The sequence below is a fragment of the Schistocerca serialis genome, chromosome 1 (assembly GCF_023864345.2).
Source record: "Schistocerca serialis cubense isolate TAMUIC-IGC-003099 chromosome 1, iqSchSeri2.2, whole genome shotgun sequence".
In the NCBI taxonomy this organism is placed as follows: domain Eukaryota; kingdom Metazoa; phylum Arthropoda; class Insecta; order Orthoptera; family Acrididae; genus Schistocerca; species Schistocerca serialis.
The window spans coordinates 555049556-555523210 of NC_064638.1; the positions used below are offsets into that span (position 1 = coordinate 555049556).

The window sequence follows — 473655 nt, forward strand, 5'->3', positions numbered from 1 at the left end:
CATCAGATGAAATAGCAACATTACAATGTCCATGTAGCTGCACTGTTAGATACATCATGTTACCAAGCTGAATTGTGTAGTATCCTGGTTCATGTCTTGCTGACAAGTTCCTTAACTCCCAGTCATGTACAGAACTGCCTTGAAGACTCACAATAATGATGTTATTCAAATGCTGTATGACAAAAAGAGAGACCTCCTTTACATGTAGAATGTTGTAGGACTTTAGTGAGGCTGGATTATGATATGTGAGCTTATCTGCTGGTAACAGGCATACACTTGAGTGCAGTTGCTTCACATGCAGATTTATAAAATTTGTAATGCACAGAACCAGAAATTGCTTTTCTGCTTCTCTGCTGAGTTAGTATGTTTGTTACCCATTTACACTGAAGCAGCTGGACGGATTCAGATGAACTTTCGACTGCAGATAGCCTAATCCCTGAACTGACACACAGGCTGCCATTGTTTTATTCTGAAACAGATAAATGTTCCCGTGGATAGTTAACATGACTTCTGTTCCCATGGGATGGGTAACACAACTAAAAAGTCAGACATAAAATTTAACTATCAACTGAATGCATTAAGTTTAGCTAGCGATTAAATGTTCACTGTTTTAACAAATGAAGGAAGTAGGTACATTAATCCTTGAAAGAAATATTAGTGCAGGATACAACCTTGGAAAGAAACACATACATAATAAAAAAGAACAAAATATTTGTGAGATGTAATGTTGTAAATAATTAAACTGCAGCAATTTAAATTGTATTACTCTCTGGTTCCTGTCTAACCAGAAATCCACAGACTCACAATAAAAAAGAAAATATTTGCAAGGAGCAACATAGTAACTATTTCAATTTCAAATAAGAAAAACCCAGGATCTATAAAAAATGTGAAGGGAAAAAAAATGTCTGCAGTAGAATGTAATATTCATATATAACTCACCTTCATAGCATATGTTTCTCATGGCATGGCTGCACACATTGTTTTCCCTTTGGATTTCAATAAAACGTATTGAACTGTAATTTTTGACTGCAGATGATAAAATATTGTGATATTATCAGGTTGGTCATAGGTAATGGCTGTTAGTGACACTAAAGTTAGTGTCCCATCCCTAGTGAATGATACAGGAACTGAAATTGAGGGTAGCAAAGCAAAAGCTGAAATGCTTAACTCCATTTTCAAATGTCCCTTTACAAAAGAAAACCCAGGAAAACTGCCTCAACCTCATCCTTGTACCACTGAAAATATGAATGAAATAAGTATTAGTGTCAGTGCTGTTGAGAAACAGTTGAAATTGTTCAAACTGAACAAACCTCCAGGTCCCGATGGAATCCCTGTCAGATTCTATACTGAAGTTGCGGCTGAGTTAGTCCTCTTCTAACCACAATCTATGATAGATCCCTCAAATAAAAAACCTTGCCCAGTTCATGGAAAAAGCACATCACATCTGTCCATACGGAGGATTGCAGAAGTCATCCACAAAACTACTGCCCAATATCCTTGCAACCAATTTATTGTATAATCTTTGAACATAACTTGAACACAATGACCTTCTCAATGCCAACCAGCATGGATTTTGACAACATCGATCATGTGAAACCCAACTTGCACTTTTCTCACATGACATACTGGAAACCTCGGATCAAGGCAACCAGGTAGATGCAGTGTTTTTTGATTTCTGAAAAGCATTTGACTCAGTACCACTCCTACACTTATTGCCAAAAGTACAATCATATGGGCTATCAAGTGAAGTTTGTAACTGTAACAATATTATGAGAAGGAAAGTTGCTACTCAGCATATAGCGGAGATAATGAGTCGCAGATAGGCACAACAAAAAGACTCGAAAGCTTTAATTGTGAGAGTATTTTTGTTGTGCCTATCTGTGACTCAGCATCTCTGCTACATGGTGAGTAGAAACTTTCCTTCTCACAAAACTGTTACCTTCCATCCTGGATCTTAAATTGTTTGAAATTTGTGACTGGATTGAGGACTTTTTGATAGGGTGGACAACACAGCCTGTTATCTTGTATCTAGAGTCATCATCAGATACAGAAGTAACATGAGGTGTGCCCCAGGGAAGTGTGTTGGGACGCTTGCTGTTCATATTGTATATTAATGACCTTTCACACAGTATTAATAGTACAATCAAACTTTTTGCACATTATGCAGTTATCAGTAACAAAGTACTATCCGAAAGAAGCTGCATAATTATTCAGTCAGATGTTTATAAGATTTCAACATAGTGCAGAGATTGGAAACTTCCTCTAAATGTTCAGAAATGTAAAATTTTGCACTTCACAAAACAAAAAATTGTGGTACCCTATGACAATAATACCAATGAGTCACTGTTGGAATTGGCCGACTCATACAAATACCTTGATGTAACACTTTGTAGGGATAGAAAATGGAATGTTCGCATAGGTTCAGTCGTGGGTAAAGCAGGTGGTAGACTTTGGTTTAGTGGTAGAATACTGGGGAAGTGCCATCAGTCCACAAAGGAGATTGTTTACAAATCACTCATGCAACCGGTTCTAAAATATTGCTCAAATATGTGGGACCCATACTAAATAGGACCAACGAGAGATATTGAACATATACAGGGAAGGGTAGTATAAGTGGTCACAGGTTTGTTTAATTCATGGGAGAATATCAGAGAGATACTGAAGGAACTGAACTGGAAGACTCTTGAAGATAGACATAAACTATTCAGAGAAAGTCTGTTAGCAAAATTTCAATAACTGGCTTTAAATGATTACTCTAGGAATGTGGTACAACCTCCTGCATATTGCTCACACAGGGGTCATGAGGATAAGATTAGAATAATCATGGCAAGCACAGAGGCATTCAATCAATCATTTTTCCCATGCTCCATATATGAATGGAACAGGAAGAAACCCCAATAACCAGTACAATCGGACATACCCTCTGCCATGCACCTCATGGTGGCTTGCAGAGTATAGATGTAGATTTTTAAACTTTGCATTCTCTCAGGATTTCAGTAATCATAGTTTCTTTGGTGATTTTGTTTGTGTCTAGCATTTGAAGGTTTGCTTTTACGACATTGATGTAGCTTTGCTGCTTAGATTTGAGTGATTCACAGTTTCTTTGGTGATTTTGTTGGTTGCTGGAATCTGGATAGTTTGTTACATTGGTTATTTATTTTGTTTGTGTACTTGGTATTTGTAGGATCTCAGTAATTTGTGTATCTGTTAGATTTGTTGTTTCTTTTGTTTGTTTGCCTGACATTAGTAGGATCTCATCAGTTTGTTTCCCTGTTAAGTTTGTAGTTTATTTTGTTTGTTAACTTGGCATTTGTTTTGGATTACTGTATTGTTGTTACTGTAGTTAGTTATCAGATCAGGTTGTTTATGTCAGATATCTTACAACATCAGTTCCTCAGTTTAGGTGTTACTGTTTAAATTTCTAATGCCTGGGAAAAGCAAGGCAAATCTGTTACAGAGCTCAAAAAGAGCTCAAGCTATGAAGATAGCTAGACAGCAACAATCATTTGCACATGCTGAAGAGCGGAGAATTGAGCAGGTGTAGCACAGGAAAATGCTCAAGCAGCTGAAACCGCTGTGCAGATATGCTCGACATCAGCAGAATGCTGCATGCATTGCATCTCTGCATGTTTCTGAGACAGTTGAAGATGCGGCTTCTCAGCATCAAGTGAACGCAGCACACACAACATATGTACATCCCTCTGAAACAAAGTAGCAGACACATGCCAACAGGCTGCTGTTTAATGACAAGTTAAATATACATTGGCAAATATTTGCAATGAACATGTAAAAAAAAAATGTGCTTTTGACTATGATACAATTTTGGATTACAGTAACCACACGCTCATCAAAATTGACTGTATTAACGAGACATACAGATTTTGTGGAGCACCGAAATGGAAGGACGAAAGGCAGGAATGTGTTGTTCTGGGGGCTAGGTACTCATTCCTAGAGCAGAAGAGCCATTGGTTCCTTTGAAGGAACTATTTTCTGGAGAGACTGATGAGCCACAGCAGTTCCTAAACTATATAAGAAAAATATAATTCATGCTTTCACATGACCTCCTCTGGGGCACATAGAGTTCTCAACATGCTTGGGTTTCCACTCAGCTTTATGGTGCACTGGCAGGTGCACCATAAAATTGGGTCCCTTTTTCGACTGTCCAGTGATGAAGCACAATTTTTGCAAGTTTACTTTATGAGAGACAATGAGGGGGAGACTGACAGTCGGTGTCAAATTATTCAGGGAGATGAATGGATGACAGTACTGAAAATTCAGAAAGTTCTGCACGATTACAACCTATCGGTGCATGAGTTTAAAACAGCTCTGGACAACATGCATGGTGAGAGCTGCAAGGTAGTGATCCATGCAGATCACATGTTGAGCGGGCAGTGCACATGGAGCTACAATGCATTGGCTGTGGCTGAGGGCACAGCTGTGGTCTTGGGCACTGATCCCACCACCCTTAGGGACATTGTCGTGCACAAACACGACGACTCTGTCACCAGGGCCATGGACATGCGCCGCTACTGTGGTGCTCTGTAGTATGCCATTATGTTTTGCAAAAAACAAAAAGGATATTATCTCAGTATTCCTCAAATGAATCCAGTGACTGGGCAACAGAACCCAAATAAAAAAGTGTCATGCATGGATTTCTACACATTTCACCTAATGGTCCACGAACACGACTTCAACTTGCGTTGTGATCTAGGTTATTTCTGTCAAAATTTCTGGTAGACATCTATGTGAAGATGGAGAGTGAGCATCTAAGGTTCATAGTGCTAAACCAAAGCAAACTGCGAGCAAGCAATTACATCCACCTACAAGACACAACTGCAAACAATGACTGTAAATCCAGATCACTTAGGTCATCCTCCTGTCATCATTCATTAACAGTCAAGATACCTCCATGAATATATCCATGGTACATGTTTCTATGGCCCTCATTATGAAAGGACAAGTTTTTGGTGAAGTGCAGTGCTTCACATATTCCATTGGTTGGCAAAAGCATGGCTTGCCCCCGTATGCGCTTGTTGCTATGGTTAAAACAGAAATTGCAGCAAAACCAAATTGATGAAGTGATATCAGCAGAGCTGCCTGACCCAAACATAGGAAAACAGTTACTTGACACTCACTGAGAGCCTACTCAATAGTGCTCTTCTTTTCTTTTTTCTTTTTGAGTTATCAGTCTTCTGCTGGTTTGATACGGCCTGCCATGAATTCCTCTCCTGTGCCAACCTCGTCATCTCAGAGTAGCACTTGCAACCTATGTTCTCAATTATCTGCTGGATGTATTCCAATTTCTGTCTTCCGCTACAGCTTTTGCCCTCTACAGCTCCCTCTAGTACCATGAAAGTCATTCTCTTATGTCTTAATAGATGTCCTATCATCCTGTCCCTTCTCCTTGTCTGTGTTTTCCACATATTCTGTTCCTCTCTGATTCTGTGCAGAACCTCCTCATTCCTTATCTTATCAGTCCATCTAATTTTCAACATTCGTCTGTAGCACCACATCTCAAATGCTCTGATTCTCTTATGTTCCAGTTTTCCCACAGTTGAATGTTTCACTACTATACAATGCTGTGCTCCAAACACCATCAATCCTGATGTTAAATTTCTCACTGTTCTCATTTTTGCTACTTCTCATTACTTTTTTCCTCCTTCGATTTACTCTCAATCCATATTCAGTACTCATTTAGACTGTTCATTCCATTGAGCAGATCATGTAATTCTTCTTCACTTTCACTCTGGATAGCAATGTCATCAGCGAATCGTATCATTGATATCCTTTCACCTTGAATTTTAATCCCACTCTTGAAACTTTCTTTTATTTCCATCATTGCTTCTTCGATGTAGAGATTGAACAATAGGGGTGAAATACTACATCTATGTCTTACTTTCTTTCTAATCTGAGCATTTCATTCTTGGTCATCCACTCTTACTATTCCCTCTTGGCCCTTGTACATATTGTGTATTACCCATCTCTCCCTACAGTTTACCCCTATTTTTCTCAGTTCAAACATCTTGAACCATTTTACATTGTGGAACACATTTTCCAGGTTGACAAATCCTATAAACGTCTATTGATTTTTCTTTACTCTTGCTTCAATTATTAACCATGTCATTAGAATTGCCTCTCTCTACATCTACATCTACATTTACATCTACATTTATACTCTGCAAGCCACCCAACAGTGTGTGGCGGAGGGCACTTTACGTGCCACTGTCATTACCTTCCTTTCCTGTTCCACTCTCGTATGGTTCGCGGGAAGAACGACTGCCGAAAAGCCTACGTGCACGCTCAAATCTCTAATTTTAGATTCGTGATCTCCTCAGGAGGTATAAGTAGGGGGAAGCAATATATTCGATAGCTCATCCATAAATGCACCCTCTCAAAACCTGGACAGCAAGCTACACCGCAATGCAGAGCGCCTCTCTTGAAGAGTCTGCCACTTGAGTTTGCTAAACATCTCCATAATGCTATTATGCTTACCAAATAACCCTGTGATGAAATGCACCACTCTTCTTTGGATCTTCTCTATCTCCTCTGTCAACCCGACCTGGTATGGATCCCACACTAATGAGCAATACTCAAGTATAGGCCAAGCGAGTGTTTTGTAAGCCACCTCCTTTGTTGATGGACTACATTTTCTAAGGTCTCTCCCAATGAATCTCAACCTGGCACCCACCTTACCAACAATTAATTTATATGATCATTCCACTTCAAATCATTCCATACGCATACTCCCAGATATTTTACAGAAGTAACTGCTACCAGTGTTTGTTCTGCTATCTTATAATCATACTATTGTATGTATTCGCAATACATTACATTTGTCTATGTTAAGGGTCAGTTGCCACTCCCTGCACCAAGTGCCTATCCGCTGCAGATCTTCCTGTATTTCACTGCAATTTTCTTACACTGCAACTTCTCTGTATACTACAGCATCATCCACGAAAAGCCGCATGGAACTTCTGACACTATCTACTAGGTCGTTTACATATATTGTGAAAAGCAATGGTCCCATACCACTCCCCTGTGGTATGCCAGAGGTTACTTTAATGTCTGTAGACGTCTCTCCATTGAGAACAACATGCTGTGTTCTGTTTGCTAAAAACTCTTCAATCCAGCCACACAGCTAGTCTGATATTCTGTAGGCTCTTACTTTGTTTATCAGGCGACAGTGCGGAACTGTATCAAATGCCTTCCGGAAGTCAAAGAAAATGGCATCTACCTGGGAGCCTGTATCTAATATTTTCTGGGTCTCGTGAACAAATAAAGCGAGTTGGGTCTCACACGATCACTGTTTCTGGAATCCATGTTGATTCCTACAGAGTAGGTTCTGAGTTTCCAGAAATGACATGATACACAAGCAAAAAACATGTTCTAAAATTCTACAACAGGTTGATGTCAGAGATATAGGCCTATAGTTTTGTGCATCTGCTCAACGACCCTTCCTGAAAACTGGGACTACCTGTGCTATTTTCCAATCATTTGGAAACTTCCGTTCCTCTAGAGACTTGCAGTACATGGCTGTTAGAAAGAGGGCAAGTTCTTTCGTGTACTCCGTGTAGAATCGAAATGGTATCCTGTCAGGTCCAGTGGACTTTCCTCTGTTGAGTGATTTCAGTTGCTTTTCTATTCCTTGGACACTTATTTCGATGTCAGCCATTTTTTCGTTCATGTGAGGATTTAGAGAAGGAACTGCAGTGCGGTCTTCTTCTGTGAAACAGCTTTGGAAAAAGGTGTTTAGTATTTCAGCTTTACGCATGTCATCCTCTGTTTCAATGCCATCATCATCCCAGAGTGTCTGGATATGCTGTTTCGATCCACTTACTGATTTAACGTAAGACCAGAACTTCCTAGGATTTTCTATCAAGACGGTACATAGAATTTTACTTTCGAATTCACTGAACGCTTCACGCATAGCCCTCCTTATGCTAACTTTGGCATCTAAACGATGCTTCTGTTTGTCTGAGAGGTTCTGGCTGCATTGAAACTTGCAGTGAAGCTCTCTTTGCTTTCACAGTAGTTTCCTAACTTTGTTGTTGAACCATGGTGGGTTTTTCCCGTCCCTCACAGTTTTACTCAGCACGTACCTGTCTAAAATGCATTTTACGATTGCCTTGAACTTTTTCCATAAACACTCAAGATTGTCAATGTCGAAACAGAAATTTTCATTTTGATCTGTTAGGTAGTCTGAAATCTGCCTTCTATTACTCTTGCTAAATGGATAAACCTTCCTCCCTTTTTTTGTATTCCTATTTACTTCCATATTCAGGGATGCTGCAACGGCCTTATGATCACTGATTCCCTGTTCTGCACTTACAGAGTTGAAAAGTTCGGGTCTGTTTGTTATCAATAGGTCCAAGATGTTATCTCCACGAGTTGGTTCTCTGTTTAATTGCTTGAGGTAATTTTCGGTTAGTGCACTCTATGCTTTGTCCCTACCACCTGTCCTAAACATCTGAGTGTCCCAGTCTATATCTGATAAATTGAAATCTCCACCTAAGACTATATCATGCTGAGAAAATTTATGTGAAATGTATTCCAAATTTTCTCTCAGTTGTTCTGCCACTAATGCTGCTGAGTTGGACGTCAGTAAAAGGAGCCAATTATTAACCTAGCTCGGTTGTTGAGTACAACCTCCACCCACAATAATTCACAGGAAGCATCCACTTTTATTTCACTACAGGATAAACTACTGCTAACAGTGACAAACACGCCACCACCGGTTGCATGCAATCTATCCTTTCTAAACACCGTCTGTGCCTTTGTAAAAATTTTGGCAGAATTTATCTCTGGCTTCAGCCAGCTTTCCATACCTATAACGATTTCAGCTTTGGTGCATTCTACCAGTGCTTGAAGTTCCAGTACTTTACCAATGCAGCTTCGACAGTTCACAATTACAATACCGATTGCTGCTTGGTCCCTGCATGTCCTGACTTTGCCCCACATCCTTTGAGGCTGTTGCCCTTTCTGTACTAGCCCAAGGCCATCTAACCTAAAAAACCACCCAGTCCACGCCACACAGCCCCTGCTACTCGTGTAGCCGACTGCTGGGTGTAGTGGACTCCTGACCTATCCAGCAGAACCTGAAACCCCACCACCCTATGGCGCAAGTCGAGGAATCTGCAGCCCACATGGTCGCAGAACTGTCTCAGCCTCTGATTCAGACCCTCCACTCGGCTCTGTACCAAAGGTCCGCAGTCAGTCCTGTCAACGATGCTGTAGATGGTGAGCTCTGCTTTCATCATGCTAGCGAGACTGGCAGTCTTCACCAAATCAGATAGCTGCTGGAAGCCAGAGAGAATTTCCTCTGATCCATAGCAACACACATCATTGGTGCCAACATGAGCGACCACCTGCAGATGGGTGCACCCTGTACCCTTCATGGCATCTGGAAGGACCCTTTCCACATCTGGAATCACTCCCCCCGGTATGCACATGGAGTGGACATTAGTTTTCTTCCCCTGCCTTGCAGCCATATCCCTAAGGGGCCCCATTACACGCCTGACGTTGGAGCTTCCAACTACCAGTAAGCCCACCCTCTGCGACTGTCTGGATCTTGCAGACTGAAGAGCAACCTCTTGAACAGGACAGGTAGCCATATCCTGCTGAAGATCAGTATCAGCCGGAGAGAGAGCCTGAAACCGGTTTGTCAGACAAACTGGAGAGGCCTTCCGTTCAGCCCTCCGGAAAGACTTTTGCCCCCTGCCACACCTCGAGACGACCTCTTACTCTACCACGGGTGAGGGGTCAGCTTCAATTTGGGCAGTATCCCGGGCAGCCACAGCTGTAGTCCAATCGGGGGATGCATGGGACGAGCTGGCCGTCCCCGACAAACCCCGTTCGGACCCCCACAGTGATGCCCATTGGCAACAGCCTCAAGCTGTGTGACCAAAGCCAACACTGCCTGAAGCTTGGAGCGAAGGGATGCCAACTCAGCCTGCATCCAAACACAGCAGTTGCATTCCCTATCCATGCTAAATACTGTTGTGCAAAGAACGTCTGAACTGATCTACAGAGAGCACAAACAATTTGACACAAAATTTAAACGGTTATTAAAATACAAGACTGTCTAGTAAATGCAGTAATGCTGCTACTTGCATATTGCTGACACACTGCTCAGCGGCAGAAAGAGACTACGCGATTTTACACTATTCAGGTACTAAAACATGATGCTACAACTCTCAAATACTATACTACGAAATTTATGAATTAAACAGTGCAAGTACCCAAAAACACGCAAAGAAATTAAGAATTAAACTATGTAACCTCACCTCTCCTACAGCCAAACTGATCATCATCTAACACATCCTCAAATTTCTTTTCCATTCTCCTGTATATTATTCTTGTCAGCAACTTGGATGCATGAGCTGTTAAGCTGATGGTGTGATAATTTTTGCACTTGTCAGCTCCTGCGGTCTTCAGAATTGTGTGGATGATATTCTTCCAAAAGTGAGATGGTATGTCACCAGACTCATATATTCTACACACCAATGTGAATAGTCATTTTGTTGCCATTTCCCCCAATGATTTTAGAAATTCTGATGGAATGTTATCTATCCCTTTTGCCTTATTTGATCTTCAATCCTCCAAAGCTTCTTGTGGAGTGCTAAACCCTATGTCCCCATATATGAAGGACAGGAAATGCTCAAAGAAGTATCCTTGGCCAATGTTAAAAGAGACCCATATGAATGAGAGTGGTTACCAGTCATACAGATGTAGAGCAAGGATGGGGGTGTATGGTCACAATGAAAGTGAGAGGTATGGTGAAAGAAGTCATACTGAACAACAGCTGGGTTGTTCCATACTCACCACTCTTTTCCAAAATATTTAACGCCCACTTTAACATGGAGTTTTCTAATTCAGTTAAGGTAATTAAATACATTTGCAACCACATAAACAAAGACAATGACCAGGCAGTATCTACTGTGCAACAGCAGGGCTGTACCAATATTGATCCAAGAGATGAAATGCAGATGTTTAGAGGGGGTTGATATGTGAGCAGTAACAAAGCTGTGTGGCAGATATTAGGCTTGCTACTTCACAAGAGGCACCCTACAACGACACACCTAACAGCGCACCTTCCCAACAGTGAGCGCATGTATTTCATAGAGACCAATTTGTGCAGTCGAATAGCGAAGCTGCCCACTCCCACCCTCACTGTGTTTTTCCATCTGCACCAAATGGACGACTTTGCCAGAACTTTCTGAACACCAATGTGCCAAAATATTACACATGGAATGTATCATGGAAAGATTGGAAGCATCACATGCAGGTACCCTGGTTGAAGGCTGGCGAAGTGTGATGGCGTCAGATGCCCTGGGCAGAATTTACACCGAGCATGTAGCACACTTTGAGTGTTATTGTATATGGTTGCTTATGACATGCATACAGCCTCCATCAGTTTTTAGGCCCTGAAAACAGTTGATGGAAAAGAAAACGCCATGTTTCAGAAAGTAATGGAACTTTTGGAAGATCATGGCCACGGGGCTGTTACAATGGGGGGTACCGTATTGTGCTGGTCATAAGCCAAGTTGAGAGAGCTCTTTGCTATCATGTTGAGCAGCTACAGACTTTCAAACCCTATGACACTTTGGAATAAATAAAAAACAGCACTACCTGAAGAAATAACACATCAGCACCAAGGGACAGCACAGGCCAATGAAGACATATTTTAATGATGTACTGAAGCTTATTGAGGACAAAGTTTTCTCTAAGGTGGGAAAATGGCTATGTGATTTTCTTGCCCACCATGCAATGAGCAGGAAAGCTGTCTATTGATTTGCTCAGGGAACTCAGTTATGACATGACAGCCTTGGAGGCCCAAGTTCCCAAAATTGAGCCCCTGCTATAACCATTTCAGTAAAATTTTGAGTCACATGGAGACTAGAGAAAGGGATCATTTCTGGGGTGCACCAGGAGCCACTGGCAAGACATTCCTGTGAATTTGTTCCTGGTCCAGTTGCACAAGGACAGGAATGTCATGCTAGCTGTTGTGTCCTCTGGAACAGCCATGACCTTGCTCAGCAAAGGAAGCACTACTCACCTGGTGTTCAAGCTTCCTCTGAACCCTGTAAGGGAGGGAACACCCACTTGCAATATAAGCAAGAGCAGTGGTCATGTTGTTGTTGCAGCAGTAAAAATGCTTAATGTCACACAAGCATGCAATCAAGGCACTCAACTGAAGCTTGTAAGACATCTGCGGTAACTGAATGTAGATTGGTGGAATCATCGTCTTGCTTGCAGGTGGCTTCCAACAGACACTGCCGGTCATCGAGCAAGTCAATGTGTCAGGTGCGATGAATGCATACCTCAAATCCTCCCCACTGTGGTCACACATAGAAAGTTTACAGCTGACAACTAATATGAGAGTCCAATTCTGCCATGCCAAAGAGTTGGGACTTTTTGCTCAATGCCTCCTTGAGATCAGAGAGGGTTGTGTGGCAATGGATGCAGAAAGCCAAATAAAATTTGAAAGCAATGTTATAAACTTGGTAGGTAGTCTAATTAATGAGGTTTTCTTTGAGGTTACCTGAAAACTTGAGCAATGAGGAATGGTTATGTAAAACAGTTATCTTGCCACCTAATAATGAATCAGTGGGAAAACAACAATAAGAAAATTAATTCTCAAGTGCCTGGTCAGGTGACCACCTACACGACAATCAATACAGTGATGACATGAGATGATGCAACGTCATATCCTGTAGTGTTTCTAAACCCATTAGAGCTGTTGGGGCTGCCATCCCATAAGATGCAGCTGAAGTTGGGTGTGCCAGTCTTATTTATGTGTAACCTGGAGGCACCACAATTGTGTAATGTCACCAGGTTACGCATCACAGACCTGAGAAGGCATATCGTGCAGGCCTCCATCATCACCAAAGGAACCAAGGGACAGACAGTATTAATACCATGAATTCCCATCATCCCAACAAATTTTATAATGCTGTGCGATGATAAGAAGTGGTGTGACTTTGGATTGCAAGCAAAATCCACATCCCTCTGACATCAGTTGACTTACTTGATATGCACAGCCGATCTTCTTTTCTGGACAGCTGGCTATGTAAATCTCCAAAACATCCTTCTCCAAAGAATAATGCTGGTTATTGGAATTTATCAGACTCTCTCTCTCTCTCTCTCTCTCTCTCTCTCTCTCTCTCTCTACTCTAGAAATAAGTGGATACTTGCAGAATACTTTTAGTTTAGCCTTGGTATATTTCAACTTCCACAAAGAACAAATTCACCACTTCTCACATAAATATTTGAATGTTTGCAAGTCAACCGATTCATCTAGCATTGGATTTGATTAAATACATTTTTAGCGTAGTTTTTGCAACCACATAATTATGAACATGTCTTACTTCTAGCAAGTCCAACACATGGATTACAATTAAATGCCTATAACCAATTGTTCATTTTTCTTTAACGTAATCACAGACACTAAAACAGCAAGGAATACTACATGATTACTTCTTGCTCTTCCAATACGGATTCCGTGGCGTGAGTGGCAAACACTTGTCGATGCCGTTCAACTGTCGCGTCTATCTTGTGCTCATGACTCCTTTCCAGCCTGCACTCACAAACATGTGTCATGCAGTATGTACATTCTCTCACACTTATTTTTAAAATATCGTGTGTTTGAGATGGTAGAAGGACAAGTGGTTCTGGAATTTACATGGGAAATTCCCAAAGCACTACATATCCCTCCCCTCAGCTCGAACACGCGATATTTTATAGATACTCATTATGTACATTAGTATTACATAGAATAACAATTCATAATGCCACATTTTTTTATTTACCATGCATAACCCTTTTATTTATTTAGCTTTTCTTTTTTCATTTTACTTTGATTAAAAATGGGAGTATTTCACTCAATGTTGGAGTCAATTCTTTTATATCTAGGAGTCATAGGGCCTAAACCTTCGGGTTTCCAATCATAAGCTTCAGGTGTTGATGACACTTGAATATTTTACTCTTTATTCTAATTCTTTGTACTGCTTCTTTAGTACGTAATAGCCTCATTAATTATGGACTGTTTGTAGTCTGGAGGAACTCTGGCCAAATGAAAGTGTTCTTCTCAACACTTGTAAACTCACATAAAACATAATAATGCTAGTGGAATATAGAATTCAAACTTACCAAATAATTCCTATTAAATGTGTGACTTCTGTCTTGATACTGTCCTTTTCCCCTAGGAGCAGCATCTATACCTTACATGTGGCTTTACCCTATGAGTGCACTTCCTCCTTCCATTTTGGTAGGTACATCCCCTTAATTCCTATTCTCCTAAGGTACAAGTCAATCCCTTTCTTTGTGCCCCTGTCTGCACAGTATAGGTCAGCCTTTCTTAGGTCTATCTATCTGCCTTTTATATTCAGTAAATGCTGGGTGCGCTCCCCTTATCCTTCCCAAGTAGGCCTCATGGTTCATTGCCCTAGCATACATCTTTATGTACCCTATAATTAAATATTTCCTGGAAAAAATAAAAATCTATTTCACTCTTCACTCTCACTTCTTAGTACTTCATTTAATACCCTGGAGTCCTCCTCTACTTTTCAACTTCTGTAATCTTAAGTAGATACTATGTCTACCCACATTATTCAACTCATAGTAGATACTATGTCTACATCTAATGATCACATCCCACTACTCTATGACTCATCATTCCAACAGAGTATTTGTTACACTGGATTTACTTAACTAAGCATCATAATTAACTCCAATCTGGCTTGCGTTCTCCTTCATTACTCATGCCTCCTTCTTATGTGTGCCTGTTTCTAAAATCATCATAGTTCTCATATGTGTGTATATATTTTCCTATATATATGTGCAATGTAGAACTGTCACAATAAACAACAAGGTGTGCATATTTCGCGATGTACACATACCTTCCCCCTACAACACTTTAAGGTTCATACCTCTTGACAGGTTTCTAGTTAGCAGCTTCATTGTTTCTGTACTCGTGTATCTTTGTGCATGTGATGATGTGTGTTTGTATGGCCTGATTCTTTGGCCTACTTATATAAAATAAATTATAGGTTATTGGAAACCACAGAAAATGAGAAGGACTTCTGCAATAGAAGTAGATGAATATGGAAAGAGGAAAAAAATAGGCAGGTACTCAAAAGAGAAGTAAGAAAGGAAAAAATAGAAATGATTGCCAAGATTGAAGAAGAGAAAGAAGATAGCCCCAAAGACAGGAAACCCTTCCCACCCCTCTTCCCCAGGATCCCTACTTCACCAGTACTTGAGTGAAAAGCCAGAGGAGGTATGATGTTAAATGTCTCTTACAGAACGGACATTCTCACCTTCGCCTTTGAAGTCCCCAAAGAAAATCTTAGCAACCCCTATGGAACAGCAAATGGAGAAGAATCAGTCACACTTTTCTGCGAGGGTTGTCTGTAAGGTGTGGCATGTGTTCTCTGTTATCCATGATTTATTAGTTAGTGTACATCATGCTTTAATCTATAATACCCACTCCTTCCAAAACCAATACAAACCCTCCCCTTTACATCACATCTCATAAACTGTATAAAATGTTCTATAAAAAATAGAAAATTATACACTACGATAACATAGTTTTTTAGTCATTCAGTTTATACTATACTTTTATACCCACATAAAATCCTTTATTCAGTTTATGTCGTCTCGACATTACTCGGTAAAATAGTACCATCATTTTACACCTTTCCCTCAAATAATATTTTATTCATTTCATTTCATGTCTAGATATCACTGTTCATTTATGATTCTCTTAAATTGGCCCTAATCTGGTAGTCATATCCGGTTTCCTAATTACTAACAATTTGGATAGTTTAAGAATTCAAGAATAGTTTAAGAATTGAAGGGAATTCGGTGTGGAAAAACTAAGTTTCAAGAAACATCGAAAACAACTAGGGATCCGACGGTTGTCACTCCGCCCATTAACACAGAACGTTAACGTCACTGGGGGATATATGACATCGCCCATGTCCCATGGATCTGATATTAACTTCACTTGAGCAAGTGCAGACCAGTACTTCTCATTAAATTTTGTTTGAAAGTCTCCCCACTGCAGAACAATCACCACTTCCCTAGGTAACACAACATCAGGTGATGATACATTTTTTTTCTATTTTGTTTTGGATAAGCTTGAATTTTTCCACATGTCATCTATAACCTTGCTAGTATCATTAAGTTTGGAAGAAGCAATAGTCAAAATGTTTCTGGAGGTTATACTCTTGGTAACTTTCAATTTATAATTTGTTCAAATGGTTCTTCCAAACTACATACATTTATAATATCAAAGTTAGATATATTCTCTTTGAAGTATTTATTGAGATCATCCACTCAAGTACTGACACCTGTAATTTGCAATTGAATAATCGGTATTAATTCCTTAGGCTGATCTACAATCTGTTTCAAAGTATTCATTCCCTGGATTACATTATTGTATTCACTATTGTACACATCTTCCAAAGATTCTAAGTTTTCGATAGGTTCTGATTCTTCATTATTACATTTGGTGTCAAATTCAGTTTTTAAAGCACCCATACCTAAGGATAGATTACTAGATTCTTTGCTTTGAGCGTCTACTTTGACATTTAACGAACCTATATTTGTTGTTCGAATATGTAGAGTTTCATTCTGACCTTTAATTGAGAATTTATTAAATCTAGTCCTTTATTTAGATTTTTTTAAATTTGCATCTAAAGCTGCACTCTGAGCATTGAAATGAGCATGTAAAGCTTCACTCCAGGTTTTGAAGTGAGTGTCTAATTTAGCATTTAAAATTTTGATCAGATTTACTAACTCAACCCAGTCAGGCCCTTCTTTGGTAATTCTCATAGCCATGGCTGGTTCTGACTTCTCTCCAACTTGTTGTATACTGTCCATGCTTATATACGCTTCAGCTCTTGTGAGCATTTAATACTAATTATAATTATACCAATTACACAGTAAAAGTTCACCTCACAGTATTTTGTAACACTTCTTACAAGAGTAATAAAGTTTTTATTTCATACTCACCCATCTACATCTACATCTACATCTACATTTATACTCCGCAAGCCACCCAACGGTGTGTGGCGGAGGGCACTTTACGTGCCACTGTCATTACCTCCCTTTCTTGTTCCAGTCGCGTATGGTTCGCGGGAAGAACGACTGTCTGAAAGCCTCCGTGCGCGCTCTAATCTCTCTAATTTTACATTCGTGATCTCCTCGGGAGGTATAAGTAGGGGGAAGCAATATATTTGATACCTCATCCAGAAACGCACCCTCTCGAAACCTGGCGAGCAAGCTACACCGCGATGCAGAGCGCCTCTCTTGCAGAGTCTGCCACTTGAGTTTATTAAACATCTCCGTAACGCTATCACGGTTACCAAATAACCCTGTGACGAAACGCGCCGCTCTTCTTTGGATCTTCTCTATCTCCTCCGTCAGACCGATCTGGTACGTTAAGTATCAGTTCATCACGCTAAGTCTCATGAGTCTTATGTGGACACTATGGTCAGAGACACACTTGTTTGTTTGGCTCCACCTGCCCAAAGAGATTGCTGGAAACATTGGACATCTACATCTACATCTACATTTATACTCCGCAAGCCACCCAACGGTGTGTGGTGGAGAGCACTTTACGTGCCACTGTCATTACCTCCCTTTCCTGTTCCAGTCGCGTATGGTTCGCGGGAAGGACGACTGTCTGAAAGCCTCCGTGCGTGCTCTAATCTCTCTAATTTTACATTCGTGATCTCCTCGGGAGGTATAAGTAGGGGGAACCAATATATTCAATACCTCATCCAGAAACGCACCCTCTCGAAACCTGGCGAGCAAGCTACACCGCGATGCAGAGCGCCTCTCTTGCAGAGTCTGCCACTTGAGTTTGTTAAACATCTCCGTAACGCTATCACGGTTACCAAATAACCCTGTGACGAAACGCGCCGATCTTCTTTGGATCTTCTCTATCTCCTCCGTCACATTCTTTCGTCGTCATCCACAGGCGAGAATAAACTTTTCATTGACATGCGGGTGATGGATAAGCCAATGACATACAGGTCAACACGAGAGATATTGTGTCCCTCCTCAACTCATAGAAGTACACCTGGCTAGTGTCCCCACCATTGGCAAGTGTCGAGTGGCGGTTGGAAAGCTGTAACAAACAGCAAATTCCTATTCTCAGTCAATTCACAGTAGGCACAGTCCACAAGTCAGCTGTTCATTCTCTTACCTACTCCGTAGTAACTGATGCAAGCAGTGAAATTTTGTTTTGGTTAGAAGCTTTTGCCACATTCTATTTTTCTGTTCCTCCCCCCTATGAACCATGGACCTTGCTGTTGGTGGGGAGGCTTGCGTGCCTCAATGATACAGATAGCCGTACCTTAGGTGCAACCACAACGGAGGGGTATCTGTTGAGAGGCCAGACAGCATAGAATTCTAGCTGCATTGTTGATCGGATGCATAATCAGCACCGGTGAACAGCACTGGCACCGGTGTTTCAGTGTCGGTGTCAGTGAGCGTATGTGGAATCAGCACCGGTGATCAGCAACTGGTGCCGGTGTCATTGGACTTAGGCTGGTTTCCACGTCTGCGTCCCCATTTTGTGGGTGAGAGCCAATTAGTCCCCACACTGGATCTTCTTTAATGAATTATTCCCATTGTATTTCTTCTTAGTCTAATAAGTCAGAATCTTCTATCTTTTCTTGTAGGATATCATCTTTCTTAGGTCTTCTCTTTTATTGCATTTATTACTTTTCACCATTTGAAGTTTTAGGCCAAATCCAATTCCATGAAACAGTTTTTTGTTATACCTGGTTGCTACAGCAACACATCATATCTTCTGTTTCAATTTCCTCTCAAAATTCCTGTTCTTTTGAGTCCTGTCATGGTCACCATGTTCTGACACTGTGTGATGATAAGAAGTGGTGTGACTTTGGATTGCAAGCATAATCCACACCTCTCTCACATCAGTTGACTTACTTGATATGCACAGCCCATCTTCTTCTCTGGATAGACGGCTACGTCATTCTCCAAAACCTTCTTCTCTGAAGAATAATGCTGGTTACGGGAATTAATCAGACTCTCTCTCTCTCTCTCTCTCTCTCTCTCTCTCTCTCTCTCTCTCTCGCTCTATTCTTGAAATAAGTGGATGCTCACAAAATACTTTTAGTTTAGCCTTGTGTATCTTTCAACTTCCACAAAGAACAAATCCAACACTTCTCACATAAATACAAGGCGTGTTTTTTAAGTAAGTACCGATGCTAAGATATCTCAATAATTTTATTTTTACATGAAAGCCAGTACCTTAATCTACTTTTCTACACAATTTCCATCAATACTGAGGCACTTGTCATAACATAATACCACTTTTTGAATACCCTCCTCATAGAAGTCTGCTGCCTGACTTGTTAACCACTGCATCACCACTGTTTTGACTTCGTCAGTCTTGAAGATGCTGACTGCCCTTGTGTTTCTTCAAGTGCAGGAACAGATGGTAGTCACTGGGCGCAAGATCAGGGCTGTACGGAGGATGATCTAGAGTTTCCCATCAAAAAGATGCGGTGAGATCTTTGGTCTGATTCACCACATGCGAACGAGCATTGTCTTGCAGCAAAACAATGCCCTTGCTCAACTTCCATGAACTATTGCTTTGATTCTGGTGTGTTGTAGGCCACCCATTTTTCATCGCCCATAACAATTTGGCCTAAGAAATCACCACCGTTGTTGTGGTACCACTCAAGAAAAGTCAATGCACTGTGTAAATGTTTGGTTTTGTGCGCATCCGTCAACATTTTTGGTACCCAACATGCACTCAATTTTCAGTAATTCAAGTGCTCAGTCACAATTCCACACAAAACACTACAAGAAACATTAGGAAAGTCATCCTGCAAGGAGGAAATCATAAAGCATCTCTTTTCTCTCACCTTATTGTCCACTTCCTGTACCAAACTTGCATTAATGACCAAAGGATGCCCTCTCCGTTGTTCATCATGCACGTTTGTGCGGCCATCTTTAAATGCTCTCACCCACTTTCTTACCATTCCATCACTCATAATGTTCTCTCCATAAACTGCACAGATCTCATGATGATTATCAATCGCTTTTAGGCCTTCAGCACTGATCATCTTATAACAGCCTGAACTTCACAGTTGGCGGGACTCACGATTATCTTAAACACTCAGTACACAATGTAAACCAGGATGAATCAGACTGTAATGGCGTCAGTGCATAGATTAAGGTACAGGCTTTCATATAAAAATAAAATTATTGAGATATCTTAGAACATCTTTTTTTAATTTAGAAATGGTACTTACTTAAAAAACATGCCTCGTATTCAAATGTTTGCAAGTCAACTGATTCATCTAGTATTACATTCAATTAAATACATTTTTTAGTGTAGTTTTTGCAACCACATAATTATGAACATGTCTTACTCTAGCAACCCCAACACATGAAGTCCAATTAAATGTGTATAATCAATTGTTCAATTTTCTTTAACAATAATCAGAGACACTAAAACAGCAATCTTCCAATACGGCTTCCGTGGCATGAGCAGCAAACACTTGTCGATACTGTTCAAACATCGCGTCTACCTTGTGCTCGTGACTCCTCTCCAGCCTGAACTCACAAACATGTGTCACGCAGTATGTGTATACTCTCACACTTATTTTTAAAATATCGTGTATTTGAGACGGTAGAAGGGTGAGTGGTTTTGGAATGTATGCGGAAATTCTCAAAGCACTACAACTTGCCATTCCAGTTCAACTGCCTGAAGTTCTCATTTAAAGCTGCCATCTTCATCACTATAAATAAGTGTCAAGGACAAACATTAAAAGCAGCAGGCATTCATGTACACACCCCATGTTTCTCACACTGAGAGCTCTACTTTGGTTGCTCACATGTCTCGAGAGCCAGAGATCTCTACATATACATGGAAAACATGAAGTCTATCTTGTTTACATAGACACATTGAAGTAGACGTCTGGCTCTCCACACATACCAAGATAAGTATGATATTTTTGCTGCTAGCCATGTTGCAAACAGTCATGCAGCTATTTCCTCCCTTTCTTGACACATTCTGTACTTTGCTACTCAATCACGTACAAGTTCTTTCCTTAAGCAAAAGAGTGAGTTATGAGGGCTGGTGGTTTGCTGGGCTGCACGTGGCTCATGCTACAATATTTCCAAGAGAACTTTTGTGATGGTGTTTATGCATGGGTAGTAAGTTTTGACATTAATGTTTCCTTATAACTGACTGTTTAGCTGCAGGTAACACTGGGGTGCACAGCTAGTTATATTATATAAATTGATGTTTATGGTTGTGTATGTATATTCAGCATCATCTCCTAAACTAATGGATAGATTTCAATCACACTTGATAAACATACTTCTCATTGCCTGGATGGAAGCACTGTGGGGGTAAGAACCACCTCTCATTAGGGTGGGGAGAGGTGTTATATGAAAACAAGGTAACACAGGAGATAGGGAGGTGGAGATAGACAAAGACAGAAGGACGAGGGGACAGAGAGAGGGAAGGAAGAGGAGGAGATGGACAGAGGGGGAGAGGAGGAGATATTTACAATATGTGTGTAAAAGGCTAATACATGTAAAGAATTGGATGAATGTGTATCTGTACAAGATGTACGCAAGTTTTTTCTCAGAAACTAATCACACAAAAATTGTGAAACTAGTGTCACTTCTCAGTGTAATCTCTCTATAGCTGTACACATTTTTCGCAATGCCTACACCGTGCCTTCTGTAGGAGTCCAGTTTGAAGTGACCATGGCACAACTAGTGAATGTGTTGGAAAACAGCCAAAAGTCACTAGGAGCCAGGTCAGATGGGTAGGAAGCATGAGATGTCACTTCAAAGTTGTTGTCACAAAGAAACTGCAGCACTGTGTTCACTTGATGCACTGGTGCATTGTCTCGTTGAAAGAGTGCGAAAGCAGCCTTTTCTGGTCATTTTTCATGGAATTCCAGAAGGAGCTTGTCCTTCAAGACATCTTGGAGGATGCGCCCGTCACTGTAGTGGCCTTTGGAGTTCAGTGAGTAAAGCTGTTCTTTTTCATTGCCTGTGACAATGGATTCAATTCTGAGACAAAGTGCCAATCAGGTCAGTGGAAGCACACATGCTCACCACCAACAAAAACGTTTTTGATTAAGCATCAAAATCTGTAACAGTGATGGGATACATTGTCACAGTCCATGAAAAAGAAACCCCTTTCGTGCCACCATCATGTGTGAGCATTGATTGGCACCATCTCACACATGCAGCCTTGTGATTGTCCATCAGCATTTGTGGCACCCAAATGGTGGACACTCTTTGAATTTTCAGGTCTTTATGTGTGCAAAGATCCCACAGAAATAACAGCTCTGGAGGCAATGTGTTTCACACACATTTGGTGATTCTCCAAAACAATTTTCTTCACTCACTCAATTGCATCATCAAACTGGCTACTGCAAGGCCAAGATTGTATTGTATTCAACAATACAAGTTTTTGTCTTCTTTGAACTGTCAGACCCATGAACACACATTACACATATCCATGACACATTCACGTGTCATCTCACTCAACTGGCGATTGATATCAGTTGGTCTCACACCATGAAAATTAAGAAAACGAATTATTACATTCTTTTCTTGTAATGAAAACATCACCATTTTTAGCAGAAAAAACAGTCCTTACTCTCACTGATGCCACTAAGAGTTCTGTGTGCCATACCATTTCTGCCACACTTTCAAAAAGAGTGCACGCATATTTTGATACAAACTCAATGTTTCTGTTTCCAGTTCTGAGAAAAATTAAAAAAAAAAAGAATTGGAAATTTTATAATTTAAATGTACATCAAATTTTCCTCATCTCCTTCTAAACAACTAAATTGATTTCAATCAAATTTGGTACACATTCTAATTATTGTCTGGAAAGAAGCACTGTGAGGGTAAGAACCACTTTCCATTAGTGTGGGTATGGCGTAGGAGGTGGACAGAGAGGGAAGAAAAGGGGCTGGACAGGGAGAAGAGTAGGACGAGACAGATGGTGATAGGAGGAAAGGAGACAGCTAGAGATTATGAGGAAAGGAGACAGATAGAGATAGGGGAAGCAGGAGATGGACAGAGAGAGATGGGGGAGGAGGACAGAGAGAGAGGGGGGATGGACACAAAGAGAGAGGAGGACGATGAGATGGACAAAGAGAGGTTGGAGCAAAAGATGGACAGAGAGAGGTTATAGGAAGAGATGGACAGAGAGAGATTGTAGGAGGAAATGACCAGATAGTGGGTGGGGTAGGCAAGAGGATATGGGTAACAAGATGGGAAGGAGGAGATGGACAGATTGTGTGCAATCATGGATACCAGATTACTTAAACAAAATTTCTAGTTGGTGTGATGACTGCCAGTTGCTCTAAATGTATATAAATGTAAGTTAAAGCAGATCAGTAGGAAAAACAGTGCTGTAATGTAAGAAAACAGCATGAGTAGTGTTTTTGGTGACACAGCAATGTCAATTAAATACCTAGGTGTACTGTAAAGCAATATTAAGTGGAACAAGCCTGTAAGGATGGTATGAGGTAAGGTGAATGGTCAACTTCAGTTTACTGGGAGAATTTTAGGAAAATGTAGCTCAGCTATAAAGGAGACCCATTCTTGAGTGTTGCTCAAGTGTTTGGGATCCTCACCAGGTCGGATTAAAGGAAGACAACAAAGTAATTCAGACGCATCCTGCTAGATTTGCTGCTACTATGTTTGATCAAGACTGAGTATTATGGAGATGCTGACTGAACTCAAATGGGAATCCCTAGAGGGAAGACAACTTTTCTGTCACATAGAACTGTTGGAAAAATTTATAAAAGCAGCATTTGAAGCGGACTGTAGAACGATCCTACTGCCACCAATGCTTATTTTGCTTAAGGGCCACAAGATAAGAGAAAAAAAAGAGAGTTAGGGCTTGTTTGGAGGCATACAGATGTGCATTTTCCTCTCACTATTTGCAAGTGGGACAAGAACGGAAACTACTAGTAGCAGTACAAGGTACCCTCCACCATACAGTGGTTTACAGAGTATGTATGTAGAGAGAGGATGGAGGGGGAGGTGGACAAAGAGAAGGGGTAGTGGCCAGGCAGAAAAGGAGGAGGGTATGAGGAGGCAGGTGGAAGAACAGGTTGTGAGGAGGTAAATGGAAGAAGAATAGGTTGTAAGGAGACTGGAAAAGTAGAGAGGTTGTGAAGAGGTAGGGGTAAGATGTACAGAGTGTGAGAAATAAGGTGGAAGAGGAATAGGGGCATGAGGAGAAAAGTGGAAGTGGGGCAAAGTGTGATGAAGCACGTGGAAGAGGGAAGGGAGAGGTAATGAGGGAAAAGTAGATTGGGAGTGACATTATATAAATACCAGGCAATGCCACATATTTTGCTAGTCTGTGTCATATCATATCTTAATTGCATTATAAGAATGGATGTGTGTATGTGTACGAATATTCAACATCTCCTTCTAAACCAATGGAGTGATTTGACCAAACATGGTAAATACACTGCATATTGTCATGCAAGAAGCATTGTAGGGGTAAGAACCAGCTCCCATGACGGTGCAGGTGTGTATGAAAATGGGGTGACACAGGAGATAGAGAAGGAGGTGGAGATGGACTGAGAGAGGAATAAGAAGAGCTGGAGAGAAAGAAGGGGAAGGAGGTGGACACAGAGAGGTTGAAGGAGGAGATCGAAAGAGAGAAGGGTAGGAGGAGAAGGACAGAGAGAGAGAGAGAGAAGAAGGAGATAGACAGAGATGGAAGAAAGAGATAGACATAGATAAGGGGGAGGACAAGATGGACAGAGTATGGGGGAGGAGGAGATGTGTGCAATATATGTGGCACATGCGTGTGTAGATACAAGACTTTGACATATGTAAAAATGGATGTATCTGTGTATACGTGTCCCACTTCTCCTAAACAAGTGCACTGATTTCAATCAAACTATGTACACATACTACGTAATGTATGAAAAGAGCACTGTGGGGTAATCACCACAGCCTATTAGGATGGGGTTGGCATGGGTGGTGGATAGAATGAGGGGAGAAGTGGAGATGGACTGAGAGAGGGAAGGGATGGGCAGAAAGGGAGAATGAGGAGGAGATGTACAGACAGAGGTGAAGGAGGAGAAGGACAGAGAGAGGGGGAAGGAGGATGGATAAAGAGATTGGTGCACTACATGAGCCACACTTGAATGAGGGCAAAGCTGTGGATAAAAAGCTAGTATGTTAACTAATATGTGGGGAACCATTGGGGAATGGATAGAGAATTTAAAAAGAAGAAAATAAGTTCAGATATACATATGGTCCATTTTTAAAATTTTCTTGTGGGCAGTCACTTTTATCTTGTTACATTTTTGCTCCACTTCTGTCTTTTTGTTTTCCAAGTTCCAGGTTGGTGTTACAGGTATTTTATCTTTTCAAATGCTGTTTTCAGATGGCTAAATGAAATGCTCGAAAGTCTTATCATTAGTTAACACAAGCTTCTACATGCTGCATCTTATATCAATTATATTATAAAAATACTTTCCAAAATTTCAGAAGGATTCTCATCTATCCATACATCAGTGTTGTGAAAACTCTTCTCTCCATTTCTGGTAAACTTCATTTCATCAGTAAGTAGTATGGTAGACAGAAAGTGTTGTGTTCTTGCTTTAATATTCCAGGTCTCTGGTGAATTTCTCCTTGAACTCAACTTTCGCAATAGCTCTTGAAGGCATTGTGTCCTTTAAATGCTCCAAAAAATAAAAATCCAATGGACTGAGATCAGGAGATCAAGAAGTCAAATGTTGCTGCCCCATGATCTGTTCATTTATTGGGAAAAATGTTCTTCCTTGCAGAGCAAGTGATAGTGTCCCTCAAGCATGAGCCACAAGCTCTGAATAAGCATGGTGGAACATTTTCCATTGAAACATTTACAGAGTCCATTAAAAATTCACTTAATGGTGCTCCAGTCAATGTTCCATGGAAAATGAAAAGTCCAATTACTTGTTCTCTGATTATGCTAGCCTATACGTTATTAAACTATAGTTAAAGCCTTGTTTTCAAAAATGCAAAAGGATTATTGGGTGCCCATATATAAGTTCATATATGAGTGTTGTGAAAATTCTGCACTCTATTTCTGGTATCCTTTCTTTATCAGTGAATAGTGTAGTAGGCAGAAAGTGTTGGTCCTGAGCAACACATCACCAGTAACTAAGTACAAAAAGCTTTTCTGGATTGAAAAACTGTTGCACTCTCTGTGAACAGTATGGATAAAGATGTTGCTCTTGTAACACTTTCCACACTGTCACATTATCTACATTCTTAGTTTCAGCTATTTTTCTGGTACTGCTGCCATTATTGTCCCCAACATGATGAAGCACTCAGTTTTCTAAATCAGATATTCTAATTCTATTTGGTCTTCCAAAATGAAGTGACCTTTTCTTGAAAGAGCCTATCTCTACAAAATGTTTATGTATTCTTTGAAAGGCCTCATTGTTCGGTAAATGTCTATTATGAAATCTTTCAGCATACAAATATCAGGCTTCAGTCACAAAGCAATTTCCAAGTCCACACATCAGGTGCTTCTTCACTATGTGCTGATTAGAATAGATTATAGCCAGAAATGTACAGTACACACTAGTACAATAAGAAAACAACTGAGCAAGCTCGTCTTGGGAAATCAGACACAACACATCACTCTCTCCAGCTGAGGTCACTAGCACATGCTTGTTCAGTTTGTTCCGTGATGCTTCTCTTGGACGTGACTCAATTCCTGATGGGGGGAAGAATGTGCACATTAAACACCAGTTCAATAATAACTGTTGTGTAAGCTTCCATTAGTGATTGTCTTGTCAGTACTACAGGATTTGTTTACTTACTGCTATCATGGCAATAAGATAATCATAAGGAGACTTTGACTTAACACTTCCCAAAACAAACAACATAGGAAAAGAAAAAAAATATGTGGAGAAACAAGCTGGAAATTAGACAGCAAAAAGACAGAAATGAAGCAAATATCTAACAACAAAAATTGTATACAAATAAAAAAAATTTAAAAAATGACCATATGTATATATGATTTTTTTTTGCTTCTTTTTAAGTTTCAGCATGTCCTCATTATATATCAGAGCAAAAATTCATGACAAGGGGACTGACGCACCCTCACTCACTGGTGCTATAATACTGTGATCGACTAATATAAAAATGTGTGTGTCTGTGTTTCCCCCTAAACCAACGGATCAATTTCAACCAAACGTGGTACCCATTACACTTATTCTCTTGGAGAGAAACACTGTGGGGGAAAAAGAGCACCCTGTTACCATTGTGGTGGGGGTAACATAGAAGCTGGGCATAGAGAGGCAAAGGAGTAAATAGAGATAGGAGGGAAGAGGAGAGGTGGACAGAGAGAGGGGGAGTGAAGGATGGTTCAAATGGCTCTGAGCACTATGAGACTTAACATCTGAGGTCATCAGTCCCTTAGAACTTAGAACTACTTAAACCTAACTAACCTAAGGACATCACACACACCCATGTCCGAGGCAGGATTAGAACCTGTGACCATAGCTGTCGCATGGTTCCATACTGAAGTGCCTAGAACTGCTCAGCCACACCGGCCGGCGGAGTGTAGGAAGCAAGTGGAAATGGAGAGAGGTTGTAGAATATTGGGAAAGGAAGGGGGTGTGAGTAGACATGTGGAAGTACTGTGGGTGTAAGACACCATTACTGTTCCAAGCAATGGACATAGAGATCAAAAAGGGGTGGGTGGCATGTAAAAGTTTTCTAAAAAAACCTGTTGGTTTTCCTCTTCTGCATTGAATTGACTTGGACTATGTTAAAGATATGAAGTGTAATTCATCTGTTATTTGTATTTGTGCTGTTCAGTGTGTCAACAAGATGGACAGAGTGAATCTATACTTCTGTCAACTTGCTTAGGGACCAAAGGCCATGTGACAGGGCTGACTACAACAGATAAATTTATCATATGTTTGAAGTCATATGGTGTAAAACAGCAGAGACTCAGATATACATGTGTAATATCCAGGATGGAATAATGACAATATTATGAAAAGGACAGGCTGCTACTCACAGTATAGCAGTTGCTCACAGTCTGGTCTTGGTGCCGAGAGACAGTGGTCATGTGTATGTGTGCTGAGCTTGCATGAATGTGTGTGCTCTCTACTACAGAAGAAGGCCTTTATGCTGAAAACTCACTTGTTTAGCAGCCTTTTTCTTGTGCTTGTCTGCAACTCAACATCACTACTATATGATGAGTGGCAGTCTATCCTTTTCATAATGTTATCAGATACATATGTGTGTAATATCTGTGACACACCTAGGCTAAGCCACAGGGAAAAAGCTAGTTTTGAATAAAAATCTTCAGCAATGGCAGCTGAATAGCCAAAGACACCAGTATAACAAGTGACCTTCATTTCACCAATGATCTTGTCAGAGGACGGAGGACTGGACAGAATTTCAGAACAATATCTTTCCCTGGAGATGGGAAACTGCCCTTAAAAAGCAGAAGAATCAGCAATGATCAATGGCATGAGAATATGAAGAATTCAATGGAAACCACTGATTAAAGGCACATAACGTGTATCCAAAGGACATTAGGCCTATAATTAAAAAAGTGTCATGATGATCTCTCCATTGCTGAAAGATTGTAAATTAGTCCCCTATTTGGATCTTTGAGAGGAGACTGTCAAGGAAGAGATAACGTTGAGAGAAGTATTGAATAGTGTAGCAACACTTTGACAGCCTTTTGCTGTAATTTTCATAAAAAAATAAAATTTAATTAGTTTAATTGAAATATTTAAGTATTTGTTATAAAAAAGAAATACAAATTAATTCTAAGAGAGTCAAGGAGTAAGAATACTCTGCATTAGAATTTGTTTGTTTGTACTAATCTGTAAGTAATAGACACAGTATTGTTTCACTCTCACTTAATGTTCAGATCTGTTCTGTAAGACCATTGTCTGTTAGCATAGTTATTTCGATTGTGATATGTGATTGTGAATTGGAAGTTGAAACAATATATCAATGTTATTAAAATTGTGTTTTACCTGACTTATTCAAAAAATGAATATGCCATATGGTCAGCATTGATTCTAAAGATCACAAGTTTTTCTCAAGTTTGATAAAACAGTTAAAGAAATAGAAAGCCTTATTTTTGGAAATAGTTAAAAGAGACTGAATTTGTTAACAAATAAAGAATATGGACAGTGAACACTATTCAATTGATAATACTTGATATTCATTTTCTGGAATTTTAACCTATGGTTCAATAATCGGCCAATATTAACTATCAATCTAGTATCTCTGGTTGCTGTAGAGAGCAAGCATAGAAATCATATTTTCTATGAAAAAGTAGTTTTAGAATATAAACAATGGACATTTCAGTCCACTAGGCCCAAGACTATAAAACCATATAATGAAAGACAATTTTTATCTGTGATTAATTTCTATCGGAGAAGTAAATCAATGACACTCAGTTCATGATAAAAGTAAACTGTATTTAACCTGGATCCTGGATAGTTTTGTCTTCTTCCATGCCCCTGTGATGCATTGATGTGTGCTTCATAGTACAATATACTACTAGAACTTAATAAGAAAGAAGCCACATAAACACATCTAATTTTTAATACAACCATCAATAAAAAAATAGCCAGGAGAACACCAGATTAAATACAATAGGCAAAGGGTAACATTCTACATGTCAGTATGTGGAATGTCAGGAGTTTGAATGTGGAGGGGAACTAAAAAATCTGAGAAGGGAAATGCAAAAGGTCAGTGTAGGTATACTAGAGATCAGTGAAGTAAAATGGAACGAAGATTAGGATTTCTGGTCAGAAGAATATAGGATTGCATCAATAGCAGCTAAAATTATGTAACAGGAGTAGGATTCAATATGAATGAGAGGGTAGGGTGGAGAGTGAGCTACTGTGAACAGTTAGAGTTGTTCTCATTGGAATTCACAGCAAATAAGAGTTCAGATAAACATGCCAGTGTCACATGCAACAGGAGATGAAGAGGTAGAGAAAATACAGAGGATATTGAATGGGTAATTCAGTTTGTAAAGAGAACTTACAATCTAATTATCATGAGAATCAGAAGGCAGTAGTATGGGAAGCAACAGAAGAAGAAGTTGTGGGAGAATATGGACTTGGTAGTAGGAAAGAGAGAGAAGGAAGACTAATGAAGTTCTGCAATAAATTTCAGCGAGTAATGGTGAGTACATTGTTCAAAAATCATGAGAGGGGGAGGTATACAAGGAAAAGGCCTTGAGACATGAGAAGAGTCCAGGTGGATTACCTCGTGGTCAGACAGAGATTCCAAAACAAATACTGGATAGTAAGGTGTACATTTATTGAAGACTCTGTCTTTTATGCACCCCACAGAAAAAAATTGCAAGGTGTGAGGTGGACTTTTTCAGAGGGATCTGTGAGAATGCATAGTGGATATGCCCAAAATTTTCATTAGATGTGCATAGCCAACTAGTGCTGTTCCTTTTGCACAGGCACAAAACTTTCAAGAATTTTGTATGCCAATAACAAACCCGTGTGTGCAGAAGCAGCTTCTTGACTCAGCCAACAGTGGAATGCACATTGCACTTGAACAATGGCCTGACTTTGTCCAAATTCCAACATACAAAATTATTTCTCTTGTGAAGCACAGCTATGTCAAAACTTCGAACCTTCTTCTATTCAGTGACACACACAATATATTTCTATCTTTTATAGTTTGTCTGTAATAAAGAATTGAAATCTGTTTTTTTAATACTACTACCAGTCACAAAATTTTGTTGCATAACTTACTTAAATTATCTGATGACGCAACATGTTTTGAGGTATTTCCATTGTAGCCTGAAGATGAGGTTTGTACTTCAAAACATGTTACTTCATTAAATAAATTTTGTGGCTGGTAGCAGTCTCTGAAAAACATTTTCATATTTTCAAATAGCCACGGTTGTTTAATAGTCAGTATGGCTTTAAAAAAGAAAGGAAGACTAAGCACAAAGTGCTCGGATTAAAAATATGGTAATACAGCGATACAGTCTTTGGCTCCTACTGTTAAATATATACACAAGAAGCAATAAGGTTCAACAGTGCCATTAAAATTTAAGATTAAAGAGCATCAATGACAAGATTTCAAATGACACTGCTCTCCTCAGTGAAAGTTAAGAAGTGTTACAGTATCTATTGAATGGAGTGAACAGTCATAAGTATGGAATATGGATTGAGAGTGAACCAAAGAAAGTTGGATGTAATGAGGAGTAGCAGAAGTGAGGTCAGAAATAAACATAACATCAAAATTGATGACCACAAAGTAGATGAAGCGAAGGAATTCTGCTACCTTGGAGGCAAAATAATATACAATGGACAAAAAAAGGAGGACATAAAATGCAGGCTAGCAAAGGCAAAGAGGACATTCCTGGCAAACAGAAGCCTACTGGTAACGAACATCGGTCTTAATCTGAGGAATAAACTTCTAAGAATGTATGTTGGTGTACAGCATTGCGTGGCATAGAATCATGGACTGTAGAAAAACCAAAAAAGAAGACAATATGAGTGTTGAGACGAAGTGCTATAGAAAAATGTTTAAATTTACGTTGACTGATAAGATAAGGTATGAGGAGATTCTACACGGAATTGGCAAAGACAGGAACATATGGAAAACACTGGAAAGAAGAAGGGAGAGGATAACATAACATTTTTTTCTGATTTAAGGGAATAACTTTCTTGCTACTAGAGGGAGCAGTAAAGGGCAAAACCTGCAGGAAAGACAGAGATTGGAATACATCCAAAACATAAGTGAGGGCATAGGATGCAAGTGCTAAACTGATATGAAAAGTTTGGCACAAGGGAGGAATAAGTGACAGGCCATACCAAATCAGTCGGAAGACCAGTAACTCAAAAAGATAAATAAATTGAAATATTGTATTACTGTACATGAATCGGAAGACAAATAACTCAAAAAGATAAATAAATTGAAATATTGTATTACTGTACATGCTAAATCTCTCTGCCTTCATAGCTGAGTGGTCAGTGTAGATGGTGTGATAAAGCAGGATGGGACCTCTTTACTTCCTCTCTTGTTTTGCCATCTGCCTCCTTCAATTAATTTTGTTTCCATTTTTGCCTAATTACCATTAACATGCGTGAAAGAGAAAGGTTGGCCCTCAGTCTTAAGGAATATAACACCAGGTCTAATTTTGTGCTTAGTTTTGTGTATGCAATTAATTTCCTAATTTATTTTGACCATTCCCAATTAATATCTTTTGTTATAGAGTGAAATCAGAAATTGTTTCATGACTTAGATTGTATTGTTGACTTATAACAAATATAAATGCTGTAATAATCATAAAAATATGGAAGAAGAACTACTAGGATTCTTGCAGTATTTATTTGGCTCTATTGGAAAACATATTAGCAAAGCCAGCCCTTAATTAATTCCACAATAATTACCAGGTTTATCAAAAGTATTGTTTGTATAACTATACATGTTAATTTCATTACTTAAACAAATAATTCACCTGTTATAACCTTTAATCACTAATAAATTGTGTGGATATACAAACGTAGAAACAATAGCTGGTTACATGCTACCAATTCCGTATCGGTCATTCGACTGCCGTGCTGTGACATGCGGCCGGCGCCGTTTGTAGCTAGGTGGCGCTCCCGCGCTCAGCCAAGTTGCAGAGCGCCTCTATCGCCGTTTGCGCGTACTGACGTGGCGGCACTCTTAAATATTGTGGCACTGTCACAACACTTTCCCCCCCTTGAAAAAAAAAACACTCACTTCCTGGGAGACACGGACAGCGCGGAGACATCCATGGCCTCTTGGGAGGCCCCGAGAAGATCCCGCGGAGAAACGCGAGAGTACGGTCGAAAATGTCCAGGACGGAAGCCTGTGCGTGGAACGTGCCTCCTGGATGAGATGATGGGTGAAAACTCTGGAGCAGCATCCATAGGTGTCGTGGACCTGGGGGTGTGCTCCAGCGAGATGGGTCCCGGAGAAGGCAGCGTCGCGACTGGGGCCGGGTCCGGTGTACTCGGAAGCAGTAGCGATGTCGGCTGCAGCAACACACACGGGAGATTGGCAGCAGCGACAGGACTGGCTTCTCGGGCTGGTGGAGGCGAAGGAAGGGGCGGTGGCACCGACGTGGCCACCACTCGTGGGCGCATCTGGTCGTAATGGCGAACAACCATGCCGTTGTCCATACGTATTTCACAAAGCCGGCAGCCGCGAAGAGCCTTGACCACCCCTGGAATCCATTTAGGGCGAGATCCATACCCTCGTGCCCACACGTCGGCGCCAACCGAGTATTTTCCCGCACGAGGGGACACAGTACAAGGCCTGACAGGGTGAAGCAGGTGCAGTAGAGTGCATGGTTGGCGGCCATGCAAGAGTTCAGCAGGGCTGGGATCACCCAGAGGCATGAAGTGATAAGAACTCAGAAAATGCAACAGAGCGTCATCTGTGGAAAAACCACTAAGGAATTTTTTCATCTGGCTTTTGAAAGTGCAGACAAGACGCTCGACCTCCCCATTCGATTGTGGATGGAAGGGTGGTGCTGTAACATGATGAATCCCATGTCCAGTACAAAAATCACGGAAGGCCTGCGAAGAGAACTGAGGGCCATTGTCTGTGACGATCGTGGATGGAAGACCTTCTAGTGCAAAGATTTTGGACAAAGCCAGCGTCTTCGCCGCAGTGGTGGGCGACGGACATCGAACAACAAACGGAAACTTCAAGAAGGCGTCAACCAACAGCAGCCAATAAGTGCCGAGGAAGGGGCCGGCAAAGTCAGCGTGCACCCGTTCCCATGGCTGTGCCGGGTCAGGCCACGGAGAGGGCATTGTACGGGGTGCAGCCAGTTGTTGAGCACACTGCCCACACACAGCGACCATGTGGGCAATGTCCGAATCAATACCGGGCCAATAAACGTGCCTGCGGGCCAGGGACTTAGAACGAGAAATCCCCCAATGGCCTTCATGCAACAGTTTGAGAACATCTTTGCGAAGAGAGGCTGGCACCACGACCCGTGGAGATGCGCCATCCGTAGCCAGAAGAACAACACCATCACAAAGAGACAGACGAAGGCGCAAGGCATGGTAGTTGCGAGGGGATCCGATGCCTGGCCCTTGGTCCTGTCCGGCCAACCCCGTTGAATAAAACCGATCACCTGACACAGGACCGGGTCCCACGCAGTAGCCAATGTGACCTGCGAACCTGTAAGTGGAAAACCCTCGACCGCACGACGTTCTGCCTCATCAATGTGGAAACAGAGTAGTTCATCTTGATCGAAAACCGGGTCAGGGCCCATTGGCAAACGTGACAACGCGTCAGCGTTGGCGTGCTGGGCCATGGGGCAATAGTGAATCTCATAGTGAAAACGAGACAAGTATAAGGCCCAACATTGCAGGTGGTGAGCTGCCTTATCCGGAAGCGACGCCGATGGGCTGAACAGAGAGCCCAGCGGCTTGTGGTCGGTGATGAGGTGAAACTTAAAACCATACAAAAAAACGCTGAACTTTTTTAAAGCATAAATGATAGCGAGCGCCTCCTTTTCGATTTGAGAATAACACCGTTGCGCATCGTTGAGGGTCTTGGAAGCATAGGCGATGGGTTGTTCCAACCCATCCTCATACCGATGGGCGAGAACAGACCCTAGGCCATACTGGGACGCATCAGTCGCCAGAACCAAGTGCTGACCCGGACGGAATGTGGCAAGACAAGGCGCTGACTTCAAATGAGCCTTCAGGCGGACAAAAGCCTGCTCAAACTCGTCGGACCAACAGAAAGGAACGTTTTTGCATAACAGCTGATGCAGAGGATGAGCTACCGCCGCCGCGGATGGAATGAATTTGTGATAATAAGCAATCTTGCCTAGAAACACCTGAAGTTCTTTTACTGTAGACGGCCGGGGTAGAACGGTAATGGCTGCAACATGCTGACGTAGAGGACGTATACCCTCACGGGACAAGTGGAAACCAAGATACACGATGGAGGGTTGGAAGAACTGTGACTTGTCCAGATTGCACTTCAACCCAGCCGAATGCAGAACCCGAAACAGTGAACGTAAATTGCAAAGGTGCTCCTCAGTGGAGGCCCCCGTGACAACAATGTCATCCAGATAGTTTATGCAGCAGGGAACGGAAGCCGTGAGCTGTTCCAAAAACTGCTGAAAAATGGCCGGCGCGCTTGGGACGCTAAATGGTAACTGCTGGTACTGATACAACCCAGAAGGAGTGTTGATGACGAGAAATTCCTTGGAAGACGCATCCAACGGCAACTGATGGTACGTCTCTGATAAGTCAAGTTTGGAAAAGAACTGGCCCCCAGCAAGCTTCATAAATAACTCCTCAGGACGGGGAAGAGGATAAGTGTCAATGAGGCTCTGAGCGTTGACAGTGGCTTTAAAATCACCACACAATCGCAGACTCCCATTTGGTTTAGAAACCACCACGATTGGTGATGCCCATTCGCTGGAGGCAACAGGAAGGAGAATCCCTGAAGCTGTTAACCTGTCTATCTCAGCCTTGACAGTGCACGCAACGCCACCGGAATAGGGCGTGCCCGGAAAAACTTTGGGCGAGCTGTAGGTTTAAGAGTAATGTGGGTACAAAATCCTTGGCACGACCCAGACCAGCAGAGAACATGGACGAGAATTCAGAACACAATCCATCCAGCTGTTGATACGGAATAACCTCGGATATGAGGTGCACATCATCATCAATGGAGAACCCGAACAACTGGAAAGCATCATAACCGAACAGGATTTCAGTGCCCGCATGAACCACCACATAAAACGTGAGGGGCCTAACAACAGACTTGTAGGCAGTGAAAGCATCAAACTGGCCAACGATAGGAATTTTCTGTTTATTATAAGTTCTCAGATTTCGCGTAACTGGAGACAAGGGAGGGGAGCCCAACTCCATATATGTGCGAGAATTAATGAGAGTTACTGCAGAGCCAGTGTCCACTTGCATGCGAATGTCTTTATCCAGAACATGAACAGTAACAAACAACTTATTTGTTTGAGAAAGCACACAGTTGACATCCATGTCCGATGCCTTGTCCTCGTCGACAGGAACTTTAGGGGACTGACACACAGAAGCAATGTGGCCTTTTTTACTACATGAATTACACGTGGCCCAACGTTTTGGACACGCGGCCCTGTCATGCTGTACGAAACAACGTGGACAAGAAGGAAGTGCGGAACGAACCTGCTTCTGTGGTTGCTGTTTTCGCTGCGAGCGTGGTGGCCCAACGTGACGTTGTTGACGCGAGTGAACCACCGCCACATCGTCGGTCCCCTGGGAAACAGGGAAATTGTCCGTGTCGAAAGTGGTCTGTATAGCGCCTACATCACATCACGTGTCTATTTGCGCACCAGCAGCGTGAGACACTTCAAAAGATTGAGCAATGCTTAGAACTTCCGACGACGACGGGTTTGGCAGTTGTAAGGCACGTTGCCAAACTTCTTTATCAGGAGCAAGCCGTAGAATAGCATCCCTAACCATTGAATCAGCATAAGACTCATGATGAGTGTCCGTGACAAACTGACATTTCCTACTCAGACCGTGTAGTTCCGCCGCCCAAGCCCGGTAAGATTGATGGGGCTGTTTATGACACCGGTAGAATGCCACGCGGGCAGCAATGACGTGGGTGTTTTTTTGGTAATAGTTAGACAATAAGTCACACATTTCTTGGAAGGACAGAGAGGCAGGTTCCTGCAGCGGGGCTAACTGAGATAGCAGCTGATAGATCCGTGGGGAAATCCAAGATAGAAATAACGACTTACACATAGGAGCGTCGACAACGCCGAAAGCCAAGAAGTGTTGCCACAAACGCTTCTCATAATCCTCCCAGTCTTCAGCGGCCTCGTCATACGGAGGGAACGGAGGTGGAGAAGAGGAAGACAGACAATGCGTAAGCAACGTCAACAATGCCTGAATAGCAGCTGTCAGCTGTGTTTGTTGTTCAATGAGCGCTTGCATAAGCTGTTCCATGTCTGCCCCGACACGAACACACAAATCCACAACGCAGGAACAAAAATATCCGACCTCGTCACCAAAAAGTGTTATAACCTTTAATCACTAATAAATTGCGTGGATATACAAATATAGAAACAATAGCTTACATGCTACCAATTCCGTATCGGTCATTCGACTGCCGTGCCGTGACATGCGGCCGGCGCCGTTCGTAGCTAGGTGGCGCTCCCGCGCTCAGCCGAGTTGCGGAGCACCTCTATTGCCGTTTGCGCATACTGATGTGGCGGCACTCTTAAATGTCGTGGCACTGTCACAGCATCACCCATAACCTTCGTGATAGAAGGAACAGTTAAAATGAAGGAATTTTTCAATGTATTCAGTTGATTGTATGAGTTATGTTTTAATCGTGATTTCTGTAACTTAAACATCAAACAATGTATAGTCTCAGTGCCTATTATTGTGAGGATATATAAAGAACTCATTTTTGGTCCCAAGACAGTCAGTCCACAGCCAGTTTTCACATATGAAACATGTACTGGTTAGATTAACAACAATGCATCAACTTAACATTGGAATAAGTGTAACACAAATAGGCCATATGTTAGAACAATTAATTACAATTTATTTGAAAAATGGTGTCACACATACCGTACTATTCTGCAAGAACTGTGGACTGTGTGGTTAGTTTTTACTGCTCATAGATGTTCAACAGCAAACTATTGTAGCAGTATGCTGATGTTGACTGCAACCTACTAATGAGGCTTGTCAACATTTACCAATAGTGAACTGGTCATATAATTCTGTAATAGTGGGGAGTTGTGAACAGTGAAAGTAAAGAATTGTGAAACACAATTGTGCAGTTGTTAGTTACATCATTTACAGTAGACAGTGTTGTACTTCCACCCCCCATTTTTCAGCCAGTATAAAAATGCAGCATGTCGACACCAAGGACTATCAACAAAGAAATACAGCAGGCGAATGTCACATATGGTGCCCTTTCAGGTGAGGACTATTGTATTTGGACACAATAAACAAGGACTCACCAACTTTGAACAGTGAACAGTGCCGTTTGAATGGAGTGAACGAATTTAAAGTATGTGTGGCACCAGTATTATTGAGAACAGTGTTGGCTGCAGCAGCCAATCAGGAATCAAGCTCATTGGAGCAGCCATTATAAAGAGAAGCAGCAGCAGCCAATCAGCACACCAGCTGGACTCAACCCACCTGATGTAAACAAACAGGTTTTTGGACAAGTGGGAGTAACTGCAGCAGTAGCAGGAGATGAGCGAATAAAAATGAGGTGATTCATAGCAAAAGCTGTTTTATATTAAGTGATACATAATGAGTGGCCTTAACAAACAAGACAGTGTGAGGGTGGAGAATGGACAACAGGGGAGTGATGTGACTGATAATAAAGCTGTGGAGGTTAAGTTGTGAAATGAACAGAAAGACTTAATGGGGACTGATTCGGTAGATGATAGTGGATATAAATCAGACATGAATGAGCGAAATGGATGAAAACAGTACTGAAGTGAGTAAAATCATTAAGGCAAAGGAGGAAGAATCTAGTAGTGAAAGTCAGCAATGGCAAAAATTTATGGCAGATGGAAAATTGGAATCAATGTTAAGGCAAATTATGAGTAGTCTGAGTAGTATGAGTACAAAAGAAGACATTATTATGGTGGAAAATAAAACTGATAGCATTAAAAATGATATGGCTAGCTTAAAGGATGAACTGAAGAAAGAAATTAAAAAGGAAATTAAGGTAGTCAGCTCTAATCTTTCAGAATTAAATAAGAAGGTTGAGGTGGTAGTGAAAGATTGTAATGAAAAAATAAAGAAAATAGTGCAGAATACTAATCAGAAAGTAACATTAATGAGTAGTAAAAGTGTAGAAAGAGAAAGAAACTCTGTGATGACTTTAGTAGGAAGGTGGAGGCTTCTGAGAAACTTTGAACACTGTGTAGTTTCGACACCTATTATTAGGAGGATATATAAGAGCCCGATTTTTGGTCCTGACACAGTCAATCCACGGCCAAGTTTCAGATGGGAAACCTGTCTTGGATAGAACAACAACAATGCTTCAACTTAACTGTGAAATAAGTGTTAAACAATTAGGCCATGTGTTGAAACACTGACAGTGTCTGCTCCATATGTGCCTTTCTACTCTTCAAGAAATACATAAATGACCTTGTGGATGACATCGGAAGTTCACTGAGGCTTTTTGCGGATGATGCTGTGGTATATCGAGAGGTTGTAACAATGGAAAATTGTACTGAAATGCAGGAGGATCTGCAGTGAATTGTAATGGCAATTGAATCTCAATGTAGACAAGTGTAATGTGCTGTGAATACATAGAAAGATAGATTCCTTATCATTTAGCTACAAAATAGCAGGTCAGCAACTGGAAGCAGTTAATTCCATAAATTATCTGGGAGTACACATTAGGAGTGATTTAAAGTGGAATGGTCATATAAAGTTGATCGTTGGTAAAGCAGATGCCAGACTGAGATTCATTGGAAGAATCCCAAGGAAATGCAATCCGAAAACAAAGGAAGTAGGTTACAGTACGCTTGTTCGCCCACTGCTTGAGTACTGCTCAGCAATGTGGGATACGTACCAGAGAGGGTTGATAGAAGAGATAGAGAAGATCCAATGGAGAGCAGCGCGCTTCATTACAGGATCATTTAGTAATCACGAAAGCGTTACAGAGATGATAGATAAACTCCAGTGGAAGGCTCTGCAGGAGAGACGCTCAGTAGCGCACGGGCTTTTGTTGAAGTTTTGAGAACATACCTTCATCGAAGAGTCAAGCAGTATATTGCTCCCTCCTACGTATATCTCGCAAAGAGACCATGAGGATAAAATCAGAGAGATTAGAGCCCACACAGAAGCATACCGACAATCCTTCTTTCCACGAACAATACGAGACTGGAATAGAAGGGAGAACCGATAGAGGTACTCAAGGTACCCTCCACCACACACCGTCAGGTGGCTTGCAGAGTATGGATGTAGATGTAGAAATGTGAACTTTGTGGTTAGGTTTTTACTGCCCGTAGATGTGACAGTTGCTCTTTGTTTTCTGTTGTGTAAGTATGATGTTAGCCAATTTAGAGCATTGTCCTTAATCCCGTATTTTTCTGATTTGTAGATAAGCAAGTCATGGTTCACGGAGTCAAATGCTTTTTTGAAATCACAGAAGACACCTGCAACTTTACTCCTCTGATCCACTGATTTGCTTATCTTTTCAATATAGTTATTCACTGCATCCAGAGTGCTTTTTAATGGTTGAAATCCAAATTGGTTACTTATAATAAAATTTTTTACAATAAAGTTTTTGATCTGATTTGCAGCTACTTTCTCTAACACTTTTGACAGTACTGGAAGAATAGAAATAGGCCAATAGTTTCCTATGTCTTCCCTTGAACCTTTCTTGAACAGAGATCTGACTTCCGCACACCTCAAAACATTAGGAAAGCATCCCTGTTCAAACGACAGGTCAAATATTTTAGTTAGGAGAGGTGCTATTATGTAACAGACTATTCTAATCACTTTAGTGGGTATCCCAAACCACCCAGCAGAGTTTTTATTTTTTAATGATAACATTTTCCACATCCTTTAATGTGACTTTTTTTTTTTAATCCATGAGATACTCAGCTTCTTGGTGGATTCCAATGGTATTTACTTTACTCTGATACTCTGCTAAATCAACATCTGACTTTGCCACATTTATGAAGAATTCATTTAAACACACTGATATTTGAGTCAGGTTTACAATAAAACTATCATCTACTTTAACCTTAGATATTTCATTACTACTAACTCTAACATATAACTCAGATTTCACAACAGATCACACTGCTTTCGTTTTACTTTGATGTTGTACAATGAAGTTGTGTGCCATTTGTTTGGCTACCTTCACAACCTTTTCAAATATAGCTTTATAATGATGAACATACTCAGTAGAACATCTGTTTTTATTATATTTCAATTCATTGTGGAGTTCCCTCTTCCTGGTACTAGAAATTTTTATAGCCTGGGTAATCCATTTAAGTTTATTAGTCATTTTGTTGCATGTGGTTCTAAGTGGAAAAGTTTCATTAAATATTTCAAGAAAGCTACATAAAACATTGTTAAAGTTAGTATTACTCAAAATACAGCTGCTGTAAGGCCACTCAACCTCTCTTAACTTATTTCTAAATGTAACTGAATCTTTATCATCGAATCTCCTTTTTATATGGCTCTTGTTATATGAAATTACTTTCTTAATTTTCAGTAGTTCAGTGAATAATGCAGAGTGGTCAAAGATTCCTAAACCTATGCAAAATTTATAAACATCTTCAAATAGATAATAGAAACTATCAATAGAGGTAGCTGACTGTGCATTTACTCTAGTGCGTTGCATAAAGTTTATTTTGAAGCCAAAGATTTTTTTTATTAAGTCAGTGAATTTGGATGCATCATTGCTTTCAACTATGATATTAATATTGAAGTCAGCAACTGTTACTTCCTTTTTCCTTTACTGAGCTTTTCAAGCTGGCCATGAAATTTCACCAGAAAAGCTTCAATTGTAGCTTTCTCTGGTACTCTATAAATAGAAACTGCTGCAACATTTAGGTCCCTCAGCTTGATACAGCAGCTTTCAAATATACTCTCTTTATGCAAATGATCAAATTAATTTCTTATTTCATATTTTTTATCAGAATGAGTAAGTATGAAAGAGTGTTCTTGTGATTTCTCGAGTCTAAAAAAGCTGTTGGCTAATTTAAAATTTTCAATTTTATTAAGAATTTTAATATTGTTAGATGTAAGCTTATGTCCATTGAGCAAATAACTTTGATATTTCTACATTCAGATAGAATAATTTGTAATTTGTCCACTTTATGTCTTTTGCTTCAAAAGTCATCACTTAGATCGTTAATAATCAAGTGCATTATGTAGGGACATTCTTTTCTATTTATGGTCTAAAGCATACTCTTTCTTGGATACTATTTGGGGTTGCCATTTTGTGCGACCAAACACTGTTTTTCATCCCCATAATTTCTTATAAGTTTCCCCTATTTTGCAGAATTTTACATGTATCACTGAACATATTACTAAAAATTTTGGAGCCTAACCTATTTAAATGAAGACTGTCTTTACCCAAACATGGTTGCTTAAGAATTTAATCATATTTAAGAACACAGCTCCTAGATCATTACAGTTTTCGTTTAAATCACAGTTTATTCTCTCAATATGTTGATCAGTGACTGATCTTCTGTAGATAATACCACTCTCTGTGAGGCTAGACGTTTTGTAGAGGTTCCTGGCAGACCAAATTAAATTTCTTGTTTCACTTACAACTTCCTCTTCAGTGCTGCTTCTATGAGAATTTGTACCTTCATGGATGAACACTCCTTTGTAATTCATCCGAGATGCATCTGCTGAACCATCCTGCAAGCTATGTTGTTTAAGTGTTTCTTCGACTAGTGAGTCTTGATTCCTGGACGTATGTCTAATGTGGAATTTGGCATGGCACTACCACAGTTTTCTGCGGAGAATAGGCTACAACAAGGAATTCAGTTTTTCCACTCTGTTTTCATTATTGAGACATTTCGAATTCTTTTTATTATAAGTTGCACTTGTCAATTTGTATTTATTTTTAGTTCTTGAGATTAAGGGATGATGGCATCCTACACACAAGACAAAAACAGAAAAATCTCATGCAGAACAGGAAAGTCAAGTAAAAGAGGATACACGACAGGATTTTTCCAAACAAAATGTATACAGCGATTGAAAGACTTGATTACCAGTTCATGAGAAGTGGCCACAAGAGCTGTATATATGGAACAACTTCAAATCACTGACATGTACCAAAATAAATGAGGTCAATGCAAGATGTAAATACTTGACAGACTCTTTCACTGTTTTGTGCGGTACTGTTGTGGTAACAACCACCTCAGTTTTTGTACTTAAACAGTTTTTCTTGATTTCCCAACAAATTGCTGTAATTGTGGTTTTTATGAAAATTAATGTATCTTCATCTATCCCATTGCTGCTGTCATGAAAATGAAACCAAAGTATGTCACCACTTTTTCTGTTTTATATTGATCTGCATTATTACATCATGGCCCTGAAGCTCAGTCCCAGATTATGGATCCAAAGGTCTCGATTTTGTTATCGAGTAAGTCCTAGGATTCCTATTTGTCACTTACCACTTCTTTTGTCTCTGGAAATGTTGATTAATGCTGAGTAACACATTGTTTGCGAATCCACTTTAAAATGTAGGTCCACTATATACTTATAAGGATATGGTGTCTGTTCTTTCGGCCATGTCTGAAAGAACAGACACCAGTGATGACCTACAGCCATCTAGAATGAAATTAGAATTAATTTAATACTTTCAGATGCTGACGGGCATTGATATATATCAATAAATTAATTCTAATTTTGTAGGTCCACTATAATTCATTGGGTAAGTGAAATACCTCAATGACAATCTCTTTGGTGTGGAGAGTATCATTATTGTGACTGAGAAAATAAGAATAGCTCCTTGTAGAACAAGCAAATGAAATCCTCAAGAAAGCTTACAGTTGGTCAATAAATAAGAAAATTACATTAAACATAAAAAAACAACAGCCTTGAATATTAGTTTGTAGAGGGAAAATGACATTGAGGATTTAAATGTAGATGGTAGTTCTAAAGACCTCAAAACAAATGCAGTACTTTTAGGAATGAATACTGATTCCCAGCTGAGGTGGTGTGAAAAAGGAAGATACTTGCAAACAGAATATCATCAATATGTTATGCCCTTACAGTCTTTTCATCACGGAGTAACAATCAGTACCTTTCAGTTAAATACTTTCATACTTGCACCGAGTTCTTAGCTATAAAATCTTTTTCTGGGAAACAAATTCACAAAATATGAACACAATTTTCAAACTATAGAAAAAGGCCAAAAGAATAAAACTAAAATAGTAAAAAGGCACACTGTAAAGTTCTATTCAAAACTATGTGGATTTTAATTACACTACATGAGTACATTTGCCAATCAGTTATGCATACTAAAAATAACCTTGATAATTACTGCACAAATGGATCTGTCCGTGATGATGGAATAAGATGTAGACTGAAGTTACATTTGCCAAGCAGAGAGAATGATGATGGTGATTGTGGTGATAATGATATGGTTGTGGACCACACGACAACAAGCTCTTTACGTTCGTTTTGTCAAGAGACCATAACATGAAATTCAAAGCAGAATTCTCTATCAAGGAATAAAGTTGCACAATAAATTGCCTGTGGAGAGTAATGAGGTTACTGAAATCAACACTTTCTGAATGACTCCATACTGCCTGTAACTATTCATTTTTAGTTTATTATTTTGTACTTTTGTATAGTTTTGGTCATTTCCAAGTACCCTGTTAAAATGTCTTTTTATAGAACTGTGGCGGCAGCACCGTCCAACGCACGAAGGGCTGAACTACGGCACTGCCGACACAAGTAGGGGCAGCTGTACCGTTATGCGGAATTTCGGCAACGGTGCGTCGCACACCGGACCGCACGGGAACAAAGCTGCCACGAGTGCGAGCTAGTCGACGCGACGCGACACACGTCTCCCCAGTTCTTCCGCCGCGGACCACGTGCGTCGAGTCAACGTGACTCCGCCGTAAATGCGTACGCGCGGTCGTGAACGCAGTCGCCGTTAAATTGTCTTTCGCTTCTTCGCGGACGTTACGGCGCCTCCGGTTGCGCCAAGAGCAGAACATTCTGTGACGTGGCCTTTTGTCTCGCTCGGTCCACGCGGTCGCGCCACGGCTCGTCACTGGAGTGTACACCCTCCGGGATCGGTGACCGAGCCGTGCCGCCGGTGCAACGCGCCTATATAGGCGGACATTAGCGAAGTATATTATTTGTCATTTATTGTAACGGCAGGAAAAATAAATGTGTCCTGTCCAGAAACCGCTTTAGTCATTTATTGCCACAAAGCCTCTCCCATGAGCATAGTGCGTGGGCGCGGCGATAAATGCCGGTTCACTGCACATGAGCGACTGTAAGCGGGGATACAACACGTTCCCGCTTCACTGGTGACCCCGACGTGATCTGAGGCTAAAAAAACACGTGGTGACAAACGTTCGTCGGTACGAGAGATGTGGAACCGCGAGTAGGCTTGCGCGCATACGCCCGCGCCGAACAGTGCTCCGTAGTAATTTTTTTTTAACTAACTTTTTTTGTATTGTTTTTGTGTGCGTATATTTTGATCGCGGACTGCTTAGTGTTATTTTTTTCTTTTCGTGTTTTTCCCTTGTGTTATTTTCACTGTGTGCTTTCCTCTTGTACGAGGATTCGACTCTGAACTAAGATGGCGACACTAGAGGAGTTGCGAAAGACCGTCGAAGAACTGCTCTCACGCAACACGAGGCTAGAGAATGAGCTACAGGCACGGACTACACGCGCGGACGCCGTGCAGCCGCAGACAGCTCAGGACAATGTTGGCGCGCAAATCCCCGCCACACCGACGCCTCCTACGACCGCCGGAACGCCGACAAGCGCTGGACGGGCATTGATCAGGTTGCCTCCCTTTTGGCCGCGCGACCCCGTGATGTGGTTCAGCCAGGTTGAGGCGGTATTTATGAGCAACCACGTGACCTGCGACCTGGCGAAATTTGGGCACGTGGTGAGCCAGCTGGACCAGAACTATGCGGCCGAAGTGCGGGATATCATCACCGCCCCACCGACGCAGTCGAGTTACAAACGGCTCAAGGAAGAGCTGATCCGGCGGATTTCGTCGTCAGAGGAACAGCGTGTGCACCAACTGCTGCGGCAGGAGGAATGCGGCGATCGGAGGCCCTCGCAATTCCTGCGCCACTTGCGGAGCCTCGCGCAGTCCGATATGGTGCCAGATTCGCTGTTGCGCACTATCTGGGTGCGCAGCCTCCCAGCTCAGGTGCAGGCAGTGATAGCCGCACAGACGGAGATGCAGCTGGACGCCGTCGCTAACTTGGCCGACAGGGTGCACGACGCGCTGACAACGGCGCCTAGCACCGCGGCTGCGGCAGCTTACGACTCCGTCCCCCCACCTCCGTGGCGGCCAGCGCCTCCCGCACCCGCATCGGATGCCGACCTGCACCAGCTAGTGCAAAACTTGACCACACAGGTGGCAGCTCTCTCGACGCAAGTCGACCGGTTGGCGCGCTCGCAGCAAGAGGGCAGCACGCGCCGCAGCGGCAGCAGACCGGGCGACAGGCGGCGTGGCTCGCGCAGCCGGCAACGCAGCAACAGCCGCTCCAACGGTACCCCGCCGACGTCACACCACGCACAAAGCGGCTACTGCTGGTACCACGCCCGCTTCGGCAACGAAGCAACCAGGTGCCGCGCCCCTTGCTCGCACCCAAACGCCAGCTGCGACCGGACCTAGGCGCACCCGGCTGCAATATGATATCGAAGCGTCTGTTTGTTGCGGAACGGGGGGCAGGCGTGAGGTACCTCGCGACACGGGTTCGGACCTCTCGATCTTCCCCCGTTCTATGTTACGAGACCGCAGGCGGGCCGAGGCACTCTGCCTTACAGCGGCGAACAATTCCACTATTAAAACTTACGGCACACACAGCCGCAATATAGATCTGGGCCTACGGCGCACGTTCTCGTGGACTTTTACCGTGGCCGACGTCAATGAGCCGATCCTGGGCGCAGACTTTCTCGGCCACTACGGGCTACTAGCCGACATCGCAAACGGCCAGCTCATCAACGCCACGACTAAGTTAAAGATAGCGGGACAGCGCCGGCAGGCTGCATACTACAGCGTTAAACCCGTGAAGTGCCCCGGACCGTACGCTGACATTCTGGAACAATTCCCCGACCTCACCCGCCCAGCCGGTGCACCGAGAGACATCAAACATTCGACGGTGCACCACATAATAACCACACCCGGACCCCCCACATCGTGTCGCCCACGTCGACTCGCACCGGACAGACTCGCAGCAGCAAAGGCAGAGTTCGAGGCCATGCTGCAGCAAGGCATCGTGCGACCATCGAGCAGCCCATGGTCATCGGCGTTGCATTTAGTGCCCAAGAAAGACAATTCGTGGCGCCCGTGTGGGGACTATCGCGCCCTTAATTCGCGAACGGTGCCGGACCGATACCCAGTCCCACACCTTCAAGACTTCAGCTACGCCTTGGCGGGCTGCGCGGTGTTCAGCAAGATTGACTGCGCAAAGGCGTACACCCAAATTCCGGTGGCGCCCGAAGACATCGAAAAAACAGCCATCGTAACGCCCTTTGGGCTTTTCGAAAGCCTGTTTATGACTTTCGGTCTTCGGAATGCTGCCCAGACTTGGCAGCGGTTCCTGGACGGCGTCTTGCGAGGCTTGCCATTTTGCTTCGCCTACCTCGACGACATCTTGGTGTATTCCAAGTCGCCCGAACTCCACCGCCGCCACTTAACGACCATCTTTCAGCGCCTGAGTGAAGCCGACATCGTCATTAACCCCGCTAAATGCGAGTTCGGCGTGACGGAAATTGAGTTCCTCGGCCATTTAATTACGCCCACCGGATCGACACCGCTACCGGAGAAAGTTAAGGCAATACAGAACATGCCGCGTCCGCAGACGCACAAAGAATTACGACGCTACCTCGGCATGTTGAACTTTTATCGTCGACACCTGCCCAACGCCGCAGCGGTGCAAGAGCCGCTGACTAAGGCGTTACAAGGTCCTATCTCTAAAGGGAAGACCCTCGTGAATTGGACAGACGCAATGGAGCAGAGCTTCACGGACTCAAAAAGGAATCTCGTGGAAGCGACGCTGCTCGCGCACCCGGTACATGACGCGGACTTAGCTGTAGTCGTGGACGCCAGCCAGGCCGCCATCGGCGCGGCGTTACAACAGCGCGTCGGCGGGAGTTGGCAGCCTCTCGGTTTTTTCTCCAAAAAGCTTTCCGATTCGCAACGTGCTTGGAGCGCTTATGACCGAGAGTTGCTTGCGGTGTACGCGGCGGTGAAATACTTTCGACCGTCCATAGAAGCCCGACAGTTCATCATTTTCACCGATCACAAACCCATCACCCACGCGTTCGAGAACAACCACACCAAGTGTTCACCGCGCCAACTCCAGCAGTTAGAGTACGTGTCACAATTCACGACTGACATTCGACACATTTTGGGGATAGACAATATCGTCGCCGATTGTTTGCCCCGGCGTGTGCCGTTATTTCACCCCCTGTGAACTTTGAGGACGTGGCCCAAGTACAGGAGAGTGACGAAGAACTGCACCGCTTCCGTCACGACACTTCCAGCGGCCTGCAACTGGAGCTGGTGCCTGTCCCCGGCTCCGCACGGAAGATTTGGTGTGACACCTCAACCGGCACGCACCGACCGTTCCTCCCGGGGAAATTCCGGCGCAGTGCCTTCGACCGTGTCCACGGACTGTCACACCCCGGCATCAACACCACTGCGACGCTCGTGGCTGCGCGTTTCGTCTGGCCCGGGCTTCGGAAGGACTGCCGCGAATGGGCGCGCACTTGCACGTCATGTCAGCGCGCCAAAGTCGGGAGGCACACCCACGCACCCGTGGGCACCTTCCCGGACGCGACACGCCGATTTGCACACGTCCACGTGGACCTCGTCGGCCCGCTTCCTCTCTCACAAGGCAAGCGGTACCTCCTAACTATGGTGGACCGCTTCACTCGCTGGCCGGAAGCAACGCCCGTCGCGGACGTCACAGCCGAGACCGTCGCCACCGCATTCGTCGACACCTGGGTGGCACGCTTCGGATGTCCCAGTCACGTGACAACTGATCGCGGCCGCCAGTTTGACTGCGCGTTGTTCACGCACGTCGCCAGACTGTGTGGCACCCGGTTACACAGGACAACCAGCTACCATCCGGCGTCGAATGGCATGGTCGAACGGTTCCACAGGACTCTCAAAGCCGCTCTAACCTGCCATGACACCTCATGGCCAGAGGCGCTTCCACTGGTGCTGCTCGGCCTGCGAGTCACGCCGAAGGAGGAGATCGGCGCGTCACCTGCCGACCTCGTTTACGGGCAATCCCTGACAATCCCGGGCGATTTTGTTGAAGATGTAAGACTCCCACACGACGCCGTGGCACCCACTCTGGCGGAACGTCTGCGCAGTCACATGGCCGGCCTCCGAGCGCACGCACCGACGCGGCACGGCACCGGGAGGATATTCGTCCACGCCGACCTGCAGCGCTGCACGCACGTCATGTTGCGTACCGACGCAGTACGGCCACCTCTCCGACCGCCCTACAGTGGACCGCACCGCGTGATCGCCCGAGGAGACAAAACGCTGGTCCTCGAGTGCAACGGAAAGCCGTCGACAGTGTCAGTCGACCGCGTGAAACCAGCCTACGTCTTGCCCGCTCCATCAGCCACGCATTTCTTCGACCCGGCAGAAGATCTGTTCACGGACGACACGCCCTCCGCCAGTGGTCAGACGGAACCCGCACCCGGAGCCGCCGGTGACGCACAGCTGCAGCCTGCTGTCATCGCGCCGCCACGTGCGCCTCCCTCCACCACGCCCAGGCAGCTGGTACGGCCGCCCGGACCACGCCCACCACAGGCGCACCGGTCGCCCCCACCACAGCCGCCAGCGGACTACGTCACGCGCGCCGGCCGCCGCGTCCGATTCAAACGGCCGTGCTGCGTCGCCAGCGCGCCACGACACCCAAACCGGCAATCACGCGCCCGAGCCACTGAACGCCGTCAGAATTCGGCGCCCACGAGCCGCCGTCCGCTGTAGAGACCCGACCTCCAGCTGCAAGTGCCTTCGGCCCGTAACTCCAGTCGAGCGTTCGTCACAGCTCCTGGACCCGCGTTCGCGTCTTTTGCCTCCGCCGCGTCGGGCGTTGAGGCCGAATCGGCACCCGCGCCAGCTACCTCATTCGCTTCTCCGTCGAGCTCCGGACATCGCGCACCACACCGCCCGGCTTGTCCGTAGTAGCTCCCGGACCCGCGTTCGAGTTCCGACGGTACCGCACTCGCGCAAGCGCCTTCGAGACGTCACCACCAATGACCTGCAACGCGCGCCTTCACGCACATCGCTACGGACAGTCGCAGCCAGTGCATGCTGCCGCTGTCACTAGCCGCCAGCGCGAGGACACGCCCACCGCACGCTCGCCGGTCCGGCGCGCTGACGTCACGGGCCGCCGCCCTTCCGACGCCGACCGACAACCGCCAAAGCTGCCGCACTGCCATTTCGCAGTGCGCGAACTTTAAACACACGCGCACCACCGAACGATCGCCGCGTTTTCGCAGCTACGGAGCTCCGCTCTCCAAGGGGGGATCTGTGTGGCGGCAGCACCGTCCAACGCACGAAGGGCTGAACTACGGCACTGCCGACACAAGTAGGGGCAGCTGTACCGTTATGCGGAATTTCGGCAACGGTGCGTCGCACACCGGACCACACGGGAACAAAGCTGCCACGAGTGCGAGCTAGTCGACGCGACGCGACACACGTCTCCCCAGTTCTTCCGCCGCGGACCACGTGCGTCGAGTCAACGTGACTCCGCCGTAAATGCGTACGCGCGGTCGTGAACGCAGTCGCCGTTAAATTGTCTTTCGCTTCTTCGCGGACGTTACGGCGCCTCCGGTTGCGCCAAGAGCAGAACATTCTGTGACGCGGCCTTTTGTCTCGCTCGGTCCACGTGGTCGCGCCACGGCTCGTCACTGGAGTGTACACCCTCCGGGATCGGTGACCGAGCCGTGCCGCCGGTGCAACGCGCCTATATAGGCGGACATTAGCGAAGTATATTATTTGTCATTTATTGTAACGGCAGGAAAAATAAATGTGTCCTGTCCAGAAACCGCTTTAGTCATTTATTGCCACAAAGCCTCTCCCATGAGCATAGTGCGTGGGCGCGGCGATAAATGCCGGTTCACTGCACATGAGCGACTGTAAGCGGGGATACAACACGTTCCCGCTTCAGAACAATGTTAGATTTTCAGTACATAATTTTTAGTTAAAGTTAAAATGGTGACTAAAGAGAATACACTATGCTAGACATCATAATTTAGTTAGCTGTTTGATCTTCAAAGTAAATATTGGCAATACAGTAGTAGGTGTTGCTACAAACTTACATCAATGGTGTACTGCTTATTTACAAATGTTTTACATTTACATATACATGAAATTATGTTTATGATACATGCTACAGAAATTGTTGAAGATACTTTTCTGTAACGGTATTTTTGTAAATAAACATATACTTTAAAGGATAGAAATACACGTATTTCTACAACAGTTTTTAAATTTAGGTGTGCTGTCAAGGACAGAGGATAAATATGAACACAAGAAAAGTTAAAGTTACGTTTGACTTAAATTGGACTTAGCATTTTTCCTGAATAAGTTATTATTATTTTTGACTGACCAAGGTAATTTATTATAAATTATGCTGCCTACATGTCTCACACTGTCAAGGAATTTACTCAATCTCTGGCTTGTCAGATGAATTTTACCATTAGTATGGGTGAGGAGATCATGCACTTTATTTGTTTCGAATAGATGGAGATTCTTATTTACAATGAAGCTGTATCTAATGTGTATGTGCATTGAACAGGTAAAATTCAAAGTTCTTCACAGATTGGCTTGGTGGGTGCATGCAGTGGCAACCATATAATGATGTTCACAGTTTGCACTGACCCACAGAAATGAATACCATAGAAACATCAGAGCAAAGTACAGAGTTATAATGGTAGTCAAGTCAACTAGAGCAAAGTGAGCAACAATAATAACAGTAGCATTAGCACATCATCAACAGTACTAGCAGCTACATCAAGAAGAGTATCAACAACATCAACAGCATCAGCATCAACTACAGCAGCACCAAAAATTCCAATGACAGTGATGATGGCTGCAATAACAGAAGCAGAGGTAGCAACAGCAATTGCAGAAGTAGCATCAAAAGTAGTTGCAGAAGCAGAAACATGCAACAAAAGTAGTTGTAGATGCAGCAACAAGCAGTTGCAAAAGTGGCAACAACTACAGCATCACCAACAATAGCAACAACATCAACAACAGTTTCTTTAGCAGCAGCATTAACAACAAAAGCATTAGAAGCCCCATCAAAAGGTTGTCTACACAGGAAGAGAAAGACAGCAAATACATCCCCTTAAATGATTTATTACTCATGGACTTCAGTAAAATTACAGTAAGATAGGCACTATGGGAATAAAAGGCTCACCAGATGTGCTTGTAATGACACATCAAAATGTGCAGTCTACAAAAAATAAATTATAGAAATTATGAGCAGCCATAAAAACCAATTAAGACTGATTGTTTTTGGTATAACAGAGTAATGGGTCAGCAAGAATTGTAGTATGGCAGGGCTGGGCCCCAGCATATTTAGCTACCACACTCACAAATGTGCTTATCGGGCTAGGTATAGCCCCTGCTTTACATCAGCAGGTTGTTTGTTAACAGAAGATTTGCTGGGCTGTTTACTGTAAAGCCAAGCTCAGCTGCCACAGTGTCTGGGGATGCAAGCTGCACCAATATGTTCTGCAGAGGTTATGGTAACCATTGCTGCAGCCACAGGCACCTATGAGGTCTGTCTAGAAAGTATCTGACCTCTGATGTTACTGAGATGATAGCACAGTGCCACTGTACACAGTAAAGGAAGAGACCTTTATGTGCATGTGTGAATTTTGTCTCTGCCTTCCAGCATGTCATTCGCTGTTAGTCTCGCTGAGTGAGGTGCTACACAATGTGTTCATCAGATTACCAATTCTCTCAAGATGACTGAATGTGTTGAGCAAAGATACTTCATCAAATTTTGTCAAAAGCTTGGTGATTCTCAAAGCGAAACAATTCCTAAGATTCAGCAGGTGTTTGGAGAAGATGCGATGGGTGTAACACAAAGTAAGGAGTGGTTCAATCAGTTCAAAAATGGCTGCACATCAGCGGAGAGTGACCAGCATTCTGGCAGGCCTCAAACTGCTCGGAGTGCAGTTGTTGTTGAGAGGGTGCAAAATTTGGTGATGTCAGATCATTGTTTGACTGTGCAAGAGATTGCCCAAGATGTTGGAGTGAGTAAAGATTCTGCACATGCAATTTTGTGTGATGATTTGAACATGCACCGAGTGGCTGCAGACTTCATGCCCAAGTCGTTGTCATTGGAACAAAAAGACCTCCGTTTTGACATTGCACAGGACCTGGACACCACCAACAGTGATCCTGAGTTTCTGGACACTGTGATAGCTGTAAATGAGTCATGATGTATGGGTATGACCCAGAAACAAAAAGACAGTTGTTGCAATGGAAGCATCTTGAGTCTCCAAGACCGAAGAAAGTGCAGCAGGTGCGAAGCAAAATCAAGGTGATGCTGACTGTCTTCTTTGATGTCCGTGGAATTTTGCATCACAAATACGCACCGGAAGGACAACAGTGACAAAGGAGTACTATCAAGATGTTCTCTGGAGACTCCGTGATGCAGTTCAGCGCAAAAGACCAGACGTGTGGACGGTGAAAAACTGGCAACTGCATCACAACGATGCCCCTGCACAAACATCCCACTTGATGCAAAAATTCTTGGCCAAACATGGAATTACAGCAGTTTGCCAACCTCTCTACTCTCCAGACATGGCTCCTTGCGATTTCTGGTTGTTTCCAAAATTGAAGATGCCGCTGAAAGGATCCTGTTTTGAGAGTAGAGAAGAGATAATGCGGAACACAGCTGAACACCATTCCGAAAGAAGACTTCCAGAGGTGTCTCCAGCAGTGGAAGGATCAGTGGGCTAAGTGTGTGCAAGCCTACTTTGAAGGGGATTAGGGTCCCAACCCCATCAGGTATTCGAAATATTTTTTCTGGCCAAAGGTCAAATACTTTTTAGACAGGCCTCATATTTACATCCAAGTGGCCACACATCCACATGATGCTGCTCCTCATACACAGCCACCTGAAGTCCATATTTTTACCATATGAATAAACTGTAAGTTACACTATCAACATCAAATAGGACAAATCAGCTTCCCAAACAGCTGGTGGTAAATATTCAGCTGCTTATCTATGGAATGGTGTTTAAAAAATGTTTTGGTCCATTGTAAGATTTATCAATCAAATGCAAAAATTTTCATGCTTATAGCATCAAAAAAAAAAAAAAAAATTCCAGTGTGCAGTGGGTGATTCAGGGGGGTGTCAGCTGAAATAACTCAAAAGTATAAGTGTGTAAATGTGGTATGCAGGGATATGTTCTTGGACTGACCTTCATTGTAAGAGATGTTTAACTGCTTCGCAGGACTGACCTGCCAATAGTTTTGTTATCATCCTTCCATTGTCCTCAAAGTTAAGTTCACTGTTTGTCATCTCCCTCTCTCCACTCTGTCACAAGCCTTTACTCAAACACATCACAACTAAAGCCACTTGTAAGAGTTAGACAAAATAAATAAATAAATAAATTAGATACACAGAGAAAAATGTAACACTAATTTCACTAAATTATGTTATAATTAGCAAAGGCAGCTTGACATAGTAGTAACGAAAAAGAAATCATGAATAAACCTTTTTCTGAGTTAGCTGCCTAGAATGGATTGAACCTGCTATGGAGAAAACGTTAGAGGGAGAGAAAGATTACTGCTCTGCTTGAGCAATTCACAGATTCTGAGAAAGTTTCTGACTCACTTTCCACAAAATCTGTACTTTTAGCAAAAACTGATGTTAAAGAACCTACACATGAATGCTACCCCTTCAATTCGTCTTCATTAAACTTTATCAAGATACTGGGAAATTCAGAATTTAAAGAGATATCTAATAAAGAGGTTCCATGTCAAAAAATTGTTCTTAGCAGCCCTACAAGAAGTGTCAGACCCTTAAACTAGGAGGACAAAGAAGGAATATGTGTTACTGGACCATACCTGAACAGCTTCCATTTTGCTGGTTAGTCATACTGTTTGCCTCAAGTGCAGACAAATGCCAACAATAAAGAAAAGAGTATAAGTGATCGTATTTGAAAGTAGGTCTGAAAAACAATTACAATAAGACTAAAATAATTTATAATCAATCCACTGAAAATGAAATTGTGTAAATTAACAACAGAATCACAAAACCAAGTGAGTTTCTGTTTCACAAGAGTTGAAGACAATGAATGGATGTACAGAAAAAAAGGCCAGGAGAGTAAAAATGTCATTGATTGCTTCAGGTAAACTTAAAACACAAAATTAAGTTTTTTACATGTGTTAAACAAAAAGTTTACAGTTACATTGTATTCCAGTTGTACTTTATGGCAGTGAAATAGACTTTTAATGTGAAAATCATTCAACACTGAAAGATTGTTCAGTGAGAAGTGAAGAGGCACATGTATGAACTATCTCATAGAGACAGGAAAACAAACAAATGAAGTGAATGACATAATTGTGACTGTCATGAAAATGGAATGGAGATGGCAGCATATCTAGCAAGGTGAATAGGTTGTAGGTGGGCCACAAAAAATTCATTGTTAGATTCCAAGAGATAAGGAAAAGACTGGGACAGTGACATAATGGAAGGTGAAAATAAAAAATATATACGAGTAAATTGATGTAAAAAACATTAAAGACTGTGATACAAAGAGAAGTCTGCAGGATAACTTTACCTAGCAGTGAAGATGATAATATGATTTTGAGTGTTCCGTGGTTTTCCAAATTCATTCATGAAGAATGCAAGGGTGGTCCCTACTGACAGGCCATGATCAACACTTTCCTCTTTCCCTGTTGATTTATTAACAATTTGTAAATGAAAGTAATTCTTATGCTGCTTTATTACCTATTATTATTATTATTATTATTATTATTATTATTATTATTATTATTATTATAACAACTGTTGTTACATAGTTATTATTTATTTTCAACTGTTCTCATAATATCAATGTTATTTCACACAGATGACTTTTTTGTACTTAATACCCATAACTTCTTCATTAAGCACTTTCATTTAATCTGTAGTTTCCATTTTCACTTATAATGATGAGTCACACCTGAAGTTTTGTTGTTCTGTTGATCTTCACTATAATTTATGCCCCTTTTGAATTAAATGCAGAGAAGGAAAATGCCACCTGAAAGAAATTAGAGAGATGCATTTAAGTCTGGTCTTACTCAGTATATCTCTTTTGGTTCTAAGTACACAGATTGATAGATCTATAAAAGCAAAATAATGGATTACTTCAATTAATAATACTAAAATAATCCACATTTCGCAAATGATAAGATTTTTCAAACTCTTAGTATGATTGATTAAAAATTACTCAGTCACTGTTACTGTATTAAGATGACTAATTTTTAATCAGGTCAGTCATCACTGTCCTCCCCTAACACAAGTGAGTCAAAATCATACCATGCTTCAATGATTTAATAAAGTCACTTACATATGGCTCTGAACACAAAGAAATGAATATTGATAAAATCAGTTCTTACATTACACAAGAAAATATGTATAAAATTTGTCAGCCAGTAATATAACTACACAAAACAGGATATTTCAGACTGTGAAATTGCAGCAACGTGACTAAACCAATGGCACAACTTTATGTCATTATGTGTCATTTTTCACAGGTTAGATAAGCACTTTGCAGTGTGGTACTTCAACTCCAATACTACAGGTTCTCTCCAACATGAGAGGGCACACTGTTGCAGTGGCTTGCATTTACAGTGTCAAATCACATTACTATGATCGCCAGGTAACATCCAGACTAATGGTATACAGTGTACAGATAAAATGTAAGAAACTAAGTGAGTTGCTGATTGATCTCCAAGCTGAATAGAGTGAATGATACTTATTATGGTGAAGGAGACATATCTTCTCCATTTTATAAATTCACCAGGAATCACAATGTTATCACTGCTTCAAACAACTGTAAAGTACAGGGTTATTACAAATGATTGAAGCGATTTCACAGCTCTACAATAACTTTATTATTTGAGATATTTTCACAATGCTTTGCACACACATACAAAAACTCAAAAAGTTTTTTTAGGCATTCACAAATGTTCGATATGTGCCCCTTTAGTGATTCGGCAGACATCAAGCCGATAATCAAGTTCCTCCCACACTCGGCGCAGCATGTCCCCATCAATGAGTTCGAAAGCATCATTGATGCGAGCTCGCAGTTCTGGCACATTTCTTGGTAGAGGAGGTTTAGACACTGAATCTTTCACATAACCCCACAGAAAGAAATCGCATGGGGTTAAGTCGGGAGAGCGTGGAGGCCATGACATGAATTGCTGATCATGATCTCCACCACGACCGATCCATTGGTTTTCCAATGTCCTGTTTAAGAAATGCCTAACATCATGATGGAAGTGCGGTGGAGCACCATCCTGTTGAAAGATGAAGTCGGCGCTGTCCGTCTCCAGTTGTGGCATGAGCCAATTTTCCGCGGGATACGCGTGAAACTTGCCCGCACGCGTTCAACCGTTTCTTCGCTCACTGCAGGCCAACCCGTTGATTTCCCCTTACAGTGGCATCCAGAAGCTTTAAACTGCGCATACCATCACCGAATGGAGTTAGCAGTTGGTGGATCTCTGTTGAACTTCGTCCTGAAGTGTCATTGCACTGTTATGACTGACTGTTTCAAGCACGACATACGCTGTCTCGGCTCCTGTCGCCATTTTGTCTCACTGCACTCTCGAGCACTCTGACGGCAGAAACCTGAAGTGCGGCTTCAGCCAAACAAAACTTTATGAGTTTTTCTACGTATCTGTAGTGTGTCGTGACCATATGTCAATGAATGGAGCTACAGTGAATTTATGAAATCGCTTCAATCATTTGTAATAGCCCTGTATGTGTGGTGCAGGTTTCAACCGTGAACGTGATGACTGAGGTGGTTCCACCAATAAGGTGTGATCAAACAGTAATGAGATCTTTTTTTTTTAATTTCACAGGCTATTTACATTTTCAAAAAAATAATTTGTCTTGTTGGTACACAGGTTCCTGGCATATATTTGCATATTCAGCTGTTTTGAATAGTTAGTTTATTGTTGACAGCTGAAAAGTCTACATGTATTTTTGAGCACTCAGCAAATTTATACTTTTAAAAAAGATGGATCAAAAAATTTGCATTAAATTTTATTTGAAAAATGGAATAAATTGCAGAACTTAATTCAAAATGTTGACTGTTGCTTTCAGTGAATCTACCATGAGTAAGACAAGAGTTTATGAGTGTTACAAACATTTCAAAGAGAGTTGAGTAGATGTTCAAGGTAACAATCGACATGGATGCTGTAGCAAATCCATTACTGACAATAGTGTGGAAGAAATAATGAAAACGGTTCTGGAAAATCGCCATCAGAGAGGTTGCTGATAATGTCAGCATATTCTTTGGCTCATGCCAATCGATTTTTTTTATGTTTTGGGAAGGAAATATGTAGCAGCAAAGTTTGTTCCAAAATGGTAGAATTTCAACCAAAAACAATATCACACAGACATTGCTCAGGAATTGCTGAATGAAGTCAACAATGATCCAGAACTTCTAAAGAAGGTTGTAACATGGGTACTCAGGTATAACATCAAAACCAAGGCCTAGTCCTCTGAAAGGAAACTGCCTGAATAGGGGGGAAAAAAAATCGACAAGTTTGGTCACATGTGAAAGATCTTCTCACTGTTTTCTTCAATTGCAGTGGAGTAGTTCGTCATGATTTCCTGCGTTATGGTCATATGGTCAGTAAGGAATACTACCTGGAAGTTATGCACACTTTGTGGAAAGCAGTCCAAGCCAAATGACAGGAACAGTGGCAAAATCACACATGGAAATTGCATCACAATAATGTACCTGCTCACAGTTCAACGCTTGTTTGTGATTTTTTGGCAAAAATCAAAACTGTTATGCTGCCTCAGCCACTGTATTCAGTGGACATGGTCCCCTGTGACTTCTTTCTATTCCCGAAGCTACAGAGAACCATGACAGGACGTCATTGTGTCACCACTGATGAGATAAAAATAGAATCACTGAAGGAGTCGAATACCACAACAAAAAGGGAGTTACAGAAGTGTTTCAAAAACTGTAAAAAGTACTCAAATGTTGGGTAATGTTCCGGAATATTGTGGACCATTCGATGCCTTTTTGGTATGCTCTGTAATTTGCCACAGGTATGGTTATCAGTTTGTAGGGCTATATAAAGCATGACCCATCAAGGGTTTGAATGTCAGTTTCTTATCAGTGATGAAGCAATGAACCGAAAAAGTAGTGCAATGAGTGAATAAAAACAAACAGTGAAGTGTGAGTAGTCAAAGTGATACAGTGACAATATAAATCGAAAATAAAAAGTGAAATGGGTTTAAAGTGTACTTAGTGTGTTTGTTAATAAAAACTAGATTTGATTTATATTTTAGACAATGCTCAAATATAAAAGAGGGGGAGATGTTGCCAGTTCTGAAACAAAATGGCGAAAACAGAAAGAACAGCAAAAAACAAAACAGACAAAGAGTGCAAAGCATATTTAAGTTCCCAACGAATGACAGTGAGCACCGTGAGAAGCAGAGAAACCAAGGAACAGTGAAATCAACAGATTGAAGAATCAAGAATTGCATCACAATCTTTTATTAAAAGACTGCAAACTCAAGCTAGCCATGAAAATATCAACCTACGAGAAGCACAGGCCAGGAGAAGTAAACAGACCAATCTAAAGTATGAAGCACTGCACTATGACCCAGTAAGAGACTATAAAAAACACAGATATGCCGTTATCAGATAAATGGATAACATCTGTCAATTTTGCTATGCGAAAAAATTCATTAGAGAAACACCAGGATTCTGTTGCATGAATGGAAAAATTCGATCGCCACTACTGGAAGCACCTCCGCATGAATTTTTACATTACATAACCAGGGAAACTCCAGATTCAAAACGCTTTCTTCAAAATATAAAAGCATACAGCACCTGCTTCAAATGACTTCTTTCAGTTTCAATTTGATCAACACTAAAAGACATGAAAGTGATTATGTTTTTTCCATCTAAGGACAAGACAATCACAACACTGAATCATTACTACCACTACCCAATGAAGACCACACATTTCTGCAATTATATTTCATTGGAAATGAAGAAACAGAAATTGATCAATGATGCACAAATATCAGCAGATTGACACGAGAAGTAGTCCAAGATGTAGAGAGGATCTTTCACAAATACAATCAACTGATTCATATATTCAAAATAGCACTAGACCAAATGATTTCTCCACCATACACTGTACGGTGGTTTGCTGAGTTTAGATGTAGATGTAGACTATGAAGTTATAATTTGAGTTGATAAAAGACCACCTGGAGAACACAAATCTAGATTTAATGCACCTCAGATAGATGAAGTGACCACCATAGTTGTGGACAATGAAAACACAAGCAGTGACATAACTGTACAATGAAAAACAGAACAACTACAATGTGCTGCAGAGACACACCATTCATATGATGCCCTCCAATATCCATTAATATTTCTGCAAGAAAAGGATGGATATCATTTTAATGTGAAACAAACCCAACCTGAAACAGGCATAGAAACTAACAAAAAAGTCACTTCCAAGGAATTCTATGCTTATCGCTTAATGATCAGAGATAATGAAACACACAATCACATTCTCAACATTCCCTGTTTATCCCAACAATTCCTGGAAGATGTTGTTGTCGTAGTTTGCTGCAGCTCTCCATGCTCCATCTGCTCTCCTGGCAGATATGTATGCAGAAATAGAAGTGGAACAGATGCTTTACATAAGACAGAATCAGAAAAACAATGCATGGAAGAATACATCCACCTTCAAGTTGCAAGCATAAATGGCATTGGAACAATAGTAATCTTACCCTCATCATACACAGGAAGTCGGAGACACATGCATGAGTACACTCAAAGTGCCACAATTGACATAAGAAAATATGGACAACTTGACCTCTTCGTAACATTCATATGCAACTCATGGCCAGAAATCAAAGAACAACTATGATACAGACAAGCCTGTGTTTTACACAACAAAAAATGAGATTTATTGAATTCACCAAAAAATACCACTTCTCTGAGACCATTAGATGCTGGATGTACACAATCGTATGAAAAAACAAGGACTGCCTCACTCACACACTCTCGTACAGCTACATGACAGAACCCATCTCAGGGATATCAACAAAAGCATCCAAGCTGAATTTCCCAAATGACAAGAAGATCCAAAACTGTACAACATAGTAGTGAAAAATGTGGTTCATGGACCATGTGGGCCATTAAACCCCAATTTGTCTTGTATGAGTGATGGAAAATGTGCAAAAGAAATACCCAAAATCATTTTTGCATGATACACAAACTGGAGTTGATGACTATTCCAAATACAGAAGATGATTCATCCAAAAACGATGACTTAACAACAAAAGTACAAATACAAGGCAGTGACAAACTGGAAATAGATAACCAATGTGTAGTGCAGAGAATTAAAAGACAAATGGCCACAATACACAAGAGGCACGATAAAGCAATTTTGCAGCACGACAACGCTCGACCCCACTTTGCACAAGAGGTCAAAATGTACTTGGAAACATTAAAATGGGAAGTCCTATCCCACCCACCATATTCTCCAGATGATGCTCCCTCTGACTATCACCTGTTTAGATCAATGGCGCATGCCCTGGCTGACCAACACTTCCAATCTCATGAAGAAGTCACAAATCGGATCAATTTGTGAATCGCTTCAAAAGATGAACAATTTTTTTGAAGCGGGATTCATACACTGCCTGCAAGATGGGAGAAAGTAGTGGTCAGTGATGGAAAATACTTTGAATGATACATGTGTAAACAATTTGTTTAATTAAAGCCTCAAATTTTGGGGAGAAAATGGTGGAAGCAAAGTTGTACACCTTGTATGTGAACAAAGGCAGTGATATGGCAATACTTCAAATAGCCAAAGACAGCGCACAACAAAACAGAAACAACGAGATCCTCGCACACCAAATGGGAAGACACATCAACAGTAATGAAGCAGTGTGGTAGATTTTCAGTTTTCCCATATACGAATGCGAACCAACTGTGCAACATCTAGCAGTACATTTGGAAAATGCAGAGTTTTTTTCACAAAAGACACTACCAGAAAAATTGCAAGTGAATCACATCAGAACATAACATTAACAGCTTTTTACTGACTGTACAAATGGATCCATGAAAACATTACTATATGTTGACGTCCCTACCTATTGTGCATGGAACACAACAAGAAACATCTTTTAATGATGAAAACAAGGAACTCCAGTACAAGATCATCCAGGAATCATGAAAACTGGTGCACTAGCCCGAATATACACCATACATCCTAATAACATTGAATGTTTCTCTGTCTGGATGTTGCTACATGAAATATGGGGACCAACAAGTTTCACAGACTGGAAAACGATAATCCCTGGGAATTAACACTACAAGAAGCCTCGATCACAGCCTCAGCTGAACAAATGAGCCACTTACTCACCTTCATTCTAACAACATGTAAGCCATTGTATCCAAAACAGCTGTGAGACTCCTTCAAAGAGAGTATGAGTGATGACATACTGTACCAAATTTGACAAGCTCATCTGAACTGATCACCAATTCAATGATGACATCTTCAATGGAACACTCATTCAATTAGGTGATAAATTTTTAGCAATAAACAACAAGACGTTAGTACAAACTGGGATGCAAACACTGCAAAAATATGTTATTGGTGTGCTAAACTTCAAAATTACAAAGGAAAAAAGCTACAACATAAACAAACTATGTAATGCATTGCTCACAATATACCACTCCTCAATGACAATCAAACGGAAATTTACAACATTGTCATGGCTCAGATCGACAACAACACTGGTGGAATTACTTACTTGGATGCACCAGGCAGCAGTGGGATACCATTTCTAATAAATCCATTGCTGGCAGAAATACATGCTGAACAGTATAATGCCCTTGCACTGGCATCATCCGGCATTGCCGCCACACTTACAGAATGGGACAAACTGGCCATTCCGCCCCAAAATACCATTGAATATAGCCGAAGAACAATTTCTGTTGTGTAAAATCGCAAGAGCAGCTGGACAGGGTGAACTTCAAAAGCAAGCTAAAATTATCTCCTAGGACAAATGCACAATGGCACATAAAAAATCACTCAAAGCCGTGGACAGAACATTACACGAGTTGCGAGGAAACTGAAGTGATGGGAGGAGCTCTACTCATACTCTCAGGAGATTTTTGACAAACACTTCCAGTTATCCCCTAGTCAACACCAGTAAATGAGATCAATGCATGCTTACAAAAACCACATCTTTGGCCATACGTACAAATACTGTGCTGAACAAAAAATGTGAGAGTTGAACTATCGAAAGACAAAACAATAGTACATTTTCCTCAACAACTTTTACAAACAGGTCAAGGCACATATCCCACTGACCAGACAGCTGGCCTCATGAAACTCAACAGTGATTTCTGCTGAAAACAGCTCACCAATCAAATTTATCAAGACATTGTTCACAACTATAGCAGTCCAGACTGGTATTTGAACAAGCAATTTTTGCAACTAAAAACAATATTGTCGACAATATCAACTTTAATATTCAAAAGAAAATTCCCAGTGAAGAGAGAATACACACATCAATCAACATGATGAGTAAATGATGAAGAAATTGTGAACTTACGTACAGAATTTTTACACTCTTTGCGAGTTCCCAGAATGCCGTTACTCTGCCTTTGACTTAAAATTGGATCACCAATCATACTACTCATCAAAACTATGCAATTGAACAAGGATAATCATCAAACAGCTATGGAATAACATCACTGAAGCCGAACTTAAGACTGGAAAATACGAAGGACACACACTATTTATACCCATAATACTACTGATCTCTACTGAACTGCCATTCCAATTTAAAAGACCACAATTTCCAATCAAATTAGTCTACAGTTTTACAATTAACAAAGTGCAAGAACAAATTTAAAATATTGCAACATCAACCTCAAAGACTCCTGCTTGTCTTATGGTCAACTATACGTAGCTTGCTCTTGAGTGGGAAATTAAAAAAATTTGTGCATATATATCCCAGATAACAAAATAGAAAATGTTGTTTATAAACAAGTATTTTATGCATTTAGAATATGTTTTCAATATAAAATTTTACCTCTTATACTTGAATAAGTATTGTAAATAGTTACAATACATTTTCAATAAAACTTTTTTACCTCTGACACTCTAGATTTTATCCTTTTATTCTGTCAACCACACACTCTCATACCAACTTCCTGAGTGAAGCCTGGTACCTCAGCTAGTATTACATAAAACATGATTATGATATGTAGGCACTTATTATCAAGGAAAAAGTTGACATTCTTAACTGCGGAGATAGGCACTGTGAAAACACATATAGGCATCTGCACAATACCAGGATATTGGTAACTTATTATTGATTGAAATAATGCAGTTTATGTGTAAACAGCAAAGCTTTTTTAACCATATTACATCTCTAGCTGCTTATGGAGAATTGTATAAAACTCTAGAAACCCAGGTATGTCCCATTACCATATTTAACTTGAAACTGTATTACTATGAAAGCTAAAACAGAGCAAATTCATGCACACTTAAGTCCTGTTAAGGATAGGGAATTATCACTTTCTATTCACTGAGCAAAGTGGCACAGTGGTTAGCAGACTGGACTCACATTCAGGAGGACGGCTGTTAAAATCCACGTCTGGCCATCCTGATTTAGGTTTTCCATGATTTCCCTAAATCACTTCAGGCAAATGCCACAATGGTTCCTTTGAAAGGACATGGCTGATTTTGTTCCCCACCCTTCCCACATCAGATGGAACCTATGACCGTGCTGTTTGGTCCCCTCTCCCCAAGTGAACCAACCAACTAAACAACCAACTTTCTATTACTATAAAACCACGAATAATTAGTTCATGGTATAAATAAAGTTAACTTGCAATGAAAAGTTATAGTCTCATGAATCATAAGGTAAATTGAGTAACATAGACTGTATTGTTTAGGTACAGCACCAATAAACTGAATCTTATAAACACAATAAGCAGATGTTATCTTAAAAGGGCATAATATCAGGTTTAAATTTGTGATTATGAGGTAACTGTAATAAGCATGGATTCCCTTCAGAATGTGCTTGATTATAGTTGGTTACAAATGCTTTCTAACAATTTGCCATAGGCAGGTAATAGAAAGGGGCACAAAAAGCAACATAAAATAGTTTCATTGTTGGCTGAGTCTTCAACACAAGAAGGGCCAGACCACAAGATAAACACAATACAAAACAATAAGCCTAACTGCTTACTGGTTATGCACAAAATGAAAAAGACTCCCTTCCTAATAGCAGAGCATCAGGGAGGGCACCAGTCAAATACGGTAAAAAGGGAAGCACAGTGCCTCAGTGATAAATTGATGGGAAGAGGAGAGAGTGAACCAGTACTGCCAGAAGTGTTCAGTGTGAACTACCTTAACTTTGACAGGACGCGATACACAGAACAGCATCAGTGTGTGGCGTGTCATGGTAGATTGGTGATGTACAATTTTGGGCAGGACTACAACAGAACCAGTTCTTATCATTAGCGTAACATGAGGATCTATTTAATCACTGCTTCTCCCAGCTAATAACTGTTATTTTGCTAAAGAAATCTCCACCTGGGATTGTGTAGCAATGTTGTCTGTCAAGCAGTGTAAATTGCGCTAAATTTATGCACAACAATGATCTTATACAACCAGAAAACCAGCTAAATGCATGTTAAGTAATCTCAACTACACAAGAGTAAGGATTTTTAGCAATCTTCAGTGCTATTGCATAATAGTTTCATTACTAGTTGCAGATAGTCTATCCAATTTACCACTGCTCTTATTCGAGGTGGTAACACTTTTCTTTAAGTAAAACGAACAGTTTTGACACACAATACCACATGTGCACAACACTAATGTATTGTTTCCTGTTCAAAATATTTCATAAAAAGAGTTACAAAATAACCAGGCTTCATACATCAGCAGAGAACAATTTTTATTGCATAAGATGTTGTTTGCACTATAGTTAAAGATTAGTCACACTTTAAATGGAATTTATAACCTTGGAGTGGGTTCTGGGCCACCAATACACAACTATTATCACAATAATGACCATCAAGATTTATGTCTGTCTAAAAATTCAATTTAAAGCTGTCACTGCAATATTTCACTAATATGGCAGCTAACAGAATACAATCACTTATCGAATCTCCTTCAGGCCCTGTCTTACTACAAACAAATAATATATTTTAAATCTTTTCACCTTTACTATGTTCATTAACATTTAAAAGTAATTCTCAATGTTAATCACTTATTATTCAGCATTTAACAATAAACCACACCGTAGATCAATAGTGCTAATGTCTACGCTCCACTGTAGCTGATAAGAAAACTCAACATTCATTTAGGATGAGAATCATATTGAAATAAAAGTTCAGACAAAAGGGTTGATTTCAATGACACAGAAACTCTGTTTTTAAATATTACTTAACAACATAATACAATTTTTACAGACCTCTGTGATATGAGACATCAATCACATCCGATCAGTACAACAGTTCAAACAAAAAGAACAATCATAGATAACAAAAGATGGAGATTTTCATTATCTTTTTCCATAGGTTTTATCTAAGATACGGGTTTTTACCGAACACTTAATTATGTCATTGACAATAATTATTTATTATTTTAGTAATGATGAAGTCCTTTTTGTTAATATCATGAGAATGTTCATTCAGATTCCACACACAATGATGCCGTAAATATTTTTCTGAATAAAATATATGCCTGGATATTACAAGTGGCTCATAAACAGGGGAAGGTAAAGATATAGCTCGGTAGTGTCAAGGTTATGGTCTATCAATATCAGTAGAATAGATGACTGTGACCTAACTTTTTATCAGCATAAGAAACAGTGCCACCAAAAAAGTGTCCAAACTAGTCCAGACCTGCCATGGATGCAAGTCAGTCCCCTCACATACCTTAACTAATAAGGGAACGACACTGAAAATGAGAGTGAATGCATGTTGAATCAAATACACAATTAAATCTTACATTTGAATCAAGGTGATTAACACCAGAATCTCAACTGGAAAAATGACAATATAAACTAGCCAGACCATCTGATAAAATGTCACTGCTTCAACTTAGGTACATTCACATGGGATGTCAAAAGAACCACATGTGAAAAATGACAGGCTGGTAACCTTTCAAGTTAACTTAAAAACTACAGGCATCTCCTTAAAAATACAAAAATTCAGATTGTAAACAAAGATTGGTGCACCATCAAGATAGATACAATAATAATCACACATACAAAATACTATTTTTATCATGTTAGAACACATTTGCTATCTTTAGTTGCCCTAGGTTAGAGAAACAATGCTACAACAGCTAAGTAGTATTGTGTTATCCCTCAAACTCACGTAAGTGATGACAAAACAAATGTATATTAAGGTATGACGCAGCGAGCCACACAGCTGGCACAATCATCCCAATGTCATTTAAATACGATAGTAGTGAACCACATTTAAAGGCAAATATCACTAGAGGATGCACACGATAAGAGGCAGATGGCTGTGATTGGTCAGCAATCCATGATGGCTGCCAGGAAGGTGAGAGGAGGGGTTTTTCCTTATGGCTGTAAGACACAGGTTACGTGATACATGTTATGTGATTTATTCATCTCATTAGGTACAATTTTCAGAGTATTTGATTTGATGTACAGGAGTCATGTCAAGGTTTACAAAAGAAACTTTTTTCTCTTTTTTAAGAGAAATACAAAAGTTTACATTATATTTTACATTTCTAAGTATCATCTACACATGTACATAAAATAATACATGTAATACAATCCCTGTGTTCAGACTGTGAAACTGTCCTCAATTAATTCATCGACAGAATTATAACACTTTTCCACCAGAAAAGTAAAGAGCAATCTTTTCAGTGAACTAAGCTCCATCTTAAATATATTACTGCCTTTTATTTTACTGAAAATTTTTAACCCCATATACTCTGGCGTTTGGGCATAAAGTTTTAAACGATATGTTGGAAGTTTGAAGTTATCTTTGTGATGAGTGCTGTAGCTGTGGTCAAAATGGAAAGTGTCTAGTGTATGTTGACTTTTATATAGGAACACCACCACCTCATATATGTAAAGTGAGGGGGATAGATAGTATTTTTAAATTTTTTAACAGTGGTCAACAAGATTCCCAATTTTTTTGCAACACACATGTTTCTAATTACTTTCTTTTGTAATACTAGGAGCCTAGTGACATTTGCTGAATTTCGCCAGAAGATTATACCATAATGAATAGCTGACTCAAAGTAGCAGTGATAAACTATCTTTCTGGTATCCATGTTTGTGGTACCTGAAAAAATACACATTGCAAATGCTAAGTTGTTCAGTTTATTTGCTAAGTAATCTATATGTACCTTCCAATTTAAATTTTTGTCAAGATTTAGGCCTAAGAACTTCATATGGTTTGCTTCTGTGATATCCTGATCATTGCAAGTTATCTTTATTTCAGTCCTTTCTACTGATTTAGCTTCAAATTGCATTATTTTGATTTTAGTTACATTTAGTTTTCGTCCATTTTGATAGAAACAAGATTCGAGTTTTTCTAAAGTATTTTTGGCTTTTTCTGGAACACTTTCAGATACCTCATTTTCAATTAGAACTGATGTATCATCATCAAATAAGACTGAATGAACATCAATAGCAAGTGGTAGGTCATTTTACATAAAAAAGAAACTGATAGGGACCCAATATCAAACCTTGTGGGACTCCTTGGGGAACTGTTTTCCAGTCTGAGGAATAATTGGTTCCGTTTGAAGTTAAAATTACTCTTTGTTTCCTACCTGACAGGTAAGAGCTAAACCATTTTAAAGCAGTGTCCCCAATTCGATACATCTGTAATTTGTGGAGGAGTAATGCATGGTTCACTGAATCAAAAGCTTTAGTTAGATCACAGAATATTCCTCTGACCTTTCTACCCTTATCTAATGTGGAGCATATTTTTTGGATAAACTCATTTATAGCTATCACAGTGCTTTTACCCTGGTGGAATCCGAACTGTTTTTTAAAAATTATATCATTTTTTATAGTAAGAAATTTATTAATTTGTTTTGCTGCAATCTTTTTCAAACACTTTAGAGAAGACTGGCAAAAGAGAGATACAGCAGTAATTACCCATATCTTGTGTCAATCCTGTTTTGAATAGAGGTTTGATCTCAGCATATTTCAATACATTTGGAAAGCATCCCTGTTCAAAAGATTGATTTATAATAATTGACAGTGGTTGAGAAATAATATTGTACACACACTTGATTACAGATGATGTTATTTCATCCCACTGGAGGGGAAGGGTAGGGGTAGGTACTGCAAAGCACTCAAGACAGGGAGCTAGGGGAGTGAGACGTAACACTGCAAGAAGTGAGAGAAGAGGGGGATAATGGTACATCGTCGTGTGGTCGGCTTTTTGCAAAAAATGGCTCTGAGCACTGTGCGACTTAACTTCTGAGGTCATCAGTCACCTAGAACTTAGAACTAATTAAACCTAAGGACATCACACACATCCATACCCGAGGCAGGATTCGAACCTGCGACCATAGTAGTCGCTCGGTTCCAGACTGTAGCGCCTAGAACCGCACGGCCACTCCGGCCGGCGGCTTTTTGCAAATGCAACAACTGTGAGCCAGGCTAGGCATCAGTATCAGCTCCATATTGCTTCATCTTCAGCTTTCATTTTCAACTTAATATTTTTACATCATTAATCAGTACATTTCAAACAGATCTTCATATCAGCTTCACCCAACACCTTCCACTTACATTGCTGCTATACAAAAGATGGTAACAAAATATAAGTAACAGTATATCATGACTTTAATCATAATGCTTCATTAACTTTTTATTTCATAGTACATTGTGTAGTAAACAAATAATAGGCAAGACTGGTTCAAGTAACACAAATATGGATTTATTAATGAAGCACTGAACAACAACGGAAAAAAGACTCTCATAGATCCCCACATAACAAGACACAATACTCTGGTGTGAACGGGATACGTGAAGGACATGCAGGATACTCAGTTAGTGCTCCTCCACCCATATATATGTGCGAGTCAATGGCAGACAACGAGGCGGAGACCTCGCCGCACGCATGCCTCCCACAAGTGGACTCCAGTGGCTGGCCTGCATTGATACAGTTGGCAGCTGATTCAAAAATGCACACGTGGTGACAATACACTCAGCACACTCTCATTCACATGCACTAGTCGCAGGATACAACACATTATAATCCTCAATATGCAACATGGTTTCATGTGTTGTGTCACAGTATCATCCTGTCAAACTTGACTATTTTTTATGCTCTCCAGGGGTTACTAGCAGAAAGTAACATGACGTAAAATGTTGTGTTAGTCATCTTGCTTAAGACAGTGTACTCTAATGCAACCTGCACACTTAATCTCTCAATTTCCATCATGTATCAACACATTAACCACACCATCTTTAATGGCCTTTCATAATCTGTCATTGACACATTATAATTACCAGCACTGACTTAACCACTTACAAAACAAGATATTCCCCATTCTCCATAGAAGGAAAGAAAGATTCAGAGAAAGCCATAGAAAAGGTGGGAGAGCAAAAAAGTGAATCCTTATGTTCTACATTCCAGTACATCACATAGCATCCTAGAGATTTAAGTGACAACAGGTGCTAATCGTATTACTATGACTCTATAGTACTCCTGCAGGCCTGTAGCTCCTTACTCCCACTAGTAGTCTGACAGATTCTATCTGGACTGTCAGAATCTCACGGTTTGCAGATTTTCTTGCAAGGCCAGGATGAGGGTGTCATGTCTGTGTCTGGTTTCCCAATAAAAACTCTCTCCCAATGGCGCCCATACACGTGGGCAAGGAAGAGTCATGGCCCTCCCCATAGCTTTCAAGGAAAAGAAAAAATACAGTGTAGTCAGGTGCTTTTCTTTCAGATAAACTATTTAAATCTGTATCATGCAGTTTTCAATAAGGTTGGAACTGAAACTTTTTTGTGGCTATTTACGAGTCACCTTTCATCATTCAAAATATTAAAAATACTTCGTACCCTCCCGATTTGCCCCCTCCTCCACCCCATGAAAACTATTGTATGGACACTCTTGTCACTCACACTGCAGCTCACGATTTGGCTCATTCCCTCACACGTAAGTGGTTTTAATTTCTTGTTAGATGTTAGATGTGTTTCTTGTTAGATGTTTGTTGGATTCCTAAGGCTCTTATGTCTATCCACAGCAAGCTGCCTTTAGAGCAGAAACTTACTCTCACTGGTGGCATGACATTTTATTGATAGAAAAGATGAAAAAAAATAGTGTTGAGCACAACATAAAAAAAGGAATGTCAAGACTGGCTTGGATATTCTGTGAGTACTAGTTCACATCTTGCCAGCTGTAAGGTCCTACAGGTAGCATGATGGAACTCTACGAGTTCTGAAACCCTGCCTTGTCTCGCCTTGATCTACCTTGCAGCCAGTGACAATCAACACCGGGTGACTGATTTCTTTAGCCAGCCGGAGTGGCTGAGCGGTTCTAGGCGCTACGGTCTGGAACCGCGCGACCGGTACGGTCGCAGGTTCGAATCCTGCCTCGGGCATGGACGTGTGTGATGTCCTTAGGTTAGTTAGGTTTAAGTAGTTCTAAGTTCTAGGGGACTGATGACCTTAGAAGTTAAGTCCCATAGCGCTCAGAGCCATTTGAACCTTTTTTTTTATTTCTTTACAATGGATTAAACATGCAGCACAGCACATGTCAACTGTGTGTCAGCTGCTTGCACCTCTTGCAGTGTAACTCATTTGTAAACATAGGCCAAGGGTCATTAATTTATGATGTGGTTGAAACAAATCACCTACTGTCTTGTGTAATAGAACAAGTGGAGCTGCATCATGCAAAGCCAAAAGTGACACCACTTTTGTCTTGCTTCTGATAAAAATATATTGCTCTTTCCTCTGCTTCCTTTCTTAATGCATCAGTTCTCTTGTAGCATGATCCAAAAATATATGTACAGCATGAAATTGTACAATCCTATTCATGAACATTTCGAGATCCTCCCCTTGCCTCTATCTCAGGGTAGATAATTTATTTCTGTAGTAACTTATGTCTGCTTTGTCTAAATATCTCTTTGACAATCCCCTGCTGGAAAATCAATCTTTGGGCATTTTTCAATGTACTCACAGATTCTACATAGGTAGATCTATCCCCTGGTAATTTTAACCACACCATATTTAACTAAAAGTCATCTGATCATGAAAAGCACATTCGACCAACACCACAAACTTGTTGTAAAATGATGTCCACATTTTTGGTGGAATTCCCCACAAAAACAGGAATCACTATGCTACGCTGTGAGATGGCAGGACTGATCTCAGATTACCTGAACCTTCAAATCTTTCTTTGGCATAGAAAATTGTTAATTCTAATTTCTCTTCTAAGTACATATTTTTAAGGGTGAGTTTATGCATCTGCTCTTGCATGGGTACAAGGCTGCTCTTTAATTGTGAGCATGTAGTGACCATTTATTAAAAAGATGAGGAGAAGTAGCTTTCAATTTCTTAATCTTACTGTATACACATTACAATCACACTTTAACTATCTCTAGAAATTATAATTAAAATAGTGGTCAAAGATTGCCTTGAATATTGTGAATTCACAATAATGATATTAACGTGACATTATGTTTTAAATGAAGACACTAAATAGCAATACTCAACAAGAAAATGTAACAGTAAACTCTATGATTGGCAGGACACTTCCCAATAAATGTCTCTCAGTTCAGAATGTTGCTTCTCATAAAAAATATGACATTATGTTGTTGTCAAATTCAATCACTGCAGCATGATGGCAACATCAATGCACATGGGTGACGTGGGCTATTGGCAGGTGGCACCTGCATGGAGGTGACTTGCACCCACCGGTGACTGATGGCTGCAATGGTGATGAGGCAAAGTGTGGACCACCCGCTGTTGAACTCTTTTGATGCTTGGGCTGTGCAACTGCACATTAGTACTGAGATGGCACGTGTCTGGTAAGGGTGGCAGGTCAGGCACACAGCCACAGGTAGTGCTGAGATGGTGCTCCCCACGTGAGGGTGGCATGACGTTATATGTTGTGAGCCAGAAGGGCAGCAGCAAACAGTGTAGCCCAAAGCACAGTCAGCTCAGCTGGCAGGCCACACTGTGGCTTAGTGTGGCCCTGATGATGCTCTTGCCAGGGCCAGCAGCTGCTGGGCAATGGTGATGGGTAGCAGGCTACTAACAGGTGATGCCTGTGGGTGGCAGTGTGCCACGACGACTGTAGGTGCTTGGTACAGCTACAAGAACAGCATGGATCTGGCATATGATTTGCAACCCCATGCATGTGGATAGGGTGACAACGGCACAGCACTCAGCAATGATGTGTGGCAATAGGAAAACTCCACTGGCACCAGCTGGCCAGCTATGACAGTCAGATGAGCCTTATACAGCACAGACTTGCACACAGTGCCCATGTGTACAGCACATAGATACATGGCATAGTATGGTGAACTTGTGGCTTCAATGGGTGGCAGGTAGTGAGGTGCTGGCTGAACCTTTCTCTAGGAGCAGTGAAAGGCACTGATGCAGTTTGTTCTGGACTACATGGCAGGTACAGCTGCAACTCCCGGTCTGTGTGAAGTAACAGTATCATCACAGTGCTAAGCTTTCTACTGACAACGCAAACAAATGTAAACCAAAATTTTTGCAGCTTAATTTCTGATTAAATAGTGGGGGTCCAGACTTTTGACATCAAATGTACAGACATGAAAGAGGAGGAGGCTGATCAGGGCAACAGAGAGAGTCAGAAGGGAGGTTTTTGAATTAAAGAATGGATTCATTGACCAATAGTATGTTTTCAGTTCTCAAGTTACAGAAGGGCTCATCTGGGACACAATTAAAGGTTGATTGACACTCTAAGTGGTTGAACAAAAGAACGGAAAAGGGAGTGGGAGAGTAAGTGGTTCATGTTTGTGTGTTTGGTGGCCAGCCCTGAAGCACAGAGCCAAAGGCGGATGGCAGATGCCATCTGCTCTGTTTGAAAGCAGAATCACAGGAGTGTGTCTATGCTGTGCACTGCCCTCCAAGAATCTCCAGCAACCACACACAACTTATTACTCATGTTCCCTACTGGGTATGTTTGGTGGCATGGGTATGCTACTGCATTCAGCAGAGGGCTGAAAGCATAGCTTGCCAGCAACTTTTATAGGAATGAACTACTTCTGCCCTGAAGGACAGCTTGGGTTGGTACATCAGCACTGTCGGAACTAATGCTGGACTTTTTGAAACATGCAGCTGATCTTTGGTGTAAAAACTTTTTAACCAAATTCCTAAAATATTCCCAAGTGGCTAGCCATCCTTCACAGCTTTTTACAAAACAACAGAAACAAGCCTGGAGACATTATTACAGAAATGGGAGAAGAAGTGCACGAATATGAGATTGCAGATATAATACTGCAGGAAGAATTTGACACAGCAATGAAAAACCAAAGCCATAAAGAGATACATTCTTTTAGAATTATTGAAATCCCTGGGAGAACTAGCTATAAGAAAACTGTTCTACCTGGTATACAAAATACACTGAAGAGCCAAAGAAATGGCAACACCTTCTTAATTTCATGTAGGGCCGCCGCGACCATGCAGAGGGCCACAACATGATGTGGCGTGGACTCGACTAATGTCTGAAGTAGTGCTGGAGGGAACTGACACCATGAATTCTGCAGGACTGTCCATAAATCCGTAAGAGTAAGAGGGGGTGGTGATCTCTTCTGAACAGCATGTTGCATGCCATATATGCTCAATAATGCTCATATCTGGGAAGTTTGGTGGCCAGTGGAAGTGTTTAAGCACAGAAGAGTGTTCCTGGAGCCACTCAATAGCAATTCTGGACATGTGGGGTGTTGTATTGTCCTGCTGAAATTGCTCAAGTATGTTGATATGCACAATGGACACGAATGCTTATATACATGTCACCTGTCAGAGTTATTTCTAGACTTATCTGGGGTCCCATATCACTACAACTGCACACACCCCTCACTGTTACAGAGCCTCCACCAACTTGAACTGTCCCCTGCTGACTTGCAGGGTCAATGGATTCATGAGGTTGTCTCCATACCTGTACATCCATTCACTTGATACAATTTGAAATAAGACTCGTCTGACCAGACAAAATGTTTCCAGTCATCAACATTCCAATGTTGGTTTCATGGGCCCAGGCAAGGTGTATCATGCAGTCATCAAGGGTACACGAGTGGGTCTTCAGCTCTGAAAGCCCATATCAATGTTTTGTTGAATGGTTTGCACACAGACAATTGTTGATGGCCCAGCACCAATTTGCGGAATGATTCTCTTCAGTTGTTGTTGGTCCCATTCTTGCAGGGTCTTTATGGAGCCGCAATGATATTGGAGATTTAATGTTTTAGCGGATTCCTGATATTCATGGTATTACTCGTGAAATGGTCGTACGGGAAAATCCCCACTTCATCGCTACCTTGGAGTGAGTCCCATCACTTGTGCACTGACTATGACACCATATTCAAACTCACTTAAATGTTGATAACCTGCCATTGTGGCAGCAGTAATCAATCTAACAACTGCACCAGACACTTGTTGTCTTATATAGGAGTTGCCGACCACAGCACCGTATTCTGCCTGTTTACATATCTCCGTATTTTGATATGCATGCCTATACCAGTTTGTCTGGTGCTTCAGTGTATGTGAGACAGACAAAATACCCTCAGACTTCAAGAAGAACGTAAGAATGCCTATTACAAAGAAGGCAAGTGCTGACAGGTGTGATTACCACTGAACCATCAGTTTAGTAAGCCATGGTTACAAAATACTGACTCAAATTATTTAAAGTGAGTGGAAAAATTAGCAGAAGCTGACCTCAGTTAAAATGGGATTGGATTCTGGTGAAATGTAGGAAAATGCGTGGCAATACTGACACTACATCTTATCTTCGATGAGGCAAAGCTATATTTATGGCATTTGTAGATTCAGAGAAAGTGATATTGTTGACTAGAATACACTGTTTGAAAGTCTGAAGGTAGCAAGGATAAAATAAAGGGAGCAGAAGATTATCTGCAACTTGTAAAGAACTCATATCATATTTCGAGGAGTTGAAGAACATGAAAGATAAGCAGTAGGGAGTTAAATGGGGCTGTAGCTTGCCATCAGTGTTACACAGTCTGTACAATGAGCATGCAGAGAAGAAAACTAAGGAGAAATTTGAAAATGGAATTAAAGGTCAGAGACAAGAAAGAAAAAAAGTGACATTTTCTGATGACATTGTAATTCTGTCATAGGAGGCAAAAGACTTGGAAGATAAGTTGAGTGGCATGGTTAGTGTCTTGAAAAGAAGCTGTAGGATGAATATGAAAAAACAGGGGTACTGTGTGGAGATTTTGATATTGATTTTCTGAGCCATAGCCCTCACAGGGAGAAGTTCCTAGGTATTATAAATGCTTACAATCTATGTCTGACTGTTAGCTCTCCAACACATATAACAAAAATTAGTGTCATTCTCTTGGGCCAGGTATGTGTAAACATGGACATCAGAAAACTTTGATACCAGCTCTAGCGACTATCTTTCACAGTTACTAACCATACCTGTAAACCACATTTCGACCAGTGTACAAAATATTATCCATAAAATGCACTATTGTCAGAAAAATATTGAACACTTCCTGTATCTAATCAGCAAACAATCTTGGAAAGAAGTATACAATACCTCTATTACCAATGAAAAGATGGAAAATTTTTTGAACATTTTCAAGCACAATGTTGCCATAACTTCTCCACAAAGGAAAATGATTTCAAGGAGCACAAACAGATTCAAAAGCTGGATTACATAAGGCATTAGAGATCTTGTAAAAGGAAGTGGGAACTTTTTCTGCACTCAAAGCTGACAGAAATCCAGAATTTCTTAGTTATTTCAAAAAATACAAGTTAGTTTTGAAATGTGTCATAAAAAGAGGCACAAATTAAGGAAAATGACAAGTATATTATGAAGTCATCCAATAAAACTAAGTCCATATGCAAAGCTGTGCACGATCTTGCGAGGAAGGAGACAACTTACAAGAATATTGTGATATTGCACGATGCCAAGAATGTCACTAATCTTAGGGCAGTTGCAAACAACTTCAGTTCTTATTATGGAACCTTTGCAGGAAAATTAGTGAAGGGAAAATTTGGCAATCTACCTAATACAACACTGAAAGAACTTCCATCTATTGAAATAAATAATACAGGGTGATTATAATTAATTAAAGTTAAACTTTCAAAATGCTGTAGAAATAACACCACTTGTCCGAATGATGTCAAATTGCAACAGAATATTATTGCAGAAAGGGAAAAAGTATGGCAGAAGAAAAAAAAAATAGTGCGATAATTGTTCAAAAGAATGTTTCAGAACATGTAAATGAAAACACCTGTCATGTGCATGACCTACTGAAGTTGGTATAAATATACCTGGTACACAGCTTTTCCTCTTTTCACATCTGCGACGTTCACCATGATTGTCTCAATGCAAGATTGTGCTCTGCTTGTAAAGCTGTATTACAAGAATGATGACTGTGTACACATTGCTCTGCAGAAGTTCCACACGCTGAAGGGTTTGAAAATGGTGTTGGTCCAATGACTGCCGTCGGTCTGGAGGAAATGATCTTGAAATTAGAAAAGATGGTTTCTTTTGATGTGCAACCTGGTAGAGGGAGGAAACGAATTGATTTGACATCAACAGAAGCAGTGGCCACAGCAATGCAGGAGGAGATGAGTGGTGGTGTGCAAACATGTAGTGCACGGAGAATTGCACGAACATTACACATACCCATGAGCACAGTGCATAAAATCCTACAAAACATCCTTCTTTGCTATTCATTCAAAATTAACCATGTGCTTGAGTTGCTTCCTGTTGACCTGCCAGCAAGAGAGACCTTTTCTTTAGAATTTCTTGCTCGCATGGAAGTGGACAATGATGGGCTGTGGAAAATTTTGTGGACAGACAAAGCCCCCTTCCATCTGACAGGATATGTCAATACACAAAATTGTTGAATGTGGGCAATGGAAAATCCACACACAAATCAACCAGTACCACTTAATCCAGAAAAGAACCATTGTGTGACACAGATTTACAGCCCCATTTATCATCGGGCCATATTTTTTTTGAAGAGACAGGTGCTACCAGTCCTGTTACCTGTACCATCACTGGTAAGCACTATGAGAGTCTTTTGCACAACCACGTCATTCCGGCTCTCCAAAGGGGGATGGGATCATTTTTATGCAAGATGGTACACCTCTTCACATTGCAAATCCAGTTAAGCAGCTGCTGAAGTGCCATATCGGAAATGCTTGAATTATCAGGTGCCATATCCCTACAGCCCGGCCATTCCGATCACCTGACCTTAAGCCGTGTGACTTCTGGCTGTGGGGCTATCTGAAAGATGTTGTGTGCAGTGTTCTGATTGCAAACTTAGCTGCACTGAAGGCACACACTGCACAACACATTCTAAACCTGACATCGTAAACACTGTGATCAGTTGTGGAACATTGTTTCTCGATTTCAACTTGTTGTAGAAAATGGTGGACAGCATATTGGCCATGTTTTGTGCCAGTCACACAGATATTAATAATCTGATTTGATTTCGATTGATACTTTTTATGTGGTTTTTGGCCTCAGGACAATTTAAAACTGATGTGAATGATGATTTTTATGTGTTTTTCTGCCTCAGGACAATTGAAAACTGATTTTTCCCATCCAATGTGATATGACCTTGCCATGGTGGATGCACTCATGTAAGTAACAGTATCATATCTGTACACCCACACACACAGAATAGTACAGTTTGTTTAACATCTAACGTACACCTTAGGTATTGTATGATTCATTTGTCATTGTAGTCAACCACCATTAAATTATGATGCTCACAGCACCATCTATTCCTACATTTTGTAACTATTTATTTTTCTTCTGCCGTACATTTTCCCCCTTCTCCGATAATATTCCATTGCAATTCGACATCATTCTGACCAGTGGTGTTATTTCTACAGTGATTTGAAAGTTGAACTTTAATTACAATCACCCTGTATATCCATGTTCCTTAGGCCAATAGGACCAACAGAACTCCTAAATACCATTAATTTCAACAAAGAGTAATTATTCAACTGGCACTGATGATTCCAGAGTGAGATTTTGACTCTGCAGTGGAGTGTGCACTGATTGAAACTTCCTGGCAGATTAAAAGTGTGTGCCGGACAGAGACTCAAACTTGGGACCTTTGCCTTTTGTGGGCAAGTGCTCTTCCATCTGAGCTACCCAAGCAAGACTCACATCTCATCCTCACAGATTTACATCTGCCAGTAGAGCACTTTCCTGCGAAAGGCAAAGGTCCCAAGTTTGAGTCTCGGTCCAGCACACAGTTTTAATCTGCCTTGGTACTGATGGCAAGACACATTTCTCTCCTTTAGAACAAGGACCCGACCCATACAATTATAGTTTTTGCTGACTTTAACTTACTCTCGATATGGTGACCAAAATACATGTTTAATTCTGGAGGTGCACATAAAATATCATCCAAAATTGTGCTGAACTCATTCTCTGAAAATTATTTTGAACATTTACTTCATGAGCCCATGCAAACAGTAAATGGTTGTGAAAATACATTTGACCTCTTAGTAACAAATAATCTTGAGTTAATAACAAGCATTAAAATGGATACAGTGATTAGTGAACACAGGGTGATTGTTGCAAGACTGAATATTGTAACTCCCAAATTCTCCAAAAACAAACAAAAAATGTACGTATTCAAAAAAGCAGATAAAAATTCACTTGACACTTTGCTGTGAGACAATCTCCACTCCTTTCAAATTAACAAAGTTAGTGTAGACCAGGTGTGGCTTGAATTCAAAGAAATAGTATCGGCAGCAATTGAGTGATTTCTACCAAATAAATTAACGAACGACAGAGCAGATCCTCCACAAAATGGGTTAGAACACCATTGCAGAAACAACGAAAAAAATATGCCAAATTTAAACAGATGCAAAATCTCCCAAGATTTGTGATCTTTTACAGAAGCTCAAAATTTCACACAGACTTCAATATGAGGTGCTTATAATAGTTTCCACAAAGAATCTTTGTCTCGAAACCTGGCAGAAAATCCAAAGAGACTCTGGTCATATGTGAAACATGCTAGAGACAAGACACAATGAATGCTTTCTCTGTGCGATAGCAATGGAGATACTATTGAAGACAGCACTACCAAAGCAGAGTTACTAAACACAGCCTTCCAAAATGCCATTACAAAAGAAGACGAAGTAAATATTCCAGAATTCAAATAAAGAACAGCTGCCAACATGAGTAATGTAGAAGTAAATATCCTCGGAGTAGTGAAGCAACTTAAATCACTTAATGAAAGCACATCTTCTGGTCCAGACTGTTTACCAATTAGGTTCCTTTCAGAGTATGCCGATGCATTAGCTCCATACTTAACAATCATACACAACAATTTGCTCGATGAAGGATCCATACCCAAAGACTGGAAAGTTGCACAGCTCACACCAATATTCAAAAAAGGTAGTAGGAGTAATCCACTAAATTACAGACCCCCATCACTAACATTGATATGCAGCAGGATATTGGAACATATATTATGTTCGAAAATTGTGAATTACCTTGAAGAAAACGGTCTATTGACACAAAGTCAACAGGGATTTAGAAGACACTGTTCTTGTGAAACACAACTAGCTCTTTACTCACACGAAGTGTTGAATGCTACCGACAAGGGATTTCAAGTTGATTCTGTTTTTCTGAATTTCCCGAAGGCTTTTGAAAATGTACCACAAAAGCGACTTGTAGTGAAATTGCATGCCTATGGAATATCATCTCAGTTAGGGGACTGGATTCTTGATTTCCTGTCAGAGGGGCACAGTTCGTAGTAACTGACAGAAAGTCATCAAGTAAAAGAGAGGCAATTGCTGGCGTTCCCCAAGGTAGTGTTATAGGCCCTTTACTGTTCCTTATCTATATAAATGATTTGTGAGACAATCCGAGCAGCCATCTTAGGTTGTTTGGAGATGACGCTTTTGTTTATTGACTAATAAAGTCATCAGAAGATCAAAACAAATTGCAAAATGATTTAGAAAAGATACATCTATGGTGCTAAAATTGGCAATTGACACTAAATAACGAAAAGTGTGAAATCATCCACATGAATTCTAAAAGGAATCCTGTAAACTTTGTTTACCCGGTAAATCAGCCAAATCTAAAGGCCACAAATTTAACTAAATATCTAGCAATTACAATTACGAACAACTTAAATTGGAAGGAACACACTGAAAATATTGTGTGGAAGGCTAACCAAAGATTGTGTTTTATTGTCGGGACACATAGGAAATGTAACAGACCTACTAAGGAGACTACCTACACTACGCTTGTCTGCCCTCTTTCAGAATACTGCTGTGTGGTGTGGGATCCTTACTAGACAGGATAGACGGAGTATATCAAAAAAGTTCAAAGAATGGCAACACATTTTGTATTATCATGAAATAGGGGAGAGAGTGTCACTAAAATGATACAGGATTTGGGATTGACATTATTAAAACAAAGGCGTTTTTCGTTGTGGAGGAATCTTCTCACGAAATTCAATCACCAACTTTCTCCTCTGAATGTGAAAATATTTTATTAACACCGACCAACATAAGAAGAAACGATCACCATGATAAAATAAAGGACATCAAGAGTTCTCACGGAAAGATATATGTGTTCGTCTTTCTGTGCGCTATGCGAGACTGAAATAATAGAGAATTGTGAAGGTGGTTGATGAACCCTCTGCCAGGCACCTAAATGGGATTTGCAGAGTATCCATGTAGATGTAGATGTAGTTTAGATGAATGTGATTCATTCTTATCATGTGGTGTTTTCCCACAGAAACTGAAAGTGGCAAAAGTAATACCCCTACATAAAAAAGATGATCAGCACTGTAAGGGTAACTATCAGCCTGTGTCACTACAGTCAGTGTTTTTGAAAATTATTGAACAAGTGTTTCTTTTACAACTAACTACATTCTTCAACAAGAATAATATTATTTCTGGATGTTAATATGGCTTCAGAGCACAGTGATCAACTGAAACAGCCACTTACAACTTGATAAACCATGTCTTAAATGCATTGGATAACAACAGAAAAATCTCATATTTATTCTTGGACCTAATAAAAGCTTATGATGTGATTGATCATTCTGTGCTCATGAGAAAGTTTGAATGGTATGGTGTAAGAGGTGTGCCAAATCAGTGGCTTAAGTCATATTTGGCATATTGCTCTCAGGTGACTGAAATTAAATACATAGAAGGAAACGAACTCCAGGTACACCATTCAGAACCATGTGGACTAAGGCATGGTGTTCCACAGGGCTCTATTTTAGGACCGTTTTTTTACGTTAATGATTTCTTGTTACACGTTAGGGGTTCTGAACAAGCACTGTTGCAGATGACACCAATCTACTGATTGAAGGAAACAAAGAAGAAAATCTTACTGCACCTCCAAAAGATATTATGAAAGAAGTGCCTCAATGGTTTACCAGAAACAGGCTAATAGTTAATCCCACAAAAACAGTACTCATGAATTTCCACACACATAAAAATAAAAAGGCAGCACAATCAATAATATAAATAGATAACCAAAACAAGCAGGAAAATCTTAACTGGAGCTCTCACATCACATCACTAAATTCAAAACTATCAAAAATGAGCTATATAGTAAGAATTCTTTGCAACAATACTAGTGTAGAAACAATTAGGGATGTATACTTTACTTGTGGAGTCCAATACTGAAGTACGGTATCATTTTCTGAGGAAATGTACACTGGGCCATAAAACTTTTCAGGAAACGAAAGGTAATTATAAGAATAATGAAACAAGCGAGCAGTAGAAAACCATGCAAACCTTACTCTAAAGATCTAAAGATCTTTTACCTTCCTGCATTTATATACTGGAAGTAGTCATGCATCAAAAAAAGTATGCTGAGAAAAGAAAACCTTTTTTCCCCAAAACAAAAGTGTCCATGATTACAGTACCAGGTCACACAGTAACATACATGTTAGTCATTGTAACACCACACATTATGCCACAAAGGTGTATATCATGCAGGAACAAAACTATACAACAGATTACCTAAACTACAGAACTTTAAAAAGTCTGTGACAGCTTATCTCCTGAAAAACTGCTACTATTCAATTTCACAGTACCTTACACAGGAAAAAATGTAATTCATATTTTTAATTAGAGAAATAAGTTATAAATATATAGTATTTAATAAAATTTGTAATTGTTAACTGTATAGATACAATTTGTTAAAGTGAGGTATGTTTGTTGTTTGTAAAACCAAAAGCTAAAATGTGCTCTGTCCAATATCCTGTGTATGATATACCTATGTACTGAATAAGAGATTTATATGGATAAATAAATAAATCAGATTAAATCCAGTAACACTGAAGAAACAGGATTAGGAAATGAGAGAATAAAAGTAGTAGACTAGTTTTGTTACTTGGTCAGCAAAGTAACTGATGATGGTTGAAGTAGAGGACATAAATGCAGACTAGAAATAGCAATAAAAATATTTATAAGGAAGAAAAAGTTGTTAACACTGTTTAGAGATTTTAAATGTTAGGAAGTCTTTTCTGAAGGTATTTGCCCAGAGTGTAGCCTTGTAATAAAGTGATATGTGGATGACAAATAGTTCAAAAGAAATGATTCTTCAGTTTCTTCTGGCGTATTTGTTAATTGAAGAGTTCACAGGTGTACTGCCGGTTCATAGTGTCCAACGAGCACAATATTTTGGAGACCAGACATGTTGCCATCATCAGGTACGCTGACAAACTGAGCTCCAGAGGGCAGGTGGCCACCTTATACAGCGCCCACGGGCTGTTCCCTCCACGGTCTGCATCTGTGGGCGCCTGTCGACAGTCGCTGAGGTCATCGTTGGTGTTGTTGCTACATCTGCCCGGCTCACCTGATCATTTTCGTTGCTGAGTGTCTTCTTAATTGTACTCAGTGCTGGTTCTCATGCCTTGCTAAGATTATAGCCACAGTCTCAGTTGATGAGTTCATCAATGGTGCGAATTTCGATGGCCTCTCTGACAACACTGTCCCAGTATTAAGAAGTCTGGGCCAAAATCTCGGTATGCCCATAATCTATCTCACGTTTTTCAGACAAACAGCACTCTGTGACCACCAACTTGCTAGGATACTTCAGTCGTGTGTGCCTTTGATGTTCTCGGCAACAATCTTCCATGGCGTGAACTGTCTCTCCAACATAAGTCTTACCACATTGACAGGAAATCTGGTATATGCCTACCTTCAGCAAGCCGAGATCATCTTTCACACTTCCCAATAATGTTCATGTGTTATTAATATGCGTCTGATTTTCCCTGATAGTGTGCCAGTGCCTGTTGGACACTATGAACCAGCAGTACACCTGTGGACTCTTCGATCAACAAATATGCAGGGAGAAACTGAAGAATCTCATCATACATCTTTACGGGGAGGAGATGTATCGCAGCATGAAGAAATTGGACAATTTGAACTATCGAAGATGCTGTTTGCTGAGCACTCTTGCAATTCTGAAGAGATATCATGCTGAGCAAATTCTGCCGAACTTTGCTAAGGTCAGGCATCACATCAATTCTGCAGCAGCCAAGAGAATTAAGAAGCTGGCCATCCTTGCCTTGGTATGTGAGAGGGTGCAATTTACCCACCGCACCTTGAGTACAACTCCCAGGAACTATTTAAACTACATCTACAACTGGCCAATCATTTTAATTCCTGGACCTGGGACTGGATTGATGGTGTTACCTGGTTGACAGCTGATGCTTCACACAGGAAGGCCACAGGACATCAGATATCAAAATTCTCACGTCTCTCTGATAAGCCATCACTGGAGGCCCTATGCAAAATGGTCATCAATCTCACTGACATGGAGCTGACTCGCGACGTGGTTTCCGTTCTGGAGAAGGACTTTAATTTTGTTCCCTCCCCCATGTTCACACAGGTTGCAAACATCATCAGCACAGTTTAACAGGTTGCAGTGTGACCACCACCTGAAGCAGCTGAAGAAGTATGCCAGAAAACCTGCGATGCTCTGACTAGAACTAAACCTACGAAGTCGAACGTTATCAGCAGAGAGAGGACGGCCATTCGGGAACTGAGACAGTGCCCTGAGATTCTCGTCTTACAAGCTGATAAAGGCAATGCTACTGTTGTTCTTTCCCATAAGGACTACATTGAGAAGATGCAGCACCTGCTAGATGAAGACACCTACAGGAAGATCAACACTGACCTCACAAAGAAGGTGGAGAACATGACAAGGGCTTTTCTCAAGGATGCGGATTTACCAGAGGGGGTCACCAAGAAAATGTCACCTCAAGGACCTATACCACCAAGACTTTATGGACTCCCTTAAGTCCACAAAGAGGGGGTGCTGTTACACCTGATTGTCAGCAATATTAGGGCACCTACATACTGGCAAAATACCTGGTGGAAATACTAAGCCCTTATGTAGGTAAATGCCCTCATCACATCCGTAATTCTGTGGATTTTGTAAAATGTCTCAACAATTTCAGGATGCAAGACTCAGATGTCCTGGTGAGCTTTGACGTTGTTTCGTTATTCACCAGAGTGCCTCTATGACAGTCTGTCAAGCTTATTGGGCAGAAATTTAATGAGAAGACTACAGACCTTTTCAAGCATGTCCAGACCTCACAAACGGAAAGAGTCACAATGGACAGCCCACTCTCACCTGTGGTCACGAATTTGTACATGGAATACTTCAAGGAGGAAGCCTTGGCGTCATCCAAGTGGAAACCTACTTGTTTTTTCTGTTATGTGGATGACATGTTTGTCATCTGGCCCCATGGTAGCTGAACTCCATACATCCCAACTTCCAATTCACAATGGATACTGAAGCAGAAGGAAGATTATCTTTCTCGGACATCATGGTGAAGAGAAGAGCCGATGGCACATTGGGTCACAGTGTGTACAGGAAGAAAATGCACACTGATCTGTATTTGCATGCAGACAGCTGTCACCCTCCTTCTCAGAGGAATGGGGTTCTAAAAACTCTGGTACACAGGGTGCGCAGCATCTCAGACACAGAGAGTCTGCCCCAGGAACTGAAACACCTCAGAACTGTATTCCGAAAGAACAGGTATACGGAATGGCAGATTAGATGCGCTCTCCGCCCCACCTCTACAGTGCAACCTTTGGAGACGGAAGAAGTAATGGAGGCAGAAGAAGCCACTGCATTTATTCCATACACTGGCACACTATCGGGGAAAATCAGGTGCATATTAAAGAAACAACAAGTCAAAACTGTCTTCTTCCACAATAAAACAAGAGCGTTATTGGTAAGTGTGAAAGATGATCTCGGCTTGTGGAAGACTGGCATATACCAGATTCCCTGTTATATTGGACAGACAGTGCACACTATTATGATTGTTGCTGAAAACATCAAAGCCACACATGACTGAAGTATCCTTAAACAAGTCAGCAGTCACAGAGCACTGTTTGTCTGAAAAATGAGATGGATTATGAGTGTACCTACATCTTGATCCATACTTCTAAATATTAGGACAGCATTGTCAGACAGGCCATCAAAATTCGCACCAGGGATGAACTCATCAACCAAGACTGCGGTTATAATCTTAGCAAGGCACAGGAACTAGCACTGAGTATAATTAAGAAGACACTCAGCAATGAAAACGACCTGGTGAGCTGGGAGGACTTAGCAACTACACCGACACTACCACAGTTGCCGACCCGTGAGTCTCCATGACTGCTGACCCCCACCCGTGGGTGCGGAGGAAATGGCCTGTGGGGGGAGGGGATATATGCCGACCACCTGCAATCAGGAGCTCAGTTCGTCAAAGCACCTTATGACGGTGACATGTCTGATCACCGAAATATTGTGCTCGTTGGACACTATGAACTAGCGGTACACCCGTGGACTTTTTGATCAGTTCAAAAGAAGAACAGAATGGAAGTTTTTGAAATATTGTGCTACAGAAGAATGCTGAAGGTAATATGGGTAGATTGGATGTCCAATGATTCTCATTGGCATAATAACCAAAGATATGAGGATCATTAATTTCCAATGAATTACAACATTATTCATGAAATTTTAATTATACCTAACAACAATAGATACCACCGAGAAAAAGGAGACTTCTAAAAATATGTCTGAAATAAAATCTAGCCACTTGCTTGGTTCCTACAAGTGGCAGTGATGTAAAATTGTTCCCAGCTGGTACTTGAAACTGTGTTGGACAGGGATTAATGTATCATAATTTTTGCTTATTCCCTCATTTCATATTTTTCACATGTGCTAATGGTGCCACAGCAATTTACACATTGGATTCATAATAAAGACAGCTAGAGTTCATATCCTTGCTTAGTCATCATGATTAAGGTTTCCTACAACTACCATAAACCTTTCAGTTGAATAGTACTTAAAACAAGTTCATCCCTAATTATTGTCCAACTGACCTAGTGTCTGCCTTATGATGACCTATATTTTGACAGAACTTTAACTTCAACCCTCCTCGTGTTCTAATTATGCAGTGGAAAACTACTGTTCGAGTCATGAGTTGCCTGAGTGCAACTTTAATTTATATTTCATTTGTTTACTTTTGTTTTTAGTGGGAGAAGAGGGAGATACGTGAAAAATTCTACAACATATAACCTAATGATCACTGAAAGCTGCAGAATATGACAATGATGGCATTTCTGAAACACTTTGTAAGGAACATAACATTCCTCTCAGTGCATCTACTGCTTACATTTTTTTCATTTTCCTTCACTTCTTCCACATCTTTTATTTGGCTCACTTTTTATGTTATATACAATGGGAACAGAATTCATGGCATATACAAAGACTATTATGACTTACTTTTGTTACCCATTCTAAGAACTTAAGTGTGGCTTTTGCAATATGGCTAACTTTTCTGTCCATGTTCCAGGAACAGAAATCAGCAGATCAGTATTAAAAATGGGATCTGAGAAGCAACTGTGTATTAGGCAATGGTATGAAGGGAATTCTTCTGTGCGAACCAAATTTCATGCATTTATATTCATCAATGCTTGCTAAAATTTTTGAGTCCATACAGTCTACATCGCACAGAAAAGTAATGATTGGAAGGTTTCAACAGAGGGAAAAGCAGTGTGGAAGATAAACCACAATTAATTGTTAATAAAGGAAATAAGTCCTTGTAATGAGTTCACAATCACACTGAAATTTTGTGAGTAATACTGTCTAGATTTCTTTGTGGCTTTTTATTGTTTGGCTACTGCCTTCATCTGATCCAAACTTAGAATTCTGGTTTAGCAATTCTAAGTTCAATGCCAGTGTGCAATATAACCTATGATGAAGACAGACGTGAAGGTGACTCCCCTGTTTTGGTATAAGTTTTATTGCACTTTGACACTGAATTTTTTGTCAGAAGTTATAAGTTTGGATCTGATGAAGTCAGTAGCCCAAATATGTCAGAAAACATTAATAAAGAAAGTAAATCATTAAGAATCAAGACGGCATTGCTAGCAAAGGCCACATTCAGGCCAGATTTACCCTCTGTTACCCCAATAAATAATATATGGATCAGCTCATTCATGGTTGATATAACAATTATTAATATATGGGTTTAGATAGTACCACAACTGGATTATATATATACTATGCTCCGCTGGAGAAACTCATTGTCATTTCTGAACAGAAAATACACTGTATGAAAGTCGGTGGCCATTTCTTCTACTGACTGGGTTTGAAGATGAAGATGATGATAATGATGATAACTTGTGACACAAAAAGTTCAAGACACCGTCCTTAAAACAGAACAGAACTATTTTATATAATAAAATATAATGTATTTACCTTTGAAAATGTTTACATGCAATTGGTGTTGTCATGCAAAATTTATACACACTTATAATTACAACATTACAGTGATTTTAGATGGATCCTTACCTAATTATATTACAAGAAGGCTTTTACTTACACCAACCAATCACTTTTTGCTAACGTAATACAGTACGCCAAAATGAATCAGAAAATCACATTCATGTCTTTCTAACTATATAATCTGAATTAATAGAGGGAAACATTCCACATGGGAAAAATATATCTAAAAACAAAGATGATGTGACTTACCAAACGAAAGCGCTGGCACGTCGATAGACACACAAACAAACACAAACATACACACAAAATTCAAGCTTTCGCAACAAACTGTTGCCTCATCAGGAAAGAGGGAAGGAGAGGGAAAGACGAAAGGAAGTGGGTTTTAAGGGAGAGGGTAAGGAGTCATTCCAATCCCGGGAGCGGAAAGACTTACCTTAGGGGGAAAAAAGGACGGGTATACACTCGCACACACACACATATCCATCCACACATATACAGACACAAGCAGACTATATAATCTGTAAGAAATTACAATAATCATAATTTTGTCTCTGTAATGCCTTATACAATATGGTACAGTGAATCAACATAGCACAATGTTAGCGTCATAATATATTACAATTTATAATTTTGTATTCTCTCATCTCAAACCTCCAAGTCATCTATTGTACAATTTTTCAAATTCCTTCACAATATACAAGGCTTTACTTTTTACATACTTCGTTATTATGCTTTTAAATTTATTCAGAGGCAATGAGTGGGCATTTTTAGGTAGTTTGTTAAAATATGTGGCACCAAGATATTTATAGGCAACAGCCTTGCCGCAGTGGATACACTGGTTCCCGTCAGATCACCGAAGTTAAGCGCTGTCGGGTGTAGCCAGCACTTGGATGGGTGACCATCCAAGCTGCCATGCGCTGTTGCCATTTTTCGGGGAGCATTCAGCCTCTTCATGCCAATTGAGGAGCTACTCGACCGAATAGTAGCGGCTCCGGACAAAGGACACCATCATAACAACCGGGAGAGCGGTGTGCTGACCACATGCCCTCCTATCCGCATCCTCAGCTGAGGATGGCACGGCGGTCGGATGGTCCCTATGGCCAGTTGTGGCCTGAAGACGGAGCGCTTTAAGATATTTATAGCTGCTGTGGACCTCTGCTAATCTAGCATGTGACTTGTCAGTTACATGTCTATGTCTAAGGTTTTGGTGATATACTGACATTTTGAGGTCAAAATTATTCAGGTTTTACTTAGTATATACTAGTAAACTATAAATATATAAACTAGCTGTTGTTGTTGTTGTGGTCTTCAGCCCTGAGACTAGTTTGATGCAGCTCTCCATGCTACTCTATCCTGTGCAAGCTTCTTCATCTCCCAGTACCTACTGCAGCCTACATCCTTCTGAATCTGCTTAGTATATTCATCTCTTGGTCTCCCTCTACGATTTTTACCCTCCAAGCTGCCCTCCAATACTAAATTGGTAATCCCTTGATGTCTCAAAACATGTCCTACCAAACGTTCCCTTCTTCTAGTCAACTTGTGCCACGAACTCCTCCACAATTCTATTCAATACCTCCTCATTAGTTGTGTGATCTACCCATCTAATCTTCAGCATTCTTCTGTAGCACCACATTTCGAAAGCTTCTATTCTCTTCTTGTCTAAGCTATTTATCTTCCACATTTCACTTCCATACATGGCTACACTCCATACAAATACTTTCAGAAACGACTTCCTGACATTTAAATCTATACTCAATGTTAACAAATTTCTCTTCTTCAGAAACGCTTTCCTTGCCATTGCCAGTCTACATTTTATATCCTCTCTACTTTGACCATCATCAGTTATTTTGCTCCCCAAATAGCAAAACTCCCTTACTACTTTAAGTGTCTCACTTCCTAATCTAATTCCCTCAGCATCACCCGACTTAATTCAACTACATTCCATTATCCTCGTTTTGCTTTTGTTGGTGTTCATCTTATACCCTCCTTTCAAGACACGTCCATTCCGTTCAACTGCTCTTCCAAGTCTTTGCTGTCTTTGACAGAATTACAATGTCATCGGTGATTGTCAAAGTTTTTATTTCTTCTCCATGGATTTTAATACATACTCCGAACTTTTCTTTTGTTTCCTTTATTGCTTGCTCAATATACAGATTGAATAACATCAGTGATAGGCTACAAACCTGTCTCACTCCCTTCCCAACCACTGCTTCCCTTTCATACCCCTCGACTCTTATAATTGCCATCTGCTTTCTGTACAAATTGTAAATAGCCTTTCACTCTCTGTATTTTACCCGTGCCACCTTCAGAATTTGAAAGAGAGTATTCCAATCAACATTGTCAAAAGCTTTCTCTAAGTCTACAAATGCTAGAAACATAGGTTAGATAAGTCAAAGGGTCAGTACTGCCTCACGTGTTCCAACATTTCTACGGAATCCAAACTGACCTTCCCCGAGGTCGGCTTCTATCAGTTTTTCCATTTGTCTGTAAAGAATTGCGTTAGTATTTTGCAGCTGTGACTTATTAAACTGATAGTTTGATAATTTTCACATCTGTCAACACCTGCTTTCTTTGGGATTGGGATTATTATATTCTTCTTGAAGTCTGAGGGTATTTCGCCTGTTTCATACATCTTACTCACCAGATGATAGAGTTTTGTCAGCACTGGCTCTACCAAGGCTGTCAGTAGTTCTAATGAAATGTTGTCTACTCCGGGGTCCTTGTTTCGACTCAGGTCTTTCGGTGCTCTGTCAAACTCTTCAAGCAATATCATATATCCCATTTCATCTTCATCTATATCCTCTTCCATTTCCATAATATTGTCCTCAAGTGCATTGCCCTTGTATAGACCCTCTTTATACTCCTTCCACCTTTCTGCTTTCCCTTCTTTGCTTAGAACTGGGTTTCCATCTGAGCTCTTGATATTCACACAAGTGGTTCTGTTTTCTCCAAAAGTCTCTTTAATTTTCCTGTAGGCAGTATCTTTCTTACCCCTAGTGAGATAAGCCTCTACATCCTTATATTTGTCCTCTAGCCATCTCTGCTTAGCCATTTTTCACTTCCTGTCGATATCATTTTTGAGACATTTGTATTCCTTTTTGCCTGCTTCATTTACTGCATTTTTATATTTTCTCCTTTCATCAATTAAATTCTGTATTTCTTCTGTTACCCAAGGGTTTCTACTAGCCCTCGTCTTTTTACCTACTTGATCCTCACTGCCTTCACTATTTCATCTCTCAAAGCTACCCATTCTTCTTCTACTGTATTTCTTTCCCCCATTCCTGTCAATTGTTCTCTTATGCTCTCCCTGAAACTCTGTACAACCTCTGGTTTAGTCAGTTTATCCAGGTCCCATCTCCTTAAATTCCCACCTTTTTGCACTTTCTTCAGTTTTAATCTACAGATTATAACCAATAGATTGTGGTCAGAGTCCACATTTGCCCCCGGAAATGTCTTACAATTTAAAACCTGGTTCCTAAATCTCTGTCTTACCATTATATAATCTATCTGATACCTTTTAGTATCTCCAGGGTTCTTCCAAGTATACAACCTTCTTTCATGATTCTTAAACCAAGTGTTAGCTATGATTAAGTTATGCTCTGCGCAATATTCTACCAGGTGGCTTCCTCTTTCATTTCTTAGCCCCAATCCATATTCACCTACTATGTTTCCTTCTCTCCCTTTTCCTACTCTTGAATTCCAGTCACCCGTGACTATTAAATTTTTGTCTCCCTTCACTACCTGAATAATTCCTTTTATGTCATCATACATTTCATTAATTTCTTCGTCATCTGCAGAGCTAGTTGGCATATAAACTTGTACTACTGTAGTAGGCGTGGGCTTCGTGTCTATCTTGGCCACAATAATGCGTTCTCTATGCTGTTTGTAGTAGCTTACCTGTACTCCTATTTTTTTATTCATAATTAAACCTACTCCTGCATTACCCCTATTTGATTTTGTATTTATAACCCTGTATTCACCTGACCAAAAGTCTTATAGCTCCTGCCACCGAACTTCACTAATTCCCACTATATATAACTTTAACCTATCCATTTCCCTTTTTAAATTTTCTAACCTACCTGCCCGATTAAGGGATCTGACATTCCACGCTCCGATCCGTATACGCCAGTTTTCTTTCTCCTGATAACAACGTCCTCTTGAGTAGTCCGCTCCCGGAGATCCAAATGGGGGACTATTTTACCTCCGGAATATTTTACCCAAGAGTATGCCATCATCATTTAATCATACAATAAAGCAGCATGCCCTCAGAAAAAAATTACAGCTGTAATTTCCCCTTGCTTTCAGCCGTTTGCAGTAGCAGAACAGCAAGGCCATTTTGGTTAGTGTTACAAGACCAGATCAGTCAATCATCCAGACTGTTGCCCCTGCAACTACTGAAAAGGCTGCTGCCCCTCTTCAGGAACCACACGTTTGTCTGGCCTCTCAACAGATACCCCTCCGCTGTGGTTGCATTAATGGTACGGTTATCTGTATCGTTGAGGTATGTAAGCCTCCCCACCAACGGCAAGGTCCATGGTTCATGGGGGGGGATAAACTAGCTACTGTCATAATAGTCATTTCCTTGGAGTACTGTCTACATGATTCTTGTGGTGTGAGACCTGCAAATCATATGATCGCCTTTTTTGTCATTTTAATACAGTTTTAGATACAGATGAGTTTACTCAGAGCAAAATACCACATGTCAGATGGGAAATGAAAAAAGCAAAGTATGCATACAGCAGCAGAGTTTCACCTACACAGCCTTTCAGCTTATGCAGCAGATAAATCACATGGGTGAATCTGGAGCATAATTTATTCCTATGTGTATCCCAGCTTAGACTTTATAATATAAATGGATCGATAAAAAGTCTACTCATGAAATGGTGGCAGGACAACAAACACACAAAAATGTTTAACTTTTACAAGCACTTGGAGCCAGTGGCTCCTTCTTCTGGTCAGAAGAGTTGAAGGGGAAGGAAGAGGGGTGATGGAAAAGGACTGAAGAGGTTTAGGGAAAGGGGCACAGTTCAGAAAAGTCACCCAGAACCCCGGGTTGAGGAAGACTTACAGAACAGGATGAGAAGGAAAGACTGATTGTAGGAGATGGCACTGGATGAGATTTGAAAACCTGAGAGCTTAAAGGTGTGACAGGATAATATGCAAGACAGAGATTACTACTAAAACATCATCCACGAGTTAATAAGAGTGAAAAGCTAAGTGCATTGTATGTAACTGCTTCACTATATTAAACTGACACCTGATATGGAATCGAAGAAGTTTCGCTGAGTTACTTTTCTTCTTGGGGCATTCACAATAAATACAATGTTTTCTGTTTCACTACTATTTGTATATAATGCATTAGACTGAAACAAGGAAGTACCCCTATCTACTGCTATTGCTACATTCAGTTGTAACTCATTCATGTTGGTATTCTGAGCAATTAATGCGGTGACATTTGCATATAGTACAGTGTCACAGAACAATACAGACGGCAGATCATTTATATATACACAATGAACACAAAGGATGCAAGAACGGATCCCTGTGGTACTCATTTTCTAACAGGTAAAGGACCTGCTTTTTGGTTATTCACACACCCTAACGGTTTTCTATTGCTTAGGTTTGACTGCAGTTGGAGGACAGTTTTCTCCCCTATTCCATAGAACTGTAGCCTTCTTATTAGGGTATTGTGGTACACTATATCAAAGGCTTTCCTTAAATCCAATAACATGGCACAGATTATTGACTTATTCTCAAAGCAGACATATATTTTTTTTATGATCCCGTCAACTACCTTCACACTAGGGAGGGTAGATCTAAAGCCATATTTGTGTATGACAGATTATATTATTATAATAAAATACTGGTACATCTGCTGGTACATACAGTTCTCTGTTATTTTAGAAATAAATGGGACTAGTGGAATGGATTGGTAATTTTGAGGTGGTGATGTGCTACCATTCTTAAAGACTGACTCAATCAAGGATATTTTTAGGCATTCTGGGTACACTCCCTCTGATAATATTTTGTGTATTATTTTGTTAAGGACATTATTAACTCTTTTGTTATTTGCTTAGTTTGAAAATTAGAAAACCCACAGTGATGTTCTATTCAGCAATTATTGAGTTTAGCTATTGATTCATTAATATGTCAGTAAGTTACATGACTCCATTCAAAACATTCAATTGCTTTATTGGGTAATGGTTGCAGTAGTACTTCTGCCTTGCTCACATCACACTTTATGTTGATCAGGGGATAATGGAATAATGTAGTATTTCTTTTGGCAATTTATTTACATTTTGATGACTTCCCATGCTGCTGTACATTTATTTAAAGACTTAAGAATGTGTCCCTCATTGGCCTTACATTTTGCTGTCTTGATTGCAGATCTGTAGTGCCTTTTATGATCTTTTATTTATTTGAATCTGCTTCACTGTCTTGTGACCCAGCATAGTAAAGTAACATAAATATTTTTAAGTTATCTAGTTGTGGTGTGTACCAGTATTTTCAACTTTCTGGTCTACAAAGAGGGTTATGTGTGTAATGCTTCTTATAATATCCAGGGCATATTTCTTCAAAGATTTCAGTTACTACTTCTAAAAATCTTTTGGTTGACTCATTAGCATCCATATCACATGTAAGTAGTTTATTCAGTCTATGAATGTTGATCTAGATTTTAGTTTAACTTCTGTTCATTTATGGGCCTAATGATTCTTTCCTGACTAGTACCTGTTTCACAATCCAGAGGAATTTAAAGCCACAGTCCTTCATGCTCAGAAATATGTGATTTGATTGTATTAAACTGACACCTGCTCAAGCAAAACTTACAGATAATGTTATCCATGAATGCATTCAATCTGGTGGGCTTGTCATTTATACAGTAAAAATGTAGTGACCTTAATGTGATGAGTAAATTACTTAAGCTTCTAATTCTACATCTATTGCAGTGGTTCTCAAACGTTTTGAGCTTTGGGTGCATTTTAAAAGCCACAAATAATTGTGGGTGCACTATATACACATTTCTGAGGAATATTTCACAACAGTCAATACAGGAAATAAATAGCTCGATAATATAACAATTAAGTCATTTTATTCTGAATATCATGTCCAGATCACAGAAAATACAACTTATATTAATAAGAAACATACATTACCACAGTATGAACAAATAATTTTTGTATAGAAAATGTGAGAGATTCATGAAGCACGATTATGACTCAAATGCGACGGCTGAGTGCTGTGTTGCCTCCTACCCTACCAAGACGAAAGGCAAGAGAAACTATTAAGTGAAACATATTCAAATGAAATAATGCTATAAAAATAACAATTAATTCAAATTATAGAGAAAAGAAGTAATGCAATACAAACAAAACGTACCTTACGTCTACTCTTTTTAGCGTTTATCAGAAACATGGGCCTGATGTGTCCTTGCGATTTCTTCAATGTTTGGAGATATATCTGAAAACCAAACTCTCACTTCCTTGTCAATACACTGAAGAGTTCCTCTCTTTTTACATTTAATTGTGGTGAGGTCAGAAAATCATAATTTGCATAAATAAGAGGTCAAAAATTGAAGTAAAATGTTCAAAGCCTTTTTAGATATCGACACATATTCATCTTTCATAGAATTCCAAAAGGATTCAAGAGACAATTCCTTATGCTTAATCATCAGTCAATGATTACCAGATATAGCTGCCAATCCTTCTTCTTCTGTTAATGTTACGCCAAATTCGCCTGCACTTTCGATGAATGGGTTTGGAATCCAATCGTACTGTTCAGTGTTGAGGGATGGAAAATATGAACTCTGTTTCTCTTTGAAACTTATTAAATGATTTACTACTGTTGGAAGTATTTCATATATGTACATGCTGCTTACCAATGGGAACACTTCCAAGTTACCTTGAACAGCTTTTCTTTTCCATGTTTGTAGTTTTCTGTGAAACACTTCAATTTTGTCAGTGGATGTGAGGATATTTTCTACTTTCCCTTGCATGCTAGTATTCGAAATACTGAACTGCTGAAATGTGTCGGCCAAATGTTGCAATCTGGCAATCCAAAATTCACTCAAAAGGAGGTTGCAAAAATGTAAATATTTCATTTCTTTGAAAAATGCGATAAGTTATTGTCATAGCTCATGCACATGGGTAAGTACTTTCCCCCTCGACAACCACCTGACTTATGTGTGTAAAAGCAACTGTCTGTGTTCTGACTCCAAGTCAACACAGAGTTTTTCGAATAAACTGGTTTTGATAGGGGAGCAGGAAAGGCATCACAGGACATTTTAATCTCCACTGTCTACACTTTTACAAATAAATTCATCGAACTTTGTCAGTATGATCAGGAAGGACTCAGGATTCACACACATAGCAGTGGAAGTTCCAAAACATAACAAAGTAATTTTTTCACTTACTACTGGCTGCATTTGTTGCCGCAGATACATTTTCTTCATAAGTAAGAGAGATTCTTTGATGAATTTTGCACAGCATACAAACCATACTTACAGGTGTACGGAACTCTAGAATTTTCCAAATCTATTAAAAACTGTGGTAAAAATTGAGATAATTAACTAGAAAATTGGAGTTTTTTCTAAACAGGAAGTGTAAAGTGTAATAGCTCATTCATTTTTTCATAAATTAAATAAATTCTAGAGTTTGATACACCTGTAAGTATGGTTTGTATGCTGTGAAAGACCAATTGACATGTCACCTGAAAGTTCTGTGATAACATCAAGCATACAACAATGGGAACATGTTTTCCTTCTGGGCCTGGATTCTTGTGCCTCCATGGCTTAACAGTGCTGCCAAAGATAACTTTCAAGTTAAGTTAACCTTCCTGGAAGCTTCTGTCGTGAATCTACTAGATCATTAACCTGCAGTGGAAATGACGCTCAGAAGTAGCACGGCTTCATGAACAATGACGATCATGTTCACATGTGATACTCATCTGCAGCAAAGAACATGAAATGAAATTCTTTGGGTCATGGTTAGCTCGAGGTCAAACAATAAGCAGCTCTCATAGATAATTTCCTCTCCCAGTTTCTCTTTTCAATATTTTATTGAAAACAGAACGGTCCTACGCATTTTCAATAAAATATTATTAAAAAATGACTGGTTGTGGATGTTATTTATAATTTTTTGATACACTGTCATGGTACCTAAATTGGTCATAATGGCCAATAATAATGCACAGTTCACTCCCTATGTGCTGTTGCAGCGACTCGGAGTTAGGTGGAATACATTCAAAATCATTGGGAATGACGCAAAACCTTCTGCATTCTATAGACAAGTTGTGATCACATGCACAGCACACAAGGCTCAGTTTCAGCATGGCTACCATCATATAAGATAAATTTCCATAGGTAAATCAACTGTGAAACAGAAGCACGACACAATCAGATAATATCCATAGGAGTTTCTGTCATAAAAATCCGTCAGCCGTCAAATATTTTTTTAAACTGTTTTCTTCTGATTCTGAACATTTGGATATGACCAGAAATTCATTAATGCTTGACAACACTGTGTATTAACTCAATGTTTATTTACAAACTTTAAGAACATAAGTGTTGTACCACTTGGTTACGGAAAGAAGGCATGGGATGAGGCATGCAAACATAATTTGCACGACACTACAGGGCGAAGGTAGTGAGAGGGGGGATGATTAGGAAAACTTCATGACCAGTGCTATCATCCATGGATGCCTGTGTGCCTGGTACTGACCAGCAACTAAGACAGTTGTATTTTCCACACAAAAGTAAGAAGGCTTCGCTAAAAGCGCATTATTTCTATCAGAAATTGTAAATTAAGGTAAGGCTGTTGTAATGCAGTTCTAATGCAAGGAGTTGAAGAAAATGGCATTTGAGGCATTTGTTAATTATGAATAATCATGAAGCATTATGTCGTAAGAAACATGCAGTCCATGGTTGCAGTCTTGAACTGCAAGTTTTTTACAACATGTCAAATAAGTTACTGTGTTGGCCACACCAAACTCTACCATGGGTAAAGTGTTACATTTATAAATACAGTTACATTCATTATGAAATGAATTAATCACTCCCACCACTGCATATTGTTATGATTGTAGCAATGTGGCAATTATCTGACCATTCTGTTTCTCCAGATGGCAGCATCCTGCTATCCGAATAACTATTTTTTTGTCCCATGAGTTACACTTTCCCTAGAATTCCTTACACTTCTTGGTGGTGTAAGGGATGACCACAATGGGCCAGCAATGGTTTTATCATCAATCATTATTTTGAAATACCTTTCACATTTCCCAAACAGACACTACTGTTAGATAGCTAAGATTAGCAGCAATGGAAGAGAGAAGACAGTTGGCATGAAATGTTCTGAATACTGTCAACACCACAAGGAGAATAAGTCACCTTATTTCCTTAACCAAACTAAACTATTTGACAAAATTTAAGGACTTGTTCTGTATTATACATGTCGTGAATTGGATAACATTGAGTAGCTATAGGTTCTTTTATATTTGGTCATACGTTTTCCTTAAATATTACAGGGCATACCCATAAATGAACAAAAGAAAAATTCGGAGTAGGAATTAAAATCCATGGAGAAGAAATAAAAACTTTGAGGTTCACCGATGACATTGTAATTCTGTCAGAGACAGCAAAGGACCTGGACGAGCAGCTGAACGGAACGGTCAGTGTCTTGAAAGAAGGATATAAGATGAACATCAACAAAAGCAAAATGAAGATAATGGAATGTAGCCAAATTAAATCGGGTGATGCTGCGGGAATTAGATTAGGAAATGAGATGCTTAAAGTAGTAAATGAGTTTTGCTATTTGGGAAGAAAAATAACTGATGATGGTCAAAGTAGAGTGGATATAAAACGTAGACTGGCAATGGCAAGGAAAGCGTTTCTGAAGAAGAAAAATTTGTTAACATCGAGTATAGATTTCAGTGTCAGGAAGTTGTTTCTGAAAGTATTTGTATGGAGTGTAGCCTTGTATGGAAGTGAAATGTGAACGATAAATAGTTTAGACAAGAAGAGAATAGAAGCTTTTGAAATGTGCTACAGAGGAATGCTGAAGATTAGATGGGTAGATCACATAACTAATGAGGAGGTATTGAATAGAATTGGAGAGAAGAGGAGTTTGTGGCACAACATGACTAGAAGAAGGGACCGATTGGTAGGGCATATTCTGAGACATCAAGGGATCACCAATTTAGTATTGGAGGGTAAAAATCATAGAGGGAGACCAAGAGATGAATACACTAAAAAGATTCAGAAGGATGTAGGTTGCAGTAGGTACTGGGAGATGAAGAAGCTTACATAGGATAGAGTAGCATGGAGAGCTGCATCAAACCAGTCTCTGGACTGAAGACCACAACAGCAACACCTGTAAATGTTCTAGGGCGCACCCGTGCGCCCTCGTGTACACTTTGAGAAACACTGGTCTAATGTCTAATGAGGTCTGTTCAAAAAAATTCTGGAACTTTGTCCACAAAATGTTTCTATGTTTATTTTTTATCAGGTGTACCAGTATGAAATGAGTATTAAGATACAAATGTGTCGATAGGGAACATTTGTTGTGAAGGGGCCTTAATTTTGTTTGTTTGGTTGGTATGACATCTGTCAAAGATATTTAGTATACATCAAGTCATGGAAAAAACAACATCATATGTTTTCATCATGTTAACAATGTCGAATTTTGTACCAGAAAATGATGATTTGCGGAAAGCATTAATTTTTTGTTTTCATTTGAAAAAATGTGCTGCAGAGTCACATTGAATGCTTGCCGAGGCATATGGTGATCATGCTCTATCAGAAGCAACATGCAAAAGATGTTTTCAACAGTTCAGAAATAATGATTTTGATGTAAGAAATGAAGAACGTGGAAGACCACCAAAAAGGTTCGAAGACGCCGAATTGCAAGCAATATTGGATGAAGATGATACTTTGAGTCAGAAGCAAATGGGAGCAATGCTAAATGTTGCACATCAAACAATTTCTGACAGTTTGAAAGCTATGGGAAAGATCCAAGAGTGTGGAAAATGGGTGCCACATGAATTGAATGAAAGACAGATGGAAAACCGAAAAACCATTTGTCAAATTTTGCTTCAAAGACATGAAAGAAAATCAATTTTGCATTGAATTGTTACTGGCAATGAAAAATGGATTTATTTTAAGAATCCTAAATGGGAAAAATCATGGGTTAATCCGGGACAACCATCAACATCGACTGCAAAACCAGATTGATTCAACAAGAAGACAATGCTCTGTGTTTGGGGGGATCAGAAAGGTGTGGTGTATCTTGAGCTTCTAAAACCCGGTGAAACTGTGAATACTAATCGCTACAGACAACAAATGATCAATTTGAACTATACATTGATCGAAAAAAGATCAGAATGGGCCAGAAGACATGGCAAAGTAAATTTTTACACGACAGTGTACCTGCACACAAAGCAAAATGGTTTAGGATACAACCAAAACAATTGGCAGGGAGCTGCTACCCCACCCGCCATATTCACCAGACTTGGCCCCTTCCGACTACCATTTGTTTTCATCAATGGGACATGCATTGGCTGAGGAACACTTCGATTCCTACTCCTACGAAGAAGTCAAAAATTGGGTGTCTGACTGGTTTGCTTCAAAAGACGAACATTTTATTGGCGTAGTGTCCACAAACTGCCAGAAAAGTGGTCAAAATGTATAGAAAGCAATGGTCAGTACTTTGAATAAAATGTTTTTACTTTTCAATTCAAAATTAGTGTTTCATTTTCACCAAAAAACGCTCATTTCATACCGGTACACCTGGTATTTGCTGGACATGGTCCCTTCCACGACTGATACACTACTCCCAAGACCGTTTCCACTTCTGGAAGCAGTCTTGGTACACCTCTTGCTGGATCACCAAAAGCGTTGTCTGTGAATTTTCTATTATCTCATATTTTGTTGCAAATCTTCGTCCTTTCAACAGGGTTTTCAACTTTGGAAATTAAAAAGTTTCAACAGGAGTTAGGTCTAGAGAGTAAAGTGATTTGAGGCAGCAGTGATTTGGTTTTTTGCGCAACAGTCATGCACCAACAGGGGGTGAACATGTGGTGTGTTAGTGTGATGCAAGACCCATGAACTGTCTTGCCAGATTTCAGGCCGTTTCCTTTTCACATTTTCTCGCAGGCATTGCAACACCTTCTGATAGTACCATCGATTAACAATGTGTCCCTGTGGCATGAATTCATGATGAACTAATCCTTCAAAGTCAAAGAAAACTACCAGCATGGCTCTGACATTTGACCTGATCTGACGAGATTTTTTTGGTCTTGGAGATTGTGAAGACTGTACCTTGATCTCAACATCATAACCATAGACCCACATCTCATCATCAGTTATGAATCTCTTAAGGGACATCTCATTCTCATTTGCTTTATCCAAAAGCTCTTCACAGATTGTAAGCTGAAGGTCTTTCTGGTCTTGACTCATGAGCAATGGGACAAACTTGGCAGCAACATGATGCATTCCAAGATGATGTGTCAGGATTTCAAGACATGATCCAACTGAAATGATACATTCTTCTGGAATCTCTCTGACAGTCAGTCTTCAATTTTGTTGACATCCCTGACACGAGTGTCGTCGGAAGACATCGAAGGGCATCCTGAACGAGGGCCATCTTTAACTTCCATCTTGCTATTTTGAGACTGTGTGAACCATTCCTAACACTGAGTGTAGCTTAAGCACTCATCACTGTACGCTTTGTGCATCATTTGGTGCATCTCTGTAAAGATTTTCTTGAGTTTCATGCAAAATTTACTGCAGATGCACTGCTTCTTTAACTCTGCCATCTCGAAATTCACAAACTGTGTGACACTACATTCTATTCAATACAGCACTAAACAATAACTAACAGACATACAACAATGAAACTTCTGGCAGTTACTAATTAAACATAGGTGTGTACAGGGATGCCAACAGCATTTCACTCCAACACATCATTGGTGCGAAATTATGATTGTTCTGGTTCTGCATTTTTTATACTTGAGAAGCAAGACTTTAAGTTTCTGGAGAGTTTCTATAAACAAATCTTCATTGTGATTGGGAGGATGATATACTGAATCTGCTATAATTTCCAGTCTTGGCAACAGTACTGCTGCAACTTCAAAGTTAGATTGAATACAAAGTACCCAATTTCATAATTTAGTTCGAGCATTTTATTAACATAGGTAGGTATGCCACAATGTTTCATATTTGTCCTGCAATAACCCATAACTAATTCATAGCCATTTGGTACACTTAACTCTAATTCTCTACATGATAACCAGTGTCCATTTATTACAAGCATACTACAGTTTAACCTCTCCCGTCAGTGTTGGAGTTTGACAAATTTATTGTTTAAGGATTGTACATTTACATGAAGCAACATAAGGCTTTTTCACTGTGAGCTGTTATTAATAAGACTACTTCAGAATTATAGGGATCACTTACTCTAATTGTCAGTTCCAGTTGTTCTACATTATTTTCTTTTAACACAGAGGAATATATATTCGCAGATGTCATCTTATCATTTATTGTAGTGGTTGTTGATGAAACACTGCTGTAATATTTCTTTTCTCTAAAAAAAAAGAGAGCCAGTATAATGCAGGGTGATTGGTTCTTCCTCTAGCTGAATAGAGCACAGACACCTTTCATTTCATTCAATAACCTTAATTTGCCCTTCGTGCTCATGTGAGGTCCATGCTGTATGTGTTCATGGTGGTTCAGCTTGCTGACATTTACTGAATACACATAGCCGAATTTTTTAAATTGTTTCTGTAACACCGTAATTGTGAGCTTCTATTTCCCTATCAACAGTCGACCACTTTGGGAAGCCATACCATACAAGTATGTTAGTTATGGCAACATTGGTGTGGTACAGTTGTAGAAATAATTTCCTGTAACTTCGCACTGCTGATTTGCTTTCATTTTTGTATACATCATTTGTGCCACCCATGATCACAATACAGTCATATTCATTCAATTTTCCGATTTTTTTAACCACAGAATTACATTGAACTTAGCAAAAACAAAATAATGAGAGTACATATTTTCATGAAGTCAAACAGCAAGTCTTTTTCCGTTGTTGTCAGCATAAATTACATTTTTTGTTTTCCCTGCCATTCGAACATTTTGGTTTAGAGCTTTAATAACATCCCACTGTGTATTGATTTGTTTGTGCTGGAGGATTTTTTGCCTCCTAAATCTTGGGGTGAATAGTTAGATAACACAAGTGAAGGAATGTGACTTTGTTGTTCTGCTTGCTTGTGCATTTTCTTCAGTAAAGTGCCTTTCTACTGCAATGAGTGAACACTTCCAGTTTCATTGTCTTGGGAATAACTGGTGAAAAAAAATCTTTTACATCTGCTGTTGTCCTTCATGCAAACTGAAAGTGACACTATTCTCTCTGAAGGCAATCTGTGGCACTCATACGCTGTTTCTTTGCTGCTACTTGTCTAAGTTGGTGAAAATGTAGATTTGCAGTTGACTCATTTCTAGTCTAGTGTGCTTTTTGTCCTTCCTCATTGAAGGATTCACCAGATTGAACATGACACTTCTTACTGCATTGGTTACAAGAAATACTATTTTGATGCATTTCTTACACAATCTGTCTTCTACAGTACAGGTAGTACTTTTGAAAAATGCAGCGGCCACGGTACTGCTCTGTTTTATACTCTTATTTTGCAAGTTAAGCTCACATTATGTTTTTTGCTATAGCAGTGTTTCAGATTGGCATTTCAGCCCTGTGATCCTATTTAGTAGCACACTGATGATTTCATTCACATGGCCTCCATTCTTAAATTTTAAGCCTATTTCACAGTTGTCACATTTATTGCTCACAAGATTTTCTGCTTGGCATTTTCATTAACATAGTTATCTTACATTTTATGTACATGATACCTGTTGTTGAATATTTTTTGCATGATCAGATATATCAGTTCATTTTTTGTGAGCAGTCATGAACTACATGGTCACTTCTTTTGAGAATTCACTTATATGTTTTTCCCTTTGCTATTTCCACCAATTTTGTTATTATATTACACAAAATGCACTCTGTTTCACTGCGTTAATATAACCCTTTGCTTTTCAGACACTTCTGTCTGGAATTATAAACAGTATTTGTGGACCAACTAAACTCACAACTTAAATTTGGCACCATTTTAAAAGGTTAAGTGATATTAACTGTCTTGAAATTCACTGTCTTACATTATTCTTGGAATCTCTGAAGAAAACACAGTCAGTAATGATGACTAAGTTGAAAAATGATAAGTTTTTAGTTAATATTTTCTGCTACAAAGCAATTTTAACTCTGTGCTCCTTTGGTGTCCACTAGTAAGATTACTTCCGTGAATCTGTGTACACTATAAGCTTTGTGAGGAGCTCACATAAATATTTAGTTATCAACTCAAAAAGATAAAGCTACATAATCAATTTTTGGTTTGTTTTCAGGTACATGTCTGCAGTCCTGGTGCACATTCAAATCTCCACGTCACAGTATCGCAGTATCTGGCCTGGCAGTGTAGTGGTAAAGCATGTCACTAGAAAACTGAGAGGTTGTGGGATTGACTCCTGGTCAGCCCATGGAAATTTTATGTCTTCCTTTAATCTACCCTTTACCTTTCAATGATGTGAGGAGTCACCAGAATAGACACATCATTTGGATTCCACATTTAACTATAAGTCCCTTTTCGTTGTTTGGGTAACTGGGGTAGGTAAGGAACAAGCAAGTTACCAAAGTAGCATCCAACTTGGACCTGGCCATTGAGCCACACAGAATCAATTAATCATGGTATCTTGGCACATCATTTTTGGTAACAGCAGGAAGTGTCTGTGCTATTTTAGTTTGGCTCCTCTAGCTGCAAACTATTGTAGTAGTAGCAGAGATTTCAATATGTACCAGAACTACATACACATACATGGAAGCAAATGAAAAAATTTGCTTAACTTTATTTTTTGTGGTGATAATTAAAAACTTTTGACTTAATAACACCTAGCATTATAAGAACATTAAAAAGCATCAGTTACTTAGCTGTTTTCTTCATCCTTGATTTAAGTTCAGAATGAGACAATATATAGTATATGAAGAGAAATCCTAGGATTAGCACTGGGTGGCTTCAGAGCATGTTGTAAAGTTCATATTTCAAACTACTTACATTACAGGTCACAGACTACAGTAAAACATCTGTTGTATGTTTTGTTTTGTATTTAACTGTATATACAAGTGGTAGAGAGCTAATGTATAACTAAAGCTTTCAGCACCCAATAATGATACAGTATATTTCGCCAGTCCACATAATCTCAGTAAACAATTATATGTGCTATTACAGATGCAACAAGAATGATTAACACATATGAATTTCTTTGACAACCATTAAACAGATCACACTAACAATATTTCTGGGCATGTTACATATAATAAATTACCTGCAAATCTTAATGTTCTGTTTATGAAATTCCTTTGGTTGTTTATGAATTTTTCCTGTACCAATATGAGAATCAGAAACAGGTGCAACTGCTGTTTGTACTTTAACAGCAGAGGGAGCAATTTTTCTTCGTTTCCGAGCTTCTTTTCTAGAATCTGGAGGTAGCTTTCCAGGTTCATCATTCTGTAACTGTGACAAAAAACCTTTACCAGCATTATTCAGCAATTGCTGTGAAATTAATTTTAGATGATAATTTTTTGATCCCATTTAAAAACTACAAAATAGTCTTCTCAGAAAATACTAATTTCCTACCTCTTTAGATGCAGTTTGGGTGATCTATTATATGTTCTATTCAATGACAAACTACATGTTCACTTCATTATTTTTTTTATAATTAAGAACGAGTGAAATAGTGACCATAAAAATATATCTATTTGAAATGACAAGTGAAAATGTTTGGTATATCCAGGACTTTGACTTCCTGCATGTTGCAAGCAAGCAACTTTCCAGTAGATGATTATTCAGCACATATGGTGGAAAATGCATAGATAGACATTGAGAATTTGGGTGAAGTCAGGAGTCATGACGACATATGGAGGTTAAGGTCAGCCCGGGCAGGGGGGAGGGGGGGGGGGGGGAGTGCCGAAATAGGTTAAGGTGACTGCTAATGATAAATGGCTGGAAATCTGGGTTGGAGTCCAAGTTTGGCACAAATTGTCATCCATAACTAATAAACTGTATAGTTGACATTAAAATGTTTTTTTCAATTTGTGAATCCATTTTGTAATAATTACAACAGCTATAATGATCAAACGGTCTCTGTTCCTTCTGGTATGCATGCACATTGGAAAATGAGGAGCATCCAGCTAGGGAGTTTATAGGCAGAGATATGCTAAGTGAAGTGCTGGACAGCTACATTATTGTCGTTGAATGCGGAACTGTAAGTGGAAGATCTACTGAGAATTATTGAGAAGTGAAAAATCTGCTTGATGAGAAAACATACAAAGTAATAAAGAAATAATTGCACTCTTATGCATGCAATGGAACATGGACTCATACACAACTTCCATCACACAAAAGAGCAGCTGACAGCAAAATTTGTTCATAGTAAAATGAGATCCATTCAGTAAGGATAGCTTATAGGCAGAGAGATGCTAAATTAAATGAATTTGGCTATCAAAAGAGCAATGCCTGAAATTTTCAATGACAACTGTAGCAGAATGTCATGGAAAGGCCTCTAACAAAACTCAAAGAAATTCTGGTCTTATGCAAAGGCTGTCTGCCAGAATTAGTGTACAGGCATTCGTGAATGCCACAAGAACTGAAATTAAGGGTAGCAAAGCAAAAGCATAAACAATGAACTCAATTTTCAAATGTTCCCTTGGAAAGGAAAACCCAAGAGTACTGTCCAAGTTTAATTCTCTTACCTCTGCGAACATGATCTACACAAATATCAGTGTCAATTGAGTTGGGAAACAGCTGAAGTCACTAAAACTAAACAAGGCACCAGAGACCAATGGAATATCTATCAGTTTCTTTACGAATTGGTGGCTGAGTTAGCTCCACTTTTAACCATATACCATAGCTCCTTTAAACAAAACACCATGCTCAGTAGCTGGAAGAAAGAAGGGGTCATACCTGAATAAAAGACACTAGCAAAAAAGGTTTAGATCAGTTTCTAGTCAAGAGGTATTTACACTGCACTTCAGTAAAATTTTTCTGCTGTATCCTGCGACTAGTGTGTGTGATTGTGAGTGTGATGTCATGGCAATTGCATATCTGAATCGTCCTCTAAAAGCATCAGTGCAGGCAGGCTGCTGGAGGCCGTATGTGGGAGGCATGTAGGAGACGTGCACACGGTGAGGTCTCTGCTGTGCTGTCTGCCTGTGACTCATGCATATATATGCACGGAGCAACACTAGCTGATTCTCTTGTATGGCCTTCCAGTGTATCGTTCACATAACTGTACTGTGTCTTGTTATGTGGGGATATCTGTTTTCCATTATTGTACAGTGCTTCATGGATAAAGCCATATTTGTGTTACATGTACCAGTCTCATGTATTACATGGTAACTACACAAGTGTAAATGAGTTTGGAATGGGTTCTGGTTGTGGAATTTTTAATTACAGTTTCATCAAGTTTATTCATTATGAACATTGTGCTAGTGGCTTTGATAGAACAGCTTACTTCAACTGTGACCACTTTGTCAGCTTCCATTAAGACACAGGGTGCTGTTTTGTCGGTCCATCCACCCATATTCCTTCCATACAATGGTTCAGATGAGGGCTGGGATGCTTACAAAAAAGTCTATGATGGCATTTTTTTAACTTTTGGTGTGACAGACTCGACTTTGTGCAAAGCCTTCTTCCTCTCACAGATTCCACCTAAGGTGTATCAATTACAGTGTCAACTTGCCACTTTACAAGAACCTGTATCTCTTACTTTTGATCACATACACAGCTTATTGTCCAACTATTATTGCAAATGAACACATGTCATAGCAAAACGAGTCGAACTCCACCGAATCTGTGAGAAACCAAACATGTCATACAGGGCCTGGGCAGCCAAACTTCACGACCTTAGCAATACATGTCGGTTCATTATTGTCACACATAATGACTCTTATGCAGACTCTGTGCTGTGTGACACAACTATCTGTTTAACTCCAGAAAAAGACTTGCACCAGAGAGCTTTATTCTGTGAAAAAATCCCTGTTCACAGTAGTATTACAAATAGGGCACTCTTTTAAAGTTTCTCGCACATTGGGTGACCAAATTGAAGTGCAGGGAAAATTGGGAGTAGTGTCACAAGATGAGTCCAATAGGATGATAGATAGCTTGCACGACAAGGTGGCAGTGGTGGTGGTGGTGGTAAACATGCAGCCCCAGCACCAAGCTGATCAAGGCCGGGCCAAGCAGCCACAACCACTACAGTGCCAGCATCAGAGTTCTCTGTTTCCGACTTGCCCTTTCTGTTTTTTTTTTTTTTTTTCAACATGAACATTTGGCATGTCCTAAGTGCTGGGCTACATGTAATGCTTGCCAGAAGAAAGGCCGCCTCACCTCAGTCTGTCATTTCCCAAAGGTTGCTCAGGATACGGACATGTACTTAACTGTGTGACTCTGATGCTTTTGACTTCTCCAAAGCTGTTAACCGACTTAAATGTTTTTCAAAAAGTGATCCAGCTACAGGTCTACATCGTTGCTGCAGTGAAGTTATTGAATTCTCAAACCTATGTGAGTTCAGTCCCACTGTAGTTGAGATGTCATACGGAAGCTGGTCAGTTAAAACAAACAGAACATTGTGCTGCTGGGACAATTTATGATTGGGACAATTTATGATATCTGCCTCTTACAAGTCAGTGGTTTGTTCCATTACATATTGATTGATTGCTGATGCAGGTTTTGAGAACCTGTTCGGAGTGGACAAATCTCAGGTCTTTGGATTTTCTATTACCAATGCAATTCACTTTGTGGCTGATCAGGTATCATATTCTCATCTGGAAACACTGTGTGAGGAGTTTTTGGACTTGTTTTCGGAAGGTATAGGGAATACAATGAATTTTTATGCTCATATTTCTTTGAAATCCATGGCTTGGCCTCATTTTTGCTGTGCAGGTCATTTTCCTGTTGCCCTGGAAGATCAAGTGAAAGGAGAATTGTACAGAATTCAATCTCTATGGGTGGTGTAACCTGTTATGGTTGGTGTATCGTCTCTGCTGGTTAAAGTTTGGAAACCATTGGAGAAACTATGCTTTTGTGGTGACCTCAGTACTACTGTCAATGCACAGTCAATCATGGATATGTATCCTCTCTCATACCAGCAGGAACTGTTGGCAAAAATACTGTGGGGCCAGTGCTTTTCTAAAACTGATTTATCTGAAGCATATCTGCAGGTTCCTGTGGACAAAGTGTCTTGGTGAGTTCTGATTTTGAAACTGCTTTTGGTCACTATCAATATTTGCGCCTTTCTTTTGGTGTGGCTAGTGCCCCTGCTATTTTCAATGATTTTTAGAGCAATAATCTATCCTTGTCTTGGGATGAATTAATGATCTGGATGGTATTGTTGTCACAGGCTCCTCTACGGCTGATCACTTTAAAAGTTTGTGCATTTTGTTTTCTGTCTTACAGTCCACAGGCTTATGGCATAACCTCATGAAATCTCAGTTTTTTCAACCTTTTATTGTTTTTAATGTATATAAACTGAAGTAGAAAATGAAAATGTGTAGTGAGACTGCGAATCAAAACCAGGTCTCCTGCTTACTAGACAGTTGTGTTAGGCACTAAGCCACCTTGGCACTGCAGTTCACACAACTGCACATATTAACCTGGCATGCCTCCCTCCTCGATCAATATTTTCACTGCTCCCCCAGTCTACTTTGAATCTCCCTTACAAACAAACAGATTTGCTGAGGCTCTCCATGTTCTGGAACAGCACCTCAGCATTGTGTGAACCGCTGTGCTAAGTTGGCTTAGTGGCTAATAACCCTTGGTTTCCTTGTTTATTCTTCACACTTCAATGCCTGGCAAGGCAGCACACTGCCTACAATGCTGGGTTCTGTTCTTGTCTTGCTTCACTTATGAAATCCATTTTCAATCCAAGTTTAAATATGCCAATGTGGACACCTTGTCCCGCCCTCCTGTGGGTCCTGATCCCAACTTTGATAATGAAGAATGCTTTTCTTCCATCTTGATACAGAAACGTAGGCCATGGTTGTGGATTTCCCAGTTAAAAGATCGCACATAGCAGCTGCTGTTGCTGTTGACCTGGTTCTATGCCAGGTGGTTCATTTTGCTCAACAGGGCTGGTTGGACATACTGTTGGGTCGGGCTTCAAACCCCTGCACAACTATTTTTCTTTGTAGTATTGACACTCTGTTTCTGACAGTGTTTTGCTGTTGTCCATGGAAGACCTCACTCCCAGGGTAGTCATTCCCACCACCTTATGGCACGAGTTTCTAAGCCATTTTCCACCAGGGCAATTGGAGAGTTTTTTGCACTAAACTGTTAGTTAGGAAACATGTTTATTGGCCAGGGATTGATGGCAAAACACCAGGCAGCTCCAAGAACATCTCAGTACCTCTGGCCTCCTCTACACCAGCCATGGTATGCATTCATGTACACTTCATGGATCCCTTCTTGAATCCCTATTGGCTCTTGATAGTGCATGCATTTTCCCGGTTTCCTTACATTCTCCAGTGTGCATGATGTTGGCTGCGGTCACATTTTGTATGCTCTTGAGACTTTGTCTACAGAGAGGTTGCCTTATACCTTAGTTTCCAATAATGGGCCCCAGTTCATTTCTCACACCTTTGAATTCTTTTGTTCCCGGCATTAGTCATGTTGTGGCTCTGCCATTCCACCCTCAATCAAATGGCGAGGCTGAAAACTAGCGTACACATTCAAATCCCAAATGAAAAAGTTTGTTGTGCATTCTTTGCCAGATGACACCCTTCTCCATTTTCTGAGCACCTATCACTTCCTGCCTATGGGGCAGTGGGGTCCGCTGAGTTGCTTCTCAGCCAGTAGCCGTGCATGCTCCTCCAGTTTCTTCAGCCTACGTTGCAGCTGCCGTGGTCAGTTTTGTCCAGCCACTTCGTGCCATGATTGCTGGTGTGGGGGCAAGTATTTAGTTGCACGGGCACTTTGTCTGCCACCAGGGATGCCATCTGTTTGATATGGCCAATGGGCTAGTGGCATACCACTTTGATCAGTTGCACCTCCGTTCGCTGCCAGAAGTTACTGGTTTGCATGTGCTACCCCCATCACTGCTGCCCACCCTGTCATTGCCTAGTGTTGAGTTGCTCCCATCCCACTGGCTCTCTCTTCCCTGTGCCATGCCCTGGAATTCCTACTTCCCAGCACTGGGCACCAGGTTGTCCTCAACCTCGGGTCTGTTGCTGCAGCCTGCAATTCTGGTCAGGAAGTGTCCACCTGTCCCCTCACCATCATTGCATCAGCCATCATCACCAGTGGGTCCAGGCCCATTGCCTCCGCACTGGGACTTGCCTGCTGATGACGACGTGGAAATGGTGATGGTACCTTCTGTGGTGTCACCGCCAGACACCACACTTGCTAGGTGGTAGCCTTTAAATTGGCCGCGGTCCGTTAGTATACGTCGGACCCACGTGTCGCCACTATCAGTGATTGCAGACCGAGCGCCGCCACACGGCAGGTCTAGAGAGACTTCCTAGCACTCGCCCCAGTTGTACAACCGACTTTGCTAGCGATGGTTCACTGACAAAATACGCTCTCATTTGCTGAGAGTTAGCATAGCCTTCAGCTACGTCATTTGCTACGACCTAGCAAGGCGCCATTACCAGTTACTATTGATACTGTAAAACATGTACCATCAAGAGCGACGTTCACCATTAATGGATTAAAGTTAAGTATTCCACCAGCTACGTCCGTTTTTCCTAAAGTCTAATTTCCTTGTCCTGTTCCAGACCTCACGCCAGCCTGCATGAGCTAAAACGCATGCCTTTCGGCTTCCTCTAGTATCCCAGTGTTGGCTCTCCTGCCAACCCACAACACCCTCCACCCAGTTGCTGTCATCAGGCACCGTGTGGGCCCATCGACCACTGGCACACCCCCATTTCTGTGTGTTCCGACTCTATTCTCTGATGACTGCCTCGACATCGTCCTGCCCCCTCCGTCAGCACTGACTGCCACCACTCTGGATCTGATGGATGCGTCTCTTGATGAGTCACCAGGGTCTCCTCCGACCTTGGGTACCCATTCCGCATGAGGAAGAGGTGCGCTGTATCCTGCAACTAGTGCATGTGAGTGTGTGTGTGCTGAGCATGGTGTCACCATGCTTGTGTGTTTGAATTGGCTGCCATCTATATCAGTGATGGCCGGCTGCTGGAGGCCGCCTGCGGGAGGTATGCACGTGGTGAAGTTTCTGCTGCGCCTTCTGCCACCGACTCACTCATATTCAAATATGTGCAGAGCACCGCTAACTGATTCTCTTTTATGTCCTTCCAGCATACCATTCACATCAGTGTACTGAGTCTTGTTATGTGGGGATCCACGAGAGTCTGTCTTCCATTCAGAGCTTCATGAATACAGCCATATCTGTGTTACTTGGATCAGTCTCGTGTATTACTTGGTTACTACATTTTCAATGCAGGCTTTAGTCACCAACTAGCTCATATAATAAACCTGAAAGTAAAACAGTATTGGGAACAAGATGTCTTTAAGAAGCTCTTGTGGATTCTACAGTCAGGACTACATAAAGTACATCAACAGTTTACTAAACAAAGAAAAACAGCTGCAACTTTATAAAATGACTTACATAAAAAATTTAACACTTTCATTGATACATTAACTCATTACTTTTGAACTGCATATCCACAGATAACCATAAGAGGCAATTCTAGAACAAACAGTTGGATCAATGGGAACAAGGGCTTCTTGCCAGAAGAATATACTACTACACAAAATGTGCAACTTGAATACTTGATCACCTGAACTGCACATACAGGAATGGACAAAAATAAGGAAATGCCAAAAACACAACTCATTATCATGCATAATAAAGTATAGGAAAACTGTTGCAGTCCAAACATATTACAGTCATCTCAGAATGGATAAATGTAAGTCCTGTATGGTTTTCAAGGGAATCTTATACCATGTTAACTGAATCTTTCATCAGTTCTTGGTAGGATAACATTATTATAAATGAAAAGTGCTAATTTGCTTTTGTTCCACAGTATTAATTTATTGTGTTAACCAGTTTTCAACTTACAAAGCCATCATCAGACATTTACTGATTACTTTTGCCTAATAAGTTACAAAGTTTGTAAACGACATTGGAAAAGAAGTTACACACCCAGATTAAAGCACAAATGCACAGTAAATGACATCTTTGACACTGTGGTCAATCTAGATGTGTAACTTCTTTTCCAAAGTTGTTTACAAACATTGTAACGTCTTTGGCCACAATAGTCAGTAAATGTCTGATGACGGCCTTGTTGAGTCGAAAACCAGTTAACACAATAAATTAATACTGTAGGGCAAAAGCAAACTAGTGCTTTTCATTTATTAGAATCTTACACCATTCTTCATGCAAAATAATAGCAAGCCTAGGTAACAATGGTGGAGGTGGATAGTGACCACTCACCCTTCTCTCAAAGGTAGAGCACAAGGGCTCAATAATAGCAAGATCTGATGATTGTGGTAGCCAGGAGACATGTGACACTTCATCCTCACACTCACAAAACCAGTGTTAGATGATATGAGCTGTATGAAATTGGCTTCTGTTTTCTTTGAACACAGCATTACTATTGAGGAACAAACAATGAAACATGGGATGGAACAAATAAGCCAAACTGGTCACATAACCCTTGGCCGTAATGTGATATTCCAGTGCAACCACGGGGCCCACGTAATACCATGATTATGGCCTGCTCAGAATGTCACTGAACCCCCACTGCGTTTCACTCTTGGGACATATGCTCAGCCAAAATACAGAAACAGGGTGAAACGAGATACATTTGACCAAATCACATTCTTCGATTGCTCCGTTCATCAGGTTGTATGGTTTTGGTACCAAGTTTTGGTGTTTCAGGAACTTTCAGCGCTGATGAGTGGTTTTGGAATTCCAGCTCACCCTGCAATTCACTGCTTATAGAGCTCCCATTGTGTTGTTTTGCTGTTGACAGGGTTTGTAAGTGTGATGTCCAATTCTGCAGTTACCTCTGCAGCTATCATTCTCTTATTTTTCATTACAGTCCTATTCAATGACTGTCCATCATGATCAATCAACAAACATTTTCACCCCCACTGTGACTTAGTCGATGATGTTTTTCTGTTCTCTCTGCATGTGCTGCAAAATCTTCAATTCTGTACCTCTTGAAACACCTAACACATTGCCCACCTTGGTTACGGAAGCGACCACCATGCAAGTACCAACAATTTGCACATGTTCAAATGTGCTCACAACTACACCGGACACTGTTCTGACCATGACTGAAACCTGCAATATATTGAGAACATTGCACAGGTGCCATTTGTGGTCAAACAAAACAATGAAACCCGCAGGATTGGCTAGTATCTATATTTATGTTCAAGCATGGTGTTACCATATTTTTGTCCTACCCCTGTATATTATAAAAAATATTCCAAAATACTAAGAAAAGTAAAAAGAGAAGCAGAATAACATGTAATGATAAATACATATATAATTCAACAAATACAGTTAAGGCTTTGCTGATATAAGGAACGGAAAGTTCTGGTAGAATTTAAGTAATTTGGGAGTAAAGGAGACTTTCACGGACTAGTAAAAGCCTTTAGTCATTGGTTGGCGCACAAAAAAGAATGAAAATGTGCTAACTTTTTGACAAATCCTTAGCTGAACACATTATGTCGCACATTCAGTGGGCACAATGTGGCTACACAGATGTGTGTGTGTGTGTGTGTGTGTGTGTGTGTGTGTGTGTGTGTGTGTGTGTGTGTGTGTGTGTGTGTGTGCAGGGGGGGGGGGCACACATGTATGCATTCTCTACCATGTTGAAGGAGTTGTCCAAAAGCTAGCAAGTTTTCACTCTTTTTTATGTGGCTATTGTCATCCCAAAAACACCTCTACTATTCAGTTCTTGGTCTCCTTTACTTCTAAATTATTTATGAGGGCCATGTGGAGTGATATAAAAAATAACAGTGAAAGAAAGCAGCAATTAAAACCACAACCCAATCTACATCTACATCCATACTCCAAAAGCCATCTGATGGTGTGTGGCGGAGGGTACCTTGAGTACCTCTTATCGGTTCTCCCTTCTATTCCAGTCTCATATTGTTTGTGGAAAGAAAGATTGTCGGTATGCCTCTGTGTGGGCTCTAATCTCTCTGATATTATCCTCATGGTCTCTTCGCGAGATATAGGTAGGAGGGAGTAATATACTGCTTGACTCCTCGGTGAAAGTATGTTCTCAAAACTTCAACAAAAGCCCATACCGAGCTACTGAGCATCTCTCTTGCAGGGTCTCTGTAATGCTTTCGTGATTACTAAATGATCCTGTAATGAAGCGTGCTGCTCTCTGCTGGATCTTCTCTATCTCCTCCATCAACCCCACCTGGTACGGATATCACACCGGTGAGCAGTATTCACCCAGTGGGTGAACAAGTGTATTGTAACCAACTTCCTTTGTTTTCGGACTGCATTTCCTTAGGATTCATCCAATGAATCTCAGTCTGGCATTTGCTTTACCGACGATTAATTTTATATGGTCATTCCATTTTAAATCACTCCTAATGCCTACTCCCAGATAATTTATGGAATTAACTGCTTCCAGTTGCTGACCTGCTACATTGTATCTAAATGATAAAGGATCTTTCAGGTCGAGCAGCCTTTCGTCTTTTGAACAATTTTAATTGTTTTTCTATCCCTCTGTCATCTATTTTGATATCTACCTTTTTGTCATCTGTGTGACAATCTAGGTAAGGAACTACAGTACAGTCTTCCTCTGTGAAACAGCTTTGGAAAAATACATTTAGTATTTCGGCCTTTAGTCTGTCATCCTCTGTTGCAGTACCATTTTGGTCACAGAGTGTCTGGACATTTTGTTTTGATCCACCTACTGGTTTGACACAAGACCAAAATTTCTTAGGATTTTCTGCCAAGTCAGTACATAGAACTTTACTTTCAAATTCGCTGAATGCCTCTCGCACAGCCCTCCTCACACTACATTTCGCTTCATGTAATTTTTGTTTGTCTGCAAGGCTTTGGCTATGTTTATATTTGCTATGAAGTTCCCTTTGCTTCCGTAGCAGTTTTCTAACTCGGTTGTTGTACCACAGTGGCTCTTTTCCATCTCTTACAATCATGCTGGGCATGTACTCATCTAATGCATATTGTACAATGGTTCTGAACTTTGTCCATTGATGTTCAACACTATCTGCACTTGAGATAAAACTTTTGTTTTGAGCTGTCAAGTACTCTAAAAACTGCTTTTTGTCACTTTTGCTAGACAGAAAAATCTTCTTACCTTTTTTAACATTTCTATTTACGGATGAAATCACCGATGATGTACCACTTCATGATCACTGATTCCCTGTTCTGTGTTAACTGTTTCAAATAGTTTGGGTCTGTTTGTCACCAGAATGTCTAATATGTTATTGCCATGAGTTGGCTCTCTGTTTAACTGCTCAAGGTAGTTTTCGATAATGCACTTAAAAAAATCTCACTGCATTCTTTGTCCCTGCCACCCATTATAAACATTTGAGTCTCCCAGTCTATATCTGATAAATTAAAATCTCCACCCAAAACAGTAACAAGGTCAGGAAATCTACTCAAAATATTTTCCAAATTTTCCTTCAGGTGTTCTGCCACAACAGCTGCTGAGCCAGGGGGCCTATAGAGACATCCAATTACCATGTTTGAGTCTGCTTTAACTGTGACCTTCACCCAAATTATTTCACATTTTGGATCTCCATCAATTTCCTACGATACTATTACACTTTTTATCATTATAAACAAACCTCCCCCTTAACTGCCCAGCTTCACTCAGAGGTATACATTCCAATCTGAGAATCTGAGTTTATAATTTCATTACTGTTTACATCTGGTTTCAGCCAACCTTCCCTTCCGTCCCTAGTACTATGTGGGCATTGTGACCGTTTATTAATGAGAGCAGTTCTGGCACCTTTCTATAGAAGCTCTTGCAGTTTACTATTACCACATTAATATTGTCATTCCCTGTTGCATTTTGCCTACACTGCTACCTTGCCACGTCTCAGGAGGCGTTTTGTCGGGCCTAGGGAGGGAATTCTCTAACCTAAAAAACCCACATGTGCACTCCAAATGTACTCCACTACCCTTATAACTGCTTCCTGCGTGTATTGCATGCCTGACCTATTCAGGGGGACCCTACATTTCTCCACCCGATAGTGGAGGTCAAGAAATTTGCACCCCAGATCTCCACAGAATCGTCTGAGCCTCTGGTTTAAGCCTTCCACTTGGCTCCAAACCAGAGGACCGCGATCGGTTCTGGGAATGACACTACAAATAGTTAGCTCAGATTCCACCCCATGAGCAAGGCTTTCCACCTTCACCAACTCCGACAACCGCCTGTATGAACTGAGGATGACCTCTTAACCCAGACAGCAGGAGTCATTGGTGCTGACATGAGCAACAATCTGCAGTTGGGTGCACCCAGTGCTCTCTGCCACTGCCGACAGGGCCTCCTCCACATCTCGGATTAGACCCCTCGGCAAGCAGACAGAGTGAAAACTGGCCTTCTTACCCAACCTTTCCGCTATTTCCCTAAGGGGCTCCATCACCTACCTAACATTGGAGCTCCCAATCACTAATAAACCTCTCCCCCCATGTGCCTACTTGGACCTTGCTGAAGGAGTGGCCACATGTCCACTCACAGACAGAGCGGGACATGCCACATACTAGCCTCCACATTGACCCTCCACCTCGTGCGACGCGGACGCCATTGAGCCCGTCACTTCCATTGAGGAGAGGGTGACCCAATCGCACCCATTACCCGTGAAGATGTCTCGACGGCAGGGACCGTGGGTAAAGCATGTAACACCTGGGGTTTACCATGCAATGCACCAGACTCCCCACTGCTGCTACACTCTGAGGCAGCAGCCTGAAGACGGCTGACCATGGCCATCAGCACATTCAGCTGTTCATGAACAGTGACCAGTTCCTCGCGAACAGTGGCCAGCTCCTCCTGTGTCCATACACAGCAGTCTATCCATCCTAAGAAATCAACAATTTACTGCAGAGAGTTAAGAGTAATCAACTTTTAACTAGACTGCTAATTCACTAAAGGCGGCTGATAGCTGACTAAACTGTGGTTACTAGACACTTCTTGTTGGAAACAATGAAAGTAAGCACTAACTGTCTCTGGACTGTATTCAAAACAAACATGAAATCTATGGAACACTATTACCAGTACTCGAAAATTGAAGCTTCCTAAAGCAAAAACACACGGAGAAAGAAGTGAAAGTAAGAAAAACATAGTTAATACTTTAATTTATGTAGCTTGCTGCACAGGAGATGTGAAGCAGATGACAGTTACGATGACACTGGCAGTACTGGCACCACAGCTGACTAAAGGGACTCTCTCAGACTGTATTCAAAACAAACATGAAATCTATGGAACACCATTACTAGTATTTGAAAATTATAGCTTCCTAAAAGCAAAAACACATGGAAAAAGAAGTGATAAGTAAGAAAAACACAGTCAACACTTAAATTTACGTAGCTTGCTGCACAGGAGATGTGAAGCAGACAGCAGTTATTATGACACTGGCAATCCAATCAATAAAAAAAAAAAATTAAAAAAATAAAAAAAAAATAAAAAAAAAACAAAAAAAAACCAACCAACCCCTTAGAAACAGCCAACAGTTTTAACAACTTTTCCAGATCTGTTGCAGACAATGTGACAAAATTAAAGATGAAGAGGAGGATTTCATAAAGACAAAATAAACTCTTTAGAAAATAATTACCACAAAACTAATTCCAAGAACATTACAAAATCTTTGGGAAACAACTGGAACAATATAAACCCCTAAATTAATACTGAAAGATGATGATGGAAGAATGACACATAGTAACACAGAAAATGCTGATATTATGGCAAAAGCATTTAATAAACTTTTGAATTGTGAAGAAACAGAACTCTTACAAATCTAGGTTGACACCGCAATAAAAACCAAGCCCAACAAATTATAAAGCATGTGGAAAAGACCAAATTTTTGTCAAAGTATGGAAATGTTCAAGAGACACAATCAAGGCCACCTTACACATGACTCTGACAAAAAGTTAGATAGCTGAATAATTCCCCAAACACTGAACCACGGCAGTCATCAACCCACTACGTAAGAAAGGGGATGAGAGCAACCTGAACTACTACAGTATTGACTCTTAGTCCTAGACTGCACATATAAGATTTTATCCAAGATCGTTATGTGAAAGAATAAAGAAACAACAAGTCATAGTGTGAAAACTTGTTCTGCATGCTGCCACCTGAAACTTTCTCATTTTTGAGAAGACTGAAAGATTACTGTGGTTTATCAGTCATTCCTCTTCACAACTTCAAAAAGCTGACAGCCTGTGTGGTTAGTCCCGATATCTTGAACCCACTGTGGGACCCAGCCAAAGATGTGAGCTCATACTTGGGAGCCAGCAGAATAGTAGTCAGTAGCAGGCATGTGAGTGTGGACTCGGTTCACTGTGTTGCATATAGATGGTCAAATAATATGTGATATTTGTACCCACTACACTCACTGGCATGGGTGGGTCAGTATTTAGTGAGGAAGCTAGTAAAAGGTTCCTCAGATAATGTTGATACCACGACTTCTGCATTTGCATTTTGAAGATCCTAACCATATGCTCCACCTTAGAATTGAATACTGTATAAAAGGGGGTGGTAGTTAAGTGTCCAATGCTGTTATAGAGACAGGACTGCTTAAGTGCAGTGGCTATGAACTGGAGACCATAAAGGAATGCAACAATTGTGAAAATAGGGCTGGTTCAAATGGCTCTGATCACTATGAGACTTTACATCTGTGGTCATCAGTCCCCTAGAACTTAGAACTACTTAAACCTAACTAACCTAAGGACATCGCACACATCCATGCCTGATGCAGGATTCGAACCTGCGACCGTAGCGGTCACGCGGTTCCAGACTGAAGTGCCTAGAACCAGTAATGACCGGGGAAAAACCCTTAGACATTTGCATGACAGGTACATAATCTCTGGTCATGGTCTTGGCCCCAGTCTGCAACCAGCAATGTCAGGTGAAACATTTTTGACAGTGCCATCCACTTGTGCTGACAAAATGTCAGAAATATCATTAATCATCAGTCATAGATCCTGAGACAAAGCCAACAGGCAATACACTAATAGTGTATAATTTGTCTACAGCCTGGTGCAGTAATGAATGAAAAACACCATCTTGATCACTATTTATTTTGTTAATAATGATCACTTTTGATCAGTCTACTAGATAATCTTCAGATCTGGTACTGCAAGATGCATTCATCAATAGTCACTACTGATGAACAACACCTTGCAGCACTAAATCTGAAGATTATCTGCTAGTCAGATCGAAACTAGTCATCATTAATAAGGGAAACAGTGATCCACATGGTGTTTTTCATTCATTACAACAACTAAGATTACAGTTTCCTGGGATATGGAATCAATTATGAGTATTGTGGAGGATTTTGTTGAGTGCAAGACCCATGGCCTCATGATCGTAAAATTCTTTATCTTGATCTGCTAGCAGATGGTACAAAGTATATGCATTTGTATGCCATATGGTAGGTCAGTAGTGAACGTCATAACTGTGGTCATTTAACTACAAGTCCACCTCTGCAGCATTGTTTGTTAGAAGGATCAGATAATTTGAGGAGGGGTTTGTGGTCCAACATAAAGTGAAATTTCTTACTTCATAAACACACATTAATTTTACTGACGTGGTAAACAATTGTCAGGGCCTCTTTTTTTTTTTAGATGTGAGTAATTACTTTGGGCAGGTGTGAGTGTCTCTGACATGAATATGATTGGCTATTTCCTACCATCTGCATGTTTATGAGGTAGTGCAGCCCCTACCCTGTGTGATGAGGCATCAGTCACTAAAATAAAATGGCTTTAGGTTGTGAACATTGATTGGTACACAATCAATCACATACATTTTTTTAGTTGTAGAAATACTCACTGGCATGCATCAGACCACATAAATTATTTTGACAAATGTAGCTCTGTTTTATTATGTAGTATATCACTTGAGTATAACTGTAATGCACATTCTAAGAAGACACTCTGTGAGGCGACTGAAGGGACTAGCATGGTCATTTCAGATTGAATGTTGGTCATCGGTATTGATTACTCTTAGATCACTACCAACTTTAGCAAGCTGCCAACACTGTCTTAATATGTCAATACATAAAATTATTCAAAAATCAGTTACACATAACTTTGCAGTGATCGTTAACTCTGCATATCACTTCCGCTGTCACTAAAAAGTATTGTTTGATAGTTCACAATAGCAGCAGTCAGAAATCAGTTAATATGTTTTGATGTCATTTGATTTCTATTGATTCAAGTAGACCCATCAGCCACTTCACCAAGTCTTCATAGAATGCACAAGTAATAAGTGCAAAGCAGACACTTACACTTCAAAAACGTATGCAGGATGTAGGGCCTACACTATGTTTCATAGAATTATTTACTGATGTAGAGTAGGGGAAATTTGATTATACCACCAGTTGGGTTAAACCACGTAGTCATTTTGACAGCAGTATGTTGAAGAAGGCAATAATAGAACTGACATAGCACTAAAGAGCAACTTTTTCCCCATCTTCCTTTGATGCACAGTGCAGAAGTGGGTTAAAAACATGGAGGGCAGAATGAATCAGAAAGACATGAAAGCTGCATTCCATAATCTGTTGCATTCTTTTACCCTCTCTCGCTTCTGTCAAACAGAGAAAGTGGTAGTCTTTGTGCCATGAACTAAAAGTCTTAAGTTAAACTCGTCTTTCTGATACTCATAACAACCTGAGTACCCAGTGTTGCCCAGGTATGTATTATTCCAATCTTCTGTTAGTCCATTCCCTCCTTTCCCCTTTCTCTGTCAATCTGCATCTCCTCTCTCTGCTCATCTCCTCCTTCCCCTTTTTTCTGTCCAACTCCTTCACCCTCCACTCTCTAACCATCTCCTCCTACCCCTCTCTCTGTCCATCTGCTCCCTTCCCCCCCTCTGTCCATCTCTTCCTCCTTCCTCTATCTTCTCCTCAACCTCTTCCCTTCCTCTGTCATTGTCTCCTCCCCCCCCCCCCCCCTGTACCTGTAGCCATATTCTGCCCTCCCCCCAATCTCTGTCTGTCCATCTCCCCCCCCCCCACTTTTCTCTATCCACATCATTACCCCTCCACAATAGGACAGTGCTGGTTCCTACACCCACAGTATTCTTCTCTGGAAGGTAAGCAATATGAGGTCCAAGTTCGGTTGAAATCGATCCAGGTATTTAGGACAAGCTTTCTACCTGCGGCTTTACCCACAAATGCACCTATAATTAACTCACATTTACACACATAGTTCAACTGTACCTCTAGGAAAGTTTGCTCTCCAGTTTAGTTTTCATACAGCTCAATGTTTTTGGTATATCTGCTGAACTATGTGTCATACAACAATATAAACTTGCAGGTAAATTCAGTGGTGTATGTTGATACTACCTGCAAAATGTACTGTGATTAGAGTTAGTAGTAAAGAAGTAACAAATTAAAATGTCATACCTGATGTAGCAGTGTTACAGTGTTAACAGTGAAAATGTAGTAAGTGATGAACTTTTTTTCTTTCCTCATTTTGTGTGGGCTGTCAGTGAGAAAAAGTCACATAAGGGTTTGAAATTATGTGTAAAGATTCTTGCAAGTCACTAAGTACTCTCATTCTGAAATACTGGATGAATATAGCCTGGAAATTTATGAATTGTGAGCTATGATACTTTGCCACACTCACCCCCACACCTTTGAGAGGGAGATGGTTTTACCCCCACAGAGGTTCTTTCCAGACAGTAAGTGATATGTGTGCCAAGTTTGGTTGAAATCATTCCAGTTGTGTAGGAGGAGATGTGGGACATACTTTCATGTGTGTGTGTGTGTGTGTGTGTGTGTGTGTGTGTGTGTGTATATATATATATATATAAAAAAAGCATGCTGTTAGTGCCCCTTGTAGTACTCTGAACCTTGAAGGTAGCTATCATTTTTTAGTACCGGTTCATTTTAAGTATTTTGTGTGTCCTATAAAATTTAGTTCTTGTGGAATGACACAATTCCATTACATAAAAATAACAGCATTTTTAGAGTTATCCCTCTTGGATAAATTCTGCAGATGCCCATGTTCTAAAGCACCTTCCTGTGTTCAGAAATATTCTTGTCCAATGGCTGACACTGTGCATGAAGGTATTACTTACCACTCAACCCTTGTATACCAGTCTGTATTTAAATAACCATTGCTGTTTTTGGAAACAAAGTTCTTTCACACAATCTAAATAATACCTTAGGTCCTCAGTTATTTGTTGGATATATTTCAATCTCTGTCTTCCCCTGCAGTTGTTATCCTTTACAGTTCCCTTTTCTACCATGGAAGGTGTGCCCTGATGTCTTTGCACATGCCCTATTATCCTTTCACTTCTTCTTTTCAGGGTTTTCCACAAGCTGTTTCTCCAGCAAACTTATTCATTTCTTATTTCATACATCCACACAATCTTCAGTATTGAATCTGAAGCGTTTGGGATGTGCTGCTATAGGAGCAGCACATCTCAAATGCTTCAGATCTCTTCTTTTCTAGTTTTCTGACAGTCCCTGATTCGCTAAACATACAATGCTGTGCTCCAAAAGTACTTTATCAGAAATATATTCCTTGATTTCAGGTCTATGTCTGATACCAGCAGATTTCTTGTGGTCAAGTATGCCCTCTTTGCCAGTGCATGTCTACTTTTTATATCCTTCTCACTTCAAGCATCATGTGTTACTTTGCTTTGAAGATAACAAAATTCCTAAACTTCATCTACTTTAGGGTCTCCAACTTTGATGTTAAGTTTTCAATAGCCTCAGTTCTGCTGCTCCTCATTATTGTCATCTTTCTTTTGTTTACTCTGTTGTCTTTCTTTTGTTTACTCTGCCGTCTTTCTTTTGTTTACTCTCAGTCTGTATTATGCACTCATTGGACTGTTAATTCCATTCAACAGGTTCTGAAATTCTTCTTTATTTTCATTTAGGATAGCAATGTCATCAGCAGAGCTTCTCACTGACATCCTTTCACCCCGAATTTTAATTTCACTCTTGAATCTTTCTTTTATTTCCATTACATATAGACTAAACAGTAGGGTCAAAGACTGTGCCCTTATCAGACACCTTTGTTCTTGATCTTCCACTTTTATTGTTCCCTCTTGGTTCTTGTAACATATATTATACATCTTTCCCTAATCTTTACTCCTACTTTTTTCAGGATTTCAAACAACTTGCACCATTTTACATTGATGAACACTTTTTCTTTATTAACAAATTCTATGAACACATTTTGATTTTTCTTAAGTCTTGCTCACATTATCAAGGATGATGTCAGAACTGATTCTCTGGTATCTTTACCTTACTGGAAGAAAAACTGAGTGTCACTAAAATATACTCAGTTTTTCCTTTCAATTCTTCTGCCAGCAAATTGCATGCATGGGCTGTTAAGATTACAGTGTGATAATTCTTGCACTTACCTGTCCTTGCTATTTTTGGGATGGAATGAATATTTTGCCAAAGGTTGGTGGCATGTGGAGACAGTCTCATAGAGTCCACAAATGAACTTGAACAGTCATCTGGTTGCAACTTCCTCTACTGATTTTAGAAATTCCATAGGCATGTTATATTCTTCTACTTTATTTTATTTCCCAAAATTCTGGTAAACTCTGATTCATACATTGAATCACATACATCTTGCTTATTGCTTCCTGTTTCTCCTCTGTCATGTCATCAGACAGTTCTTCCCACTTGTAGCATTCTTCTTCAGTGTACTCCTTCCATCTATCTACTCTCTCCTCTGTGTTTAACAGTGGAATTCCTCTCGAACTCTCAATGTTAACTTTCTTCACATTTTTCCTGCAGCAATTTTGGATTGGCTTCCCTAAGTGTCCTAGTTATTTCATTCCTAAGTGACTTACATTGCTGTATTTCTGACTTTCTCTGGACATATTTGTGCTTTCATCTTTGGTCATAGTAGTAGCGTAATTTTCATTTTTTCCATTTTCTAGTTATACCAGAGTGAGTTGCACATTTCTGGTAGGATAATGATGTGAGAAATGTGGCAAATCAACTATCCTCTGGTACAGAAATTGTACATGTTCTTCTTCTGCATTAATCTATCAGTTCCACCTAGTGAACAACATGAATAAATGAATGCAGGAAGTTTAGAACACTAAGGCCAGAAAACTGATGATTCCATGATTTTGTGCTGGAAAGTCCTGCAAATAATGGCAGAACATAAAGTACCTCATCTTTTAGTTGAGTTGCTGAGCAGTTAGCGAGCACAGGAACAAGATCAAGATTTTTGTTAAAAGTTTTGACAATGTTATTTGGAGTCAAAAGACTAAAACACACCCTTTAGCAATGACTGATCTAGTTTATATGCTTGTCAACTGGTCAACGTGTCACCTACGCCATGAGCATTTAATTCTCTTATCTCCTTCCATTATTTGTTTACAAGACTACATTTCATTAAGGTAAGAAATATCTTCAGTGCCTTGTTTTCATCATAAATATATTTGAGTTATGGTCCACATTTTCACAAAATTAGTCCATAGCAAAGCAGTGAACAGACCTGATCTGGCTTACAGGTGGAATCAGAGACATCAGAAGGAGATGTCTTCATAGATGGAGCACCAAGTGGATGATGAGCAGCAGTCCTCAGTCATGTAACTTGGCAGTGGCATAATACACCATACAACATCAGGTAACTGACATAAACCTATTGCAATGAGTGACTCTGTGTGATAATTTACAAGCAATTAAAGGCCAGAACTAAGTGTAACTTCACAACTAGCATATACAATTTCAAAATGTGCAACAATATTTTCTTTATTTTTTACAATCAGTGATCATTTAGGTACTGTTTAGAAATGGAATCTAAATTTGACAAAATTTGAGAAAAGTAAAAATAGACTTCTGTCTGCTTGTAAAAATTAAAGCACAATACAGAGAAAGGAAAAGACAAATCCTACAAATAGTTTGAATAGATACAGGAAATGAGATCAGTGGAACTTAGAGAAAGTTATGGTAATAATGGTGTATCATATGCAGGCTTGTAACTTGTCACAGTGGATGACACATATCTGTACATCAGCATCACCGGTCGTCATAGTCTTTAAAATATGGGGTGCTACTTTTCCTAATGTCCTCTTGCCATCAAATCCACTACTCCATGCCTGATAATTTCGTCCAGTCATATTCTGGCCCATAATTGTTTCTCCTTTTAAGCTCAAATTCTACTCAAAGCCACAAAACTGCCATGGGTACTTGCATGACAAGTCTACCTTAGTCCTCACTCAAGGCAACTCTTTCTCATTCTGTGATCTGTGAGACCTGCTGTTCCTTTTTAACCTTCCCCCAATCTCTCTCTCCTCCCTGACAAAGGAATTATTAGTTCCAAAAGCGAGAGAGTGCATCTCTTTTACTACTAAATAGATCTATTGGCAGTACTATTCTTTTTGCCTCCTAAAGATAATTACTGGCCAGCAATTTTGTCTTATAACTTATAAAATAATAAGTGGCAAATTATAAATTGTATTGAAAACAATCTTTTAGCACAAGTTGCAAATCTGGTAGTGATGAATGTTAAGTGGTACTGTAATTTGACTTACATTTTCAGTTGTAAGTCCCTTTCCAAAACCAGTTGATTATACAATTTTTTCAGGTTGAAGGATCACATGGGGATCCACCTCAAGTAAAATTTTACCTAGAGACACAACTGAGCCCATTAAAACATTGCAATGTTTAAAACAAACTTTTGGTTGATGATGGATATGTTTTATGGGGAAAAACTTACACAAAATATAAACACTATGCTACAGTGCCAATGTGATGATGAAATGATTCAATCACAAATTTTTCAGTTGTCCATACTTACGTTTGTAAGAGATAAAGGAGTAAGCTAAGCATTTGTATGTTTCACAAGAGACTATAAGTGCAAAGTAAAGACAGAATGATTACAGCTTATTTCAAATGTGACAAACTATTCAATTAAATGTAATTTTAACTGGCTATGTTTTGTAACTGTAACATATGAATAAAAGTGCTAGGATGTAAGACAAAACAATTTGCTTTGTTGAAGTAAATAACAGTAGAAAGGGGAACAAAACATAGGCTTGAAATACAATAATGGACACTACTATCACTGGACACATAAAAATGCTTTAGTTATGTTTTTCTTATAAACATAGCATTGGGCCAACAAGTGTTAAAGCCATGCGATTGAATGTAACTTTGTTTAGAGAAAGACATAGGTATTATGTCTCAAAGGTAACTGCTGAAAGGTTGTTCATAGACTACTTACACTATTTGAGGAAATTCATACTAGAAATACTAGAGAATTACTTCTCTCTTTGGTCTAAACATTGTCAAGATATGATATGCCATTTCAGCATAAAAAATTATTTGTCTTATTCATGCCATTCACTTCAGCCAAAAGTTATATGCAGCTCAATGGCCATGTACAGTGAATAAGATACTCTAAGGTAACTGGATAGATAAACAAACCTACTCACCTATTAGCAGCAGGAGAACGCACACATATAAAGTTTAAGGAAATTTGCAAGCCTTCAGAGCCTGTGACTCCTCCTTTGGCAGAAGTGTTTAAGGGGAAAGAAAAGGAATGAAGACAAAGAACTGGCATGATTTAGGAAATGCAGAGTGTTTGGAAAAGTCGCCCAGAACCCCGATTCACAGAAGAGTTACCACAAAGGATGAGAAGGAAAGATCTTTTCTTAAATCTCGCCAACCCTGGGTCATGGGAGACTTAACGGACGGGATGAAAGGAATGGGCTTTCCTTCTCATCCTGTCCGATATGTCTCCCCTGACCCTGGGTTCTGGTGACTTTTCAAAACACCCCAATTTTCTAAACCTTTCCAATCCCTTTTCTTCATTCCTCCTCCTTCCCCTTCCAACTCGATGCCAGAAGGAGAAGCCACTGGCTCTGAAAACCTACAGATTGCCTTGATCTTTATATGTGTATATTCTCCAGCAACCACTTGATGAGTAGATAGTTTATCTATTCAGTTATATTATAGTTCAAAAAATTAATTATAATCAAAGAAGACACCCTGATTGATATTATGTTTTTAGGTTTCCAGCAAAGTTAATAATTCAAAAGTTTTACATAATATTTTGATGGCAGCCTTGAGTGTCCTCTTCAATTGGTGTGAGAATGTTAAGATTAAAACTCAAAGCACCCAATAAATACAATTGTGTCAATCTTTGCCTGACGGAGATGGTGTAAATCAGCTTGACACTCGAAGTCTCAAAAACAAAGGCACCACAAATGCCAAACTCCAGCAGTTGCTGGCAGTAATAGGAAACATCTCTGGCAAAAATAAGAGAGCCAGCACAACCTAGACAATCCACTGTTATGTTTACTTTTAAATTCCACTCATCATCTAGTTTGCCACAATCACCTGCCTCTGCTTTCCGGGAGAAGATTTGTGTTGAATTGTTCTATTTGATATTCAGTTATGCACACAGACTTTTGAGTTGCTTTTATGTATACGTATTTGCTCTCTCAGATACTGAGCATGTTCACTGTAATAAGTAAAATTTGAGCAAACTCCAAAGTGACGAGAACTATCATGAATGAACAGAGATGTGTATGTTTTCATTTGCAGACAAGTCAGCACTGACCTGGGATTTCTAAAATTATGGCAGCAAAGTCTACTGCAAAAGCAACTTCAGTTTCAACAATTTTGATGGATGCAACAGTTGCACAATAAAACTGCAAATTAAGTAGCTACTCATAGCACTGCAGAGACAGAAAGCAACAAATCTACCCATTGTTGTGTTGTGGTCTTCAGTCCTGAGACTGGTTTGATGCAGCTCTCCATGCTACTCTATCCTGTGCAAGCTTCTTCATCTCCCAGTACCTACTGCAACCTACATCCTTCTGAATCTGCTTAGTGTATTCGTCTCTTGGTCTCCCTCTATGATTTTTACCCTCCACGCTGCCCTACAATGCTAAATTTGTGATCCCTTGATGCCGCAAAACATGTCCTACCAACCGATCCCTTCTTCTAGTCAAGTTGTGCCACAAAATTCTCTTCTCACCAATCCTATTCAGTACCTCCTCATTAGTTACGTGATCTACCCACCTTATCTTCAGCATTCTTCTGTAGCACCACATTTCGAAAGCTTCTATTCTCTTCTTGTCCAAACTAGTTATCGTCCATGTTTCACTTCCATACATGGCTACACTCCATACAAATGCTTTCAGAAACGACTTCCTGACACTTAAATCTATACTCGATGTTAACAAATTTCTCTTCTTCAGAAACGATTTCCTTGCCATTGCCAGTCTACATTTTATATCCTCTCTACTTCGACCATCATCAGTTATTTTACTCCCTAAATAGCAAAACTCCTTTACTACTTTAAGTGTCTCATTTCCTAATCTAATTCTCTCAGCATCACCCGATTTAATTTGACTACATTCCATTATCCTTGTTTTGCTTTTGTTGATGTTCATCTTATATCCTCCTTTCAAGACACTGTCCATTCCATTCAACTGCTCTTCCAAGTCCTTTGCTGTCTCTGACAGAATTACAATGTCATCGGCGAACCTCAAAGTTTTTATTTCTTCTCCATGAATTTTAATACCTACTCCGAATTTTTCTTTTGTTTCCTTTACTGCTTGCTCAATATACAGATTGAATAACATCGGGGAGAGGCTACAACCCTGTCTCACTCCTTTCCCAACCACTGCTTCCCTTTCATGCCCCTCGACTCTTATAACTGCCCTCTGGTTTCTGTACAAATTGTAAATAGCCTTTCGCTCCCTGTATTTTACCCCTGCCACCTTCAGAATTTGAAAGAGAGTATTCCAGTTAACATTGTCAGAAGCTTTCTCTAAGTCTACAAATGCCAGAAACGTAGGTTTGCCTTTTCTTAATCTTTCTTCTAAGATAAGTCGTAAGGTTAGTATTGCCTCACGTGTCCCAACATTTCTACGGAATCCAAATCTACCCATATCTGAACCAATTAAGTCTGCATTAAGCAAGTCACATCTTAGATTCTGAGCTCAAGCATGCTTGTTAGGTGGCTTCTAACCCATAAATTTATGAGTTGGTCCAGATACTTACCACCTCGTTGGTAGAACTCAATGATATTTCATCTGAAAACATATGTACCTTAGTAGTCTTCTCAGGTTTGCTGTCAGATCCTAAAATCAATATGACTCAATGCGTTGTTAATCCATCTGTCTATTACCTTCAGAAGAGACACTGCTGATGAACTTTGCTAAAAACTGATACGAAGAATGGATACCGAAGTCCTGTGTAGGCACGCCCCTGTCCTGCACTCAGTCACACAGTGAATGTACAGTCCACTATTGGTGCTGCTCCCCCCTCCCCCGCCCCCACCGAAAGACTGGCTTGTGGTAGTACTTATGGTAATCACCATGATCAGCAATGTATCTCAGTCAAAGACTGTTACTAAACACAAGGGCTTGGTAACTAGAGAAACTTGCACTTTGATGTGGGATAATACAGGATTTCATACCTTGCTAAGAGGACAGTCCTTGTCTCTGTTAATCAAACTGTCTGCCAACCTAATTTCAAGTGATTCCTTATAAAGACTGTCCCAAAAATCAGGCATACCAACAAATATCAGGGTCTTATCAAATTTCATCCTATATCCCTTGTTTAGACAGTGTTCTGCTACCACTGATTTTTCAGGCTGTTGTAGGCCCATGTGATGGTGACATTTCACGCACCTATTCTGAATTTTGGTAGTCTACGGGCACTAGCCAATGTAAGCCTTTCCACATTGACAGCTCAAATACTAGATGAGGAACAGATACCATTGTTCCCTGCATTTGTTAATTTGGGTGTGTCAACTAACAACCTGGGAGAGTATTTAAAAACTGTTCTTTGCCCAGTCGTTGGCAAGTGCAAACACTATACCTCTAACTCTTAAGGAATTTTTTAATGGCTGAAATCTTTGAGATTAGATCACTCAGATTTACTTGCAAGTTTTGATATGGTATCTCTATTCACCTGAATCCCTCTGGGAAAGTCCTTGAGTTTGATTAGTGAAGAATTTAATGAGGAGTTTCTGATGCTTTGTTATCTGCTTTTCATTTAATGACAATATTTGTGAACTGACTGAAGGAATAGCTATGGGTAGTCTTTATCACCCATAGTTGCCACTCTATTCGTGGAGGGCTTTGAGGATAGCACCTGAGGCCTTCAGCTTTGAAACCAATTGGTTCTGGAGATACGTTGATGACTTTTTTTGGGCCTGGTACCGTTGACATGATGCACTTCAACTGATTTTTGAACCACTTCAGCTGTCTTCGTATTAGCATTAAGTTTGCCATGGAGGCTACAATGTAATGAAGGGCTTCCATTTTTGGATGTAATGGTTTACAAAACACATGATAGTCTCTAGGGCACAGTGTTCACTGAAAGCTGTTACATACCAACTGGTGCACAGAGCATTTGCTATTTCTGAAGTGGATAATCTAACATGGGAACTTATACACTTGGTGTCTGGGTTTAAAGAAAATGGATATTTCTAGAAACAGATTCATTGGGGTATGGCATTTGTATCATCTCTGGAGGTGCCTGAAGAGGAGCATAGACATGTGGCCTTTATTCCTTATGCTGGGGCATATCCTTTAAGATTACCAGAATTTTAAGAATATTTGACATTAAGAGTGTGTTCTATTCACCTACCAAGATACAGGCACTATGTGGCTCCATCAAAGATGGTGTGAGATTTACAAAGCTTAGTATATAAAAAATTCCATTTCAATGTGGGAAGGCTTGCTTCCGCTGGTTGATGAGTACAGTACAGACAGGTGCTTGGAGCAGTGCTGTCACATGAGGCTAGAACAACCTGAAAAATCAGCAGTAGTGGAGTATTGTTTACACAACAGAACATGGGATGAAACTGGATGAGACATTGATAGTTGTCAGACAACTTGATTAATAGAGACAGGGTTTTTCTCCTTACGATGATGTGGAACCCTGTGCTATCCCACAGCAAACCAGCAATGTTCTTTGTTGCAGCTAGCTCAAATGTTTGAGGATAGTCATTGACTGTAATACATTGTTGGCACATGTGATTGCTATAGCAGAGAGACAAGCCTATTCTTGAGAGCACAGCCTGCAGCAAGGGATGTATGAGTACACATTGTACAGGGCTCTATACAGGATAATGGTTTCCACTCTTGGCATAAGTTTTCAGTGGGACTCAGCAGCAGTAGTATCTCTCCTGAAGATGCTGGTCATATGGACAGCTGTGATATTAAGTCACATTAATGTTGGGGTTCAACAGCAAACCCAAGAAGACTCCTGACAATTATCATGCCATGTAATTTACCCAAGTCCAAGACACATTGTGAATTCTACGATACCAGGAGGTACCAATATCTTCTTTTACAAAAAGAAAAGTTCATATAAAAACTGTGAAAACTAAAATTAATTACTGCATGCTCAAATATTCATATTCCATGTCTCTAGAATTATGTTGAAGTTTTTAACATGAAATTTTGTAACTTCAGTTCTATTAAGTTTTGATACATATGTACCAGAAATTTCTCTGACAAATATGTAAACTCTTTGTTCCGTATAGCATCTTTGTACTTCTTTATCCTGCACAGATATGAGAGGATGTTATGGCGAACGATTGCAGAGTAATTATTGTAGGGCTCCAGAATGCAGACATATTGTCTGAATTATTAGTTCAAAGTTAACATTACAATGAGTGAACAAGTTCAGAATACAAACATTCAAAAGTTTTGAAACTTTACCTTATTTCATAACTTGAAATTTACCAGATATTAATAATACTTACATCAGTTAATTTCCTGCATACTAGCCCAGCCTATGGACATTATATTGTCTCTAAAGAAGGCAATGAAGCCAACATTACATTTTCCTCCAAGTCCGGTGTCCGAATATTTTGGGTACATCCTTCATGATTTCCCGCTTTTTGGAACGATGCTGTCTCAGACAAACAGTGAAAAACTGTTGCAAACATTGAATGCTGCAGTTCTTGTCAGTGGGAATAGCTCTCCTGACACTACCTTTCTGCCTGCCGCCCATTGCCATTTGCCTTTCTGTAAGTAAACACCATGTTGGCGAGCTCTCAATTAGAAGATGGAAGCATTGTGTGCAATGCCGTATCACATCCACCTCAAGGTGAGTCAGCAAGAGAAGTGAATCGGACACATTACCAATTACTATGGCAGGAGAGAGTGCTAGGGCATGATGTATGAGGAACAGTACCACTCTCTACAAGGAGACCACACATACTGAACTGTTGCTGCATGGTACAGAGTGTATTAGAGCTCAGTCTCTCTAACAAAGTATGATTGAATGAATGGTCTCTAGCATGGAAACCATGCATTTCCACACATAAATTCATTAGAAGTTTTTTGTTCTGTATCCTCTCATCAATCAATCCCTAGAGTTTGTACATGGTGGAAAAAATCACCCTTAAGTGACTATACCCCTTAATGCATCTCACTTCATAATGTTGATAACACCCAGACTGATGAAAGGCACTGCATATGCAGTAGTGAAGAGGTATATTACAGCTGGGAAATCCTATGCAGTCACACATACGTAACTTGTTAACAAACCATTTCAGTAGTCAGTCCCAAGTTAGTGAAAGCTACATTAAAATTTCTAAAATGTATAAAAAAAAAGCATTTCATACTCTTACTAAGAATGGGTAACTAACTTCAGATGTTTAAGTAGACACTGTTCATTTAAAGGCAAGAGCTGTCATTATTCACAAGCCTGCACACTTATCTCCCAGATCGTTCAGGCTCAAAATTTAAAACTGTCTAACTCATCATTAAAAGAGTCATTAATGATTTTAATTGTCCATGATGTGTCTTCATCAACTCAAGAAACAAAATCTACCAAATGTGAAACAGCAAAAGTTAATGAATAGCACAGGTGTAGTCACATAGTCACAAGCAGCCTGTAATACCCAGCTAATGAGCTGCAAGAACCACCACTTACAAGTGATCAAAAAACATAGCCTCTGAATATTATTTTCATAAGTAGCAGCCATCTTCATCTTTCAATTCAGATTACAGTAGTAATAGGTGGAAACAAGCAGCTATACATCTTGAATAAATTGATTTACTCGAGACAAACATGTTAACTGTTCTCAGCAGCATGCAATTTGTTTTTGCTGTGGTAATCCAGTCACACTGCAACTGTAGCTCAAAGTTGGCCTAGTTTCTGGCAAGCCGACTGTCATAAGTAAACACTTCTTGGTGAATTATCAAGAGTTAGCTGTACCTACTAAATTAAATGTTGTTTCTGACAGTGCTAACTACAGAAGCACAGTTTATAAAGAATGGGTCAGTGGCACACTTTCATTTTCTAGTATAAAACGTGATACATACAATAAATTAAAAAAAAAAAAAAATTGGAGATCAGAAATCTGCTCACCAAGTAGTGGCAGGAGAACACACAGATAAAAAGATATTACAATTTATAAGCTTTCAGAGCCAGTGGCTCCTTCTTCTGGCAGAAGTGCTGACGGGGAAGGGAGAAATATGAAGGAAAAGGACTGGTGATGTTTAGAAAAAGGAACAGAGTTTGGAAAAGTCACCCACAACCCTGGGTCAGGGTAGACTTACTAGACGGGGTGAGAAGGAAAGACTGTAGAAGTTACAAACAAACAAACAAAATGCTCACCGTTGCTGTGGATGCTTCAGACTATCCATGTGCTGTTCTGACACATCAACATTATAGTTTTGAAAAACCAGCTGCTTTCACTTCAAAGACTCTGTCAGTGACACAGTGAAATTACAATAAGATTGAGAAGGAGGCTCTTGTCATTATATCCACAGTCAAGAAATTTCATGATACAGTAGAAATCAAATTACCCAGATGACTCAGGAGCAGGTCCTATCTAGATAACCAAATATTTGGATAATTGGATAAATCATGCAAACAGGTCATTTCTTAAAAAAGAAAGAAAGAAAGAAAGAATCTAAATTGGTGTATAGATACTACTGTAAAATTAATTTAATGATTACAAGACAATGCTGTTTCCATTTTGTACAGTACTGTACTTATAGAGAGCATCAGTATATGAACATAGTGGTCAGAGTCAGTTGTTTTGCGGTCTTTAATCATTTCTGTGAGGTCAAGTCCTGCACCTACTTGATGGCAAGCATCTGTATATGGTCACACCAAGACTGCTGTTACATCCATCTCAGCACAGTATCAAGACATGCAAAAGGATCACCAAGTCCTGCTTCTGGTTCAGTGACAGTTTCTTCTTTCACACTTTGAATGATTTGATCATCACTGAGAACTTGGAATCCAGAGTCCAAAGAATCACAAGCTAACCACTAACCTATATCCTCTGCACTGCAATCAGGATGCCCAGGAATTTTGAAAAGGCTCTTTCTTTTGTGCTCAAGTGAGATTTCATCCTCTGCTGCTTCTCTTTCTTCATCTTCCTCCTCATACTTCTCCTTATCACATTAGTCTTTCCGTACCTCATGTTCGATTGAAATGCTTTTCTGGTTATTCCAAGCACTTAAAGTGGTTGTCTTCACCAAATTCCAGGCTTCCACTACCATGTAAGAGTAGTCTTTTATATTCAATTTTTGGTGATGAGCCAGAATGCCATCTTCACTTCCTTCTTATATCAAAAGCCTCCTCAACAGTTGTCTTCTGAAATGTCGCTTCATAGTTTTGGTGACTAAGACACTTCATAGCTTTGATACCCGACTGAAACGTTTATTTTCTCTATCACAAAGGCTTTCTGTGTGGTGGGTGGGTGCACTGTCAGAATTACTTCAGGTATGAAAACTGAATTGTACCAGTTACAAAACAAAGTAGCTGCTGTGCCCCAGAAAAGTTTGTTGGGTGAGTTGTGAATTTTTAACATTTTATTTCCACTGAGTCCAGGCAGCAGAGACCAGCCTGGCCAATATGCTAATCAAGGAAGCCACTGGATGGTACTGTTAACATTACAACAAAACACCTTGGACATTATATTGATAGAGGATGGTCCTAAGTGAAGACATCTCAGGGGTATGCCAAAGTTAACATAGGCAGTATACATGTTCACTTAATTATGAATATACTGGAGTATTTTTTCTTTTCATCACATAAAACTGATTCATAAACTGTTGTGGATTGATTTGTTCCAGTTCCATTGATGTGTAACTAATTAACCTGACGTATCACTGGGGTAGGCCTGCCATCACTAAATTGCTGACCCCAGACAAAAACTTCCAAAATCGTGTACATGTGGGCAAATTGGATTATTTTCCCAGACACAAACAGTCAGTAGACAATAAGTTAGCCGATGGCCACGATGTTCTATGGGAAGTGGGGACATGAGAGGGGCAATGTTTCCTCGCTTGTGTTTCAGTGCTAACAGTGTCAGCAGGCGTGCACTCCTGCCAATCAGCAGATATAAATTACACATGAGAGTAACGAGAATTTGTGAAAGCACATTATAGAGATGTTCATATTCAGATGTAGTATTAATCTGTAGTAAGGATAATGAATGTAAATGAAATCAGTTTTATACAGCTCAACGAGCGGAATGCAAATTACATTTAAGATGTTCAGTTATCTGGCGAACGGGGCTGCATCATGCTGTATGCGATCGCCCATTGTTGGCAACATCTCATTGTCAGCAGCTTCTCATTGTCTCAATAAAGAAGTCTGGAAAATACAGTGTGTTCCAAAATTGTCTTTACAACTTTGATCACAGATATTTCAGAAATGGGGCTAGCTAGAAAAGTATGGTTTGGGGCGTAATCCATATTCACCTGAGGTTCTCATACTCATTTGGCAGAGTTCAGTGTGTAAAGGTGACCATATTTTCTAGAACCAAATTTGGGACACGTTAAAAAATGTGGATACTGCAAGAAAAGTCTGAACAGAAGGTGATAAATGCAAACTATCACTTTAATCTGTTACACAAGGCGTATTAATTTATATTTTATTAGTACCTTCTAAGGTGAAGGAGTGCAAGTAGGCATACAGTAATTATCAGTGCTGTAAATTTTCTTCAGCATGTTTGTATTCTTCAACAGCCTTATGAAAACATTCAACTCAAGTTTCATAATAATTCATTCTAGTCACTACCATTGCTTTTGTAGTTTCTACAACATACTGTGTTTATAACTGCTCTGCACATTACTCATTTGGGAGAATATCCTTTCAGCAGCAGCATACCGATACAGGTGAAATGAACATACAATTCAGGATAAATTGTTTCATAATTGTTAAATCTGGGACAAATAGGTGTCCCAAATAACTTTTGGAAAAAATTCTGGACAGAGCTACAAAAATCATGACTGTCACAAAAAAAGGGGGGGGGGGGGGGGGGGGTGGAGGGTGAATGGTCACCTCAAATGTGTGCATCATCTGAAGCACACAGGTTATCAAAGTGATATTCTAGTTCCATGTCCGGTCTAGGATGTCCTCATTAAAGTGTGCTATTGCTGTTGTGATGCGAGCTCATGCAAGTCCTGCCCGAATAAAAAAAAATAAAATGGGATTCCGCAGAACCTGGGTGTCAGATCTGCTGCAAACCATTCCACACACTGTGCCAACTGCTGGAGTGTAGTCGGTCAATAGTTAACATAGCAAAATTAGGAAATAAACACATCTTTCGGCGTGTGTGTGTGTGTGTGTGTGTGTGTGTGTGTGTGTGTGTGTGTGTGTGAACATTATACTGCAAACTGGACCTTTCTACCTATCCTCATTTCTAAAATATATGTGATCAAAGTTGTAATGACGATTTTGGGACATGCTGTATCTGCACAGAAAAGTGCCTAAGTGTGCTTGCTGCTGCGTTTTTAATAGACTAAAATGAAGAAACTATCTATAGTTAGGTCCTTTTTTAATGAATTTTAACTAAGACTTATTAGAATCTATTTCCAATCAATTGAATTTCCATAGGAATAAAAAAAGGTCCATGTTTACCCCAGACAGTTGTATAAAAAATCCCTCCAGTATGCCTCTGCACACCATCAAAACTAAGACCAACCAGGAGAAATCCAGTCATATTGCAGCCCTAGTTGGGGGTGCAAAGGTGAGCACAATGTTTCTCTTAAGAACATATGAAGAAAAAAGGAACATTGTCTTGCTTTAGCAACAGCTTGCATTCCATTTTATAGGCAATGTTTGATGATGTCCACAAATACAAAATCATTTGAATATTCAGCCATTTATTTATGTGGAAGGTAAATATTTAGTACAGAAAACTATGTAACCAGCTACATACATACAACCCATGATTTCAATTTTACAGGTTTTTGTGTGTGTGAAATTTTTCAGTTGACTTCAAACAATTTGATGAGATTACAGCAGGACGTGTGGTAAACTTCAGGTTTATTTCAGTTTCTCTTCAAATGAGTCAATCAATATATTGCTCCCTCATACGCATATTTTGCAAGAAGACCCCAAATGTAAAAACTGGAGAAAATTGAGCTCACAGCGAAGCTTAGCAGCAATCATTCTTAAGTGTGAAACATTCACAACTGGAAGAAGAAAACGGGCAAATAGCAGTTGTACACCAAATACCTACTCTCTGTCACACACTAGGAAAGAAAGCAAGTTAATACTGCATTATCAACCAATTATGAACTAAGTTGAAAGATTGAAGTCTATAGCTTATCAAGAAGTAAGTTTAAAATCATTTTCAAAATTTGTACCAGACAGACAGACTGACCGAAAGACTAAGTACCCTCCGCCACACACACCAGACTTGAAGATGAATTAATATTACAGTGTCATCCAGTTCTCACACCAAGAACCTACTCTCCGCCACACACCAGAAAAGAAAGTGAGTTAATATTGCATTGTCATGTAGTTCTGAATTAAGTCGAAAGTTTCAAGTCTCTGGCTTAGTGGGAAGTTGGTTGAAAATCAATTGAAAAATTTGTACCGAACAGACCGACCAAAAAACAAAGTACCCTCCATTGCACACCATACTCAAAAGAGAGGTAATGTTACAGTACCATCCAGTTCTGAACTGTGCTGAAAGTTACAAGCCTGTAGCTTATCAGGAAACAAGTTTCACATCAATTGCATAATTTGTACAAAAAACAGACAAGAAACCAACTTAATAAAAATGTGTTAAAAAGTAATTGGTTCATTTATATACACAAATTTACAGTGCAGCACCAGATATTAAACTTTTAACACCAACTAAAAATTGATATTTAATGCCACAAGTACGGAAATTTGTATTTCAGGAAGTAAATACACACATTTTGAATGTACCTTAATTTTAGAAATATACTTTATATTAATGTCTCCTTGGAATAAGATACTTTATTTGTATATAAAAAAGTTGTCAACCATAGTCATGTTTCATGTACAACTGAAAATGCTGAAAAAGTATATAAATAAAACCACTCAAACTCGGAGAGTGAGTGTAAACATCACATAACGGCCAAAACCGACAGAGACTTGTTTCAGTCAATTGTCTTGCATTGATGAAGCCACTCAAACCTGATGAGTGAGTGAAAACATTCATATCATGGCTGCAACTGATTGTGACTTGTTTCAGTCAGCTGTCTTACACTGAATGAAACTACTTAAACATGGTGAGTTAAAACATTCATATAGCAGACATTATTTGACTGAAAAAAATTAACAAAAAACAACTAATAGACGAGTCAATTGATAAAACAGCCAATTGTCCCATCACTATCGGCATCAGGACAGCTAGTGTTAGCTATTGTACCCAAGTGCCTGACATGGAGACAACCTACATGCACAGGGGCACTTAGTTGACACAACTATAGAGGGCTGGGCAGCCGTGTTTATCTTTGCCTGCCAATGGCCCACAGGCACCATGGCAGGTGCTGCTTTGACCTATGACAATGGACATCATTGGCATGATTGGGGCACCAGAAAATTCTGCAACTGGATGTGTTTGCATGCACACAGCGTAGCCCAGACAGAGTGCTGTATAAGACTGCTTTAATAAACATCTGTCTATACTACCACTGTTTCACTGAATGTCGCGGCGTAAATATGCCCTTTCCCTCCCCATTTCTCTTTTCCATCCTAATGTGTAGCACCCTAGAATAGGCTGGGTATTTACAGCTGGTTTAGCAGGCTGTGTCGGGAAGCATTCATCCTTGTTCCAAATGCTACGGTTTGATGAGAGAAGCGATTGTTGGGTAGCTCTTGATAACAAAACACTGTGGTTTGGTGTTGAGCAGTAAAACTGGATACTCTAGTAAATTATGTATGAGTAGTGGTAATTGGCATATCTCCAGCTCAACAGTATCAGCTCAGCACAATGGGGTGTTATGAGTCTCAGTTTTTTTATGTTTAATTCAATATTTGTTCTCAGTTATTAGAGATAACATAAGGAGCAATAGATAGACTATGTTTAAGGTTATGTTTGTGAAGCCACATGAACCTGTGGACTTATTAATAGGTAAGGATAATCGTAGATCCGATAATCTAATACCAGTAAGGTGTCAATTTTGCAATCTTGCAGGGCACGAATTGCTGTGCACTAAGGCTGTAGCAGTCACATGTTTTATGTGTTGACATGTTGGTCATTTGGCTCACAATTGTTCAGAGTATAGGTGGTAGTGATACGCAGGAAAAAGTAATTTATAAGGTTCATTTTAGCATATTATTTGTTATTCTGGTATTAATTACAGTAGAGGTAAAGTACGCAAAATTGTAGAAACAAATGCAACAGAGTCTGTTGCTGCTCTAACAGAGCAAATGTGGATGTTAACAGAGGAAAACTTTTGCCCAAAGAGGGAGCATGAGGACCTCCTTCATAGATTTGAGACTCTGGAAGCCAGTTAGTTTCAGTAACTGGCTGAGTCAGGGGAAAATAAGGCAGAGTTGGGGGTAGCTTCTTCTTCTTTTGATCCAGCAGTAGCTGCACTTATCAATCCCTTTTTGGGTAAAACAATGGAAGATGCGTCAGTTTTCATTAATGATGTTACAGCTACTGCTGCAATGAGCGGTTGGTGAGACACAGTACCCTTTGTGTGTCTAACTTGCATTTAACAGGGGAAGACACAACATATACGGTACATCACGAGACCCTCAATAAAGCACAGTCATCAGCAATTGGTCACTGGACTATGCCAGTGTTACCGTGAAGCTTAGTACTTTGACTTTGAAGTAGAATAAGTCATTGGAAGTATTTTCAGAATGGATTCATGAAGTCAATGCTCAGACTTATGTGCCTACCCAGAATGTGATGGCCAATAAGTTGTTAATGCTGGAGGCTGAAAACAGGACACTAGATTTTTTTTCTGTGGTATTATGAAGACTTTGCATTGAGAATCTGAGTGATTTAACAGTAGCGCTTAGAATCACAGCACAATTAGAGGAAACAGATAGGTCTCTGTTACTCACTTCTGAGGTCAAATGCTATAGGTGTGGACATAAGTGCCATATGCAGAAACAGTGTAATCAAATAGAGTGTCACTTGTGTCAGGAATTGGGCCACCAACCATCTGAATGTGGGGAGAGAAAGAGTGGGAATCACCACTGGGAGAAGCAGCTATTAAACTCAAATGGGAATGCTTCAATTGTCAGAAAGCAACCCCAGCAGACCGTAACCCAACACAAGTTAGTGCATAGATGGGATGCTGCTTAATGGGCTTAGTAAGTAGTGTGGAATAGAGGTTTCTTGTGAGTGAGGGAAGACTGGGGCCACCATGACATAAATTACGTGGGGTTGGCGATAGGAGTGTAAAGTTGTTGGGTACAACAGTACTTGAGTTTACCATTGGGGCAACAAAGTTTACATAGCAATGGAAGTTTTGCCATACATGAGTGAAGGATATGCAGTGATCCCCGGACTAGATTTTCTTGACATACATAGCATGAGGATTGATCTTTGGTGATGCAAGGTTGAGCTCATAGAAACTTTGTTTCACTTGGGTGATACAGTTGCAAACAAAGTCATGTCGTGAGACTCAGTTGTCATGAACGTGATGCTAATTATACTGCAGAAGACTTTATTAAAGATTTATCAGCAGGATAAAATACCGGGCAGGTATGAGTAAGATAGTGAGGGTTCCAGTGGATGCCAATTTGCCTATTGGTCCTTTGCACATGGTTGAATCACTCTCAAGTAATGAAGAGTTGGATGGTTCACACTGTATGGTGTGCAGAAGCATAGCACGCACTAGTAATGTTAATGGGGAATATATTGTTCTGGTTAGCATTGATAATTTTGGCAAAAGATATAGTTATAGTCACTCTGGAAGTACTATAAGAGGAAGATATTGATAGGTCAAGTCTGGACAGAAGCCACAAGCAAACCATCAACAAAGCAATGTTATGTGAGAAGCTGGGTTACCTGAATGGCTGTGATCACATAGCTGTGCAAAAAAGTATTGTTGAAGTTTAGCAACTTGTTTTGTACAAATGGGGTATTACCAACAACTCTGGTAACTTAGTATATACCAACAGGGGATAGTACACCAATTTACAGAAAACTGTATTGCACAGCGAGACATTTACAGCCATTAAAAAAGTAATTCGTGTAACAGAAACTACAAGATGAGATCACAGAACCTGAGGACAGTCCATGGAGTGCAAATATTATAATTTTCCTAGGAAATCATTGGCTGGAATGAAGAAATATAGATTTTGCTGCAATTATAGATTTCTGAATATGAAGACCATTACAGACACTTATCCAAACCCTAATATTACCTAAACCTAGGTTAATTTGAGTCCATGTTGTTACTTTACTACTACAGATCTGAAAAGTGGTTATCATCAGTCAGAAGTGGCAACTGAGAATATGCCTATGAGAGCATTTACCGCACCAAGTAGATATTATCAGTATAAGTGGATGCCATTTGGTTCAAAAAAGGCACCTGCTACTTTACAGCACTTATAAGATGGAGTTTTAGGAGGGTTAAATCCTACACAACCTATTTAGATGGCATAATAGTCTATTCATCATAACCAACATGGATTCCGCAAACAGAGATCATGTGAAACTCAGCTCGCCCTATTTGCCCAAGAAATTCACAGTGCCGTAGACACTGGCGAGCAGATTGATGCCGTATTCCTGGACTTCAGGAAGGCATTTGATACGGTTCCGCACTTACGTTTAGTGAAAAAAATACGAGCTTACGGAATATCGGACCAGGTTTGTGATTGGATTCAGGATTTCCTAGAAGAAAGAACACAACATGTCATTCTTAACGGTTCAAAATCTGCAGATGTAGAGGTAATTTCGGGAGTACCGCAGGGAAGCGTGATAGGACCTTTATTGTTTACAATATACATAAATGACTTAGTTGACAACATCGGTAGCTCCGTGAGGCTATTTGCAGATGACACGGTTGTCTACAAGAAAGTAGCAACATCAGAAGACTCGTACGTACTCCAGGAGGACCTGCAGAGGATTAATGCATGGTGCGACAGCTGGCAGCTTTCCCTAAACGTAGATAAATGTAATATAATGCGCATACATAGGGGCAGAAATCCATTCCAGTACGATTATGCCATAGGTGGTAAATCATTGGAAGCGGTAACGACCGTAAAATACTTAGGAGTTACTATCCGGAGCGATCTGAAGTGGAATGATCACATAAAACAAATAGTGGGAAAAGCAGGTGCCAGGTTGAGATTCATAGGAAGAATTCTAAGAAAATGTGACTCATCGACGAAAGAAGTAGCTTACAAAACGCTTGTTCGTCCGATTCTTGAGTATTGCTCATCAGTATGGGACCCTTACCAGGTTGGATTAATAGAAGAGATAGACATGATCCAGCGAAAAGCAGCACGATTCGTCATGGGGACATTTAGTCAGCGCGAGAGCGTTACGGAGATGCTGAACAAGCTCCAGTGGCGGACACTTCAAGAAAGGCGTTACGCAATACGGAGAGGTTTATTATCGAAATTACGAGAGAGCACATTCCGGGAAGAGATGGGCAACATATTACTACCGCCCACATATATCTCGCGTAATGATCACAACAAAAAGATCCGAGAAATTAGAGCAAATACGGAGACTTACAAGCAGTCGTTCTTCCCATGCACAATTCGTGAATGGAACAGGGAAGGGGGGATCAGATAGTGGTACAATAAGTACCCTCCGCCACACACCGTAAGGTGGCTCGCGGAGTGTAGATGTAGATGTACCAAGAACATGTGAGATGATTGAAGGTTGTTTTAGTAGGTTACAGTCAGCATGTTTTATACTGGGTGTGGAAACATGCCATTTTGTTCAAACTCAAATTCACTGTCTGGGACAAGTAATTATTGAGTGCAGTGTGCAGACCAATGGAAGCAATTCAAAATTTTCCAGCACAGCAGATGACCAAACAGGTACACTTGTTTGTCTGTTTGTGCAGTTACTACTGGAAATTCATAAAGGAATTCGTAAAAATAGCTGAACCTTTGAACAGATCACTCAAAAAGGGTGTAAAGTTTCAGTGGATACACAGTGTCAGCTATCATTCAAGAAACTTAAGGTGGTGTTGATTTCAGATCCCTAACCAATTTTTCCAGATTTTGAAAAATAGTTCATCCTCACTTGTGATGCTTCTGACAAGGCAGTCAGCTGTATTTTGTGTCAGATGACATGGGCAGCAATACCCAGTTGCATATGCTAGGAGGCAGTTAGATAAGACAAACTGTAACTACTTAATGGGGGAAATATTAGCGGCCATGTACAGTATTAAATATTTCCGGCATTACTTGTATGGTAGGAGATTTAAGTTTGTCACTGATCATGTCTCACTGAAATGGTTGCTTGGTCTAAAAGACCCATCTAGTTGTCTAATACATTGGGCTCTGAAGCTTAGTGAGTTTGATTATGAGGATAAAGATTGTCAGGCTTTTAATTCACAATCACTCTTTACCATACATGATGATTTGTTGTGCACAGTCACAAAATGTGGACCATGTGGTATGGTCCCGGCAGTTTTCCAAAACAGAGCTCATGGCCATGTGCTGTCAGGTCACGGTGGGTGATCAGCAAGTGTTGCAGGATAGTTTTGGTGGCGTAACATGAAGCATGACATGAAGCGGTATGTCAGAGATTGTGTAGCATGTGTGAAGAGAGTATTAATTCCCATCAAAGAATCCCTTTGCAGAGTTTACCTGTGGCGGCGAAGTCATTTCAAATACTTGGGCTTGACATTTGCAGACCATATAACAGTACCTGCAGGGAATAGGTATGTGCTTAGGAACATCGACCATTTTTTATGATGTTTAATAATTACAGCAATTCCAAAACAACAGGCCAGTACCATGACAGAGCCATTGGTTAACACTTGGTTACTGAAGTTTGGGGTGCCTGATACCTTAGTCACTTCATTTTGGATCTTGTGAAACATATATGCCATGTATTGCATATTCGGAAGTTATGAACAAGCCCATTCCATCCCTGAACCAATGGAAGGACAGAGAGAGTCCATTAAGCCCATTTTGGAAACGCTAAGTTTTTACATTAATGCTAGACACAGTGATTGGGATACCTATCTTCCATATGTGGTTTCAGCATACAACTCAAAAGCTTCAAATGGGAACAGGCATGTCACCATTTTAGGTAGCATATGGGGTGAAAACGACATCCCCCTTTGCTGTTTTCAGTCCTAAATCAGGACCAAATTGTGAATCAGCAAAGAAGTTTATGAGAAGAATACAGACAGTATGGATAAATGTGCAAAAGATCAACACGAAGGATCTGGAATGCTGGGAACAGTTGAAAAAGTGTGTGGGCAGTGGGTTTTGGCTCGTAATACCTGTACACCAAAGGGAAAGATGAAGAAGTTCTTGACCAAATATCATGGGTTGTATCAGGTCTTAGAGATGACCTCACCAGTTAATGTAAAGGTACAGTTTCCTACCAAAATATCTACCACGCATGCCACTTGCCTGGAACCATTTAAGAGTATGGCAAATGCGGTTCCACAATTAGCTGGGACCAGCCCCATAGGTGCAGTAAGTAGAAAGAAGGAACCTCCAGCAGTTAGTCAGCACAATGCACAAGATATGTTTTATGCTTGAGGACACGTAATTAGTTATGCTGTTAGTTCTTTGTAATGTTATTTTGGTGTTAAATATATTCTTAATATTTGTGTTATGGGTACGCTCTGCGCTGTGTTTTGTTCGAGTGGATTTAAGGTTTTCATGTCACTGCCACACGTATTTTTCTTTTGTTATTGTAGGGTTAAGGTCACATTTTTGTTACTGTTGTTTTTTTGTTTCTATTTGTCATTAGTTACTCATTTTGGAAGGAGGGAGGAGATGATGGAGAGTTCCTTTCCCTGGTTGTCAACTTCATGAGGACATAGTGAATAATGGGAATAGTCCTGGGTTAACCATACTTCATCAGAAGTGGAGCAGATTGGGTAACTGTTGTTCAACTGTTGGAACCAGGTGTGTTGTTCTCTAGGCAGTCTGACACCTTGCTTAAGAGCCATCAGTGAACACTGAAATCCAAAGCACATATCTGGGAAATTGGGAATGAAATTCAGAGAATGGAGGATATTTTTTGGAACTGTATAAAGGGGCACAGGAAAGTGACACTTTTAGGGAAGTGCAATGGGAGTAGCATGAGTTCCACTTTACCCATGGTAAATTAAGGTCACAGTTATCACAACTGGTGGAAATTGTACAACGGGGTAAAGTTTGGAGGAAAAGAGGTTGGTTAAATATGGGAGTTAAATGACTAAAATGGTGTTTGGGACAGCGGTTCAAGAGGATGTTCGGAAATTAAATTGTACACTTAGTCAGATCCAGCAAATGGCAAATTATATAAATGGTGTCAAAGAATGTCACGGAACTCAACTGTCCAGTTTAGAGCAGAGGGTATTAAACAATATGAGTTTAGTATAGAAGTTAGCTATGGAACTGACTCAGTATACCAGTGCTACAAAGAAGGTGTTGAATAATGATCTGGTGAAGATACAGGGCTAACAAGTTGGCCTTTGCATGGTTGCTCCATTCAGTGGCAGATAGGCTGGGTGATGCAAAGAGTGAGATGATCATAATGCAGGAAGCAATGTATCATGTCGTAAATGGATGGCTTGGGCCAGTGTTCATTCCAGCACAGAAGTTTGCATTGGAATTACACCTAGCAGAGAAGCAGTTCCCAGCAGAATTAAGACATAGTGGAAGTGACAGAAAGAAATTTAGCATTATTTTTTCATACAACTAGAATAAGGGTAAGAACCAATGGAGCAAAGGTACATATAGCAGTTCACTTACCTACAGCATGGGTTGGTTCAATGCTACAACATTCATCTGTATCTGGTGAAATGGAGGGTACGAGGGAAATGGATACAGATAAGGATGCAGGAAGTATTGTTGATTTCTGATAGTAGGGAAGCTCATGTGATTATGTCGTTAGTGAATTTGGAGAAGTGCACTCAAGGGAGTATAGTCCGGATAAACCAATACAAATTGATATGCAGACATTTGGGCGAATATGTTTTTTGGGAAAATGGTTGAGACAAGTTGTAAAAGACAAATGTTGCCCACAAGGTCTTACTTCCAGAAGGTAGGAGGAATTGGCTGTACTTGGTCTTCTCACCAGAAACTGTGTTGGCAAACTGCCTTGAAAATAGGAAACCTGAGGGGTTGAAAAAATTAGAGTTGCACAGAAGCTGTATTATCATTAATGGTAAAACCACTGTATTAAGTAGTATAAGCATTAGGGTAAGGATCGTATTCTAATAAGGTCCTGGAGACTGCACTTCAAGAGTAAATTCATGTCAGCAGTGGATAAGGGAGAAACCGATGATAGAGAGATCATTGTTGGAGATGAGTGTTGCCATCTGCATGGTACATAGTTTTTTGTGTTAAGAATAATTTCAATCAAAGACTCATCTTGGAAAATTCCAGACAAATCTTTCAACAGAGGGGAGGCTATTCTGCACCATGGGAAAGTTTGGTGCACGAATTGTGAATTTTTAAAGTTCTGTTCTCACCGTGGCCAGGCATTAGAGGCCAGCCTGGCCGATGTGCTAATCAAGTAAACCACTGGGCAGTATTGTTGACATTATGATAAAACACTACGGGAAAACAAGGGTTTGTGACATAAGTCAACAGCCAAGTGCATGGAACAGCTAACATAGTGTGACCAAGAGCGAAATAATAACCTGTAACACACCGAAGTCTGGCCAGCCTCCATACTCTGAGCGATTGTAGCTAACAGGCTGCAAACTATCTACAATCCAGCTGGAAGAAGTGAGCCTTCGTAGCCTCCTAGCCACCTAGACATCATTGGCCACTGTCCTGTTCTAACCCTTGTGGAGTGACTGGGGAGTTGCTGCTCAGCATAAAAACATCTAGCATCTGCTATTGCACCCAAGAACACGATATGGTGGTTACGAGGATGCAAGTGTTTCCTTAGCCGACATGACTCAGGAGGCCCTTGGCAGTGTGCTTATCTTTACCTGCTGACAGCAAACGGGGACCATAGCAGCTGCCACGACGACCCTGGAAAGTGGACGACTTCGGCATGATTGGGATGTCAAGCATTCCACAACTGGATGTGTCTGCATACACATACACTGATGAAAAAAAATCACAGCACCAAGAAGGAGTAGTGTGGCATAAACAGAAGTTGATAGATATGTTTCTACATCGGAAAGATTATATCTTTTCAGATTTCACGCCAGTTACGTAACAGTGGTTCTAATAGTGCGACTATGAAAATGTAAATCAGGTTTGCTTTAAATACATGCTGTAATAGTTATGAGCATTAGTTACCTTTGAGGTTTGATGTGGTGAGTTGATGTCAGTCAAGAAAACCTTGAAGGTGACAAAGACTCCATTACCAGTACCTCACAAAATTTGAATGAGGTCATACAATAGGGCTACGAGGAGCTGGATTTTCATTCTGCAATATTCCAGAAAGGCTTGGCAGACATTTAGCCACTGTATATGATTGCTGGTAACGGTAGTCATGAGAATGTATGATCGGAAGAAGACCAGGCTTCGGTCATCCACATGGCACTACCATCATGTTTGGCGTATGGCTCTGACATATCGTACTGCATCTGCAGCAGCAATTTGAGCAACAGTTGGCACCACAGTGACGCAACAAATGGATACAAATCATTTAATTCAAGCACAGCTCCAAAACAACATGTCCTGTAGTGAGCATTCCACTGACCCTAAACCACTGCCATTTGCGACTTCAGCAGTGTCATGTGAGAGCTCATTGGAGGGCACGGTGGAAGTCTGTTGTGTTTTCTGATAAAAGCTAGTTCTGCCTCGGTGCCAGTGATGGCCATGTGTTGGGTTAGGAGGAGGCCAGTTGAGGGCCTGCAACCAACCAGTCTGAGGGCCTGCAACCAACCAGTCTGTGTGCTAGACCTACACCTGGAGTTATGGTCAGGTGTGTGATTTCATGACAGCAGAAGCACTCTCATGGTTACCCCACACTGCAGATTTGTATGCCAGTCTGGTGATTTGATGTGTTATACTGCCATTCATGAACAGCATTCCAAGGGGGGTTTTCCAACAGGATGACTTTCACCCACATACCACTGTTGAAACCCACCATGCTCTACAGAATGGCAACATGTTGCCTTGGCCTGCTTGGTCAAAAGATCTGTCTTCAATCGAGCACATGTGGGACACCATCAGATGACAACTCCAGCATCATTCACAAACAGCATGAATCATCCCTGCATTTACTGACCAAGTGCAACAGACATGGAACTCCATCCCACAAACTGACATTCAGCAAATGTGTAAACACAATTGATGTATCTATCCTTTCTTGCTGTTTTGCATTTCCTTTTTTTTTCTGTCACTGCAATATGGCACTGTGTACTGCATAAGCTTGCTTGAATAAACACCTGTCAATGCTACCACTGTTTCAGAGCACACCTTAGTGTGATTCTGCCCATCCTGACACATAGTGGCCTGCAATAGGCTGGGTCATTACACAGCAGTCATCCAGGCCTTTGGATGATTCCTATATAAGATAAGAAGTGCTTTAACATTTTTGAAACCCTGTTTTTTTTATTTTTCTATCAACAGAAGGGGTATTTTGTCATTTCCCCTAAAGTGGATACATTTCAGCACAATAAAATGAGGTCTTTATTAACCTTATGGCCAGGAGCAATAGTTTTCCTTTTAAAAGCTGAAGTTGTTTCAGGCTAAGCCCTAGAAATAAGGTCTGTATCATCTGCATTGTACAAAAATTCAGGTTCATAAGGGTCCACTTCAATTTTGAATTTTTCAATACAATTTTCTGCTGCTTTTGTGTCTTCTGATAGTTTTTCACCACTTAAATCCAACTCCCAAATACTGTGCCTTGCCTTGAAATTCTATCGCCAGCCATTGCTCACTTTAAATGAAGACAAATTGTCCATTTTCTCACATAAATATTTTGCTTTTTTGTAAACAATCAGCCCTGAAAGAGGGTTTCCCAATGTTCCCTGCTGCATAACAACTTGAATATGGCCTCTTTGAGCTCTCTGTTTTATGCTGGTTTTATTGCTTTTCCCGACAAACTTCCACCTTCATTCTCAAGAACAGACATAAAGTTTAAAATTGAGGACTTGTTTTGTTGATGTTTATATGCTAAACACCTCAGCTATTTAGTTTGGCAACAAGAGGGCAAGCAATGAACACATTAATGTTACAAAACAGACTGGTGCAGGCCACACCAAATGATGTTGTTTGTTGTTGTGGTCTTCAGTCCTGAGACTGGTTTGATGCAGCTCTCCATGCTACTCTATCCTGTGCAAGCTTTTTCATCTCCCAGTAGCTACTGCAACCTACATCCTTCTGAATCTGCTTAGTGTATTCATCTCTTGGTCTCCCTCTACGATTTTTACCCTCCACGCTGCCCTCCAATACTAAATTGGTGATCCCTTGATGCCTCAGAACATGTCCTACCAACCGATCCCTTCTTCTGGTCAAGTTGTGCCACAAACTTCTCTTCTGTTGGGCACCACAAAAACACCAATGTACGTACTGCCCTTCAAACAAAGTACATAGTGTATTCATTATTCACTGGAAGATTCTGTCTTTCAACAGAATCACTCTGGATTGATTTTAGAATGATAAAGAAGTGTACATTGTATGTATACTGTCATAGCGATCAAACACTACCAACAATTTTAGTCATACAGTAAAAGTTTCTTTTTTCTCAAAGCACTAGATAACTGATGATCTGGATAGTTGGAGTTCAGATGATTGGAGTTCTATTGTACATTGACAGACATAAATATTCCTCCCCACATACCACCAACCTTTAGCGGCTACTGTTCTTACATGGACAGCTCAATGTTTGCAGTGCTGAGTGTTATTTCTGCAGAATTACAACTATGAAATTATATTCAGCCCACAGTACAACACATGAATGCAGATTTGCTTGTGTGTTTGCCTATAGGGAAAGACAAAAAGTTTGACTCATCAGCTGATGCTTGGTTTTCAAAAGATATCATTAGTCAAGGCACTATGGAAAATTTCCCAGTCAGCTCAAATTTAACTGGCAGGCTTGTACCTAAGACACTGTTTTGCCTAAGAGCAAACCGTATATTCAAATGGAGTGGCTAAATGATAAGAAATTACTAATTAGCTGAGTTTAAATCTTATAAGAACATGCAGTATGTGCTTATAGTGTACAAAGCTGGCTTTCTGATACATTCAGAACAGGCGAAACATGAGCAATTATTCCTACAGTGCTTAAATGCCAGAGAGCATTGTTACTGGAAAAAGACAATGAAATGATACTGGGTAAATGCCACTTAAATGTCAAAAATACGTCAGCTCCACCTTGACAATATTTTCTGTGGCCACAGGCATCAGTTCCCTGGTCACTCCTACTTATTAATTTTGCAGAACCACTTCTTGGAAGCTACTTGCTCATTCTCATCCATGTTTTCTACAAATTTCCATTTGCGATACAAAGGTCATCAATATCTTCAACTCAGACTATTCAGGCTTTGTTGTAGGTCTTTTTACTGAAATATTGCCAAAATTTATTGTCAGTGACAAGGGTGCAGAATGTTCTTCTTCATAATTTAGACTATTTTATGAAACAAAGGACTTTTCACAGTCCGGAACTGCACTGTTTCATCCTGAGGCCAATGCTCTCGCTGAAAGAATTGTATGAACTTTCAAGTCACACATGATGAAGCTTGTTCAATAGTGCAATAAAGACAATGCTTTACTGATCTCCCTCTCTCTATGTATCATGTGTTAACGTCAATTTTAAAGCCACTCGCCCATCCACAAGCTGAGCTTCAACACACTTGAAACAAGTTTTTTTTTTACTGAATGATCCGGTACTTATTTTAACATTCACATATGGGAAAAAGACTTAAGGTACCAGGCTCAGGCATAGAGCAGTCCAGCAATGTCATGTTTAAAATTCAATTTTTACAGGGAGTCACAACACACCATAAAAATCAAATCAGGTTGCACCTAGCTCACATGCATGCAAGCAGAAGTCCTAGGCTGTTTTCTTTTCAGAATCAAAAGACCTGTAACTAGCTAGCTATCTGAGGAGTATACATCTTAAGCTTCCAATCCAGCTGGCAGCTGCCCCCCCCCCTCCCCGCCAACCAGTGCAGTGCCTCCAGGGAGCCCCAGTTGCATCCAGCCGGAGACGAACCCATGGAAGTGGATATCGCACCTCACAACTCAGACCAGACTAAGGACATCGAAATGGTGAAACCTTGACCAGTTGTTACCTCACTGTTATTTTGAATGGGATTTCCATGATGCTGTGGGCAACTGCCAGGGGGAGCAACATACATGCACCCACCAAATACAGAAAGGAAGCAAGACACTAATGATGTTCATTTGCTTCACTCCCCTCCTCTGAGAGGAGGGATGCTATGCGCCAGGCTTAAGATGTATACAACAAATGCAAGGAGAGACTGTCACCACTGAGGCACAACTACTCACAACCACTCACATAGTAAACCTAATTTTCAGCAGCTTCCAAACAGCACTCAAAAATCTGGATCATGTTCAGCTTCCGAACCATATCCATCAGTGCAACATACTCATCTGTCAATAGTGTTGCCAGCCACTGAAGAGAGCACTACCAATTAGGAACTATTTGGCTTCTGTCTAGAACTTGTGGAGATGGAAAACATTCCATTGACAGACAGGATGCCACAGACGCTCATACAGTTCTGATCCTACAGTCAGATGATACAGTTCAGCACCTGCAGCCACCTCAGTATAGTTCACGCACCCTACACTAAAGAGCACAGTACAGCAATTTCTGTTCAGAAAACAACAGTTCTAACTCAGCAATTGATGTTTACAGAACAACAAACTACAGTCAAACAGATGTCTGCATAATTACTTTCAGTCACAGTGACAACACCACAGACTGCCAAGGAACAGCAAAGTTATTTAGATTTCAATAGATTAGGTATGGGACATCAAGTGTCATAAATAAAACTGTTACCAAGAGTTAAATAAATTTTGTATCTTAACTCTTAATAAATAATATTCATTATTTCTTACTATGTTGGCACATCCCTTTCAAGAAAATGCATAATTTGATAGTACTAGCATGCAATCTGCCACCACTTCTACAGGATCATACTAGAAAATAATTTTTCTGCTACTGTGGTTGTTTTGTCTGAACTGAGAGTAACATTCTGTTACAACATCCCACAAAAAACATTAATACATATTAACAAATAGGATCCTGGATTTTTCTTCTTAAAGCAGGAAATATACCTTGAGACATGCTGTGCCGCAAAGGTACATTGACTGATCTCTGAAGAAGAGAAAAAGTTGAATAGAAAAATTACTATTAAATTTTTTACGAGGAGGGGTCAAAAAGTTCCTAGCCTAAAAAATAAAGACTGACAGAAATTTCATAACACCAATTTATTTTTCAATATAATACCCATGTACACTAATACACTTGCAGACATGCTCAGATAACTTCTGCAAACAATTCAAATAAAAGGTCTTCGATTTTGAGTCCAACTTAGCGTTCACAGCATCAATCACTTCATCAATGTCAAATTGTCATCTTTTGAGGTCTTTTTTAGGTTTGATGAAGCCAAATCTGGAGAATATGGCAGGTAATGTAACAATTTGAACCAGCAGTCACACATAGTTTCCAGTGTTGTGAGGGCTTTGTGCACCGGTACATTGTCCTCATGCAAAGGAACTCTGCGTGCCAATTTTCCGTGCATTTTTTCCTTCATCTCTTCTCTCAAACAGTGCAGGAGGGTGCAATAGCACGATGCATTGATATCTACACCCCTTTGCAAGTAATCCACCATAATTATCCCTTCTGCATCTGAGGGGACCAATGCCATCACCTTACTGGCTGATTTTTGCACCCAGAATTTTTTTGGGGTAGGGGATGAAGGATTTTTCCATTGTTGTGACTGTTGTTTTGTCTCAGGATGGATCAAAGTCGTGAACCCACATTTTGTCCATTGTCACACACCTTGCAAGAAAGCTGTCTTCATCTGCTTCAAAGTGACAGACGATTTCTTCACAACACGGAACACGCTCTCGTCTCTGATCTGCTTTCAAGTCACACCCAGATGAAACTTTCTGCATTCCCAAAATATCTGCAACAATGTCTTGAGCACATCCATGGGAGAATCTAAATGTGGTTTCAATTGCTACATCATTGTTCAATGATCTTGCAAATTCGTATCATGAATTGCAGTCGCTGTTTCATCAGTGGCAATGGTGACAGGCCTTCCGCTCCTTGTCGCATCTTCCACACTCATTCTTCCATGTTTTAAGTTGGATGCCCAGTTTTTCACTGTTGCGGAAGACAGAGCACTATCTTTAAGTGTATTCTGCATGTGCTCCACACTTTACTTGGGTATAATTCCCTTCAAATGAAAATATTAAATCACAGCACATTTCTTGACATTCACAATTTTGCTTACACTACAGTAAACAATGCATCTTGGTGGCAAAACTAACAAAGCTGGAGCCACGAAATTTAACTTCCATACCTACAAAGAGTCACCATAAAAGTAGGAGGTGTCTGTTGTGCGAGTCATTACAGTAACTATTTTGGACTAGAAACTTTTCGATCGCCCCACATATTATGGTTATCAAGAAACATTGTGTCCTCAAGGTACTGAGAACCATATGAGTGAACCACCCCACTGTTCTAATAATGTTTGCTGAGCATTACTATTTTTATGCTAATGCAATAGAAAACATTAAGGTTCCAACTAGATATTGGAGCCTCCATATGTATATGAGGTATCGAATATATTGCTTCCCCCTACTTATACCTCCCGAGGAGATCACGAATGTAAAATTAGAGAGATTCGAGCGCGCACGGAGGCTTTCAGACAGTCGTTCTTCCCGCGAACCATACGCGACTGGAACAGGAAAGGGAGGTAATGACAGTGGCACGTAAAGTGCCCTCCGCCACACACCGTTGGGTGGCTTGCGGAGTATAAATGTAGATGTAGATGTAGATGTATCAGTAATGACAATACATACCTGTCCATTGGAGCTCTTCTACTACAGCTTACTAAACATAGAATTTTTCTTATTATAAACAGGCAATCTCACTAAATGCGTAAATCATATTCCCAGCTATTTACAAAAATACTGTTATAGCAGATCTTACAGCATTAAATATCTTTTAATTGGATGCATTTTTCACATTTGGACTCCATGATTCAGTCAACTTGATTTCAGAATGGATCCACTTTTCTGATTCAGAAGCAGCATGCCAAATATGAGTCACTTTTCGAACTAAGAGGGAGGATTGGAAAGTAAAGCACAATAATTTTTTTCTTCTTGAGTATTGCACCTGGAATGTTGAAATTTCACGATGATGTACACACATAAAAAAACATTTTGCATCACCACAGTTCCCAGAACTCCTGAAGATAGACGTTGACTGTGGATATTGTATCACAGACACAGTCCCTTTGATTGTTCAGAGATGTCACTAAAGCCACCAAAAGATGTAAACAGCCATGCATGAGCAGCGCCTATTAGATGGAGGGGGGTCCAACAGCCGATCAGTTCCAGTCATTTCACCAGGAAGGAGGTACATGACTTGCGTTGTCTGTAGTTCAACCATGCCTAGACAGTCAATACTGTGGTTTGATCATGTCCGCATTATTACTTTGTGCCAGGAAGGGCTCACAACAAGGGAAGTATTCAGGCGCTTCGGAGTGAACCAAAAGAGATGTTGTTCGGACATGGAGGAGATACAGAGAGACATGTCGATGACATGCCTCACTCAGGCTACCCAAGGGCTACTACTGCAGCGAATGACTGCTACCTATGGATTATGGCTTGGAGGAACCCTGACAGCAACATCATCATGTTGAATGATGCTTTACGTGCAGCCACAGGATGCCGTGTTACGACTCGCGTCAGTTTTGTGCTGCCATACAGATAAGTGATTTAGAGTGTAATAAAACTCTGTTCAGTTCAGGAAAGTAGTTTAATACATGTATTAGTTTGTTTTGCAAGCTTACTATTAAAGGTTTCACTTCTCTTTGCATATTATTCCAGAAAACGCGAAAGGAACATAAAGTAGGGTTACGATCCTATTCTTGCATACATCTTAGCACAGTAAAACTTATAGAATCTCATTTAATTGTTCTGTTCCGTTCCGGCAAGTTAAGAAAAGCATATCCATTTGTTGTTTACTCTTATTTTGCAAAACACAGCATAAATTTTAAATTCTGGTATCTGGAAACTTTGTACATACGGTAGTAGCTTTGTTTACATACAGTTGCGACTAAGACTAGTTTTTGTAAACATGTTTTTCTTCTTCTTTTCGGTAAACTAACTTATTGTCACTAAAGTAAGTTTGTTTACATATGATTAAGACTAGACCTAATCTTTCGTAAATGTGTTTTCTTGTTTTTCTGTAATTTAATTTGACTTATTCTCACTAAAGTAAGATTTTTACCATGAGTGAAATGTGCCTGACTTGCCGTAGAATTGTTAGCTCTGGGGTTTGGTGTGATGGGTGCAGTGGTTTTTTCCATTGGGGTGACTGTAGCAGCGTGGGAAATGGGGAACTGGATCAGACTCATCAGTGGTTCTGTAGGATATGCAGTAGAGATAGAAAAATAGTGGAACAGGAGGGGAAAATTGGTGCCCTTCAAGCACAGTTAGAGCATGTTAGGGAAGATCTGAACACATTAAGGAGGGAGAAGGGTAAAGTGAGGTGGGAAGTGGCAACAGGTAACAGGAGTAAGAGACCTAGAACTTTGTCAGACAACTTTGAGGTGAATATGAAGAATAAGTTTGACCTGTTGCTTCAGTTAGAAGCTGATGAGCCTCAGACAGAGGTAGGTGTAGAGAGGGCACAACAGACTTTCAGTAGAAAATTGAATAAGAATGTAGGGAAGTCAGCAAAGAGAAAGAAAGTTTTGTTGTTAGGTAGTCCACATGCCAGAGGTGTAGGCCAACTTTTGCAGGACCAGTTAGGATCAGAATACCAGGTCACAAATTTTTTTAAACCAAGTGCTGGTCTGGGTCAGGTGACAGAGGATTTAGGTTCACTCTGTAAAGATTTTACCAAGGAAGACACTGTGGTTATTCTGGGTGGGCCGGGCAATAGTATTGACAGAGATCCTGGGTACAATATAGAGTGTGACCTGGAAAAGTTTGCATCACCAACGAACCATACTAGTGTTGAGTTTGTGTCTGTTCTGAGAAGCCATGACCGACCTCATTTAAACTCTTCTGTCGGGAGAGTTAATTTGGAGTTGGAACCAATGCTTGGGTCGGGTGCGGGGTCACATATTGGTTTGGTTTCTGTTGATTCTCTCAGTAGGTGGGATTATACTACACATGGCCTACACCTCAACAGGAAAAGGAAGGGTATACTGGCTGGGCTAATAGCAGGAAATGTAGGGGGGGGGGGGGGGGGGGGAGGCACTGCCATGAATGGTAATATACCAGTGGTCACAGGTGTTGGAGCAGCACCTTTTTTAGGATAGGTAGGACAGAATGAAGGCAGGTTCTGAGAGAAGTAAAGATTGAAACAAACCTTCAGTTTGATAAAGGAATCAAACAGCATAATTCTGGCACATTGGGTCAGCGAACACAGCTGTTGGTTAAAAATTTACAGCAATCAGCAGAAATTTTATTTGCACCCGATTTCATCTCAGTAAATGTGAAATACCAACTATCTTTAGTACATCAAAATATTCAAGGGCTTAGTAGTAAAATTAATGAACTATTTATGTGCATTGATGAATTAGATTCATCGAACCCAGCTGATATAATCTGCCTCTCTGAACATCATGTGACCACTGGCATAGATATGTTAAAGCTTACAGAATTTAAATTAGCCTCCTACTTCTGTAGACAAAAGATGGAGAAAGGAGGAGTTGCCACATTTGTTAAAAACAGTTTTTAATTTAAAAATATTGACATTAATAAATACTGCTTAGAGCAGCACTTAGAGTATGTGCAACAGAGATAGAATTTCATAATAATTCCTTTATAATAGCAGCCATATACAGAGCACCCTCAGGAAATTTCAACCTGTTTATAAATGGTCTTGAAGATTTATTATCTCATCTAAAATTAAAAAACAAAGAACTAGTGGTTGCTGGTGATTTTAATATAGATGTCCTGAAAAACTGTCAGTGAACAGTTACTGAAATCAGTTACATTGTCATTCAATTTAATTTCTACTGTAAATTTCCCAAATAGGGTAAACAAATGTTCTAAGACTGCCATTGATAATATATTTATAGACAATTCTAGGCAACTAAGCCACATTACAAAACCAGTAGTAAATGGGCTATCTGACCATGAAATGCAACACCTAACATTAAATTTTGAAAATTGTCAGGGTAAAACATCTATCAGAACTGAGTACGGAAGGCCAATAAATCAGTCAAAAACTGAGAAATTTAGGAGATTGCTCAAAGAAATTAATTGGATGGATGTTTACAGCATCCAAGACACAAATGGAAAACACAAAACATTCATTTTAAAATTGTTTCCCCCTGAAGGTAACTCAAATTAAGCAGAAGTTTAATAAGAAACCATGGCACACACAAGGGATACAGATATCACGTGAGACAAAAAGGAAACTGTATCTGAGGGACACCTTTGATACTAGCATTATAGCTCATTACAAAAATTACTGCAAAATATTGAAGAAGGTTAACCAGAAATCTAAACACATGCATTATGAGAAGAAGATAAATACATCCAGCAATAAAATAAAAACAATATGGGATATAGTTAAGTCAGAGACAGGTAGGACCAAAAATGAGGAGGAACAAATAGCACTAAAAATAAATGAAACCCTGGTAACAAACACATGTTGTGTTGCAAACCATTTAAACAAGTATTTTCTCTCTGTTACTGATAGCATGGGGTTGTCCGGTTTCGTAAATAATGCAATTGAATATCTGAGACCAGTGCACACAAGCATCTGAGACCAGTGCACACAAGCAATCTCAATAAAATGGAACTGACACTTACTTCACCCAAAGAAATAGAATCCATCAAAGTCCCTGAAATCAAAGCATTCTAGTTAATAAAAGAGTGTTCATGTGAGCTTAGTCATATCTTAAGTTATTTGTGTAATCAATCACTTGTCACAGGAACATCCCCAGACTAGCTTAAATATGCTGAAGTTACCTCTCCACAAGAAAGGGGACAAAGAAATGCCGTCAAATTGCTGACCGATCTCACTTTTACCAGCTTTTTCAAAAATCTTTGAAAAGGTTATGTTCAAGCATCTACTTAAGCACCTTTGTGAAATAACATACTGTCAAAGTCACAGTTTGGGTTTCTTAAGGGTTCTGATATTGAGAAAGCTATTTACACTTACAGCGAAAATGTCCTTAATTCATTGGACTACAACTTAGAGGCAACTGGCATATTCTGTAACCGGTCAAATGCATTTGACTGTGTGAATCACAGCATTCTTTTAAGTAAATTAAAATATTATGGCGTCACTGGTAGTGCTGCAAAGTGGTTTCAGTCATACCTTACTAATAGAAAACAAAGGGTGTCATTATGTAACACTTCAGCAGTAGACAATAAGACATCATCTGACCGGGAAGAAATTACATGTGTTGTTCCCCAAGATTCCATACTAGGTCCACTACTGTTTCTTGTGTATATTAATGACCTGTCATCCGTTACATTACCAGATGCCAAGTTTGGCTTATTTGTAGATGATACAAACATTGCAATAAATAGTAAATCAAACATAAATTTAGAAAGGGCAGCTAATCAAATTTTTACTGACATTAATAAGTGGTTCATAGCCAACTCATTGTCATTAAACTTTGAAAAGACCCACTATATGCAGTTCAGAACTTCCAAGAGATTTCCTTCTGGTGTGTGTATAAAATATGATGACATGGGAATAGGAGAAGTTGAGAGTGTAAAATTCTTGGGATTACAAATTGATAATAAATTCAGTTGGCAGCAGCATACTAACGAACTGCTAAAGTGCCTAAACAAGTCTGTGTTTGCAGTGCGAATGATGTCAGATATAGGAGATATAAATATAAAAAAACTGGTATATTTTGCTTATTTTCACTCCATTATGTCATATAGTATCATATTTTGGGGTAACTCCACAAACAGAGAAAAAATTTTTAGATTACAGAGTAGTGTAAATCCAAGAACATCATGTCGAAACCTATTCAAAGAATTGGGCATATTAACCACAGCTTCTCAGTATATTTATTCCTTAATGAAGTTTGTTGTAAATAATACATCTCTTTTTCCAACTAACTGCTTAGTACACAGTATCAATACTAGGAATAAGAACAATAGACATGAAGATTTAAAATCACTTACTTTTGCCCAGAAAGGAGTCCAGTATTCAGCAATGCATATTTTCAATAGGTTACCAGCAACCATTAAGAGTTTAGTTTCAGACAAGGCACAATTTTAACATAATTTAAAAGAATTTTTGGTGGCTAACTCCTATTCCATCCATGAGTTTCTCAAAAAGTGCAGTAGACCATTTTTACGAAAATTTATTATACTTTAATTTTTGACAATACTTGGTTGTAACAGCCAAGTAACTACTTACTGTGTGAATGATGGAAGTATGGAAAGCAGGTGTAAGTCTTAAGTCTGTAAATAGTGGAAGTTTAATTTTAAATCTTGTACATGATGTGACTGTTCTTAACTGAGGATCACTGAAATGAATAGTTTACTTTAATTTTTGACAATACTTGGTTGTAATAGCCAAGAAACTAGCAAATGTCTGAATGATGGATTTAATGAAAGCAGATGTAAGTATTAAACCTGTAAATATTAGAAGTTTAAATTTAATTCATGTACATAATTTTACTGTTTATTGACTGAGGATCATTAAAATTAATGAAATTCAAGTTTTTCTAATTACATTTTTGTAATGTGCTTTTCTGACATGTTCCACACCCAGGAGGATTCCCTGAATAAGTAATCTAATCCAATCTAATCTCAAACCGTGCACAATAGGATGCATGATGCGCAACTTCACTCCCAATGTCCATGGCGAGGTCCATCTTTGCAACCACGACACCATGCAGCGTGATACAGATGGTCCCAACAACATGTTGAATGGATTGCTCAGGATTGGCATTACGCTCTCTTCACCGATGAGTGTCGCATATGCCTTCAACCATCGGAGACATGTTTGGAGGCAACGCGGTCAGGCTGAATGCCTTAGACACACTGTCCAACGAATGTGCAGCAAGTTGGAGGTTCCCTGTTGTTTTGGGGTGGCATTATGTGATACCGACGTACACTGCTGGTGGTCATGGAAGGTGCCGTGACAGCTATATGATATGTGAATGCCATCCTCCAACCGATAGTGCAACCATATCGGCAGCATACTGGCAATGCATTCATCTTCATGGATGACAATTTGCACCCCCATTGAGCACATCTTGTGAATGACTTCCTTCAGGGTAATGACATTGCTCGACTTGAGACATGAACCTTATTAAATATGTCTGGGATAGATTGAAATGGGCTGGTTATGGATGACGTGACCACCAACCAGTCTGAGGGATCTACGCTGAACTGCCATTGAGGAGTGGGACAATCTGGACCAATAGAGCCTTGATGAACTTGTGGATAGTATGCCATGATGAATACAGATATGCATCAATGTAAGAGGACGTGCTACTGGGTATTAGAGGTACCAGTGTATACATCAATATGGACCACCACCTCTGAAAGTGGTTTTCATGAGCAATAAAAAGGGCGGAAATGATGTTCATGTTGATCTCTATTCCAATTTTCTGTACAGGTTCCAGAACTCTCAGAACTGAGGTGATGTAAAACTTTTTTTGACGTGTGTAGTTTTAAGATTGTGCTACAAAGGATATTTTTTTCCATGTGCATCTTTAGCTGGAGAAGCCTGAACTATGAAACAAACACGGCACACATGTTACTGCCATCAACCTGAGAAGAGCAGTGAAACGTAGTTTGATATTAGTGGGCCAAAAGGCATAAATTGGGTGAAATTCACAGGGACATGCATAGAATGTATGAGGATGACTGTATGGACCATAGCAATGTATCCAGGTAATGTGTATTCTTCCAAGATGGCTGTGTGAATGTTAGTGATTCGCCATGCTCTGGGCAGCCAATAACACCTGCAACCCCACAGAACATCAGAGCCACTGAGCCAGCAATTTTGAACGACTGCTTTATGCAGTTGTGAATCTTGTTGCAACAGTTCAACATTTCCTATGGTGCAGTATACTATGCTGTTCATTACACATTGAAATTTCGTATAATTTGTGCTCTCTGGGTGCCAAAGAAAGTGACAGACAACCACAAGCGCCAGTGAATGACAATAAGCATGGACCCACTTAACACATTACACCACATAAGGGTACGATTGTCTGAAAAGAATCATAACTGGTGATGTACCAATACACACCAGACACCAAGCGGGCCTCAATTCAAAGTGACTCAAACTGCTAGGAAAGTGCTTGTGACAGTGTTCTGAGATATGCATGATGTGCTATTGGTGGACTTTGTTGAACGTAGGACCACTATGAATGCTGCAGCATACATGAAAACTTTAGTTACAGTGCATCGAGCCCTTTGTGACAAACACCACAACATTAATGCTGATGGTGACAGCTTCTTCATGACAATCCTTGTCTTCATGTTGCTGCTCCTGATCGTGAGAAAAATGCCAAATTTGGGTGGGAAGTGTTCCAGCATCCATCAAACACTCCAGACCTTTCACCATTGGACTTTCATCTGTTTAGTCTCATGAAGAATTTCCTGACTGACTGACCCTTTGTGACAGATGTGGAAGTGAAATCAGCAGTCTGCAGAGGGCTACATTCCAACCACATGGGCTTCTATGAATAGGGCACATTGAAACTGGTACCACGAAGGGAGAGATGCATTGAGAAGATTAGTGACTACGCAAAAAAGTAGGTACAAGATATAAGCTCATTTGTGATTTTTTTGTTTTATTACCTATTAAACTTTTGATAATAAAATTACTGTGCTTTATTTTCCAGTCTTCCCTCGTCGTTTTAGGCTGCACTCCCAGTTTTGAAGCAGATACAATTCCAAAGCCAGCATTACTAGGCCTATTCCATTTGTGCACATTTCAAGAAAGAATTACACCCTTTACAAAGCTAAAATGCCATTTCATCAGTTTCTCATTGGGCTTCTCCATTAGTTATTATTTATAAGCTTAGAGGGTCATTAGGCGTTTTGGTAATTCTGAAGCATTGATAAATGCAGAAGCAGAAGTTGACAAAACTATTTCAAGTCATAAATAAATTATGGTACCCCTCCAGGTGGTTATCACTGTCCTAAAATCAATTTACCTGATGCATATTTGCAAATTTCCTTTGATGTAGAATCCAGAACAATAATCATGATTAGTGTGCCTTTTGGACTGCACCAATATAACCACCTACCTTTGGAATTGACAGTGCTCCAGCAATATTTGGAACAATTAATACAGACGACTCCTCAATGTATAAATTAATCAGACAATATTATCATAACAGAAATGTCTCATGTAGATCACATGGTTAACCTACGGACATTATTCAGCATACTACAGCAGAACCGTCTTTAATGTAATCTAAAAAAAGGTTCAGCTTTCTCAACCAACAGTGGAATACTTACACCACACACTGAGCAAAGATGAGCGTAAGTCAACACACAAAGCATACTGAAGTAATAATTAAATCTCCTGCTAAAGAAAGATAAAAAAACCAAACATTGCCAGGCCAAGTGAACAATTAGAGTGAATTTATTCTGAAAATAAGCCAAATAGGCAAACCACTAAACCAGATTAAAAAAAGGTGTGTAGTTCATTTGTTCACAGGACTGTCGGAAAGAATTTTTAATCTTGCCTGTCTATAATCTACCATTCAACCCTAATAAACTTTTAGTGTTGGTTACTGATGCTTCCCACATGACATAGGAGCAGCGTTCTACCATAAAAATGATTGTTCAGAACAACCTATTGCATTTGCATCAGAGACATTAATATTGATATAAAAATGCTGTTAAAATTGAGAAGGAAACACTGGCTATTATTTATGCAGTTCAAAACTTTAGTCGTCTTATACTGAATGAAGTTCCATCTGATTACAGATCATAGGCCCCTTTTCTCACTCTATCGTCCTACCAGCTGTTACCAGACAAAATGGCACAGTGACTACACATATGGCTACTATAGCTATGCAATTTTCAATTCTCTATACATTATCACCCAATGGTACAATATTCAAATGCTAATGCTGTTTTTTTTTTCTTCCCATGGGCCCAGTTGTGGAGTTTGACTCATTTTGTTTTCAATTAGATCATAGTTTGCAGAACACATTGTACAATTTTCTGCTTATAGTGAAAGAATTGTCACCACTCTTACTACAGATCCCACCCTCAGTGGGGTTCTCCATCACTTACAGTGGGGATGGATAGATTGATTGGCTGTGGATGCCCCTTTGGCACTATACATTTTTCATTCATGATACTTGCATTCAGTAAGGCATCCTGTTGCTGGCAATTTAGTCACTGCACCACAAAGTTGTAATTTCAGAACAACTGTGTCTGCCAATCCTTAAACTGCTATGAGGCATGGTACATACAAAAAATTTAGCTCAGCAGCATATTTAATGACCAAGAATTAATGTGGAAAGAAAGGAAACCAGCTGGGCATGCAATGCTTGCTCGAAACAGTGGTCATAATCACTCCAGCAGTTCTCTCCATGATCAACACTGCAGAAGCTGCAGGAAAGAGTCACTACAGGTTATGCAGGGCCTTTGCTACACTTGATGTGGCTTCTAGTAGTAAACTTCTTATCAGACTTCCTTATGTGCCCAAAATAACATCTACTACTACAGCAGTCATTATCATAAGACTTATGACTATTTTCACAACAAAGGGGCTCCAGGAACAATCATTTCTAATAATGGGCCACAATTTCCTTCTTCCAAATTTAAATCATTCTGTGACAGGAATGACATCTGACACTGCACCACTGCTGCTTTTCATCCAAACACTGAAGCTAAGCACCTGCTGAGGGGCTTAAAGATAGTTGCAGAAGGCACTCACCACCATGCCATGAGACTATCCCCTAACAATTTTCCTAGCCTATACAGGTCAACAGCACTAAACGTTTGCAGCTCATGTGAGGCACTAAATGGCTGTTGCATCTTCTGCATCCACTGCCTCTGACAGTATCACAAGGGCAGCATCCGTACACACTATCACCAAAGTGTGGGTCCATATATTCAGGCATAATCCACTTGGCACTGGGCACAGTAATAGGTAATCAAGAACACCAGCTGTTCTCTGTTGTGGTTCATGGTGCACACCTGATGCACCACATGAATCAGGTGACACTGTGGCATCAGGAGGACTTGTCATCACCATTCCTGCCACCATAGGAAGATCATAGGTGGCGTGTAAAACAATATAGACTCCCACCATCATGCCCCCAGCAGAAATACAACCTCGACCTATGAGTCAACATACCATGATTATGGCCCATTCCATATCCTTAGCCAAGCCGCATGACTCAGCGACATAGGGCTGGACATAAATGGAAATGCAGCCAACCCCTCCATGCTAGCCTCTTCTGAAAACTTCATTAACCTCAATGCCTCAAGTGGTAGACTTGAAGCAGTGGGCGTCAGAACCAAGCTTGGAAATGCTGGCACCAAAGGGAAAGCCACAGTATTCTCTGACACCTGCAACATCTGTGGTGGAAACTCCAGAATAAGATGGCAAGAACCACTTATCCATGGTACTGCTGTGTTTACTTAGTTTAGTTTAAAATGCGTGTCAGCCTCTGTTTATCAGACCACAGTTTCTGTTTGGATTGCTCTATGTACTGGATGTGGTACTGCTGTGTTTGATCTTCAGCTAAGGGCATGGACTCCTGAGGTCATTTTTTGTATGTGCCATATGTATTCACTCCTCCAGAGCATGTGCCTGTTCACTGTTATAAAGTAGAGTCTGTGCAAAATCTAAATCAGTCATCAAAATACTGTGTGCAATAATGTTATCATTAACTTGGCTGGACACCTGACAACACATCAACAGTCTCATATGTTGAGGAAAATCCCAAAGATGACAATTACTCTGAATGCATTACGAGATAGTGAAAAATTTGGGTTACTCTTTTTATATATATATATATATATATATATATATATATATATAGTTAATTATTGCTAATGGATCACTGAAACAGTCCAATAAAAAAAAGTCTTTTGATTCACCTTTTTACTGTATCCTACTTCTCTGTGAAAATTAATCAAATTTAATTTGTCGACTGTTACATACAGCATAATTTTGCACTGTTAAAATTTCTACCCTACTTTTATATATTTATTTTTCCTATTTAATATCTTCTCAAATAGTTTATTTGTAGCAAGAGAAAATGTCAAAGCACAGGAATGTGTTCATTCACCAGTTCTGTAAACCCATAGTCTCCAGTGTATCTCCTTCTTTCACATGCTCTCTGCTTTTTTAATTCACATATTCTGTCTTGCCTTTCTTCGAGTGTCTTTATATGAGACACCAAAAGTTGAATTTCATTGCTAAGAACAAAATCAGACAATATCAGATGAAACAACAAGAAATAATTAAGTAACACATGTCAGTAAGCTTCATGCTCTAGACAGTTACACATTTAGGCAATTTATCTATGTTTAATTTACTTCTAGAATATGTTGCAGGTAGATTCTAATTCGAGTCACATGCAATAAAAAATAACTTATTAAAAAACTCACTTCTTGTCTGCTATTAGTTGTAACATAATCTTCCTCTGTTTCTTTAATTTTCTAACAGATTTAATTAATCTTTTTACATCACTGTCATCTAATGTTTCCTCAGGATCATTTGTAGAACAAAAATTATCAAAAATTTCAAAATCTGAGCAATCTGGATTCTCTGCACCTGTTGCTGTGCTGATGTGTACTGACTTCTTTTCAGTCATTTCTGATACTGGTATTGTTTCACATATACTCTGAATATCTGTAAAGGAAAGGAATATGAAACATTTTAAGAAAAATATACACATTCCTTTTTTATCCAAATTTTTGTACTAAAAGAACACTTCAGAGGTGGGAACTGAATCAGAGAACATAAACACTAGAAATGAGTTTGCACATACACTAACAAATAGTGGCTGATAACGCACTATAATAAGCTCACACATTATGTAGCACAGTGTTGTGACTCGCCGATGTTTCAAAGTGCTGCTGCGCAGTTATGCGCGTCCTCTACATGTGGCGCTGTCTGCCAGACATGCAGCAGCAGCGCCACCTAAGCGGCCAGCCAGCCAGCGGCCGCTAGGCTTGAACTCAGTTATGATTTGACTGTTAAAGTGTACACACGTCTTACTCTGTTTACTTGATCTGTGACTTTCATGTATTATGTCTTCCTTGAAATATATTTGTTCAACTTGAAGTTATTACAATTGGCGATGAGGATGGTATTTTTCTTTTCCATCATTGACCCACATGTTTCATGGCTACTTTAGAGCAACTATTGCTAGGTCAAAAAACGCTTCTCACAAATGTGATTCATGACTTCATCGCGGCATCAAATGCGGGGCATCTCTCGTCATTGTCTCTACCTACTTTTCCTCCTTACGACGAGACGGCGGAAGACTGGTCTGATTACAAAAAACGTCTTCGACAGCACTTCTTGGCATTTCATGTCGCGGACAAACAAACATGTAAGTCTCTGTTCCTTTCATGGATTTCACCTCAAATGTATCGGTTGTTGTCGCAATTGGCTTCTTTGAAAGATACTGCATCTTTGTCCTTTGCTGAAATGTGCTCACTTCTGTCTGTCTATTTTCAAAAGCAAACACATGTGGTAGCTTCTCGTGTTGCCTTTTATAATTGTCAAAAACAACTGAATCAATCCTATCACGCTTGGGCTGCTGAACTTCATGCCCTCAGTAGAAAGTGTAAATTTGTTACTGACGTTCACAAAGAGTCCTACGCCGATTCCGTGGTACGGGATGCTATTATCCGCTCGGCGCCTGACAAAGAAGTTAGGCAACGTGCCCTTCAGTTGGCAAATCCGACTCTAGATGAAGTCCTATCCATCGCTCAGTCTTTTGAAATTTGTTGCGCCACTGGAGCGCAAATAGAGGCATGGGGCGATGTCGGGGAAATACAACCTCTGTGTGATGTTGACGAAGCATGTAGCGTGTCCCCGCTGGCCGACGTAGCCACAGCACGCTCATAAGCGAATCCTCGGCCTAACCGTAAACAAACCTCTAAGCGACTGCAGCAAAACCCACAGCAACTTCCTTCATGTCAGCAGTGTTTTACAAAACATTCACGAGAAGATTGTCCACAATGTTAGGCCGTGTGTCACAAATGCAAAACAAAAGGGTCATGTGTCATCCGTTTGCAAATCCGACCGCATACGTGATGTTCCCCCCCCATGAACCACGGACCTTGCCGTTGGTGGGGAGGCTTGCGTGCCTCAGCGATACAGATAGCCGTACCGTAGGTGCAACCACAACGGAGGGGTATCTGTTGAGAGGCCAGACAAACGTGTGGTTCCTGAAGAGGGGCAGCAGCCTTTTCAGTAGTTGCAAGGGCAACAGTCTGGATGATTGACTGATCTGGCCTTGTAACAATAACCAAAACGGCCTTGCTGTGCTGGTACTGCGAACGGCTGAAAGCAAGGGGAAACTACGGCCGTAATTTTTCCCGAGGGCATGCAGCTTTACTGTATGATTACATGATGATGGCGTCCTCTTGGGTAAAATATTCCGGAGGTAAAATAGTCCCCCATTCGGATCTCCGGGCGGGGACTACTCAAGAGGATGTTGTTATCAGGAGAAAGAAAACTGGCGTTCTACGGATCGGAGCGTGGAATGTCAGATCCCTTAATCGGGCAGGTAGGTTAGAAAATTTAAAAAGGGAAATGGATAGGTTGAAGTTAGATATAGTGGGAATTAGTGAAGTTCGGTGGCAGGAGGAACAAGACTTCTGGTCAGGTGACTACAGAGTTATGAACACTAAATCAAATAGGGGTAATGCAGGAGTAGGTTTAATAATGAATAGGAAAATAGGAATGCGGGTAAGCTACTACAAACAGCATAGTGAACGCATTATTGTGGCCAAGATAGATACGAAGCCCACGCCTACTACAGTAGTACAAGTTTATATGCCAACTAGCTGTGCAGATGACGAAGAAATTGAAGAAATGTATGATGAAATAAAAGAAATTATTCAGATTGTGAAGGGAGACGAAAATTTAATAGTCATGGGTGACTGGAATTCGAGTGTAGGAAAAGGGAGAGAAGGAAACATAGTAGGTGAATATGGATTGGGGGACAGAAATGAAAGAGGAAGCCGCCTGGTAGAATTTTGCACAGAGCACAACATAATACATAACTAACACTTGGTTTAAGAATCATGAAAGAAGGTTGTATACATGGAAGAACCCTGGAGATACTAAAAGGTATCAGATAGATTATATAATGGTAAGACAGAGATTTAGGAACCAGGTTTTAAATTGTAAGACATTTCCAGGGGCAGATGTGGACTCTGACCACAATCTATTGGTTATGACCTGTAGATTAAAACTGAAGAAACTGCAAAAAGGTGGGAATTTAAGGAGATGGGACCTGGATAAACTAAAAGAACCAGAGGTTGTACAGAGATTCAGGGAGAGCATAAGGGAGCAATTGACAGGAATGGGGGAAATAAATACAGTAGAAGAAGAATGGGTAGCTTTGAGGGATGAAGTAGTGAAGGCAGCAGAGGATCAAGTAGGTAAAAAGACGAGGGCTAGTAGAAATCCTTGGGTAACAGAAGAAATATTGAATTTAATTGATGAAAGGAGAAAATATAAAAATGCAGTAAGTGAAACAGGCAAAAAAGAATACAAACGTCTCAAAAATGAGATCGACAGGAAGTGCAAAATGGCTAAGCAGGGATGGCTAGAGGACAAATGTAAGGATGTAGAGGCCTATCTCACTAGGGGTAAGATAGATACTGCCTACAGGAAAATTAAAGAGACCTTTGGAGATAAGAGAACGACTTGTATGAATATCAAGAGCTCAGATGGAAATCCAGTTCTAAGCAAAGAAGGGAAAGCAGAAAGGTGGAAGGAGTATATAGAGGGTCTATACAAGGGCGATGTACTTGAGGACAATATTATGGAAATGGAAGAGGATGTAGATGAAGATGAAATGGGAGATATGATACTGCGTGAAGAGTTTGACAGAGCACTGAAAGACCTGAGTCGAAACAAGGCCCCCGTAGTAGGCAATATTCCATTGGAACTACTGACGGCCGTGGGAGAGCCAGTCCTGACAAAACTCTACCATCTGGTGAGCAAGATGTATGAAACAGGCGAAATACCCTCAGACTTCAAGAAGAATATAATAATTCCAATCCCAAAGAAAGCAGGTGTTGACAGATGTGAAAATTACCGAACTATCAGCTTAATAAGTCACAGTTGCAAAATACTAACACGAATTCTTTACAGACGAATGGAAAAACTAGTAGAAGCCAACCTCGGTGAAGATCAGTTTGGATTCCGTAGAAACACTGGAACACATGAGGCAATACTGACCTTACGACTTATCTTAGAAGAAAGATTAAGGAAAGGCAAACCTACGTTTCTAGCATTTGTAGACTTAGAGAAAGCTTTTGACAATGTTGGCTGGAATACTCTCTTTCAAATTCTAAAGGTGGCAGGGGTAAAATACAGGGAGCGAAAGGCTATTTACCATTTGTACAGAAACCAGATGGCAGTTATAAGAGTCGAGGGACATGAAAGGGAAGCAGTGGTTGGGAAGGGAGTAAGACAGGGTTGTAGCCTCTCCCCGATGTTGTTCAATCTGTATATTGAGCAAGCAGTAAAGGAAACAAAAGAAAAATTCGGAGTAGGTATTAAAATTCATGGAGAAGAAATAAAAACTTTGAGGTTCGCCGATGACATTGTAATTCTGTCAGAGACAGCAAAGGACTTGGAAGAGCAGTTGAATGGAATGGACAGTGTCTTGAAAGGAGGATATAAGATGAACATCAACAAAAGCAAAACAAGGATAATGGAATGTAGTCTATTTAAGTCGGGTGATGCTGAGGGAATTAGATTAGGAAATGAGGCACTTAAAGTAGTAAAGGAGTTTTGCTATTTGGGGAGCAAAATAACTGATGATGGTCGAAGTAGAGAGGATATAAAATGTAGGCTGGCAATGGCAAGGAAAGCGTTTCTGAAGAAGAGAAATTTGTTAACATCCAGTATTGATTTAAGTGTCAGGAAGTCTTTTCTGAAAGTATTCGTATGGAGTGTAGCCATGTATGGAAGTGAAACATGGACGATAAATAGTTTGGACAAGAAGAGAATAGAAGCTTTCGAAATGTGGTGCTACAGAAGAATGCTGAAGATTAGATGGGTAGATCACATAACTAATGAGGAAGTATTGAATAGGATTGGGGAGAAGAGAAGTTTGTGGCACAACTTGACCAGAAGAAGGGATCGGTTGGTAGGACATGTTCTGAGGCATCAAGGGATCACCAATTTAGTATTGGAGGGCAGCGTGGAGGGTAAAAATCGTAGAGGGAGACCAAGAGATGAATACACTAAGCAGATTCAGAAGGATGTAGGTTGCAGTAGGTACTGGGAGATGAAAAAGCTTGCACAGGATAGAGTAGCATGGAGAGCTGCATCAAACCAGTCTCAGGACTGAAGACCACAACAACAACAAACACGTGATGTTCATGAACATGACGCTGATTCTGTTTCTGTGTTGTCTGTTAATTGTGCTTCTTCCCTTTCAGGGAAGTTATTCCTCACTGTCCAAATACTTGGTCGAGATGTTCACATGCAGGTGGATACTGGTTCTGCTGCCACTATCATCAAAATTCTCAGACGTATCTTCAGTTGGGTTCTCCAACACTGTCACCTGTCACTAGGCAATTACGGACTTACAATAAACAGAAGATTTCTCTCTTGGGACAATTTGATGCTGAGGTATCTTACAAATCTGTCATTTGCACTGTTCCCATATTTGTGGTCGACCATAGTAATGCGGAGAATCTTTTTGGTTTCGATGCCTTTCGCATTTTTGGGTTCTCCACAGATGACTCTGTCAATATCGGCTCTGATGCTATTCCTTATGCTCAATTGGATTCCTTGTTGACAACATTTTCATCCCTTTTTTCTCCTGGGTTAGGCCGTGCAACAACTTTGAAGCTCATATCCTGCTCAAACCCACTGTTCGGCCTAAGTTTTTTTGGGCTCGGCCCATTCCTGTGGCCCTCCGTGATCAGATCAAACAGGAGCTGGATCGTCTCACTGCTTCAGAGGTCTTGCTTCCTGTCACTTCCAGTGAGTGGTCCTCTCCTGTTGTTGTCGTTGCTAAGCCAAATGGTGATATTCATTTCTGTGGCGATTTCAAAGCCACTGTAAATGCTCAATGCCTTATCGACACTTACCCTATGCCTTGACCTAAAGAATTGTTCACTAAACTTGCTGGAGGCCAGTATCTTTCTAAACTTGACCTGTCAGAAGCCTATCATCAACTTCCTCTCGACGCTGCTTCCCGGCAGTTTCTGGTCCTTAACACACCTTTAGGCCTCTATCAATACCAACGATTGCCATTCTGGGTTGCCAGCGCCCCTGCTTTCTTTCAGTGATTCTTGGAACAATTATTGCTCATTGTCCCTGGGTGTATAAATTACCAGGACGACATTGTTGTCACTGGCTCCACCACTGACGAACATCTTCAAAATCACCGCACACTTTTTCATGTCTTACGGACTGCCGGTCTTGAGTGTAATCTTCAGAAATCACAATTTTTTCAGGCATCTATCACATACTTGGAGTTTCAACTCTCTCGGGATGGTATTCCACTGTGATTGATAGCCTTCCTTGCCCTACATCTGTTAAGGAACTGCAGGCCTTCTTGGGGAAAATAGCATACTATCACAAGTTTTTACCGTCTGCTGCTTCGGAGACTCAGCTTTTGCATTGCCTGTTGCATAAAAACGAGCCTTTTCACTGGTCCGCGTCATGCGATGCGGCTTTCCAGAAATTGAAGACTATGCTGAAACAGGCCCTGTGCCTGGCTACTTATCGACCTGACCAACATCTTGTTCATGCCACGGGCGCCTCTCAATACGGGGTCGGTGCAGTCCTTGCGCACCGTTTTTCTGACGGTTCTGAACAACCCATTGCTTATGCCTCCAAAACGCTCACAAATGCCCAACAAAAGTATTCTAAAATTGAAAAAGAAGTTTTTTCCATTATTTTTGCTCTTCATAAGTTTGGTGTTTTTCTCTATGGATCCAAATTTCATCTTGTTACGGATCACAAACCACTTGTTTCCTTGTTTCATCCATCAACGTCACTTCCCGACAAGGCTGCACAACGCCTCCAGCATTGGGCTCTTTACTTGTCTCGTTTCAGTTTCAATTATCAGATTCATTTCCGGCCGACGGCTCAACATGCAAATGCTGATGCACTGTCTCGTCTTCCCATGGGTCCTAATCTGGCATTTGATAGGGACGAACATTTGTGTTTCCACCTGGATGTTGCCAAGCAGTGGGTTGTGGACGGGTTCCCCATCACTGGGGACCAGCTGGCGGCTGCTACAGGTTCTGACCCTACCCTCTCCCGGGTTTTATGCACTATTCAGAAGTGTTGGCCAGATCGTCCGTCCGCTAAGATTTCTGACCCGTTGCAGAACTACTTGCTTTGCGTTACTGCCTCACGGCTAGGGATGGTGTTATTCTCATTTCCACCAAAAATGCTTAGCCGTGTGTTGTGGTACCTGCGTCTTTGCGTGCTTCGGTCTTGCACCTCTTTCACTAAGGGCTCTGGGGGTGTGTCTCGCACAAAATCTCTGGCGTGCTGTCATCTGTACTGGCCCGGCATCAACTCTGAGTTGCACACATGGTCGCTGCCTGCGTCCCTTGTGCGTCATAGGCCGCTGCCCCGAAGTCATCTTTGTCACCGTGGCCTTCGCCTGAGAAGCCCTGCGAGCGTATTCATGCTGACTTTGAGGGACCTTTTTTTAGGTACTTATTGGCTTCTCATTATTGATTCCTACTCTAACTTTCCTTTCATTGTCTGTTGCACATCACCTACCACCGCGGCAGCCACCAATGCTCTAGCTCGCATTTTCTCTTTGGAAGGCCTTCCCTCTACTCTTGTTACTGATAATGGTCCACAATTTGCCTCTTCTGATTTTGCAGATTTTTGTGCCCGTCACTGCGTCATGCATGTCACGGCCCCTCTGTTCCATCCACAGTCAAACGGTGAGGCTGAATGACTGGTCCGCACATTTAAGGCTCAGATGAGGAAACGCCTGACTTCTTCTGCTGATGATGCACTTCTCCAATTTCTGGCTTCTTACCATTTCACCCCCATGGGCGACCACAGCCCGGCTGAACTCTTACATGGCCAACAGCCCCACACGCTACTTCATCTTCTGCGGCCTTCCAACTCACGGCCGCGGATGCCTTCGCTTGGCCAGGTCACTGCTGACGACCTTGTATGGGTACGGGGTTATGGCAGGCGGCCAAAATGGAGTCCTGGCTGCATCTTACAGCACCATGGCCAACGCCTGTATGAAATACAGACCGACATGGGTGTTGCAGTGTGTTATTCGGGCCAGCTTTGGCCTCGTGTGCCGACACGCCTGTTCCGGATGCCGCTACACCACCTTTGGCTCTACCTGACGCTCGGGATACTGGAATCTCTCATTACTCACAATGCAGTCCTCTCACCATCATATCGATACCAGCACAAGAACTGATGCCACCAGGAGACATGCCCATGCAGGAACCAGATGACCATCATCTGTTGGAGCAACTCTACTCGCCTCCTTCTCCTGCGGACGCAGACACATCGCCCATGTCTCCTGTTATAACAACCGGACTTGCCGCAATGGGCAGATTGGTGCACGGGGCCCCAGTAGATTCGACCCCCACATCTCCTGTCATCTCGACCCGTTGTCATCGGGGACACTTCCGTCCATATGGGAAGCCTCCTCCTCGAGACTTTACGGCCAGTCAATCAACACCTATGGACGTTAGCAATCTACAGGCTACTTCCATCAAGACCTGTACAAAAAATTCAAAGGGGGGAAAAGTATTGTGGCTCGCCGATCTTTCAAAGTGCCGCTGTGCAGTTATGTGCATCCTCTACATGCGGCGCTGTCTGCCAGCCATGCAGCAGCAGCGCCACCTAAGCGGCCAGCCAGCCAGCGGCCGCTAGACTTGGACTCAGTTATGATTTGACTGTTAAAGTGTACACACATCTTACTCTGTTTACTTGATCTGTGACTTTCATGTATTGCGTCTTCCTTGAAATATATTTGTTCAACTTGAAGTTATTACACACAGTTATTAATGATGCTTAAATAATGTCAGAAGTACTGATGATTCAGAGACAATGAACGGAGTAGCAGTTACAAAGGTATTATAGATTTCTTTTTTCTTTTAAACCTTTGCAGTGGCTGATAGATGGATTTTAAATTAGGACAGCATTTTACTTCATCATTTCTGAAATGCAAATACATAATAAATATCATTTCAATGGTCACATTTATTCTCTTTATACATCATTATCTTTAACATAACAGCAATGACAGTATTTTGTTAAGAAACACACTATTTGACAAACATAACTGCTTTTTTCATTCAGTGAACTACTTGAGACATGACCATACAAAATGCATACTTCCTTTGATGTTGATATCACATCATATGATTGCAATACTCAATTTATTAATGCTTGTGACATGAGAAACACTGCTGGTAATGAAGAAAACCACAAACATGACAGCATGCAAAACTCAAATGATGCAAACAACTTCCATCAATGTTTTGTTCATATAGTTCCTACCTTTAAACGAAAATAACAAAAAGTAAATCACATTAGCACAGCAATAGCAAAAGTAAATCACTCAAAACCAAAGGAAATTAACAGTCTCTACAAACAAATTTTGTGATGAAAAACATTGTGGGTATAATGGTACAACCACTACATCCCTTGATTAATTACATATTTAGTAGTGGTTATTACCCTTCATCCTCGACAAAATGATAGTTTTTACATCTCCACTTAAAAAAGGATGACAAGTCACATTCTAATAATTAGCAGCCAATCTCTTTTGTGCTCAGCCCTTAGAAAGTTGTTGAGTACCATATGCAGCTCAAAATTTGTGATTATCTGTCAACAAATAGCATTCTAAGTAACTTCCGTCACAGTTACAAGTCGTTTGTCAACGGTGAAAACAGTTGAAGGCATTGTTTCATTTTACTTTCTCATTTGAATTGATATTATATGTTAATGGTATGTTAGTGAATCTCAGCACGACATTTGACTGTCAGCCACATAATTATGCTAAAACAACTCTACTGCTAAGAATTTAGAGGTAAAAAATTCTCTTTGATCAGATTACAGCTGAGTAATAGAAAACAAATAGAACTGTTCAACAACAGGAGAGAGAGAGGTTGTCAGTATCTCATGAAGTGAGCCTAAAACTTCTGTGTTGGGACCTTTACTATTAATAATCTATATAAATTATTTGCTAACATTATGCTACTGGTCAACACTATAGATATACGTAAATGATGCCACATTTGTTATGGATGGAAAAAACATGACAGAGTTATAGCCTCAAAGAAACAGTATATAGTTTTTGTGAATCAATACACCTTGTGATAAACATGAAAAAATTGTAAATATTCTCTTTAGTTTATACACCAAAGATAATGGTGATGAGTGTGTACTTCCTCAACTTCTTGGAATTCATCTCCACTCAAAACTAACATGAAAAAAATTGTACCAAATATTTGTGCATTAAGTTATCAAATATAACAAATGCTGATGAACCAAAACATTACCACCACCTGTTTAGCATTCTGTTGATGTGCCTTTGGAACACAACACAACATCAGTTTTGCCTAACATGTATTCGGCACATCAACATTAGTTTTCCAAAAGTTTGTGGCATAACGTATCTATGCATAGGCCACACAGTTCCCCTAAATTATATGCCTGTGTTTCATTGGTGTGGAGGTGGTACCCAGTAACATACCAGTTGTGTTCCACCAGGTTCAGCCCAAGAAAAATTTGGTGGCCCAGATATCAATGTGAGTTAACCATCATGCCCATCAAATCACTGTAGTATGATTCTGGCATAGGCCACACAGTTCCACTAAATTACATGCCTGTGTTTCATTGGTGTGGAGGTGGTACCCAGTAACATACCAGTTGTGTTCCACCAGGTTCAGCCCAAGAAAAATCTGGTGGCCCAGATATCAATGTGAGTTAACCATCAAGCCCATCAAATCACTGTAGTATGATTCTGGCCTAGTGACAAGCAGTTACCCTGCTGGGTGACATCATTAACTTCAGGGCAGATGCAGTAATGTTCATATAGTCCACAGTTGTCATAATGCCTTTGATTAGTACCACAGGTCTCATGTAAACCCATTTCAGTGTCCACTATTGCCCTGTTTCTGTAGGGCAGTTCATGTTTCAAGCAGCTGTTTGCCTGGATGATGGCATATTTGACCACTACTATCAACTTGGTGTAACTATAAATGTGTTCCATCTGACCAGGCAATGTGTTTCCAATGACCCATGCTTCAATCTATATGATACCATGTCCATTGCAATTGTAGTTGATGATGTCATTAAATAACTATGGGAAAATGTAGGGGATGCCTGCTGTAACACCCAGTGTTCAACAATATGCACTGCTTAATAGGCTCTGAACCACTTTATTTTCTTATTTTTAAAAATAAAGAAGAGAGAGAGAGAGAGAGAGAGAGAGAGAGGAGAGGGGGGGGGGGGCAGATGAGACTCATATGCACCTGTGGCATCAAAATTAATTAGTCTTTAGGTCATACTTCAAAAAATTATTCTATGTTGCTTGGTAAATAAAAGGAAAACTGACAGAATCACATAAAGTGTGAGTCGGTTCACCAGCAACAGACATATGACAGAAATAGCAGATTAACATCCTAGCTGCCACACCTATGAAAATTCAAGAAAGCCACACAGGCAAGGGTTTATAATTATTGAACATGTTACTAGCATAAGCATATGGTGTGCCTGCCAGTGCATTCAGAAACACTACACAAAAATGGCTTAGAGAAAGGGTATTTGTGTATTAGATGTATATTACTCACGCAAATAAAGTTGACACTCAGTGCGATGGCTGATTGGAGCGACAGTAAATGGGAAATGCCTTTACGGTTGCTCCCACCAGCCACGGCGCCGAGTGTCAACTTTGTTTGCATGTGTAATAGTTTTCACAGTGAAAATACTGGATGACATTTATTGAACTATATGAAATAAAATCATAACAACTTCTAAGTGGTTTGCGTTAGGATGTTCAAACTGCACGGTTGGCTGTGGAGCATGATGGTAATTAGTATAGTTTGTTTTTGTCTCAAAGCCCACTTTCATTGGGTTTGGTTTGTCAATAAGCAAAATTGGCATTTTGGGGGGACTGAGAATCTGCATTTCATGATTGAGAAGTTTCCTCACCCTCAATGAGTGACTGTGTAGTGTTCAACATTCAGTCACAGAATAATCAGTGCGATATTCCCTGATGGCATGGTGACTACCAGACAGTACATGAAGGTTTTGGAAGATGATTCCAACCCCATTATCCAAAGTTAACCTGATTTCAAAACATATGGTGCACACATGACTGAGCTTGACCCCATCGAATGAGGAGAGAACTCAATGTCCTGGAGGAGCATTTGGGGACAACATTCTGGCTCTTGGGTACCCAGAGGCCACTGGGGCCTCGATTGGCCACCATGTTCTCCGGATCCGAATACATGCAACTCCTTTTTGTGGGGATACATTGAAGACAAGGAGTATTTGCTGTGCTTAAGTGTGAAATTTCATGGCATTTGGTTTTGAGGTAGCTGATAAAGTATGAGTAGTGAAAGAATTTTCATTCACAGCATGTAGTTGATAAGGGAGAAGACTTGGGAACATGCAGGTAGTGCATGTAGATCAAGATCAGCGGACCATGTGTCAATCTCCTGAACAACATTATTCAGTGGTACTCATTATCTCATGGCGTGTGCACACAATATAATGTCGAATTTGCTATGTCTAGCATGAGAATGAGGAGAAGCCTAGTGGTCCCTCATGACTTTTCAAGGTGGCTGGAATCCATGTTTGCAATAGATTTTACTCTCTCACTTTTCTCATTCTCATAATAAAAAGAACAGAAACACAATGAAAGATTTTAAATGCTTTCATAACAGTCTTCTAAATTGAACAGCTATACTTATCAGTCATTGTTATCATCGACTTCGTTATCCAAATAAATACTCTTTTCACATATTCCTGTCCCAGCTAAACCACTACAAGCAAAAATTAAAGAAGATTCAGTACAAACAAAACAAAGATCAACAATCCTGACAAATTAAAATTTGTGCCCTGGACTAGAATAGGAATCACTGTCCACTGTCTTTTTAAACTTATGCTCTACTAATTGAGCAGTTAGCAAAGTCTTGTTGCCAAAGGGTAGAGATCAGGATTTAAACTGCAAGCAAACATACAATTTTAAAATCAGGAAGGACAAATATGGAACTAACTGTCCTAAAGGATGTAAGTATTATTCTGGAAGGTAGCATATTGATAATATATTCAAATTACTGAAAACTATACAGACAAAGGCTTCATACTTCTTTTGTAAACAACAGTGTAGTATCATTCACCAAACAATGAACTGACACCCAAATGTTCTGCTGAAAAATGACATGCACTCCTTTTTTTTTTTCAAAGAAATCTCAGTGGGAACATACACACAACACGGTGGCAGCTGGTTACCAAATAAGCTGTTTAGATCTGGAACTACATTTCACCTTCAGCAAATTCATAATAGGATATCAAGTCTTACTCAGTGTAAATGCACTATCTGCACTGGTGAGGTTGTTATTTTAAAGATTCTCTACTAAGTCCTATATGCCCTAAGTCTAAGGAGTAAGATATATATTTGCATGTTGAGGATATGTGAGGCATTCTGACCCACAATGCTCAAAAAGCCTGGGTAAGTCTAGACCTCAAAATCGTTATCTACTGTCAATAAAAATTTTCTGGGTTTTTGACTGCATTGTCAATATGTAAAACTACTGATGTTTTGGTCACTGCTGCAAATGAAATGTTGGTAGTTTTACATGCTGACAATGCAGTCACAAACTCAGAAAATGTTATTGACTGTGACAATGGCCATGGAAGTATGCACTTGTTGTTATCCATAGTCTATGGACAATGGGTACGATGCATCTTCAGGCATGGGGCACCAATACAAAAACAAGGAGAGCAAAAGATGCCAAAAATAAGTAAGTACAATATGAAAAAGATAGATTGCTACCCACCACATAGAAGAGGCACCGAGTCGCAGACAGGCACAAAGAAAAAAACGCTGTATATATATTCACCTTTTGGACAAATTTCTTCATCAGAAGTAGAAAATACATACACATTCACACAACCACAACTCACACACACATGGTTACTGTCATCTCCGGGCACTAAGGCTTGAATACGCCTGCATCGGATGTGAGCAACAATGTACCTGGGTGGAGAGTGGGGGGTTGGAGGAGCAGGGATCCTCCTCATCGCCACCAAATCCTGCCTTGCAGATATACTACATTAACCATCAAAACTCCCTCCCACCAACCTGCAAAACCCAAAGCCTAAACAGAACTCCACAAGCCCCAGTCCCACAAAACTATGTCTTTTCAAGGACATTACCTGTTGCCCTATCCCCAGATTCATGCTGGTCTTATTAAAGACCTTCTCTCCTTCTCCCAGTCCTTACAGTGGAAACACATTTCTGACTAACACTACCAATCAGACTCAATCCACAATCAATATTCAACGCTGCTTGGATCAATTTACTCCTCCATCTAACCGTGATCCAATGCACTGCCCCAAATCATCCCGTTAGCTAACCAGAATTTCCTAACCTCGAATTTTGCCTCACCACCATTCCCCAATCCTTCAATACTGGAACCATCCTTGCATTCACAGAAAGAATCATAATCTGCCACATAGAAACTGATCCTGACCTTATACTCCTACCTGCCAACAAAGGTTCCACTGCTGTGGTTATGAACCACAGTGTGTTATCAAGTGGAGAGACTCCACCAGTTGTCAGATACATCCACCTAAGAGGGCTGTCAGACACCCTTTCCAGAAATCCAGCAGTATCTCATTTCTTCTTTCTTCACCTTTAGTGTATCTGCCTTATGACAGGTTTCAAATGGAGGCTCTCCATCGTGTCCTGTACTGAGCACCTTCCTTCACCTATTTATACGGTTGTCCATTTTTGATGTCGTCCACCATTCCAATTATCTTCCTACCTCTTACTCTCATTCCTTCCACTTTTTCTCTATAATTCTACATAGTACATATCACAAACAAGATTTTTTTTACCTTTCTGTCCGCTCCCAATAACCTTCTTTGTTCCCCTATTTTCTTCATTATTTCATTATTCTTAAGACCCTCAGTCCACCTCACCTTCAGCATTCTGCTCCACAACCACATCGCAAAACTTTCTAAGTACTTCTTCATTTTTAAGTGTCTGTGATTCACTGCTGTATAACACTACATTCCGGACATGTTGTTGTTGTTGTTGTTGTTATTGTTGTGGTCTTCAGTCCAAGGACTGGTTTGAGGTAACTCTCCATGCTACTCTATCCTGTGCAAGCCTCTTCAACACCGAATAACAACTGCAACCTACATCCTTCTGAATCTGCTTAGCGTATTCATCTCTTGGTCTCCCTCTACGATTTTTATCCTCCACTCTTCCCTCCGGTACTAAATTGGTGATCTCTTGATGCCTCAGAACATGTCCTACCAAATTATCCCTTCTTCTAGTCAAGTTGTGCCATAAGCTCCTCTTCTCCCCAATTATATTCAGTACCTCCTCATTAGGTACATGATCTACCAATCTAATCTCCTGTAGCACCACATTTCGAAAGCTTCTATTTTTTTCTTGTCTAAACTGTTTATCGTCCATGTATCACTTCCATACATAGCTACAATCCGTACAAATACTTTCAGAAAGGACTTCACGACAAATCTATACTCAATGTTAACAAATTTTTCTTTCTCAGAAACACTTTCCTAACCATAGCCAGTCGACATTTTATATTTTCTCTACTCCGACCACCATCAGTTATTTTGCTCCCCAAATAACAAAATTAATTTACTACTTTAAATGTCCCATTTTCTAATCTAATATCCTCAGCATCACCTGATTTAATTAGACTACATTCCATTAGGCTCATTTTGCTTTTGTTGATGTTCATCTTATATCCTCCTTTCAAGACACTGTTCATTCCATTCAACTGCTCAACCATATCCTTTGCTGTCTCTGACAGAATTACAATGTTGTTGGCAAACCTCAAAGTTTTTATTTCTTCTTAATGGATTTTAATTCCTACTCCAAATTTTTCTTTTGTTTTCTTTACTGCTTGCTCAATGTACAGGTTGAATAACATTGGGGATAGGCTACCACCTGGTTTCTGTACAAATTGTAAATAGCCTTTTGCCCCCTATATTTTACCCCTGCCACCTTCAGAATCTGAAAGAGAGTATTCCAGTCAACATTGTCAAAAGCTTCTCTAAGTCTACAAATGCTAGAAACATAGGTTTACCTTTCCTTAACCTATCTTCTAAGACAAGTCATAGGGTCAATATTGCCTTGCGTGTTCCAACATTTCTAAAGAATTCAAAGTGATCTTCCCCGAGGTAGGCTTCTACCAGTTTTTCCATTTGTCTGTAAAGAATTTGTGTTAGTATTTTGCAACTGTGACTTATTAAACTGACAGTTCGGTAATTTTCATACCTGTCAACACCTGCTTTCTTTGCAACTGGAATTATTATATTCTTCTTGAAGTCTAAGGGTATTTCACCTGCCTCATAAATCTAGCTCACCAGATGGTAGAGCTTTGTCAAGCCTGGCTTTCCCAAGGCTATCACTAGTTCTAATGGAATTTTGTCTACTCCCAGGACCTCGTTTTGACTTAGGTCTTTCAGGGCCCTGTCAAATTCTTCACGCAGTATCATATCTCGCATTTAATCTTCATCTACATCCTCTTCTATTTCCGTAAGATCGTCAAGCACATCATCCTAGTATAGACCTTCTGTACACTCCTTCCATCGTTCTGCTTTCCCTTCTTTGTTTAGGACAGGTTTTCCATCTGTTGTTGTAGTGGTCTTCAGTCCTGAGACTGGTTTGATGCAGCTTTCCATGCTACTCTATCCTGTGCAAGCTTCTTCATCTCCAAGTACTTACTGCAACTTACATCCTTCTGAATCTGCTTAGTGTATTCATCTCTTGGTCTCCCTCTACGATTTTTACCCTTCACGCTGCCCTCCAATGCTAAATTTGTGATCCCTTGATGCCTCAGAACATGTCCTACGAACCGGTCCCTTCTTCTTGTCAAGTTGTGCCACAAACTCCTCTTCTCCCCAATTCTATTCAATACCTCCTCATTAGTTATGTGATCTAGCCATCTAATCTTCAGAATTTCTTCTGTAGCACCACATTTCGAAAGCTTCTATTCTCTTTTTGTCCAAACTATTTATCGTCCATGTTTCACTTCCATACATGGTTACACTCCATACAAATACTTTCAGAAACGACTTCCTGACACTTAAATCTATACTCGATGTTAACAAATTTCTCACCTTCAGAAACGCTTTCCTTGCCATTGCCAGTCTACATTTTATATCCTCTCTACTTCAACCATCATCAGTTATTTTGCTCCCCAAATAGCAAAACTCCTTTACTGCTTTACGTGTCTCATTTCCTAATCTAATTCCCTCAGCATCACCCAACTTAATTCGACTACATTCCATTATCCTTGTTTTGCTTTTGTTGATGTTGATCTTATATCCTCCTTTCAAGACACTGTCCATTTCGTTCAACTGCTCTTCCAAGTCCTTTGCTGTCTCTGACAGAATTACAATGTCATTGGTGAACCTCAACGTTTTTATTCCTTCTCCATGGACTTTAATTCCTACTCCAAATTTTTCTTTTGTTTCCTTTACTGCTTACTCAATATACAGATTGAATAACATCGGGGACAGGCTACAACCCTGTCTCACTCCCTTCCCAACCACTGCTTCCCTTTCATGCCCCTCGACTCTTATAACTGCCATCTGGTTTCTGTACAAATTGTAAATAGCCTTCAGCTCCCTGTATTTTACCCCTGCCACCTTCAGATTTTGAAAGAGAGTATTCCAGTCAACATTGTCAAAAGCTTTCTCTAAGTCTACAAATGCTAGAAATGTAGGTTTGCCTTTCCTTAATCTGTCTCCTAAGATAAGTCGTAAGGTCAGTATTGCCTCACATGTTCCAACAATTCTACGGAATCCAAACTGATCTGCCCCGAGGTCGGCTTCTACCAGTTTTTCCATTCATCTGTAAAGAATTCGTGTTAGTATTTTGCAGCTGTGACTTATTAAACTGATAGTTTGGTAATTTTCACATCTGTCAACACCTGCTTTCTTTGGGATTGGAATTATTATATTCTTCTTGAAGTCTGAAGGTATTTCACCAGTCTCATACATCTTGCTCACCAGATGGTTGAGTTTTGTCTGGACTGGCTCTCCCAAGGCCGTCAGTAGTTGTAATGGAATGTTGTCTACTCCTGGGGCCTTGTTTTGACTCAGGTCTTTCAGTGCTCTGTCAAACTCTTCATGCAGTATCGTATCTCCCATTTCATGTTCATCTACATCCCCTTCCATTTCCATAATATTGTCCTCAAGTACATCGCCTTTGTATAGTCCCTCTATATGCTCCTTCCACCTTTCTGCTTTCCCTTCTTTGCTTACAACTGGGTTTCCATCTGAGCCCTTGATATTCATACAAGTGGATCTCTTTCCTCTAAAACTTTCTTTAATTTTCCTGTAAGCAGTATCTATCTTACCCCTAGTGAGATAAGCCTCTACATTCTTACATTTGTCCTCTAGCCATCCCTGCTTAGCCATTTTGCAATTCCCGTCGATCTCATTTTTGAGACATTTGTATTCCTTTTTGCCTGCTTCATTTACTGCGTTTTTATATTTTCTCCTTTCATCAATTAAATTCAATGTTTCTTCTGTTACCCAAGGATTTCTACTAGCCCTCGTATTTTTACCTACTTGATCCTCTGCTGCCTTCACTATTTCATCCCTCAGAGCTACCCATTCTTCTTCTACTGTATTTCTTTCCCCCATTCCTGTCAATTGTTCCCTTATGCTCTCCCTGAAACTCTGTACAACCTCTGGTTAATCAGTTTATCCAGGTCCCATCTCCTTAAACTCCCACCTTTTTGCAGTTTCTTCAGTTTTAATCTACAGTTCATAACAAATAGATTGTGGTCAGAGTCCACATCTGCCCCTGGAAAAGTCTTACAATTTAACACCTGGTTCCTAAATCTCTGTTTTACCATTATATAATCTATCTGATACCTGTCAGTATCTCCAGGATTCTTCCATGTATACAACCTTCTTTTATGATTCTTGAACCAAGTGTTAGCTATGATTAAGTTATGCTCTGTAAAAAATTCTACCAGACGGCTTCCTCTTTCCTTTCTCTCCCCCAGTCCATATTCACCTACTATGTTTCCTTCTCTCCCTTTTCCTACTCTCGAATTCCAGTCACCCATGACTATTAAATTTTCATCTCCCTTCACTACCTGAATAATTTCTTTTATCTCATCATACATTTCATTAATTTCTTCATCATCTGCAGAGCTAGTTGGCATATAAACTTGTATTACTGTAGTAGGCATGGGCTTCATGTCTGTCTTGGCCAGAATAATGCATTCACTACGCTGTTTGTAGTAGCTTACCCATACTCCTATTTTTTTTATTCATTATTAAACCTACTCCTGCATTACCCCTATTTGATTTTGTATTTATAACCCTGTATTCACTTGACCAAAAGTCTTGTTCCTCCTGCCACCGAACTTCACAAATGCCCACTATATCTAACTTCAACTTATCCATTTCCCTTTTTAAATTTTCTAACCTACCTGCCCGATTAAGGGATCTGACATTCCACGCTCTGACCCGTAGAATGCCAGTTTTCTTTCTCCTGATAACGACGTCCTCCTGAGTATTCCCCGCCTGGAGATCCGAATGGGGGACTATTCTACCTCCGGAATATTTTACCCAAGAGGACAGCATCATCATTTAACCATACAGTAAAGCTGCATGCCCTCGGGAAAAATTACGGTTGTAGTTTCCCCTTGCTTTCAGCCGTTCGCAGTACCAACACAGCAAGGCCGTTTTGGTTATTGTTACAAGGCCAGATCAGTCAATCATCCAGACTGTTGCCCCTGCAACTACTGAAAAGGCTGCTGCCCCTCTTCAGGAACCACACATTTGTCAGGCCTCTCAACAGATACCCCTCCGTTGTGGTTGCACCTACAGTATGGCCATCTGTATCGCTGAGGCACGCAAGCCTCCCCACCAGCGGCATGGTGCATGGTTCATGGAGGGGTTTTCCATCTGAGCTCTTAATATTCATACAGGGGGTTTAATTTTCCTGTATGCAGTATCTATCTTACCCCTAGGGATATATGCTTCTACATCCATACATTTATCCTCTAGCCATCTCTGCTTAGCCATTTTGCACTCTCTTTCGATTTCATTTTTGAAACGTTTGCATTTCTTTTCACCTGCTTCATTTACTGCATTTTTATATTTTCTCCTTTCATCACTTAAATTCAATATCTCTTCTGTTACCCAAGGGTTACTATTAATCATCTTCTTTTTACCAACTTGATCAAAAATGTGTGTTGTGAAATCTTATGGGACTTAAGTGCATCAGGCCCTAAGCTTACACACTATTTAACCTTAATTATCCTAAGGACAAACACACACAACCATGCCCAAGGGAGGACTCAAACCTCTGCCAGGACCAGCCGCACAGTCCATGGCTGCAGCACCCCAGTACCACTCGGCTAATACCGCGTGGCTTAACAACTTGATCCTCTGCTGCCTTCACTATTTCTATTGCTGCATTTCTTTCCCCTTTCTTGTCAATCGTTCCCTAATACTTTCTCTGAAACACTCTATAACCTCTGGTTCTTTCAGTTTATCCAACTCCCATCTCCTTAAATTCCTACCTTTTTGCTGTTTCTTCAGTTTCAATCTACAGTTTATAACCAACGAATTGAGGTCAGAGTTCACACCTGCCCATGGAAAAGTCTTACAATTTAAAGCTTGGTTCCTAAATCACTGTCTTACTGTTATATAATATACCTGAAACCTTCTAATGTCTCCAATCCTCTTCCATGCGTACAATCTTCTTTCATGATTCTTAAACCAAGTTTTTGCTATGATTAAATTATGCTCTGTGCAAAATTCTACCAGGCGGCTTCCCCCTTCATTCCTTATCTCCAGTCCATATTCACCTAATACTTTTCCTTCTCTTCCTTTTCCTGCTATCGATTTCCAATCCCCTATGACTGCTAAATTTTCATCTCCCTTAACTATCTGAATAATTTCTTTTATCGCATCATACATTTCTTCAATCTCGTCATCATCTGCAGAGCTAGTTGGCATACAAACTTCCACTACAGTGATAAGCATGGGCTTCGTCTCTATTTTGGCTGCAATAATGCATTCACTATGCTGTTCATAATAACTTATCTGCATTCCTATTTTTTATTCATTATTAAACCCACTTCTGCATTACCATTATTTTATTTTGTATTTATAAATAACTCTATATTCACCTGACCACTTAACTTCACTAATTACCGCTATATCTAATTTTAACCTATCCATTTTCCTTTTTAAATTTTCTAACCTACCTGCCTGATTAAGGGATCTGACATTCCATGCTCCAATCCACAGAACGCCAGTTTTCTTTCAGCTGATGATGACGTCCCTGCCCAGAGATCCGAATGGTGGCCTATTTTACCTCTGGAATATTTTACCCAAGAGGACGCCACCATTGAACCATACAGTAAAGCTGCATGCCCTCGTGAAAAATTATGGCTGCAGTTCCCCCTTGTTCTCAGCTGTTCGCGGTACCAGCACAGCAAGCCCGTTTTGGCTGATGTTACAAGGTCAGATCAGTCACTCATCCAGATTGTTGCCCTTGCAACTACTGAAAAGGCTATTCCAGACATAATATTTAGCAAATCTTTCCCTCAGCTCCACAGGAATTCTTCTAACTGTTAGTAACTGCTTCACCTTTTCAAATGCTCTCTTTCTCATAGACATCATCCTCCTTATTTCTTCTGTACAGTTTCCCGTCCATGCCATTAAACTTCCCAGGTGGAGAAAGGATTTTACTTGTTTTATCTTCTTTCTGATTAAGAATATGTTTAAAAAGTTTTTGGAAGGTGACTGTCAGTAACCATCAAATAATGTGTAAAATGCGTGTTTGGCCATCAGCTGTTTTTATTTTAAACCAAAATATCAACTGGTTTCAGCCCTGGACTATCTTCACAGATACTATACAAACAATTATATATAGTATACAAGACATGAAACAGTTCTTTTTCAGAGAAGTGCAAAATAACATGAATACTTACATGGTTAAAATGGTTTACTTACTTAAATAATGTGTAAGGTATGTCGTGAATATCAGTACATGACACAGGACTCTTAGAAGCAAACATATGAATACTAAATTTACACTGAGCAATACTGAAGAAAAGATCAAGACTATTAGTACTACATTGTACAAAATATTGAGAAGTTGGTCAAAGATCTTTAAAAAGTATTTTTGCCATATGGTACAGAAATATCTCGATGACAAGTTACTTGCCAATAGATAACCCGAACGGTTAGGAGTGGGGTGTTGTTTAGTCGGAATGTTAGCCAATATCTTCATTGATGACACTGAGAACAAGATCCTAACAACAATTCAGATGCCACATAGAGGATTATTATGTATAAAAGATATGTGGATGACACATTCTACTAGTCAATGGTGGTGACAAAGGGATAGTCAATGAAATGTACAATCTGTTTAATAATGCCCATCCAAATTTAAAATTCACTATAGAAAGAGAAAAAGATAATAAAATTAACTTCCTGGATCTAGAGATTTCAAAAGCAGGTAACAAACAAGTCTTTAAAATATACACGAAGTAAACTACCACAGGTACTATCACTCATGAAACATCCTACCATTCCATAACATATGAGTGTTATAACCTTTAATCGCTAATAAATTGCGTGGATATACAAATGTAGAAACAATAGCTGGTTACATGCTACCAATTCCGTATCGGTCATTTGAATGCCGTGCCGTGACATGCGGCCGGCGCCGTTCGTAGCTAGGTGGCGCTCCCGCGCTCAGCCGAGTTGTTGCGGAGCGCGTACTGACGTGGCGGCACTCTTAAATGTCGTGGCACTGTCACAACACTTTTCCCCCCTTGAAAAAAAAACACTCACTTCCTGGGAGACACTGACAGTGCGGAGACATCCATGGCCTCTTGGGAGGCCCAGAAGATCCCGCAGAGAAACACAAGAGTAAGGTCGAAAATGTCAAGGGCAGAAGCCCGTGTGTGGAACGTGCCTCCTGGACGAGATGATGGGTGAAAACTCTGGAGCAGCATCCATAGGTGTTGTCGACCTGGGGGTGTGCTCCAGCGAGATGGGTCCCAGAGAAGGCGGCGTCGCGACTGGGGCCGGTTCCGGTGGACTCGGGAGCGGTAGCGACGTCGGCTGCAGCAACACGCAAGGGAGATCGGCAGAAGCGACAGGACTGGCTTCTCTGGCTGGTAGAGGCGAAGGAAGGGGCAGTGGCACCGGTGTGGCCACTACTCATGGGCGCATCTGGTCGTAATGGCGAACAACCATGCCGTCGTCCGTATGTATTTCACAAAGCCGGCAGCCGCAAAGAGCCTTGACCACCCCAGGAATCCATTTAGGGTGAGATCCATACCCTCGTGCCCACACGTCGGCGCCCACCGAGTATTTTCCCGCACGAGGGGACACAGTACAAGGCCTGACAGGGTGAAGCAGGTGCAGTAGAGTGCACGGTTGGCGGCCATGCAAGAGTTCAGCGGGGCTGTGATCACCCAGAGGCGTGAAGCGATAAGAACTCAGAAAATGCAACAGAGCGTCATCTGTGGAAAAATCACTAAGGAATTTTTTCATCTGGCTTTTGAAAGTGCGGACAAGGTGCTCGACCTCCCCATTCAATTGCGGATGGAAGGGCGGTGCTGTAACATGATGAATCCCGTGTCCAGTACAAAAATCACGGAAGGCCTGCGAAGAGAACTGAGGGCCATTGTCCGTGACGATCGTGGATGGAAGACCTACTAGCGCAAAAATTTTGGACAAAGCCAGCGTTGTCGCCGCAGTGGTGGACGACGGACATCTAACAACAAACGGAAACTTCGAGAAGGTGTCAATCAACAGCAGCCAATAAGTGCCAAGGAAGGGGCCGGCAAAGTCAGCATGCACCCGTTCCCATGGCTGCGCCGGGTCAGGTCACGGAGAGGGCATTGAACGGGGTGCAGCCAGTTGTTGAGCACACTGACCACACGCAGCGACCATGTGGGCGATGTCCGAATCAATACTGGGCCAATAAACGTGCCTGCGGGCCAGGGACTTAGTCCGAGAAATCCCCCAATGGCCTTCATGCAACATTTTGAGAACATCTTTGCGAAGAGAGGCTGGCACCACGACCCGTGGAGATGCGCCATCTGTGGCCAGAAGAACAACACCATCACGAACAGACAGACGAAGGCGCAAGGCATAGTAGTTGCGAAGGGGATCCGATGCCCAGCCCTTGGTCCTGTCCGGCCAACCCCGTTGAATAAAACCGATCACCTGACGCAGGACCGGGTCCCACGCAGTAGCCGATGCGACCTCCGAACCTGTAAGCGGAAAACCCTCGACCGCACGACGTTCTGCCTCATCAATGTGGAAACAGAGTAGTTCATCTCGATCAGCAAACGCGACAATGCGTCACTGTTGGCGTGCTGGGCCGTGGGGTGATAGTGAATCTCATAGTGAAAACGAGACAAGTATAAGGCCCAACGTTACAGGTGGTGAGCTGCCTTATCCGGAAGCGACGCCGATGGGCTGAACAGAGAGACCAGCGGCTTGTGGTCAGTGATGAGGTGAAACTTAGAACCATACAAAAAAAACGCTGAACTTTTTTAGAGCATAAATGATAGCGAGTGCCTCCTTTTCAATTTGAGAATAATGCCTTTGCGCATCGTTGAGGGTCTTGGAAGCATAGGCGATGGGTTGTTCCAACCCATCCTCATACCGATGGGTGAGAATAGCCCCTAGGCCATACTGGGACGCGTCAGTCACCAGAACCAAGTGCTGACCCGGACGGAATGTGGAAAGACAAGGCACCGACTGCAAATGAGCCTTCAGGCGGACAAAAGCCTGCTCACACTTGTCGGACCAACAGAAAGGAACGTTTTTGCATAACAGCTGATGCAGAGGATGAGCTACTGCCGCCGCGGATGGAATGAATTTGTGATAATAAGCAATCTTGCCTAGAAACACCTGAAGTTCTTTTACCGTAGACGGCCGGGGTAGAGCGGTAATGGCCGCAACATACTGACGTAGAGGATGTATACCCTCACGGGACAAGTGGAAACCAAGATACAAGATGGAGGGTTGGAAGAACTGTGACTTGTCCAGATTGCACTTCAACCCAGCTGAATGCAGAACCCGAAACAGTGAATGCAAATGGCGAAAGTGCTCCTCAGTGGAGGCCCCCGTGACAACAATGTCATCCAGATAGTTTATGCAGCCGAGAATGGAAGCCGTGAGCTGTTCCAAAAACCGCTGAAAAATGGCCAGCGCGCTAGCGATACTAAACGGTAACCGCTGGTACTGATACAACCCACAAGGAGTGCTGATGACGAGAAATTCCTTGGAAGATGCATCCAACGGCAACTGATGGTACGCCTCCGATAAGTCAAGTTTGGAAAAGAACTGGCCCCCAACGAGCTTGGTAAATAACTCCTCAGGACGGGGAAGAGGATAAGTGTCAATGAGGCACTGAGCGTTGACAGTGGCTTTAAAATCACCACACAATCGCAGACTCCCATTTGGTTTAGAAACCACCACGATTGGCGATGCCCATTCGCTGGAGGTAACAGGAAGGAGAATCCCTGAAGCTGTTAACCTGTCTATCTCAGCCTTGACAGGTGCACGCAACGCCACCGGAATAGGGCGTGCCTGGAAAAACTTTGGGTGAGCTGTAGGTTTAAGAGTAATGTGGGCTTCAAAATCCTTGGCACGACCCAGACCAGCAGAGAACACAGACGAGAATTCAGAACACAATCCATCCAGCTGTTGATACGGAATAACCTCGGATATGAGGTGCATATCATCATCAATGGAGAACCCGAACAACTGGAAAGCATCATAACCGAACAGGTTTTCAGTGCCCGCATGATCCACCACATAAAACGTGAGGGGCCTAACAACAGACTTGTAGGCAGTGGAAGCATCAAACTGGCCAACGATAGGAATTTTCTGTTTATTATAAGTTCTCAGATTTTGCGTAACTGGAGACAAGGGAGGGGAGCCCAACTCCAAATACGTGCGAGAATTAATGAGAGTTACTACAGAGCCAGTGTCCACTTGCATGCGAATTTCTTTATCCAGAACACGAACAGTAACAAACAACTTATTTGTTTGAGAAAGCACACAGTTAACATCCATGTCCGATGCCTCGTCCTCGTCGACAGGAACTTTAGGAGATTGACACACAGAAGCAATGTGGCCTTTTTTCCTACATGAATTACACGTGGCCCAACGTCTTGGACACGCGGCCCTGTCATGCTGTACGAAACAACGTGGACAAGAAGAAAGTGCGGAACGAACCTGCTTCTGTGGTTGCTGTTTTTGCTGCGAGCATGGCGGCCCAACGCGACGTCGTTGACGCGAGTGAACCGCTGCCACATCGTTGGTCCCCTGGGAAACAGGCAAATTGTCCGTGTCGAAAGTGGTCTGTATAGCGCCTACATTACACCACGCGTCTATTTGCGCACCAGCAGTGTGAGACACTTCAAAAGATTGAGCGATGCTTACAACTTCCGACAACGACAGGTTTGGCAGTTGTAAGGCACGTTGCCGAACTTCTTTATCAGGAGCAAGCCGTAGAATAGCATCCCTAACCATTGAATCAGCATAAGACTCATGATGAGTGTCCATGACAAACTGACATTTCCTACTCAGACCGTGTAGTTCTGCCGCCCAAGCCCGGTAAGATTGATGGGGCTGTTTACGACACCGGTAGAATGCCACGCGGGCGGCAACGACGTGGGTGTTTTTTCGGTAATAGTTAGACAATAAGTCACACATTTCTTGAAATGACAGAGAGGCAGGTTCCCGCAGCGGGGCTAACTGAGATAGCAGCTGATAGATCCGTGGGGAAATCCAAGATAGAAATAACGACTTACACATAGGAGCGTCGACAATGCCGGAAGCCAAGAAATGTTGCTGCAAACGCTTCTCATAATCCTCCCAGTCTACAACGGCCTCGTCATACGGAGGGAACAGAGGCGGAGAAGAGGAAGACAGACGATGAGTAAGCGATGTCGACAACGCCTGAATAGCAGCTGTCAGCCGTGTTTGCTGTTCAGTGAGCGCTTGCATAAGCTGTTCCATGTCTGCCCCGACACGAACACACAAATCCACAACGCAGGAACAAAAATATCCCATCCTCGTCGCCAAAAAGTGTTATAACCTTTAATCACTAATAAATTGTGTGGATATACAAATGTAGAAACAATAGCTGGTTACATGCTACCAATTCCGTATCGGTCATTCGACTGCCGTGCCGTGACATGCGGCCGGCGCCGTTCATAGCTAGGTGGCGCTCCCGCGCTCAGCCGAGTTGCGGAGTGCCTCTATCGCCATTTGCGCGTACTGAAGTGATGGCACTCATAAATGTCGTGGCACTGTCACAATGAGCATGCGTACGTCCATAGCATGACTGACAGGTTGTGAAGATCCCTCATGTCTGCTGTAAACTTTAACAATGAAATAAATACACTCAAATTGGTGGCTGCAATTAATGGACACCAAGAACTGTAAGTTGATATATCTTACAGAAAAAGAAAAAACCTAAAACATATATAGTGAATCAAAAAATTACCCTAACTAAAGACAAGAGTATTTCAAAAACCACATACATGTACATAGTATTTCAGACAAAATATGCAAAGTCTGTAGGGAAAGTAATGTGATGTTGGCTTTCTAAACTGATAATTGCATTTCAACAATACTACAAAAGAACTTAAGTGCAAAAAAGGCAATATATGATAGGCCAAGTGTTTACAAAATTAACTGTCAAAAATGTGAAAAGTTTTACAGAGGCCAGACTGGCAGGAAACTAAAGACAAGGTTTCTTGAAAACACACTACTATCAAACAATTCTGCTCTAGACTTCCATCTTAAAGCTTGTAACCACACAACAGGCACGACTGATGAAAATACTACATCAAGCAGAAAAGGGGTTATGTATGAACCTTCTAGAGGAAATTGAACTCTTCTAACTTGAAAAAACATCCAAATGATATTCTCAATGGGGGAAGAAAAAAAAAAAAAAAAAGATTTGAAAAGTAAGGCTTTCTTAGAGAATTTTTCTGATGTCTCTCACTTACCTGATTCTAATCCCTAATCTTTTAATTCCACACTACTCTTCTCCCCCCCCCAATCCCCTTAGGCTTGTCTTCAATACAAGCCTTATAGAGCTTACTTTTATAATATGAAGGGATTGCCTGACATACATGTGACAAGTTTTATCTAGCATTGTAATGTCAACACCTGATGCTAATGACACTTTCATTGCATGCAGTTTTCTTATACCCCCTCTTAGGTTTCTTCATTACACAATTGCAGATGGATGCAAGAGTTTTGTCTATATAAGTAATGAATCTGGTAAGAAGACATCAGTCTTCGTGCAGCCACGCGAGCAACAGCATTGGACCACTTACACAGAAGATGCCAAGATATTACAGAACAAGAAGGCGTACCTGCCTTACAGTATATAAAGCAACAGACAATATTGCTATCAATAAGGAGAACTATGTAGGTGCACAAGTCTTCCTGTGTGGTTTGTCATCCACATCCTGTGTATTACCATTGTTCATTATAAACATTTATAAAGTGTTTGTAACTTATCTGCTGTTGTTTTACATTGAGTATGTTAAACACCTAGTAATTCTATTTTTAACTTGAACTGTATTATATTTAATGTGAACTTATGGTCAATAACTTGCCTTTGCCTACAGTATGTTTTTACTCCCAAGATGTAGTTCTCATTTTAATGAGCAACACGTCATATATTTCTTTCTTATTTAAAACTATTTGCTGTCAAATGTTATTATGTATATAACCATCACGTATTGATATATTAGATGTCATCTGTAGCCCAAGGTCTACATTGCATTTAATGTTTTTAAGTCTGTACATATGCAAGTACGTATTTTGTTTAGCAGTCACTTGTCTTGATTATGTGAAGACTTTTTCCATACGCCTCTCAAAACATATACTTAATGACTGACTCATCACTACCACTACTATATACTTGTGTTGTTAATATTCCTTAAAGCCAAATTTGGCTAGACGGTTGGTTATGCTGTGGTTATTTATTCCCCTCCACTTCTTCATGATACTAGCATTACTGACATACTAAGCTTCTAATGAAGCAGCTGTAACAAAACTTCATTTACACATGAAGGTCACCTTAAATATAGTCAATACTGGACAGTAATTATTCACCACTATAACTTAGATGTATATGAATCCTGAGTGACATTTCAACCCATTTCTGAACATTGTATTTTTGCTTGTTTTAATGGTACTGACATGATTCACATTACGTTTATGATATAGCTGATGTTTGTTCACATACATTTCATCAGGTGTATGCAGTGACCATGGTACTATTTAACATTACTGTTTTATAGCATTTTCTACCTTGTATTATAATATCTATGTTTTGTTTGGAAATAACAACTTCATTTTCTGTTTATGTATGAAGCAGTACCAAAGATGTTCACCAAAGATAGTCCAGTCCTCTACATTAGCAAGTAACTTGTCATCAAGATATTTTTATACCGTATGACGAAACTACTTTTTAGAAGTCTTTGACCAACTTCTCAATATTTTGTACAATGTAATACCCATAGTCCTAGTCTTTTCTTCAGTACTGCTCTGTGTACATTTAGTATTCGTATGTTTGTTTCTAAGGTCCTGTGTCGTATACTGATATTCATAACATGCCTTACACATTATTTAAGTAATGGCAAATGTAATGTGGTGACTTAAACCATTTTAACCCTGTAAGTATTAATGTTACTTCGCACTTCTTTGAAAAAGAACTGTTAAAACATCCTGTATACTACATATAATCATTTGTATCCTTGGATAGTATCTGTGAAGATGGTCTAAGACTGAAACCAGTTGATATTTGGATTTAAAATAAAAACAGCTGATAGTCGAACATGCATTTTATACATAAGACTATGTTAATACATTTAGCACTATTCCATGCACCTCACCCTCTTCTTGCTATGTGCTGAACCTCCTCTTCTTAATCTGCCAGTACTGCTAAGTCATTCAAAATTTTAATGGTCTTCATCATTTCTCCTCCAATTACAATGCCTCTTGATCCTCTAACCTATCAGTTCGTCTACATATATGTTGAACATCTTCTGTGACAGTGAGCATCCCTGCCTTACACTCCTTTCAATGCTAACGTCTTTCATCTCGTCATTCCCTACTCTGTCACTTTCTGTTTGTGTATGTCCTCTTTTTTAATTTTCTATCTTTCCAGTCTATACCAACATCTTTTAAAATTATCAGCAGTATAGTTAAGTTTACACTATCAAGAGTTTTCCCTCAGTCAATAAAACAAATATACATCTCCTTGTTCACTTCTATCATTCTTTCTGCAATAATCTTCAGTCAACCTATAGCATCTCTCGTTCTTTTATCCTTTCAGAACCTGAACTGGTCTTCTCCTACATTTTCCTCATATTTCTTCTCAATTCTCCTTATTATGACTCTTGTACAACCTTCGTAACCTGGCCAATTAAACTAACAATCCTACAGCCTTTGTATTCCTTTGATTCGCACTACATCGGTAAAGTAATAGACTGGTCTTAAGTAGATCCTTATGACAAATCCCTGTCATAAATTCTGTTTATCAGCACAAACAACCTGGTTACTGAATTTGGACCTAAAACTTTCAGTGTCTCGTATGGTATTATGTCCCTGTCCATTGCTTTCCCTTCCTGGAGCTCCTGAAATGTTTTCCCCAATTCCCATTTCAATATCTTAGCACCTCTGACAAAATTTCTGTTTCCCTTGATCTTCTAATTCCAGTTTGGTGTTATCTGCCTGTCCAGTGAATAACTCATCCACACAATCCATCCAAACTTTCTTCTCCTCTTCTATACTTAATGCCTTCCTCCCTTGTTCATCTAACATACCTTGTTTATATATTTGACTTAGTTCTCTTTTCATTAAAGATTTTACTGGTCTCTACATTTCTTCCAGCCCCTCTTCAAATTCTTAGGTCCATTCCAATACCTCTCCCCTGAGTACATCTCTCTCCTCACCCCAACCATTCGACACATTTCTACATGCATGTTTCCTAGTGTACGAAAACCCAACTACCCAGGAAGCCCCATTAGGGCTGGTTACTGTGCCCCCACAGAGATGTTGTTGTTGTTGTTGTTGTTGTGGCCTTCAGTCCAGAGGCTGGTTTGATGCAGCTCTCCATGCTACTCTATCCTAAGCAAGCTTCTTCACCTCCCAGTACCTACTGCAACCTACATCCTTCTGAACCTGTTTAGTGTATTCATCTCTTGGTCTCTCTTTACAATTTTTACCCTACACACTGACCTCCAATACTAAATATGTCCTACCAATCAATCCCTTCTTCTAGTCAAGCTGCGCCACAAATTTCTCTTCTCCCCAATTCTATTCAATTCCTCCTCATTAGTTATGTGATCTACCCATCTAATCTTCAGCATTCTTCTGTAGCACCACATTTTGAAAGCTTCTATTCTGTTATTGTCTAAACCATTTATCATCCATGTTTCACTTCCATACATGGTTACACTCCATACAAATACTTTCAGAAATGACTTTCTTACACTTAAATCTATACTCAATGTTAACAAATTTCTCTTCTTCAGAAATGCTTTCCTTGCCATTGCCAGTCTACATTTTATATCCTCTCTACTTCAACCATCATCAGTTATTTTGCTCCCCAAATAGCAAAACTCATTTAATACCTTAAGCATCTCATTTCCTAATCTAATTCCCTCAGCATCACCCGATTTCAGTCGACTACATTCCATTATCCTCATTTTGCTTTTGTTGATATTCATCTTATATCCTCCTTTCAAGACACTGTCCATTCCGTTCAGCTGCTCTTCCAGGTCCTTTGCTGTCTTTGACCGAATTATAATGTCATCGGCGAACCTCAAAGTTTTGACTTCTTCTCCATGGATTTTAATCCTTACTCTGAATTTTTCTTTTGTTTCCTTTACTGCTTGCTCAATATAGAAATTGAATAATATTGGGGAGAGGCTAAAACTCTGTCTCACTCCCTTCCCAACCACTGCTTCCCTTTCATGCCCCTCGACTCTTGTAACTGGCATCTGGTTTCTGTACAAATTGTAAATAGCCTTTTGCTCTCTGTATTTTACCCTGCCACCTACAGAATTTGAAAGAGAGTATTCCAGTCAACATTGTCAAAAGCTTTCTTTATGTCTACAAATGCTAGAAATGCAGGTTTGCCTTTCCTTAATCTATTTCCTAAGATAAGTCGTAGGGTCAGTATTGCCTCACGTGTTCCAACATTACTACGGAATCCAAACTGATCTTCCCCAAGGTCACCTTCTACCAGTTTTTCCATTCATCTGTACAGAATTCCCACAGAGATAGCCTCTGCCATTGCAGAATGTCACTTTCAGCCTATCGCCCATAACCCCTGCTCCCACGTAAAAAAAATCAAATGTTTCCTCCACCAACTCTCCACAGGTCCAGTGCCCTGCTCGTCACTGTAGACGCCACCTGTGGTGGTTCCACCAGCTTTTATTTATTCGGCGATTGATTGTTGTCCTTGGTGTTGATGTAGTGCGATGCTACACTGGCTGAAAAAATGGGTTGTTGATTCAGACACTGACTACTGCAAATTATATGGCCGACAGGTGCACAGTTGTTTTTGATAGTACTATAATTTCGCTATCCACAACCCCCAATATTAAACAGTTATATGGCCAGTGCACTATTGTTTAACCTGTGATAAGCCTCATTAATGGTTTGCTGGTGAAACTCCACATACTGCTACAATAGTTTACTGTTGAACATCTACAAGCAGTAAAAACATAACCACAAAGTCCACAGTTCTTGAAGAATAATCAGGTACCTATGGAGCAGTCACTGCCATTGGTTTTTACACACAGCCTAATTGTTTAACACTTATTTCACAGTTAAATTGAAGCATTGTTGTTGTTCTAACCAGCACAGGTCACTCATCAGAAATTCAGCCGTGGACTGACTGTCTCGTGACCAAAAATTGGGTCCTCATATATCATCGCAATAATAGGTGCTGAAACTACACATTGTTCAAAGTTTAATTTACAATTAAAACTTAACTCATTAAATTAACTGAATACATCAAAAAATTGCATCTTTTTAACAGTTTCTTCTACTACGAGTATTAGTCTGAATTATTTCTTTAAATCATGAAATTAACAAATGTAATCACGCAAACAATATTTTTGACAAAACTGTTAATTACTTTGGAATTAATGAAGGGCTGGTTTTGCTAACATGTTTTTAAATAGAGCCAAATAAATCCCTTAAGATTACTAGCATTTCTTCTTCCAAATATTTACAATTATTACAGAACTTATATTTGTTTATATGTCAACAATAGCATTTAAGTTATGAAACAATTACTGATTTCTCCCTATAATGAAAGTTACTAACTAGGCACAGTCAAAATAAATTAGAAAATCAAATACACACATAAAACTAAGCACAAAATTAGATCTGGTGTTAAATCCTTTAGAACTGAGGGCCAAACTTTCTCTTCTATGAAAATGCAAATTATATTCACGTATGCTAATGATAATTAGTTAAAAGTAACAAAATGAATTTAAGGGTGGCAGATGGCAAAACAAGAGGGGAACTAAAATTATACCAGCTTGCTTCATCACACACCTTCCTCTATATTACTATCCCCAATGCGCGTGGCCTTGCTGCTACTGAACACTACCTTTCCCAGTGCCAGGCTGACTCCAAACCTACAACCCCCTTCCTGGTCACCATGACCAAGTATATCTTCATCCACTACTACTTCTTCTTTGAATGTAGCGCCAAGAAACAAATCCATGGTGCAGCAATAGCGCCCACATGGCACCATACAGTGCTAATCTATTCATGGGGCATCTAGAGGAATTCTTACTAATCACTCAGAATCCCATGCCCATCACTTGGTCCAGGCTCATAGATCACATTTCCATGATCTGGACCAAAGGTGAGGACACAATTCCACTTTCCTCCAGAACCGCAACACCTTCACCCCAATTTGCTTAACCCACTCCTTCTCAGCCCAAGAAGCTGCCTTCCTCAATGTCAACCTCCACCACAAGAATAGTTACATATTCCTTCCATCAACATAAAACCTACCAGCAATCAACAATAGCTCCTCTTTGACAACTGCCACCCATTCCATACCCATAAGCTCCTTCCATATGGCTTAGCCATCTATCAGAGGTTGAAAATACAGCTACAATTGTAAGGTTCTTTTATTTAGGATACAACCGGTTTCAGGCTCTTATATGCCCATCTTCAGGTGTTGTACTGAAAATAGCAAGAGACAGGAGATAATTTTTACACACACACACACACACACACACACACACACACACACACACACACACACACACACACAAATAAAGAAAAAAAGAAGAAAGATTCCATAAAATAATTTTAAAACCACTGGTCTGGCTAGGTGCTGTAAAACCTAAGTCAATGCCAAAGTGACACCAGACAGTACAACAGACAACTGACTGGGTAAAGAAATATGCCAATAATACCAGGACACTTACACTTGGTGCTGTGACTCCAAGCACTGTGGTGGACGAGTACAAGATGCGGTGTGCTACCAGCGAGCGCAGAGCATGGAGTAGTGTACACAAAGGAGGAAGCAAACTAGTAAACCAGAGTGGTAAAAGTACTGCCCGGCTGTTCACAGTCTGAATTAGTGATTTACTTTTAAAATGAAAAAAAGGAGACATTATATAAAAAGTTGCAGGAAAAATGTTAAAAGTTCATTATGCATGTTAAAGGGACATGTTGAACAGAGCAATACAGAACTGCAGTAAAACTGAGTGGGAGCCAGCAACATACAATTTATTTATAAGCCATAAAACACAATGAAACTTGTCCCGTTACATGAGTGGCATGTAAATTTTTAATGTAGTGGGGATATACATATGGCAATGTGAAACAACAAGCCACAGTCATCAGTTAAAACGACATACACATGTGCCACTCCTATTTACACGCATCTCACTACTGACCAAAAGGGAAAGTAGTGAAACCTTACAGTCCACACAGTCAGAAACTATATGCTAATTAACAGATAGTAGCAATAGCACTAAAAGGATACATTAAAAGTTGGGTCAGTTAAAATCCTGCTAACTGAAGGTTGACAACTAATAGAGGCTTACATAAGATAAGACATGTGATGAATTTTACATCATGAAAGACAGGTAAATTTTAAATTAGTGAGGACGCATAATGTCACAGAACAACAATGTGCCATAATCATAGCATAAAAAATGAAAAACATGCAAACTTCTATTAAAAGAGGACATTTTACAGCTATGTAAATTGAACTGAGTGGACCTTGCAGACCCCACTATAGGAAACAGGCATATGTCGTACATTTGTTAAGCCTAATTAAGGGCCACAAAGGTAATGGCACAAAACACTGACAGTTAAGAAATATATATGTATTGCGTACATGAACCATGGACTTTCCCATTGGTGGGGAGGCTTGCGTGCCTCAGCAATACAGATGGCCGTACTGTAGGTGCAACCACAATGGAGGGGTATCTGTTGACAGGTCAGACAAACGTGTGGTTCCTGAAGAGGGGCAGCAGCCTTTTCTGTAGTTGCAGGGGCAACAGTCTGGATGATTGACTGATCTGGCCTTGCAACAATAACCAAAATGGCCTTGCTGTGCTGGTAGTGCGAACGGCTGAAAGCAAGGGGAAACTACAACCGTAATTTTTCCCGAGGGCATGCAGCTTTACTGTATGGTTAAATGATGATGGCGTCCTCTTGAGTAAAATATTCCGGAGGTAGAATAGTCCCCCATTTGGATCTCCGGGTGGGGACTACTCAAGAGGATGTCATTATCAGGAGAAAGAAAACTGGTGTTCTACAGATTGGAGCGTGGAATGTCAGATCCCTTAATCGAGCAGGTAGGTTAGAAAATTTAAAAAGGGAAATAGATAGGTTGAAGTTAGATATAGAGGGAATTAGTGAAGTTCGGTGGCAGGAGCAACAAGACTTTTGGTCAGATGAATTCAGGGTTATAAATACAAAATCAAATAGGGGTAATGCAGGAGTAGGTTTAATAATGAATAAAAAAATAGGAGTGTGGGTAAGCTACTACCAACAGCATAGTGACCACATTATTGTGGCCAAGATAGACACAAAGCCCACACCTACTACAGTAGTACAAGTTTATATGCCAACTAGCTCTGCAGATGATGAAGAAATTGATGAAATGTATGATGAGATAAAAGAAATTATTCAGGTAGTGAAGGGAGACGAAAATTTAATAGTGACTGGAATTCGAGAGTAGGAAAAGGGAGAGAAGGAAACATAGTGGGTGACTATGGATTGGGGGAGAGAAATGAAAGAGGAAGCTGTCTGGTAGAATTTTGCACAGAGCATAACTTAATCATAGCTAACACTTGGTTCAAGAACCATAAAAGAAGGTTGTATATATGGAAGAATCCTGGAGATACTGACAGGTATCAGATTGATTATATAATGGTAAAACAGAGATTTAGGAACCAGGTGTTAAATTGTAAGACTTTTCCAGGGGCAGATGTGGACTCTGACCACAATCTATTGGTAATGAACTGTTGATTAAAACTGAAGAAACTGCAAAAAGGTGGGAATTTAAGGAGATGGGACCTGGATAAACTGACTAAACCAGAGGTTGTACAGAGTTTCAGGGAGAGCATAAGGGAACAACTGACAGGAATGGGGGAAAGAAATACAGTAGAAGAAGAATGGGTAGCTCTGAGGGATGAAGTAGTGAAGGCACCAGAGGATCAAGTAATTAAAAAGAAGAGGGCTAGTAGAAATCCTTGGGTAACAGAAGAAACATTGAATTTAATTGATGAAAGGAGAAAATATAAAAACGCAGTAAATGAAGCAGGCAAAAGGGAATACAAACGTCTCAAAAATGAGATCGACAGGAAGTGCAAAATGGCTAAGCAGGGATGGCTAGAGGACAAATGTAAGGATGTAGAGGCTTACCTCACTAGGGGTAAGAGAGATACTGCCTACAGGAAAATTAGAGAGACCTTTGGAGAAAAGAGAGCCACTTGTATGAATATCACGAGCTCAGATGGAAATCCAGTTGTAAGCAAAGAACAGAAAGCAGAAAGGTGGAAGGAGTATATAGAGGGTCTATACGTGGGCGAGGTACTTGAGTACAATATTATGGAAATGGACGAGGATGTAGATGAAGAAGAAACGGGAGATATGATACTGAGTGAAGAGTTTGACAGAGCACTGAAAGACCTGAGTCAAAACAAAGGCTCTGGGAGTAGACAACATTCCATTAGAACTACTGACGGCCTTGGGAGAGCCAGTCCAGACAAAACTCAACCATCTGGTGAGCAAGATGTATGAGACCGGTGAAATACCTTCAGACTTCAAGAAGAATATAATAATTCCAATCCCAAAGAAAGCAGGTGTTGACAGATGTGAAAATTACCGAACAATCAGTTTAATAAGTCACAGCTGCAAAATACTAACGCGAATTCTTTACACACGAATGGAAAACTGGTAGAAGCCGACCTCGGCGAAGATCAGTTTGGATTCCGCAGAAATGTTGGAACACGTGAGGCAATACTGACCCTACGACTTATCTTAGAAAATAGATTAAGGAAATGCAAACCTACATTTTTAGCATTTGTAGACTTAGAGAAAGCTTTTGACAATGTTGACTGGAATACTCTCTTTCAAATTCTAAAGGTGGCAGGGGTAAAATACAGGGATCGAAAGGCTATTTACAATTTGTACAGAAACCAGATGGCAGTTATAAGAGTCGAGGGGCATGAAAGGGAAGCAGCGGTTGGGAAGGGAGTGAGACAGGGTTGTAGCCCGTCCCCGATGTTATTCAATCTGTATATTGAGCAAGCAGGAAAGGAAACAAAAGAAAAATTTGGAGTAGGAATTAAAGTCCATGGAGAAGAAATAAAAACGTTGAGGTTCACCAATGACATTGTAATTCTGTCAGAGACAGCAAAGGACTTGGAAGAGCTGTTGAACGGAATGGACAATGTCTTGAAAGGAGGATATAAGATGAACATCAACAAAAGCAAAATGAGGATAATGGAATGTAGTCGAATTAAGTTGGGTGAAGCTGAGGGAATTAGATTAGGAAATGAGACACTTAAAGTAGTAAAGGAGTTTTGCTATTTGGGGAGCAAAATAACTGATGATGGTTGAAGTAGAGAGGATATAAAATGTAGACTGGCAATGGCAAGGAAAGCGTTTCTGAAGAAGAGAAATTTGATAACATCGAGTATAGATTTAAGTGTCAGGAAGTCGTTTCTGAAAGTATTTGTATGGAGTGTAACCATGTATGGAAGTGAAACATGGACGATAAATACTTTGGACAAAAAGAGAATAGAAGCTTCCGAAATGTGGTGCTACAGAAGAATGCTGAAGATTAGGTGGGTAGATCACATAACTAATGAGGAGGTATTGAATAGAATTGGGGAGAAGAGGAGTTTGTGGCACAACTTGACCAGAAGAAGGGACCAGTTGGTAGGACATGTTCCGAGGCATCAAGGGATCACAAATTTAGCATTGGAGGGCAGCGTGGAGGGTAAAAATCGTAGAGGGAGACCGAGAGATGAATACACTAAGCAGATGCAGAATGATGTAGGTTGCATTAAGTACTGGGAGATGAAGCTTGCACAGGATGGAGTAGCATGGAGAGCTGCATCAAACCAGTCTCAGGACTGAAGACAACAACAACAACATTGCGTACAATAATCAGAAACTAGAAAGAGAAGGAAATGAGGCTGGATGTTGCTTCAAAAAAGAAAAGTTATTCAGCAGACCTGCGTGCTTAACACTCCAGTGGTTGTGTGTGATATCTCAGATAAAAAGCTAAGTATGCTTGTACTAGGCGGCCTGCACATGTGCAGACCAAGCTCCCCCCGTCTCCTATTCCTTTACCTAGTCGTGGGACGAGTGCCAGTCATGTGGTGACCTTGTCCCTTCAGTTTTATAGGTGTGAGGCCGTTTTGTAAAGCAGATATACCACACAACTATATTTCATGTAAGCGCATAGTGTTTGCCTCCCGATTTTGATGCTTGATTGAAGTCATTTACATAGTGATGTCTCTCATTTGTAGTCATTTACTCGCCAATAAAATACCTCAGCCAAATAAGTACACATATTTCACACATACAATGTGACTATATACGATACATATGATATATGTACCGCTTTATGGCTATCTATGAATGTTTCTGGATGATGATATACTATCGTTGACTTGTTACAGGTCAATATGGACACTGGACCAAAATATGATCTCAGTAATCCTTCAGACATTGAAAACATACACAAACTCCTATTTGACAGATGTGACATGAGTCCTAATGACATTTCGAGTTTCTCGAGTTCTGCGCCAGGTCCTTCAGGCCTGGTACCAATCCTATGGCACACAGTGTGCAATGTACCAAAAGAAAGACTGTGACACAGATGCGGAGGAATAATCGACGAACATCAGGACAGTTCTGAAACAGAGCAAAGCAACATGAATGTTTCATCTGAGGGTGAAGAGAACGATGAATTCTATGTTTGCCATAAAAAGAAGGGCAAGAAAGTCATCGACTCCTTTCTTGGAAACAAACTCCTTACCGTTCATAAAAAAGGGGAAGTCATAACCTACTTAGGAAAATCCTGGGCCTGATCAGTAGAGCTCCAGACATACACACAATTTTAGATACATGGGCGTATTTATTTGATGGCAATATGTTGGACATCATTGTACGTTCCACATACCAATATCTCGCTCCTGTGACAGATCATTATTCACGTGAAAGAGACGTCAAACCCACTGAACAGATTTAAAAGCATTTATTGGGCTTTTATATGTTGCTGGACTCTACAAAGCTGGGAAAATAAACTTTGAGGATTTATGGGCTAACGACGGATTCAGGATTGAGGTTCCCCGACTCACCATGAGTCTCATGCAGTTCCATTTCTTACTTCGGGTTCTGAGGTTTGACAACAGAGAAACAAGAGAACAGTGAAAAGCTCTAGATTGTCTTGCCCCTATCCGGGACATCTTCCATAAGTTTGTACTGAACTGCCAACAGTGTTATTGTGTAGGAGAAGATGTTACAATAGACAAAAAGTTAGAGGCCTTCAGAGGCAGGTGTAATTTCATCCAGTATATACCGTCCAAGCCCGCAAAATACAGGTTGAAGATACTAGCTGCAGTAGACTCAGGTGTATCCTATACATGGAACATAGAAATTTATGCAGGAAGGCAACCCGACGGTCCTTTCCAGGTTAGTAACAAACCTGTAGATGTGGCTGAATGTCTGGTTACTTCTCTAGCTAACTCTGGCCAAAATATCACTGCTGACAACTGATTTAGTGACACCACTCTTCTTCATGACTTGGCCACGAAATACGAGGGGCATTTGAAAAGGCCGTGCAAAGCCAAAGAGATGGCACCACCGGCATGTATTGAGATCATGTTTTGTTAGTAGCACCTCTGGAAAGAACACGCACCAAGTTTCAGCCATATTGGTCTATTTCTTTGTGTTTAGCATTCATGTGAATCAAGGAAGTTGAGTGATTGTCTAAAAATGGACGAAAAAGAATTTCGTGTGGTGATTAAACATTACTTTATGAAAGGCAAAACGCCTCAGGAGACTAAAGAGAAGCTTGATAAACATTACAGTGACTCTGCACCTTCAATTAGAACAGTTTATAAGTGGTTTCAAAATTTTCGGAGTGGCCATATGAGCACAAGTGATACTGAATGTTCCGAACGCCCTATGGAGGTTACGACTCCAGAAATCATTGATAAAATCCATTGATAGATGACAGAAGAGATAAGGTTCGTCAGATTGCTAGTGCTCTGGGCATTTCGAATGAACGGGTACATAATATTTTGCATAAACATTTGGACATGAGAAAGCTATCCGCAAGATGAGTTCTGCGATTGCTCACACTTCACCAAAAATGGAATCGTGTGAAGTGTTGCAATGATGGTTTGCAGCTGTTCAGGAAGAATCCGCAGGACTTTAAGCATCATTTCGTCACTGTGGATGAAACATGGATACAGTACTATACTCCTGAGACCAAACAACAATCTAAACAATGGGTTACCAAGGGAGAATCTGCACCAAAAAAGGTGAAGACCATTCCTTCGGCTGGAAAGGTTATGGCAACTATCTTTTGGGATTCGCAAGGGATAATCATCATCAACTAACTGGAAAAGGGTAAAACTATTCCAGGTGCACATTAGTCATTGTTATTGGACCGTTTGAAAACTGAGCTGCAAGAAAAACTCCAGCAATTGGACCACAAAAAAGTCCTTTTCCATCACGACAATCCACCAGCACACACCTCAGCAGTTGTCGTCGCAAAATTATTGGAAATAGGATTCCAAGTCATTTCACATCCCCCCTATTCTACAGACTTGGCTCAATTTGAAGAAATGGCTGACAGGACAAAGATTTTATTCAAACGGAGAGGTGAATGCAGCAACTAATAGCTATTTTGCAGACTTGGACAAATCCTATTATTCAGTAGGGATCAACAAATTAGAACAATGTTAGACGAAATGTATAAGTCTAAAAGGAGACTATGTTGCAAAATAGAAAAGGTTAACCCCAAACACGTAAGTAGCTTTTATTTTTGCACGGACTTTTCAAACACCCTCGTACAAACTGTCCTACGTGGGAAAACTCAAAAAGAACAAATGGCAAATCCCCAACGAATTGAAAGAGATAAAAAGGAGAGAACCATTTTCTAGTATGTTTGCGTGCCACGAAGAGGGCACTACAGTGTCGTATGTGCTTCAAAATAAAAATAATAAGAAAAACGTCATTGTGATTTCCAGCATGCATATGAATGGAGTGATTGACAAAGAAACCAGAGACAAAAAGAAACCGGAAGTGATTACCTATCATAATCGCTATTAAATACATGTGGATGTGATCGATAAAATGTGTTCTTTGTACAATGTTCAAAGAGACACTAGACGTTGGCCAATGGTTATTTTTTTATGCGATGTTGAATGTTGCTGGCATAAACAGCCAGATCATATGTCTAGGAAACTGAATCGAAGTGCTGCCCCCCCCCCCCCCTCCCCCGAAATCTTCCTCCATAATCTGGGAAAAGAAAAGAACTAATAAGAGGCTAGATGCTAAAGTGTTCGCTGCTGCCCTGCATGCCTTGGACCATTTCATTCCAGCTTCAGGAAGTTCTTGCCCAAAATGAAACACCTGCGACACTCAGTAGCACAACTGCTGAGGGCACCAAAATGCGAAAGTGATGCCAAATATGTTGGGTGAACAAGACTACAAGACTCACTCAATATAAGTGTAAAGGGTGTGGTCAATATTTATGCCTGCAACATTGTGCAATATTTTGTCCCGATGGTTGTGACGTAGATGAAGACATGGAAAACAATGGCTGATGATACAACTTCCATTTTTATTTTACTTTCTATGAAAGGGACATTTTTTTGTATTAATTTCCTAACTGTTTCATTACTACAGGTTGCGTCAAAAAAATGTATACACGCTTTGAACTGTCATAGACAATTTATTTCCCGTTCTACAAGGTTAAATATCTGTGAGAAAGTAATGTTATGTTTCTTCAACAGGTGGCAGCAGTGCGAGGAAGTAACTGCAACAAGGTGGATGTGCATTTGAACTTTGAAGCGCGGAAGCAGATAATTAAGTGGTACTGGAAGTTTGAGAATGTAGCTGCGGTTCGAAGACAGTGGAGAAGTGAGTATGGTACAGAACCACCTTCAAGGTTAACAATTACACGTCTACGAGACAAATTCGAAATTCATGGAACAGTGTGTGATGTGCTTAAGGGTCGAACAGGGCGACCTCGTACAGCTACAAGTGATGATTCCACAACTGCGGTCTTGGAACTGTTTCAGCATTTGCCTCAAAAATCTTCAAGGCAAACGGCACATGAGAGTAATGTAAGTGCTACTAGTGTGCTACACATTCTGAAGAAAGGCAAGTTTCGTGTGTACATTACAAGGCTGGTGCAATAGCCAAGTGACGATGAACCAGACTGAAGGTTAGAATTTTGTGAATGGGTTCAGGAGATGGTGAGACGTGAACCGGGATTTATGGGTAGCATAATTTGGTCGGATAAAGCCCAATTCAAACTCAATGGAACTGTCAATAGGCACAATTGTGTGTACTGGGCCGAAGATAATCCTCACATTACAGTTGAAAAGGCTGTGAATTTGCCTGGTGTAAATGTGTGGTGTGATTTGTCTGCAAGGGGACTCATTGGGCCTTTCCGCTTTGAAGGTACTGATACTGAAGAAATGTACCTAACAATGCTTGCTGGCTCCATATTCCCTGCCATTCGTGCATTATACAGTAATGATGAGTTTTATTTCCAACAAGATGGCGCCCCACCGCACTATCATAGGGACCTATGCCAGGCCAGTGGATAGGACTCAGGGGACCAATCAAGTTTCCTACATGCTTTCCAGACCTCACGCCACTGGATTTCTTCTTATGGGGCACAGTAAAAGATGAGGTGTACAAACGTAAACCATGAAACCTGGACACACTTTGGAATGAGATTCAGGTGGTGTGCGCAGAAATCTCATTGGACACTTTGGTACCATGTACGGAATCAGTGGTGACTCATACTCAGAAACGTATTGATGCTGAAGGCCACAAGTTTGAACATTAATCACAGTTGCAAAGTACATTTATTTTCCCGATTGGACTTTAAGCTTTCCATTTCCAGAAATTTAACATTGTAGAACGGGAAATAAATTTTCTATGACGCTTCAAAGTGTGTATACATTTTTTTTACGCACCCTGTATATTCTAGATACAAATACTGTATACTGAGTCAAGTTTCTAAATGTTAATACATAAAAGTTCTATTTCTACTTTTCATAAATTAATGTTCTGTTGCTAATATTTAATACATACATGGTTTGTTCTGCATTTTGTTTATTTATTCTCTCCAACATCTGGGGTCAATTGAAGGTAATGATACAAAATTGGTCCTGTATCACGCAGACACAATGCGACCTCCAATGTTCCTCCTAGTGATGCGACAAGTGGAGTGTTAAGCACAGTTTGCTTGTTCAAAATGCTCACAGATCATGGCAAATACTGTAGATGATTTCTATTTCTCCTAAAACGTTTAAAATCGGGCCTTTACACTGAATATGGAGAATGATGCAATTTGTGTTTATATTTGAAATGGAATGATTATGATCCTTGAGTTGGTTAGCGAGAGCACATTTGGAATTGCTAAGATCCTGATGCTCTCCGAACTGAATGTTAAAGGAGCGGCCAGTTTGGCTTGTGTTTGTGGAAGGTCATTCACTACACTGGATACAATAGATGCCCAATTGTGCTTAGTGATTGTTTTCTCTGGTTTTGTGGTGCTTCAATCAGTGCCTGACCTTAAGTGGAGTGTAGAAGGCAGGTATAACTCCCTTTTTTCTAAGCCATTTGCTGATCCTGTCAGATATAACACCTACGTATGGGATCCTGCAAAGAATTTTTTAGAGTTATCATTACTAGTAGATGACAGGGTAGTCTGGTACCGATCATTAGAAGTGGCTTTCAATTGCATTTCCTGATGAAGAACGTCGACAACAATTGGGTGGTAGCCATTAGCATGTACTATGAATTTAATGGTATAGAACTCACACCGGTAGTTTTGTTTTGAGAGGGGAACTGTAGCCACACAGTAAAGCATTGCATGAACAACTGCCATTTTTTGTTGCTTTGGATGAAATGAAGAGCAATAAGTAATAGAACTAGTTGTAGTTGGTTTCCTAAATATATTAGAGTGAACTTTACTGACCTGTAATGAAATATTCCAGTTCTAAAAATGGGAGTGTAAAGCCAGAGTGGTATTCTATCATACACTGAACCTTGGGGTCCATTTTGTTAAAGTCGTGTTGAACAAGTTGCAGCTGGGTGTCTGTCCTGTTATACAAAAGTATAATGCCTCTGACATATCTTTTGTATCATACTACTCTTTGAAGGTGGTGTGAGTCGGTTGAAAAAAACTGATGTTCAATGTGATTAATGAAAATATTAGCTATTATATTGGGAATGAGGGATCCTATGGATAACCTGTCAGTTTGTCCATATATGGTATCCTTGCAGGCAAAGTAATTATGGTCCAGAACAATTCTGAGCAAATGAAGGAATTCATTAATTTTTTGTGAATCTAAATGAGAGAACAGCCATAAGTTGGAATCAATAACAGGAATCATCTCTTGAAAGGGGATATCTGTATACATGCTATTGATATCAAGAGTTGCTAGATTCATATCACTGGTTACAGTTAATTGTTTGAGGTATGTAATTAATTCCTCTCTGTTCTAATGTCATGACCATCATCGAAGAAAGTAATACTTACTGAGGAAACTTTGCAATTCCTTAACCATTAAGTAATCTGGGGAATTGATAGCATTGATGTTGTTGTTGTGGTCTTCAGTCCAGAGACTGGTTTGATGGAGCTCTCCATGCTACTCTGTCCTGTGCAAGTTTCTTCATCTCCCAGTACGTACTGCATCGTACATCCTCCTGAATCTGCTTAGTGTATTCATCTCTTGGTCTCCCCCTACGATTTTTACCCTCCACACTGCCCTCCAATACTAAACTGATGATCCCTTGATGCCTCTTAATATGACCTACCAACCGATCCCTTCTTCTGGTCAAGCTGTGCCACAAACTTCTCTTCTCCCCAATCCTATTCAATACTTCCTCATTAGTTATGTGATCTACCCATCTAATCTTCAGCATTTTTCTGTAGCACCACATTTCGAAAGCTTCTATTCTGTTCTTGTCTAAACTATTTATCATCCATGTTTCACTTCCATACATGGCTACACTCCATACAGATACTTTCAGAAACGACTTCCCGACACTTAAATCTATACTCGATGTTAACAAATTTCTCTTCTTCAGAAATGCTTTCCTTGCCACTGCCAGTCTACATTTTATATCCTATCTACTTTGACCATCATCAGTTATTTTGCTCCCCAAATAGCAAAACTCCTTTACTACTTTAAGTGTCTCATTTCCTAATCTAATTCCCTCAGCTTCACCCAACTTAATTCGACTACATTCCATTATCCTCGTTTTGCTTTTGATGATGTTCATCTTATATCCTCCTTTCTAGACCATGTCCATTCCGTTGAGCTGCTCTTCCAGGTCTTTTGCTATCTCAGACAGAATTACAATGTCATCGGCAAACCTCAAAGTTTTTATTTCTTCTCCGTGGATTTTAATTCCTACTCCAAATTTTTCTTTTGTTTCCTTTACTGCTTGCTCAATATACAGATTGAATAACATCGTGGATAGGCTAAAACCCTGTCTCACTCCCTTCCCAACCACTGCTTCCCTTTCATACCCCTTGACTCTTATAACTGCCATCTGGTTTCTGTACAAATTGTAAATAGCCTTTCACTCCCTATATTTTACCCCTGCCACCTTCAGAATTTGAAAGAGTATTCCAGTCAACATTGTCAAAAGCCTTCTCTAAGTCTGCAAATGCTAGAAAAGTAGGTTTGCCTTTCCTTAATCTATTTTCTAAGATAAGTTGTATTCCTTTTTGCCTGATTCATTTACTGCATTTTTATATTTCCTCCTTTCAGCAATTAAATTCAATATCTCTTCTGTTACCCAAGGATTTCTATTAGCCCTCATCTTTTTACCTACTTGATCCTCTGCTACCTTCATTATTTCGTCTCTCAAAGCTACCCATTCTTCTTCTACTGTATTTCTTTCCCCCATTCTTGTCAATCGTTCCCTAATGCTCTCCCTGAAGCTCTCTACAACCTCTGGTTCTTTCAGTTTATCCAGGTCCCATCTCCTCAAGTTCCCACCTTTTTGCAGTTTTTTCAGTTTTAATCTACAATTCATAACCAACAGATTGCGGTCAGAGTCCACATCTGCCCCTGGAAAAGTCTTACAATTGAACACCTGGTTCCTAAATCTCTGTTTTACCATTGTATAATCCATCTGATACCTGCCAGTATCTCCAGGATTCTAAAATGTATACAACCTTCTTTTATGATTCTTGAACGAAGTGTTAGCTATGATTAAGTTATGCTCTGTGCAAAATTCTACCAGACAGCTTCCTCTTTCATTTCTTCCCCCCAATCCATATTCACCTACTACGTTTCCTTCTCTCCCTTTTCCTACTCTCGAATTCCAGTCACCCATGACTATTAAATTTTTGTCTCCCTTCATTAGCTCAATAATTTCTTTTATCTCATCATACATTTCATCAATTTCTTCATCATCTGCAGAGCTAGTTGGCATATAAACTTGTATTACTGTAGTAGGCGTGGGCTTCATGTCTATCTTGGCCACAATAATGCATTCACTATGCTGTTTGTAGTAGCTTACTCGCATTCCTATTTTCCTATTCATTATTAAACCTACTCCTGCATTACCCCTATTTGATTTTGTATTTATAACCCTGTATTCACTTGACCAGAAGTCTTGTACCTCCTGCCACCGAACTTCACTACGTCCCACTGTATCTAACTTCAACCTATCCATTTCCCTTTTTAAATTTTCTAACCTACCTACCCGATTAAGGGATCTAACATTCCATGCTCTGATCTGTAGAACACCAGTTTTCTTTCTCCTGATAACGACATCCTCCTGGGTAGTCCCCGCCTGGAGAACCGAATGGGGGACTATTTTACCTCCGGAATATTTTACCCAAGAGGACGCCATCATCATTTAACCATACAGTAAAGCTGCATGCCCTCCGGAAAAATTACGGCTGTAGTTTCCCCTTGCTCTCAGCCGTTCGCAATACCAGCACAGCAAGGCCATTTTGGTTAGTGTTACAAGGCCAGATCAGTCAATCATCCAGACTGTTGCCCCTGCAACTACTGAAAAGGTTGCTGCCCCTCTTCAGGAACCACACATTTGTCAGGCCTCTCAACTGATACCCGTCCATTGTGGTTGCACCTACGGTATGGCTATCTGTATCACTGAGGCACGTAAGCCTCCCCACCAGCACCAGTGGCAAGGTCCATGGTTCATGGGGGGGTGGGGGGATAGTATTGATAATTGGCCTTCAAGGAGTCAATGGTTTGTGGAGCTTCAAGACACCCTTGAAAGTAGGAATTCTCGGATTCATCAATATTAAAGTTTTTAAAGAAATGGGGTGAATAATGCATGTGTTTCTTTGAGTGCCTTCTTAATTTCTGCAAAGAACCTAGCTGTGGGGTTAAATGAGTATGTTTTGAATATAGGGCTGGAGAGGAAGTCCTGTGCTTTCTTACATAATTGGCCTCGTATAAAACCATTGATGTACGGCCTTTGTCTGCCCACACAATTATGGCTTGGTCTCACATGTGGACATACCTCTTGTGGGAATTCCACGGTTTCTGATTTTGATGATTTTTTCCCCTTCATGTGTATTGCTGCATGTAAAAATTATCTCCTTTCTCTTGCTTGCTATTTTCATTGTGACAACTGAAGATGGGCGTTTGATATATTGCTCAATTGCAGATGTTCCACCAAAAGGACTGTTTCTAGCCATCTATGTCCAGCACACCTTTAGCAATGAGCAGTCCCTCTCCAAATATGCCATGTGTCTCACCAAGGTTTTCACAGACTGAAATTACCTTCCCAAACTTGTCCAGAAACAGATCTCCACACCCTCTCCCTCCTCCCCAATCCACTGTCACAGACACAAAGGAACACTCATCTTGTAACTTAGTATCACCCGGGATGGAGCAACTGAACTGCATCCTCTGCCAGGGTTTTGACTATCTCTCATTGTACCCTGAAATGAGAAATGTCCTTCCCATCCCTCACACTGATATTCTGCTGCCCTCTCTACCACTGCAATACCTATGTCTGTCCCTACCCCACCTTGCTCCTAACTGCTTGTTTCATGGCTCATATCCCAGCAACAGACCTATATACAAGACCTGTCCCATACAACCTCCCACTACCATGTATTACATGTACTCCAGTCCTGTCACAGGAGACACCTACTCCATCAATGGCAGGGCAACCTATGCAAGCAGCCATGTGATCTACCAACTTAGCTGCAATCACTGCACAGCACTCAACATGGGCATGAGAATTAACAAGCTGTCTGTCTGCATGAATGTCCACAGCCAAACTGTGGCCAAGAGACAGCTGGACGAACCACTTGCTTAGCATGCCATCCAACACAATGTGCTTCACTTTAATAACAGCTTCACAGTCTGTGCCATCTAGATTCTTGCTTTTCTGTACTGCACATGATGTCAGTTTGCAATAGTCCTTGTCTTCCATCTGCCTACCATCTTCCATGCTCCCACCCAATGCCTTCTATCCTATCAATGCATCTACATATTCTTTGCCATTCTCTACTTCCCTCCTCTCCTTCTCCCTTTCCCCCTTCCCATACCCCCCCCCCCCCCCCCCCTCTCGCCTTTCCTGTCCATACTATGTCTCTGCACCCCTTCCCTGCTACATCTCCCATTCCCCAATGCACACCTCTTCTGCACTCACACTACCAACCCCAACTAGATTACTGCTCAGCTCAGATGCAGTTGCAGCCACGTCTCAGCACACAAAGGTGGCAGTAGCCAGCTGGCCAGCTGTGTTTGAGTTGTTCTACTTACGATGGAGAACTGTGCTCGAAAGTCGGATAATTCTAACATTCTTATCATTGCACCAGTCTGTGACTCCAAGCCTCCTCTATGTGCCGAATAGAAGTATATTCTTTCCATATTGTTGTTATTCCATCACTGAAGTCCAAATATATGTTTATCTAGAGAAGGTAAGTGTCATATATGAAACAGAGGTTACCACTGCTCGTACATGAAATTAACATGTGGTCCTGATAATTTTAAGAGCTCTTTCCAGTTAATCTTGTTGTCTGGTAAGCTCATGATTGATTGTCTGCCTGTACAGCAACCTTCAAAATGCATTTGATACACACCTGCAGAAAAATATTAGCTAACTGCTGCCAAGGCATACATAAAGAGTTAATTCAATGTGACTCGTGACAATGTTAGATGTCAATGACTGACATTAAACAAAGTTAGTTCCAATGTAGTTCTGGGAGGTATTATGTGTTAGTTGGAACTTGCACTATTTCAGAACACTAATGAATAAACATTGAGTTACCTTGCTTTAGTATCTGAAGAGGCATGACAACACTGCTACACTACACTGTCAGTGCGGGTACTTCACGGACTGACAGTGGCTCTGTAGTAACCAGGGAGCAGAAGCCCATGAGATAGTATAAACTTGCTGTGCAAATCAATCTACAGGAAGCAGAGTGTCTGAAACCACGCAGAGACCTGCACGGGAATAAACTTAGCATGTGGCTGCTGTGGGCCGCTAATGACTGATCACTTCACAACAACACGCAGCATGAAGAGCTAGGTGAGGTCTGCAGCGGGTAAACGCAGTGTAAGCACTGGCCTGGTCAGCTTACTGCCACCTGCAGGCACATACTTCTGTCAGCAGGTCTGCCCACACCATGAGTCGCATGCGCCCTCTACGGCAGCTTTCTGCACTATTCTGCTGTGCTATGCATGCCAGCTCATCTGACTCCTTTGCGATGTCTGCTGGCGGGGATACTGAATGTGCAATGTAAGCTTACCTTTGCGTTGGTCACATTCCTTCCACTGCACAGTGCCACAGTTGACTGAAAATCTACTGCCATCTAGAAATTCCAAGTGCTGTCACTCAGTTGCATACTGTATAAATACTACAATAAAGCTACTCAGTAATGTTGAGAGAAAAGTGGTTTCTTCTAGAGTCTAGTTGGCAGTGCGGTCAAGTCACCAACACTGCGACCAACTTTTGTTGTTTGTCACATGTGAGGATTCAATACGCAGTTGTGAGTTTGAAGACATGAGTTTTCAGGAGCACGGTGTCTACAGTATGAAGTTAATATGTGTGATAATTCAGTGCAGAGAGTTGGCGAAATTAATTTCTCTTCCTGCTGTTTGGAGATAAGCTCTGTATGAAAGTCCTAGGAAGACAGAAACTGGATATCAAGTTAGTCAAGAAAACTAATAATAAAAGTATTAAAAGTGTAAGGATTTTCAGACCAGACATTTAAAGGAAAGCAGAATAGATATGTGGTTGTGGTATTAAGAACAAATTGTAGTGTTTTCCATGTTTGTTGTTTGTAGAAGAAAATGCTGGATGTGAGATTCCTCGGACATTTGGGACAATTGGGGACATTATCACAGACAAAAAACATGAGCAGTCTAAATCACTTATGACCACACAGCTAGAGCACAATTTTTTAGAGAAACACGACATTAGACAACAGCTGAACAGTCCTCATAAACAGTAAATTGAAACACACCCTCACCAGATTTGTAAAAATCATTACGTTCTCTCTAAAATTGTGGATTGTATTAGATTTTGTGGTGATTTTGAGCTCATGCAGTGTCGTCGTAACTGCTGTCTGCTTCATGTCTGCTGTGCAGCGAGCTACCTTAATTTGAGTATTAACTGTATTTTTCTTACTTGTCACTTCTTCTTCCGTGTGTTTTTGCTTTTAGGAACTGTAGAGTGCTAGCAATAGTGTTCCATAGATTTCGTGTTTGTTTTGAATACAGTCAGAGATAGTCCCTTTAGTCAACCATAGTGCCAGTAGTGCTAGTGTTTGTTTTCAATACAGTCCAGAAACAGATAGTGCTATTTTCATTGTTTTCTACAGGAAGTGGCTAGCAACCACAGTTTAGTCAACAATCAGCCGCCTTTAGTGAATTAGCAGTCTAGTTAAAAGTTGATTAACTCTCTACAGTAAATTGATTTCTTAGGATGGATAGGATGTGTGACTGCTGTGTATGGACGCAGGAGGAGCTGGCCACTGTTCACGAACAGCTGAGTGTGTTGATGGCCGCGGTCAGCCGTCTTCAGGCTGCTGCCTCGGAGTGTAGCGGCAGTGGGGAGTCTGGTGCGTCGCATGGTACACCCCAGGTGTTACATGCTTCACCCACTGTCCCTGCTGTCGAGACATCTTCACGGGTAACGGGCACGGTTGGGGCACCCTCTCCCCAAGGGGAGTGGCGGGTTCAGCGGTGTTTGCGGCGCACGAGGCGGAGGGTAAATGTGGAGGCTGGCTGTGTGGCATCGCCCGCTCTGCCTGTGAGTGGACATGTGGCCGCTCCTTCAGCAAGGTCTGAGCAGACACACGGGGGGAGGGGTTTATTAGTTATTGGGAGCTCCAACGTTAGGCAGGTGATGGAGCCCCCTAGGGAAGTAGCGGAAAGGTCGGGGAAGAAGGCCAGTGTTCACTCTGTCTGCTTGCCGGGGGATCTCATCCGAGATGTGGAGGAGGCCCTGCCGGCGGTGATAGAGAGCACTGGGTGCACTCGACTGCAAATTGTTGCTCATGTTGGCACCAATGACTCCTGCCGTCTGGGTTCAGAGGTCATCCTCAGTTCATACAGGCAGTTGGCGCAATTGGTGAAGGCGGAAAGCCTCGCTCGTGGGGTCGAATCAGAGCTAACTATTTGTAGTATCGTTCCCAGAACCGATTACGGTCCTCTGGTTTGGAGCCGAGTGGAAGGCTTAAACCAGAGGCTCAGACGATTCTGTGGAGATCTGGGGTGCAAATTTCTCGACCTCCGCTATCGGGTGGAGAAATGTAGGTTCCTCCTGAATAGGTCAGGCGTGCACTACACGCCGGAGGCGGCTACAAGGGTTGCGGAGTACGTGTGGAGTGCACATGGGGGTTTTTTAGGTTAGAGAACTCCCTCCCTAGGCCCGACAAGATGCCTCCTGAGACGCGGCAAGGTAGGAGTAGGCAAAATGTAACAGGGAATAACGATATTAATGTGCTAATAGTAAACTGCAGGAGCGTCTATAGAAAGGTCCCAGAACTGCTCTCATTAATAAACGGTCACAACGCCCATATAGTACTAGGGACAGAAAGTTGGCTGAAACCAGATGTAAACAGTAATGAAATCCTAAACTCAGATTGGAATGTATACCACAGAGACAGGCTGGACAGTGAAGAGGGAGGTGTGTTTATAGCGATTAGAGGTGCAATAGTATCGAAGGAAATTGACGGAAATCCGAAATGTAAAATAATTTGGGTGAAGGTCATGATTAAAGCAGGCTCAGACATGGTAATTGGATGTCTCTATAGGCCCCCTGGCTCAGCAGCTGTTGTGGCTGAGCACCTGAAGGATAATTTGGAAAATATTTCGAGTAGAAAGTGCTTTATCTGAAAACTATCTTGAGCAGTTAAACAGAGAACCTACTCGTGACGATAACATATTAGACCTTCTGGTGACAAACAGACCCGAACTATTTGAAACAGTTAACGCAGAACAGGGAATCAGTGATCATAAAGCGGTTACTGCATCGATGATTTCAGCCGTAAATAGAAATAGTAAAAAAGGTAGGAAGATTTTTCTGTTTAGCAAAAGTGACAAAAAGCAGATTACAGAGTACCTGACGGCTCAACACAAAAGTTTATCTCAAGTACAGATAGTGTTGAGGATCAGTGGACAAAGTTCAAAACCATCGTACAGTATGCGTTAGATGAGTATGTGCCAAGCAAGATCATAAGAGATGGAAAAGAGCCACCGTGGTACAACAACCGAGTTAGAAAACTGCTATGAAAGCAAAGGGAACTTCACAGCAAATATAAACATAGCCAAAGCCTTGCAGACAAACAAAAATTACGTGAAGCGAAATGTAGTGTGAGGAGGGCTATGCGAGAGGCGTTCAATGAATTCGAACATAAAGTTCTATGTACTGACTTGGCAGAAAATCCTAAGAAATTTTCGTCTTATGTAAAAGCGGTAGGTGGATCAAAACAAAATGTCCAGACACTCTGTGACCAAAATGGTACTGAAACAGAGGATGACAGACTAAAGGCCAAAATACTAAATGTCTTTTTCCAAAGCTGTTTCACAGAGGAAGACTGCACTGTAGTTCCTTCTCTAGATTGTTGCACAGATGAAAAAATGGTAGATATCGAAATAGACGACAGAGGGATAGAGAAAGAATTAAAATTGCTCAAAAGAGGAAAGGCCGCTGGACCTGATGGGATACCAGTTCGATTTTACACAGAGTACGCGAAGGAACTTGCCCCCCTTCTTGCAGCGGTGTACTGTAGGTCTCTAGAAGAGCGTAGCGTTCCAAAGGATTGGAAAAAGGCACAGGTCATCCCCGTTTTCAAGAAGGGACGTCGAACAGCTGTGCAGAACGATCAGTTGTAGAATTTTGGAACACATATTATGTTCGAGTATAATGACTTTTCTGGAGACTAGAAATCTACTCTGTAGGAAGCAGCATGCATTTCGAAAAAGACGCTCGCGCTATTCGTCCACGAGACTCAGAGAGTCATAGACACGGGTTCACAGGTAGATGCCGTGTTTCTTGACTTCCGCAAGACTTTCGATACAGTTCCCCACAGTTGTTTAGTGAACAAAGTAAGAGCATATGGACTATCAGACCAATTGTGTGATTGGACTGAAGAGTTCCTAGATAACAGAATACAGCATGTCATTCTCAATGGAGAGAAGTCTTCCAAAGTAAGAGTGATTTCAGGTGTGCCACAGGGGAGTGTCATAGGACCGTTGCTATTCACAATATACATAAATGACCTTGTGGATGACATCGGAAGTTCACTGAGGCTTTTTGCAGATGATGCTGTGGTGTATCGAGAGGTTGTAACAATGGAAAATTGTACTGAAATGCAGGAGGATCTGCAGCGAATTGATGCATGGTGCAGGGAATGGCAACTGAATCTCAATATAGACAAGTGTAATGTGCTGCGAATACATAGAAATATAGATCCCTTACCATTTAGCTACAAAATAGCCGGTCAGCAACTGGAAGCAGTTAATTTGATAAATTATCTGGGACTACGCATTAGGAGTGATTTAAAATGGAATGATCATATAAAGTTGATAGTCAGTAAAGCAGATGCCAGACTGTGATTCATTGGAAGAATCCTAAGGAAATGCAATCCGAAAAAAAAGGAAGTAGGTTATAGTACACTTGTTCGCCAACTGCTTGAATACTGCTCAGCAGTGTGGGATCCGTACCAGATAGGGTTGATAGAAGAGAGAGAGAAGATCCAACGGAGAGCAGCGCGCTTCGTTACAGGATCATTTAGTAATCACGAAAGCGTTACGGAGATGATAGATAAAACTCCAGTGGAAGACTCTGCAGGAGAGATGCTCAGTAGCTCGGTACGGGCTTTTGTTAAAGTTTCGGGAACATACCTCCACCGAAGAGTCAAGCTGTATATTGCTCCCTCCCACGTATATCTCACGAAGAGACCATGAGGATAAAATCAGAGAGATTAGAGCCCACACGGAAGCATACCGACAATCCTTCTTTCCACAAACAATACGAGACTGCAATAGAAGAGAGAACCGATAGAGGTACTCAGGGTACCCTCCACCACACACCGTCAGGTGGCTTGCGGAGTATGGATGTCGATGTAGATGGAGAAGACACTGCTGAACTTGATGTTGTGCTTAGCCTTTTGAAGGCTACTATTTTCAAAGGTGCTTGAAACATATTCAAAATGATTTATTTTCTTGTATTTATAATGACTGAGTACAAAAGGAAATCGCTGCTGCTGAATTTGTGTCAGTTATGGCAGATGAGGCAACAGATACCTCAATAATTTCACTGTGGTTATCAGATATGTTTTTCTGAGGGTAGGTCTGTAGAAAGCCTTTGGTCTTACCTCATTGCTCATGAACATGATGCTAAAAATTTATCCATATCACTTAAAGAAGCTTTACTGGATAATTCGATAATGTTATTTCTTAAAGCTATGATGGTGCAGCTATTACGAGTGGTCATCATTCAGGTGTACAGACTCTCCTGAAAGAGCATATTAAACAAGTCTATTTTGATCATTGCTGTGCCCATAAGCTGATCTGATTTTAGCCCAAGCAATGAGTCACAGTAAAGACATCAGAATTTTTTTACTGACTTTAGTGAGATTCCCAGTTTTTCTCATAATTCATCCCAGAACACAGCAATGTTAACTGACATTCTGAACAGGAAAGTCTGCCATGTTTTCAACACAAGATAAAACTGTAATCAAAAATGGTACAAGCTGTGTATGAAAATAGAGAGTCGCTTGTGTAATGCCTTCAGTAAATTGAACTTACATCTCGGCAAAACTACTACACTTACACAGATGAGAGGGCTCCGCCTGAAATTAGAGCACCCAGCATTTCAGTTTTGGTTGTTTTTATTCAACCATATTATGCCACATATTGACATAGTGTGCAGTCAATTACAAAAACAAGCAGTTGACCCACTGACTGTACAATAAGGAGTAGAACATGTCAAAAGAGCTATATAGCACATCTGAGGTAGCGTCACTGACACAATTCCCATGTTTAGAATGACACTTGTATCCTGTGTAAAGAGAAGAGAGAGAGAGAGAGAGAGAGAGAGAGAGAGAGAGAGAGAAAGAAAGGGAAATGCTGCAAAAGAAGTGTGGGATACAATTATCACTCAAGTTACTGGACCCTTTGATTTCACATGGCATCTTGTCATTGTAACTTTATTTAATTCCGAAAAGTTTTTGGTTTGTATACAAGTCAATAATCTGCAAACATTGTTGTATAAAGGTCTTGTGAAATATATCCTTTCCTTGAATACAATTAGCTGAAAATGGAGCTTCAGATACAATACATGAGCAATGAGTTTAGAATTCTCATGGATGCTGTTCCACTTCTGCAATTCCTGCTCGAAAATAATTTGCAAGAGTCGTTCAGTGAAACAATGAACTCCTGAAAGTGACTGTTACCATACCAATGACAACATCTGAGGTGGAGCAATCTCTTTCTACTCTGAAGAGAATAAAATCTTTTCTGTGAACTATTATGAGCCAAGAGAGGCTAATAACACTAGTGGCACTCTTCACTGAGAAGGACTTCATATGCAGCATCAGAGAGTTTGATGAACACATCACTGACAGATTCTCTGTGCAGAAGGAGAGGAGAATGGATTTTTCTTACAAACATTCTTCAGAAGGAAAGTATCTTTCCATACAGCAATTATTTTGTTATTCATTTTTAGCCTTTTATGTTAGTTAATTGGAACTTTCCTGTGTACGCCCTAGAATAGTATCATTGCTGGATCCATAATGTTTTCTAATACCAGTGAAGTAAACTGCCGCCCTTCAAAGTCACAAGCTCTTGTTCTTTGTTTTCTTTTTTAATTTTACTATTCACTCAGACAATGAATAATTTCTAAAAAATGTTCTTGAGACCACTCTACAAATTAAAAGAATCTTTCCTTTTCTCCTGCACTCATTTTTACATGTCTTCTGAGATTTTATTTTAAATTTACCAGTCTTCAGTCTCCCCCAGTGCACGTGTCAATTCCAAGTGCAAAATATGTTCAATGGAGCTTCTTGATTAGAATTTCTATTGATAACTACATCATAACAAGTTTATGCCATACAACACAATTTATGAAGATGATTCACAATTGTAGATTTATGAAATCTTCCCTCAACTGGAATTTATTTATGGATAGCGTACACTAGCAAGAAAATACATAAGCACACTAACTGTCTGAGCAATCTTTTACTAAACCGACATGTTCCATATCATAATGTTTATTTTATTATCTACAGAATATGGAACTAACTGCAAAACTATACAAACTTTACTACAGAACTACCAACCTTCTCCTGCAATCCCTGGCTGAGAATCACCATCATTTCTGAAAAGTGAAGTTTCTTTCATAATAGATGCATCACTGGCATGTGAAGTTGGTGAACATGTGGAAAATTTCACACAACTAACAGGACAACTGATTCCGCTACTATCCACATCAAGAAAAATATCAGATGGTGTAGGTAAATCACGTGATGTAGCTATCAAGTTGCTCAATGCACTTGTTGATCTTGTTTCCTGTAAATATACATTTCAGAGTAATTTTAAATTGAAAGACCTTTTTACAGACCTGTAAAGATACATTTCAGAGTAATTTTAAATTGAAAGACCTTTTTATAGAAGGACTGTTACTTCCATCAAAGAGCACTATTAAATTTTACTGAATACTGGCGTTTTCTATGGTAGACTTTCAGAGCAACAAACAGCATAAGTAAACCACAGTACATCAAATGCATCATCTACAGAACTGAAAAATTTCCACACTTACTTAGATCCATAATTACTAAACGAATTTCTTAAATACTAGCAACAAAATGTAAGTATGATGAATCTCACATCAAATATTTCAGGAGCAGTTTGTGGTATTGTGATTCTGTTTTCAACCAGATGATTTATAAGAATGTCGCCACTAAATGATGAATTGTGTTCTCTCATAGTTACACTAAGAGGCATACCGACAATCCTTCTTTCCACGAACAATACGAAACTGGAATAGAAGGGAGAACCGATAGAGGTACTCAAGGTACCCTCTGCCACACACCGTCAGGTGGCTTGCGGAGTATGGATGTAGATGTAGATGTAGATGAACTACAAGTATATCAGTATCAACTTCATATTTTCAAATGGAATAATACTAATTTCTGCTTCTATCGTCATAGATATCAAATGAATTCACCGGCATTTAACTATTTGAAATTCAATAAGTAGCTTCACAGGAACAACAACATTATGAGTAAGGATTTATCCATTTTGAGCATCAAAGAAATTTTTGTCTTACGTAGAAGTTCATGCTGTCTTACAGAACTGTCATATACAGTCGATGGATCACTCCTGCTTGACACTGATTAAAAAATCTAATTATAAATTCAGAACAGCTGAGAAAAGTTTAATTTAAAATGGATACTAATAACACATGGCTACATTTGACTGGTCCACACACCAGTGGAAGGTTAAGGATGTAGCATCTAAATTTGATTCATTAGTTGTCTACGGCAACAGTTCTGCCTTTGTTTCTGCCAAGCCTTGAAAGAAATGTACCACAAACTGAATAGATTTTTAAAAAAGAAAACTCAAGTATGAAGAAAATAGTTTAGTATAGATGAAGTTAACATGGGTTTAATTCTGAGAAATATGTTTAAATCATAAAATTAGAACATCAGCGAGGCAACATAAAGGAAATCACAAAAGAAAATTCCATTTACGCCATTGTGTCTTCAGAATGTCCACTGTCTACTGAAGTATACATCTGCAGTTGCTGGTGCAAGATGTTCTAATCAGACTGCAGTAATACGAAATTTAAAATCCTCTTGGGTTTTTGCAACTTGTGCACAGATTTTGAGATTGCTCCAGAGAAAAAAGTTCAGTGGCATCAGACGAGGTGTTCATGCAGGTCAGATGATAATACCTTCATGTCCTATCCAGTGAGCAGGAAATAACTGAGTAAGAACTTTACTAGCCACAGGTGGGTAGTTAAAAGAGCAACCATCATGCTGGCACCATATAGCTACACTAGGAGTGCCTCAAATGTAACGAGTGGTTTTTCACACACTGCATTCCAGAAGAGGCACACAACCATAAGCTCACTTCCCTTGTTTCGAAAATGGTCAAGCATGCTTGGCAAATACTTTAACATGGTGTATTTGATGACGAAGGGGCTGAATACGTTTAAGGAGGGTGGTCAAATGTACGACCCAACTGAAAGAATAACATGCTAAATGTCACAGGGTCACGTAGCACAATTTCAGCTTTATGCACAGCAGCTGAAATGGCTGCAAAACATTGGTTTAACAAGTGATCCTGCAGTCGAAGATTATCTAAAGCTGGCAAATTTTGTGACAGGGCATAAAAAAAGGAAGAAAAATGGATATTTAACAAATAAACATGACAAATGATTAAATCCTATTGGATAAATAATGGTACCTATACCACTGGTTTGAATTTTAATGAACTGATTATTTATTCGTCTAATAACACTGCAGTGGTAACACTGGTTCCCGTCAGATTACCGAAGTTATGCACTGTCGGGCTGGCCTAGCAATTGGATGGGCGACCATCCGGTCTGCTGAGTGCTGTTGGCTAGCGGATTGCACTCAGCCCTCGTGAGGCAAACTGAGGATGGGTGACCATCCAGTCTGCCAAGTAATGTTGGCAAGCAGGAAGCACTCAGCCCTTGTGAGCCAATCTGAGGAGCTACTTGATTGAGAAATAGTGGCTCCAGTCTCGTGACCTGACATATGGCCAGGAGAGCGGTGTGCTGACCACATGCCCCTCTGTATCTGCATCCAGTGACACCTGTGGGCTGAGGATGACATGGTGGCCGGTCGGTACCACTGGACCTTCTGAGTCCTGTTCGGATGGAGTTAGTTAGTTAGTAATAACACACAATAAATTGAAATGGTTGCTTTACAAGGAATATTTACATAAAGGATAAAATAATTAACAACACCAGAACAAGTGCAGTTAAGACTGTAAATGTGATACAAGAGCTAGCAGAATCCCACAAGTCAACTGATCATCTCAGTGCACATATTACGAAGTCCCACACCACTTACACTGTTTACGGATCATTGGCTAACTCACATATAGTTAGCATTCAATAACACAATAAAAATCTAAATTTTCACAATGATTCGTACCATCTATATGGCTACCCCATCACAAATCTTGAAAACAGGTGAAATAATTCTAAGCCCTGTTCCTCACAACCACAGAAACTTGCGAAAAGTGAGGGTCCCGAATGGCTGCCTGATTCCAAGTTTGGCTTAGCAGCAAATTCTTCTAAGTTGCTGCAACTGTTAAAGTACCACATGACCATCACGACTTCAAAGTTATTTCTCAATTATGGGGTAATTGTAAGAATCAGTTATTAGAACCCATGAGACGTACACAATGCAATTTGTTTAAGCTTTCTACGCCTTGTGCCAAGTCTGTGGCAGTCGTCTGTTTCACATATCATGAGGCAAAGTAGGAAGTCCAGGTGGCTCATGATTACATGTGTGATGTAAGTATTATTTGTTGCTAATTAAGGACTGTTCTTCTGTTGTTATTATTGAGTTTATAAAATATGAGTAAGGGCAGTGTAATAGTATACAGAAGGTGTCATTGATCCGGAAGCTGTGCAATCATTAGGTTTTTGAAGTAGTGTGATTATGAGCAGCAAATATGTTTGCAAATAATGAGCTGACAGGATTGAGGAGTTGGGATTATTAAGAACACAGAATCTATGATTAGATCTATCTGTTGTGAACCTTGTTACTCCTTTTTCTGGTAGGGCATTTGAGGATGTGTCATTGTTTGTAGAGGATCTCTTGTCATTTGTTGATATAGAGGGGGTATCAGACAAGAAATTATTGTTAAGTAGTGAGATAACACCTTTCAGGAAAAGCAAAGACCTTTGTATGATGCACAGAAAAGCTAAAAGAAGGCAAAAACTTTTGAGTAACTAAAACAGGGATTACTGAAAAGGTATCAGAAACAAAATATTGCACAGTTTTTGTGAGCAGCTAAGTGTTATTGCAAAGAGGTCTAATGAAGCCACAGAGGATGTTTCAGACAGAATTAGGAAAATCAAGGTGTGTACATACCAATCAACGCAGAGTGATGGGGAAAACAAGTTGTTGTTACAGGAAACTGAGCAAAGGGTATTCCTGAGGTGTTTGGCAATGGAAATGTCTAAGAGGGTGCACACTTGGGCACCCAAGGATCTCCATGCAAGAGTGAGGCTGGCACGGAATTTGAAGAAAGTGGTAGCCCCTGGGGGTCAGAATTGCAATCATACCCAAAAAATCTGCAAACAGCTCACGAAAGTATTGATTTTGCTATAAGTATCATCTTTCGGACAATAAGATGATTACAGACGGTTAACCCATTCCAAATACCATGGAAACAATTGATAATCCTGGGCAGTGCCAGTATTTCTCAACGATGGAGTTGAGAAGTGAGTATCATCAGTTGGAGGTGACTCCAGATGAAATACTGAATACTGTTTTTGTTATCATGAGGACATTACCAGTAAAGAAGAACATCATTTGGATTGAAGAACGCATCAGCAAGTTTCAGAATTTGTTAGAAGAAGTGTTGACGGGTTTAAAGTCTCATCAACATTTAGCGTACTTATATGATGTAATTGTTTTTTTGGGAGAAGTGCAAGATCATAAGCAACGACTGGGAGAAATATTCAGGAGAGTACAGGCTGCACATTTCACATTGAGTACCTGGAAGTGTCATTTTGCATTGGAAGAAGTGAATTACTTAGGACCTGTACATAGTAAGGATGGTATGAGGACCAATATGAGATTGATACAGGTTGTGCTAGATTTTCAAGCACCAGGGATAAGCAAAGAAACACAGTTTTTCCTGGTATTTTCCAGCACCAGAGATGAGCAAAGAATTACAGTTTTTCCTGGACCTCACAAGTAATTACAGGAAATTTGTGAGAGGGTTTGTCATTATAATGCAACTGCTTACACATTCCTTAGAAAGGGTATCAAATTTGTGTGCTTTGTGGTGTGTCAGAAAGCATTTGATGAGCTGAAGAAAGTGTTGATGTTGTGTCCAGTGTCATTGTTCCTGGATTTTCAGAAGGAATTAATATCATCATATGATGCATCGATCCATTCTCTTGGGTGTGTCTTCTGCTAGGAGGTCAATGTAGATGAACCCCCTATTGCTTTTGCTTCAAGACAACTGAATAGAGCCAAGAGAAATTATTCTAATACAGAGAGCAAGAAGCTTAGCCTGACATAAAGAGTAACATACTTTGGGTGTTACCTCTGCAGGAGAAAGTTTAAAGTAGTGACTGATCATGCTGCTTTGAAGCAGTTACTAGGTTTGAAAGACCGTCCAGAGATGAGCATTAAAACTCCGTGAATTTGAGTACAAAGTAATCCACAGACTGGAGAAGAAACATAGAAATGTGGAAGCATTAAACAGAAAGTATTATGTCATGGCGTTGCTAGGTGGTAAGCAGCACAGAGTGATGAAGGAGAATGTAATAAATGCAGTATGCAGCAGCAGTTCAGTTATATGATGGGTTGTTATGTAAGAAGACAAAACTGGGGCCATGAGTGGTAGTACCAGTGAAGCTAAAGAAAGAGGGGCTTCAAGAGATGCATGATCTCATTTCGTCTGGCCACAGTGGGTGCAGAGCAAAAAACCAAAATCTGAGAGTGGCGGAGAAGTACTTGTGGTATGGATGAAAAAGTGATGTCTCTCAGTAGGTCAAGAATTGTGTGCAGTGTGCATGTTGTTGTTGTTGTGGTCTTCAGTCCTGAGACTGGTTTGATGCAGCTCTCCATGCTACTCTATCCTGTGCAAGCTTTTTCATCTCTCAGTACCTACTGCAACCTACATCCTTCTGAATCTGCTTAGTGTATTCATCTCTTGGTCTCCCTCTACGATTTTTACCCTCCACACTGCCCTCCAATACTAAATTGGTGATCCCTTGATGCCTCAGAGCATGTCCTACCAACCGATCCCTTCTTCTGGTCAAGTTGTGCCACAAACTTCTCTTCTCCCCAATCCTATTCAATACTTCCTCATTAGTTATGTGATCTACCCATCTAATCTTCAGCATTCTTCTGTAGCACCACATTTCAAAAGCTTCTATTCTCTTCTTGTCCAAACTATTTATCGTCCATGTTTCACTTCCATACATGGCTACACTCCATACGAATACTTTCAGAAATGACTTCCTGATACTTAAATCAATACTGGATGTTAACAAATTTCTCTTCTTCAGAAATGCTTTCCTTGCCATTGCCAGCCTACATTTTATATCCTCTCTACTTTGACCATCATCAGTTATTTTGCTCCCCAAATAGCAAAACTCCTTTACTACTTTAAGTGCCTCATTTCCTAATCTAATTCCCTCAGCATCACCCGACTTAATTAGACTACATTCTATTATCCTTGTTTTGCTTTTGTTGATGTTCATCTTATATCCTCCTTTCAAGACACTGTCCATTCCATTCAACTGCTCTTCCAAGTCCTTTACTGTCTCTGACAGAATTACAATGTCATCGGCGAACCTCAAAGTTTTTATTTCTTCTCCATGAATTTTAATACCTACTCCAAATTTTTCTTTTGTTTCCTTTCCTGCTTGCTCAATATACAGATTGAACAACATCGGGGAGAGGCTACAACCCTGTCTCACTCCCTTCCCAACCACTGCTTCCCTTTCATGTCCCTCGACTCTTATAACTGCCATCTGGTTTCTGTACAAATTGTAAATAGCCTTTCGCTCCCTGTATTTTACCCCTGCCACCTTTAGAATTTGAAAGAGAGTATTCCAGTCAACATTGTCAAAAGCTTTCTCTAAGTCTACAAATGCTAGAAATGTAGGTTTGACTTTCCTTAATCTTTCTTCTAAGATAAGTCGTAAGGTCAGTATTGCTTCACGTGTTCCAGTGTTTCTACGGAATCCAAACTGATCTTCCCCGAGGTTGGCTTCTACTAGTTTTTCCATTCGTCTGTAAAGAATTCGTGTCAGTATTTTGCAGCTGTGACTTATTAAACTGATAGTTTGGTAATTTTCACATCTGTCAACACCTGCTTTCTTTGGGATTGGAATTATTATATTCTTCTTGAAGTCTGAGGGTATTTCGCCTGTTTCATACATCTTGCTCACCAGATGGTAGAGTTTTGTCAGGACTGGCTCTCCCAAGGCCGTCAGTTGTTCCAATGGAATGTTGTCTACTCCCGGGGCCTTGTTTCGACTCAGGTCTTTCAGAGCTCTGTCAAACTCTTCACGCAGTATCATATCTCCCATTTCATCTTCATCTATATCCTCTTCCATTTCCATAATATTGTCCTCAAGTACATCGCCCTTGTATAGACCCTCTATATACTCCTTCCACCTTTCTGCTTTCCCTTCTTTGCTTAGAACTGGGTTTCCATCTGAGCTCCTGATATTCATACAAGTCGTTCTCTTATCTCCAAAGGTCTCTTTAATTTTCCTGTAGGCAGTATCTATCTTACCCCTAGTGAGATAGGCCTCTACATCCTTACATTTGTCCTCTAGCCATCCCTGCTTAGCCATTTTGCACTTCCTGTCGATCTCATTTTTGAGACGTTTGTATTCCTTTTTGCCTGCTTCATTTACTGCATTTTTATATTTTCTCCTTTCATCAATTAAATTCAATATTTCTTCTGTTACCCAAGGATTTCTACTAGCCCTCATCTTTTTACCTACTTGATCCTCTGTTGCCTTCGCTACTTCATCCCTCAAAGCTACCCATTCTTCTTCTACTGTATTTCTTTCCCCCATTCCTGTCAATTGCTCCCTTATGCTCTCCCTGAAACTCTGTACAACCTCTGGTTCTTTCAGTTTATCTAGGTCCCATCTCCTTAAATTTCCACCTTTTTGCAGTTTCTTCAGTTTTAATCTACAGGTCATAACCAATAGATTGTGGTCAGGGTCCACATCTGCCCCTGGAAATGTCTTACAATTTAAAACCTGGTTCCTAAATCTCTGTCTTACCATTATATAATCTATCTGATAACTTTTAGTATCTCCAGGGTTCTTCCATGTATACAACCTTCTTTCATGATTCTTAAACCAAGTGTTAGTTATGATTATGTTGTGCTCTGTGCAAAATTCTACCAGGCGGCTTCCTCTTTCATTTCTTAGCCCCAATCCATATTCATCTACTATGTTTCCTTCTCTCCCTTTTCCTACACTCGAATTCCAGTCACCCATGACTATTAAATTTTCGTCTCCCTTCACAATCTGAATAATTTCTTTTATTTCATCATACATTTCTTCAATTTCTTCGTCATCTGCAGAGCCAGTTGGCATATAAACTTGTACTACTGTAGTAGGTGTGGGCTTCGTATCTATCTTGGCCACAATAATGCGTTCACTATGCTGTTTGTAGTAGCTTACCCGCATTCCTATTTTCCTATTCATTATTAAACCTACTCCTGCATTACCCCTATTTGATTTTGTGTTTATAACCCTGTAGTCACCTGACCAGAAGTCTTGTTCCTCCTGCCACCGAAATTCACTAATTCCCACTATATCTAACTTCAACCTATCCATTTCCCTTTTTAAATTTTCTAACCTACCTGCCCGATTAAGGGATCTGACATTCCACGCTCCGATCCGTAGAACGCCAGTTTTCTTTCTCCTGATAACGACACCCTCTTGAGTAGTCCCCGCCCGGAGATCAGAATGGGGGACTATTTTACCTCCGGAATATTTTACCCAAGAGGACGCCATCATCATTTAATCATACAGTAAAGCTGCATGCCCTCGGGAAAAATTACGGCTGTAGTTTCCCCTAGCTTTCAGCCGTTCGCAGTACCAGCACAGCAAGGCTGTTTTGGTTATTGTTACAAGGCCAGATCAGTCAATCATCCAGACTGTTGCCCTTGCAACTACTGAAAAGGCTGCTGCCCCTCTTCAGGAACCACATGTTTGTCTGGCCTGTCAACAGATACCCCTCCGTTGTGGTTGCACCTACGGTACGGCTATCTGTATGGCTGAGGCACGCAAGCCTCCCCACCAACGGCAAGGTCCATGGTTCATGGGGGGAGGGGGGGGGGGGGGAGTGCAGTGTGCATAGCATATGGATTTGAGTAAAAAACAGGTATTGTTGAATAGATTGCCAGAAGCTATGGAACCATTTCGGATGTTTGGGGTGGATGCGTAAGGACCATTTAACCAAACTCCAGCATAGAATCATTCTGTGCTGACTCTAATAGACCATTTCTCTAGTTATATTGAGATGGTGCCAATGCCAAACCAGCAGGCAGTCACATGCAGTCACAGTCACACAAGCACTGGTGAATAGTTGGGTGCAGTGGATCAGGGGATGAACTTATGAAGGAGTTTTGTCGATTGTTGAGAGTGAAGAAATTAAGAATTAGTGCACTTTACCCTCAGTCAAACGAAAGGACAGGCTGAGTTCATTGAATGATTGAGACGATGCTTAGTTATTACATCAACTCCCACTATACGGTCTGGGTTATGCATTTATCTTTTGCAGTGAGTGTGTATAATTCAAAAGCGCATGCCACATCGGGCTGTCACCATTCAAGGGGGCATAAAGATGCCATTGCCATTTGATATGATCAATCAGAAAGCAAGCAGGAATGGACACTCAGTCCAAGAGTTTGTGAGAACTTTGAGAAATGTTTGGAAGAGGATCCAGAACGTGAACACCAAGATGTTGGAGAGGCAAGAGGAGGCAGAAAAATGCATGGGAACCTTGTCTCAGTACAAGGTGGGCCAGTGGATGATGTTGTCAAGCCCATAAACTCTGAAAGCAAAAACAATTAAGTTTGTGATACAATACCAGGGCCCATACCAAGTAATTGAAACTACATCACCTGTGAATGAGAGGCTACAATTACCAACGAGGTCATTGATTATACATATTGGATGCTTATGACCATTCAAGGGTGTGTCAGTAGAACCAATGAAGAGAGCGAACAAGATGCAGCAGAAGAGCGTGCGACATAGGAAGGACCATGTACCTTGTGTATCATATTCTTTTAACGCCAAGAATGTAGTCAATTTATTTAGGGATACTTTGGGATATTTTGTATACGTTGGTAGTGTAGTGGATCATATTTTTTTTATTAGGGTAAGGATTATCTTTCGTTATTGAGTGAGAGATGCTGCCTGGAGGCAGCAAGCTTCTGGTGGGAGAGGAGATGATGATGATGGGTCCTGTCCTCAGGTTGCTGTTTGGAGAGGGCGAGGAAGGGAGAATGTTAGTCTTGGTGATGTTGTATCTTTTTGCCTGCAGTAGAGTAGGGGCACTACAAGATCATCACCTGCAAGGAGGAGATTTGTTTTCCAGGTAGAAGGGAGTGGTACCGTCTAGTTACAAGTGGATGTTAAGTTTGATATTTAATGTATTGGAACAACAAAATGAAATAAGGAGATTGGAAGAGTTATTTTCCAGTTTACAGCAGTTAGTGTGCAGGAATGCAGTGTTTAGGGAGGTGTCAGAGGAACACAATAAGTTAGATGTAGCATATGGGCGACTGATGGAACAAATTAAAGAAGTAATAGGAGTGGTGCCACAAGAATTGTGGAAGAGAAAGAGGGAACGGATATATTCTGGAGGAAGAATACTCATACAATATTTGGGACAGCAGATGAAAATGATGTGAGTGAGCTAAATAAAACAACAGAAGCTGTGAGAGAGCTGGCTGAAGCTAAAAGAGTGGTTGTAGAGTGGGATAATAACTAGGGGATATTGTCTAGGGTGCAAGAGTGGAGTCAACAATCTTGTGTGAGTATATTCATTAAGCACTCCATGGGCAATTAATCCCATTCTAGTGTCACCTAAGCAATACCTGAAGGGATTGAGAAAGGTGTGAAAAAATTACCACTAGAGCTACAGTTAGTAGCAGAGCTTACTGCTCAAAAATCTGCTTTTCTGCATCATGGAGCAACTGTGGAAGTAAAGATGAATAGTACATGGTTTTGCATGTCAGTGAAAGTAATAGTGACAGAGAAGCACGCATTGTTTAAGTGTTACACCATACAAACCTATATAGTAACATTAGAAACAGTGGGCAAGAAAAAACAGAGTGGTGTGTTACTAATGCAGAAGATCCATATCAGTATGTAGTAATGACTGAAGAAGAACTACAGCTATGTCAAAGTGATGTGGTCACCATCTGTCCTGTTTGTAAAATCCAGATGGGAGGAAACACATGCCATGCAGAGGTGATGGAACTGAACCCCATACTTTCAGCAGGCAAGTACGATGATGGAATAGTTGTGGTGAATTGTTATGAATGAAGGAAGCTCAAGGGAGTGATATGCAAGGAACTAAAAGGCAGCTGGATGTTAGTTAATGGAACCATGTGTAATATTATAGGACCAATGCTTCATTTACCAACTACACTGAGTTACTCACTTGAAAATAACACAACTGCAGCTGTACTAGCTGGATGAATCCTTGTAGATGTTTCCTAAACAAAACCTTCTCTTCCTAAATGACACCTTTGTATCAGATGACAGTCACACAAGAGGGTCAGATCACTGCAGAGCAACTAATGCAGCCCGATGAATAGTATTGGGATGGTATATGACAGGTAACAATGACTTTGAGTGCCACAATTCCTAGAACCATAGTGACTCTCATTTTGTTTTGAATAGCTTTTATTTATTTGAGATGGGGAGTTGTTCAGCAACTCAGTCAATGGATAATCTAGGTCCTAATGGAGTGGATCCCCCGAGCGTGAGACGGAAAGTACTTTGTGAAAGATGAATTCATTAAACTTAAGAAAGACTAGAAGTGCGGAGAAAGCTGTGTAATGAGCAAAGCTGTGTGATAGGTACAGAAAGCAATGGATGTGCTGAAGGAATTACAAGGAAGCAGCCATAAAGTATAATGAAGAATAAGAAATGTGGAGTATTTAAGATTGCTAGCCTAGTATAATCTCGTGAGTGTGTCACTTGTTTTGTAATTTGATGGTAGAAGTAGACCATGGTGGGGAACTAGTCCTGAACAAGAACTGAGGAGGTGGGAATTTTCCATGGAGGGGGGAGGGAGGGGGGGGGGGCAATGTACCACCACTAACTTGTCTTGGATGAAATTGGTAAGAAACTGCCTTGGAACATTGCATTAGCTACTGCTGGCAGTAAGCCTAGTGTGCCAACATGTAGGTTACAGCAACACATACACAAAGGGTCTGAGACATGGGTTAGTTGGACTTTGTGAAGCTTGCATCACACAGTAGTAATAGCTGGAGCAGGAAGGATGGTGTTACCACACCAGGGCTAGAACTATGTTATGAGCTATGTGGTGGGGAGCCGGGCAGTAGTGTAACAAATGTGTCCCAGAGCAGTATAAATAACTGTGAATTTTGAGACAGTGTCATTTGGAGTCCATCAGTACCACCACGTTAGGCGATAAGATGACTGGGTGCTGCCAGCTGCAGCCATGGGTTCACGACCAGGACAGGCCAGCCGCCCCTTGCATTAAGTCTATCTTAGGAGACTTGGTGCTGTAGTGCAATGGACCTGCCATCTATGCCAGCCACTGCCAGATCCTGCCAGGAGGGGGTGGAACATACCCAGTGCATGGCAGTTCACCACTGTGAAAGATGCGACCCATGGAAGGATAGCTTGGGCATGGGTGTTCAACATCAGACAGCCAACAATGCAAGGAAAAGGGACACACCACTTACATTAGAGCCTTGGCCTACTGACTGGCCACCGGTTTGCTTCCCATGTCAATGTCAGCATCGTTGAGTGCCAATGCAAGTAACGTCCATCCAGGATGGCGGCCAGCTCCCCACTTACCTCACCAACCTGCTGTGCCAGAGTGCGGCATGCCTGCCTCACATTGTCGATGGAGAAATATTGTAATTAAGGGCAATAAAGTGTTTTCCCAAATAACAGTCTGTCACCACTCAGCCCCACCCTCAGGTGCCTACAACATGTTGAAAAGAGTATCTCTCTTTACCAGTCCTCTCATACAACACACATTATTCTAAGCCTAATGCTTTAGTCACAATTAATTTAAATACAAATTATGTACACACATGCTCAACTTTTACAGCAAAGAAAACAGCAAAATATACAATTTAGAATAAATATGGCCTGCTCAACAGAAATGACATATGTTCATGTGCCTTTATCAATGGTCAAATAGCTATTTCATTAATTAACCAATAAATCTATCAACAAACTATACAAATAACATACTGATAAATAGTGAACAGTTCACAGAACAACATACTACATTCATTATAAGTGTATGTGCGGAAGAATCTTGTTCTAACACATTTGCATTATTTACAATATTTAAAACAAGGTATAATTTAGGCTGTGCAACAGTCAGAGATGTGTGACCTTCTGTGATGATAGATGGCATTCTCAGCTATCATCTGACACCAAGATTGTAAAGATCATTCCAAGTGAGTGTTCACAAGATATTAAAGTTTCATAGGTTTATGTACTATTCTTCACAAATTGTGCTGAAGTAACTTTCATAATTTTTACAATATAATTATTATTAAAAGGGCAGTGCATGCCCCTCAGTGGTATGATCACCATGAAGTACTTGGATTAGTGATACAATGTTTCTGTGATTTGTGGTGTAATTCCATAGCATTCTGCAGTAGCTGTCTCACCGTACTGTGAAGACAGCCAATTTTGACAAGCACCCCTTCGCCACCTAATTCAACCACCATCTCTCCACCTGTTGCATTCTGAGAAACCACAAGACTTACCCTTACTTGCTGGCTCACCGGTGCAGCCATTTGTCATGCCACTTCCCACTACCTTATGTGATCACAGACTCTGGCCACTGACAGCTCACCAAAGGGGACATTACCTTACCTTTTACACACACACACACACACACACACACACACACACACACACACACAAATCATAAATAAGTAATTAAATAGCGCAAATATTGTGTTGTATTGAGATCTTCAGTACACTGATGTAACATATACTACTAAATGAGAATTTCGGTTTGCTACATTACAGTTGGCATCAGGACCATCCAAAGATGGGTGCTGAGAGGTCAGCTGAAAGTAAATAGGGAGAGGAAATTTGTTGAGATAGAGAGACAGCTTTGGAATTACTGTGCAGGTGGGAGAGAGGGAAGGGGGTACATGTGTTGAAAACCATGAGTAGTGTTTATGTTGGGATATGAAGTAAGGTTTTGCATGATAAGAAAATGTCACTTCCACTCATCATAAATAATAGTGTGCATCTTTTTCTCCATTTGCAAATAGTTTACATGAATGGCAACAGGGTTACTGCTGCATAAGCTACTGGTTTATCTATACCTACATCCATACTCTACAAGCCACCATTCCAGAAGGTACTCTGTAGCACTACCAGTCATTTCCTTTTCTGTTCCACTCACAAATAGAGCAAGGAAAAAACAAAAACTATCTATATGCCTCTATTTAAGCCCTGCTTTCTCATATCTTATTTTTGTGGTCCTTACTCGAAATGTATGTTGGCAGCAGTAGAATCATTCTGAAGTCAGATCCAAATGAAGGTTGTCTACATTCTCTCAATAGTGTTCCTCAAAAAGAATGTTGCATAGTACCCAGAAATTCCCATCTGAGTTCCCAAAGCATCTCTATAATGTTTGCACATCATTCGAACTATAGTAACAAATCTAACAGCCCAACTTTGAACTGATTCAATGTCTTTCTATTATCTGACCAAGTGCAGATCCCAAACACTCAAGCAGTATTCAATACTAGAGTCCCATATGCGGTCTTATTTAAATATGAATCACACTTTCGCAAAATTCTCTCAGTAAACTGAAGTCGATCATTCGCCTTCACTACCACAACCCTTTCAGGCTAGTTCCACTTCATATCACTTTGCAATGTTATGTACAGATATTTAAATGACATGACTGTGTCAAGTATGACAATATATTAATACTGTAACTGAAAATCACAGGTTTTTTTTCTACTCATCCTCAGTAACTTATGTTTTTTACATTTGAAGCTAGCTGCCATTCATTACACCAACTAGAAATTTTGTCTAAATCATCTTGTATCCTCCTACAGTCACTCAACTTGGATATCTTCCCATACACCACAGCATCATCAGCGAACAACCGCAGATTGCTGCTGACCTTGTCTGCCAGATCATTCATGTATACAGAAAATAGTAGTGGTCCTACCACACTTCCCTGAACCTCTCCTGACAATATTCTTGTTTCTGATGAACACTCGCTGTTCAGGACAACATACTTACTGGCTGCTATTACTTTAAAAGTCTTTGCCAACTCTCACATCTGGGAACCTATTCCATATGCTTGTAACTTCGTTAACAATCTGCAGTGGGGCACCGTTTCAAATACTTTTCAGAAATCTGGAATTTGTCTGTTGCCCTTAAGGGATGATGATGATGATGAGGTCCCATACTCCTAGAAGCATAGGGTACAATGCAGGAGACCCGCACCGTTGACTAGGCAAGGTCCTAGTGGAGGTGGTTTGCCATTGCCTTCCTCTGACCATAATAGGGATGAATGATGATGATGATGAAGATGACACAACAACACCCAGTCATCTCGAGGCAGGGAAAAATCTCTGACCCCACCAGGAACCGAACCCGGGACCCCGTGCGTGTGAAGCAAGAACCCTACCACAAACCACGAGTATATCATATGAGAAAAGGGGAAGCTGACTTTCACACAAGTGATGCTTTCTAAAACCGTGTCGATGCATGGACATAAGCTTTTCAGTCTCTATGGAATTCATTATATTCGAACTCTGAATAAGTTCTGGAGTCATGAGCCAAACCAGTGTAATGGATATTGGTCTCTAATTTTGGCAGTCCATTCTTTTACCCTTCTTAGATAATGGAGTCACCTGCGCTTCTTTCCAGTTGCTTAGGACTTTGCACTGGGCAAGATATTCACAATCACGCAAACTAAATAAGAGGACAATGCCCTAGAATACTCTTTTTAAAACTGAATTAGGATTCCATCTGGACATGCTGACTTATCTGTTTTCAACTCTTTCAGTTGTTGATCTATGCCAAGGATGCTTCTAACTGCATTGTACGTACGGGGTTGTGTGTGATGGTCAAATGAGAGTATGATTCTCCTGTGTGAATAGTGTTTTAAACATGAAATTTAAAATTTCATTTTTCATTTTGCTATCTTCTACTGCCACACCAGACTGGTCAATGAGTTACTGACTATAACCCTTAGACCCGCTTAACGATTTTACATAGGACTAGATTTTCTCAGTACAACGGTGATAGTTGTTGTATGCTTCATGCATAGGTCTTTTCACAGATGAATGAATCTCTACTAACCTTTGCCTGTCATCATATGCGTGTTATCTTTCGTAACGAAAGTGTAACAGCCTTTGCTTCCTCCGCATTTAAAGAATTTTGTTGTTACAGCACAGTGGGTCTTTTCCATCATTAATCCAATTAATAGGCACATACTCATCCGGAGCACAATTTACAATCTGTTTAAAGTTTGCCCGTAATTCCTCCATTTCCATCATACATGAATTAAATGATGTTAGTTGATGGAGATGTTAATAACTGCTCATCTGCTCTTCCTAACAGAAACACTCTCCTAGCCCTCTTGACTCATTTATTAACTTTCATAACCATAGTTACAATGACAAAATCATGCTCACTAATCCCCATCTCTATACTGACACCATCAATAAATAAGGTCTGGCCTCTTTGTAGATACAAGGTCAAAGTTATTACACACTTCACAAGATTGACTGGCTGACTGACTGTACCCCTGCAATGAATCCAGTGACAAGTGATGCTTTCTAAAACCGTGTCGATGCATGGACATAAGCTTTTCAGTCTCTATGGAATTCATTATATTCGAACTCTGAATAAGTTCTGGAGTCATGAGCCAAACCAGTGTAATGGATATTGGTCTCTAATTTTGGCAGTCCATTCTTTTACCCTTCTTAGATAATGGAGTCACCTGCGCTTCTTTCCAGTTGCTTAGGACTTTGCACTGGGCAAGATATTCACAATCACGCAAACTAAATAAGAGGACAATGCCCTAGAATACTCTTTTTAAAACTGAATTAGGATTCCATCTGGACATGCTGACTTATCTGTTTTCAACTCTTTCAGTTGTTGATCTATGCCAAGGATGCTTCTAACTGCATTGTACGTACGGGGTTGTGTGTGATGGTCAAATGAGAGTATGATTCTCCTGTGTGAATAGTGTTTTAAACATGAAATTTAAAATTTCATTTTTCATTTTGCTATCTTCTACTGCCACACCAGACTGGTCAATGAGTTACTGACTATAACCCTTAGACCCGCTTAACGATTTTACATAGGACTAGATTTTCTCAGTACAACGGTGATAGTTGTTGTATGCTTCATGCATAGGTCTTTTCACAGATGAATGAATCTCTACTAACCTTTGCCTGTCATCATATGCGTGTTATCTTTCGTAACGAAAGTGTAACAGCCTTTGCTTCCTCCGCATTTAAAGAATTTTGTTGTTACAGCACAGTGGGTCTTTTCCATCATTAATCCAATTAATAGGCACATACTCATCCGGAGCACAATTTACAATCTGTTTAAAGTTTGCCCGTAATTCCTCCATTTCCATCATACATGAATTAAATGATGTTAGTTGATGGAGATGTTAATAACTGCTCATCTGCTCTTCCTAACAGAAACACTCTCCTAGCCCTCTTGACTCATTTATTAACTTTCATAACCATAGTTACAATGACAAAATCATGCTCACTAATCCCCATCTCTATACTGACACCATCAATAAATAAGGTCTGGCCTCTTTGTAGATACAAGGTCAAAGTTATTACACACTTCACAAGATTGACTGGCTGACTGACTGTACCCCTGCAATGAATCCAGTGACATCCTAGTCTATACTTGGTAGTTTAAAGTCACATCCAACCAGTGCTGCATGATCTGGGGTATTTACTACCATTGACCACAGACGTACTTTGAATGACTCTAGAACTGTCTCAACTGAATTGGGTGGCTACTGAAACATTCGATAATTAACTTGGTTTCAGCCAGACATATTATATGTGACCAGATAACTTCACTATCACACCCAGTTTCAACCTCAATAAAGGCAATATTTTTATTAACTGCAATAAATACTCCCCCTCCTATGGCATCTAGTCTTCTTTCCGATACACTTTCCATGACTCGCTAAATATGGCAGAGCTATCTTTTTCAAATTTCAGCCATCTCTTGGTGCCAAGAACAATTTTAGTCTGAGAAATGTCTTGGAAGCAGTAAATTTGTGAACTTTGTTACATATATGAGGTTCATTTCAAATGTCCTGCACACTGTGCAATTGTGATCACGACCAAGTTGAAACTCGTGTCAGTTGTGAGCAATACATTAGGTGTGACAATCATACTAGTGTTTACAAAGAGATAGAGGGGCTGGCCAGTACTTACCTCAGCTCAGTACAGCCGATAGATACACAAAAAATAGAACCGAAAATTTACATTCCTAGCTTGCGGAACAAATGTTCCTTCATCAGGAAGGAGAGAGGGGAAAGAAAGGGAAGAAGTATGCATCCTCTTTGGTTTGAAGCTGGCACAGTACTTACAGTAGAATATCTTTGGCTTCCCTCTGACAACCATGCCTCCATCCTTGCTACCCTCCCTGTTTTCCTTTCCCTGTTGCTTCATATCCTAGGTTGTGAGTAACTGAATCCACTTTCCCTTCTTCCCTTTCTTTCCCCTCTCTCCTCCCTGATGAAGGAACATTTGTTCCGAAAGCTAGGAACGTAAATTTTCGGTTCTGTTTTTTGTGATCTATCAGCTGTACTGAGCTGAGGTAAGTACTGGCCAGCCCCACTATCTCTTTGTTACTATTTGTTTCACATCTTTATATGAGATTTTCCATTAATCATTCATACTAGTGTTTGTTGGTTTGTGTGGCTGTGTCATGAGTAATTCAGTTTTAAAATGGAAGCTGAAACTGAGTCACGTCAGATTACACACAGTGACGAGGGTTCCTCCAACAAATTCGAATCCCTATTTGGAAAGAAACTAACGGAATTTACAACGCTTTTAGGTATGTGGGAATAGTGTAGGGGATCATAGCACAGTATTACAGTGGTCTGATCATTTCTGTGAAGGTTGGATATGCACTGCGGATAACCCAAGGACAGATGACCATTACTGAAACAGTCTACACCTCTCACTCTACTGATAATGATATTTTGAGAGAGGATCAATGAAAAACATGCAAGCAAATCATATATGAGGCCAGAAAGTCTGTCCCCTCAGTGTACAGAAAAGTGTGTGCTGAAGAGTTAAAGATGAGAAAAGTTGGTGCCAGATACACTCCTGGAAATTGAAATAAGAACACCGTGAATTCATTGTCCCAGGAAGGGGAAACTTTATTGACACATTCCTGGGGTCAGATACATCACATGATCACACTGACAGAACCACAGGCACATAGACACAGGCAACAGAGCATGCACAATGTCGGCACTAGTACAGTGTACATCCACCTTTCGCAGCAATGCAGGCTGCTATTCTCCCATGGAGACGATCGTAGAGATGCTGGATGTAGTCCTGTGGAACGGCTTGCCATGCCATTTCCACCTGGCGCCTCAGTTGGACCAGCGTTCGTGCTGGACGTGCAGATTGCGTGAGACGACGCTTCATCCAGTCCCAAACATGCTCAATGGGGGACAGGTCCGGAGATCTTGCTGGCCAGGGTAGTTGACTTACACCTTCTAGAGCACATTTGGTGGCACGGGATACATGCGGATGTGCATTGTCCTGTTGGAACAGCAAGTTCCCTTGCCGGTCTAGGAACGGTAGAACGATGGGTTCGATGACGGTTTGGATGTACCGTGCACTATTCAGTGTCCCCTCGACGATCACCAGTGGTGTACGGCCAGTGTAGGAGATCGCTCCCCACACCATGATGCCGGATGTTGGACCTGTGTGCCTCGGTCGTATGCAGTCCTGATTGTGGCGCTCACCTGCACGGCACCAAACACGCATACGACCATCATTGGCACCAAAGCAGAAGCGACTCTCATCGCTGAAGACGACACGTCTCCATTCGTCCCTCCATTCACGCCTGTCGCGACACCACTGGAGGCGGGCTGCACGATGTTGGGGCGTGAGCAGAAGACGGCCTAACGGTGTGCGGGACCGTAGCCCAGCTTCATGGAGACGGTTGCGAATGGTCCTCGCCGATACCCCAGGAGCAACTGTGTCCCTAATTTGCTGGGAAGTGGCGGTGCGGTCCCCTACAGCACTGCGTAGAATCCTACGGTCTTGGCGTGCATCCGTGCGTCGCTGCGGTCCGGTCCCAGGTCGACGGGCACGTGCACCTTCCGCCAACCACTGGCGACAACATCGATGTACTGTGGAGACCTCACGCCCCACGTGTTGAGCAATTCGGCGGTACGTCCACCCGGCCTCCCGCATGCCCACTATACGCCCTCGCTCAAACTCCGTCAACTGCACATACGGTTCACGTCCACGCTGTCGCGGCATGCTACCAGTGTTAAAGACTGCGATGGAGCTCCGTATGCCACGGCAAACTGGCTGGCACTGATGGTGGCGGTGCACAAATGCTGCGCAGCTAGCGCCATTCGACGGCCAACACCGCGGTTCCTGGTGTGTCCGCTGTGCCGTGCGTGTGATCATTGCTTGTACAGCCCTCTCGCAGTGTCCAGAGCAAGTATGGTGGGTCTGACACACCGGTGTCAATGTGTTCTTTTTTCCATTTCCAGGAGTGTAGTTTCTACATGATCTGATTGAAGAACAGAAAGTAGGTTACAAAAGAATCACAGAGGAAATGCTTCATCATTATTGAACAGAAGGAGAACAGTTTCTGAAAAGGATCATTGCACTTAATGAAACTTGGGATGTCTATAACAGGTACATATCACGAGCTGTGTCTGCATAATGTTATGCAGCCGAAAATTCATCGAAGAAAACCTGACGTGCTTGCAGCTGGCGTCCTCATTTTCCACAATAATGCAAGACCGCATATTGCCCTACCAGTAAGAGAAATGCTCGACAAATATGAATGGGAAGTACTTCCCCACCCTCCAGATAGTGCTAACAGTGAGTCCACTAGACCTTGATTTGTTTCCCAAATGGAAGGAACAATTACATAAGCCCACTAGACTTTGATTTGTTTCCCAAATGGAAGGAACAATTACATGAAAATCACTTTGATAAAGTTGATGATGCTTACAGTATGGTGATCCAAGTAATCAGACATGTCAACAATGAAGGTGCCCCATCTGGAATACAGAAGTTATAAAACGTTGGGAATCTATTGTTAACAAAAAGAGAGATTATGTAGAAGGCCTGTAAAGGCTTTTGTAAAATAAAGTACTTTCTTCGATTCTATCTTACAGTGTGTAGAACTTTGAAATGAATACCCTGGTAATAGACCTAGATGCAAGACCTTTCCCATACATCCTCCCACCACAACCTACTCCAGTCCAGTCCAGTCACTAACATTACCTATCCCGTCAAAGGCAGGACTACCTGTGAAACATGTCAAGTGATCTACAAGCTAAGTTGCAACCACTGTGCTGCATTCGATGTGGGCATGACAGCCAACAAGCTGTCTGTCCACATGAATGGCCACCGACAAACTGCAGCCACGAAACAAGTGGACATCCTGTTGCTGAACACGCTACCAAACATGACATCCTTCATTTCAATGACTGCTTCACAGTCTGTGCCGTATGCATCCTTACCACCAACACCAGCTTTTCTGAACTATGCGGGTGGGAACTTTCCCTGCAGTACATCCTGCGTTTCTGTAACCCTCCTGGCCTCAATCTTCGTTAGTCACTGTCCTCATCTACCCAGCCCCTTCCCTGTTACATTCCAGCACTACACAGCCATGATTCCACCATCACACCCAGTCTTTTTACTTCTCTCTTTTTCCGCTACTTTCCTCCCCCCTGCCCTCCGTCTCACCTGCAGCACTTCACTGTCTGCCACCTCACAATACTATCTGTCCCCCTTGCCCCCCCCCCCCCAGCCTTCTCCTTACCCCCACCCAGTCGCCACTCCCATCATGCACTGGTGCTGCTGCTCGCAGTGTTGTTTCAATTGCCTGGGACTGCAGAGACAGACAGAGAGAGAGAGACAGACAGAGAGAGAGAGAGAGAGAGAGAGAGAGAGAGAGAGAGAGAGAGAGAGAGAGAGAGAGAGAGAGAGAGAGAGTGGGGGGGGGGGGGGAGGGAGGGGGGAGGTCTACAGGTTGAAAGCTTTATTTGTGATAGTCTTTTTGTTGAAATTTGAAATGAGCCTCGTACCATGACAATTCACTGATAAAATTTTAACAATTGAAATTTATTTACTCCGAATGCAGTCTAATTTCGCTATCTACATAATGACTGGTGAGTGTTCATTAGAGTATGTTAAACTACTGCCTAGCCTAAAAAAAAACCATGTATAATCCACAAGCACTCTGCTATACGAGTAGCTACTGTCTTTGTGTAGCGAACCCCTGACCTCTTAAGGGGAGACCTACAATTCCCCACCGGATAATGTAGAGCCAGAAATCTGCAGCCAAGATCAAAAGGTTTGACGGATCCTTTGGTTGAAATCCTCCACTTGACTCTACACCAATAACCTGTATATACTGAGGATGGGCTCAGAACACAGGTGTAGTTGGTGCTGATGTCAGCCATGACCTGCAGACACCTGCACCCTGCATGCTCCATAGCCGCAGGGCTCTGATGAGACCCCTTGTGCCCAAGAACACATACCAAGTGGACATTGGTTTTATTTCCAGCCCTGGACGCTATCTTTCTAAGGGGCTCCATAATAGTCCTGATATTGGGCCTTCTGATAACTAGCAAACCCCTGCCTACGTGTGCCTCCTCGGATGCTGTTGAAGAAACTGCCACCTGTTCACTCACAGGACAAATAGGCAAGGCCAGGCAGGAGCCTCCACATTCGGGAAGGCATTTCCACTCTCCAGCCACCGAGCTGTGAGTAAGGATCCACTGTATCAGATATACTAGGAGGTGCCTCTGTAGCAGAGCTCATGGGCAAACTATTTTGGACCTTAAGAAAAACTACAACTACAATTCCACACTCTAATGTACACTGTAACACAAGGAAACAACGATGAACCATAGAGGAATTACCCAAATGGGTTGGAAATCAGTACAATATTGGGCATGTACAATAAACAAGTGATTACCACTTCAAAAAAATTGGATGTATATTCAAGACAAAGAGTTTCACAACCTGAGCAAGTCAGTAATGAATAGGTCCACCTCTGGTTCTTATGCAAGCAGTTATTCGGCTTTGCAGTGACTGATAAAGTTGTTCGGTGTCCTCTTGAGGGACACAGTGCCAAATTCTGTCCAATTCGAGCAAAATCAAAATACCAAGCTGGTTGGAGGGTGTCTGTTCATAATCATCCAAATGTTCTCAATTGGAGAGAGATTTACTGACCTTGCTGACCAAGGTAGAGTTTGGCAAGCAATAGAAACTCTCATCATGTCTGAGCAGGCATTGCCCTGCTGAAAAGTAAGCCCAGGATGGTTTGCCTTGAAGCGCAATAAAACAGGGCATAGAATATTGTCACTCCTGTTTGTCAGGCCTTATGGCAAGCGATAGTTAGGTTGGTATCGCACCGCTTCTGGGGTGTCTCCAGACACATCTTCGGCCTGGAATACCATTGACTGGGGTAGAGCTGTCTTCAGTGATATGTCCCACTTTGAGTGGTGCCTGATTACCAGCAAAGATGTTTCTAGAGGTGCCCAAACAGTAGGACTGTCGCCCTCTATACGGCCTGACAACCAGGAGTGATGGTCTGGAGTGCCTTTTCTTATCATAGCAGGACTCCTTCTGTTGACATCCGAGGCACCCTTACAGCACAGCAGTACATTGACAGTATTCTATGCCCCGTTTTGTTGCCCTTTGTGGCAAGTCATCCTGGACTTGCATTTCAGCAAGGTAATGCCTGCCTGCAAATAGTGAGAGTTGCTACTGCTTGTCTTTGTGTTTTCCAAACCGTATCTTGGCCAGCAAGGTAGCAAAGCCAAATAACTGCTGGTATAAGGGCCACAGGTGTTCAATTTGTGAAACTCTTTCTCTAGTATAAATTATCCAATTTTTCTGAAATTTTAGTCATTTGTTTGTCTCTACATGTACATCACATCTACCGTGTGGTGCATTGTTCCACCCCCCTCCCCCATTAAGAGCGTATTTCTTACCAGCATAAGAGGTTTGCTCATCTTAAAGGTGGAAGAGCATGGATGGAACAAAGACTGGTATTCACAGTCATAAATGATTTCTAGCCTGCACATGTTCATTAAAACTTAGCACCTTTGTTCCTTAGTTGGTTCAGAAGGGGAGATATCTAAAATACTTTTGGTAAACTTTCAATAATAATTAATCTTTTCCTAAAAGGGCTAATGTTCTTTGATATTAATGGAGCTGGTAGATGCCAGATCCCTTCAATGTGCCATTTAGTAAGTTTTAGGTCTTCTGTGCTTACAGTATATCCCGAATACCCAACACTTACACTGACAGAAATTAGATTTGAGACAATGTTGTTGAAGACTGTGGAATAGCATTTACAATTTTCTACTTTGTCTCCCTTGTGAATCTTGTGATAATACACATTACATTACCATTAATATATTCTAAAACCTATGCTTTGTAAAATATACTTTTTGTGACCCCATAAAATTAATCAAGGATATTTGTGCCTTCCAATTTCACTACTCCCAGTACCAAGCAAAGTCTCTGAAAGCATCCTGTATCAGTAAATGTACGAGTACCTAAAACAGGATATGAAGTCAAGCACCTCACAGTAAGCGTAGGAAGTAAGAGTCAATTGTTTCTACCACAAAACTCACAATAAGAGACATTTTATCAGCATTTGAAGTCCATGTTCACACATAGGTCACATTCTGTGATCTGTGTGAAACCTTCGAGTGTGTTGATCACTCTGATTACTCTCTACACAGGAGGACTATGTAATCTGTGACAACAGTTAGCTTGTCAAATCATATCTTTATAAAAGAAAGCAGATTGCGAGTTCTGGAGGTCGACTATCAAATCCACTCCAGTGCAACGCAGTGTGCCATGGGGATCAAAATTAGGACCTCTTATACTGTCATCATCATCATCATCATCATCATCATCATCATCATCATCATTATCATTTAAGACTGATTATGCCTGGAGCATAGCCCCCTTATAAAATTCCTCCACGATCCCCTATTCAGTGCTAACATTGGTGCCTCTTCTGATGTTAAACCTATTACTTCAAAATCATTCTTAACCAAATCCAGGTACCTTCTCCTTGGTCTGCCCCGACTCCTCCTACCCTCTACTGCTGAACCCATGAGTCTCTTGGGTAACCTTGCTTCTCCCATGCGTGTAACATGACCCCACCATCTAAGCCTGTTCGCCCTGACTGCTACATCTATAGAGTTCATTCCCAGTTTTTCTTTGATTTCCTCATTGTGGACACCCTCCTGCCATTGTTCCAATCTACTAGTACCTGCAATCGTCCTAGCTACTTTCATATCCGTAACCTCAACCTTGTTGATAAGGTAGCCTGAATCCACCCAGCTTTCGCTCCCATACAACAAAGTTGGTTGAAAAAAGATTGAACGGTGCACAGATAACTTAGTCTTGGTACTGACTTCCTTCTTGCAGAAGAGTAGATCGTAGCTGAGCGCTCACTACATTGGCTTTGCTACACCTCGCTTCCAGTTCTTTCACTATGTTGCCATCCTGTGAGAATACGCATCCTAAGTACTTGAAACCGTCCACCTGTTCTAACTTTGTTCCGCCTATTTGGCACTCAATACATTTATATTTCTTTCCCACTGACATTACTTTCGTTTTGGAGATGCTAATCTTCATACCATAGTCCTTACATTTCTGATCTAGCTCTGAAATATTACTTTGCAAACTTTCAATCGAATCTGCCATCACAACTAAGTCATCCGCATATGCAAGACTGCTTATTTTGTGTTCACATATCTTAATCTCACCCAGCCAGTCTATTGTTTTCAACATATGATCCATAAATAATATGAACAACAGTGGAGACAGGTTGCAGCCTTGTCTTACCCCAAAAACTACTCTGAACCATGAACTCAATTTACCGTCAACTCTAACTGCTGCCTGACTATCCATGTAAAGACCTTTAATTGCTTGCAAAAGTTTGCCTCCTATTCCATAATCTCATAGAACAGACAATAACTTCCTCCTAGGAACCCGGTCATATGCCTTTTCTAGATCTATAAAGCATAGATACAATTCCCTGTTCCACTCGTAGCACTTCTCCATTATTTGCCGTAAGCTAAGATCTGGTCCTGACAACCTCTTAAGAGGCCTAAACCCACACTGATTTTCATCCAATTGGTCCTCAACTAATACTCGCACTTTCCTTTCAACAATATCGGAGAAGATTTTACCCACAACGCTGATTAAAGAGATACCTCTGTAGTTGTTACAATCTTTTCTGTTTCCGTGTTTAAAGATTGGTGTGATTACTGCTTTTGTTCAGTCTGATGGAACCTGTCCCGACTCCCAGGCCATTTCAATTATCCTGTGTAGCCATTTAAGACCTGACATTCCACTGTATTTGATGAGTTCCGACTTGATTTCATCCACCCCAGCTGCTTTATTGCACTGCAATCTATTGACCATTTTCTCCACTTCCTCAAATGTGGTCCTATTTCCATCATCATTCCTATCCCTTTCTACCTCGAAATCTGAAACATTACTGATCGTATTTTCACCTACATTGAGCAACTCTTCAAAATATTCCCTCCATCTGCCCAAGGCATCCCCAGGATTCACCAGCAGTTTTCCTGACCTGTCCAAAATACTTGTCCTTTCCTTCTTACCTCCCTTTCGAAGACTGCTAATTACACTCCAGAATGGTTTTCCAGCAGCTTGACCCATAGTCTCCAGCCTGTTTCCAAAGTCTTCCCAAGATTTCTTCTTGGATGCTGCAATTATCTGTTTGGCTTTGTTTCTTTCTTCAACATAACTTTCTCTGTCTACCTGAGTTCTAGTATGTAGCCATTTTTGATACGCCTTCTTTTTCCTCTTACAGGCTGCCTTGACTGTGTCATTCCACCAAGCTGTTTGCTTCATCCTGCTTTTACACACTACTGTTCCAAGACATTCTTTAGCCACTTCTAGTACTGTGTCCCTGTACCTTATCCATTCCTTTTCCAATGACTGTAATTGACTACATTCAACTAACTGGTACCTTTTTGAGATCGCTGTTATGTACTTGTGCCTGATTTCCTTATCCTGAAGTTTCTCCACTCTTATCCTCCGACATATGGACCTGACCTCCTGCACTTTCGGCCTCACAATCCCAATTTCACTGCAGATTAAATAATGATCAGTGTCATCAAAGAATCCCCTGTATACTCGTGTGTCCCTAACAGCCTTCCCGAATTCCTGATTTGTTATTATATAGTCAATGACAGATCTGGTTCCCCTGCCTTCCCAAGTATACCGGTGAATGTTATTATATTTAAAAAAGGAGTTTGAGATTACTAAGCCCATACTGGCACAGAAATCCAAGAGTTGTTTCCCGTTCCTGTTGGCCTCCATATCTTCTCCAAATTTACCCATAACCTTTTCATACCCTTCCGTTCGATTTCCAATCCTGGTGTTAAAATCACCCATGAGCAGAACACTGTCCTTGTCCTTTACTCTAACAATTACATCACTGAGTGCCTCATAAAAACTATCCATCTTATCTTGATCTGTCCCTTCACAATGCGAATATACTGACACAATCCTAATTTCCTTGCTAGACACTGTCAAATCTATCCATATCAGTCGTTCGTTTACATACCTTATTGCAACTACACTGGGTTCCATTTCTTTCCTGATGTAAAGCCCTACATCCCATTGTGCTATTCCTGCTTTGACTCCTGACAGGTAGACCTAGTATTCTCCCACTTCCTCTTCTTTCTCACCCCTTACCCGAATGTCACTAACAGCTAAAATGTCCAGCCCCATCTTACTTGCAGCCTCTGCCAGCTCTACCTTCTTCCCAGAGTAGCCCCCATTGATATTAATAGCTCCCCATCTCATTACCATTTGTTTGCCAAGTCGTATCTTAGGAGTCCCTGGTTTGTCAGTTAGAGGTGGGACTCCGTCACCTCCAAAAGTCCGAGGCATTTTGCTCTGATTGTTGCCAGCATCATATTTAAAGTACCAGGGAAGCAGGTTGCTAGCTTTACTTGCCCCGAGTCCCATTGGGTATTACCCCTAATGGTTGAGGGACTCTCTGTAAAAATAAATGACTGATAAGGAAATACTGATGTAAAGGCATATATGCAGGCAGACAACACAATATTTATTTCCATAACTCAGTGGGAGAGACATAATAAACCAAACGATATGTGACAAGTGCAGTGTTTCTTTACCTTTTTATACCCTTTGATCTTCCTGTTCTTGTTAGCTTGCTAATGTGATCTCATCGTCATTTTTTACTGTGTGGTAAAAGTGAAAATTATTATTATGATTATTTGTTTATGTATTTTATATGTAGACAGTAGTGTTCCTACAAAATTTGTGAACCTGAAGAAGAAAGTGTGTTCTTGTGGATAGGTTATTTGCCGCAATTCGCACAGATGCATTTGAATTATGGCTAACGTGAAAAAGCTACTGCCCGCCCCTGACGGCACCATCAAGGACATTAAACATGAGACTGAGGTTCATCAACATCCATCTCCTGTACTTCAATACTGGATTCTGCACCACATGCCAAACTGACTCAGAAAAAAATGCAAATGTCCGCACTGCTCATGCAGTCCAAAATTACTGTGATACAACTACAGAACAATGTTTCACACAGCCATGCTACAGAGTTAAGTGACAAAAAACTGAATTTGAACACGCTATCAGTCCCGGTCCCTCCACCTGTGTTGGTGCTGCATGCAAGAGCAGCAGACATTGCAGCCATCAGCTATCACAGTCCTTCCACACTGCATTTATAATTACGGGCTCTGCCATTTTTGCCCAACCAACCACATACATTTGAATATGAAAATTGCTGATCTTGCAGCTCTCGAAGAATGAAACTACAATGAAATCCAGATCATTAGCTGCTTACAGACATTGACAAATATCAATGGGGACAGTTGAAAAATGTGTGCCCTGACCAGGACTCGAACCAGGAATCTCCTGCTTACCTGGCAAACTCTCTATCCGACTGGGCCATCAAGGACAGAGGATAGTGTGACTGCAGGGACTTACCTCTGACATGCTCCCCATGAGACCCACATTCCAACTTACTGTTCACACACCAAATTTGTAGTGCCACTGCCCACTATACTCATTACTCGTGGCAGTCAATCTACTGATTCCTGAAAGAGTTTGAGCAATGTGAATGCATCCACACCGAAGGAGGTCATTGGCCGGTTAGCCTTATTTATATGAAGATGGTATCTGATCTTGCAGCTCTTGAAGAATGAAATTACAATTAAATCCAGACCATTAGCTGTTTACATGTTTAAGCAGGAGATCCCGGGTTCGAGTCCTGATCGGGGCACACATTTTCAGCTGTCCCCGTTGATATTTATCAACACCTGTAAACAGCTAATGGTCTGGATTTCATTTTAATTTCAACCAAATATATGGTTTGCAAAAACTGAAAACACTTTTTCCCAACAACAAATCTGTGATGACCTTGAACAGTTCACTTTAGTGAAAAGTAACCTTGATAAATGAGTGGCTTCTTTTGTGTCAGATATTATCTTATACCCTCCTCTCCAGCATGCCTACAATGATCCCACAATGGTGCTGGTGTAATGCTGCACAAAACCAATGGATCAAATGCTCATGCATATCCTTCACCATGAGAGGTGTGGAAACAAGTTATTATCAGAATTCTGGAGACATTTGCATGGAAAGACTGATGCCAGTATCATTTGGGATATGCTGCTACTACATCTGGTAACAACAATTGGTACCACAAGTTTAACTAACCTTAACTGCTCATGAAGGGCAAACATCAAGCAATTTGCTCAAGTTGCTGATGGAGCGAACACTATGTTTGACTCACACACCGCCATGCCCACTGTGACAACCATCCTTCCTAATGAAGAAATCCAATTCATGATGTACCAGACCAATGAGTCAAAGCTTCACTGTGATGCTGCCCTCAGCTGAGGACCTCTAAACTCTCTGTGCCATTGTTTAGAAGTTGGCTAAGAAATTAGAGACATTGCAGCTAAAAACTGTGGTTACATATAACATGCACATACACCACTCCCTTGTGCCCTTGTCTCATTGTTATGAGCTACCTTGAGCAGACATTTCTTGGTTTGACAGATATTTGGTTATAAGCTTATGTCTTTAATGGCAGTCAACGATTCCGTAATACGCACACATGGTCACAAGATTGGTAAGGGACATTAGATTCTCCGATCAGTAACTGACAATGCTCAACCAATTTTGGGCGCAGATTTCATCGTGCAATCCATTTTGACTATGGATTTATAGAATGATTGCCTAATAAATTCTGTCAATGATAGCACTATTCTCAGTGCAAAGAGTCATTCAACAACACTCACTGCTCACTGGGTAGACAACTTAAATACCTCTGTATCAGATGACGAAAGGTGCCAGAGACGGTCCTACCAGGCTTAGTATCCAAGCTCCATAGTGCTAAACACTGAGTGTGCAACAGTCAACCATAAACCACCAAGTTATGTATGGAATATGTTGTGTTAGAAGATACTCTGAAAGCCACAAAATGAACTACTAGCAGTCTGCAAAAGACACCTTCAGTGTGTGTCCTTGTGTCTCATACAGTGGTGTCCTTGGAAACACGGCAAGTCATGAAGCTATGGGTCATGCCCCCCCCCCCCCCTCCCCCAACACACACACACACACACACACACACACACACACACACACACACACACACACACACACACACACAACTGTGCATGATATTCATACCACTCCCAGTCCCATTGTTTCATTACGCACCTGTGGGACAGCTGTAACATCATAGATTAAGGGTTGACCTGCATCAGCAATCACACAACTTGTGTACGGGCTGCTAGATGCCGCTGCGAGCGCTAAGAGTGCCTTGCGATCGCAGGCGCGCATGTTGCGTACGCAACTGTATATAAGTGCCGACAGAGTTCGGCCATCTCTCATTTTGTTGGCATCTCATTTTTGCCTATTCTCTTATTTGCTTAGTTGTTTAGCTCTTATTCGTTTATGGCTCATGTTATTGTGCTCTCTTTCAGCCATTCTGATTGTTTTGATTTACTTCCAATTGAGAAGTGCTCATTTTGGCATTTCACTTTTGCATATGTCTCATTTTGCTAATAATATGCTCCTTAGCTTTTTACAGTTGAATTGATTAACATAGTCTCATGTACTGTTTGTTCACTTCAGCCTGTTCATACTTTGATGTTCTTTAAATACTGTAATAACTATTGGAAGCATTTCTTCCCTTAAACTTGAGTAAAGTATTCTCGATGTAGAATTTGTTCTGTGACACAGGTGTAAGGTTTTGGATATAAATTATATACGAAACTGTGCTTTAAAAGGAATTTATTTTTTCAGTTTGTACTGCATCAGACAACAATTTTGTGATATGAGGGAGGAATTTGAGGGGCGACCCCATGGAAATAGTCTTAAGTGATCCCCTTTAAAAATAATAATTTGTGTGACACTGAAACACATGACACTGTAAGCACCGAAAATTTATACGTCACACAGCTCTGCAATGACAACATTAGGTCAAAATTATTTTTGAAGAAAGATGGTGTCACACACCGTACAGACAGTTCTTGGTCCCCGCCACTCCATCTAGTATGCAAGAGTGAGGGTTAATGATGTCCTTATGGCAATTATTGTGCAGTGAATGCCTGACCAATCCTGGGTAGATAATCAACAAGAAACATCTAGGATTTCACCACTATTCTAACATGTGTGACCATTTTGTGTGTGTTAGATTACCGAACCCCCCCCATGAACCACGGACCTTGCCGTTGGTGGGGAGGCTTGCGTGCCTCAGCGATACAGATAGCCGTACTGTAGGTGCAACCACAACGGAGGGGTATCTGTTGAGAGGCCAGACAAACGTGTGGTTCCTGAAGAGGGGCAGCAGCCTTTTCAGTAGTTGCAAGGGCAACAGTCTGGATGATTGACTGATCTGGCCTTGTAACAATAACCAAAACGGCCTTGCTGTGCTGGTACTGCGAACGGCTGAAAGCAAGGGGAAACTACAGCCGTAATTTTTCCCGAGGGCATGCAGCTTTACTGGATGATTACATGATGATGGCGTCCTCTTGGGTAAAATATTCCGGAGGTAAAATAGTCCCCCATTCGGATCTCCGGGCGGGGACTACTCAAGAGGATGTCGTTATCAGGAGAAAGAAAACTGGCGTTCTACGGATCGGAGCGTGGAATGTCAGATCCCTTAATCGGGCAGGTAGGTTAGAAAATTTAAAAAGGGAAATGGATAGGTTGAAGTTAGATATAGTGGGAATTAGTGAAGTTCGGTGGCAGGAGGAACAAGACTTCTGGTCAGGTGACTACAGGGTTATAAACACAAAATCAAATAGGGGTAATGCAGGAGTAGGTTTAATAATGAATAGGAAAATAGGAATGCGGGTAAGCTACTACAAACAGCATAGTGAGCGCATTATTGTGGCCACGATAGATACGAAGCCCACACCTACTACAGTAGTACAAGTTTATATGCCAACTAGCTCTGCAGATGACGAAGAAATTGAAGAAATGTATGATGAAATAAAAGAAATTATTCAGATTGTGAAGGGAGACGAAAATTTAATAGTCATGGGTGACTGGAATTCGAGTGTAGGAAAAGGGAGAGAAGGAAACATAGTAGGTGAATATGGATTGGGGGACAGAAATGAAAGAGGAAGCCGCCTGGTAGAATTTTGCACAGAGCACAACATAATCATAACTAACACTTGGTTTAAGAATCATGAAAGAAGGTTGTATACATGGAAGAACCCTGGAGATACTAAAAGGTATCAGATAGATTATATAATGGTAAGACAGAGATTTAGGAACCAGGTTTTAAATTGTAAGACATTTCCAGGGGCAGATGTGGACTCTGACCACAATCTATTGGTTATGACCTGTAGATTAAAACTGAAGAAACTGCAAAAAGGTGGGAATTTAAGGAGATGGGACCTGGATAAACTGAAAGAACCAGAGGCTGTACAGAGATTCAGGGAGAGCATAAGGGAGCAATTGACAGGAATGGGGGAAAGAAATACAGTAGAAGAAGAATGGGTAGCTTTGAGGGATGAAGTAGTGAAGGCAGCAGAGGATCAAGTAGGTAAAAAGACGAGGGCTAGTAGAAATCCTTGGGTAACAGAAGAAATATTGAATTTAATTGATGAAAGGAGAAAATATAAAAATGCAGTAAGTGAAACAGGCAAAAAGGAATACAAACGTCTCAAAAATGAGATCGACAGGAAGTGCAAAATGGCTAAACAGGGATGGCTAGAGGACAAATGTAAGGATGTAGAGGCCTATCTCACTAGGGGTAAGATAGATACCGCCTACAGGAAAATTAAAGAGACCTTTGGAGATAAGAGAACGACTTGTATGAATATCAAGAGCTCAGATGGAAACCCAGTTCTAAGCAAAGAAGGGAAAGCAGAAAGGTGGAAGGAGTATATAGAGGGTCTATACAAGGGCGATGTACTTGAGGACAATATTATGGAAATGGAAGAGGATGTAGATGAAGATGAAATGGGAGATACGATACTGCGGGAAGAGTTTGACAGAGCACTGAAGGACCTGAGTCGAAACAAGGCCCCCGGAGTAGACAATATTCCATTGGAACTACTGACGGCCGTGGGAGAGCCAGTCCTGACAAAACTCTACCATCTGGTGAGCAAGATGTATGAAACAGGCGAAATACCCTCAGACTTCAAGAAGAATATAATAATTCCAATCCCGAAGAAAGCAGGTGTTGACAGATGTGAAAATTACCGAACTATCAGCTTAATAAGTCACAGCTGCAAAATACTAACACGAATTCTTTACAGACGAATGGAAAAACTAGTAGAAGCCAACCTCGGGGAAGATCAGTTTGGATTCCGTAGAAACACTGGAACACGTGAGGCAATACTGACCTTACGACTTATCTTAGAAGAAAGATTAAGGAAAGGCAAACCTACGTTTCTAGCATTTGTAGACTTAGAGAAAGCTTTTGACAATGTTGACTGGAATACTCTCTTTCAAATTCTAAAGGTGGCAGGGGTAAAATACAGGGAGCGAAAGGCTATTTACAATTTGTACAGAAACCAGATGGCAGTTATAAGAGTCGAGGGACATGAAAGGGAAGCAGTGGTTGGGAAGGGAGTAAGACAGGGTTGTAGCCTCTCCCCGATGTTGTTCAATCTGTATATTGAGCAAGCAGTAAAGGAAACAAAAGAAAAATTCGGGGTAGGTATTAAAATTCATGGAGAAGAAATAAAAACTTTGAGGTTCGCCGATGACATTGTAATTCTGTCAGAGACAGCAAAGGACTTGGAAGAGCAGTTGAATGGAATGGACAGTGTCTTGAAAGGAGGATATAAGATGAACATCAACAAAAGCAAAACGAGAGTAATGGAATGTAGTCTAATTAAGTCGGGTGATGCTGAGGGAATTAGATTAGGAAATGAGGCACTTAAAGTAGTAAAGGAGTTTCGCTATTTGGGGAGCAAAATAACTGATGATGGTCGAAGTAGAGAGGATATAAAATGTAGACTGGCAATGGCAAGGAAAGCGTTTCTGAAGAAGAGGAATTTGTTAACATCCAGTATTGATTTAAGTGTCAGGAAGTCATTTCTGAAAGTATTTTTATGGAGTGTAGCCATGTATGGAAGTGAAACATGGACGATAAATAGTTTGGACAAGAAGAGAATAGAAGCTTTCGAAATGTGGTGCTACAGAAGAATGCTGAAGATTAGATGGGTAGATCACATAACTAATGAGGAAGTATTGAATAGGATTGGGGAGAAGAGAAGTTTGTGGCACAACTTGACCAGAAGAAGGGATCGGTTGGTAGGACATGTTCTGAGGCATCAAGGGATCACCAATTTAGTATTGGAGGGCAGCGTGGAGGGTAAAAATCGTAGAGGGAGACCAAGAGATGAATACACTAAGCAGATTCAGAAGGATGTAGGTTGCAGTAGGTACTGGGAGATGAAAAAGCTTGCACAGGATAGAGTAGCATGGAGAGCTGCATCAAACCAGTCTCAGGACTGAAGACCACAACAACAACAACAACAACAGATTACCGAAAAGTGTATGCCACAGTCCACTAAAAACTGCAATAATAATGCTGTTCGGAATGTTTGAGTTTTCAGTTATGCATTTCAGGCTTAAAACTGCTTTCCAGTCATGGCAACATTTTTTGGATGGGGTTCTAAGAGGCCTTCACGCCTTCCGTTTTGTGTCACTTACCTCTACAGATACTAGCACTCTCTAAAAATGCCCAGTTACAGGAACACCACTTAAGGGGGTGCAACAGAGGTTAACTCACTTCAGAATTACACTCAATGAGGACAAGTGTTTCGTCAGTGAACCTGTGGTAACAACCTCTGCTATAAAGTTTCAGCACATGGCACCTGGAAAATTAGATACTTTATATGCCCTTCCATGGTCACAAAATAATAAAAAACTGGGAGATTTCCTCAGCATGGTTAACTTTTACCAATGCATTCTCCCAGGAACTGCCACAACAGAAATGCCTCTCACAAATGCACTGACATGCCACAACACAACAGGCAAGTATCCCCTCCAGTGGACACCAGAGATGGAAACTGCTTTCAAGGACTTGCAAGAAAGCCTCGCAAATGCTGTGGCGCTCCCTCAATCTGCTCCGGGGTGCACTTAGCTTTGGTTGTTGATGCAGCCAATATGCTACTGGCACAGTACTTCATCAAAAAGTGAATTGACACTGACACCCTCTGAGTTTCTTTCCCCAAAAACCACAATTCAGCCAAACATTTTAGAGTACTTACAATGGGGAGCTTTTAGCATTCTATGAGAATGTCTGACATTTCTGCCCTTTTTTTGAGGCCTGGACCTTCTGTCATTTACACTGACCAAATGCTCATTATGTCAATGTTCCAAAAGAACGGCGACAAGTGCTCTCCACACTGATTCAGACACATCAAATACATCGGCAAATTACCATCGACATCTGGCAATAACATTGTAGCTGACTACTTTTCTTGTGTCAGCAGCTCAATGCTCATTTTGAACTACAATGACCTCACTACAGTTCAGTCTTCAGTTCAACAACTTCAACTGTTACTGAATGACTCCTCCAGCAGATTATGCCTCCAACTATTGGATACACCTGGTGGTACAGCACATACAAGGTGGAATCCAAAATTTTCGGCACTGGTGCTGGCATCTGGAAAGTAGTAGTAGTAGATCTTAGCACTGCTAGGTGGCAAGAGCTATATATATGATAAGTCAGTGTGGAATGGCATTCAGCTGGGAGGACAAGTTGCGTGTCCACAGTGATTACCATAATACTCTGTGTTTGGTGTGTCACAATTTTACGATGGATTCAAGAACAGAACAGCGTGTACGCATCAAATTTTGTGTGAATCTCAGGAAAAGAGCTACGGAGACCCTAGCAATGATTCAACAAGTGTTTGGGGGATAGAGCATGAGCTATATGCGAGTGTTCGAGTGGCATGCTCGGTTCAGGACCGGCTGTACAGATGTCAAAGATGATGGTCATACTGGAAGGCCCGTTAGCCACACAACGCCAGACATTGTTGGCAAACTTCAACAATTGGTTCATGCAGATTGACGTTGAACCATTCAAGACCTTGTGCATGAAATGGGTATTGATTATGGGACATGTCAATGAATGTTGACTGATGAATTGGACATGCATTGTGTTGCCGCAAAATTTGTGCCAAGGATCTTGACTGCTGATCAGAAGGCACAGCATGTTGAAGTGTGCACGGACCTTCGTCAGACCACATCTGATGATCCAACCTTCTTGTCACAGGTTATCACTGGCGACAAGAGCTGGATTTATGGTTATGACCCAGAGATAAAGCAACTATCGTCCCAGAGGAAGAGCCCGGGCTCTACAAGACCCAAAAAAGTGAGACAGGTGAAAAGCAAAGGGAAGAGCATGATCATTGTTTAATTTGATACCAAAGGAATTGTGCACAAAGAATTCATCCCCCCCAATCAAACCGTGAATTCTGCGTACTACTGTGACATTTTGCGACAGCTACATGAAAACGAGCGGTGACGATGGCTAGAACTTTGGCGTCAAGGGAACTGGCTGCTGCATCATGACAGCGTGCCCTGTTACATGTCCTTGCTCACCAGGACCTTTTTGGCAAAAAACAACATGGCAGTTGTACCCCACTCTCCGTACGCGCCAGATTTGGCACCTTGCGATTTCACATTATTCCCAAAACTGAAACTCAAGTTGAAAGGCCATCGGTTCGACACTCTAGAGAGGATTCAAGAAGCATCGCTGGTGGTGATAAACACTCTCAAAGAACAGGACTTCAAAAAATGTTTGAGCAGTGGCAGAAGTGTTGGAACCAGTGTGTAAATGCGAATGGGAACTACTTCGAGGGTGATGGTGACCATTAGTTCAAAGGTAAGGTTTTCAACAGATGGGAGCACCAGCCCCGAAAATTTTGGACAGCACCTCATATACGGTTTGATGTATCGAGAAACAAACTGAGGCCTTCATCTTCATGCCTTTGAGAGTTGGCTTTTGACAGTGTCCACAAACTGGTGCATGCTGGAGCCAACACTACAGTCAAACAGATGATTGATCAATTTGCGTGGTCTTCAGTCACAAAAGATGGGTGTGCCTCAGCCCCTGTGTACTTACTGTGCCAACAGAGCACTATCAGATGCCACGTGCATACAAACGTGGGACATTTTCTGCTGAAAACGACGAGGTCCAGGCACATCCTCTTCCCCATCTGAAGGCTACATGTTCTCAGTGGTGGGCAGATGTACACAGTGGGCACAGACTGCTGAGATAACCACTAGGACCTTCACAGAGACCTGTTTGGCACATTTCGGTTGCCCTATCTGCATCACTACAGACTAAGGGTGACAGTTTGAGTGCAACCTTTTCAATGAATTGTTTGTTGCTCTCCTGTGTTGGGCCACAGACACATCTGGTTTTCATGCATAATGTGTTACCAGACCGCTCTCACGCCATGCTTCACAGTTATATTGTCCACCCACCACTACAACCTATCTAATCTGGACTCTTTCTGTTTCTACAGTGAGGGAAACACATGAAGGATAAAGTCCAAAACTGGAAATGTGCCAAAGTCTCCACTAAGCAAGTTAAGCCTGCATGGATCTTTTAGCATATGAAAGAACAGCATATTTTACATTTGTTCAGTGTACTGTAACTTATGGATTAATATCATGGCAAAATTGCAAAAAAGTAAATGATCACATTGTAAACCTTTGTTAATTAAATATAAAATCATAACAGTAATTTATTTACATACATTTGATAGCATTAATTACATAGTTGTTGAATTACCTACCATAATTGTAACAAATGAAAGACATGAGTATTATACCAGAGCCTCTACATCTCTAGTCTTTCCACAAAACAGACTAGCAAAACCGACAAGTCATGTTTATAGGATAATCAAAGGTTGCAATAAATTTTGTAAGTATGCCTACAATATGCAATTATATTGTTTAAGATAAAGCTGCACTGCTCCTTTGTAGCAAACCAATTTTATTCATAAGAAGAATTCTTATAAATGCCCAATACAAGCAAAACTATGTTTAAAATGTACTTCTGTAAAATTTCATTTTATTAAGAATTAATAAATTAAGTATACTGATTAATTCTATTGCATGTATTTATTTAACAAAAGATATGAAATCTAAGTAGTGTTGGTTGATTGGTTGGATAATTTTTGTTGTTGTTGTTGTTGTTGTTGTTGTTTTCAGTCCAGAGACTGGTTTGATACAGCTCTCCATGCTACTCTATCCTGTGCAAGCTTCTTCATCTCTGAGTAACTATTGCACCCTACATCCTTCTGAATCTGTTTAGTGTATTCGTCTCTTGGTCTCCCTCTATGATTTTTACCCTCCATGCTGCCTTCCAGTACTAAGTTGGTGATTGCTTGATGCCTCAGAACATGTCCTACCAACGGATCCCTTCTGCTTCTCAAGTTGTGCCACAAATTCCTCTCCTGCCTAATTCTATTCAGTACCTCCCCATTAGTTACGTGATCTACTCATCTAATCTTCAGCATTCTTCTGTAGCACCACATTTCGAAAGCTTCTATGCTCTTCTTGTCTAAACTATTAATTGTCCATGTTTCACATCCATGTATGGCTACACTCCATACATATATTTTTAGAAAAGGCTTCCTGAAACTTAAATCTGTACTCAATGTTAACAAATTTTTCTTGTTCAGAAACGCTTTCCTTGCCATTGCCAGTCTACATTTTATATCCTCTCTACTTCGACCGTCATCAGTTATTTTTCTCCCCAAATAGCAAAACTCATCTACTACTTTAAGTGTCTCATTTCCTAATCTAATTCCATCAGCATCACCTGATGGCACAACACCAATTCTATTTACATTCTGGTGAGATTTAAAGGCAGCTTTAGATTTATTCCAAATCTAGCAAAAAATAGTACGTATTTCTTTCAGTGAATCAGACATACTTTTAGTAGTCATTCAAATACCATGCACATTCTAACATCCAAAATACACTCACATACTACTCTATATCCGGAGTAAATCCTTGTTTTGCTTTTGTTGATGTTCATCTTATATCCTCCTTTCAAGACACTGTCAATTCCATTCAACTATTCTTCCAGGTCCTTTGCTGTCTCTGACAAAATTACGATGTCATCGGCAAACCGCAAAGTTTTTATTTCTTCTCCATGGATTTTAATTCCTATTCCAAATTTTTCCTTTACTACTTGCTCAATATACAGATCGAATAACATCGGGGATAGGCTACAACGCTGTCTCACTCCCTTCCCAACCACAGCTTCCCTTTCATGCCCTTTGACTTTCATAACTGCCATCTGGTTTCTGTACAAATTGTAAATAGCCTGTCGTTCCCTGTATTTTACCCCTGCCACCTTCAGAATTTGAAAGAGAGTATTCCAGTTAACATTGTCAAAAGCTTTCTCTACGTCTACAAATGCTAGAAACATAGGTTTACCTTTCCTTAATCTATCTTCTAAGATAAGTCGTAGGGTCAGTATTGCCTCACGTGTGGTTGGCTGATAAAACGGACCAAATTAAAGTAATTTGGTTGATGAGTAAGCTTTGTATTAACTGTTCCAAGTATTGCTGAAAAATGATAGGGGCATTAACCACTTCAAATGGGAGGCAGCTGCACCAGAAAAGACCAAATGCTGTGTTTATCACTATAATTTGCTTACACTTTCCATCAAGAGTTGATTGTATATAAGCATCCATAAGATTAATTTCAAATATATACTGGCCCCTAGATAAGTTTTTTCTTTCATTTACTCCGGATATAGAGTAGTATGTGCGTGTATTTTGGATGTTAGAATGTGCATGGTTTTTGAATGACTACTTAAAGTATGTCTGATTCACTGAAAGAAATAAGTACTATTTTTTGCTAGATTTGGAATAAATCTAAAGCTGCCTTTAAATCTCACCAGAGTGTAAATAGAATTGGTGTTGTGCTAAAAGTTACAGCTGACACTTCATAGTGTAATTGTTCACACCCCAGAAAGCTTAAAAAAGAAATGTGTATTCTCCACGCAGTGTTTGTAAGCCTCAAAAGAGTGTGGTGTCAGATACAGATTGACAGAGTCACGAATCTGAAAGCCAAAGGCAGAAAAATCATCCAAACCAAATACATCCGAAGCTGTGAGAGATGTTACCACAAAGAAGGATCATTTGCAGGTGACATATTTATACACAGCTGATGCAGTATCTGGCTCGTAACAGAACAGACTAATTGAAACAATTCAAAACTCTTGGTGAACAACTACATACTGCCAGGTGAGCGGCCATCATAAAAGTCATTAGAAACATTGAAAAAGCAATAGTGCTTTAATTCATCACAGTTAGCTCTAGATGGTAGTGAGTGTGCAGGTCAGCATGCAACCTCAGGAGGTACCCAGTTCACAGAGTTGACAGACTGGGCATGTGGCAGTGGTGATGAGGTTGTCAAGGTGCTGTCAGCACCTTTCACAAATGTAGTACCATATCAGATGCCTCAGGTAGGTGGCAAGCATACAGTGACAGCAAGTTCCATCATAAGTTGGTCATGCCAATTGTGTAAACAAACAACTCAACGCAGGAAGACCTGAGTGCAGAGGTGAACAAAGACCCCAGAGCGGTATGCAGCGGCCCATGGACGCAAGCATGCAGTAGCAGAGTACAAGCACACAAGGCAGGTAGAAGATTAGCAGCAAGTAAGATGCAGGTGTGAACCCTGAACTCTTGGGTAGGTGCCCTGAAGTTGGTACAAGCCTGTCACTAGATGATCCCCAGCTGGAAAGATCACAGGGCTATGAACAGCCTGTGGTTGCACAGCCAATAGAGGTGGCATCTAGCAGCAGCAGACTGGATTACCCACATTAGGTCAATGACTGTCATGTAGTAGCTCTCCGAGCTGGTTGCAGACGATGACAGATTCTGCATAGCTGAGATGGGCAGTATTTAGGGTCACTCAGTCCACCCTGTGTTGACAAGACATCATTTCTGATCACATAGGCTCCCAAGTGGTACAATGCCAGGCTCTAGCATGGTGTAAACCAGATCGCTACTACAACTGTCTGGCCCCGTAATAAGCCTTGTTGACAATATTCCACATCTTGGATGCAGCTGGCAGTGGGGTTGATATGCCAATGAGACTGAAGTACCAGGGCAGGGACTTCCATCATTTCAGCATGACCTTTCTACAACTTCTTGCATCTGAACATGGTGATAGCTTTCTGTTCACTTGTACACAGGTTACTTCCACCAAGTTGAAAGGCAGCTACTCAACAGTATCTTCATTAATGATACTGAGGCGCTCTCATCCAAGGGAAATGTAATATCAGTATTTATGTTAATGGAAAGTTCTGGCAAAAACTAAATAATTTAGGGGGTAATGGTACCTACTCACTAAATAGTAGAAGCATTGAGTCATCAACAGGCAATAAACAAGCAAGAGGGAGGACTGCTGAAGGGTGGCTGATGGCTAGGAAGGAGGATTCAACACCCATGCGACCTAGATGCCTTCCCTTAACACAAATTCTTCTGAACTATGCAGATTGGAGCTGACCTTGCAACACATTGTTTGTTCCTGCAATCCTCCTCGTCTAACCTCCACTACACCCTGCCCAGTACCTCCACTTCGCTCAGCCTGCACCTATGCCCATTTCCACATAGTCTCCCCTACCTTTGTTCTGTCATATTTTTCCAGTCCATCCTCCATGTCATCCTCATCATGTGCTCCACGAACTCAGGGGCAACAATGCCCATGTGTCACATTCAGCCTGCACCAACGCCCATTTCCACAGTCTCCCATTCTTCTGTTCTGTCATCTTTTTCCAATCCACCCTCCATGTCATCCTCGTCGTGTGCTCCACGAACTCACTGGCAGCAGTGCCCGTGTGTCACATTCATATCCTGTGCACCTGCTCTCTCTCCCTCCACACTCTTATCCTGTACTCCTGATGTCTTCCTCCAGTCTGTGAACCAACCTTCCCCAATTCTCACTCCTAATCTTCTCTCTCATTTCTCCCCTCTCCACCCAACATATCCCCTCATATCAGTGAACCTGAAGAACTGCAGCCCCAGCATTGTGTATTCATCCTCAAATTTTATGTTGTTAGCATCAAATATGTTTGTTTGGGCTCAATACTTCCTGAATGTGAACAGGTACAATGTCATTGACATATGGACACTGAAGCAGCAGAGCTGTGGACAAGCTTGACAAGCAATGAACACATGGCCAGTTCCGTCAAGTGGAAACACACTGCATTCTGATGAGAGTTCTTGATACTGCAAACAATCTTGAAACTGCAAACAATGTGATGCATAAGATGTGCTAGCATTATCTTGAGACTCTAAAGATGATGGTAACAGGTAACAACCATTAGATTTGCAATGTGACAATGGTGTTACCAATGGTCTGACGACCAGGTGCAGTGAAGAGTATGTGAAGAGATTGATGACAGTGACAACATCAATACTCTATCATTTGATTTAAATCTTTCTTACTTCATGCAGTTTATGTAGATTTCCTGTTTATGTTTTCTTGAGATGCAGATGAGGTACTATTGCAAAAACCATTTTCAATGTAAGTTAGCTTTAGACCCTGTGCTCAAACATTAGCATTGGGATCCATATGTATGACTACACTTCTGATAAAGGAACACAGTTTGTTAGTTTCATGTTCCATGGATCATTCTACATGATAAATCGTGATGATGTGGACTGAGTAATTTTATATTCATACTGCAAATTAATTTGTAAAGATGGTAACATGATTAACATTTATAAGATTTTTTATGTACAAATGTCAGATAGTAATTCCAATCCACCACCTTTTATGTATTAATAGAAATCCTTCACAGAATACAAGGAGTTGTTGAGGAGAAATTTTTTCAGTTTGTTTTTACATTGTACTTTGGTGTCATTCAGAAATTTTATATCTCTGGGTCATTAATCAAAAACTTTAGTCATATCATTGTGCACAGGTGCAAGGAGCATCCCTATTGTGGAGTAATGAATGTAATTTTCCTTCTCGTATCATACTTATGTATATCATTGTTCCTCTTGAATTGCAGTGGATTGTTTACAACAAACTTCATGATCGAATAAATATATTTTGAAGCAGTAGTCAGCATGCCCAACTCCTTCAGCAGGTGATTGTGGGCAAGCACCAACTATTATTCTTAAAGCACATTTTTCTGCTATGAAGACTTTCCTTCTTAAAGGTGAGTTCTCCCAGAACATTATTCCGTATGGCACTGTTGAATAAAAACACGCAAAATATGCCAACTTACTGACTTGTCTCTCCCCAAGATTTGTAATGATCCTAAGTGAAAACATGGCTGAACTAAGTTGTTTTAGGAGTTCTGAATGTGCTTTTTTAGTTCAAATTCTCACCTAATAATTTTCAGGTTTACACCATATCTATTATTTCCTCACCATGTGTTTCACCCCTAGATGTGCAGAACTGAATATGTTGTGTCCTTTTAAAATTGAGTGTGAGACCATTCACATACAACCATTCAATGACACTTTTAAAAATGCTGTTTACCACTTCTTCTGTTTCTGTATGTATACTTGGACTGATTAAAATACTAGCGTCATATGCAAAAAGAACTTATCCTGTTTGTTTTATATTAGATGGAAGATCATTTACAGAGATGAGGAACAACTATGGACCTAAGATTAAGCCTTGGGGAAAACCCATACATGATTTCTCCCTAGTCAGAATAGTGCAGCTTTTGATCACACATTTTTCTAAGCTTGTGTTCACATAATGTTTCTTTGTGTGGAAATTTTAATAATCGTCATAGAAATATCCCCAAAGATAAAGCCATGAAAAGACAATCATAAGAGATAGAAAATGACCTTAGAAATGAATTGTAAAATCATTGAAAAACATGAATGTGGTGTGAGCATTGCTGATTTAACATGCACATACAATCAGTACATACTTGCACTATCCTCAAGAACGAGGACAAGATTAAGGGTATAGATGCTTCAAAGGGAGTGACAAGAGTATCTTAACAGTGGTTTCATATTCTGAATGACGTCAGAAAGTAGTTCCTTACAGGGATAAATAGAAAGTAATCGCAAGGTGACACTATTAATGAGCAAAAGGTTTTTAATTGTGACTAGATGGGCCTATTCTGGAAGAATATGCAGAAGTGTACTTTTATAACAGCAGAGGAGAATGAATTGTCTGGTCAAATGCCAATGAAAGACTGTCTCAAACTGCTGCTCTGTGCCAGTGCAAGCGGCAATTTGAAAATTAAGCTGCTGCTTGTTTATCAATCTAGAAGTGTACAGCCCAGAAGAGAACGCGAGAATAATTTTCACCAACCTTGTTAAGAAGACACCTTGGTCACCAGCGGCTGAAGAGGTGTGTAATGGAAGTCGTGGGTGGTTTTAGTAGTTTAAGAGAAGAACCAGTATCCACTGCATTGTGAGGCATGGCGAAGCAGCCAGCTCTGACACAAAGGCAGCAGAGAACGTCATCAGCAACTTCAAGACACTCATAGATTCTGAGGATTATCTGTGGTAACAGGTTTTTAATTGTAACAAAATGTGTCTATTCTGGAAAAAGATCCCGAAGTGTACCTTTATAACAGTGTAGGAGAATGAATCGTCCAGTCACAAGTCAATGAAAGATCATCTCACACTGCTATTCTTTTCTGTGATTGAATCAACGAAGTGTTTGGTCTTTCGGTGAAAAAATATTTGCTCGAGATGAATCTGCCACTCCATGTCTTGCTTGTTATGGACAATGTTCCCACCCATTCTCCAGGCCTACAAGATCAGCTCCTTGAAGAATTTCAGTTTATCAAGACCCAATTTCTGCCTCCCAACACCACTCCTTTACTCCAGCCTATGGGCCAGCAGATTATTTCTAACTTTAAGAAGCTCTACACTAAAGCACTCTTCAAGCATTGCTTTGAGTTGACTGAAGCTACCAATCTCACTCTCAGAGAGTTTTGGAAATATCACTTCAATATCATTGTCTGTGTCAAGATGATTGAAAAGACATGGGAAGGGGTACCAAGAGAACTCCCACTTCTGCTTGGAAGAGGCTTTTACCATAGTTTGTTGTCGAATGTGACTCTGAGACATTTGAGTCAGTACCCGTGGAGCCGGTAGTCAAAGAGATTGTGTTTTTGGCCAAGAGCATGGGACTGGAAGTGGATAAATGATATCAATGAGCCTGTGGAAGATCACAGCCAAGAAATGGCCACCGAAGAGCTTATGGAGTTGCAGTGTGTTTCACAGCAGGAAGTTGTGGAGAGGAGTCCAGAGGAGGAGGAAGACAAGGAGGAGAAGGTAACAGAAAGCAGCCATTTTCTGCTGCAATATGAGAAATGTTGAAAGCATGGGGATCGTTTGCAACATACATTGAAAATTATCACCCCAATAAAACAGTGGTTACATGAATTACAAATTTGTTTGATGATAGTGCTGTGTCCCATTTTCACCAAGTGTTGAACCATTGGCAGAAACAAATGACTATAGATAGCTTCCCACTAAAAAAGAATTGTTATGTATAATGAATGAAACGGTACATAATACTATATGTATAATCTTCTTTGAATAAATGGCATGAATAAGATAAAACTCTTAGTACTTTTTCTGCATGGAATATATCACCATATTTTACATTAATTTCTATGGGATAAATTGTTTTGCTTAATGAGTGTTTCACACTACAAGTAAGATTCTGGAACGAATTATGCTCACTATGTGAGGTTCCACTGTATATTGGTGTATTGCTAAGTACAACTTTCTGCATTATTTTCATTAGATATGATATCATACGAGGGCGGTTCAGAAAGTAACCTCCGATTGGTCACAGTGCGTGTTGTGGGGGGAGTAGCGACGCCATCTGTGCGTTCACGCACTCTACAGGTCAGTCGGCATCAAGCCGTGGTCGAGTGAACGTCGTACCTGCGCTAGTTTAGTTTTTGTGGCAGTTTGAAATGTGTGCTGCAATAGAAAACCCCGCCAAATGTGAAGTGCGTGCTGTCATAAGGTTTTTTTACAGCCAAAGGATATTCTGCAGCAGCTATTCATCATGAGCTTTGTGCCGTGTACGGACCAAGAGTTATGAGTGAAGGAGTTGTCCGTGAATGGGTACGTTTATTTAAAAGTGGACGAGAAAACGTTCATGATGAAGAGAGGAGTGGTAGACCATCATTGGTGACTGACGAACTCGTTCAGACAGTTGATGCAAAAGTTCGTGAAAATCGACGTTTCTCAATGTCAGAGTTGTCTACTGGTTTTCCACAGATTTCTAAGACTCTCTTGTACGAGATAGTGACAGCAAGATTGGGTTACCGTAAGTTCTGTGCATGATGGGTGCCCAAAATTCTTACCGACCACCACAAAACTCAAAGAATGGCCTCTGCATTAAACTTTCTGTCACGTTATGAGGACGAAGGAGAACCATTGTTAAACAGAATCGTGACCGGTGACGAAACCTGGATTAAGTACATGAACCCTGAGACAAAAGAACAATCAAAGATGTGGGCACATTCAAATTCGCCTACCAAACCAAGAAAAGCCTTGCAAGATTTTTCTGCCAGAAAACTGATGGCAACGGTGTTTTGGGATGCCAAAGGGGTGTTGTTGGTTGAATTCATGGAACGTGGTACGACCATTAATCAAGACGTGTACTGTGAAACAATAAAAAAGTTACGACGGGCTATACAGAACAAACGCCGTGGTATGCTGACTTCCGGTATCGTTTTTTTGCACGATAACGCCCGTCCTCACTCTGCTCGCAGAACAACGGCCCTTCTTGAGTCCTTCAAGTGGGACATTATCAACCATCCACCTTACAGCCCAGACCTGGCGCCAAGTGATTATCACCTCTTCATGCATTTGAAGAAATGGCTCGAGTCACAGCGGTTTGATGACGACGAAGAGCTCAAAGATGCGGTCACAGGCTGGCTCCAGGCACAAGCGGGTGATTTTTATGCAGAAGGAATTTCAAAGCTTGTGAAGAGATACGATAAGTGCCTCAATCACTATGGAGACTATGTAGAAAAATAGTGCAAAGATGTAGTTGTAAGATGTATATATTAAAATATTTTTATTTAACTTGGCGTATTTTTTTAAATCAACCGGAGGTTACTTTCTGAACGGCCCTCGTACATAGGTTTTCTATACCACCAATCTCACAAAAATTCAGTTTATTTAGAGTGTTTGATTAACACAGTCAAACACTTTAGCCAGCTTGCATAAAATACCAATCAGCACTATTTTAATTTAATGCTAGCAAAATTAGATGAGTGAACATGTAAATGACATTCTCAGAAAAGCAACTCTTCTGAATTCCAACCTGTGATTTTCTGAGGGTATTACTGTTAGGTGATATACTATTCTAGAATACACCACTTCCTCAAAAGCTTTGGAAAATGATGCCAGCAGTGAAACAGATTGGTAATAACTGACATTTCCCCTGTCACCTCTCTTAGAGGTGTCTGACAATGGCATTATTCAGTCTCTCTGGAAAAATACCTTGAGTAAGGGATGCATTCATATTTTAGTTAAGACTGGGATTATTGTATGGGAACAATTCTTTAGTACTCTGTTGGTAACACCATCAAAACCAGATGAGCTTTTATTCCTGAGAGAATATATAATTTTCTTAACTACAGAAGGGGAAGTTGGTGATATATTCATATGCTCGATTCTTATGATAGTCACTTTTTCAGTATACTCCTATGATTTTTCTTTTGAACTTTTACATCCCTATACTTTCTATTACATTTAAGTAATGATTATAAAATATATCTGCTACCTGTGACTCATCATTCATAGCCCTTCCATTCCATTCAATATTGATGTTATCTTGTTCTGTGGCTGGTTAGCCTGTCTCTTGTTTCACTACATTCTATACAGGGTGTTACAAAAAGGTATGGCCAAACTTTCAGGAAACATTCCTCACACACAAAGAAAGAAAATATGTTATGTGGACATGTGTCCGGAAATGCTTACCTTCCATGTTAGAGCTCATTTTATTACTTCTCTTCAAATCACATTAATCATAGAATGGAAACACACAGCAACAGAACGTACCAACGTGACTTCAAACACTTTGTTACAGGAAATGTACAAAATGTCCTCCATTAGCGAGGATACATGCATCCACTCTCTGTCGCATGGAATCCCTGATGCACTGATGCAGCCCTGGAGAATGGCGTATTGTATCACAGCCATCCACAACACGAGCAGGAAGAGTCTCTACATTTGGTACCGGGGTTGTGTAGACAAGAGCTTTCAAATGCCCCCATAAATGAAAGTCAAATGGGCATCTGCCAACTCCGCATTTGTAAACATTGCACTGACTGCAAAACCACGTTCGTGATGAACAGTAACCTGTTGATGCTACATACTGATGTGCTTGATGCTAGTACTGTAAAGCAATGAGTCACATGTCAACACAAGCACTGAAGTCAACATTACCTTCCTTCAATTGGGCCAACTGGCGGTGAATCGAGGAAGTACAGTACGTACTGACGAAACTAAAATGAGCTCTAACATGGAAATTAAGCGTTTCCGGACACTTGTCCACATAACATCTTTTCTTTATTTGTGTGTGAGGAATGTTTCCTGAAAGTTTGGCAGTACCTTTTTGTAACACCCTGTATATCCTTAAATCTGTTGTCAGAATTATTGATTTCTGACAATATGTGCATTTTCCTTGATTTTTAATAACCTTTCTTAGTAATTTTTAGTAGTTTTTGAAGTGTGAAACTACTGTAGGATCTCTACTTGTTCTTGCCAACAGGTACATTCCTCTCTTCCAGTCACTAGATACTTCAATCTCTCTAGTGATGTATGGTTTTTTGCATAGCACTTTAAAGAGCTTACTGAATAGCTTATCTGGAAAGCAATTTTCAAATAATGATATGAATTTATCACGGAACAGGGTAAATTTTATGTTAGCAATTGGTTAATTATACATTTCAGCCTATGTTATCTCTTGTAAGCTATTCTTAGAAACATTTACCCTGTAATCATCATTTATTCTAACTGATTTCCCCTGAGGAGTATCCACGCTGGAAGGCACTATGTTATTTATCATAACTAGCTATGCACCATGATCGCAGAGAGCATTTGTTACTGGGTAAACAGTTATTTTCTTGCTTTGATCTTCACTAAAAAAAACATTATCAATTAGGGTCCTATTATCTTTCATCTATCCGTGTTGGAAAAGTAATCGTCGAGATTAAATTGTACGGTCAAAATAAGGTTTCCACACCACTTTTTTCTACCAGAATTCTTTACAAAACATACACTGGAGTCACCACTGACCATTAACTGCTTGCTGCTGACAGACCGCATAGTAAGAAATCCAGGTTCCTCATATACAGTTCAAAATTTCCCATTGTGAATCAACAAGATTCACAAAGATATGGAAATATTTTAATATGTTATTCTGCACGGAAAACTAAAGAAAAAAGTTCATACAACCATAGGTCCACAAATGTTTAGTTATGGAGTTACAGCTAATAAAATATTTTGCCTGAAATTTAGCAACTTTGCTAATACGAAGCCATCGCAAAACTACGAGGTTAAAGTAAAGCAGACTTTGGTATTATTTTGTTGCTATAGGTCTGGTGAATCTAATAAAACATGTCCCAGGTGTGTATGTGCAGTAGTTCTTCAGAACATCCAGAGGGGTGTTATAACTTCAAGTGGAACAAATATATTTCAAGGAAGACGCAATACATGAAAGTCACAGATCAAGTAAACAGAGTAAGATGTGTGTACACTTTAACAGTCAAATCATAACTGAGTCCGAGTCTAACGGTCGCTTGCTGGCTGGCCGATTAGGTGGCGCTGCTGCTGCATGGCTGGCAGACAGCGCCGCATGTAGAGGACGCGCGTAACTGCGTGGCGGCACTTTGAAAGATCAGCGAGTCACAACAAGAGGCAAAGCCATAATTTTCTTTCATTTATTAACTACTTGGCCCAACCATAACACAGCTCACACCCTCTGAAGAAGGCAAATGGGTCAGTTGTCAAAAATTATGCAGAAAAATGAAATCAAAGACTTGGTTGAATACCTGAAAGGACATCATTAGTCTTTCATGCCAAGAAATCCTGAGAGACCAGTGTGCTAGTAGATTTGTTAAATGCAGCAAATGATAGCTCTATTTATGAAACTACTATAAACAGAAGGGACTATAGTGTAATAAGTTAAAGACAGGGTCAAGAAATGTTCATTGGTAGTGGAAAGTGCAAAGCACATAGCTTTCAGTGGCTGCCAAGGCAGACCCTTCATACAAGGCATGGATACAAATAAAAAAGGAAAATGTTGAATTGTGAGTCTGTTTCTGGGAAAATTGACAATCTCCTTACACACACTGAGGGCACAAAAACTGAAATCAGAAATGGCAAAATTAAAACTGAATTACAAATCTCAGTGTTCAGGTGTTTTTCATGAAAGAGTCTTGCGAGAAGTTGAAATCACTATATGTTAATAAAAGTCTGATCCACAATGGAATTGCTTTTATGTTTTCTACAAAATATGCAATTAAATTAGGAACAATAATTATTTGTCACTGATTGCTTGAATATAAAATTACAAGTGAACCAAGCAATGGTTCACATGTGCTAAATCTTTATGGGAATGGGATATACATCCTAAACTCCTTCCCCCCCCCCCCTTTTGCCTATCACATCCTCCCCCGTTTCTCTGTCAGTTTCCTCCTCCCCCTCTCTTTGTCTATCTCCTCCTCCTCCTCCTCCTCCTCCTCCTCCTCCCCCCCCCCCCTCCCACTCTCTGTGCAACACCTGCTCCCCCCTCTCTCTCTGTGCATATTACTTTTAATCTAGTACTACTTAATAGAATATCTTTCTTCTAGAGGATAATTTCATCATTGCATGTTATATTCTAAAATGTATAGCAATAACAAGTTTGGGGTGCTCCTCACCCCTTGCTGTGTCCACTTCCGCCCGATCTCTGTCCTCTTACCCCTGTCTCTGACTCTGAGTTATATTTATTTTTATTACAAATGAAACTTCATTGGGTATTTAAGTCACTTAAAAATGGATAGGTTAATTGGTTGGCATCATTGGTATACGAGGTATGAGACAGACCTCTCCATCTGATGGATTTGTTTATGTAGCAGGTTTAGTGACAGTGTTTATGTAGTTTCAGTCTGCAAATGGTTAGGATCACAATGTTTCAGACAATGCAGATTCCGTAGAATCATAACATGATGAGCCATAAATAGGCCTGTCCTGTTTTCTTTAAAAAAACAGCAAGGAAGAAAACAAAACAGCACAGTGCTGTGTATACAATTTTTGTCTGAAATTATATATGAGGTCATGCTGAATATATATATATATATATATATAGCATCAAAACTCTTAAAACTTTTTAAATAAGACAAACAGTATTAACAGTCAACATCTTTATTTTTCGTGTATATGTATTTGCAGTCATCTGCCACTAGAGGGCTTTGAAATGTAGATTTTAACGTGGCAGTCTGTAACATAATTATGTCGGTTCGTGAGAAACAGCATAATGTAATCTAATTTCGAATTCAGAGAGTTTGCCTGCACATGGAGTACCCTGTCCTTCAGCATGACAATGCCAAACCACGTACGAGTGCTGTGGCATCTGCATCAATTTGATACCCTTGGGTTCACTGTCATTGATCATCCACCACACAGTCCCAACTTAGCCCCATCCTATTTTTGTCTGTTTCCCAAACTTAAAGAACACCTTCAAGGACTTCAGTTTCAAAGTGATGAAGCTGTGCAAGAGTCGCTGAGGTTGCAGCTACATCAACAAAGTCAAACATTCTACAGTGATGGTATCAACAAACTGGTCTCTCGTTGAGAGAAATGTGTTTGTTGCCAGGATCACTAAATTGAGAAATAAACTCATAGATATAAAGATGTTGTATGGTAATAATGCTTGTTTTATTTAAAAAGCTATGAGAGTTCTCACATAAAAAAATTTGGAGGCATTACTTTTCAGACACCCTTATATATAAGGGGAAAGAATATACATATGGTTTACATGCCTTGCTACCATATTTGAAATTGATTGTAAAAATGAAAATGAAACCATACATTTCCACAACACAGTACAGCACTTACATCTTGCAGTTGGCTTTAACAGAAAACCTGTTTGTTGTGGTTTAAGAAGAGATGTAGCTTACGTCAGTCTAGATGTTAATTAGTGTATTGTGTAAAAAATTGAAATAAATCAGTCAAGAACTTTTGGAGATTTTTGCAAACAACATTTCCCCCTTTTGTATTAGATATATATTTACGTGCTAGGTCTATTCAGAAATTCTGAAACACTCATAATATGGCACCAATGGTGCAAACAACATTTCCCCCTTTTGTATTGGATATATATTTACGTGCTAGGTCTATTCAGAAATTCTGAAACACTCATAATTTGGCACCAATGGTGTGTTGGAGGGACACGTGGTTGGCATCCCTGCACACGCCTGTGTTTGACGTATAATTGCCAGAAGTTTCATTGTTTTATGTCTGTTAGTTATTGTTCAGTGCTGTATTTAGTAGAACACACAGTTTCGGAATTTCAAGATGGTGAAGTTAGAGGAGCAATGTGTCTGCAGTAAATATTGCGTGAAACTCAAGAAGACTGTTACAGAGACACACCAAATGACAAATGAAGCCTATGGTGATGAGTGGTTAACCGTACTCAGTGTTACGAATGGTCAAACAGTTTAAAAATGGCCACACAGAAGTTAAAGGTGAACCTCATTCAGGACACCCTTCGGCTTGTACTGATAATGCTCATATCAGATTGCAGGAGAATGTAATATTTCAATTTGATCATGTCGTGAAATCCTGACACAGCATCTTCGAATGCAAGATGTCGCAAAGTTTGTCCCGTGGCTCATGAGTCAAGATCATAAAGACCTCCACCTTGTAAGGTTGTTGTCGCAATTGGCTCCTTTGAAAGATCCTGCGTTTTTGTCCTTTGCTGAAATGTGCTCTCTTCTGTCCATCTATTTTCAAAAGCTAACGCATGAGGTAGCCTCTCGTGTTGCCTTTTACTGTTGTCAAAAACAACCAAATCAATCCTATCGTGCTTGGGCTGCTGAACTTCATGGCCTCAGTAGAAAGTGTCAATTTGTTAGTGAAGTTCACAAAGAATCCTACGTCGATTCCATGGTTTTTTTTTTGTTGTGGTCTTCAGTCCTGAGACTGGTTTGATGTAGCTCTCCATGCTACTCTATCCTGTGCAAGCTTCTTCATCTCCCAGTATCCACTGCAGCCTACATCCTTCTGAATCTGCTTAGTGTATTCATCTCTTGGTCTCCCTCTGCGATTTTTACCCTCCACGCTGCCCTCCAATACAAAAATGGGGGATCCCTCGGTGTCTCAGAACATGTCCTACCAACCGATCCCTCCTTCTAGTCAAGTTGTGCCATAAGCTCCTCTTCTCCCCAATTCTATTCAGTACCTCCTAATTAGTTATGTGATCTACCCATCTAATCTTCAGCATTCTTCTGTAGCACCACATTTCGAAAGCTTCTATTCTCTTCTTGTCTAAACTACTTATCGTCCATGTTTCACTTCCATACATGGCTACACTCCATACAAATACTTTCGGAAACGACTTCCTGACATTCAAATCTATACTCGATATTAACAAATTTCTCACCTTCAGAAATGCTTTCCTTGCCATTGCCAGTCTACATTTTATATCCTCTCTACTTCGACCATCATCAGTTATTTTGCTCCCCAAATAGCAAAACTCCTTTACTGCTTTACGTGCCTCATTTCCTAATCTAATTCCCTCAGCATCACCCAACTTAATTTGACTACATTCCATTATCCTCGTTTTGCTTTTGTTGATGTTCATCTTATATCCTCCTTTCAAGACACTGTCCATTTCGTTCAACTCCTCTTCCAAGTCCTTTGCTGTCTCTGACAGAATTACAATGTCATTGGTGAACTTCAACGTTTTTATTCCTTCTCCATGGACTTTAATTCCTACTCCAAATTTTTCTTTTGTTTCCTTTACTGCTTACTCAATATACAGATTGAATAACATCGGGGACAGGCTACAACCCTGTCTCACTCCTTTCCCAGCCACTGCTTCCCTTTCATGCCCCTCGACTCTTATAACTGCCATCTGGTTTCTGTACAAATTGTAAATAGCCTTCAGCTCCCTGTATTTTACCCCTGCCACCTTCAGAATTTGAAAGAGAGTATTCCAGTCAACATTGTCAAAAGCTTTCTCTAAGTCTACAAATGCTAGAAATGTAGGTTTGCCTTTCCTTAATCTTTCTTCTAAGATAAGTCGTAAGGTCAGTATTGCCTCACGTGTTCCAACAATTCTACGGAATCCAAACTGATCTGCCCCGAGGTCGGCTTCTACCAGTTTTTCCATTCATCTGTAAAGAATTCGTGTTAGTATTTTGCAGCTGTGACTTATTAAACTGATAGTTTGGTAATTTTCACATCTGTCAACACCTGCTTTCTTTGGGATTGGAATTATTATATTCTTCTTGAAGTATGAAGGTATTTCACCGGTCTCATACATCTTGCTCACCAGATGGTTGAGTTTTGTCTGGACTGGCTCTCCCAAGGCTGTCAGTAGTTCCAATGGAATGTTGTCTACTCTGGGGGCCTTGTTTCGACTCAGGTCTTTCAGTGCTCTGTCAAACTCTTCATGCAGTATCATATCTCCCATTTCATCTTCATCTACGTCCTCTTTCACTTCCATAATATTGTCTTCATTTACATCGCCCTTGTATAGACCCTCTATATACTCCTTCCACCTTTCTGCTTTCCCTTCTTTGCTTAGAACTGGGTTTCTATCTGAGCTCTTGATATTCATGCAAGTGGTTCTCCTTTCTCCAAAGGTCTCTTTAATTTTCCTATAGGCAGTATCTATCTTACCCCTAGTGAGATAAGCCTCTACATCCTTACATTTGTCCTCTAGCCATCCCTGCTTAGCCATTTTGCACTTCCTGTCGATCTCATTTTTGAGACGTTTGTATTCCTATTTGCCTGCTTCATTTATTACATTTTTATATTTTCTCCTTTCATCAATTAAATTCAATATTTCTTCTGTTACCCAAGGGTTTCTACTAGCCCTCGTCTTTTTACATATTTGATCCTCTGCTGCCTTCACTATTTCATCCCTCAAAGCTACCCATTCTTCTTCTACTGTATTTCTTTCCCCGATTCCTGTCAATTGTTCCCTTAAGCTCTCCCTGAAACCATGAACAACATCTGGTTCTTTCAGTTTATCCAGGTCCCATCTCCTTAAATTCCCACCTTTTTGCAGTTTCTTCTAGTATCTCCAGGGCTCTTCCATGTATACAAACTTCTTTCATGAATCTTGAACCAAGAGTTAGCTATGATTAAGTTATGCTCTGTGCAAAATTCTACCAGGCGGCGTCCTCTTTCATTTCTTAGCCCCAATCCATATTCACCTACTATGTTTCCTTCTCTCCCTTTTCCTACTCTCTAATTCCAGCCACCCATGACTATTAAATTTTCGTCTCCCTTCACTACCTGAATAATTTCTTTTATCTCATCATACATTTCATTAATTTCTTCATCATCTGCAGAGCTAGTTGGCATATAAACTTGTGCTACTGTAGTAGGCGTAGGCTTCGTTTCTATCTTGGCCACAATAATGCGTTCACTATGCTGTTGGTAGTAGCTAACCTGCACTCCTATTTTTTTATTCATTATTAAACCTACTCCTGCATTACCCCTATTTGATTTTGTATTTATAAGTCTTGTTCCTCCTGCCACAGAACTTCACTAATTCCCGCTATATCTAACTTTAACATATCCATTTCCCTTTTTAATTTTCTAACCTACCTGCCCGTTTAAGGGATCTGACATTCCTCGCTCCAATCCGTAGAATGCCAGTTTTCTTTCTCCTGATAATGATGTCCTCTTGAGTAGTCCCCATCCGGAGATCCAAATGGAGGACTATTTTACCTCTGGAATATTTTATCCAAGAGGATGCCATCATCATTTAATCATACACTACAGCTGCATGCCCTCGGGAAAACTTACGGCTGTTTTGCTTTCAGCCGTTTGCAGTACCAGAACAGCAAGGCCATTTTGGTTAGTGTTACAAGGCCAGATCAGTCAATCATCCAGACTGTTGCCCCTGCAACTACTGAAAACACTGCTGCCCCTCCTCAGGAACCACATATTTGTCTGGCCTCTCAACAGATACCCCTCCATTGTGGTTGCACCTACGGTATGGCTAACTGTATCATTGAGGCACGCAAGCCTCCCCACCAACGGCAAGGCTCACGGCCTGGATGCTGGAAGTTAGGCAACATGCCCTTCAGTTTGCAAATCCGACTCTAGATGAAGTCTTATCCATCGCTCAGTCTTTTGAAATTTCTCACACCGCTGGAGCGCAAATAGAGGCATGGGGCGAAGTCGGGGAAATACAACCTCTGTGCGATGTTGACGAAGCGTGTGGCGTGTCCCCACCAGCCGACGTGGCTGCAGTATGCTCCCAAGCACACCCTCGGCCTACCATAAACAAACCACTAAGAAACTGCAGCAAAACCCACAGCAACTTTCTTCATGTCCGCGGTGTTTTATGAAACATTCACGAGAAGATTGTCCACAACGTTGGGCCGTGTGTCACAACTGCAAAAAAAAAAGAGTCATGTGTAATCCATTTGCAAATCCGACCTCATACGTGATGTTCATGAACATGATGCTGATTCTGATTCTGTGTTGTCTGTCAATTGTACTTCTTCCCTTTCAGGGAAGTTATTCCTCAATGTCCAAATACTTGGTCGAGATGTTCGCATGCAGGTGGATACTGGTTCTGCTGCCACTATCATCAATTCTCAGACGTATCTTCAGTTGGGCTCTCCAATCCTGTCACCTGTCACTAGGCAATTACGGACTTACAATAAACAGAAGATTTCTCTCTTGGGACAATTTGATGCTGAGGTATCTTACAAATCTGTCGTTTGCACTGTTCCCATATTTGTGGTTGACCATAGTAATGTGGAGAATCTTTTTGGTTTCGATGCCTTTCGCGTTTTTGGGTTCTCCATAGATGACTCTGTCAATATTGGCTCTGATCCTATTCCTTATGCTCAATAGGATTCCTTGTCGACGACATTTTCGTCCCTTTTTTCTCCTGGGTTAGGCCGTGCAAACGACTTTGAAGCTCATATCATGCTCAAACCCACTGCTCAGTCTAAGTTTTTCAGGCTCGGCCCATTCCTGTGGCCCTTCATGATTCGGTCAAATGGGAGCTGGATCGTCTCACTGCTTCAGGGGTCTTGCTTCCTGTCACTTCCAGTGAGTGGTCCTCTCCTGTCGTTGTCGTTGCTAAGCCAAATGGTGATGTTCGTCTCTGTGGCAATTTCAAAGCCACTGTAAATGCTCAAGGCCTTATCGACACTTACCCTATGCCTCGACCTGATGAATTGTTCACTAAACTTGCTGGAGGCCAGTATTTTTCTAAACTTGACCTGTCAGAAGCTTATCATCAACTTCCTCTCGGTGCTGCTTCCCGGCAGTTTCTGGTCCTTAACACACCTTTCGGCCTCTATCAATACCAACGATTGCCACTCAGGGTTGCCAGTGCCCATGCGCTCTTTCAGCGATTCTTGGAACAATAATTGCTCACTGTCCCTGGGTGCATAAATTACCAGGACGACATTGTTGTCACTTGCTCCACCACTGACGAACATCTTCAAAATCTCTGCACACTTATTCATGTCTTACAGACTGCCGGTCTTAAGTGTAATCTTCAGAAATTAAAATTTTTTCAGGCATCTATCACATACTTGGGGTTTCAACTCTCTTGGGATGGTATTCGTCCACTTCAGCAAACTGTTGCTGCGATTGATGCCCTTACTTGCCCTACATCTGTTAAGGAACTGCAGGCCTTCTTGGGGAAAATAGCATACTATCACAAGTTTTTACCGTCTGCTGCTTCGGTGCCTCAGCTGTGCATCGCCTGTTGCATAAAAATGTGCCTTTTCACTGGTCCGCGTCATGCGATGCGGCTTTCCAGAAATTGAAGACTATGCTGAAACAGGCCCTGTGCCTGGCTACTTATCGACCTGGCCAACATCTTGTTCTTGCCACGGACGCCTCCCAATGCGGGGTCGGTGCAGTCCTTGCACACCATTTTTCTGACGGTGCTGAATAACCCATTGCTTATGCCTCCAAAACGTTCACGGGTGCCCAACAAAAGTATTCTCAAATTGAAAAAGAAGCTTTGGCCATTGTTTATGCTCTTCATAAGTTTGGTGTTTTTCTCTATGATCCAAATTTCATCTTGTTACGGATGATAAACCACTTGTTTCCTTGTTTCATCCATCAACGTCACACTACGCCTCCAGCGTTGGGCTCTTTACTTGTCTTGTTTCAATTATGGGATTCATTTCCGGCCGACGGCTCAACATGTGAATGCTGATGCACTGTCTCGCCTTCCCATGGGTCATGATCTGGCATTCGATAGGAACGAACTTTTGTGTTTCCACCTGGATGTTGCCGAGCAGTGGGTTGTGGACGGGTTCCCCATCACTGGGGACCGGCTGGCGGCTGCTACGGGTTCTGACCCTACCCTCTCCCGGGTTTTATGCTGTATTCAGAAGGGTTGGCCAGATCGTCCCTCCGCGAAGACTTCTGATCCATTGCAGAACTACTACGCTTTGCATTACCACCTCACTGCTAGGGATGGTGTTATCTTCCTTTCCACCGAAAATGCTTGGCCGCGTGTTGTGGTACCTGCGTCCTTGCGTGCTTCGGTCTTGTGCCTCCTTCACCAAGGGCACTGGGGTGTCTCTCGCACAAAATCTCTGGCACGCCATCATGTGTTCTGGTCCGGCATCGACTCTGAAATCGCACACATGGTCGCTGCCTGTGCCCCTTTTGCATCACAGGCCGCCACCCCGAAGTCATCTTTGTCACCGTGGCCTTCGCCTGAGAAGCCCTGCGAGTGTATTCATGCTGACTTCATGGGACCTTTTTTAGGTACTTACTGGCTTCTCATTATTGATGCTTACTCTAACTTTCCTTTCATTGTCCGTTGCACGTTGCCTACCACCGTGGTAACCACCAATGCTCTAGCTCGCATTTTCTCTTTGGAAGGCCTTCCCTCTACTCTTGTTACTGATAATGGTCTGCAATTTGCCTCTTCCGATTTTGCGGATTTTTGTGCCTGTCACAGCACGATGCATGTCACGGCCCCTCCGTTCCATCCACAGTCTAACAGCGCGGCTGAACGACTGGTCCGCACATTTAAGGCTCAGATGCGGAAACACCTGACTTCTTCTGCTGCTGATGATGTGCTTCTCCAATTTCTGGCTTCGAACCGTTTCACACCCATGGGCGACCACAGCCCGGCTGAGCTCTTACATGGCCGACAGCCCCGCATTCTACTTTATCTTCTCCCGCCTTCCAACTCACGGCCGCGGGTGCCTTCGCTTGGCTGGTTCACCGACGACGACCTTGTATGGGTACAGGGATATGGCAGGCAGCCAAAATGGAGACCTGGCCGCATCTTATGACACCGTGGCCAACGCCTGTATGAAATCCAGATGCACACGGGTGTTGCAGTGCGCCATTCGGACCAGCTTCAGCCTCGTGTGCCGGCAACGCCTGTTCCGGATGCCGCTACACCACTTTCGGCTCTACCTGATGCTCAGGATACTGGAATCTCTCATTACTTACAACACAGTCCTCTCACCATCATATTGGTGCCAACAAAAGAACTGACACCACCAGTAGACGTGTCCATGCAGGAACCAGACGACCATCAGCTGTCGGAGCAGCTCTACTCGCCTCCTTCTCCGACAGACACGGACACATCGCCAATGTCTCCTGTTATAGCAACCGGACTTGCCACAATGGGCAGATTGGTACACGGGGCCCCAGCAGATTCGACCCCCACGTCTCCTGTCATCTCGACCCGTTATCATCGGGGACACTTCCGTCCGTACGGGAAGCCTCCTCCTCAAGACTTTACGGCCAGTCAAACAACACGTATGGACGTTAGCAATCTACAGGCCTCCTCCTGTGCAAAAACTTCAAAGGCGGGGAAGGTGTTGTGACTTGCCGATCTTTCAAAGTGCCGCCGCGCAGTTACGCGCGTCCTCTACATGCGGCGCTGTTTGCCAGACATGCAGCAGCAGTGCCACCTAAGCGGCCAGCCAGCCAGCGGCCACTAGACTCGGACTCAGTTATGATTTGACTGTTAAATTGTACACACGTCTTACTCTGTTTACTTGATCTGTCACTTTCATGTATTGCGTCTTCCTTGAATTATATTTGTTCAACTTGAAGTTATAACAGTTATTATGCATAACTCCTGGCTGGAGTGCATGATAGCACAGCTCACAAAATCTGTAACCACAAGCACACTAATTACTAGAACATTTCCTACCAAAGAATGACCAACTGGAGCATCACAGTTGTGTTTATGTCACAGCTGCTACATACACTCTTATTCCAGAGTTGAGGATTTCTAAATCCTGTATGAGATACAACTAAGCACATTCTTACTTAGTGTGCTGAATATAGAAACTTCTTTATCATGTTTAATGTGATTTTGAAATCTGGCAATTATTTCTAATGCCATTAAGCTCACATCTATCAGTCTCAATGTGAAAATGTTGTTGGCTACCAGCAAAAATGTTTTTAAGGAACCATCATCATCTACAAAATTTTCAGTTACTTTAGCAAATGAATTTGCTAATCTTTACAAAGTAGATATTTGAAGAACTGCATTTTAGCCGTCAGCTATACGAATTACTTGTTATTCTTTAACAGTTTTGATTGAAGCAACCATCATCACAGAAAGAGAAAACAGTGCACCAGACTGATAAGCAAGTCATCTTTCCTTTAAATGAAGTGAAAGCCCTGAAAGTTACAAGATGTTTGTATAGACATACGTAATGACTTTAAATAGCATACAATTTGCCTCTCAGTAAATTACAACAGAAACAGAAGTTAAGCAGATAGGAAATGACTATCAAAAACTGATAATTAAACCATAATAAAATATACAAATGGTGTTCAAGGTGAATCCTTAGAACAATAGGACACGGAGAAAGTGGCCCAGGCAAACAGCTCATTTTCAAGGGGACAGCTCTTGCATCAAAACATGCAAGATGTTCGATGCTCATCACCTTCTGCAAACAACACCCTGACAAATGGAATGTCCAGTGGTTTCGATCAACAGTTTCCACAAACAACCCTCTCATCTGTGGCTACCATACTGCAGAGCATACCAGGTCACACCTTGTCCCAAAATAACCAAGTATGGTTGACATCCAACAAATGACTCAGCTCTACCAAGGTGCCATTGGGTCACAGAATTCACAATTGATGCCAGGCATGAGTATACTCAGGCTGTCCATAACTGAGTGAGAATGAGGTTTGCCATCGTGCTATGCATCCAATCTTACATGGCCTAACAAGCCAATCCAAGCAAAAAGGCTCAATGTTCTAAATAAAATTCAGAATTTTTGAAGGCATAAAATATTGCCAGAGCTTCTAACTTGTAGACTGAATAATTTGCCTCTACACTAGATTACGACCTGGATGTATACTTGACAGGGCATCACTAGTCACTGCACTCCGACACGACAACCGCCAGTCCAGAGATGGATATGTCTGTTTGAAGCATAAAGTTTTTCTCAAAATCAGGAATGGCTAACACGGGTGTTGTACTAACAGCCTGCTTCAAGGCATCGAAAGCAGCTTGCTGACTATTCACCCATTGAAATGGTATGTCCTTATGATACAATATGTTAAGGTGAGCTTCTAGCTGAGCAAATCCTTAAATGAACTTACAAAAAAAGTTAATCATACCAATACATCGAGTGACATCTCTCTTCCCTCTAGATGCATCATTCGTCAGAGTCCTTTTTTGGTGAAGGTGAACATTGAGCGTGTTAGATGCAAGAGCTGTCCCCTTGAAAATGAGCTGTTTGCCTGGGCCACTTTCTCTGTGCGTTATTGTCCTAATGATTCACCTTGAATATAATTTGTATAGTTTATTGTGGTTTTAATTGTCAGTTTCTGGTGGTCATTCACTCTCTATTTAATTTCAAAGTTGTTGAACACTAATCTTACCATTAACTGTAAGTTGTGGAACGCAAATATCTTGTTTACCTCATTGTAAACTGTTGTGCACTATCACAAGTGTTATAAATCATATGTCTGCTGTGGTGCAGCAACAGAATTATTGGATTTGCTCTAAAGTTTAGTTAAGTTAAATTCATGAAGTTGAAGTTTTAACTTCTGGTAGGATAGTGTTATTTAAATGTTCTTAAAGAGTTAATTACCTACAGTTAAGGTCATAAGTCTTAAATTTTACTTGCTGCTTATTTTTTTAATGTTTCTTGTTTTAAAGATTTGTTATAATCTAGAGCTAAACTTAAAGGTTTCATTATTTAAGGTCTTGTTGCTCAGCTATTATAAGGAATCCTTAGAATTTCACTGTCTACATTATTTGTGGCCGATTCTGGCTAGCCTTAAGATTTTATGTTTTGTGCCTTTTACAATGCACCTTCTTTTCATTTCAGTTGTGTCTTAACTGCCCAAGGAGCCAATCTGTGAATCTGTTCCCTGTGGGTCAGACATGCATCACTGTAATACAAAATTTGAAGTGTTCTTCCTCTTATGAACTGCTAAAATTGATAATGAGATGTTGCCCACATTGTTTATCAATTCAGTCATGCGGTGTGCGTTAAATATTCTCAAGGATCAATAAAGCCACTGTTTAGTTTCGTTAAATATTTTTGTGGCCTATATGCTTACCACTCAACCTAAATCGTCGCTTCATACCACATGGTAGCAGAGCGTCATTAATACTATTCCAGAGAAAAATGTTGTAATTGACCAGTTATTAGAGAAAATTGTTTCCCTTCAACAGAAAATGAATGTGCTTCAATGGGAAGGCAGTGAGGAACATCAAACGATGTCGCATATTGGTAACGGGGATGGCATGTCAGTTAACAGCAGACAGACAGAAGTTTCCTACTCATTTGGTAAATTGTTGAATTTGATATTGCCTATTCTACAGCAGTTCAGTCAGTTAGCATTGAACTATAAAAATTTTATGGTTATTTGCTAGGTTAATGATTCATATTGAGGTTTTTCAAATCTCTTATGCTGTCATTTTGCAAGTGATTTGTCCATTGGCTGAGGGGTGGCTATCCAGAATGATTTATAACAGTATTCAGAAAGGTCAATTGTTGCAGCACTTGCACAATAAAATTATTGAAGAAATTCTTTCTAAGAGAGTGAGAAATGGGCTTATAACGAATTTCATTTTCATGTTCAGTTGTCGACCGAAGCCTCTGCTAACTATGATGAAAGTACGAGGGTCATTCAATAAGTAATGCCCCACATTCTTTTTCTCAGAACATATTTATTACTAAGAGTCAGAATCTGGTGACAATATACATCAACATTTCTTGTCCATGACCTATTTTTCTACATAGTCTCCATCACGTTGTATGGCCATATGCCAACATTGTGGAAGAGCATGTATTCCCTGCTGGTAAAAACTCTTGTCCTGTAGGTGTAGCCATGTTTTCATTGCATGACTGTCACTGTTGTCATCTTCAAAGTGTGTTCCCTGTAGAGCATCTTTAAGCGGCCCAAAGAAATGGATGTTTGAGGGTGTCAGGTCTGGACTGTAGGGTGAATGAGGCAATGCTGTCCAACCAAACTTAGATATGTGTTCCTGGGTTCTCAGACTTGTGTGTGGGTGTGCATTATCATGTTGGAGCAAGGTTTCTGCTGGATTCTTGTCCAATCAAACAAGTCAGGAATGGTTCTTGAGTTTATTCAGAGTCTTCATGTATGTCTATGAACTGATGGTTGACCCTCTAGACATCACATCCACAAGAATGACACCATGTCACCATGACTTTTCCGGCAGAGGAGATTGTCTTGAATTTCTTCTTTTGGGGTGAATGAGGATGAGGCCACTCCAATGAACTACCTTTTGGTTTCTAGCACAAAGTGATGCACCCAGCTTTCGTTCCCCTCAGAGATTCATGACAGAAAGGCCTCTCTGTCAGTCTCAAAACACTCCAACAATTCAGATGAAACAGCCTTTCTTTGAATCCTGTGGTCTGCTGTGAATATTCATGGAACCCATCATTAGCATCTCTTTGAATATCCTTGATTATTATTGATAATGATTATTGCAGAGCACTTCCAATGCTGACTGACAACTGTAGAGCCAATTGTCAAGTTGTGATGTACCATTCAGCACAAATAATGGCATCCACACGATTCTGCATGTCTGGAGCAGTGCCTGTGACAGGATGTACTGAGTATGGCTGACCATGGAGCTCTGTTTCTGTATTTCCTGAGGCTGTAACTTTGTTTATCCATCGCCCAAATATACTCCTATCAACTGCATAATCACCATACACTGCACAGAAATGTTTATGGATGTTCACCACAATTTCTTTTTCTGCTGCTCACAAGAATTCAATAACAGCACACTGCTTGTAAAGTGAATCATATGTAGATACGAATTTTTTTTTTAAAAAAAGGAAAGAAGTGCATTATTTATTGATATTAGGATGGCTAAAGTTGCTTTAGACCTTAAATTCACTAAAGAACAAACTGTTGTTAGTATTTTGGACAGTACGCGGCAGGAAGGCTGCCTGAGAGTTACATTCCATGAGTAACAGGTAAGCTTTTGTAATCTTGATCACACTGCGAGCACTGTTGAAGGAATTCATTTTAGTGACAAGAAAAGTGATAGTTCAAAGGGTGTGCGGAAGCAAGTCAGCTCCTTCTCATGGGTTTATCGAGAAACAAATAACTGTCTGGCAAGAAAACTGTTTCATTGTGCACAATCAGGCCATTTTGCCAGAAATTGTGTGGTACATAAAAAGAATCATACAAGCTGACACCAGGAGTGGGCTGCTCACCATCTTGGTGCTTACTGGGTGCCACCAGACTGTTGTTGGTTGTTGCAGGTGTGTGCCTTAATTACTGAAGGGCCAGTGGGTGCACTTTGTGACTCTGGCGACAATTTGAGTTTAATGATTTTACAATGGTTCTTAAGGTACAGAAACAATTGTGAATTTCCTGAACTAACAACAGTGAAGCCGAGTCTGTTCCTATTGTGAGTCGAGTGAGGGCTCACATTAAGATTTATGATTACATTTGCTATCATGAATTGTCTGTCTGTTGATGTCATTTTGGGTTGTGGTTTTCTTGTTAAGGCAAACTGCTTGTTGTATTTTGCATATAGATCATTCTGGTTTCAGTTTAGTTCAGGTTAGAGGTTTCAGTCTTGCAATTATTCTATGGTTTGCATTAATTATGTACAAACAAGTGAAGTGGAGTTTGATTTTGCTCATTTGAAGAGGGAAGAGGCTGAGCACTTGATGAGGGTTTTGGAACAATTTCTGAATGTTCTTACTAAGCGTCTGTGAGTTATAAACTGCATTCATTACTGAACCCACAGCTGAATGAGAGTGAGGTTTACCCTTGCACCTAGCAGGCTGGGACATCAGCATTACCATGGCTGTGCCAATATTCCTTATGGAATCTGCATGCAGCTCCACAGATAAAATTGACTGATGTCGATAACAGGTCACATCCATGAGGCAGAACTCCACTGTTTCGCTTCCTGGACTGACTTGTCATGAGTGCCTCAGCTCACTGCTAGAAGAAGCCTTGCCAATACCCATGGCAGTGACACCAAAGCAGCCACTGCCAACTTTAGGCAAATGATAGCATATGTAAAATCAAATTGAGCTATCATACTTGAGATCGAGCCAGCACCAAACTGGCTCAACTGTAATCAAATCTTGTACAGAATAAAGAATTTGTACAGTTGATGGTTAATATTCAGTTCTTCAAGCTCCTAACAGCTGTAGCAAGTCACCCCAATAAAATATTACAAAGGATATAATTACAGTTTTCAGCTTACTCTTGACTGTTAGTTATAGCTAAAACATCCATAATATATGTGTACCCTCCCATTTCTTTGATTTTGAGTTTGTTCCGTATATTCAGATCATTTATCTCTTCAATGTGATATTCGAGAAAGAGAGGAAGAAAAGGATAATAGGTTTTAATATTCCATCAATGACAAAGTCATTACAAATGGAACATATGCTCAGAATGGACAAAGATGGAGACAGAAAAGTGTCCTTTTCAAAGGTACCATATCCCTGTATCCTGCACATGATAACCAACATTTTGATGGCAAGACAGAAATTTGAACAATTATGTTTACTCCGTGTATACCACAACTGTTTGTACTTATGCCTACTTTATGTCAATTTAAAATATCAATTAATTTATAGATATGTTTGATGGTTACATATAAGAAGCTGGAAGAAACCTCTGGATTCAGAACATCAGCTTCATTACATGTTTTTAACATTATACAATTAATGTAACTTTTTGAGTACTGCTTTTTTCCTTCTCTATTCCAACAACAGACTACAAACATAAGTTACATTAGCAATGAAATGCTACTCGTAGGTCACTGTACAAATACCTTAAGCTGCTGGTTACATATGAAGTTTAACAAGAGTAGTAGTTCTAGTAACATTTATATGTTGTAATCGGACACACTTAGCTAGTGTACATCTGCAGGGGAAAAATTGCAACTCTAGTGTAAAACAACGTTGTTCGCTTTTCACAACTATAGTGTATGAAAGAAACAAAATATCATTGAATTAATATATTATAAAAATGGATATAAATTTTTTTTATGTGTCATAGATTTTTCTTCTGTGAGATAAGATCTTTTCTGTACGGTCAGTAGCTCTCACAGTCAGTGAAAGCGATGAGTTCTATACTTGAATACAAATGGGAAATTACATCTCATCAGAGGGTAGCTGGGTGTATTTTGTCCCATAGACCTACATTGTTTCCAGATTACATGTAAATTGAAAGGGAATGACTTCATACAGCTGAAGGGGGGCATTAAGCGGAATCAGTGGTGATGAGCAAAAATGTGTGTCGGACCAGGATTCAAACCCAGGATCTCCTGCTTATTACGCAGGAGCAATACCCACTGTGCCATCTGGGACACAGCATTATTGCAACTGCACGGACTATCTCGGTATGCCTCATGGCAAACCCACACTCCCACCAAGTGCCACCTATCCGCAGTTGCTACCCATACCCCTGTTGGCTACTTTGAGATTCTCACAGGAGGACAGACATACTGGTGCATTCGCACTGAAGATTGCCCAGCCAGGCATATGAATTATTTGAATCCATGGTGTCTCTTCCTTTAAAAGAACAGACACCACACACATCCACAAAAAACAAAACAAAACAACATATATTGTACATACAGTGTTTCACAACTGCGGGATCTGCATGGTGTCTCTCCTTTCAAAGGAACAGACACCATGCATTCAAGTTATTTCCAGATTATTAATTCCAAAAGTAAATGTGCAACTTGTTATTGCTGTGCATTTTAGAATGTAACATACAATGAAGAAATCGTCCATCAATGAAAGGCATTCTACTCAGCAAATATGTACTTACATAGTAGCAGATTAAAATTAAGGTGTACACACACACTGAACAGGGATGGTGTGATACACTATCAATGATATAACTCTCTGCTAATGAAGAACCCATAATGATGGATAAAAGCAGAAAAATAAACTACAAATTGATATTTCGAATGTAACTAGTAACACATTTAATTGCTAAATAAGACAGGATGAAACCTATACCTCTTTGTGGTGCAATGATTTCTGTGCTCTTGACACCTGTACATTTTGAACTGCTGTGTTATTTATTTTCTGCAGTTTCTGTATAAAACTATCTCTCTCAACAATTTTTTTCTCCAAGTGTTTGTTCCGTTTCGTTAACTCCATTATCAGAGTGACTGCTTTATCTGAAATGATCTGCATGATTCGTGAATTCTGAAATGATAGCAACCACATAACTGATGCTCATAGAAAATCACAGGAATAGTAGCAGTAACAAATTAGTACACTGACATACATTTATTGGATTCATTAAGTGTTCAATTTGTTGATCTCTTGTGCGCACTGCTTCTTCCATCTTAAGCAACTGGATTTTTTGTTTTTGGTTTTCATCTTTTAGATTAGAAACATATGATTTCAAATGACTTATTTCATCCCAGAGGTCTTCCTGCAATTTGAAATTACTATCAATATTCAGACAATTTCTGGTGAAAATGATACAAAAAATAGATGAACAACTTGCGTTTATCAAAAACAAGTACACCAAACTGTTGGAAGTATAACAAAAAGACAGTAAAAGTCAGTTCATGAGGGAAGTCATGTGGAGGTATAAAAAGGAAACAGAAATTTGCTAGCAATTAACTTTTTTCCTTCTACTGCCAACTTATTTGAAGTAGTTCAGCAGCTTTATCAAATTAAATATAAACGGATGTCAGAATCATAAATTAGGGGGGAAAAAAACCACATCCCACTGCATACCCAGAAGTTATTCTGGTTCACATTACTACTAAGTTGATTAGATACCTCAATATCGTCCTCACAATGAATTATGCTATCATTTGGAGCCCAACATCTCATAGTACATGAAAGGTACATTGCTTTCGTACAGCAACATAACTTCGCTGAGACCAGTATTGGTAACACAACACAATACCTACAGGGGTTGGACAAAAATATGAAAAAACTGTGAGAAATGCATTCTTGAACATAAATTCAGATGATACCCAACATTGGAGGTTGCACTGTTGTATCTGACCACAAATGTCTCCTGTTCTAACGGCTTTGGATGACGATTTAAGTGCAAAGTAGATACCCAAACTTCCACTTCTTGTACGAGACGACTTACTTGAGATGCTCGGCCGATCTTCCTTCATGGCTAGCCTGCTGCTGCTGTAAACTCTCTTTCAGTTCTTCTCCAAAGTATGCTGCTAGGTACAGGAATCTCTTAAGACTCTTTCTACTTATAAAAATAAGTAGACATACAAAGTTTCATTTGCTTCAACTAATGACATATATTTGAACTTCAGACATTTTACATATCCCACTCTTCACATAAATATATACTGTTTAGTATCTCATGTCTCCAAATGTCAGAAACAAACTAATTTACATATAAGAGAAAGGTGGCTTAGATACCCTGTCCATTCTCAACATGAATCAGGATACATCCCTTCAACAAGGCTAAAACAAGAGTTTTTCTCAAGAGTACCTTCTCAACTGTTCTTGTTATTATAACAATGGTCACTGACACAATTAGCACAGAATAACATAGAAGCACCATGGTTCTTCCGTACACTTTCACTAAAACTTCCATGGATTGCCTGACAAGTATTTGTCATTGCCGTTTGACCACTGTGTCTACATTCTTCTTGCGACTGAATTTCAAACCTGCACACACAAACATGTGACATGCAGTACGTAGGATTCTATCATCCCAAACTCACATATACAATATCGTGTGTTCGAGATAGTAGAAGGCTGAGTGGTTCTAGAATTTATGCAGAACTTCTCTAAACACTACAATGTGCAATGTCCTGAACACATTGCAAGAGTCAGAAGTGGTTGGAATAGTGTTCCATGTAGTTTTGATTGCACTATGTTGGAGCTTAGTGAATCTGAACATGGGCAAATGGTTGGTGCTTGTTTGGTAGGTGTTTCCATAACCAAGAGAGCCAAAGTATTTGGTTTTTCAAGAGGCATTGCATCAAAGATGCATATAGGGAAAATGGAAAAACATCATCTGCTAAGACAAATGTAGAATAAAATGTGTGCTGAGTGATCATTATGGACAATAACTGAAGAGGATTGTGATGAAAAAGAAGGAAGTCAGCAGAAATAGTCATTGCAGAACTCAATGTCACACCTGTGAATCCTGTCAGCATCTACTCAACATGAAGCGAGCTCCAGAAGCAGGTCATTGCAAGGCAAACTGGAATTCCAAAACCACTTATCAGTGCTGCAAAAGTCCATAAATGGAAAATGTGGTGCTGAAGCCATAAAACTGGATTCAGGAGCAATGGGAGAAAGTCATTTGGACAGATCAAGATGGCGTCGAAGGTAAAAGTTCGAAATGTGTTTCTCCACAAAAACGTAAATTTTGCAACAAAAAAGAAATCGTGTGAAAACTGCAAGGGCGAAATTACAAAGCTAAATGAACGAATTAGTAGCCTACAGTTCGTAATCAATGCCCTGAAAATGGATATTACTAAAATTCAAGAAATAAAAACTTAAGTGAACATGCCACGTTTTCTGCATGATAGTTCGACAGTTTCCAAAAAGTGGACAAAGGTGAAGTGCAGCAGCCGCAAAAAAAAAGTACAAGATCAAGAGAATTGTGAAATAAATGTAAGCTTTGTGCTTGACAACTTATTTCAAGTACTTTCCACAACAGATTGTGAAGTGCAGTGTTTAGTGATAGTGCTCATGAACCATGCGAAAAGCAAAAGGATGTTGTAAATAAGCCAGAACAAAAAAATTCGTTGACGCAGAAAAATAAGAAATCCAACTTAAATTTAGTAAACAAACATCTGCTGACCTTATGTAGTTCCGATGGATTATCGGCTTGTGTGAAAAAGAAAGAGGAAATAAACAGCGCAGTTAGGCCTACATTTTGTAGCTCCAAAACAGTTACAAAAATTGAAATGTATTCAGACAGCCAAGGGCGAAACATAGCTACTGACTTTTGTAATAAAAGCAATGTGAACTTAACTTCCATGGTGAAACCAGGTGCAAAACTCTGCACAGCAACCGCAATAAGCCACGAAAAAATTCCCACATTAAGCAACAAAGACTTTGCCGTTTTCCTGGCGGGAACAAACAACGTTGCAAGAAATGAAAAACAAGATCTGTTGCTTTCACTTAAAAGGCAACTGTATGAACTAAGATGTAATAATGTCATTGTATTTTCAGAACCACATCGTCATGACCTAGTGGAATAGTCCTGCGTTAACAAAGAAGTGGAAAGTGCAAAAAGTGAGATGAAACAGATATGCAGACAATTTGAAAATGTGACTTTCATTGATATAAGCAAACTAGGAAGGAGATTCCATACTAGACATGGTTTCCACCTAAATAGATTAAGAAAAAATTTTGTAATTGGAAAAATAATAGAAATAGTAAATGCCAAAACGAAAGTAAGTTGTGACACTTCAAACGTAATTCCCCTCAAGGATAAGACCCACAAACTACTTGGTGAATCTGAAAATGAAGCATCACCACTACAAGACAAGTGTGATGTTCTGACATCGCAAGAAAACACCCCAAGTGCTAGCAGTTCACAAGGAAGCATATCAATAACAACAGAACCAACACCTGAAGTATCAGAAGCAGCTACACCATCATCATCATCATTATCATCATCATCATCATCATCATCATCAACAACAACAACAGAAATGACAGCATCAATGACACTGGGAGCTACACCACCACCACCACCACCAGCAAGCAACTCACCATATCCCAGTGAATGACCTACAAGGTGCAGAAAACCTGTCCTTCTGGAGGATTTTTGGTACCTCGCCAGGGCAAGGAATGGAGTATGACACCACAAAATGTAGTATGACACCACAAAATGTAAATACAAATGTAACCAATTCTCATCCTCATCACCTGCAGATTCTAAGCTAAAACATTCAGTGTCTTAGAAATAAATCATTAATACTTGAGGTAGCTATGAACAGCGCAAATATTGACTGCATGTGCATTGTGCAGCATTGGTGCAGAAGTTTTGAACTAACAAGGGAACCTCCCCATCGCACCCCCCTCAGATTTAGTTATAAGTTGGCACAGTGGATAGGCCTTGAAAAACTGAACACAGATCAATTGAGAAAACAGGAAGAAGTTGTGTAGAACTGTGAAAAAATAAGCAAAATATACAAACTGAGTAGTTCAAGGGAAGATAAGCAACAATAAGGACGATAAGAAGGCAGGAGTGCCGTGGTCTCGTGGTAATGTGAGCAGCTGCGGAACGAAAGGTCCTAGGTTCAAATCTTCCATCAAGTGTAAATTTTAATTTTTTATTTTCAGTTTATGTGACAAACTCTTATGTTTTCATCACTTTTTTGGGAGTGATTATCACATCCACAAGAAAACCTAAATCGGGCAAGGTAGAAGAATCTTTTTACCCATTCGCCAAGTGTACAAGTTAGGTGGGTCGACAACATATTCCTGTCATGTGACGCACATGCCGTCACCAGTGTCGTATAGAATATATCAGATGTGTTTTCCTGTGGAGGAATCGGTTGACCTATGACCTTACGATCAAATGTTTTCTGTTCCCATTGGAGAGGCACGTCCTTTCGTCTACTAATCGCACGGTTTTGCAGTGCGGTCGCAAAACACAGACACTAAACTTATTACAGTGAACAGAGATGTCAATGAACGAACGGACAGATAATAACTATGCAAAAATAAAGAAAGTAAAATTTTCAGTCGAGGGAAGACTTGAACCAAGGATCTCTCGTTCAGCAGCTGCTCACTCTACAACGGGACCACGGCGCTTCTAAGCACACTTCGTCCATGATGTTGCTTATGTGGCCCATGGACTACTCAGTTTGTATATTTTGCTTATTTTTTCACAGTTACACACAACTTCTTCCTGTTTTCTCAATTGATCTGTGTTCAGTTTATCAAGGCCTATCCAATGTGCCAACTTATAACTAAATCTGAGGGGGGTGCGATGGGGAGGTTCCCTTGTAAGTAGCATTAATATTCTTCCGTTTACGTTGGCAAGCCAATATTGTAGAAAAAATACAAAAAAATGGAGGTGTATGTATATTTACCAAACCAAGTATCAGCTATAAAAGAAGGTGTGAAGCTGAATGATTGAGTGTGGAAAATCATTTTGAAGCAGCAGCTGTGCAGTTGAATGAAATACAGGGAAAAGTCATAGTCATAGAAATATACAGACCACCTACTGGTGATGCAGACATATTCTTTAACCAATTAGAAATATTGGTTAACACTCTGTTCACCGATAGAGCCACTGTAGTTGTGTGTGGTGACTTCAATATTAATCTTATGAGTGAAAGTAGGCTAAAAGACCAGTTCCTAAATCTGTTATGTAGTTTCAACCTGCTTGCACACATACACACACACCCACAAGAATAACAAATAATACAGTCAGTCTTATTGATAACATATTTTCAAATGTAGGACGCAAAGAATTTGAAGTAACAAATACTGATTTGAGATTATCAGACTACAATACTCTTGTCCTCAAAATTCCTTCAAGGCCACTGAAAGAGAAAAAAACACACTTCATGTATAAAAGAAATTTTTCTACAGAAAACTGTGTAGAATTCATAAATATGCTAACTAGTGAGGCTTGGGCAGAAGTACTATCCCTAACAAATACAAATGATGCATATAACACATTTTCTTCCATTTTCATGTGATATTTTGAAATGTGTTTTCCAAAAAAGCTGTCAAAAATCAGGTCACATGGCAATACAAAGCCAAGTTCTTGGATCACAGCTGGCATCAAAACTCCCCATGGAACTCTAAAGAGACTAATTTCTAAAATGAAAACATCCACAGACCCACAATTCATAGAATATGCCAGGAATTACAAGAGGGTATACAGAAAAGTAATTGCTAAAGCAAAATTCATGAGTAATGATAGTTTTATAAGACAGTCTGAAAACAAATCAAAAGCCATATGGGGTATTGTGAAGACTGAAACGGGAAAGAGTTGTGAAAACCAGGACATTAGCCTTAAAAATTTAAAAATGTCAACATTAATAAACAAGATTTGTCAAATTATATTAACAATTATTTCATAAATGCAACAACTTCATTAAGCTTAAAATTTACAAACGAAGAAAAACCTGAATATCCAAAAACAGCTTGTAGGATGAGGGTAGAGTCAACAAATGAGGGTGAAGTGTTGAAAGTGATACATAGCCTGAAACCCAAAATGTCGGCTGGCATAGATGAGGTGCCTGTGTCAATCATAACAAGGACAGCACAACTCGCAAAGCCCTTTACACACATAGCCAATTTATCATTCAGTGAAGGAGCTTTTCCAGAAAGGCTGAAAATTTCAAAAGTGAAGCCATTATTTAAAAACGGCGACAAGTACAAGGTAAAAAACTATCGCCCAATATCTCTCCTCCCAGCATTTTCAAAAATATTAGAAAAACTGTTGAAGCACCGAATCAACAAATATCTAAATGACCATAATTTACTAAACAGAAATCAGTATGGCTTCCAAGCACGTAAAAATACCGAAACAGCGGTAATGTGCTACACTGAACAAATAACCAAAAATCTAGAAAAAGATTATAGTGTAGTAGGAGTAAATTTAGACCTCTCCAAAGCTTTTGACACTGTGAACCAGGACATTCTTTTAGAAAAATTGGAAGCGTCGGGTATACATGGGATAGGAAAAAAATGGTTTGAATCATACCTAAAAAACAGAACACAGGTTGTAGGACTGACATCAACTTACTCCAACCACAAAATAAATTCAGTATCAGAGGCAAAAAATGTAGAAATAGGAGTACCACAAGGCAGCATCCAAGGGTCCATATTGTTTCTTGTCTATATAAATGATTTTCACACCTCAGATGATGCAGCCAAAACAATAATATTTGCAGATGATACTAGTGTGATAATAAATGCACCAAAGCAATTGCTACCAACAACTGCTGATAAAGTACTAAATTACATCCACTCTTGGTTCAATGCAAACAGGTTTACATTGAATGTAAATAAAACAAATTATATGCAGTTTGGGAAGAAATGTCAAAATGTAAATCTCGATCTGGTGTGGGGTGACAAAGCCTTAAACAGAGTGACATCCACAAAATTGCTGGGGATTCATGTGGATGAAAACTTAAATGTTAATGACCACATAATAAAACTTGCACAGAAACTTAATTCAGCGTGTTTTGCTCTCAGAATTATTGCAAATGTTTGTACCTCAGAGGGTGCCAGAATGGCATATTTCAGCTATTTTCAATCTCTTGCTACTTACAGAATAATATTTTGGGGTTCCACAACAGGGCACCTAAAACAAATTTTTTTGTTGCAGAAGAGGGCCATCCGAATAATAACTCACAGTCATCCATAGACACACTGCAAACTCATATTCAAAAAGCTTAGAATATTTACTGTACCATCATTATACATATACAAATGTGTATTGTATGTCAGGACCCACATTGCAGATTTTCAGACAAATGTCGACTTTCATAACTACAATACCCATAATAGCGCAGCACTCCATACTCAGTGAACAAAAAGAGCGAATACACAAAGGCATGTAGGCCATATCGGTGCAAAACAGTACAGCGCACTGCCAGTCAACATCAGGCAGTTAGAAGATGATAACAAATTTAAAACAGAATTTAAAAAATTACTAGTAGAACAATGTTTTTATTCTGTAAATGACTATGTACGTCAATAAATTTTTTCTGATGGTATTTATAAAGGCAAAATGGAAAATACTCTATCTGTACCAAATCATTCATTACCTAATCATTCATTGCATTTACATACTTAAAGGACAGCTGTTGTGTGACGTAAATATATACTTAAGCAGTGTTGTGTATATAAGGACTTGGCGTTTAGGGAGGACAAAACTAAAGCCTTATGAAAAACAGACTATGCATTTAAAATAACAAGTAGGGATGTATATAGGTTATATTAATTTCATTGTATTATTATTAACTTCATTGTATTATTTTGTTTTGTACTTTTTTATGTATACATTGTTTGTGTCCCATTTCTTTGAAATGGCTTACATCTACCCTTGACAACATCCATACAATATTTATTGCCAACGGATGGATAAATAAAATAAATAAATAAATAAATAAATAAATGATGAGCTGTCTTTCACGCCATTTCCAGCTCCTTGCCAAGTTTATGTCCCAAGAATGAAACATGATGGGGATTTGGTGACGATTTTGGGCAGCCATACTGTGGTATTCCATGGGCCCCATGGTTACTCTGCTAGCCCTAATCACTGCCAATGGTTACATGGCCATTTTGCCTGATCGGGTCCATACCATGGGACAGTGTCTGTTCCCCAATGGTGATGCTGTGTGCTAAGGCAACAGGATTTCTGCCCATGCAACTGGCATCATCTAGGACTGGTTTTGTATGCATGAGGATGAACTGTCGTATCTCTGCTGGACACCAAAGTCACAAGATCTCAAACTTACTGAGAGTGTGTGCTCTACTTTGGAGAGAAGGGTGTGTGATTGCTACCCATCTCCATCATCTTTACCTGAACTTGCCACTATTTTGCAGGAAGAATAGTGTAAGATTCCCTTAAAAACAATACATGACATATATTTACCCATTCTCAGACAACTGGAAGCAGTTTTGAATGCCAACGGATTTCCAACACCATGTTAGTCACAGTAAAATGTTGTGTTTTTGGTGTTTCCATATTTCTGTCTAACACCTGTATTTAAGAACTTATAGTTCGTCAACACCTGCAGTGGAGTATCTTTCAATCACTAATCCACATTGCAGAAGTGTGAGACTGGTTGTCTGTTACAGTGATACACATTATTCATTTGTTTATTTTTATTAATCTATTGGATACTGTACAGTATAGCACACTTCATGATACCGAATATCTTAAACACTATATATATTTACATATAAATTGTGTTTTTTATAGATTATGATTTGAGACATTCATGTACACAATTTCAAAATGTTCATGAGCCATATTTGTAAATTGTGAACTAAAATATATATGTATAATATTATATTTTATTTATATTATATTTTATTTTCTTTTTGAATAGATCCTCATTTGTCTCTCAAACTTGTTTACACTGGTGAGTACAGTTTTATCCCCATGTGATGTTTTCTCTTCGACACCTGTACTGTTTGTAAGTATAAGATGCAGGTTATTTTGGTATCTTGTAATGTAATTGTAAATGTCTGAATTTTACAAAATATTTCATGTTTCTTGGTAAATGATGTTTTCCTAATACACATGTAGGCAATGACAAAGTTATTAATTTTTGAAACAAATATCCAAATAACACTCTAATTTTCTATTCAGTAATGATCCTGTTAGCTCTCATTTTTATTCTGATACAACTCAATGTGGCATAAGACTTATCCCTGAGTATTATTCTCTATCTCAGGTGTGAATGAAAGTATGCTTAAATCTTTTCATGAATGCTCATTTGTGCAGTTATTCAGGATACTTACAACAATACAATATTTACTAAGATTTGAGTTAACATGTGGCCCATACGTGCCTATTATCTCGAGATATGTAGGACCAAATCTAATATTTATTACAGATTGATTATTAATGGTGACATTTGTATGTTAGACATTTATAGACTTTGCACTATGAAAATTTTGTGCTGCTGTTTTATTATTATTATTATTATTCATAATTAGCTCGTTTAAGTGGGACCAGTCTCTGAGTGGTTGGTGGTAGTGTCTATGTATTCTTGAAGACTCTCATTTTTTCAGCTTTTATTATGACTACCATATTATCAGCAAATAATATGATTTTGTTGAACATTCAAGATCAGCTCATTAATATAGATAAGGAAAATAAATAGTCATAATATAGACCTTTATGGAAAATCAGAGGTGAATGGAGCCTTATTTCATAGGTACTCAGAGATTACTTTAATTTTGTTGTATGTATATCTTATGCTAACTTTCTGTTAATAGTTGCTTGAAAGTGACTGAATTCAGCCCCTTGACAAGCCCCGTGTGATGCATTTTTTAAGTTTCCTTAGGAGAATAGCATGAATGACAAAACCAAATACTTTGGTAAGTTTAGGAATATTACTGTCACTACTCACACTTAGCTTTAACACACGGTTTTAACAGCTGTATAAAGAAGTCTGTCAACTTCTGGCTATGAAAGCCAAGCTCTCAGTTAGTGTATCAGTTTTGTTGATGAATAATTTTGAATGTCTTCTAAAAATTGGACATCAGAGTAATTCAGTGGTAGTTACATATATTACCATACTATCTTGCTTTGTAAGTAGGTATGGTTTTAGAGGTTTTCAGGACTTCTGGAAAATAGTATGAAAGCTTTCACGACCGGATGACATATCTTCTGGTAAACCTTCCAGGATGTAAGGTTGTGGTCCATGAAACTGTTCAGCTCCTAACGTTTCGTCCAGAGCTGCACTGGACATCTTCAGAGGGGTGTTTCTCCTCCGGTGAGTCTTGCCAACTGACGGGTCGGACGTCTGAGAGCGACTTATATATCGTAGAAAGTGGGCATGACCAGAGTTACACGTGATATGCAGAGATAATCTTTGTCAGAGATAAAACATAACTATCGATCGTAATCTCGTCACGGATAAAACTGCCTAGCAATTCTGTAGTGCTACTGTCCAAATATCACTAAGTTTCATGGTCTCTTCTTTCCGATTAAAATTATCCCTATGTTTATATATTTCAATTGCTTCTCTACAAAGCCGTGGGTAATAGTTCGTCGTCGTAGATAAAATTTTTGTTTCGGAAAACTTCACTTGATGATTTCCTGGCTGAAAAGTGTGTTCTGCTACAGCCGATTTATCTGTTTTTCCTAATTGGCAAAGACTTCTGTGGTCTTTTAACTGTGTATTTACGCTTCTTTTTGTTGTTCCAACATAAATTTTTAAGAAGCGTAAATACACGGTTAAAAGAACACAGAAGTCTTTGCCGATTAGGAAAAACAGATAAATCGGCTGTAGCAGAACACACTTTTCAGCCAGGAAATCATCAAGTGAAGTTTTCCGAAACAAAAATTTTATCTACGATGACGAACTATTACCCACGGCTTCTGGAAAAATTCCTGAGTGGAGTGAGCTATGAGAGATGTATTAGAGAGGTCATTAAATTTTGTTAAAATTTCTTTGTGGTCAGATGAGTCTGCCATCAATGCTAGCTGCTTGTATATTTCATTTGTTCTTTCAGAGCTTTTACTGCTTTTTCTATCCTTACGTTGGTAATAAACATTGAGTTTTTGTAAGACTGAGTTTTGTTTTTGGTTGACAGCATGTTTCTGTTCAAAATTTTTAGTTCCTCTAGTAAAGGAGGCAATTAGTGAAGAAGTGTCCTGTTTCTGTCAGACAAGAGATTTTCTTTTGGTTATGTGTCAGTATAATGTTTTCTATTTTTTTCATAGTTGCCCATTTTCTTTCTGTTTGGGTCCTGCACAGTTTTTACTTTATGTACTGCATTATGGATATAGTGATCATTACGTTTTTTTTTTTTTTTTTAGGTTGTTTGTTAACATCTCTTGACATGCTTTTATACTTATGTACATTATTACACATGTTTATCTGTTGGGGGACTCATACATTTCAAGTATTATTATTTTTTTCTGATACAAAACTTTAACTTTTTAGGGGCCCAGCTATTTGCAATCTTCCTAGTGGTACCTAATGTGTATAAAGTGGAAGTTGCTTCAGAGAACAGTACTAAAGTGTCCAAAAATGAAGTGAAAATATCAGCTGTATTTACAGCTGAAAGGCACCAGACTACTACATTATTTGACAATTTATTAAACTCATTTATGTTATCCTTATTGCAGAATCTTCATTTGTTTTTAAGCTTTGTATTTTCAGAAACTGTTCCTTTAATATTGATTCTGGTGGTTAGAGACTTGTGATCACTAAATCCTGGATTACATACTCTTAATAATGCAGCATATTTATACTTGTGAAGAATTTGTGACCTAAGGCTTTCTAAATGGTTTGTGAGATGTAGTTGAGGCATTTACTACTGTTTCTAGATTAACACTCTTATTAGATATAACAGTTTGCAATTTTGTGCAAAAAGTTCTACATTCATATCACCATAAACCACTGGCTTGCAATTCACTGCCCTTACTTCATCTAAGATGGCTTGCAATGTTTCCAATGATATTTCAGTTTCCTAATGAAATATGGGACACAGTTCTGACCATTGTTTATGTTTGAGACTGTTACTGCTGTGGTTACAAAGTTCTTGTCAGTACTAAGTGAGATCATGTTAGTCACACTATTGAAATTAATATTACTTCAATAACTGAAAAGCACCAGTTTGCTTTTCATTTATTATAATGTTGTTCTACCAAGAACCGATGGAAGATTCAGTTAACATAATACTATTTCTATCATAGATGGTTACTACTACACATAAGCTGAAAGATCCCCATAGGAGAGATTAGTCTGAGTCTAGTAAGAGCCAGTGTTATGAAAGGCACAATACGGCAATATCTTGCAATTCAATCACTGCTAACACATTTAATTCATCTGTTTGGTTGTATTAAGACTTGACAACATGGTGGTAGATTTTTGGTACAGTGGTATAATTTTCTTAATTATTGTATGGAATGTTTAAAATACTACTCATCTTTAGTTTGAATGTTGTGAATTTAATACAGTTGTTGAAAACATATTTTTTAACTCTATACTGCCAAAAAGTATATCATTTCCCAAGACCACATGGCTTTATATAAGAAGCCCACTTTTCTATTATCACAAGAAGTTAAAGATGTCTACATGGGGCACAAGACACAGAAGATGTCTGCAAAGAGCACAAGAAACTGGAAATGTCTACAAGAAACTAGATCCGCACAGACCTAGTTCCACAATAAGCTAACCACAACAATGACAGTATTTCAATGTAACACTAGTAGCTTCACGTGGCAAATACAGCAATTTTCGCATAGTGTCCAGGTTACACCTGCAGCAGTATAGGACCTAGGTGGTGTAACTCAGATGCAACTACATATGATGAAGCCAAAAGCAGCCATAAGAACTTGAGTCTGAGTCTCACCACACCATATCTGCTTCAAGTGTTATTCAAGTGTGCCTCTCTTTGGATAGTTTCCCTCCACTACCAATGATGAAAGCTGTGCTTGGATATGGATGCAGTGATAATCATCTTTAGGTGCTTGAGAACTTTTCAGTAAATATGCTATTCACAGCTAGAAAACCTGCTGTGAAATACAATAAAAAATGTCATCAACTGCTCAAGTATATAATGTGACACAGGAAACAAACTTTTATCTTCCTGATTTGTAACACACCACAAATATGTTCTTCAAGAGGCACACTTGTTATCAGATTTTGAAATAAACATGCAATTATTTCTTCCCTATTTTCATTAAGTTCAAAACAAACACAAACTACTGCAATGGTCATATCACAATGTTAACTGTACTCACTGCACCACATCAAAGTACTATGTACGACAGCCAAAGGAGAGAGGAAGGCTACATATGATATTTTGTTGTGAAATGAATGTATCTCTATCAGGAAATGATCTCTATCACAAGTTTAGCAGTCTTGTTACCCATGACCACTATAGAGGGATTTAGGAGGCAGTCTTCTGGTCATCAGGTTGACATTCAGCTCTCTCACCTGGGTATTGTGGGTTCGATAAGTTGGCGAGGACTACAGGAAACCATAAGAGCTGAAGGTGGCTGCAGCAAGACAGATGTCATTCACAACAACTTTCTATTGTTCCAATGAAGTAGGACAAATATAGTGGCATGCAATCATCCAGAGGCACAGCATGGACTTTGACAGCGACGCCTCTGTAACTCCATTTATGCAGATGGTTCCAAGACCTCAGCTGTTCAGTATAAAATGTTGAATCAAACCATCTTAAGCTGAGAAATTTCCAGTGGTTATTTTATTTGAGCAACCAGTTTCAGTGCTACATTATGCAAAGTGTTGTCATGAAGACATCAGTAGCTGCTATGCTTAGTGCGACCCAAGAGTGATGTGACCTTATTTGGTAAACATTCTCCATGGCACAGTGTCTGGTGCTAGTGCAGTGGTCTTAAGTCATAATGTTGTTTGTGAGTCAGCTAGGATCTGTCCATCCAGGGTGAGTGACAGAGGTGTAGACATTTGAGGCATGAACCCTGGTCCATCATCTGACTGGCGGCATCTGAGGCAGGCAGGTAACCTGTGGCTCCATGGCTGGAGGGGCCTCAGTTCAACCCTCAGACAATCAATGCTGTGGCTTAACCTCATAAAGGGCAGTTTTGTCAGGATGACAGTGGAGTGATAGTAACCTCATAGCTGCAGTTGACACTGTGATGGATGCTGCTTCAGTATGGCCAGTATTTATATGCACTAAAGAAGATTTATTGTGGTGTCGTGTTGTGTGTCTCATAAGCCATATGCAGACGTGCCCCTGGTTTCAGTTACTAGCTGAGCACTGACCACCAGATTAGCAGTGATGCCCAGCAGGCACCACGATGTAATGTTGTTGCAGCATATTGTAGCAGGTGTCTTTTTAGAGCAACAGGTCCACCTATGTTTGTGACATTATAGGGGTCATCATATGAAAATATTCGAGAATTTTGCTGTGTTTGGAAGTAATGGTCATGTAGAATCGACTAAATGATAAAACTTTTGCTATTTCACTGTGTTTTACTACCTTTTGGACACTATTGCTACTTTGGCCCAACAGTTAAAATTGTAAAAGGTTTTAATATTTCATATGACGTATAAGGCAAGCAAAACGTGACTGGGTACCCAAAAATAACCGGAATCAAACTGTTGCACGCACATGCTTTGCAGTTACACATAGTACACATAGTGCCGCTAGCTGGTATTAGTTTGGGGTATCCCACCTCACTTAGTAAACTGGCATCAGTTGGAGTTCAGTGGTGTGCTTGTGGTGCTGTGTTGATTGTGTTATTATTTTAACCCTTTGGCAATTAATGGCATGGCCGACAAAAAGGATCAAAGAATCTGTGTGAAATTTTGTTTTCTGTTGCAAAAACTGCAGCTGAGACAGTTGGGGTGCTTTGGGAAATCTTTGATGATGATGCTTTGGAGAAATCACAGGTCTACAAGAGGTTTCTCATTTCAAATCTGGCAACATGTCAACTGAAGATGTGCTACGCCACGGTCGTCCTTCGACAGGAAGAAATGACGAAAACATTTCCAAAATCAAACATGCAATTGCTGAAGATTGTTGAAGGACCACTGATCAAGTTTCTGCGGAAATAAAAATGTCATGGAGCACTGTCCAGGGAATTTTACCAAAGTTTTGCATGTGGGACGGGTGTCTAAAAAATTTGTTCCTCGCTTGCTCATAGGCGCCAAAGAGAAAACAGCACGGATGTTTGCCATGAATCAAAGAGTAAAGTACAGAATGATTCAAATTTCCTTTAAAGAACTGTGGCTGGGAATGAGAGTTAGTGGTATGGGTATGATCCAGGGACAAAGCAAGTGTCGAGCCAACAGAGAACTGAAATGTCACCATGAGCCAATAGAGCATGTAAAGTGCAATCCAATGTGAAAACAATACTGCTTTGTTTTTTTTTTTTTTATGTCAATTGCATCATCCACAAGGAATTAGTTCCTCAAGGACAAACAGTGAACTAAAATTTTTATCTGCACGTGTTATGAAGATAAAGAGAGAGAATGCGACAAAAATGGCCAGAACTGTGGAGAAATAGAAACAGTTTGTGACAGTCTATGGCAAAAAAACAACATGGTGCTTGTGCCTGGCTCAGTCTACTTTTTTTTTTGTTTCCATGGATGAAGCAAACTCTGAAAGGAAAGCAATTCAGTGATGTGGATGATGCCAAAGAAAACACACTAATGGCTTTGAAAAGCATCCTGCCTCAAGAGTTACAGGCCTGTTTTCAACAATGGCAAAAGCATTGGGAAAAGTGCACTGATGCATATGGGCAATGCTTTGGACTAATGTATTGTAAGTATAGAGTCCAATAAAAATGCAAACTAACAAAAATTCTGGTTATTTTTGAGTCCCCCCTCATAAATATTTCTCACATAAGAACATTATACATTTGACTGTGAAAGTCTCTTTCATTTCTTGGAATTTCATTCATTCATTGTATTCCATGGATTGGATCTAGAACCTTCAGGGGTATGGAACAAATGAAAGTATATATTAATGACAGATTATAGAAACTTAATATGTACACTGTACAAATCAAATAATAATCAATGCTATTCATGCTTATGCCAGTTAAATTTGACCAGGTAATTAAATCAATAGCTACTCCTTTGGGGGGAGGGAGGGGGTGCTTCCTTAATCATTTTAAATAGCTGCTGTTTATCTCCCACTGGTAGTTTAACATTTACTTTGATTACATGGGATTTTTAAAAAAAGTCCTAGTCTTGATACATTACTACTTTTCATGCATTTTGACTGGAGTACTGGTACTTGGCATGTATCCAATAGGAATATTCAGTCCCTCAATCTAGATAATTTGAAGGAGGTGTGGCAAGTGAGGAAAGTGTTTAGTTTTATTTTGAACTGTTATGGATTCCCAAATTCTTAGATTACATTGGATGATAACCTGTTGAATACCTTTGCATCAGAGTAGAAAACTCCACTCTGAGTCCTAGACAAGGATGTAAGGTCTATTTCAAAACATTTTTGTCTCTTGGGTTGTGACAAGAATACTTTACAGTGCATATGAAACTGGTTTTTCCTGTCAGGAACAATAATCATTTAGGAGTAAATGTACTTTACAAGATCAGTGGTTATCTTTTTTCCACAATATTCTTACTGGTTCCTTTTGCTGAATAAATACTTTTTTTCACTTTAGGTGCATTGTCCCAGAAGGTAATTCTATATGACAAAATAGAAAGAAAATGTGCAAAATAAGTCAATATAGTTGCCATTAGGAAAACACACCGAAAGGTCTTTCTAAGGGCAAAACATACTGTAGGAGAAGAACAAATGCAGATTTACATTTTTGCTGTGAGAGTGGGCATGATAACCCTAAAGTGATTATGTGGTATGGATTTACAATTGATGGTGTGTGAAAATCATCTCACCTCCAGTGTGTAGATGTATAACAAATTAATTTTTGTCACAGAGAAACTAAAACCATGGTACCTATTTTCTGAGAAAGAACTCTACTATCTGAACTATACAACCACATCTTGCTGTCTGATCCAAAACTTTAAAGTCATTAACATCATCCTCTTAATATTTCTAATCGCACCACAAAGTTCTGATCAGCCACAAATGGAAAAATTGACAAAGAACAAAACATTTACTTCTGGAGTCAGAATTGAACTTAGAGTGCATTATACTGTAAGAGACCCTTTCATCCCAAAGGAACTAAACTAGAAATAACATGAAAAACCTCCGAGAGGTTCTCCCTAGTGAAGAGGAGCTCTAATTTTTGTCTGTGAGGGGATGAAAACAGTGGATTGGCATCAGGAGATGGTACCCAAGATATCTCCACGAAGAAAGCAAAGCTGCTAGCAAGACAGAACCACAACTCTTCAAGACTATAAAGATATCAGCTTGGGTTCCAAAACTTCAAAGTATGTCAATCCAAAGACTCTGTTTGAGAAAGTACGGGTGCAGATCCAGAGGGTCAAAATAGAGGACTAGAAGATAAGATGATGAATCCATGAAGGCAATGGAAGAGCAGCACCTGAAACTGCACTTGGGGGTTCTTGCAAGTTATAGTCTGGGTAATTTAATATATTGGAAGCAACCCATGGCAGCAAGTTGGCAGCTTGAGGTGTTGCAGATGAACCTGCAACACAGTAAGTAAGCATCTGTCATCTTGAGTTGCTTTCTGGGGAGAGGTGGATATGGCCCTGATCTAGGAATCCTATTTACACAAATGGAGCGTATTAGACCTCATTCATGAGGATGGCAGACTTATGTTTAAGGAATTTAGTGACCATCAAGATGAAACACTATGAGGAAGAAAGCGAAAGGGAATTTGCGTTAACCTCAGCTTATCTTTCTTACAAGGACAGTGTTCCCTCTTTCCAGGAAGTGAAGAGACTGTCAGACAGTTTGAATGAACTATTGGTGGTTGGATGTGATGCCAATGGCCACAACATGGTATGGAGAAGCAACAACACTAACAGCAAAGATGAGGCTCTATTGGAGAGTAATTTAGAGAGTCAACAGAAGTAATCTGTTACTGAATAAGGGCAAAACTGAGTACATAAATTTTTGCCCATCACATGTAGTTTCACCAAGGATAGATGACAGTTTTTAAAATGTACCTAATAAATCAAGAGGTAATCACTAAATTCCTAGGAGTTTGAATAGATGACACACTATTGTGAGACATACATAAAAAAAACTGTAAATAGACAAAGTAGTTTCAGCTATACATACAATGTCCTGAGTAAAGTCTGTGTTTTGAAAACAGTATAATGTCCACACTTTGCACTTGTACATTCAGAATTCACATACGTCTTCCATTTTGGTGACTCACTCAGGCAGAGATATATTTATTAATCAGAAGAGAGTAATTAAGATAATGAGCCAAGTGCCCCTCTCCTCAGTTACTAAACATTCATTTCTGTAGCGCAATATCCTACCAGTGCCTTGTATTTATATTCACAAAACAACATGTTTTATTCAGAAAAAAAAAAAAAAAAAAGAACTTCCACTGTCATCAGACCCATCATTCCAATGATGTATCTATAATTATTCCATGACTATGTAAAGAACATAGCAGTGTGAGGAACTTGGGAGTTATTCTATACGATGACTTACCCTAAAGTTTACGGTCAAATCAAGGAGAATACAAATAAAAAGTAAAAACGTTACTTCAGAAGGACTGCTTGTACACATTTGAAGAATTTATGAATGTGAATGTAGAATAACCAAACTGAATATTTTCTTATTTACTACAAATCTATAGCTGATTGGTTTATTTTACAGATTTTACTGTTTCTCTTTTCTTATTATAAGTCTCAAATAATGAAGTATAGCAATTGTTGTTTACAGGCACGTGCACGATTCTTAAATATAATTAGTTTTCATTCTAAAGATGTAACTGTCTTTTTTTTCTTATTACTACATTACTAGAATGTAGCTGTAACTTGTCTCACATCCATTTTTTTCTTATCATCAGGGTTAATTATAATGATGATAATTATTATTATATAACTGTAATTGTGATTTGTCCCAAATCCATTTTTTCTCTTACTACGAGTTAATCATAACACTTATACAAATTCTAATTGTAACTTGTCCTAAAACCATGTTGAACAGCTCATAACAGTATTTCTGGGATTATTAAAAATCAGACTTTCATTTCATACAGTGTAGCAGAAACTTGCCAAACGGCTCTAGATCAGTTTCTAGTCATGAAGAGTTTACACAACACACCACTAAAAATTTTCAATGCAAGTTTTAGTGAACATCTTGTTCAAATATTAAGAATAAAAGGCAGTATTATGAACAAAATGTCTTTCAGAAGCTCATGTAGAAAATATAATCAGGGCAATGTAAAGTACTTCAACAACTTATTACAGAAAGAAAAATGGTCAGAAGTGTACAAAATGAACAATATAAATGAAAAATTCAACACTTTCACTGGTACATTAACCCATTTCTTTGAAATTGCATTCACACTGAAAGCATTAACCATACGGATGAACTCTAGAACAAACAGCTGGATCACAAGGGGAATAAGGGTGTCATGCCAGAAGAAAAGATTACTTCATGAAAAATGTATCTCAAAAACTTCCTCACCTGTAGTATGTGCATACTATAAAAAATACTCCAAAATACTAAGAAAAGTAATAAAAGCAACTAAAATAATGCATAACGATGAATACATTTATAATTCACCTAATAAATCAAAGGCTGTGTGGAGTGTTATAAAAAAAGAATCTGGAGAATACAGACAATCTTGCAACAAATATAACACTTTCACAAAAAAATGAAAAAGTAACAAATGCCTTAGAAGTAGCCAACAAATTTAACAATTTTTTTCACAGGTGTTGCTGATAATACGTTACAATCAAACTTTAAGAGTACCCAGGCAAATGAATATAAAAGAAGTGCATGTAGAGGATCAATGTACATCAGTTCTGTTTCACAAGATGAATATAAAAAACATGAGAAAGACAATGTAAATAACTACAGACCCATCATAATTTCCTCCTGCATCTGTAAGTATTAGAAAAAGTTATGTATGACAAACTTATGAAATTTATAAATAAAAACAGCATATAAATTCAATTCAATTCAATTTTTATTATCACATAACATGCCTTATACAATCAAAGATTGTGACATAGGTGAACAACATGGATTCAGAAATAAGAGGTCAATAACAACTGCTATTTACAAGTGCATCAATTCTATCCTAAACCTGATGGACAAAACTGCAATCAACATTGTCAAAAGCTTTTGACATGGTGGATCATAAAACACTTCTATCAAAGCTTAAAAGATATGGTATTCGAGATCTGTCCAATAAATGGACCAGTTCCTGACTGTCTAATCGTACAGTTTACATCAAGCACACAAATATCAAACTAAAAACTGTATATGAACACTTATCTGACTATAAACAAATTAAATGTGGTGTACCCCAAGGATCAGTAATGGGACCCCTTCTGTTCCTTCTCAACATCAGTGATTTAAACATAAATGTTGATGCACATAAAACAATCATATTTGCAGATGACACCACAATTCTACTAGAAGAAGACAGCAATGAACAGTTACAGCAGACAGTAAATGCAGCCACGAAACAAATTAGCAGCTGGGCACAGAATAATCAGCTTGTAATAAACAGTAAGAAAACCATTGCACTAAAATTCCACAATGCTCCTAACAAGGACATGTTTATCCCATCAGTCTCTATCAATGATGAACTAGTTGGTAACAGTACTGAAACCAAATTCTTAGGACTTTGGCTGCAGAGCAATGGCAGATGGAATAAGAATACCTCAATGTGGAACTGAGCAAAATATGTTACCTTCTTTGTTGATTGAAATCATGCTGTAGTGAGAAAACATCAATGAATGCATATCATGCCTACTTTCATTCTCGTCTCAGATATGGGGTCGCCTTCTGGGGAAACTCTAAACCAGCTAATAACACTTTTAAACTACAAAAAAGGGCCATTAGAATCTTGTTTGGGTGTAAGCCTAGAGACTCTTATAAACCTCTGTTTAAGAAATCTGGTATTCCTCCATTAACATGTGTACACTATGGAAACCATTTTATTCTTTAAAGTAAATGTAATAGGTAAGGACTCAAAAAAAAAAAAAAAAAAAAAAAACTGTGATATACATGATCACTTTACCAGGCATAACATAAATTTACATATACCTAAAATCAGCACAGCACTGTGCCAAACAGGTACTTTCACATGGTAGTTAAGCTTTACAACAAACTTCCTGAAAACATAAAAGCTATTATTGATGCGAATACCTTTGGAAAATCTCTAAAGTCATATTTATAGCATCACTGCTTTTACTCCATTGAAGAACATTTAAATTTATGAAGTATGTTATATAAATACTTATGTATAAGTGTATTATTGTAACCTTAAATGCATATGCCTAGAAATGACTTTCAGCTGTGTACTAGAAATAAGAATAATCTCCACAAGGATTTAAAGTCACTTACTCTTGTACAAAAAGGTGTGCATTATTCAGGAACACACATCTTCAATAACTTGCCAGCAGCCATAGAAAGCTTAACAACCAATGACATTCAGTTTAAGAGAAGCGTAAAGGATTTATTGGTGGCTAACTCCTTCCACTCCGTTGATGAAATTCTCAGTAGAACCAACTGATTTTGGTAATGTGTTCATTGTAAATCAGTATTGTAGTAGTTCTATTACATGTTTATTACTTTATAAAGAAAAAAAGCATTTTTTTAAATTTTAAATTCAGTGCATTAATGTGATCTTAGTAAATGAGTGTTGTAAAATGATCCTTTCATATAGTGTTAACTTAAAAAAAAAAAAAAAAAAAAAAAAAAAAAAAAAAAAAAAAAAAAAAAAAAAAAAAAAAAAAAAAAAAAAAAGACACTCATTCAACTTGGGACCTGCAGAAGATACATTAGCTTATTTGTTTTAGTTGTAAATATTTGTCATGTATTATTGTATTTCTGACATGTTCTACATCCTGCAGGACCTACTCGCTAAGGATCAATTGGAATGACAGTAATTCTAATCTAATCTATTTACAACTTGACTTGTCCAATGTATTATGCATAAGCTGCTTTGTACACAACAGGACCAATAAATACAACAACAGAAATGAAATGTCTAAAAGGAAGATATGGTGTGCAGCAAAAATTGTACCATACTGTCAATCATAGTGGGTTTTATTCTCACTATAATCTGTAAGCAAATTACATATATGTTATCAAATATTAATACACTCCTGGAAATTGAAATAAGAACACCGTGAATTCATTGTCCCAGGAAGGGGAAACTTTATTGACACATTCCTGGGGTCAGATACATCACATGATCACACTGACAGAACCACAGGCACATAGACACAGGCAACAGAGCATGCACAATGTCGGCACTAGTAAGTGTATATCCACCTTTCGCAGCAATGCAGGCTGCTATTCTCCCATGGAGACGATCGTAGAGATGCTGGATGTAGTCCTGTGGAATGGCTTGCCATGCCATTTCCACCTGGCGCCTCAGTTGGACCAGCGTTCGTGCTGGACGTGCAGACCGCGTGAGACGACATTTCATCCAGTGCCAAACATGCTCAATGGGGGACAGATCCGGAGATCTTGCTGGCCAGGGTAGTTGACTTACACCTTCTAGAGCACGTTGGGTGGCACGGGATACATGCGGACGTGCATTGTCCTGTTGGAACAGCAAGTTCCCTTGCCGGTCTAGGAATGGTAGAACGATGGGTTCGATGACGGTTTGGATGTACCGTGCACTATTCAGTGTCCCCTCGACGATCACCAGTGGTGTACGGCCAGTGTAGGAGATCGCTCCCCACACCATGATGCCGGGTGTTGGCCCTGTGTGCCTCGGTCGTATGCAGTCCTGATTGTGGCGCTCACCTGCATGGCGCCAAACACGCATACGACCATCATTGGCACCAAGGCAGAAGCAACTCTCATCGCTGAAGACGACACGTCTCCATTCGTCCCTCCATTCATGCCTGTCGCGACACCACTGGAGGCGGGCTGCACGATGTTGGGGCGTGAGCGGAAGACGGCCTAACAGTGTGCGGGACCGTAGCCCAGCTTCATGGAGACGGTTGCGAATGGTCCTCGCCGATACCCCAGGAGCAACAGTGTCCCTAATTTGCTGGGAAGTGGCGGTGCGGTCCCATACGGCACTGCGTAGGATCCTACGGTCTTGGCGTGCATCCGTGCGTCGCTGCGGTCCGGTACCAGGTCGACGGGCACGTGCACCTTCCGCCGACCACTGGCGACAACATCGATGTACTGTGGAGACCTCACGCCCCACGTGTTGAGCAATTCGGCGGTACGTCCACCCGGCCTCCCGCTTGCCCACTATACGCCCTCGCTCAAAGTCCGTCAACTGCACATACGGTTCACGTCCACACTGTCGCGGCATGCTACCAGTGTTAAAGACTGCGATGGAGCTCCGTATGCCACGGCAAACTGGCTGACACTGATGGCGGCGGTGCACAAATGCTGCGCAGCTAGCGCCATTCGACGGCCAACACCGCGGTTCCTGGTGTGTCCGCTGTGCCGTGCGTGTGATCATTGCTTGTACAGCCCTCTCGCAGTGTCCGGAGCAAGTATGGTGGGTCTGACACACCGGTGTCAATGTGTTCTTTTTTTCCATTTCCAGGAGTGTATTATTTCTTCAGGATTTATTGATACATTATGTTAACTGTAAGTTGGCTGGTGCCAGAAATGGGGAGGGGAGGGGAGGGGAGGGGAGGGAGGGGACAGAGGAAGCAAGCCTGGTCTCCAGCTAGACTGCTATGGGATGAGGAGCCCTGTGGGGAGATCAAGACCTGCCTACCTCCCATAGTGATTGCAAATTAACTTGTGCTTCATGCTTCCAAGAAAGCAGAAGTCACATTCCAAGTAAAGAGTGCTTCACTGTTGTCATACTCAGAACTGAACTGTCTTATGTACTGAGAAGTTTAATAAAGATAATAACTGCAAAAACTGTATACACTTATCCCAAGGAAAGGAAACAGTATGAATTGCAACACAGTACAACAGCCGTGAACAGGTGTCTACCTCACACAGTACTGTCAGTTAGGTAATTTTGTTTGCAGCCAAAAACAAATAACTACCAGCCGAAGCATTCTGATGTCTACTGGCTTCTACCAGTTCAGAACTATGGAGCCAAAAACAAATAACTACCAGCCGAAGCATTCTGATGTCTACTGGCTTCTACCAGTTCAGAACTATGGAGCTGATCAGCCAGATTAAAGTGAACATACTGTATAAATGAAAGAAAGTAAGACGGTTTATATTTTTAAGTGTGATATGGGAAATTGAAAAATTAGTACTTTAGAACATGACATAAAAACATCATATCTGTATGGGACACAGCTGAAAGTAAGTAATGGTAATCATTTAGAACTCTGTCATGTGGGCAGCATAGAAACTGCATGCTGAGCACAAAAATGCTGAGCCTGTTTAATAGCTGAAAGTGTAGTTTATTGTATCAAAAGGAAAATTCAGTTTAGAAAGTTACAATTTATGGGACAGTATTTCTGGCCAGTACTTACCTTCAGGAGACACAAAAATTTAATACTGTTGATAGATCGATATGGGAGTACATGGCACTATCCTAGCTTCTGAAACTACATGTTCCTTCCTTGTGGAGGAGAGGGGGATAGGTTGGAGAAGGCTGATAAATAAAGACAGATCACTTACACTCCACAATGAGCATAGTAACTTGGTCATTGTACTCAGTATTTTTTAATCAAATTGAGGAGAGTAGAAATTTATGCCACAACTACACTAAGGGCCAATTGATTGCACACATCCTAAGGCTTCAAGGAATAAATCATTTTGTAATGACTGGATATGTGATGCTAAAAACTGTACAGGAATATCAAGTCATTTTATTTTACAACGAACAGGTTCATGTGGATGTAGGTTGCAATAATTATGGAGAGATTAAGAAACTTGCACATGACAGGCAAATACGGGAAGCCCTCATCATACCAGTTTTCATACAAAAGACCGCAACAACAGAGTTGATAAACATAGTACAGGGTGTACATACGGTTCGGGAACACTTTCAATTATTTATTGCACAAGAACCAAACATTGTACAGAATCATACAAAAGTCATTTTGAAGAGAAATCCTGACACAGTTTTTTTCGTGTATACCACCACAGCATAATTTGGTAATTTGCTGATCGACAGCGCAAACATGCCAAGTTTAGGTGCAGAGCGAGCTTTCTGTGTGTTAGAGTTCGACAAGAACAAGTGTGCAACAGCTGTTCAACGGATGTTTGGAACCAAGTACTGTAAGAAGCCACCAACAAAGAAGGCCAATGGCACAACAAATTCATTATAGCATGTTGCTTGTGCCTGGCAGAGAGAAGCAGACGCCCCAGTGTGAGTGAAGTGAATGTGGAATCCGTACGAAAGACATTCATAAGGAGTCCAAAGAAATCGGTGCATCGTGCATCCTGGGAACTCGAAATGGCTCCAATGACAGTGTGGAAAGTCCTGCGACAGAAGCTGTCTATGAAACCACTCAAATTTGAGCTAGTGCAGAAGCTCAATGACGATGACAAAGACAAGCATTTTGAGTTTTGTTCGCAGTTGTAACAACTGAATGAGGATGGGGATGGCATTGTTGATCACTTAATTTTTAGCGACAGAGCCACTTTTCACACTAACGGGAAAGTAAACAGGCATAATTGTTGAATCTAGGGTACAAAGCATTGACATCAATGAACTGAATTTGAGCATGATTCCTCAAAGGTAAATGTTTTTGTGCCTTGTCACGTCAAAAACTGTACGGGCCATTCTTCTTCACCAAGAACACTGTCACTGGATATTCCCACTTGGACATGTTGCAGCAATGGCTGATGCCACAAATGTAATTGGACTCTCCGTTCATATTTCAGCAGGATGGGGCTCCACCTCTTTTTCATTGTGAAGTCTGTGGGTACCTGAACACGGAGGTGCCACATCGATGGATTGCCTGTGCTACAGGAGGGGACAGCTGTTTTGTGAAATGGTCTCCCTGATCACCAGATTTTATTCCGTGTGACTATTTCTGTGGGGACACATTAAAGATCTGGTGTATATACTGCCTCTACCATGTGATGTAGCACAGCTCCAGGAGAGAATACGGGAAGTGACTACCACAGTCGACAATGCCATTCTGGGATGAGTATGGCAAGAATTCAATTACCATATTGACATCTGCCGGGTCACTCATGGTTCGCATATTGAATGTTTTTAATCCAGATTTTCTCTTCAAAATGGAATATGTATGACATCTGTACAAAAATGTTTAGTTCTTGTGCAATAAATAATTGAAAGTGTTCCTGGACTTTATGCGCACCCTGTACAAGGCTAGCATAGGTTCAGTGAGCACAATTCGTGCATGTAAATGAATTTCAACAAGACTGTATCATATGACCATGGGAGGCTGTACAGTAATTCAGAAAAAAGGCTGTACAGTAATTCAGAAAAATTGTCCACATATTGGACGATATGTGTCAGCTGTAAATGATTATTCATTGTTGTGGTCAAAGAAAGATATATTTGCTCATTCTTATAGTGCTTTGTACCTTCACGAACGTAGTTGCTACAACTACATCATGATGTCTGATACCAGAAAATTCTCAAAGAAAAGTAACATCCTCATGAAGAAGAGGTAATTACAGACAGAGCATAAACTTGCACTGGGGAAGGTGGGCATGATATTTGCCATGCAACCATCTCAGCATTAATCTTAACTGATTTGGGGAAATGATGGAAAATCTATACCTGGATGACCAACAGGAATCTGAACTTCCGTCTTCCAAAATACGAGTCCAGTGCCTTACCAATGAGCCACTTTGCCTGGTCACTTTCAAAGATGTTCATTTCTTTATTGTCAACAACTCTGATATATTTCCACCACGGATATGGTTCCAAACTATATGTTTAACAAAGTGTTAGAGAAAACTTTTAGAACATTTCTGCAGGAACTTTCAGCTCATCCACCACTAACAAAATTGTACTTTCCTCAATCTATTGTAGGGTGGATTAAAAAAAAGTTCTCCAGTATTTTGCTTTGATATTGAACTGAGTAATCCTTTGAAGTTTAAAGTTACTATTACAGATAAGTCTGCATGCCAGCAAGAGGATCCCATTCCAGCATTTATTATATTTCTAATAGTTAACCTTGCCAAAACAATTTCACACACACATTCAATTTACAGTTCAACTGATTTAAGACTACTGTCTGCTGTTATGAATACACTGTCCCCAATTCCACAGCCTATTTTTTAGTAAACAGTTACTTTTTCCTCAAAAATGTTACTACTATCAATTCTACATTTTGGTCATCTCCAAACATCCAATATTATGTGGGTCTAAAGTTCCCCAGTGAAAACTTCTACAGCTGATCACTGACATATTAATATTCTCACCCACTGGGAGCAATATTTGGAGTCCAGTATGAGTCTTTTTGAACCATCTGCATCAATGTTTATCCTTTAAAGAATATAAATATGCCTAATTTAAAAAGTAAGCATTTTACAGATACCTACATTAGTAGCAAAGCAACCATGAGACATTTAGAGGACTGCTGCATCTTTCAAACCTATGGTACAAGTAAAGGAAGTTATAAACTGAGTTGTCAAGGAGCATCCAAAGTCTCTGGTTTTGGCTTTCTACTTGGTTCAAAACCAGAAGTTCGCAAGTGGACCTGGGAAAAACATTGTATTACCAACAGATTGCAACTAATTGCATCCTATGCCTTCCATTGCTACAAGTACCAGTATGCACTTAGTCCTTCCCTCCCTAAGAGTACACACTAAGTGCACATGGTTCTCCTTGGTATAATTTTTCTTAAATATCTAATTTGCTGCATTTCAAGCACCAATGAGTCAGAGACATCCTCCCCTACTGCTCACACTTTAACCTTTTATGAGATGTTGAAGGCATTCTGAAAGGAAAAATGTGCGACACAGACTGAAATTCACAATCAGTTTCAAACAGCACATTGTATTTATTGGTACAAAGAATAACTGCACATTTCATTACCTCAGTAGCGGACATCTAGTCTTGCCACTGACAAGCCATTTACAATCAAGATGATGAGCAGTTTGCAGGCCTGCTTTTTCTGAAGACAGCTCTTCCGGAATTTGACAGTAGTCCTAACTGACAAATAGTCTTCATCGCAGGTCAGTGCAGTGGGGATATAAAAGTTTCAGCAAGATATGTTTCGCATGCCAAGTCAAGTGAAACAGAAAGACTTGCACATAACTGACAACCACATGACATATTTAGTATCCCTGCCAGTGGACATCAAGATGGAGTAGAGGAGCTAGCGCAATCATCACTGCGACCAGACTGACTGAAAAGTCTTAGAAAATTTACAAGCAACACCACTATGAAACTAGAAAGAAAATATGTGATTTTGTTATAATGGTTCCCACAAATAAGCAAGAACTGTAAAAACATTAATAAGTCAGAAATTCGTCGTACAAAGGACATGAAAGTTCGGCTAGTTGTTATGTTAAACTAAAACATGAAAACCAGCAACACAGAATTCTGCTTATACCACCTGTAAATAACAGGGTATTGCACATTAAAGAGTGGGATGATTTTTGGTACTGTGAGTCTGGTAGGACAACACATTCGTCTCATTTACCTGAAAAAATGTATGGAAGATCAATGACACACTAAGGTTAGATTAAATTCTGATACAGTGGCCAGATGGTTAAAATGTTCACCCTTTAACTGATGACAGGCACTGGTAACAGCTTCTGAATCTGAACCTGTATTTAGAGGTTTGAGACAAGGTTATAAATTGTAGAACTAACGCAGTCATCATAAAGGTGATTTCATCAATTACTCCACATACAAGTCTTCACGAAGGTAGTGTATATTTGAGGTAACATGCAATGTGTATATTGCTGACAGTTAATCACAAGAGACTGCACTTTCAAAATATGTATGAATGAGTCCATGTTTTGCTTGCAAAATAACAGCTGACAAGTTTTAATGTGTTTTGAAGCTAATAATCGTTAGCAACCATAGAAACATAAATGAAAGGAATACTGTTGTTGAAGAAGGAGCTGACACCACGGGGGGATGGGGTGGGGGGTACTATACCTTATGATAGGTATATTGCATTCTCTCTCTCTCTCTCTCTCTCTCTCTCTCTCTCTCTCTCTCTCTCTCTGTATCTCTGTATGAAACTGTGGTACTGCAGGTGACATTTGTGGTTTGGTTCTTCTGCATATACTTACGCATGTGCGAAATCTGATCTTTCCATGCTAGCAGGTCATAATTCACAATGAAATAGGACACATCTCTTGAATAAATAGTTCCAATGACAAACAACTGAGCACACAGGAGTTCAAGTTGGATGCCAGGAACTGAATGCCATCGAAAATGTGTGAAATGCCATTAGAAGGTATACCACTGATGAAATCTCCTTGGACTTCCGTCCTTGTAGCTGCGTTGATATTCTGCAATGTTTTGATGGGTGTCCCTCTCACCATCTTCTGGTGAAGTATTGGCAAGAAGATGATGGAAGTGACACTTATTGAAACTTGCAACTTAAGCAAACAGCGTAATCCTTATTCTTACAAAGCCTCATTATGTGCAGCTCCAAGCAAATAAAATGACTTGCAGGTTCCAGAAAGTCACAGCTGGAATGTAAATAATGGAATGTGTAGTGGTAACAATCCAATCTTTAGTAGAGGTGTTAATCAGTCAATAAGTACCTTAACAAGACTGAAAACATTGCTAAGCTTCCAGATAGTGAGCTTCTACAGCTTAACAACACTGTTACAAAACATCAATCAAATGTGAAAGGAGATTGCTACAGATTTATTCTTAAAATTTCTTGCCCAAGACATAATGTACAAAGAATCACCAGGTACAATGAAGGGGAAGTCGCAGGTTTGGCAAGACAGCATTCAACACTAACCTTTACAATAACAGCATAAATTATCTGAGAACATGAATTTTCTTTTTATTTTCCCATCTTCCTTATTCAAGGGATATGAAGATGTTATCCATCTCAGTATCAAAAACTGATTAGAACAATCCTGTACTCAGAGGAAACTAAAACAGAAAGTTGCAATTTCAAATACTGATTACAACCATATTTTTCATTTCCACCAGTGAATTCATCACGTGTGGACTCTGCTCCACTTTCTCCAAGTACTACATACAGTCATTCATTCTGCATATCATAGGTGACACACAATCATACAACGGTCAAATGCTTCCTAGAAGAAGGAAGATAAGGGGTTTAATGTTCTGTCAACATCAAGGTCACTAGAGACGGAGCACAAGCTCAGAATGTTTCAAGGATGGGAAAGGAAATCGGCCATGCTCTCTCAAAGGAACTGTCCTGGAATATGCCTGAAGAAATTTAGAGAAATCAAGGAAACCCTTCATCAATATGACTGGATGTTGATTTCAACTGTCATCCTCTCGAATCTAAGTCCAGTGCACTAACCACTTCACCATCTCATTCGAGAATAGTTCCCAGAGGTGGTGATGTGTGTCCACAGCAATGACCTCCATCGTGATAGTTAACCATTCATAAACACTATGAAGATTTATAGTAAAGATACAAGTAGTGTCCTTAACACATTTCAAAAGACAGAAGCTGCCACGTTTCAGATATAGTGTTCAATGAAAACACTGGTTCTCTCTATTTAGAATTTATTCAATGCAGCATTGGGAACAAGCAACTGAAAGATACACAAATTCTTCTGGAAATATACTGTAAGGAAAGGAAATGGGGGGAGAGGGGGGGGGGGGGGAGGAGGTGGCACTGTTTAGCTGCACAATGCAAATGGTGATTCACTATTTTATTTCCAGTAAAACTTATTAATAATAATATAAAAAAGATGCTCAAAAACAACTTGTTCTGAGACATGCATAAGAAACAGTGGTATTTATTACTGATGATGGCACACTTGCATTACACGAGAAATAATCAAAATAATTTTTTTATGCAAAATTTGAATACCTTCCTCACAATGATGATGTAAAGATCAATGCTGCAAATCTGACTGTATTATGAAAATGTTATCTTTATATATAAAAGCTCTCACTGCGCTTGTTCGTTCTCACAAAACTCGAAAAGTAGTCGGTCTATTGACCTGAAATGTTAACTATGTACATACAAAATATCTAAATTTATGTGTTATATACATGTTGAATCACATAAAACTTGCATCGCAAATATTGTGGAAATGGAAAGCACTGTTGAATGCAGTTTTCACAGAATGGATTGGCAGTCATGGGCTCAAATTAGCCTATAAACAGATTATTTAATACTTAGAATGTGCATTTTTTGCGCAAACACACAATTTTTTTAAAAATGGAACAAACTAAAAGTATGGTAAATTAAAGTCAATGGTGTTTGTTGCAGGATTCTAGTGTGAATCATTTACAAGACACTGTATTTTGAGAAGTTTCCACACTGACGCTTGTTTGTGCCATTCAATCTGTGTAGTTGCTAGGTATGACATTGTTATGTTTGCGTACAGTGTGCTTGTGTATTCCTTGAGAGTGTTGCAATTTGCCAGTAAGTCAGTTAGTGTGTGACAGTCCAAGCAATAGGTCTTGAGCGGACAAAGGAATTTACCAATGCAGAAAAAGCCAACACGCTCAAGGTGTATGGTGAGTGTAGAAAGAATGCAGTTCATTCTTGTATGGTGTATCTGGCACGATATCCCAGCAGCTGTGACCCATTTTGGTAATTATTTGTCAACCTCACCAATCAGTTATGTGAGAGTGGTAGTGTAACATGTAGACAAACTAACAGAGGAAAACAAGTGATGACAGAAGAGGGGGAAACTAATGTTCTGATGCAGTTCATCCGCATGTTAGCTCTCATGCAATTGCACGAAAAAGTGGTATGTGTCAGGCAAGTGTCATATGCATTCTCCATCAACATGTGTTCCATCCCTATCACATGTCTCTCCACCACAAGATGCGTGGAAATGATTATGATAATTGTGTTAACTTTTATACATGAGCATGAAGACAGGATACGACCATGTATATTATTTAGTGATGAACCACATTTACCAATCCTGGCCAGGTAAAGCACCGAAACATGCACTATTGGTCTGTTGACAATTCCCATTGGCTTTGTCAGGTAGAACATCAGTGTTCGTGGTGTGTAAACATGTGATGTGGGGTAGTGAACCATCAGCTCATAAGCCTGTTTTTCATAGATGGAACACTGAATGCACACACGTATCATAGCCTCCTAACAGGATGCTGGAAGATGCAAACTTGGAGGAACCTATGGTATCAACATGATCGCTGTCCGGCCATAGTGCATGAAGTACTACAACATGTCTTCATGAATTGTTTCCAAGTTGTTGGATTGGATACATAGGACCTGCACCTTGGCCAGCTCATTCCTCAGATATGACACCTGTAGACTTTTTACTGTGAAGAAACCTGAAAGACTGTCTATGACAACATACCAACCACGCCCAATGATATGCAATGACATATTACTGTAGCCTGCACAGACATCTCTGCTGCACGTGTGCAGCAGTCATTCCACAGACTGGAAGCATGTACAGCTGCTGCCAGCGGTCATTTTGAGCACAGCTTGTGATGATCAATTGTCTTGTTACTGGTCAGAATCCACGTAACTAATGTATGCACTTGTGTTGCTGAAGAGGAAGACAGTAGTGTTTAACATCCCATTGACAATGAGGTCATTAGAGACAGAGCATAAGCTTGGACTAGGGAAGGATGGGGAAGGAACCCAGTCATGCCCTTTCAAAGGAACCATTCCAGAATTTGCTTGAAGAAATTTAGGGAAATAACAGAAATCCTAAATCAGGATATCAGGATGTGGGTTTCGACCATTGTTCTCCTGAATGTGAGTCCAGTGTGCTAACCACTGCACCCCCTTGCTCAGTACTTGGGTCGTTCTTTAGTGTGTGTTGCCACAGGTCTTGTTCACTTGTCAGTGTGAGAACTTTTCAAATTACGATATCTCGTAAATTACTCACACTAGAATCTTACGACAAACACCACTGACGTTCTAATCTACTCTAGTTTTAGTTTGTTAATGTCAATAGGCAATGTTCCATTTAAAAAAGTATTTGTTTTAACAGTACGAACCTCTGACTACCAATCTGTTCTCTTAAAATCACACATCAATAGCACTTCCCATTCTTGCAAAATATCTGCGATGCAAGCCGTAGTACTTAGAAAGTACTTGACCGAATTATTTCAAATTTTTGCGTGTTATTCTAATAATCATTTGGATGAATCTCAAAACATTCTTGACCAATTTACTCCAACTTTTAAATGATATCCTATTAAACATTCAGATGGATGTAAACTATAATTAAATAAAAAAATACAGGTTTTCTGTTAAAATGACTGTGAGAAAGAAAATGCTCTGCTGTAAAAATGTGCAGTTTTTTTCCTTTGTCACGGCCAGTTTTAACTATGACAGGGTGGAATTTAAACCTTTCATAAATTGTTTCCCCCATATACATTCTTTCCCGTTACATCTAATTTTAAACATCATAAACTGTATACACAACAATGCGGAGTTTTGTTTTCTTCCTCGCTGACAGAGAATGTGAAAGTTGTATTTCTGGCATACGAGTAGAATACCAATGCAGAATCTGAATTTGCAGTAATAATAAACAAGGCTCACGGTCAGAGGGGGTGGAGGATGGGGGTGGAAGGGGAGACAAACGGAAATGGACACAGTGGAAAGGAGGAAATGGACAGAGTGTGTGAGCAAGGAGGAGAGAGGGTGAGGAAGAGGAGAAGATGGCAGAAGGAGGGAGAAGGAGGCAATGGCTAGTGAGAGTGACATAAGGAGATGGACAGAGATTTGGGGTGGAGGAGGAGGAGATTAGGATATACATCCAATTAACATACATATTAGAAACGTGTGCTTTCTCGTTTATTTCTTTTCCATTTAATCAGACGGAGCCACAGCAACTACCGACAGCGAACAGCAAGTGATTAAATAAGCGTGGTGTATGAATTCTATAATGTTGCCATTTATACGCCCATGTTTCCATGATATTAACAGAAATTTGAATTTCTCTATAATTTCTTGGTTTTATTTGCTCGTTACCCGTAACTTTAAAAATTGTGGTACATCATTGAAATGCAACAGCGGTAATCAATTTTACTTTGTGCAAAAACTCTAGCACTCGCGCATTGTGATTTCATAAAGGCTACCTGTAACTTAATTCCAGGATTCAGATAGTAACTTCTAAAAATTGCTCGAATTATTATTCTACGTCAACATTCCTCATTTCTTTCTTTCTTTATTTTTTCTTACTGCAGAATGTATTGTTATATTTGTGTTACGCTAATCACAAGACATCTACATTAATGTGACTAAAATACGTTTGATAATAAATTACCACAGAAACTTCATACAGCCGTTTTGGTTGCTTTACTACATGTTTATATTTAGGCTTCTTCATTTTTACACTAATACGGAATACACTTTATTAAACGAAGCAAACCGCTTCGTTTCTTCTGATAATCGATAAAGCGTTGTTACGGACTGCTGCCAATAGGAACCCATTGGTGACGGAAAAAAGATTAACATTTTTTAAAAATCATGAGCGAGATTATGATTGACACAAAGCTACTTCTTAAGTATACAATTGGTGCGATACTTGGCCAGTTTCACATATTCAAACAACAGTCATAAAAATGTCAGTGTGAGTATATCACATTTTAATTTTGTTAGGTTGTACATATTTGTTTTTAAGATCGGCAATGTTCAAGTTAAAGAGTTCCACTGAAAGTGAGTGTTGTGGATTAATATTGATGTAGCGGTATATGCATTATAATTGCAAGGTAAGTTTCATCTATTCGTTTGTTTTGATGCGTACCCTCTGTACAGAGACCAGACGTTCTACCCGTTAGAATTCTGCGATAATCAGCGGAAAACTTGATGTATTCATTATAAACTGTTTCATTGTGTTGCTTAATATATTGCAAAATATAAAACGGACAACTTTGTTTCCACTCATGATCACAAATGTTACCGTCTTGATAGCACTATGCTTGCAGCCAATGCCAAAATGAAAGGTTCCGAAAAGTTCTTCCTTGCCAACGCAGATTGTTTACCCCACTTGAAAAAGTTAATGTGTCTATAAAGCCCCCATCTTCCAACAGATATGCAAGAGAAATAACAGTTCGATGACATAAATGCGTAGAATTATGTTCAACTTTTTATTTTACTTGTACGTTAAGTAGTAATACGTAAACTATGTAAATGGTGATCAAATGGTAACAAAAGCATTCATGAATTCAATTCCTCAGACATTACTTTGCCTACAGAGTGATAGTATGTCTGCAACAGTCTCCCTTCCTGCTCCACCCACCCCGCAGATTTTTATTATGATAAAAGACTGCAACAGCTAGATGTTAATCGTGCAACTAATTGGCTAACCGTTTTTCAGGTGTGGAGTTAACCTTTCCTCCTTATCTTTCATCTAATGATATGTAATGACACCCTTTTAGATACAGATCATATAATTAACAGAATGGTTCTGTCATTCTACAAATATGTTTCTGTGTAAAAATCTTTACACCATAACTCCAGTATCCACACACACGAGACCTGACAACTCTTAAACAGGAAAAATGACAAGTCATTATATAAATTCATTCCTTCATAATGTTTGTAATTAACTAATTATAAAATGTAGGAAGTGCTCATAATATATAGTGCCACAACAAATCACTTCTGAAAAGGCTGCTCTTCAGAGAAAGCAATATATAATCTCACAAATGCTGTTCTGATATAACTGATCAACAAAAATTACCCTATTGGCACTTCTTGTGATCATGCCTTTGATTGTGTGGATATAAAATTCTACTAGGTTACCTAAAATGTTATGGCATTTAGGCATTCCAATTGCGTTTGTATTTTAACAATATACAACACAGGTTCACATTAACAAGTAATGTCACTGCAGTAATACTAAATTCGGAGTAGATTCTTCACTTGCTTTTGTTATTGATGTATATAGACAAGTGATTTACTGGCGATGCTGTGATTGCTAATAACATAGTTATTATTTGGTATCTGCCTTGACAGATATTGACTGGATGCTCTCAGGCTATCCTTTTCACTACTGTTGTTGGGTTATATTTGTTCAGCATGCATGAGAATCAGTTGTTCAGTATTATGGTCCACAACAAAACCTTGTTTGCCTGTGTCACCCACAATCTTACTATTTGTGCACCTGACATACACAGATAGGTTATGCTCCTGAGTTTCCAGCTAAAATAGTTTTTGGTCTCAATTTATAGGACTTAAAAAATCCTATGTTATGTATGGTAATGGGTATTCATTTTTCAGATAAATATAAACCTCCCTGAGGCTAGTTAAGATTAACCTCTTTTGAATTTGAAATTTAGAATCTTTGTCACGATTTGATACACATTCTTTCACCTGTGTCACCATTCTGCTGGTTTTATTGCACTTATGAAAGTCTGTCACTAACATAGCTGTTCTAGGGGCTAATGTTTTCCCATACTTAGCGTATGAAGTACTTAGAATATCCTTTTCCCTTACTAGATTCCTAATTCCTCGAGACATGTGGTTCAGAACATCAAACATTTGTTGCATTTTATTAAGAGCTAAATAGACAGTATCATTATTTTTTTCACTCTTAACTATCAGAATGAGAAAACTTCTCTTTGAGTTGATGTAACATTTGTGACCTACTACATGCCCCATCACCATCATTTGAAGTTTTTAACACTGTGAAGTGATTGTTTTGGATTGCAGGGTGGTTGTAATAATCAGTATCCTGATTCATGGCTGGAATATCCTGAGCTTCATCTGACTGATCGAGAAAAGGCTTCCATAATTTCTTTGATACCTGTAGTCAGCAGTTGTCACATTTCTTGATGTACCCTAGTATACCACAATGAAAAAAGCAGATCCAGTTGATAGCACTTTTCCAGTTCTTCATACCTGATTTTGGATCATTGTGGCCTTGATTGGGATGCAAACATTTAATAGAATACAGTTTCCAGTGTCTCCACTGTTTCTCACTTTTTGTACCCATTAGCTCTAAATAAAAGGTAAATAATAAAATACTGTAGGCCCTAATTCATTTTTAAGTAAACTAAGACTATGAAGTTGGGTTGAGTACAATGAGTTTGATTTGAATAAAATACGCCTGCAGACTTTCTTTATGTACTAATTTATTCAGTTAAAATGTTTTAAACATCATGTTCTAGTATGTTTTGTGTACATCCTACTGTATATATAGTTTTTAATATATCCAGAAAATTACTGTATATTACTTTGTATTATGAAGGTATTAAACAAAAAAAAGTAATGTCGTAGAACTATGTCATTGAGCTACAGTTGAAACCAGTCAACCCATACAGATATGTGGATGTAACAATTTATAGGGATATTTAAGGGAACAATTGCATAAGCTTAGTTGTAGGTGTAATAGGTAGTAGACTTCAGTTCATTGTTAATAATGCTGATAGGCTTATTGAATTATTCAAAGTAGGGCAGCATGAGTGATCATTGGTGTATTTGACCCATGAGAGTGCAACGCAGAAATGTTGAAAAAACTGAACTGAGAGTCACATGTAGGTAGTCGCAAACTATCCCATGAGGACTTAATTGCAAAGTTTCGAGAACCAGCTTTATGTAATGAATCTAGGAATGCACTACAACCCCTAATGCATTATTCCTGTTGAGATCATGAAGAAAAGATTAGACCATTTATAATGCTCACAGGGGTCTCGAAGCAATCATATTTCCTCAAGCTCAGTACATTCCCTCTTACGCCGGCTCAACTCCATCCACCATAGGGGGATACGTCTTGCGACCGGAGCCTTCTACACTAGTCCTGTCGAGAGTCTTTACGCTGAAGCTGCCGAGTTACCGTTGACCTACCGGCGCGACATACTGCTGTGTCGGTATGCCTGCCGGCTGTTGTCTATGCCCGACCACCCCTCTTACAAGTCCTTCTTCGCTGATTCTCTCGACCGTCAGTACGGGTTATATGTGTCTGCCCTGCTGCCCCCCGGAGTCCGCTTTCGTCGCCTGCTTCGACAATTGGATTTTGCCCTCCCTACCACCTTCAGAGAGGGTGAGAGCCCGACACCACCTTGGCTCCAGGCTCCGGTTCGTATTTATCTCGACCTCCGCTCACTCCCGAAGGAGGGTACTCCGGCTGCTGTGTATTGCTCACGGTTTGTCGAACTTCGTGCTCGACTTGCTGGTCACACCTTTATTTACACCGATGGCTCCAAAACTGACGATGGTGTCGGCTGTGCCTTTGTCGTCGGGACCGCCACCTTTAAATACCGGCTCCTTGACCAATGTTCCAGCTTTACGGCCGAGCTTTTTGCTCTCCATCAGGCCATTCAGTATGCCCGCCGCCACCGCCATTCATCGTATGTCCTCTGCACTGACTCACTCAGTGCTCTTCAGAGCCTTGGGGCTCCCTATCCGGTCCATCCTTTGATTCACCGAATACAGCAGTCCCTCCATTGTTTCGCTGATAATGGCGGTTCTGTCAGCCTTCTGTGGGTCCCCGGACATGTGGGAGTGCCTGGGAATGAGGCTGCGGATGCTGCAGCCAAGGCTGCAGTCCTCCAGCCTCGCCCAGCCTCCCATTGTGTCCCGTCATCTGACGTTTGTGGGGATGTCTGTAGGAGGCTTGTGTCCTTGTGGTGGGATGCTTGGTCATCCCTCCAAGGAAACAAGCTCCGGGCAGTAAAACCGCTCCCAACTGCTTGGACAACTTCCTCCCGACCATCTCGGCGCGAGGAGGTCCTTCTGACCAGGTTGCGGATTGGGCATTGCCGGTTTAGCCACCGCTACCTGCTCTCAGGTGACCCAGCCCCACAGTGCCCTTGTGGTCAGGCATTAACGGTGCGCCATGTTTTATTGTCGTGTCCCCGTTTTAGTCAATTTCGCGTTGTCCTGTCCCTGCCATCTACCTTACCGGATGTTTTAGCTGATGACGCTCGAGCAGCTGCTCGTCTTCTGCGTTTTATAACTTTAACTGGCTTGACCAAAGACATTTAACCTTTTACTTATTTCATCTGCATCTTTGTCCGGTCCTTTTGATGTCCCCCCATCCCCTTGAGTTTTTAGCAGGTTTCTTGTGCTCTAACACCAGGGACTGGGCGCTAATGACCTCAGCAGTTGAGCGCCCTTAAACCCTACCAAAAAAAAAAAAAAAAAAAAAAAGCTCAGTACATGAATGGAATGGGAAGAAGTTCCTAGAGAATGATGTAGATGTACACTAAACATGAAGTTACAACAGAAGCTGAGGTCAATTATTTTCAAAAGTAATGATAAAGAATTACAGTGCATACAATAACTAGCTGACAAATCTGCTATTGCATGAATATTTATTTTTCCAATTTCCTATTAGAAACAAAAACAAAAATTTAACTGTGCTAGTAGTGTTCAGTTCATGTATGCTGGGTGCAGCTGCTATGCATTTTTACATTGCAGTTTAGTAAACTTCTCTGTGGCAGTACCTCTTCATAGCTCTATAGAAAGCTATTGCTTTTGTCTACAGCTATTTGCACTTTGTAGTTGCAAGCTGTCAAAAGCACTACCAAGTTTTAGAGATTTTATGAAGTTGATCCAACTGTTAGGAGTATCTTAGTAATAAAGAACAATTGTATTAAAACTTCATGCATGATGTGACATTTTTTCATGCATCTCACTGTTTATGATGATGTCATATGTCCTGAACTACCTATGGTGGTATATGATTTTGTATCTGCATTTAGTGGCATATGTGAATACTGTCTGTGAAATTTATTGCGAATAGAGTTAATAGCACGAAAGTTAATAAATTTAAATATGCTTGATGCAACAGTTTTTCAAGCATCTCATCGTTTATGATGCCACATCCCCTGTACTATGATAGGTAGGTGGTTTGTACCCTCCACAGCAATTGTTGCCTGACAGTGATATGTGACTAAGTTTGGTTCAGTTGTTTGGGAGGAGATGTGGAAAACACACACACACACACACACACACACACACACACACACACACACACACACACACATATTTTTATAATATGCAGTGTGTCCCATTTATCTTGACCACCCTAAATAACTGCTTGTCCAGATGCAAATTACAAAATGTTTCAAGCAAATGTTCTTTAGCCATCAGGGGGACATCAATCAGCATGATTGCCTTCGTTGTAGGTTTGTTTTTTACAAAGATATGAAGGTAGGCGAAATGCTACACAGGCAGCGGAACTGTACAGAGAGCGACATCCTGACAAGAACCCACCTTCCCGGCAGATGTTTTCTCGTCTTGTTGCGACGCTTCAGGAAACGAGAAGTTTCAGTCCACAACAACACAACAGTCATAGCACTCGCACAGACGAAACTGACGAAGTTACTGTTCTCACTTCCATTTCTGAGAGTCCACATATGAGCACACGACAGCTTGAACACGAGATTGGCATTCCTAAAACCAGTGTACATTGTATTCTTACATGTTATCAGTTCCATCCTTACCATGTACACCTACATCAAGAATTGCATGGGAGTACTTTCCAGAATCATGTACAGTTCTGTTAGTGGGACTCGGGAGGACGACGGTTCAATCCCGCGTCCAGCCATCCTGATTTAGGTTTTCCGTGATTTCCCTAAATCGCTCCAGGCAAATGCCGGGATGGTTCCTTTGAAAGCGCATGGCTGACTTCCTTCCCCGTCCTTCCCTAATCCGATGAGACCGATGACCTCGCTGTCAGGTCTCCTTCCCCAAACAACCCAACCCTCTGTTAGTGGGCACAGCAGCAAATGCTCGCCAACCCGAACTACTTCTCCTATGTTCTATTTACCGGTGAATGCTCCGTCTCAAACAGAGGACAGGTAAATACAAGGAATGTGCATTATTGGTCCAGCGACAACCCACAGTGGCTTAGGCAGGTGGAACATCAGCATCAATGGAGGGTTAACGTCTGCTGTGGGATGCTTGGTACTAAAATTATTTTCCCTTATTTCATCAGTGGTAGTCTAAATGGCACAGTGTATGCCAACTTCCTCAGACAAATTCTTCCTCCTCTTCTAGATGAAGTGCCGTTAAGAATCAGAATGCGTATCTACATCTACATTTATACTCCGCAAGCCACCCAACGGTGTGTGGCGGAGGTATGTGGTATCAACACGATGGATGTCTAGCACGTAATGCCTTGCGTGCACGTCGTGTTCTGAACTGAAGGTATCCTGCCAGATGGATTGGTCAAGGAGGAACTTTTACTTGGCTTGCTTGGTCTCCTGATTTAAGTCCTCTGATCTTTTTTCTTTGGGGATTCATTAATGATGTTGTCTATCGCAATATTCCAACTACTCCAGAGGACATGCAGGAACGTATTGTGCTTGCTTGTAATTCTCTTCAGCAGACAACACTAGAAGCAGTAAATAATTCTTTCATTCGGTGAGTGCACCAGTGTATCGGTGTCCAAGGTCACCACTTTGAGCACCTTTGAATGTTCTACTTCTGGGAAATGGTAAAAGAGAGTCAAAGTCAATTTTGTGTTATGTTTTTACTTGGTTTTCATTTGTTTTCTGACAACTTCAGCAAGTCGATGAGTTTGTGACCCTAGGCTCAAAGTCAGTGTTGTGTAATGTAATTAATAACGTTGTGTTTCAGTGAATGGACACTGTGATACTTTTTTGAATAGGTCTTTAGGAGAGGAAATGAAGTACTGAATAAAAAATGCATGGTGCCATTTAAAAAAGTCATACCACTGTTCATATCTTTGTAAAAATGAAGGCAATCATGCTGATTGATGTCCCCCTGATGGTTAAAGAACATTTGCTTGAAACATTTTGTAATTTGCATCTGGACAAACAGCTATTTAGGGTGGTCAAGATAAATGGGACACCCTGAATATGGCTATCTGATGTAATATGTATGGATAATGGTGATGGATGACTGGAATTCGATAGTAGGAAAAGGAATAGAATGAAATATTGTAGTTGAATATGGACTTGCGGAAAGTAATGAGAGGCAGCTGCCTGGTATATTTTTGCGCAGAGCATAATTTAATCATAGCTGACACTTTAAGAATACGTGGAAGATACCTAGAGACACTGGAAGATTTCATATTAACTATATAATGGTAAGACAGAGAGTTTGGAACCAGGTTTTAACTTGTAATACATTTCCAGGGGCAGATGTGGACTCTGACCACAATTTATTGGTTATGAATTGTAGATTAAAACTAAAGAAATTGCAGTAAGCTATGAAATTAAGGAGATGGAACCTGGATTGACTGAAAGAACCAAAGATTGTTGAGAGTTTCACAGAGAGCATTGGGCAACCACTGACTAGAATTGGGGAAAAGAAGAGGGTCTGTATAAGGGAAATTAACTGGAAGGCAATGTTGTAGAAATGGTTCTAGGCGCGCAGTCCGGAACCGTGCGACTGCTACGGTCGCAGGTTCGAATCCTGCCTCGGGCATGGATGTGTGTGATGTCCTTAGGTTAGTTAGGTTTAAGTAGTTCTAAGTTCTAGGGGACTGATGACCACAGCAGTTGAGTCCCATGGTGCTCAGAGCCATTTGAACCATTTTGTTGTAGAAATGGAAGAGGACATACATGATGATGAGATTTGGGGGGGGGGGGGTGTATGATACTGTGAGAATAATTTGACAGAGCACTGGAAGACCTAAATTGAAACAAAGCTCTGGGAGTAGATGACATTCCATCAGAAGTACTTACAGCCTTGGGAGAGCCAGCCATGAGAAAACTCTTCCATTTGGCATGCAAGGTGTATGAGACAGTCGAAATACTGTCACACTTCATAATGCCAAAGAAAGCTGATACTGACAGCTGTGAATATTACCAAACTATCAGTTTAATAAGTCGTGGTTGCAAAACAGTAACACAAAGACTGGGAAAACTGGTAGAGGCTGATCTTGGGGTTGATAAGTTTTGACTCTGGAGAAATGTCGGAACACACGAGGCAATAGTGGCCCCACGACTTCTCTTAGAAGATAGTTTAAAGAAAGGCAAACCTATGTTTATAACATTTTTAGACTCGGAGAAGGCTTTTGACAATGTTGAATGCAATACACTCTTTGAAATTCTGAAGGTAGCAGGAGTAAAATACAGGGAGCAAAAGGCTGTTTACAACTTGTACATTAACTAGATGGCAATTATAAGAGGTGAGAGGCATGAAAGGGAAGCAATGGTGGAGTAGGTAGTGAGACATGGTTGTAGCCTATCAGCAATGTTATTCAATATGTACATTGAGCAACAGTAAAGGAAACAAAGTAAAAATTTGGACTAGCAATTAAAGTTCAGGGAGAAGAAATAAAAGCTTAGAGGTATTACCGATGACATTGTAATACTGTCAAAGACAGCAAAGGACATGGAAGAGTAGTTGAACAAAATGGACATTGCCTTGAAAGGAGGATATAAGATGAACATCAACAAAAGCAAAACAAGGATAATGGAACGTAGTTGAATTAAATCAGGCGATACTGAGGGAATTAGATTAGGAAACAAGACACTTACGGTAGTAGACGAGTTTTGTTATTTGGCAGCAGAATAACTGTTGATTGCCTAAGTAGAGGGGACATAAAACGCTGACTGGCAATGGCAAGAAAAGCAGTCTGAAGAAGAGAAATCTGTTGACATCAAATATACGCTGATCAGCCAGAACAATATGACCACCGTCCTATTATTGAGATAAACCCATCCAGGCAATAGCAGTGTCACTTGGCAAGGAATGACTGCTAAAACACACACACACACACACACACACACACACACACACACACACACACACACACACACACACTCTCTGTGCATATAGTATCAGTGAGCAAGCTATCTGTGTGTAGAATAGGGAAGGCAAGCGATCTACCTGGGTTTGCTGAGGGCAGGCTGTGATGGCCCGGAGGCTCGACACAAGCATTTTGGAAACTGCGTGGCTTGTCAGGTCTTTGAGGAGTGCCTTGGTGAGTGTCTGCAATATGTGCTGAAACCAAAGTGAAACCATGTCCAGACATTAGTGGATTTGGGCGACCACCCCTAAATACAGATGTCGGATGTCATAGGCTGGGCAGGCAGGCTGGATACCTTCTTGATCAAGTTGATGAGAGGGTGTGCATGTGTCATCTTCCAGACGAACAGTTCCTTGACACCTGTACTGCGGGATGGAGACAGGCTGACAGTGGCTCTATTGTGCTCTGGGGAAAGTTCATGTGAGCATCCGTAGCTCCATTAGAGCTTGTACAAGACACCGTGACAGCCAAGGAGTATTATACACTGGTTACAGACCTCATACACTCTTCCACGACAATCATGTTTTGTGACAGCAGTGGCATTTTTCAAAAAGACAGTGCGTCATGTCACAAGGCCAGGAGTATGATGGAGTGGCTCGAGGAACACAGTGGGGAGTTCCAATTGATGTGCTGTCCCCACAGATCTGAACTTGATCAAATACATCTGGGATGTGACTGAGAGCACATTCTTCCCCTCCCAAAATTATCAGGAATTAGGTGACTTGTAAGTGCAGGTGTGGTGCCAACTCTCTCCAGCGACCTACTAAGACCTGTTTGATTCCGTGCTACAATGCATTGCCACTGTTATCTGTGCCAAAGGTGGACATACCAGCTATTAGATAGGTGGTCCTAATGTTCTGGCTGATTGTGTATATGTAAGTGTTAGGGAGTCTTTTCTGAAATTATTAGTATGGAGTGTAGCCATGTATGAAAGTGAAACATGCATGATAAAAAGTTTAGACAAGAAGACACTAGAAGTTTTTGAAATGTGGTGCTACATAAGAATGCTGAAGATTAGGTGATTAGATGATTCAGAAGGATGTAAGTTGTAGTTCGTATTTGGGGCGAAGAGGCTTCCACAAGGTAGAGTAGTATGGATAGTTGCATAAAACCAGCCTTCGGATTGAAGACAACAGCAGCAACATGGATATCTGTGAGCACAACACTGAAAAAACTTCCATCCAGCAGTAGAATAAAAGATACAATGAAAATTCCATACTTTTTAATTGGTGAACATTCCTTACAATATGAGGTGCTAAGAAAAATCAGTGCCCTGTACTATACTTAAAAATTAATCTCTCTTTTAACCCCTCCTTTCTACTTATTTAAATTTTATCAAAGGCAAATAGAAATTTGTAGGAAAAATATTTTTCAAAAACATTGGGTGGTTCTTCAGATTATGAAAGATAAAAATTATTGAATTTCTTAAAGATGATGTTAATCTCACCTTATTGATGTGTTGCGTATCAAATTCAAACACTGTTTAAGAGCTTCAAAATGACAACTGGGTGAGCTGTTTAGCATCTATAAAGAGCACCCATACAATAGTTTGGGGGCGGGGGGGTAGGGTTGACCTGGATGTATGGAGTATTTTTCATATTTTCAAAGAAAAATTATGACTTGTAAATAGCCATAGTAAGTTTACAGTTATGACAAAGTTAAAAACCCATCCAATACTGAATCTTAAACCATTTTCTTGAAAGAAAAACACCTGATTACACTGTACACTGTATTTTTTCCTTTGCCTCTGGGGTATCGGGTCCCCTCTTGCCTCCGGGCATAAGTGCCCTTGTTTCTATAATTTCGGAGTTACAGTCAAATGTATCCTTTAGATGTTGGAAAATTGGCCAGTTTTTCATTTTTTGAAACCCAAAATAAAAAAAATGACGTGACCAAAAGTGTTAGACTTTACAATACTGCCCTATGCCATAACTTGGACAGTATGCTAATGTTAAAGTAGTATAGACCTTAGTTAGATAAGGGGTCAAAATGCATCCATTTCAGCTAAAGCCAGAATAATAATTGAACAGTCGTACAACTACTACGCAGTAAGCAGCTGGCATAATCCGTATCACTTCAGGCAGGGGCGTTAACCTTCATAGTCTCGGATGTAATTGAATGTAGCATATGTTAAAATTCATGGGTAAGTAAGAAACATGTATTTTTTGTTTTCTGCAAAAAAATTTCTGCCCTGAGATATAGGCCTTAAAGGTGGCACTGCAAACACCATTTTGAAGGTGCGAATTTCGGAATTTTTTTTTAAATGCTGTATCTCTGTAACAGTTCTAGATTTTTATTTGAGCTTTTTTTTATGTGAAAGATATTTGATTTATGATTACAATGTTATCCACCATTTGGACATATTTGTCATGGTTCTTTTATTGTTGCCTTTTGATTTTTTCTATAATTAATAGAAAAGAATTTTGTTTTCAAAAAGGCCAATCCAGAAAAGGGAGATTTTTTTTCCCTATTGAATAGTACCATGTAGTACCATATTCTCTGTAAAGGAGAGAGCTTCCACTTTCAAGTTGGACAGGTTTTATTTTAAAAAATCATGTTTTTTAACTTTCAAGGGTAATATATGTCTTCACTGAAGTTGTTTCTTATTAATTTCTTTGTTACAGTATTTATTTCTGTTGTCTTTGTTGCAGTTACTTCTTATCATGTTCTTTGTTGCTGTTATTTCTTTTCATTGTTCCAAATATTTCTTACACTTTGTTGTAGTTTCTTGTTAGTTTCTTTGTCGTGCTTGTTCATTGCAGGTTTCTGTATTGCAGTTGTACAGTGCTAATTTGTTTACTGAAGAGGCTTCTAAAAAAACTGAGACCATCCAGTGAGATCTGTATTTTCATGAGGAATTTGCCAATTGGCGTAGTTGTCGTGTGTTTTATGAAAAGAACTGTTTGAAATGTCTTCTGACTGGGGCCACAGGAGAGTAAAGTATGCTGACTATTTGCATCTCCATAAAAAGAGTGATATATGAGACAAACAAAAAGCAGGCGTTGTTCAGCTTGGGAATAAGTGTTCTCATTTGAAGACTCTGTTTCCAAGTGAAGATGTTTCCGGTGACAACTTTTTGTGTTCTAAATGTTTTGACAGAATAACAACAATGATAGTATCTGAACAAGATGAAACCTCCACTGGTGCAAATGATGCAGAGTTTGCATCAGTAGTACTACAGAGGTAGGTGGTAGATTAGATTTAGATTAGATTTACTTTCATTCCAATTGATCCGTAGTGAGGAGGTCCTCCAGGATGTGGAACATGTCAGAAAAACAACAATACATGACAAATATTTAAACTAAAACAAATAAGCTAATGTACCATTCCACAGGTCCCAAGTGGAATGATCGTCATTTTTTAATGAACACTAAGAGTCATTTTACAAATACTATTGCACTGAATTTAAAATAAAAAACTTTTATATTTATTTATAAGGTAAGAAACATGTAATACAACTACTGTAATACTTATTTACAATGAACACATTACTGCACTGAAATGGTGCAGAAGTTAGATTATACTTACACACGCACACACACACACACACACAAATTTTCAATAGTCGTGTTAAGAAACCGTGGTAAGTGGAGTTGAGTCATAAGCTCTGTGCGTCAACAAAGCGCAGAGAAATTACTAAAGCTACATATGAATACATTACAGTAAAACTGATCACACTCTTCAAAGTAGAAATTCCATGTTCAGACAAAAATGAACCAAAGCACTCTTGCACCTCTTGCCAGGAATTTTTCACAACTATCAGTTCAGCTGTTGAATATTGTGCATTCTACAGTGAAAAGGTGCAAGTTGTAACTATTATTCCAGAGACATTTTCAAAGAAAACAATTTTGAACCACTTTCCATCAGTATCAAGGTACATCGTAAACAAATGAAGAAATGTGAGGTCTGTAAGAGGAGTCTTTGGAAGACCAGATCCCTATTAAGGTCATCCTGTAGAAGCAGCTCAAGTTCAGATAGTACAGTCATTTTATCTGGAAGATAAATGGGACTGTTCTTGCCAGAGTACCAACAAAAAAGACACTGCAACTGTAGCAGTTGAAGGTCAAAAATGAAAGTGAAGAGATACATGACTTCCAATATTAAAGAAACTTTTGCAATTTATGAGAGCAACTCTATACAACTTCCCATATTGGAACACCAAAATTTTATGCACTATGACCTAAGTGGGTAGTTCCACTCCCACCTAGAGATGTCTGTTTATGTGTGTACTGTGCGAATTTTGAACTTTGTGTAGTAACTCTGAAGAACTTACTGGAGCATGTGACATATGACACCTTGGTTGGGCGTGTTATGTCATTAGTAGTCTGTGACATAAAGTGAGATACTTGTTTGTTTCAAGAATGTGGTGACTGATGGGGAAAGGGAAGACTGTCTTTACAGACACTTGGCCTGGAAGATATAGCAGATAACTCTGCAGAAATTTCAGATGCACCATGGGAGGAAAATAAACTAATTAAGAAAACTGTTGCCTTTGACAGTTTCATTGATGAACTTGGTAAATGGCCAGTGAAACCAGTAACACGTCAATATCTGAAGAAATTGCAACAACAGCAGCAACAACAACAACAGCACATTGCAGTCTAAGTGAGAGAGTGTGTACAAGCTGAAGAACTATGTTTAGTGCTTCACTGTGGTTTTGCTGAGAACTGGTCTGTAATTCTCCCACAAGAAGTACAAGAGTATCATTGGAGTAATGACCAGGTTTCAATTTTTATGGGAGTGACATATTTTCAAAATAAGAACACAAGTGTTGCAGTTATAAGTGATGACACAGGACATGACTCAGCACGTGGTTTGCTAGCAATGTGCAAAATTCTTCAACTGCAAACAGGGGCAGAGAAGATCATCATTATTTCTGATGGTGCTCCTAGTCATTTTAAAAATCGTTACCAGCTGTTTGAATTGAGTAAGTTGCTTGTGCCAACTGACTGGGTATACAGTGCTATTGGTCACAGGAAGAGGCCTTGTGATGTGGTGTAGGCAGCCTGCTGAAGCACCATGCTACAAAATATAATCTTTCTAGACCAAATGGAGCTGTGATTCAGAATGATGAGGATTTTACGAGAGTCGTGAAATCTTACACATCCACACCCCTCATTCTTTTGTCCAAAGAGGAAATTGAAGAATTCCGTGAGCATAAAAAAAGAATGGTCCAAACAAACTACTCCTGTGAAAGGAATTCAGAAGAAATTTTTTGGACTTGAAGTGATGATGGGTGAACTCATGTTGCATACACTTTAAAGAGCAAGAAAAAAGAAATTTTGTTCGTTTGGCCAACACCTCTGTTAAGATTGCAATTTTAATGATTCACCCGTTAAGTGCTGTACCATCAGAGAGTAAAACAGGCATTTTTGTTCAGTTGTTCTGTTACACCTTTCAGCTTAATAAAAACCGTCTAATAGTTTTTAACTTAATGTGTGTTATTTTATCATAAGAAACTGAAATATAGCAGGTTATGGGCCCAGGTTTGTTTTAAATAAACGGAACCTGCGATAAATACTTGCCCCAAGTAAAAGTTAAGCTGAGATGGCAATTGAAGTGGAAAAATGTCATATTCCTTTATTCGATGGAACGAATTTCAACAACTGGAAATTCAGAATGGAAATTCTCTTTGAGGAACTGGAACTATTACCATTTGTGCAAGCGAATTATCTCACAAAGGTGGAATTTGTCACTGGAGAGGAGAACATGCAGCATGCTGCAAAGGAAACATGATTGGCTAAAATGGCTAAACAAGCTCGTAAATGTAAGTCTCATCTTTTTCAACGTATTGCCGACAGTCACTTGGAATACGCGAAAGATAAGGTAACTTCTTTTGATTTATGGACCTCTCTGTGTAATACGTTGTAGAGAGAAGGAATTGCTGGTCAACTTCTGTTGAGAAAACAAATGTTAACTATGAAATTTAACGCAACAGATGATTTGCTAATTAACCACTTTCTGAAGTTTGATAAACTGATTCGTGATTTATGTTCGACTGGAGCTACTGTCGAAGAATCGGACATAGTGTGCCATTTGCTTTAAACGATGCCTGCGGAATACAATGTAGTGGTCACTGCAATCGAAACTCTCTCAATGAAAGACTTGACGCTGAGCTCTGTGAAAAATAGGCTACTGGATGAAGAATTGAAGTGGAAGGGAGTCATCGGCTAAAACAAAAATGATGAAACACCACCTCCTACAGCTTTTCAGACTCAATGCTATCTAAAAAAGGGTTCGTCAGACGCCAATAAAGCAAGAAGTCAACAAGGAACCTCTTTCAAGTTTACTTGTCACTGTTGTGGAAAGCCTGGACATAAAAGGGCTAATTGTAGAGTTAAGGTAACAAACAAGAACTCGGGAATTGGCAGCTCTGTGGTCATAGCTAACGTCATAGAGGAAGATGAGTTTTGTTTTGCAGCATCAAATGAAGATCAGTCAACGAACTACATAAATTGGTTCTTGGACTCTGGAGCAATGGAGCATCTGATTAACAGTAGATGGCCGCTGTGGCTGAGCAGTTCTAGGCACTTCAGTCCAGAACTGCGCTGCTGCTATGGTCACAGCTTCGAATCCTGCCTCTCGCATGGTTGTGTGTGATGTCCTTATGTTAGTTAGGTTTAAGTAGTTCTAAGTCTAGGGGACTGATGACCTCAGATGTTAAGTCCCATAGTGCTTAAAGCCATGTGAACCATTTGACTAACAGTAAGATACCTCTCACTAATTTAAGGAAACTGGAACAGCCAATTAAAATCGTACTAGCTAAGTCAGGCATTTTTCTTGAGGCTAAAGTGAAAGGAGAAATTAAAGTGACTAGTGTGGTAAAACGTTTAAAGATGTTTTATCTGTGCCTGATCTTAATTATAATTTGCTGTCAGTTAGAAAACTGCAAATGAATGGTTTTAGTATCACATTTGAAAAGTCTCAAGGTTTAATTAAAAAAGGAAAAGAAATTGTTGCCATTGCAAATAGGAATGAATCTCAGTTATATGTTCTATTGTTTTTGCAACGAAAAGACTTGGCAGCTGCTTCAACTGCTACTAATGCGAAACTGTGGCATAGCAGGCCATTTGAGTTATGATAACATTAAACGCCTCCAGTCACAAGTGATGGTATGGAACTGGACACTTCAACAATCTCCATGGATCAATGTTCAAATTGTGTCTAAGGAAAACAATCACAGCTGCCATACAGTCACAATAGGAAACGTGCCACCAGACCTCTTCAGTTGATCCACAGTAATCTGTGTGGGCCAATTGCACCGGAATCATTCAACGGAAAGAAGTATGTGCTCACGTTTGTCGACGACTTTACACATTTCACAGTGGCCTATGCACTGGAATCGAAGTCAGAGGTAACACGCTACCTGAAGATGTTTCACACCATGGCTACAGCTCACTTCAACTTGAAGATTAGCAGATTGCGCTGTGACAGTGGTCGTGAATACATCAAATGAATTGAAACAGTTTTTTGAAGAACAAGGAATACAGTTTGAGCTTACAATCTGATATACTCCTCAGCAAATGGTGTTTCAGAGCGAATGAACAGAACTGTTATTGAGAAAGCTCGTTGTATGGTACTTCAGTGTAAATTAGATAAAATGTTCTGGTCAGAAGCTGTTCGTACTGCCTTGCACCTACCGTGGCTTTGGAAGGAAAGGTGCCTGCAGCTACGTGGTATAACGAGAAGCCTAATTTGAGTAAGCTGAGAGTGTTTGCATGTATTGCTTAACTAGTGGTGCCAAAGGAATTGAGAACAGGGAAATTTGAAGGCAAGTTCTTAAAATGCTATTTCACTGGTTACTGTCCTAATGGCTATAGGCTTTGGTGTCCAGAGGCAAGAAAAAGAGTCACGGGAAGGAACATTGTTTTTTACAAAGGAAGATTTGACTTTGAAAGTAAACCAGCTGAGGACTGGGTCCCAGAATCTGTACAGGAATCATCCGAGAAGCATGATAATGAAGAAGACATCATCGAAGAATATACCAAACCAAGTGATAGGGGTCATGAAAGAATTCCCATACCAGAACTGACCAGTGACGAAGAGGAAACTGAAAATTTATCAGAAAAGAAAACTGTTAGATGTTCTTGTTTTGCGAATCGGACTGCCTTTTCGTGCTGCTAGTTATTTTAGTTATCTCAAACGTGTTTCGCCTTCTCCTCTTCTAAGGCATCATCAGTGGGATCTCTAATGATACAGTTTTGTTAGTTGTAGATGATCAAACAGTTCACTTTGTGATTTTTTGTAAAAATGTAATTACTTACGATTTGTTCATCAGCGTTTCCTCACATCTGGTCTGGAGGTCGCACTACCACTTTTATCACTGTTCTATATTCACATCTTTGTGTTTTCGCCATCCACACACTGTTCACCACGTTTCTCACTCTTTTTTGTGGTGGACTATTGTTCTTCTGTCACTCGATACAACTATTTCGTCGTACACTTCTTTTCACAGCGTAAATAATGCGACGCCATTACATGTTTCATCGTCTTTGGTATGTTTACCTATTTGTTGCCAACCTAACAAAGTATATATACGTTACTAACTTCTGTTTATGATGTTTATACTGTGTGTGTGTGTGTGTGTGTGTGTGTGTGTGTGTGTGAATGAGTGAGAGAGAGGGGGGGATAGAGCTGATTTTTTTTGTGGTGATGGGGGGGGGGGGGGGGGGCAGTTGTACTAGCTGTTTGCGAGTGGCTAAAAACTTTGGTGACAGTTGTTTCGACTATTTGTTTCAATGTTCTGGGGAGGGGTCATGGATGAGTGAGTGTAAAGATGTTGTTGGATTCTATTATTATTACATTGGGCAGTATTATTATATTTATCCTTTTTGCAAACATTATTCTATTATTTTATCTATTAGTGTAAATAATGAATTGCTTGGCATGTGTACTTGGTCATTCAACAGGATTTTCCCCTCTATTTTGGTTTTATGTATGTGGTAATTTTCTTGCATGGGCAGAAGGTGCTTTTTATTGTTGATTCTAATTATTTTCATGTCATCTTCTCTAGTGGTTGGTTTGTGGTCATTTTCTCTTAGGTGCTCTGCAGATGTGGAGTGGTTTGTCCCATATTTCTGTGCTCTCATGTGTTCCTTGTATCTGACATCAAACGTTCTCCCTGTTTGCTTTATGTATGTGCCTTCACAAGTGTTACACTGTAACTGCTATATACCTGCTTTCTGGTATGTCTCTGTTTGTTGTCAGTTTTGGGGTGTATTTTTGTACAGAATTGTCTGTTGTGTATGCTATGTTTATTCCCTGTCTTTTGAAAATGTTGGTGATTTTATGGGTGAGTTTGTGTTTGTATGTCATTGTGTACCATCTTGTGTTTTCTTTCATCTTTTTATGATTATCCTGTGTAGTTGTTATGGGACTGTGCATTTGTGTTTGGTTCTGTTGTGTTGTTATTTGTGGTTTGGAGCTTTCTGCCCCCACCCCCTTTTGTTTTTGGGGGGGGGGGGGGAGGCTGCTATCTGCTTTGGTGAGTGGTACTGTGTTGGTTCTATGGAGCATATGTCGAGGTACTGCTTGCTTTTGTGCGTGTGGGCGGTTCGAGGATTGGGGAATGATAATGTCCGTTGCTGTGGGTTTACGGTAAATTTCAAACATAAGCTTATTGTTTTCTTTTTTGATTGTTGTGTCCAGAAAATTAATTTGGTTGTCCTGTTCTCTTTCAATTGTGAATTTTATATTTTTATGTATCTTGTTGATGTCAGTATGCAGTTTTTCAATTTTTGTTTGTGGTTCATCTATTAAGCAAAGAGCTGCATCTTTTTTAGATTGAAGTCAGCTGATAGGTATACCTTCTTAAAGGAAGTCCCTCTAACTAAGGGCTCACCTTCAGAGAATGTAATGTTTCCAAGTAGACAAGGAAGTAACTTATTTCTCAAAATATAAGAGGTATTAGAGATAAAGTTAGCGAACTGCTTATAGATGTTGACTCTCAAATTATTGGTATATCAGAGCACCACTTAAATAATTTGACAATTCAGAGGCTTCCTTTACCAGGATACAGATTAGCTGGCTGTTTCTCAAGGAGTTCCTTGCGGGGTGGGGGGAGTGGCTAAGTACGTTAAAAAAAAAAAGTATTCCATTTGAGTTCAGAGATTTATCACGACACTGCACTGAACAGATATTTGAATGTTGTGCAGGGGCAATTGAATGTAGTGAAACTAAACTTCTAATTGTTGTTGTTGTTTATAGGTCCCCTAACTCTGACTTCAGAACATTTCTGCCCAAGCTAGAGAAGGTTCTTGATTCACTTTATGCGAAGTACCAGAAATTAGTTATATGTGGTGACTTCAGTATTAATTTAGTATATGATGGTGCAAGAAAAAGGATGTTGGTAGATCTCCTAAATTCATATGATCTGATGCAGACTGTGTTTTTTTCCAACTAGGGTGCAGTGGAACAGTAGCACAGCCACAGACAATATTTTTATTCATTCTTCATTACTAGATGGGTTTGTTAGTAAAAGCGTGAATGGCCTTTCAGACCATGATGCACAAATTTTAACACTAAAAGGATTTTGTACTCAAACAAATGTCATATTTGCTGTTCGAAAGTTGCTTTCCATTAGTACGTTCTAAACGGGGTACTAACAGTGATAGGCAGCCCGGGTGGCTGTCCGGTGAGATAAAGATATCTTGTAGAACAAAGCGGGAATTACATCAAAATATTAAAAGTAGTCACAATCAAGCTACAGTAGCCCATTACAAATAGTATTGTAAGGTGCTTAAAAATGTTATTAGGAAGGCAAAGAGTATGTGGTAAGCAAATAGAGTAGCTAATTCACAGGATAAAATTAAAACCATATGGTCAGTTGTGAAGGAAGTGTGGTCAGCAGCACAAGGTCTACAATATAAGGCACAAGGTAAAAATATTTCTGTTACTGATAAATCAGATGTATGTACAGTATTTAACAATCATTTTCTGAGCATTGCTGGCAAATGAAATAAAAATTTAGTTTCTACAGGAATCGCATAACTTTCTTGGCAAATGCCTTTCTGAGATTGATGTTTGAGATACTCCTCTGTGATACACACACAAGAGAGATTGAGTCAGTAATTAAATCACTGAAGACTAAGGACTCTCATGGTTATGATGGCTGTCTAGCAGAATATTAAAGTACTGTGCTGTACATTTTAGCCCAGTATTTAGCCATATTTGTAATTTTTCCTTTAGGAATGGTCAGTTTCCTGAGCGATTAAAGTGCTCAGTAGTAAAGCCGCAAAGAAAGGGGAAAGGGATAATGTAGATAATTTTAGACCTATTTCTATGCCATCAATGTTTGCAAAAGTTATTGAAATGGCTGTGTATGTAAGGATAATTGATCATTTCATATCACACGATGTGCTATCAAATGTACAGTTCGGCTTTAGAAGTCGTTTAACAACTGAAAATGCTATATCCTCTTTTCTCTGTGAGGTACTGGAGGGGCTAAACAAAAGGTTTCAAATGCTTGGCATATTGTTTGATTTAACTAAGGCATTTGATTGTGTTGATCACGAAAGATTGCTCCCCATGCTGGACCATTATGGAATACAGGGAGTAGCTCACAATTGGTTCACCTCGTACTTTAGCAACAGACAGCAAAATGTCATTATTCACAATGTTGATAACTGCTGTGATGTGGGGTCTGAATGGGGTACTGTCGAGTAGGGGGTGCCCCAGGGATCAATGTTGGGGCCACTCCTGTTCCTTATTTATATAAATGACATACCCTCTAGTATTACAGGTAACTCTAAAATATTTCTGTCCATTTGGTAGTAAAGGATTTTGTGTGCAACATTGGCTCGGTTTCAAATAGTGCAGTACACGACCTAAGTTCATGGCTTGTAGAAAATAAACTAACGCTAAATCACAGTAAGACTCAGTTCTTACAGTTTCTAACACACAATTTAACAAAACCTGACGTTTTAATTTCACAGAACGGTCATATGATTAGTGAAACTGAAGAGTTCAAATTCCTAGGTGTTCAGATAGATAGTAAGCTATCATGGAAATCCCACGTTCACGATCTTGTTCAAAGACTTAATTCTGTTAGGTTAGGTTAGGTTAGGTTAGGCCATTTTTACTATTTGAATGGTATCCGAAGTGAATGATCGTTCAACATGAAAATTAGTCTACTTTGCTTATTTTCATTCGCTTATGTTGTATGGTATTATATTTTGGGGTAACTCTTCCCATTCCAAAAGGATATTTTTGGCTAAGAAATCGGCAGTTTGGGCAGTAAGTGGTGTAAGTTCACGAACCTCTTGTCGACCCCTGTTCACAATTTTGAATTGGCCCCTCAATATATAAACCTTACTGTCATTTCTTGTTAACAATATTTGCTTATTCCCAAGAATAAGCAACTTCACTTGGTTAATACTCGATAGAAATCAACCCTGCATTTGGATCAGACTTCCTTAACTCTTGTGCAGAAAGGTGTGCAGTATACTGCTGCATCAATTTTCAATAAGCTACTACTCAAATTCAAAAATTTTAGTAGTAATCCGCGCACTTTCAAATTGAAACTGAAGAGTTTCCTCATGGGTCACTCCTTCTATTATGTTGTGGAGTTCCTTGAAAAATTAAGCTGATTCTTATTGTATTGTTGATTGCATTTACTTAAACTTATAGAATGACTTTTTTGGGTTTCATAAACTTTTTTTTATCTGTTATTACTTTTATGTTGTAATTTCGTGTACTGACACATTCCATGACCTCGGAGATTTGCTCCTCAATTTGGTCCTACAGAACTTGACGTGTAAATAAATAAATAAAAAATCGTATTTATCTGCCAATACCAGGCAAGCAACTTTCAATAAAAATTTCAATTAAAATACGTATAATGAATTTATGAGTCTGACCGTGAAGCATGCTCTGGTAGGTGAAGTGGTTAAGGCGACCACACTTGAGGAGCGGGAAATCCGAGTTCAAATCCTGGACCCGCACAAATTTTCATTGTCTTCATTAGAAATGAAGGTTGTCCGTTTTCACAATTGTGAATATGTTTCATGTATTTCATGACAGCTGTAGTTGCTGCAGTGCTTGTTCCTGCAGATGTGCATGCACTGCAGTATCGTAATGTCTACGTGTTTTCTATATGTTTTGTAAATTTGGCACAGTCATCTTGTGAAACTCCAGAGGCACTTTTTAATAAATCTGTACATTTTACATTCCCATTATCTGTTAATTAAGTTATTTCCACCCTTCCCAGTCAGTTCACACATTTTTTACTCCACTTCCCCAGTTGCTTCTCTTTATTCCTTTCACTAGTAACACCAATTCGCATCAGATCACTGAAGTTAAGAGTTTTTGGGGCTTGGCTAGCTCTTGGGTGGGTCACCGCCCGAATCTGCCAAGTGGTGTTGACAAGCAGGGTGCGTTCAGCCATTGTGAGGCCAATTGAGAAGCGGCTTGATTAAGAAGTAGCAACACCGATCATGAAAGCTAACAATGCCTGGAAGGGCGATGTGCTGACCACATCTGCATCCGTTGATGCCTAAGGGTTGAGGATGACATGACGGCCAGTCAATACCATTGGCCCTTCAAGGCCTGTTTGGACGATGTGTGTGGTTTTTAACTAGATCCCCACAACTCTTCCATCATTTCAGTCCCCTTTTTACCATCTTCCTTTTTCATTTTTCATGCCCTCTCCTCTGCCTCCATTCACCCTCCCATAGCTGCTGTGACAACAACAACAAAAGTTCCTGTAACGGCAACCAAGATTTGTTGCCAGTGAACAAGACTTAAAATGGATGCTTGTTTGGGGATTTTAATAATATGAAGCAGCATTTCCAGAATTTGTGCCTTTGCCAAATCTTCATTCAATTATGTTCATATGTAAGTGTAATGATATTGCTACCTATTGTGCAGGCCACTCATTGTCATTTGACAAAATTGTAGTGCACCAATATGGAAATATTTAACACCTCTGCCATTGTTTAAGTTATTTGATGATTTTCTGTTACAATATTGATCATGATGTTATACCTTGGTTGACATGGACACTTGGATTACTTCCTTCAATAGTCAAAGCACAACCCTCCTATGTCTATTGCACCACCAACATGTAATTTGTTTATAAGAACATTGTCACACTATTTCCATTATCGGCGTTTGGAAACGGTATAAAATATGTTTTAACATGTGAATTGAATTTTCACTCTGCAAAAGAGTGTGCCCTAATTTAACTTTCAGGCAGTTAAAACTGTGTGCCAGACTGAGACTCAAACCTGGGACATTTGCCTTTTGCAGGTAAATGCCCTGCAATATGAACTATCCAAGCAAAACTCGTAACCCAATGTCACAGCTTTACTTTTATCATTGCCTTTCTCTTACATCCCAAACTTCACAGCAGTTCTCCCATACACATTGTGGGACTAACATGTCTTTGTTTTGCTAGTCCCACAAGATGAGTGAGAGATCTTTAGGGAAGTTTGGAGCTTAGGAGACAGGTACTGGTGGAAGTAAAGTTGCTGGGGCGGGTTCTGAGTTGTGGTTGTTGGATAGCAGAGTCGGTGTAACACCTGCTGCAAAAGGCAAAGGTCCCAGATTCGATCGAGTTAGGTGGCGCAGTGGTTAGTACACTGAACTCTCATTTGGGAGGACAACGGTTCAATCCCACATCCGGCCATCCTGATTTAGGTTTTCCGTGATCTCCCTAAATCGCTCCAAGCAAATGCCGTGATGGTTCCTTTGAAAGGGCACAGCCAGCTTCCTTTCCTAATCCATGATGACCTTGCTGCTTGGTGTCCTCCCCCCAAACAACTCAACCAACCATCCTAGATTCGAATCCTTGTTCAGGACACATTTCAGTCTGCTAGCAAATTTAATACATAATGTTACAAGTATAAACCATTTATTGGTACTCAGCAGTATTTGTACACGGATTGATAAAAAAAAATAGTATTTGATGACTTATCACGACCCAGTGGTGAGGCTGTGGTTAGTAATAGAACATTCTTGCTTGGAACCTTTTCTACCTTGCTGTGGTGATGCATAGTGGGGAAACAGTAGAGAATGGAAAGAAGATTATGGTTGAAGGGGGTGGTTGCATATAATGTAAACACATGTGAACTCTTTGTCAGATTATTTATAACTTGGGCAGAGAAGGTGGTTAATTGAATCTAGGACATACGGCATACTCCTCTACTGTCAGATTCTGTAACACTAAGTACATGCAAGCCACTGTTGTATTGTTCACTACTGATGATGTGTAGGAAGAACTTCCAAAGCAGCTTCTGAAAAGTGTGTTATAATATACAGAATTGTGAAACTAGATTTTATTCTTATGAAAGTGATAGATTGATTTCAACAAGTGTCCCAGTGACACATTTTGCTAAAAATTTTTATGATGTAACAAAACGTGATTATATCAGCTGTCTGTTCTTGCTAGTATAGAAGGAAATAATTGAGTACATGAAGGCTTAAACAGAATAACTTCTGGTTAATTAAATATCAAAATTTTGAGTTTTCTAATATTTCCCATTTGTTGTTCATAATTGTCATTGCTTTTTTCAGAGATACTAAGGTGGCACCATGTCTTTGGCTGATGAACTTTTGGCTGATCTGGAAGATCAAGATGGAATGGATGACCAGTTCATGGAAAGCAGTGCCATGCATGAAGTTAAGCCCACATTACCGACAGAAGAAGGTATTATTGCAACTATGAGAAGAAACATTAGTTTGATTTTAAGCCTCGGGCATGCCATCCCTCTCTCCCCCAGATTATCCTCTTCAATATTTTACATGCCCTTTTATCCTTTCACATTTTATTTATTGCCTATTTCAGTGTTTAAATTGGCATATGGAAGTGACTGTCAAGAATATGTTACAGTGATTCTGTATGATTCTTGTGTTGACTGGTTAATAGTTTATGGTGAGGACTTAGTGGATGTCAGATTACCAATCCAAAGATTTGAAGTTCAATGCTCAGCCCTTCTTCACCTATAAATGATGTGTGTCTAAAAAATTCCAAGTTTTGCAGTGTTTAGGAGTCTACTGAGTCAACTATAGTATAACTTCCTCTAGTGCTGCAGTGTTGAAGACACTTTCTGGTCAATACTACAGTTCTTTTAGAACCTTGTGCTCTTTTGTCACGTGTTTCCATTCTTCTCTGTCCATTGCTTTCCTTCTCTGATTCCTGACTCCCATTGGTTTGAAGTGCTCTTTCATATCTTCAAACCATCCTTCCCTGGGCCTTCCTCTTCTCCTCCTGCCCTCTTGCTCCCCTATTAACACTCCCTTAACACTCAAGAGTTTCTAGCATTCTCTGAAAGTGACCAACCCATCTTATTGTTCCTGGCATGATTTTCACTACAATGATCATCTGACAAAAAATGTTTGTGGTTCAGCACTTGTCCTATTCTCCAGCTTTCTTCCTCTCTCACTGCCACATTTACCTTTCAGAATGTTCTTTTCCCAGCCCAATAACCAGTCTTCTTCTTTTACAATCATCACCCAGCCTTCTAATCTATACGTTACTATAGATCATAATATAGTCAAATATGTTTTGATTTTTGTGTTCCCACTAACATTTCTGGACTTGAATATATTCTGCAGGGAGCAATGGCATTGTTTTCCACTTGCTACCCTCTGTTGAATTCGTACAGATGTCCTGTTATCTTCTGTTATTATTGAACCTAGATATTTAAACTCCTCCACTCTTTGATAGTTTTCCTATTTATTTTTATTGAAGTCTCTCTTCTATTCCTTGCAGGATCTCTTATATACCTTGGTTACCTGTATTCACTTTCAGTGCTAACTTCCATGCTGCTCCTTCTAATGCAGCATAATATCCCTGAAAGCTCATGACATTCCTTGCAACTAATGCTACTTCATCAATGTACGCAACCACCTGGAACTAATGGTTAGATGTTGGTCCCCTGGGCATGTTGGCATTTGCTGAATTATATTCTCTTGTACTAAGTTAAGTCGCACAGAGATTACATCTCCCTGCCTCTGCCTCCTTCCTACATGGAACTCTCCTAACAGTTCTTGTTCTATTCTGACCTTGCAAACTGTTGCTTTTATCATAATTTCTGTCATCCTAGCAAATTTTTGTGGCATTCTGAAATCTTTCATACTTTGGATTTTTTTTTTTTTTTTTTTTTTTTTTTTTTTCTAGGCTGTTGTTTGCTTATTTTTTGGTCTAAGCTGTTGTATCCTTGTTTAAAATCAATTTACTTCTGATGCATTTGTTGGTCATATTCGTAAAGTTTCTCTAGCATTTGTTTCATTAAAAATGTCTGGCCCATTGTCAGTCTATTTCTCCTAAATCCAGCTGGATAATGTACCAGTACAGTTTCCATTCGCATTCTACCCATGAAGCTAAAATCTTACTGAACACCCGATATGTTGTATCTAAGATAGTAAGTCCACCGTAATGGCTGCAGTGTTTGACTTTTCATCTTCCTTACGTAATTGGTGGCATATTCCCAAACTCCAACCTGTATCCTTTATCCACATCTCCTTTATTAATTCATTAACAGTTATCTCCATCATTGTTTCCCCACAAATTTTAATAATTTGGCCTGTTGCAGCTTTGTTATTTTTTAATTTCTGATTGCATTCTTCACTCCCTTAAAGTCTGGTGCTTTGGCTTTCCATTTCCAAGTCTGGTTCCTGCTCTTCCTTATTCAATGTTTCAAGATTTCTTGTCTGTTATCTCCCCCTTTCCATCGAATATTTCAGTAAAATATTCTTACCATTTTCCCAAAGCTTAACTTTTATCTACAGCTAGATTTCCATCTTTATCCTTATAGAATACTTCTCATTGCAGTCTTCTCTTCAGTTGTCTAAATTTCTCATAGAACTTCTGTACCTCATTCTCTCTCATTTCATCCAGCAGCTCTATCTTCCTCCTTTCATACTTCCTTGTATTAACTCTAAACAACTGCTCTTTTCCGGTGGTCGAACACCAGCAGTCTCTAAGCGTTCACGGGCTCAATTCAACGCACAGAAGTACCGCCCCAAACCGTTCCCCTCCCTGGCCACACCATGGAAGGAACGTCCGTCTAAGGATGGCAGTGGCTCTTATTTGTCCCGGTACTGCGTATGTTCGAGACCTGATGGGGAATCTTTCATGACGATGAAGCCTCAGTTTTTTGTTGAGCATTTAGAGGAAAGTTTGGGGAGGTGGAGGGCTTGTCCAAAATGAGATCTGGGTCAGTCGTGATCAAAACAGCATCCTCTGCCCGGTCACGGGCGTTACCCGCTTGTGACAAGCTGGGGGATGTTTCTGTATTGTATTTAACAGGGACCTTCTTTTGCAGTCTGACGATGAGCTGCATGGCAATTTAGAGCGGCGAGGTGTAAATTTCGTTCGGCGTGTCCACCGGGATCCGAGTAATAATCAGGTTGCCACCGATGCCTTCATATTGGCCTCCGAGGGTGATACATTACCCGAGAAGGTCAAGGTGATGGTCTACTGCTGTGATGTAAAGCCCTATATCCCTCCCCCAATGCGGTGCTTTAAATACTGGAAGTTTGGCCATATGTCTTCCCACTGTACTTCCCAGCATCACATGTCGAGATTGCGGACACCCATCACATCTCAATACTCCATGTGCCCCGCGTCCCATCTCTGTCAACTGCAGAGAGCACCATTCGTCTTGCTCGCCTGACTGCAGGATTCTTCAGAAAGAAAGGAAAATCATGGAGTACAAGACCCTGGACCAACTGATCTATACTGAGGCTAAGAGGAAGTTTGAATGCCTACGTCCTGTACCTCCAGTCATCTCTCAGAGCCGGAAGACTACACCTGCCCCCTTGATGGTGGGGGGGCACTTGCCTCCCTGTTGCTCCTGCACCACCTAGTTTGGGAGCAACACCCTCCAACCATCGGGGATATCGGTCCTCACTTCTGCGCTAGAGAAGTGTAGGTGTTCTTTGGTTCCTCTCACTATGAAGGGGTCCCTTGGGTCACTCCCTTCCCAGGTTTCTGCTAGTGCAAAAGATGACACCCACCAGTGGCTGAATAGCCCAAAAGCAGCTGGTAGTAGGGCTTCACGCTCATCCTCAGTCCCAGAGACAGAATCAGTGAAGTCCTTCCAGCCAGGGAAACCCAAGGAGCAGCGAGATAAATCCAAAAAGAAGATCCCCAAGACCAAGGAAATTGCGGTGGCACCCGCACCACTGCTGCCTACAAGCTCTGCGTCTGCAGGTGAGATGGAGATTCTGGCATCCGCTGAGGACCTAGATCTTGCCAGACCCTCACACATAATGGATATAGACTGCTTAGACAATAAGTTGGTGGCAGCAGGTGACCCTGAGGTGTAAACTGCCTCTTTGAATGTTCCATGCCTTCCCAGTCTCACAATGACGTCATCCTCCAGTGGAATTGCAGCAGTTTTTTCCACCACCTGGCTGAGCTATGGCAAATGTTAAGCTTTACACCTGCTTTCTGCACTGCCCTCCAGGAAACCTGGTTCCAGCAATGCAGACCCCTGCTCTTCGTGGCTATAAGGGATATTATAGGAACCGTAGTGACTCTAATCGAGTGTCAGGTGTAGTTTGCGTTTATGTCCTAAACTCAGTCTAGTGAAACTGTGCCCCTTCAAACCCATCTTGAAGCTGTGGCTGTCAGAATAAGGACGACACAGGAAATAACTGTCTGCAATGTGCATCTTCCTCCAGATGGTGCAATACTCCTGAATGAATGTATTAGCTGCACTGATTGATCTACTCCCTAAACCTTTCCTACTTTTGGGTGATTTTAAAGCCCATAACCCCTTGTGGGGTGGCATCCTGCTTCTGGCTGAGGCAGAGATGTCAAAACTTCACCGTCTCAGTTCGACCTCTGCCTCTTAAATACTGGGGCTGCCACACATTTCAGTGTGGCTCAAGGTAATTACTCAGCCATTGATTTATCAATTTGCAGCCCAGGACTTCTCCCTTCTATCCACTGGAGAGCACATGACAACCTGTGTAGTAGTGACCACTTCCCCATCTTCCTGTCACAGCCCTGGCATCAGGCCCACAGACACCTGTCCAGATGGGCTTTAAACATGGCGGATTGGGAAACTTTCACCTCTGTTGTCACTGTTGAATCTCCCCCACACGGTAACATCGATGTGGTGGTTGAGTAGGTGGCTACAACAATCCTTTCTACGGCAGAAAACACGACCCCTAGTTCTTTGGGGTGCCCCCGGAGAAAGGCAGTCCCTTGGTAGTCGCCAGAAGTCGTTGAAGCAATTAAGGAGCGTCAGCGAGGTCCACAGTGGCATAAGTGGCACCCTTCCCTAGAGCACCTCATAGCCTTTAAATGGCTCTGCGCGTTCGCCAGCTTACCAAACGATGGAAGCAGAAGTTTTGGGAGAGATATATCTCGACCACTGGATGCCATACATCACATTCCCAAGTCTGGTTAAGGATCAACGTGTTTTCGGGTACCAGTCCCCCTACAGGTGTTACTGATATTAACATAAATGACGTGCTATCTACTGACATAGTCGGGCTTGCCAAGCACTATGCTCGAGCCTCTGCATCAGAGAATTACACCCCCCGCCCTCCCCCCCCAGCCTTGCACTCTCAAACGGTGGCTGGAAGGAAAGTCCTTTCATTCACTACACACCACAGTGAATCATATAACGACCCCTTTAGCCCCCTTTACAGAGTTGGAGCTCCTCAGTGCCCTTGCACATTGCCCCGACACAGCTCCTGGGCCAGAGCAGATCCACAATCAGATGATTAAACATCTCTCATCTGACTACAAGCGACATCTAGTCATCTTCAACCAGATCTGGAGCGGTGGCATCTTTCCATCGCAATGGTGGGAGAGCACCATCATTCCGGTGCTCAAACTCAGTAAAAACCTGCTTGATGTGGATAGCTTTCGGCCCATCAGCCTCACCAACATTCTTTGTAAGCTGCTGGAACGTAAGGTATGTTGGTGGTAGGGTTGGGTCCTGGAGTCAAGTTGCCTACTGGCTTAATGTCAGGGCGGCTTCCGCCAGTCTCTCTGCCACTGATAATCGTATGTCCCTCAAGTCTGTCATCCGAACAGCCTTTTCGAGATGCCAACACGTGGTTGCCATCTTCTTTTATTTACGAAAAGCATATTACATGACCTGGCGACATCATATCATTGTCACATTATATGAGTGGGGTCTCAGGGGCCTGCTCCTGATTTTTATCCAAAATTTGTACTTTCTGTGTCCAAGTTGGTGCCTCCCATAGCTACCCCCATATCCAGGAGAATGGGGTCCCGCAGGGCTCTGTATTGAGTGTCTCTATTTTTAGTGGCCATTAATGGTCTAGCAGCAGCTGTAGTGCTGTCCGTCTCACCTTCTTTGTATGCAGACAACTTCTGCATTTCGTACTGCTCCACCAGTACTGATGTTGCTGAGTGACGCCTACAGGGAGCCATCCACAAGGTGCAGTCATGGGCTCTAGCCCACCGTTTCCAGTTCTCATCCTCAAAGTCCTGTGTCATGCACTTCTGTCAGCGTCATACCGTTCATCCAGAACCAGAACTTTACCTTAATGACGATCCATTCACTGTGGTGGAGACATATTGAATCTGAGGACTGCTTTTCGATACCCGATTGGCTTGGCTTCCCCACCTTCATCAGCTTAAGTGGAAGTGCTGGCAGGACCTCAATGCACTCTGCTGCCTGCGCAACACCAACTCGGGTGCTGATCACTCTACTCTGCTGCAGCTCTACAGAGACATTGTTCAATCCCGCCTTGACTACGGTAGTCTTTGTTATGGTTCGGCGGCGCCCTCAGTTTTTTTGCATTCAGATCCCCAAGGGTCAACTTCAGATCATATCTTTGAATCTTCCTTATGTCCCCATCCAGTTTAGAGTATTATTATCATTGGTGGCATCTAGAAATTACTTTCGTTATCAGCTATTAATGCAGGCATGAAATTATAGAAGAAGTGACAATTTGGTTTGCTTATCAAAACCGATGTGATTGTATTCCTGAATGCTCATGTTATATTTGATCTCACGTTTACTTCTTTTGAAATATTTCTCATTTGTTGACATAACATTGAAGTGTGTAATTTAAATCTTTCTCTGTATTTGCAATAATTAATAGTATTAAAAAGATTTATTATTCTGTTGTATATTTATATTCTTTACTTTCATGTTGCAGACATCAAGGTGTCATCAGTGCGAGAATTGGCGAAACTTCGGGACTCGGAGCAATTGAAAAATATAATGGCATTGATTGACGAGTATAGCATTAAAATGAGAAAATCAGAGGAGATTACTGGGCCAGTGGAGGCTGATCCTGAATACCAACTTATTGTTGAAGCTAATAATTTAGCAGTTGATATTGACAATGAAATTGGTAAGAGGAAAACGTAGTTGGTACAAATTTAAATATTTAGGGACTAAGTCTTTAGAAATACTTGTCCAGTAGCCCACCCAAATGAATGACCACCATCAAAATGGCCAGGAACCGAACTGACCACCCAGTGCCAGAAAATGCAGCTGAGCACTATGTACTTGATTTCAATGGATGCTTCATAATCCACACCATCTGGATCCTTCCCTAATACCAGCTTTTCTGAACTACATGGATGAGATCCACCCTTGCGACACATTCCTATTTTTCATAATTCAGTTGGCCTCAGTCTCCTCTAAATGCTGCCCCCCCCCCCCCCCCCCCCTCCACTCTGCCCCAGGACCCACTTTTATTCACCCTGCACCCACACTCTCTTCCCTGCAGTCACCCTTTCCTCATTCTGTCACCACCTTCCAGTCCATTCCTCCATGTCGCCTCATGCCATTATTTTTATGTACTGAGCAGACTCCTGGCTGCTGGAGCCATATTGTATTCCTGTCCTGTCCAGCTGCTGCATTCCTATTTCATGCATGTGCTGTTTCCCTCCCAACTGTTGGCCATCTTCCCCAATCTTACTCCTATTCCCCATTTCCTTTCGCTCCCATCACAACACATCATCCCAATCAAGATGCAGTTGCAGAACTGCAGTCGTGGTACAGTGCATTACTGGTGTAACGTAGCTTCATAGGCGTGTATATCTAGTCTTATTGAGAGGAAAGTATAGAGTTAGCATGAATTTAAATATTTAGTGACACTGTATTTACAGATCGTAGTCCAGTAGTTCACCCTATGAGTGACCACCACCAAACTGGCCATGAACAGAGCTGACTTTCTCTCTCAATGCCTCTGCTATTCAGTGAGTTGTTACCTTTACTCCTAAATTAGTTACACAGAAGGTGGAATAATTTTTTCGTGGGTGGCTCACGCAAGGATCTCAATAATTCTTAGGGAATCTCATCCAGTCAGATGATTTGTCTTTAATTTTATTTTTTTATGGTTTAGTATTTTTAGTGCTCTTTCAAATTCTTCTCACAATCTCATCCCATCTTCATCTACTGCCTCTTTCCTTGTCTTCAAGTTAATTTTACTTGTCTAGCTGTTCTGTATATTCTTTCCTTTCTCTGCTTAGTACTGGCTTGCCATGAGAACTCTTTGTATTCATGAAAGCACTTCTTTTTTCTCTGAAGGTCTCTTTAATTTTCCTATGTACAGAGTCTATCTTTCCCTTAGTCATACTTGCTTTTACTGCCTTGTATTTGTCCTACAGCAATATCTGCGTAGCCATTTTGCACTTTCTGCCAATCTCATTTTTTAGACATCTGTGCTCCCTTTTCCTGCTTCATTTGTTTCATTTTTTTGTTTCCAATAAAATTCTGTATCTTGTGTATTATCTGAGGATTCCTGCTAAGCCTTGTATTTTTGCTTGTTTGATTTTCTGTTACCTCCACTGTTTCACCTCTTGGTGATATACGTAACACGTGATTGAAAATTGGCTTTTTAAACATCTGCAAATTTTGAATTAAGTTTGCTTCCTCTCTGACTTCAGCAAAACATTTTCACTAATTTGCATTCAGTTCAAGATCATTAGAATTCAGTTATTGCACAGTCTGAAGTTTGTACAGATGAAACTGAAGTTGCAGTATTCTTTGCGCTCTCAAGCATCCAAGCTGCATTGAGAAGACAATTTTTTATGCTAAAAAATGACTCCTTAAGATTGCAGCTCAGAGGACACCAGTGTTTACAGGATGGGTGCTGACTGCACATCTTTGTTAAACATTTTCTCAAAATTGAAAAAGTCCCTTCAAAATTCCATACATACATTTTTGTTTCATGTAATAAAGAAATGAAACTGTAGATGTGGTCTGAAATATATGCTTGACAACAGTGACATTGTACCGCTCCATGATTACTAAATATCGGTTACTGCTACACATCTTTAAAACTTTCCCCTCACATGCTGTACCACACATCGCCATGCAACAGAACTTTGACTGTCAAACAATGGAAAATCCAGGGTGAAATATGGTTTCAGTTGCCTGAGACTGTAGTCATGTGATTTGCGTTTCCGTGGGTGTGTGCGCGTGTGCATATGTGTGTGTATTGTTGACAAAAGCATTAATGGCTGAAAGCTATAATTGTGAGTCTTTTTGTTGTGCCTATCTGCGACTCAGCATCTCCGCTATATGGTGATCAGAACTTTGACTAATAGAAGCCATTTGGGATGATATTCCTTGGGGAATATTCAAAGCCTATTTGTGAAGAGGCTTGTATTACGTTGTGTTGACCTTGTGAATGTGCTTTTCAACACACAGTAATGTTTCATTGCTCAGGCCATTTATTTCATGTAAATGTTAATTGAAGTGTGGATTAAATCTGATTCATTTGTGACAGTTTCATAATGATACTGCAGATTCCTGTAACAGTTAATTGTTTTTAATTTAAGGATACATATTAAATGCTATGATGAGTTGTACTGCCAACCCGATTGTTTGCCAACTAAAAAGGTGTGGCTGTCTCGAAGCATTTTTATGTGCTTGTGCATGTAACTAGTGTGTCTTGTGTGGCAAAGCGATTTTTGTGCTTCCGTTAGTATTACAGGGTGTATATGACCCAGGACAACTGGGAGATCGGGGAAAAACCCAGGAATTTTTTAGAATTCCGGGAACTTTTCATGGTTTTAATTTTCAGTTAAATTCCTGTAATTTTGACTAGTAAGAACTGATACTGTAACAAAAGATATTACTGTATCCCACTTCTGCGGAATAATACTTAAACAATAAAACATAAATGAGAGAAAAAACGAAAATAACTTAAATTGCAAAGGAAATGCGCCATATACAATGACACAAAGTGCTCATGCAAGCGCCTGCTAACTACAAAATGTGTCAAAGGCTTTAGGAAGACTATGCAATGCTTCATAACAACAAATTGCCTCCGGTGAGCATGAAGTCACAACTGTTTACATTAGATTCGTTTTAGCAGTTACGAGCGGGCTCGCGCGCATGCCCAGTTGAGTCACGTTTGAGTAGTAGATTCTCCCGCTTCTGGCTACAGGAATGTGGCTGTTGGCTGTCCAAGCAGTTGCAGCAAGCAGCTTGATGCTACTGGGAAAGGGAGCACCATGCTGAGGAAAAAAAAACTTGTTTCACATAGTGCCTAGCATCCAGCACACGTTTGTCTATCGATTATTCATATGATTTTGAAACACTTCCCTGTTTGTTTTTGAACATTTTTGAACACATTTTAAGTTGATTTCTGAATGTATCATAAGTTGATTTCTGAATGCGTGCATAGTGTACGTGATGTCCCTGTCAGGAGAATCTTTGTCGCAACTAGAAATAAACTTTCCGCAGACAAAAGGAGACGAGGCTATATGAGCTGAGCGGAGTAAAGCCGAACAGATGAATGCCAGTTGCTGTCTGATTATGTGGTTGATTGGGTTTGCGAATGAACAACGTTGTTATAATTACTAGCAAAATCCGCAGATTCAGACTATCAGAATGGAAATAAATGACTGACAGGAATAACAGGTGAGAAAGATTACGTATTATCTTCTCAGTGTATCCAGGAAAATGAAATTTTGACAGAAAATTTTTGGCCAGATCGCTACACTAGTAAGGACCAATTGTACATTCCCCAGCTAGCAGCCGCTAAAGATCTATTCTGGAGGTAATGCGGAAAACGTGTTGTACGAACACGTAATAACGCCTAACTGGAAAATAATCGTGGGATAACTAAACCTGTGATTCTGGCACAGTTAGTGAAATAATCGGCGAACAAATTTTGACAATATATGAAGATGGTATATGTTCTTTCAGGCATGTCCAAAGGAACAGATACCATTGGTGGCTGTGCAGCTCTCTAGAATGAAATGATAACTAAATCAAGACCCTAAGCTGCCGTCGGGGGACAGTTGAAAATGTGTGCCCTGACTGGGACTCGAACCTGGGATCTCCTGCTTACATGGCAGACACACTATCCATCTGAGCCACCGAGGGCACAGAGGATAGTGAGACTGCTGGGATTTATCCCTTCCACGCTCTCCATGAGGCCCACATTCCCAACTTAATGTCCACACACCACGTTCGCAGTGCCCCTGCCCATTACACTCTTTACTCGTTGCAGACAATCTTACCGAGTCCCATATGAGTTTGGGCAATGCGTGTGCATCCGCACATGAGAAGGTCAATGGCTGGTTAGCCTGAACTATATGAAGATGGTAGCGGTTCTTTTGGACATGTCCCGGTCGGGGCACACATTTTCAACTGTCCCCGTTGATGTATATCAACACCTGTTGGAAGCTTACGGTCTTGATTTGATTATCATTTCAATTTTGACAATGGCAGGAATAGCTACAGAATTGGTGATGACAGGATTGTTTGTTAGAACTAGGAAGGAGAAGAAACGGGGACATCACACAAATTATGGAAGAATACAATGATTCCAAATTTATATAAAAATTTTGTAATACTAATTTTCAGTCTCATGCTTGAGAAACTGGTGCGTATGAATGAAATATGAAACTATTTCCTAACATTAAGCTTCTTGCTTGTAGTAGGCCTAACAGGCATTTGATATTGGTACTTTGTGAATTATATTCTGTCATGTTATAAAAATGGCCATTTGAGCCAAAACAGTCTCGTTTATTTGGTGTGTGTTACAAAATTGCTGCAATATTAGAAATGCCTATTTTGTTTTATCTAGCAGACAGTGACTAAATAGACTTAATCAGATTGAGAAACCACACCAGTCTTGGGTATTATTTTTGTTAACAGCTTTTTCTGTATTAGATAACGACATTTCGATTTTTCATGTAGCAAAATGTTTGACGAACTTTGATGAGGTAATAGATTCTTTCGCAGAAAGGAAAGCGTGCTATGTAAAGCTGTAGCAAGATTAGAGAGCAAAAATGCTAGGAGCTAAGTATTGAAGAAATGTGTACTTTCTTGCTTGTCTCTTGTCTTTATTGGTTTTATGTATCCTATATTTAATTTTAAGTCACACAAAACAGCAAGTTATTAGCTGATAGGCAATAAAGAGTGCAAATTTTCTGAAGAGTTATTGTTCTCCCGATTACAAATAATCCCATCTGCTATTAATTGCAAGATTTTTTTTTAAGAGGGTCAGGCTGCCAAACCGGCCAATTGGGAGCAGAAGAGGCACCACAGGACATTTCAGTTTCCACTGTCCTGAATATAGTTTGATGGCATCCATTACAAAATATACACATTTCAATTCCACAGAGTGAAATACAATGACGTGCGATAGAAGAATGCTTTATGAAGAGGCGTGGCACTGCACTTTGGCACACGTGAGACCAAATAATATGTCTTACATTTCCTCAAACACACATGTTTTATGTTTCAGACTTTTCAGAAATATGTGCACTACAAGATGAACATATTTTTGAAAATTTGATTTTTTTTTTTACCCTGTTCACAAATATCGTAGATCTGGGGCTGATGCGCCGAGCAGTCTGAGTTATAATGGGTAGTCTCCATGTAACCCATGTTTACGTTTAGTGATTTTTGCTGTTTACCATTCGTTTACTCTCATATCAAATGAAAACAAAACGGATATCTGTGGCCGGGAGCTGTCAAGTGAATTAAAATATATTCACATATTTAGGGAAGGCTAAAATATGTCATTAGTTTCAGGTTTTATTTTATTTCCACCTTCCTGACAGTCAAGCATTAATCGCCTTGCAGAACAATGAAGTTATTTTTGTCTTTTTGCTAAAGAAATATGACTCTTTAACTTTTTCCGCAGAGGCAGTCAATGTATTTGAAACTAAATGTTTAATTCCACAGTACTGGCTAGTATCAACTCTTTGCTGCATTTCAAGTGCATCTTTTAACACGTATGGCATTATGCCATAATAAAGAACCAAACATGATATAATGCAGTACTGGTGCTCCAAGAAAATTTACATCCCGAAAACCACACTGAAAAGCTTATTATCAAGTCGAGGTCTACTTCATTGGGAATGTGGATATACGAATGTGCATTTTAAATGTGCACATTTTAGTATGGTTCACGAAATTCCAATGTTCTTGGAGTATCCTTTGGTGTCTTGTTTCTTTTATGACAGAACGTATGATCTTTCAATGTTTTACACATACGTACATATGGGCATCCAGTGTCATGGTAGCTGCGCAAGCATGGCATCGCCTGTTATCTGCGCTCTCTGGCAACTGCTGAAACGAACCAATTTCTAACAGGTTGCGGGAAAATATTGCGAATGGTGGTTTGAAAAGTGTTACTTTCAAAATAAATATCCTTTTACATAAGTTGAACTATGTGCAAGAATGTACCATGAATTTCTTAAATTGCAGAGCATTTTACTCTCAATTAAAAATCAACTCTTTGATGATGAACCATTTAGAAGAATTTCGAGCCCTGAAGATCAGACCTTTATGTCATTATTAAAAATTTTCCTGGCACATTTGTGTGACATATCTTACAAGTGTATCAAGTACAAAAAAGATCAACATTATATGCATTATTAACCTTAGAGAGCTTTACTTTTCTTGTAGCAACGCTATGTATGTTAATTTAAACTATTAACTTTCCCTGTTCGTGTGTTCATGCTACTTAACAGTGATGTTGCTGTTGGCTGACTACATCACGTGTCCTATGCTCTGAATATCCACTGTCATCAGCTGGCGGGATCATGTGACATGAGCTATGACTGGCTTACAAAAGCGCGTCGCAATCTCGATTTCAGTGATTCGGAAAGTAACATGCGGTGTTTGGTGGAATTCCCATGTATACTTTGTTAATACAAAAATATGCAGCGTGCATGTTGCTGCACATCAAAGATATTTCCAAAATGTGTCTTTTTCCCTGAGTTTCGTTTTCTAAAGTGCCGGGAAATTCTACGCCCGTGTATAAAACCATAACCATTCAAAGGTTTGATAAGGGAAAATATACTGTCACTTAACATGGAAAAAGAATGTTTTTAACTGTGAAATCCAGGAAAAATCCAGGAATTGTTTTTCCTTGCCTGCGTATACACCCTGTATTATCAGTAATAATAAGATTCATTGGTTGTGTCTTGAAAAGTGACTATTTGTATGAGAATATTAAAGAAGCACACTGTGAGTTAACTCTTCGTAAGTCCTAACTAGCATCCATAACCTTTATCCTTCATTCTGCCATGAATTATACCTATAGAATCATAAATAACTATGTAAGCTCTCTCAACATTTTAATACATTGGTTTCCAGATCTAACATACACAAACATGGAAAGATCTTGTGCGTAATTCATGCTGCCCTCTACAACACCCCCTCACCTGCCCCCCTCCCAGTCCTGCCTTGCGTGATGACTAATGGGAGTAGTTTCTTTTTGGATGAAACGTACTACTGCTGACAGGAGACTGAATTCAAATTGATATTCAGCTTCTTGCATTGGGAGTACCTTCAAATCTGCAAGCTCTCTATGGTTCTCTGTATTTACAACTTTCCCACATAATTACATTTTTTATAAATACTACATCCTATTTTAATACACATTACTCATCATTGACATACTAGTCTTTTAAACTCTTCAGGCTTAGTAGTTTTCTCTGCCTCCCCATTTATTATTAAGAACAGTACTTCATACTATACAGCAGTTGTAAGTAAAGGTGTCATAAAACAAAATATGAGTAGTCAGATGGTAGTGATGCTCGTATTTTCACATAGTCACATGATAATGATTCTGTGCCATAAAATATGTACAGGTGAAACTGTCAAGTTTATAAATAAGCACCAAATACCTGAAGCATTGAGTTTAACAGGCACACACAGAAGAGAGAGAAAACTTGCTAACTTTCAGAATAAATTCTCTGTTGGGCTATAGTGTGTGTATGCTCCTGCACTTATGCTCGTCCTGTTTGCGAAGTGATCGGTGATTCATTATTCAGAAAGTGTACACATTTGCTATATGCAGCCAGTCACAGTTAGTGCCATGTGTGTTGACAGTTTCACTTGTAGGTATTTTATGGCACAGAATCACTCCCATGTGACTGTATGAAATTGAGCATCACTACCATCTAACAACTCATTTTTTTATGATGCCTAACTATTCTGAGTACTTCCCGCTTTCTATTCAATCAGTGGGGTTCATCACTCCTAAATTATTTACATTATATCAGAACTTCCTCTTGATCACTTTGTATGATGGGGGGACATGTCACAATACTTGTCAGTGACTCACATTACTACCTTGGTGGTGTTGAGGTCTTGGAACATTCCACATACCAATAAATTAAGAGCCCATGTAAACTTGGCCTCTTTGCACAGATGAAAGGATCTGTTTGAAGCATCAGGCTTTCATGTAACCACTTTGAAATAAGTCATAGCACAAACCATCGCTACCATAAATATAAACAATGTCAGCAGCTTGATACGTCTGCTACTATTGATTTGGGAAACAGTTTGGGACTGTATTACAGTGAAGAGTGTATTGCCTTTGTTACTCTAAATTCTCTCATGAAAACTATAGAATTATGCGACAGAATTACTGATCAGTATTTCGTTTCTGGAGATTAAATACGGTGCTGCCAGTAGGCAAATATAAAAATACATGACACTATCCTAGCTTTCAAAGTTATTAGTTCCTTCCTCAAGGAGAAGAAGGGATAATTTGGGGAAGGTTAAAAAGGAAGGGCAGATCAGTGAGAGTCCAGAATGAGAGGGGACCCAATTGTTGTGATGATTTGAGGACGTAAAGGTACATTTTTGCCCCCCCCCCCCCCCCCTTTCCTGTCGTCGCAACAGATGGGTCCCTTTTTTCACCATGAGGTCTAAGTGACCTGTTCTTTCTTTTTAACCTTCCCATCAACTAATCTCTCTCTCCTCACTGAGGAAGCAACTGATAGTTCAGAAAGCTAATATAGTATCATATATTTTTATACATGCCCATTTGCTATAGTGGCTGGCATGAAAATAGGGCTTCAAGACCATCTCGCCATCTTACAGCACTGCCATTATTTTTTTATTGTGATAATTTCAAATGTTCATAAAAATTCAAAAAAAAATTGGGTAACTCTGTTTTAGCATAGGATATGATGGAGTACTTTCCAAAAGAAAATTCTCACTAGCTGCTAGGGGAAAAAAATGAAAACTAACGTTGCAAGAAATTTTAGAGGAAAATAATTTTTTTATTTCCACCTGTGGTAGTAATAGAATCACCAATGTAATTGGACTGAAAAAAATATATGAAAATCCTCAAAGTTTACAGATGCATATGCTGAGTCTTTTATTTCGGAAACATAAAAGTATTCTGAGATAAAAAATAAAATATTATAAGAGGTGTGAAACTGTGCCGACTGCCTAGCAAAAATTATAGTCGCTGGTGAATTTTCGTTCTGTAGGACTGCGAAGAAACATTCCCACAAGAATGTTGTTAAGAAAACTACAAAATTATTTTTGGTAACATTTCAGACATCATTATTGTATCGTATCTCGTACAGAAGCAAGTTACTTCCACGATATCCCATGCACAGCAGTGCGCAAGTCGTTGTACGCCATCACCAAGAGTTTTGTTCGGGCGGCTGACTCTAATTTGACCTAGAATATTCCCTACTTCCCGAAAATATTTTACTGGCTGCTAATACATATCCTTCGTCATTGCATCCATCACTCAAAATGCCAATACACCCTGTGCAAAAGCAAATGTATTTATTTTGAAGCCAATATTTTCACTGAAGTTGAGCAAAATATTTGTCTGAAAGGTTTTGTGAAATCCAAGTTTTTCTAAATTTGCTGTAGGCCCATTATTCTCAGCACGCAATACATGTTTGGTACACAAAAACCTTGTTCTTACTACTGCAATGACCCTGTCTTGTAGTACAAATATTGTCCATTTCAGTTTCTGAATTAAAGACCAAGTGGGCGGAGAAGACAGTGCATTGAAGTGACTGGCGAGAATAATCAATTTTATCATGGACATTACCTTGTACTTCTCTAGCCATTGGATACTATCCTCTGTCATACTAAAGTAATACAATTCTACGTTCTAGCTTTTTGTAAAAATCATCAAATATCATAGATTTCTATGCACTTCTTGTAGAATCAGAATAGGTGCTGGGACTGCTCTGATGTTACTGCGCTATTTATATATACAGTCGATACAGAAGCACCACAATGTTTTGTCATTTTATGATCTGCATTACCCTTACTACACAATAGCCAGTAAATCCTTCTATGAAGAAAGGAGATAAATTTCGAATGTACAAGTAAACCGAATGCAGTAAGATTATATCCGAATGTAAAGACATTCGATACAGGTTTTTAGGAAAAACTGTTGTTATTTAATGCAGAATTAACAATCTTATTTTAATTGACAGTTACTGTCGAGTAAACTAATCACCACAACGTGCGATAAACTTATCAGATGCCTATTGTAAGGGAAAAACATTGGCAGTATGTCCTCTATAACTGAAATGAATTGACAAACATTTAAAACAAATCAGCTTTTTACATAGATGGCACTTACCTAAACTGAAGGTTCTTCTGCTCCGTGTCTTCAGATTCACTGTCACTTGTTTCAACCAGGTGAATCATCACAGATTCCACTATGGTGTCTCTTAAACCCTGGTTCAAGAAATCAGTTTCTTGCAATGCTTCTGCGTGTTTTACACACCTCTCGCAGTCCTGCTGAGTAACATTGTCAAGAGCTTTTTGTGTTAGCTTCTCGACATCACCTAGTTTGGAAGTAGTATTTCTTTTCGCATTTTCCGCTTTACTTGGGCCCATATCAATTAAGTGGGATTATACTGGCAGCCATACGGTGGTAGATGTACCACTTGGCGTCCCATTTTGTTTGCCAGTTGATCTAATTCGTAAGTCTTTTTGCCACCTACGATTTCTTCCTTAGACATGAGTTCAGCCTTCATTTCATTGATTGAAAATGAAACATTCTTTCTCTTTAGCCACTCCATAATATCTGCCTTGTGCCAATTTGAATGTGGCAGCTTTTCTATCTGAATGGACTGGTAGCTGGCGTTATCCATCACGATAATTGACCCTTCTTCCAGCACAGATAATGGTCAAATAAACAAATTCTGAAAAACTTCTCCATTCATTTCTGAATGGTAATCTGATTGGCAAGAATTTTTCCCACCATGAAAAACAAGTTTGGCCTCTGGTATGAAGCTTATGGTTAATGAACCAGTGTGGGCGATGATTAATCGACCATCTCTACCAGTAGACACTTTCAAACCGCCATTTCCCTTGGGTTGTGCCATACATACTTATTGGTGTGGTTCTGTGAAACACAAGTTTCATCCAAGTACGCTACAGGCCTGGTGTCTTAAGCACCCAAGAAGTGCATTGTACGTGAAAACTTCGCCCTTGCTGCTGCTGTGTCTCTGTGTTCCATTAAGAATTTCCATCCATCATTACACTTCTTGAATCAGAAACCAAGGGAGTGGAGAAGACGAAGAACGGAGGTCTCTGAGCCCAGATAATTAATTTTTTCACAGATGTCAGCCTGTATTTTTTTAGCCATTGGGTACTGTCCTCTGTCGTAATATCCAAGTACAGTTCTACACACGAGCTCTTTGTTAAAATCGTTAAGCCAGTTGCACTAAGTTTATGAATTTGTGCAAAATTTAAGTTATTCCTCACTTCTTCATTGTCGGCTAGTTCAGTAAAAAACTTGAGTACATTCGATATGATAGTTTTCGATTATTTACGAATGTCTTTCCGCCCTTTATGTACACAGACCAGAGCACTACTACAAGTAGGCCGTTGCTCATGCATTGTTGTTCACCACCGAACACATGTCAAAGCACCTTTCTAAAGACTGTAAGACACTGAGACCAGATGTGAACACTCGATATAGCATGGTAACACTGAGCTTTCAGCTTCTCTGACCTACCATGCCGCTAATGGTACCTACATGGCAACAAAGTCGAGAGGCGGGTGAATCACAGCCTGCAGCCCCTGCTGGCGGCAGGCAGCAGGCAGCGGCCGTGACCTTGAGACTCTACTTTCGTGCCGGCCACTCTAGTACTAATATTTCACCTAAAAGTAAGTACTGGCCAACAAATTTGTCTCATAATTTTATTGTAATTTCGGCACCAAATTTATGCTATATACACTGTTGTTGCTGTAAACACAACCTCATAATTGTTTTGTCCATCTTTATTTATGGTGAACAATGGAAAGTCCAGGATGAAATGACAATGATATTGTGAAAATGATAGATCGCTACTCGCCATGTAAAGGGAGGTGTTGAGTCACGGACAGGCACAATGAGAGGACTGCAAAACATTGCAGCTTTCAGCCAAAAGGCCTTCTTCCAAAATATAGAACAGAACACATTAACACAAGTAAAACTCCCACCCCCCTGGGTGACATCACTGTGCAACTGTAGGCTGTGCTGTGTGTGTGTGTGTGTGTGTGTGTGTGTGTGTGTGTGTGTGTCTTCTGTTTCGGAAGAAGGCCTTTTGGCCAAAAGCTTAAATGTTTAGCAATCTTTTCATTGTGAGTGTCTGCGACTTATGCCTCCTATATTTAATGAATAGCAATCTATCCTTCTTTTCATGTTGAGATACGTTAGAGAAGATAAAATATTTCCTCATGTATCTCCCAAATTAAAATACTATGTGTGATTGCGTAATTTTCTTGTGTTTAATCTTTGATACAAAAATTTATAATTTTACAGGTATCATCCATCGTTTTGTTAGAGATAAATATTCAAAGAGATTTCCTGAATTGGAGTCACTTGTTGTTGGCCCTCTTGAATACTGTATGACAGTAAAAGAACTAGGAAATGACTTGGATAGAGCAAAGAATAATGAAGCTCTTCAACAGATTCTGACACAGGCAACTATAATGGTCGTATCAGTTACTGCGTCAACCACTCAGGGGTAAGATAAAAGCTTGTGTGTGTGTGTGTGTGTGTGTGTGTGTGTGTGTGTGTGTGTCACACGCGCACACTCACACACATAGTATCCATAATCATTTGAGTTTTAATAACTGATTTTGGTATACAGAGATTTCTCAATAAATGCTTTTTCGATGTTCTCTTTGTATTTTTAAAAAATCTATTCATTTATTTATGTTGCTAATATCACAGCTATATATTTACTAACATAATTTATAAACAAAGAAAACAGCAAAAGTTATGGTTACCAGAAGACCAGCTGGTTTTTTTTTTTTTTTTTTTTTTTTTTTTAATAGGGAAGGTTCATGTGAGACTATTAATGAAAAATTACAGCAAGCCAGTGAAACAAAGAACAACATTAAAAAATGGGGGATTGTGTTTAAGGCAGTAAGAATTAGTTACTACCATATTCACTGGTATGTTTGCAAAAACCTTTACTTACGGCCATAAGCAGCTTTTCAGCTGATTTCTGTCTTCAGCTGGATCAGACCTCAGATTTAGGGATGTAAGAATGCATACTTAGGAAGATGGTTGCATATGCTGGCTGCATTGAAAGTACAACAAAATCCAGTGAAAAAAGAAACGGTTGGAGTGGCTTTTCATTAGACAAACCACTGCAATGTGCTACATTCTCATTATACCTAGGGGTTTTCAGTATACATGTTTTGTGTGTCTGCTTTTAATACAAGGTATTAAATGCCTTTGCAGAACACCAAATAGCTATCATACAACCACTCCGCTCTAAAATTGATTTTCCTCAAGACCTTATGATCAGCTCAAACGTTCCTCCATCCATTATCTTCAGGTACAATGGTGTTTCATTATTAATGCAGCACCTACCACCAGCCTGTGTGTAAGAGGAGACTTTCATAATAAAAACTGAAGATGGTTAGCATTTATATCCCATTGCTCTTTACAACTGAATTGCCTATTCAACGGGTTTGTGAGTAAGAGATAATAGTTGTTTATGATATGTTCATAGATGACCTCTCCCTGATATTCTTCAGATACCTCTTATGGTTCAAGAGTGTAGCCACATTCTTGGAATTCCCATGTTTGACATTCTGTGGGAATTACTACCTCATGCTATGTCTAACCAGTTTCTGTTCATCCAGTGGATTATTGTGCAACAGTTTTCCAGCTACATACTTCCTTGTAAATGAGAAAAGGATACCAAATCAGGCGAATGAGTTGAATATTCCAATTATTAGTTTTTACAGTCCAAGCTTCTACTTGCATTTCGTCCAGTTGGCCCTGACACTTGTTTAGTACTCACCATATATTATTTACCTTTTGCAGGATAATAAATAAAAAAAGAGCAAAACTTGTATTATTCGGTGATCACCTTATTTTTGAATCATAATCGTTAACACAGAAATCATAATAAAATGTAAGAAAATACTTAGTATTGTCAAAATGTCAGGGAAAAAATGGCCGTGTTGATAGATTTTCACAGAGACTTATTCACTTTCTGTGGAAAGTCAGCGTTCAGTGGAACACAGTTTGGGAAGTTGCCTGAACATACAGCGGTTTACCCACATCTCATCCACAGTAACCATTTGATGCACATATCCAGTTGAATTCCATTTAACAAATCTAAACATTGGTAAGAGATTTGCTTTCACCTTTGCTTTTTGTCAGCATTCAACAAATGAGACACGTGTCTTGCACAAAGCTTTCTCATAGTTAATTCCTAAAGTAAAACTATTCCATACTCTTTCTTCTAAGTGTGCCTCTCGTATCAGCAGTTTCATTTAACTTCAATCACAAGGTGTCCGACACCATAATGTGAACGTTCTCAGTCCTTTCATCTAAGGTTGCAGTTTTTTGATGTTCTTTGTTTCAGAAGATGGATCCTTCGAAATCCTCTTTTCTTCCTCCCAGCGGAAAGGATGGGCCGCTGGAAGGTTCTAACACTCAGTCTCTTAAGAGGGCTCGTGCATTCAGTCCCCCTGACTCCGGCACTTCTTTGACAAGTCGAGTCTTAAGTAACAGAATGCATTCTGGTAATCCGAGTGTGTTTCTCATTGTGAAACTGAAGGAGGGTAGTTTCGAGAAGGTTTCGCCCTTCTATATACAAAAGGGTTTGGAGGGAATCTGTGGCTCCTTAAAATCGGTGAAGCGCTTATGTAATGGGACCTTGCTCGTGGAAACTTCCACTTCCCAGCAAGCAACTAACCTTCAGTCTGCTAAATGCCTTGGAGAGTATGCCATAGACACTGAACTGCACAGCACCTTGAACTACAGCAAAGGTGTTGTGACGTGCCAGGATCTAGTTGACATTCCCAAGGAAGAACTGCAATGTGAGTGGGCTCCGGAAGGTATCGTTGATGTTCAACATATCATGAGGAGGGTTGATGGCAATCTTGTCAAATCCGACTCCTTTATTCTAACCTTCAGTAGCACGAAACTTCCTGAACATGTTAAAGCTGGCTTCCTTCGCCTTAGTGTGAGGCCTTATTTCCCGACCCCAAAGTGCTGTTTCAAATGCCAGCGTTTTGGGCATACCACCTTAGGATGCAAAGGCGAAGCGACTTGTGGCAACTGTGGTAAAGCTGCTCATGAAGGAGTTGGTTGCTCCTCTCCAGCCAAATGTATCAATTGCTCTGGGAACCACCCTGTTTGGAGTAGGGACTGCCGAATATTTTTAGAGGAACACAAAGTCCAGGAAATAAAAACAACCAAGCGTATCCCCTATGGTGAGGCCAAGAAGATCTATAAGTCGATGCAACCTCCCACATTTGCTACATCTTTTGCATCCCTGGTTCAGAAGCCTACTCCAAAAGTCGATGCCTCAACGCAGACAGAGGTGGTGAGTGTTGGCACTAATATATGCAGCTGTCAGTGCACTTGCAACACAGCCAGTGTTTCAGAGCCAGTAGCCCCTATTTGAACGGCAGACAAAGGTACAGTGTCGAACTTGGGCCAGCCCATGGCGCCTCCAACAGCTGAGGATGTTCCGAAGCCCAGTACAGCCATTACCACTCCCTGTGTCAGCTCCCTCAAAGCCCACCAATTCGCAGAAAGCTCCCGTACAGCATCAACAGCTGGTCAAATCCCATGGTAAACCGTCTGACCATGCAGATGTTGTTTTCCGTGAGGCTTCATCTGACTCTTCCTCAGAGTTGATGGAATCCGATGTATGTGTGGGGAAATCTTCTTGCCCCACACCTGCCCCTCCACCTGCTGCAGTCTCCCCGCCCCGTCGGAGAGACAGGATGAAGGTGCTACCCCCATCATAGATGGCTCCCATACTTCAGTGGAACTTGCAAGGGTTCAGGACGCATGTGGAGGAACTTCGTCTACTATCTCAGGGTAGACCACTGTGTCTCTGTCTCCAGGAGACTTATTTCCATCCATCATACTCCCCTGAGATACGAGGCTATACACTCCACAAAAAGGACGACCTGCGTGGAGAGAGAGCTAGAGGAGGCGTAGGTATTTTCGTCAGGACAGACTGCCCCTCCTCGCATCTCTCACTTAAGACGACTTTACAGGCCGTTGTTGTGTCCGTGCACGTCCGTGCACATGCGTCATCCATTGACTGTATGCTCGCTTTACTTGCCCCCACATGATGCACTTGATGAAGTGGCCCTCACCAACCTTCTTACACAGCTCCCCCAGCCATTTCTGCACAGCGACTGGGTCGTTCTCTGCCATTGATCTCTCGCTTTGCTCTCCAGCTCTTGCCCCCAGTGCTCACTGGGAAGTGGTCGCTGACTTGCACGGCAGTGATCATTTCCCAATCTGGATTCACCTGCCAGATGGCCTGGGCCCGGAAAGGAGACCACCACGATGGGTGCTCAGTGGAGCTGAGTGGACACTTTATAGCCAGTTGCCCAATTCGAACACTGTGCGAATGTTGAGGTGTGGATGGATCATATTACCAAAACGGTCCACCACGCCGCTGCAGCATCCAGTCCACAGGCCACCGGAAGAGGCCCCCTGTGCCTTGGTGGAGTGCTGAATGCCGCTCTGCAATCAGGACCAGGCGTGCAGCTCTGCGTCAGTTCAAGTGTCGGCCGACTGATGAGAATCTTGCAGCCTTTCAGGTGGCGAGGGCAAGATGTCGCTGCATTATTCGTGAGAGCAAGAAGAGGTCATGGCAACAGTTCCTGGACACCATTAATCATTCCACCAACCGTTCCATTGTGTGGGAGACCATCAGGAGAATTTCTGGGAGAGTAGCGAGGTGCCCCATAGCTGCTGTAATGAATAATGGCACTCTCCACACGGATCCGCGAGACATTGCCCAGACTATGGCAGCGTATTTTGCCACAGTTACATCCCCTGGTCATGACATGATCCATTACAGTATGCTATGGCACCTCACAATGCGCAACAGAGAAATCCTCCTCGCACTTTTTAATGCCATTTGGGCGTCGGGTCGCTTTCCTGGTGCGTGGCGTGAGGCAGTTTTAATCCCTTTTTTAAAACCTGGGAAAGACCGCACGAGCCCAAGTAGCTACCGTAGTGTTGCCCTCACTAGTTGCATAGGGAAGACCTTGGAGCGGATGGTCAACCGCCGCCTTGTCTGGATGTTAGAATCCCGGCAACTCCTTAGTCGCTTTCAGTGTGGGTTCAGGAGGTTTCATTCCACCTTCGATAACCTTGCCCTCCTGGAGGCGGCAATACAACAAGCTTTCCTACGCTGTCATCACCTTCTAGGTGTATTTTTCGACATCGAGAAGGCCTACAATACCACTTGGAGGTGTCTCATCCTGGAGCAGCTTCACGAATGGGGTTTTCGTGGTTGTCGTCCTCTTTTTATTCAGTCTTTCCTCTCGCCACGATATTTTAGATACCGAATTGGTGATGTCCTGTCTGATCGCTTTGCGCAGGAGAACGGTGTCCCTCAGGGTAGCGTTTTAAGTGTGACTCTCTTTGCCATCGCTATTAATAGCATTACGTCCATCGTGAAAAGTCCTGTCCAGTGTTCTTTGTTTGTGGATGATTTCTCTTTGTTTTGCTCTTCTTCAAGCCTTGCAACGACAACTCGTCAGTTGCAATTTACGATTAGGCGTTTGGATGACTGGGCGCAGAAGAGTAGTTTTAAGTTTTCCACCGAGAAGTCTGTGTGTGTTCTTTTTAACCGTTCTCGTTCGATTTTAACCTTTCCTGAGTAGAGGATGAGGGACACTATTCTTACTTTTAAAGACACGGTGAGATTTCTGGGGCTCATTTTTGACTCGAAGCTCACGTGGTTACCTCATCATAAAGACCTGAAACAGCGGTCACTTAAGGCTTTAAGTAGTTTAAAATGTCTTAGCCACAGTACATGGGGAGCTGACAGGACTTGTCTGCTCCAGTTTTACAGGGCGTTTGTGCGATCTCGGCTCGATTACGGGTGCACAGTATATGGGTCTGCGAGGCCTTCTTCCTTAAAGTTGTTGGACGTTGTGCACCATGAAGGGCTTCGGTTGGCCACTGAGGCATTCCGAACTAGCCCCATACCAAGCGTCTGTGCAGAGGCTGGTAAACCGCCACTTCATATGCGGCGACGGCTACTTACAGTGCGCCAGGCGTATAAAACTTTGTCCACACCATACACCCCTGCATACCGTACTGTTGCTCAGCCTCCTCTGGCACGCTTGTTTCATAACCGGCAACATGCGACGCAGCCCTATGGGATTCGCGCACAGGATTGCCTCAGTGCGATGTCTATGGCTGGTCTTCGTTTTTTACGTCGCGGTTGGAGCAGATCTCCACCTTGGCTCCTCCGGAGACCCAAACTTATTTTAGATTTGACTAATTTTAAGAAAGATGGCACACCAGATTTTACATTCCAATCTCTGTTTTTTAACATTTTAGATGTGCATCACGGTTTCACTGTCGTTTACACTGATGGCTCCAAACAGGAGACTTTCCTTGGCTGTTCTGTGGTGTTCCCTGATCATGTTACCCGGATTCGCTTCCCTGCTGAGTATACCGTTTTCGCAGCGGAGCTCCATGCGATCCTGAAGGCACTGGAGCAGATGCATCTTGTTCGGGGCGATCGATTTCTTCTCTGCTCCAATTCTCTTAGTGCCTTACAATCACTGCAGAACCTATACCCGACTGAGGAGATGGTCCAGCTGATACATGACCAACTGTACTTGCTCCAACGGCGGGGTAAAGAGGTATCCTTCTGCTGGGTGCCTGGTCATGTCGGCATATGGGGCAATGAACAGGCTGATCAGGCTGCCAAGGAGGCCTGCAGAAAGCAGGATGTGGTCCAGTGTCCTATCCCCTTGCAGTCGGTCATCACTGCACTCCACAGGAAGTGCATGGAGTTGTGGGAGGACGAATGGCTGGCGGTGACGGCCAATAAACTGCGGTCGGTAAAGTCAACCACTTGGCCGTGGCGTTCCTCCTGCCGGTTGCTCAGGTGGGAAGAGGTGGCCCTCACATGTCTTCGGATCGGGCACTGTCCTCTCACAGATAGCTATTTATTACCGCGGGAGGATCCTCCGTTTTGTGATGCTTGTGGTGTGCACATCTCTGTCCGGCACATTCTATCAGACTGCATTTTATACCGTGATGCAAGTGCAGAAGCACGAGTTGATGGGGATCTGCCTTGTGTTTTAGCTAACGATGAGACGTGTGTGTCTAGGGTTTTTAAGTTTTGTGATGTGTCTGGACTCTGGCCTAAACTTTTAGGCTGGAGGTTTTAGTGTATTGCAGAGTGGCTGACTCCTCCCTTTTTTCCTTGCGGTCAGCCAGCCACTTCCATCTGCTACATTGTTTTAGCTCCCTCTACCATTTTCTTCCTGTGTTTTCCATGTTTTACTGCTGATGCCCTGCTTCATCCCACGCTTCGGTGTGGGTGAGCACATATTTTTCAATGATTGTTCCCCGTGTTTTATGTTCCGTTTTATGTAAATGTTCTGAGTTTTTTTCTTAACACCCACCTCACTATGTTACTGAATGGGCGCTGAAGACCTTGCTGTCGTGCGCCCAAAAAAAACCTCTCTACTACGCAAGCTTATGTTTCTACTTTATGTAGTTAATAATATTCTGCTATTGCCAGTACATCTTTGTTTAAATGATTTGTTACTTTAATTTATAGAAAACTTCAGTAATAAACAGTCATTTAGTTCCCAGACTTGTAAAAAACAAAGTCCACACTGCTGTGTTGTGTTTTAATTTTGAATTTGTAGAAAGACACACAATGTTCTGTTAATGAATAAATGTATGGTCTTTTCTTTAGGCAGCTATTAAGTGAGCAGGAGAAGGAAGATATTGTAGAAGCATGTGACATGGCAATTGATCTTAATAATTTTAAGCAGCGTATATATGAATATGTTGAGAGCAGAATGGCATTTATAGCACCAAATTTATCAATCATTGTTGGAGCCTCCACTGCAGCAAAGATAATGGGTAACTATAAGAAGCAGTTAAAAAGCTGCATTGTTGTGCAGTAGTTTAATGTGAGCTAATTAATTAATTGATTCACTGTCATACCTCTGTTTTATTCCTTTCAGGTGTTGCCGGTGGACTAACAAAGTTGTCAAAAATGCCAGCATCTAGTATCTTGGTCCTCGGTTCTCAGAAAAAAACTCTTTCTGGTTTTTCTCAGGTTACAATGTTGCCACATACAGGATTCATCTACTATTCTGATATAGTTCAGGATACACCACCGGTAAATGAATAGTTAACTTGAATTAGATAGTGAATTTTATATTTGAGGCTTACAATCAATGCCATGAAGCCGTTTGAATTTTATTATGTTCTTTCTTCTTTCTTTTCCCAGTTTCCTTACTCTTCCTGCATTTATATGCTTTATCTGGCTCCAATCTCTGTCTGTGTGATTTGCACGTTTTCTACTATTGTCTCTGTATCTGAAACCTGATACAAATTAGTCAGTGATTCAGCGTATTCAGTTTTGAATTGGGCTTATGTGAAATCATCATATTGTTTTCACATCAGGAGTAGTTGTGGACATATTACTGCAGTTCCAGTAAAAAGTGTTGGGTTTCTCCAAATCTATCGTAACATATTTAACTTTGCCAAACCCTTGAATATACAAATAAGAGATTCAGGGTATATTCCATGTAGTACCAGTGCAAAACATAATTTCAAACGTAAATTACACTTCATATTTTACTGCACAAAAATGGTTTTAAATACCAGATAAGTTCCTTCTAAATGTGAATTGTTCCAGGCGTGATATTTTATTTTTATGTATTGCCATTTCTCATTATGAAAGCCCCTCAGGGGGCTCAGCATTTAGTTGCTGGGTACGGGCTTGGCGACCCTGGGGTTCCTGAGCTGGGGACTGGGAAGCGCCACCAGTCCTCAATACCATAAGCTCTGAGTGTGCTTCAACGACCACCGTAAGGCGCGACGGTGGAACTTTGTACGATACAGAGCCTGGGGATCTTGCCTTAACTGCCTGGGTCACGAGGATGGTATATAAAAAAAAAAAAAAAAAAAAAAAAAAACCACCACCTCAATCTCAAGGTGTGCTGCGCGCTGAGGAGACGCATGGCTGTTGAGGTAGAACAGTTGCTAGTGGGCGGCCTCTGGGGAACCTGCCGTCCCCCGGTTGTATTAGGCTTACCCAGGCAAGCGGGGCTCTGTCTGGGTGGACATTCCTTCCCTAGCTGCTCGTGGGACCACCATGAAATGAAATACGAATAGTGTGCAAGCATGAGCCTCTAAGAAAGGAAAGTTCAATGCTTTACAGTATGACCCCCAGTCGTTCTCTTTCCTGTCCATACCAGGGGAGGAACGGCGGTCTAAATTACCTGGTGAGACGTATTCTCCTCGATTTCTGGTTTGCAGCCGAACAGATGGGGACTCATTTCTGACCACAAAGCCTCAGTTTTTTGGGGAAAATTTAGAGGACAAGTTCGGAGAAGTTGAGGACCTGTCTAAAATGAGGTCTGGAGCAGTCCTCATACATACAGCATCCCCAGCACAGTCACGGGCATTGCTTGCTTGTGACAAGCTCGGTGATGTTGCAGTCTCCATTACGCCTCATAAGAGCCTCACTATGATTCAGGGACTTATTTTTCATCGTGACCTGTTCTTGCAGTCTGACGACGAGCTCCGTGCAAATCTGGAACACTGCGGTGTCCACTTTGTACTACGTGTCTTCAGGGGACCTAAAGATTGTAGGGTCGCCACCGGCGCCTTCATCTTGGCTTTAGAGGGAGACACCCTGCCCGAGAAGGTCAAGGTGATTATATATCGATATGATGTTAAGTCTTACGTCCCTCCTCCCATGCACTGCTTTAAGTGCTGGAGGTTTGGGCATATGTCATCAAGATGTGACGCCAACCCTACCTGTCGGGATAGTGAACATGCCTCCCACCCCCAACGTCCTGTGCTTGCTGCCCCCTGTTTGTGTCAACTGCGGACACACATTAACCTTGCTCGTCAGACTGCGCGGTTTATCAAAAAGAATGGAAGATTATGGAGTATAAGACCTTGGACAGGCTCACTTACACAGAGGCTAAATGCAAGTACGACCGACTTCACCCTATGCGCATTTCATCGACGTTTGCTGCAGCAGCTTCGATATCGCCGTCCCTGGCAACGAGCCCCCAAGCTGAGCCGCTTTTTGTGGGCCCTCCAGCTCGGCCATCTATTCCTGCCCACCAGGTAGTTGGGGGAACACTCTCTTCCGTTGCTCCCCTGTTATCAACATCGGGAGTAACAACCCCTCCTCCTTCGGGGACTTCAGTACCCACCTCTGCACAGGAGAAGGGCCTGCCTCCTCCGGCTCGCCTCGCGCGGAAGGGATCACTTGGTGCCCTCCCTTTCACGCTTACTGCCCCTCCAGATATCAGCCAGTGGCTGAAAGAGCCACCACCTGAGGGCCGTATGGCTTCCAGGTCCACCTCGGTCCATGAGACTGGGTCGGAAAAGCCCACCCAACCTGATAAACCGAGGGACAAAAAGAAGAAAAAGCAAAAGGAGAAGGACATAGAGACAGAAAAGGAGTTCACCACTCCACCTGAAGATGATGTGGAGCATCTAGTGTCCCCTCAGGAGCTAGATGTTGGTTGACCCGCAGCTCCTATGGAAGTTGATCAGGCTACTTCGCAATCGGTGGCGGTGAGCGCTTCTAAGGCATAACCTAGCCTCAGCCCCCCCCCCCCCCCCCCAAAGTTCTTTCATGTCTTCACAGTCGGATACCATTATCCTTCAATGGAATTGCCATGGTTTTTTTCCAACACCTTGCTGAGTTGAAACAGCTTTTGTGTCGCTTCCCTGCCTCTTGTCTGGCCATACAGGAAACATGGTTTCTTGTTTGGCAGACCCCCTCCCTCTGTGGCTACCGGAGTTACTATAAGAACCATGTAGAATACGACAGGGTGTCTGGCGGTGTCTGTGTTTATGGTCTTGCCATTGTTCCTAGTGCCCCAGTGCCACTTCACACTGCTCTCGAGGCTGTGGCTGTTAGAATCCAGGCAGGAATGGAGCTTGCCATCTGTTCCCTCTACCTTCCCCCGGATGAGGTTGTCCCTCTTGCCGACCTAGCTGCCTTGTTTGCCCAGCTCCCCCTGCCATTCCTCCTTTTGGGGGACTTTAATGCCCACCACCCTTTATGGGGTGGGGCCCAGATCTCGGGCCAGGGTAGGAACGTTGAGGCTCTCTTGGCACAGCAGAACTTTTGCCTCCTTAACACTGGTGCTCCCACATATTTTAGCTTGACTCATGGCACATACTCGGCCATTGACCTCTCTCTTAGTAGCCCAGGCCTTCTTACATACCTCAGTTGGAGGGTCCACGATGACCTCTGTTGTAGTGACCACTTTCCTATCCTGGTTTCTCTTCTTCAATCCCAACTCCCTGACCAGCTGCCACGATGGTCTCTTCGTGGAGCTGATTGGGCAGCCTACAACTCGGCTACTATGGCCATTGCTCCGCTTCCTGGTGACATTGATTTGGCCGTGGACGAGGTCACTATGGCCATTGCTGCTGCCGAGGTAACTGTCCCCTGTTCATCAAGTACCCTAAGGCATACGTCAGTCCCTTGGTGGACACCAGAGATTGCAGAAGCTATCCGGGACCACCGGCGAGCCTTGCAACGACACCGGCGTCATCCTTCCCTAGAGAATCTGGTTGCCCTTAAATGGCTGCGGGCCCGGGCTCGGCGTTAATCCGGCGGAGCAAACAGGACTGCTGGGAACAATATGTTGCCACCTTAGGTTCTCGCACCTCCCCATCTCAGGTGTGGTCGCAGGTTCGGCGCATTTTTGGCTTTCGCCCTCATGCGTCTGTCCCTTGCCTTTCTCTTCGGGGTATACTTTGCACTGACCCAATTGCCGTCGCCGAACAGCTGGCAGAGTACTACGCTCGTATTTCCGCGACAGCAGGCTACAGTGCAGAATTCCGCGCTATTAAAGAGCAGGCTGAGCGTACGCAGTTGTCATTTCGCACGCCCCGTTTAGTGAATGGGAGTTCCAAAGTGCCCTTACAGCTTGCCCCGATACCTCTCCAGGTCCAGACCGAATTCACAACCAGTTTCTTCGCCATCTCTCGGCGCACTGTCAGGGTGAATTACTCGCCCTGTTGTAACAGCATCTGGACGGAGGGCGTTTTCCCACCTCGTTGGCAGGATAGCGTTACCATCCCGGTGCTGAAACTTGGTGCAGATCCGCTGGTGGTTGATAGCTATCGCTCTATCTGCCTTACCAACGTTATGTGCAAACTCTGGAACAGATGGTGAGTCAGCGGTTCATGTGGATCCTCAAAGCTCGGGGCCTCCTAGCCCAGCAACAGGGAGGCTTCCGTCAGGGCCACTCAGCGATTGACAATTTAGTCTCGCTAGAGCAGGCTATTTGTACAGCTTTTACTCGGCGAGAACATCTAGTTGCTGTTTTCTTTGATCTTCGGAAGGCGTACGATAACACCTGGCGCCATCATATCCTTGCTACACTGCACGAATGAGGCTTATGGGGTCCACTTCCGATTTTTCTACAGAATTTCCTCTCCAATTGCTCCTTTCGGGTTCGAGTTGGCGCATATTTTAGCTCTGCTCATATTCAGGAGAACGGTGTCCCACAGGGCTTGGTTCTCAGTGTTCCCCTCTTTTTGGTGGCGATTAATGATCTTGCGGCTGCGGTGGGCTCATCAATCTGTTCCTCTGTATATGCCGGTGACTTTTGTCTTTATTACAGTTCCCCAAGCATCAGTGTCGCTGAATGGCGGCTGCAGGGAGCTATCCATAAGGCTCATTTTTGGGCATCCAACCATGGTTTTCAGTTCTCAGCCTCCAAGACCCGAGTGATGCATATCTGTCATCGTCGCACAGTCCACCTCCATCCAGAGCCTACCTTGCCAATGAACTCCTTTGTATTGAGGAGACGCATCGCTTCCTTGGCATGCTGTTTGATGCTCAGCTCACTTGGACACCTCATCTTTATGAGCTTAAACAATGGTGCTGGCGGCACCTCAACATCCTTCGCTGCCTCAGCCACACCGTTTGGAGGACTGCACGAACAACCCTCCTACAGCTCTATAAGGCCTTAGTCCAGTCCCGTCTCGACTACGGGAGCATGGTGTACGACTCAGCAGCACCTTGCAACATTGCAGATCCTCGATCCGGTTCTACATTGTGGCGTCAGACTGGCGACAGGTGCCTTCCACACTGGTCCAGTGACTAGCCTTCTCATAGAAGCTGGAATCCCCCTACGATTCCGCCAACAACAGTTGCTTGCGTCATACATCGCCCGCGTCCATACATCGCCCCCGACCACCCAAATTGCAGGCTCCTTTTTCCATCTTCTGCACTCCCCTCCACACGACGGTGGCCTCGATCGCATTCATTTCCTTCTCTCGTCACTCAAGTCCTTTCCTCTTCCTCCATCCTTCCGGCCCTCTTCTTCTACCCTTCCTTGGTCCCTCCCTCGCTTGCGGCTTTGCTTGGATTTGTCCTGCGACTCCAAGTCCTCCGTTCCACCTGCCAGTCTTCAACAGTTCCTGGCTCTTCTTGCCTCATTTCACGATGCAGATGTAGTCTACACTGATGGTTCTGTGGTCGATGGACGCACTGGGTTTGCTTTCATCTGCGGCGACTACGTTGAGCAGCATTCCCTGCCTTGTGGGAGCAGTGTTTTCGCTGCGGAGCTGGTTGCTCTTTATCGTGCACTCGCTCACCTTTCCTCCTGCCCTAGGGAGTCATTTGTCATATGCAGTGACTCCCTGAGTGGATTTCAAGCACTCGACCAGTGTTTTTCTCGGGACCCTTTGGTGCACGGTATTCAAGTTTCTATTTTTGCTCTCGCCGAGTGTGGTCGTTCAGCGACGTTTGTGTGGACCCCGGGCCACATCGGAATTCCAGGAAACAAACGTGTCGATCGGTTGGCCAAGCAGGCCACCACTTCGCCACCCCTGGAACTTGGTGTCATGGAAAAAGACCTCCAGTCAGTCCTACATAGCAAGGTCCGTGATGTCTGGAGCTCTGAATGGTCTGTCTTGAACACGCCAAATAAACTCTGCATGGCCAAGTCGTCCACAACCGTATGGAACTCATCCTTGAGGGGCACACACAGGGACTCAGTTGTTGTCTGCCGTCTCCAAATTGGACATACGCGGTTGACCCACAGCTATCTCCTTCGTCGTGAGAACCCGCCCAAGTGTCGCTGTGATGCAGGGCTGACAGTGGTGCATCTGCTGGTGGACTGCCCCCTTTTAGCCCCCTTGCGGCGGTCCTTTAATTTACCAGCTGCACTTCCTTTAATTCTAGGGGTTGATGCCTCTATAGCTGACTCAGTTTTACGTTTTATCCGTGCAGCTGGGTCTTATCACTCGCTCTAGTGCGAGAGCCCACATGATTTCTCAGGCTACACCCACTCCCGCGACTTTTAATTGTGATGTGGATTCCAAAATAGTGTCTTTTATGCTAACAAGTTGTGTTGGTACGTCTATCAACGCTTTCCAGCTGGAGGTTCTTCATTTGTAGTTGAGAGGTTGACCTTTTACCTGATTCATCAACTACTGTAGTCTGTTTTACCCTGGTCAACTATTTGCTCTGCTCCTTTTAAATGTCCTCTATTTTGTGTTACTGTGGTGTTCATTTTAGCTCTGTACCCCTTGGTGTTCCCTCCCTCTGGGTCCAGAGGTTACACTTTTACTGTATAGGCCTTTTACAAGTATGTCTGTTTGGAACTGGGGACTGATGACCCCGATGTTTAGTTCCCATCAAACCCCAAAACCAACCAACCATTATGAAAGGAAGGGATACACATCATGTATGTACTTACAGAAATTATGCATTTATATTTACTTACATCAAAGTGCTTCTCTCTTCTTATTCTTTATTAGCATTTTATTTAATTATGGCAACCTGAATGTCATACAGGGTTGGGAAGTGAAATGGGAAATTTTGAAATACGCTAGACTCCCACAAATCTGGCCATTTCAAACAATGGAAAATCCAGGAAGGAATGGAATGATGTTATGAAAAGGAAAGTTGCTACTTACCATATAGCGGAAATGCTGAGTCGCAGATAGGCACAACAAACACACACACACACACACACACACACACACACACACACACACACACACACACGCGCGCGCACGCACGCGACTGCAGTCTCAGACAACTAAAACGGAGACTGCAGTCATGTGTGTGAGTTGTGTTTGTGCCAGCGTGTGTGTGTGTGGGGGGGGGGGGGGGGGGGGATAGCGTATTAGTCTAAATGCCAGGTTATTGAGAGTGTATGAAATTTAGTTTAAGCACATAGGGACTATACTTTATTAAATCAAAAACTACGAGGTGCATTCAATAATTGACACAACATATTTTCTTTCTTGGCCAATTTTGCTCAAAATATCTGGAATTTGTTGTGTGTCATAGTGCAATATTTTGCTTCAGCCCCTATAGTTTCATGGGATTCTGATAGGTGGTGACAGTACACTTCACCTTCAAAATGGTGTCTGTAATGGAGGTATGTTGTAAGCAGAGAGCTGTCATCGAGTTCTTTCGGTAGAAATCCAGATCATCCTGGATATTGATCAGCACTTGCAGAATGTCTAAAGAGACCTGACCGTGAGCCAAAACATGAGTCATTGGGTGAAGCCTCTTTCATTGTCACAACACAGCCAGGAAAACCTGTCAGCTCTCCCACATGTCAGCAAGCCACACACAGCTATGGGTAATGCTAGTGTTGAAATTTACAGACACTGGTATTCAAGGTGATCGACGGATCCCAACCGAACACCTTGCTGCACAACTGGACACCTCTGTTGGTAGTAGTGACACACTTGTCCACCAGTCGGGGTACTCAAAGATGTAAAGCTGCAGAGTTTCTTGCCACCTAACGCAGGACTATAAAAAACAATGAAGGACCATCTTTGTGAAATAGGTTGCATGTTAGGAGGCTGACTGTGACTATTTTTTGTTGAATGTTGTTACGTGTGATGAAACATGGGTTCATCACTTGGAACTGGAAACAAAACTGCAATCCATGGAGTGGCGCCACACCACTTCTCCAGGGAAGAAAAAGTTCAAAGCCGCACCCTCAGCCAGTAGAACACGGTCTTCTGGGATGCTGAAGGGGTTAGTCTTTTTGATGTCCTCCCTTATAGTGCAACGATCAACATGGAAGTGGTTGTGCTACCTTCAGGAAATTGAAGAAACGACTTAAGCTTGTTCATCGTCTCAAAAATGCAAATGAACTTTTCACTCTCCATGACAACGCAAGGCCTCGCACATCTGTGCACCTGAGAGGAGCTCACAAAACTGTATTGGATTGTTCATCCTCTTCTACTCTGCAGGTTGGATCTCACACCCTCTGTCTTCCACCTTCTTGGCCCAATGAAGGATGCACTCTACATGTAGCAGTACAAGGATGATAGGGAGGTTATTGATGCAGCAGGATGTTGGTTCCAATAACAACCATTAGAGAAGTATCTTGTGGGCATACATACCCTCCCAGTATGATGGCATAAGGCCATCACATTGAACGGAGAGTAATTGAAAAATAGGGTTTGTAGCCAAAAGAGTGGTGTATAATACGGCGTATTGGAATCCTGAATATAACTAACCAGCTTTCTTAAAAAAAAAGTTGCATTACTTGTTGAACACATCTTGTGCATCCATGTCCATAGAAAACTTTGTGATGTGTGTGTGTGTGTGTGTGTGTGTGTGTGTGTGTGTGTACACATACAGTAGCATCACTCACTACAAAAAAATCCTGAATTTTTAGTTGTTGCAATGGTGGTACGTGATGGTGGCATGCTTTATCACTCACCCATTTTGCTGGCGTTACATCAGTACTGCATGTATCTGGTTGTAGCATAATGTGCTCTAGGAAGATTGTCTGCAGCTTCAGTACCAGTAGAGTGAGAAAGTTTCATGCTCCACCCTCGTATGTGCCCTTCTTCATCACTTTCATTACTACTATTGTGCACACTTTTCATTATTTCTTCATCAATTTATCCTACTCTTTGAAGCTTGTGGAACATGTCAATGTACAAAGTACCAGCAGTTTATGTTGCCAAATTGACGGACTCATCAGTGTCACTCAGTACTACCTTCAGCTCTGCAACAATGGATGGACACATTTTTTTTCCATCTCTTCACTATGGTAGCATTCTCTACTTTATCCCATGCCTCTGCTCTTTGGAACACATCACGTAAGTTGAGTGCATTCCACACCTTCAACATAACCTTGGTAGAGTTCTTTTCACATTAGTTCAACGAACTGCACATTGACAATTACATTTGTTTCCAAAATTACCTGGCTGAATCATGGCTATGACATTGTGTGCAAGAATGAATGCTTGCATAACATTGGTCTTTAGAGCCACATCAGAAGAATGGTGGGGGAGCATTTCTCCGCTCAGGGACTGGGTGTTGTGTTGTTGTCCTAATCATCATTATTTCATTCCCATCGATGTGCAAGTCGCCGAAGTGGTGTCAAATCGAAAGACTTGCACCAGGCGAGCGGTCTACCCGATGGGAGGCCCTCGTCACACGACATTTTTTTTTATTGTCGGTTATTAATGTAGCTTTCAGTAGAAGATTTTTATTTTTTGCCTCTTTTCTTACAGCTGGTAGAAATGTTATGTGGAACCACCAAGAGGCTATTTCTCTGTCCCTCCACTCTTTCTTCTGAGCACAGTGTTGCACTGGTAATACGAGGGCTGTTCAAAAAGTAAGGTGGCTTCTCAAATTGCAGGACAACATACATTTGACTATACATCTTTTCTTTTTTGTTTTGTTAGTGCACATGTCCCGAACATATGTTCACAGCTTCAAGTTTTCAGCGTGCTTCATTTGTTTTGACAGATAGAAAGGTTAGGCGTGTTTTAGTGTGCTCGGCAATTTTCAGTTATTATAAAAAATGGAGCAAAGAATTTGCATCAAATTTTGTGTGAAAAATGGAACCAAGTGCTCTAAAAAACTTGAAATGTTGACAGTGGCATATGGTGAGTCTGCTCTAAGTACCAAAAAAAATGTTTATCACTGGTACAACCTTTTCCAAGATGGCCGAGAAAATGCCAATGGTGGACCTCGCTCTGGATGCCCCAGCACATCAACAACAGATAACGTCAAAGCTGTGAGGAAATTGTTTCGGAAAATTGTCGAATTACCATAAGGGAAGTTGCTAAGGGTGTTGGCATATCAGTTTGCTTGTGTCATGCAATTTTTTCGGATGTTTTGGTAATTATACATGTGTCAGCGAAGTTTGTTCCATACCTTTTCAATTTTGATCAGAAGAACCATCACATGACCATCATTCAGGCACTCTTGCGTGGTTTCAGTGATCTTGATTTGCTCAAAAGGGTCATAACTAGTGAGGTAACACGGGTTTACAGCAGTGATGTCGAAACCAAAGCCTCATATATTTCTGTTGCTCTGTTGAAAACAGTGTGGATTTTGAGATTTCTGTGTCACTGTAAGTGGTGAATTAGGAGTGCCATTTGCGGTACAACACACCATTAATGTTAACTTTCTGTTTCTGTTTTTTAAACCCATAAGCTTCCTTCTTATCCTTCACATCTAGTGTTTTGGAGGAAGCTTCTTGGAAAAGAAGCCAGTTTCATCAGCATTGTACAAGGTATCCTGTTAAATCTTCTGCCTCTATCTTCCATCTCACCTTTGCCAACTCTTTTGCATCTTTTTCATTAGCTGAGCAACTTCCCCAGTGAATGTCATCTGCTGCAACACCACGTTGTGTTTTTCAGTTTGATAGCCACATCTCGCTTGCTGCAAACAAGTTACTAACAAGTTATTTGTTAAATGCAACTGACTTTTCCTCTATTATTGGGCCACTGACAGGAATTCCTTTGCTGTGTTGTATGAATCATCTGTAAACAGCTACGTCCAGTTCTTCACTCTCAGTTTTCCCAACTTGCTCTCCATTTGTGTTGCATGCTGTAGAATAACATCTTTCTTTTTGATGTCATACAACATTGTTTGTCAAACATTGTACTTAGCAGCAGTGGCTTTTTGCTAAGAACCTCAGTTCAGTTTATCTAAAATTCTGCGTTTCTGCTTGGGGTCTACCATAATGTATTCCTTTTTAGAAACCCTGATACTGAAATGTAAATTTAAAACATGCATATCATTATTTAATGCTGTAATTAACTAAGAATATTTTTGTGCTGGATAATTTGGAAATAAATAACTTTTCAGTATTCCACTTACGGCTTGTGACTTTGTTAAAGTATTAAATTATATGATTTCAGGATCTCAGGCGCAAAGCAGCGAGGCTAGTAGCTGCTAAAAGCACATTAGCAGCACGTGTTGATGCTTGTCATATAAGTGCAGATGGTCACATTGGCAAGCAGTTTAGAGAAGAAATTGAAAAAAAGCTGGACAAACTGACTGTAAGTTTTGAAATACGCAACACTCAACTTCTACTGTCATTATTTTGGAGAGTCAATTTCAAAGACTACTTCACTATAGAAAAAATGTCAACAGCTTAACAAGTATGTGGCATTTGTCCCTATTTGTATAATAATCTACCTTAGTGCCCATTGCTCCACTCATGTAGACTGTATGGCCTGCACAGTTTTTAATCAAATTTCTACATTATTCACAAATTGCAACATGTTCTAAACTTTTCTCACTTATTAAGGCCATAGATGTATGGTTATTTCTAAATGTACTTCTGGCCAAACAGCAATTCTGGTAGTCGGAGTCAGAGTCCTTCATCAATCCCGCATTTGGGTTCTTGCATAAAAACTTCCATGTCGTAATGTATATTTCTTTGGAAGTCAAATACCAGTTTTCGTAGATTTCAGTTTAAAAATGTTGTAATATAACAAATTATTTTCATACAAATTTTCATGCCCCTGAAATGAAATGATTGTATGGCATTGTTGACTGGGAGGCCCCATGCAGGGGAGTTTGATGATGATGATGATGATGATGATGATGATGATGGACACACAACACTCAGTCATCTCAAGGCAGAGAAAATCCCTGACCCTTCCAGGAATCGAACCCGGAATCCCGTGCACAGGAAGCGAGAATGCTACCACAAGACCATGAGTTGATGCCCCTATTTCACCTCCATAGGGACTGAATTTCCAAAGACATGGAAACTGGAATTTTTTTATTTATTTTTTATTACTAACCAAGAAGTAAAATACCAATTTTCATATATGTAGCTTTAAAAATGCTTTAGTAGCTCTATAATAATCTTTATTTTCTTCCAAGAAAAGCTTTCACCCCCACAGTGTTAACTTTCCAAAAATGCTCATACAGATATTTCTGACCAAGAAACCAAATACTGATTTTTTATAATTCTAACTTCAAAGGTGCCTTGATAATGATATATTTTCAAAAAAATCTTTCAACCCGTATTTCACTCCCATAGTGGTGGAATTTTGAAAAATCCATTCTTAAATAATGCCTACACAATAAGACCAACGCTATCTCCGAATTTCAGGTTTCTATCCTTAGCGGTTTGGGCTAGGTGATAAAGTCAGTCACGACATTTCCTTTTATATGTGGAGATAAAGGTAATTTTATGTAGTCCCAACTGAAAATAAATTACCTTTTGTTCTGCAGTTCAGAGCTTAACTTCAGTAATATTTCTTAAACATATGTGCTTTGCAGAGCACTGCACTTGGTTATTGGTAGCCATGGGATTGGAAGACAGCATTTTCAAGTGATGGTTGCTTGTGATTTGAGAGTGGGTTCAGGAAAAATCAGTAACTTGAACTTTTGTTATTATTATTATTACTATTGTTATCTTTCCTTTCTCAGACCTTAGGTCTGGTTCGGAATGAAAGTGACGCGGACCTTGATCAAGCGTCACTTCCTTTTAACTGTACGGTATATGTTACATTGTGTTTAAGAACTTTCGGGTAATTGAACATGTATCAATAATTACGGATTTCTGAAGTTGTATATATAAGTTTGGATGTAGCTGTATTGCATTGATGTACTGGTGGATATTGCGTGGTATGACTCCTGTAGTTGAAAGTATAATTGGTATAATGTCAACTTTATCCTGATGCCACATGTCCTTCACTTCCTCAGCCAGTTGGATGTATTTTTCAATTTTTTCTCCTGTTTTCTTCTGTATATTTGCTGTATTGGGTATGGATATTTCAATTAGTTGTGTTAATTTCTTCTTTTTATTGGTGAGTATGATGTCAGGTTTGTTATGTGGTGTTGTTTTATCTGTTATAATGGTTCTGTTCCAGTATAATTTGAATTCATCATTCTCCAGTACATTTTGTGGTGCATACTTGTATGTGGGAACGTGTTGTTTTATTAGTTTATGTTGTATGGCAAGTTGTTGATGTATTATTTTTGCTACATTGTCATGTCTTCTTGGGTATTCTGTATTTGCTAGTATTGTACATCCGCTTGTGATGTGATCTACTGTTTCTATTTGTTGTTTGCAAAGTCTGCATTTATCTGTTGTGGTATTGGGATCTTTAATAATATGCTTGCTGTAATATCTGGTGTTTATTGTTTGATCCTGTATTGCAATCATGAATCCTTCTGTCTCACTGTATATATTGCCTCTTTTTAGCCATGTGTTGGATGCGTCTTGATCGATGTGTGGCTGTGTTAGATGATACGGGTGCTTGCCATGTAGTGTTTTCTTTTTCCAATTTACTTTCTTTGTATCTGTTGATGTTATGTGATCTAAAGGGTTGTAGAGGTGGTTATGAAATTGTAGTGGTGTAGCCGATGTATTTATGTGGGTGATTGCTTTGTGTATTTTGCTAGTTTCTGCTCGTTCTAGAAAGAATTTTCTTAAATTGTCTACCTGTCCATAATGTAGGTTTTTTATGTCGATAAATCCCCTTCCTCCTTCCTTTCTGCTTAATGTGAATCTTTCTGTTGCTGAATGTATGTGATGTATTCTATATTTGTGGCATTGTGATCGTGTAAGTGTATTGAGTGCTTCTAGGTCTGTGTTACTCCATTTCACTACTCCAAATGAGTAGGTCAATATTGGTATGGCGTAAGTATTTACAGCTTTTGTCTTGTTTCTTGCTGTCAATTCTGTTTTCAGTATTTTTGTTAGTCTTTGTCTATATTTTTCTTTTAGTTCTTCTTTAATATTTGTATTATCTATTCCTATTTTTTGTCTGTATCCTAGATATTTATAGGCATCTGTTTTTTCCATCGCTTCTATGCAGTGGCTGTGGTTATCTAGTATGTAATCTTCTTGTTTAGTGTGTTTTCCCTTGACTATGCTATTTTTCTTACATTTGTCTGTTCCAAAAGCCATATTTATATCATTGCTGAATACTTCTGTTATCTTTAGTAATTGGTTGAGTTGTTGATTTGTTGCTGCCAGTAGTTTTAGATCATCCATGTATAGCAAATGTGTGATTTTGTGTGGGTATGTTCCAGTAATATTGTATCCATAATTTGTATTATTTAGCATGTTGGATAGTGGGTTCAGGGCAAGGCAGAACCACATAGGACTTAATGAGTCTCCTTGGTATATTCCACGCTTAATCTGTATTGGCTGTGATGTGATATTATTTGAATTTGTTTGGATATTAAGTGTGGTTTTCCAATGTTTCATTACTATGTTTAGGAACTGTATCAATTTAGGATCTACTTTGTATATTTCCAATATTTGTAGTAACCATGAGTGGGGTACACTATCAAAAGCTTTTTGGTAATCAATGTATGCGTAGTGTAGTGACCTTTGTTTGGTTTTAGCTTGATATGTCACCTCTGTATCTATTATCAGTTGCTCTTTACATCCTCGTGCTCCTTTGCAACAGCCTTTTTGTTCTTCATTGATAATTTTGTTCTGTGTTGTATGTGTCATTAATTTCTGTGTAATGACTGAAGTTAATATTTTGTATATTGTTGGTAGGCATGTTATGGGGCGATATTTTGCTGGGTTTGCTGTGTCTGCTTGATCTTTAGGTTTCAGATACGTTATTCCATGTGTAAGTGTATCAGGGAATGTGTATGGGTCTGCAATGTAACTGTTAAATAATTTAGTTAGATGTGAATGTGTTGAGGTGAACTTCTTTAGCCAGAAATTTGCTATTTTATCTTTTCCAGGGGCTTTCCAATTGTGAGTAGAATTAATTGCTTGGGTGACTTCATGTTGCAAAATTATCACTTCAGGCATTTGTGGTATCATCTTTTATGTGTCTGTTACTGCTTGTATCCACCGTGCATGCCTGTTATGTTGTACCGGGTTTGACCATATGCTGCTCCAGAAGTGTTCCATGTCTGTTATGTTTGGTGGATTGTCTATTTTTATGTGTGTGTTATCTATTGTTTGGTAAAATTTCTTTTGGTTGGTGTTGAATGTTTGGTTTTGTTTCCTTCTATTTTCACTTTTTTTGTATCTTCTAAGTCGTTTGGCCAAAGCTTGTAGTTTCTGCTTCTTTTCGTCTAACTGCTCTATTGCTTCTTGTTGTGAGATTTTACCTAACCTTTTTCCTTTTTTGTCTGATATTTCATTTCTTATAAATTGTGTTAGCTGTCCGATGTCTTTTCTCAGTTTTTCTATTCTGATCTGTAGCCTGTGTTGCCATGCTGGTTTTGTGGGTTTCTTCTGTGTGTTGGTTCGTTCTGATCTCTGCCTAGTGCGTATATTTAGTGTAGTGAGTGCTCCTACATAAACCAGTAATTGTAACTCTTCCATAGTTGTGTATTCATTTATTTTGTTGTGTATGATTGTGTTGATAGTTTTTATTGTTGTTTCGACTTGTGGGCTATTTGGTGGTCTATGCAAGAATGGTCTAATGTCTGTATTTGTGTCTTTGTATTCTATATATGTCAACTGAAATTTTTCTTCTATATCTAACATGTGTGTCACTTCGTGTTCTATTTGTGCTTGTGTTGGTGACTGTCTTAAGATTTCGTTTTCCTCTGATTGTTTAATTGATGCGTGTTGTTCTTTGTTTGTTTGCTCTGGGATGTTTGAGTCAATTACTGTATTTTCTTCTTCTTCTTCTGATTGCACATTATTTTGTTCCAGTATTTGTTGTACTTGTTGTTTGATGTTTTCTAATTCTGACTGGGGTATCCGGTTATTTTTTATTATTACACGAATCTGATCAGCTAGACGTTGTTCTGTTAAAAATTTTAATTCTGGGTATCTGGTAATAAATGTTGTGTATACTTGTGATCTGTATCCAGTTGTGTTGCTTCCTAGGTTTGTTGCTTGGTAATAACAGAACATGAGGTGTCGATTGACTTCATCTGACCATCTCATCCTCTGTCTTTGTTTTCCTTCTAGGTGGTTGCAGGAAGCATATCCAGCAAAACACCTCTATTTGGATTTAAATCATTTTCTGTGTGGCTAGTAGTATCGTTACCATTGTGGGCGGGCATAGGGTTCAAGCGTCGTCCCCGACCATGACGGCGCTTGTCCGAGGCTTCTTTAGTTCTGTCCTGAACCAAGTAATCACACTAAAAGGGGGGTTAGCCCTATTAGTGGTTTGTTCTTTTCGTCGCCTTTTACGACTGGCAGAACATACTGGAGGCCTATTCTTTTCCCGGGCCTATTATTATTATTATTAGTATTATTATTATTATTTTCGATTATTCCCATTTAAGAGAGCGTTTGAACTTGAATTCCTTTATGATGATTGTGTATGTTTTTTCTGAGCCCAAATTTTCTTCATGTGTTCACTGTTGTTTCTTTCGCTCCACTGTCCATTTGCATCCTGGTCTCTTCTGTGTTGTGGTGTCAAATTCGTTTTTTTTTTTTTTTTTTTTTTTTGTTTTTATGTTCCTGAATTCAGTTCTATTTTCTGCATTTTTTACTGTTGTGTGTGCTTGTCTGAGGTAGTCTTCAACTTCTTTTATCCATTTTGTTTTTCCCCTGCCTGAGTTGATGACTTCAAGAATTCACTTTGAAATTCTGTTTTCATTCATCCTGTGGATATGTCCATAGAACTGCATTCTTCTTTTCCTTATTGTATCCGTAATCTTGTCTGTGTATTTGTATAATTCTGATGTGGGTTTCTTCATCCAGATTCCTTGCTCTTGTATCGGGCCAAAAATTTTCCTGATAATTTTCCTTGCTTGTTTCTCTATTTCTTTGATTTTAGTTTGCCCACCTATTTGTGTTGTTTCAGATGCATACAGTGCCTCCGGAAGTACGACAGTGTTGTAGTGCCTCAATTTTGCGTTAATGGATATGGGCTTTTTGTTATAATAGTTCCACGTGAGTTTATATGCTTTCTGTAGTTTTTTTATTCTTTCCTCATTGGCCTTTAGGTTGATCCCTGATGGCTGGATGATTTCTCCCAGGTGCTTAAAATGTGGTACTTGTATGATTTTCCCATGGGTTGTCACAATAGGCAATTTGTCTTGTGGCACTCTTTCTATGTACTGGGTTTTCTCATATGAGATTTGCAGGCCAGTTCTTTGTGCAATTTTGTGCAACTTCTCTATGGCGTTGGTGGCTTCTTTTCTATTATTTTGTCATTGTAATTGGGGATTTTCTTTTCATGATCACAGTTAGTCATTTGTTAGCTCAATAAATTCAGGTATGCAAAGATTTACCTCTAAGACTGTAGTTTTCTGGCTACATAGCAGCAGTCATTGTTGGAGAAAATGTGTTTTGTGTTTCAAGAAGAAAGAATATAACTGCTGCACTTTGAAGCAAGATCTTACATGAGTCTCCTTGCTGGGAAGGATTTGGACACCATTCCAGTCTAGGAAGAAACTGCTCATAATTGTGAGTTCTGTCAATTGATACCTGCTGTATTTAATTCTGGCTGGTAAAGTTTGATGGTCAACATCATAACAGGTAACAAAATGTATCTGTATAAGTTTCACAGATGAAGCAGCAGTCATGCGTATGAAATTCCCTGATGATGCTCATCCTGAAAAGTAAAGAGCTCAAAGAGTTCAGGCAGAATAATGGACTTTTTCTCAGCTGTAATCAATAATCTCATAAAAAAGAATAAGGCTGTAATAGAAGATCTTATGTTGGAGCACATCATCTTAAACTTTTCAAGAATATGTAGGAGAAGCAACAAAATACAAGCCTTGATAGGACAATGTTCAACATGAATCCCTCACTTGATCACAGAATACAAGCATTTTTTTCAGCAGACCTCTACCAAAATATATTCATATCAAAATTTCTTTTAAGATTTGCCCCTGTATGATTACTTTCTCATCCCAAAAGGAGAAGAACTGCATGCCCAAGAAACATTTTTGAACAACATTCTCAAGGTGCACTGGTGCATGCAAGTCAAAGTACTTAATCTACTGTTGTTAATGCCGTTTCCAAGATATGTCCCCACACTGACTGACAAAAGTGAATGCAAGGAAGACCTCACACCTTATGATTTTCAATTCTTTTCGCCAAACTTCTGCTGTGATATTTCCCCTTTTTTTTTTTAAGCAGAATTTAGTGTTCGAAAATAAAGTCAATAACAGTTGTTATCTGTATGTTACTCTACATTTGCAGCTCATAGTTTTCACTGCTTTTTACTTATAACATTTTATTATTTTTTTAAGTGATGCAGTCACTAATATTCATTTGAGTTATTTCATATTTTTTTCAATTTCATAGGAGCCTCCACCAGTGAAATTTGTGAAGCCTCTTCCAAAACCTATTGATGCTGGTAGAAAGAAACGAGGTGGTAAGAGGGTTCGGAAGATGAAAGAACGATATGCCATGACTGAATTTCGAAAGCAAGCAAACAGGCTTAACTTCGCTGATGTATGTATAGTTTTTAGTGTGGTACATGTGAAATGTGTTTTGTGATAGACCGAATGAAATTTTATAAAATCTCTGTTGTCACTAATTTAATTAGTCTACTTTCTGTATTTCTTATTCTACTTTCTGAACAGTTAAAATTTTTAGGCAGATTGTATTTAGTTCTCTTATAGCATGTCATACTCTTAAGCACAGAGAACTGTTTTATATTACAATTGACAATCGGATAAACATGTGACATTTTTTTGCACAAATGTTTATCCAATTTAATGCAAATTTTAGTGGTTGTATTTCAGTCAGTATCTCCAGAGTTTGGAAGTAATTTATGTAATGCATACTGAAATAATCTTGTGTCTTTGCCTTGAGCAAAAACAACTGGAACTGAGTCATGCAGTTTCAGTTCTGGAGAAGGGACTTAACTTTGCTTGCACCCCTAAGCTCAAACCAGCCTCAGACATACATCATCAGTGCAGTTGAGCAAGTTGTGGTGTGACTACCACCTGAAACAGTTGAAGTAGTATGTTGTGAAACCTGCCATGCTCTGACAAGAACTAAGCCTACAAAATCGAACATTACCTGCAAGAGAGGGCAGCTACTTGGGACCTAAGAGAATGTCCTGAGATAGTTGTCAATCGCCTGACAAAGGCAGCGCTACTGCTGTTCTTTCCCACAAGGACAACAATGAGAAAATACAGAATCTGCTAGATGACGATTCCTAAAGGGATATCAAAGTTGACCCTACAAAGAATGTGGAGAACAGGACTAGGACTCTTCTAAAGGATGCACAATTATCCTAGGACACAGAATTATTAGAGGGGCTCACCAAGAAACTGTTACTTCAAGGACCTGTACTGCCAAGGCTTTATGGACTCCCAAAGTTCACGAAGGTGGGATGCCATTGCACCTCCGTCAGCAACATTATGACACTAACATTATTTGCTAGTAAAATACATGACAGAAACACTAAGCCCTTATGTTGGTAAATGCATTCATCATGTACGCAAGTCTGTGGATTTTGTAAAATGCCTCAACAACTTGAAGGTGAAAAACTCAGGTATTCTGGTGAGTTTTGAAGTTGTTTCATTATTTACCAGGATACCTCTGTGAGAGGCACTAGAGCTTATTGGTCAGAAATTTGACAAGACATCCACCAGTCTTTTCAGGCATGTCCTAATCTCCACTCATTTTCTGTTTAATGGTGAATTCTATGAAGATACAGAAGGAATCGCAATGGGCACCCCACTCTCTCCTGTGTCGCAAATTTTTTGTGGAGTACTTTGAGGTGGAGGCCCTAGCATCATCTAAATGGAAATCAATGTGTTTTTTCTGTTATGTGGATGACACATATATCATCTGTCCCCATGAAAGAGACAAACTCCTTTACTTCCTTACACATTTGAACTCCATACACCCCCAATATCAAATTAACTGTAGACAACGAAGTAGAAGAAATATTACCATTCCTGGACATTATGGTCAAGAGAAGAGCTGATGGTATCCTGAGCCACAATATGTATTGGAAGAAAATTCTCACTGACCTGTATTTGCATGCAGACAGCTGCCACCACCCTTTGCAGACGAATGGGGTACTAAAAATACTAGTACACAGGTTGCGCACCATTTCAGACAAAGATGGTTTGCCCCAGAAGGTGGAACACCTAAGTACCTCAGAACTGTGTTCCGAAAAAAAGAGTACCCAGAATGGGAGATTAAGCACGCTCTCTGCCCCACTACAACAGTACAACCTGTGGAAGCAGAAGTTGTGGAGGAAGGGGCAGCCACTGTCTTTACACCGTACACTGGCACTCTATTGGGAAAAATCAGATACATATTGAAGAATCATCAAGTGAAAATGTTTTTTGCCCACCCACTAACATACGAGCATTACTGGAAAGTGTCAAAGATGATCTTGGTTTTCAGAAGGCGGGCGTATACCAGATTCCATGTCACCGTGGGAAGACATATATTGAACACAGTCAAAGATTGTTGCTGAGAACACCAGAGGCACACTCAACTGACATATCCCAACGAGTCAACTGTCATAGAGCACTGTTTGTTCAAGAATCACACAATGGATTATGTACATACCAAGATTTCGGCAGAGACTTTCAAATACTGGGACATTATCAGTAGAGATACAATAGAAGTTCACACCAGGGACAATTTAAATCAACCAAGATTGTGGCTATAATCTTAGCAAGACTTGGAAACCAGCACTGAATTTAATTAAGAAGACTCACAGCAAACAAAATGATCTGATGACTAGTGTGGACAGAGAACTTATGTCAACGCTATCATCGATGCGAATACTAGTGTCACCACAACTGCTGACGAGCAGCTGCGGGCCCAAACCATGGACAGAATGACTTGTGAGAGCAGGGGATATTAGTTGGCTGCCCGCCCGTAGGAGCTCAGTTCGTCAGCACACCTGATGATGGTGACATATCTGATCACCGAAATATTGTGTCCACTGGACACTATGAATTGGCAGTACACCTGTGGACCGTTCCGTCAACAAATACAGTGCGAGAAACTGAAGAATCACAGAGTAATCGGTATATTCGTTTCACACTTCCTTAGCTGTGGTGGCCAAATAGTTATACTTAGGGATTCCAGTGGTAATTTGTTTAGACCCATCTGTCTTTGTCCCATTGTCCTGTTTGGCACTGATATTTTTGTACTGGCATTGAACGTACAAAATTTCTGCAAGTTTGAGAAAAACTCCCACCAACTGTCATGCTCAGCAAGATGCATTCAAAGAAGCTACTTCTGCAAGTTGCCAGACCGTGCAGTAGTAGACTTGCTTGGGGGTGTTTCCACGTGAAAGAACCTGCGGCAGTGGCTTTTGTAAGTGGCTTGCGGAAGTTTACTTGCTAGTGGATACAAGCCTGTAAAATGTTTTCTTTATTGAACATTTTACTTACTGCTCACCTACCTCTCTCTACGTACACTATCATCTCTTGAAAACAATAGGATGAAATCTCAGGTCAATTTATGTTTGTGAGACTTCTATAAAAGTCAAATTCCAATTTATCTTTGTAAACCACAAAATGTATTTGTCAGGCGTTTTACTTAATTTCAAGCAAGTCCAAGAACTTTTGATAATGGATACAGTGCTAGTAATTTTATGATGTTTGTGATTTACACAGAGCCTATACTTTTAATGATCTAAATACAGCCAGTACACTCGATGTTAAAAGCAGGTCTCCTTTATAATTGTTGTAGAGGGTTCTGTTACTTTGTTTTTAGATTGAGGATGATGCCTACCAAGAAGATCTTGGTTATACCAGAGGAACAATTGGTAAAACTGGAACAGGTCGTATCAGGTTACCCCAGGTTGATGAGAAAACCAAAGTACGCATTTCCAAGACATTACAAAAGAATCTGCAAAAGCAACAACAAGTTTGGGGAGGAAGTACAACTGTGAAAAAGCAAGTGTCTGGTACAGCCTCTAGTGTGGCTTTCACACCACTCCAGGTAAATAAGCCTTAATGCCTTTTTTCTACATATGAAACTTCACACGGTGATCTTCATACGGCACTGATGTTTTGTACAATTCTGAATGTGTTTCTCTCAAATTTTGTGAAAAATGTCTGCTGTTTTCCTAATGTTGCTTAAATTCAATGGTCATAGGATGCAGCTATCTTTCAAATTTTGTAGTTTTTCAGCGTTTGTATCAGTAATTTTTATGTCATGAAGAACACATTTGTGTCAGTATCAGTTTTCACACAAAAAATGCAGTAATTATTATCTAGACTGAATTTACTAGTAAAAAGAGAGGATGAAAGTGTAACAGACATTTCAAAAGTATAATAAAATAGTAAAGCAGATTATGTGAATGAAAGAGCTGGGACAAAGATGAGGACTGACCATAAATTTTATATTTACATCCATTTTTTTTTCCAGGGTCTTGAAATTGTTAATCCACAAGCAGCGGAAAAGAAGATTAATGAAGCAAATGCGAAATACTTTTCCAACACATCTGGTTTTATTAAAATACAAAAAACGTGAATAACATGTTATTGATGTAAAATTTGTGAAACTATCAAATGCAAGCACTGTGTACGGGTATAAACTTTGTGCTCAAAATCTTTGCACAAGAACACTGTGCCATTCTCAGGTAAATATCATCAGGTCAAATATATTTTTATTTGCAACCCTTTTTTTACAGCAGATTCAATCAGTCCCCCAGAAGAACCATATCTATGCGGTATGTGCTAAGAGTATTGGTTGTTGGACATACTTTTCATTTGTTTGTGTCATTCATATTGAATTAATAATCGCACTTCAAAGAAATATTTATTAGCTACTCATCCAGCAATTCTCTATCATGGGCAGTGCTTGAAAACTGAAATGAAAGTAATCTTAGTAATGTGCAACAGGGTCTTTTTCTAACCTGTGTTAATGTTGTTGTCTTTGTAAATATAATTATTGAAAGACTGATTATCCAGTTATATGGATTGTATAAAATGATACTGTGTAAAAAACATACAAAAAATTTAAATTGTAAGTTTTCTATTTCCAAAATACATGTATTTTATTGTTTTGTTGACTAAAATTACTGTAGAATAAAGATATCTATACAAAAGGCTACTGTGTACTAATTTAAAAATCTTTTCAAGAAATGTCACTGAATCCTACATTGACTCGACATGTAACTGGAAACTAATGGATATTGTTTATTGATTTCACTTACTGACCTCGTCTTTCAAAGAGAGCAGTAAAGCAATTTTGTGTGTGTGTGTGTGTGTGTGTGTGTGTGTGTGTGTCGTGGGGGGGGGGGGGGGGGCTCCAGACGGACCACCAATTGTAGAATACCACTACACCATACTGTGTGTTGTGTATGTGCAGTTTATCAAACATCTAAAAGTAATGCTTGGTAAAGATGTCGTCACATTCAAAAGCAGAGCTGGGACCCCGTGCTTCATACTATTATGTATGTAATGTTTTTTTACCAGACTAGAACATCACACTTGTAAAAGAGTTTCTAGACTTACTTATGTGGAAACGTTAAACACACAATTCAATACAATTCTTGAGAGAAGTTGTCAGTGGACATCACCTGTAGTATGCTAGTATGCCTTGTTTGCTTGGGGGGGGGGGGGGGGGGGAGCAAATCCAGAAAAGAAGAGGTCTGTTAATCATTGGCAGCTCACACAAATAATGATACCCCTTAGGAAAATGTTAGTGGAAAATGGGATGGATCGTCTTTTGCACTCAGTGTGTATGTTTGGAGACCTCTTCCAGTGCGTTGAAGGGGCTGTTCCAGCAGTCATAGAGAGAGCAATGTGTAACCTACAGCAGATTGTGGTGTACATTGGAAGAGCTGATGCCTGTCATCTGGACTCTTCAAGTTCATGTTTGGATCTTTCCAGCAGAAGACAGGAAAGACTGAGAAGACCAGCCTTGTTCACAGAATTCAAGAAATCTCACTGTGTGTGTGTGTGTGTGTGTGTGTGTGTGTGTGTGTGTGTGTGTGTGTGTGTGTTCTCTCCTCAGAACTGATTTTGTTCTCCTGGTTCCAGGTTAAGTGAAACGCTTGAACCAGAGACTCTGAAGGTTATCTATGATGAGGTACACAGGCAGTTATGAATGACATGTGTGTTATTTTAAACTATCCATTTCATTAACTTAATTTTGTGACTTGGGTGTATTTGTTGCTATGTTAATCATATTTGTATGTGACAGAAAAATATTTACATTGTTGCATCTCAGCGGGTTACAGACAACTGCTTCCAGTAAGCTGAGAGACTTACTGTTAAATGAAAAAGAGGAAATTGTTGTGTACATTTCATGACAAAAATATGCTTAGGTAACTTCATGTTTGAAGTCACACAGTCATGCCATCAAATGTGCAAAGAAATTCTTTATTGAACTATACACATTTCAAGTTCGTTCCAGAGGAAAGGCAAATTACAAGGTAAGTAAAGCATAAGGATGGGGAATGGGCTTAGTGTCAGGATAATTTTTATGTTTTCTTAAATGTTGCATCTTTCCAAAGTGGATTGGAAAGGAATTTATCCATTGTTGTTGTGGCATGGTAGTATTGGTGTGAGCTGATTGGACATTGTCGTGACAAGCTTCATTGTTTTGAGAGACCACATGTGACACAAGCTTTCATAGTCAGAAGAGTAACGGTTTCATTTCACGCAAGTCAAAACACAAAACCTCTGAGAATATAAATTGAAAGTACAAGTTACAGTAAGATAGGGCACAAATCCATTGACAAATGGTACATGTTATTCAACAATATTGAGGGTTCATATTTGTAGTTAAAGTACACAAAACAGTTTAGTGTTGGATTACGTTATACATTATGTATGTGTGGTGTGTGTTCTTTCAGACATGCATGTCTGAAATAACAGCCACCATTGTGTCAATTCAAAGCAACATACACACATATATTTGACAAAAAAAGTTTGACTTTTTGTTGCATTGGGGAACTGAAATAAATCAATGGAGGCAGATGAAAATTTGTGCTGGACAGGGATTCCAACCCAGATTTCCTACTTAATGGGTATGGTTGTCTTAACCACTTTGGCTATCTGAACGTGTCTCCTGTCTTGACTTGAATCTCTGTATGCCACACACAACAGAGTAGTCAGGGTGTATACAACCCGGGAGATCTGGGAAAAAGCCGGGAATTTTTTCATCCAGGAGAAAACTGGGAAAAATCCGGGAAGTTTTTAGAATTCCGGGAATTTTCCATTATTTTAGTTTTCAGTTAAATTTGTTTAGCTTTGACTGCTAAGAAACAATACTCTAACAAAGGATATTACTGCAGATGTGACTCTTCAAGCTTTTCCTGTGGATATGTTGTAAATAGGCTTCACAGGTTTGCCGCCGGACCACGTTGTGCAAGTTCCACAATATTTCCTCTGAGGAACTGTCTGACATCTTCAGGTGGTTCAAACCTGCTGGTGGCTAAGTACGACTAATGGTATCCGCATGTCGACACTCCGTCGGCGACTCAGGGCGTTGACATAACGGGTATCATCGGTCGTACCTAGCCACCAGTGAGGTTGAACCACCTGAAGATGTCAGACAGTTGTTACAAGGAAATGTCATGGAATTTGCACGTGATCCGGTGGCAAACCTGTGAAGACTATTTACGATATTACTGTATCTCACTACTACAGAATAATACTGGAGCAATAAAACATGAACGAGAGAAACAAAAACGAAATAAAAACTTAAGTTGCAAAGGAAATGCGCCATATACAACAACAAAACACAGTGCTCATACATGTGTGCCAACAGCAAAATGTATCAAAGGCTTTAGGAAGACTATGCAGTGCTTCATAACAACAAATTGCCTCTGATGAGTGTGACATCACAACCGTTTACATTAGATTCGTTAGAGCATTTGCGAGCAAGCTTGTGTGCATGGGTAGTTGAGTCGCATATAAGTAGTACCTTCTCCCGCTTCTGGGTACAGAAGTGTGGCAGTTAGCTGTATAAGCAAGAGCAGCAAGCAACCAGATGCTACCCAAATTTTACTGGCACACCTAAGCTGCCAGATTCACACATGCGCAACAGGCCCAGATCTAGGGGGCAGGGGAAACCGGGGTATCTGCACTGGGCAGCAATTTCGGGGAGGTAGGGGAGGTGTGGCAAATTCATATTCTTGAGCAAAATAACCTCGTTTTGCAAAGCGCCTAGCATCCAGCGCACGTTGGTCTATTGATTATTCATATGATTTTGAAATACATCCCTGTTGGTTTTTGAACATTTTTAGACACATTCTAAGTTGATTTCTGAATGAATCATAAACTGATTTTTGAATGCCTGCATAGTGCACATGATGTCTCTGCCAGGTAAATCTCTGTCGCGTCTAGAAATAAAACATTCGTGCAGACAAACGGAGAGGGGGCTATACGAGCTGAGTGGAATAAAGCCGAATGGATGAATACCAATTGCTGTTTATGTGGTTGGCTGGGTTTACGAACGATTAACAGGTAAGAAAGATTACGTAGTATCTTCTCATCATAATAAATGCAGGATAACTAAACCAGTGATTGTGGCAGGGTGAGTGAAATTAACCAGAGAATAAGTATTGACAATGGCAGGAATAGTTGCAGAATTAGAGAAACTGGGACATGACACAAATTATGGAAAAGTATGACAATTACAAATTTATATAAAATTTTTGTACTACTACTACTCAATCTCATGCTTTAGAAGCTGGAGTGTATGAGTGAAATGTGAAACTATTTCGCAACATAAAACTTTTTGCTTGTAGTAGGCCTAAAAGGCATTTGATATTGGTACTTCATGAATTATGTTCTGTTGTGTTATTTATGTAAATGAGGTAGATAAAAATGACCAGTTGCAAAAAAAAAATTTTTTCTCACTTGTTTGGCATGTGTTACAATTGCTGCAATATTAGAAAGGCCAGTTTCATTTTATCTAGCAGGCAGTGACAAAATAGACGTAATCAAATCGAGAAACTGCACCAGTCTAGGGTAATAGTCGTATTAACTGCTTTTTCAGTATTAGACAACGACATTTTGATTTTACACGTAGCAAAATGATTGACAAACTATGATGAGGTAATATGTTCTTTCATAGAAAGGAAATCACACAGTGTAAACACTTAGCAAGATTAGAGAGAAAAGAATGCTGGGAACTAAGTATTGAAGAAATGTGTACTATCTTGCTTGTCTTTTGTGTTTACTGGTTTTATGTTTGCTATATTTAATTTTATGTCACACAAAAGAACGTTATTAGCTAACAGGCAATAAATATTGAAAATTTTCTGAAGAGTTCTTGTTCTTCCAATTACAAATAATCCCATCCAGTATTAATCACGAGTTTAAAAAAAAGAGGGCCAGGATGTCAAACTGGCCAGCTGGGGGCAGGAGAGGTACCACTGAATATAGGTTTGATGGTTTCTATTACAAAATATACATGTTTGAATTCCACAGAGCAAAAAAAAAATGATGTGCAATAGAAGAAGGCTGTGTGAAGAGGTGTGGCTCTGCACTTTGGCATACTTACAACCAAATAACATGTCTTACATTTCCTCGAACACACATATTTTATGTATCAGATTCTTCAGAAAGATGTGCACTACAAAATGAACAAATTTTTGAAAAGTTTATTTAATTTTTTTTAAATTTTTGGCATCCTACCTCAAGCGCTTGAGGGAGGGGGAACAACCTATTATTGCTCCGGTTCGGAAATATCATAGATCCAGGGCTGATGCACAGAGCACTCTGAGTTGTAGTGGGAAAGTGGGTAGTCTCCATGTGACCTGTGTTTATGTTTAGTCATTTTGTTATTTCCTCTTCGTTTATTGCTCTCATGTCAAATGAAAACAAACGGGATTTCTGTGACCAGGAGCTATCAAGTGAATTAAAATACATTCACATAATTATGGAAGGCTAAAATATGTTATTGGTTTCAGATTTTATTTTATTTCCACCTTTCCGACAGTCAAGCATTAATCACCTTGCAGAACAATGAAGTTATTTTTGTCGGTTTTTTAAAGAAATTTGGCTTTTATTAATCTTTTCTGCTGAGGCAGTCAATTTATGTGAAACGAAGTGTTTAATTCCACACTGTTGGCTAATTTCAGCTGTTCGCTGCATTTCAGATGCAGGTTTTTATCTTCTAGCATGAATGGCTTTATGCCATAATAAAGAACCAAATATTAGATAATACAGTACTGGTACTCCAAGAAAATTTACATCCGACTCTGGATATTCAAATGTGCACTTTAAGGTGAATTATGCATTTTAGTGTGGTTCACGAAATTACGATGCTCTTGGAGTCATGCTTCTTTATGACATAATGTAAGATTTTTCAGTGTTTCACACATATAAACATACGGGCTTCCTGTGTCAATGTAGCCTGGCACAAGTGTGGTGATGCCTGTTATCTAGCACACTCTGGCAACTGCTGAAATGAACCTATTTCTAACAGGTCTTGAGAAAATATTGAGAATGGTTGTTTGAGAAGCATTACTTACTTAGTAAATTTCCTTTCACGCAAGATGAACTATGTGCGAGAATGTACAATGAATTTCTTAAATCACAGAGTGTTTGATTCTCGTTTAAAAATCAGCTCTTTGAGGACAACCATTTAGAAGACTTTCGGCCCCAGAAGATCACACATTTACGTCATTGTGAAAAATTTTACTAGCACATTGCGCAAAAAAGATCAACACTATATGGGAAAGTTTAGCTTCTCTTGCAACTTATTAATCTTTGAGACCAATATTATATGTGAAAGCTTTTCCTTTCTTGTAGGAACACTATGTATATTAATTTAAACCATTAACTTTTCCTGTTTGTGTGTTTGTGCTACTTAACAGTGAGGTTGCTATTGGCTGACTTCATCACATGTCCCATGTTTTGAATATCTACTGTCATCGACTGGCAAGTTTGCGTGACATGAGCTGTGACTGGCTTACAAAAGTGTATTGCAATCTCGATTTCAATGCCTTGGAGAGTAACATGCAGTGTTTGGTGGACTTTATGCTTTCGTAATATGAAAATATGCAGTGTACACATTGCTGCACATCACAAGTCTTTCTTGTAGTTCTTTCAGAACCATTTTTGGAGACCTTACTCTTACTCTTGCTTCTTTTGTACAGAGGATACTGACCCTCTGTTACTCACCCTTCAATGATGGTTTTCCCAGGTGAAATGCAGCTCAAGATCCTGTGTCAGACCATACACCTAGAAGTCACTTCTCATGTATTCCTCCACGCTCTTGTTTGGCTAGTATCTAGAGCACGAATTAAAAATTTCTGTTTCAAGGATTATACTTTCAGTTTTTCAGGAGTATCAGATTGCTACTGTCGTCTCGGAAACCATGAATAGGACATGACAGGATATGAATTTGCATCTCCTGCAGGTCAGGAACAACATCTGTTACTGGGAACATGTAGAGTTGCATAAAGGCCACTTCTCAAGTGAGAGACTGTGTGTGGGACTTGTCCACAGAAGCTGTTAGCTATTAACAGAACCCTGCTTTTTCTCAGATGGACTTACTTTCCTCTACTGCATTTTGATTTGTAGTGCCTCAATGAATTGTCTCCAGGCTACTGATCCATGTTACTCCTGTGACCCTGTGATGTGTGCTACTCACTCTCTGCTTTCTGACCTTAGTCATACAGCCTGTTCAGTTGCTTTCTCTGGGTCCCAAGTAATGAGGGTTTCTGAGGAATTAACTGGCCAACCATTTGGTTAGAGAAGTGATTACTAACCCAACAGTCACTTTGATGATTCTAGTAGGTGCAGATTTACAGGTGCGGACAAGACCTCAACTCACTTGGAGATGGGTCATCATCTGGTCGCCTACAGCTCTTCTAATAAATTTTACACTCTTAAGGAGGTCACAGCTGTGTGGCATTCCTCGTTCCATTCTTTCCAGAAAGAAGCCATCACCTTATGCTACTTCCACATCAGTTATACCAAATTAACACGTTATGTTATATAATGAGCCTCCCTGTCAAACTATTTTTATAGTTTCTTGACATTGCTGTTTGCGTTGATAGAGCTCACACGATTGTCATGTGAATATGGAATTAATGGATTTTGACAGCCTAACCAACAACGTTGTTGTTGTTGTTGTCTTCAGTCCAGAGACTGGTTTGATGCAGCTCTCCATGCTACTCTATCCTGTGCAAGCTTCTTCATCTCCGAGTAACTACTGCATCCTACATCCTTCTGAATCTGCTTAGTGTATTCATCTCTTGGTCTCCCTCTACGATTTTTACCCTCCACGCTTCCCTCCATCACTAGATTGGTGATCCTTTGATGCCGCAGAACGTGGCCTACTAACCGATTCCTTCTTCTAGTCAAGTTGTGCCACAAATTTCTCTTCTCCCCGATTCCATTCAGTACCTCCTCATTAGTTACATGATTTACCCATCTAACTTCAGCATTCTTCTGTAGCACCATATTTTGATAGCTTCTATTGTCTTCTTGTCTAAACTATTTATTGTCCATGTTTCACATCCATACATGACTACACTCCATACAAATACATTTTCAAGTTTTTTTTTTTTTCCAGTCTCGTATTGTTCGTGGAAAGAAAGATTGTCAGTATGCCTCTGTGTGGGCTCTGTTCTCTCTGATTTTATCCTCATGGTCTCTTCGCAAGATATACGTAGGAGGGATACTGCATGACTCCTCGGTGAAGGTATGTCCTCGAAACTTCAACAAAAGCCCGTACTGAGCTACTGAGTGTCTCTCTTGCAGACTCTTCCACTGGAGTTTATCTATCATCTCTGTAACGCTTTCTCGATTACTAAATGATTCTGTAACGAAGCACGCTGCTCTCCATTGGATCTTCTCTCTCTCTTTTATCAACCGTACCTGGTACAGATCCCACACCGGTGAGCAGTATTCGAGCAGTGGGCGAACAAGTGTACTGTAACCTACTTCCTTTGTTTTCAAACTGCATTTCCTCAGCATTCTTCCAATGAATCTGTCTGGCATCTGATTTACCGATGATAATTTTATATGTTCATTCCATTTTAAATCACTCCTAATGCCTACTCCCAGATAATTTATGGAATTAACTGCTTCCAGTTGCTGAGCTGCCATATTGTAGCTAAATGATAAAGGATCTTTCTTTCTATGTATTTGCAGCACATTACACTTGTCTACATTGAAATTCAATTGCCATTCCCTGCACCATGCGTCAGTTCGTTGCAGATCCTCCTGCATTTCAGTACAATTTTCCATTGTTACAACCTCTCGATATACTACAGCATCATCCGCAAAAAGCCTCAGTGAACTTCTGATGTCATCCACAAGGTCATTTATGTGTATTGTGAATAGCAACGGTCCTATGACACTCCCCTGCGGCACACCTGAAATCACTCTTACTTCGGAAGACTTCTCTCCATTGAGAATGACATACTGTGTTCTGTTATCTAGGAACTCTTCAATCCAATCACACAAATGGTCTGATAGTCCATAGGCTCTTACTTTGTTCATTAAATGACTGTGGGGAACTGTATCAAAGGCCTTGCGAAAGTCGAGAAACACAGCATATACCTGGAAACCCATGTCTATGGCCCTCTGAGTCTCGTGAACGAATAGCACGAGCTGGGTTTCACACAATCGTCTTTTTCAAAACCCATGCTGATTCCTACAGAGTAGATTTCTAGTCTCCAGAAAAGTCATTATACTCTAACATAATATGTGTTCCAAAAGTCTACAACTGATCGATGTTGGAGATATAGGTCTATAGTTCTGCACATCTGTTCGATGTCCCTTCTTGAAAACGGGGATGACCTGTGCCCTTTTCCAATCTTTTGGAATGCTACGCTCTTCTAGAGACCTGTGGTACATCGCTTCAAGAAGGGGGCAAGTTCCTTCGCGTACTCTGTGTAAAATCAAACTGGTATCCCATCAGGTCCAGTGGCCTTTCCTCTTTTGAGCGATTTTAATTGTTTTTCTATCCCCCTGTCATCTATTTCAATGTCTTCCATTTTGTCATCTGTGCGACAATCTAGAGAAGGATCTACAGTGCAGCTTTGGAAAAAGACATTTAATATTTCGGCCTTTAGTCTGTCATCCTCTGTCTCAGTACCATTTTGGTCACAGAGTGTCTGGGCATTTGGTTTTGATCCACCTACCGCTTTGACATAAGACCAAAATTTCTTAGGATTTTCAGCCAAATCAGTACATAGAACATTACTTTTGAATTCGCTGAATGCGTCTCGCATAGCCCTCCTCACACTACATTTTGCTTCGTGTAATTTTTGTTTGTCTGCAAGGCTTTGGCTATGTTTATGTTTGCTGTGAAGTTCCCTTTGCTTCTGTAGCAGTTTTCTAACTTGATTGTTGTACCATAGTGGCTCTTTTCCATCTGTTACGATCTTGCTTGTCACATACTCATCTAATGCATATTGTACGATGGCTTTTGAACTTTGTCCACTGATCCTCAACACTAACTGTACTTGAGATAAACTCTTATGTTGAGCCATCAAGTACTCTGAAATCTGATTTTTGTCACTTTTGCTAAACTGAAAAATCTTCCTACCTTTTTTAATATTTCTATTTGCGGCTGAAATCGATGCGGTAACCGCTTTATGATCACTGGTTCCCTGTTCTGCGTTAACTGTTTCAAATAGTTCAGGTCTGTTTGTCACCAGAAGGTCTAATATGTTAACGTCACGAGTCGGTTCTCTGTTTAACTGCTCAAGATAGTTTTCAGATAAAGCACTTAAAAAAATTTCACTGGATTCTTTATCCTTGCCAACCGTTATGAACGTTTGAGTCTCCCAGTCCATATCCGGCAAATTAAAATCTCCACCCAGAACTATAACATTGTGGGGAAATCTACTCGAAATATTTTCCAGACTTTCCTTCAGGTGTTCTGCCACAACAGCTGCTAAGCCAGGGGGATTATAGAGACATCTAATTACCATGTTTAAGCCCGCTATAACTGTAATCTTCACCCAAATTATTCACATTTCGGATCTCCATCAATTTCCTTCGATACTGTTGCACTTTTTATTGCTATAAACACGCCTCCCCCTTCACTGTCCAGCCCGTCTCTGCAGTATACAATCCAATCTGAGTTTAGAATTTCATTATTGTTTACATCTGGTTTCAGCCAACTTTCCATCCCTAGTACTACGTGGGCATTGTTACTGTTTATTAATGAGAGCAGTTCTGGGACCTTTCAATAGACGCTCCTGCAGTTTACTATTACCACTTTAATATTGTCATTCCCTGTTGTGCTTTGACTACTGCTAACTTCTTGCATCTCAGGAAGCATCTTGTTGGGCCTAGGGAGGGAATTCTCTAACCTAAAAAACCCGCATGTGCACTCCACACATACTCTGCTACCCTCGTAGCCGCTTCTTGCATGTAGTGCACGCCTGACTTAGTCAGGGGGACCCTACGTTTCTCCACCCAATAGTGGAGGTCAAGAAATTTGCACCTCAGATCTCCGCAGAATCGTCTGAGCCTCTGGTTTAAGCCTTGCACTCGGCTCCAAACCAGAGGACCGCGATCGGTTCTGGGAATGACACTACAAATAGTTAGCTCAGGTTCCACCCCGCAAGGGAGGCTTTCCGCCTCCACCAACCACCTATATGAACTGAGGATGACCTCTGAGGAGTCATTAGTGCCGACATGAGCAACAATTTGCAGTCGGGTGCACCCAGTGCTCCCTATTGCCACCGGCAGAGCCTCCTCCACATCTTGGGTGAGACCCCCCCAGCAAGCAGAGTGAACACTGGCCTTATTCTGCAACCTTTCCGCTATTTCCCTAGGGGCCTCCATCACCCGCCTAACATTGGGAGCTCCCAATCACTAATAAACCCCTCCCCCTGTGTGCCTGCTCGGACCTTGCTGATGGAATGGCCACATGTCCACTCACCGGCAGAGCGGGCGATGCCACACGGCCAGCCTCCACATTGACCCTCCACCTCGTGCGACACGAATGCCATTGACCCCGCCACTCCCCTTGGGGAGAGGGTGGCCCAACCGCGCCTGGTACCCGCAAAGATGTCGGACTCCCCACTGCCACTACACTCCGAGGCAGCAGCCTGAAGACGGCTGACTGCGGCCATCAGCACGTTCAGCTGTTCGCAAACAGTGGCCAGCTCCTCCTGCATCTATACACAGCTGTCACACGTCCTATCCATCCTAAGAAATCAAAAATTTACTGAAGAGAGTTAAGTAATCAACTTTTAACTAGACTGCTAAATCACTGAAGGTGGCTGATAGCTAACTAAACTGTGGTTACTAGGCACTTCTTGTTGGAAACAACGAAAATAAGCACTAACTATCTCTGGGCTGTTCTCTGCACAGTTTAAAAATACAATACAACCATTCTCTAATCACGGGTAGATTTGCATTGCATTCTGATGAGTTGTTTTGTCATAATAATGGTGGATGTAGATTGCTGAAATTCACCTAATGCTAATACGTATGAACAAGATGAAAAGTTTTACCTTTCACAGCTGCTATGTTTCAAAGACATAAAACAACATAAAGCTCTAATATTGCACATTTCAAACAATAGAAATCGAAAATCTGGGATGGAGTAATGACAATAATGTGAAAAGTATAGATTGCTACTCACCACATAGTGGAGCTGCTGAGTCACACAGTCACAACAAAAACACTGGTAAACAGTAGGCTTTTGGCCGAAAACGCTTTCCAATTTAGATTAGATAACACACACACACACACACACACACACACACACACACACACACACACACACACACACAGAGGTTAAAGACAACGGTGGGGCAAGGAGGGGGAGGGATGGCAGAGTAAGGATGGGGGACAGTAAAGTGTTGCTTGTGGGGGTATACAGGGATGAGGTTGGGAGAGTGTAGGGCAGCTATGTCTAGTTGGAAGGTTAGATGGAGAGGGAAGAGGGAGGATGGAGTAGGAAAGGAGAGAAGTAAAAAGACTATCGGTACATTGGTGAAATAGAAGACGGTGTAGTGTTGGGGATTGAATAGGGAAGGAGATAGGTGTGTGAATAACAGTGACTAACAAGTTTGAGGCCAGGAGGGTTACGGGAACATAGGACCCCCCTGTGCAGTTCAGAAAAGCTGCTGTTAGTAGGAAGCTTCAAGATGGCGCTGTTTGTGAAGCATTGAAATGAAGAACATTACATTGGGCAGGATGCTCTGCAAAGTGTGTGGACCAGCTGTTTCTTGGTCAAGTTTTGTCAGTAGCCATTCATGCGGACAGACTGCTTGTTGGTTGTCGTACAACTGTAGAACGCAGCACAGTGGTTGCAGCTTAGCTTGTAGATCTCATGATTTGCTTCACAGGTAACCTGCCTTTGAGAGTATCGGTGATAGTGAATGGTATATGGGACAGGTCTTGTATCAAGGTCTGTTACAGGGATATGAGCCATGAGGTAAGGGGTTGGGAGCAGGGGTTGAGTAGGGAAGGACAAGGATCAAGGTCACCCTCAAAAACTCCCTCCCATCACCATGCAGAATCCAGAACATGAACAGACCTGGAACACAGTCATGAACCCTTCCTGCAAAAGCCTTAATCCCGCAGAAGTATCAGTCCTTTCCAAAGACTTTACCTCTTGCCTCATTCCGAAATCAGTCATGCTGGATTGTTTAACAACCTTCCCTCTTTCTCCTGATCCCTAGGTTGGAAATATTTTTTTGCCACCAACCCTATCAATCAGACTCAACCACAGACTCATGTTGAACATTGCCTGACTCAGTTGACTTCCCCTTCCAACTACAATCTTCCCCCACTTCCCCCAAATCTTCTCCTGTTAACTTTCCAGAATTTCTCAATCTCAAACCTTGCCTCAGCTTCACTCCCCACAACCCCCAATAAACTAACTTAACACCCACTGAAAGAACCACAATCCACCACCTAAAAATTGATCCTAATCTTATAATCGCCCCTCCGGACAAAGGTTCCACCACTATGGTTTTGAACCACAAGGATTACCTGGCAGAATGACTCCATCAGCCATCAGATTCAGCCACCAACAAACACTGCCACAGTGATCCCATTCCAGAAATACAGCAGTATCTCCTCAAATCCTTAGGCCCATCCCAGAACCTCTCCCTGGAGTCTCCCCCCCCCCCCCCCCCCGGTCCCTCCTCACCCCAACCACTTCCTGCACTCCTACCTTCTATGTGTTTCCTAAACTCCATGAATCCAACTATTCAGGACTCCCCATTGTGGCTGGTTACTGTGCCCCCATTTCTCAGTGGAGGCACAGAATCTTTGCTGTTTTAGATCAACACCTTCATCCTATTACCTGCAACGTAGCCTACTATATAAAAGATACCAAGTAATTATTCTATCGACTTTCCACAGTTTTTGTTCCTTTACGACACAGTGCCCTGCTCATCACTGCTGATGCCACCTCCTTTTAACTAAAATCCCAGATGCCCATAGCTTTGCCGCTATTGAAAACCATCTCTTCCAATGCCTGATGGATTCCAAACCTACAACCTCCTTCCTGGTCACCATGATGGGCTATATCCCCACCCACAATTACTTCTCCTTCAAAGGCATCACCTACAAACAGTCCTGGGGTAAGGCAATGGGGCACCCACATGGCACCGTCCTATGCCAACCTATTAATGTGCCATCTAGAAGAATTCTTCGCAACCACCCAAAGCCCCAAGCCCCTCACCTGGTTCAGATTAACTGATGATGTGTTTGTGATCTGGATCGAGAGTGAGGCCACCCTATCCACATTCCTCCAGAACCTCAATACCTTCTTTCCCATTTGCTTCACCTGGTCCTCCTCAAACCAAAAAGCCACTTTTCTCAGTGTTGACCTCCACCTCAAAGATACCTACAGCCATTCATATCACACATACCAACCACAAGCAAAATCTCCACTTCAACAGCTGCCACCCATCCCATACCAAGAAGTGCCTTCCATATGGCCTAGCCACCTGTGGGTCACTCCAGGCAAATGCCGGGATGGTTCCTCTGAAAGGGCACGGCCGACTTCCTTCCCCATCCTTCCCTAATCCGATGGGACCGATGACCACGCTGTCTGGTCTCCTTCCCCAAAACCAACCAACCACCTGTGGGTGTCACATTTGACAAGCATTCCCTCTTGAAATGTACCTTTACAGATCGTAATTATCCTCCCAACCTCGTATGAAAACAGATATCCCTACTTTATCCCTTCAGTCACCCACCACCTCCCAAACTCCCACCATCTGGGCACAGAGAAGCATTCTCCTTGTGACTCAGTACCTCCAGGACTGGAGCAACTGAATCACATTCTCCACCAGGTTTTTTACTATCTCTTGTTGCGCCCTGATATTCTTCATTTCAGGACACAACAATAGGTAGTCAAAAACCTGGTGGATAGTGTGATCCATTTGCTCCAGTCCTGGAGGTACTGAGTCCTGAAACGAAAAATGTCCTACCCACTATCCTCCCCACCCCCATCCTTCCCACCACCATCCTTCAAACCCCCTCCTCGCCCTTACACAATATCCTCAACCATTCCTACTCAACATCTGTTCCCAATCCCTTGCCTCATATCCCTTTAATAGACCTAGCTGCAAGACTTGTCCCACACATCCTCCCACCATCACCTTTGCAGTCTGGTCATAGGCACCACCTTCCCATCAAAGGCACTGCTACCTGTGAAACCAGTCATGTGATCTACTATCGAAGTTACAACCACATTTCTGCATTCTATGTTGGTATGACAACCAACAAGCTGTCTGTCCACTTGAATGGCCACAGACAAACTGTGTCCAAGAAACAGCTGAGTCACATAAGTTACTGAGTACACTGCCCCACATGACATCCTTCATTTCAGTGACTGCCTCAGAGCCTGTGCCATCTTGATTCTTCCTACCAACACCAGCTTTTCGTAATTGCACAGGTGGGAGTTCTCCCTGCAATATATCGCATGTTCCTATTACCCTCTTTGCTTCAGCCGTCATTAGTCACTGTCCTTCACCCACCCATCCCCTTCTCTGTTCCCGCTCCAGCACTACAAGGCCTTCTATTTCACCAAAGCATCCACAGTCTTTTTGCTTATTTCCTTTCCCACTCCCTCCCCTCTTCCGGATAACCTTCTGACTAGACCTAGCTGCCCTGCCCTCTCCCCACTTCATCCCTGTACACTCCGACAATCCGCAGTTGACTGTTTTTTCCTCCCTGAGGCAAAGGAACATTTGTTTTCCCTACAAGTCTAAGTCTGTGGTTCTGGAACAGTGAGCAACCACCAGCACCACCTCTCCCAGTTCTGTGCAAAACATGTTTGTTTCCTCTGCAGGTCCAGGCGTATGTGTTATACAAAGGAAGCTAGTGCGAACCTGAAGATGTTTTTCACCCTACAGATAGCAACCATTTCAGCGACATGAATTACCACTTAATACATTTTCCCCAAGCTATTATTCACTCGGACCTGAAGGCTATTTTTATAACAGCTAGGTCACTTATAGAATTCAAGGTGACCACTGGTGATGGGCACAAGCACACACACTTACACTCTGCTTCTCCTAATGGCAATTCCCTTAAGTAAAATTGGGAGCCCACTTTTCCTGTAAGTCCACTTGTGCCATGACAAACAGTTTCTCCCCCACCTTCTGATGTCACAGTTTAACTTTGGATCTGGTTTGTCCTAATTTTAAGTCCACTAGCACTATGTTTAAACAACTGCCACCACTTCATCAGGTTACCTTCCATTCGGAAAGTGGATGCACTCAGCGACTGTATGTGACTTATAAAATATAGAGTGCAGCAATCAGTCGTCCTTTTTAGATTTTATTATGCAAATCCAGATTTCGGCTAGTAGCTAGTCATTCTCAATGCAATAGTTTTTATTCTCAATGCGTGTAAGTCCCTGTTGTTCGGGCGTCAGTCACAGTTCTTTGAATATTCAAAGAACTGTGACTGACTCCTGACTGAACAACAAGGACTTACACACATTGAGAATAAAAACTATTGCATTGAGAATGGCTAGTTACTAGCCGAAATCTGTATTTGCATAATAAAATCTAAAAAGGATGACTGATTGCTGCACACTATAATTTATAACTGCCACCACTGCTAGGAGAGGATATCCAAAAATTCACTCATCCTAAATTTAAAATGGCAAGACATTCACTTATCCTAAGTTTAAAATGATGGGAAACCCTCTGGTTACCCAGAAGCAGACCACTTTTCATAACTTTAGAACTGTATACTTCACTGACACTGTTTGTATTGTTGCCAGACACCCATGACAGAAATAGGAAATGGATGCACTTGTGTCTGTATTTACACAAATATACATGGGGGGGGGGGGGGGGGGGGTCTCTCTTCCATCCCGGATGGCACCAGGCCAGACGTCTGCAGTTCCCGTGTGTCAGGATGGCTTCTGTGCCATTGCCGTTAAGTTTCACCACTACCACGTCATCAACTGCTTCATCCGTGTAGGGCAAGACCACACCACTCTGTGTTGGACTCCACAGCTCCCGTCAAACTGCCCTTAGCACCTGACTGCTACACAGAGGTACAGTGTACCAGTACAGAGAGGTTGCTTCTAACTGCGGGTCTGAACCAGTTGGCACCATGTCATCAGTTAGAAGTATGGACAGTTGTTTGTCATGTATTGTACTGTTCAAGTAATGTACGCTTACTGCAGCCAACTACTACATTATTTTGCTCACTTAAGAACTGTAAGGCATTGTGTTTTGCTGTATGCTATACCCCATCTGCTACCAGCATTACCACAGCTTTTCATCGTGTTCTCATCTCTGCCCATATTCACCCATACAATGCTGCCATAATGTCTTTCTGTTGTGATTTGGGGCATACAATACTATACGAAAGCTTTCGAGTAGTATTGCGTGCCTCTTACTCATTTATGAGTGAAATATGGACATTAGGTCTGTGAACATTAATGTGAAAGTTTATGGAATGTTTAGTTGTGACAATGATTTAACACAATCCAACAGTCTTTAGATCTATAATTTAAAGTAAAATCAGCTAGAGAGTACTACACAGATCTATTGGAGAGCCCCTGAAGGAATGCATGCAACTATTTTTAAGCAAAAACTTCCCTCTGTGTGAAGAACAATGCATTATTTGCTAGTAATACTTCAATCCAATCGCAAATATAATCTTGTTTTCCATATTCTGTTTATATGATGAAAATGAGACTGCATTGAACACAGTATTAACATCCAGGGTTGTGAACGAACAGAGTGAGTTTTACCACTGTTAAGAACAACATGCTGTTGGCTAGGAACTCTTCAATTCAGTCATAAATCCTGCATGATATTCCATATTTTCTTGTAGGGGTGACATATCAGAACTGTATTAAACACGGACCAGAAGCCAGGAATGTGAATGTCTACCATATTGTTCAAACGTGACATTTCAACAGGCAAAATCACTGAGACAAAGTATGAATTTCTAATATGTATTGCCCTATACCACTACCGTACAGGTAAGTGGAGATAGCCAGTATACATTCTTACAGTAAATCATTGAATTTTCACGTGAATTTTATTGTGAAATCAATGAAAAAGTATAGAAATCAATTAAACTTCCATTTGAAGAAGTGTAAAGGCCCTCTACAGGTTTAGCCTTCTTTCTAAAATGAATATTATACTGACAACACTGAATTTTATTTTTAAAACAGCAAATATAGTACCAATTTCAATTAAACTAGTACTCACCATTAAGGACAACATGCTGTTTGCTGGGAGCTCTTCAGTCCAATCATAAATCCAAAATGATGTTTTATATTTTGCTCTTGTGGTGGCATCTCTTATCTGTACTGAACACCAGCCACTAGTCAAACACGAACTTCTATGTTCCAACACATACTTTACATCATCATCGAAGAGTGGATTAAAATAAGTCTAGACAGTTTCTCCATAGCTATCCATACTGCAGCGCTAGTTCATGACACTTGGATGCTTTAAATCTACTTGACAAAGAACACCTAATGCACAAAGGCTCATTATTCTCGCATATTTCCTTTTGCAAGTGGAACAGGAAAGGGAACGACTAGAAGTGATATAAGATATATTCCACAATGTATTGTATGAAGCCTTCCAGAGTATACATAGTCACTTTTCTGAGGTTTGTAGCTTAGCAGAAGCATTGTGAAAGTCTTCAGCTTGGAATACTACAATAATTTCACATGTTTACTCACATGTTAAACTCCAGCCATCTCTCCTATAAACAGGAAACTTGTCTATTATTCAGGCAAGTTTAAGCTATTTCACATATAAATTATAAGTGTTGTACATTGCACATAGGACATTTAACATCTCCAGTGGATTCCTTGTGGTACTGTCTTCTATGGTTTATCATCATGTGGACCTGTGAACCACTGAGCTCAGTGTCATCATAAGGAAGACAAATGTAACTACTTTATGAATAGATCTTGTGAGAGTAGATGTGTGATTTTATCTCCTGCCTGATTCCACTGAGAGATGCGTGATGCAAATAGCACTAAATTTGTTGATGTTGTATCTTCGAAATCTCTGAAAGTCTCAAGGATGGGTACTTCATCTTAACTACATAGGTTTTCCAAGCATGCTTTTGTTTCAACCATTGTCTATGGTAAACTACCAGCTTTTAAAAGTTCATTACCAGTTATACCTAAAAAAAAACCGAGACCTATCAATACACATCTCACCAGCCAGGACGATGAAAGTGAATGCCTTGCTGGAAGTAGGCAAATGCAAGGTATTCAACATTTGAACTTAAACAGGATGCTGCACTAAGGTCATGAACAAGAACTGAACAGAACACTAGAGCACTGAATATATATACCGGGTGATCAAAAAGTCAGTATAAATTTGAAAACTTAATAAACCATGGAATAATGTAGATAGAGGAGTAAAAATTGACACACATGCTTGGAATGACATGGGGTTTTATTAGCACAAAAAAAAAAGCAAAGATCACAAAATGTCCGACAGATGGCGCTGGACAGCAAAACGTCAGTGATTGCGCATGACAATAGTGTATAAATGGAGCTGTAATGAGAGAGAGAGAATCAGATGTGCCAGCAGACGCAGGATGTTGACGTTACCTGAAAAGGCGCTTTTAGTGAAGCTGTATTATCAGAATGGGGAATGTGCTAGTTCAGCATTACAATCCTATCGCCATAGGAAGGGGATTCGAACGGGTAAAGGCCCGTTGACAAATGCAGCTGTGGCGAGAATGATTTCGAAGTTCGAAGCCACGGGTTGTTTAGTCAATAGACCCCGTAGTGGCTGACCGAGCACAAGGCGTAATGCTGCTGAGACAGTTCAGGAAGAAATTGAGACTGTAGCGGGTTTGTCTATGCACGGGGAAGTCAGCGCTCATGCAGTCGCATGTCGCACCGGCATTCCATACACTACTGTTTGGTTGGCACTTAGGCGTACTCTCCGATGCTATCCGTACAAAATCCATCAGCATCATGAACTGTCACCTGGCGATTTAGTGAAGCGGAGGGCATTTGCGGTGTGGGCATTTCAAAAGATGGCAGAAGATGACGATTGGTTGAGTAACGTGTTGTGGACCGACGAAGCACATTTCACGCTCCGAGGATCTGTCAATGCCCACAACTGCAGAATTTGGGCTACCGAAAATCCTAGAACTGATGTGGAAACTCCATTGCACAATGAGAAAGTCACGGTATGGGTTGGATTTACCACATCTACCGTTATCAGGCCTTTTTTCTTCGAGGAAATGCGTGATTCTGGTTTTGTAACTGCTACCATGACGGGTGAGAGGTACGCCGATATGTTACAGAATCGCATCATCCCCAGCCTGGCTGATAAACACCTGCTGGAGCGTCCTATGTTTATGCAGGATGATGCTCCACCCCATATTGCTAGATGCGTGAAAGATCCCTTGCGCGCATCATTTGGTGATGATCTTGTGGTCAGCTGCCACTTTCGTCATGCTTGGCCTCCCAGGTCCCCAGACCTCAGTGCGTGCGATTATTGGCTTTGGGGTTACCTGAAGTCACAAGTGTATCGTGATCGGCCGACAACTCTAGGGATGCTGAAAGACAACATCCGACGCCAATGCCTCACCATAACTCTGGATGTGTTTTACAGTGATGTTTACAACATTATTCCTCGAATACAGCTATTGTTGAGGAATGATGGTGGACATATTAAGCATTTCATATAAAGAACATCATCTTTGCTTTGTCTTACTTTGTTATGCTAATTATTGCTATTCTGATGAAGCGCCATCTGTCGGACATTTTTTGAACTTTTGTATTTTTTTGATTATAATAAAACCCCATGTCATTCCAAGCATGTGTGTCAATTTGTACCTCTCTATCTACATTATTCCGTGATTTATTCAGTTTTCAAATTTATACTAACTTTTTGATCACCCGGTATATGTCACAATAAATGTCAATAAAATGGTTACAGAAAGGTATACTACATCTGTAAAACTGAATGGCTCGATCTATATCCAATATATGAGAGGGAAATGTGGTAATTGATATTGTCTCACATGCACCTTTGTTGTTTAAACTTAGCACATTTTACAGTTTAACTGCTGCAGTGTCAAAGAAATTCTTAAAAATTAATAAATTTTTAGTTGTTGTTGCCACATTAGAGAGTCACTTAGTAGTTCATGTGTATTCAGCTGTTGTTGGACTTAGCAGTTCATTATTAGAAGAGAGAAAATGAATGTGTAATGCAGTGCTCAAAAATTAAAAGAATGTACAGAGAGCCATGCAAGATGCCAGTGGGAGGGAGAGAGGAAGTCCACCCACTTTATAAGCACCAACCCATTCTGCGCAGCACCCATTATTGCTTGCACATATGACATCATACATTGCATAGTTTTTGTGTTCAGCGTCATGCCTGTCTTCATGGCACCTTGTTTCGTGTTTGGGTGTTGCATCCAGCTTTTACCACCACATGCTATATAGTTCAGGTCTTGTACCTGGGAACCATCCCACATATCACAGTCTGATTATTGCATCCATCTGCAGCAGCATCTCATACTATCCCAATCAGCTATTGCGCATTATCATCCCGTCTGAAAGGGCAGCATTTGCGAAGGGTATGGCCACCCTCCCTACCACAGACATCTTGTATGGTTCACTGGTACGTACTTTTTATTTTTAAGCAACCACTTTACCACACTTTTTACCTCTTCTGATAATGAGCTGCTAAGTCCAACAACAGCTGAAAGTGCCTTCACTGCTGAGTTTCTCTCTAACATAGCAACAGAATTGAAAATGTATGAACTGTTGAGGTGTCTCTGACATTGCAGCAGTTGAATTGTAATGTATCATCCCATGTAAAATGTGCTAAGTCTTGTCAATATAGTAACAACTTGGACTGTAAGCCTCTCTCTAAGTGAAGTCGAGCTTTTCCACCTATCATGTAGTGGATGTCTGAGGTTGTCAGTTTTGAGAGTTCTCTACATGCTCCTGCTGGTAGGTAAATGTTTCCGGTTGATTCTTGTGAGATTTTTATCCACTGCCTTGTTATCTAGATTACTGAACATGTAAAGAATTTTACTTTTCATCTGTACTTTAGTAATATGAACTCGGATATGGCTGTTGTCATTCTGGAAGGATTTATACAGAGGAACCTAAACCTTCTTTTACTGCTTCTTTATTCTACCTTCCAGCAGATGAAATTAGTTTATACTTCATCCACCGTATCCACGACATTGTTTAAAACAACATTTGGCTTTAACTTTTGAGGCAGCATTATTCTTTGTGCAAGAGAAAACTTAGTTTGTAGAATGTCTTAGTAACATAGCAAAGGATAATATAGGTATTTGCATGCTCAATATAACTACAGTGACTGTCTCTTTAAGCACTTCCTTCTAGAAGGACATTAGCTTTATGCATACAAAAACCAGATACATTGTTTCTGCCTTTCTGTCTTTTGCTGTAACATAAGTATACACATGCTTATACTATATTTTGTGCAACAAGGGGCAGAGCCATTTATTTGAGGCAATCCCATAAGATATGGGATTAAGCTCCAGTGTGGAGGACCAAGTAATGGATATTTGACATGGCTTTAACCATACCAAGATGCTGGTACATTGCCAGAAAAATATGCTGATAATGGCCTTTGTTACTGAGTAATCATCGTGTATGTTGACCAGCTGGAAGAGCTGCCTTGTAGGTTGTATTTATTTACTTCATTTCACCTTCTGTAGGACAAGCATCTAATAAATATTAAGGCCAAATGTACAATAAGAGCTGACAGAATTGCTAAGGTTTGTAATCTACAGAAGGGAAAAGAAGTGGAAAAATCATAGAGGGACATTAGATTTCAGATGTGACAGTTCAGCCATATTTCCTTCATGAAATGAGAACAGCATGGTGACAGTGATAATGAACTATGATTCCATAAATACAACTCACCCAGTAATGCAACATTCATATCAGCAGAGAAGACAAACAGCAATTCAACAACCAAGGGTCATTTAGCTCTACATGTTTATGGGTGGAATTCATAGAGCTGACTAAAATATTTTACTCTGTAGAGTATCTGTTAGGGATAAGCTGACTTACATCCCCATATTACACATTCTGTCAATGTAGTTGAGCTCAGTGCATGACAGTTATGGTGCTAAATTGGACCACATGGCATTCACTTGAAGTGTCACTGCAGTTCTGGAATTAAAATACCTTGTTGCTACGCAAAGAGGAAGACCATCTAGAATAACAAAAATTGATTCTAGACATGACAAGCTGGAAAATTATATCACAGATTTGCTGCTAGATCCTGTTTCAAGAAAGAAGAAATGACTTCACTGTTGCCAATGTCAGAAAAAAAGCTACACGACAGTGCAGTGTACCATTTTGAGTACCTTGTTCCACATTGTTCCATACAAAAAAGTAAGACAGTGACAACGTGTAAGAGAAAACTTGGTTTGTTGACATCCTTCCAGAAGGATGGGGTATTTAAAAAGGAAAACTATGCAAGTAAAAAGTGTAATATTATTATGAGGGCTATTCAAAAAGTAGGAAACATTTCCATCTGACACCGCTAGGCATGCGCCGATCGTATATATTTTGGTATGTGTGTGCTCGACAGCTCAGTCAGCATCCATCCTTGACAGCGGGAATATCTCTACGCATCTGGTTTTTTCGATATTCGAATTTGAAATGTGCACTGCAATTGAAAATCCCGTCAGTTGTGACTTGTGGTCTGTGATATGGTTTTTGTTGGCAAAAAACCTAAAACCTATAGAAATTTATCGTGAACTGTGCGAAGTGTTTTGAAACAACATAATGGGTGAATGTTCCATCCAGAAATGGTGCAGTCCATTTAAAAATGGAATAACGTTCATGACGAAGAGAAGAGTGGGTGCCCGAGCATTGTGACTGATGATCTTGTTGCTAAAGTTGATGAAATGATTCGTGAAAACTGTCGCTTCACAATAACAGAGCTTTTGCTTTCTTTTCCACAAGTTTCACAGACTTTGTTGTTTGAAATTGTCAGTCAAATGCTAGGCTACCACAAATTTTGTGCACGATGCGTGCCCAAAATGCTTACAGAGCACCATAAAGAGCAGCGAATGGGGACAATGTTGTCATTTCTGGAGGCCTACCACAAACATGGTTATTAATTACTGGATCAAATTGCAACCAGGGACAAGACTTGGGTGAAACACATCAATTGCGAGACAAAATTACAGTCTATGGAGTGGAGGCACACAAGGTCCCCATAAAAACCAAGAAAATGTTTGCAAATCTTGTCAGCAAGGAAGCTGATAGTGACAGTGTTTTGGGATAGGCAAGGTGTGCTTCTTATTGATTTTCTCGAACATGGAGCAACCATAAATACTGCCCAGTACTGTAAAACTTTGCACAGCCATAGAAGAGCAGTTCAAAACAAATGCCGAGGAAAGCTGGCTTCCAAAATTTTGTTTTTGCACAACAATGCCTGCCCTCACATGGCAAACCGCACTAAAGAACTCCTTAATTCATTCAAATGGGAAATTTTCCCTCATCCGCCCTACATTCCTGATCTTGCACCAAGTGAGTGCCACTTGTTTCCCAAGATGAATAACTGGCTTGCAATGCAATGCTTTGATAAAGACGCAGAACTCGAGGCAGGCGTGACTGACTGGCTGAAGTCTCAGGCAGCATAATTTTATGACAAAAGTCTTTCAAAGCTTGTCCACTGCTATAATAAGTGCCTCAATGTGTTTGTTGACTATGTGGAAAAGTAGTATGTCAGTCGCTCTTTCAGATGTATATAATAAAATGCCTTTAAATCGGCCGCGGTCCGTTAGTATACGTCGGACCCGCGTGTCGCCACTATCAGTGATTGCAGACCGAGCGCCGCCACACGGCAGGTCTAGCACTCGCCCCTGTTGTACAACCGACTTTGCGAGCGATGGTTCACTGACAAAATACGCTCTCATTTGCCGAGACGATAGTTAGCATAGCCTTCAGCTACGTCATTTGCTACGACCTAGCAAGGCGCCATTACCAGTTACTATTGATATTATGAATCATGTACAGTCAAGAGCGACGCTCATCATTAATGGATTAAAGTTAAGTATTCCACCAGCTACGTCCATTTTTCTAAATTCTAATTTCCTTGTCCTGTTCCAGACCTCACGCCAGCCCACGTGAGCTAAGACGCGTGCCTTTCGGCTTCCTCTAAAATCGCGGTGTTGGCTCTCCTGCCAACCCACAACACTGGCGACGAGACAACGCCGCGTTCTTAAGTATACTGCCCTGATTTACTTGTGTAATGGCTTTGCCAACATCTCCAGATGTACTGTCCGAATTTTATCGCCTACAGAATCAGCAGACGCAGGCCTTACTGTATGCCCTTGGACAGCTCGTCCAGGGTCAACGTGCAATGCAATACGATGCGGCAGGCGCCGCTCCACCGCTAACGCAGCCACAAAACGCAATTGCACCACCTTTTCGTCCTTTTGATGCTGCACTGGAAAGCTGGACGGAGTGGTCACGCCAATTTGGATTCCATCTCGCCGCCTAAGGAATTCAAGGTAACAAGCGGCAGCCTTTTTTGTTATCTTCCGTCGGGATGACCACGTACCGTGTGATGGTCAAATTATTTCCCCGACGCAACATAGCAGCTCTGTCCTACGACGAAATTTTGTCTGCATTAGATGCATATTACAAAGAATCAGTCAATGTAGTTGCCACACGGTATACCTTCTTTCGTACAAAACATACGGCAGGTCAGACTAATAGGGAGTGGGTTGCAACCTTGCAAGGCCTTACTAGGGATTGTGCTTTTGAGTGTCAATGTGGACTCCCTTATTCAGATACTATGGTATGTGATGCAATTGCACAGAACGTTTCTGATGTTCGTATAAGGGAACAGATTTTGAAACTAGTCAATCCCTCCCTTCAACAAGTGATGGACGTATTGGACTGGCAGGACACACTTGACTTTGCTCAGGAATCATTTGAAACTTCGCCACTCGTGTGTCAGGTTCACCGGCCCGCCGGGCGAGCTGCACGCAACATTAAACAGTCCTCGCGCCCGGCCGCGCCGCTGACGCCAGGCTCTCAGCCACGTGTACCGCGCCGGCAAGCAAATGCAGTGCTAAAATCATGCCCGCGGTGTGCTGCTAGACATTCGCGTGAGAATTGCCCGTCACGTCAAGCTATTTGCTTTTTCTGTAATAAAAAAGGACATGTTCACAGTGTTTGCCAGAAAAAGCTCAGATCGGAAACTCAAAATCATTCCAGACCCTTTGCTTCGCGCGGGAATCGGAATCGAACCAAGGATACTCAGGCTCGCGACACTTCGCCCATGGAAATTCATGTAGTTCATTCCACTCCGCTCAGTGCCACTCTCTCTAACAGTGATTGTGTTCGTCCCACAAATATTGTGCGTCGACATCGCTGGAACCCCCATCAAGTCGCAAGTGATTTTGTACCAGTGTCAGTTCATGTTGCACGAGACAGTCGCTCTTGTCATCAGCAGGACAATAAACTTTTTGTGGACTTGGACATTAATAGCAAAGTGATACCATTGCAGCTCGATACCGGAACTGCAGTTTCACTGATCAATCAAGACACTTACCAACTGCTGGGCACACCTCCGTTGCGTGCCGCAACTGTTAACTACCTATTCTGGTCACAAGATCCCTCTGTTAGGACAGTGCAGCCTTCTTGCAACATACAAGGGACAAACAAAACTTGTGTCATTTTACGTCCTTCGTTCTTCTTCTGCAGTGAACTTGTTTGGTTTCGATTTATTTCAGTTGTTTAACTTGTCTTTAGCAAATCAGGTCCTATCAGTGAACCAGACTGTGCCTTCGGACAGTGTTTCTCGTCGATGTGACGAATTTGCAGACATTTTTGCACTGGGCCTCGGTTGCGCTAAGAACTATAAAGCACATTTGGAACTGAAAGTAAACGCGCAACCGAAATTTTTCAGAGCGCGCAATGTTCCCCAAGCATTGCATGATGAGGTCGCAAAAACATTACACGATTTGGAATCACAAGGTGTAATTGAACGTGTGCAGGCTTCTCTCTGGGCATCACCCTTAGTAATGTTGCCAAAACCTTCGGGAAAATTGAGACTTTGTGTGGACTTCAAGGCAACAGTGAATCCGCAACTAGTGACTGCAACTTTTCCTTTACCCCGCCCGGAAGATCTTTTTGACAAACTGTGCCCGGGTAAATATTTTTCGAAGTTGGACTTAGCAGATGCGTACTTGCAAGTACCGGTGGACGAAGAATCCCAGCGCGTTTTGGTGGTTAACACGCATCTTGGTTTGTATCGATTCAAACGACTGCCTTTCGGGTGTGCATCCGCCCCTGCATTGTTTCAGCAATATCTACAAACTGTTTGTGCATCGGTCCCTACTGCAGCAAACTCTCTGGACGATATTGTAATCTCTGGAAAGACGGAAGAAGAACATTTAGCCAATCTCAGAACATTATTTCAGGTCTTGCGACAAAATGGTCTTCGCTTGCTCGTGACTTACCCTATCTGGGACATTTACTCAATGCCCAAGGCATACATCCCAGTCCAGAGCACCTCCGTGCCATACAAGACTTGCCTTCGCCGCAGAATTTGCAGCAGCTACAGAGTGTGCTGGGCAAAATTAAATATTATCATCGCTATGTTCCCCATGCCTCTTCCATTTCAGCTCCGCTTCATCGTTTACGCCGTAAAGGTGTTCCGTTCGTCTGGACGACGGAATGCGAACGCGCCTTTCGCCAGTTGAAATCGGCGTTGCTTTCCAATACTTGCCATACGCCATTCGATCCCCAAAAGCCCCTTTTGTTGATGGTGGATGCATCGGATTTCGGGATCGGTGCTGTGCTTGCGCGCGAAGATGGCTCGCACGGTCGCCCTATTGCCTTTGCGTCCAAATTACTCTCGTCTGTGTAACGAAATTATTCACAGATCGAGAAAGAAGCATTGGCTCTCGTATTTGGTGTTACAAAGTTTCATGATTTCTTGTATGGTCGTCACTTTACCGTCATCACCGACCACAAACCTTTGACATCGCTTTTTCATCCGACCAAGCCGGTACCTCCACGTACAGCGCAGAAATTCATTCGCTGGTCTATTTTCCTCTCGCAGTACCGCTACGATATCTTGTAATGGTCCACTGCTAAGCACGGAAACGCCGATACGTTGTCCCGTTTGCCTGTTGCTGAGGATAGAGCATTCGATTCCTCCGAACTTGCTTGCATGTTTATTGATTCGGAAACCGATGACGTGGTCGAATCGTTTCCGATTGATTTTCGTCGTGTAGCTACAGCTACAGCTGCCGACCCTGTCCTTGCTACCGTTCTGCGTTTTGTTGCTACGCAATGGCCCTTGTCAAAGTCACGGATCGGGAATCCGTTGGTTCGCCGATTTTTTGCTCACCAGGAGAGACTTTTTGTACGACGTGGTGTTTTGTTGTTGCGTTCTGATAATGATCAGTCCAGGGTCGTGGTCCCACGTTCGTTACGGTCCTCTGTCTTACGGCTTCTCCACCAAGGACATTGGGGTATAGTGAGAACGAAACAACTTGCTCGTCAGCACTGTACTTGGTTCGGAATCGATGCCGCGATTACGAATATGTGCTCTTCTTGCATGGTGTGTGCCGCACAACAATCAGCACCACCGCGGAAATTCTTTGCATGGCCAAAAGCCACTTCCCCTTGGCAACGCTTACACATCGATTTTGCTGGTCCATTCTGGAATGCTCGATGGTTGGTTGTAGTAGATTCATTCAGTAATTTTCCTTTTGTTGTCCGGATGTCTTCCACGACGTCATCTGCCACCATCCAAGCGTTATCCGCTATCTTTTGCATTGAAGGTCTTCCACAGACTATTGTTTCCGACAATGGCCCACAATTCATGTCCGCAGAATTTCAGTCATTCTGCAAGGCCAATGGTATTCAACATCTGACGTCCGCGCCGTTTTCGCCACAGTCAAACGGTGCCGCTGAGCGATTGGTCAGGACTTTCAAGTCACAGATGTTGAAGTTGAAAGAGTCGCATCTCGGGAGGACGCGTTATTGCTCTTTTTGTCCTCGTATCGCTCTCACCCCGAGATGGTCGCTCGCCGGCTGAGTTGCTTCACGGTCGCCCTCATCGCACCTTGATGTCTTTGCTACATCCGCCGCATCAGGTTCCTGTGCAGCGGCAGACACCTGCTTTTGCCCCAGGCGACGTTGTCTACTACCGCCACTATCGAGGTTCGCGGCGTTGGCTCGAAGGGCGCATTCTTCGCTGCCTCGGCCGCGCTATGTATCTGTTTTTGGGGGCCTCTGGTGAGGTGCGACGGCATCTCAATCAGCTGCGCCTCTGTCGTCGCACGGGATCTGCCGCTCCTCGTCTGCTTACAGCGACGGTGCGGTCCGGTCAGCGCCCTGGGGACCCATCTACTGGCTCGCCTCAGCCCCAGGTGTTACCGACGCTGCCTTCCATTTTGCCCCATGGCGGCGCGCCGCCGCCGCCGCCGCCTGTTCTTCCCCCAACGACGCCCGCAATGGACGCGTCGCTTCAACCGCCGGGCAACCCCCCGGGGTCACGCGCCGCCGATCGCTTCCCGTGACCAGTTGTCCTCCGACATGGAACTCTTGCCCACTCCGGACCCTTCGCCCGTCGGGTGCCCCGGCCCGATGGAGGTCGACCCTTCGGCCCCTCCTGTCTCTCTGCGGGCGCATACACCGCATGTTGGCGTGCACCCTGGAGCAGGTTTATTTAGATTCGCTAGCTACATTTATTTACATTCATCTCCAAATCCCACTAGTTGTCAGTCCTCTGCAAATCACTGTAACCTAAAAATGTCAGAGCCCTCCAATAGATAAGAGCCTACATCTAAATACATATTCCACAAATCACTGCACGGCGTGGACTATGTCGCAGCAGCATTATCGATTTTTTTTTTTTCGTTTGTATTCCACTCACATGCGTAATGATCGTTTGTCTGTATGCCTCTGTATGCACCCTAATCTCCTCTATTATCGCTGCACAAAAAAATAAAATAAAATAAAAATTTAAAAAAATGATGCGTAACATTTACAGTTCACAGCCATGAAATGATTGTCTATATATATGTGCCTGTACGTGTGCTAATCACATTTATCATATTTCTGTGCTAACTGTATGGTGGTGGTGGCGTAATGGTGTCAGAGTCCTAGTTGACAGCATAGCGTTTTGTGAGCAATACATCATCATTTTTCAAATGGGATATACTGGTACAATGCGATTCTACGAGGGTAATCCCAAAAGTAAGGTCTCCAATTTTTTTTTGTAAGTACATAGTCCTGTTTATTTCTACAATGGTTTACATCAGTTTACAGCTTGAAAATTTAGCTATTTTTCGACATAATCACCATTTCTGTCGATGCATTTTTGTAGACCATGTGGCAGTTTTTGTATGCCCATATCATACCAGCTCGCCGCCATGCAGTTCAAAAAGTTATGGACCTCTTCTTTCACCTCGTCGTCGGAGCTGAATCGCTTTCCTGCCAAATGTTCTTTTAACAAAGGGTATGGGCCTCAAGTCAGGACTATAGGGTGGGTTGGTGATTATGTTCCACTGAAACTGTTGCAGGAGAGTAACGGTTTGCGCCGAGTGGTTCTAGGCGCTTCAGTCCGGAACCGCGCGACCGCTACGGTCGCAGGTTCGAATCCTGCCGCGGGCATGGACGTGTGTGACGTCCGTAGGTTAGTTAGGTTTAAGTAGTTGTAAGTTCTATGGGACTGATGACCTCAGATGTTAACTCCCATAGTTCTCAGAGCCATTTTTGAGCAACGGTTTGCCGAGCGATGCGTGGGCGAGCGTTGTCATGGAGAATGTGTACGCCCTTGCTGAACATTCCTCTTCTCCGGTTCTGAATGGCCCGTTTGAGTTTTTTCGGAGTCTCATAGTAACTGTCAGTGTTAATTGTGGTCCCAGCGATTCAGTTCCGACGACGAGGTGAAAGAACAGCATGGCGGCAAGCTGGTATGACATGGGCATACAAAAACTGCCACAGTGTCTACGAAAATTCATCTACAGAAATGGTTATTATGTCGAAAAATAGCTAAATGTTCAAGCTGTAAACTGATGTAAACCATTGTAGAAATAAACAGGTCTATGTATTTATATAAAAATAGGAGACTTTACTTTTGGGGTTACCCTCGTAACAGTGTCACAGAGATTCCAACGTACACTATCCACTGAATAATTTACATTCGTGCAGCAGCTTTACACAGCTACACACAGTTCAGAGCTTCTATAAAAGCAGGGAGAGATTCAGGGCTTAATCGCAGCGTTGTTCATTCTCCCTCTCCCCGCCCCACTTGGTATTTGAGAGTGGACTCTCCAAGATGTTGTATTCAGGCTAGAGCAGTGAGCAGTGCACATATGCGTACTTGTGCTTATTTTACTTTTTTAGAAACAAACCCACCAATACTTACACATTGGTTGGTTCAAATGGCTCTGAGCACTATGGGACTCAACTGCTGTGGTCATCAGTCCCCTAGAACTTAGAACTACTTAAACCTAACTAACCTAAGGACATCACGCACATCCATGCCCGAGGCAGGATTCGAACCTGCGACCGTAGCAGTCGCACGGTTCCGGACTGCGCGCCTAGAACCGCGAGACCACCGCGGCCGGCACTTACACGTTGGTTCGAGTTGTAATGTTAGAGTGCATAGGTGGCATGCAGACGAGATTTGCAGCTGTCTGTCTGCAATACATAAGTCGATCTGTCAGTTCTTAGTGTTTGGGTTACTTCCCATCGGCCGCTGTGGTCGAGCGGTTCTAGGCGCTTCAGTCTGGAACAGCGTGACCGCTACGGTCACAGGTTCGAATCCTGCCTCGGGCATGGATGTGTGTGATGTCCTTAGGTTAGTTAGGTTTAAGTAGTTAAGTTCTAGGGGACTGATGACCTCAGATGTTAAGTCCCATAGTGCTCAAAGCCATTTGAACCATTTTTTTGGTTACTTCCCTTAAGATCCATGCAAATTAATGTGTGTCTGATACACGCATTCGAGTGCAGCTCGCTCCAGATGCTTACTGCTAGGCATTTTCAATGTTAGTGGATATAGTGTAGAAAATTTTTAGCCGTTTTAATGTGCAATAGATTTATTTACATTCATGTCAACTACCAGCTCCAGCACAGGCTTCGTGCCTGCTTGTATACGAGGGTCATTCAATAAGTAATGCCCCACTTTTTTTTTCAGAACACATTTATTGTTAAGAGTCAGAATTTGGTGACAATATACATCAACATGTCCTGTTCATGTCCTATTTTTCTACGTAGTCTCCATCACGTTCTATGGCCGTACGCCAACGTTGTGGAAGAGCATGTATTCCCTGCTGGTAAAAGCTCTTGTCCTGTAGGTGTTGCCATGCATGACTGACACTCTCGTCATCTTCAAAGTTTGTTCCCCATAAAGCATCTTTAAGCGACCCAAAGCAAATAATGGCATCCGCACGATTCAGCATGTCTGGAACAGTGGCTGTGACAGGACGACCCGAGCGTGGCTGATCATGGAGCTCTGTTTCTGCATTTCCTGAGGCCGTAACTTTTTTTATCCATCGCCCAACTGCACTCCTATCGACTGCAGCATCGCCAAACACTGCACACAAAGGTTTATGGAATATTCATCACGGATTCTTTTCGTGCACACAAGAATTCAATAACGGCGAGCTGCTTGTAACGTGAGTCGTATGTAGACACCATTTTGACGTTGTACTACGCCTCTGCCACCTGCATGATTGGTTCGAAACTTCACCGGATCGCAGAACAAACATAAAGTGTGAAGCACCAACAAGGATGTTTGTCTATGTACATTAATGGCTATTTTTAAAAAAAAGTGTGGGGTATTACTAATTGAACGACCCTCGTACAATCCATCACCTGTGAACAACCTACATCTAAAACAAATACTTCACAAATCGCTGTACCGTGCATGGTGGAGGGTACATCGCACCAGTATTATCGATTACCCTACAATGTCACACTCACGTACTGGTCCAGTAAAATTATGATTGTCTGTATACCTCCATAATATACTAATTGAACCTTATGTTTCTGGGGGAAATACATCGTCTTTCCCAGATATTTTTTGCCATTACATACACGAATGGAGTGTGGCAACCTATACGGTCGTGGAAATATCTACATGATGCATGCACTGATCACCATGTAACACAACCAGATGCGGACTCACATGATTGGTAGACAGCGACTATATATAGTACTGAACTGTCGAATCAATGTTACTGTTCACCAGTATATATCATTTAACCACCAATGGGTCTATGCGTGTTAATGTCGGGATAGCAGCTGACAATGACCTCATAGTTATAGTGGAAACTGAGATTGTAGTGAGGTAAAGAGGAGCGACTCGTTCAGGTAGAGTTGGAGAAGCTGTACGGAAAGTGGCATATTCTGGGGACAACTGAGGCTAAGTACAGTACATTCTATCTCGACATTTATGTCTTTGACAGCAGCAGTGTCAGTGCATCAACGTTCGATGTTTCTACGTTAAAATTAATAGCATGTGTGTTACCGCAAAGCATATTTCTAAAGCATCAAAATATCGTGAACAAACGTGGTTTGCAGGAAGCGGTATATGCTACAGTGGAGCAACAATAGACCTGGGAGCATTGAGCTCAAGATGTGCTGTTTGTGATTAAGGCCACTGAATCGTTCTAAGATCAAAGAAAATTCAGTAAACATGGTTTATCTATTCCAAAAGGTTTCGGATACTATAAACGTGAAATTCAAAGCGTACAAAATACAATCATTTGCGAAATACTATTACATAGATTCCAAATGTCCGTCAGTCCTATTTAAGTACAGTAATTCTCTCTCTCTCTCTCTCTCTCTCTCTCTCTGTGTGTGTGTGTGTGTGTGTGTGTGTGTTCTTTAACTCTTCGTACCACTAACCAATCTTCCATTAAAACTACAGTTGTTTGTGTTTTCCTTTTTTTCTTTTGTAAACATGTAGCTATGGTGTTCTTTTAATCATTGACAAAGGTCTTCTTAGGCACTTGTGGGTTTTATTATTCTGAAGAATGTGTAGGTATCTACGCCGAAACCTAGGTTAACACTAGGTGCTTTTTTCGCAATCGGGGCGGGTTTCTAGTTTTTTAATGTAGTATCCATACATCCCACACTGATTTTTGAAATTTAATTTGCTTATGATGAATAGCCAGTTATCCACTAACTCCCACAGTCTTCTATGGGATTTCGAAATGTAATTTGCTTGTGGAGAAATGCTCTCATCCAGCAGAGGAATGGAATCAGATGTGTACGTAACACAGTTTCCAAACGTTTGTCAGAAATGTTTAAGCACAGTGATGCGGTATGTGGTGCTCCCTCCTGTCATTAACAAACGTTTAATTAAAACTGCAGTTCTTCATGCCATAAATGCGTATATAGACTTCTTACTGATTTCAAAATGTAATTTTATTACGAAGAAATGCTCAGTCATTCAGCACAGCTGTAGAATCAGATGTGTATGTAAGATAGTTTAAACGTCTGTCAGTGCCATTTAAGTACAGTGGTGCTGTGTGTGGCACTCCCTCCCACCATTAACAAATGTTTCGTTAAAACTACAGCCCCTCCTGATTTCAAAACGTAATCTGCTTACGAAGACAATACCCACTCATTCGGCAGAGCAGTAGAATCAGCTCTGTGTAATATAGTTTCCAAACATCTATCAGGGCTATTTAAGTACAACGATGCTGTGTGGGCTACCCACTACAACCGTTAACAAATGTTCCTTTAAAACTAGAGTTTTCCCCACCATTTTGCAATGTACTACCGTATCACTATTATTTAATACATTTAGACAGGATCAAACTCGAACAGTCCATTTCCATTGTTATAAATCTGAGCTTAAAGCCATGTTCTTTTTAGGGGAGGGAGATCTAAAGGTATCTGCCAGATGTTAGGTGGTCCCTCATATCCATTCCGTTTAAAAAAATATCTCACGTTTTATCCGAATTCATAAGTTAATAGTAATTTATAGAATACTATTGCAATAATATAGGCTGACGGTCCATTTTAACGCCGACCAGTTATGTTTTAGATGGATTTCTTCTATTACCACTGCCTCCATGCCAATTTGTTCTAATATGCCTCCTGCTCCTGTCCGTGGGAAATGGTACACTGTCCCTGGAGTGCATAGACTTCCCCCATTTAAGTATAGATGCGTGACCTCATTCTTCCATCTTACATGTAGTGCACGTGTTAAAAAATCAAGCACCTTCTACGGCCAAGTCCGATTATATCTGCTGTTTAATGCTTTTTACTAAAGTAATAACATACATGGCCATAGGCAGCACTCAGATTTTCTTTTTCTCCCTGTAATACACTTCAATAAAGAATGGAGTCGTTCCTAGCTCAGTGGGTTGTATTGGTCGCAAAGCACTTGTTCCCAGATCAGGTGATACTGTGAAGCATAGGTCTTTAAAACAGTAATCTGTCGGCGTATGAAATAATGTATTTTAACCCTATGGAAGACCGAATACGTCGAGGGAATGGTAGTATTTCTGACAAATCTGTGTTTCGACACTACAAAAATCACGATTCTTTAGTGCAAATCAGGAGGTGCTAAGATAACAATGTAATCATAGTTCTCATATTAAGAACAGACCTAAGTGTGATTGATACAGGAAAATAAACGAAACGAACGTATTTTAACGATAATGCTTTATTTTTCACAATTTACATTACCAAAGTGTAAAAAGTGCATGATAAAATAGCAGTATCTCTTACAACTTTGCTTTTTTTCGTAAAAATTGCTCTTACTTTAGCTGTAACAGGTCTCTGATACGCAGCACACGAGGAAAGGATAGGTCCAAATTTAATGCAAGCAGCACTATGTCTGCAGGGAAAGTACATACTCCTGTCTCCTCCTGGAACCAGATTTTATACAGGTGAGCATTATCAGAAGCTCTCACAGTCACATGGTGTTCTGATGCTGCTTTTAGAAGATTTGATGGAGGTTTAATATTAGCTGCGTACTTCTGCATTAATTTTTGCATTTATGCTATGATAGATATTGTCCACAAAATGCTCACTCTACGCAAGAAGCACAAACAAGCACTTGGAAAACCACACACTATGTTCATGAGTTGTTAGTTTCAGCCCAACATTAAAACCCTACACCACAATAGAAACACACGGTTGCATCCCTCTCACTGGTATTAAAGAATCCAGCTTCACTTCGTTTGTCAGAACGTTGCATAATAGCAAAAGATCAGTTATCAAAATGCTACCGTCATACCATATATTCTTTATTTAGGGTGAGCTAACTTAATCTCCCATGTACTACATTTTGAACTGCACAAAGATAATGATTCAGGAGATGAATGTCGGAGTATTTCCGTTCTTCACAGGTTACAAGTTTCGTTAAAAGAAAAGACTCTATATAGACTAATCTAAAGATCCAGGATGCCGACACATCCACTCACGTAAAGTCACCCCTGGTCCCATATTACACATTGCTTGTAAATGCAGTACAGTAGTAAACATCTAGCGCAACTGTGCTATTTTTCTGTATACATGGTGGGGCAAATAAAAGTGGCCAGAATGAGTGGATATGACTGGACGTGAATGTACGCATATAACCACACATCGTAAGCGCACACTACATGTGTTTTCGCTACGTGATCCACACTGGTTCAAAGCATAGCACGGGCTGTGTCAGTGTGAGAAGAGCAGTGCATAGGGGACGGTGGTACTCAAGGTGGGGCGACAGGTGATCATTGTGGAAAGTCACGTGACAACCAACTCATGGAAACAATGTGGTCAGTTGTTTCCTGAGAAGCTCAATGGTGTCAAAGTGGCAGCAAAGAGTGCCTTACAGCGCTTAGTCCTAACATGGCATCAGACAGGATCTGTTTCGAACAAGCCAAATAACTTTCCAAAACATGCCCGCACACCAGAAAATATGTCGCATCAGTAAATGCTTCAAAGTCCTGTCAGATCAATCTGACGCCTGTCGCAAGAGACCGGCATACCACGTCGATCATGCGGATGAATACTCCAGCTGCACCTGCAATTGCATTACTACTGAGTGTCTGTTGTTAATGCTTAAAACCAGCAGATGCTCCTAAGCGCCTCCAGTTTTGTGAGTGGCTGTTCACTCAGATAACAATGAATGGCTCAGACATGGATCTGTTCTTTATGTCTGAAGAAGTCTTGTTTCACCTGAGTGGCTATATTAACTCACAGAATCACAGGTCCTGGGCAGCGGAGAATCCATAGAACTTCCACGAAACACCATTACATGATTAGGAGGTTGGGTTTTGATGTACATGTCTGTATGCCGCAGTATTGGTCCCATCCCCTTTCATCAGACGCTGTCTTCGGCGCGTTACGTTGCCAACATTTTGAAACAGTTTGTGGCAGCAGTAACGGAGGAGGGAAAGACCAAGAGTTAATTTGAACAGTATGGAGCAACTTCTCATACGGCCATCTGAACGTTGGAACACATTTGCAAAATCTTCATGCCTGACAGAGTTGTTAGCAGGGGATAGTCTGATTGTGGCCCTAACTGGCCATCCAAGTCGCCTGATCTGAGTGTGTGTGATTTCATTGTGTGGGGAACCCTCAAGTCTAAGGTACATCGCAACAACCCTCATAGTCTTCAGGAACTGCACCAGCACATTTCGGATGAGATTGCAGCAATTCCAACAGTCCAGCTTCGATCCACGTTCAGAAACTTGTTGACCAGAGCCCGAAAATGCCAAGAGATGAATGGTGGTTATTTTCAAGATCTGCTAAAGTCAGGTTAGTACTGTATTTCCTTTCCTCTGCTGTGTTTCTTTGTACCCTGTAACTCTGTTCTCTGGGCCACTCTTAGTTGCCTTACCCTGTATGTGTATCGGTTTGCCACTGGGGGTTCCCCCACAGTCCAGGGTAGGTCTGCTATAGAATTAGAAGGTGGCTCTACCACGTGTTAGACATGGGACAGGTAGGTCTGGGATAAATTCATAGGTGTAAAGATTTACTACGTCCATTGAAGCAAATCTGGACCCTCTGTTACTGATATGTCTTTGATATCTTCTATAAGATCATAGCTATTCTTAATTGAAAAATTCTTTTCGTAAATATAAAATCTTCTAATGTCCTAAAATGTCTTGGCAGAAACCCATCAGCATCAAAACTACGTTCACAACCGAAAATTCATAAGCCCCATTGTCCTATAAGTCTTATAATAATTCAAAAAATAGTCCAGCAGTCCAGTGATGTTGCCATAAAGGACTCTTCCTGTCACCCAATACAACACAAAATGGCATCTTCCGATCCACTCCTACTCATATATGCAAATTCCCTCTGGGTCCTCTTGATGAACAGAAAGAAACGAACATTATTGAAGTAACTGCTCACAGGAACATATAAAATCCACATATAATTGATAAACTTAACAACAAAATCAAAAAGGAGCAATACACACCTCCCAAATTAGGACCACGAGAACAATACACACATTTGCTTGCATCCCCTTTATAGGAAAAGTTTCAGACAAATCTGCTAACCTCTTTCGTAACAATGGTTTCAATGACATGATTATTAGGCTATATGCACCAAATAGCTGCATATAATAAGTAATCTTTATTCATGACTGACTTTTTCGGCCTTTGTCGCCATTGTCAAGTACGTCTAGATTGATGTGACGTCCACATTACGTCGTTAGTGAACAGTCTTATAAATGTAATTGTTTTAATAAGATGGTAAATTATGTAAATATGTTGAAAATAAAATGTTAATTACTGTGTGACAAGAGTTTGACAGTTCCACTCTTATGACGCTACTTGCATCGTAAGAGTGGAACTTCAAACTACTGTCACACTGTAATTAACATTTTATTTTCAAAATATTTACGTCAGTTATCACCTTAATAAAACAGTGACAATTATAAGACAGTTCACTAATGAATTAATATGGACGGCACATCAATCTAGGTGTACTTGACAATGGCGATAAAGTCCGAAACAGTCTGTCATGAATAAAGATAACTCATTACAAGCAACTGTTTGGTGCATTTACTCTAATAATCATGTTGTTATCAGACAAACATTATGCTGCTGCCGCTAAAGAAGAAAAATTGGTATTCAAATATCCTTCAGCCCTAACAATAAGCTGCAACAGCACATCTTTCATTGCAGCAAGATACAGCAAATCACTTTCATGTGACAACTGCCAACAGTTCTACATAGGCCAGACGGGAAGGAGATTCAATATAAGGTACCTAGAACATATGGATATTTTCCGTTTAAATAACTTTGATAAATCCACTTTTGAAACACATCTTAAAGAACATGGCCACTCAGCCACAAAAATTACTGACAACCTGCAGATCCTAGACACTAACAGCAAAGTAAAGATCAATCTCAATGAATAAGAGGACCTAGCAAACAAGTCATTTCTACACATTTCAATGAAATTTTTAAGAACTAAAACTGTTACTCATTGCCATCTCACCATCACAAAAAGAAAAAAAAGATTACAACGTTATCTAAATTGCAGTATGGTTCCACAGGCATGTAACAACCTAATTTTCATAATACATAATTATCTGTAATGTTTCTGTATGTGTAACATCTTTGAACTTCTTAGCTGTAAGGTCTTTGACCATAACCTCTGTTTTCCTTTGTGAACTCATTAAATGTTGTGAGTGTGTGCACTTCTGAAGTTATTAACATCTACTCTATCAAAGACATAACTCGGAAGTGCCGCTATTTACCATGCTGTATAATTTACATTTAATGTGTAAAAAATGGAGATATTTTTGTAGAAATGGGATGAGTGTAATGTGGAAACGACATGGGTACTCTAGTTTTATGTACCAGTAAGTACTAAAATACTTCACAACACATGCCACTTAGCAACAGCCAATTGTTTCAGTTAGATCTGTTTACCCATCATCACAGTATTTGTTTTTATTTAAACAGTGATCTCCAACATCAAGCACTGAAACATGTAATAGAATGTAAAACCACGGGAAGATGGGCATAAGCCCGAAACCAGTCATGCATTAATAAAATCACCTTCCTTGTGAAAGACATCGGTTGTTATTCCACACAATACAAAAGAACAGTAATGGAGTTCAACTGCATCCATCACAGGTAAAATTCAACTAACACTGCAACTCAGACTGGCAACTACATGTATGTGCACTGCTCACCCCTCTAGCACAATTATGATGTCATGGTGAGTCCACTCTCAAATATCACATGGGGAAGAGGGGGAAATGAACAATGCTGTAATTCAACCCTAAATCTCTCCTCACTCTTATAGAAGCTCTAAACTGTGCATGGTTGCACGAAGCAACTGCACAAATGTAAATGACTCAATGGATAGCGTACGTTGGAAGCGCTGTAACACTAATAAAAATTGGTTCAAATGGCTCTGAGCACTATGGGACTTAACATCTGTGGTCATTAGTCCCCTAGAACTTAGAACTACTTAAACCTAACTAACCTAAGGACATCACACACATCCATGCCCGAGGCAAGATTCGAACCTGTGACCATAGTGGTCACGCGGTTCCAGACTGAAGCGCCTAGAACCGCACAGCCACAAAGGCCGGCCTGTGACACTAATAGAGTCACATTATGTCAGTATATCGCATCTGAAAAAAAGACTATGTACTTTTTGCAAAACACTTTGCTGTCGACTAGGACTCTGACACCATTATACTTTCACTATCGTACATTTAGCGTGATGATCGTAGGAATATGATAAAGGTGATTAGGGCATGTACAGATACACATTTATGGACAATCATGTCTTGGCTGTGAACTGAAAATGTTATGCATCAGATCTTTGTGGTGCAGTCCGTGAATACTAAAGATACTGCAATAAGGCGCTGTTGGGCATTGCACTGGAGGACTATTCCCCTGTATTCTCTCTATTAAAAAAGAAAAAAAAAATTAGCTGATGTAGTGATTGTAGAGGAGATTAGGATATGTATAGAGGCATACAAACAATCATTTTTAATAGATCATTAGGCATCTGAGTGGAATAGGGACGAACAAATCGATAATATTGCTACGACATAGCCCACACTGAGCAGTGGTTTGCGGAATATGTATTTAGATGTAGGCTCTCATCTTTTCGAGCGCTGTGACATTGGTAGGCTACAGCGATTTGCAAAGTACTGACAACTCGTGGTACTTCGAGCTGAATGTAAATAAATGTAACTATTGCATCTAAATAGCTGAAGAGACCCACTGCTGATTCATTACGCCACTGACCACAAATGACTACAAGCAGCACCAATCTTAAATACCTAGACATAGGTAATCACATGGTAATGGATTTCTTCCTGTCCTTTAGTGTGCTATTATTGTCTTTGTGATAACTCTCTAACAGACAGCCTTCAACTAATGATACAGTGCTGGATTTTATCAACTGTGTGCATTTTATCAACTGGGTTTTTATCAAGATATGTATAATTGTGGAACGCTTTTTATGCTTTGACTTCATATAATGTTACATGGCAATTTTGTAATAAGTTCCATAAGGTACACACAGTTTTGCATTTTATGTAATCAGTAAAATTAATTGTAGTTTACCTCTTCTCCCCTCATTAATTTCATATTTTTCCCTTAGGTCAAATGCTGGCAGCGTAAGACTGCTGAAAGCAGACGTCTTGGAACAATAAAACTGTCTACACTGCAATCACGATGTGCGAAGTGTGTTCTTCATTTCCAAAAAGCAGTGAAATTTGCATCTTCTAAAAATTTAGGCACAAAACTGTGAATAGCATTGTTGGTTGCAGAAAATAGAGTAGGTGTTAAATATTCTCAAAAACTAGACCAAAACTAGTGGATGTTGTACTATGGTGGAAATATGCAATATCACTTGCATTTACTGATGCTGCTGCTGTTAGTGAGGTACAGACTAAGAATAATGGTCTCAGAATGCTGGGAGGAACTCTAAGCAGTGGTGAGAACTGTGGGGATGGTAGGCAGTAGAACACCTCCAACTTCTCGAAGCACAACTTAATAACTTTCCAGCCAATTTATCCAGATGAACAGTCGGCAAAATTGCGTACGAATGCTTTAAGGCACTGAAGTTAGTTGATCTTGGCGCAATTCTCGTGATCTCTCTAACTTCAGTGGTTCCTTTCATATGCATTTCCCCTTCAAATCACGACTGGTGGAGTTGAAAACAAATTCCTTACCGAATGATGGGATAATTTTCGGGCCGATTGTGCAGTTTGCTGTGCATCGTCAAGTTGATACATTGTTTGAAATTTCGTTATCTTTCGTTTTCCAATCCTGTAGCACTGTTTGAAGTTATGCAACCATCCACTGCTTCCCTTTAAATCACTGTAATCTATGTTGGGCGCAATTTGTCGAGCATAACGTACTAGGTCACTATCACGTACATTCCGTAAATTGTATCGAGCATCCTTGAAACGCAAAAAAACAAGTTTCTGTAACAAGTGCGCTTTGTCCTCCCTTGAATATCCGTAGTTTTTCTTATGCACTACACGATCATATTGCTGCGGACTTTTCCAAATCTGTTCATAATCACCTTTTTATTATGCTGTGGATGATCTTTCTCGCATGTAACTTTGTTTGTACCCTCTCCTTAGACAACTATTGTCCTTTACTACGTTTCGCTGGAGACGGGATTTGTGGTTCCCTGTCCGAGCAGGCTGATGAACTACATGATTCGACACCTGTTTCAGCATCACTTTCACTTATTAAGCACCTATCGTTATCGCTGTACTCCTCATATACATTGTCCACACAGTCGAGCGTACGCGACATCACACATTCCACTGACTCATCTTGCAGAAAAGCAAATTTTTCATCTGCCACTTGTTTCTCACTCTGTGAAATTCTTCGTGTTCGTTTCTGACGAAATATCAGTTTCGGAATCTGTTGTCGTATGTATAATGCACTATTTTCTCAGTTTATCGTTGCCATTGCTCTGCTTTGTATCAACAGCGCTAGCACTGAAAGACTGTTGTGAGTTACTTGTCGACTAAGCAGTTCAACTGCGCTCCTTATCCTCATGCTGTGCTCACCATTGGATACCTCCAGCCCCGCCCCCTATTGCCAGTAGCAGCCAATACTGTAGTTGCGCAGTAGACAGTATGTGGGACGCCTGTGAGACGCCGAATGCCGTGAACATCATTGGCCTTTTGCAGCTTCGCACTCAAGATGTTCGTTGTTAGAAAACTGGTAGCTGAGTACCCTCGACTATAAGGGATTCCTAAGGTACACAAGGAAGGCATTCCTCTAAGGCCACTAGTTAGTTGAGGTTGAGGTTGTTGTGGAGGAGGAGATCAGACTGCGAGGTCATCGGTCCACTAGTTAGTACTGGTGCATCTACACACCAGCTGACAAATAACTATAACGCATTCTCAGTGAACAGATGGGGAAGTGAGAATACCACATTCACAGCACTGCTCATTTCGAAGTTCGAATGCACAAAACTGAATCAAAAACTAGTCTATATACTAAAAGCACACCATTAATTTTTTGAAATGTTTTACAGAATGTGGGATACACCATTTCCAGACGTCTACCATACCAAATTTTCAGCACAACTGTAACACTTTAAGTGCAACTTAATATTGCATGGGGGCTTAATTATAAATTTAATGCAAATATTTTTAATTTTTAGTAGCTAACTGTCCGGTTACGCAGTATCGTAACCGGTTGGCCCTGACTAGTTTTAGTACGCAATCTGACTGCATAGAGTAACAACAAAGAATGAAAGAAAATTTCCGTTAACACAATTAATTAATTAAGTCCCCAGCAACTATAAAACGTACGAAACCAAAGCACAAGTGTAACTGTTCTGTGTGTGGAAGTGTGATTCAACGTACACATCTGGCACGGTTCTTCTTCAATAAGACAGGAAATTTTAAATGCCATTTATACTGAAGTAATTAAAAAAAATAGAAATACTATAATTGCGCAAGAAAACCAGAATTACACTCTAATACAAGAACACGAGCCAGATGCTTTGTTGACTGAACCTGTGACGAGGCATTGTTTAAGACGTAATGAAAAAAAAGGATTTTTTTTTTTACCGTCATATATATTGACGAAAAGCACTCTGATCATTACAATATCTCCATTCGAACAACATCTGCTGTCTAGCCCATCAAACAACTGCATACAACATGGCCACAAATAGCACAGCTATCAATATCCTCTCAGCAAGATCTGCACAAGCACTCACTATGACGACATCTCAACAACGACTTGACTCCTACTACTTCTCAACAAGCACTGACTACTGCCACATCTCGACAAGCACTGCCAGTGGAGGCGGCGGAATAAAACTCTTTGGCGCAATCTCTGGCGCTGTGGCTCAGTGTAGCCACCTTTCATATGCCCTTCCTCCACGGGCCAGAATTTGATGGTATTTTTGCCAGCATTGGTGGTGAAAATACCACCAAATTCGTCCACAAAAATACAGACAAAAATAAAAGATAATATTAATACGTAAATATCACATAATTAGATAAAATTTTGGCTTTGCACTGACCTTTTAATAACCTAATATATAAAATACAGTAAGCAATACAAATTCTTTCATACATGTGACTTTACATAATAGTTTACACAATACACAAAAAATTAGTTTATATAAATGTTCACATAAAATGCTTTCAATGATTCAAAAAACAAGTAGTTGATAGTTCCAGCAGTAGCACCCAGCAATGGTCAACAGGTGCAAACAGCAAGAAGTAACATCATTTCAGTAGAAACAGTTCCAACAGTGGCACCCAGCAATGTTGAGTAGGTGCAGACACCGACAAGTGATAGCATTTCAATAGAAGCAGTTCCATCAGTTGCACCCAGCAATGTTGAACAGGTGAAGACACCAACAAGTGACATTATGTCAGTAGAAGCAGTTCCATTAGTGACACCCAGCAATGTTGAACAGGTGCAGACACCAACAAGTGACATCATTCAGCTGAAGCAGTTCCATTAGTGGCACCCAGCAATGTTGAACAGGTGCAGACACCAACAAGTGACATTATGTCAGTAGAAGCAGTTCCATTAGTGGCATCCAGAAATGTTGAACAAGTGCAGACACCAACAAGTGACATCATTTAGCAGAAACAGTTCCATTAGTGGCACCCAGCAATGTTGAGTAGGTGCAGACACCAATAAGTGACATCATTCAGTAGAATCAGTTCCATCAGTTGCACCCAGCAATGTTGAACAGATGCAGACAGCAGTCCATAATATTCACTATCACTAATCACACTGTTCATCGGAGTTTATCAGCAGAAATTAAACCTGTCCTAGTGGCACCAATCATGTAGAAAAAGTGCAAGTAACAGTCCATAATATTCACTATCACTAATCACACAGTTCATCAGCAGAAATTAAACATTTCTAAGTGTCACACATCAATGTTGAACAGGTGCAGGTGTGAACAACAGTTTGAATGCTCACACAATTGCTTTTACAAAATTATTTTCAATGCTCTTACACTAAACATACAAATTATAATAAACACACAAATGATATCAGATAATTGTCATATTAACTATTACAATACACAAATAACAGTAAACCTATAATATTTATGGGTGTCAGTGCAAGCCACAACAAACAAGTAAAATAATATTTAGGAGATAGGTCGGTACCAATTATCTGGGATTAGGAAGGGAAAACACACAAAACACACTCACTCATCTTTCGTCCACATTAGTGCTACTGTGTAATTGAATAGTGTTAACTGTGTAAATGCAATTCTGTCAAAATTTGATGTTCATCATGTGCATCAAGTAGTAGTGGCAGCAATGTATAACAGTCAATAATAATTAGTCAACGTCATAGTCATCATGTCAAGAGCAATGTCTGCCAAGCCAAATCAAATGTAATGTTGCTGAACAACTGTCAGTGTGCCAAGATATGCAATTACTTCCTCTCTCCAAAAAAAAGTATATACTGCTTATTGATTTAACGAAGTGCGTGTGTAGACAATCTTCTTTTCACTTGAGTGTTCTAGTCTGCTATCTTCATCCTCCTTGTTCCATATAGACCAACAAAAAAAAAAAAAAAAAAAAAAAAAAAAAAAATATGCTCCTCACTTACTTCACCTCTTATCCACCAAAACTCCAATAATCATTACATAATCTTAATACTTCAATAATACCTCTAACGTCGATACATATAAACCTTATCATCAATATCATTTACCTTACCTCTTGTCCACCAAAACTCCAATAATCATCAACTTCACACAATCTCAATACCTCAATAATACCTCTTCAATACGTCGATACATATAAACCTTATTACCAATATCATTTCACTTCCATAACAACTCTTTCCTCTAGTCAGTCTCCTTGAACAAGTACAGATAAAATCCTAGTGCAAACTTCAATTCATCATCCCATGCAATCCGAAGACACAGTGTCCACACGCAACCTCTGTGTAATCCATCTGACCCAAATCTTCTACTCATTATGAATTATAAGATACATTTTGGTTACCTTGTCCATCATTAAACAAAAGAAATGCATACATGACTTCTAACAGCCTTTAGTTTGAATAACTCTCAGTAAGTAAGTACTAGTACGTAGTATGAAAGATCACATAAGACTTTGAGTGAATAAATCGTAATATTTCACAGTGTGTACACCACCTCAAGAATCATGGCAAATCAGAAACATACATGTGGAGTATTTCTTGTGTCACTTCCTATTTCAATTGCTCACGAAGAATGCAGTGTAATAACTGTCAATGGTCTAACCCTAGTGTTGGTATGTCATGTCGTTAGCTTCCTTCCTATTAGCATAACTTCCATAAAACCTCCAGTTCATGTGACTTCTATGAAGTTTCTTGTACTAATGTCGTTCGTCGAATTATAGCAGTTCATTTTCTTATCTTAAAAATATAAGGCACTGAGCATAAGCAAAACATGCAATAGCGAGTAAATATACCAGTGGAGAACAGAATGTCAACAAGTGGGTGCAGCACAATTCCTACAACGAGGCTCTGCCTAGCAAACAATCTGTAATTAATACCATGGTGTGACCCAAACTCCATGTTCGTACACCGTATATCAGCATTTCTATATACCAAATTAAAGAGTAGTTATGACAACAAAACAGAAATGTGTATATATGCAATCCATACGCAAAGCAGCAAATATGTATCTTACATAATAAACAGGTCATTAGCATCATATCAGCATAAGCAAATAAATGTTCATATGTAATCTTAATAAGTAAACATGAAGGCGCAAGCAGATAAATCACAAAGTATAACTTACATACATAACCATAGCAGCACAATTAATCAGGTGACAGTTATAATTTAAATAAATAAGCACAGCAGGCACATAATAAAAAAAATATGACATCAGTGAAAAGGCACAGCAGCCAAGCGATGCATAATATATATAAGTAACAACCCTTTTCATTAATCAATCATTGTCAAAATCAGTTAATGTACGCAAGCACGTCGCTTCACAAGTAAATTCATAGAACATAAAATTCAGCACAAAGTATGAATCACGTAATCGGGAGCAGCAAATTACGTCTAAAGTACGTACCTAAGTGGAAATATGTTACCTGAAAAATGAACTCAATTAATAGTTACCTTTTTAGTTTATTACTTTCTTCTTCGAAATGACATTCTTCCTGAAAATTTCTCGATAGCAAGTCCTCTTAACGTCGGACACACACAGAATTTACCTGAAGCTCTTAAATATTTTACACAACCGTATCCTGAAAAATACTGAACGTTAATAACATAATTTATCAAGTCACTATAGCTTTATACTGAATTTATTCAGAGAAATTAAACTGTGTATTTGTTTACGGCTGTCAGTGCATTCGCACTGAGCGCTCGATCAGTTGTAGGTGCGTGACGTGGGAAGTGATTGTTTGTGGTCAACGACTGCCTTGTGCGGCGCGCAGACTCGACTGTTGCTTTGAATATGTGCCGCCGCCAAAACACAGCGCGGTATCCTTGTATTCTCTGCATGTTTACATGTAGCTGTTAGTTTCTCTAAAGTATGTCATTCCACAAAAATTTTAACGTTCGATATATGATGTATTCCCTTAGAGCGCCGAGATTTAAGAGTTTCTACTTCAACAGTATTATCATGAATAATTTTGCGAACTCTATATGGACCGTTATAAAGCAGAAAAAATTTGCGACACAAGCCTTTTCCTTTGTGAGACAAACGATGAGACATAATTAACACCTTTCGACCAACTGACAAGGTTTTTAAACGACCAGGACGTTTAGCTGATTTCTCTCTTCTAGCAGCCGCAGATGCAATATTTTGCAGAGCCAGGTTCACAACTTCAGAATGCCGCAGTTTCCGTGTAGCCGGAAAAGGAACGATTTCAGAAATGCGATTTGTCGGTGCTTTATTTTTTAATATTAATATAGGCGGTAAAGAAGTTGAATCATTAGGGAGTTCATTCAGAATGTTTTGAAAAATATGAAGATACTGATCCCACGTTCTGTGAATCTGATGACAATAAAGATGACACAGTTTATTGATTTCCTTCATCCATCTCTCTGAAGCGTTAGATTGAGGGTGAAAAAGTGAAATGAAAATTGGTTTAATCTTACGACGCCGTAGAGTACGAAGCCACATTTTAGAGCGAAACTGTGATCCATTATCTGATATAGCCTTATCAACATGACCCACTTCTTTAAGAAAATGTTTGATGAAAGCATTAGATACTGAACGAGTTGTTGCTTTGCGTAACGGTGTAAAACACACATATTTTGATGTCAATTCCACTGCTACGAAAATATATGCAAAACCATTAGTAGAACGAACCACTGGACCGAACAAATCGACTGCAGCCATGTCCTTTAATTTCGCTGGAATGATAGGAAACAACGGTGCTCTGTGAGAAATAGTTGGCGGCTTAGCCTTTTGACATACTTTGCATTTGGGAAGAACAAATCGAATACGTTTTTCCATATTACTGAAGTAGCAATTTTCTCGTAATTTGTGAAAGCATTTTCTGGGACCAAAGTGTGCATAACTGAAATGTGTGTACCAAATCAATTTATTAACCCACTCATCAGGAATGCAAACTAACTAACCAGAGTTGTCGACCGATTTTCGTTTAAAAAGAATATCATTGCGCACTATATAATACTGTCTGATCGCTACGCTTTCCTTTCTCCTCCACTTCTCCTTAATGTCCTTCCAGATTGGATCCTTACTTTGCTCCTTAGCGATGTCCTGGAGCGAAGACGAAATAAAATTCTCAAACGCAACACCTTGAATATACATCAAACAATATTTGTTTTCGTTGCAGTCCTCCTCAGCACTTTGTTTCAAACCCATAGGTGCACGTGATAAAGCATCAGCAATAATATTTGAAGAACCCTGTATGTAAACAATACTAAAATCAAATTCCTGTAGATACAGCGCCCATCGTGACAATCTGCCATGAGTTAATTTTGTTGACATAAGAAATTCCAGAGCTCGATGATCCGTGTAAACCTTAGTATGTCTGCCAAACAAAAACGTGCGAAATTTTGTGAAAGCCCAAACAACAGCCAAGGCTTCAAGTTCCGTAATCGAATAATTCTTTTCTGATTTAGAGAGAACACGACTTCCAAATGCAATAGTCCTCTGTACTACAACGCCGTTTTCTTCTATCTCTTGAAATAAATGTGCCCCTAGGCCTTTGTATGATGAGTCCGTCGCCAAACAAAAATCTTTAGATAAATCCGGATGTGAAAGAAGTGGAGCAGCAACTAAAGCATCACGAAGTTGCTCAAATTCTGACTGAGCTTCCTCATCCCAACACCAATTAGAATTCTTTCCAGATAGTTCACATAAATGAGGTGTGGCCAAACTGTCCAATCTAACAAAGCGTCTAAGAAAATTACAGACACCAAGGAAACTACGAACATCACGTTTTGTGGTAGGAACAGCATAATTACGAATAGCGTCTAATTTCTCTGGATCAGGAAGAATACCTTCTGTAGAAATAATGTGACCGAGAAATTTCACCTGAGAACGACCAAATTCAGATTTTTCCAAGTTCACTGTAATGCCAACTCTTGCAAAAATACGTAATAATGAATCCAAAATTTTGTTATGCTCGCTCCAAGAATGTTTAGCAATAAGAATATCGTCAACATATGAAGTAATATTGTCACGAAGATAAACAGGTAAAATTTCGTTTAAACTATGAATGAATGCTGCTGAAGATACAGTAAGTCCAAACGGTAATTTCCGAAACTGGTAACAGTTACCAAAGGCTAAAAAGGCAGTGTATTTTCTACAATCAGGGTGGAGTTCTATTTGCCATAAACTTGCGCGCATATCAATCGTGGATAAAACTTTAATTCCATGGAAATGTTGAAGAAGTTCATCTAAATTTTGTGGACGGTCAGTTTCAGGAATGATGATATTATTTATCTGTCTGGAATCCAGAACCAAACGAATTGACCCATCCTTTTTAAGAACGACATGTAATGGGCTGGTATAAGGACTGACTGCTGGCTCAATAATGCCTTGATCTAACATATATTGAAGTTCACTCTTAACCCTGTCTCTGTAAGCCAAAGGAATAGCGTACGTTTTCCCCCGAAATGGTGTGTGTTCTTTTACTTTAAATAAATATTGTAAGCCTTGTATAGTTCCTGTGTGATGACTAAATACTGAAGCATGTGAAGTCAAAATTTGGTGCAGTTCTTCTCTTGCAATGTCATCTGGCACTTCAGCTTTATTAACCTTTTCATTAATTAATTCTTCGCTATTAATTATATCATCCATCGCGTCTCTGTATCTATTGTCGTTGTCATGAATGAACACATTGTCGTCATAATGCTCAACGAAAACATCAGAAGTAAGAAACCTTAAACATTTTGTATCTGATTCAGATCTTGCTAAACACTCGAAAAATTTCAAACATTTCGGCATTCCGGCAACAGTCAAATTCACACTTCCTTCTTTAAAGTTCAAAATTGCCTTATGTGTGTTAAGAAACTCCATACCTAATATAATTTGTGTACTGAGTAATGGAACAATAATAAAATTAGCAGAAAATTCGTATCCTTGACAAATGAAATTTAAGTTGATCTGTTGTTTAACTTCCACACTTTTTCCAGAAATAGCGCCTCGAATTGCAGTTTTAGAAACAGGTAACACAGGACAAGCAATGGTTCTTACACATATACGGAAAACTGATTCACTAATGACATTCAATGGGCTCCCAGAATCTAAAACTGCAGTGAACTTATTCTTACCCACACATACTTCAATAACAGGATGTAAAAATGCGCCTACATTATTTTCCTTTTCGTCTAGCAAAATGTCTCTCATGTCTTCCAGGCGTACGTAGTGTAAAGTCGTAGTGTCTTTACTTTCTGAACCGTCTATATTGCTGCCAGAAGCCGAAGCTACAAGTCATTGTCGATTGCTTGCGTCACGTCTTTGATTATTCGCGTCATTTCGCGGATCAATTTCTACGATTTGCACTTGTCTCTCTGAAGTTCTGTCACGTGGAGGATGCCAATTAGGTCCTTCCTGTCTGTTAGATGCAAATTCTTGGTTGTGTCTGTTATTAAAATTTCTATTTTCCTGTCTGTCTGCATGACTACTTCTTGTGTAATTTCGACTGTCACTTCTGAAATAATTGTTGTATCTACTACCCTGGTTATTTCTGTTGTAAGAATTTCTATTACTGTATGAATAATTTCTGTCTTGATGATACCGATTACTGTTTCCGTATGAGTGATCATTCCGGTAGGAATTACCGTTATTATAATTGTCTGTGTAATTTCTGTTAGAACGTCTGTTATTGTCATAAGGCTGGTATCTATTGTCCTGTCTGTTTCGTCTGTCATTCTTAAAATTACCGCTATAACGTCTGTTCCGATCACTATCCCTTTTCTCTGAAAATCTATTGTAATTACTGTTACTGAAAAAATTGCAAGAAGTCCCGTCGTCGTTGTCATACTCAAGTTCTTGTAGCAAAGTCTTAAAAGTCTCAATGTCGTCTTTACATCTTCCGGCTAAAGCAATTTGTCTTATTGATTGTGGCAGCTTAGTTAAACAAATGCGAATTAATTCAGTCGGGCTATAAGGGTTGGACAGGAACTGGTTCTTTCTAATCATGTCTTCAAAGTATTCTGCCGGCGTGCGGAACTCAGACTGTTTAAAATTACGCTGCATAAGACTATGTTTGACTCTGTCTTGCGTGTTTTCGGACCAATATGCCGATAGAAATGCATGATAAAAATCATTTAAATTATTACACTCTCTAATAAGTGCACGCATGCGCGTCGCCGGTTCGTTTTCTAAATATCCACACATAAATTCCAGTTTGTGACTTAGTGGCCAATTTGGTGGAAGTGCGTACATAAATTGATCTAACCATGAACATGGATGTATGTCGTTCTTAGAATTGCGAAAGATCTTAAACTTCCGAACAGTTAAGAAGTGTTTATAGTCAAAGTTTTCTCCTCGTGGCGACAAAGACCTACCGCGTCTGTCCCAGTCCCAATGTCGATTATTGTCAAGTTCACGCGCCTGGCGCTCTCTTGTTGCAGCCCGTAAATGAAACAAATTATTTTCTTCAAAGCCCTCTGCTATCTGTGATTCTAAATTTCTTCTGCTGTCTTTTCCTACGATTTCGCCTTCAATTTGTTTGACTTGCTTTTGTAATGCCTCAAATTCCCTTTTAACGCGTTCATTAAATTTTCCCTGATTTTCAACATGCTTATTTATGTTGTGGTACTCTTCGGTTTCTGCAAATGGTAATGGAGCTGTATAATCTGAATCTCTGTCCCCATGTAAACTAAGATTTGTCAATTTATCTGAAATCTCCTCCACTCTTTCCGATAAATCACCTATTTGTTCTTTCTGTTTATTTACGTCTTCTGTAAGTGTCGCGACTCGGGTTTCAGTATTGACACATTTATTAGTTAACTGTTCATACTGTTGTGTTAGGTTATTTATTCTATCATTTGGTACGGATTCCTCGATTCTTTCAAATATTTCTTCCTTATCGTGTGCACGTTGTAAATTTAACTCTGAAGATTTTTGTACTATCACGCGATCTCTTTCTTCCTGTTCTCTATCCTGTTCCTTTTGTCTGATTTCTATTGAAATTAATCTATTATTGTGAGCATTCAAAATCGGTTGTACTTCTTCTCTAATTTCTTTCTTTAATTCATCTTTCATGTTTCTGAAACATGTCCCTATTCGTGAGTCTAACCGTGTTTCCATTGTTTCCATCTCTGTTTTAATTGTTCCTATCTCTGTTTTAATTGTTCCTATATCAGTTTTAATTTCAGATCGTAACTGTGATCCCACTGTTTTTAATTCAGATCCCAAATTAAATATTGCACTCATCAACTGCTCCATATTAACTGGTTCGAAATTCCTTTCACCCCTAACATTTCCCGCAAAACCAACTTCTTCCGTCAAAGCTGTAAAGCTATCTGTGTTCGATACTATTCCAGAATCTTCTGTCGTTAATCTCGTATTCTGAAAATTTTTTGATTGTGAAAAATTTTGAACTGGTTCCGGCCTATTTTCAAGACTTATTAAATTGTTTTCAACTTCATTATTCATCATACTGTTGTCCTGTGTTGGCGAGTTCGCCATGTCAACAATTTCGTCATTCTGACTATCCATCATTTTTGCCTTTTTCATCGATCGCGTAATCATTTACAAAATATACAAAACTCGTCACTATATGAAAATTACACACAATGACACTTTATCATCAACAATATCATTTACACGAAATGCTTCCCTCAAACACGATTAACGAACAATTGAAATCTTCATAATTGCACAAAATTGTCAAACCCGTATACAAGACAACAAAAATTAAATTCTGCAAAAAATACCATTAGAAGAATGACAATTACCAAATCTACACATGCAACATAGACTACAATTACTAAACTACAAATTACTACAACAATACTACTGCCTGCTATTTTTACAATCAGAAGAATTCCAAGGGATGATCCGAAGCAGCGGTCGCCACGTGCATGGGGGCTTAATTATAAATTTAATGCAAATATTTTTAATTTTTTAGTAGCTAACTGTCCGGTTACGCAGTCTTGTAACCGGTTGGCCCTGACTAGTTTTAGTACGCAGTCTGACTGCATAGAATAACAACAAAGAATGAAAGAAAATTTCCGTTAACACAATTAATTAATTAAGTCCCCAGCAACTATAAAACGTACGAAACCAAAGCACAAGTGTAACTGTTCTGTGTGTGGAAGTGTGATTCAACGTACACATCTGGCACGGTTCTTCTTCAATAAGACAAGAAATTTTAAATACCATTTATACTGAAGTAATTTAAAAAAATAGAAATACTATAATTGCGCAAGAAAGCCAGAATTACACTCTAATACAAGAACACGAGCCAGCTGTTGACTGAACCTGTGACGAGGCATTGTTTAAGACGTAATGAAAAAAAAGGATTTTTTTTTTTTACCGTCATATATATTGACGAAAAGCACTCTGATCATTACAATATCTCCATTCGAACAACATCTGCTGTCTAGCCCATCAAACAACTGCATACAACATGGCCACAAATAGCACAGCTATCAATATCCTCTCAGCAAGATCTGCACAAGCACTCACTACGACGACATCTCAACAACGACTTGACTCCTACTACTTCTCAACAAGCACTGACTACTGCCACATCTCGACAAGCACTGCCAGTGGAGGCGGCGGAATAAAACTCTTTGGCGCAATCTCTGGCGTTGTGGCTCAGTGTAGCCACCTTTCAATATGTTTTCACGTTTAGAGGCAGTTACTTGCGTGTATTGTTGGCATTAAAGTGGACCGATTGTAGTGACGTTTGAGTGACGGCTCTATACACAAACCGCAAATGTACCCTGAGATGACAAAAGTCGTGGGATACCTCCTAATATTTCGTAGGATCTCCTTTTGCCCGACGTAGTGCAGCAACTCAACGTGGCACGGACTCAACAAGTCGTTGGAAGTCCCTTGCAGGAATATTGAGTCATGCTACATCTATAGCCTTCCACAGCTGCAAAGTGTAGCGGTGCAGGATCTTGTGCACCAGCTAACCTCTCGATTATATCCCATAACTGTTCGATGGGATTCGTGTCGGGCGATGTGCGTGGCTAAATCATACGTTCAAATTGTCCAGAATATTTTTCAAACCAAACACGAACAGTTGTGGTCGGGTGACATGATATTGTTGTTTGGGAACATGAAGTCCATGAATGGTTGCAAACGGTCTATAAGTAAGCCTACATAACATTTCCATTCAATGATCGGCGCAGTAGGACCAGAGGACCCACTCCAGTCCATGTGAACACAGCCCACACCATTATGGAACCACCAGCATGCACAGTGCATTGTTGACAATTTGGGTCCATAGCTTCGTGGGCTCTGCACTACACTCGAATCGTATTATCAGCTCTTACCAACTGAAATTGGGACTCATATGACCAGGTCACGGTTTTCGAGTCGTCTAGGATCTAACAGATGTGATCATGAGCCAGGAAGAGGCACTGAAGGCTGTATCGTGCTCGCGTCGGTCGCCTACTGCCATGGCCCATTAACGCCAGATTTCACCACTCTATCCTAATGGATGTGGTTATTTCACGCAGTTTAGCTTGTCTCTTATCACTGACAACTCTACGCAAACGCCGCTGCTCTCGGTCGTTCAGTGAAGGACGTCAGCCACCGCGTTGTCCGTGGTGGTATTTTCGGCACACTCTTGACATTGCGGATCTCTAAATATTGAATTCCCTAGCGATTTCCGAAATGGAATGTCCCATGCGCCTAACTCCAACTACCATTCCGTGTTCAAAGTCTGTTAATTGCTGTCGTGCGCTCATAATGACGTCGGAAACCATTTCACGAGAATTACCGGGGTACAAATGACAGCCCTGCCAATGCTTTGCGCCTTTATACCTTCTGTACGCGATACGACCGTCATCCGTATATACATGCATGTCGCTGTCTCATGACTTTCGTCTCCTCGGTGTATTTTGCGCTCCGAGATTCGGCACCCAGTCAGATGGCACAAATAAAAGGTGAGCATCAGTACTCTCAACGGCTTTGCTGCAAACATTCCTGTAGAAACGAAGGGGGAAGTTTCGAAGTGGCATGGTATTCACTAGAAAGGTGTATGACTTTGATCACTATTAAGAGTGACAAGACGTAACAGTCAAGATTGATGCTTTCCCACATTTAATGCCGTTTTAGTTTAAGAGGATATTTGAAGCTTTTAAAAATTAAATATTATCAGAAGCATACTTTCGAGTCACAATATGATGTTCAACCAATCACGTTTAATAATTACTTCCTTACTGTTGCGTCTAAACGGTCTGTAACAAGCAGAGGCATAAATCTTAGGAAAGGTCTAAGAATCGGGTTTAATTTAGAGACGGGACTCAGATAGAACATCTGTACAAACAGTACTAAAGTGATTTACAACTGCATCAAGAACCTTCGAGCTTCTTGTTGCATAAAATACGGAGGAGAGAAAACCCAGGAATTTTTATGAGTACCGAACTGTTGCGTTCGCCTGTGGGACGAGCAGCGCGTATTTCTAGCAGAGCAACATGATCGTCATTATTTTAGACATTTTATTTATTCACTCAGAATTACAAAAGTACAATATGTATTTTTAAGGAGAAGAACAAAAAGAATAGTTTTATAGTTCTGCACTACGGGACGAGTTTTGTCTAGTTATTTGACGATATTAGAGGTATCGTATTAATCAAATCTTTTAGGTCTCTGTAAAGTCTACCAATAAACATTTCGTTGATTGTACACATCTACAGACTCATAGAGGATCATCATGCACTAATCCACTCCTGTTCTGTCCTTACTTGCTTCAAAGTCGCCCATAGATTCCTAGCGGGATTGAATTCCTCTGTCTTGTTTACTGGATCGGTCTCACCGCTATGATTTCTGGTTCAAGGTGTGACCCCAGTGCGTCATCTACATGGTGTGACAGAAAACGGTGTGATTTGAATATAGCGAGAGGAGGAGGATTGTATTGTAAAACTTTTTAATCATAACAACAAAATGCATGCATATTGCCATTTCTCGCACTGTTCGTGCTTTGAGAATGATGTGGCCACCATTGTTACGTTAACAGACAATATGCGATGTAAGTCATTTATGGCACGATGAACAACCTATATAGGAATGTTTCTGATTCGTCCACGAATGGTGTCTTTCAGTTCCGCAATTACTATGTGTAGATGTCTAGAATACACCTTGTGTTTAAGGAACCTCCAAAGGAATAATCACAGAGAGGTATGTCGGGAGATGTGGGAGGCCACAAAATATTTCTTTCCTCGAAATGATGTGGTTACCAAACACACTGCGTGCTGCTGCTGTTGAAATTTGAGCCCAGTGAGACGTAGCTGAAACCAGTACTCATTTGCAGGGAACTGGCCAAGTTCAACTGCGAGGAATGTGTCAACCATGGCAGCATACCGCTGAGTGGTGACTGTAGTCGTTCGTCCATATTCATACCCAAAACAGAAAGGCCCGATTATGCCCATTGAAGAGACAGCGCACGACACTGTGGCTTTCTGGCTGTGTAAGGGCGTTGATGGAGTTTGTGAGGATTATCCTAGCACCAGTAAGGGCAGTTTTGTTTGTTGACATAACCACTGAGATGAAAATGCGCCTAGTCACTCACACACTGAAAATTTAAGAAACTTCCATTGTCGCTCATTGTAGTCTACAATTCAACAAACAGTCATTCGCCTCTCATACTCACTTTCATTTCACTGTTGCACAACCTGTGTCGTGCATTTTATTTACCAAAGAAAAGTCGCTAAACAATCATATGTTTTCATAAGTTATTTTATTTAGACGATCAGTTTTGGCATCTCATTAATGCCATCTTCAGGCCCCTGTGGAGTGCTTGATTTTGGAGTGTTTACTTGGAAGACTTTTTGTCACGTCTTCAACAGTGGTGCAGAACTCCAACACCCCAAAAGCGAATTCACGGAATCCAGATATTGATGGCTTCAGTTACGCAAGTATCGATACATCTGATTGTCCCTGGAGTGCACAGGGGCCCGAAGATGGCTTTAATAAGATACCGAAACTGATCATCTAAAGAAAATAACGTCTGAAAACATACGGGTGTTTGTTGATTTTTCTTTGGTAAATATTTGACCAGCCGCTGTCCCGTAACCACGATGGATCAACAGAGATTGTTGCATTGCACGGTTGCAACTTTAAATGATTCTGTAAAAAATTGTGCACACTGGACATTCCCACTACTGCCGCAGTCTGCCTGACAGTACGCTTTGGGCTGTTGGTTGCAACATTTTGCGCCTCCCTCCGTTCGCTCCTGTAAGTGAAAACTTCTGGGCCTTCTTGGCGAGTTCAGCTTAAGTGCACTTCTTGTCGCATTACAGTTGTTTTACATTATCAGCCGTCTTTGGTTGAAATAACGACGGCATTCCTGTCTAGCAGCAGCGACACTCGTACTGTTTTTGTAAGAGGCTTTCACAGTGTAGCAGGTTCAGGCTAGTTCCAGCACTCCATCTCAGCAAATGGCGTACCTACATGACGGACATTCAGTGTTCCCAATGATACCATTCCACTTTAAGAGACAAGTTAAAACAGCCTGTTTTTCTGCCACATCCTGTATTTCGTTCTTGGGTCAAAGAATTGTAGCCTTTCATTTGCATGCCATAGTGCAACTCAGTCTTGATATTTGGAGAGACTGGAATTATTCTTGACCTCCTTTTACTACTGAGAGGTATGTATGGCTCATCTAGTTTCAGGAGTTTCGATAACAAGTAGGACCAGAAGCCACATATCTGATTTCCGTTCATACAGATTTCCATGGGAAATAGGAATGAATATGTTTCAAGGTTGATGGCAGACACATCTCTCAGCAAGTAAATTTATAGAAAACTGGGAACACTTCGATATTACACTCGCTTATGACGGCTTTCCTAACCACTTCTAAATCAATGTCTCTTCCTCTACAGCAGCCGTATTCAAAGTGGTGGGCGCAGAGAGTAATGAAGGGGGGGGGGGGGGGGCGCCTGCTTTCAATCGAAATATTTGTATTTCACACTATGTTAGGAAAAGACTTCCGCTGAACAAAAATGACCAGCTTCAGACTCTCGTTTTCATGAACTAAGTTAATTTACTGTGTTATTTCACAATAACTAACCAGGAAATCCTGTCGGCAGGACTGCTGAGAAAGTCGTGAGTAATATTGCATCATATAGCCTCTGTCAGCTATCAACCGTAGGATTAGGAAATTATCGAACACTTAATAACCACTAATGACAATAAGTCACTTGACAATGTGATCGCCACGTCCTTGCAACACTGACTACAAAAATAGATTGCTAATTACAGCCATTGTGACTGTCTGCGTGATTTCTGCCAGGCTTCCAAAGACGGATCAGAGGTAATGAGTTAGCTAGAAATTGACTTCTAGGGTGTGTTCAGTGGAAGTAGCTAACATGATATAAAGTGATACAAGTTCCGCTGTTCGCATGGATAAGTGGCTGATTCGCAGTAGTAATAAGAGATACCATGGAAGTCTCCCCTTCCTTCGAACGTATGCAGTCGTAATGAAGAAAAAGATTAGAATTTAATTAAAGTACATGCTTATTTCGCATCTTACTCTGTTCTTATCGTAACGTTGGTTTTAAATGCAAACGCAGTGTGCCCAGATATCAAGTCAATTATCTGACATAAGGATCTACGGGCATTCTTTTGAATAATGCGGAAAAACCACAATGTATTCTCTGAAGCTTATAAAACACTAAAGACACACTTGCAGACAAAAAATCCGGACCATGTAAGTGAACCATCGAATTTTTAAGCGTCATGAGCAACTACTGGAAGGAAATATCAAATTTCCCAAAAAACCGGTATCGGTTCCTAAGACAGCCCTAAGAGCATTACTAGAGGTATTCTGCTTAATTGCAAAATCCAAAATCATCACACATGATTGGCGAGAAATTGTTTCTTTCCGCAGCCATCAAAACTTGCGAGATCATGAGTGGAGAAAGGTTTGGCGAAAATCTGCAGTCGCTACCACTTTCAAGTGATACCGTTGTGCATCATATTGGAGCAATATTCATTAACTGACGTGAAAAATCAATTGCTACCACATATTCATATAGCCCAAAATTCTCCCTGCTATTTGATGACAGAATTGATATCGGAAATCTACCCCCACTTCTTCTTTTTGTGCGCTTCTGTTGTGAAATAGAAATGTACAAGGAATTTCTTTTTTGTTAAGCTCAGAAATATTTTCTGTCTAGTGAATTCCTCTTCTGTGTACAACAACGAGTCATGGGCAAATTGTGTTGGTATATGTACCTACGGGCTGGTAGTATTTACTGGAACTAAAAAGGGGTTTCACTGCAAGAGTATGTGTTATTTTTGCTTCTATGAAATTCACACATTGGATGATGCACAGGGAGATTCAGGTGGGTTCTACTCATGATTCACTTTCACTGTACACTGTTTGTCTCGTGGTAAAATTCTTCGTCACTAATTCCCGCTATATCTAACTTTAACCTATCCATTTCCCTTTTTAAATTTTCTAACCTACCTGCTCGATTAAGGGGTCTGACATTCCACGCTTCGATCCGTAGAACGCCAGTTTTCTTTCTCCTGATAACGACATCCTCCTGAGTAGTCCCCGCCCGGAGATCCGAATGGAGGACTATTTTACCTCCGGAATATTTTACCCAAGAGGACGCCATCATCATTTAACCATACAGTAAAGCTGCATGCCCTCGGGAAAAATTACGGCTGTAGTTTCCCTTGCTTTCAGCCGTTCGCAGTACCAGCACAGCAAGGCCGTTTTGGTTAGTGTTACAAGCCCAGATCAGTCAGTCATGCGGACTGTTGCCCCTACCACTACTGAAAAGGCTGCTGCCCCTCTTCAGGAACCAGACGTTTGTGTGGCCTCTCAGCAGGTACCCCTCCGTCGTGGTTGCACCTACTGTACAGCTATCTGCTATCTGTATTGCAGAGGCACGCAAGCCTCCCCACCAACAGCAAAGTCCATGGTCCATGGGAAAGTAAAAAGTGTTTTGAGAAAGACGTATCTATTAATATACAAGGAAAAGTGTGCATTTGTATTTTTTTTCTTTGTTTGTAATTCATACAAATCTACAGTTTTATTCCGATAATGATCAAATGAAGCACACTTTACCTTCTAGACACGAGGAAGATCACTATCTATAAAAGATTTCGTAATCTGACGGAACACGTTTGTACAGTATGTAACATGTGTATAGGAAAGGCTGTCACCAAAAGTCTCTAAACGTTCTTGGCCGATTTACTTCAAAGTCTTCACGATCCCCTAATGGACATATGGGCAAACATAGGCTATATACTGTTTCAATATACACAATATATAACTATGTGTAAATACATATATAAAGTTCATAATGGAGAAAAGCTGTTATCAAACATCTCGAAAAATACTCGACCAATTTACTTCAAATTTATATATATAGGTGAAACAGTGTAGAAAATTAATGAAAAATCAAATGTCTAGCAAACAAAATATATCATGGTAAGACGTCTTGACAACGCCGGGCACTACAGCTAGTTCCATCTAATAAAGATATATCTCTCGTATGGTAATGAGCTATTGTAATTTAATTACAAAAGATAATTATTATTTATCTACCTCTAATCTTGTCTTAATCAAACTTGTCCTTGGATGAAATGGTATCGAAAACGAGGAAGAGCTTTTCCGACGCTTGGAGACTGATGAAAGTTTCTTGATGCTAAATTATCATTGACTGATCACCGCCAAGGGAGAGCAGAAACAATTGTTTCTGTGATGTTTGCAAGTGCACAGAAAGCACTGCACAAATTATATAAAACTTGCTTTCAAATCGATGTACCCAAAATCATTTTTGATTGATTTTAAGGAAGATGAGCATTACTATGTCGATATTTAACGTTTATTTAACTATTTAAATCACTCATCAGAGGCTAGTAGCCAGTTTGCAGCTGGATAGACACGGAAATTTCCATAGAAACCTTAAAGTTGAGTCATTCTAGAAAATGAAATTTTGTAGTAAGGTCAGTTTTAGTAGTTCCAAGATACAGAAGGCTATGGGTTATAAACTTTGAAAAAAAAATTCTCCTGTGTAAGGGGAACCATAGTGGACATTAGCTATAAATATCGAGAGAAGTGAGTGCATCCAGTGGGTTGGTTAAGAGTACAAGGGCGAATCCAGCGAAGTGCAGCGGGAGCGATGGGAGACGACTGTAACATTTCACCCCCCACCTCCTCCGCTTTCTCATCACTTACTAAGAAGAAATATTAATAAACTGAACGTACATACTGCTTCGCCAGACAGAGAACCATATCACTGAAGAAACCCAAACATGCAATGGATACTGAGTATTAGCATGCGTACCCAGAGCTATTTGTCATGAAATCTTAAAAACTGTTCCGTCGTTCATCGTGAAACTAAAAAGATAATAGCTCCCCAACTTCTCTCCGGCTTAATCCCTGGTTTTTCTCTTGATTATGCGGCAAGGATGGCTGAATAGCTAATTCTAAGAGTGACAGTGGAGGGAAAACCACGGAAAGCGCTGTCCCTTAGTGGACTAAAAGAGTCTGCACACGTTCAGTGTTTATTGGCAATACTAGTTTGTTAGGTCTTCATTATACAGAAGGGACCTCGCACCATCAATAATGTTGACAAAAATCGTCAATTGACAAAGCGGTTTTGCAAGGCTACGATGTCGAGCATCCAAAAGAAAGTGTGTGCTGCAATTATGTTAGTTATAGCTTGCAAGCAGCAGAAGACAGCGAGAAAGAGGAAATAGGTGCGAGAATGGATGAAAGAAAACAAAAAAGGAGCCTCTGGCCACATGTTAACTTACTGACAATGAAAACTATACACAAAAAGTTAACACTTTTTTTCTCGTATGAGTTTTGCACCGTACCGATACAACAAGTTATTAATGATGAAACGAGGTAAAACAGAGAAGCAAGATACTTGAACGAGAGAGGCAATCGCAGTCAACGAGAGATTGCGAGTACTTTAAGATTTCTGGCGACATATATGTGAATGTGAGATATGATATGAAAAAGGCGAATTAAAAACAAACAGCGTACATGAAGGCCACGTGACTGATAAAGCGAAACTCTGTCAACATCTGAATGGAGAAACTGTCAAACCATCAGTTTTACTAACAATACTGAGAATATTTTGAAGGCTATCAATACTGGTCTCAATGTTTCTTGTACTGCCAATAAATCAATACGCACCCTCGAATGCTCGAAGCCTAGTTCTGTAATATCAGCAACCACAATTACTAAAGTTCTATGGAAACCTGTGAAGCAATTATATCCGCCTGAAGTTTTTTTTCATGTAGTAATTTGGTGAAACTTACATGCATTTCGCAGACCTCTTACTAGTCATTGCAGATATACGACGTATTTTTCGATGTCCAAGTGCTTTTCACACTGTTATGTAATTCACCATTGCACAGTCACAAAAGTAATCCTACGTTGACCGCCCTAAAGTGGTGTATACAGTAACTACCCAAGGACAGGTCTATTAAAATAGTTTTATGTTAAACTGCCACTTGAAAATTTGAATCTGACGTATGATATGAAAAAGGCGAATTGAAAAGAAACAGCTCAACCAACGCCGTGTGGCTGATAACGGGAATCTGTGTCAACATCTGAATGGAGAAACTGTCAATATTTGACCTCATCAGTTCATTTGTACTGACAATATTGAGAATATTTTAAAGGCCGTTAACACTGGTCTCAATGTTTCTAGTATTGAGAATACATCAATGCGCACCGTCTTATGGTCGCTATATTGATTGTTTGACATTGTTACTGAACGTGTGACGGCCCCTTAAGACTGCTGGCAGGCTGAGCGGGAAACGCTCTAACACAGCGGTGCGACTACGGGACCTGGGCAGCAGTGCTCGAGTAGAGGTGGACTCGGAAACATTTCCTCCTGTGCTACCGTGTCCCATGTCGTGTGCAACTCTTTGGACCTGTGGTAGACCCTGGATCTCTGGAACTTCACTGACAGTTCCTTCCACTTCGTGTATATTCTTGTGGACTTCAACTTTTCCCGGATATGACTCGGCGCTTTTGTTGTCTATGTCTTTGATGAACAGTAAATATGTAACTGTAAAAATGGTTATTTAGTGTTGTAGGTCACAGCAATGAAGTTGTGGCAATACAGAAGAGCAGTACGAGTCGAAAAGTGCAGCTTGGCCAAAACAGTAGTAGGGAAAGTTCGTCAGGAATCACGGAACAGACGTATATCAAGTACAGACAATGACGTACATTGTAGACAAGAGCTAACATATAGACTCACGAATCAACTTGACTGGAAAGAAAGCGATGCTGCAAGAATACATGCCATAGATAAAGAAACTTGAATCGAACACTTCCAGGAACTATGTTCTCAAGAAGATGATAGAGGGGAAGAAACAGCAACTTCAAAGGATGAAGAGGTCCTACTTGTGTGTCTCGGGGATGAATCACACTAGATCAGATACAGCAAGTCCTGAAAAAGATGAAAAACAGGAAAGCTGCAGGGCCTGATGAAATCAACATAAAACTCCTTAAATACGGAGGATTAAAGTTACAACTGAGAGTCTTAAAACTCTTAAACGAATGCTGGAAGACGAGGGAGGTACCTGAATCGTGGAAGGTAGCGGAGCTATTACTGCTCTACCAAAAAGGAGGAAGAAATAACTGAGAGAGCTATAGAGGAATAAGCCTACTAAATGTTTTTCGTAGACTCTATGCAAGAGTTAACAATAGAATGAGAAATATAGCTGACGCCATCCTAATAGCGGAGCAAAATGGCTTCAACAAGGAACCATCTTTTAGTGACAACTTTACTTTCCACGATGATAATACAACCTGGAGACTCACACCCATTCATAGACTATGAAAAGACCTTATGTAGAGTGAACACGGGCCACCTTTGGAACATTATGGGAGAACGAGGGTAACCAACACATGATAAAGTGTTCGTATCAGCACACAGAAATTGTGATTGATACAGTAACAGAGAAGACAGGACCAATAAAAGTCAGCGTAGGAGTGCGTCAAAGGTGTAGGCTTTCACCTACTATATTCAACATATTCTTAGACAGTGGAAATGACAAGTTCAACAAGGTGTCAGATTAATACCAGGAAACACATACATAAATACTCAGATGTTTGCCAATGACCAAATAATTGTTCAGAAGACGGAAGACGACCTCCAGACTGAAATATATAGCCTACACCAATACAGGGTGTTTCAAAAATGACCGGTATATTTGAAACGGCAATACAAACTAAACGAGCAGCGATAGAAATACACCGTTTGTTGCAATATGCTTGGGACAACAGTACATTTTCAGGCAGACAAACTTTCGAAATTACAGTAGTTACAATTGTCAACAGATGGCGCTGCGGTCTGGGAAACTCTATAGTACGATATTTTCCACATATCCACCATACGTAGCAATAATATGGCGTAGTCTCTGAATGAAATTACCCGAAACCTTTGACAACGTGTCTGGCGGAATGGCTTCACGTGCAGATGAGATGTACTGCTTCAGCTGTTCAATTGTTTCTGGATCCTGGCGGCACACCTGGTCTTTCAAGTGTCCCCACAGAAAGAAGTCACAGGGGTTCATGTCTGGCGAATAGGGAGGCCAATCCACGCCGCCTCCTGTATGTTTCGGATAGCCCAAAGCAATCACACGATCATCGAAATATTCATTCAGGAAATTAAAGACGTCGGCCGTGCGATGTGGCCGGGCACCATCTTGCATAAACCACGAGGTGTTCGCAGTGTCGTCTAAGGCAGTTTGTACCGCCACAAATTCACGAAGAATGTCCAGATAGCGTGATGCAGTAATCGTTTCGGATCTGAAAAATGGGCCAATGATTCCTTTGGAAGAAATGGCGGCCCAGACCAGTACTTTTTGAGGATGCAGGGACGATGGGACTGCAACTTGGGGCTTTTCGGTTCCCCATATGCGCCAGTTCTGTTTATTGACGAAGCCGTCCAGGTAAAAATAAGCTTCGTCAGTAAACCAAATGCTGCCCACATGCATATCGCCGTCATCAATCCTGTGCACTATATCGTTAGCGAATGTCTCTCGTGCAGCAATGGTAGCGGCGCTGAGGGGTTGCCGCGTTTGAATTTTGTATGGATAGAGGTGTAAACTCTGGCGCATGAGACGATACGTGGACGTTGGCGTCATTTGGACCGCAGTTGCAACACGGCGAACGGAAACCTGAGGCCGCTGTTGGATCACCTGCTGCACTAGCTGCGTGTTGCCCTCTGTGGTTGCCGTACGCGGTCGCCCTACCTTTCCAGCACGTTCATCCATCACGTTCCCAGTCCGTTGAAATTTTGCAAACAGATCCTTTATTGTATCGCTTTTCGGTCCTTTGGTTACATTAAACCTCCGTTGAAAACTTTGTCTTGTTGCAACAACACTGTGTTCTAGGCGGTGGAATTCCAACACCAGAAAAATCCTCTGTTCTAAGGAATAAACCATGTTGTCCACAGCACACTTGCACGTTGTGAACAGCACACGCTTACAGCCGAAAGACGACGTACAGAATGGCGCACCCACAGACTGCGTTGTCTTCTATATCTTTCACATCACTTGTAGCGCCATCTGTTGTTGAAAATTGTAACTACTGTAATTTCGAAAGTTTGTCCGCCTGAAAATGTACTGTTGTCCCAAGCATATTGCAACAAACGGTGTATTTCTATCGCTGCTCGTTTAGTTTTTATTGCCGTTTCAAATATACCGGTCATTTTTGAAACACCCTGTATCTAAGACGTATCATCTGAAATTTTCAGAAAGAAAACTAAAGTAATGGTCTTTAAAGGAAAATTTCCAGTATGTTCCAAAATAGTAGTAGATGAACAATCAATAGGACAGGTGTCACATTTTCAGCTGGCAGGCTGTGGTATTAACTTTGAATATGACAACTACTACATTAATAAATTAATTTAAGTTTCAAATGGTTTGTGGCACAATAAGCAGAGCATTAGATGACAATAAAAGAAAGGATGCAAAGCAAAAATTTTACAATATATGGCTAGTCCTATTCTAATGCTTGGAAGTGGATACTGGATATTAAGTAAGAATGACATCAGAAGAATACAATCTACTGAAACGAAATTTTTAACTTAAAAAAAGTTACAACGAGAATGCCTAAAATGGAAACAACATATCAACAGAATGGGGAAGAGGTTAATCAAACAACTAATCTGTATCACTAAACGTTGCAATAGGAGGTTGCCTATGCCGACCGGAGTGGTCGAGCGGTTCTACGCGCTACAGTCTGGAACCGCGCGACCGCTACGGTCGCAGATTCGAATCCTGCCTCGGGCATGGATGTGTGTGATGTCCTTAGCTTAGTTAGGTTTAAGTAGCTCTAAGTTCTAGGGGACTGATGACCTCAGAAGTTAAGTCCCATAGTGCTCAGAGCCATTTGAACCATTTTTGAGGTTGCCTATCTAACGGCTTCCGGGGGGCAACAAAAATTTGACTTTTAATATTTTATATAGTTATTGACCAATTTGAAATGCTATTACAAACGACTTATTAAGACGTATAATCGTATGTTAAAAGTTTTACGCAGTAAGACAAGTATTACTGTTAAGAAATGTGTTTATGCCTTGAGGCAGTAAATTGCTCAGACGATATTCGTTCAGTATTTGAGGACGAGAGCGCTTAGTGACTTCCAATAAACTTTCCGCATAATTTCAAACACTTAGGAAACTTTTCTCGTTGATATCCTCCACAAAATAATGACAGGATGAAAGTTGATTGCTTTCTACACTTAAGCTGTTTATGCAGCAAAGCTTCATCTAAGAGCATGAAGTTTTAATTTATTATTTCTTTACTTTTAATACTATTCCCAACATATTTTTCCGGCAGTCTTCACGTATCACATTCAACGCACCTGCATGATTATTTCGTTATACTATTCATAGTTCAGGGGGGTACGATGTGATAGACATTGAGATGCGTGAAACACTAGCTTTTGCTTAAAACAGAGCACAAATTAAGCAGACTATTGTAATCCAGTGTTTGAGAATGAGGGCACATGGAGACTTCCAACAACCTTTAAACATAATTTCACATCTTTAGTAAACTTTTTCTCACTTACAAATATGTTAGAGATTAACTCAGTTGTAAATCAATCAGACGTCTGATGGTGTTTTATACATGGGAGTTCGATCCTTTAAGGAATTGGGGTAGCGGGTACAGTGCTCAATTATAAACCAATAATAAAGAGAAATGGAGGACAACCGAGGAACAGATTGCTTCAGTGAAGACGGGACAGGCTGTAAGCCTACCTACTCCATGAAGTGAAGAAGAAGAAGAAGAAGAAGGAGATGATGAAGAGAATATTTCTGAATTTGAACCAAGAACCACTGCCAACACGAATGACGTAGAAGTAGATATCCTCGGTGAAGCGAAGCGCCTAAAACGCTTAATAAAGGCAAGGCTTCCGATCCAGACTGTATATCGGTCAGGTTTCTCTCAGAGTATACTGTTAAAATAGCTCCATACTTAGCAATCGCATGCAACGGCTTGTTCGTGGAAAGACCCGCATCCTGAGATTGGAAAGTTCGCACCACTACCCAAGAATGAAACTAGGAGTAATCTGCTTAATTACAGGCCTATATCACTAACTCCGATTCGCAGTAGGTTTTTGGAGTGTATACTGTTGTAAGCTACGGCTTCTGTTTTGCTCTTTTCTGCTGATGGTTAAGCCTGAGAGCCGAACGTATAAGTAAAAAATTTTGCACAACGGATTTTATAACGCTAACTTGTCGCCCTGACACTTACACGCTCTCCAGAAGGGTAAGCTTGTCCTTTGCTCTATATGTGACGTTAACTAGTCGTATGAAAATCTGATTAGTTTCTAACCATATCCTCAGTATGCGCTAGAATGTTCAGATTTGCTGACCTACAAACACTGCCTTCACCAGGTGGTTGCAAACATGAAATACACAAATAAGGACATAATAAAATGGCAAAGAAAAGTACTAGCTATGAAATGATACACTCAGTAGTGTTAAATTCTTTACTCTTCTGCAATTCACTCTATTCGAGATAACACAGTACGAGCAACATTATAGTTCTCCCTATTCACATTTGGTAATCGCTCTCTCTGGCACTGTCCTGTGATATATAATCGCGGTCGTTAATTCAAGCGCGGAATACTGACATCAGCTATGGCAATTGCAATTATATTTAGAACTACACTCGCGACTAGCAACGTGAAGCCTCAGCATAGATCGAAAAAGACACGTGATCAGCAAATTACTTTACTTCCCTCGCACGACCACTACAGTGATCTGAGGCTTATCGCTGCAAAGGTTCTCGGCTCAGCGAGATAACATAAATTCTACTTCACCAAAAGGTTCCGTGGGCACCTCCACGGCTGCCCTGGAACACCACACGATCCTCAGGCTCTCGCTACAAGTACTTTGTCCCAGTAACGAGGTCGCACACCTCGCCAGGACCAACCCCTCTCCTCGACGCTCCAGGAAGAAGTGTTTCTCAGTCGCTACACTTTTATCGTAGCTCCTGTTCTTTTTTCTTCCCCCTTTTAATGTGTGTGGCCAATCATGTTGCTGCTTTCATCTGATACTTTCCCCTCTTTGGGGAAGTGTGAGGGGGAGTTTGTAGCCTTTCGGCTTTTACTCCCCTGCGTACTTGTGTGTGTGATTATTTCTGTACTTTTTTGGTGTCTGTGAAATGTGATGATTGTTCTGTGTGAGTCTGGTACTTGCCTAAGATTTGGCGGGATAATTGTAGTAATTTGGGTAGGAGCAGGATTTGGGAATGGATATTGGGATTTTTCTCTTCGACTTAGTCGTCGAAGATCGTCATGGGGCGATTGTGTTTATCGGGGGACATGTCATACCGACCTAGGGAGTGGATGAGGGCGTTTCCCGACCTGGAAGTACCTTCTTAGAAGGCCCTTGCCAGGTCTTGAAAACGCTCGCTCAGGAGTGGGATTTCCGCAGCGGCATGCAAATCGTCAATGGGGAATCCAAGAGGTAAACGCAGTGCCCTCCTGAGGGCGCGGTTCTCCAGCCTCTGGAGTTTGTCCAGGTGCTGCTTCGCCGCGTATCCCCAGACAGGACACGCGTATTCCATGACTGGCCGGATCAGGGCCTGGTATACGTTCACTCCTACTGAGCAGGAAAGGGAGCTGGATGAGTTGAGGATTGGGTACAGGATGGACATTCTGGCGCAGACCTTCCTATGGACCTCGTCTATGTGGGGTTTCCACGTAAGACGAGAGTACAAGGTTACGCCAAGATACTTGGCGGTTCTGCGCCAGGGGAGTTGGGTTCCGTTTAGGTGAAGGTGGAGGGGGGGGGGGGGCCTTGAGGAGGTTCGCGCCTTCCGAGCCTACGGGTAATCAGCATCGCCTGCGTCTTTTCGGAATTGATGGTGATTCGCCAGCAACGAGCCCAAGTTTCTGTGTCATCTAAAACCCTTTGTAGCCTACGGATGACCAGGTCCTTGGTCGCGTTTCTTGTGTAGAAGGCTGTATCGTCAGCGTACTGAGCGGTGTGCACCAGGGGGGCCGTTGGTGTGTCCGCAGTGTACAGACTGTACAAAACGGGCCCCAGGACCGATCCCTGTGGCACCCCAGCACGAATACGCCTCTTGGTGGAGGTGGCTGTTTCTACTTTGACAGAGAAAGTTCTGTTCGAGAGATAGCTTTTGAGCTGCTTAACTACGTTCCCGAGGAACCCTTGAGTGTACAACTTGTGGAGTAGCCCTCTATGCCATACTGAGCCAAAGGCTTTGGCTACGTCTA

At 40.6% G+C, this 473655-nt stretch overlaps 2 protein-coding genes and 1 pseudogene across 4 annotated transcripts; 2 read left to right on the plus strand and 1 right to left on the minus strand.

Moving 5' to 3' along the window:
• Positions 1-55850: 55850 nt before the first annotated feature.
• Positions 55851-328555, minus strand: LOC126475418 (uncharacterized). Its single transcript, XM_050103260.1, has 8 exons — positions 328309-328555; positions 294074-294223; positions 293800-293991; positions 225695-225923; positions 168270-168513; positions 167948-168077; positions 106369-106556; positions 55851-56006 (listed from the first exon to the last, which is right to left on the minus strand). The coding sequence occupies exons 1-8, from the start codon at positions 328369-328371 to the stop codon at positions 55958-55960; spliced, it is 1245 nt and encodes a 414-aa protein (XP_049959217.1). The 5' UTR covers positions 328372-328555; the 3' UTR covers positions 55851-55957.
• On the plus strand, positions 89758-89875 carry LOC126430156 (5S ribosomal RNA; annotated as a pseudogene).
• LOC126475400 (U4/U6 small nuclear ribonucleoprotein Prp31) lies at positions 328489-403554 on the plus strand. 3 transcript variants are annotated; one of them, XM_050103237.1, is made up of 10 exons: positions 328489-328614; positions 353230-353362; positions 359812-360009; positions 372667-372871; positions 380078-380247; positions 380352-380509; positions 391525-391665; positions 398820-398969; positions 402216-402443; positions 402873-403554. In XM_050103237.1, the coding sequence occupies exons 2-10, from the start codon at positions 353248-353250 to the stop codon at positions 402975-402977; spliced, it is 1470 nt and encodes a 489-aa protein (XP_049959194.1). In that variant the 5' UTR covers positions 328489-328614; positions 353230-353247; the 3' UTR covers positions 402978-403554. The 3 variants fall into 3 exon arrangements, with proteins under 3 accessions (XP_049959194.1, XP_049959204.1, XP_049959210.1); XM_050103247.1 differs by lacking the exon at positions 328489-328614 and adding an exon at positions 328657-328753; XM_050103253.1 differs by lacking the exon at positions 328489-328614 and adding an exon at positions 340880-340899.
• Positions 403555-473655: the final 70101 nt, after the last annotated feature.

Coding starts and splice junctions, on each gene's coding strand:
- LOC126475400 (XM_050103237.1), top strand. CDS start 353,248: ATGTCTTTGGCTGATGAACTTTTGGCTGATCTGGAAGATCAAGATGGA. Junction 353,363..359,811: donor CACATTACCGACAGAAGAAG/GTATTATTGCAA, acceptor TTCATGTTGCAG/ACATCAAGGTGTCATCAGTG. Junction 402,444..402,872: donor TGGCTTTCACACCACTCCAG/GTAAATAAGCCT, acceptor TTTTTTTTCCAG/GGTCTTGAAATTGTTAATCC.
- LOC126475418 (XM_050103260.1), bottom strand. CDS start 328,371: ATGAAGAAGCCTAAATATAAACATGTAGTAAAGCAACCAAAACGGCTG. Junction 294,224..328,308: donor GGCTGTATGAAGTTTCTGTG/GTAATTTATTAT, acceptor TTCAAATTGCAG/GAAGACCTCTGGGATGAAAT. Junction 293,992..294,073: donor ACTTAATGAATCCAATAAAT/GTATGTCAGTGT, acceptor CTATCATTTCAG/AATTCACGAATCATGCAGAT.